The 477,862-nt window shown below is 49.4% G+C and overlaps 11 protein-coding genes and 1 long non-coding RNA gene across 26 annotated transcripts; 3 read left to right on the forward strand and 9 right to left on the reverse strand.

Moving 5' to 3' along the window:
* Nucleotides 1-41,481: 41,481 nt before the first annotated feature.
* Nucleotides 41,482-70,251, forward strand: RNF24 (ring finger protein 24). Of its 6 annotated transcripts, none has more exons than XM_065633142.1 (7): nucleotides 41,517-41,563; nucleotides 48,337-48,418; nucleotides 57,600-57,749; nucleotides 65,268-65,310; nucleotides 66,286-66,327; nucleotides 69,034-69,113; nucleotides 70,022-70,251. In XM_065633142.1, the coding sequence occupies exons 3-7, from the start codon at nucleotides 57,607-57,609 to the stop codon at nucleotides 70,158-70,160; spliced, it is 447 nt and encodes a 148-aa protein (XP_065489214.1). In that variant the 5' UTR covers nucleotides 41,517-41,563; nucleotides 48,337-48,418; nucleotides 57,600-57,606; the 3' UTR covers nucleotides 70,161-70,251. The 6 variants fall into 6 exon arrangements, with proteins under 6 accessions (XP_065489210.1, XP_065489214.1, XP_065489209.1 ...); XM_065633137.1 differs by lacking the exon at nucleotides 41,517-41,563 and adding an exon at nucleotides 45,195-45,269; XM_065633141.1 differs by lacking the exon at nucleotides 41,517-41,563 and adding an exon at nucleotides 46,111-46,221.
* A 3,452-nt stretch (nucleotides 70,252-73,703) lies between these two features.
* Nucleotides 73,704-89,188, reverse strand: PANK2 (pantothenate kinase 2). Of its 2 annotated transcripts, XM_065633134.1 has the most exons (7): nucleotides 88,894-89,188; nucleotides 78,588-78,940; nucleotides 77,141-77,394; nucleotides 75,972-76,148; nucleotides 75,600-75,723; nucleotides 74,640-74,765; nucleotides 73,704-74,263 (listed from the first exon to the last, which is right to left on the reverse strand). In XM_065633134.1, exons 1-7 carry the CDS (start codon nucleotides 89,117-89,119, stop codon nucleotides 74,213-74,215), a joined length of 1,311 nt encoding a protein of 436 aa, XP_065489206.1. In that variant the 5' UTR covers nucleotides 89,120-89,188; the 3' UTR covers nucleotides 73,704-74,212. The 2 variants fall into 2 exon arrangements, with proteins under 2 accessions (XP_065489206.1, XP_065489207.1); XM_065633135.1 differs by lacking the exon at nucleotides 88,894-89,188 and having other exon boundaries at nucleotides 78,731-78,816.
* Nucleotides 89,189-92,650: 3,462 nt separating this feature from the next.
* MAVS (mitochondrial antiviral signaling protein) lies at nucleotides 92,651-101,294 on the reverse strand. The gene is made up of 6 exons (XM_065633761.1): nucleotides 100,984-101,294; nucleotides 100,687-100,861; nucleotides 99,429-99,655; nucleotides 97,894-98,479; nucleotides 97,005-97,159; nucleotides 92,651-96,523 (listed from the first exon to the last, which is right to left on the reverse strand). The coding sequence occupies exons 1-6, from the start codon at nucleotides 101,098-101,100 to the stop codon at nucleotides 95,870-95,872; spliced, it is 1,914 nt and encodes a 637-aa protein (XP_065489833.1). The 5' UTR covers nucleotides 101,101-101,294; the 3' UTR covers nucleotides 92,651-95,869.
* A 364-nt stretch (nucleotides 101,295-101,658) lies between these two features.
* Nucleotides 101,659-223,954, forward strand: PTPRA (protein tyrosine phosphatase receptor type A). 5 transcript variants are annotated; one of them, XM_065633088.1, is made up of 24 exons: nucleotides 101,659-101,945; nucleotides 126,985-127,122; nucleotides 158,157-158,228; nucleotides 196,973-197,051; nucleotides 197,447-197,812; nucleotides 200,565-200,582; nucleotides 205,414-205,498; nucleotides 206,795-206,868; nucleotides 209,446-209,582; nucleotides 211,328-211,418; nucleotides 211,867-211,943; nucleotides 213,021-213,057; nucleotides 213,528-213,625; nucleotides 213,751-213,870; nucleotides 215,040-215,206; nucleotides 216,767-216,902; nucleotides 217,630-217,779; nucleotides 217,898-217,991; nucleotides 219,167-219,243; nucleotides 220,740-220,874; nucleotides 221,326-221,451; nucleotides 221,886-222,037; nucleotides 222,332-222,467; nucleotides 223,483-223,954. In XM_065633088.1, exons 3-24 carry the CDS (start codon nucleotides 158,196-158,198, stop codon nucleotides 223,555-223,557), a joined length of 2,463 nt encoding a protein of 820 aa, XP_065489160.1. In that variant the 5' UTR covers nucleotides 101,659-101,945; nucleotides 126,985-127,122; nucleotides 158,157-158,195; the 3' UTR covers nucleotides 223,558-223,954. The 5 variants fall into 5 exon arrangements, with proteins under 5 accessions (XP_065489160.1, XP_065489161.1, XP_065489162.1 ...); XM_065633089.1 differs by lacking the exons at nucleotides 101,659-101,945; nucleotides 126,985-127,122 and adding an exon at nucleotides 188,862-189,054; XM_065633090.1 differs by lacking the exons at nucleotides 101,659-101,945; nucleotides 126,985-127,122 and adding an exon at nucleotides 188,862-188,945.
* Nucleotides 223,955-224,742: 788 nt separating this feature from the next.
* On the reverse strand, nucleotides 224,743-226,374 carry LOC135988488 (uncharacterized). Its single transcript, XR_010606158.1, has 3 exons — nucleotides 225,790-226,374; nucleotides 224,924-225,424; nucleotides 224,743-224,814 (listed from the first exon to the last, which is right to left on the reverse strand). It is a non-coding gene; the product is annotated as an uncharacterized LOC135988488 (long non-coding RNA).
* Nucleotides 226,375-227,119: 745 nt separating this feature from the next.
* MRPS26 (mitochondrial ribosomal protein S26) lies at nucleotides 227,120-230,541 on the forward strand. The gene is made up of 4 exons (XM_065634288.1): nucleotides 227,120-227,398; nucleotides 228,941-229,078; nucleotides 229,883-230,006; nucleotides 230,326-230,541. Exons 1-4 carry the CDS (start codon nucleotides 227,124-227,126, stop codon nucleotides 230,455-230,457), a joined length of 669 nt encoding a protein of 222 aa, XP_065490360.1. The 5' UTR covers nucleotides 227,120-227,123; the 3' UTR covers nucleotides 230,458-230,541.
* A 1,002-nt stretch (nucleotides 230,542-231,543) lies between these two features.
* Nucleotides 231,544-233,498, reverse strand: LOC135988528 (oxytocin-neurophysin 1-like). Its single transcript, XM_065634558.1, has 3 exons — nucleotides 233,379-233,498; nucleotides 232,745-232,946; nucleotides 231,544-231,593 (listed from the first exon to the last, which is right to left on the reverse strand). The coding sequence occupies exons 1-3, from the start codon at nucleotides 233,496-233,498 to the stop codon at nucleotides 231,544-231,546; spliced, it is 372 nt and encodes a 123-aa protein (XP_065490630.1).
* A 2,508-nt stretch (nucleotides 233,499-236,006) lies between these two features.
* LOC135988538 (vasotocin-neurophysin VT) lies at nucleotides 236,007-237,860 on the reverse strand. Its single transcript, XM_065634570.1, has 3 exons — nucleotides 237,684-237,860; nucleotides 236,790-236,991; nucleotides 236,007-236,176 (listed from the first exon to the last, which is right to left on the reverse strand). The coding sequence occupies exons 1-3, from the start codon at nucleotides 237,858-237,860 to the stop codon at nucleotides 236,007-236,009; spliced, it is 549 nt and encodes a 182-aa protein (XP_065490642.1).
* A 6,074-nt stretch (nucleotides 237,861-243,934) lies between these two features.
* UBOX5 (U-box domain containing 5) lies at nucleotides 243,935-264,090 on the reverse strand. 3 transcript variants are annotated; one of them, XM_065634716.1, is made up of 6 exons: nucleotides 264,026-264,087; nucleotides 255,039-255,209; nucleotides 252,934-253,030; nucleotides 250,753-251,935; nucleotides 246,763-246,924; nucleotides 243,935-244,770 (listed from the first exon to the last, which is right to left on the reverse strand). In XM_065634716.1, exons 3-6 carry the CDS (start codon nucleotides 252,985-252,987, stop codon nucleotides 244,559-244,561), a joined length of 1,611 nt encoding a protein of 536 aa, XP_065490788.1. In that variant the 5' UTR covers nucleotides 252,988-253,030; nucleotides 255,039-255,209; nucleotides 264,026-264,087; the 3' UTR covers nucleotides 243,935-244,558. The 3 variants fall into 3 exon arrangements, with proteins under 3 accessions (XP_065490788.1, XP_065490789.1, XP_065490787.1); XM_065634717.1 differs by lacking the exon at nucleotides 264,026-264,087 and adding an exon at nucleotides 255,462-255,517; XM_065634715.1 differs by lacking the exon at nucleotides 255,039-255,209 and having other exon boundaries at nucleotides 264,026-264,090.
* On the reverse strand, nucleotides 255,560-264,113 carry FASTKD5 (FAST kinase domains 5). Of its 2 annotated transcripts, none has more exons than XM_065634713.1 (2): nucleotides 264,026-264,113; nucleotides 255,560-258,248 (listed from the first exon to the last, which is right to left on the reverse strand). In XM_065634713.1, the coding sequence occupies exon 2, from the start codon at nucleotides 258,208-258,210 to the stop codon at nucleotides 255,760-255,762; it is 2,451 nt and encodes an 816-aa protein (XP_065490785.1). In that variant the 5' UTR covers nucleotides 258,211-258,248; nucleotides 264,026-264,113; the 3' UTR covers nucleotides 255,560-255,759. The 2 variants fall into 2 exon arrangements, with proteins under 2 accessions (XP_065490785.1, XP_065490786.1); XM_065634714.1 differs by lacking the exon at nucleotides 264,026-264,113 and adding an exon at nucleotides 263,799-263,912.
* A 3,033-nt stretch (nucleotides 264,114-267,146) lies between these two features.
* On the reverse strand, nucleotides 267,147-285,637 carry LZTS3 (leucine zipper tumor suppressor family member 3). Of its 2 annotated transcripts, none has more exons than XM_065634457.1 (3): nucleotides 285,175-285,637; nucleotides 282,031-282,792; nucleotides 267,147-276,649 (listed from the first exon to the last, which is right to left on the reverse strand). In XM_065634457.1, exons 1-3 carry the CDS (start codon nucleotides 285,622-285,624, stop codon nucleotides 275,939-275,941), a joined length of 1,923 nt encoding a protein of 640 aa, XP_065490529.1. In that variant the 5' UTR covers nucleotides 285,625-285,637; the 3' UTR covers nucleotides 267,147-275,938. The 2 variants fall into 2 exon arrangements, with proteins under 2 accessions (XP_065490529.1, XP_065490528.1); XM_065634456.1 differs by having other exon boundaries at nucleotides 282,031-282,861.
* Nucleotides 285,638-361,516: 75,879 nt separating this feature from the next.
* Nucleotides 361,517-400,474, reverse strand: DDRGK1 (DDRGK domain containing 1). Its single transcript, XM_065634666.1, has 9 exons — nucleotides 400,326-400,474; nucleotides 394,026-394,178; nucleotides 384,193-384,299; nucleotides 382,218-382,319; nucleotides 372,061-372,183; nucleotides 369,930-369,968; nucleotides 366,162-366,218; nucleotides 364,779-364,827; nucleotides 361,517-363,066 (listed from the first exon to the last, which is right to left on the reverse strand). The coding sequence occupies exons 1-9, from the start codon at nucleotides 400,411-400,413 to the stop codon at nucleotides 362,894-362,896; spliced, it is 891 nt and encodes a 296-aa protein (XP_065490738.1). The 5' UTR covers nucleotides 400,414-400,474; the 3' UTR covers nucleotides 361,517-362,893.
* Between the last annotated feature and the right edge of the window lie 77,388 nt (nucleotides 400,475-477,862).

Below are 477,862 nucleotides of genomic sequence, written 5' to 3' on the forward strand. Positions count from 1 at the left end.
TGCAATGACAAAAGATCATTTTCCTGGTCAGCTCGCAGGATCCAGCCCAGCGACAGCAGCAGGGTGCAATATTTCCAGGCCAACTCCTGCTCAGTAAAACAAGAACACCTTTTAAGCAATAATTTTCAACCATCTACTGGCCAACCAGCTCCCTCTGCTGCTTTTTCTTCCAACTTGACCCAAACTATATTTTCAGAGATGAGAAGCCACCAGAAGTGGCTGATGAACTTAGCCAGCCTGGGGGCACAGGCTACATCTTGGGCTGAATTTGAAGACACTTTTGTTTGAGAGAAGAGTGGGAGGAGTTGGGTAAGGAGACAAGGCAGCAGAAGTTGTGTAGCTGTCCTGAACCAGGAGTGAGGGAGAAGAAAGGAGGATGCAAACCCTTTGCAGAGCAATGTCTTCCTGCTCGCTTTCCCTCTTGGCAAGCCCGGCAAACAGGCTGCGATAACAGGAGGGCCACACTACTCTGCTGGCACCCCAGGCAGATGAACACTTGCTCTGCAGCTCACAAAGCAATTAAAGCCTCAAACCCTGCCTGCCCAGGTCTGCAAGACCTGGTCTCCCTCCATTTAAGGGTCAAAATAAGGATTAAAATGGCAAATGCAGGTGAGTGCCAGCTGCCTGGTGAAGGCACTGCAGACATTGTGCCTTGTATGGATGAGCTTCCAGCTCAACCATGACCTGTTCCCACCTGGACACTGAAGGGAGGGAATCAGCAGAAAGGAGAGGAGAAGGAGAGCCAAAAGAGTGGGGAACGAGATGCAATGACCAGATAGATATTTCCAAGGGCTTGTCCAACCCAGATCCTGCCAGGGATTTTCTGCAGCCCCCATCTCCTCCTCTCTTCCCCCAACCTGGACAACCACTCAGATCAGTGACAGTGGCACAGAGACTTGCTTCAGAGGGTATTCAAGCTCTGGGGGAAGTGTAAGTGTTTTTGCAGAGGAGATGAAAGAGGAAAGGAAGAATGCTTGGAGCAAGGGCAAAAACACCAGAGACCTCCCTACGAGACAGCTTCATGGTCCTGAATGGGGCAGAAGACACAGAGGAGCAGCAAGATTCAGGAGGATGACAGAAAAGCAGAAAGAAAAGCAATGCCAGTTCCTCACGCATCCACAGCTGCGGCTGGGAAAATTCATGTCAGGACTCAGATCACAGTGTTTCCTTGTAAGGGGTGCGGTGCCTAATGTGAATTAAGATGAATGGTGAAAAAATTTAGCCTAGCACAGGTCTATCAGCCATCTCATCAAGTTATAGAATCGTAGAACAGAATCACAGAATCGTTTGGGTTGGAAAGGACCTTCCCAGCTCCCCCAGTGCCCCCCCTGCCATGAGCAGGGACATCTGCACCAGCTCAGGTTGCTCAGAGCCCCGTCCAGCCTGGCCTGGGATGTCTCCAGGGATGGTTCAGCCACCACCTCTCTGGCCAACCTGGGCCAGGCTCTCACCACCCTCAGGGCCAACGATTCCTTCCTCATGTCCAGCCTGAATCTCCCTCCTTTAGTTTAAAAACATCACCCTTGTCCTATCGCAACGGGCCCTGCTGAAAAGTATATCTCCATCTTTCTTGTAGGCCCCTTTAAGTTTATTTTAGGGGACATCAAAATAGCATTGCCACAAGCACACCGAGAGCTGCTAATGAATCCATCTCTGCCTCAGGTAACAAGATCTGCTCTGAACAGCAACTACAGAGGCCCCTTATCAGGGATGAGGAGGAGCCAACTTTAGGATGTTCCACTTTTTGCTCATAGCCAGAGGGCTGCCAGCTGCTGGATGCATCTAATCTTATTGGCAATTTAGTTCCTGGCTTCTTGTCTTCATCTTTGCTTCCACTGGAAACCTCTGATGGAGCTTCATGATTGTGATGCACAAGTTCACACTCCAATGCCAGAGCTTGGACCGTCACCGCAGCAGGAGGAAGATATGGGTGAGAAAACTCATTATCTGCATTTCACACCATTGATATTTCAGAAAATCCTGCCTGAAACGGTAGCAACTAGTCAGGATTGCTTATCTGCTGGCTCTGCCTGCTTTTAAGTGGAGCAATTTGATGATGTAATTCCAATAACTCTGGCAATAGCTTAAGAGGAGTCATAAATCATTGACAGTAAGTTAATCACTTGAGCCAATAGCTAAGACAAGGAATACATTGTTCTAAAATGAAGCAAAATTTGTCGGTGACAAAGAAACCCAACATTTCTCCTGATTGCTTTCTGCTGTTGCTGTTGACAGGAGAGCAATCACGAGAGATTTGCTATGAAATCTCTGTTTCCCTCCTGATCAGGCATGGGGAACACTAAAGCAGCTTTTAAGGTAATACCACATTTAAGATCTTATGTCACTAGGTCATTGAGGAGGAAGATTTTGCAAAAGAAAAAAAAATAGTCCTCCTTTATCACATCACTTGACAGCCTTGAGTCAAATTTCACCCGCGGATGTGACAATGTTGTAAATGCAGCAGGATGCTGAACCTCCCGCTGCCCCTTCTCTCCTGGAGGAGCATGGAGTTACTCCTCTCCTCAAAGAATACAATAGGATGATTCTTTTCCAAGTACGTACTTGTACAAAAAAATTCAATGAATTAGCTGTGCCTTCTTCCGTCTGCTTTGAAACCTGACTGGGTTGACAAAGAATTTACTTCCTGGAAAAGAATTTGAGGGTGTTTTCAGAAATGAGCAGATGGGAAGCTGAGCCAGGGGATTGCTCTGCTCCTGCACCAGCACATTTAGTCCTCTTCAGCAACACAAAGTGAACAGCCACAGCTCTGGTGCAGGTGTCCAAGAATCCCCCCAAATTTTGGCCAGAAATTCCTCCGAGAACTCGCTTTTCAATGAGTCATTTGCTCCCACCTCTCCACATCATGCTCACTTTGATGGATTTACTGCATTTCCCCCATTCTTTCCCAAGCTGAAAAGTCCTGGCCCGCCTGACGCTCCTCTTCCAGAAGTCCTGCCAGACCTTTGCCATGTTCACAGGGCCATGAGGATCCAGGATATCTGACTGTGAAGCTGCAGGAGACCTGTGTCCTTCTGGACCAGCAACCAGAGGACGGATGGGATATTTTGCCCCTGAGGATGGTGAGAGCCTGGCCCAGGTTGGCCAGAGAGGTGGTGGCTGAACCATCCCTGGAGACATCCCAGGCCAGGCTGGACGGGGCTCTGAGCAACCTGAGCTGGTGCAGATGTCCCTGCTCGTGGCAGGGGGGCACTGGGGGAGCTGGGAAGGGCCCTTCAACCCAAACTGTTCTATGATTCTATCCTCAGTCACATCAAACAGCACTCAGCACATACACTTCAGCAGCTGAAATGATCTGGGTGGGATGGGGACCACCAAGAGAAAACAGAGGGCAAGGAAAGGCTGGGAAGGTGGTGGGAGAGTTGATGGGGCACCTGGTTGTCTTGCAGGTGCTGTGATTTTCCTTCCTAGGAGCACAGAGTAGTGGGTTATTTGCTGATGGGTTTGTTCAGAAATCTAGGGGAATTCCTCATCATAGTTCACATCCTCTCCTGCAAATAGTCATTCTTTCAAAGCAAAAGAAAATCAAGAACCACCTGACTTGGTGTATCAGGGCAACCATACCTCCCTGAAGCCAGCAACCTTGTAAATAGGATATCAGAAGTAAGGCAGATGGAGAGGACCTTGTCACTCCCACCTGCCTCCATAGCTGTTTGGGCCATGACCAAACACCAGGTTGCAGAAAGCCAAAGAAAACCCATCACTGGGAGGGGTGGAAGGATGCCTCTCCTCACCCTGAGCTGTTTGCGAGTTTCTTCTACATTTTTTCACTGCAGAGCCCTAATTAACAACAGATGAATAGACCTCCCGGGCTAAACGTGCCTGAAGTCAGTACAGGAGAGGGACCAGCATTCCCTTTTCCCAGCCCTCAGCCAGAACGAGGGGGGCCAGTCTAAAATAAAAGGTTTCATCATGTGAACTTCCCAGAGGAAGCAAGTTTTCTTCTGGAAAGAACAGAAATTGTGTGTGGCAGGAGCAAGTGGCTCCTTGGGGGCTGCCTGGGCAGGAAGGAAGACATTTTGATTTATTCTAGGTGTGAAACTTGGCCAGGGAAACTTGCCAGGTGTTTATATTGGCTCCGCTTCATCACCAGGCTGTGCTTCCAGCAGGAACTTTGCTTCTCAAAGCTGTATCTCTTCGTATCCATAACCAGGAGAAGAGGGGACAGCCAGCAACAAGGTCTGGCTTACCCAGGGGTAAGGTTGGTGGAGGGGCTCAGGTTAGGCTTAACTCAGCCTCCACCAGCATCTGGCAAGGATTTCAGATGTCTTCCCCCATGGTCAGCCTCACCACCACCCATCTCTGCCAGCTCCATAGTGCTGCAGAGAATACCAAGAACTCAACTTACCATCAGCACTTTGGTGCAATGAATTTTCCCAGCAAGGCAGATCACAGCAAAGACCTACAAACCAGGGTGTGAGAACCATAGAATCGCAGGATAGTTTGGGTTGGAAGGGCCCTTCCCAGCTCCCCCAGTGCCCCCCCTGCCATGAGCAGGGACATCTGCACCAGCTCAGGTTGCTCAGAGCCCCGTCCAGCCTGGCCTGGGATGTCTCCAGGGATGGTTCAGCCACCACCTCTCTGGCCAACCTGGGACAGGCTCTCACCACCCTCAGGGCCAACAATTCCTTCTTCATGTCCAGCCTGAATCTCCCTCCTTTAGTTTAAAACCATCACCCCTTGTCCTATCACAACAGGCCCGGCTCAAAAATCTGTCCCCATCTTTCTTATCGGCCCCTTTTAAGTACGGAAAGGCCGCACTAAGGTCTCCCCGGAGCTTCTCTTCTCCAGCTGAACCCCGCAACTCTCTCAGCCTGTCCTCCCAGCAGAGCTGTTCCAGCCTCGCATCATTTCTGGGGCTCCTCTGGCCCCTCTCCAGCAGCTCCACGTGTGTCCTGTGCTGAGGACCCAGCGCTGGCCCAGCGCTGCAGGGGGGTCTCACCAGAGCGGAGCAGAAGCCAGATCCGTGGCAGCTCGAGGCATCGGGGTGACCGGCCTTTGGTCAGCCACAGTTCAACAACTTCCCACAGACAGGGCCAATTCCAATCAAGCTTTTGTGCTTCTGGATGGCATGAAATTGGGTCAGAGGACAGCCAACAGCCTTCCCACTCTGCAGGAACGGGAAGGTCCCAAGATAACCTGGCACAAGCTGAAAGCAAATAAAAGGAAGCGCTTTTTCACACCACTCACAAAGACGGTGCAACTCGATGCCAACAAATCTCTCCACTTTAGATCCACTGTAGGTGATGGGAAATCAAGCAGATTGTGTTCTGGCCCCCATCTGGCTCAATGCTCACACTTCTCTGAATGTAAAGGGTTTCCTTCCCCTCCCAGGCTGCAAAGGCACCACTCGCGCTGTTTTAACTCTTCCCTTTCCCCATCTCTTTTTGCATGCTCTCACAGAGGTGGGACACCCAGTAGCATCACCTCCTCCCTCAACTTGTGTTGCTGTCTCGCCATGTCTTCTCATATGTGTGTTGCAAAGGGGCATGTGCAGGAATCTAGGGCTGCAACCTGGGATTTGGAACGCTAGAGGACTGCAGAGGGTGCACACATCTAGATCTAGAGCGATTTCACCCATGCAGGCTGAAGTGGATGAGAGGAGGGGGTTTCTGGTGCAAACAATACCAAGAATCATGCTCTGGATCCTCTCAGAGGGGACACTGATTTACACCAAAAGCAATACAGGATTCTGCATGTCTCCCACTGCTTGTCGTCCTGTCACTCCAATATCTCCTTCACCAAGAATTCCCTTCACCATTAAGAGTGAGGATCAAGGACAACCCCACCTTAGACCCACCCCTACACACTGAAGTTGTCCAAGCTCTCCTTCCTGCCTCCCTTGTCACTTCAGGCATGGTCACCCTCTGCACATCACTTCAGCCTCCACATCCCTTCACCACTAGAAGAGGTGACAAGTCAACAGAGCAAATGACTCTTGACTTTGCTCCAGAACAAGCACAACCCTTTCCTTGGGATGAGACCAAGTGTGCTGAGTGTACAAAAAACATCCTGTATTTCCCTGACACCTGTGTCTAGTGAGGCCTTCAAGAGGCAATTTAAGTACAGTCTTCAGCTATGAATGTTCTTGGTTTCATGGCTCAAAGTCAGACCTTTATTGTCATGAAAAGGATACTGTGAGCACTGTCACTTCCACACACTGTTGGGAAACAGACCTTGCCATGAACTAGCTCTCACTTTCCCTGGAGCATTAACCCATGTATTGCTTTTAAGGCACTTAGAATTATAGAACCATTTTGGTTGGAAGAGACACTCAAGATCATCAAGTCCAACCGTTCCACCACCCCTGGCACTACTCCACGTCCCTGAGAACCTCATCTCCGTCTGTCCAACCCCTCCAGGGATGGTGACTCCAGCACTGCCCTGGGCAGCCTGTTCCAATGCCCCACAGCCCTTTGGGGAAGAAATTGTTCCCCAGATCCAACCTCAACCTCCCCTGGCGCAACTTGAGGCCGTTTCCTCTGGTCCTGGCGCTTGTTCCTGGGGAGCAGAGCCCGACCCCCCCTGGCTCCAAGCTCCTTTCAGGCAGGTCAGAGATCAGAAGGTCTCCCCTCAGCTCCTGTTCTCCAGCTGAACCCCCAGCTCCCTCAGCCGCTCCCATCACACTTGTGCTCCAGCCCCTCACCAGCTCCGTTCCCTTCTCTGAGCAGTCCTGCCTCTAAGCCACTACCTAGCAGAGCACTAGGAAGACACATGCCTTGACAGAGACCCAGGCCACCAAATCCACCTGCTTGGGTCTTGATGCCTCCTTCCAAGGCATATGCAAGAAACTGCATGAGCAAAATGGACTCCATGGCCGAGATTCACGTGCAGCTGAGCCAACGTAGCTGCAGAGGGGAACAGCCTCAGCTAATTCATCCCTCCCTGCTTCTCCCCAGCCGTGTGATCCTACCCCTACCCAGCACCCACTCACAGCCTGACACAGCATGAAGCACAAAGACAAGCTAGATCTCGACTGTGTCGTTACAGATCCCATCTCTTGGAGACATGGGAGGATGTTTTGTAAGGGCATGTGATACTATGGCTTATCACAGAATGTCTTTCCCTTCTCAGGGAGCTCATGTGCTGAAACATTCAGCCACATTGCAACAGAGCCCAGCACAACTCCCTCATATAATGCCTGTCAAACACCAGGATTGTCACTTCTTCTAGGACGATAAGACCACAGGTTTCATGCTGTTGAACATACAACCTGCACAACCAGGCTGCTTTGCATTTATGGAGAGCTTTTCTTGCTTTTCTAATTCAAGAAAAAAACCCAAAACTAATTTCTAACCTAATTCTTGGACCCTCATGAGCATATGGTGGCTTCAGCATCCTTGAATGGGACCTACAGCCTGGGTCCGGGAATTGTTCACTATCTTATGTCAGGGGGCTACCAGCAGCGCAGGGCAAACTGCACAGGAGAAGAGCTGCTGAAGAACCCGTCCTGAAGGATTCGTCATCAGGACAGGCATCAACGAAGCCTCAGCTCCCCAGGAAAGCACCTGGCAGCCCTCTCCCTGGAGAGCAGGGAGATGAAAGCACCCAGGTGCACAAGCAAGCAGCTGCAAGGAGCCCCAGAGCTCATCCTCACACAACATGCTTTGTTGCCAGAGCAGGGTCAGGGTGGTGTAATCCACTCTGAAAGCACCCAGGTAATTGCGTACGTCCTTGGCTCATTGGTTGGGTCATATCTTGGATGTCTGCCAGGCTGCTGTGAATCCTCACCGCTCTGACTTGTACAAGCAGGTATCTGATCCAGTTGAAGATGTCCCTGCTCATTGCACGGAGAGTGGAATAAATGACCTTTGAAAGTCCCTTCCAACTCAAACCATTCTATGATTCTACACCAAGAAATACAGAGAGGCAGGATGAGCTGGTTTTGGAAATCCCTCAGGTGGCACCTCCCTTCGAATTGAGAGGCTGCATTTTCTTGATGAGCTCTCATTATGATTTTGCAATAAGACATTCCCAGGCAGACCTCCTCATGGGGATCCCATTAGCAAAGGCTGTATCTGAGGGTGGTAAAATACTGAAACAGGTTGGCCAGAGAGGTGGTGGATGCCCCATCTTCTGGAGACATCCCAGGCCAGGCTGGACGGGGCTCTGAGCAACCTGAGCTGGTGCAGATGTCCCTGCTCATGGCAGGGGGGGCACTGGGGGAGCTCTGAAGGTCCCTTCAACACAAACTGTTCTGTGATCTGCCCCATCAGCCCCCACATCACCTGCTGGAGCCAGAGCTTCTCCCTGGTCACCAGGTAAGTCTCCAGGTGAGGAGCTTCCTGTCCACCCAGCTCTGCATCCAACCTCATCACCAAACCCAAGCTCCTGACCAGGTGCTAGAGCTCTCTTTCCGACAGGACCTGTCTGAGCATGCTTTGCATGTGGCTCAGGGTGACGTCTGGTGTTTTGTAGGAATTAACCTCAAATGCAGGCACAAAGTTTGAAAGAAAAGAAAAATGCAAGATTAAATATCAAAGCTAAACCTGGTAAAAACAGAACCCTGAAGGGACAAAATCCCCAGCCTCAAAGCTGTTTACGCATCTCAAGTTCTTGGTGGTTTTTTGACAAACCTTAGCTCAATCCTGCCTGGCTTTCCTCCCAGACACGGTATTTCTGAACACGTTGCTTCCTCACTGTGAAAGCCTTGCTCCCACCGTGCTAATCCTTTGCTCTTCTGCTGCATCTCTCCGTTCTACCAAACATGCTTTTCCCCCGGACCACCCTCCCCAACAGCCAATCTAACTACATTCCCATGGTACATCTTCACCATCTTCCTTGATGTTGGTCCCAAATGGTCTGAACCCCCCAGGGTCTCTCCTGTCTGAAAGACTCCAAATCCAGTGGGCTTCTCCTTCAGTTACCCAAAGCCCTGGGACAACCACCAGCTCACCCAAGCAAAAAAATCATCATTCTTTATCCTGCACACACAAAAATCTACACAAAAATAAGACACCTTTGTGCATTTCACAGACTGGTTGGTGTTGGAAGTGACCTCTGGAGATCATCCAGTCCAACCCACCTGCTAACACAGGGTCACCAGAGCAGATCACACAGGGTCGTGTCCAGGTGGGTTTGAATGTCTCAGAGAAGGAGACTCCACAACCTCTCTGGACAGCCTGGTCCAGGCTCTGGCACCTCACAGGAAAGAAGTTTCTCCTCATATTCAGATGGAACCTCCTGTGTTTCAGTCTGTGCCCGTTGCCCCTCATCCTGTCGTTGGGCACCACTGAAAAGAGTCTGGTCCATCCTCTTGACACCCACCCTTATGATATTTATAAGCATGAATAAGATTTCTCCAGCACACCATGCATTGAGTATCTTGTGGTTTTAGGGCAGAGCTTCCATAAGGTCTCCAGGACCCCTTCCCTTCACACAGTTCCTCTGCCCTGACATGGGCTGGGTGACCCTTGCTCTCCCACCAGCCCCTGGCCTCTGCAATCTCCTTGCCAGAGGTGGGATTCAGCTGCCAGATTAAGACACCTCAACATGTGCTTCTTGATATTGGAGATTGAGAGGCAATGGAGGAGTCTCAAATACCACCAGGTGCCTGTTTTCAGGCCACCAAAGCAAGCCTGGGTGCCAGCTTTTGGAGGAGCATCTTCTCCAGTTGCACCCAGCAGGCTCTTCACTTGATCTGCTACTCCAACATGGATCTTGCACTAGCGTTGGGTATGAACTACATTTTCTGTTTACCCAAACTGTCTGGATAATGGCTTATCCAAGATTAACACTCCCCAGAAACAGGCCCTGCACCAGCTGCAGGAACATCTCCCATCACATCCAGGTGACTTCCCCTGTCGGCTTTGTAGAGGAAGCAAGTGCCCCATGTTTAACATGGAGTCTGCAGACTGGTGGGAGTAGATAATGAATCCCCAGTATGGGACAGATCTCAGATGCCACACACCAATCACACCAGGGCTCAGACAGTCGATGGAGAGACTTCCATGCCGGATCCATTCCCGTCTCTACTCCCTTTAGAATTTATTATGGCATGATCCACATTTCCTCTGCAAAGAGAAGTTCCCATCCCAAACACACGTGTCAAGGCAGATAAAAGCTGTTTATCCTACAAGATTTTTTTTTTTTCCCCACTTACGTGCATCACCTTACACAAACAACTCATCTCAGTCCCCCACACTACAATGCTGTCACGGGTACCAGAGAAAATGGCTGCATCACTTTGAAAATTTCAACTAGGAATTATTCAGTTAGGAATTATTTCAATATAAAAAGTAGGGGACAGAGGATGTTCACAGAAGACAGGCGATCCCCCAGGGGTGGCGTGGTCAGGATGCTGGGCTCTGTCCTTGCCACAACATAAGAGCTTTTAGGACATAGCAATGCTCATGGTTTATAACCCACTTACACAAGGCACAGCATCAGGATTCCAAGACCTCAAGGACCACAACTGGAGTCAGGTTTTCCAAGGATTTCCCTCCCCATGGGAGATTCCTAGTCCACCTTTTCAGTGCCAAAAATGAGATGGAGCTTTTTTACCTGAGATCTCTCACTCGGGACACAACGGGGCAGATCCAAGCCCTACACTCAACACCAAAATCTACTGTGGCCTTTGTAATTATTTTATACTACGTCCAGCTCTGGGTCCTCAGCACAGGACACACACGGAGCTGCTGGAGAGGGGCCAGAGGAGCCCCAGAAATGACCCGAGGCTGGAACAGCTCTGCTGGGAGGTCAGGCTGAGAGAGTTGGGGGGTTCAGCTGGAGAAGAGAAGCTCTGGGGAGAACTTATTGCGGCCTTTCTGTACTTAAAAGGGGCTGATAAGAAAGATGGGGACAGACTTTTCAGCAGGGTCTGTTGTGACAAGACAAGGGATGATGGTTTTAAAGTAAAGGAGGGGAGATTCAGGCCGGACATGAGGAAGGAATTGTTGGCCCTGAGGGTGGTGAGAGCCTGGCCCAGGTTGGCCAGAGAGGTGGTGGATGAACCATCCCTGGAGACATCCCAGGCCAGGCTGGACGGGGCTCTGAGCAACCTGAGCTGGGTGATTTTCAGGAAAAAATTCTTCATAGAAAGGGCTGTCAGGCATTGGAACAGGCTGCCCAGGGCAGCGGTGGAGTCACCATCCCTGCAGGTGTCTAAAAGGCATTTAGACGAGGTTCTTAGCAACATGGTTTAGTGCTAGAGTTAGGTTATGGTTGGACTCAATGAACCTGACAGTCTCTTCTAACTGAAATGGTTCTATGATTCCAAGATGCCCCTGCTCATGGCAGGGGGCTGGACTGCATGAGCTTTGAAAGACCTTTACAACCCAAACTATTGCATGATCGTGTCCATCATGGCTAAGAAAAACCCTACTGTCAGCAGAGAAAAAATTGAAACTACCAAATGCCTCCACTTACCTAAAAAAGGAGTTCGGTAAAGATAGAAGAGATGCTGGTGTAGCATCCCCTGGCTTTTCACCCCACTTCCAGTACAAGCAAGGACCCTGTTGAATAGGACAGCAGTTAAATCCAAGCCTGTATTCCTGAGAAAGGTGGTTTTTTGCAGTGTTTGCTCAGGCCAGGATGTTCTGCAATTAAAGCCCCACATGCAGGTACCATTCAGCACAGTCTTGCTTCATGCCCAATACAAAACGTCTGTGCAAGTGCTGCCAGCACACCTCATCCAGAGGAAATCATTTGGGGATTAAGCTGGCACATGTGTAGCAGAGACATGATGAAACAAGCACCAGAAAAGCCATGGCCAGCAAGGAGAGCCCTGAAGAATCCTCCAGCCTGGCAAGGAAACACAAGGTCAGACAAAGACAATCAATAAGGAAAAAAACTCTATTATATTTCAGGAGCCCTGAAATAAAAACCCCAGCAGAAAAAATTTGTGCGTCACATTCCAAACCCCAACACTGCTTTTTGTGGGAGCAGAGAGACAGTTTCTCTCCCAAGGGGAATGAGCGTGGCTCTGCGAGGCAGCAGAGCTACCGTGAGAAATACGGTGGCCCCTGACTTCCACCTGGTGACTTTCTTTTCACATCACACCACATTTCTAGAGATTAAAAGATCTCTATGCTTTGTTTGATAATTATCCTCTGCTAGCAACTTCCCTTCAGCTCCGCGTTTATTCTGACACGTTTATTGTGCTCTTTTGATCTCCACCTTTGCAATGACACTGTGGATAATAGTTTCCAACAAAGGATTAAATATTTTGATGTCTCCACAAGTAGCATCTGCTGTCAATGCGGCTCAGAGGCAGCTGCAGCACCTCATAGCCCTTATGCTTTGGGGCAGAAAAGCCCCTCCAGGGATGGTGACTCCAGCACTGCCCTGGGCAGCCTGTTCCAATGCCCCACAGCCCTTTGGGGAAGAAATTCTTCCCCAGATCCAACATCAGCCTCCCCTGGCACAATTTGAGGCCATTTCCTCTGGTCCTGGTGCTTGTTCCTGGGGAGCAGAGCCCGACCCCCCCTGGCTCCAAGCTCCTTTCAGGCAGGTCAGAGATCAGAAGGTCTCCCCTCAGCTCCTGTTCTCCAGCTGAACCCCCAGCTCCCTCAGCCGCTCCCATCACACTTGTGCTCCAGACCACTCATCAGATGATGCAGGCTCTTGTGCGTCAGTCTAAGCTTGCACACATGCATTCAAGAGACACAAAAACCAAGTCCCAGCACAGCTAACAAGGAGCTAATGGGCAAGCTAGAGACCACCACTCTTCTAAGGCAACTCAACAGAAAGACTAAATGGCCCCAGGTTGAGCTTAAATAGAGCTCCAGGGCCCATGGGTGGGGTGGAGGCCACAGGTGAGGCTGGTCATGGCCGTTAAGGCTGATTAGTGCCCTCAGAGCCCTGATACCAAGGATGTCTCTGATGGCACAAGACATCTGTGTGTGGCCAGCCGAACGGAGCCTTGTTCCTGGGGTATTACAACTATTCATGCAGCTGCACTTCACCTCAGAAATGCTCAAACATCTTGTTTTCCCATATTTTAAACGCCATCCTTCATTTCTGCTGTTCATCTCACTTATTTCAGCAGTGGTTTGCTTCAACATCACCCCCCTTCCAACTCCAGGGCTCGCATAGTGTCTGCTCAGTGAAGCGTTGGAGACCCTGGAGCAAGTGGTGCCATGTTAGTCCAGAAGACGTCTGTGGACCACAAGCCTGCGTCATCTTTCCATCACCCTTTGAAGTGTGGAAATAATCCACTTAGTGGGTAATGCAACTGGAAGTTAAGGAGCTTAGAAATCCTGACATTTTATGCTCAAAAGTGCCTGTTTTTACTGCAGCCCAGCAGGGAAACTATTCTGCTCTGACGCCAGCTGGTGGCTTTGGGAATATTATCTCTTCTGAACATTAATACCCATGAGCAAACAAAGGCATGTGGCTGAAGGGGAAAGAGTCCCACCCAAGGAAGGAAGGCAGTCTTCTTTTTATGCGTTTACACTAAAAACTGATTCTAAATTGAGCTTTAGGAAAGGTCGGTTCCCATGCAAGCATCAACATGATGCATCCCTGTCTGCAGGAAGGTTCTTGGGTTGTGACATTGCTGCCAAGGGACCAGTCAGTCCTTCAGAAGACCTTGGCCATACAAGACAGCAATGGAGATCTTACAGTGAGCAGAAAGCAAAAGGTCACAAAGCAAATGCCATGGCAGTATAAGCTGTCTCAGAAGTCTTCATGGCATCGAGATAAGTTGTGACTTCACACCCCAAGGACAATGGGAAGGAACAGAACCAAGCCACAGCTCTCCATCACCTAACCTAAGTCCCCTTTTGACCCATAAGGTGACAAACAAATATCTTAGGGACCTTGTGAGGCTTTGAAACCCAGTGAAGTGACTCTGCAAGGTAAAAAACAGCGTGTGACCCGTGGTCCCAGTTCACCTCTGGCCAGGAAGAAATTGTCTACACTGAAGGTGAAACACTGGCCCAGGTTGGCCAGAGAGGTGGTGGATGAACCATCCCTGGAGACATCCCAGGCCAGGCTGGACGGGGCTCTGAGCAACCTGAGCTGGTGCAGATGTCCCTGCTCATGGCAGGGGGGGCACTGGGGGAGCTGGGAAGGTCCCTTCAACCCAAACTATTCTATGATTCTAGGCTGATATCTGCCACCCTCCCTTGCCCTTCACTGATAAGGTGAGGTAATAAAGAACCAGCATGACACCAGCAGTAGGCTACTCCCTTCTGTGGAGCAACACTTTACTCCTCACTCTTGCAGACCCACATGGAGTCATCCCCAGATGTGCAGACCTGGCCTGAAGCCCACTGGAGCACACAGTGCCTCTCGTTTCCACAGACAATTGATGGGATACAGAGGGAAGGAGGAACCAGATCCCTTTCGGAGATGTTGGTGGAGGAGATGGTACTCCAGGTGGTGTCTGCCGGCACATGCAAAGGATGGGAGTGGTGCCAAACCCCTCATGGACACAAACATCCTATCTGAGCCAGCCTATAGGCATCTCCCAACATTCTGCAGACTGCACCCGTCTGACTGGCAGAGACACAAACGAACCCTCCCCTTCCCCACGGCTGCATCTAACAGCGATCAGGACGGGGAATCCCTCTCCCTTCAGATCCCCTGCCTGCCGTTACAAGCCCTGGGTGAAGCTGGCTCATTGCGGGTTGTGGAGCATCTGCCAGCGGCCAAAACAAAGAGAAACACCAGCACCAAGGACCCCAGCAGTTGGGGTTACCCTTGGCTCTGCAGATCAGGCTGGGACCTGCTGAAGAATAGGGGGCAGGAAGACCTGCAGGGTTCCTACTGGAAAGACTTTATTGGTGGTGTGGGTTTGGAACAAACGTGGCTGTCCATCACCCTCCAGAAACCCAAATCTCTGCTTTGTCCCAGTCAGAGATCAGCAATACCCAAAAGGTAGTGAGAAACCATCTACCCTAGGATCCTCCTCTTTTTCCCTGAGGATCTCCAGACCTTCTCCTAGGGACTGCCTCCTGCTCCCCCAAACTAGTGAAGCCTAGACAGGATCACAGAATCTCAGATTGGCTGATGTTGGAAGGGACCTCTGGACATCATCTGGTCCATCCTACCTGCTCCATCAGGGCCACCCAGAGCTGTTTGCCCAGGACTTTGTCCATATGGCTTTTGAAGGTGTCCAAGGCTGGAGACTCCACAATGTCCCTGGTCAACTTGTGCCAGGTGTAACTACCCAATGTGGACTACACTCAGTAACACCTCTCTTGTTTTCAGAAGGACACATCGATGATGGTGAGACACCAGATTTTACCTGAAGAAGCTCAAGACATGGTTGTTGCTAGTGTTTCTCCAGGAGATTTTCAACTCTAGGAGGGATAAAAGACCTACCAGGACACAAACTTCTGCTGGCAATGCAGGAGTGGGAAGATCAGGTTTGCCCACAGCTACGTGTAGCCATATCACCCTCTGCAGTGCTTCAACACCTCTTTGCACACCCTCCTTTAGATACCTCCTGGTCAGCCCAGCCTGAAACTCCAAAAATTTGGCTGCAGCTTCTCTCTCCCAGCTTCTGAGGCCAGCTCAAGTTTCTTGGCTGGATGGAAGCCAATGGGTGGCTGCTGGGTCCTGGATGTTTTTTCGGTGCCAGTGGCTCCAGCTGGTCTGTCTGTGCTGGGGTGAGCTGGTAGGGGTGGGAGTAGGAAAACAGCATTGGAAAAAGATGTGACTGCAGCTCCATTTTGTAATCCACAGGGGTTCTGGTTTTAATCTGGCTTGGGAAAACCCTGAGGGATGTCTCTGCAAGGAAAATAAAGAGAGAGAGCACTGAGTTGTCAAGGTCAACTGGCTCCTTGTGTTTCGAGAAAGGGCAGGACTTGGGGCAGGGTTGAGCCACAGACAAGGCTCTGCTGGAGCTGCAAGGCAAAAGCAAGCCCGAGGTAGACTCCTGCAGACAAAAAGCACAACCCACGCTATTTCCATCATGCTGTGGGTGAACCGACGCCCGGACAGCCCCTATGGACAGGCTGCATCAGCTTCAACCTCTGCCCTCCAGCCGGGAGGAGCAAGACCTTGGACACCATTAATGTACCGAGGTCTGGAGGACGCAGAGCTTGGCCGAAGTTTGGCCCAATGGCACATTTACCTGCCAGCAAGGGGGAAGATGGCAGAGCATGGGCTTGAGCAAGATCCTCTTAACTACCAGCACAGGCAGGTTGAGAGGTGCATCAATTTAGCGTTATGGTTCCCTTTGTGAAGAAGTCACTGCCCGGGATGACATGTGCTTACACCAGTGCAGCACATCCCTACCCAGGCGAGACACATGGAATCATAGAATCATTTTGGTTGGAAAAGACCCTCGATATCATCAATTCCAACTGTTAACCCAATACTGGCAAGTCCACCACTAAGCCATATCCCCAAGAACCTCATCTACATATCTTTTAAACCCCTCCAGGGATGGTGACTTCACCACTGCCCTGGACAGCCTGTTCCAATACCCGACAGCCCTTTCCGGGAAGAAATTTTTCCACATATCCAATCTAAATCTCCCCTGGTGCAACTTGAGGCCATTTCTTCTCATTCTCATCATCACGCTTATAGCAACACGATGCTCCCACAAGGATAGGTCATGTAAGGAGCACGTCTGAGGGCAGTAAAACCTTTGAAATCAATCTCTGTACAGAAATTAAGGGAACTCAGAGCCCACCCAAGTCCCAGCCATCTCAGTCCATGTCCAAGTAAGATTCAGGGTTACATCACCCCTTTCCCCACCATGCCATGCTTGCCGTGCAAGTAAAGCCCTCCAGCGCTTAAAACCAACCAGCCTCCACTCAATCTCGTGTCAAGGGTTGTGACGCTTCTTCCTGACCCAAAGGGAGTTTTCAGGCCACCCAGGAGCTTTCATCCCGCTTGGTTTTGTCCCTTCCCCACCTCAGTCTAGCCACAAGCCAAGGACACAACTGGGAAGCCGTGCATGTGTACTCACGCCTCCGCAACCCTTCCCAGCACAGGGCTCTGCCCATCGCCTCCAGGCTTCAGCCAGCAGGAATATTTGGACAGACCTGCCTTCCTTACCAAAAAAAAGAAAAATATACAGAATGTATAGCTATGTATCTCGGTGGGATGCATTGCCTTTCCCAGCTCAGGGGATTTGGGGAAGGTCTGATGTTCTGCAAATGTCCCATTTTGCATCCTCCTAAAATGCGACATGATGGGGGGAGGATGTATTTTGGTTCGATTTTGCTGGTTTATTTCAGATTTCAATGATTCTTGTCGCATTTGCAGTAGTCATCATACCAACAGTCTAGGGTGTTTTACCTCTCTGGGAGAAGGATTCAAAGCTCAACCTTTCCTTTAGGACACGCAGACCATTTCCTTCCCAGATCAGGGGTATTTGCAGGACCTCTTGCTCCCAACACCTCCATATCCCCGTATAAATCTTTGGCAATGGGTGGCCAGGTCTCCTCTGTCCCACAAGCATCCACCTTCTCTCCAGCAACAGCAGAGGCTGGAGGCAGCTCATCACATGCCAGAGATGCTCTCCATAGAGAGCGCACCCTCTCAGAAATCATGTCCCGAGCCATTTTTTTTAAGCTCCAAGTGTCTTTTCCTCCACCTCATGGCTTCAAACAGAGACGGAGAGGAAGGCAAAGTGTTAAAGAAGTGAAGCCCAAGACCTCTGGGACCTCCCACCTGCAGCTTAGAAGGAGAAAGAATGAGGGGGCTGAAATCAGACACTGGATCTTTCCAGAATGAAATCATCTGATGCTGCCAAGAGGGTTTTTTCCACTCTACAGCTACTGTAGGGCTGATGACAGGAAGGCTAATTATATCAACATCCTGCTTACCCGGCAGCGTGGAACAAGAGCCCAGATATATTTTGGGATGTGAGGGTAATACTCTGATCTGGTTGCATGAAAGAAAAAAATCTCAGCCGTGCGTCTGGGTCATTTTCTTCTGCAGGTGAAGTTCTACCACCTCCCACTGCCCCAAACTCATGTTGGTTTGCCCAAGGACATCCTGGAAAGCAACTCATGGTACTTCTACCTTGTGCAGTTCCTGCTGAGGACAGCTCGCAGAGCTGGGAAACTGCTTACGCTGCTCTTCCTGGAGTACATGGGGTTTATTTAAATCCCTGTGGGTTCCTACTCACCCTGCAGCAAGCCCCAGCCCAAAGCCGGGAAGGATTTTCCCTGGGAACACCCTGACAGAGCGATACTTTGCAGAAGAAGCAAAACACCCACTAAAAACCACCCAGCAAGTCAGGACACCCTGCCTCAGTTTCCCTCTCTGTCAGAGCTATATCCAACAGACTGGTGCCTTTTCCCCAACCTCTCCTTGCCCCACACCTTATATTTCTGGCCAGCAGGCAGCTGGGTGTGCTGGCAGGGTCCTCTCCAGACGTGGTTTTGGTTTTTCTACCTTTCCACCAGGTTGTTTCACATCAACCATGGCTCCTCTGCTCATCTGCTGCTGTCCTCTTTTTCCACATTTCCCATCATTTTATTTCTCCTGCTAAGCCTGAAAAGCCATGGGACAGCCCAAGGACAGCAGGACTGGAGGAAGCACAGAATAGTTTAGGTTGAAGGGACCTTCAAATCTCATCCAGTGCCACCCCTGCCATGAGCAGGGACATCTTCACCAGCTCAGGTTGCTCAGAGCCCCATCCAGCCTGGCCGGGGTTGTCTTCAGGAATGAGGAGGCCACCAGCAATGAGCCTTCCCCATCTCCCTCCACTCCCTGGCACGTTGCCACCGCATCCTCCACCTAAAGACCTTGAGCTTATTATGGTTTATGGTGGCCACCCACTGGCAGCAGAGCCAGTGCCATTCTGTTGGGTTTTCCCCTTCAATACCAGCATTTCAGAGCACCCGTTAAATGCAAACCCAGAGAACTCAAATAACTTGTACAGGCCTGGAGAGGACATCCAGGACCAGAAAGTGTTCGTTTATTCTGTCCCAGCTGCTGGCTCGGAAAATGGCCAGAGAAAGTGTCTTCTCCTACCATCTCCCAGCCAACCGAGCCAGTGGTGTGACGTGGTGTAGAGAAAGAGCTGAAAGACACAAATTCCTGCGGTAGAGCTGCCAGCGGGCAGGGGATTTAGCACCTGGATGTGGCCCAAGGAAAGTGCTCAGACCTGCCTCCAGATGTCAGAAGCTGCCAGCACGTTCCTACCTGAGTATCGGAAATGAATACAATAGAATATTTCATTTGGAAGGGACCTACAATGAGAATCTGGGCCAACTGCCATATTGTACTGAAGCCAAGAGAGAAAGAGATGGAGATCCACATCTGGGTCTGACTTTACTCAGAGCTCCAGAGGGCTCAGCAGAGGTTGGGCCCATCCTAGTAAGAGCCCATAGGATGGGTCATGGTAGCTACCCTCTAACACCTTCTATGACCATCACAATCATTATTTTCAAAAAATCAGAGGCAATACCCAAGATCCTCCTCTCAGCCAAGTTCGAGTCAAGTCAAGTATGTTCTAAGGATTTTGTTCCTCTCGTCAAGGGAAGACCCATTCCTAATTAATGTTAGGCCATGGCCAAGACTTCAGGAGACCACTCTTGTTGCCAAATTATCTTCCTTCCTTTATGTCAACTGCAGAAAACTGAAATGACCATGTTTTTTTCCAGACTTTATTATAAATTAGCAAGGCTACTCAAGTGTATTTATTATCCTCCAACACAGAGATATCCTTGTAAAACGCCATGGCCCACCATTTCAACCTTCTCCCAAGTCCTCTTTCATCAAGGCCATCTGAAAAGAAGGGGGAGGTTGCTCCTCAGGCCCTGTGACATGTGTCACCTCAGAAGGTACCAAAATAAGTTGAATCAAGAACATGAATTGCAAAGCCTGTCGGTCCCAGCAGGCTCTGGGGTGGGATACAGCTGCCCACCAGGGACAGCTGGGCCATGGAGAAGCTCAGGTCACCATCTGCAAGGGGATGGCTGATATGACGGAGGACCAAAGGGACATGCACACCCTTCCAGAGCATCATCTGGAGACCAAGAGATAAGACAGTGCCACAAGTCTGTGCCTGCACGAGTGTCCTGCATGAGCCACTGTACCGTAATGTATCAGGGCTTGGCTCAGACTGCCTTTTCCACTGAAAAATGTGGATTTAGGTGGCTAGAAGAACTCATGAATTTGGCAAATTGCTCTGGCCACGTGAAAAAAAAAAGAAGAAAAAATAAACAAAAGTCCAGGGGGTGTTCAGAAAAGTCAACAGCTGCCACAGCTTATTCACACCAGCAGCACTAAATCACTAAATCAAAACACAGTTAAAGCTAGAAACAAAAGCAAAACAACTCTGTTTATTTGGGTCAGATTTCCATTTTTTTTCCTCCAGTCTCTGTTTTCAGTGGAGGGGGTTCTTCTGTTTATTTACTTTGTTTGACTCAGCCCCAAAATTCCCTTTGATATTTCAGTGCAAGCTGAAGGCAAAGCTCCATTGTTTGCACAGCTGCCTGCACACCCCGCCGCAGAGCATGAGCCCTAGGGATGGAGGACACAGGGACAGCCACTTAGGGTCAACCCAGAAGTGCCACACGAGATGTCGTGTGGCAGAGGAGCAGGAGGGATGGCCACAGCACATCTCAGCCTTTCCCTTGTCCTCCAGCATCCCTGTGCAACACACAGCACCATGCAAAGACAGGAACAGGGTGAATTCATAGAATCATGGCATGGTTTGGATTGGAAGGGACCTCCCAAGCTCATCTAGTCCAGCCCCTGCCATGAGCAGGGACATCTGCACCAGCTCAGGTTGCTCAGAGCCCCGTCCAGCCTGGCCTGGGATGTCTCCATCCATCCACCACCTCTCTGGCCAACCTGGGCCAATGTTCTCTGCACCTTCTCCTACATTCCACAAAAGCCAACAGGTACAGCTCTACAGCTAAAAGAAAAGGCAAGGTTCACATTTGCAGAAATAAGAAATGAAACTAATTTAATTAAGAGTTTTGTGAGCAATGTAGCAGCAGGATCCTGGTTCCTTCTGGCTAAGGCCTGGGAAGGCACAAGCCCCACCTAAGCACATTGGTAGAGAATGAGCATGGACAGCCCCAAACCTCACATCTGAGCCTGAAGAGACTGGAACAAGTCCAGCTTTTCCTCTTCCAGCTCTCCATACAAATGTGGTCCCATCCTGTGTGAGAGAGCATGGTAAGGAAGAGGCATCGTCCTATGGCGAAGCAATATCAAAGTCAAGATTAACACAGACATCTCTTTAGGAGTCCCACCTTCCTCTCAGCTCAGGGTGAAGGAAGAGAAGGGGACGGAGGGCTTATTGGTGACGTCTTTGGTTTGCAGTTTCTGCCCTATCTCCACAAAAATAGTGGTGGGGGATTTTAAGGGTTTATGTTTTGGGGGCCAGTTCCAGCAAAGGAAGATCATGCCTTGTTAATCTTTTAAAATGTGCCAGCTGAGTTGATGCCATCTCTTGGGAAAAGCAAACTGGGCAATCACATGGAGACGTTCCGTAAGTACCAGAGGTGCAACCACATAGCTGAGCAGTCCCAGCATGAGAAGCAAAATGTTTTTATAGAGTAAAAGAGGAGATAAAATGAAGACCCAGATGCTCTAGTGTGGGTTACAGGCTCTTTGCTCGACCTGGCACAGCATGACGGCCCCAATCTTACCCCTACAGAGATGGATTAGGACACCAGGGCTTAGCTGAATTGGGTAGGGGTCCAGTTGAGTAGGATTGGAACCTGAATATCCCACCTGCCTCCAGATGCTGTTCCAGAAAAGCCCCAGTCTCTTGGAGGTCCTCTGCTAAACCTACCAGCCCCACAGGGATGTCCCAGGTGCCTCAGGGCATTGCCCCAAAGAGCAATTTGGATTGACCCTTAGAGAGGGAGGGAGCACTGTGTCCATAGAATGCAGATATTACAAACTTATCTGGGACTGAAATGGAACTTCAGAAAGATGTAAAGAGCTTCAGGACAGATGCGTACGGCCCTTTCTCCCTTTTCCCTGACGGAGCATTGCAGGAAGGAGCAGCTTTGCCATGCCGGGAGGAGGTTGCAACAGGCACGTGGCCAACGGAGGCGAGTTTGCTGCCAGCAAAGGACAAGATCTGCTCAAGGACAGAACCTCATCCTTGGTAAGTACTGCTGGTACAGTGAACACAGGGACCTTCCCCTCCTCTGTTTTTCAAGGCTCCCTCTGATGCACAAGGAACTAAACAGCTGCGGAAAACAGCTGGAAGCTTCCCTCCCCGCCCAACAAAGGCAAAACATTTGTTTTCTTTTTTATTTTTTTTCCTCCTAATCTCAGTTTTGCAAAATGCTGAATTATTTTAGCTGAAACTTTCCAGAAACATTCCAGCCTGGAGGCAGTCAGCCAGCCTGGAGAAAAAGTAGAGTCTGGCAAAGTTATCAGTAGTTAAAGACAAAGTTTTAGAATAATAGGAAACAAGGAGCTAATGCCAGATCTCCCTTTAGACAGGCGGCACCTCACCAGGCACTGGAATCGAGCTGCCCTGGGGCACCAGAAAGGAGAGAGGAATGGATGGATGGATGGATGGAGGGATGGATGGATGGATGGAGGGATGGATGGATGGATGGATGGATGGAGAAAAGTGGTAGAAAACCAGAGAAGCCCATTCCCTGCCCATCCCCTGGCAGAGTGCTCTTCACATCCTCCAGATAAAGCCCTACAAGCAGAAGCACAGTCAGAGGAGATGTCAGCTCCTTCTCCATGGGCATCAGGCACACTTCAGGCTGTCCTTCACAGCTGCTCTGTGGCCCATGGTGCCATCAGCTGTCATCTCACTGGGAGAAGGGCTGGGGATGCAAACTAATTCATTTCAGAGTTTCCACTGATATCTGCAGGAATCCTTGACCTTCTGCAGACCATGAGCAGCTCCTGGAGCAACAGGCTGCCCAGAGGTGATGGTTTCTCTGAGCTGCACCTGGAATCCCAGGGAAACACGCATGGCCTTTCAATGCTTAGACCATGGAAGTTGGCATCTTCAGCAGAAGACAAGTCCCTGCTAAAAGTAAGAGTGATGCTTTGGGATCTAGCAAGGTGATAGTACTACTAAATTAATTCAGTATGCACAAGAAAAGCTCTGCCTGGGTAGTTGCTATAAAAGCACAAAGTAGTCCTCTTTGCCCTTGGGTAAAGCAGGCTCATGACCCACAAGCACCCAACATTTGTTTAGACAACCAAAAGCCTTCACCAAGATGCAGTCCCAAATTGCAGAGACTGACCTGAGGGTTCCAGCCAGCTCAGAATCAGAGAATCCCAGCCTGGTTGGGGTTGAAGGGACCTCTGGAGATCATCCAGTCCAACCCACCTGCTAACGCAGGGTCACCAGAGCAGATCACACAGGGTCGTGTCCAGGCGGGTTTGAATGTCTCCAGAGAAGGAGACTCCACAACCTCTCTGGGCAGCCTGGTCCAGGCTCTGGCACCTCCCAGCAAAGAAGTTTCTCCTCATATTCAAATGGACCCTCCTGTGTTTCAGTCTGTGCCCGTTGCCCCTCATCCTGTCCTTGGGCACCACTGAACAGAGTCTGGTCCATCCTCTTGACACCCACCCTGGAGATATTTATAAACACTGATAAGATCCCTCTCAGTTTCTCTTCTCCAGGCTGAACAGCCCCAGCTCTCTCCTCATAAGATGCTCCAGACCCCTCATCATCCTTGTAGCCCCCCGCTGGACTCCTCCAGTAATTCCTCGTCCCTCTTAAACTAGGGAGCCCAGAACTGGACCCAGAACTCCAGATGCGGCCTCACCAGGGGAGAGCAGAAGGGAATGACAACCTGCAGGCTAAATGCAGCCAGAGACTGTAATCCAGCGACAGACAGCTGGAGGGTAGCAGACTTCCATCATAACCACAAAGCGTCAGAATTGCAGATACAGTAAAAGCTGTGAACAATTTCAAAATCTGCTTTGGCCAAGAACATCTCATTTGGGATCAGCAGGACGGACAGACCAGCACATTCAGACCTCAGGAATACTGACTCAGGAATTCTTGGATCACTAAAGTATCGCATTTGGGCTTTTTTTGGTCTGTCTTCTTGATTTTGAACAATTAGGTTCTATCTTTTCAGCCTCCTCTGTGCAGCTGAATGGACCAGACATTTTTCTTGCATGAATATCTCTTCACGCAGTGTTCCTGTGAACACTCACACAAGTCAGGGCCCTAAGAAAAAGCACCAGAAATGCCAGTCAGCAGCCAACATCGTCTGTATCGCTGGTGTACTTTTCTTAATTAGTTTCTAAAAAAATTTTTTTTATTAATTGATTTTATTGCTTTGGTTCCTAAGCTATCATGCACCAGGATCACTTTGTGCAAGATGCACTGCAATAACAACACCAAAAAAAGTTTCTGGTGCAAAGAGATAGGATTTCCACTACATTTTCAAGCTGTACTTCAAGTTTGCACCAAAATTCAGGAGTTGGGTGACCTCCCTGGTCCCATATGCCTGACTAAGCAACTCCTTGTCCCTGGAGCAGCTCCCAACACACTTTCTCCTGCTGGGAAAGAGGAACAAAAGTCTTTTCTGCCCTCCCCAACACTACACAACCTCCCCGCAGCTGTAGGTCCAAGTAGTAGGTTCAAGTCAACAGCACTTTGAAGATGGGACTGAAGTAAGGGGAGGAGATGCCATGATCACAACCTACAAATGGCAAATATTTCCTAAAGATAGGGATCTCGCATTCATATCTAACAGGGCTTCTCATTCCAGATAGGTCACAAGAATTAATCTGGATGAATTGAGTGAGTAGCTGGCCCCCAAACCCACAACTCCTTGAAGAGCCAGATCCAGGACATGGAACCCATGGAGGAGCTTGGTGTTGGCTGCAGACATCAGTCTGGACACAAGGACTCATACATGGACCAGCCTGTAGCAAAGCCTAGGTTTGAGTCCCTCTCTAGAGTCTGTGCAGTTGATGATGGGGTAAATATACTGCAAAACTCAGCAGGGCAGCGCTGTTGACTCCACACTTAGCAGGTAACCCAACAACCCCATTTGTCCTGTTGACAAGGACCAGGGCAAAGCATCAGTCTCTGAGTGAAGCATCGCCAAAAGAGCAGAGATTTAAATACAGGTTTCCAAAGCCTACTTGTAGTGGACAAGGAAAGCTGCCCCCGACCTTCACTGCCGATGAAGGAAGAGGAAAAGGGAGCATCCATGGTGGTCCTCCCAACCCCACATGCCCACCTTCCTGAAGGAGAGCCACACGCATTGCAAGGCACTTGCAGCTCCAGAGACATCTCCATCCCACCGCTGTGCTTCTGGATACAGCCACTAGAGGATGGCAATGTCCTAGGCCACCGCCGCACGCTGGGAGTCACTGACATCCAGCTCTGGAAACCGGCTGCATAGGGGATCCCATCAGCTCCCAGGCCACCAAAAACATGCATCCTGTGTCACTCGAGTCCAAATCACCACCTGAAAATCCCCAGCCCTCAGCTCCACCTCACATCCCAAGCAAGGCCAGCCCCTTTGGAGATGGGTGATTGAGATTTTACTAGGGATCAGCCCACACGTGTTCCCTGGTCCCCTCAGGACATGAGGAGGTGGGTGTTTTGCTGAGGTACATGGTGCCTTTCCAGGTGTTAACCATCCCCACCTCCACCGTCTGTGACCACAGAGATGGTCAAAGCCCTGTCATCAGGTGGGTTATGGCCCTGACTGGACACCAGGTACCCACCAAAGCCACCCGATCACTCACCTCCTCAGCTGGACAAGGGGCAAAAAAATATAACAAAAGCCTCAGGGTTGGGATTAGGACAGGGGGATCACTCAGCAGTTACCATCATGGGCAAAACAGACTTGTCTTGGGGAAATTAGTTTAATTTATTGGCAATCAAATCAGAGTAGAGTAAGGAAAAATAAAACGAAACCTTAAAATACATTCCCCCAACCCCTCCCTTCTTCCTGGGCTCAACTGCACTCCAAATTTCTCCACCTCCTCCCCTCAAGCAGCACAGAGAGATGGGGAACGGGGGTTGTGGTAAGTTCATCAGACCTACTGCTCCATCCTCCTCAGGGGCAGAACTCATCACATTCCTCTCCTGCTGCAGCGTAGGGTCCTCCATGGGCTGCAGGTGGAGATCTGCTCCACCATGAACCTCCGTGGGCTGCAGGTGGAGATCTGCTCCACCATGGACCTCCGTGGGCTGCAGGTGGAGATCTGCTCCACCATGAACCTCCGTGGGCTGCAGGTGGAGATCTGCTCCACCATGGACCTCCGTGGGCTGCAGGTGGAGATCTGCTCCACCATGAACCTCCGTGGGCTGCAGGTGGAGGTCTGCTCCACCATGAACCTCCGTGGGCTGCAGGTGGAGATCTGCTCCACTGTGGACCTCCAAGGGCTGCAGGAGCACAGTTGGCCTCACCATGGTCTTTACCACAGGTTGCAGGAGAATTTCTGCTCCAGCACCTGGAGAACCTCCTCCTCCTTCACCGACTTTGGTGTCTGCAGAGTTGTTCTTCTCTACATTTTCTCACTCCTCTCTCTGGCTGCTGTTCCACAGTCAGTTATTTTTTTCCCCTTCTTAAATATGTTGTCACAGAGGTGCTACCACCATCACTGATGTCTCAGCCTTGGCCAGTGGCAGGTCCATCTTGGAGCTGGCTGGCATTGTCTCTATCAGACACAGGGGAAGCTTCTAGCAGCTTCTCACAGAAGCCACCCCTGTAGCCCTTAGCTACCAAAACTTTGCCACACAAACCCAACACACAGGTTTTCTTGCATCCACCACCACGTTTGGACCAGAGCAACATCCCTCTGGGCCATGATCTCCAGCTGAAAGTGGGGAGCCTGGTGAGCTGAGGAGATGGAGACAGCACAGAACCTCGATCCCAGCACCCCCCTGACACACTCTGCAGGAGACTTTAATGACAAATATCTAGAAGGAATAAATACCAAAGTAAAAGCTGTTTATGCCAAAAATGTCCTTTCTGAGCCACAGCTCTAAGAAATATTCCTCCTGACGAGGAAGCGTAAGAGCTGAGCTGCAGAATGAGATGAGCTGTATCACCTTTGAATAAGGACTCGTGGGGAGTAGAACACCATCAGTTGTTTCGAAATAAGATCACGGTTATGAGTGTGGTCAATCTTGAGGCGGCGTGTGCCTCATCCATGGGTGCGCACGGCCCCGCTGTGGCCACGGAGCGGGGGGTCCTGAATGATTCACTGCGACCAACCTCTACTCTCCCCTGGGGGTGAACTCTGCCCAGCGCTGCAAGTGTTTTGCTTCAATCAGAGAAGAAAATGTTCAGTTCCTGGTGGATTTGAGCAAAGCAACCAGGATAACCCTCCTAAGATTTTCTGACACCCTACGCTGCCCTGGTGAGACCCCCCTGCAGCGCTGGGCCAGCTCTGGGTCCTCAGCACAGGACACACATGGAGCTGCTGGAGAGGGGCCAGAGGAGCCCCAGCAATGATGCGAGGCTGGAACAGCTCTGCTGGGAGGACAGGCTGAGAGAGCTGGGGTGTTCAGCTGGAGAAGAGAAGCTCCGGGGAGACCTTATTGTGGCCTTTCTGTACTTAAAAGGGGCCGATAAGAAAGATGGGGACAGACTTTTGAGCCGGGCCTGTTGTGATAGGACAAGGGGTGATGGTTTTAAACTAAAGGAGGGAGATTCAGGCTGGACATGAGGAAGGAATTGTTGGCCCTGAGGGTGGTGAGAGCCTGTCCCAGGTTGGCCAGAGAGGTGGTGGCTGAACCATCCCTGGAGACATCCCAGGCCAGGCTGGACGGGGCTCTGAGCAACCTGAGCTGGTGCAGATGTCCCTGCTCATGGCAGGGGGGGCACTGGGGGAGCTGGGAACGTCCCTTCAACCCAAACTATTCTACGATTCTATGATTGGGAAGAATTAATTATCTCAATATGCAAATAGATTTCAGTATGCAGATAGATAGAATTTGCTCAGGTCTACCTTAGAATGAATATTGGCAGTGATGATGACTTCTTCTCCCAGCTGAGGTTGGCTCTGGCTTTTCCCTTCCCTCCTACCGAGAAGAAAGACCCAGCTATGCAGAGGGTTGGACTAGATGTCCTTTGAAGGTCACTTCAAACCCATACTATGATTCTATGCTGCGCACATCCCAGCATGGTGGATCTGCTGCGCTGGTCCCAGTACACCGAGTCCCTCTTGGGCTGGGGAGCCCAAAATGGGACGTGGTCTCCAAATATGGTCTTGTGGTGGTCCCAGGTTGTGCTCTGCAGGCGTCCAGCCTGGCCCCGGGATGTGACATTTGCCTGTATTGAACTCCATGGGGACCCGGTGGCACAGGATCCACCCGCAGCATCCCTGAAACACTTTGCCGTTGCTAATTAAAGCCTCTGATGTCGGTGGTTTCATGCCAAGCAGTTACATAACACCAGGGGGTGTCCAGGGCTCCATCCTGTGTCAAGGGCAGAGATGGAAATAGATCCCCCAAATTCCAGCCCCCCGCTCCCCTCCTCCCTTCCTCGTGGCTGTGCCAGTGGCCTCCAGCCTGGCACAGGCACAGGAGGGACAGAGGGAGCTGCTGGCCCCAGGGAAGAGGTTGTTCCCCTCCTAAAAAGGGGCAGATGGTAGCAGAACCACTGCTGGTCTCCCACCTGGTGGTGCCTTCAAAGGGGGACCTCAGTTCAGTGTCCCCTGTCACTCCAATCCAGACCATCTAACCAAGCACCCTTCTCTCTCCAGTGGGGATTTTCACGCCGTGTCTCAGCTTTCTCCACCCAAACATAGTTATAAAAAGATACAGCAAGACCTGAGGTTCATCCAGCAAATTCCTTCCAGCAAGAAGAGTAGGTTTTCAAAAGGGACCAGGCTGAAGTTTCAGAGCCGGCGCCAAGTCCAGCTGACTCAAAGCTCCCAACCGGCTTGCCAGCTGGACGTGATGCACCCCAGTTTTACGGGAAAGGCGTCCAGCCAAGAGGCGTATGAAGCATTGCCCAGGTCAAGGGCTCCTTGCCCGTGCACAAAAACAAGGCACTGACTACGTGAATGGAGGCAGGTGCCTCCTCCATGGCACCAGCCTTCTCCATCGATCATAAAGAATCCCAAAGATGCTCATCTTGAAAACTCCGGCTACCCCATGTGAAAGCCCTTGTCTGGAAGAGGACTATGAGCTCTCCCGGCTCTCCCTGGGGTTGGTGGGACAGCTGGTGAAGCCCCCCAAGGTGGCTCTGCTGCAGCACTCAGGTTCAGGATGGACTTTGGCCAAATGCTGTTACTCAATGTGACTGCCCAACACCAGCCTCAAAAGTCTGAGGACACATCCCAAATGTTCAGGGTCAACCCAGCAAAACTAGCCTCTCCCAAGGCCTCGGGACAACTTTGAGTTGAGCTGCAGGTCTCCCAGCCCTGCTCTGCAGAGGTAATATTCTTCAAGCCAAACCTCTGACTTTCAGTTCTTCAATTCTGGGGGAGCTGCACTATGTTTTCTGGGGTCTCCTACTCTCTCCTCTCCATGCGACGGTGTCTCACACATTTCCCATGGGAGATGCTGATCTTTTCCCCCTCTGTTCCCAAGGAAAACATGAAAGACCATCACTCAGTGCCCTGAGAAGGACAACATCACAAAGCTGCATGTCTCTGGGGAGAACACGTCAACCCAGCGGGCCGTGCCTCAGTTTCCCCAGTTATCAAAAGAGAATTAGTTCATTTCCAGGATGTCGTGAGGCTCAAAAATAAACACCACCAGGGCAGGACCGAGCATCACGCAGGCGACAGTTTATCTGGGCTGCTCCTAGTGCCACCCAGGAAGAGAAGATCCGGTGAATCTTTGCCTCCCCAATTAGCCCGGTGACGGGCAGGGACATCACGGGGGTGGACGCGTGGCACGCTGGGTTTCTCTCCACCCAGAAATTACTCCAGTTGCTGAGCCCCGGTTCTTCCAGTCTGCCCATTTATCCGGAGGGTAAATACAGAGGGTTGATGGGGAGATTCCCGGGGCCACACCTGCCCTATGAGACCTGCCACCTGCAAGTCGAGGTGGGAGGAGATGTGAAGCCTTTTCCTGGCATGACTTCCACTTTGAAAAGGTGCTTCTGGGCTGGGATTTCTCCTGCTGGAGAGGTGTTTGCAGGAGGATTTCATAGCAGAGTGGAGAAAAACACCTGAAGTATCCTCCCCATCGCTCTACCTATGAAGCCTCAAGGCCACCCAAGAGCCAGGAAATCCCCCTCAAGGGCTTCCACCCACATTTTACACCTGGGGAAACTGAGGCACGGGTATGCAGCTTGGCCAGAGAGCTGGCATTTGTCTGCAAGTGTTGGAGGATTTCATGGTGCACCTTGTCTCATTTTCTTGGCCCAGCTGCTGCAGAGCAAGAGATGCCGACCTCCCCATCTACTCCTCATGCAACCACCTTAATTACGGCTTCACTGGAGGATCCTCCCTCTCACTCCTCACCCTGGGTCATTGCACACTGATTTACCACCATTCGAGAAGCTTTAATCTGAGCCAACCTTCTCCTGTTACAGGGCTGGGATGGCTCAAGGGAGGTGGTTTGGGATCGTTTCCTACGGCGGGGATGGGGTAACGAGACGTCTGGGTTTCTCTGCCTGGGTTTGTGTTGCAAACCCAGCTCTGCCACTTCCCACTGACAGAATCACGGAATCATTTTGGCTGGAAAAGACCCTCAACACCATTGAGTCCAACCGTTCCCCCACCCCTGGCACTGCCCCATGTCCCTGAGAACCTCATGTCCGTCTGTCCAACCCCTCCAGGGACGGTGACTCCAGCACTGCCCTGGGCAGCCTGTTCCAATGCCCCACAGCCCTTTGGGGAAGAAATTGGTCCCCAGATCCAACCTCAACCTCCCCTGGCACAACTTGAGGCCGTTTCCTCTGGTCCTGGCGCTTGTTCCTGGGGAGCAGAGCCCGACCCCCCCTGGCTCCAAGCTCCTTTCAGGCAGGTCAGAGATCAGAAGGTCTCCCCTCAGCTCCTGTTCTCCAGCTGAACCCCCAGCTCCCTCAGCCGCTCCCATCACCCTTGTGCTCCAGCCCCTCACCAGCTCCGTTCCCTTCTCTCAACTCGCTCCAGCCCCTCAAGGCCTTTCTTGGCGTGAGGGGCCCAAAACTGCCCCCAGGATTGGAGGTTGGGCCTCCCCAGTGCCCAGCACAGGACGGTCACTGCCCTGGGCCTGCTGGCCACACTAGTGGTGATACAAACCAGGATGCTGGTGGTTTTTTTGGTCACCTGGGCCAAAAATCCTGTGCTCAGTCCCAAAAATTTCCCTGTGTGACTGTGATGCCAACCTCCCCCCAAAAATACATTCCCCTCCACAGCCGGCCAGCGCCAGGGAGGCTTTGCAGGAGTTTCACAGCTGTTTTCTGCAGGTGGCATGGGATGTCCCTTGTCACCCTGGTTTGGTTCAAGGGGATGATGATGGTGCTGGGAGAGGCAAACTCCCCTTGGGATGTAAAGACAGACCCAGAAGCTCAGCTCAGAAGGTCAGGGTGACCATCTCACCACACCGTTGCCAGCGTAACACCGTGTTTTCTGGCTGCTTTAGCATCTAGGTCCAAGGAGGAGGTTCGGCAGGAATAAAACTAGTTAGAAATGTCCCGTTGGCAGGATTCGCTGACCCAGCAAGTCCCCAGCTCCCTCCTTGCACAGCAGGTAGGGGAGCAGCCGGAGCTGGAAGGTGCTCAGGGTAGGGACTGCATGTGCCTATAAACAGAGGCAAAATTTCCCGTAACCACAAGGCAGACAAGTCTGAGAAAAGCCAAGACCCACAAGCCCCCCAAAAAACCCCTTGGAAGGGTGAGGGTTGGAGGAAAGGTTGGAGAAGAGCCATTTCAGGTGTCCTCTGCTGCTGATGCATTCAGCATTTCCTTCTCCCCGCTCTCCAGACCAGGCTTGGCCGGCTCCCAGTGTTTACTGGTGTGTGATGGTATCAGGAGTCACGGCTCTGCCCATACTTGCAGGGGGTAAATCTGCATTTTGTACAAAGGGTGGGGACTTTCCTCCCTCCCAGCTTAAAGGCAACTTCAGAGGAGCAGCATCTGCCTCTCATCAGCGCACAACAAGAGCAGGCGTTTGATGACCACTCCTCCAGATCTTTTCAGACATGGAAGAGGCAAGTTAATTGCTCCCCTTTGCTTCTTGCAGAGGCTCCAGAGGATTTATTTTGCCCTCTTTTTTTTTTTTTTTTTTAAATTTCATAGAATCACAGAACAGTTTGCGTTGGAAGGGACCTTCAAAGTTCCCCCAGTGCCACTCTGCCATGAGCAGGAACATCTGCACCCATCCAGCCTGGCCTGGGATGTCTCCAGGGATGGGGCACCCACCACCTCTCTGGGCAGCCTGTTCCAGGGCCTCACCACTCTCATGGGGAAGAATTTCTTCCTTATATCCAATCTAAATCTACCGTCTTTCAGTTTAAAGCCATTAAATCATCCCCCGCTTTACCCAGGAGAACCTCTCCCTGGGGACACTGCTGCAAGGAATTTCCCAGCCTAACTTTAAACCAATCCTAGCTAATCAAATGTGGTCCAAAACTGAAGCATTGCCACGAAGATCTAAGGAAGGGACACTATTTAATAAAGATGCTCAGGGCTCTCTGCTCCTCTCCTCCTGCTTTGATTGCAAGATCCCTATTTCTGCCCCCATAAAAAATCCCAAAAGGCAAATTGCCCTCAAAATCCCCGGGGTGGTGAATGAATTTTTGCCCATTGCTCCCCCTTACATGGTGCAGTTAACTTAACATGTTAGAAGAAAGCGGCCACTCCTGGGAAGGTGGGAATCTCCTTCTCTTTCCAACAAAGCTGCTCAGGGGGGTGTAACATCCCCCAAACTGCTGCATCTTGGCGAGACAGAGCAGACAGCAGATCACAGGAGCTGCAAATTCCAGCTCCTGCACAGTCTCGCAACTGAGCGAACCCCTAAAATGTCCCTGGGATGGATCCCATCTGCAAAGCCCAAATGCTCTGGATGGGATGCACCTATTGCCAAATCCCGACCGAAGCCTGGGACCGTCTGGGTCTGCAAAGGGCAGTTTGGACCCGTTCCTAGTTTGGAGCATTCCTGTCTCTTTGTGGCTGATGTTCTCCAGATGTTTTCTATTGCAGCCTCATGTGCAAACCCAGGGCTGAATAATCCTACCCAGCCTTTCACGTTACACCCGGCAGAGAGGAGGAGGAGGGTGATTACATCGCTGTATGCATGGCATTTATTATATTTAAAGCATATTTAAAGCAACCCCAGGGCTGAGCTGCACGAAACCACCTACTCCATTGCTCACTCTTTCTTCTGAACTTTTTCCCAAGAAAACACGGCGGGTATGATCATCCCCCTCTCCGTGGAGTGCTGTTACACAGCAAGATACGGATACAACCTCTGGCTCAGGAAGTCCCGAAGCAGCAAATTGTCGGAAACTGAGAAAATACAATGTGGAAAGCATTACCCTGGCTTGGCTCTCGCCTCACATTCCTCCAGAGCAGCTCCCCTTGGTCCCAGCCAGCAGATGGATTTGAGCAGGGACCCTGGCTCTGAGCCAGGAGGAGCTCTTGTCCCACCTTGCATGAGTGTCCCGTGTCCATATTGTCCCTTTTCCATGGATTTTGTTGAATGAGCAGAGGCTGTAACCAAAGATTTGGATGATTTTGTTCTTGGCCTGTGTCTTCTAAGGGTGGGATGATGCACTTGGTGCGCTCCTAAGGGATAAGACATGCGCCTGTTGGAGAGGGGCCAGAGGAGCCCCAGAAATGATCCGAGGCTGGAACAGCTCTGCTGGGAGGACAGGCTGAGAGAGTTGGGGGGTTCAGCTGGAGAAGAGAAGCTCCGGGGAGACCTTAGTGCAGCCTTTCTGTACTTAAAAGGGGACAAAAAGTAAGATGGGGACAGACTTTTCAGCAGGGCCTGCTGCAACAGGAAAAGGGGTGATGGTTTTAAACTGAAGGAGGAGAGATAAAGGCTGCACATGTTGGCCCTGAGGGTGGTGAGAGCCTGTCCCAGGTTGGCCAGAGAGGTGGTGGCTGAACCATCCCTGGAGACATCCCAGGCCAGGCTGGACGGGGCTCTGAGCAACCTGAGCTGGTGCAGATGTCCCTGCTCATGGCAGGGGGGGCACTGGGGGAGCTGGGAAGGTCCCTTCAACCCAAACTGTTCTATTATTCCATGGTTCGACGATAAGTGAAAATTTGGTTCCCCTCCTTCAGCTCTCAGCTCTGCTTTGGTCTCTGCAAGCAATGAGTGTGGTAGTTCTCAGCTTTGTCCCTTTTGGCAAATGCTCCTTCCCAAACAGGGACATGGTGGGTCCCTGGCCATGGGACAAGGCCGTGGTGGCCCCCGCAGCGTTGATGCACTGGGGCATCACATTTTCCGTCCATTAGTCACCATGCACATGGTGTCTCAGAAAAACTGGTTTGACCTGCATTTAAGGAACTTTCTCATTTACAATTTATAGATCTTTTTTTTTTTCTTTCCAAAGACATCCCCCTCTCCATCCTTCCCAAGCCTCATCCCTCCTCTGTGATCCATACATCTCTGAGGTTGAGGAGCTGCACTGGACGCCTGGTTCTGGAGAGATGTGATTGCAGAGGCTTGGTGGGCTTCACTTTGTCCATCTGTCCTTGCACTGGTGCTGGATCCTGCACAGGACAAGGACACTCGGACTCGATGAGGGTCTTTTTCCCAGGGCAGGAGGGTGGGCACACCCTGTGGTATTAACAGGGTGAGGGAAGGGCTGACGGGAAATCCCAGGTGCTTCCTTGCATCTCAGGAAACCACCTGCATCCACCAGCAAATGGTCCCTGCTACAGAAAAAAGGCACTTGAAAAGTTTTCCTGAGTTCAGTAGCAGGCAAACACGCATGGCAATGGGCTCTTCATCCTGACTGGGCTGAGCCAGACACCCCAAACTGCCAGCGCTGGGCACTCCCAGCAGGATCGCAGAATCACAGAACAGTTCGGGTTGGAAGGGACCTCCCAAGCTCATCCAGTGCCCCCCGTGCCATGAGCAGGGACATCTGCACCAGCTCAGGTTGCTCAGAGCCCCGTCCAGCCTGGCCTGGGATGTCTCCAGGGATGGTTCAGCCACCACCTCTCTGGCCAACCTGGGCCAGGCTCTCACCACCCTCAGGGGCAACAATTCCTTCCTCATGTCCAGCCTGAATCTCCCTCCTTTACTTTAAAACCATCACCCCTTGTCCTATCGCAACAGGCCCTGCTGAAAAGTCTGTCCCCATCTTTCTTATCGACCCTTTTAAGTCCGGAAAGGCCGCAATAAGGTCTCCCCGGAGCTTCTGTTCTCCAGCTGAACACCCCAACTCTCTCAGCCTGTCCTCAAGGGAACAATCCCTGCCTGCAGCTCTGAGCCCCACAGCCAAAGCTTTCAGCATTGCTCAGCAATGTCCAAGTTGTTTATTTTTCCCAGGCATGTTTCTGGAGCAGAGCAGGAGGATGAGGATGGACCCATGAGGTTGCAGGCTGAGCCCCACAGCACATTGACAGAGAGGAAGAGCCTCGGGGTTTGTGTTACCACCCAGGAGCGATACCTGCTCTGCTTGTTAAACTGGACGTGATGCTCAGCACGAGATCCCCCTGGGTGGGTGCAAGGACCGAGGAGGTGAGTCACGAGGAGGTGGGTCACCCTCGGGCAAGCCCTGCTCAAGCAGCATTATTCCTTGAGTCACAAAGTCCTTCAGGAGCCAAAGCTCCTGGTTAATCCCTGCTACAAGGAAGAGGAAGAGTTTGCCCCGCTCCACCCTGCTCCACATCAGTCTGGCAAGGGGAAATCAAAGTCCTGGTGACGCCGTGAAAGAGGTGGAGGAGAGGTCTGAGAAGGCAATCCTGCAGCCCAAGCGTGGAGCAACACCTGTGCTATTGGCCAAACAATGTCACTGCAGCAGGGATGGAGGGAGGGAGGTTCCTCACATCCCGCTTCAGAGGTGGAGGTGGGATGGGCACACTCTGCACGTGTCTGATGTTCACCAACAAGTGTCCTTTGCTGGCCATGCTCACTCTTGGATCGGCCAGCGAGGCCAGCACATAGACCTCGAGTGAGCGCAGGGAGGCGAGGAATGGGGAGACCAAACAGTCATGGTAGATGAAGACAGAGAAAAAGCAGCAAAGTGAGGGAGATTTGTTTCCAGTAAAGAAGTTAGAGAAGGACACTTGAACCAAGAAGGTGTCCAGGACCTGATAGCTATGTCATGGGTGCTGGGACCAGGGAAGGGGATGGTCTGCAGGAGCCCATCTGTTCCTCTGCCCACCAGGTCTCCCATCCACGACCCCTGTGTGATTATCTTGGCCACATTGGTGAGGATGAAAGTCCCTGTGACCAGCAGAGACAAGATATGGGAATAGATGGTCCCAGTAGGCTGTTTTAATGTCCTCTCTACCACTGACGCATGCCAAGGTGACCCAAGCCCATTTCTACTTGAGCCCACACCACATCTTCTGCCGCTGGCAGGTTGGCCAAGGGCTGAGATTTTGGGAGCGTGACCTCTGCAAAAGCCTGAGGGAAACAGCCAGAGGGTCAGTCTCGGTGGTGAGAAGGGAACATCAAACAGGAGTCCTGCTGTGAGACCCACTAACACCCTCTTCTGCCTCAACTCATCGGGCCCTCAGCCAAGGACCAGCCCTTGATGAGCCCTGTGAAACCCCTGCTGTGGCTGGGAAGGGCTTTAGGGGGGCCACATGTCACCAGGCAGTGACAACGCTGTAGATCTACACCTCCCACCATCTCCTCCGTGCTGGCAATCAGAGGGTGTCTCTCCCCACAGACACATCATCGCTTTTCATCCAAACAAGAAAAATCACACCCAAGCCCTGTTGAGGTCGGTGTTGTCCTGCCTGCAGGACAAATTTTGGGTTTTCTGGTCAAATGAGGGCCGTTGGGCAGTGACAAGTTGGGTATCAGCATTTGCTTTCAGAGGGTTTGAAAGCACCAAAAGTGCAGGTACCTCACTGGGTACATCCAGCTCACTTCTCTGCTGGGACCACACTGAGTCCACCAGGCCCACGGAGCAGACCATGGCTTTCTTTCCTTGGGCCACATGGGTGGATGTAGGTCTAACTCACCATGGGGAACCCAAACCCTGCCACCACTCACAAGCAAGGCTGAAATGCCACCAGAAAAGAGCTTGTCATTGTCCCCCAGCCCAAGTCATGATCCACCTAAGGCAACCCCAGAGGAGCAGGAGACCTCCACAGGCTGCAGGAGGTGGTGAGTCAGGGATGTTCCCCAGCTGCTACCACCCCACCAGCCTCCACAGGGACACACGGGTCCCAACCCTGTGCTTGCCACCCCATTTGTCTTGGGACCACAACAGGTCTGAGATGGCATTTGAGGTCCAGCACCACCTGAACTCAGGACTGGGCTGGGAGGAGAACTTTGCAGTTGGCTTGGTTCTCATGCCACAAGAGGAGCCTCCCAAAGATGAGCTGCTCCTAGAACAAGTCCTTAACCCCCTCTGCTTTCTCCCCAAAATCAGGATAAAGACTTTGGGGTATCTCTACAGGCTGGATCAGTGCAGAAGAGCATCATGTGTGTCGTAAGAGGAGCAGGAGATCCCTGCCCAGGAGAAGAGAGCCTCTGTTCCATCTGCTTCGTGCATTTTGTCAGCAGGGTCTATGGCTGAGCAGCACGGAAGCTTTGCAATGGGATGGAAGCAGGCGATGGAGGTCCACCAGCCAGCCTGTGAGCCCTCCTACAACCAGGGATAGGTGATTATCACAAAGCAAAAACATCTCGGAGAGGAATGAGAGGAGAAAGGAGACGTTTTCCACCATCCCAACAACACAGACCCACCCTCCCTTATCACACATCTATCTGCCGTGAGGCCCAGGCATGCAGCCGTGCCGGATCTCAGGTGCCTTCGCTCATCAAGGAGGAAAAACTGGATCTTCTCATACACAGAGCGGGGTATTATTAGCAGGAGCGCAGGGAGAAAGTGGATGGTGTGGTTTCCTCTGCAGTCAGGGCAGTGAATCAGAGCTTGCAGACACAGCCCTGCTCCCCGAGCAGAGCCGGTTTTGGGTTCTCCCATCCCACAAGCCTCACACCACCAGCCCGCAGGCAGGACACTGCTGATCCCACCCTTCTCCTTCCACCAAGGGGACTTGCTCAGCCACGTCCCCACAGAGGCAGCAGCATTTCCCAAAGGGGAAACTGAGGAAGGGAGGAAGGTGCCTCACAGGGAGCCGTTTGCTATAACCGCAGCAGGTCTTCTCCGAAGACACAGTGCCCTGTGCATCCTTGGACTGTGATGACAGAGAGCGGGACCGTGCGGTGAGGCTGGTCCAAATCCGGGGAAAGCCCGTGCCCATGCACCATCCAGCTGCAGCATCCTCTGCCCAAACCCCGCTAGTGAATTTGGGCAGGGCCATTTTTCCCTCTCCAGCTCCTCATGCGAAGCCCAGTGAGGCACTGGAGCCAGCAAACCTCCCCGCAGCTCTGAGCTGGCTCCAGCAACCAGCTCAAGAATAATCATTTATTAATGAGGGACAAACTCTTCCTTGAATATGGATCACAGAGGGGGTGGTGGGCATTCTCACAGCCTGCCATGTCCTAACACCACCCCAGCCATCACTAGGGCTAGGAAAGGGAGATGTTTCCACCCATTTATGTGCCCCACAAGAAAGATCGTCATAGAATAGAATCATAGAATAGAAACATAGAATAGAATCACAGAGCAGTTTGGGTTGGAAGGGCCCTCCCCAGGTCCCCCAGTGCCCCCCCTGCCATGAGCAGGGACATCTGCACCAGCTCAGGTTGCTCAGAGCCCCGTCCAGCCTGGCCTGGGATGTCTCCAGGGATGGTTCAGCCACCACCTCTCTGGCCAACCTGGGCCAGGCTCTCACCACCGTCAGGGCCAACAATTTCTTCCTCGTGTCCAGCCTGAATCTCCCCTCCTTTACTTTAAAACCATCACCCCTTTCCCTATCACAACAGGCTCTGCTGAAAAGTCTGTCCCCATCTTCCTTATCGGTCCCTTTTAAGTCCAGAAAGGCCGCACTAAGGTCTCCCCGGAGCTTCTCTTCTCCAGCTGAACCCCCCAACTCTCTCAGCCTGTCCTCCCAGCAGAGCTGTTCCAGCCTCGCATCATTTCTGGGGCTCCTCTGGCCCCTCTCCAGCAGCTCCATGTGTGTCCTGTGCTGAGGACCTCACATCTGGACTCAGCACTCCACGATGACTTTCCTTCCAGGAGGTGCCAAGGACAACGGCTGCAGCTCTGGGCTTTGCCCCAGGATGCCGAGGGATGGTCAGTGTGGGAGGAACAGCAGAACCTGATCTCCGGGTGCATTTGCTTCCCAAACTCATCCCGTCAGCTGCTGGTGGCCCCCGTGGGGCCCTGGCTCTGCAGTCTCTTCACCGACACCAGGACTCCCAGCTAAAGGCATCTCCAGCGTGTTCGGGCAAATCCCTGCTGCGCAGAGTGGGGATTCCCACCGCGGGAAGAAGGCTTCGCTCCGTGAAAACATCCAGCAAACTGGCTCCTGTCTCATCGCTCAGGCATCCTGAGGTCAGGGCCACAGCGTCGTCTTCAAAGATGCTGCAAGTCTTCCCACGATGCCTTGTTAGGGCATCCTCCTCCTTCCTCCGCTGGCGAGGGAGAGGAGGTCGCAGCAGAAAGGAGAACAGCATCAGTCCCCGCTGATGAAAGAGTTTCCCACCAGCTGGCCAAGACCATCCGATTTCACCGGGATGCAGCTGCTGCCATGGCACAGCCTGACGTGTGAGACCAAGGGGTGGAAACACCGCAGACGAACTGTATTAATGGGTTTCTCATTACAGGCTCGCAGCTAATTACAGCTCTGTCTCCTCTCCCTGGCTTGCCCACCGCTGACTCTGGCCCTTGCCAGGCGTTGCCTGCCTGGTGGGGAAGGAGAAGGAAAATAAAACTTTTGTTGCACATTAATAATGTCCTCCAGACGAGCCCGAGGGCCTCAAACCTTGTGAGGAGCTTGGAGAAGGTGGAGATAGAGCACAAGTGTGATGGGAGCGGCTGAGGGAGCTGGGGGTTCAGCTGGAGAACAGGAGCTGAGGGGAGACCTTCTGATCTCTGAACTGCCTGAAAGGAGCTTGGAGCCGGGGGGGGTCAGGCTCTGCTCCCCAGGAACAAGCGCCAGGACCAGAGGAAACGGCCTCAAGTTGCGCCAGGGGAGGTTGAGGTTGGATGTGGGGAACAATTTCTTCCCCAAAGGGCTGTGGGGCATTGGAACAGGCTGCCCAGGGCAGTGCTGGAGTCACCATCCCTGGAGGGGTTTAAAATACACAGAGATGAGGTTCTCAGGGCCATGGGGCAGTGCCAGGGCTGGGGGAATGGTTGGACTTGATGAGCTTGAGGGGCTTTTCCAACCTAAATGAGCCTATGGGTCTATGATTCTATGAATCACCGATGTACCCAAGATCCTGAGCTCGATCGGTCGCTGTGGCTGGTGACACACGTGCAGATGGGCAGTGTCACGTCGCCATCGCACTGGACACCACTCTGTCCCTGCTGCGCTGTGTGCGGAGCTCCCGCTGTGTCGGTGCAAGGGGGTGTCTCTCCTCCTGCCTGCCCACTTTGTCTTCATAGGGTTGGAAAAGAAAACCTGTTGTCCTAAGGACAAGGAGAGCTTGTCCCAACAAAGTGACGCCAGCTGGCTGACATCCCAGAGCTGGTGGGTGATGTAATTTCTCTCAGAAATTATGTCAGGTCCCTGGAGATGGAGACAGGGATGGGGACAGGTCCTTCTCCTTCATCTTCCTTGTCACCACCACAACCCCATCCCCTCTGCTGTGCCCTCTCCCCATTTGCACCCATTGCCACCCCTGTCCCTGTCCCCACTGCTACCTCCCATCCCCACTGCCACCTCGTGTCTCCAATGTCACCCCTTGTCCCCACAGTCATGTCATGTCCCCACACCATTCCCCTCTCCCCAGTGCCACCCTGTCCCCAGTGCCACTCTGTCCTCAGTGTCACTTCATGCCCCCACTACATAATGCCCTTGTCCTCTGTGCCACCGTGTCCCCAGCATCACCTCATGTCCCCACACTATCTCCCTGTCCCCAGTCGCCTCCTGTCCCCGTTATAGAATCACAGAACCACAGAATGTCAGGGATTGGAAGGGACCTCGAAAGCTCATCCAGTCCAACCCCCCAACTGGAGCAGGAACACCCAGCTGAGGTTACACAGGAAGGTGTCCAGGGGGGTTGGAATGTCTGCAGAGAAGGAGACTCCACAACCTCCCTGGGCAGCCTGGGCCAGGCTCTGCCACCCTCACCGTGAAGAAGTTTCTTCCCGTATTTAAGTGGAACCTCCTGTGTTCCAGTTTGCACCCACTGCCCCTTGTCCTGTGACTGGTTGTCACCCAGAAGAGCCTGGCTCCATCCTCGTGACACCCACCCTTTATATATTGATCCCCATGAGTGAGGTCGCCCCTCAGTCTCCTCCAAGCTCCAGAGCCCCAGCTCCCCAGCCTCTCCTCACGCGGCACACACCCCCCCACACGTCCCGCCGCCCCCTCCCCGCGCCGCCGCGTCCCCGTGTCACCCCCTGTCCCGAGACCCCCCTCGGCCCCTCCCACCGCGCCGTGACGTCACCCCGCCCCGGCCGAAGCCCCGCGCATGCGCAGCACGGCCGGCGAAGCCGCGGGGCGGTGCCCGGCGCCGGGCGGTGGGCGGGGCGGTGGGCGGGGCCGCCTCCATCCGGGTCCCTCCCCGCCGCCGGGCAGTGCGGGCGGCGCGAGCCTCGGCGGGACAGTGGCGGGTGAGTGCGGGGCGGCCGCGGGGCGGCGGGAGCCCCCTGGGGGGCCGGAGGACCGGACGCCCCCTCCTCATGCACCGTTCTGTGGGGCTGGGACCCCCTGTGGGGCTGGGACCCCCTCCCTCCGCCTTGTTCTGAGGGGAAGGGCCCTTCCCTCAGCACCCCTGTGGAGCAGGGCCCCCTCTCTGTGCCTCGTTCTGTGCGGCAGGGACGCCCCCACCTCAGCAGCCCCCGGCGGGGGGACAGGCCGCCCTCTCTCTCAGCTCCACGTTCCCCTGTGGAGCAGGGACCGCCCTGGGGAGATGGGGCTGCCAAGGCCCATCCCTGCTGCCCCCCACCCAGAGCCCTGTGGGGCCGGCCCTCCCCAGGGCTGCGCCTTTCTGGGGTGGCTGGTGACCCTGTGGGGGGACCCATAAGGTCCCCACTTGGGGGACAGTGGAGGCCTGGGACCCCATGGCCCAGCGGTGACAGAGGAAGGGACAGGGGACGTGTCCCCACCCCATGAGGTGTCACAGGGAGCTCCTGGGTCACCCCGTACCCGGTGGCCGCTGGTTTGGGATCAGGTACGTCCCATCGCTTTCCTGGGGCCGAGACAGGACGCTGTGGGTTTCTTTGGCTTAAAAAAAACCACGCAGAAATGGGAAAAGCTGTTTTTTGGAGTTCTACAGCGCTGCTGTTCCTGCCGTGCAGGCACGTATGGAGCCCTCCCAGCATCTGCCGCTTCGCCTCCCATCAGCAAGGGATTCGTGTGGGTCCCACTGGACTGAGAACCGACGGGTAAAAATGCACCTCGTGAGGATTTGGGGGTTTTTTTGTTTAGTTTAGCCTGTCTTTGTTGTAGCCTGGACACGCGGAGGAGAGCAGCTCCATAGGTTCCACCGCCCCGTGCACCTACAAGCGGTGCCGGATCCTTCAGATGTGCCAGCGTGTGTGTCTGGGGGTTATTTCCCCCCCTCCCTCGCGCACCTTTGGCAGAAGGTTTGGATGACATCTTGCTCTGGCACGCTCCTCTCCTTTGATCTCGAGTTTCCTGCCATGTCTAACGTGTTCGGCAACACGCGAACCCGGCTCCGTGGCTTCTGGGGAGGGTGATGCAGGTGCCTCCTCGCCCCGGTTTTCCCCGACCGGCTCCTGTCAACAGCTCCTGCTTTTCCTTTGTCTCGGCTGCTGCCAGGACTGGCTCTGAAAGCCTGAGGATGCTCTGAACGGAGCAAAGACGAGCACAAAAACCTCCCCCGTCCCTTTGTTCCCAGCCATTCGCAGGCTCAGCTGATTTTATGCAGCGTTTTGTCTGCCCGGGCAGATGAACCGACTACTCACTTTTTTTTTTTTTTTTAATTTTTCTGGGTTATTTTAGGTGATTTAGTTTGCAGAGAACATATCCCAGGTGCAGGCTGTGCCAGAGGGATGCGGCAGCTTCCTAGAAATGGGGTGAATTAGCCAGAAACGTAACTGGAACATCTCGTGGTTGTCCTCTCGTGTCCTCATCAAGTCTCTTACGGTGAGCAGGGCCATGAGCCCTCAGCACCACACGCTAAAATCTGGGTTCCCTAGCTCTTCTCCTTGCTTGTAGGAGAAGTTGGGCACTGTTTTGCATAACCCGTGACTGACAGCGGTTTTGGGGCCAGCGAGGATGGAGGAAAAGGAACAAAACCCAGGTCTGGGGTGCCCTGATGGCTGAAACAAGTGGTTTTTTTCTGCTTGACTCGCAAGAAAGCAAAATACAAGTTGTAATATTATTATCATTTTTTAGATTCCTATTGTTGTTTCAGGTTTGATAGCGAGAATTCATATTAATGCTTCTCTTTTATGCCAGGTGTAAACAGAGCCACCTTGAATGTGTCAAACAGCCCCTGATAAATCAGGTTATTTGCTCTATTACTTTATTCAGACAGGTTAGATCCTCCAGCTGATGGATCTAGAGTGCTGTGCCATCTGGAGCGAAAATTAAATACCAATTTGGCCCTCGGCCCGGAAAAATAACGAGCCTCCAGTAACTGGTGGTGGAAGAATACAGCCCCTGACAGTAGAAATGCTTGGGGGCAATATGGAAGGAACCCAAAATGCATTAATTGAGGTATTTTAAAAAGAAAAAAAGAAAAGAGGGAAATTAAATCCTTCCAGCCCTGTGTGCTGTAAGCAGCCAGTAGGGATGGGGCGATCCAGTTACAAGTTGCGGGGCTGATGACCACAGGTGAAGGTCCTGGTCCTGAGCAGGTGGTGGAGCTGCTGGAGGTGAGGGTGGTGGTGACCTCCTGGGTCTCCTGGTCTTGCTGTTGAAGGGAATCCCCTCCACAAGCTCCCAAAGCTCCATCTGACCACCTGTTCAGCTCGAGTTCTCTTATTTTGTCCCTGCTCAGCCTGGTAAAAGTTTATGCCAAGGTTTACCCGCTAGCCAGGACCTTCCTTCTCATCTCCAGCTTGGTTTGGACACTCCAGGTCTGCTCATTGGGTCACTGGTGGTGGTGTTTAGTCTCAGAGCTGAGGGGACAAGCCGTGGAGGTGGGTGAGCTGTGGCGACACCTCTTGTTTGTGCAGCCTGGGCTCTGGTCTGCTTGTCTCCAAGCTCAACTGGAGATACCTGTTGTGATGGACCAGCTGTGAAGGACACCTTGGTCAACGTGTTCTGGATGTTGTGGGATCTATTTGACCTTCTAATAAGCAAGAGCGTATGTGCAAATGGGAGGTGAGATGATGATTACTGGTTGTTACCACCTTCTTGGACGGAGGGTGGTCCTGGCCGTGCCCTGGGGGAGAGGTGGGTGATGGAGAGGAGGAGGTTGAGGGTTACGTGGTGAGGAAGCAGCAGAGCTGCTCGAGGGGTGTCTCCAGACTGCGAGACTGAACCAAACCTGGAGGTTTTACCCAACAAGGACTAATTTCCAGCTGATCTCCCAGGGGCCTAAATGACATGTGGGACGATACGAGGACACCCAGCTTTTGTTGGGAGAGCTTGCGTGTTCATGGACCTTATCTCCACATATTCCCTCTTGAGTCATCCCTCCCAACGACCCAGCCATCACCTCCACCTTGGTGGCAGAAGATGTGTTGCGAGCGATCAGCTCAGAGCCATAAACCACCACCTGGATGTTGAAAACAGGGAGAGAGGCACGGGCTGGACACGCTCATCTCCTCCTGCTCCCACCGCCGCGACCTGAAACGCTTCTGCGATGGGATGGCAGGACTTGGCACAGCTGAGACAAGGTCCTGTCCTGCCAGGTCAAAATCCTGCTCTCTCACTCTAGTGCACAGTAAACCCGGGCAACCCCATCCCGAGTAGGAGGTGCAGATGCTTCTGTTGGCCTTCAACCACCTTGGAACCATTGTTATCAAAGCCTGGAGGGTGATTTGGGAGTTTAAGGCTTCTCCTGGTCTTCAGGCACCTGAGTCCCGGCTGTGGCTGGTGTCGCTGAGCTGGTTTTGTTTTTTCCTGCGATCAGTCATCATAAAGCCGCGTGTTGTTGACGTGAGATAACATCCACCTTGGATAAACCTCCCTCCTCCCGTCCCTTCCTGGCGACGTTGCCCTGACTCACCGACAGCGCTTTAAAATGACATCACTGATGATGTGATACGGGGTTTATCTGCAGGAGAGCTCGGCTGTCGCCTGACCCCGGTGATGCCTCTCACTTGGTTGAGAAATGCAGATGACCCCATGGAAAATGTGGATATAACCCCCGCTGCGGTTTCACGATAGTGCTGGGCAGAGGTAAGCTGCATCGTTTCGGGATGCTTTTCCCCCGCAATGTGTCGTTTTGCTGCCCGTAGGGCACTTTTACTTTTCATCAAATTAAAAAAAAAAGAAACCTAAACAGTTCCAACCATGTGTCGAGGGCTCTTGCGTCCTGTTAATGAGCTGATTACAGTGCCAGAGGGATGTAGAAAGAGCAGCCGTCCAAGGCATCTCGAAAGGTTGCCAGAAATAGCATCGGCGGTGAGGACGGAGCAGCTGTGAAGTCCCCAAGGTTGGGATGAGTGGTGGCAGGAGAGGAGAAGACACTCTCAAGGAGGACGGACAACCTCGCTGCTCTGAGAGAAGCAAGAAAACCTCAACGCTGACACGGGGACGAGCAGCAGGAGCCGAGTGCTGGAGCCCGACGGACCAAATTAGCTGCGAGCAGCTGCCTCGGCGGAGCCGAAAGCTGTGAGGTCTCGGGTTGCTCCGACGCGGGAGCTAAAACTGGATCGGTCTTCGGAAAAAACGGGCGAGATGCCGAGGAGGAGGAGCGAGGGCAGGGAAGTCCTTCAGCCGCTCGCCTTTTCTGCTCCAGCTCCAGGGCTGTGGATGTGAGAAGCATGCAGGAGTAACTCCTGGTTTATTTATTTTTTTTTATCCCCGTGGAGGATTAATCTTGCTGCTGCTACAGCTTTTAACTCGCAAAGTGCCTTAGAGGAAACCACGCCGGGAGTGTGTTTGCAAGAGAGAAACTGAAAGTGCTGAGCTCCTTATTGCGGCCATTGGCCTGTTTGGGGCTGTTCTCGCTGTCCCTGCCTGGAAATAACGGGATTTCCTGGCTTCTTGACTTGGAGAAGTATTTAGGGGAAAATACAAGAGCTTTGGTGCCGTGCGGTTTCTCATCCTGGGAGTCCACGAGCGTGGAGGGCAGGGGGTTTTGGCCCTTCGCACAGTCTGATTGAAGGCAGGAGGAGTAGCCCAGCAGGTAAGAAGATGGGTGAAGCCAAATTACCTGTCAAAATTGGGTGGGAGGGAGCGCAGTCTCCCAGTTAACGGCTTCCAACTAAAATAAATCCATCCGAGTGTCGTGCCTCCCCCCAACCAGGCTCTTCGTGCTTCCAGCCTGCGTGAAATTAAATTGCCGGCGTACCGTAAGGATCGAATTAAACTTCTGTCCACGCAGAGCTTTGTCACAAGCCGGCAAATATTTCGCAGTGCTTTAGAGACTCTCATTTTTCTATTGTTCTGTATAAAAAACCCGTCGCCAGGCTGGGCTTCCCCTGGGGTGATTTCCTGGCTCGCTGGTTATTAACACAGCTGCGGGGTTGGTTTTTTTCGTTTGGTTTTGAGCTGAGAAGCGCTGGATTAAGACCCAGCATCTCGCTCTCTTGGCAGCTGAAATAAAAGACGAGGCTTGTGGAGACTCTGTGACGGCGGTGGCTGCCCAAAGTGGGATGGGATCACGCAGCTCTGGGTGGTTTTGTGGCTGAATAAATAGCGATAATCTCGCCCGAGAGCTGCTGGAGCCTGTCCGCTGGCGGTCACATCGCTCGGCTGTCTGTCAACTGAACCATCCACCCCGGTCTCACTTTGCGTTTGCACCAAAAAAGTCACAATTGTGCTGAGCATCGTTTGGAGGCGGCGCTTTGGGAGTAAAAGCAGGAAAAATGGATCGTTTCCTCAGCTGTGGCTTTGCTTGGGAGATGCCGAGTTGTCGTGTGCTCCAGATTTGGGGCTTCCCTCTTGTATTTTTCCCCCCTCGCATCTCCTGCAGCATCTTCCACTGATGCAGCAGGATGAGCACGTCAGGGTGGTGATGGCGAAGGGCTGGGATGTGTTTTCCTGGCACTGAGAGAGTGGTTTTCTGTGCCTAAGGGTGAAAAAAATATATGGTACCCTGTTAAAATGGGCTGGAGAAGAGGGATTCTGCTGCCGTCCCATCAAGCATCTTCGAAAGGGTGATTTTAAGACAAGCTCTGATGAGATTGGGTCCTGGTTTAAACTGAGATTGAAACTTGGGTATCTTTTGGTTTCTTTGTAGGATGGAATTTAAAAGAGGAAAGAAATAAGCACTAAAAAGAGTTCACTTTCTTTGTTAGAAAACTTCTGTTTTCTAACAAAAGTGACTTTTTCTCACCAAAGAATCTCCTGAATCCTTTTTGCCTGAAGCCTCTTTTAGGTTTTGATTTATTTCAGCTATTAACACATCCCTTAAGAGCCAGAACATCAAACTTAGGAGCAAACTGTGGTTGGTATGAAAAACCAGGTTGCACGCTGCCTGCATCTTCTAAAGCAAATAATGTATTCTTTAATTTTATAAATGATTAATCACGAGCATGGCAGCAGGTGTGGGGCTGTTTACATGAGGATACCCTGTTGTATTTTTCCACCTTAATGTGAGTCTTTGCTGCAAAGTTGCACGGACAACGGTTGCTGCGGTGCTGAACAAAACTCGGGTTTTGTGTAAATTATCCAATTTGCCGCTTGGAAGTTTGCCCTCTTTTTTGTTACTATTAAAATAATGTTTTCCTTGGTCAGTGCAGAACAAGTTGGGGATTTGGGGGTGGGGTTTTTTTCATCGTTCCTGTAGAAGCGGGACCCCAAAAATGGGTTGCAATGCTCGTCTGGGATGGGATCCTGCAGCCAGGATCTCCTCAGACAACCCTGGCATAGAAATTCCCCCTTTTCACCCCAAAAACAGCCCCGGTGAGGATTTTTCAGGATTTCTCACTGTGTGGCAGCCGCCTCCGTGGGCTGCTCTCCGCTTTTGTTTACGTCTGGTTGAAAACTTCTTAAATTTACTGACACTGGAGTAATTCTAATCCTTTTCAATGAGATCAACGGATTAGTGTCTCAGATGCTTATAAAATTGCGAGGATTAGCTGAGACTTTTTTTCCCCCCCTCGCTGCTTTTCTGTCTGTGCCGTGTAACATCATTGCTGCATTTTAAATGGGGATCTCTGTGCTGTTACCAAGAGCTGAACCAATTCATAGGAGCCTTTGCGAATCAAAGCGTCAGAAAACAATATCTTCATCCTCTCCCCAACAAGCTCCGGCTTTTTGTGCAATATTAGGGTTGTTTTCTTTTTCTTTTTTCCAGTGTCCCTGGCAGCAAACCGCAGTAGCCGTTCAGCAGATACGTTGGGTTTGCGTGGCCTGGCTGCCTTGCGGCACCCGTGCGGGTAAGTAGGGAGCTGACCCGAAAGCTTTCGTCCCTGGACACTTGCAAAATCACACGTTGAGATGAGCAGATCCTGAAAATGATGTTATTTCACGAGGTTGCCCCTTACTGCAAATATTTTGGGCTTTTGTGGCCCATCCCCAGAGGGGAACAGTGCTTTTGGGTCGACGGGATGCGATGGGAGCGGGATGAGAATCCACGCGCTCCGCATTCCTGCGCCCTCTTAATTATAACCTGTGCTTTCATTAGGACGTGATCTGCCTCCTATCACAACGTTGCCCTGTGGGGTCTTTTTAAAATACCTTTTCTCCCGGGTCGATGGCTGCGCGGCCGCTTGACCTGCGCAAGCGATGCAATCCCGAACTGTCAAGTGGTAGCAGCTCCAAGCCAGGAATTTCTGGCCCCGACCCAATATACTTTCAGAGGCAAGATCTTAAATACGTACAAAGACAAGCTCATAATTTCCACTATACTAATGAGGCCACGGCGTTTTCATTGAAATGTGCCAATAGTCGCTGCGGTGGTATTTTCACAGCTTTGTACCGTGAATCCAAATGTGATTTGACATGGCAGCCCCCGCAGAGCGGAGGAAAACCAGCTTCTCCCGCTGAATTTCAATGATGCTTCTTGACGGCGCCACCTAAAAATCCTCACAGTACGGGACCTTTCCTTACGTTTCGTCTCAACGCGGGTTTTCCCCTCAAATGTTGCCGTTTCGGTTAAGGTGGCGAAGGGTAGGAATGAGTTGAAAAAGGGATAATGTTATTTCAGGGCAAGGAAAGTCTTGGGTTTAAAAAACCGGTTTTAAAAGATGTGCAAAGGCGGCGATTTAATAACCGGACTTGCTGGAAGTATCTTTAACTCGTAGTAAAAACCCAATGCGAGGGCTCCCAGGCATCATGTGCTCTCTTGACCTCTCAAAAGCCGCTCCAGGCATCCTGCCCGCTCGTTACTACGCCGACTCCTTAGTGCCACTCATCTATTTTCCCTTCTCGTAGGCGGTTCAGCGCCTGGGAATCCGTAAAGATCCGACAACAAACCGTTACGTCCTTGAAAGTCGCGTTGGTGTTTTTGAGCTTTGCTGCCCGAGGAGGCCCCAGTAGCCTTGGAGTGGTCAGAAAATATTTAGCGGGTTTTGGTTGGTTGGCTAAAAGAAAAATGCAGACTTTAAGTAACCCTCTCAAAAGTTGTGTGTTTTGGTTTTTTTTTTTTTTAAATGAGTCCCGCATCAGCAGCACAGCTGTAACTTGGAGTTTTACTTATATAGGGCTCAATTTATGAGAAACCCTTGTAAGAGGTAACGTCCTTGGGCAAAGGAGGGGTGCGGGTAGGTAATGCTGAAAGTTCATGCGTGATTATCTGTCATCTCCTGGTTACAGACCCCCAGGGTCCGAGTAACCCTGAATTTCAAGGTCCCTTGATTTTCTCCATCCCAATAAAGTCAGGCGATGATTTCAGGGAGAACGGGAGAAGAACGGTGTGCCGTGGCATCGTCTTCAGCGCTGAGACTGTGCCACAGAGGAAGAAAACATGTATATTTGGTTTATTCATATTTATCTCCATCAGCCACCTCACTTGGCCATGCAGTCTGGGAGTGGAAAAGTTCAATTTGTCGTTTCCAGCTGAATTTTGAAGGTTTTGCCATCCTTACATCCCCCTTTGCTTGTGCCGATCCCATGGGAGCGAAGACGTTTGTGTCCTGTATTTGGATGGCTCCAGGAAGGGGTTTTTTTGCTGGAATCTAAAGCGTTGCAAAAATCTTCCTGGTCTCTGTTAGCAGAGCAGAAAAAATGATATATATAAAAAAAATACTCCTCCAAAATCTAGTAATTTTGTTAAAACCAGAGGGAGGGCAGGCTGACTGCACAGCTCATTTTTTTTTGTAAGTATTAGGAAAAATAGCAAATGGCAGTGACGTGGCGTTAGTGTAAATTCCCAGCAGGCTGAGGTTTGGGTTTGTTTGGGTTTTTCTGCAGCCTTTTTTTAATGCTGTCAGCATCTCAAAATCCAAACCTTGCAGAATCCGTGTGGGCTTGGAGGGGCAGCTCCTCTGTACGATTTGTTTTAGTGACTTTTTTCCGGTATCCAATAGCAGCTTTTTTGCTCTTCTGAGTACAACTACCTCTTCTCATTAATTTTGACCGCAAATATAAATGGTGCAATTAAAAGACTCTGCGGAGAACATTCCTCAGGACTGAAATCCAAGATCCGGGAGCAGACGGCAGCGGCCTAAAGAGGAATTCTTCCCTCTCTGGCCTCACTCTGCTTTTCCACCGCGAGACTTTCCAGCCATCTGGAACCCCTTTCAGATTATGTGTCGTGTATCCCCCCCCGCCAAAAAAAAAAAAAAAATCCATAACCTAGCAACCTTATTTAGTGTAAACGAGAGCTTAATGCCTTCCTGCATCCCAAATTGTGCTCGGCTCCTCTTACTGCTTTTGTAGGATGGCTGCTGGCAGCTGCGGTTCCCATCGCCAGCACAGGGTGCCCACCTCTAGGAGGATTTTCTAGGGATTATTGATCCCTGATTTTTTTTTTTTTCCCCCATTAAAGGAGCTTAGGAAACAGAAGGAAAAGGGTTCCAGGAGGTCATTTAGTCCATCTGCTTCTCAATATAAAAGAGTGGAGAAGGCCGGTCGCTCTTCTGCTTTGCAGAGAGAGATTTGCTTTTGTTCAGCCTGAAGATGACTTGATCAAAGTGAGATAATTTTGTTTTTCCATACGTGATATTTCGGGAGCTCCCGTTGCTTCCCCCGGCTCTCGGTGTCATCACCCAGGAATTTGCAAATTCCCCAGAGTGTTTAACACCAACATCTCCGGTCTGGCGCTTCGGCAGCGTAGGCTGAGCTTTTCTCATGGAGTTTCTGATCCACTTTCCCCAAGGAACTTCTTAATTGGGGAAAACTCTGCAAACGAGGAGAAACTACCGCAAACGAAGGGTGGAAGGTTATTTCCACCTAATTAAGCAATAGGGTCGAGGGCGAAGCTGCTCACCCTGACTTCAGCCCTGGCTTTCGGTGCTGTGCTTGGTCTAAAATACTCGCTTTTTTAATAACGTGTGTGTTATTAAACTTTTCAGCACCTGAGCTTTTTAGCACCTTCCCCACCACGATTTTGGGAGGAGGAGAGAGCTGAACGGGTCATGATGTTGGAGCTGGGATGGTGCCACATGCCAGGAAAAGGGGAAAATAGAAAAAATATCCCTAAACCCCAAGGGAAAAAAAATTCCATGAGCGTTATCTCATTGCCGAGAAGCAAAGAGAACTGGACTGGGGCAGCGTGTGTGCGCCTGTCAAAGCGAGAAGCTGCCAACTTCACTTCAGACCCTCCTGATAAGTGATTTCCATTTCTCATTTCTGCGACCTGATGGGCTCTGCTCCAAACTGCGCTTCCCCCCTCCTACACACCGGATTTAAAAGCGCTATTGAGTTTTGGTTTGGTTTTGGTGGTTGGTTTTTTTTTTTCCTGTTTATTTTTGCCTTTTTTTCCTGGAACTTGCAACTGAGCAAACCTCTGGTTTGCGTTCCCTGTGACGCTGGGTGAAAGCCCTTGACTTGAAACTCGGCGATGGGAGCTGCAGCTGACCTGTTTTCTGCGCGTTTCTCTGCCGACGGTCACAAAAAACAATTTCGCATTTAAAGGAACTCTTCGGTATTAAGGTCGTGGGATCGTTTATCTGTTAAACTGTCCAAAATCAAAAGTGCTTGCTGAAAATTGCCATGGTGCCACTTGCGCTACTGGGCGTTTATTTCATTATAAAGTCTTTTCTATATTTTTCCAGCGAACGATTGCTTCGTCACATTGTCACATCGCTCTGTCCACGTTCCCCGGCCCAAAGATAGTGGAGAGGGTTAAAATTTTGTGCTCAGTGTCAGCCGGCCAGGGAATGAAGCCAAGAAGTTTCCTGATTCCAGGTCAAAAAAAGCATCAGATTCACTCCTGGGGAGAAGGGATCAAAGGTTCAAAGTGCTGCTTGGTTGGAGGTCCGTTTGATTTCACGACTGTCTGGGCACACAATAAAAATCCGCTGCCGTTCCCCAAAGCTGCACGTAGCTGAAATGGGTAAAATAAACAGTTTTTTGTTCTGTTTGACACCCAAAAGTTGCCTTTTTTCCCCAGCTACAGTGCAGCATCGCTTTGCTGGATCTCGGTACGGCTCTGCCCCGTAGCGTAACTCATCGTCAGGGACATTTTGGGATGTTGGCCATGAAAACACCCCGGGCTCTCCGTTCCCAGCACGCTTTGCCGCGCGGTCGTTAATCCCGCTAATCAATAACGCTGCCGAGCCGCACGCTCGCCTCTTTTTCATTTTAGAGTCAATCAATCATTTGATTGGAAAAAGACCTTTAAGATCATTGAGTCCAACCAAATTCTGCGGTGAAGGAGGAGGGTCCGGTTGGATGCTTGGAGCCAGCACTGGATGCGGCTCCGCAACAGCATCGAGATTTATTTATTTTTTCTTTTCCCTCAATCTCCATCCTGTTGTCCCCTTGGCAAAGGACGTCGCTCCCCCAGCTCCATCCTGGGGGTGACAGCGGTGCCGAGTTTGGCTCCGCAGCTGCTCAGGATTTTCCCACCGCGGATCCTCCAGAGGTGGAGCCAGAGGAAATTCCTTCCAGCTGCTTGAGGTCAGGGCTTTGCTTTCCTTCTGGGGTTCACAAAGGGGTGTTTTTTTTTTTTGCCTGCAAGTTGAACGCAAGCATCTCTCGCTGCTATTTTTTAAACACTCGAAAAAATCTTTTATTTTAAATTATTTGTAATTTTTTTATTTTATGTTATCCCATCGTGTTGTGGATTTATTGCATGGAAGAACACCCCGTTTCACAGTACAACCTGGGGGATTTCAGAAAAGTCTGGACGGCTGCTGACAGTTTAACTTTCAACTGAGTTAACAACCGTTTTGGTTCAACCTGTATCAAACCCTTGGCGGACTTGCATAACGCCTTTGAAACTCGAAACGCCACTCGCGCCAGCTTGAAACCTTTCCCGTCGATAAAATATCCTGACTTGGAGTTTTGCCGCAGTTTAGAGTTTTCTTTTCCCTGGTTTCCACCGGGTGACGGGAACCTGTGCGCGTCTGGATTTGTTGAGTTTTTAACGCGGGGTCTCAGACCCGCAGCTCCATCCGCCTCCTCCAGTTGATGGTTCAGGAGGTTCAGACCAGCCTGGGTTTGATTTGAATCCCCGTGGAGGAAGTTATTTGTCTCAAAAACATAAGATAAATGCCTCTGAAAATGGGGTTTTATTTAAGAATAGCAGAGGTAGAATCCACCCCTCTGCCCAACACGTGGGCTGAATTTGGGGATGATGCACGGTGTTCACGTGGCCCCTTTATCTGCTGGTCTTATAAATAATTAATTAAAAAAAATAAAAGAAGCTCCCTTTAATAAGTAAAACCCAGAGACACAGTTCAAATTCACGTGGCAAAGGAGCGGGGAAGGAAAAATTTGTAGCTTTCAGCTTGTGAATGATGCTTGTGCTGTCACCAACAGTGTCCCGGGTGTCACCCCCCGGCCTTGGGGACCGCGACCCTCCTGCCTCAGTTTCTCTGCCTGTAAGGAGATAATTGTCTCTTTTTTTAATCCCTTTGAGATGTCCTGATGAAAGCCCTGGGTAAGAGGTTGGCCCCACTTATTAAGCGCATTAAGCGTTCACTGTGATTATAATAGGGATTAATTGCGCTTGGTGGCTTCTTTAGGTTTGTCTTTAACAACTCGACTTGTAATCAAAGTGCTGTGAAGCCGGCGAGTTAATGCCGACCTGACTTCTCAATATGCCATTCACTGTAACTTGGCTTTTAATTAAAGCTTGGTTTTGTAGTCGTCGAAGAAACGGGGATGGGCTTGGCCTGATTCGTTGGAGGGTTTCGGGAAGGAGGAGGCGCAGAGCTGGGCTCATTCTGCTTCTCGGCATTACCATCCCCGGTTCTCTCTGTGTCCCCACGTTTGGCCTCGTGGCGAGGACGCTGCCGATCCTTTTTTATTTTTGCAAGCTGTCGTATCATTAAATAAATACCCTCCAGTTCCCTCCGTGCTGCAGTCTTTCTTCAGCAAGCTTATTTCTTCTGGCCCAGCCGACTCGCTTTCCTCCAGACAGGTTGTGCCCCCCATCCTGGGGACGGTGGGTGTCCTAGGAACAGCATCTTCCTCCACCGGAACATCTCGGCCAGGCAGAGAGCAACAGGGAGGCTTTTGTTCCACACCAGAAACTTTTCATCCTTCTTTATGGCTCCTTTTTTATTTCTTTTGGCTGCGCTCTCCCGAATCTGAAGCAGATTAAAATACAGTTCCTCCCCACACACTCCCCTGAAAAAAAAAAGAAAACCCAACCCCAAAGCTTGGCTGCTGAAAATCATCAGATTTCAGTGAAGTCTTTTAAAGTTAACGGTTTCCTGGATCCTGTGCAGACTCACTTATTTTTTCCCTGTAACCTCCGTGGTTTTTGCCGTAATGTTTCTCAGCTGTTGCCACAGGCAGGAGGGAGGACCAGGGCGGCTCCGGCATGGAGAAGGTTATTTCACACAGGGGTTGGATGGATCTGGTGTGGGACTCTCGGACCGCAGGGTTGGCCCGGGGAGGCCGAGCCCTCGCGGTATGGCCAGCAGGTAGGTCACGGCTGCATCGGTGACGCCTTTTTTGGGGTAAAATCTTCGGGAAACGGTACTGTTGGGAGAAGAGAGTAGGATGTTGTAGGTGGGGTAGAGCTCTGTTCATACTGATGGTTGGTTTGGTGGTGGTTTGTAGCTGCGGCTGTGGTCATGGGGATGAGTGGAAGAGCTGCGCGGTTCTGGCTGGATGTGACCGTAAGGAGTTTTTCTGGCTTGATGGGGTTGACCACTCTGAATCCACCCTGAGCTCTTCCCTATTTGTCATCTCTGCTTTCGTGCTGTGTCCTCTGCGGCATCTCCAGGTGGGAGAGCTGAACCAAAGCCCCCAGAGCATCACAAGTTCAAGGAGCTGTAAAGGAAAGAAAAATAACCGTCTGGTGCTGGTTGGTTTTGTTGCCTCTTCTCCGAGAGTGATCTCTCCTTCTTTGCAAAAAAACAACCCGAAGCCATCCCAGATGGGAAATGTTTGATTTTTCTCTTGGGTGGTTGAGGAGTGGGACCCGGCCAACCTTGGCCAAGGCCAGTGACTCAACACAAACCCGAGGGTCAGTGGGGACAGTTGGAGCTTCGTCCTTCAGCCAAAACATCCTCTGTCACGTGAGCGTGAGCGAGGGGAGAGCCCCTGAACTGTCTAAAATCCCTTTGACCCAGCAGAGATATAAACCAAACCCAACCCTACGCCGCCGAGCCGGGAACAAAGGTTTAGGGGATGGTTTGGGCTTTTTTTTTTTTGGAATTTATTTGCAAAGCAAAACAGCTCGACTGAGCGGAGGGAGCATTGGTGGAGGGGTGTGAGCTGCTGTGTTATAAAATCCCATCCTCGCAGCAGCGGGGGGAGCATCGGCTCCCGGAGCTCTTGTAGCATTTCCACGTTGGCCGGGAGAGTTTCTGAACATGCGTGTTGGTCTCTGGAGGCTTTAATCAAATCCAGGCTTTCCCAGAAATTGCCTCGAAACTTCCAGCGAGTCGAGGGAACCGAAAGCGGCTGGAGCGAGATGCTGCTGGTGCCGGTGAGGCAGCCGGGGTGAGAGGTGAGTCCGCACAACAGCTGGGGAGCAATGTATATACGAGCAATGTATTATTAATAATAATATATATGATGGGAGGGTGGAGGAAAGCCCAGCAGGTTCAGCAAAAAGGGGGAAAAGAGGTAAAGGAGCGAGGATGCGGCTTGGAGAAGGAGCAGGACGTTCAGAGACACTTTTGGATTGTAGCAGCATCACTCCCCGGCATGTTTGGGTTCAAATCCCGCCGTACAAAAATTGGAGCCATGCAATTAATGCGCCGTTGAAAACTCCCTGCTCCGGGGGAGGGTTTTGTTATTCCTCGGTAATTTTATTTGGGAAACAAAGAGTTCAGGCTTCAGGTACTTTCCCTGCTTGTTGTGAAATTTAATTGCACGTCCAGCCCTCTCCCGTGGGCAGAAAGGAAAATAAGGCATATTTTTTAACTTCCTTTTCTAAGCTGGAGGTAGGTGAACTTTGTGCCTGGCCAGAGACGGTTGTGATCGTTCAAGGGTGAATTTCTCGGAGAATGATTGCAATAGAAAGGAATAATAATAAGAAATAATAAATATGTGCTTTCCAGCTAAGGGTTTTGAGTATTAATACGGCATTATGGCAGCGAGGGGGGTTTTATGGTGATACAGAGACACGGGGCTGGTTTTCCACCTGACTTTTGAAAAACATTCCGTGAGGATTGCTGTAAAATATTAGTGTCCCGTGCGATAAAACTAAATTCATACGCTGAAGTCGTTATCCCAGGCAGCTGCTCAGGGTTTAATTGGGTCTCTCTGAGGGGAGGGAGGGTTTGGTCGCGCGTCCAAGACGTGGTCCATCAACAGCCAAAATCATTGCGTCTTCCTCTTGGCCGCTGCTCGCGGGTGCTCTGGGGTTTTGCTGGGGGGAAGCAGCGTGGGGTGATACCAAGGAACGAACCTGAACCCTGCAAAAATGCCCTTAAACCGCCTGGCGCGGATCTCACGTGATAAAAACAAACCAAGTCTCTTTTATGACCCCTATAATTTCTCATCGGCACGGCCGTGTGACATGGGAACGTCCTCGTCCTTCCCGTCCCGCCCGCGTGTTGAACCTGCGCCGGTTCATGTGCATGGTGGTTTTGGAGGGGCGATTTCTACAGAATGAGGAATCAGTCTCGGAAACCGCAAGAGGGGACGGAAAACCTGCCTCACTGTAAGACTTTCTGGCTGCTCGCAGTATTTTGGGCTAATTAATGAGGGGTTTGGGGGGCTTCGGGTACAGCCAGATGCAAATCCCCGCCGTCCATCTGATGCAGCGTTTAACTTAAAAAGATGATGTGTGTAAGGAAGAAGGGAAAAGAGCTGGAGGAGAAGCTCGCAGCAGGAGAAGAAAAATCCCAGCCGATCCAGCCCTGCTTTGTTTTCAGGGTTACTGAGCTGGGGGCTCAGTTTCGGGCAAGGATGCGAGACAGCAGTGGTGCCAGCTGCGTTCTCCTTCCCCCGTCTGCCGTCGGAGGGGCCCGTGGTCTCCTCCGAACACGCCGCGGTGCTGCCGAAGGAGCCTGACGTCCCTGTGTTTCCTCCCTGTCTCTGCAGCCTACCCATGAGCTCGGACTTCCAGCATTACAGTTTCAGGATGCCGAACATCGGGTTCCAGAACCTGCCTCTCAACATATACATCGTGGTTTTCGGCACAGCCATCTTTGTCTTCATCCTCAGTTTGCTCTTCTGCTGCTACTTGATCAGGTAAGGAATTTTTCCCTGGCTGCTTTCAGACCAAGGCCATTATCGATCCCTCCATCCCAAACCACAGGCAGCATTACCTCGTCTTTCCACGATGCGTCTCATGCCAACCTGACGTGACCCTTGAAGTGGTTTAATTTTCCCTCTTTGCCAAAGAATTTGTTCAGCCCAACATTTATCCCTAATAGAACCAACAAACCCAGCGCGTACACCGTGTCCTTCTCTGGAGACATTCAAACCCACCTGGACACAACCCTGTGTGATCTGCTCTGGTGACCCTGCGTTAGCGGGTGGGTTGGACGGGATGATCTCCAGAGATCCCTTCCAACCCCAACCAGTCTGGGATTTTGCGAATACCCAACACATCATGGAGCTACCAGTCCTGCGAGGCAATTCCATTAAAAACAGGAGATATATTTTTATGTATGCTCAAACAGGCGTGAAAACATGGTTAGTTTCCCTAAAGGACTGCAAAGGGATGTTTTATGGTTACTGCTTTCTGCTTAATGTTTCAACGTTTCCCCCTTTAATGAGTAACTCGTGTACTATGTGCTTAAGAAATGTTTAATACCTGCTCTGTTCGTTATTGGACACAAATTGCTCATTCAGCAGCTCAGTTTAGAGATTAATGACACGGAGTTGATTTGTTAATCTGAACGATGGGGAGTGGGATGGGGGGGGTTAAAGGTTGTTCCAATTTGGGGCTTCTTTTAATTATTTTATGGGCCACTAATTAAGAGAAACTCTTCCCGCTGGAGGGAAAGCAAGAGGCAGATGGGGAAAAATTGCCTGACAGTCGAGGTGGCGATGGGGGCAAGTTGTGCTGATAACCCAGGATGCTGGTTGTAGAACAGGGAAACAAGATTTCAGTGCTGCCTTCTAAATATTTGATAATTTCCACCTGTTTTCAACTCCATATGAAGCAAAGCCTTGTTAAACTTGCAGGTGAGCCCAAACCCAGGCTTACCCAGGGGTGGTTTGAGCTGCCTGGGCACCAGATCTTCATTTTTGTGACAATTATGCACAAGAAGAAGTTGTTTGAAGGTACAAACACATCTTTCCACCCCGGCAGATCACGGGGTCATCCCCGACCAGGCAGTTTGTATCTCAATGTTAACAAGGTCTGTGCTGGGATATTGTGTCTGTATCAGGCGTTCGCATTTTAACTGGGACACCAGTGGGAGGGGAAGCAAAAAAAAAGTAGACAACTGGTGTCCAGAAAGCTCAAGGACATGTTTTTCGCAGATTGAGCTTGAATCTATATGGCTCGCTTGCAAAATGAAGAGGTGTTTGGACTTTCAGAGTATTTTCCTGGGCACCGGGTCTTGCTGGGTGTGTTCTCCCCCAAAGAAGAAATAACAACTAGTAATGTCTGGAAGATCAAGCCAGAAAATCTTTAAATTTAGAAATTGGAGGCATGTTGTAAGAGAGAGGGTGAGTAACCGTTGCAATGAGCCAGCAAGGGAAGTGGCAAGTCCTCCGTGTCCTCGTGTCTTTAAATCAAGACAGACCGTCTTTCTGGATGAGACGTTTTGGCTCCCATTCCCCAGAGTAACGAAGTGCTATTTAACGACCTGTGATAGGTGGGAGGTTGGATTAGATCATCTAATGATCCCTAAACTCTATAGAGATTCTGTGACTCATTCTTCAAACCACCACCCCCTGCTCTATTCTTGGCAAAATGAAGCCAAACAAGAATCCTCCAGCCCCTGCTGTGGAGGGTTCCACTGTGCCCCAGGAGCATCCACCTCCTTTGAGTTTGCTCTGTAATCTCTTTTTGTGTGGGTTATAAAAGCTTGAGCTTCCACATGGTTTGGAAACCCTTGGAGATGGACAGTGGGATGAGGACCACGCGCCTGCAAGTGCAAAACATCCCAAACCATTGCTCTGGGAAGAGTTTGCCATGTCACTCCGCTTTGGTGCTGGTTAACACCGAAGCATTGCTGTGTAGCAAGCACATACCTGTAGCCCTGTGCCAGAAGGATTTGGTATCCAAATTAAGATATTGAATTTAAATTGAATTTTTCCCTCTCCCGCACCAGTTGCTAAAGCCTCCTGGATTACCCCGCACATTTCTGGCCCCTTCAGCAATGAGGGTGTTGGTCTCTTCTCCCCAGGAACAAGCACCAGGACCAGAGGAAACGGCCTCAAGTTGCGCCAGGGGAGGTTGAGGTTGGATCTGGGGAACAATTTCTTCCCCAAAGGGCTGTGGGGCATTGGAACAGGCACCCAGGGCAGTGCTGGAGTCACCATCCCTGGAGGGGTTGAGCAGACACAGAGATGAGGTTCTCAGGGACATAGGGCAGTGCCAGGGGTGGTGGAACGGTTGGACTCAATGATCTTGAGGGTCTTTTCCAACCAAAATGATTCTATGAGATGCATGGCTTTAATACAGAATTATATCTGGAGGCTGTATAAAAGAGAGGTGTTAATTTAACAAGCAGATGCAGCATGGATCAAACTCCGTCATCGTAGAGAAACTCTTTCTCTGGAGACATTCAAACCTGGACACGACCCTGCGTGATCTGCTCTGGTGACCCTGCATTAGCAGGTGGGTTGGACTGGATGATCTCCAGAGGTCCTTTCAACACCAACCAGTTTGGGACTCGGGGCTCCGCTGGCACCTGTGGGGATTATTTACACGTAACAGCATCTCGTGGCATCCCCCAGGCCCCGTTTAGGTGCAGAGGTGACACAGCTCGTCCTCTCCCTCTTCTCCTGGCTCACACACCTGCAGATATTTGGCAAATAAGGAGCGGAGCTCGTGGCACCAACCTCCAGGCCCTGCTTCTCATCACCGGCTCCAGCTCAGAGCATCCCATGCAGCCCCACTCCACATCCCTGGCTGCGTAGGCATCCGGAGCACGGAAAAGCCAATATCTGCTGTATTTACCCCAAATCGCAGAGCTGATGGCATTAAATGAAGGATGTGCACGTGGGCTGTACTTCGCAACTGTGTCAATACGGAGTGTGCTACCTGCTCCGACGGCAGGAAGAAGTGATGTTTTCAATCGAATTGGCTCAAAACAGAGTCCGGTAGGAATTTCAGCCAAAAGCAAAGCAAAGATCGTCGATGTCTGGGTGCAGTCCAGCGAATCTCGAGCTCTTTTGCCGCTGCAAACCGCTCCGGTACAAAGCGCGGGTCCCACCCTCACAGCTGGTGCGTCTGCTTGGAAAAATTTTTAAAAAAAAGGGAGAAAAAGATTTTTCAGGCAGCCGTTAATGAAGGTAATAACATCACATTGGCTTTGGTCCCCTAAAACCCAGATCAGAAGGATGCTGAGCCGCGCGATGCCGTGATTTCCATGCTTGCCTTGGGCAAATGCTGCCGCGTCCTCTCTCCTGGTGCTTTGCATGGGGCTCGTTCCTGCCTCAAAGTCTGTAGCAGGTGCAGGGCACGTAGCCCTTAAAAAAACCCTTTTTATAGGGCTCACTCCTTCTGTGTTCAAACCTGCCGGGATCAACCACAACAGTTGGGTTTGCAAAACCCGAGGAGCCCAGGAGAGCGATGTGATGATGGAGCAAAGAGGCAGCGCCAGCACCTTTCTGCTCTAAGGCATCGGATATGCAGATCTTGGTGATAAACCTGAAAAAAAAGTCACTTATTTTGAATTCTATTCCCCAGGTCATTCACTTGCTATAGATGATTCAGTCACCCAGGGAGGGAAGGTGCTCCCTTTCCTTCGGGAGGTGTGGAAAGCTCGGGAAAAGATGACAAGATCTGTTGGAGGTGGTTATTAAAATTCAGAGATGGGTGATACGCGTGGTCTACAGCCACGTGCTGCCTTTCAAGATGTTGTGTGGTCCGGTATCTAAATCACCCATCTGCCAGAAATTCTTCTGGAGTCATAGAATCACAGAACAGTTTGGGTTGGAAAGGACCTTCCCAGCTCCCCCAGTGCCCCCCCTGCCATGAGCAGGGACATCTGCACCAGCTCAGGTTGCTCAGAGCCCCGTCCAGCCTGGCCTGGGATGTCTCCAGGGATGGTTCAGCCACCACCTCTCTGGCCAACCTGGGCCAGGCTCTCACCACCCTCAGGGCCAACAATTCCTTCCTCATGTCCAGCTGAGACATGGGAGTCATAGTTCTTGACAGGAGATGGATGAAGCCTGGAGTCCAACGGGGAACAACACTTCGTGGGATCTGAGATCTCATTATGACACTTACACTGTGTCCAACTGCGATCCATCTGGCCCAGGAATCTGCATTTGGAAGGAAAGTGTGGAGGAGCAGACAGAGCTTGCACACTTTGGGACCAGATGTGTTCATGCCCTCCTCTATAACCCTTGGATGTTAAGAAAAATCTGAATTAAGAAAGGTCTCATGGGAGCAGCTGAGGGACCTGGGTGTTCAGCCTGGAGAACAGGAGCTGAGGGGAGACCTTCTGATCTCTGGCCTGCCTGAAAGGAGCTTGGAGCCAGGGGGGGTCGGGCTCTGCTCCCCAGGAACAAGCGCCAGGACCAGAGGAAACGGCCTCAAGTTGCGCCAGGGGAGGTTGAGGTTGGATCTGGGGAACAATTTCTTCCCCAAAGGGCTGTGGGGCATTGAAACAGGCTGCCCAGGGCAGTGGTGGAGCCACCATCCCTGGAGGGGTTTAAAATAAACAGAAGTGAGGTTCTCAGGGACATGGGGCAGTGCCAGGAGTGGGGGAACAGTTGGACTCGATGATCTTGAGGGTCTTTTCCAACCTAAATGATTCTATGATTCTAACCTTTAGGGATGGTGCTTTTTTTAGCAAAAGCTCAGCACCAGTCTGTGGCATCGTAGCATCCACGCTCCGATAACACGGAGCTGCTGGGATCCGTGGCCAGGTGGCCGCTTCTTCCCCATCACTGGTCCAGTTGCCACCACAGATGCTTGGACTTGTTCTACAGGACGCTTTCCCTCTGGTGGGTTTATCTTTGGTTTGTCGCAGCAGCCGTTAGACAGATGCTGGGAGGGTTTTTCCCCTCGTACGCCGTCTCCAGCCACGCATCTTGCATTTCCCCATCTGTATTTCATAACCGTTTCCCAGCCGCCGGGGATCCCTGCGGATCGGGCTGGTTTCATCCTGTTTTCTCTATTGTTCCTCCATCTTCTGCTGGTGTTTCTGCTCAGGTCGGTGGTGCAGGGATGCGACCCCAACCTTCACCCTCCTGCCTGCTGCAATTTTATCTGCAGCTCTGCAGGCGGGATCCCTGCTGGGCAGCATCGTTAGAGGGAGGAAGATGAGTCCCCTCTAAATTCGAGGCTCAGGAGCTGATTTACTGCATCTCTCAGCTCTTTTTGCAACATTAAAATGCATTTTTACCTGTTCCTTGACTTTTAACGTCCACGATATTTTGGGGGACGATTGGTTTTGTGCAAAAAAGAACAGGTATATATATTTTTACATCCTGTTTATATAACTCGCGCACTGCAGCCTTGCAGGACCAGAAAGCCTTCGAGAGCTGAGGATGGAACAGCCGGGGTTTCAGACAACCCCCAGAATATTTTTGGAGAAGCGAAATTACAGGCAAGGGGGTTTTCCCATCTGAAATCACGCCCGAGCCCAGCTGGGGAAAATGTTTTTACGGCCGCTCAGCAGACACACACTGACATCATGTTAAAGTCCTTGGCCAACTCGTTAGCCTTGATGACTTCCCTCTTGAGTTTTCAGGGCACTTCACTAAATGTTATGTCTTGTAATGAGAAGCAATATTATTTTCTTTTAAAAAAAAAAACGTATTTATTTTAGAAGCATAATTGGCTTCTCCGGCCAGCTGATGCCTTCAGAGCGCTCTGCCGGGCTGTGGAAAATGCGCTGCTGCTTGTTGTGCCGTGGAAAGATGTTTTGTTAATAATGGTTTGGACTGAAAATTCAGGAGGGATGTGATGTGGTTTTGATTTTGCTGTTTCGCTGGGTCCCCAGGAGAGGGGAGGCTGCAGAGGGACAGGACAGGACAGGCTCTTTGCTCCTGGTCTCAAATTCCTGCTGCCACCGGCTGATGCTTTTGGAATAGATTCATCCCCTCTGTCTGCATCCCTTGATTTGCTTCAAGATGGGATGCTTGTGGGGACAAAAAAAAACACCCCAAAGCCCCCAAATTATGCTGAGCACAGTGGTTTGAAAGGTAGGTGGGGGGAAACAGCTTTATAATCTCCTTCCCTGGGGTGGGGAGAGCCCTGAGTCAGGGACTGTGGGGCATTGGAACAGGCTGCCCAGGGCAGTGCTGGAGTCACCATCCCTGGAGGAGTTGGACAGACGGAGATGAGGTTCTCAGGGACATGGGGCAGTGCCAGGGTGGGTTATGGTTGGACTTGATGAGCTTGAGGGACTTTTCCAGCTGAAATGATTCTATGATTCTGTCGCGTGGGCTCATCACCCCGTGCTGGTACACAGCACAGCCCACCTGCTCTCCTGATAAAACCTCCCAAAATCCCAAGATAAAGGTTGATTCTCCTGTGATTGTTGGCAGCTCATTATAGAATCGTGGAATCACAGAATCATTTTGGTTGGAAAAGACCTTCAAAAGATCATTGTGTCCAACCGTTCCCCCAGCCCTGGCACTGCCCCATGTCCTGAGAACCTCATCTCTGTGTATTTTAAACCCCTCCAGGGATGGTGACTCCAGCACTGCCCTGGGCAGCCTGTTCCAATGCCCCACAGCCCTTTGGGGAAGAAATTGTTCCCCAGATCCAACCTCAGCCTCCCCTGGCGCAACTTGAGGCCGTTTCCTCTGGTCCTGGCGCTTGTTCCTGGGGAGCAGAGCCCGACCCCCCCTGGCTCCAAGCTCCTTTCAGGCAGTTCAGAGATCAGAAGGTCTCCCCTCAGCTCCTGTTCTCCACACTAATTATCTCTGGTTATTAAATTGCCCCCTGTGACAGGGGCGAGAGGTGGAACACATCCCACTGCTTCTCATCCAAAGCTTTCTGCTCCGGTGTTGTCTTGGGATAAATCGCCATCCTCTGCTTGCTCAGCCCAGCAGATGACCTCTCGTTAAATGTTTCTTACTGAGAGTTTGGGAGGCAAAAGCAGCACGACTGATATTATAACTGAAAATAAAGCCGTGTTTGAGGAACCCAACATTGCCCAAGTGATGGGGACTTTGCTGGGAAACCTGAGGAGGGAGATCTCTGTCCCTGTCCCCGCTCGAGCAGGAGCGGAGCTTTGCCCAGGGCTGAATACCCATCACATGGAGAAAAGGTGGTGTGTCCAGGCTGAAAACTGTTGGAAACTGGAGGTATTTGTGGCAGCACCTGATTTACTCAACAGCTTTTGTTGGTGTAATGGCGCAGGGGCTGTCTGTGTGGTAAATGAGGGAGGTCAAAAGAGGAAAATGGCAGGAGGTTGTGTGTTTCTGGATGGAGATGTTCCCTCCCCAGCCACAGGGGATGCTGGCTGCTGCCTAAATGCATCATTTTGTGTGGCAATTCTTATTTCTGAAATGAAAAATTTTTTTAAAAATTGTATTTATTCTGGAAAGGAGGCAAATGAAGCGTTTGAATATTGCCCTGATTTTTTTGCCTGTCTTCACGCTTCTCCCTTGTTTCGATTGCAGGCTCAGACATCAAGCGCACAAAGAGCTTTACGCCTACAAACAGGTGAGATACGATACCCAGTAAGTTGTCATGTTCTCCCGTTCATCTTATCTCTAAATCTACCTTGGAGCGGTCACTCCTGCACGTTTCCTTGCACTGTTCTTCTCTTTGGGAGGCTTTTGGTCTTCAAAGAGAAGTCTCAATGCCCGGGCAAACCTCTGTCCTTGCTGGTTTATTCTTTTTCTGCCAGCTGGGCCCCCCAAGAGCATCTCTCGCCCATTAATCTGCAGTATTCTGCATTTTCTGACGAAGTCCTTGAGCAGTGGGGACATCTCCACCCCTGGAGCACCTCAACTGGGCATCCTTTCCAAACCCTCCCCTGATTCCCCGCTGGGGAGCAGGAATGTGGTCACATCCCCAGCAATCAAACGACATTTCGTGGGGTCGAAATCTGCTCCCCAGCTTGGACCCAACTGCTCTGGACCACCTGCAGCCACCGGGCTCTCGTAGGGACCTCTCAACCTCCACGTCCTCTTGGCCAACCCAGCGCCCACATTAAAATAAACATGGCCCAGAGGTCGGTGTCAGGTTGCTGCTTCAACGTCCTCTTTTCTCCGGGGCTTGTGTAATTTTTTTCTGCCTCTGATCCATCATTTGAGCAGGAATCTGGGTGGAGTTGGGCTGATAGGATCTGGTAGCACGTGGTCGTCCTGGATTTATAGCTCTCTGCGAGTGTTTAGCCAGCATGGAGTGAAAATCAAGTGGCAGACGTCCATGCAGCAGCAGAGTGTGGGAGCCCAGGAGGTTTAAATTTGGGAAGAAACCTCTTGGATTTGGTCCATGCGTTAGTGATTATAGCTGTGCTGGCCCTGCCTTCCTACGGTTCCTGCACAGGGGTGAAGGCCTGATGCTGTGCTGAGTTTACTGGGAGTTTCCAGTTCTACTGGAACGCTAAATGGGGTCTTTTCTTCCCAGAGATTTTTGCGGTGAACGCTCACAGCACAAGCTGTGTCCTGACCCCAGTGCTTTGTTTTACAGGTTATACTCAAGGAGAAGGTGAAGGAGCTGAACCTACACGAGGTGAGTATGTAGTGTGGTCCAAAAACCCCCTCACCCTCCTCTTCCTCCAGCTGGGGAGGGGACAGGCGGAGGCTGGCACAGGTAGGAGGGTGCAAAAACTCAAATTTAACTCCTTCAGGAGCAAAATACACCATGAGCAGCGGGTTTTGCTCTGCAGCCTCCTACCCTCTTACAGAGAACATGGCAGGTGCACGTTAATGGCTGCACCGGCACCTCCATTGCTCCCTGACGCTGCTTTTCTCTTTCAGAAAGTCTTAATTGCTCGTTAAGGCAGCTGGTAAAAGCACATCTGCAAAACGGGTCTGGATTAAACCATCTCCCTCCTCCCCCTGGGTCTCCCTTTGTTTTTACTGCATTATTGTTATATATTGCATTCTTTTTATTTATTGCATTCTTTATATTTACTGCATCATCATCATTATTAATTTCCGCATTATTATTTTTATAGTTTACTACATTATTATTATCACTACGGTAAAAAGCAGTGGTGACAAGAAGAGGCAGACGCTGTGTATAAACTGTCCCTTGACTGTGACATCCCCTCCAGCCCGTCCAGCCTCGTCACCGTCACATTGTGACAATATCCAGCACGTCTCTGCCGGCCGCGGTGCTCGGGCAAACTAAACCCTGCTGGGTTTTGATAGAAATCAAAACTAAACTCTCCCCCCAGCCTCTTGCCCCTCGCGTTCCCCGTTTGCAGTTTTGCAAAGAGCTGGCGGGAAGAGGTGGGCAAAGGGGAGTCTGCTTGGACATATTATGAATTAAAACCCCTTTTTCCAACCCCAAAACCGTGGGGGTTTCTTCTCAGATTCAGGAGAGCGCATGGCAGAGGTAACTCAAAGCGCCGATGACTTTAAATTTAAATTTTCAGGGGGAATTACACCAGTGCCCGCTCCATCCCCGCAATGTGGGCGCAGAAGCGGCTCCTCGCTGGGTCCCTCTGCGTTAACGAGTTAAGAGGAGGCAGAAAGGTGGCCAGACTAACGACGTTACCCTAATCCACTCTGCCTACCTGCCCCTTGACCTTTCAAACCCATTAGCTGTTCCCTGCAGGTTTCCAGGCTGTTTTGGGGCTGTATCCCTATTTCCAGCCCCATTTTTTTCCGCTGAAGTTGATTTCTGATGGATTTACTTCCCCTAATGACAACAAAAATGCCCACCCACATCCCAAGTCCACTCGTTTATTAAATACCAGCTCCATTTGTTTATAAGCTGCTAATTTTTTTAATTCCCTAAGCAGAACAAGAGCCCATCCCACGTTTCACCCCCTCACCCTGGGCAGCCGACGGGCTAAATCCCAAGGGCAGGAGGGTGACGGAGAGAGGTCCCTATTTCTGATCTGTTCACATTCAATTAACTTACAGTGGGATTTTTTGCGGAAATTTGGATTTAAAAGCACTTCCTGGGGTGAGAAGCTCGTTGCAGGAGGGATTTAGGAGTTTGCCAGAGCCGGGAACGGCAGCGATAACCCTCATAACCCTCCGTCCTCCATCACCGCTGTTCCCGGCTCTCCCAGCCCAAACAGGGAGGGGATAGAGCAGCTCAAGCTCTTCCCTGAAATCTGGGAAAAGCTGGAAGGGTTTTGCTTCGGCTCCCTCCAAAATATCCCTTTTTGGGCGTTTAGATTTTGGTATTTACAGTAAGCGCAGTGGGGGGATTTTGCAACATCCCGGGGCGGCTGCCAGGGCTGGCGGGGAAAGTCCCCGCTGAGCTCTTCAGCCTCGTGCTTTTGGGTCGGATTTTCCTCTTTTTTTCCATCACGCCGCCTCTCCCTGGCTCTCGTGGGGCTCCAGATGTGTGTGTTCCTCAGGGGCTGACACCAGCAGCTCCGCCAGCGGTTCCTCGCTCAATAAAAAAGTCTCTGATAAGCTTTGGGTGGCCGGAAAGAATCGACGGACTGTCGGAGACTCCCAGGCCGGGGGGGTCAGGGAAAAAACAGCCAGGAATATCCCAGATCCCCTGGGAATATCCAAAATGCATCAGGAAAAATGTGAGGGAAGGAGATTTTGGCTGGATCTCTTGCCTGCAGGGAAAAGGGCCCGTTTGGCAACATCTGGGAAGGATTTAGTGGGGATTTCACCCCTCTGGGATGCAGAAACCTCCCGAACGTTTCTTCTGCAGCACAGGGCAGGTGAAAAAAAAGCAGCTTCTTGGTCAAAACTTCTAAAACTACCTGAAAGCAGCTTGGAGCCATGGGGGGTCGGGCTCTGCTCCCCAGGAACAAGCACCAGGACCAGAGGAAACGGCCTCAAGTTGCGCCAGGGGAGGTTGAGGTTGGATCTGGGGAACAATTTCTTCCCCAAAGGGCTGTGGGGCATTGGAACAGGCTGCCCAGGGCAGTGCTGGAGTCACCATCCCTGGAGGGGTTGGACAGACGGACATGAGGTTCTCAGGGACATGGGGCAGTGCCAGGGGTGGGGGAGTGGTTGGACTCGGTGATCTTGAGGGGCTTTTCCAACCAAAATGATTCTGTGATTGTGAAAACAGGGTTTATAGCAAAAGAGGAGTTTGCTCTCCCCACCCCCAGCGTATCCTCACCTGCATAAGAAGCCAAATTGCCCTTGTTTTCCCCAACCAAAGGCAGGGACGAGGCGAGTGCCGGGGAGAATCTGGCAGCTGGCTCAAATCATCACTTTGGGGAAGGTTGTTTTGTTTTGGTTTTATCTTTGCTTCCCAGCAGCTGACCGCCGTCTCTCCCTCTTTCAGATCTGCGCCGTGTGCTTGGAGGAGTTCAAGCCCAAGGACGAGCTGGGGATCTGTCCTTGCAAACATGCCTTCCACAGAAAGTGAGTTTTGGGGACAGGGGACACCATCCTGCGCTGGGTGAGGGGGGGTCTGCGGGTTCCCCTGTGCCTCGCTGGGGTTCCCTCCCACCCCAATTCCAGGGAATTGCAGCAAAATCCCCATTAGCAAGTGAATTTGAGCATTTGGAGCAGCAAAGGTCCTGGCGTGATCTTGGCAAAACCACCTCCGTTTTGAGATATATAGATTTACATAGTCCAAAATCCATCTGTACATTTGCGTGTGTGTATACGGTATATCTACATATATATTATCGATGTATCTTATAAAAGACATACCCAGAACTGCTGGAACAAGTTCCCCAGGGGAGCACTCACAGCCCCAGTGCTGTTGATGTTCAATGTCGATATTTGAGCAACGCACTGGGAGACGCGGTTCGACTCGCAGGTTGCCCTGTGGCGAGGCAGGAGTTGCCCTTGAAAAATGTATTTATATGTATTTTATAGAAACGTAGAACACTTTTGTATGCATGATATATACACATATATATTATGCATATATATATTTGTAGGTTATATATTTATAAAATGCATATATTCACCTACACCTTTTTGTGTGTATATGTATTTTATGTATTTTTGTGTATAAATATACATTTTTGTCCATTTTATAAATATATATGAATTATATATATATAATATATGTAGACAAAAATCCGTCTATATATACACACCCACCAAAAAAAGTCTTAAAATGTAAAGGCACCTAAATGGGGAAATAAAAATTCTGTACCATCAGCGCTCCGGGAAGGGTGACAAGGGCTCAGAGCTGGCACACGGTCCCCATGGCGGGGGTTAACCCCCCGGGGGTGTCCAGGAAACCAAATCAGGGTTTTTTTTTCCTTGCGGCATCACTGCAATGACCCCCCCATGTCTGTTTTCCCCCCCACCAGGTGCCTCATCAAGTGGCTGGAGGTGCGGAAAGTCTGTCCCCTCTGCAACATGCCGGTGCTGCAGCTGGCGCAGCTGCACAGCAAGCAGGACCCCGGCCCCCCCCAGGGCCCCCTGCCCGGTGCCGAAAACATCGTATAGCTCAGCAGCCCCCCCGGACTGCCCCGCCACCCGCCCCGGGGATTCGGGGACAACCAAAGCACTACGGCACCAGCACGGGGGGACGGGCAAGGACACAGCACTTTAAGGGGGACACACGTCCCCGCTGGTTGAAGCAAAAGAGCCCCGCGCCCCAAAAACCTGTTCCTGCGGAGCCGCGCTGGGGTGCGGGGGCTCGGAGGGGACTCGGTGACAACACGACGTCCTTCTGGCAGCGCATCCTCGGCCGGGACGCAGCGTGGGGCATGAAGGAGCCACCCGGCAGCACCTGACACCTCCTGTGACACCGCGACGTCCCCCCGAACGCCCGGTACGCTCCCCAGCCCCACTGCCCCCCTCCGCCACCGTCACAAATCGCTGCCCAAAATGCAGGGAGGGGGGACCTGGAACATCACAGCTCCTTCTCTTTGCCATTATTTTAATGGCTTTACCTTTTCGCAACCCCCACCTGGAGAACAGGGTGCCCCGTTGGCACCCGCTGCTCCTCCGAAAGGGCTCACCGGGCCGGGGGAAGCCACTGTCACCCCCCAGGAGATGTCACGGTGACCGTGGTGTGGGGTCCCCGGGGCTTTGGTTACCCCAAACCCTCCCCGGGGGTGGCTGCCCCCATGGGCTACCTCAGCGGGGCCATCGGTGCCCCCGACGGGCACGATCCGGGTGTCACCCAGGGCTGGGGACGCTCCGGGTGTCGTCTCCCCCGACTCCTGTAAACACCCTGCGACTCCCGAGACTGTTTATGGAGCGTGGAGCCTCATAGACGTGTTTAGACACTACAAATTCTGCAGCAGAATATTTTTTAAAACGTTTGCTGGGTTTTTTTCCTTTTTTTTTTTTTTCCGTTTGGTTGGTTTATTTTTTTTGTAAGCTATATTTTTGTATATTTAATTGCTATTTTAAAATCCTAATAATGCGTCTTTTTTGCTAATCACACTATTCTTAAGGAAAAACGAGGAAAGAAAAAAAAAAAAAAAACAACAAAACACCACAACAACACCACCACGGTTTGCATGTGATTTGACTTGAAATGTAAATAAAAGCAGGTTTTGGAAGTTGGGGGTGTGTTTGCGGGGGGGTTACGCCATGGGCAAGAGGATTGTCCCTCGTTGCTCAGCCCCGTGTACCCCAGGGGTGTCCCCAGCGGGGCTGGGACCCCGGTGCCGCTCTGACCCCTTTCTAGAGGGGGGGAGCTGGGAAAATGGGCTGATTTGGGGCTGCAGGAACCTGGGGTGGAGGAAGCGGAGCTGCCACCTTGCCCTGTCCCCCTGTCCCGCTGTTCCCTGTGTGCTCAGCGTTGGGGGCTGCTGCCCTCTAGTGCCGGGTGTCCCCAGGTCCCACCTGGAGATGTTCTTCAAAAGACAACTCAAGGAACCACCTTCTTGCTGCCCTGCCCGTCATCGATCATGGTCACGGTCGTGTCCCGCCGCAGCAGAAGGTCCGGCCCAGCCGCAGTCTGGATTTAGCACCAAAGTGTACAAAACACGATTATTTTTGTTACTTCCACCCCACGGGTCCTGCTCCGGAGAGATGCGTCGCTTCCACCTCCAACCCAACCCACGGCATCCATACGTTAAAGGCCGAGAGGTCTCCGAAGCACCGGCGCCTGCCAACAACATCGTCTTTTGTCAAACCCAAAAAAGCTGGAATTTGCCCCGGAATGACACAGAAACGCCCTGGCTGGACGTCCCAGTGCCAGATCCTGCTCCTGCCGAAGGCTCCTGATACAGCCTGATCCTGTTGTGCACAAACTCACCTTCCCAGCAGCGCAGCCCTGCACTTGGGTTTTAGTTAAGCCTGGTTTAAGGGACCTGCTTAACGTTACAGCTTTGGGGAGTCGAGCATTGAGGAGGGATCCTCACTACCAGAAACAGGCAAATACTGATATTTTAACTTTTTTTTTTGTCTCCATTAACATGTTTTGCAATGTGATTTCCAAAGACCACAACATGCAGGGAGTGAAAAGTAATTGAGGATTGCGGAGTTACTTGTAATAAGCTTCTAAAAAGCAATTGCAAGGACTCATTCACCCCCATTTCACTGGTGTGTTCTTGGTGTCTCTTCAGATCATTCATCCCTTTGCTCTGTCATAGAAAGAACAACACACGAAGCAAATGCAAGTTTCAAGTATATAAAAATAACTGTAATATTTTATTACAAGAATTAAAAAAAAAAAAAGCCAAAAAATACTCACGATACAGCGGGGACTTTGGTGTTGGCCATCAGACCACGCAGGATCTCCTCAAAATCCACAGGACAAAGGGTTCCCCACCCCAGCATCTGCATAAAACCCCCAGGACTAATTAAACCTGATCAGCCCACACTCGCTTAAGTATGGCGGTGAGGAGCTAAGCCAAGCCTGGGCACAAGGACATCATTAAAAGCCAATGTATTTTTCTGTTTCTGTTGCAGGAGTCAAACCAGGGCGAGTTTTGATGGAGGGAGGGAGACCCGGCTGGTACGGCAGCCAGTTACGTGCCGTGCGTTACATTTTATATGGTGGAGAAGGAGTTAAAAGTCTAGATATCTACAATCAGCCATTCAAAAGTGGAGTTGTTTTTAGTACACTTACTTGGAGTATCTTTTGTGTGATTTCACGAGGAATGAAGAATATCTGAGGTCTCAGATGCGGCAGATCCCGAAAAGGCTGCCCAGAGAGGTGGTGGATGCCCCATCCCTGGAGACATCCCAGGCCAGGCTGGACGGGGCTCTGAGCAACCTGAGCTGGTGCAGATGTCCCTGCTCATGGCAGGGGGGGCACTGGATGAGACTGGAAGGTCCCTTCAACCCAAACCACCCCACGACTCTGCTATCCTGCTCAAACCCCTTTAAGTACCACGATATACAACACTCACCCAGCAGCACTGGAAGAGAAATATCCCACAGGATCTCATCCAGCCAGAGTACGCCTTCTGAATTCGTGGCTTCTTCCCTTTTTGGGCCCAAAAGAGAGGCAGGTGCCACACAAGGAACCCAGGGAGCTGCGAGGAACCTTGCAAGTAGGTGGGTAGAGACTGAAGTGATTTGCTGGCATGCAAGCGCACCTCTAACAGCAAAAAACCAAACCAGGACAACCCAGCGCTGCCCTCAGGTGTAAAACCTGCACCGGGATCAGTGAGCTCAACAATCTGATTTAAACCGGGCCTAAAAAGCTGTTTGAGTGAGGGTGGCGGTCACTCCGATGGCCACATTCACGAGACCCAAGTCTGGGAGGGATTTCTGCAAGGAGCTGCTCAAAACAGAGACACGGGGAAGGAGAATTCAGATTCCAAATCCACCGCACGCTGCTTTGCTTTGACAAACTGCTGCCCGCCCTCAGCACCCCTGTTGTTTTGAGAGAGCATTTACTGGGTGCGCAAGAAACCATTTCTACATCCACAGCCTGAGATCTTCCAAGGTTCCAAACCACAGCAGGTTGGAGATGGCACGCAGAGATAACACAGGACAGGACGTGTACGGGAAGGTTTCCCCCAAAAACTACTAGTTTAACAGTTACTACACATAAAAATAAAACACTACAGAGATCCCAAGTGAAAAAAAAATCTCTTTGGTATAGTTATATGCAGCCAAGTTTTACAACAGAGAAAAAACCCCACAACAAACAGGAAAAAAATACTATTTCGTCTTCAAACTTGCTTGTAGATCTCAAGGGCAGAGGTTGACGGACACTCGGGCACCACGGGAACCCACGTGTGGTCCGTACGGAGCGTTAGAGGCTGAAATCGGAGCCAGCGCAGGATTTGGGCTTTACCTTTCATCCCTAATAATGTGAACACGTAGTGAAGAAATAGCGCCGAGGGGAATAAAGCATCGCTGTCGGCACTGGCAGCGGATTTGCGGAAATTCTCCTTTTTGGACAAAGCCGCGTTGGAATCGAAGATCAGTTTGAACTGTTTACGGACAAATGCGACAGTCCTTGCCCGTTCCGCTTGGGTCGCCCGCAATTAAACAGCGAACGGATGGTTTGAAGCGAAACGTGGGTTTGGTGACCGGGAAAGTGCCTCAACTCTATAGGTCCAACGTATACAATCTGTAAGGACTCAGGCTGAATCCAGGAGTTCCAGCAGAGCACCGACGGCACCGAAATAACCCTGAGGAGCAGAGAGGAATATATTAAATATTCAAATAAAGGCCCGCAACTGAGAGAAAAACAAGAATATTACACGTACATTGTAATTTTAACAACTTGGTGGGAAGAAATAACTATAAGTAGGTACATCACAAAATAGATTTTAACAATTGTTAGGTGGGGAAGTAGAGCTGCACAGAATCATCTACACTCTCAAGAGTCTTGAAGTTTGGTAGGAAACAATTCTATGATTAATTACTGGAAAAATATACATGTTTTTGTGACCCTATGCTGGCCACTGTAGTAACCTGCTGCGTGTCAACAGCTACAGGCTCCACACGGCTGTTTCACAAAGGGTTTGAATCTCGACACGGGGCAAAATAAATTCAAAATTTCACCTCGTGTTCCAAGAAAAGTGCTTTTAACTGCCCCTTCGACCAGTAGTCCAAAGCGTACGCCAGAAGCCTCATGGAGATCGTGTTGATCCGAAGGAAATTGCCAACGAACACCACGCAATTAATGTTCTGCGAGTATTAAGGGAAAAAAAAAACCTCAATGGAACGTTAAGGCTGAATTCAATTTTCTGTTTGCAGTGATGATCCTTACACTGGCTAGAAACACTGACCACCAAGCGCCAACTCCTCTCCCCACAACTCTGGCCTTTAACTCATCACTAAATAAGCTGAATAGTTCTCTACTGTTAATCTAAAAAGAACAAAAATATTTAGAAACACATAACCAACACAATCCCGAAAGGAAAAGACCAACCAAGTAGTGATATTTTCGATTTATATCAGACTTCCAGCCACACTTTTCAATCCCCAAATCGTTCTCCTGAGCCAAGCGATAAGCTCTGAAGCTTTCTTGATCTCCAACAAGAAAATCATTTTCAGATCCTCCTCATTCCACAGAATCAGGATTAAGTCCTTTCTGCTCCTTCACTCACGTCCTTCTATGGATTTTCCTTCCATCCCCACGTTTGTTAGCACTTTCCCCTAATTATTGAGCATCCTTTTTGCATTCAGCTGCCTAGAGCGAGGACTCAGCAGATGGATTGTGGGCAAGCCCGTTCCAAAGGCCTTGCCTAATTTCAGCAGTAAATTAAGGTAATTAGCGTGTGTTGGCTTCACCCCGTGCGCCGAGCCCAGGGGAAGAGGCTGGGGAGGGAGCGGAGCGCTCGTCTCTGCTCTTTCATAGCCCTGTACAATGCTGCTTGACATGAACGCAACAAGGCAGCACTGTAAAGAAGCTGAAAGCACAAAGATAACCGGGAACGGCCGCGGAAACGGTGGCACCTGAGCGAGAAACTCGTCAACCCAGCGCAGGAACCGTACGCGAAAGAGATTTCCCCATAATACCTCGTTGAGCGCGCACATCCGCGCTATGGAGCCGATGTTGTTGGTGATGGTGATTAAAGTGGCCTTGGCCAGGTCCTCTTTGCTGACAGAGTCCCGCTTCTCCTTGCTCATCATGTTCCCAAAGCTGTAAAGACAATTTTAGGGTTCAAAGTCCATCGGAATCCCGGGAGAAAAGAGGAATTGCTAATTTAACCAAAGCGAAGTGCTTATTTCTAACTGCAAAAAGCGTTGCTCTCAGTAATTCCGATCTATTCAAACAGAACAACGGAAGGAGCGGTTGCTCTCCCAAGATGTGTTAATCTAGTTTTTCGCCCTTGCACAATCTCAAATTAAAATAAAAATTTAAAAAAAAAAAAAAAAATCAGTCCTTACCTGGAGGCCACAGCCCAGCCGGGCAACCCGAACCGCTCGTAGTCTCCCCCATAAATGTCCCGCACCAGTTTGTCCACTTTGGTGCTGTCCCCGTGCGACGCCATCTCCAGCGCCTCCTCAAACGTGGAGCAGCCGGTCAGGAGGCAGCAGAGCCCAAAAAACGTTCCCCCTCCCAGGCTGCAACGTAAAGAAAAACGAAAGTCACCCACTTTGCTTCTCAAGAGACAGAAACCGGCTCGTTTCAGTGAAATCTCGGTGAGCTCGGGTTGCCCCGTTCCTTCAGGTTCTTCTCTTTTCGGTGAGAACGATCTCGGATGAGCAGCAGTTTTCTTGAAATCTGTTGCTTTTCAACTAAAGGAATCCCAGGCCCTCACAGCCTTCTGCAGAGGGCATCGCCCTAAATAAGAAATTAATTTTCTTTTTTTACAATATCCACCTTCTTCCCAGCACTCGGAGAAGTCAATCTTAAAATAAATATTAGTCCTGAGGGATACCTGATGTATTAAGGGGAAAAAATGATGTCCTGTTCACTTTACTGAGCACACACACCAATAATGGTGTGTATGATAAGAGTAAGATCTGTACTGTGGGGTTATTATTATCATTATTATTATTATTATTATTGTTATTGCTAACTTTCAGGAAATTGAGGGAAACTGAAAGCCACAGAGCTGTTTGGGTTTGCAAGGCAAAAAGAGTCATAGAATCATTGAATTTTGGTTGGAATCATAGAATTTTGGTTGGAAGAGACCCTCAGGATCATCGAGTCCAACCATAAGACAGTTGGAAAATTACTGGAGAATCGCTGCCGTGCCAGCGTCCCTGCCACCAAAATAAGGGAAATTTCCAAAGTACAGACACAAATCTCTCCTGCAAAGCCAACGCTTGTGAATGAAACCATTCTATTTGGGTTAATCTGAAATGACGGGAGCTCTCTGATGGCAAATAAACCACTAATTCCTACAGCAGGGCAACTGAAAAATAAGTTTTTAAAGAGACTGGTCGCAGTAAAGAGACTAAAGCGTGAAATTCAGATTCTCCCTCTTGGCAGCGAAAAGGGAGGAGCAGGAGCTCGGTCATTCAACTCACCACCTTTATTGCAGCTTGTTCCCCGAAAATGTCATTTTTTACTCTAAAATAAACTCAGTTTACGCCCTTGCAGCGCTCACCTGGTGCCCGTGACCCGTTTGTAGTTTTCTTTGGAATACACGGCCAGAATGCTGACCCCCGAGCCGATGTTCACCAAGAGGAGAGGATACGGGTTCTCCAGGTTGAACGGGAGCTTCTGACACCGTTCGGCATCTGTCGGGTTCTCGAAATAGTAGCACTCTGAATGCCCATTGAATCCGACTGAATCGATGTACAAAACTCCTTTAATAAGGCAATCGAGTTCATCGAGCTTACAAAGCTCAAGGTCACTCATCTGGCAGGAAAAAAAGAAAGGAAAAAAAAGAGGAATATTCAAGAAGTAGCAAAGGATCTGAAGCATTTATGCTCAGGGCTAGAAAAATGCATTCACTGCTGGATAAATTCAGCCATGGCTCCCTGTGATCGCAGGAGGGCTCCGGCTTTCTCCACGTGGACATTTAGTGACCCCGGTCCAGTTGTAAAATGGGGGGAAACGAAAAACTGGATCCACGGATGGACACCAAGAGAGTCCCATCAGCTTCCAAGGGGCTGGTCTGGGTCCTGGCTCTGAGGCATCAGCGGGAAAAGCAAAGAAAAATGAGAAGGGACTGAAGTGTTTGGAAAAAAAAACCCAAACAAAAAACTAAAAACACACAGAACAAAACTGACCCCAAAAGAACAGGGGAAGTGACGATGATGAGGTTGAGGTTGGATCTGGGGACCAATTTCTTCCCCAAAGGGCTGTGGGGCATTGGAACAGGCTGCCCAGGGCAGTGCTGCAGTCACCATCCCTGGAGGGGTTGGACAGACGGACATGAGGTTCTCAGGACATGGGGCAGTGCCAGGGGTGGGTTATGGTTGGACTCGATGTCCTTAAAGATCTCCAACCAAAATAACCCCATAAAATTGTTTTCCCCTCATGTCACTGCCGTGACTGCACAAAACGCTTCTTCATTTCGTGTGTTTTTTCAAGCCCTGCTTAAACAAAGTCTTTATCACACACGGTTTTCACCTACGAACAAGAACCAAACTTACAATGAAGCCACAGGATGATGTCAAATCCCAAACACCAACCTCCTTTCAGTTAATTGACCACCAAATCAGCTCACTCACATGCCTTTTAGAAACAAAACCACACGAGCAAAGGAACAACAAACCACAGACGAAGCGTGTGAAAGACAGCAAAGAGAAAAAAACCGCAAGACTGACTGAGATCAGCATAATCGGAGATTAATAATACAGAGAAGGTCGTGTAAGAGCACAGGCCATGGGAGTTAGCGAATAATTTTACAGTTACAGGGCTGTCACATGCATTTTCAGGGAAGAATTTGGAGATGTCAACTTGGCTCCCCATGCTTCCCGAACCCGGTTTAACTTGAGTTAGGTACACCCTTCCAAAGCTGAGATTTAGAGAAGCTTTAAGAGCTTGCAGAGAAAGTTTTCTAGTTCTCAAGATCCCCCAACGGTATAGAAGCCAAAAATGCATACTGTGCGAAAGTCCTGCTCAAATTTGTACGCTCCACCTCCCGTGGCACATAAGGTAGTATGGAGGCTTGAAAAGTGTTTTTCGCTTCCCATTTGAATAAAAGCGGGCATGTCATGAGTAGGAAAGCGTATAAAGTGCAGATTGCCTTTACGTCCACACAGGGTAAGGTCCTTTAGCTCGAGGTGCACGTCCCGAATGCCCGTGGAGCCGTAGGCCACGTTGGACGTCAGGTACTTGCGGATGCTTTTGAGGTTTTCCACTTCTTCTTCCTCCTCTTCGGCGGTGATGTCCTTCGGTTCGAAATAAACGAGCTTGACCAAGGTCCCTCCGATATCCAAACCGAACCAAGGAAAGACTAAAGAAAAGAAATAGGGTATGTTACTGTCGTACCGCCAGCAAAATACTTATCAACTGAATTAATTCGTGCAGTTGTCTAGGGACTCTGAAATGAAGGCCTGTTTGATTCCTAAAGTGGAAAACGTAAGAAAAAAAAATGTCACAAGCGTGGTCTGTTTTTCACAAGCGTGGCTGAGACTCCTCTGTGCGTGGACTTGACTCCCGTTTTGCTGCTAAACTGAGGAAGTGTGGTCTGGACGATCAGGCAGTGAGGTGGACTGAGAACTGGCTGAAGGGAAGAAGCCAGAGAGTCGTGGTCAATGGGGCAGAGTCTGGTTGGAGGCCTGTATCTAGTGGAGTCCCTCAAGGGTCAGTTCTGGGCCTAGTATTGATCAATATATTCATCAACGACTTGGATGAGGGAACTGAGTGTACTATCAGCAAGTTTGCTGATGACACCAAGCTGGGAGGAGTGGCTGACACGCCAGAAGGCTGTGCTGCCATCCAGCGAGATCTGGACAGGCTGGAGAGTTGGGCGGGGAAAAATTTAAGGAAATATAACAAGGGAAAATGTAGAGTCTTGCATCTGGGCAGGAACAACCCCAGGTTCCAGTATAGGTTGGGGAACGACCTATTAGAGAGCAGTGTAGGGGAAAGGGACCTGGGGGTCCTGGGGACAGCAGGGTGACCATGAGCCAGCACTGGGCCCTTGTGGCCAGGAAGGGCAATGGGACCTGGGGGGGATTAGAAGGGGGGTGGTCAGTAGGTCAGAGAGGTTCTCCTGTCCTTCTACTCTGCCCTGGTGAGACAGCATCTGGAATATTGTGTCCAGTTCTGGGCCCCTCAGTTCCAGCAGGACAGGGAACTGCTGGAGAGAGTCCAGCGCGGCCACGAAGATGCTGAAGGGAGTGGAGCATCTCCCGTGTGAGGAAAGGCTGAGGAGCTGGGGCTCTGGAGCTTGGAGGAGACTGAGGGGTGACCTCGTTCATGGTGATCAATATGTAAAGGGTGGGTGTCAGGAGGATGGAGCCAGGCTCTTCTGGGTGACAACCAGTGATAGGACAAGGGGCAATGGGTACAAACTGGAACACAGGAGGTTCCACTTAAATTTGAGAAGAAACTTCTTCCCAGTGAGGGTGCCAGAGCCTGGACCAGGCTGCCCAGGGAGGTTGTGGAGTCTCCTTCTCTGCAGACATTCCAACCCGCCTGGACACCTTCCTGTGTAACCTCATCTGGGTGTTCCTGCTCCGGTGGGGGATTGGACTGGATGATCTTTCGAGGTCCCTCCCAATCCCTGACATTCTGTGGTTCTGTTTCTGTGATTCTGTGATACATCGTGTTCTGGAGCTCCCAACCTTTGATTTTCAGTCCTCAAAATCCTCACAGCCCCACGCGGCACCGGAGATAACCCAGCGTGGGTTTGACCACACCGTGACACCCGCTCCATCCCCTGCGGTTTATTTCTTTTATAAAGTTCTGATCCAAAGGCAGAGGCGAGGATAAGGCTGGTGCTTCTACATCAAAGGGATGTATACAAACGTTAACTAATTACAACACATAACTGAGGTAGACGAGTAATCTGAGATGCCCCAGGGAGACGAAAACAAATGTCTAATTGGATTATTTTATTAGTCAAATTCCCCCGTGGTACAAAATATGCATTAGTGTAAGGCCCAGCAACATTTACAGCTGTATTAGATAATGAGCTGCTGGGAAAAGATCAAGAGAAAACCCCAATCAGATGGAACCTGCGATTAGAGCCGCGAACTGGAACAGATTAATATTACTATTAATGAGCTACAGGATAGGCTTGAGCTAACAAGATCCACGGGCTCCAGAGCAAAGGGAAAAACGCAGCCACGTGTTACGGCTTACGGCAGCGGGATTAAACCCGTATGGTTCTTCCAAAAGGAAAAAAAGGCACGTTCAGAAAACCTGAACGCAACGTTGATGTTTCTAACGTTCCTCTGGAAAGAGGGATCTCGGATACTGTTATTTTTCGCTCGCCCCTCGTCCCGGCAGCGCAGGAGATGCTGCAGGAGAACGCAGAAAAAGCCAATCCCAAAGAAAACCAGCTCCAAAAGCCACAAATGGGCAAGCGGGTGTTTGAAGACGACAAAGTACAGAGTGGAGGTAAAACGGGCCCTTCCAGAGCATCGCAGTCCCCAGGACCCGCCAGAGCTCAGTTATTTTGATATATTGACATCAAGGCCACTCCCAACCATCACCAAAAGAAATTCTGAAAGATGTCGCAAACTTGATTTCAGGAGGTGCATCCAAATCCCAATAACCCCCTATTTCTAACACATTTACAGACACAAAAATAACCGTTCACGAACGAGAGAAATAAATTTGAATCACAGTCCAAAGGAGAAAGAAAGCGGGAGCGATTCAAGGAGTTTTTTCATGCCAATAAAGACATTTTTCATGAAAATTCCTCATTCTGTACCCCAGAATTCAGAATTCCAAGCTCTATCTTTGAAGGTCCCTCCCGACCCAAACTGTTCTATGACTCTATGACCCACCTGCTCATCCCAACACCTTAAACCTAAAAATCCCGTACACAGGCTCACCTGGTGCGATATTAAAACCATGTCCAACAACGTATCTACATCTGTAAGTCAGCGGTCCCCGTGTTAATGGCAGAATACGACCCCCCCTCGGAGTATTTTGTCTTTCTTTGAATCAAAGCCCTTGAGTTCTCAATTAATTACTGCGGAAAATCGTTTTGGACGCGGATCATGCGCCGCTATTGAGAGAAGTGATAAAAATACCACCAAGCACAGGTAAACATCAGCCAAACCAGCAGCTCCTGCTGCTGCTCCAGTCCCTCCAGCGACTGGAACTGGGAAACACCCTCTGTTTAAACACCCACTTCACCAGCACTAAAACCAGTTTCCCCACATGCACTGGGCTTTTCGATACTCAATAAACTGCTGGAAAAGGAGCGAGCTCTGTGCAAGGAAAGGAAGAACGAGCAGCCTCCCCACGTTCCTCAGCCAAGTCCCCTCCGGTGTCGCGGTCACTGACACCCGGACAACCCTCTTCACCCATTTCTCCCTCTCAAAAGCTTCATCATCTCTGCTCAGACCGAGGAACTGGTTCAAGAAACCCTCCGCAACATCACTTTGTGAGGCTACATAAGGGCAGAAACAGGGAGAAAGCAGAGAGGGGGATCTCGGAGGTGTCCTCATTGGGGCGCAGCAGAAAAACAGCCAAAAATTAAGCCACGGAGCTGGAAATGTCACACGAGCTGCTTCATCACAAGCTAAAGGGCTCCTGCTCCAGAGTAGACACACAAGCATTTGCTCAGTAGGTAACACTGGTTCATATTAAAGCTGGTTGCGAAGGTCGCAGAGCAAACTCCTACATTCAGGGACACAAACCTTCCAGATTTTAGGGCATGAGAATCACCAACTTGGTCCCTGTCACCAAAAAAGAGCGCAGCTCCTCAGAAACTTCATCCCAGCTCATTCCGTGTGCTGGGCCCTGGGGAGGCCAAACCTCGAATCCTCGGTCAGTTTTGGGCCCCTGAGGTGCTGGAGCGAGTTGAGAGAAGGGAACGGAGCTGGTGAGGGGCTGGAGCACAAGTGTGATGGGAGCGGCTGAGGGAGCTGGGGGTTCAGCTGGAGAACAGGAGCTGAGGGGAGACCTTCTGATCTCTGACCTGCCTGAAAGGAGCTTGGAGCCAGGGGGGTCGGGCTCTGCTCCCCAGGAACAAGCGCCAGGACCAGAGGAAACGGCCTCAAGTTGCGTCAGGGGAGGTTGAGGTTGGATGTGGGGAAGAATTTCTTCCCCAAAGGGCTGTGGGGCATTGGAACAGGCTGCCCAGGGCAGTGCTGGAGTCACCATCCCTGGAGGGGTTTAAAATACACGGAGATGAGGTTCTCAGGGACATGGGGCAGTGCCAGGGCTGGGGGAACAGTTGGACTCGATGAGCTTGAGAGGCTTTTCCAACCAAAATGATTCTCTGGTTCTCAGTCCCCTCAAGACCTTCAATTTTTTAATATCTATAAATTTACTTTTTATTCGGGTGTTGTTACAGCTGCCACTGAACTAGCAGAACACGGGGTTAAACACACCAGGTACCCACCGGCTAATGAGGAAACGGCAACAACACCTGCAGAGCCTGGTGTGAACCGTACTCAGATTAGGCTCAGGCTTTACTAGTCCTCACTCTTTTTTTTTTTTTTTTACTAGCCCCACTAAACCCCAGCTGGCCCCAAAAAGAGCATCCAGCCCCCAACAAGCCTCAGCCATCCCCGCAGACCCAGAAAGGCTCCGCACGGAGCAGCATCGTTCTCCATCTGCCAACAGCTCGGCTGTACCTTCTGTCAGTCACCGGGGACAAATTCTAAAAGATCGCCCAATTAGGTAATTAACTTAAACAAAATGATTCTTAATTATGGATCTCTCAGTATATACATCCCAGCCACAGGTTAGCAATCCGAGGAAGAAGCGTGCTAGCTCAATATTAAGTATTTCTTTACCATACCCTAAGGGATTTTCTATGCAGGAAAACCTGCACAGAGCACTCCAATAATCTGGGGCATGGACAAAACATTCCCTATAAACGCATTTTTGCAGGAAAGGCCTGTGGCACACAAACAAGAGGACAAAATTATGTCCACAACACGGAGAACCGTTGGGTTTTTTTTTCCTTACGGTTAGAGAAAAATGCAGAAAAATGCACAACTTCGAAGGGAGGAAGGAGGGAGCTGTCTTGGGTGAATGCCATCACCATCTACACCCGAGATTTCTCTTAAAACATGGATTTTTTTTCCCAGAATTTACCATGCGGTGGAAAGCTCTCCAAAGATCTCTCCCTTTCAAGGCTCCGAAGCATCTTTTCTAAGATCGTTGCTGCAGAAGACGGCAGATCTGGAGCAGCACGAGAACTGGTGGCATCCAGGAGCCTTTGGGCTCCTCAATCGGGAGGTTCTGCAGAAATAACCAGGAGGTCTCTCCTTGGCCAGAGAACAATGGGGAGAACAAGAACACAGGAGGAACACTGTGGGATGAACCTCTGGGGTCTCCTCCTGCCCCGCATCCTCCAAGAAGAGTTTTGTGTCTCTCTGGTTGTTTGGACATTTACCAAAAAGGCAAGAAATCCTCTTCTCAAAGCCACGACTGCTCTCCATCCAAAACCTTCTACAGTCTTCCTTAAAGAAACTCTATTACTTTCTTAGCATAATGACAGCAGCTCACCTGACAAACATTGTGTAAAAAAGCCAAAAAGAAAGAAATGCAATGGTATTCAGAGTGAAAAGTAGCAGTGGTACAAAGAGGGTGAGGTGAGGAACTGGGAAGACTGTGGCACCGCTCAGCAGATCAGGGACACAACCATGAGCCTTATTTTCATAGAGTGACGGAATCGTTTTGGTTGGAAACACCCTCAAGATCATCGAGTCCAACCGTTCCCCAGCCCTGGCACTGCCCCATGTCCTGAGAACCTCATCTCCGTCTGTCCAACCCCTGCAGGGATGGTGACTCCAGCACTGCCCTGGGCAGCCTGTTCCAATGCCCCACAGCCCTTTGGGGAAGAAATTGTTCCCCAGATCCAACCTCAACCTCCCCTAGTGCAACTTGAGGCCATTTTCATTTTCTCCCCTAACGCAACACACTGCCAGAGCAGTTATAAAGCATCTGGAAAGCGAATTTTTCTCCAAGAAGAAAACTCTTCATCTTTTGGCCTGACCGAGGATTGTCTTCCCTTAACACGGACACTTTCCGAAAGTAGCTCTACACATACATTTTCTTACACACAATTTACATACAGCCTTAAAAATAAACTTTCTTCTATGGATAAGCAACAACAAACACAAACCTTCCTGCAAACAAAGTTTAGGGCTTGGGGCTATCACTAAATCACCATATTCAAATCCCTTTCAGAGTCAGACTGCAAGCTCTCTGGGGCAAGAAAAATACAATGCTTGTATTTGTTATGTAAATTGCTTTATAAAACTGGACGCTATATAAATAAAAAAACCCTCAACAGATTGATTTTGAAAGCTCCACAAGTGTTGAGATGAAAGAGGAGGTATATAATTCAAAATCCCCGTGGTGGATTTTTCTTCATACGACAAGCGGCTCGTTTTTCAGATTGATCCTTAAATTATGAGCCAATTATACCAGAAGCTAAAACAATTAGATCAAGAGTGATGATTTAGTTGAGCATATGACAGCATCTCTACGCTTACTCTAAAATATTAAACATTATGTTTTCATAGCATTACACCACTATGGAAATTTTACAACTTGGGAAGAAAACATATTAACCAGCGTTTAACATAAAGTGACACTAAGTCTGTATATCCTCCCATCTCTAAAAACAGGCTTTGCTCGAAATTCACATTTCACACACTATTCCAAAACATAAAAAGGTATTTAAAAATCAAACTCAAAGCTTGAATTTTGTACTGCAAAGGAGCTGCCCAAGCAGTATTTTATTTGTACCTCTAATTGCATACGGTCTATATTGCGAATTTAAAGCGATCTGCACTTACGTCCGCGCATGATTCTGACAGGAGATACTAAAAGTTTAAAAAAAAAAAAAAAGGTATCAGTTGAAAGGACTACAGAATAGATGGGGACACGCTGGGTTTTTTTAAACCACACAAGCGTATATATTTAGAAACTATTTGCAGGATGCTCTTCTTGATATTTTAGCTACAGGCTCTCTTTTGGAATTCATGAACACCCTACAATACAAATACACTTTATGCAACCTCTCCCCTTTTTAAAGCAGTAAAACACTCCAGACAACGTCTCGCAAAAGCATCAAAACCAGCTTTTTTTTCAAGGAAATAACCTGAACTCATCTCTGCCGAGGAAATAATCGGGAAGGGGCAGAGAGAGCAGAAGGGGATGAACTGGATCCCTGACCTATTTCTCTTATCAGGAGGAAGATTAATTATAACAAAATATCCCCCTGGTCGTCATGAGTTTTATGCCTGGCACTCAACCGAACCCACAGCGAGCCGCTTGGTATCCCGCAGTTATGTTAAAATAACCATAATGTGAATATTCTCTTTACTATTCTGGGGTATTTCCAGTCCAGTTTTTAAGTACAGATTTCAATAACGGTTCTGAAAATTCATTAGCAGGAAGGAATTCTTCTGTATTGCCTCTGATAAAGCTTTTTTTCTATTAGCGTTTCTGCCTGTACTAATAATCCTGTCAAGCTCCCGTTCACACCCCACCAACATAATCCTCCAAAGCAGCTCGGAACTCCAACACATCTCCGCTTCACGACATTTTCAGGGACAATTCTCACATCCTTGCCTTCTCCTCCTTTCACCCGTGGCACACCGAAAACCTGCGATAAAGCTCTTTAATTCCTACGAAGCGGAATATTTAAGAGCCCGAGCTGCGCCAAGGCGCAGAGCTCGCATCAGGTTATTTCAGATAAATCCCATTTAATTCCCCTCGGTCTGGGATCTTCCCCGCGTTACCGGACGGCTCCGGAGGAAGGGAGATCACAAGCTTGAAGGGCAGCCCGCTGAAATCCTTTCGTTCCTAAGAAAACAAGGCTCATCTGCCAGGGCTTGTGCCGGTGGGACGAGCCTCAAGGTCACGGCGCTCGATTGAACCTCCCGGCGGCAGCTGAGCGGGAGCTCCATTAGGACATTTTTGATCAGACGTTCATTAAGCGGGTTTGCTCTTCTTCAGGCTTGCCTGAATCTTAAGGTGGGATCGAGCATTTTAACTTCAAGACGTTAATCTGCGCCGACATCAGACCTTGTCCCTGTTAAGGGATGGACTCGCTCGAGCACGTTTCCCTTCCAATTATCAGGAGGATCGTTTAGGAAAGCCGGGCTGGGATCCCGAACCGCGCCAACCTGGCCGGCTGGATCCAAACCCGGCTCCGAAACCTCCAGAACACCCATTTTCCCACCAGGATCCCACGCCAGTCTCTGCACTGGACTTCACTGCAGCAAACCGCGACCTCGACGCCCAATTTCAATCTCAGTTTTCCACACAAGACGCTGAAACTGCCCCCGAGCAAAGCAGAAAAGTATAGTCACCCAATATACCCAATTCCACCCTTATTTTCATACCAGAGATCTCCTCTGGCTGGCTGCAACCTATTAACATGCACGCCTCTAATTAACAACCCCACAGGTCCCGCTGGTGGGTTTTGCTGTGATTTCCTTACGACCACGGCCACAAAAGTGGATTTTCACATATAAAGCTGGTTTTGCTGCATCTAAATTGCAAGGATGCTCAGCGCTGCCAGTGCCGTTACACCCCTCTAATAAATTCCCCTTTCACCCTATTAAATCTCGGGTAAGCAGAAAACCCCACAATCACCTCAGTTATTTAAAATTAACTTTACAATCATCTCCTGGTGCAGGATCAATCCTGTAATCCAGCACAAGCTGGAAATGAGAAGGAACCCAGGTCAGAACAGCCACGCTGACGCTGTATTAGCACTTGCCTGAAACCAGTAACACAAGCAGCATCCAGCTCAAGTCTTTGAACGTCTTTTGATATATCATTCCAATTTTTCACACCCAAGGCAAAAAGAAGCTTCCCTTTTCCCAGCAATCAATAAAAAGGGAAAGAACGGTATTTAGAACTTCACATTAATAGTGTGACAATAACATCTCGGCATCGCCAACCAACAGATGGAGTCTCGCTACGACATGCAGGACGATTTTGATTCCTGGATTCATTTGCTGACGTCCCTTTAAAAGCCGTGCAGGTAACGGGGAACTACGTGGCCGCTATTTTGTTTTCAGGATACAGCAAATTCCTCCCAAGAGGAAGGACCACGGCACAAGGAACAACCGCACAGCTCCACGTCGAACGTGGCTGAAGTGACGTCCCCAGCACCTGCATGGCAGCTCCCAAAATGAAGGCTGCCATCCATTTTGCACTTAATTCCACACACAGTTTCTGACACAGCGTTTAAAAACGAGGCTGGGGGGATGTTTTTTGCCTTCCAAAGCTCGGTTCGGTCTGTGCCCTGTCCCTGCCAAACCCGCGGGCTTCTCTCCTCCCCAAATTTACACTTTTCTCTTCGCTCTCTGTTGCTTTTCTTCCAGCCCAGCCACACAGCCTTTGCCCCCCAGCCTCTCCATCTGTCCTTCTGTCACTTTTTCCCCACCCTTTGTCCCCACCAGTGACCTTCCCAGTCCCCCTCCAGTCCCAGGGTCCCTGATTTGGGCATGTCAGCCCCAACCCTGCCAGGTGCCACCTCCATGTCCCAGAGCAGCTCAGCCTGTCCCACCCTCCATCCCACCAAGCCCTTGGCCCCATGTCACCATGCCCCTGTGTCCCTGTCCTACCATGTCCCCTTCCCACCGTGTCTCTGTGTCCCCATGCCACCGTGTCCCTGTGTCCCCATGCCACCGTGTCCCTGAGTCCCCAGCCCACCGTGTCCCTGTGTCCCCAGCCCACCGTGTCCCTGTGTCCCCAGCCCACCATCTGTGTCCCTGAGTCCCCATCCCACCATCTGTGTCCCTGAGTCCCCATCCCACTGTGTCTGTGTCCCCATCCCACTGTGTCCCTGCGTCCCCATCCCACCGTGTCTCTATGTCCCCATCCCACCGTGTCTCTACATCCCCAGCCCACCACGTCCCTGTGTCCCCATCCCACCGCGTCCCTGTGTCCCCATCTCACCGCGTCCCTGTGTCCCCATCCCACCGCGTTCCTGTGTCCCCATCCCACCGTGTCTCTGTGTCCCCATCCCACCGTGTCCCTGAGTCCCCATCTCACCATCTCTGTGACCCTGTGTCCCCATCCCACCGCGTCCCTGTGTCCCCATCCCACCATGTCTCTACATCCCCATCCCACCATGTCCCCACAGCCCCCGCCCCATTCTCCATTGAGAAGCCCCTCTCCTCAAGCCCCGCCCACTCCCCTGGCCCCGCCCCCCCACCGCACCCCGCCCTCTCATTACCATAAGCCCCGCCCCCTCTAAGCCCCGCCCCCGCCGCAGCCCCCGCGCCCCCCCGCCGCACTCACGCGGGCGGTTCTTGCGGACCGAGTCCCGGCGCTGCCGGCTCACGGACCCGCCCCGTTCGCGGGGCTGCGGCCCGGCCGCGCTGTCAACGCCCGCCGAGGAGGAGCAGCCACCGCCGCCGCCGCTGCTGCTGCTGCTCCGCCGCCGCGGGGGCCCGGCGTCCGCCCCCGCCACGCCGCGCCGCCGCGGCTTCTCCTCCGCGCCGCCGCCGTTGCGCAGCGGCTCCATCCGCAGCGCGGCCCGGCCCCATGGGCCGCCCGTCCCGCCGCGCTCCTCACAGCCGCCGCCGCAGCCGCCGCCCCCAGCGCGCCTGCGCCGCACGGCCCCCCGCGCGCGCTCTCGGACCCGGGCGGGGGGAAGGCGGGATTAGGCGCCTCCAATCAGCGCCTTCCGCCGCGCGGAGCGACAGGCGAGTTGGCCAATGGGAGGCGGGGTTTGGACGGCAGCGGGGCGCTAGGCCCTCCCGCACCGCTCCGCCGCGAGTAGTGACGAGGGCGGCTGCCCAATCAACGCGCCAGCTCGGGACGGGGCGGGGATTAAGGCGGCCGCGGGGGCGGGCCGATATGCGGCAGCGTCGGCCTATGGCTTTCCTTTAGCAAGAGAATGACACGGCAGCTGTCCAATGGTGTGAGGCAGCTGCCTGGTCGGGGCGGGAGAAGGCCGGGTGATTGACAGTGCGGGTAACTATGGCAACGCAGACAGGGGCTGCAGGAAGACCGCAGTAGGACTGGGTGGGCCGGGGCTGCTTTCCATGCGATTTGCATATGCAGATAGCGAGGCCTCCATCATCCCCTCGCTGTGGGGCGGTTCTGTGACCCCTGGGCCCCCACCGTGTCAGGCCTGTGCCGTTGGGCCTCCCCCACCGCCCCCCGTGGGAGCACAGGCTGGGCTGGGGCCATTGAGGCCTCGGGCCTAAACCTCCTCGGGCCTAAACCTCCATCCCCAGCTGCAGCTCACCCTGTCACCAGCTCCAGTCACCAGCCTGGGGAGCTCAGCATCGCTGCTGGTGCTGCCGGTGAGGCCACCTGTTTGATAATTTCTCTGGGCCACGTTAATGGCTCTGAGAAAAAGTAAAACGTGTTTCTGAGCTCGGCGTGTCCTGAAGGATAATTAGCGGGGTTCTGGCCTTGTTGGGGAGAGCTGAGGTTTCCCTTTCAGAGAGGAAGAGCCAGAAACAAGTCCTGTTTCCCTTCACAAGGCCTTGGAGGTCACGCTGGATCCGAACTCTCAGTGAGGGCAGATGAAAACACTGCGGTTCTTCAGACATCTGGCAAGTTCAGAGGAAAGGACGAGAGAGAATAAAATGGGAACCAAGACAAGAGATTTAGCAGGAGAGACAAAGAAACAAGGGTCAAGGATTCAGGATACGTTCTGCATCAATCCTTGGCTCCCTTATGTATCACGACATAATTTAAATCCAGATACGTCCTATTCTTTAAACTCAGACCCTACATTTATCAATGCTGAGCTCCCAACTACAGCAGCAGCCACGCAGGCAACAGAAGAACTGAGGTGTCCATAAAGCGTGGCACAAGCAACCATCAACAGGGTGACATTCAAGAGGAAAACAGACTCTCAGACTATTTTACACCATAATAGATCCAGTTGTAACACACTGGAGGTTCCCAGGTGGAACGCTGAGTGATGTCTCACACACCCAGAGCATGGCCAAGCGTGGAACTGCAATCCAGTGACCCCTGGTGCTCTTTACCTGCACTGCGTTAATCCCAGCTCACCGCAATCCTCAGGCATTAACTCGATACCAAAGGGATAAGCAGCTGGTGTTCAAAGCAGGTGTAATAATTTCGGTAAGAATTTGCTGAATTCTGGCTGCTCTGGTGAAAACGAGGCAAAGGGATTGGTCAAATTTAGTTTGTATAATTTTAATATCACATATAAATGGTGTTAGTGCCCATGTGAGATGAAGTACAACCTCTCTGAAGAAAAATGACACTTCTTAACAAAAGCACTGTCTTCATTTTGTTAAGGAACGAACTCGCTGAGCTTCGTTGCCTGAAATTCAGAGTATTGTCAGTACCGGGCCCTAAACGTGTTTCATTTACCTGGGCTGTAAATCCAGAGCTCCAGCTGGGAAAGCAGAAAGCGAGTGAACACGTAGCAGAGCCCTTGGGAGCCTCTTGTGTAAAAGGCAGCGTGGAGAGGGCACGGAATGCTACTGAAAAGGTCTGGTTTTGTCATGCTGCTCAAAAACTTCCTGCTCGTCCCCAAAATGCAAACGCCGCAGGGTGACTCACCCCAGGGCGGCCTCGCCAGTGAGGGGTGAGCGGAGCTGGGTTTGGGGACGTCGGTCTCTGTTCTGCAGGTCAGAGCGGAGCCTGGCGTGGGAAAGGTAGCCCAGCTGCCTTTGCTGTGCAGGATCCCGGGATCCAATTCAAACAGAATATGGGAGAATCTGGATCATGAAGAAGTGTGAGCAGCACCCTGGGCTGTACTGTGCACTGCAGCACACTCATGGACTTGTAGAATAGAATCAGAGAATTATTTTGGTTGGAAAAGACCCTCAAGATCAAGTGCAACCGTTACCCCACCCCTGGCACTACCCCATGTCCCCGAGAACCTCATCTCCGTCTGTTCAACCCCTCCAGGGATGGTGACTCCACCACTGCCCTGGGCAGCCTGTTCCAATGCCCAACAGCCCTTTCCGGGAAGAAATTGTTCGCAAGATCCAATCTGAACCTCCCTGGTGACAGCTAGTCCCTTCCCAGCCTGTCACCACCCACCAACAGCTGCCTACGACCCTATTTCTCTTCTACCTTGCAACAGTTTGCAGCTCAGATTTCTGCTTAAAAACCTTTAGTGCATTTTTCTTCACAGAACCTGCCTGGTTCCTCTTTAGTGACCGCAACATCCTGATGATACGACTCGTGCAGCTCAGCTGTTTGCTGCGCCGAGAAACACCCTCCCCGTCTTCACCCTCAGCCTACTCTGAGGTCCTAGGAAGCCCATCCTCTAGACCAGGACCTGTGCTTGCTCCAAAATAAGGACAGAAAATTGTCCCCAAATTCTGTCCCGCCTCTTCTTCCTGATGTAGACTGGTGGCCTCGATCTCGCCGTGGCAACATGTGAAGCCGTTAGTGCCCTTCAGAGCATTTCCTCTGGTTTCATAAACCTCCTGCTCCTCAAGACGCTGACACAGCTCCAGCCACCGCTGGGAGCAGCTGAGAGGGGTTTTACCTGCCCCTTGCACCAGATTTGGTGGCTCTCGGCACTATCTGAACCGCCCCCCAAACCCTGCGAGGTCACCACTCGTCTCTGGGATGCTGGAACGGGAGGTGTCACCCCACTGTGCGCAACAAACAACCCAGAATATCAAAGTGAGGGTTTTACCAGAGCTGGCGGGCTGAGGAGAAGGAAGAGGTGAGGAAGCTGAATTCCCAGCAGACGCTCAGGCAAAGGTTCTCTGAAAAATCCAAACACAGCTCCATGGCGAGGAGAATGTTCCAAATCCCACAGAGTCGCTTGAAATCGCGTATGGCAGAAGTTGTACCAACACCTTTCTCTGAAAACATCTATCTTCTTAAATGGGAAAACCAAATTGCAGCCACCCTCCCAAAAAAAAGCAGAGGATGGATGTTCAGATCCTTCTTTGTGGCCTCCACTCCCTGAGCAGGTAAGTCTGGGATTTAATTCTCCAGCCAACTTGTAGGTGAAAACTTCCCTCACTCCATAGAAGCTTCAAAAGCTGAAATCCTCCCCCCTCATCTTACACACACGCACGGCAACCTCACGAGTTGAGTGTCAAGTGGCAAATGATTTTATTATACAGTTAGTAAAAAGCTTTTTTAAAATTTTTTTTTTAAAAGATGTGCAGGGACACAGTTCCCTGCAGGCTTACCTGGCGATTACACTTTTAAAGTGCTACGTTACACCCCAAAAATGCCGGCACTTCACAGCAGAAAAATGAATGTCTGTTTTTATCGAGTCTGAAGTGGCGATAAACCAGCTGTTTCACAAGAGCGACTCAACGCGAAAAGGCAAAACACACAAACCATTGCTAAAATGTAGTGGGAAAATACATGAAGAATTTTGCAGGCAAGTGAAGCATCAGAGAAAAGGGCCTTGGTACGGATGCTGCTGGTTTGAGATCTCATGGATCACACAGAAAACGTGTGGAGAAGGCACACACCCCCGCTCTTTAACCAAGTTTTGGATGCATTCTGGAGAGGGTTATGCAGGCTCACGTACTCTGCTTTACAATGTGTATTCTGCTTTATTTTGGTGCAATATTCAGTAGTAAACATCAGCCTTTTAAAAAGGTGAAAGGATTTGGGGAGGTTTCCTTACTGCAAATAATAAAGTGCAATTCTTAATGCTGAAAACTGCAGCTTTCACGGGGAGGTGACAGGTCCCTACGAAGCCTGACAAAATTATGAAAGGTGAGGAAAAAAAATAAACAGTTTACTGGGAACAGGGAATCCTGAGTCCTTCACCCCACTTGTGGGCAGGTTTTGGACAAGTCACCTCATTGTCTTCAAATGGGGAGAACAGCCCCCACGTCCCCTCTGCTGGCGGAGGAGGTCAAGTGTGGGCCCCTCAGGACAAGAAAGGCCTTGAGGTGCTGGAGCGAGTTGAGAGAAGGGAACGGAGCTGGTGAGGGGCTGGAGCACAAGTGTGATGGGAGCGGCTGAGGGAGCTGGGGGTTCAGCTGGAGAACAGGAGCTGAGGGGAGACCTTCTGATCTCTGACCTGCCTGAAAGGAGCTTGGAGCCGGGGGGGTCGGGCTCTGCTCCCCAGGAACAAGCGCCAGGACCAGAGGAAACAGCCTCAAGTTGCACCAGGGGAGGTTGAGGTTGAATCTTGGGAACAATTTCTTCCCCAAAGGGCTGTGGGGCATTGGAACAGGCACCCAGGGCAGTGGTGGAGTCACCATCCCTGGAGGGGTTGAACAGATGTGGAGATGAGGTTCTCAGGGACATGGGGCAGTGCCAGGGGCAGTGGAACGGTTGGACTCGATGGTGTTGAGGGTCTTTTCCAACCAAAAAGATTCTACGATTCTTTAAAAGCTCCATCCCTACCTCTGACAGATAAAACACTCATCACAGAGCAAGCACTGAACATCTCTGGTTTGCCTGGAGAGCAGCCCTGTCAGATCAAAATCAACCCTTCGCTGTCACAGATATTTATTGTCCTCATCATTTACATGACGGCTGCACTTTGCAGCCAGGTCCTGGGGAGCTCATCTCCAGCAAGCAGGTCGTATTTTGGGAAGCTGTGACCGAACGGCAGGAATCCAGGAGGAATAAGTTACTGGCCACAGTAAAGCAGGGAAGAAGCAACAGCCTGGACATCAGCGCCAGGCCACTGCCACGGTTTAAAGCCCACGGCATCCTTGGGGCTTGCTGGATCCAAACCGTGCCAGCCCATGGCACGAGTTCTGTGCAAATTCAGCTCCCATGTTGCCCCCCCAGCATATCACAGGAGGGTGGGAACACCCTAAAGCCTGCACGAGCATCTTTAGAGCTTAAAAAAGAAAATCCTCTAGCTACAACAACCCTCTAACTACATAAAAATAGTTTTGCTACTTCTGTACCCCTGTGATTTTGGGAGGGATTAGATCAGGAACAACCTGCAGCTGCAGAAGTGGGCAGCAGGGCTGGTGATCACTAAACTCCACCTAGAGCTAGAACTGGTGCCAGCAGGAACTAAGCGGGGCTGCTGCTGCCCCCAAACGCTGCCCTGGGCAGGGGGAAGCTGGGGATATTTATCTGGGTTTGAGGAATTTATCTTCGAAATCTTGCAGCCCAATCCCCTCGCATTCCAAGCTGATCCCTGGGGGGCAGCAGGGAAATGACAGACTGCAATTTTAAATGCAATTTTAAACCTTCAGGATAGCCCAGAGCATCTTGACCACTGGCTGTGGCCTCCCTGCATTGAACAGAATCAATCCCATTTGTGTCGCAGCCTGGACACAAGTTTCCCATATTCCTATCCCTTAGCACCAGGTATCGGGAAAAGCAAGAACTACATCCACCCTCCCAGCCAGGTGCTAAAAATACAGCCTAAAGATCGAAGACGCCCAATAATCCTGTGTGGGACCAAGTCCACTTAACACTGGCTTTGTGTGAAACGTTCCTCTTAAAGCCATAATCCCCCTTTCCCTGGCCGGAGGGGGGTGAAATAAGGTTGATCCTCGAGAAAGCTGGAGAGATGTGGATCTTTCCTGCTCCTCAGCTTCATCCCCAGGGTGTCAGTGCCCATCCCTGACCCTCAGGAGTGGGGAGGATGCTCCGAAGCAAAGCACTGAAGCAGGATGACAGTTCTTGGGAGAGGGGACAGCTCACATGTGCTCTCCCTTGGCACTTTTTCATCACAGGGGTGTCTCTTTGTCACAAACGAGCGTCACTTGCTGCACGGGGTCCTGCCCGCACACCCAGCACCATGAAAAAGCAGCAGTAAAAACAGACAAAGGTCCCCGCAGCAAAGCCGGAGACACTGAGTAATACAAATTCAACATGAGGTGAAGGCTCCTGCACAGACCCTCGGGCAGGTTTTCAAGCTGAGATGAGCAGAGCCAACACAATCAGCTCCACTTTTACAGATCTGCAAAACCTCTCCTGGCTGTGCTGCCTGCAGGGACCCGGAGGGTCACCCTTTGGACAATCAGAACATGTTTCCCTGGGGCCTCCTGGGACCAAACAAGGAAAACGTGGAGAATCACCATGAGGACTTTCTTTTTTGACTCAAGGGATTGCTCCCAGAGTGAGATCCTCTCTGTGGGTGTAAAAGGAGAAGGCTACAGACAAGAAGACAGTTGGGAAATGGTGGGGGAACAGACCCAAACCCAACAGCATCACACAACCAAGGCCCCTTCCAGCAAAACCTTCCAGAAACAGATTTAACAACACCCCTACCATCCCTGCCGCTGCTCCTCAAGCTTCAAACGTTGGCCAAATCCCTGCTCCGAAGAGGAATCGCCGAGGCTGAGCGACGGTCGTGGCATCCCCCTCCGCTCCAGCGCTATTTCCGCATCCGAGCGTACACCAGGAACGCCAGAGCTGAAATCACAGCGATGCCCACGGCTGGAACGAGGTGTGACAGGGACAGTCTGCTGCTGTCCCCACAGGGGACTGTGACCTCAGACGAGTCAAAAACCAGAGGGTCTCCGAGGGGATCTTCTCCATCTCGGAGGTCGCTGCCCGCCCTGAGCTGGGTGCTGGGGTAATGGTCCACACGGACCTCATGGGTGCCCAGGGAGGTGCTGGCCCAGCTCAATGGGGAAGAGTCTCCACTTGCTCCAGGTTTCTCCTTTTCCCTGGCGTTTTCATGGGCTGCTGGAGCAGAACATCCCAAGGAGACTCTGGAGAGCGTTTCTCCCGAGCTGGAGCTATCCGTGCTCACCAAGAGCAGGTCGCTGCTGAAGGTGAGGCTACTAGATGACCTGGAATGGTGGCCACTGGGTCCCTGAGAGCTTGGGCACCTGCCAGCCACATCTGGGCCCTCCCCAGCCGTGGACAGGAGGACACCCGGCTTGCTGGGCTCCACATCCCTCTCCACGCTGCTGCAAGACACCCAGATGGTTCTGGCAGAGCTCACCCGGGATGCCGTCCTCCCAGACGTGACTTCAAAGCTTCCTGCGACTGTCGGAATAGGGACCGCCGAGGCTGGGAGCACCTTTGGGAGACAACGAGAGGAGGTGGGTGCCGCGGGGAGCACCCGCATCACACCACAAACCCACTTCAGCACTCAAGAACCACGTCCACAGCCACTAATAGTGAGTTCAGGTCACGGGTAACTGCCAGGGCTGGGAGGGTGAGCTGGGCAGGGAGGTGTTTGGGCTCTGAGGAGATACAGGAAGGAGAAAAGGGGAGACAAACTGCAAGGAGAGGGGTGGAAAGAGGCACCTGGAAGCCAAGAGACTGACTGGCAAGTCAAAGAGGGGAAATATGTAGTCAAAGCCTGACAAACCTTGGCTCCCTTCTCCCGTGCTCCAAAATACAGTATCCCCATGGGGACATGAACACAGTGGGGAAAAAAAGCCTTGAATAAACCACCACCAGCTCAAAATCTTAACAGTGCAGCACAAAATCTTCTAGATGGGGGAGTCTGCAAGGACCTGAATGCAATGCAAGTGGCACCAGGAAAGGTCACTTACTTTCTCCTCCGTGGGCACCGAACAGGGGCCGCTGGCTGTCTCCCCCGCGGGCCGTTTTTCTTCTTGCACGGGAGGCTTCAGGGAGGTGTCGCAGGACAGGGAAGCATCTCTGGGCACAAGCGTAGCAACCAGGGTAGTTGTTTCTGTTGAACTGTCTGTCAGGGAGAAAACAAAAAGGTATTGTGTTAATCACAAGACCTAAAAGGTGAGTTTTGCTTTTCCTCAAGGGTGCTGCAACAGGATCCTCCTGGAACTGAGGAGGGTTCGTGGGGAGCAGGACCCAGCATGACCGGGTGCTGCCTGTGTCGCCCTGGTTCTGCCACGGCACTCGAGCTCTCCCGGTAGGTGCAGCTAAACCAGATGGCACCAGCAAAACCAGTACACCCAGTCTGTTCCTCCCTTTAAGAGCAGGGTGTCCCCAGGTTGCTGAAATAGGCGGTGCAGACATTTAACTGGCAGAAATGAGGCAAGTGCCTCTGCCAAGCCTTGGGCATGATGTTAGGCAGCGAGCAACAACAACTGGAGGAAAAACCCTGGGAAAACAAGCAACTGAGCTGGATTTCTGCACAACCCAACCTCGCTCCCCTCCTGGGGGAGGTCACTGCGCCCAGGGATGGGTGACATGAGCAGAGAGCCGCTCTCTGCAGCACCAGGAGTGTTCATGGGCCACCAAGGCAGACACAACCTCAGGTTGTCCTGTACCAACAGCTGCAGCTGCCACCGTTCTTTGAGAGAGTCCCCATGGCCTCCAGTGGGGCTCTACCCCACACCTGCACCTTCTCTGCCACTCTCCATCCTCATTGTCAAGCAGGATGGGCACCAAGCAGCACCTACAGCCCCAGTCCCCATCAGCACAGCAGATACATGGCTCTGCGGGAAGCAAACCCACCTCTGTCTCCTTCGTGCTCTTGCAGCATCTCAACCCGCTTCTGCTCCGCATCAAACTGCTGCTGTATGAGCAGGGGGGCACGCACATCCACGAAGCTGCTTGGGGGCCTGTCGTGCTCGGAATCAGGCACAGCCTGTTTTTTTGGCGGTGAGTCTGGGGGCTGCAGCCCCCCGCTGCGAGCAGATTCCTCCGGCCTTGGGGGCAACTCAGTGGAGATGTAGAAATTCTCTTCAGGCTCGTTCCTGGGCTGCTGGGGGCCACCAGCAGCACCCGCAGCCCTCGGCAGCAGAGAGCTGCCCAGACCCAAGCCTGGCGCGCCGCGATGCAGGTGGTTGGCGTTCCCAAAACACCCATTATCCACACACACTGGGTGCTGCTGGCGGCTCAGCCAGTCCCGGCCCTGATCGGGGGTGGTGGCCGATGGCACAGCCACGGTGCCTGCCCTGGGGGGTCCTGCTGCCACCTGCACAGCCTCGGTGGGGTGTGGGAGATGCCCCTCTCCATCGTGCCCACCACTCGATCCATCATGGACTGTGCTCCCAGGCGGAGGTGGCTGGGGACTCTCTTGCTCCAGCTTTTTTGGGAGCTGGAAAGAAATGAGCTGTGTTAAATTGTTTTAAATACTCTGCTCTGGTGAGACCCCTCTGCAGTGCTGGTCCAGCTCTGGGTCCTCAGCACAGGACACACATGGAGCTGCTGGAGAGGGGCCAGAGGAGCCCCAGAAATGATCCGAGGCTGGAACAGCTCTGCTGGGAGGTCAGGGTGAGAGAGTTGGGGTGTTCAGCTAGAGAAGAGAAGCTCTGGGGAGACCTTATCGTGGCCTTTCTGTACTTGAAAGGGGCCCATAAGAAAGATGGGGACAGACTTTTGAGCAGGGCCTGTTGCAATAGGACAAGGGGTGATGGTTTTAAACAAAAGGAGGGGAGATTCAGGCTGGATATGAAGAAGAAATTGTTGGCCCTGAAGGGTGGTGAGAGCCTGGCCCAGGCTGGCCAGAGAGGTGGTGGCTGAACCATCCCTGGAGACATCCCAGGCCAGGCTGGACGGGGCTCTGAGCAACCTGAGCTGGTGCAGATGTCCCTGCTCATGGCAGGGTGGCACTGGGGGAGTGTGAAAGGTCTCTGCAACTGAAACCATCTGTGATTCTTTGATTTTATGAAATCGCTGTGCCAGGATAAGGGGCTCTGGGATCTCTGGGGTGTCTGAAACCCCAGCCCAGTGCCCCACATGAGTCTGGCGATGAGGGGTGTCTCCTTGGCCCAGCTCACAGGAGCTCCACATGGGATCAGGGAGCCCAGACTCACAGAGCAGACCCTGCACTCCCACCTGCGGAAGGGAAGCAGGAGAGGGGAGCAGCTATAGGGCCATATGTAGGCTATAAGTGACCAGATGCAGCAAATATGCAGTAGAGATCTGCAGCGAAAGGCTGCTTGGGGTGTCCCTCAACATCCCAGCCCTACCACAGGCTCCCCACCCACCAATGCGCCAGCCCAAACGGGACCTTTGTGTCCCCATCTGACACATGCCACGCTCACCGATTCCTGCACCGGGGCCCTGGCGTCCAGGTCTGTACTCGTGGTGGTGGCACCGGGCAGGAGAGGCGGGCGGCCACCGACGGGCAGGTCTCGGCACGGCTGCTCCACTAACGGGGCGCCCAGAATGGGGTTTGGCCCTGGGGACGGCGTTTGGGCAGCAATGGAGACGGCGGGATGGGCAGCGCTGGCTGCGGGAGGGGAGGAGGCAGCGGCGGGAGGCGCGGGACCTGGGGAGCCAAGGAAATTTGTGAGTGGGGACATGGGGGGAAAAAAACGAGGAGGCAGAGGATGAGTGTGGGGCTGAGGCAGCCCCTCGTGTGCCCCCGCTCTGTCCCCACAGCACCTTTCATTCATCCGGCTGCCCAGGGCAGTGGTGGAGTCGCCATCCCTGGAGGGGTTGAACAGATGTGGAGATGAGGTTCTCAGGGACATGAGGTAGTGCCAGGGGTGGGGGAATGGTTGTGTTTCTAAATTTTTTTTTTTCTTTTCAGATTAACAATAGAGAGCTATTCAGCTTATTGAGTGATGAGTTAAAGGCTGGATTTGTGGGGAGAGAGAGGAGATGGCACTTGGTGATCAGTGTTTCTAGCCGAAAATCAACAGTTCTATTCAAATTCCTAAGCTAGAAAGGCTGTATTTACACCTGGGTAGTGTGGAAGAGTCTGAAAAAGAGCCTGGCGTAACATGATCTCACTGGTGCTGCTTTCTGACAGAACGGTGGGTGCTCCTAACGTTCTGCAGATCCTGTTCCACACCTGCACCTGTCACTTAATTCATAGAATCCCAGAATCATTTTGGTTGGAAAAGACCCTCAAGATCATGGAGTCCAACTATAACCTAACTCTGGCACTAACCCATCTCCCCAAGAACCTCATCTCCGCGTCTGTCCAACCCCTCCAGGGATGGTGACTCCAGCACTGCCCTGGGCAGCCTGTTCCAATGCCCCACAGCCCTTTGGGGAAGAAATTGTTCCCCAGATCCAACCTCAACCTCGCCTGGCGCAACTTAAGGCCGTTTCCCTCTCATCCCGAGGGTCTCTTCCACCCAAAATGATTCTACGATTCCATCATCTTTCCATCTCCCCTCCAGGTGACAAACCCAGCCCAACGCAAACCAAACCGCCTTCCAACAACGACTCCACCATCCCCAGGCCGGGCACGCAGCCACAGACACCCCCAGGCCACCACGGACACCACGTTTGTGTCCCCATCTCCGCCAGACCCCCGGGACAGCACCTGGTGACACCAAAACTACCTACGGGCTCGCCAGGAGTCGTACACGTGCTGCAGCTCGTCGGCCAGATCCCCGGCGTTGTCGTGGCGCAGCGCGGCGATCAGGTCCTGCACCCAGCCCTGCCGGCACCGCAGGTGCTGGTAGAACCTATAGACGGTGGCGTGGCTCCCTCGTGTCTCCTCCCGCGTGTGAAGTTCGTCCTAAAGAAAACACAGAGCGGATCTAAGAGGTCTGGCTTAGAGGTAAGGCTTAACGTATAGAGGTTGCTTAACATATGGATGATGGAAGGAGCGCGGCAGGGCTCGGGGAAGCGGAGGATTACTCTGTCGGCGTCGGTCAGGCAGCTGAGGGAATCGGCCAGCGAGGCCACGCGGATGTTCTTGAAGTTCTTGAGGTTTTTCATAATGTGCTCGTAGACTTTGTCCTCGGCAAAACCCATCTCGCTTCAGCACCTGCCGAGGCTTGACGTGCGCGGCAACGCTGGGATTTTCTCGAGGAGCTTGGCCTTTTCTCTAGGAGTTTGGGCTTTCCTCTAGGAGCTTGGCCTTTTCTAGAGGGGGAATTCCTGGGCGGAAACCGCGCAAATTAAAACCACTCGGGTTAAAGTTCAACTCGCGACTCTCCGCTTTCAGAGATCCAAATTTCCTTCCGCGATTGCGCCGGACGACGCGCTGAGCCCGCCCCGCGCTGCGCGTCGCCGCCGCTGATTGGTTGCCGCCTACGCCCGTCGCGGTGATAGACAGGCGCTGTGCGGGGGAGCGCCGCCCGCCTTCTCCTCCCCGTTACCTCATGGCGGCGGGCCGGGAGCCGGGGCCTCCCCTCCAAAAAGGCTCCGCCGCACGGCGCAGGCACGGAGGGGGCGCCCCACCCCGGTACCGGCAGTGGGACAGGGGACAGACCCCCCTCCGCTACCGGCAGGTGGCAGCACCGTAACGGCGACGTCCCCGTCCCGGGCACCTGGCGGAGGGATCCCGCCGTGGCCCCGCCCCTGCCCCGCCCGGCGCTGTCAGCGCAGCGCGCCCTGCGTGCAGCCGCACCATGGCGGCGGCGGCGGCACCCGCGGGCGGGCGGCGGCGGCGCCGCTGAGGGCCGGCAGCCCCGCGGCGGGGTGCTGAGGGGCGGCGGTGCCTCCCGAGCCCCCTTCCCTCCCCTCCCCACCACCACCACCTCCCCCCCACTCCCGACCCTTTCCATGGTCGCGGCCGCCGCGCCGTCGTACCGGAGCCTTCAGGGCGGCGGCGGGAGCAGCGAGGGAGGAGGCGCGGGCCCGGCCCGGCCCCGCAGGTGAGCGAGCGGCCCCGCGAGGGGGAGGCGGCGGGGCCGGGCCCGGGGTTGTTATGGCGACGCGGGGGCGCGGGAAGGGGGGTGGGAAGCGCCGGGCGGGGCCTCTCCGGGCGGCGCCCACGCGTGTCCGCGGCCTCGCGTCCCCGAAGCGGCTCCTCGGCGGCTCTTGGCCTAGACCGGGGATTTAAGGCTGATTTTCGGGAGGGTGCGCCAGCCTCGGGGGCTCATGGCCTGCGCTGGCCCTTGGGAGGTGCCCCCACGCCAGGGCCGTGTCCCATCCATATACCCAGGGCTGTGTCCCCGCCGTGGTCCCCAGGGCTGTGTCCCCTCCCTATACCCAGGGCTGTGTCCCCTCCTCAGCGGTGTCACCGACACCCCAACTGGGAACCCACGAGCTCCCGCGCTCTCCCACGCCGGGGAAGCCGTGTCCTCCTCGCTTATTCCTGATCTTGGATGTCATCGAGGCTTGGAAAATGTGACAGGAAGGAAGGGAGGCTTTTTTTACCCCCCCCCCCCCGCCCCGTTTTGCTAAATATGGCCTGACGTTCAAATCCAAATACTGCCGTGAAAAAGGAATCCCAGCCCCTGTTTGTCAGAGGAGGGAAAAATGATGTTTTCTGGCTTTTGGGCTGCGAGGTTCCAGCTGGGAAGTTTCGCAAGGAGCAGCGGGGTCCTTGCCGGGAGCCTCAGGAATTCACTTTGCTTGTTCACAGGACGCTCTCCGCAGCATTTTATGCTAAAAAAAAAATTAGTCATCCCTTCTCTGCTTGTCCGTAGCTGGAGCTTGTTGCGAACATGCGGGACGCTTTGAAAATGTTTAGGGATTTTTCCTCTCCCGTGCAAGGATCTCTAGAAACAAACGGGACGTGGGCAAATAGATCTGCATCCCCAGCAGGAGTTTTTCACCTTTATTTTAATTCCTGTTGCTGCAGCGGCCGGTGGCAGGGAAGGAGGTGCCCGGGGTGGCTGCAGCCAGTCCAAGGAGCTGCCGGGTGTGCAAGGAGGATTTATGGCTCTCCCTGTCAAGAATCGGATGCAAACTCATGCCGTTATTCCCGCTGTGAGGTTGGGAAAGCGGCTTAATGATGAGAAAAGGGACCCTGGGGACGATCACGGCACTGCCAGCTCCCGCAATGACTTCTGCCGTGGCTGAGGTGGAAAGGCAGGAATTTTGGGGGGGGGCGCAGACCACAGGTTTGGGAGCTGGGGGGTCTGCGTTGGAGAGACTTGGTGTCTGTGCTGGGCAGAAAATTGGCACTGGTACCTTCCCCGTCTGTGTGTTGAAGAGGTTTTTGGGGGGTTTTCTCTAGGAAGCTTCGGGGCTTTTGCCTGATCTTTATAAAAACAGTTTGTTAAAGCCAGGGGTGGGGAGGGGGGGGATGCTGGGAGGTGCTGAAAATAGATGTTTCCCGTTTCCAGGAGCATTGCTGCCCTGGCGTTGGTGCGGCTGTATTGTTTGTGAGCTAATAGGACACATAGCTCTGCTTTGCTGAAATGTCACTCTCGAATAACTGATGCTTTGTGTGGAGCTGTGATACTGGTCCAAGTCCAACATCAACATCCTTGTGGAAGAGCAGTTTGAATTCCCTCTCTCCCCGTCTCCTCCAGACGACGACTGACATCTATTTTCCTCAAATCCTCTGTGTTTGCGGCAGGACAGCGGATCCCAATCCAGCACAGGTTGCGTGACCTGTGCCATAACCGCTTTGGGTAAGGCTGTGCTGAGCCACATTTGCGTGGTCGTAGTCTGCGTGATGCCTCAAAACCCTGTGGAGCGTGGGACGGGCGATTTTGGGTCGAACAGAGCGCCCGTACGCTCCCATAGTGTCAGGAGTAGTTCAGCAGACAAGCAAACCGCTGGCTGGTGCGTTACTCTTGGTGTTATACGGGAAGGAGCTCAGCCCTCACAGCCGCTTTCTGGTTTCACTCACAAATTGCATTTTCCTCTTGAAATAAACCAAATCCCCCAGCTTTCCTGTTGTGGTGGAAATCACTTGAACGCAACAAGGTCCGCAAGCATCTCCTGCGGACAGGAAGAAACCCTAGAGCGGAGAGGTGGGAAATGTCAGTGTTTTATCACAGTGGGCTGATTCATCTCCCTGCTCTTAACTCTTTCCCTCCTGTTTTTGGGGAGATCCAGCTGTTTTGCTTTCAGGCTCGGAGGCAAATATCGCCAGCTCGTTCTCTAACTGGATTGCAAAATGCTGCTGCTCTGTGCTGGGTTTTGTACGTTGTGTTGATGTGGTTTGGGGTGGAAAAGGGCTGGGCTGTTGGGGGCGTATGGTTATCTCAGTTGGATAACCGGAACATCGGCACTCACATTAGGAAGGATTAATATTTAATACATGGGGTATGAACCATTGTGCGTAATCACTATCTGAAGGGCTTAGGCAAAGATTTACCGATAAGCAGGCGATTCCCAAACTGTCCAGAATGATTTCTTGCGTCTTCCTTGGGAGCAGCTGGTCCTGGATATTGCTAGAAACTGGTCTGAGCCTGTTCTTCCTGGTGTCTCTCATATTTACAAGTGGGTAGAGTGGCTTTCATCACGAGTGCTTTCTTCTCATTAAACTCACAAAAAATGCTGGAAACACTTTTCTCAGATACAACTCACATGGTTTTCCCGTAAGCTGTAGTATGTGGCAGTGCTTGAAACTTCTGTGTGTAGCCAAAACTCATGGGGAAACGTGTCTTGGGCTCGGTGGACGCTGTCACTGTCACATCTGCCCAGCCGTGAGTGCGGAGCTGGCTCATTCCCACCGTTCTCTGGCTACTGTCTTCAGGAGGCCTTGAATTCCACCCGTGCCCCCAACCTGACTCTGGAAACCCTTGTGACGGCGACGCTGCTCCCCACGTTGACCCGTGTGGAGTTTTTTGCGGTGTAAGGTGCGTGTTTATGTCCCCCTTCCCGCTCTGCCGCGAGTCAAAACTCACCCAACTGAAAGCATCAGCCGTGGCCGTCAAACCCACTTTCGCTGTGGTTATGTTAATATGCGCGGTACTGTGGTGGTCGTGGTGGCTGCAGTTTTGATGGTGGAAATCAAAACAACTGAGTGTGGGTTGGGTTTTGGCATGTTGGTCACGGGGGGAATCCTGGTGGCTACTGTGACAGGTGCGGAAATTAGAAGTCTTTTAAAAAATGGACTGAGAACTGCTTTTTTTTCCCAAAATGCATGTGGGAGAACACCCTTTTTATTCCATGTGATCAAGATCACTTGCTTAGGCAGCGAGTGCTCTTTATTCCAGAATAATTTGTTGTCCTAATTCCTTCCTGTTGAAGCAACTCTATTTTGCATGGAATAATTAGTACTAATTTGGGCCTGGGATGGAAAACAAGAGCTCTCTGCCTTCAGAAGAAGAGGCGAGAGCATAACCTCTGCCTCTCCTGTGTGAGTCAGGTTGTGCTTTGCCATCCCTCCTCTAAAGCGAAATTAAAACCTGTCCGTGAGACCAAACATCCCAGGTTGGTAGGAGGGAGCAGGAGAAGTAGGTGTCACTGGTTTGAAGGTAACCGAGGACTTCTGCGGTGAGGGGGAACGGACCATCTTCTGAGGAACAAACCAACACAGATGTTCCCACCGCGCTGATGCGAAAAGCCCTTTCGGAGCCAGTCTGGTGTGTCGGTGGATTCCTGGCGCCCCAGCCAAGTACTTGAGACCTTTTTATTGCTGTAACGAGGACTTCCACATCCTGCCCCGCAGCCTGACTCGAGCCGTGGCTATTTTCTGGTCCTTCCGGGAAGACATCCCTGTTCTCCCTTCCTTTGCGTAGCGAAGGGAAGCCGGCCAAATTCCTTCCCTGCCGCAAATCCCCGCGTGCTTGAAGCAGGGGAGGTGCAGGGATCCTTCCTGCCTTTACCTGGGAAGCATGAGCTGAATTACAGCGTGAAGGTACCCGTCTCACAGACGGTAGGTTCATCGTTTCTGCTGGCCGGGGCGGTGAGCACCGAGGCCTCGTTTTGCAGAGCGCTGCTTGAACGTCTTTCCAGGCCGAGCCCTGGAGGCAGTGGAAACGGGGGATGTCTCGCCTGGAAATCCCAGGAGCCGTTCTGTGAGCGAGACGGGCTTCCCTCTGTCTGGATACTGCGGCTGACAGATGCTATGGGATTAGACGGGGAGTTTTAAGACCTGTGTTCATAACTTAGTGGTCCAAAATGCTGTTTGACACTCCAAGTTAGATGGATAAAAGCGTGTTAGAGGTGCTGCGGCAGCATACCAGTCTTAAAAACAGAGTTCGGCGTGTTCGAGCTTGTAGGTTTTGTGTATCCAAGTTAAGTAATAGGCGACAGGAAACCTTGATTCAAGTATGAATCAATCAATGCTGGATCGCTCTGCGGTGGAACCGGCCTCCCTTGGGCCGACTGCCTGCCCCTGTCATGCCTGATGTTTCGAAATAACCCCTCCAAGTTCCGATTGTTTGGATGATCTAAAATCCAGGATTTAGCTCGCTTTGGTCTCCACCCTGTTGATGGTGACCTTTCTCGGGGGCTGCAGGGAGCTGCAAACATTTCTGGTTTAACTTCTGAAGTTGGGATGGCTCCCGGGTCGGTGCTCAGGTGCTCTCTATCCTCCATGAGGTTGGGGATCTTCCGACCAACAGACAGCTTGTGGAGGGTTCCCCCAAAACTGATACCAAACCATCCTCGCTTGTCTTCTGTGCATCCAGCGTGTCTTTTTCTGCATCTGTTGTTTTTAGTGCACGGTCTGGTGGGCTCACGGAGGGTCGTCTTTAGCTTTGGTTGACCAGGTGGTAGGAAGAGCAGTGAGCAGAGGTGATGGGAATGGGATGGACTAAGTAGCTCTGGGTTTTTTCTGGAGTGTCGCTGCCCCTGGGAACACTGATAATAGCTGTAAATGAGTGGTTTGGCTGTAGTGGTGAAATTCATGGTACTTGCAAACCAAGAGGCAGATCCTCCTTTAATCCCAGGCACTGTGTGGGGTCCATCCCTTGCTCACGACCCCGCACTTTCAGAGTTGGTGTCTCAATTCATACCCTGGGGATTTCAAATGCTTCATTCACAAACTGCGGCTGGCTAAGGCCTGATATTACTAATTTGTGTTAGCAAATTACGTCTTGGTACATGTCAGAGAGTGTTCCGCAGCCAGGGAATAAATCTGTTCTTGGCCTCAATGTGTGTTGCAACCAGCTTGAAGTTCTGCTTGCACCCAGCTGGGCATCTCCTACCTCACCTAGGACAGGAAGAGATGGGAGATGGAGGAAGAACAAACTGCACAGACAATGAAATATGTTAGTGAAAGAAAAGCCAGGAAGGCAACCGGAGTCTGGCTGCTGGTGGCCCGAGAGACTCAGCTAAACCTGGGGACAGAAGGGACAGGTTTTATGCTCATGATGCTGTTAAAAGCTTCTGAAAGGCAGAAGCCGTCAAATAATAAATCTTGCTGAGTAAGAGAAGAAATATGAAGAACAGGATTTGCCTTTTTGTTTTGTTTTTAGAGGCATTTTAGTGGTTTATGAAGCTGCCAGCAGCGCTCTGGGGAAGGGCAGCCTCTCGTTCCATACAGCACAGGAGTATCCTGGCTCTCAACATGAAGGTTTTGAGGTACCATAACTTTTTATTGCAATAGTATATGACAAGATAGCACGCAAAACTTCCCTGCTGCTTAAAAATTTGAATAATGTATTTAACATGCCAGCAGATAATCACCTCACTTTTGTTCCAAAAGTGAAGCTTTTGTGAATATCTTTGAGAAGCCTGAAAATAAATATGTTCACAAGTGTTTCCTGGTGTTAACACGTAGTAGATGTCAGAGCCTCTAGATTTCACTTTCTTGCAAAGTGGTCACTCTGGAGAATGAAGACTCAGAAGTATAACTTTAGGCCCCCTCTCAGCTGTACATATTTAGTTAGTCTCTAAGTGGAAATATAGACTTAGTCTGCCCTTGTCCCTCTGCATTGCTGGATCAGAAGGTCAGTCTGTCTGTCTGTGGCAGCCCAAATGTTGCAGCTTCACGTCCATCTCCTAGAAGACACTAATGTCATCCGTACTAGGCCTGAATGATGAATTAGAGGTGAACGGAGATGAGTTAGAAATGAATAATAAATTGGAAAGCATGGATAATCCTCCAGGTTTTCTCCTGAGGAGACTTTAAACCTATTTGGCTACAGACAGAGAGATGTTTTTAATCCCAGTTGCTGTGTAGCATTTGCATTCTTATTCCAGTGGCAGGGTGAGAATGCCGGGGGGATCTTTTGTTGATTCAGTGGCAGCAGCTTGTTTTTGAACACTCAGCTATAGCTGGAAGACTGTGACTGGGATTAGAGAGGTTAAATTATTTTCTAAGGTTATGTAGGAGTATAAGGAAAAGAAATGAGAAGACCATTTTCATGGCTAGTGTGGTTCTCCTTTGCAGTTTCGCAAATAAAGTTTACTGCTTTTCAGTTCTTCTGTACTCGGTCCTTCAAAATCTTTCAACTGGGCTGTGGCCTCCAACAGCTTAATTTGTGGATCCCTATTTTTTTTTTTTTTCCATCATTTTAACCCTTGGAGTAATTCAGTGTACGCAGATTGCTGTGAGTTTGTGTTTCAGTCTTCTGCTGGACTCTGAAATTCTGCACAGGTTGGTGAGCTCATCTGGAGCAGGGTACAGGTATTTCCCGTGGGGCTATAGGAGAATCTGTTACGTAGCACTGCCTTTTAGAAAAAATATTTAGCCAACTCATCTATCATATTTTTTTTTATACCTGGCTTGTTCTGCAGTGGTTGTGTATGAGTTATTTTTTTACTCCAGTAGATACCTGGGGGTAAAATGTGTGACCTGGCCATTGCAGCGGTGCCTGGGCTGGGGCTGCACTTCAGCTTTTGCTGGGCTGAGCAGGCAGGTCTGGCCTCCCGGAATCCAACATCCAAACCAAGAAAATGCACAACAGAGGTATTTTTACAAAGGGAAACTGAGGCACGGGCTAGCTGATGTACAAAAGCAGCTTTGGAAGGGTTGTCGATCTATGCAGCCCAGTCTCTGAGCATCTCTTGCTTCTCTCCTCTAGCATGTAGAGGAAGAGCAGATCTCCTGTCCCCTCTTCGGCTCCAGAGAGGCTCCCAACCCCAGTGGCTGCTTGGACTGTATCCACCCTGGGTCCATCAGCCTGTTAAGATGACTCGGAGGGTCACCACAGTGTCTCCACCCCTCTGGGTTGCTGGCAAGAGGGTCCCTGTGGGAGGTCGCGTCCCCCGGTCAGGAGCTCAGGGAACAATTAGTGATACAGGTGTAAAACAGGAGCGTGTTCACAAAGGTGAGAAGTTTTGCAGACATCTGAGTATCTGATATTGCTTCTTGTGTACATGTCTTATCCCCTGCATGCCAGAGGATTTATTCTTTGCCTCCCTTCAAATTTGTTAAACTCAGTGCAGTGCCTATGCAGAGGTAGTTGGTTTTTTTCCCAGGATTCAGTGTATTCTGTGGGGGGTGTTTGAGTTTACGTAACTTCCCATATGTTGCTCTCTTGGTGTAGAAACTTGAAGATAAATTGTGAAACGCAAGGAGTTGCTTTAAAATGATACACCCTCAGCTGGATCTTGTCTTATTTGTGGCAAGAAAAGAGGAACCCAGGGAGCTCGCTGTCATTTTCTCTCCCGTCCAGCTGAGTGAGCAGCGTGGGATGGAGCACCTGATGCTGCCTTGTTACCCAACGCTGTGATGCTCCTTCTGGCAGAAGCTGTGGGGAGCTGTCGGCAGGCTCGAGGGCAGGCACGTGCTGTTAGGAGGGTGGTGGGTTCTCCATGGAGGTGCTGCAGCTCCAGCATCGTTCCCTGCAAACCCTCTCCCCATTCCGAAGCCACTGCATTCCTGACTGCAGCTCTGCCCGGCACAGGTTGGTGTGTTCCACAGAGCCTTAAGTCAGCATTAGTTGAACTAGTTGGCTGGACCTGGTCTTGCCAGGTGCTGCTTGGTTTCTGTTCCCATGTAGATCAAGTGAGGACACTTGGCATCTGGCAGGAGAGGGTCCTTTGACTCCTGTGGGGCACAAGCCCGGCAGCTGGTAGGAGATTCGTGGTTCTTGTTTGCTGCGAACTTGAAAGAAGCAGGTCACCCATCCGCCTGGCTTGTTTCTGACAGAATGACAAAATGGCTGGGATTGGAAGGGACCTCTGGAGATCATCCAGTCCAACCCACCTGCTAAGGCAGGGTCACCAGAGCAGATCACACAGGGTCGTGTCCAGGCGGGTTTGAATGTCTCCAGAGAAGGAGACTCCACAACCTCTGTGGGCAGCCTGGTCCAGGCTCTGGCACCTCACAGGAAAGAAGTTTCTCCTCATATTCAGATGGACCCTCCTGTGTTTCAGTCTGTGCCCGTTGCCCCTCATCCTGTCGTTGGGCACCACTGAACAGAGTCTGGTCCATCCTTTTGACACCCACCCTGAGATATTTATGAGTATTGATAAGATCCCCTCTAAGCTTCTCCAGGCTGAACAGCCTCAGCTTTCTCAGTCTCTCCTCATCACAAAGATGCTCCAAACCCCCCAACATCCTCATAGTCCACTGTGGGATTCCCTCCAGTAATTCCTTGTCCTTCTTAAACTGGGGAGCCCAGAACAGGACACCAAACTCTAGATGCAGCCTCACCAGGGCAGAGCAGAAGGGGAGGAACAACCTCCCTTGACCTGCTGGTCACACTTTTCCTAATGCACCCCAGGTACCAGTGGCCTTCTTGGCCACAGGACACATTTTTGGTTCATGGTCAACTTGTCAACCAGATCTCCCAGGCCCTTCTCAACAATGCTGCTTTCCAGCAGGTCAACCTCTGACCTGCTCGTTATTTTTGAGAATGGCTCAGTCACAAGTGTAAGAGCACTTGTAGGTGTGATGCTGCCAGGGTTTGCAGCCTGCCTCTACTAAATAATTACTTCATCTATAATGAGGGCATCTTAAAACATCCATTTCTATTCCCTCTCCAACCCCCTGGAGCAAAGCCAAGAAGCTCAACCCGCAAGTGACCTCCCCTTTTGAACTTTAAACTGAATTTTCACTCTGAAAACTCTGCTTCTTTGACTGGTGGACAGAGGATGAGGAAGCCTGTGCACAAGCGTATAGGAGAGGTGGAAAATCCTGGGGGGAAAAAGTGCTTCAGAGCTGAGCCATGCAGGTCTGATGATCGTTGGATGGAAACTCCGGCCGGGGCTCCTGGGCAGTGAAGCAGCCTCAGCGGTGACGGGAAAGCTGAGCTCCCCAGCATCCAAGCCCAGGAATTGACCTATTTAATGTTTTTTTTCTTTTAAAGTTACTGCAAGATCATGACTGTTTTTAGGAAGCCAAGGACTTTGCAGTTGCTCAATACTTGCTCAGCTGCTTTCGTGTGGATTATTTGGAATGACTTGATTTTTGCGGGGTTAGATTTAGAGCTGTCAATGTGGGATCTTTGGAGATTGGTGTGTTTAGGTGCTGTGGCATGGGGAGCAGCAGTGCCAGCCTGTCCTGGAGGTCCCAGCAAGGTGGTGCCAAACTTGGCGATCGTGGTTTCATTCAAGGTGACTGATCCCTGGATGTGGACTGAAAAACCAAACCTGTATTTTAATCTGTTTAAGCCGGTGTTACTGCCCAAAACGAGTTCCTGCCTGTTGCTGCCAGTGGTCTGAGATGCCCAGGTGTGGAGGAGGGAGATCTCACCCCCTGACAGATTGGGAAAGAATCTTTAAAATTGTGGTTTGCAGCATTTAAGGGTTCATTCCCTAATGGGACTCACGGTGTGACTCCTAGTGCAGCTGTTAGCACAGGGCGGGCAATGCGGTGTGCGTAAGGGGATTTCATTCTGCGCCCTTCGTTTGGGCCGAGAAATGCAATGCAGATTTAAGGGAATCTAGGTTCCCAGAGCCCTGTCTGCTGAAATACCATCCGCTTGCGTCGGAGAAGGTATTGCTGGCCACCTGAGATTGCTGCTTTATTTTCAGTGTCGGATTTTTCTTCTCCTGCTGCTTCATTAAGGTTGATGTAGTTACAGAAATGTGAGTAATTAACTACCAAAGGCCGGTTGCTGTGGTAGTTACAGATCTTTTCAAGCACTGCTTGATCTTTCTCTTTGCTAACAGGACTGGTGTTTGCAGGAGGATTGTTTTGCTGTTTAGGTGCCAAATTGCAGCTCAGCTCCTTTGAGATGCTTTGACTTGGCCCTTGAAGAAGTTTGCTTCCTGAGTGAGCGCCCAGCATCCAGAGCCCAGTTCTTCATATCTCTCCTGCAGTTTGAGACCAGGGTAGGGTAGCTTAAAAGATTTTTAAAAATCTTCTATTCAGTTCTGATGCAGCCCGGGACATTCCTGCCTCTTTATCTCTCTGTGCCAGCATTTTCAATGGGGAGAATCTGCGATGTGGTAAATCCTCTGGCACAGGGGAGATGAGCTTTAGGCTGTGGCAGTGTTAGAGGGTTTTTCTCCTGTCCTTTCGTCCAAAGGACTGGCAGCAGTCCCTGACATCTAGGTGCCAGTTTCCAGCATGAGAAGCTGCCTGCAGGGCTCGGGCTACCAACTTCCATTTTTCACCAGCTCTCAGATAGCAGTGAATTTTGTAAAAGACATGGAGGTGTTTTATGTCCCTCTTGAATTAAGCCCTTCCAGTGACCCCGTTGTAGCTCTTCAGTTTTCTTCAGCCAGTTCTCGAGCATCTCAGACTGACCCAGTTTATCTGTTGTCACTCGATGTGCAGTTACACAGTCAAACTGTAGCATCAGATGTTACATTAGAATCAATTTTTCTCATTGCTGGTGGGTTTACTTCATATATTTTTGGAAGCTGGGACTGAATTTTACTTAGAAGCAGTCAAACCATTGAATAAATCTCTCCAAAGTTTTCCCTTCAGACATTCTCAGAGTCACTTCCATCCAGCTCTGAGCTGTGCCTGGTTGCAGAGACACTTGGATCTACCCCTGGGGAGAAGCGAGCGGCCTGAGGAGCGTCAGGAAATGATGTTATGGGGGAGAGGAACTGAATATTTATGTGGTGCTTAAATCTGTTCTTCCTAGTAAGAGCCACTTGAATTTATTTCTGAGCTCGAGTTTGGTCCATCCTGTTCTGGACCTAAATTCATGGCTTGGTTTTTTTGGATTGTCTCCTCCTTCCCTCCTGGCCCCCAGCTGCCAAACCTCCCTTCTCCACCGTGCCCTGGCACGCAGCATTGTGGCGTCTCCAACTGCAGCACCGCAGATGTGCCGGCTGGAGACACTGAGCTTCTCTACAGGTAGAAATTTTGAAAGCAACACAAAAATTATGACTTCAGAACAGCCCAAAGCACGTGTGGAAGCACAGGTGGTGGCGGGAGGTCCACCCTGTCCTCTGCTTTGCCTGCAGCGACCGGGCAAGAGCTGCTGAGACCAGCGGTGCTGGATCATGCCAAAATCTCGCTGCAAACCCATCCTATGCTACAGGAGGGAGACGCTTGAGAAGCCATTTTCATCTGTTTTCATCTCCCTGCTGTGAACTGTTCCTGGATCCTGCGCCTCCATCTCCACAGCCAAGAGCCAAAAGACGATCTTGGAATAAGGTGCCCACAGGCAGAAAACCTGGCAGTACCCGCGCTGCCCTTTTTTTTCCCCATCCTCCTTTGCTTTTATGAACCTGTTCCATAAATTGTCTCTGTTGACAGAATCACACTTATGTCAAGCACTTGCCCACTTAATTCTTCCACTTGTAGTTTTTCTTTCCTCTGGCCAGGGTTATTTCTTAGCAGCTTCGAGTGCAAAGATGCCTATTTGTTAAATCTTTCCTGGCTTCCGAGTTGAAACTCTTTAATATTCTTGTCTTCTGTGAGCAACATGAGCTTTCCTTTGCTCGCCATCTTACTCCCATTTATTGTCACCTGCCTTGCTTGTGGGTTTTTGGGACGGGAGTGGGATATTCCTGTTGTGTCACACCAGGCTGCCTGCTGTCCCCAGGGAAAAGGGGAGAGATGTGACATGAAAGGAGGAGCTGGTGCTTCAATGTCCTTGAGAAACATCAGCTTTTGAAATAGTCTGAGCCTTAAGTCTCTTGCTTGGGGAATAGATACGTGTCTAACTCTGACCTCCTCCCACTCGAGTCGGTCACTGCCTGAGCCAAAAGGGGCTTGTTCCCCCTGAAGTGGGGCTCGTTCAGCTCACTTCAGGTAATGGGCAACTGAAAAAGCAACACTTCTGCTTTTTCCCAGCAGAAAACATCCTGCAGAGGATTCATTAATAATAATAAGCTGCTAAACCTTGTCATCTTTGATAGCCAGGCAGGTGCTATTAGCTGAACTCGGTGGTTTGGTCCCGTCCTATAACCGTCCTTTAACCTCAGTGCCAGCTGTGCCTATTTCACCTTTAAGATTTGCACTTAATATTCCCACTTGCTGCTTAATAAGTGGGGGTTCAAGCCCTGTCTCGTCAAAATTAGGTGTTCACCGGGGCTTGGGCACAGTAGCGTTGCCTCATTAGTACTTGGTTGAGCAGGGAGCAGCTATCACCCCGGTGGCAAAAGGAAATTAAGGCGTGAAGAGCTGATTAGCTGTTATGTGGCTGAGGTGAGCTGATGTAAGACGTAGGAGAGTTTATTTTTCTGTTCCTGTCTTTCTGCACGTGTTGGCCCACGTCTGAGCATGGGGTGAGGCAGCTCAGCTTGCTTACCTTGGCGTGAAAGCGTCCCTGTCCCGGCTGACGTTTTGGCAGGGGAGCCAGGGAGGTTGGCTCGGTGTGGCTGCCGCAGAGCCTGGGAATGCCCAGGGTGGGGAGGAGGAGGACAAGGGACCTCTCACCTGGTGGCAGTGACCCGTGTGATCATCCAGCTTGGAAAGACCCACGATAACCCACCGCAGAACTTCTCCAGACGGTGCCTGACGCTCATCTTCGGATAGGCTGAAATGAAAATGTGGAAAACAGATGTGACCTGAAGATACTATCTTGTTTAACTATCTCTATCCGGATGTTTCCAGCTTGTAGTGCTAATTTCCACTTACAGTTGTCCAAGAGCTGAATCCAAGATGCTCCCTGCCCTTGCGTCTGGGACGGGGAGTCGAACTAACCTTAACGTTAGTCCTGCGATCGCGACTTTGCTCACTCCTGCATCTCTTGCATCCAGGTGGGGCAAGACTGTCCATATCCAAACTGCCACATGCATCTAAAAATCATCTTCTTTGTTGTCAAGATTTTTCTTCATTAGCTGGACAAGAGGATCGAAAAGCAAGAGGAATAAGAGTATTTTGAAAATAGTACGTGTTTCAGGGTAAGTACTTTGCAAGGGCTTTTCATCACATCCTGTTTTGAAGATAGTGTGAGTAGCTTTCTCTAAGGGATGCTCTTCCCTCAGGACTGCCCATGCTTTTCTTAAATTTTGTTGGCACGTGACCATGGAGCACTGAAGGATTCGTATGAATTTTTGTAACTGCATCTGAAAGGCAAGCTGTTCTTTCAAGACTCTCACAGAATCTGTGACAGGAGATGCTGTAACCAGGCTGCAGCGATAATTGCGTTCGTAATGTGAAAGACAGAACAGAGTCGAAAATTCTCATCCTCGACTGGCTCTGTGGGGACTCAAGGTAGTTTAAAAAAAAAAAAAAAACCACCACACACAAATCCAACAAACCCAACCATTGCTTTTGACATTTAAAATCGGTCTGGGCAAAACATTAGGAAACAACATACTCTAGGGGACAAGATGATCTAATACATCTGACTTTAAAGAAACATGCTCCCATGGAAACTTGTTTCTGTGCGTATTCCAAAGCGCTGGCTGCTGCTCCGGTTTCCCCTGCCCCCCTGAGCCATCTCAGCATAGTCAGCACATTCCATTTAAACTTCTCTTCTGCCTTTTATTTTCTGCGTGTACCTGAGTTATCTCCGTTCCCAAGTAACCAGTTCCTTGTCAGAAGAAAGGCTTTTGGGATGCTCTTGGACACATACTGTCTGTTTCTGGAGGAAAACTTCTTGATTTTAAGTATTTTGCTGGAGATCTTGACTCCTTTAGCGCTGCTGAGGCGGCCTGCATTGGTTGACCTCCTTGGGACGAAGTTCCAGCCGCCCACGTGCACGGTCTGCATTGAGCTTTAGAGAGGGAAATCTGGAGAACCCATCTGTGCCGTAGGATTTCGCCATCGCTGTTCATTGTTCCTTTGACATTGCAATTGCGATGTACGATGATCCTTGGTTTAGCAACTCCGTTCTGCAAGCAGAAGCTCTCTGCTGTTTCACGCTGTTGAATTTTGAGGGGTGTGGGGACGGGATGTCCCCAGCACTGGAGCTCAGTGCTTGGCTTAGGGACACTTCTGTGGTGGCAGAACCTCCCCTGTCCTTCCTCCAGCCAACCCTGACTGCCTATCAGACCTTGATGAAAACAGCTCTTAGTACAAAGATATCAAAAGGGGTTTGACATCCCAGGTGGATATGAGCATATTTACTCGAGGTTTTCCTTTAATAAAGGTTTGGCATTCCCTGGCTTGAACGCTAGGCTGATTTCTTTGTTGTATGTAATCGTAGGTGTGGTGGGGACTTTCTCAATAGGACGTTGCTTATTCAGTCTTATTCCTTTTCCCTCATGCTACATAAAGAATATAATAGATTATCTTTTCAGGATCTGATTCTTGCAGGTTTGGTCAGGAGCAGGTGCCAACACCTGCTGGGCGTATGTGAAGTGGAACAGCAGCAGCTTGTCTGGGATTGACTGTCACCTCCTCTCTGCCTCAGAACGATTTCACCTCCCTGCAAGGCTTCCGTTTTCAGGAAAACCACCTGTAGCAATGAAACCTGAAAAAAAAAATCAACCGTCACGTCCAGCAGATTGGCCTGTGTTGGTGTTTGGTTTTTTAACCAGGGTCAATGAGTCAGCCTGTCCTCAATGGAGCAGTGGTGCAGGGAAAGCACCAGGACTGTCGGTACCGCTTGACGCCTCCCTCTTGCTATATTGCCAACGTGCCTAAATTACGGAGAAAGAGGAAAAAACACTCTGTGCAGTTGCCTCGGTTTGAGGAGGGCAAGTTTTTTGCTCCTTATGCTCTCTGCTGGCTGTCACCGGCTGCGAAGTCTCAAAACTTCTCACAGATTTAAAACCTTGGGAGAAATCCTCTTAAAAAGCAGCTATGGGATAGAACCATCTTCCCATCTCCCATGTCCCATCCTTGGCTTTGCAGAATGATGGAGATGCACCTGTTGATTTGTTTTTTACTCACATTTTCCTTTCGTTGAAGATTTTAGGGCCAGGGTGCACGTTTGTGAGTGTGTCTGGATGTTTCCCATTACTGGGACTCCATGGTACGTGTCTTCTCTGCTTATTGTTTCCAAGAGGAGCACCAGAAACATGGAGAGACCAAGACCTTGTGTGAACCTGAACTTCTAGTATCACGACTCTAAGCAATGACCTTGGGGAGCTATATCTAGTCACTCCACAAATAAATCTTTGTAAATCAGCATTTACACTATAGAACTTCAGGCAAGTTGGTTGCAAAGTCACTTAAGGTGCAACAGAATAAAAAATGTTAGCTGTTATGAGGTTGAGGCTGTAAAGGTAGAAAAGTACAGATCTAGAGGCCATGGAGGGCTGGTGACTACAAAGTTACGGCAAACTCGTACCAAATTCTTGTGTTTAGTCCTTGGGATATGGCCTTGGTGTCTTGGGACTGTCCTTTGCATGCTGGGCACTCGTATTTTTCGCTGTTCATCCTTTCTTCCTAAGAGCAGGACACAAGGACGTGTGATAATGCCAGAGGAGAGTGTATGTGCCCGGGTGCTGGGGTCACGTCTTTGACTCATCAGCACACAGGAATATCCATAAGAAAACTGGTGCTGGTGGAGATGAGAACCATCCCGACCGAAGTCGGGGCAGATGGGATGTGCAGACTGAACCAGCCCATCTAGTTTAGGCTTTATTAATTAGACGTGTTATCAGAGTCATCTGTATTTTCTTTCCTTTTCTCTTTCCAAACCAGTTCTTCTGCTTCGTTACCCACAGAAGAGCACAGTTTGAATCTTCAAGCCTCGCATGGCAATGTTTGTTTCTCGTGATCTGTAGTAATACTGGAACAACTTTGAGAACTCAGTGGGGATTTGTGAGCTGTGGGTATCATAATTTTTGGAGTTGATGGTTCTGTCTCAGTGTCATTGTAATTTTGGGAGTTGATGGTACAGCATGTCCACCCCGGCACGCTGTCAGTGTTTCTAAACACTTCCAAAAAGCGTAAAGCTTTTCTGGTACTTGCTGTAGGATGCTTAAAAACTTACATGGATTGGAAAGGAGACTGGATAAACTCATGGGAGTGCAGTGCAAAGATCCCTGAACAGTCTGTGCTGGAGAGTGGGAAGTGTTCCAGGATAAAAATGATACAGGTGATGCAGGTCTGCCCTTGCATCCCAGACCTGCTGCTGGTTGCTGTTGGAGGTGTTGAATTATACGTATATGAGATGTGGTTTGTCATGTCAAAGCCCGTGAGGTGCTGGAGCGAGTTGAGAGAAGGGAACGGAGCTGGTGAGGGGCTGGAGCACAAGTGTGATGGGAGCGGCTGAGGGAGCTGGGGGTTCAGCTGGAGAACAGGAGCTGAGGGGAGACCTTCTGATCTCTGAACTGCCTGAAAGGAGCTTGGAGCCAGGGGGGGTCGGGCTCTGCTCCCCAGGAACAAGCGCCAGGACCAGAGGAAACGGCCTCAAGTGGTGCCAGGGGAGGTTGAGGTTGGGTCTGGGGAACAATTTCTTCCCCAAAGGGCTGTGGGGCATTGGAACAGGCTGCCCAGGGCAGTGCTGGAGTCACCATCCCTGGAGGGGTTTAAAATACACAGAGATGAGGTTCTCAGGGACATGGGGCAGTGCCAGGGGTGGGGGAATGGTTGGACTCGATGAGCTTGAGGGGCTTTTCCAACCAAAACTATTCTATGTGCATTCAGACAGTCTCGTGCTAAGACTATACACACTAATTTTTAAGAGTTTACTGAAGGAAGGAAGAACATTTTGGAGGTTAAAGCGCTCAGGTGGGAGCCAGGAACAGAGATTTCCCAGCTCTCTCCTCGGCCCTCTCTCTCCCAGCAGGTTGACGTCTCTACGCTCAGTGGCTGTGCCCGTATCTGTGTGCAGAGGGCAAGATTGTAAAACCCTCAAAGTGTGATGTGCCCACATCAGATGTGAGACATAGGGACACCTTGTCAGGTCACCCTGCGCCTGCATATCCACATTTCAGCCCCGTGGGTCTGTTTTCCAGCTGCTGTTTGACGGGGTGAAGGGCAGCTCTGCGCGTTTGCTTCACATCTAATGCTCTTCCAGGGAAAATCCTCATTCACAGAATGAGCCGCCGGATCGTCCCTGCATAAATGAGGGGAAATGGCTGTTAACGATGGGTTTGTCAGTCAGCTTGGATATTGCCCAGATCCCTTCCAGGACGAGATGATGACCATGCACACACGCAGCGTATGTTATCCATGAAGTCCTTTTCCCAGGCGTGGAGCATCTTTGGGTAGGCACAGCATCTCCTGCGTTAATAGGCTGCTGGTGTCTTAAATCAGCAAATTAATTGGGATATTTCCTGCCCCTGCATCCTGTCTCTGAAGCTATGAATCCACTTCACTGCTATGAAGATCCACGATGCTGAGATATGTGGAGGTTAAATTGCAGATAAACCTTTGTGTCAGGGCAGGGGATACACACTCTGTGCTTCCTCCTCAACTTGTGTCCAACTTTAATGATTTTGTAACACGATTTTATATTGTGATTCCTCCTCCCAAACGCAAGTGGCCCCGTTGCTAGGGGAGGGGGGAAAAACCTCAGGAACACTAATCTTCAGTGATCCAACACTGGCGATAACATTGAGTCACTGCTGAAAGCCTCAAAGCGAAACAGATGTTCAGTTAATAGTGACTAAGTATTAAAAGTACCAGATGAGCAAAGTTTTACTAAACTATTTAATGTGTGGTTGCTAACTCAGACCGAGCGTAAGCAAACAAGGTGCAATGCAAACATGAGCTTCTTTTCTGTCCTGCATGTTTTCATTAAAACTTTTTTCCATTTTTTTTTTTCCCTTTTTTAAAATAAGTCTTTCCGGCTTGACTCATTCTGACTGTAATTGTAACCTTTAGTCCTGGGTGGGAAGGTAATTATTTTGTAAGGCACGAGAGCAGTAGGGTGATGGGCTTTTGTTGCTGCCTCTGTCACCTCATTGCTTGACAAGTCACTTCTCTAGGAGTGTCCTGTGTCTGTGAGGTTGGACTCAACGATCCTTGTGGGTCCCTTCCAGCTCAGGACATTCTGTGATTCTATGAAGTTGGGGATAATGACACTCTCAAAATTGAGAAAACTGGACTTAATGGTGCATGTGCTTAGCCATGCTTTTGCATTCATGAATAAGTAGAAAGCTTTGAATCTGAATGTGACTGTCATAGAGCTGTTAGGTTTAGAGTAGGAGACCATTTTTGAAGATATTATGTTCTTAAAAATAAATAAGTAAAATTAAGATCAGAACTGTGATTCCAGGAAGTCTTCGGGCAACCAACACTGGAAGCTCCTTGAGATGCTTCTGGTGTAGGTGTTAGATTCCTGTTCCTTTGATCATTGCTGAGAAACCTGCAGTATGTTCTGACTGTTGGAAGCACAAATGCCACTCGAATTGGAGCACAGGATTTAATGCTCAAAAAAAAAATAAAAAAAGGGAAGGAATTATGTCCTAGTCCCTCTTCTCAGCAGCACGTGCCGTGTGAGCACTTGTGGGCCTCTCAAGTCCAGTGAATATCTGATATATCTGAAAAAGGACTGTGGCCAGGACTTCCCTTGGGGGTAAGTCCCCTAATCGCTCCGCTGTGTATTTTCGGGTGCAGTGACTCGCGTATTTGGCTGCTGAGCGTCGCAGCATTGTCAGCGAAGGACAGAAAAGCCCGTGAGCTGCCCGGGCTGCTCTCCCTGGTGTGCGGGGAGCGTGTTGGAACTGCTGAGCCCAAGCGGGAGCTGAAGCCAGGGCTCCATCTTTTTTTCTTCTTGACAAGTTCTAGATGGTTTCTATTAAGAAAAAAAAAAGCTTTTTGGATCTTGTCTGAGGGTACCTCCCTTTTGTAGGCTTTTTTCAAGAGCCTGGATGCTGAGCACTTAGCCCTCCGTCTCGCTTAAGGGAAGAGGGACAAACAGCAAACCTCGTTGGCACCTTATTTCACTCAATTCCTGCATTTAATCGTTCTTGCTTTTGCTTTTAAGAGAGTCTCTGCCAAAATCAAGAAGCTAAGAATTAAAATCCTTATTGTGGCAATGGAAGCAATCAGAGAGGCCGTCGTGTTCCCGGTCTGTGTGCAGCGGAGGAAAGGAGCAGCCTGGGTTTGATCAGGTCTCCTGGGACACATTGGCCTCCAGGAGTTAATTTTGCCCCCGCCTTCTCTGTCCGTGAGCATCCATTTGTGCTGGAAGTAAATGGCAATTTCTTGCAGCAAGAATCAGCTTCACTGCTGGAGAAAGGGATGTATATTTATCATCCATATAGCTGCTGCTCTCTGTGCCTTTTTTATTTGTTGTTCATCTAAACTAAACTCTTTGCTGATGAGCTTGCCTGTGTGATATCAGATTTCATGGGGACCTACAAGGATTTTTCTTGCTTGCATGTGCTGTTTCCCTGCAATTTCTATCACTGCAGTAATCAAGCAGTAGCCATCGAGAAGACTGAGTAAATAAATGTGAGATTCTCCAGGCAAAAGTGTAAGTAGATGTAGGAAATGGAGCAGCTCATCCTGGAAACCAAGTCCAGGCAGCTCATTGATGAGAAAATCATCAGGAGTGGCCAATGAGGGCAAGTCCTGCCTGACCAACTGGAGAAACTTCTACGATGAAGTCGCCGGGCTGGTAGAGGAGGGGAGAGCAGTGGACATTGTCCACCTGGGCTTCAGTAAGGCTTTAGACCTTGTCTCCCGTGAGATCCTCATGGAGAAGCTGTTGATGTATGGATTGGGTGAACAGACAGTGATTTGGGTTGAAAACTGGTTGGATGGCTGGACCTGGAAGGTGGAGACCAGTGGCACAAAATCTACTGGGAGGCCAGTGACTTGCTGTGTACCCCCGGGGTCAATGCTGGGGCCAGTCCTGTTTAACATCTTCATTAAGGATCTGGATGATGGGGCTAAGAGCACCCTCAGCCAGTTTACTGGTGACACCAAGCTGGTTTCAGACCGAGAAGAGCGGCTGATACTCCAGAGGGTTGTGCTGCCATCCAGAGGGACCTCAGCAGGCTGGAGAAATGGGCCAACAGGGACCTCATGATGTTCAACAAGGAGAAGGGCAAAGTCCTGGCCCTGCGCAGGAACAACCCAGGCACCAGTATGTGCTGGGGACACCCAGCTGGAAAACAGCTTGGCAGGAAAGGACCTGGGGGTCCTGGTGGACACCAAGGTGACCAGGAGCCAGCAAGGTGGCCTTGTCACAAAGAGGGGCAGTGGTGTCCTGGGCTGCATTAGACAGAGCGTCACCAGCAGGTCAAGGGAGGTTGATCCTTCCCTTTGCTCAGCACTGATGAGGCCACATCTGGAGCACTAGGTCCAGTTCTGGGCTCCCCAGTACAAGAGACACATGGACAGACTGGAGAGAGTCCAGTGAAGGGCCACAAAGATGATTCAGGGCCTGGAGCTTTTCTGCTGTGAGGAGAGGCTGAGAGAGCTGGGACTGGTCAGCCTGGAGAAGGCTCAGGGGATCTCACCAGCATCCATAAACACCTGATGGGAGGGTGCAGAGAGGACGGGGCCTCTTTCCAGTGGTGCCCAGTAACAGGACAAGGGGCAACGGGCACAGACTGAGACACAGGAGGGTCCTCATGAGCATCAGGAAACACTTTTTGACACTGAGGGTGACCAAGCACTGGCAGAGGGTGACCCAAGAGGTTGTGGAGTCTCCATCCTTGGAGATTTTCAAAAGCCGTCTGGACGTGGTCATGGGCAACAAGCTCTGGGTCGCTCTGGTTGATCAGGGAGTTGGACCAGATGATCTCCAGAGGTCCCATCCCACCTCAACCACTCTGGGATTCTGAGCCAGGGAGGTTGAGGTTCTCAGGAGATCCAGGATGGGCTGAGCCCTCTGTAGGGGTCTGACTATATATAAACACAGCTGGATTTTGGATCATATGGCACTATAGGATCACATCTGGTTTGCCGTATAAATATGAAATGGCTTAATAATTCTTCTCTTGCTGCCTTGGATTAATTGCTATCTTTATGCCGTGTGTTTTCTTTCGCTTGCTTCCTCCTTTCACCTTCCCAGATGTCTCCTCAGAGCAAACTTCCGTGACTCTTATTGTTCTACTTGTTTTCATTCTCCTTCTTGGGTAAATGTGTCGTATTTTTTCTAAGTGTGGTTTCCTAGAGCTCTACAAAATGCTCTTTCCTCACTGCATTTTGAAGTATTAGTTGCAAAAGAAAGGGGAGGCAGGTTCAGGTGCATTTCTCTTCCTTTATCTCTTTTCTTTTAAAAGCGACTAAAGCCACAAATAAATAATGCTAATTTTTGCAACCATCTGTGATTGCAGGACCAAGCTGTTTCAGAGTAGTTTTTAATGCTTTATCTGTTAAGGGGGGAAGAAAAAAAGCTCTTTGCATTAGCAGCAACACCCTATCTCCTACAAATCGCAGTCTGTGCTCCCATCCACCACGAAAACCCAAAGCAAACAAAGATCCGAGCAAAGGCAGGAAACGTTTTGGGTGTAATTGCCGGTAGATCTTTGCTTTCGCGATTACTGGTTTCACCCAAAAAGGCAGCCCAGCAGCGCTGCGGTTTACTTGGGTGGATTTATTTATTATGAGCTCTCGCTGTGCTCTTAATTTGACCTTTTTGGCAGCTCCGTGAGTTTTAAAATGTCCCGGGCGAGCGTCTTCTGGATAAAAACAGCCCATGGAGAGAGGGAAGGGGCTGGTGCTGGTATCAGAACCTGGTTTTGGGGCTACTTTGGGGGCTGAAAAAAAAAAAATCAAAATCAAACCTGGAATAACGGTCCAGAAAACTGGACTGTGATTTACCATCAGCAGCTCGTCACAGCCACATGTGGCAGCGTAATGAAACCGTAACTGCTTATCTTTAATGTGTCCAAATTACCCACTTAAAATACCATATTGGAGATACGAGAGTCTAGAAGATAAATAGCACTTGTATGGGGAGGGAATATTGAGTAATGGACCCACATCTGTACTTGTTGGGGGGGAAGATCTTCAATTTCTGATGTGAGGAACTGGTTTATCTGCCTGAAAAATTGTTTTTCTGTCCCTTGTGTTGAATTTGTTGGTCTGACAGAAATCAGGGCTTGCCTGGGTAGATGATGTGAAACACTCGGCTACTCAGCAATCCTATACATTCTGCAAGTTGTATGATATATAAATTGCTGAAATATTGATCCTGTTTCCGTAATTCTTTTAAAATTAAGCTTCTTCTTAAAAAGCTTCAGCATTTCTGGTCTCATAGACTCCTATAGCGTGAAGTGCGTAGGTATTTTTCCTCTGTACCCCAGTCTGTAAGCAAATGATACTTCTCTGAGCTTCCTCCACATGTTCTCCAATTCTTACGTGTAATATTCCTGTTATAAATAACTCCTTTATTGAATCCTCGAGGCAGATGCCGCCTACATTTGTATATTATATCCAAGTTGAGGTCTGACAGCTTGGCACATAGTCCTGCCCTTCTGGGAGCAAGAAATTGAGATGGCAGCAGGGAAAATATCTGTGCCCCTATAGGTAACCCCCATTTCCATATAGCTAATCCCCCTATAGCTAACCCGTTTTCCCTATATCTAATCTCCTTTTCTGAATATAGAGCGACCGTGTGCATCTCCTTGCGACCCGCAGGAGGCTAGAGAAGTGGCAGACAGACGCGCAAAGGATTATTATATTTGATCAGGCTTTGAAATGAGCTGGAGATAAAGCCCTTGGTGTTTACTGGGCCATTAAACATTTATTAGCCTCTCTTGGTAACACTGTAAATAACAGCTCTGATTAGAGGCGGGGGTTTAGCTGTTGCCTTTTGCACTGATTTTTGGAGATGGAGAAGCAGGTCGCGGAATTTTTAAGAGGTTGGTTGGGGGAAGCATCTGCCCAGCTGCTTTGGAGAAAGGGGGCAGAGGAGCTGGCAGAACCCAGCTCGTCTTTATCGGGAGGAAATGCTGAAATCTTGGGAAGTGGGAGAATTTAAACAACAATGGAAAAAAAAAAAAAGATTAGGGCATGAGTCGGGAGTTAATCTATCCCTGCCCTTCCTAACAAAAATCCTTCATGCCCTCAGGTCAGAATGGCTTTTGGGTCTGCATTTAATTAGATTTTAAAGAGGTTTCTTGCCTATTCCCCCCAAAACCCCCTCACAAACGCCAGACTCGCCGAGACTGTGGTTTTTCCTTCTTATTTCCATCGTCAGACATTTATTTCCTTTTCGCCCCCTCTCCAAACTTTAACGGGGAGATGAACGGCGTCGCCGCGGGACTGAGACTTTTCCTGTGGGGTCTTCGCTGCAGCACCTGGTTGGCGATGGAGGTTTTTGAAAGGAGGAATGTGACGGGATTAGTGTATCGCTGGGAGGCCACAGCCCGGCGATCCACACCGCAGGCAGTCCCTCTGAAGTCAGTGAGGTTGCAAAGTGTGTAAATCAGGCTGGAATTTGGCATTTTCCTCGAAAAGCGGGGGATATTTGTTTTATTTGCATATAAATGGCTTCTAATAAGACTCTCTAGACGTGACCGATCCTTCTCATCACACCATCGCTCCTTGCAGTCCCGAAGTTACTCTTGCCATCCTCTCATTTTAAATATTTTTTCTCAAAAAAACCCACTTGCCTGGGGAATATCGGCTGCGGAGCGTTGCTGGGAATGACTCAGGAGGGAGCGCGTCCTCGGGACCCGCGGTGTGAACGGAGAAAGACGACGGGCTTGTTTTCACACTCTCCTCGTTTTTGAGCCTCTGCCGTATTCCTGTTCCACGGTTTTGATCTCGTCAGGCTGTGGGATAATTAGAAGGAGCCTGTTTGGCTACAAAGCCGGGTTGCCGTGAGCAAGCCCGGATTATTTCTTGGGGAATGCAAAGCGGTGGAGTGGGCGACCAAGGAGCGTCGCCGCACCACGGGGGAGAAGATGCTCTGCTGCTCCTTCCCCGTGTCTGCAGAATATATCTCCTTTCTACAACAATGTAAAATAAATAGGATCCATTCTGCTGCCTGGGTGGTTTGGGTGCTGTGCACAGCAGTTTACTCCCCATGTGTGAGGACTTGAATGCTCTAATAAAGGATTATAATAAAGAAATCGGCTTTTCACGTGCTACAGTTGAGGGGATTGTTAATTTTGGCTATGTTCTAGCAACATAGGTGGTTTTAGCTATCCCAGACTTGCTTTATAAAAACGCATCTTGCCTGTTTATGTGCCGTGCGGCATGCGGGGAGCGCGGCGAGCGTTGGTTGAAAATGAAATCTAAAAACTGGAAGGAGTCCTACAGAAAGTAACCGAGAAACTGAATATATTTAATTGAATAATTGAGAAAATAACCGGGTCCCATTGAGCTGGTTGCCAAGGCAGTAATTCACTCATGTCTCCCCCAGCCTGATGAAATAGTTATTGTTTTCCTCTCCTCTTTACCAACGTACCCGCAGCTCCGGAAGAGCCGCTCTGCACTCCCGCCGATGCTCCAACTGATCCGGCCCTAATTCCAGCTTGGAGCCGTTTTTGGGAGGGGTGCGGAGCTTTGGAGGCACCTTCCCCTGGGTCAGGATGTAAAACCTGGCACAACCGGAGAACTCTCCAGCTTTAGGCCAAGTAATATATGTTCTTGGTTGTCCTCTCTGCAAAACGCAGCAGTTTAAGACTGTTTTTCTTGTTTATTTTGTATTAGCAGACTGTATAGCTTTGGATTACTCCTATGCTATGGTCTTCAGTCTTCTTCTTGACCACCTCCGTGCCTTCTGCAGGCTGCGGGACCTCCAGCTCTGCCTGGAATACCTTGATAAACTCATTTGGTATACACTAGTGGCTGGGATAATCTCACTTATGTGGGACAGTCCCTTTCATCCACAACAAAATTCAAGCAGTTGGGGCAATAAAATGTTTTACTTCACAGGGGGGATCTGTGTGAAACGACTCGCTCATCTTGGCACAAGCCGTTAACTGGGTGTTTTTTATCTCTTACAGGGAGCATTGAGAATAATTGTCAGCCTTAATAAGGATTGATTGTGTACTGCCCATCATCGTCCCGGTTTGATATTAATCGGAAAAAGCTTTGACCATCACGTTGGGGAGGGGAACAGTTGCACGAGCATCCCTTTTAAGGTATAGTAGAAACATAAATTAGATGTTAATGAGCGTGGTCATCCTGGACTGGAGGATTGCCTTTGTTTCGGTGCAAACTTTCATGAATCTACTATTTTCTTTTTATTTACTTGAAAGAATCTTTCATTTTTGAAACTTGTGTTGCGAGACGTGTAGAGTTTGGGTATCAATATTTGCACTATTTTGAAAAGGGGTTTTCTTAAGGCTGTTTTTTTCTTGGTTTTACAAACCAATGTCAGGCTGAAATACGCTGACCTTGGCTATTACCTTGGCACAGATGGGCTCATAACTCTGGCGTGAGTGATTTATTAAGGAGGAGGAAAGAAAAAAAACAGAGTCTTTTTGAGGAAAGGAAGGTCATAGAGTAAGAATGAAGGTTATGGAGTACGAAAGAACGTTACTGAGGACGTTAGTGAATTAAAAACCAACATCCAGCAGGGAGTTTGTGGGAAGTTGTTCTGGTCAAAGTTCTTCCCCTGGTCTGACTTGAGGAAAAGATTGAGGAATGCTTGGAAAAAAAAAAATCTTACTGTAAGATTTCTTGTTCCGTATTTCAAAGGAGTCATTCCAACCAAAATGCATTTGTTGCTAGGGTGGTGTTGCTAGAACAGCAAACTGAGATGTGTGCGTGAAACCTGGTGACTTTTATAAACGAGCTCTTCTTTTAAAGCATTTCTTGTTGCTGTGACTTTCACAGGTTCCCTCTGCCTGGAGACGAAATTTCTGTGTGTGGTTTGATATTTTCCCCCGAGCTCGCACGCAGGGTCCTGCTGACACTGCAGACACTTCAGGCTGCACCAGTTTATGGTTTCCTGTAAAAATTCTTTGAACTCTTTGCAAACCCGGTGTGACACCTCTGCGCCAAACCGAAGCCGGTCGTAACTTTTACGGGTGACTAAATGGTTCCCTTTGAATTTGTGAGATACTTAGCAGTGAGTTTCAGATCCGTGTATGGACTTAACTCAGTTTCATGTTGTGTTTTGCTAGATGGGTTTTTTAGTCTGCTTGGCTCGCTTTTGGTTTTGACCTCTTTTCGAGGACAGGAGCTGAATGAATCCCACTAATTCCCTGAGAAGCAGCCAACTGTCCTAGAAAGACTTTTTGGTCCATGCTGATCCCAGAAAAGGTTTACATTCAATCAAGCAATAGTCAGAGATACAGAAGTTTCCCTATGATACACACCGTAAACATGAATAACGTAAACCCTGTTTAATATTCAGTTTTTGCTGGTATAAGAAAAGCCATTTTAGAGAAGCAGGAGACTGAATATGTTCAAATATCTACCAAAATAAGCCAAGTCCTATCGTAATCCAGTGAGTATGTAGGACAAAGATGCTACTGCACACAGGGAGTAGCTTTCTCAAAAAAAACCCCGGTAGTCTGGATGTGCCTATCAAGGCTTCTTGGCAATGTGGGTTGGAAGCCGGCAATTCAGCAGCCGGTTGGGATCCTAAATCCGCTTGGATCGGTGGGATGTGCCTGAACTCATGTGAAGAGAAGCGGCCGCTGCCCAGCGTGAATGATCTCAACAAAATTTCTTCAGCGCGAGTGGTTCGTTTTGCATGACGAAGCCAGACGTGGCTGTGACGCTGACAGCTGGAGCGAAATAGCCCGACGGCGCTTTCCTTCTGCAGCAAAATCCCTTTGGAACGAGACAGCCAGGTCTGCAGCTGAGGTCATGGGACTTGTTTTGTCATAGGATAGTTTGGGTTGAAGGGACCTTCCAAGCTCATCCAGTCCAACCCCTGCAATGAGCAGGGGCATCTTCACCAGCTCAGGTTGCTTTTGTGGGCTACTGGAAAGGCATTTTGGGCTGAGTGTGTTTTTCTCTCTAAAACCGTGGTTATAAAATAGCCAATGCAAGCTTGAGCACCCTTTGATGCTTTTATGGGTTTCTTGTTAAAGTGTTTCATTCTACATCACTGATGATTCATGTTAGAGCTCAAAAGCATTCAGATTTGGATTATGTGGGAGAAAATGAATGCGTGAGGTCTGTACAGAGCTACCCACTCAGCTGGATCGCCAGATTGCTGGGCTTTGTTTTCGCTGGTCACATTCACTTGTCACAAGTTACCATCCCCTTTTTGTCAGCCGTTTCAGCAATGTCACACATTTATTCTGGCTCAGACTTAGCAGGGGGTACGATGCCGGCAGACCAGGGAGATGGTGTCTGCAGAACACAGGTAAGAAGATGTTAAAGTTTAGATGTAAAACCCCAATTACAGCTGAAAAGGCTCTGTTTGTGTAACTGGAACCCTTGGGATCGCAGTGCTCCCAGGTCTGGTGGCTCCTCTGAGAAGAGGTCGCAGTGGTCAGAAATCAAACTGGCTGAACTGGAAACACAGCACAGGAGGAGATGGGTAGGAGGCAGAAAAATCATAGAATGGTTTGGGTTGGAAGAGACCTCCCAAGCTCATCCAGTGCCCCCCCTGCCATGAGCAGGGACGTCTGCACCAGCTCAGGTTGCTCAGAGCCCCGTCCAGCCTGGCCTGGGATGTCTCCAGGGATGGTTCAGCCACCACCTCTCTGGCCAACCTGGGCCAGGCTCTCACCACCCTCAGGGCCAACAATTCCTTCCTCATGTCCAGCCTGAATCTCCCTCCTTTAGTTTAAAACCATCACCCCTTGTCCTATCACAACAGGCCCTGCTGAAAAGTCTGTCCCCATCTTATGGGCCCCTTTTAAGTCCAGAAGGGCCACACTAAGGTCTCCCCGGAGCTTCTCTTCTCCAGCTGAACACCCCAACTCTCTCAGCCTGTCCTCCCAGCAGAGGGGTTCCACAAAAGCTCCACTAACACCTACTCGCCGCCTCTCCCAAAGAGCAGGAGTGGGAATCCAGCCTTTCCTCACCAGGAATGGTTGCGCTGGCTCATTCCTGCCTGATCTTCCAGGGCTTTAGTGTCTGGCCCAGCTCCCCGTACTGGACAGGACAGTTTCACTGAGCCACGATTGGGTCAGCCCAGGTTTTTCCACCCTAATTATTTTCACGATCCCAACCGGTTTACAGGAGGTATAGTGAGGAAGTGTCCTCGTTGAGTTGCAAAACTTGCAATGAGAACAAGGACCAGCTCTTCTCCCCGAGTCTTAGGCCACCAGGCCTGCCTTAGGCCAGGCTTAGGCTTGCGTGGGCATTGTTTAAGAACACTCTACTGTTTCAGCGCTATGCTAGAGCGGTGAAGGATGTGCCATGGGAGCGACTTCATAGGAAATTCAGCTTTTTCAAATCTGCTGAGAAGCCACTGCGCACAGCAGTTCGGAAGCTGCATCATTGGGATTCCTGCCAGGAGACGTTTCTTGGAAACTCTTCCATGTGCGGCTCGAGCAGCAGGACGGGAGGTCTCGGTTTGAACTCTAGATGATAAATCCACGGAGGTTTTGGCAGGGCTGAGTGTTAGGATGCCTTTGCTTGGCCTTTCTCGTTGGGGTGTAGAGGTGAACCCCTGCCTGGGCTGGCTCAGAAACTTCCATCTGACTCCGTAGGAAGCTGAAGTTTCCACTGAATAGGAAACTTTTGGGGGGGTGAAACAACTGTATGTTATTGGATGGAATTCTCCAACCCTTTGGCTACACCCAGCCTATTTTTCTGAAACAAACTAGTGCTGAAACAACCCTGTAAGGTCATTAATTTTTTTTTTTAAAGCTGACTCTTCTTCCATGTTTGCCTTCCCTGACGTCTGGTCTTGCTGCTCACGTTACCTCTTAGTCCATAAGAGGAAAGGGTAGTGGAGGTCACCTGTGACTCACCGAGACCCTTGATTGACTGAAAACTCCCTTTTTTTTTTCTGATAAATCTCATTTTGGGCAGAAGAGAAAAGGAGGGAATAGATATATAATCTCTGATTAAATCCAGCATCAGTTTCTTCAGTAGGAATCCATATGCACTGCTGCAGTGGAAGTAACACTGATCATTATTATTTGCTGTAAAATTCACCCAAAATACTCTCAGTTCTCTGTCATGTAGGGATTTAGGGGCTCACAGCGTAGGGCAAGACATGGAGAGAGGAGGGAGAACTCGCTTGCTGCGGTTCCTGGAAGGCAAGTTACGTGCTTACATTTTGGGGTGTACGATCACACAGATGGCAGCAATGTTGGGGGTTTGGTTTCTGCTGCCCCAAGGGCTGGGGAGGAATTTCAGAATCATAGAATCCTTTCAGTTGGAAGAGACCCTCAGGATCATCGAGTCCAACCATAACCCAACTCTAGCACTAAACCATGTCCCTGAGAACCTTGTTTAAACACCTTTTAAAGCCCTCCAGGGATGGTGACTCCACCACTGCCCTGGGCAGCCTGTTCCAATGCCCGACAGCCCTTTCCAGGAAATAATTCCTTTCCTAATATCCAATCTAAACCTCCCCTGGCACAACTTGAGGCCATTTCCTCTTGTCCTATCACTTGCTACTTGGGAGAAGAGACCAACACCCCCCATGCTCCAACCTCCTTTCAGGCAGTTGTAGACAGCGAGAAGGTCTCCCCTCAGCCTCCTGTTCTCAAGGCTGAACAGTCCCAATAAATGGAAAATGAAGAATAAACGGAAAACGTCAGAGCTGTGGCTGGAGCCTGGAGTGGCAATTAGTCTTTAACCTGGGTCAGACTTTTCTCAGTCTTTTTTTCTGTCTAATTTCCCCATCGCTTTCTCTGAATCCTGTCATTTTATTTTTCAGGAAACTTTAAAATTTATGTGGAGAAGGGAGGGAAAATCTCACTGCAAGGGCTGTGTCAGCATCTTGTTTTCGAAATCCCTGGGAGAGCGGTTTGTCAGAAAACCGTGGGAGCGGAGAGCTGAGCCTAGCAAAGCCAAGCTGAGCTTGAATGCTCCCTTGGTTTAAGCTCATCCATATCAGCAAGGTACGCTAGGAGCAGAAATCTTTTTATTGGTGATAAGGATAAGAAGGAGAATTTCCCAAAGCTCAGGCTTCCTCGCTACGTTTTTTTTCTCCGAGGAGGCCCTGAGAAAAGCAGATACGCTGGGAAGCTGGAAACTCCAGACAAGTCCGTGCATGCAAGGGTGTGCGTACCCACATGTAGGTACACAGAGCGCTCTCCCAAGTAGCCGAGAACCTGAGAAAACAGAGATAAAATCAAGAGACAATTGAAGTTAATTATACTTCCAAGGCAATTGGAGATTGGTTGAAATCTTGTGGGATTTCTGAACCCCCTCACTGCAATTTGGGGCTGAGCGTGGGGAGGAAGGTTTCGCTGCTGTGGTCATTGGTGGCTCAGTTGGGACTGTCACCTACTGCTAGTGTCAAACCGTGGTGGCTTTTGGGCTGTGGATGGCACAGATGTCACCACCACAACCCAATTATCTTCTCATTGCAAATTCTGCTTTATGCCACTTGGCTCCTTTCATGGTGGAGGAAGCCGACCCTTGTTCTTCAAACTGCACAGCACGAGTTTGGATTCAATAGAAGTTTTGGCTGTAGATTAAAAAACAACAACAAGAAAAAAGCATTTTGACATGTGACTGAGCTTTGTTGTTCTTTTTCCACCCACATAGTTTCCCTTTCTTTTCATCCTCACCAAAATCTGGCCTGAATTTAGTGTTTTGAGCAATGGTGAGGTCGCTAGCCTGACTTTGAACTTCATGAACTTCTCCAAAGAGCCTTCGAAAAAAGCCACATTCCAAGAAGTCTTGGATATCTCTGGTTTACAAAGGAATTGGGATATGACCGAACTCTTAGAAATGCCAGATATTGGACATTTGGGCGTTTATAGGTGAGCTGGTGTGGAGTGGCTGAATTACAAATCCATTGTGAGGGTTAAATGTTTTGCTTCCTATGATGCGAACCGGAGAAACAAAAGGAAGAGCTTTGCTTTAACTCTAGAAGAACCAAAGTCTTTAGGGATCAAGCAATAGGAGCTCACAAAATACACAAACCCGTGTGGAACAGTGTTTCTTCCCATCCCGTTTTCCCCGTCCTGTGAATTTAGGCCAAGAATTTAGGCCACTAACTTCAGAATTTTGCCTGACGTAACCTTTGGGACTACAAGCATGTCGTAGCAAAGCACCATCAAACGTGTCGTTACGTGAAATTGCGCTTCGTGGTTTTTGGTATGTTCACGCATTTGTCCAGAATTGTTCTCCACCAGCAGAAGGATGTGATATGATTAAAAAAATAACACATCCTGATTTTTATTCCCTTAAGATGGAAGATCTTTCTTCAGAGAATCTTGAATAAAACAAGACAGTGCCTCATAGCGACTATTAAGGAAATAATAATAATAATAATAATAATAACAATAATTAGTCTTTGGAATGGTCTTTCCCTCTGGCATCTTCACTCAGGTTCTGCAGTCAGTAATTCGAAGGAGGTTTTGTGGGAAGGGGAGGTGAGATACAAGAGTCGTTATGACTCCCCCAAGGGTGAGAACTTCTAGAGCCAGGACCCGACCACTAATCTTTTTAATTCCGGCTCAGCACTTCACTGTGAGATCGTTATTCTGTTTAATTAATCTGCGCAATGCCTCTGAAGCCTCCAAAGCCATAGTGCTACATACGCCTTGAAAAATCCTGCTGCAAGTCCTCGTTTGAGTCTCTAGGAACAATTTGCTGTCCCCGACACCTTTTTGCTTGAACTTTGCGTAGAAGGAATTATCCCCAAACCTTGGGTGGTCGTACTCTGATCTGATCACTAGGGCTGGTGTAGCGCTCGTGTTCATCGGGGAACGTTGTTTTCAGTAGAGTTCTTGGTGCAAAAATTGGCTAAAATGCTAACGTTTGATAGGTATGGGTACAGCAGTACTGTTGACAATCTCATTCACAGTTTTCATTTAATGGTGAGTGAAGTGTTGTGTTCTTAAGTTTAATTTTCTAAAGACAGGAGAGCGGTGCCACTCTGCATTTATCAGCCCCTCCACCCCAAGGAATCTTTTGAACCGACTGAGCAATTTCAGCCACGTTTGAGAAACTTCACAGTCTCCAAATCTTGCAAGTCCCATGAAAATCGCGTAGCAAGGAGGTTGACTGGAGAGCTGATAAGACTTTCCAGGCTTGATGAAAAGTCTCACGGCGTAAATTTTCTTCTTAGCTAATCCAGATTTGATTTGTAGGGTGGTGCCAGCTCCCCGGTTGACGTCACGGTGTTACCAAAGCCTCGTGTGTGACAGTCGCTTCACCCCTCTGCCGCATTGATCTCTGTTTCACATACGGGTGACTTCATCTTTCACGCTGCCTCTTTCACAGGCATTAGCAGATTTACTGGCAGCACCTCGCGCGTCTAAACGCCGTCAGCACCCGGAGACCGCGACATCTAACGTGTCACGTCGCAAACTGTGAAACTGGAGATTCGGCCCCACTTTAAAGCGCCGTAAGCGGCAGAACTAATGCAACTCAGCATACTAATGAGGGAGGTATTTATCGTTAAGTGTCGTCATTAGAGAATAGCCAGTGTTCAGCTTCACCCTTGAAACTGTTCTGGGAAGTTCGTCTCCTCGGGCTGAGCTTTGCAGGGTCCTCGGCAAACAACCGGCTGAAGGACGACTGGGAGCAGCAGGAGGAAAAAGCCCAACTTGCTGATTTTCAGGGAAATGGCCCAGAAAATGAAATCCTCTGTATAATTTATAGAAGACCTTAAGGAAGGAAGGAGAAGGGATTGATGTAGAAATGATTGTTCTTTCTGGGGAGAATGGGAAGAAGAAACTTAAGAAGAGACGTAAGCTGGCAGGTTGCCATGAGGATAAAAGTGAGATGCCAACAGCTTATGGTATCACTTGGGGGCATCCAAAACCTTGGTATTTTCATTTTTGGAGAACCCCTCCTCACTGTCTGTTTGGGTCACTGTCATCTCTTAACTCAGGCTGGACATGAGGCAGAAATTGTTGGCCCTGAGGGTGGTGAGAGCCTGGCCCAGGTTGGCCAGAGAGGTGGTGGCTGAACCATCCCTGGAGACATCCCAGGCCAGGCTGGACGGGGCTCTGAGCGACCTGAGCTGGTGCAGATGTCCCTGCTCATGGCAGGGGGGGCACTGGGGGAGCTGGGAAGGGCCCTTCAACCCAAACTGTGCCACGATTCTATGAATTTTAACTGGAAAATAACAATACGAGTGACAGTGTCGCTTTTAACCTTCTCTGTGCTCCGTCAAAAAGCATTTAGAGCTAAAGCTGGTTTTGGTGTTATCTGGAGACATGGAACGGAGGTTGATGTGAAAAGCTGTTTTGTAACAAAAGGACTTCAAAAAGCAGCGGGTTTGTGAGGTACCACATCATCAGGGGCTCATTGGAAGGGACGTATCACTAACTCCTCAAATTTGTAACCCGGCAAGTTCAAATTCTCTGCCTCGAAAGGGGTGGAGGAATACTTGGGAGGATTTCCTTGCAAGGATGGATTCGACCAGGAGGGGAAAACGCCGCCCGTCCAAGCGGGTGTGGTGGTTTCTGTGAATTTGAGTAATTTCACCCCAGCCCCTGGAGACTGGCTGGGTTTGAATGGCAAACCTCCGAAGTATGTGTGATGTAATAGCCGAATTACTCAAAACCAAAACGGTCTCCTGAATATCTGTCTTCTTGACTTGGATGGAAGACCTCCAAGAGCAAAGACGGTTTTAGTTTAGATGCCCTTAGCTGCGAAATTCGCATCAAAAATCCCAAACAGAATCACAGAATCACAGAATCACAGAATGTTAGGGATTGGAAGGGACCTCAAAAGATCATCTAGTCCAATCCCCCTGCCAGAGCAGGAAAACTTAGGTGAGGTTACACAGGAAGGCGTCCAGGCGGGTTTTGAATGTCTCCAGAGAAGGAGAATCCACAACCTCCCTGGGCAGCCTGTTCCAGTGCTCTGTCACCCTCACTGAAACGCGCAAATTCGGCTCTAATTACTTGACATCTCCACATCTAACTTGCAACATCCCCGGGACGATCTCGATTTGTTTCCACTGCGAACATGAAATTCCTGCTGAACCGCACGGTGCAGAACTGGGGTCAATTGGGAACCCTGAGAATTTTTAAAGGGAAATTATCGCAAACAAGGGAAACCAACTTCCAAATCTAAGTCCTCCGTGAGCACAATACAATTATAGCAGCTTTCCCGGGTCAGGAAACAAACGCTGCGACTTCTGTATTCCTGTGTGTGATATTTCTGACACACAATGTTATCTCTGTAATTGTTGCGTGTGCTTTTATGTAGCGCAATTAGGGTGGGGCTGGGGTTAATGGGGATGTTAATCGTTTTCACGTTCCTAATTTAGGCTCTGAATGCTGCCGTTTCGGTACAGAGTGAGTAACAAAAATTATTCATGCTATTGTGCTGCTGTCACATCTGTGGTGTAGGGAGACGGCTTCAGCTCGGCCTAAATCAGCCGAGATCGCCCCGGCCTTGGATTTACCCGCTGAAAAGCTCATTTGTTTAAGCTTTTGTGTTTTCTCCTGCTTGTACCACATTGGAAAGTCCTGAAGATCTTCATGGATGGAAAAACCAAACCCTGCGCTTCAAGGGCATCTGTTTGTATCGACATCCACCCAGCCGAGCTTCTGCTGAGGCACAGGAGCTATTTACCATGTATTTGTTCAGAGAAACTCGTCTCTGACATAATGACTTCAATTCACCCTGAATTTCTCATTTCTCAGATGGATTCTGGAAATGCAGTACATGGGTATGTGGTTATAGGGCTTTTTTTCTTCCCCACTAAATTCCACGAGTTGGGACATGTCTGCCTACAGGTTTTATACAAAATACCGAACTCAAGATATCAAAAAAATGTATTAAAAAAACCCCGCTACGACACCCAAAACCCCTCGACTTGTTTTGTTTAGTGGCCACTCCTAAAATAGTTTTGCTCACCAAATTTGTGGAATAGGCTCCCTGTACATTCTGAATATTGGTTGAGGGTTACAGCTGAATGAAAAATGCAAAAAATAGAGATCGGCTTTAAAAAAATAAAATCTGCAGTGTCTAGTGAGAGGTGAGGAGAATTCCTGCTGTCTCCGGGGTCGGGTCCTGCTGCTGTGCTGGATCCCATGGGACCTGTAGCATTTATCAGAGGGCATGTTAAAATACTGGGGTGCTCAGCTTCCTAACGGGTTGAAATGCACCAATTTTAAGTTAAAAAGTGCCGGTTTCTTTTTCTAGAAACTGAAACGTCGCGGCCAGCCTCGGGTAGTTACAGAAGAAACACATGCAACCGTTTTGCCAAGGACCAAACTTCTATTTTATTATGATGTGCTCCGTTCACAAATTAAAAGTTTCTTTGCTAAAGACCATTTGCTTTTCCTGCAACCAGCCCGAAGGAAGCACAGGGCTGGCTTAATTTTATATGAAAAAGAACCTTCCGCGAGCGCTCGTTGTGTTTTATTTCCTTAGTTCAGGACTCCGAGTCTTTCACAAAACTCAGAAACATCCCATGGGGCCACAGCCGTCCTGGGCTGGTGGATTGAACGACTTAAGTGTCTTTTTTTGGTCTGATTTGTGACTGTAGCTTTAATTTATTGCCTCCTCTGTAAACCACAGATATGTTTGTTATTCTCAATTACATGGTAGGGAAAAAAAAAAAAAGAAGGAGCTTTATTTGGATTTTTAAGTCATTCTTTCTCTTTGCCTTGGCGTTTATTGCAAGGAAATCCTTTTACGAGGATGTGCGATGGGCAGCGGTGCTGTAAGGCCAAGGAAATAAAAGAATTAAGATTTTATGGCTTCACTGAGGCTGGTGAATCCAACCTTCACCCAACTCCATTTTGTACATAGAATATTTTAAAATTGTGGCTTTTAAAAAAATTTTTTTAGCTTAGAAACTCTCCTATCACAAATTTAAACTACTTACACAAGTTGAACTTTGTTTTTTCTTTCAAATAAAACCTCCCCATGAAGGGGACAGCGTGGTCTGATGATGATGGTCACTGTCTGCACATCATTCAGCACCAACCCAGCTTGTTTCTCATTTAACGCAACTTTGAAAGGTTTACACTGCAGTTTTCCTGCCTGTCGAATAGTTTCTCTGTTTTACTGAACCCACATCTGGTAGATTAAATTTTTGTTTTCAGAGTAGGGAGAAGCTTGTGGTCTAAAGCCAGTGATTAGTAATAAAATACTTTCAAGAAATTTAGCAAGTGGTTCCTTGTGTTGGTTTCTCATCTGTCAACCTCTTACAGAAGCAAAAAGCTCCGTGTTACCTGGGTGGTTTCCATAAGTGCATGAAGCTTCGATAAAAGGTTGTTTGCTGTCCAAAAGAGTCTCAGAGTTGTGGGTTTTTAACCCAAAAAGCTTTGTTCTTGTGGCATTCCGTTCTGAAGATCTCAGCGAATGACTGCAGCGTCATGAATATTTTCATTAGTATTTTATTACATTTAAAAATGTAGCTCCATGGTTGTTTTCCTATAATTCCTGCATGAAAATAACATGTGCTGACATGAACCCCGGTGGCAATGGGGAAGGCTTGAGTGGGAGAACGTGAACTTATCTCTTCATCAGTGTTATATCAGCTCAATCACAATATTTTGATTAGGAAAATGGTTGCACTGTGCTCCCAAAGAGCTTCATTGTGCTTTCTGTGTTTCTGTCATCTGGAGTTGTTTGGGGAAGGGTGAACACTGCATGGCTTAGAAATACAAAACCTTCAAGACTTCATGAGGAATGGATCATCTTTTAAAAACTCCGTCATGTGCTTTAAATCCTTTTTATTTCTCCAACCTGAGTGCCAGGGAGGAAGCCGGGAGCTCTTTGCTTTGCAGTGGTACCGGTGCCTGGGGCTTGTTCTGGCCACTTTTCATGTAGGAGAGGACGAGTTGTGAGCAGGGTCAGAGGGATCAGAAGGTCCAGGCTGGGATCATAGAACCGTAGAACAGTTTGGGTTGAAGGGCCCTTCCCAGCTCCCCCAGTGCCCCCCCTGCCATGAGCAGGGACATCTGCACCAGCTCAGGTTGCTCAGAGCCCCGTCCAGCCTGGCCTGGGATGTCTCCAGGGATGGTTCAGCCACCACCTCTCTGGCCAACCTGGGCCAGGCTCTCACCACCCTCAGGGCCAACAATTCCTTCCTCATGTCCAGCCTGGATCTCCTTCCTTTAGTTTAAAACCATCACCCCTTGTCCTATCACAACAGGCTCTGCTCAAAAGTCTGTCCCCATCTTTCTTATCGGCCACTTTTAAGTCCAGAAAGGCCACACTAAGGTCTCCCCGGAGCTTCTCTTCTCCAGCTGAACCCCCCGACTCTCTCGGCCTGTCCTCCCAGCAGAGCTGTTCCAGCCTCGCATCATTGCTGGGGCTCCTCTGGCCCCTCTCCAGCAGCTCCATGTGTGTCCTGTGCTGAGGACCCAGCGCTGGCCCAGCGCTGCAGGGGGGTCTCACCAGAGCGGAGCAGAGGGGCAGGATCCCCTTGGTCACACTTCTCATGAGGCTTCCCAGCCATCCCTGTGCATCCTCACCGCATCTTCTTCCTCACGGGAGCACCTGTCCAGCTCTGCTCAGAGCAGCACATGGTTGCAAGTAGAGAAAAACAGCCTCTCCAACCCCTGGAGATGGAGACGGTGACACCTGATGTGCACGGCGGATTGTGGCACCTTCCCCCCGGCCTCGCCGGTGACCGCAGGCAAGTCCCTCTCCCTGCTGCTGCTGTTTAAAATCAAGAATAAAAGGCAGTATCTTAAAAAAAATAAGTTCTGAAGGCCGCACTTCGTGTAGCTCTCTCTGTTCTAGGTGGTGATATTACATCTCTCCGAGCTGTCTGTACTCCCGATGCCCTTAGATGTTCTCGTCCTCTGAAGTCTGAAGGCTTTTGTGCAGCGTTTAGCGAGGGACTGATCAGCTGAAGGAAAAGAGAAACCCTTTGCTCATCAAACGGGTGGGAAAGGAAGCGGGTTTGGCATAAACTGAGAGATTTACATGGTGGCGTCGCTGGGAAAATTCACGGGGACCTCAAAGATAACGGGAACAGGAGCACTGAGAAGCAGCAGAAGGGTTGTATTTTAAAAAAACGTTGCCTTTTTTTGGGGATATTAGAGAAAATTGTGTGGGCAGAAGTAGTGGTAGAGTCTATGTGCCTGTATTGGGAAAGCTTCTAATAGGTTTTGCCAAATATTCTCACAGTGAATCGAGATCGCGGGGCAGATAAAACGATAGAGCTCACAAAATGCCCGGAGGTTCCCTTGCAAAGGGCGATAAACTGGATTTCTGAGCAGCCGCGGGGGAGTTATCAGGGAGCCAAAGCGATAAATCCGGGATTAGTGCTGGGATGTCTGCTGATGGTAAACAGAGATGCGCAACGACAGCTGGAAAAGCTGCGAGCGTTGTCGCTGGATACGGCGCAAATATCCATAAATTGGTGAAAAAAAAAGACAAGCAACAAACCTTCGGTGCTTGAACTAGTTCTGCAGGCAGAAGAGGTGGAGATGCCAAAATTGGGAGGAGCTTTGACACTCAGCGATGAAACGCTGTTTCCTGCGTCGGAGGCTGGAAAGATGGATCATGTAGGTCGGAGTAACCCGGGGACGCTGGTGTTCCCGCTGCCAACCGCATTTTCCCTTTTCGCCGGGTGATATTTATTATTTCGCTGGGGTTATAACTTCCTCGTTGGCACACGGGTGTGGGAGGGGGAAGCAAATGACACCTGATTTCTTCACAGGACATTCTGAAGACGTGCAGATGAAAGGCTCGGCTGTAAGAGCCAGGTGTTACCGGAGACGGTAGAAATAGAGAAAAAAAAAAATCCTTGCAGGTACGTGAGGCGCAGTAACCTGAAACCCGGCGTTCGGGGTGCGGCACGGCAAGATTGCAACCCGGCCAGTTTTGCTTTGGAACGTAACACACCGCAGAAAAGGGCCTGTTGGGTTTTCTTTTAACCTTTTTGTTAATCTGTTCCGAGCGCTCCCAAGCTGTGCGTGGTGTCGAAGGTAACTCTGCTTTGTTTGCACCGTTCCCTCCAGAGCCTTATTTCCCTTCGCACAGTCGTAATGAGGCAGGAAACGGGGTTTGTTTTTTGTCTGCTGAACCAGCCTGGGTTTCTCGACAGCGAAACCTCCCTCCTTGTTTTCTTCCCGGACCCTGCTGGGAAGGTCTCTAGCTCTGCTCCCCCCACGCTTGGCCGTAAAATTCCTCCGGAGCTCTATCAAGACGAAGCTTTTGATCACCAAGCATCACCTGGCTCACATGATGCTCCTTGGAGTTTTTCTGCCTTACACCCTCCAAAAAACCAAGCACCCTCGCCTGCTTTTTTTTCATATCATTGTACAAAATGTGGCTCGTCACACCCACCAGCTTCCTTTTGGGTTTTACCCAGCGCTGGACTCCGGGTGCTTTGAATAAAGCGTTTTCTGCCGGGCCGTGGCAGCGACAGCCTTTCCTCCTGGCATGACCAGACTCTCAATGTGACATTCAGAGCTGTAAAACCCTCCCTGACAATAGCTGGTGTTGTCCACACAGCAGCATAAATAATCGAGATTTCTTTTTTTATTTGTTTTTTTTTTTACAAGAAGAATAACATCTCCCCGGGCTGGTCGGGGAGGCGACAGGCTGTTTGTGATGCGGGGGCAATCTCAGAAAAGGGGTGACATCAGAAGTAGGGTCTTTGGGTTGTTATCCAGAAGGTTTTTAACATCGTGGCGCTGGGATGTCTCTTAAACGTGGTATTGGGATGTCTGTTCTCTTGTATACTCATTTTTCTGTAGAATAAAATAATTCCATCATGCATTTTTTTGTGTGTTTGTAGCATGACAGGTTGACTTTGTGGCAGATGCTTTAATTGCTGATGGGATACCTGGGATACCTTGGAGAAGAGGAGACTGAGGGGTGACCTCATTAACGGTTATCAATATGTAAAGGGCGAGTGTCAGGAGGATGGAGCCAGGCTCTTCTCGGTGACAACCAGTGATGGGACAAGGGGCAATGGGTACAAACTGGAACACGGGAGGTTCCACTTAAATATGCGAAGAAACTTCTTCATGGTGAACCTGGTTCTCTCTTCTGCTCGACCTTGGAGATGCTGGGAAGCTGCTGTGTCCCCTTTCTTGCCCGGTGCTGGTAGCTGGATGTGCCCAGAGAGAAAAAGGGACGAATATATCGGGATTTGTGCAGGTACCGCACATCTCAAGTTTTTCCTCATCTTTTTGTGGGTCCGTTCCACCTCCGTTGTATTCACAGATCAGAAGCAGGGAGGAGATAACTTTTCTGTCTTCATTTAATCTTTGGCTTTCGCTGCTTAGAATCAGCTAAATTAGAATTAAAAATAAAAATCCAGCAAGTCTATATTTCTTGAAGAAGCTTCCAAAAATCTGCATTAGCAATTCAATGAAATTGAGTCCCACATGTCTGGTGACTTGCCTCTTCTGAAACTTTAGTAGAAAATATGTATTTCTAAGACTTTATTTCTTTCCTTCCAGTCTTTACATCCGTTGCTGCCAATACACCTAATAGATGATGCGATGCTGGCATCATTTTGGCGATTAGGTGGCTTTTTGGTGCTGTCACCTCAATGTGGGGCAAAGTAACTGCTGATTTCATCCTTTTCAACAGATTTTTTTCTATTCATTCTTGTGATTCTTTCAAAAAATCAAGGGTGTCAGCAGCAGAGCAGCTTCTTTTGTGGTAATTTCTCCAATGCTATGGAAATAAAGCACTGAAATAAATGTATTTCGTACAGTGAAAAAGCTTTTGTGCATCCTTTAGGCTGAAGCTGACCCCGACCTCATCTATTAAAATTGCGTTTTTGTGAAAAAATTATTTACATATGCTTATTTTAAAGAAGAAAAATGTTCGAAGAGTGGGCTTAAAATGAAAAAAGAATCAAACGCAGTGCTGTTGGCCGTGTACAGACTGTGCTGGGCGCGTGAGGTGGGTACGAATGAGGCCGCAGTGTTGTCCCCGGGCTGGATTAGCCGCAGTTGCCACTGGTTACTGCTCGTCGGGACTGGGGAACCCGGGGGGCGGGACGAGTACGTGCCCTGAGACGGGATTTTGGGGTTCAGCCGAGATCTTCCCAGCCCGCGCCCGTCCCTTAATGTCCCTTAATGTCACCCACTGAGTTTTGAGACACTCACTAGTGCTTTGACCTCCAGCAGCATCCACAGGAGGCTGTTGCTTCTGAGATTTGCTTTGAGTCAATACGTTCTTACCTTTATTTTTTTCGTTGTTGTTTTTAAGCCTCTTTATGGATTAAAATCCCCCCCGAGTCTGGTTTTTAGCAACGATACAATTTGGTTTTCAGCCCCGCCGCTTGCACGGGCGGTTCTCAGCCCCGGAGCCGAGCGACGGTGGATTATTTTCTTTTTTTTTTGAGGTGTTAAAACAAAAGCAGCTCCCGGTTGGTGTGTGCTGCTTTCAGCCTTGTTCTCAGCCCTCCATTCAACCGGCTCCTGTCAATCAATGATGCTTTTAAAACCAACACATGGGATAAAGCTGCAGAATGGTTCCTGTGTCGGCTCCAGAGCGGTGACCGATGTGCAGATGTACCCACGCGCGATCATTTTTACACAATCGTTTGTGGTGTGGCGGTAGATGCAGCAAAACAAAACCCACCAGTGCCCGAGGGATAGAATCATTTCAGTTAGGAGAGACCCTCAGGATCATCAAGTCCAACCATAACCCAACTCCAGCACTAAACCATGTCCCTGAGAACCTCGTCTAAATGTCTTCTAAACTCCTCCAGGGATGATGACTCCTGGGCAGCCTGTTCCAATGCCATTCAATGATTCAAGCAGCGATAACGAGAGGCAGAATGGCTCCAGCTGTCTCATGTCTCAGAGCTGGGATCTGCGGCAGCGCTCGGGTTTATTTTCCTGATGAAAGTAATCCCAATCCGGGAGCTCCTGGATCCCATGCACTCTTTCTAGACTAAGTCGGATAAAACCAGCTTTAAAGCACAGCCTTGCTTAGTGGAGATGGGACACAGTGCGGTGTCATCCCTAAGTAATAACTGTGGATGGTGTGTTTAGATGTTAATCTAAGAAAATAAAAGGTGTCGAAGCAGCAGTGATGATGGGAAGTGTTAGAGCAGCATGGGGGAAATGCAAGGATATGGAAATAATGAGAGGCGGCTTTTGGGCAGCGATGTGTTTCACAAAAATCTCAGTGAACTGGGAGCATGTTAATGAAAACGAAGCATTTGGAAGGAGCCCTCAAAGGTGAGTTGACCTTGTCATGGGCTGCGTGGACATAAAATGCGGGGACAGCTTCTCGTCTTCGAGTCCACTCCTTGGATAAGGCTCAAAAGTAATGCCTGGGAAAGGAGAATAAGGGTTTGGTCATACAGACCGCAGAGCTGCTTGCTTTGTGCTTTTCTCAAATATTTGCTGATATTTCTTTATCATCCAGTGCTGTGCTTGAGCAAAACCTCCCATGACCTTGCACCAGGAGATGCTACCGCTGTGGGTACCGCTCAAGGTAGCTTTGCCACCAAAGTCCAGGCTCATCTTCCTTCTCTGTTGCCGATGAAATCTGTGATTTTATGTGATTCTGTGATTCAGTGATTCAATGAAATCCTAGCCCTTCCAGAGCGATGACCTCTGGTTTATACCCGTAGACCCAGAATTATACCTCAAGCCGTGTTGTGCAACAGGGAGCACGATCCCACATGTGTTCTCTAAAAGCAGAAGAGGATTTCGGGTGTCGCGCTGGAAAATCAAAGCCCTACTTGGGGGAACTTGTGATCTGACTATCCAGTTGGACGAGCTCAGCTTTCCCTGCTATTTAAATATACTCTCCCAGAATTTTAATAGCGCTGGTCTCCATAAATACATTTTAACTCTTTAGGAGCGTGCGGGGTTTCCGAGCCACCGTCGCTCTCCTGTTTAAACAGTTCAGCTTTAGAGGAAGAAACCAGGTTTGAATATGTGCGTGCATCACCTTCTTACTCCTATAGAAAGCTTTTACAGCTGCTGTTTGTCATTTGGGATAATCCAGAATATTTCTGCACAACTCCAGGGGGACTTTCCCTCCCCACCTGCCTTCTCAGAGCTTCCCCGTCCTGCATGGGAGTGAGAATGTCCCTCTGAGCACCGTTATTACCCTTATTCAGCCCAGAAATTCGCTGCATCTTTAAGGTTGGCTGTGTGGTATCCGTAACATCTTGGCACTTGAATTCTGTTTTCTTGTTCTCAGTTTTTGCTGGCACTTACGTGCGTGAAAGTACAGTGGTTTCCTAACTAAATTCAACCAGAATAAACAGTGTATATAGAGGGAGCTTCCAGTTTATTGCGTGTATCAACAGCGTTGGAGAAACAGTCGTTCAGATCAAGGAAAAAGTCCCTGAAAATCTTTCTCTCATTTGTTAGAAACAAAATAAAATAAATAATCTGCTAATGCTTCAAGTATTGAAGATAGAGGAGGGGTTAGCTCGATTTTGTTGTGTTTCGATATTGTAGAGAAGTGCTGGAACTGCCGCAAAACCTGTACCCTGGAAATGCTGGAAGCTTTGCTGTTGGTTTACAGGGATACGGAGTCAAACCCCCTGTGTGCACTTGCATTTGAATAGCCAAGGTTTAGGATGGTAAGGGAAACAGAGATTAGGGTAAAACAATTTGGTTTTGTTAATGCTGCAGGGCAGTAGTGGAAATTGAAAAAGAAAATTAATCTTTTTCCCAGGACATTGTCTCACCTGCAGCACATACCTTCCCTAAGAGGCGGTGGATGGATTTCTTTGTTCTTCCTTAGGCTGATGAAAGGTCTGGGATTTGGGAAAGAGCAGCCACGTGTCCTGAGAGTTTGATTGACATGTTTCATTGTAGCCTGTCATTAATTCCCGTCACAGCTGATGTTCCTGCTGGGTTGGACCCATCAACACGCAGGGGCTTCTGACACTGTCCTGGACCCTGCGCAGCCGGGAGAAGTTTCACGGCTCCAGGGTCTCCATCGCACGTGGTGCTGAGACTGCGCCGTGGCTGCGCTGGGGCTTGGAGGCAAAGTCAAGTTCCTGCTCTTGCTTCTGCTGCCGAGCCTGGAAGGTCATCTCAGGCACCAAGATGATCTGCAGAAACAGGTTTCACTTCCTTAGTGCTTAATGCAGAAAAGAGCATGATCTGCACTGCCCACCCGCCCTCCCGCCATGGATTTGTCTGGTGGATGGGGCAGGAGCTGCTGAGTTGGCTTCCTACAGGTAGGAATTCCTGCTGGTGGGAACCACAGAGGAGACCACCAAGGTGATCCGAGGCTGGAACAGCTCTGCTGGGAGGACAGGCCGAGAGAGTTGGGGTGTTCAGCTGGAGAAGAGAAGCTCCGGGGAGACCTTAGTGCAGCCTTTCCGGACTTAAACGGGATCTGTAAGAAAGATGGGGACAGACTTTTGAGCAGAGGCTGTTGTGATAGGACAAGGGGTGATGGTTTTAAACTAAAGGAGGGAGATTCAGGCTGGACATGAGGAAGAAATTGTTGGCCGTGAGGGTGGTGAGAGCCTGGCCCAGGTTGGCCAGAGAGGTGGTGGCTGAACCATCCCTGGAGACATCCCAGGCCAGGCTGGACGGGGCTCTGAGCAACCTGAGCTGGTGCAGATGTCCCTGCGCATGGCAGGGGGGGCACTGGATCAGCTTTGACGGTCTCTTCAACCCAAACTATTCTGTGATTCTATGATCCCAGCCTGGCGCGTGCGATGCCAGGAGCTGCACCGGCTGCCTGACGCCGTATCTGCTCCAGCAATTGATGGAGCTGCTGCCAATCATCCAACTTATAACTTAGACGCTTCCAAATTTGTCTGCACCCAGGTTCCCGAGTCTGCAATACTAATGCTGAGGTGGTTGGTGCGGGGCTGAGGACTTGGCACCTTCACTGCTAATCAATTTTTCTGAAGCTTTTAGGTAATGAATCGTATCAGACAAATCACGGTAGCTAGGATGGGAAGGCGGTATCTGTGTGAGGAGGCAGTCCTGGTTGGAGGCTTTTTTTTGTTTGGGTGAAGGACTTGAGCAAATTCAAACTGAAAATGTGTAGTTTTAAATACAAAAAACCTCAATCATTTAAAGCAGCGTTTTGTATTTTTAAACAAAAAATAATGGTGGCACAGAGAGGACTTCCAGAGGACCAAACGCCTTATTTGACTGCTGGAGCAGGGTCTCTGCTAAGGAAATAAAACAGAAAGGCCTGAAGAAAGTCAAGTCCTCTCGCATTTGGTCGTCTGAAGACTCAGGAGATCACCGCGATGGATTGAAGTGAAGCCACGCAGCTGCACGCAACATCTGGCGCCACAGCTCGCTCCAAGATTTTCCATCCATGAGGAGGTCTCGTCCATGACTTTTGGCTCCAGTTTCCGTCTCCGATATGTCCAAAGGTTACAAAATTCCCATAGCAGGACTCCTCACAGGGATCTTGCCACCAGCATGATGACTCCTGCAGGTTTTGTCCTGCTGTCCACTGTGTCTGTCTGACAGAAACATTCAAAAACTCCTGCAGAAAATAAACAGGTCCTGAGTCTTTGACTATTTGGGGGAATTTGGGTGGTGTGAACCAGGAGGTGGTTCCTCCAGGGCTGCATCTCCAGAAATTTGCCCTATAGCCCCTTTGTAATGTGATAACCCCCTTAACAAGATGCTCAATGCTTTCAAACCTGATGCCCATGAAGATTTGTGCCCTAATTCTCCCGTTCCTTAGGTCCATTGAGTCCCCATGGACTTCAGTGAGGTTTGGGCGTGTTTCTGTCAAAACTCTGAACTTCATCCAGCCTAAAGCTACAATATTTTTTGGTGCAAAGTGCTTAGCAATCCGCAAGAAACAAAAGCTTGATTTCGCATCGTGCAAAGGGTCGGTACTTTGCCTTTTTGGAGTTACTGCTGGGGCAACCCCTGTCCTACGTGGGTGTGTGTTGTTTCAGGCCATTTATAAATAGAATCATAGAATCATTTTGGTTGGAAGAGACCTTCAGGATCATCAAGTCCAACCATAACTTAATCTAACTCTAACACTAAACCATGTCCCTGAGAACCTCGTCTAAATGCCTTTTAAACCCCTCCAGAGATGGTGACTCCACCACTGCCCTGAGCAGCCTGTTCCAATGCCCGACAGCCCTTTCCAGGAAGACTTTTTTCCTAATATCCAAATAAATACAAGAAAAGAAAAAAAACCTTGACGGTTCCTTGTTCTATGTAAAATTGAGTGGATTTATTCGCAAACTTTGTTTTGACAGTGAATCTGAGATCAGAGCCTGATGGCCAAGCCTGGAGGCGAAACTCTTCCAGGAACACGCTGAAGTGATGCGGTGCCAGTGCCAGAAGTGAAAACCCTTTTTCCTTCGGTCTCTGCTGTTGTGGCTTATTTTTTTCCCCCCATGTTCAGCCTTCACTTTTATTAAAAGCCCTATTCTGCTCTATCGTCATCCGTCGAGGGTTTGGTTGACGTTCAACTGGGACGGGTTGAGGTTCCTCAGAGGTGTGTGACAAGATGTCTTGATCGGCACTGATAAAAGATCTTGCGATGCTGACGACCGGCCCTCGGAAACGAGCCAGGGCTGTTTTATTATATTAACCATAAGCCCCAAAAAAAGGTGCTGGGGAATCCAAGTGTTAATGACGGACATAAAGATGTTGCTTTCTGAGCACCATGACTTGCTGTGGCTCTGAACTTGTGACCCAGAGGAGAAAAGCACAATATCCTGGCTACAACAGTGTCGTATTTCTATCTGAAACTCAGAAACCGATATATGTGGAGGAATGAAGAACATCCTATTGCTGTCCCATGCTAGAACTGTTTTTAGAAATCCGGCTGGAGCTTCTTTCTTGGGTTGTTTCCTGACGGGTCTCTCAATGTCCCTACCCCAGCTCCACCACCTGTGTGCGCAGAAATCACACCGAAACTCCTGCCTGACTCCACGCAAGCTGCATCCTGTGGATCTGCCTTAAAAACAGCTCTTGGTTGCCTCGGTCAGACAGAGGAATTCCCAAATTTGAGGTCTGACAAGCCAACAGCATCATGGGGTTGTGGGATTTTTTCTCCGAAACCTTTGGGGAAGCACAAATACCACCTCGCTGCCTTCGTTCACTCCCAAAACACACAGGATGTCCCGGGCTGCGCAGGGGACGACTGAGTTGTGCAAATGGGGCTTTTTCCCCCCTTCATAAGTGTGTTTATTCACTGGGGAAGTCAGAAGAGGAATAAAAAGGGTGCAAATGTTTTGCTGGGTTAGAAATGAGACCTCAGCGACTGGGCTGTGTGTTGTCCTGCGGACGACGCGTTCGGCAGCTCTGATATCCAGGTAGGGTCACAGCTTGTTTATGCGTCTCCTTATATCCGTATCGACCCACATACCAGTATTTGACTGTCAAATCGTTGCTGATGAACACCTCTCGTGTACAATTTTGCAACCACTGGCTTCCCGGGACGTGACTCTTGGAGTCAGTGGCCACCTCTACACACCTGGTTTTCCCCAACAACATCACTTCAGTTTGTAGAGGCCTCTTTTCAAACAGCTTCGCCCCGTTTCTTTGCATCTTCCAGTATTTTTAAGAACATTTTGCAAGCACAGGAGAAGATCAACGGGCGCTGCTGGACGGAAAACGCCAGGGAACGATTTCTGCGTGCGCACGCAGCTACGGCAAGGAAAGGAAAGCAGAAAAATTTGCCAAGGGAAATGGTCTCGTTGTGCACGACGTGTTTTCTTTACGTATTTGTTTTCCCCCCTCCACGTTTAGGATGCGAAATGGGGTTTTGAAGATCTAGAGCCAGCTGGTTTATCTCTGGGTGCGACGTTGCCGCGGGCTCTTATCAGGTGTGTGGCGGCGAGTGAAACCCTTCAAACAAAACCCTTTCATGTAAGTTTGTGCATGTTAGGCTGGGCTCATGCGGTTAGGCAGGGTTTGGTGTCTGCGCTGTTTTAATTCAGGGTGGAATAGCTCTGTAATTAATGCGACTACAGGAAAACTGATTGGTTTTTTTGGTCTTTAATAAATTCTTTTGGGGGATGGAAATCCTAGGGTGGTTTAGTACAGATGAGTGGAGGTTAGATATGTTAATGAGAATGTACGGAACCACTAACACCGAAATTAAATTAACTTCATATTAGAATCATTTAGGTCGGAAAACACCTTTAAGATCATCAAGTCCCACCATAAAATTAGTTAGAAGCGTAGGAAAGCTTTACCTGCTGAAAAGTGCCGGCTTGTTCGGTTGTCAGGGCATCAGCCAGATGCTTTTATTGCTCTTAATTGCTCGTTAAGCTTTGACCGTGCTTTTTGCTGGGATGAAAAGAGAAACATTGACGGGCAGAACTGCAAGAACTGTCGGCGTTCGTTGCCTACACGGTGGTAACTGCCAGCAGGGTAAACAGGCAGGTAGAGTACATAGGCTGGGGTTTTTTTATAAGAAAGGAGATAACAATTGGATGCTGTCCCGTTTTCAGACTGGGAATTGTTCACCAGGCTTGGATTACAGGAATTACTGTTCAAAGCGACAGTGCAGCCAGCTCGTATTTTGTGTTTTCCGTTTTTTTAACTAATTCGTTGCGGAGAGTCTTTAGACAAAACCATTTTTCTATAGCTTAGTTGCGATCCAAACCGATCTGCTGGTGACAGTCTTCAAGTAATTATCACTGAAAGGTGGAGAGAAGGGTTTTTAAAGCACCAGCTGTGCCAAGGGATTGAGTGTTCAGAAGAAACTGGAGATTACTGGGTGCTCAGGCGCTGATGCTGCCCCTGCCAGTGTCCGTATGACTTCTTAGGGAGCGAGAGATGAGTTTCCTTTCACTGCTGAACTATTTATGGAGGGTTCTGCTTAAAGAAGGGGGAAAAAAACCCACAACGCAGCCACCTGCGGGTTTTTTTGCTTTGTGCTTTGCTAATTCCTTTGGCCCTGCAGCTGGGGCAGCTCAGTTTTGCTGCCCATTCTTGCTCATTATGGAGCATCCCCCAATTCCCACATGTCCGTGCCCTTTTAATATTTTCACCCTTTCACCCTCGTTTTCCCTTTTCCTGCAGTAACTCATTTGGATCCATTTCCTTTGCCGTGGGTTTAGTTTGGGGTGCTCACTGTGTCTATATGGAAACAGGGTTTGTGGCTTTGATCCTCCAGGTACCTCTGCAGGATTCTGGAATATTTTCGGGTCTGTGGGATGTGACGTGTCCCCGCGCTGCAGCCGAGCAGCTTCTGGGTGCTGCTGTAAAACCCACCTCTTCATATTTATAAGGTCAAAGCAGCAGAGAAATGCAAAAATTCAGGAACGCTGAGGTCAAACGCGTTAAAAACCTTTCACCGGGGCACCTGCGCCTGGGCTGGTTTGGTATTTAAGCACCGTTATTCTATGAAAGTTGATTATTTTGACTTTGTGCTGTACAGAGCGTCTTGTATTTGCTCTCACCTGTGGCGCAGTGAGTGTTACCAGATGGTTTGCCCAAAGCTGATTTTTTCTTTTAACGCTTTTAGTGGTAGGTTAGCGCTTGGTGCTCTTCTGCTGTGTGTTTTGTAGCCAGGCAAAGTGCCAGCGCGTCTGTCAGAGGAAAAACTCCCGGCTGGTTCCTGGAGAACAAATTGAGCTCAAATTCCCTCTGACGGGCGAGAGCTCCAGTCCCGCAGGTAGGATTTTTCATCATAATGATCCCATTTGGCAGGTAAATTAGGGACCAATTTTGGAAGGAAATCAGGGATGGTCTATGGGCAACAGAGCCGGGGAAGGGGCTGGAGCACAAGTGTGATGGGAGCGGCTGAGGGAGCTGGGGGTTCAGCTGGAGAACAGGAGCTGAGGGGAGACCTTCTGATCTCTGACCTGCCTGAAAGGAGCTTGGAGCCAGGGGGGGTCGGGCTCTGCTCCCCAGGAACAAGCGCCAGGACCAGAGGAAACGGCCTCAAGTGGCACCAGGGGAGGTTGAGGTTGGATGTGGGGAACAATTTCTTCCCCAAAGGGCTGTGGGGCATTGGAACAGGCTGCCCAGGGCAGTGCTGGAGTCACCATCCCTGGAGGGGTTGGACAGACGGACATGAGGTTCTCAGGGACATGGAGCAGGGGTGGGGAATGGTTGGACTCCATGATCTTGAGGGGCTTTTCCAGCGAAAATGATTCTTTGGTTCTGTTTACTGTGTCCAGTTCTGGGCTCCCCAGTTTAAGAAGAACAAGGAATTACTGGAGGGAGTCCAGTGGTGGCTACGAAGATGTTTAGGGGCCTAGAGCATCTTTCTTATGAGGGAAGACTGAGAGAGCTGGGGCTGCTCAGCCTGGAGAAGAGAAGCTGAGAGGGGATCTCATCAATGGTTATAAATATCTCCGGGTGGGTGTCAAGAGGATGGACCAGACTCTGTTCAGTGGTGCCCAACGACAGGATGAGGGGCAGTGGGCACAGACTGAAACACAGGAGGTTCCATCTGAATATGAGGAGAAACTTCTTTGCTGGGAGGTGCCAGAGCCTGGACCAGGCTGCCCAGAGAGGTTGTGGAGTCTCCTTCTCTGAGACATTCAAACCCGCCTGGACACGACCCTGTGTGATCTGCTCTGGTGACCCCACGTTAGCAGGTGGGTTGGACTGGATGATCTAGAGAGGTCCCTTCAGCCCCAACCAGTCTGGGATTCTGGGGTTGTATCCCAGCGAGCATCCTGAACTCTGTTGCAATTCAAGTGGAGATTGGAAGGGATAAAGTGCAATGATGTTTAGGAAGGAGAGTTATTTTGGGGGATAGCTTAGAAAATAGACCAGCATTTCAGGTGAAGCAAATCTCAGCCCTTCTCCTCCATTATTTAGGTTTGCTCTGCCTCGCCATTCAGCCGTACCTGTTGCAGCGGATGCCAGCGGAGCACCAGCCTTTTCGGATGCAGCAGCTCAGTCCCAGTGCTGTCCCAGAGGATTGTGGCAGATTGCAAACATGCTCAGCGCAATCATACCACCCCAATTAGCATAATGATGCTGCCTAATTTGTGTGCAAATTGCCCTAATTTATATATGTCGATACAGAATCCCAGACTGGTTGGGGTTGAAGGGACCTCTGGAGATCCAGTCCAACCCACCTGCTAACGTGGGGTCACCAGAGCAGATCACACAGGGTCGTGTCCAGGCGGGTTTGAATGTCTCCAGAGAAGGAGACTCCACAACCTCTCTGGGCAGCCTGGTCCAGGCTCTGGCACCTCACAGGAAAGAAGTTTCTCCTCATATTCAGATGGAACCTCCTGTGTTTCAGTCTGTGCCCACTGCCCCTCATCCTGTCGTTGGGCACCACTGAACAGAGTCTGGTCCATCCTCTTGACACCCACCCTGGAGATATTTATCAGCATAAATAAGATCCCCTCTCAGCTTCTCTTCTCCAGGCTGAACAGCCCCAGCTCTCTCAGTCTCTCTTCATAAGAAGGATGCTCCATATGATTAAACCAAGCACAGATGGAACAGGCTTCAGTCTCAACACAACCACAGAAGCATAAACCTGCATCCACTCTCAAAATGTGCGGAAAGTCCATAATTTGTTCTCCATGTTGCTAGAATATGGAGGTTTTGTGTTGTTTTGCCCCTGTGGCTCTGGCAGCACGACAGGGTGCGGGGCAGGACTGAACTCGCGGCAGGAGGTAAGAGAATAAAAGATTCCTGTGCCGAGATTTGCGTGGATTAAGGCGGCTTTAATTCGCCTTGATACACTTGGCTTTCAGGTGGATTATGCAGGCGGAGGGATTTGGGGCTGTCTAGCCAACTAATACCTGCCTTACTTTTATTTTAATTATTTTAATGAGAGATGAAGGAGGCCTGTAACTGCAGGCCACATTTTCCAGCCCCAGATCTTGGATATTTTTGCATGTAATGTTTTATACCATTAACATTCTCGACTAACAAACCCGCTGATGTTGTCTGAAGCCCCACCTAACGTGGTCGTTCCCCAAGCGCTTTCTCAGCGGGGTTCTTCCAAAAACAACCTCTTAGTTTGTGACTTGTATTCCTCATTTTTATAAAATAAATGGTGTCGCACCATAAAATTGCTCCGTAGGGAGCGGAATGGTCCCGCGCAGAGGTGTTCGGCTTGAATGAAGTTCTTGGTCCGGATGTCTGCAGGTCCAGCATGTCCACCATGATGTTCATTCCCATGACTTTGGTATGAATTTTGCTGTGGAGAGAGGCACAGTCTGGCTGCCAAGGTTTGGTGGGTAAAACATGGTACCAGGTTGTGACATTAGGTTTGGGTTTTGCTACCTGTGTGGTCACCGACCTTCTGCTTGAGCTGTTCTGGGAGAGAAACACCGAGGAATTGGACATTTCTCCTGATCCCATCCATCTTTTTGTCGCTGTGGTTTGCAGATGTAATTATATTTTCAGGGAGGGAACATCCTACAGTTCTTTATAGCTCATTATAAGGCTCTGACTGTGGCCAGGGTGTCAGGATACCACTGAATTTATAGGAGCTCTTCAGTCCCACCTCACTGCCCGCAGCATTTTCCATTTTGATGATGGGGAGCCAGCAGTTGGGCTGCGGTTTTGGGCTCCCAAGCTCTGTGAGATAAGCCGCTTCTGTTGTTTGTTGAGGCACGAGCGTGGTTGAACTCTCTCCTGGGATTAACTTGCGCTCTGCCACTTGATGGATCATCCCTCGGACTGGTTCGTCTCCAGGGGACGGAGCTTGTGGGTGAACTTGCGAGTATGCAGCTCTTAAAAACCCCACAAAAACAAACGATTCACCTGACTTCTTACTGATAAAACTGCTTTGTCTTGTGAATCTTCAATACGAGAGCACATGGTAGACCTTTCCCTTCACCAATTCTTGTGGTTTGTAAAGGAGTCTCGAATCTTTTAGCACGACATCGGACTGGAAGATGCTTGGCCGTTGAGTCCCAAGGGCTCTTTCATAACTGGAGTTAAGAACCAAAGTGCTTTTGTGTTACAATATTGTCCATAAGCTCCTGGATCAGGTCAGTGTTGGGTTTGGGCTCCTCACGCCAAGAAAAGCCTTGAGGTGCTGGAGTGAGTTGAGAGAAGGGAACGGAGCTGGGGAAGGGGCTGGAGCACAAGGGTGATGGGAGCGGCTGAGGGAGCTGGGGGTTCAGCTGGAGAACAGGAGCTGAGGGGAGACCTTCTGATCTCTGACCTGCCTGAAAGGAGCTTGGAGCCAGGGGGGGTCGGGCTCTGCTCCCCAGGAACAAGCGCCAGGACCAGAGGAAACGGCCTCAAGTTGCGCCAGGGGAGGTTGAGGTTGGATGTGGGGAACAATTTCTTCCCCAAAGGGCTGTGGGGCATTGGAACAGGCTGCCCAGGGCAGTCACCATCCCTGCAGGGGTTGGACAGACCGAGATGAGGTTCTCAGGACATGGGGCAGTGCCAGGGGTGGGGAATGGTTGGACTCGATGATCTTGAGGGGCTTTTCCAACCAAAGTGATTCTATGATTCTATTCCCAATGCTGCTGGTCTTAAAAAACTGAATTTTGGTTCTAGAGGATGGAAGCTCCATCCTATAGCCAACGTGCTTTCCTCACCGTTGATGTTCTGTAACTGTGTATAACATTTACCTGGTTAAATCGCTTTAAACGAGACATATACAGCTAACGCATACAAATACTAATTAGAAATAGTAACAATACTATTCTCGCGGCTGGTGGGCTGCAGCCACAGCTTACCGCAGTCAGCTGCTGCACCGGACCCTCGGGATCCCACACTTTTGGAGGATTATCTGGCAAGCGGATCACAGTGCTGGCACGTTGGGGCCCAGCGGGGTCGGGACACGGCAGACGAGTGACTCAATGTGGCACACGCCACCTCTTTTCAGTTCTGTCACACGTTTGCCCTTTGGTGATCGGTTTTCCTCTCCACGTGGGCTGTGTGACTGATTTCTAAGAACAGCTGTGGATGTGAGATATTCCTGTAGGTATGTAGAACATAAAATGTTTCTGCTCTTACGTACGTGAGCGACTCCAGTGCCTGCCTGCCCGCGCTCCGTACCTGTCAGGAGGAATGAGCTTTGTGAGTCACCACAAGTCATGCATCATGAATTACTCTCCTTTTCTGATCTGTTTTTACAGCCATCTGATCACACAGCCTGCCCTAAACCCCATTCAAACGTGTTGCATTGACTTTTATAAGCTTTTACATGCTCTTTTGTCTTCATTCTGCCTTGGCATTTGCTTTTTTGCGTTATCTCCCAGCGTACTTTTTTTCCTTCAGCAAGACGTTGTCGTCGTCCTTGCACACAGAGCATTTGTCTTGCTCCAAGCTCTGTGAAAACTCAGCTTCATCGCTAATTCCCTTTTAACTCTCAGATGATGCTAATAAGGGCAGAAAAGGGGAGTTCTTCGTTCCATCAATGCTCTATAAAACTGGAGGCGAATGCAAAGTCTTCCAGCTTCTCTTGAGCTTCTCAGCACTGTCCGAGGCTGCAGCTTGGGGAATGGAGGAATAAATTGACCGTGAAAATATTGACGTGTTGGACTCGATGATCCTGAGGGTCTCTTCCAACCAAAACAGTTCTATGATTCCATGATTCTCTGCTTATGCCGATTTGGTCCCGTAAAATTTCCCTGTTTATTTTAAACACGTGTAGCTAACTGAAGGGTGAAGGGACCTCATCCCCATCGCACGGGGAGGAGGCTGAACTGCATTTCCGCAGCCCCCAGCCCGCTCTGCCCCGGGCCAGCGGCGTTGCTGGGAGGTATTGGGAAATACTGGGTCGTAAGGAAGAAAATGCAGGTGGTACTGGGGGGACCAGGGGATTCGGCACATCTATGGTTTGCTCCCTTTGAGCTAGAGACAAGAAAGAGAAAGCAGACACCTCAGCCCAGTTATCTTTAAAAAGAAATATTGGAAAAGTAGCCCAGCTCTCCTCCTCCCGCCAGATCCGATGTCTTTTTAATCTGCTCTCTCTCAACTTCTCGTCAAATGGAAGTCGAGGTGGGCTGCTCGGGTTAAGCAGCGATTTCTGGCGGACTTCAGAGCCGGCGTGATCTCCAGGTCTCGGTGCTTTGAAGCTCCTGCTTCTCTCACACTTGACTAAATCCGACTTTTTCTTCTCCGTGGAGGTAAAATTCAGCCTCACGCGCCCATCCGATTGAAGTGCCGAGACTTGTCTAATTGAACAAGCGCTCGAGTCAACACTTGAGTAGGATGAAAAGCGGCGAGTGGATCACCTGGGGATCACGTCTGAGGTCCGCGGCCCCTTGGCAGATGGCTGGGTCACATCCTGCCTGAGGCTGGGGAGAAGAGATGGCGAGAAGAAAAAAATATTAATTTGGTTAAATATATTCCATTCTACATCTAGAAGTGCCTCGGGTCTCTAATTTCATCCTTTGGAGGAGATGGGATTAGTGGAGGGAGGGGTTGGTTCTGCAAACTCCTGCGAGGAGCCGCTGCTGCCTCAGAGCTGATGGGGGCAAAAAATCCAGAGGTGGAAAGAGTGGGAGCGATTTGGCTTGTCGTGTAAAAATGGGGATCAGCCAGGAACAGTCTCAACTTTATGAGTAAACTGCAAGCCCCTGTGATGTGATTTTGCTGATGGAATGAGGAACCCACATCCGAGAGCTGGTGGGGAGGAAAGTTTTTTGTGCAGAGGTGTGAGGACATCACAGATGTCACCGTGGGTCACCCAAACCCCAGGGACAAGCTTCAGCCCCTCAGTCCCTTTAGGACTGAGCTTGATCCTACAGCCAAAATCTGTATCCAGAGAGGTTTGGGCTTGGGGAAATCTGCTGGTGGCCATCTCAGTGCTACGGGGACATCAGAAGTCCTGGTGACCACCATGTGGCTTTCTGTCCCCTTCCCTTGGGGTGGGAAAAATAAAAATATGCTTTTTCCAATGCCCTAATCACTTGTGTCTGGGTAAATACATATTCGTAGGAGCCCTAGGTGAACACGATGCCTTCACGGTAATAAAAATTACCTACTTCTTCTAATTGTGGACCCTCCTAAACTTTGCTTTACTTTAATTTTACTTTACCCCAGCCAGCAGTGCGCATACCAAGTGAACAACAAGATTCTTCTTCTCATCTGGACCTGCTGCTGCTGACCCGCAACCACCTGCTGCTGCCTCTGCCCCAAAAAGCAATTTTAACCCTGGAAACTCCGTGATTTTGCCTTCTGCACTTAAAAATTATTTTCATTTTTTCAAGCTTGTCTCTAGCTTGAGCAATAAGGAAAAGCTGCATTTTGCATATGGGTAAAACGAAGCAGAAAATAAGTAAAAATACTGTTTTCCGAAGATGTTGCTGAATTTTCACTCTTCGGTTTTAAAAGCTTTTTGTTTGTTTGTTTGTTTGCAGGGGGCACTGCTGGAAGAACCTTTATGGGCTCCTAATGACATGCAGGTGGACGATTCACTTATGATAATTAAGGTAGGAAGAAGCGTTTGTTAGTTTTAGCATCTTGGCATTTGTCCTCTCCTTGAAATAAAACTGCACTCACTGGTGGCATTTGAGGGTTCAGTACACAGCGATGGCAGCACGGCCAAGGCATCAACTTGTTATGTTCAAGTGTCCCTTTAAACACAGGGGGAAGGGAAATCTTATTTAAGAACTACCTGGGAACGTAACTAAGTGGAAAAATTCCGACTTCCTCCCCCAAAGGATAAAAAGGTCTCTGTTGGTGCGGAGGTGGAAGGGCCATGACTCTTATTTGAGAGCACTCAAGCACAGGGATTTTTTTGTTCTGCTGAAACGTAGCGGTTGAATTGGAATTCAGGTTTTAACTTGCCATCTCAAAAAAAAAAAAACCCACACTAAAAATATATTTTATTCATTTATTTTAATCATCTGGAGTTTCTGTGGAAAGCTGGTCTGTCTCCAAATGTGGCAAGACAGTGCTCAACTGTTGATTAATGAAATGGAGGAAAATCCCTGATATTAAAAGCACTAAACTATTGGCCAAGCTTGGAAAAGAAAGTGCAAATGTGTGTGGAGTTAAATGTATTTATAAGTAGTTTTTATGATACGTTAATATCTGGATTCTCATCTTGCTGGGTCATTTCTGCTACGGTTGTTGTGCTCGGAAGCATCATCAGGGTCACTGCTGCTCTCTGCCTCCTCTTGCTGGAGGAAAGATCTTCACCGTAGGCACCATATCGTCTCCTAAATGTGAATTGATCTTTCCCCTTGCAGTCAAAAAACCTTAAAAAGCCAGCTTGACTTTACTCAGGCAAGAGCACCCTACACATTCCCATTCTACACACTAATAACATTTTGATTTATGAGCTGGAAAAGGTGGTAGAACTGTCTCTGAGTTCCCACCAATATGTCAAACCTCTGCAGTGTGCAAATACCCAAAATATTGTCAAGCTGGATGCTTTGGAGCCTGGTGAGATGTTTGGTGAGAGCAACATTGCCGGCAGGATTTTCTTCTTGCATTTATTCGGATTATAAACGTGTGTGAAATATCAGTGGTGAACGTGAGGTGTGTTGTGTCTATCGTACTTTGCTTTATATCACAATTATTTACACTTCTTATTAGCACGTGTGGAATTAGGGGTTTGGTTGGCGTTCGGTGTCGGTGGATGGTTTATTGTCTGAGTTGTCGGAGGGAGAGGAGGAAATTCAAGCTGTAACAAGAGCAAATTCCTTCAATACAGGCTTACAGCTCTCAAATGTATTAGTACTTTTTGTCTGGCTTGCGATAAGATGCACTACTGTGGAATTTGCTCGGAGCGGGGATTTGCATGAATTATTGTTTCTTACAAAATGAGCAGCTGTGCAAACTCCCCCCGTGCTCCACGGAACCGCAGTGCCCGCTAGGATGAGGATTTGTCTGCCTGGATGCGGTGGTCAGCAAAAGCCAAGTGCTTGGGGGAAGGAGAGGGAATAATGGGAACGAAACCGCTGGAATCAAGGGGAAAACTCCTTCTGGGCTGCACGATGGTGTCAGGATGTGCGTGTGTTGATTTTATGTGCTGACTTCTTCCCTTCCCATCCCAGCGCGATTTTTTAAAAAGCAGCGTCTTCCCGTTACGGAAAACTTGGGACAATTACACTTGCGGAGTTGGGTTTTGTATTTAGGATCAATCGCAGGAGCTGCTGATTGAAATAGTGTGGCCCAAAAAATACATCGAAGATGTGAGTAAACAATCATCACGGATGGTCTCTTGATTCTGCACTTAAGTGTTTCATTTGAAGGGTTTGCCATTCTCGTAGAGAGATCTTTCTGTAAATCACTAATTAAGCAAATTAAGCTACAGTGTCATCAGTCTGTCTGCAAAAAGCAAGAAGCTGATGTTTCGAAGAAACCTTCCAGCTGCAGACTCAAAATTATCCGATATTTACAATTATGGTTTCATAGGAATAGGAAGAGCGCTGAAAGAATCGCTTGAAGTTTGGGTAAGTTGAAGTCAGGTTTCAGGTAGAAGGGCAGGCTTTTGATTTTACTCAAAAATTCTACACGGACCTTAAACCTGTCACCTTCACTTAAAATTTCACTAAACTTCATAGCATTAAATAATTTGCTTGCAATCCTTTATTTTCTTTTCGTAGACAGGCCAAGGAAAATATACTGAGACGTTCATCTAAAATACTTTGTGTAATGTACTTATTTTCTCAAAAGTTGGTTTTGATAGAGGAAAATGAGGAGAAGAATTTATTCATTTAATGAAATAAATCCCTGTGGCACAGAGAGGTGTAGGTGTGCGCAGTGAGACTGGGGGGTCATTACTGGTCCCACCATTCATGTGAATGGTGCTGGGTTGGGAGAGCACTGGTTTGTGTTGAAAGGCAACAGGAGCAAGATGTGTGATGTGGTGGAGACATGACCCTGTGTCGAGATGACTGTGTTCATGGATGCAAAACATCACCAGATATGCTCATTAATAATTAACTGCCAGCTGATGCAGATACTGGTTGGGCCGTGTGTGTGTCCTGGCACCAGTGGGTGTTGTGGGTGTGTTACGGTGTGTGCGTGGTTGGGGGTAAGTACCGGCTCACAGGGACGTACTGCGAGGGGCAGAAAGACCATCCAGGCCTGGAGGTGACGGTCACATCGATACCGGGGCAGTGCTGAGTGGAGGGACGTGTTTTGTTGAGAGGCTGAGTACTAAAACCTCATCTCTTAGAATCACAGAATCATAGGATAGTTTGGGTTGGAAGGAACCTCCCCAGCTCCCCCAGTGCCCCCCCTGCCACGAGCAGGGACATCTGCACCAGCTCAGGTTGCTCAGAGCCCCGTCCAGCCTGGCCTGGGATGTCTCCAGGGATGGTTCAGCCACCACCTCTCTGGCCAACCTGGGCCAGGCTCTCACCACCCTCAGGGCCAACAATTCCTTCCTCATGTCCAGCCTGAATCTCCCTCCTTTAGTTTAAAACCATCACCCCTTGTCTTGTCACAACAGGCCCTGCTCAAAAGTCTGTCCCCGTCTTTCTTATCAGCCCCTTTTAAGTCCGGAAAAGCCACACTAAGGTCTCCCCGGAGCTTCTCTTCTCCAGCTGAACCCCCCAACTCTCTCAGCCTGTCCTCCCAGCAGAGCTGTTCCAGCCTCGGATCATTGCTGGGGCTCCTCTGGCCCCTCTCCAGCAGCTCCATGTGTGTCCTGTGCTGAGGACCCAGCGCTGGCCCAGCGCTGCAGGGGGGTCTCACCAGAGCGGAGCAGAGGGGCAGAATCCCCTCCCTGCACCTGCTGCCCACGCTGCTGGGGATGCAGCCCACCCGAATCCATTTGCTGCCTTCAAAACATCCATATCATTCCCTGTGCCTTTTCCAGTTGCATTGCCAACATCCTTTGGGAGGTGAGACCCAAGCCAACGTGGATTTGCAGAAGAGCTTGACACGTGTGGTTTTCTTCTCACCGGTTCCAGCAGTGCCGATCGCCGAGCTGATGTTTTCAGCACTACCCACAATAACTGAAAGATCTTTCCTGCGAGATAAGAGTCTGTAATTGTGGTTGGCTCGTTCCTCTGGTATGCATTCCCGTATTAACTTGCAGTTTAATTTGTCCTTGGAGTGTTGCTGCTGCTGCTGCTGCTGCTGCTGTGGGGTTCCGTCTCCGCCGGAGCGGGCAGGGGAGGCTGCACGGAGGCACCAGGTGCCGCAGCGGTTGGATCCTACACCCTCTCTCTTAAGGGTCGCTCTTCAAAAAATTACGTTGATGCCATAGTCTGGTCTTCTCACTGAGCACATGTAGCTGTGAGCAAACCGCAGGAGAAGCGAAGAGGAGGTGACAGGTCAGGACCCATCCCAGTCATGCAGTGCTTCACCTTGGTGGCTTTTGCATCAGATGGTGACCAAGCCAAGAGGCGCTTTTGCCCCCACTTGGAAGATAAGGAGGAAAATTGTTGGCCCTGAGGGTGGTGAGAGCCTGGCCCAGGTTGGCCAGAGAGGTGGTGGATGAACCATCCCTGGAGACATCCCAGACCAGGCTGGACGGGGCTCTGAGCAACCTGAGCTGGTGCAGATGTCCCTGCTCATGGCAGGGGGGGCACTGGATCAGCTTGGAAGGTCCCTTCCAACCCAAAGCATTCTCTGATTCTGTGATTTCCTCCTGTTGTTTCAGTCAAAGTCACCAACAGCTTTAGTCCTTCTCAGACCTTTTGCTGTCGGATTCTGTCATTTGTTGGTGTGCAGGCTGACCCTTGGAGGGCTTTTTGGAAATGCAGAAGTTTGGACCAGAAATCACAAATTACTGGTACTCCTAAATCCCAGAGGCGCTTCTCCCCACCTCCTCCCTATGAAGCTTCAAACTCCTACATGGAATTTGACGTCACAGATGTGAGCTGACCCGGCCAGCCGCATGGTCGAAACACCCTGGGACTGGTACGAGCCGTTTCACCAGCCGTCGGTACCAAACTCACACTCCAGCGCTCGCTGTGGGTTGGGGGTGTGAAGGAGACATTTGCTTCCAGAAACCACCCCGGACCGCGTGTTGGGACCTGCAACCCCTACCTGGAGCTGCTGTGTATAAATACACACATCCACCCTCCGTCTTATTTCTGACAGCTACCTCCCTGAATAGTAATTATTATTTATTTTCAGTTCTGCAAGCAGCTTTCCTCTTGCAGGTGTGTAGCAAGACCTCGGTTTTGTGTTGATTCAGCAGAACTATCAGTGCACAGACACCGACTGCTCTTGTGTCTGACACGTGTGATTTGGAGTGAAATTCAGTCCTGAAAAACTGACACCAGCAACTGGTGTATCTGTTACCTGAGTCAGACGGGAAACTGCACCAAATTGGTGGTTGCTTCAAAAACATGTTACCAGCCCTGGTTCTTCAGCGTGTGGGACGGTGGCAGCTCTGCTCTGCGCCCGGGATTCAGGATTTAATGCTGTTTGCTTGCTAAGGTGAAGGGCTTCCTCAGCATCAGGTCTCCACTGAGATCAAGCAGAGCTAATTACAGCTAAACACAGTTACTGCTGATCCTGGTGGACCTGAATCGATGGGCGCAATTCTTTTTCGTGTTGATGGCTTCAGACACTTCTCCACATTGATTATATTTGGTCCCGTGAAAAGGTTGAATTGATCCACGTCTCTTTCAATGAAAGAAAATCCTTCAAATCAGGGGGATCATAGAATTATTTTGGTTGGAAGAGACCCTCAAGATCATGGAGTCCAACTGTTCCCCCAGCCCTGGCACTGTCCCATGTCCCTGAGAACCTCATCTCCGTCTGTCCAACCCCTCCAGGGATGGTGACTCCAGCACTGCCCTGGGCAGCCTGTTCCAATGCCCCACAGCCCTTTGGGGAAGAAATGGTTCCCCAGATCCAACCTCAACCTCCCCTGGTGCAACTTGAGGCTGTTTTCTCTGGTCCTAACATATTAAGTGATTTAAATGACTTATTTTTACAGCTCAGAATGGATCGTTTTCTGGGCAAGTCGTGCTTCCTAGCTCCAGCCAAACCTGCCTTGCTTTGATTGACCAATATTCTGTAACAAGATGTGAAGGCAAGTTCCTCGTTGCTGGAGAGTTTATCTGCTCCTGGTCAGAACAACCACAGATGACAAGTTGAAGTGAAGACATGGAAGGGACGGTGTTCAGGCTCCTTCGCCAGGAGGTCCCTCTGAAGGATGGAGTGGCTCTGGGTTGCCTTTATTTTCAATCAGCGGTGCCCGTTCCTGATTTTTCAGGGTGTCCTTCATGCTGACGTTAGCTTCTCATCCCCCCCATCCTCACTGTTTTGGGAGAATGTGTTACCGGAGAAGATCCCTGCTAACTGATGGTGGAACATAATGAAGAAGAGCAGATGAAGAGTCTTCTGCAACCCCAGCCTTGGGTGGCAGTGGCCTCTCAGTAGCACAGGAGGTTCCATCAGCAATGGCTGCAGAGGTTGATCAGAACCTTGGGTGGACCTGATGGCAGAAATGCCCGTTAGAAAAACGAGGAGAGGAAATTCAATCCGCTGGGCTTTGAGTTTGTCGATAATGACACGAGTGTGATGGTTTTAGTGGCAGATTTGGGGTGCGTTTCGGACAATTTTTTTGTGGTATCGAATATAGAGGACACTTAGGCTGCAGGGCTGGGGGAGAACATCCTGTCCCAGTAACTATAAACCAAAACCCATGAAATTATGGAATTGCACCCAATAGATTTCCCGTGTGCTGTAGACCACATCCAGGTTTCAGGAATACGTTTGGTCAGCTGGATGCAGGTCAGCGATGGGATGAGACAGGTCAGCAATTAATAACACCATTAACTTATTGTTTCTCCTTTCCCAGAAATCAGTTCTCACGGTGTTATTGAAGTGTTTTGTAGTCCAAATACCTCAAGTTCCCTGCTGAAAGTAAAAACAAATATATCAATCCTATCAGGTCTTCCCAAGAGCAAAGTGTGGAAATCCCCTGTCCTCGGGCTGGCACCGTCACCGGTATTTTCCTCTATGCTTTGACCAGTAACTTTTCCTTTAATATTGCTGTCTAAATCTTCTGTGGCTTATACAGTGATTAAAAAGAAAGAAAAAATGTATACATATGCTACGGGAATTTGGCAAGCGTTATGTGGACCTCTCACAGTTCCAGTCGACGGTTAGACAGATTTGTCACACTTATATTATAGACATTTATGATTTATTTGCGGTGAGGAACTGCCGGTGCTTGGTCAGGGACCTGTTCCCTTTTCACACGGAGCCGTTCTGAGGACAAGCAGATATTTGGGTTGTTATTTTTTGTCTGTGGATGTGCACGGTGGGGATAAGGCAGGCTGGAATAATGAATTATTCTCTGGGAGAGCGAAATGTTTGCGAGTGATGTTTTACCCGTGGTGGTCTAAGGTAGGTGCAATTTAGGAGAAATAATATCTGGTAGCAGGTAAACTGCCGCAGCTGGGGAGAGGCAGAGAAGCTTTTGATGCGTAAATCCTCCAGTTCTGAGACAAAAAATCATTATCGGGCTTACAAGTTCAGCCAGTTGCTCTGAGCTTCATCTAAATATAATAACACTTGGAGCAAGAGAGAGGAGAGTTGGTACCCACGGAGCTGAGGGATGCGCTCGTGGGGGAAGGAGGTAAATTATTTCTTGGGGAACACGGGAGGATTATCCGGCGACAAAGGAGGGGGACAGTAAATGAGGGAAACTAGCTGGCAGTGAATTTAATTCCAAAACTTGCTTTTTGAAGGTGTTTTGTTGATGCCAATCAAGTTCAATGTGTTTTGCAAGAGTAATGCCCGTCCTCGCTGTTACCCCGGTGCCTCTGCCCAGGGTAGGAGTTGGCTCCGGTGTAGGGCTGGCTGGTGTATTGGGAGAAGCGGACGAAATTTGGGGAAACAAGTGCTGTATTACCTGGGGTTTCGCTGCCGCAAAGAGCCTTTGTGGGGATGGGGCCTGTGGGCGAACGCTGCAGCTCAGCCGGTTCTGCTCCCATTTGATGGGCCTTGGTGAGCGATTTGCCGAGGTCAAGGAGCTCTTTGAAGAGCTGGAGGGAGGGGAGAAGCTCTTTAGAGTAAAATACTTCAGTTTTTGATGGGGTTTATACTACAACGAAGCTGTGTTTTGCTTCTCTGTGGCTCTTTCCCCACCACGATGCGGCCCCGTGGGCTGGCGTGACTGCGTCTTGCTCCACAGATGCTCTTGGCAACCTCGTGTCTTTCCTTGGGTTGAGCTTTGAGGAAGCAGAAGGTCAAGCTGCGGTAGTTGTTGAGGAAGTTTGTAGGTTATAAATTCAGCTGGACCTGGTCCTTAAAAAAAAAAAAAAAATTAAAAGAAAAAAAAGAATTTAATGTGGACTGTCTTGTACAGGGGGTTGGAGAAGTCAGCGAGGTTGTGTGAACAAGACCATGCTGCTGAGGAAACCAGATACCCAAGTGCCTTAGCTTTTGGAAAAAATAAAGCTTTGTATTTGAGACAAGCTAGTTTTGAGGATTGATTGCTGCTGTCGCTGCGGAATGAGTGGATATTACAGCATCTAAAGGGACATCTGAGCTTCTGAGATACAGGTGTGCCTGAGCAGGAAGGTCCCTGCAGCTGCAATCCATTTGGGTTTAATTATTGCATTTCACTGCGTGAGGTATTCCTCCTCATAGAGAAAAGTCGAGGGCAAACTGCTCTGAAGATGAAGCAGCAGAAAGGTCAGAGAATCACAGAATCACGGAATAGTTTGGGTTGGAGGGACCTTCCCAGCTCCTCCAGTGCCCCCCCTGCCATGAGCAGGGACATCTGCACCAGCTCAGGTTGCTCAGAGCCCCGTCCAGCCTGGCCTGGGATGTCTCCAGGGATGGGGCACCCACCACCTCTTGAGTAACTGCTGAAGTTGGGTTGAGGTGTTCGGGAGAGAAGTTAGTCAGGATGCACTTTGTGTTGGTGCATTTTAACCTGTGCAAGAAGACTGGGGGAGGTGTTTTCGAGGTGCACGAGAGGAAGAATTGAAGGGTGTTGAGTGGGTGCTTGCCGGAATGTCCAGCTTCTCGGTTCCTTCGCCCCAAAGATGAACACTGAGTTATAGATTGGGTAGGACACATGGTGGTGCAGCATAATCAAGACCAGTGTGAGCTTGCAGGATGCCCAGGGCAGTGGTGGAGTCACCATCCCTGGAGGGGTTGAACAGACACATAGATGAGGTTCTCAGGGACATGGGGTAGTGCCAGAATTAGGTTATGGTTGTTCTCGGTGATCCTGAGGGTCTATTCCAACCCAGATAATTCTACGATTCTATGATCTGGAGGGAAAGAGTTAAATCTGAGCAAAACCCAAATTATCTGGCAGGGCTGGAGTTCTTCCATGCTTCCCAAAGCAAGAGGTGCAGGTCAGGAACCCCAGGAATGGCTCCTGTACGTGGGGGTCCCCATGGAGGGCTGTGTCGGGGCTGGTGGCATTGCCTGCATGTTTTCTTCTGAGTCTGCATCTCGCAATGAACGTGCAGCCTGAGCCACCCGGACAGGACAGGGATTCTGCTTGTGCACTCTCCTCCCACTGCTGGACCAGGTGTCACCTCAAAGACACCAGTTACAGTCAAAAAACCAGTCTGAAACTACAGTTGTGATGGTTCACTGCCTTCAGCTGCAGGGGCACTCATTGTGCGCCACAGGACACTTGCTGCCTCGTCGCCGTTTTTAAAATGCTGTTTAGAAAAGGCAGAGCCCGGCTCCTGCAGCACCCTGGGGTGCAAGGAGACCTCGACACCCACCCTGCCGGTGCTCCTGCCAGCGCTGCTGTAGAATAGAGTAATAGAATCATTTTGGTTGGAAAAGCCCCTCAAGATCATCGAGTCCAACCATTCCCCACCCCTGCTCCATGTCCCTGAGAACCTCATCTCCGTCTGTCCAACCCCTCCAGGGATGGTGACTCCAGCACTGCCCTGGGCAGCCTGTTCCAATGCCCCACAGCCCTTTGGGGAAGAAATTGTTCCCCAGATCCAACCTCAGCCTCCCCTGGCGCAACTTGAGGCCGTTTCCTCTGGTCCTGGCGCTTGTTCCTGGGGAGCAGAGCCCGACCCCCCCTGGCTCCAAGCTCCTTTCAGGCAGGTCAGAGATCAGAAGGTCTCCCCTCAGCTCCTGTTCTCCAGCTGAACCCCCGGGTCCCTCAGCCGCTCCCATCACACTTGTGCTCCAGCTCCGTTCCCTGCTGTCGGAGGCTCCACTCTGCTGTCTCACAGCTCTGACACACGTTGTGCATCATCAAGATTTGTTTCTTCAAGCAACCGATCGCAGGAAGTGAATTTTCTGTTCCTCCGCTGCCACCCCCAGCTCCCACTGCCGGGCTCAGGTTCCATCAGCAGCGCTGAAACCACCCTCAGCTCTTACGGTGGGGACGCCAACAGGTATCCACAGGCACAAATGTGAACTGGGAAGCCCAGTTTTTACCACTGGTTTTGAGCCAGCTTCACTGGGGGATGCTGCCACCTTCTCTTGGTGGCATCTTCCCCCGTTACACTGTTTTGCTTCAGAGGCAAATCTGTTCAGTCCTTGTCCTGAGCACCAGCCAGAGGCTCAGTTGAAACCTATTTAACAGCAATTCCTTTACTTTTACATGCTCTGAGTAGGGCCTGGGATGCATCATTTGGGAAGATGTTTTATTGAGATGTTGGATGGCAACTCGCTTTCTCCTCTGCATTAACTGTTTTAAGACATCAACTCCCTGCTTCGATTTTATTTGCCCTTTAATAAAAAAAGATAATATCTGCTAGAGACGAGCTTTTTCACCCCTCGGGCAGGTGTTTAAGAGTTTTCATTGTTTTTAAAGCAGCTGTTTCTGTGCTTTTTGAATGGCTGTCAGCTTGCTGAAGACAATGATTAATTATCAAGCGCTCAATTGAAAACGCCGTTCGAGTGATGTGATGCAGATCGTCGCTGGGATGCTCAGGATCACTTTTCATCCACATACGGTGCTTGAAGCAACGCTGCTTTAAAATCTAACAAAAGCATCCCTGTATTTTGAGCATTAGCAGAGGGAGATGCTCTTCCTCAGCGCTTCACGTCTTGCTTGCAATGAAATGACTCTATTTTCTTGTGCAGCAATCAGCATAATTTTAATAAACTTTTCTCAGCCACAGAAGGGAAAAAATGTCATGAACTTGCTGCTTCTCTTCACCATGAGCCAGATTTTTCCTTTTAAAAGGAAAAGTGCTTTTTAAAACCTGTCCTCTGCCTTTCAGCAGATTGAATTATTTCCTCCGTACACCTCTTTTTATTAAGAGATTGAGAAAGAAAACCAAGACTTTTCTGTAGGCATCGGTGCTTTCTTTACTCTGAGCTCATCTCAAGTGCAAAATACCTTCTGCGCAAACTGAACAGAAAGCAAAAGTAACGAAGGCAAAAGCCTTTCTATGGGATAGAAAACAAACTGACTTCTGGAAAATGGAAATGTGGCGTTGGTTGGAGCGAGAGCGGTGGGGACGGCTCCATCTGGCCTCAACAGACATCTGCAAAACCCGACGTCAACGTGAATTCCCCTTTGCTGTGATTCTGCTTTTAATGAAAAAGTCAGAACTGTAGAGGACTCACTGAAGAGTCTGGGTACATTTTATGCTGAAATGTTGGTAGTTCTACTTTCTTCCTTGTATCTGATTCTTTCATTCAGATTCCGAATGTGATTTTCTCAAAACCAGGGGCACTCATGGGACAGGGTGATGACTGGAAATGCAAAGCTCACAGCAGGACAAATTTCAGACCCTTCCCACTGCTGATCTGCCACTGTCTTTATTCTTGGGAGCAAAAATATGGAAGAATTTTCTGTTATATAATTTTAAACATATATTTGGAGGGTCTCATACCACAAGTATTTTGGTTTTTTTTTTTCTAATCAGGCTTTCATATCTGTATTTGGTAAAATGTGCTACTTCTTAAGCATTTATACTTGTGACTTTTATTTTGTGCCTGAGCCAGTTCCGATGTGAATTTTCCAACTTCTGTTTTTGGGGAGGAGCAAAGTTATTTTTTTCTCACCAGCCTACACGGCATTTATTCCAACTGGAACACGTGTCTGCTTTTATACAGAAAACAACATTCCGTCTTTGACAAACTCTGCCCTGCGTGACTTGAGTAGTTAAAGCCGGTTGAAGAGGTTGGATTGGATCTCCTGCCCAAGGACTCCGGTGCTGTGAGCTAAAAGCTGTTTGTGCTTAAAGATGCTGCTTCTATTTCGGTAGGAAAGTGCCCATCATCCACAAGCGTTTCTTCCCACGAGCTGCATGCTCATCGCGGAGTGTGTCTTGATCATAGGATCGTGGAATCACGGCATAGTTTGGGTTGAAGGGACCTTCCCAGCTCCCCCAGTGCCCCCCCTGCCATGAGCAGGGACATCTGCACCAGCTCAGGTTGCTCAGAGCCCCGTCCAGCCTGGCCTGGGATGTCTCCAGGGATGGTTCAGCCACCACCTCTCTGGCCAACCTGGGCCAGGCTCTCACCACCCTCAGGGATAAAAAAAATTTCTTCCTCATGTCCAGCCTGAATCCCCCTCCTTTAGTTTTAAACCATCACTCCTCGTCCTGTTGTAACACACCCTTCTAAAAAGTCTGTCCCCATCTTCCTTATCAGCTCCTTTTAAGTCCAGAAAGGCCGCACTAAGGTCTCCCCGGAGCTTCTCTTCTCCAGCTGAACCCCCCAGCTCTCTCAGCCTGTCCTCCCAGCAGAGCTGTTCCAGCCTCGCATCATTGCTGGGGCTCCTCTGGCCCCTCTCCAGCAGCTCCATGTGTGTCCTGTGCTGAGGACCCCGCACTGCAGGTATCTCATCAGTCAAAAAACGCCAGGGATATATTTGTTTGATTTAAATAGGCTGGGATGCAGTGAGGCCCCGCGTTAGCAGGGGCAGGATGCTGGTGGTTAATTAACCCGCCGGACACGTGAGGATGTGCGAGGGATTTCTGGACGCAGCCGGTGTCACTGGCAAAGCACCGAACACGCAGCCGTTCCCCCTGCAGCCAGGGATGTGCTCATGAACCAAAGTGCAGGAGTTAGCGATGCTGTGAGGAATGAAGTGATTTCTCCCCTGAAAAACAATATAAAAGGAGAGGGGATGTAGGCAGGGGCTGAAGAAACACCCATACCGTTACATTTCCACCACTGTCATCATCTTCCATCACTGTCATTATCTTCCATCACTGTCATTATCTTCCTCACGCGGATCGAGATGAGTCGAGGAGGAAGGACAGAAACCTGGCTGGGTGGTTGGGTGACCCATCTCCACCAGCTGAGAACCTTGATCATCCTGTTTCTCTTATCTCAGCATCATACAAATTGTCCTTACCACTATTTCTAGGGGGATTTACGAAGCCACTTTAAGCGCTCAGCAGTATTTGAATATTCCAGTGAGTATTTATCTGCAATTAAGATCTTTTGAAAACATGCTGAAACGTGAGCCGTCATCTGAGTCCTGCTTCCCTTTCTGTCAGACTGGCAAAAAACCATGTTTTGCAAGTCTTTTGTCCCTGCGGATTAGAGCCATGTCCATTTTTGTTGCACAGAGGATGCACCGAAGCATCTGGGACGGTGCAGGGGCCGTTGCAGCCCCGGACAAGCAGCAGCAAGTCCCATCTCTGCAAATTTCCAGGCTTGCCAATGCCTTTTGTGAGATGGCACCAGCTTTAATACTTCAAAGAAAGGTGTCAGAAGTGCAAAAATGAGCAATTAAGGATTAGTCTGCTTGTGGGGATGGGTGTCTGCCTCCCCCTCCTGATTGCGCTGTAAATTAGTGCTTGACTGGAGCCCTGTCATGTAGCTATTTATACCTCGAAGGTTTGAATTATAGCTCTGTAGATTGTATCGTCCCTTTGTTTAATCCTTTTTCCTTTCTTCTGTCATGCTTTTGACCTCGGTGATTTTCAAAGCCGTCAGATTTGCTTCCTACGGTTTTCTTGTGATGGTATTTGTATCCAGGAAAGGGGAGGAGAATTAAATGGCTTTTTCTGTACCATTTTCTTTTCCCTAATGCTCTCCTTTACTCATTTCCTCATTTGACCGCCCAGTCCTTTTTTTTTTTTAACCTTTTCAGAGGTTTACATATCTCAACCTTTCTAGGGCTTTTTATTTTCCAGGGCTAGGGGAGACCTTGGATGAATGTTGCCCATTATGAGCTTGAATTTTCCACGAAAACCTTCCGAAGGGAGAGTTGCTGCCGCGCACCTGCCCGCGTGTTGGACCTGCGCCTCTCCTTCGTTATCCCCCACCAAGGAACCAGCGATGCGAGGGAGGGTATTGTTGCTGTTGGATTTATTGGCTGCGATTTTGCAAATAAGCGCTTTATAATCACTTCCTTGCTGCGCCTCGCAGCCAAGAAAGGGGGACGCGCGGCGGAGGAAAGGCCGGTGCTCCGGCTTTCCCTTCGGGTTTGCGTTTCCTATTTCCCAGGCTCCTTTCTTTTAGACTTGTCGGAGGATGTAGAATACATATTTAGTCTTACAGATCTCTATAAGTCGCATTTTAAACAAATAAAAAAGCCAAAATTGGCCCCAGACCAGTGACTGCGGCAGTTCCTGGCTCTTGGCTCGATCGCTGCGATGTGGATGTTCCCGGACTTCCCGTCCAGGAGAAGCCGTCAGAAAAATAAAGGGCACAGGAGATGCAGACACGCTGAAGTCAGCTAAATATTTTAAACCATTAGACGATGCTGTACAAGGATGGGAAATGAACTTTGCTGCGAATGCGAGCGGATAGTCCCTCAGCAGCTCAAGCTTCCCTCCCACCCCTCTCGATGGGGATTCCTACCTTGAGCAGCCCTCCCACCAAAAACGCTCCCTTTGGCTTTCAAGCCCTTATAGAGCAAGGTTTTTTTAATTTGGCAAAGCACTGGAAGGGGTTTTGCACATGGTTAAATGTTTTAAACAAGAAGGAATGACGATAGCCCTTGAACTCAAGCGTTGACCTTTGAAACTTGAAGTTGAGCTGAGCTGGACATGAGCTGCAATGAGGATGGGAGCAACGGGAACACTTGCATGATGGGAAAGGCCTTTAATTGTTTATAATTAATCAAGGCTCAATGCATAACCTCCAGAAGAGAGGCCATTGCTCGTTAACATCCAAACATTGGCACATCAAACCACGTTAAGTCATGGAGGTGAACCCAAGAGAGCGATTCCAACCATTTGCCATCATCTTTCCCTGTAATTTCTTTTTTTCCTATCTTTTCCAGACTTACCTGGCAATGGAACACTTGCGTTTAAGTTTAAGTTGATAATGAAGAGAAACCTTAAAAGTGTAGGCTGAGAAAGTATCGAGTCTTAATTGTGATTTACTTTCCTTTTGTGTTGGTTGGACAACTCATAGGTAGGACCCTGAAGTAGCAACATGGCTCTTAAATCCAATGGGTAATTCTTTTATTAAAGTCTAAGGATTTCCACTATGATTAAGCCCCAAAATAACCATCTTTTCGAATAACTTAGGATAGTTAGTGCCAGCAGCAGGCCATCAGACAGGTGTATCTGAGTGTAAAATCCTATATTGAAAATTATGGGGGAAAGGCGCTGGTAGATTGGAGTTGATTTTTCCAATCAAGGCTTTATTTAGGATATTTTCAGTGGAAGCTGTTGCGTTTATTAGGCCCTTTACTGGTATATGCCATAACCACCAGCCTGGTGGATATTTGGGAGCTTGTTTGTCTCTTGCAGCTGTTCCAATTTTGGGGGAAAAAATCCTATTGTTTTTGGAGCAGCATTTCAGACCCTGGTCGTTCTTTTTCCAACCTGCTGCCTGCAATTTTCGTAGAATTCAGCCTTTCTCTTCCTCGGTTTATACTCGGTGTATTTGTGGGAGTTGTATTAGTGCCCACTGCAGAAAAGCCAATTATTGGATGAACCCAGATCCAGAGTTAAGAATATTCGTCAGGCAAAGCCGGTGTCGTAACCTGCATTTTCATCCGCCAGCAATTAGGCTGCTCTGATGGGATGGGTCCCCTTATCCCACCCTTCCTCCTTTTTTTCTCTGCTTTCCTCCCCAAAAAAGGTGGAGAGGAAGGAAAGCAAAGTAACTTGTACAGATAAAAAGGGAGGTGTAATTATGAGCAGTGGGACCAATTTAAAAATGGAAGATTTCAGAGGGACTCGGACTTTCTTTGCCTCGTTGGGCTTTTTTTTTTTCGTAGAGGATAAAAGAAAAATAATTTATTCCTAAATTGTAATTCCTTTTTGGTATGAATCTGTTTAATTAGCGTAGTTCATAAATGCACAGACGCAGGGGAGAGAGGGGCACTGCAAATTAAAATGAAGAAGCTTTCAAAAGGAAAATCTTGCTGGCAGTGAAATGTTTTAGGCTGCGGGGAGAAATAATATCCCAGGAGAAGAGGTGGAAACTCCGACGCTTTGGACTTTGATAAGTGAAAGTGGATGGAGGAATTTGGGAAGTTTCTTGTAGGGAAGAGTCTTTTGCTGTGTGGTGGGTAGGACGCAATGATCTAATCGATCTCTCGCCTCTCCAGTTCATATGGTTTTAATTTCCTTCTGCCGAGAGGTGGGGAAGGGAGGTGGTATTAGGGATTGGTCATTTGTTGCAGAGTTAATGTTTTTTCTGGGCTTTGGTTGTGCTACTCCAAAATATTTTAAATTAAAAAGGACTTTTTAGCCATCGCTCTGAGGATTTCGAGATGTAGAAGGGTGTAACCATCTGAGCGATTATTGCTCTTCAGCTTCCCTGAAACCACAATTGAGACAAGTCCCAAAACTGTCTTGTATCAATAGGGTGGCAGCTCAGGAGCTTAATTACCAAATACTCTTTCGCTGAGATTTTAGTAGCTTTTTCTTTGCTTTCACACACAAGAAATCCTGTTTCCTATGTGGTCCGTACTACAGAGCTCTGAGAATGGGTCAGAAATCATAGAGTCACAGAGCGGCTGTGGTTGAAGGGACCTCTGGAGATCATCCAGTCCAACCCACCTGCTAACGCAGGGTCACCAGAGCAGATCACACAGGGTCGGTCCAGGCGGGTTTGAATGTCTCCAGAGAAGGAGACTCCACAACCTCTCTGGGCAGCCTGGGCCAGGCTCTGGCACCTCCCAGCAAAGAAGTTTCTCCTCATATTCACATGGAACCTCCTGTGTTCTGTCTGTGCCCGTTGCCCCTCATCCTGTCGTTGGGCACCACTGAACAGAGTCTGGTCCATCCTCTTGACACCCACCCTGGAGATATTTGTAAACATTGATAAGATCAAATTGAGTCAGAACGTAGCTGGCCAAGAACACTTCATTTGCCTTCTCTTCAAACCTTGGTTGTCCGTGCAGGTTGGTGTTGAGAAAACCTTTTGAAGCTTGTTGGGATTTAACGTGCTCGTAACGGTAAATTATGTGGTTAATGCCTCTTGATGTGTTGCGGCTGAATCGTGGCTTGAAGGTCACAACTAGTCTACCACCAGCCTTATTTATCTACCTAGGTGGTTGCTCTTTCTGTTGATGGGAAGGAAAACAAGAATATATGATTGTGTGTGGATTTCCAAGGAAGAACGGAGAGATCTGAGGATAAGTCCTTTCTGGGGAAGGGCGGCTTTGCCACCAGGATTGACATGTCATGGTGGAGGAGATGGTTGTAGGACCTGGGAGGAGGGAAAAGGTGGGAGAGGAGTCTGTGTGCAGCTTTTGGGAAGAAGATGGGTTAAAGTTTGGGTTGGTGATAAACGTGAAAGTTGTTCTTGGGGCAAAGATAGTTGGAGCAGGGAAGACAAGGACTATAGAGCCTCAGGTGAAGGAGAAACTGAAGTATCTTGGATCTGCAGTATGGTCCAGCAGTAGGATGTTGGGTTTGGGTGTTCAACCTAAGCCCAGCAGGGCTCGCGTGGAAAACTCGTCCAAGGAAACCTTCTATTTTATCCCCAACAGAAGAAAAATTATTCATTACATCCCTGAAGAGGAGCAATATCTCTCTGCGGTTCGTGGTTACATTTGTCCTTGAAACATGGGTGCATGTAAACACAGTTCACACGTGTCTGGTTTTGAGGCCGTGTAACTATCGTATCCATCTTTATTTGATTCTGTGCTACAGGGCTCGTATTCCCTCATTTCAAATGTGAAAAATTGAACCACGGAGTGTGGACGCGACCATCTCTGGAGCATGACGCGCTCAGAGCATCTTCATCCCCTTCCACAAGTACAAGCTCAGGTTTCTCCTGGATCATTTTTTTTCCCTTGGAAGAGGAGCTGGTTTTTCAGGAGGGAAGGGCCATTCTCCTCGACAGCGATTTTATCCCCCTGACCACTTTAATTCCTTCTGAATTCTCCTGGTTGTGAGGGACGGCAGAAGTTGGATGCTACGTGATCTCTGATCCTCTGCCAGTTTTGCATCTCTCCCCTCAGCAGTAATTTATAAATATTATTTTGCCCTGGTATTTTAAAGGACAGTTTCATTTTCCCCTGGAAGAAGGAGTATTATTTTTCCGGGACTACTGTTGTATCAAATTTTGCTCCCTGTTTAAGATTTATATTAAAAATAACAACACCACCAGTGGAAATGCTGCTTCGGTGTTTTCCTCTTAAATTGCCTATTCACGTACAGACCAGGAGCTGCAGCTTTGCCACCACTTGAGACCCAAAATGCAAACAGAACTGAGATCTCGTGGAAATCAGCCCATCTGGTTTCTGATCTGTGTGCGGAGAAGGTGTACAAAGGGAAAACCATCATCAAACATCCTGAAATTTAAAACTTAGCAAAAAATAATGAAGCAGTTGTGGGCTGCTCTCACGTTGATGGTTTGAGTGAGTCAGTGTGATTTTTTTGGTGTGTTGCTTCAATTTGGTTAATGCTTCGCAGCATAATGGTAATTTCTTCAAAGTTATTTCAGTTAGTATCAAAACTGCAACACAATAAAGACAGATTTTTTCCCCTGATAACACTTTTGACCAAGGTTTCCTTTTATCCTGCAACTTTTAAATAACTGGCCTGCTGGCTCTTTGCTTTTATTGTACTTGGGATATTATAAACTTAGATTGTTTTCTAAACCGCTAATTTTAGACACATCTCGATGCTTATTGTTCCCTTTATTGCATTTTTTTTTAATACCGTGGCAAAACCACTGCAAGAGAAGCGGAAATCATCTGTGTCCTGAGGCTTTTACGTCTCGACTGGATGAAGGGCAAGAAAACGCAGCCAGAGGAATCGCCCACCAGGTTTTTTCAGAATCACTTTGCTTTCCTAATCCGAAAATTCACAACTCATTCCCTTCGCCATAATGTGAAGTGGCGGAAATTGGACAAAAATCGCAAAATGTACCTATATTAAATGAGAAGCAGCTTTCCAAACCAGTAGGTATATATAATAGCCGACACGGGCATTACGGATACAATTGAGTTGCTAAGGCAGGGCTTTCCAATAGCGCCTTGTATAGCCCCGTATCGTCTAATTATTCCGCTTCGGTGTAAGTTAACAATGAAGAGAAGAGAAAAGCTTGGCAACCCGTTTGCTTAGAGGGGTCAATTTATCCCAGCTTTTTGTGGGACAGTGTAATTTTAGGCTTTTACGAGGTGGGTAACACCATCCCGCCTGCAGGAACACGTCTGAAAATAGGTCAGGAGGGGATGGAGTGTGGAAAACGGTGCCACATTCCTACCTTGCTCAATGGGAATTAATTTTTTCTTGAAGAAAATAAGATGGTTTTGTCCCTATTCACCCAGTTTGTAATAAAAATAACTGGGTCAGTCGGACAAGGGCTCATGAGAGCAGCATGTTTCGGTGTGACGCGTTGGGGATGGGAAGGTTCACAGAGCCTGGGATTAATGTCACTTCAGCAACAGCAAGGACTAATGTCTTTTTTCCCCCAACAGGAGCTTCTGACATAATTTATAGCAGGTTTTTCACCTTTCTGAAGATTATTCTGATATGCTGGGCTTATTTGGCGTGGATTATAAACCGCCTGTGGGGCTGTTTGTTGGCTCCAGCATTTCTGGGTGACCTTGGATCTCGTCTTTGGAAGCAGTTTAATCCCCGTAAGATCTAAAAAGAAGGATCTCAGTTTTCTTTGACTGCTTCCGTATTTTCCAATGCTGTGACAAACTTCAGCTGCTGGGCATGGTCAAGGGTTTGGCACCCGATAATGGGGTGAAATTCCTCGTTCCTCCTCTCCCCACCAACATGCTACTAATTACTGATGAGGAAATAGGAGGACTCTGGAAGATGAAGCGTTGGCAATCAGATGCTGAGGTAAATATAACCTGGGCCCTGCCTTTGTCTACCTCAAGGCCACCATCATTACACGAGGAGTCCTGCTTGAATAAGATTATATGGCCGGAGGCTGACAGGTGCCTTTGAACGCCCGCGAGCGAGCGATGCAAAACCTTGGTATAGGAGCACGCAGAACCTGGGACCTGTCCTCCCAGAGCTGATAAAGACTATTTAGGATCCAAAGGATCCCTAAAAAAGGAATAAAAGTCCACTTCTCTCTGCCTTAACCCAGATTTTGCTCCCAAAACCACATGGGAGATAGATGAACGTGTGGGGAGGGCAAGAAGTTACATTGGAAACCTTTAGTTCTCCTTCCACCCAAACCACAGACGTTGTTGATGGGCATGGGGACAGCCAAATGCCGGAGACGCTTTTCATTTTGCAGACTTACTGCGGAAAGGGAAGGGAAAAAACAGCCGATTCTGTCAACCATTGTGCAGGAATGCTGGCGCTCGGGTCAGCGGGGACTTTGCTCCTCATGGTTGCTTCGCTTCCCCAGTAGAATTTCTTTTCATCGAATGCAACCAAAGGGCTTCCAGGGTATGGCTTGAAATCAAATTTTCCTTTTCCAGTAAAACATGAGGGTCATTTGAGGGCGACTGGTGCAACGACACTTAAGTAGAAGCAGGAGGAGCTCACACTTGCATTTTGTCACCCAGTTCTTTCATTAATCCAAACTTAGGTCTTTTTTTCCTCTCTTTCCTCTGCTTCTCAGCATCTTCTGCCCTGGTGCTTGGTTTCCATGGCCAGAGGCTCCAGCACAAAGGAGCGACCCCTCAATTTGCTCAGCCCCCGTAGCTGTTAATGCGCCTCTTTGCAGCCACCTCTCCGCTCACTGCCCTTTCACATCAGACACTCCAGCCCAGGAGCCTCCTTTGATCCTTGCGCTGGTTTCCTCAATAAAACGGGGTGGAAAGAGACTGAACAACAGCTCCTTGGGGTCAGGAGAGGGAAGGTGGGTACACAGCAAGACACACACCAAAAAAAGTGGAAACAATAGCTGAAGCCAAAGCTTCTGTGCGGCGAGGAAGGATGGAGATGCTGGTTAAGACCGAAGGCTGGGACTCGGGACACCTCGCTGTCCTTGGCTGCCCAGCTTGTCACCTGCTTCCCAGCCAGCTCCCTGGTTCCCATCACGCTGCCGAGAAGCTCCTCCTGCTGCAGGGCTGGTTTGGGGAATAGTTTGCCCTGGGGACTCGCACGGTGTGAACAAGAGGCGCCGGATTTCCCTTCGCCTGCCCCACCGAGTCCTCTGGTTGCCACGGGGCTCGTGCAATTACATGGTTCTGTGTGTTCCTGGACTTGTGTGACTCACCTCGTTACCTGCCGAGCTGTGAAACCCCCAATTTTGGTGTGCTGCGTCGCAGCTCTTGTAATATCTCAAGTCTTTTGAAATGGAAAAAAGGCAAAAAATGCCCTGCGTGAAGATGCTGTTGGGCCATGAGGACCTTGTGTGACCCAGGGACGGTGCTGGGCAGTGGGGACAGAGCCTGCTCCAGGTAGGGCTGTGGGGATTCTCCGAGGGGTTGGGGATCACACCATGGTGGATGCCAGGAACCAGCAGTGGGATGTCTTGACAAGCTGGTTAATGTTTCTGTAGCTGAGTGTGGCATTTGTATGGAATCATAGAATGGTTTGGGTTGGAAGGGACCTTCACAGCTCATCCAGTCCAACCCAAACCATGAGCAGGGACATCTTCACCAGCTCAGGTTGCTCAGAGCCCCGTCCAGCCTGGCCTGGGATGTCTCCAGGGATGGAAGATAGTGATGATTTGGCGTACCTTCTCTACGTGGATTGTGAGTGCTGATCATTACCGCACCTTCATCAGTGAGATCCAAAATAGCTGGAAATGGTGCCTGAGCCCACCAATGACCTTTGTTAGAGCTACCTTCTGCTGCTTGACATTGGAGCTAGTGACGGTTATCTTGGAGGGGCTATATGCCAGAAAAGCAGCATGAAGGTTTTGTGGTGCTAATTCACAGAATCACAGAGTGAAGGGACATCTGGAGGTCATCTGGTCCAACCCCTCTTCTCAAGCAGGGCCACCAAGAGCCGGTGGCCCAGGACCATGTCCAGATGTGTTTTGAAGATCTCCAAGGATGAAGACTCATTCCACAGCTTCTATCCATGTTAGAAGTTCCCCAGCACCACAGTGAAACCTAAGTAGGGAAACTGAATGAGAAAAGAGAGAACAAAGATGCTGAGGGACATGAAATGACCCTGATGGTGGGACGTTGGGTGCCCCTTTGGTTGGGGATCACACCAGAGGCTCAGACCATGTTTGGTGCAGTTGCACTGATCATCTGGGAAGCTCCTCCTTGGTGGCTGAGCTGGTTCCACCATCATGCCTGGACCTACCGAAGGAGCAGCGTGTGCAACCCTCTGATGTGATGGAGTAAAAAACTTACCCAGGTCACACTGAGTCCACCTGGGAGATCTTCTTTTCACACAATGCCAACAGAGCAGTAACCTCATGAGGACACTTGTGGCTTGGGAGTTTTCTCTGCTACTTTCTCAGAGAGTTTTCCACTGGTGAGATAAACTAATCAGCCGTAGCTCGAAAAATGGAATTATCTCAGACCCCTAAGCCATATCTTGTTGAATGGATCTATCCGTTTGCTCCACACCTTACCAACACAACTAAAGGCTTTGGGCTCTTGATCCCTGGAGGGGTTTAAGGGACATACAGATGAGGTTTAGTGCTAGAGTCAGGTTATGGTTGGACTCGATGATCTTGAGGGTCTCTTCCAACCAAAATGATTCTATGATTCTTTGCTGGAGATGACCTCTCTGCCTTCAGCCTTCCTTCCAACCTTCCCATGAGGAATCCAGCTCTCCAAGGCTGAGCACATCCTTGGTTGGCAGGGACGGTCCAGCTGGGCTTGAGTGCTTTGGGCATCGTGTCCGATGTGGTTGAAGGATGATGGTTGATCCCAGGGGGCTGCTTGGGGGTGGGACCATCCGCCTGGTCCTCAAACCCGAGATCCCAAATCAGGTACTTCCCTGCGAAGATGAGGCAGGAGGGGAAGATGCCAACTTCACGCTGTGGTTCTGGTAGCTTCTCTCTGACTTAATAGGAAAACACTGACTGCAGGAAACGCACATTATTTTTTTTCTCCACATTTTCCTGAAATCTCTTGAGCCACTTTGCCTGTAGAGGGAGGAGAGGAGAAGTGAAATGGAGGAGGGGGAGGAAGAAATAATGGTGTCTCTGTTCAATGAAACTCCCTTAACAGTTCGTGTTGGTTTTTCTTTCCCCCTCCAAACACGTAGATCTGAGCTGAAAATCCAGGGCTTAACAGCCCAGATGTTTAATCCAACACACAAACGTGGCATCTTTCCAGCAAGTGAAGCAGCTTTGCCGCTGGTGAGTTCCAAGGAGCTAATCCGGGATGAGAGGAGTTAAAGCTGCATCCTTGAACCAGGTCACCCCAAACTTCCCTTCCCTTCAGGTGAGGGGTCTTTCCCTCTGTACCAAAGCAGCTTTCAGAGGTGTTCATGCTTCTTCTGTCCCTCAAAGTGTCCTCCGGGGCATGGGGATAAGCAATCAATGGTGGTGGCACTGTGTCAGATCGCTGTGAGATAGTCTTTGTGGGTCTTATCTCCATCCCCAAGTAGGTCAGGGGGAAAATGGGGTTGGATTAATTCAGTCTATACATAAATCTCATAGTCAGAGACGCATTGGGGTGCTGGTCGGCATGGCAAGCCATTTCTTTCTAACTCATTAATTTTAATTCCGGTCCCCGCCAGCAAGGATTACAAGTCACCCCACAGCTGATTTTCCTCGCTTGACTCTTAATAAGTATCTCAGCATCTACCATTTATAACTGGTTCCTCTGGCTGGTTTAAGAGCGTCCCACGCCTGAAATGCCCTTCTGCTGCTGGGAAAGGCCACCTGGAGAGACCAAAGGCGGCTTCGCTTCTCTCTGCACTCACCCTTTCCAGAGCATTTCTTTGCAAATGGTGCAAAATCTGCTTTTAGGGGTCGAGCTGTGGCCATTGTCTTCACCAGCAGCGCTGGAGCTGGGAGGTCGTCTCATTTGTACTCATGAGCACGCTGGTGGCTTCTGCAAGGTGATGGTGGTTGAAATGTGGGGGTTTTTCTTCAACTCAGCAAGCCGTGGGCACTTCAGAGCTAAACTCTTTCACCAAAGGACTGGATGTGATGGGATTGGATTTGGTTTGGACTAAGAGGAACCAAGGGGGATTTGAGGCAGGTTGGCCCCTGGTCTTCAGCAGGCTACGTTCCGTGGAGTCAGAACTGCTGCCACCAAGCTGAGCGGTGCAGGTGACACATCTGAGAGAGAGGATTCGTCTAGAGGGACCTGGACAAGCTCGAGAAGTGGGGCCATGTGCGCCTCATGAGGTTCAATGAGGCCAAGTGCAAGGTCCTGCACCTGGGTCGGGACAACACAGGTATCAACACAGGCTGGGGATGGAGGGATGGAGAGCAGCCCCCAGGAGAAGGACTTGGGGGTGCTGGGGGGTGAAAGATGGGACATGAGCCACAATGTGCACTTGCAGCCCAGAAGCCAAATCGTACCTTGGGCTGCATCCCCAGCAGCGTGGGCAGCAGGTGCAGGGAGGGGATTCTGCCCCTCTGCTCCGCTCTGGTGAGACCCCCCTGCAGCGCTGGGCCAGCGCTGGGTCCTCAGCACAGGACACACATGGAGCTGCTGGAGAGGGGCCAGAGGAGCCCCAGAAATGATGCGAGGCTGGAACAGCTCTGCTGGGAGGACAGGCTGAGAGAGCTGGGGGGTTCAGCTGGAGAAGAGAAGCTCCGGGGAGACCTTAGTGGGGCTTTTCCAGACTTAAAAGGGGCTGATAAGAAAGATGGGGACAGACTTTTGAGCAGGGCCTGTTGTGATAGGACAAGGGGTGATGGTTTTAAACTAAAGGAGGGAGATTCAGGCTGGACACAAGGAAGAAATTGTTGGCCCTGAGGGTGGTGAGAGCCTGGCCCAGGTTGGCCAGAGAGGTGGTGGCTGAACCATCCCTGGAGACATCCCAGGCCAGGCTGGACGGGGCTCTGAGCAACCTGAGCTGGTGCAGATGTCCCTGCTCATGGCAGGGGGGCACTGGGTGGGCTTTAGAGATCCCTTCCAACCCAAACCATGCCATGACTCTATGAAAACGGGATGAATTTTTGAGGTTCGGCCACCGCGCCACCAAATACACTCTTGGTCTTCAGCAACAGACTTTGTCTTGTATCTGTGCAGCCCCGAGCTGCCACAGAAAGCCGTCTGTGTTGTGGCGTGCGAGCTCCTGTACCATTGAATGCCTGGTTAGGGGGGTCTTATTTAACAGCGATACTGAAGAGCCTTCTGTGTATTATGCTCCCCGCCTGGGCAGGATGGAAATGGCTGTTTTTGTGGGAATGCTGCTTTTCAAAGCCTTTTGAAAAGGCTGGGACAGCAACGACTTTGAAAGACGGGGACGTCGCTGTTGCTACCCAGCGCTTTGCTATTGAAATGAAAATATTTAACCTGAGTGCTCCGTCATCCCGGATCGGTTTGAAATGAATTTTATTTAGAATAATTTGGATAGCTGTTCGGCCTAGTTGCCTAACGCAGGGGGATTTGAGCTCTGTTGTAACCTCTTAATGTTTATTTGAATATCACTAAAATCTAAGTGACACAAGGTGTTATTAATGCCTACTCGGGGAGACCTTGTTTATTAGCAAAAACAAACAGAATGGGCCATAAAACCTGAATTGCAGTGTTACCGTGACTCTGTTCTCTCTTTCATACGCATCCAGGCTGCTGTCATCAAGGAAATTTGAAATCCCCTCTTTATGGGTTTTTATTTTTGCACGCAAAATAGTCAAGATATGACGTTTCACCGCTGCTTATGCGTGTGCAAAAATATTTGTGGTCCCGGTGCAAATAAAATCTCTGATTGTTTCAGAGAAGTCATTTCTTGTGGCCACCACCGCTGCTGCCAGCTCCTGTTGGGCCTGATGGCAGCAGCTCTTCCAGGCTTCTGAGTGGTTTTGGGCTGAGAACTGACCCGCCAAAGGAGGAGAAAATTATTTTGGGGGGCTCTGTTCCTTGAGAATGATTTGGTGGGATGGGCATCCAGGGCGCTTTACTGCTGTGTTGCAGGAGGGGATAATTAATCAGATTATCTGTTGCTTTTTACAAAATTGCTGTGGCAAACTTGTCGTCTTTTCTAGCACCGAGCTGCGGGTCAGGAGATGCATGGAGATCATGGAGATCACAGAATAGTTTGGGTTGAAGGGACTTTCCCAGCTCCCCCAGTGCCCCGCCTGCCATGAGCAGGGACATCTGCACCAGCTCAGGTTGCTCATAGCCCCGTCCAGCCTGGCCTGGGATGTCTCCAGGGATGGTTCATCCATCGCCTCTCTGGCCAACCTGGGCCAGGCTCTCACCACCCTCAGGGCCAACAATTCCTTCCTCATGTCTCGTCTGAGATGATGGGGTGCACCCGCCTTTGCTTTCGGGAGAGACCTCAGGCTTCTCCTGGAGCTCCATCTAGAGGGTAGGACAATGGGCTGGTTGTGGAGACTGGTGGCTTCTTTGGGCCACCATGGCTCTGGTGTCCCCTTACCTGACCTTCTGCACTGTGGCACCTTGCTGGAGCTGTCACTATGGCTTTCCTGGTCCTGTGGTCACTCTTGACCCTGGAGCCTCTTTTCTGCTGGAAACCCTTGCTGCAAAGCCAGCAGCTGTGTTTAGTGGGGGGGACACCATGACCAAACCCAGTTCTTTCCATATGACCACTGAGGAAGGGGATTTCTCCACCAAACCCCAAAAGCAAGTGCCGATCCCTTGGCTAAGGATTTAGAAATCATACGGAGCCCCACAGTTGCTTTTGGGTTGATTTCACAAGAGAAGTCTTTGTGGTTTGGGCTAGGGCTTTCCTTGAGAGGACACCCCAATTGGACATTCCCAACATCTGCACCACAGCTGCATGGGTGAGGTGGCTAGCATCTCCATGGACCTCTTTCCTCTGGCAGAGCTTGCCCCTCCATCTTCTCCAGCTTTCCTCTTGCTGTGCTGAGAGCAGCACCATCCAGCCCTGTGCAGGGATCATTCCCAGCAGCCAAGCTTGTGAAGGTCTTCACCGTCAGCGCTGCGATAACCTCGAGGTTTCACCGTGGAGGCCTTTGGTCACGGTTCACCTCCCGCCCTTGCTGGAGCAAGACGTCAAAATTCACTACAGTTCAGTATCTCTAATTTTCAGGAGAGAACACATTAATAGAACGGGTGACATCTAGAATAACTGGTCCTAAAGAGTGCTTGTCTTGATCTCCTTTGCCATTTTAGAGCTCTCTGTTTAGGAAGCCGTGCATATGATCCGCTACGCTCTTCTACACCTAGAAAGAAAAGACAGGGTTGGTCTGTCCATCCATATGAGACTTTTCAGCAGGGCCTCTTGCGATAGGACAAGGAGTGATGGTTTTAAACTAAAGGAGGGGAGATCCAGGCTGGATGTAAGGAAATTGTTGCCCCTGAGGGTGGTGAGAGCCTGGCCCAGGTTGGCCAGAGAGGCGATGGATGAACCATCCCTGGAGACATCCCAGGCCAGGCTGGACGGGACTCTGAGCAACCTGAGCTGGTGCAGATGTCCCTGCTCATGGCAGGCGGGGCACTGAGGGAGCTTTGACGGTCTCTTCAACCCAAACTGTTCTGAGATTCTGTGATCCCAGGACTGCAGAGGTTGGAGCATCACCTGCTGCAAACACGAGCGTGCTCCAGCTGTTGGCTTTGGTTTGAAGTCCCCTACATGATATTCAAATTTTAAATGCCACCCTCAAGGGAAAACCACACCGGGGCTGAGTGTCACGTTATTTTCCTCTATCCGAGTCCTAATTCTTCCCTGTTTTTTCACATAGGGTGGCACCGGGATACCCAGCTGTGCCCCCAAAAAAGGCTGATTTCAACCTTAGCAACAGGGTAGTTTTGTTTAGACTGTATTTATTCTCCTGTGAGAGTCATTGTTCTCTCCCATGCCTTGACCATTTTGAAGGCTGGTGATAAAAGCCCTCGCTGACGATAATACGGTTGAGTTCAGCCTTTTGTTGGGGAGATTAAAATAGAGAATGAATTGTGAATGACATGGGAGGGCTAAAAGTTAATCGTCTCAGGCTGTTCAGTCACTTTAAGGATAAGAAACTGCATTTTTTTTTTTTTTTTTCCAGAACTACTGAGCATTATTCTATATATTCTATTAGGTTTTGTGTTGGTATCTGGGGGGGCTGCAGGGGCTCGTGCCCACCCCGTTGTTCAAGACTGGGGTCGTTTCAGTTTGTGTAAAGTTGTGTCAGCAGGAAACAGGTTTATTTTGGTGACATTAGATTTATGATAGTAGCAATATTAGATATAAATAGCAATATAATATATAATAGCAATACTATATATAAAATATAATTGTTTCATGATATTAGGTTTATAATAAGTTCATGGCTATATATATATAAATATTTAAATATATTTCACAGGTTTATAGCAGTAGCAATGGTAGGAGATGCCCTTCTTGTTGGTCTGACTCTAAGACTTGTGTCTACAGCATCACTTTGTCTTGAGTGGGGACGCCTTTGTTGGAAAATAGATGGGAAAAAAAAGATGGGTGGAAAATTATAGATGGAAACCAAAGATGGAAAGTGGAAATCGAGCCACCAGAGGCAGAGTTGGGTCCTTTTTCAGGAGCGTGGGAGGATGAGAAGAAATATTTGGGAGCCTGATGGGCTGGAAATGCCAAGAGCGTGAGTGATAACGGGGATCACCCCAAAACCGCCGGGATATTTATGGTCCTGGTGAAGTTCCCGCTCACATCGGTACCTTGAAAAGCTTCACATCCCTCCTCTCAGACAGTCTCTGCAGCCGCTCTTACCTGCTCCCCCCATAACTGGCAATAATTTTCCTTAATTGCTCACAAAAGCAGATGTTCTCTCTGTGGCCGCACCAAACCAGCTTATGCTGTACTACGGCACACGGCATTAAAGGACTAATTCCTGTAAAGAAGCCTATTAAGAGGTTGGAATTAATGCCTCCAACTAAACCATCGATGGCAGCTGGATCCCGCTGGTTTTATTAATTTGTTATTTGTGACACGACAATCCCCGTCTGCGTGGGACTGCGATGCCCTTGCGCTTGGCCAGTTGATCTTACGTTGTGGTCAGTGGATGTCTTAGCGTACGAGATCAGCCCTTTGTGTTGTTTCCATTTAATAAATCACATTTATAGGTAATAAACACTACACCTAACATATCAGGCTGTGCTTTGCTGGTGGGTGCTGGGGACATCAAGTCCCCATAGCTTGTGCAACAGGGAGAGCATGGCCCTGCAGCACGCGGAGGCTTCTTATATATGTATAGTATTTCTTTTTTCTCCAGTTATTTTTACTAATTTAGGAAGTAGGGGCTGGGATACTTTCTATAAATTGGGATGGCGTAGGAGTGATTGTTCCTTTATTTTCTGGTAGGTCACATATGATCGTAGAATCATTTTGGTTGGAAAGGACCCTCAAGATCATCGAGTCCAACCATAACCCACCCCTGGCACTGCCCCATGTCCTGAGAACCTCATGTCCGTCTGTCCAACCCCTCCAGGGATGGTGACTCCAGCACTGCCCTGGGCAGCCTGTTCCAATGCCCCACAGCCCTTTGGGGAAGAAATTGTTCCCCACATCCAACCTCAACCTCCCCTGGCGCAACTTGAGGCCGTTTCCTCTGGTCCTGGCGCTTGTTCCTGGGGAGCAGAGCCCGACCCCCCCTGGCTCCAAGCTCCTTTCAGGCAGGTCAGAGATCAGAAGGTCTCCCCTCAGCTCTTGTTCTCCAGGCTGAACATTTTACGTGCTGCTTTCAGAGGAGAGCTCTTCTCTCCCTCTTTTTTTGGACCAAAAGCTTTAGCTCTTCGTTCTGCAATCCCACGCGCTGACACAAAGGGTCTAAAGTCGCAGCCCAGAAGTTCAGCTGTGGGTCTGGGTCGGGGCATCACAACCCAACTCCTGCCCTTCCCCAGGACAACCCTGAGGCCATTCCTGAGCTCAGGGTTTTCACCAGCGATTTGGTTTGCACTGGGAATTTCAGCCTTTGCGTCCCCTCGGGAGGCGGCAGCTCCTCATCCTCGCCTGAAGTCGAGCAGCTGGGCTGTGCCTCATGCAGCGGCCCTGGGTGATGGACAAACGTATATAATGAGTATTATCAGCTATTAACTCAGTTTTGGTCCTTGACACCGCTAATTTCTCACCATTTCATCCTCTCGGTATATTCATCACCCAATGAGAACGGAATAATTAAGGCGTTTGGATAAGCTGACTTTTTAAAGCAGCATCACTCTGGGTTTGCGGCTCCAGAAGTACCTGTCAGGCCATTTTCCTTTCGCCTGGAAATATGCTCCGGTATCTTGTTTGTAGGTTATGCTGAAAAACATTTGTGTCTGGCAGCACAACTGCTTCCAGTCAGACTTTTCAGCGTGAAGCCTCCAGCAGAAGACGTGCCTCAAAATGCTTTTGGCACTCGAATAACAGAATCAGAGAGGAAAACGCTTGCGACTCCAATTCCCCTCATTTGCAAACCTCATTTATAGACCCTCGCGGCCACTGGTTAAACTGGGCTTTTGGTTTCTTTCTGGCAAACTGCAACAAAAATGCAGTTAATGCGAGATGCAAGGGATGTGTCTCTGGCCCCGCTTGGGGTAGTACCATTTGTACATCATCCTCGACCCTTTTTTTCCATTCTAATACATGCAAATATATGTAAAGAGTAAAGCCTGTTCCACTGAGTCTTGCACATTTGTTTAAAGAGGAGGAAAATAAGCTGAATTTACAGGGGAATTTGCAAGCTGAATTTTAAAACCCGTATATAAAAAGACCCAAAGAGCGGCTGGCAGTTGCCAATGCTGACCGAGGTGATGGTTTTTGGCATCTTTGTTTTTCCCTGCACTCGCAATCATCACGTCGTTAATATGAAGCTTTTGGAGAACTGGAGTATATCCTAATTAGCAGCCTCTGATTTTTTTTTTTTTTTTTTCCTAGTTTCATAATCAGTGATCTCGGCTACACCACAAGTGTTACTGTGGCAACAGGGCTGAACTGAGCAGCGGTGCAGAATTACCGCAGGTAAACTGGGGATTTGACAGATCCGCGGCACTTTGTGAGCCCCGGGGCTGCTCCGTGGGACGGGCTGGCTGCTCCCCGCACCCCACGAGTGTCACGGGTGGATTTCAGGGTAAGCACAACCAGCCATTAAAGCTGCATGACCGAACGCATGCCTTTTAATTGGAGCTTAGCCCCCGTAATGAGATTTTAAGGCTGTCATGCGAATGATCCCCGCCGACACCTTTGTGTTAAGTAGGATGCTCTGAGCGCTCGCTGCCCCGATGCTTCAGCTCCTCGGCTCTATCTCGGCTTGGAGCTGGGAGTTCAGCTTGGTCCTGCAGAAAAGCTGAGCTTTATTTTTTGTGGGTTTGGTTTTTTTTAAACCTCGTTTCTCCTCCCTGGGTACCGTTCGCTCGTTCTCCAAAAAGCATCTCGTTAGGCAGGGATGTTGTTACGCTAAATAACAGCCATGCTTCATCCTGACTCCTCAATCACATGCAACTGGCCCTTTCAGTAGGTGGTGTACGAACTGCACTCATGTTTTCTTTGTACACATTATAAACGATGCTTGGGACAAAGAAGGGGACACCCTAAAATCGTAGAATCGTTTTGGTTGGAAGAGACCCTTAAGATCATAGAGTCCAACCATAAAATGGAATATTTAAAGAGATATATTCCTGCATGACTTCACTTTAAAAAGAAATTATATTTATTACTTCATTATTTTGAATAATGAGATGAACCGGCTTCACTCAAGCCTTTTGGGTGATCGTTCTCTGCTTCCCAGCACCACGTGGCAGCCGCGATGCCCGTCCCGCGGGGGAACGCGCCCCGGGACAGATCAGAGAATCAGCCATAGAATCACAGAATACCCGGTTGGAAGGGACCACAAGGATCATTTTAGTTTTAATTTCCTCAGAAAGAGGTTTCACCTCCCTCTCCCCTTTGCAACGCAGCTCTGGCCACCCCACCGACCCTCACCAGCCCCACTGCAGTGAAACGCTCCATTCCCAGCACCTTCCTCATGGTCACGGCTCAAAGTCCATCCTTCACCTTCATCCTCCCTGAGCCGACGTCTCCCTTGGGCTTAGCTCACTGCTCTCCTTTTCCTTGGGACTTTACCTTCTCTCAGCTTTTGCCTGTCCCACCTTGATGCTCCTTTACGAAACCTTCTCCAGCTGGTTGTTCTCCATCACTACAGGTCCAAGAACCTCTTCATCCCCTTCTGTCTCATAGAATCATAGAATAATTTGGGTTGGAAGGGACCTTCCCAGCTGATCCAGTGCCCCCCCTGCCATGAGCAGGGACATCTGCACCAGCTCAGGTTGCTCAGAGCCCCGTCCAGCCTGGCCTGGGATGTCTCCAGGGATGGTTCAGCCACCACCTCTCTGGCCAACCTGGGCCAGGCTCTCACCATCCTCAGGGGCAACAATTAAACCGGTCCTAATTGTGAGGGTTATTAGCAAAATTATTATTAGGAAAATCATTGGATGTATTTGTAGCTCTTCCCCTCCAGGGCGCTTGAGTGGCTTCCAGATGGTGACTCTGCTTGCGGTGTGGCCAGGAGAGCCCGTCCCTGCGGCTCGGTGGGCGAGGACTGGAGATCATCGCGTGTCCCATTCTTAGACGTGCCACCGATCTGCCCTTGGCATAGCCAGGGATGCAACCCGCGTCTCCTGGTATTTATTATAGACCCAGTAAGTTATTCTTAACTGTGGTCTTAAAGGTTCTTTTATATATTTCTGAATGAATTAAACCAGTCATTCACTTAGAGAGTAAAAAAACATTTTGGGAGCCTTTTTATGGTTGGTCAGGCTGAAGCACGGGGATTTCCAGTTTTTGGCAGCAAAGGCAGGAAAGGAACATGGGGAACCTTCTTCCAAAGTCTGGCTGGGGAACACCTGATCCTCTCTACATCCCCCCACGATGGTTTCACACACGTCACTGCTCCCAGTGTGTGATTGAGAGCCTGTGTGATTGGCATGGGATAGATTTACATCTCACTAAAGATGACCTCCAGGAGAGAGACTGATCCTGGTTCAGGACAGCAGATTTTCTCATCATCCTAACAGTGGTGGCTATTTCTGGACACCCAGAATAGCAGGTGGAGGTAGGGTCGGGTTCCTTCCATGCACGTATGATGATCTTGCTCTTTGAAAGGGGACCGTGCATTCCTCTGTTGGACTGAGGGCCATGAAAATAATCCGAGGCTGGAACAGCTCTGCTGGGAGGACAGGCTGAGAGAGTTGGGGGGTTCAGCTGGAGAAGAGAAGCTCCGGGGAGACCTTATTGTGGCCTTTCTGTACTTAAAAGTGGCTGATAAGAAAGATGGGGACAGACGTTTTAGAAGTGTGTGTTACAACAGGACAAGGGGTGGGTTTTAAACTAAAGGAGGGGAGATTCAGGCTGGACATGAAGAAGGAATTGTTGGCCCTGAGGGTGGTGAGAGCCTGGCCCAGGTTGGCCAGAGAGGTGGTGGCTGAACCATCCCTGGAGACATCCCAGGCCAGGCTGGACGGGGCTCTGAGCAACCTGAGCTGGTGCAGATGTCCCTGCTCATGGCAGGGGGGGCACTGGGGGAGCTGGGAAGGGCCCTTCAACCCAAACCATGCCATGAGTAAATATTGAGCTGCAGGCAAACGGTAATTTGTTGAAGGTTGGGCAGATGGAGGAAGCAAAACCGCGAGCCCTCAAGCTCGTCCTCCTCCTTGTTCTCCATTCGTTACAGCAGCTGTCACTTGTGTGGAAGCCGCCTGTTTATTTGAAAGAGAAAGAAAAAAAAAAAGAAAATGAAGTGGATTTTCAGAAAGATTGAATGGTTGTTGTGATTCATCATCTCTGTTGAAGGGTGGAAAAGCAGGGGGTGGGGGGGATAATGTTCAGTGACACATCAAGGCCTTGTTTCAGCTTCGGAGACACATGCAAGGAATTAGTCACTGCAACAAAACCCTTTTCCTTCCCTAAACTCAATGGTTCCTCTCCCTGCGATGACCTGAGACAACACCCCATTAGCCACCCCAATGCGATTCGGAGCCGAAGCAGCTCCTTGCAGGGTGTTAACGAAGCGAAGAAATCAATAAACGGCTCAGGAACCCCCTGCACGACGCTTGGTCCCCAGCGGATTTCCCGTAGGGGACCAGGCTTTGCTTTTCATCCTCATCATTATTTTTACATCCTTTGCATCTTATCCAACACGAGCAAGGGGAACCCGGTGCCGGCGAAATGGTTGTGCCATCGGACGAGCTCCCCTCCGCAGCGGATCACAGCTCCAGCGAGAGGCTTGGAAAACCACAAACGGGATTTAAAAGGAGCCGGGAGGGGGGAGAGGGGACGGCAGGTTTGTTTTCCAGGGCGGCTGAGCCGTGCTGGTGGCTTGCTGCCACCAAAAAGAAAGAAAAAAAGACCTTTTTCCCCTTTCTTTATGCTCATGCACGCTCTCTTCCTACTGTGAGCTGCTTCAAAGCGCTAACCGGTGCAAACACTAACCTTACTCCTATTTATGCCAAAAAACAAGAAGAAAACTGAGCAATTTTCTATTTTTCACTGCAGTTGGGGCCAGCACAAGGTAGTCGAATAGTCTCGGTTGAGCTACTACGTTTTAGCATCCCCCCGACAGCAGCAGCGGTTTCTGGGGTCCCAGAAAACCGGGTGGAATTAAGGTCGTGTCTGCTCCTTGCGCACAGAAAAAAGATTGCCTCATTTTCCAGGAGTTAGGAGAATCTCAGAGGTGGGGGTAAGTCCTGCCTTTGATTGTGGACACTTGTATCCGGGTGAGATCTGGGACGTTTCTGTGGCAATAATAATAAGAAGAAGAAGAAGAAGAATTTGTTGCTTTCTGGAAACACGGGTAGATGGTCCCACAGCCAAACCCCCCTACAGCAGCACACACAAGGACCATTTTTAAGCCACTTATTATTTTATAAAGAGATTATTTCCTTCCCCCCCACACCCCCAACAGCATCAATCATCTTGACAAAATCCGCTTATTTTAAAACATGCATCCCAGAGCCTAAAATCCAGCCTTTCCTATAGGAAGCTCCCGAGCAGCGTATGGGAGAGTTCAGTGCATATATACCATATGTGTATAAAAATATATATAAATTATTCAGGTTTCTAACCCTGATTTTCAAAAAGGAAGGTTTAGAACGAAGACACGATGCCGAGTGTCCCAACCCGCCAGGGCAGCGGTGCCGAATCCGGCTCCTTTTCTCCTCGGCAGAGCCGGCGCCGTGACGTCAGGGTGTTTTTCTGCAGAGCTCGCAGGATGTTGCAGCCGGCCAAGAGCTGTGTTTATGTTGATAACATTACAAGTATTTCCTCTCCATTTCCGAAACCAGCGGGGCGAGAGCCGAGGGGGAAGGGAGACTCGGGTTTCTCCGGCTTCGGGGTAGGACTCTGGAGGCCTTTTTATGTTCAGAAGCGGGTAACGCCGGAGCGCTGGCATTTATTTATCCTGCATTTGGGAATCGGGCGTGTTTAATAGCCGGGAGCTGGGGCTTTTGCGTTTGCTCTCTCTGCTCCGGATCCGGATTTTAAAAGGTGATAAAGCGGCGCTGGCAGCTGGTCACAGGAGCAGCTCCCGTGATGCTCTCAGGGCTGCCCAGCGTCCTGTTTCTTTTGATATTCGCAGTAATAAAGCCATAAAAACTGAGGATCCGCACGGACCGCCTTCTTCAGGAAAATGGGGCAAGGCTTGGGAAAATTTGGTGTTCTCTCCCCTTGCCAACCCTTAATGCGATCCGCTCAAGGATCAATGAACTTATTAAACATAGTATCAAGGAGGTTTTAAGGGCAGGCAGCCTTTGGTGTAATCTCTGCCGGCTCAGCGAAGGAGGGACCTGCACCCATAGTCAGACCCACTGGTCTTAAGAGTCTTTTCCAACCTAAATGATTCTGTGATCATCCCACCATCCCAAAGGGGTTTTCCAGCTGATACCCATGGCCAGTCCAGGAATCGCCTTCAGCTCTCATCCGTATGGCGGTCACGGTCATGGAAATAAAACCAAGCTCGTTTATTGTACGTGGGTTATTTCCCTGTAACAGAGGGCAGAAAGAAGAGAGAATTCACAGTTTTTACTTGTTTCCACCCACTGTTTTTGGTACCAAGGAAAAATGTGTTGAGGATGAGGGACAAGACCTTCGGAGGCCAACAGGACATCCAGCTGTTGGACTTAGAGAGGGGGTGCGGGGTCAGTCTGTGTTAACTCAACCGTCTTTCCTTCCTTAATGTCTCAAAAGGGCTCCAGGGACCACAGATGGGAGAGGAACCGGGTCCGCTGGTTCTGCCACCCCTTTGCTGAGTGACCGTGAGCAAATTGTCACTCCTCTGGGATCTGAGATGTGCTGCCAGAGCGGGAGCAGCCAGCTCGGAAAGATCCTTCAAGACATTAAGAAAAGCTCGGAAGAGATTAAGAGCTACATGGTTCTAGGTTCTTAGGGACATCATTTAGAGGTGGACTTGGCAGTGGTAGCTTAATGGTTGGACTCGATCTTGAAGGTCTTTTCCAACCAAAACAATTCTGTGATTTTCTATGGTTTTCCAATGATCCATTAATTATGAGCCAGGCGGTGAGGAGGAAGATCTCCATGTGAGGAGCTGGTGGGATGTCAGTGCAGTGGGAGCATCGCAGTTAGTGACTGGCTTGTCTGCTCTGGGGGCAAACTGCTGCCAATTGAATGGGATTCCGAACGAATGGGAATCCCAAATGAATGGGATCCCAAATGAACATGATCCCAAATGAATGGGATCCTAAGTGAATGGGAAACCCAAATGAATGGGAGGCCAAATCAATGGGAATCCCAAGCGAACGGGATCCCAAATGGACAGGAGTGCAAATAAATGAGGATCCCAAATGAACAGGTTCCCCAATGAATAGGAACTCTTGTTTTGAGAAACGAGTTAGAGAAGAGGAAAGGAGCCATATCCACCTATGACAGTGGTGTTTCTGTGCAAATATTCATCAAAACACAGCAAACAGTCACTTTTTCTCCTAATAATGTTTGCAGAAGAGCCAGGTCTTGACCTCATTATTATTCCCAGCGAGGGAAGCTGTTGCGATGTCGAGACCTTGGCACCTTCATCAGCCCTGTGAGGTTTCAGGAGCGTCTCGGTGCCGCCGTTACCTTCCTTGGACATCCAGCGTGGGCTTGGGGACCTTCTGCCTTTGCACATGGGTCCCATCGTGATGAGCACCCAGCTCCTGTGGGTTTCTGCAGCGGGATGCTCGGACGATCTGTGCCTTGCAGCGAGTTGCTTTTGTTCTCACCGGTGGTTCAGCTCCATGTGCTTCCCAGTTGCAATTAAACATGGGGAGGACACGAGCTCCCTTTCCCGTGCTGGGCGGGGTAGAAAAGCTCTTTGGCTTAGGACCTTCTCAGGTCCTCAGCTCGGTGAGAGGCCTCAACAAGCCCCAGGAGTGGAGTGAGCCATCGAAACCCTACCAGATTCAGCCAGACAGATGTTTTATTAATAATCCACTGGAAAGTTGGCTGCTCACACCAGTGGGACCCCTTGGAGAAAGCCCTGCCCCACTCGCGGAGAGAACCAAGGGAAAGCTCTTATCTCTGGAGCTTGGTTTCCTTCTGGTTCAGGGTTTGTCTGACCTTTTGGACACTGAGTAAGTTCAATTTTTGCCAGGTTTTCTTTTGGAGAGGAGGAAAAACATGGAAGCGGGTGGCGCTGGTGGGAGGATACTCCCGGGTGGGGTGGGGAGGATCTTGTATTTCTGATACCGTTTCCAGCGCATTGATGACTTCAGTGCTGTCCTTCTGCCCGGAGTTTGGGATGGGTCTAGACTGAGGCAGATTTAAATAAAGTAGAACGAGAACAAACAACACAAGATGTATTTAAGAGGGGGAGGCTTAGACCGCGTAGCGGGGAATGAAACCCTTTCTTGGCAGCGCGACGAGTTGACTTGGTGGTGAGATCTCGCAGCCTCCTCCCGGAAGGTGCTGAAGATGCAGCTGGACGCGTGACAGAGGCCTGAAGAACGGGAGAGAGTCGGACGGCCGCTGCCGGCCCCTGGCACAGAGCAAAGCCGCCCCCGAGCCCTCGCTGGGCTCGTAGCAGATGTGAGATGCTGGCCCGACCTCAGGAGGCCCCGTGCGCTGGGACTTGGCAGCTTTGGGCTTTCTCTTGGCCAGGACGGTGATGTCTGACATCTCGCTGCCGTTTGCCTCAGCCTCTGGACCAGTATCTGTTTGGGAGGAGATAACTCTGCTCATTTCTCAGGAGGTTTTTTGAGGTCTACACAGGAAAGAAATCACCATAAAAACTTGGTATTTAAAAGGGCTGGGGCAGAACGCCTGGGGGAGACAACTTCACTGAGACCATCGTGCTGTAATTTTGCAGGACGTTTCCTGGGAAGAAGCGTACGGTACAACGCACGTGCAGCCTGCGCTTGCAGATGATCTTGGGTTATTATTTGTGGGGATTTATGGGCATTTTGGATCAAGGCTCCTTGCCGTGGTCTTCACATCTTTTGCATTTCAGTTTGCTCAAAGTAGACTCATTTGCAGAGTGTTGTATGAACACATTATTCATTTCCTTTGAGAAATTACCCTAATTAGTTGTCTTTGGTGCTCAGCTTCGTAGCTTGTTCCTCTCGTGCTCTCTCATAGTTTACTCATTCCCCGTTTCATTTCTGGTCACTTTGCTGCTCCACCAGCCTGGGATCTCTCCGTGCACCCTCCACAGAATCACAGAATAGTTTGGGTTGAAGGGACCTTCCCAGCTCCCCCAGTGCCCCCCCTGCCATGAGCAGGGACATCTGCACCAGCTCAGGTTGCTCAGAGCCCCGTCCAGCCTGGCCTGGGATGTCTCCGGGGATGGTTCATCCACCACCTCTCTGGCCAACCTGGGCCAGGCTCTCACCACCTTCCAGTTGGGAACATCTGGACATTTGTCCCCTGCAGGGACTCCAGCCCCACGTTCACTCCTCCCTTCCAGCTCCACACACCCCAGATGTGCAGCGGCGTCCCCGGTTTGTATTATTTTGGGATGATGTTGCGCGAGGGTTTCAATAAGTGTTCTCTGCTCTCTTCCCCAGGTCAACATGGATTTGTGGTTCTTTCTCCTTTTGCTCGGAAGTGGCCTGATAAGCATAGGTGCTAACAACGTGACGACAGGTAAACTATGCTCATTGTCTTTTTGGTCCCTAAACCAGTGTTAGGATCAAAGGAATAAGTGCTCACATGCTCGCTGGGTTATTGCTTCTGCCCTGCACTTCACTGTAATATAAAGTGTCAAAAAGAGAACAATGGGCTGGAGGTGCTTATAAATCAATATAAACATTGATCCTCTCTTACAGGGTCTTTATTCTTTGTAGCTCCTCGATATCATAATATATATTCAATTACCTGCTTTTATAGGGTGTGCATCACCGTGCTGTGAAAAGCATTCCCAAAATTTGGCATTTTTTGGCTGGTTTTAGTTACAGTCTCATGAATCTCCAGCGTCTAAACCCTCCAGTGCTGAAGGAAAGTATCTCATGGAGGTTCCCTTGTGCTTTCTCCTCTTGCAGAGCCACCCACGACAGCACCCACCTCCCCCAGGAGCCCCACCAAAGCTCCCACAGCACGTCCTGAGGATGGGATGACAACCACGAGCGCCAACACCCTCAACGTTAGCACCCCAGTGACTGTCGCTACCCTGGCGCCAAAGCCACCCGCAACCACAGCCACCGGGATGTCCCCCAATGCCACCACCCTCAGCCTCAACACCTCCACCCTGGGGACAACTGTCTCCGTGCCACCAGCCACCTCCCCGCTCCCCAGCCTGACGTCCCCTGCTCCCCACACTGCTCTCCCCAGCACAGAAGCGGAGACGACGGAGAGGAATTTCAGCGCGACGGTGACCACGCAGGAGACCTCGTCCGCTGCCCACAATGGTAGGCATCTCCTCCACCTTCTTCTTCTCCTCCAGGCCACCCCTGCCCCTGGGTTTGTTTCTTTGCTCTTCTTCTGTTTTGCTGAACAAAAGGGAATGAGAAGACACTCGAGGGCAAATTCCACAGTGATAACGAAATAATGTAACTCCCCGAAGAGACCAGATCAGAAGAGATTTATCCTGCTGAAGGTTTGGGCTTCTTGCCAAGACGCTGGGGCACCAGAAACCCTCGGATCTCCTTCCACTTTTGTCACAGATGAATTTCATCGCTTTATGTGGTTTCCGGAGCATGAAACGGGGCTGGTGCTGCGCAGCTCCCAGGTGCTGGCTGAAAAGTTGATCTGTAACGGGTTTGTGCAGACAACAGCAATAAATCACTCGGGATTGCCGCTCAGCTGCAGAGCTTGGCTTAGCCAGAGTGTTTCTGCATTTATTTGTATTTTGGTAGCCACCGTCGTGCTTTTTGGCACTGTACAAGCACATGCACACCAAGGTAGGCCCGGTCCCAAAGGATTTAAGGCTTAGACTAGAGCTGGCCAAGCAAGGGGTGAGATCTAGCTCCTGGGAAAAGCTGCTAAATTGGTTCATTATCCAAAATTAGCCAAGCTGGGGATGAAGGACGGTGTGGTAGGACGGTGCTGGACCATCTGGTGGGGTGATCTGTACCCTCCAGCCGATGGTTGCCAAACCGCCTGCAGACACAAGCTGCACATGGTTTAATAAACCATCTGAAGGTGCTTTCGCTCCACTGTGGTGGGCACCAGGAGCAACGTGGTGAGACCTTATTGAGCAGAGTATCCCATGTGCTGGATGTCTCAGTCTTGCATATACCGATGCATCTGATGTTGGGGTGGATGCCCCATCCCTGGAGAGATCCCAGGCCAGGCTGGATGGGGCTCTGAGCAACCTGAGCTGGTGCAGATGTCCCTGCTCATGGCAGGGGTTGCACTGGATGAACTTTGAAGGTCCCTTCCAATCCAAACCCTTTTGCAACTCTATGCTTACATTACCAGTTTTTTCCCCATTATTTGGGCTACTTCCATCTTTGAAAGATCTGGGTGAGCAAGAGTTATCTCTATTGCCATCCTGCTCTCATTCCCTTCTTGGCACATCATGAAAGTGCCTCTAAGGTTGTAGTTTGGTTGCTCAGTGTAGGTTAAGAGCAAAAATCAGACGAAAAGAGGCTGAGGTCGCCAAAAATCTGAGCTGATCCGTGATTCTTCAGCCATGGTTCGCCCATTGCTGGTTGAGACCCAGATTTGATGCTCTGTGCCTCTGAGTTGCAACAGTTACATAGCAGTGCCTGCTAGAGGTCACAGAATCATGGAATAGTTTGGGTTGAAGGGACTTTCAAAGCTCATCCAGTGCACCCCCTGCCATGAGCAGGGACATCTGCACCAGCTCAGGTTGCTCAGAGCCCCGTCCAGCCTGACAGTGCAGGATTTAGTGGAAAAAACAGGATGGGAAACTTGGTGATGGCATAGAAAAGACTGAAAGAAGATAATACTGGAGTTAATGCAGGGAGATGTCAAGTGTACATTCCTTGAGAGCAAATTTCTAAAAGAGGCATTGGGTGTTTGGGATCTCTTCGCTGGGCATTTTTGGAAACCGCACCCCTGAAGCTGCAGCGAAGTTGTTTTTGCCACCAACATAGGAAGGGATGTGGCCAAAGGAAGTTTGCAACCCGACTTCCTTAGCGTCCTGCCATCCCCGAGCTCATCCAGCTTCCTTTCGAACACAAACCCTCAAGGCTTTTCTGCGGAGTGAAAGAGTCCGGAGTAACCTCTGATATGTATGTGGTGCAAGTAAACATCACCTTCAGTGGGAGCGATGGAGGCAAAAGCCTTAATTACTGTGAAGATCTGGATTTTGTAATATGGTGTCTGCTGGTAGGGGACTGAATTAATCGTTTTTGTGTCTCTCCTACTTTTATGACTTGAGTCACTGTTTTGGGTGAACCCCTCGGTGTGCGCTGTGACACGTTGGCCATTGCACCATCGGGGCCAGATGTGGCTTCTCACTCGATATCAGTCCCGGGAACAAATGACCAAACCTGATTCTTTCTTTATTTCAAATCATTTGTCAAGGAGCAAAATTAGTTTTAGGGCTGCCCTTGCTGTTAATCTTAATGGGAAATTTGTATATCGGTCACAGAAGAATTAAGTGGTGCTCAGGAGAGGGACAGAGGCAGAAGGCACCGTATGAATTACATGTTGTACAAGCAGTTCCTGCTTCTCCAAACCTCCTAAGGTTGTCCTCAACCCTGTTCTACAGCTCTTCACATGTAGAACAGCATATGGAGGCTCTCCTGGGATGCTCATGGTCCCCATCTGTGAGCCCCACTGCTCTTAATTGAACTCTTGGCTCAGCCGCTCTTTTAAAATTGTGCACAAGTGTCACCTCTTAATATTTAAGTGCTAATGAATTACACCAGTGACTTGCTGGTTATAGGCTTAAACAGAGTGCGTTAGCAATTAAGAGCAGCAGGTTTTGTTTATCGAAGTTATAACTTGGCTTCAGCTCCCTGCTCTGCTGATAAAAAGTTGCTTTTTATTGTTTTTTCCTTCTCACTAAGGGAAAGTCAAAATTCTTTTTTAACATCCTGGCTTTGTAGCTGGTGTTTTAAAGGGAAGATTTACACAAAGATGATGAGAGTTACTAAATTTGTTACTGTCTTGTTCTTTGATCCTTCCTGACTTATTAAAATGTATATTTCTTTGTTGCTAAGAGACTTTTGTTTTCTTTTTCTGCAGGTAACTCTGACAGAAGAGGTAAGAATTTTGCATTTCATTGCTCTTTAGTCAAGCCCTCAGTAAAGACATTTCCAGAAGTATTCTGCTATTAGATACCTCTCCTTATGACAATTCTAAACTTGCTTTTACAAAGCCTATCAGGCTCTTTAGAAGAGCTGGTGACACACTGTTATCTTAATTTGTGTTGGGCTCTATTTTTTAGAAATAAACAATCCCTTACTAATTCATACATGTCCTATAAGATACAACAGGTTCCTGCTGAACGCTCTGAAAATATCAGTGTTACCATCCCTAGTCTTGGACGACCAAAGTCTAAGAAGCCATTCAGGAAATTTCTTTCTTTTTTTGCTTATGACTTGTGTTTATTGACTGTGACCTATGCTGTTTGATCCGGACCCATTCTGCAAATGATGTGAATAATTATTATTCTTCTGAATTCTGTTGGCAAGCAGTAGCACAAGTCCATTTCTTGTCATATAAAACCACTTAGGTGCATTTTTCCACGTCTTAGTTCTGAGAACTGACATTGCTACCAGAATATCTAAAATTACTCATTGCTTCAGCAGTGTGGGAGCACGTGGAGCAGAGCTGCAGCTGGTCTGGTTGCTGCCTATAGAAATGAGCTTCCATTGTGTGTTCCCATCATTGCTCTGATGAATGTTTCACCTTTGTAAACTCCACAGCAATTGGCTTCACGCTGCTCCATGTACCAAACATGCACTGGAGAATCATAGAATAGAACTGTGTCGTGGTTTGGGTTGGAAGGGCCCTTCCCAGCTCCCCCAGTGCCCCCCCTGCCATGAGCAGGGACATCTGCACCAGCTCAGGTTGCTCAGAGCCCCGTCCAGCCTGGCCTGGGATGTCTCCAGGGATGGTTCAGCCACCACCTCTCTGGCCAACCTGGGCCAGGCTCTCACTACCCTCAGGGGCAACGATTCCTTCCTCATGTCCAGCCTGAATCTCCCTCCTTTAGTTTAAAACCACCACCACTTGTCCTGTCACAACAGGCCCTGCTCAAAAGTCTGTCCCCATCTTTCTTATCAGCCCCTTTTAAGTCCAGAAAGGCCGCACTAAGGTCTCCCCGGAGCTTCTCTTCTCCAGCTGAACCCCCCAACTCTCTCAGCCTGTCCTCCCAGCAGAGCTGTTCCAGCCTCGCATCATTTCTGGGGCTCCTCTGGCCCCTCTCCAGCAGCTCCATGTGTGTCCTGTGCTGAGGACCCAGCGCTGCAGGGGGGTCTCACCAGAGCGGAGCAGAGGGGCAGAATCCCCTCCCTGCACCTGCTGCCCACGCTGCTGGGGATGCAGCCCAAGGTACGATTTGGCTTCTGGGCTGCAAGTGCACATTGTGGCTCATGTCCCATCTTTCACCCCCAGCACCCCCAAGTCCTTCTCCTGGGGGCTGCTCTCCATCCCTCCATCCCCAGCCTGTGTTGATACCTGTGTTGTCCTGACCCAGGTGCAGGACCTTGCACTTGGCCTTGTTGAACCTCATGAGGGTTGCGTGGGCACAGAAAGCGCCATCCCTACCTTCCAGAAACGCATTCAGCCATGGTTTGAAGGAAACAGGCGATGAACACTCTCCCATTTCCTGAAGCCAGGTTGAAATACTGTGTCCATATCCCACCAGGATGGACAGAAAGCAGCAGAGAGACCTGGAGCTCAAGAGGATCGTCTGGCTTTGCAGCATCGCTCTGCTCGTTATGAACCTCTCCCAGCACTCCTCGCTGCCCTGGTAGCACCTTGGAAGAGATGAGGCTGGAGGAGTCCTGTGCTCAGCAGAGTACAGCGGAGCTCTGGCCTTTTTCCAAGCAAAATATGTGCATGTGGGCGACACAGTCCTGAGGGAGCAATTAAAGGTGTTTTGTGAACACGCTGGTTTATCCTGAGCTGCGGTGTCTGGAGTGGCTGCTTCTTCCACCTCCCGAACATGACCGGGAAGGAAATATTCCGGGAAAAAAACAGGGGTTGAATCAGGGATCTGCTCCTGCAGGATCTTTGTGATGTTTGCAGGGAACGTAGCTGGCATGTGGTTTAAACCTTGCTTGGGGTCTCAGAGATTTAAGCTCTTGCTGCTGCTCTGCTCTCCCTTTGCAACCATTTTGCAGGATTTGCTTTGCCAGGAGCTCCATATCTCATGTCCTGGGGATTTTATTTAAGAAACACTGACCCTGTGTCTTTGCTTCAAATTCTTTTACCCCCTTTTTTTTTCCTTGTGGTCCCACAGTTTCTTGTCTGCTCGATTTGTGTCCTGTTTTGTGGGCAGGAGCTGACAGCGATGAGCAAGGAGGGCTCCTCAGCCCTGTCCCTCTGCCAGGTGGCTGCACCCAGGTCTGCGTGATGTATAGGGGACAGCCTATACACCGCTATATAGCACCTCTACCTACAGTTGGAGTTGTATCTCGAGCACCAGAAGGTTTGCTGGCTCCTCAGAGCTGCCAAGACAAGATTTCAGCATCCTGATGCCTCCTGGGCTCTGGGCCATGGTGGATGCTCCCAGGGAAGCCGAGGGCCAAGTTCTTCTCCCTTCTCCAAGTGAATTACACATGTAAAACCGCCAGGGCCGATCTGGAATGGGATGGGAGCTGTGGGGGGCATTGGCACCACTCACGGAGGGTGGAGGGACCGGCCAAGGACCCTCCAGGTTGTTTCCTGCCTGGGTTTAGCTGGGTGGGCCGGCAGCACGGCAGCGGTTACTGCCCGCGGTGGAAAAGCTCTAACTCATCCCGCCAGATGTGTCAAAAGAACGGCTGCAATAAAAAAATAACAGCCCCCCAGGCTCCCTGCATCCTGCTGCCAGAGGCACCCCTGCCGAAACCCTGCCCGTAAATCACGTCTCCTGCCAACCGATGCTGCCGCAGCGGCCCCAGCCCGGCTCAGCACCGGTTAGGCTGAGCTTAACTCCAGCCAAGGCAGGAAAAATGGTTCAGCAGCACACAGTGGGGATATAGCGCCGTGGGCTTTGGCAGAGCAGCTCTGTGTCCTTTCCTACAGGCAGGATGGTGATGATGGTTACGGTTGGAGGTCTCAACGAGAAGCACCTCAGAGGAGACACAAGGTCTCTCTGTGGTTGGGCTAAGACGCTGTGTGGTCGCTTTGCCTTCCCGGTCTTGCTTTTGGGACGTCTTGTGGTGGGCGATACCAAAGCTCACGTGGTTACCAAGCGTAAAAAGGCCTCCCAGTAAATTCCTTGGCTTTTTGCTGCTGGGCTGGGGGAGATGCCGACACATGAGGACACTAGATGGAAAGAACAAAGACATGAAAGACCGGGAGGGTTTCGTGTTTTTATTTGCCACACCAGGTCATTGCATTCAAATCATTTTTGCACCTTTTAGTACTTAAAAGTGGCTGATAAGAAAGATGGGGAGGGACTTTTCACCGGGGCCTGTTGTGATAGGACAAGAGGTGATGGTTTTAAACTAAAGGAGGGGAGATTCAGGCTGGATATAAGGAAATTGTTGCCCCTGAGGGTGGTGAGAGCCTGGCCCAGGTTGGCCAGAGAGGTGGTGGATGAACCATCCCTGGAGACATCCCAGGCCAGGCTGGACGGGGCTCTGAGCAACCTGAGCTGGTGCAGATGTCCCTGCTCATGGCAGGGGGGGCACTGGGGGAGCTGGGAAGGTCCTTTCCAACCCAAACTGTTCTATTCTATTACACAAAAATCTTATATTTGGGTCAGAATAACATTTCTAGACCTCACAACCACAGAGGAACAAATGCAGGAACTCAACCAGAGTGTCTCTTGGTAGCTCCATCATCAGAGATGGACAAAATAAATCCCACCTAAGAAAATCTGCTGGCTGAGATTGCTGAGAGCCGGGGAGCGGGGATCTGCCCCAGCAGGGAAATGGATGCGCAGAAGGTGAAAAGGGGGGTTGTGCCCTTTAGTCTGGGGGGGCTGAGGCTTGTAGACACAGCACCATGGCCCAGACAGACTGAGCGAGCTGATGGAAAATGGAAATACCCCCAGCTGGCGTCAGCGCATCCTCACTTATCTGGAAAAAATGTCCTTCAGGGTCATTTTCCTATCTGGTTAGCATTGCTTGGCTTCCAACCCCATCTGGATAATTTGCTTGAGCCAAACACTGTTTCACTGACCTCCAGGGCAAGTTACAAATAGCTTATTTAAGAAAAAAAATAATAGTCTGTTGTGGGTCTCAGAGGATGGAAACATCGCAGATGTGCCTAATCTAAGGGTGTTTGCAAGGGAATTGTGTGGCACCTGCCCTTGAGAAGTGTCACAATGGGTCATCTGATGTCACCTCCTCCCCAAACTCAATATTTCCAAGTGGAAAGAGCAGCAAAATCAGGACTATTTTTGAATATGTAGCATCTGTGGGATCTTCCAAGTGCCACAGTTTTCACCTGTTTTTACAAAAGGATCCTTATCATGTTTGGCCAAGCTCATGGACCTGTTAGAAACTTCTCACATGGATCCTTATGTCTCGGGCAGAGACTTTGTAGATCCCCAGGTGACAGAGCAAACTTCTACCGGTGGCTGGTGAACCACCACGAGCACGTTCAGTCGTGCAGAAGAAACCCCTGAGGTAACTCACTCACAACTTTTTCGGTCTCTATTTTCATCTACGAGGTCACAATTTCACAGTGAACAACCCTTCGAGAATTTTGAGGTGCTTCGAATAGTTTTTATCAAACCTCGGAGTATCTGAGATAGGTGGTACCTGCTCGGGTCCTGTATCTGGCTTCACTTTCAGACTGGAGAAATGGAACCTTAATACTATTAATAATAATAATATTATGCAAGCAGCAGTTGTAGAGCTCTGCCCTGTTAAATGTTGGTACTTGATGATTTTCGCTGTTGATAACTCCACTTTTCTTTTCCTGTTGGCAGATGAGACTCCGATTATAGCTGTGATGGTGGCCCTGTCTTCCCTTCTAGTCATAGTATTTATTATTATTGTGCTGTACATGTTAAGGTAAGAAATGCTTTAATGCTGACTTCCCTTAATTGGCAGAAATTAATTACTGAGTGAACAGGAATAAACCTTTTGTGCTGTTTCCTAAGCTAGAGGCTGACACAGCCGGTGCTTGAAAAAGAAACCTGTAAGGATAATGGAAAGTATGTTTGTGGTTATTTAGTAAACGATGCTTCTTCCTTTGTCTATAAAGCTGATCCTTGTGTGGAGTGATACGTGTTCTGCTACTGAAAATGTCATGTTTAGTAGGATAGATTAAACCAAAGTCCCACAAGTGCTATTAAAAAGCAGGTGAGGTTTCCTTGCAAGGTTGAAGGTGTCGAATTGAGGAATCCAGGGACCTGAACACGGCGCTCAAGCCGGAAAGTCCTTTGTATTTAAAACCGGGTGTGATATTCCTAGATTCCCACCTGGATATCGAACGTGATCCAGCATCCAGAGCCGAGCTCTGCCTCAGGTACCAGACCTGCGTATGACCAGAACTTGTTAGGAGCATTAGGTGATGCTGTAGCTGGAATTAGAACTAAAAAAAAAGGCCTTTTTAGGTCCATTTTAAAAAAAATCCAAGCGTCTTGGCTGCTCAAAACGTAGTGTTCCCTGATCCTGAGTGTATATCTGCTCAGCTAAGAAAGCTCACCTGTACTAAACATTTTAATTTACTCAACAATTTGGTGATTAAATAAGTAAGAACAAAATTTTAAAAAGAGAAAACTCTCTGCTTAGTGGTAGAAAAATTCCTTTCGTCTCCTGGCCTGCCCTCGCAGCAGGGAACCTGCTGAGAGTTTTGCCTCAGGAGTTCGGCAGCAGCAGAATTTGAGTCCTCTCCACCTGGCTTCCAGCCCTTAATTAAAAAAAAAAAGACTTGCTGTTCGCAGCCGCCTACCCGGTGATTCAGCAAAACCCTGCATTTCAGGCAAACGGAGCGTAAGCATCTGCTTCCCGTTAAAAGCACGTGGAGACGGGTTTTGCTGCAGGAGGACGGATCAGCCCGGGGTTTATTTGCTTTACTGAATCAGCCTGTAGAGCAGGAACTCCGTGGGGTGTCTCCTGTAAAATGCAGCCTTAAAGCTTCTCCTCTTGGTTTTCACCTCGCTCTTGTCTCCCGCAGCCTTTCCAGATGCGGTCACTTAAAATTTACACCCGTAGGCAGGATTTTAGAGGTCCCAGAACCTCTTGGAGCCACCAGCTGGTTCCTCAAGTGAGGAAAACCCTTCGTGGCTGCATCTCTCATCCAGAAGGTGACCTGGGCTTCTTGGTGCTATCTACTGATGTTCTCCATTCCCTTGTTGTTGGTAGGTTCAAGAAATACAAGCAAGCAGGGAGTCACTCCAACTCCTTTCGCTTGACCAACGGCCGGACGGATGATGCAGGTGAGACCCACGTGGGTGCGACACGGGGAGTGAAAAAACGCATCTTGCAGAAGGAATAGGCTTTGTTTGGGTCAAAACGGGTCAATGCAAACGTTCTTCAGAATAACAATGGGATATCTTCATCTTTTGTTTTTACCCTGCTTGGAATCGGCCAAAATTACCTAGTGAAATAATGAGAAATTCTCCTAAAAATCGTTAAAAATTACAAAAATGACATAAAACCCTTGAAGTGGCAGAAGCGAGGTTGGTTTATGCCCCTTCCGAGCTGCCCACGCAGGGTCTTTCCCCTTCTGACACAGCAATAAGACACTTGTTGGGCGTGTGGCCAACGTCGTAGCCAGTGGCATCTTTTACTGGGCAGCTTGAATAGAACTGGGAACACACCGAGTACTGGTTTGCAGGAAATGTGTAAAAAGGAAAATAAAGATTGTGTTCCCTAAGTCTCATCTTGGAAGGGCGTGTGAAGGTGGTCCTGAAGAAATTAAATATAAATAAATAAAAATAAATATAAATAGTCCAGAATAATATAAATATTATACACCAGAAGACGTTAAAAGCCCAGGAAAGCCCGTGGATGCAATGACAGCGCCTGAGGACTCAGTGGGCTGGATGCCGCAGCTTTGTCCTCCCACCTTATATTTTTGTAGGAAAGTGGGGGTTTTTTCATCTACATTTTTATTTGTTTCTTGTTCTGAACTTGCCCTGTTTTCCATGATTTTGGGAAAACTTTTATAGAATGAAAATCCACTTCCCAGCTCATTCCAGAGACAAAATGTTTGCCCTCACGTGGTGAACATTAAGAGGAGTGATCGCTTACAATGCTGAACTATTCACAGTTCCTCTTGAGTTTTCACAATATCTCTTTGGCTCCAGAAACTTTTTATTGAAAAATCACATATTTGAGGAATAATTAAATATCCTTGTACCCTTTCAAATTAGGATTAAAACCCCCATGCAGATCTTTGTGCTAACTGTAGGCACCAAAGTAACATTTCTGAGAGGAAGCAGGGAACACATTGTTCTTTTTCTTTATAAAAAACTTTTTGGACCCTCTTAAGATGCATAAATGCAATATTAAAGTCTTGTGCAAGCCTGCTGCAATGTAGGCACCAAAGTAAGAGCTGAAGAGGAACCACCACCCCTTAGAACCAGTTCAGATCCTTCTTTTGAGCTCCCTCCACATAAACCAAACACCTTTGGAGTGAGCGCTAACTGAAAATCAGCACCTTTTTTTTAACGTTGGCAGCTAAGACCTTCCCTACCCGTTTTACGTTGCTGTGAGTGAAGGTGTGAACTTCATAAACTGTGGGGTGTGTTGGTGGAACCTGCTGTGGTCTTTCTTGGCTTTGCTGAGGAACCACAAGCAGCAGCTGCCTTCGCTGTGTCCACCTGGGAGTCACGTCAGGGTGATGGGGCCAAACCTTCCGGGTGGGTGAGGGTGAAGTCCAAATTCAGAGCAAGGGGATGTGTTGATGACTTAGAATCATAGTTTTGGTTGGAAAAGACCCTCAAGATCATCAAGTCCAACCGTTTCCCCACCCCTGGCACTGCCCCATGTCCCTGAGAACCTCATCTCTGTGTATTTTAAACCCCTCCAGGGATGGTGACTCCAGCACTGCCCTGGGCAGCCTGTTCCAATGCCCCACAGCCCTTTGGGGAAGAAATTCTTCCCCAGATCCAACCTCAACCTCCCCTGGCGCAACTTGAGGCCGTTTCTTCTGGTCCTGGCGCTTGTTCCTGGGAGCAGAGCCCGACCCCCCCTGGCTCCAAGCTCCTTTCAGGCAGGTCAGAGATCAGAAGGTCTCCCCTCAGCTCCTGTTCTCCAGCTGAACCCCCAGCTCCCTCAGCCGCTCCCATCACCCTTGTGCTCCAGCCCCTCACCAGCTCCGTTCCCTTCTCTCAACTCGCTCCAGCACCTCAAGGCCTTTCTTGGCGTGAGGGGCCCAAAACTGCCCCCAGGACTGGAGGTTTGGCCTCCCCAGTGCCCAGCACAGGACGGTCACTGCCCTGGGCCTGCTGGCCGCACCAGTGCTGGTACCAGCCAGGATGCTGGTGGCCTTTTTGGCCACCTGGGCACACGCTGGCTCATGTTCGGCTGCTGTCACCAACACTCCCAGGGACTTTTCTGCCAGGCAGCTTTCAAGCCGCTCTTCTGTGAGCCTGTAGCATTAAGTGGGGTTGTTAGACTTGGTCCTCATTGTCCTGTCCTGCCTAATGCATAAAGCTCAGCCACAGGGTACCGAAAGCTTTTCATGTTATTCCAGCATCCCCAAATTTTTGTGCACTGTCCGTAGGAAGAGCAAAAGACCTGGTGGTGTTCAACGCCAGGCTGGACGGGGCTCTGAGCAACCTGAGCTGGTGCAGATGTCCCTGCTCATGGCAGGGGGGGGCACTGGATGAGCTTGGAAGGTCCCTTCAACCCAAACCATTCTATGATTTTATGAAAATACAGGACAGTGAGGACACGAGGTGGCCCTAAAAGTGAACATCCTGGGGTGTGCGAGGTCCCCCTGCCCAGCTGGGTTTGGTGAGCTCTGGGCTGGGTGGGCAGCTCTGATGTTTGGGGTGTCGTTGCAGAGCCGCAGAGCATGCCGCTGCTCGCCCGCTCCCCCAGCACCAACCGCAAGTACCCGCCTCTGCCCGTCGACAAGCTGGAGGAGGAGATCAACCGCCGCATGGCCGACGACAACAAGCTCTTTCGGGAGGAGTTCAACGTGAGTGCCTTCACTTCTCAGTCTTAAATCCTGCAAGCTGCTCTCAGCATCAGGCTTAAGACGGAGAACGGAGAAAATTCTGGCCTCAGTTCGTAGAGCAGAGGCAGAATTTTGGGTACAGTGTGCCTTGGTACCTGGCCTGGGGACGGCGCATCACCCCGGGGGTAACCAAGTCGACCAAATAACAGTGCTGGTGCTGGATGCCATGCTTCAGAAGAGCTTCTCTGAGAGCTTCACGGAGGGACTGATGGTCTGCTCGGTCCTCAGGGGTTTCTCAAAGGGCTGCGAGGTGGGAGGGTTCTGTCCCTGAATCTGCTGGGGGGTGGAAAAGCCACTACTCCTCACATACACTACAGAGAGCAGAGGTTTGTTAGCAAGCGGCACTATGAGGTTACATTTTCTGGGTTTGGGAGGTGTCCCGAACATCTTGGGATCTTCCAGAGCTTCCCTGCTGGCTGCTTTCCTCCCAGGAGCTGCCTCCCTCCTCCTGGTCCTCATAGCTACGAGGGAAACATTGCCGACGTGAATGGCCTGTCAGTCATCGTCTTAAATCCACAAAGAGCCAAAACAAGAGCTCTGACAGAGAAACAGAAATGACCCCATCTGTTTCAATGAGCTGTTAACCCTGAAGCAGAATGATGGCAATTTATCAGACAACAGAGTGAGGAATAATTCAGGTATTGTGGTTATCCCACCATGCTGGAGCATCTCTTCTTGTGACGATAAACCTGTTTCACCTTGGCGTGACAAAAATAGGCAAGGGACAAAGTTAAATAACTGGTGTATCCCAGCACATAATGTAGGAGACGCTGAACTCCCTGAACTCTCCATCAGCCTAATTAAAGAAAATCCACTGTTGATCCGGTTGTCTGCACTGCAAAGGTGTCATCTGCAAATACCTAAAACCTGAGGTCCAAGGCGTGATGTGACAATATGAGGATGATGAGAAGATAAAAAAAAAAAGCCGCTTGAGGTTCTCCAGCTGTTACACAACTTGATACCGTTCCTGGCCATGCTCCGATGAAACTAGATAGGTGGAATGAACCCCCGGGGAGATGATATTTTCAGGTTATAAATAATACAAATAAAGCCTTGAAGACTTCCGCTGCCAAAACGTGTCTGTCCCGTCAGCTGGAAAGGATGGTGAATCCCTCCGATAGCTTCTCATCCCCTTCGCTGTTCGAAGAGATTGTGGAATAACCGTTCTGGGGAAGCACATTCTCTGCTCGAGCCTGAAATCGTGACCCCGGCACCCCCAACCCACCAGTCCCTGGCACTGCTGGATGGAAAATAACTCCCTGCATGGATGCTCCTTCCCATCACGGGGTGTGCTCGGGCCATGGGGGTTCATCGCAGGGGGTTTAATTAGTTTTAGCATTGTTGTTAATGGAGGAAATCTCAGCAGGAGCCTCTGTGGGCAGAATCGAGCTCCTGGATCCCGGTGCTGGTGGGTTTGGTGTTGGAGGCTTTGCTGCCACCTTGCGTTGGTGGGTCCTGAGGTTCCAGATGTCACATTTTGGAAGATATTTGCTCTCTCTGGTCCATCCTGGGTTATTTGAATGGTCACCTTGAGCACGGTGGGAACAAGGAGCTGTTGTTGGGGTGGAGGTGAGGGCTGTGGGTGGTGGGAACACGACCGAAGGGGATGCTCAGATGCAGCATGCGCTGACGTGCCAGTTGTGTTGTGGATGCTGCCATGCCATAAGTACAAACATCACGGAAAAACCCCTTTTCTGCCGTGTCAGGCTCTCCCAGCGTGTCCTATCCAGGCCACGTGCGAAGCTGCTTCCAAGGAGGAGAACAAGGAGAAGAACAGATACGTCAACATTTTGCCCTGTAGGTATCAGAGCTGGTTGGGCTGGGTTGAGGGGAACACATCTTGGGATCCCCATTCCTTTTTCTGGGATGGGTGAGACATAGTTGAGGTCATTTCCCATCCCAGATCCGTGGTTGCATCTCCCTTAGCTTTAGATACCTACGAGGAGGAGCTCCCTGGAGCCATCAGCAGCAGGAGGTTGTGGAAAACAAAACGGGTTGCAAATGCTGAAATGAGTGGTGTGGGATGGCAGGCTGGCTTGGGGCTTCCTCAAATGTGGGTGCTCTGCAGGTGAAAAACTTCCTTGGGTGAGATTTAGCACCTTTCCAGGCTTAAGGGAGAAGAATTTGGGGACATAAAGGTGTTTGTATCGGCCCAGGCTCCACTCCAACACCCGGCTTTCTTGTTATATCAGATATCGGGTGCATGGAGGGAGTTGTTTTTAATGCAGTTTTAATTTTCTTCCAGATGATCATTCCAGGGTTCACCTGACTCCTGTCGAAGGGGTTCCTGACTCCGACTACATCAACGCCTCCTTCATTAACGTGAGTTTTGTCATTTGAAGGGGAAATCTCCACCAGCTGAGCCCTGGCCAGCGGTGCCTGGTACCACCAGGACCACGGGGCTTTTATGGGTTGTGACTTGTGCTACCTCCTACATTAGCATGTCCCCAGCTCCTCCAGAGCAATAAATTACACTGATTTTTGATCTTGTGACCTTTGTGTGGCCGTGACAGAGCTCACTGTGCCCCACTCCATGTTGTAAACCCAGACAGAAGTTGGAATAAGTGGCCAGGAGCTGGGACTCATAAATTCTGGCTGTATCTCTGCCCTCGCTCAGTGGTTTTGCCACAGTCACGTCTCTTCCCACCTCTCTTTTCTGCACTTACACTCCTCAGGGTGCTGCAAAACCGAGCTGGCTGGTTTGGAAGGGGTTTGGAAACTGTTCCTGCAGGAATTGGGGATTTCTCATTAACGGCTGATGAGTGGTGTGGCTGGTTAATCATCGGTACTTCCCAGCTTGTAGGCCTGAACCTGGGAAGGGGATGAAAAAGAAATCAAGTGATGCAGCTGAAATCAAAGCAACATTGCCCTGCTCTGTTCCCAGGAGGAGATGAGTCCTATATGATTATCAACATATAGCTCAAATAAATCATAATTTGAGAGAGATGGAGGCATGCGAAGAAAAGCAAGACCCAAAAGAGCTTTATCCTTTCCTCAGCAGTAAATAAATATCCATTAGGAAATACACAAAATCAGTTCCCGGTAGTTCAACAGCCCGATCTCCTTAAGATTAGTCCTGATTTTCGTGGGATGCTCTGGATGCAGGATCTGGTCCCAGTGGAAGGGCTGTTGGGCACCACTGCGTTAGTGCTCTCTGCCAAAAAATGGGCTCGTTCACCCATTACCCGAGCATGGGGAGCATTTCTTTGGGACAAGGACCCTTTGCACAGGGATTTTCCATGATTTCCGCCCCCACCATCCATCCTGTTTCTCCCCTTGGAGGCTGCAGGGAGTGAGCAACAGAGCAGGCGATGGCTCAGTTTATTAATGATGTAGATGCATTTCGTGACTCTTGTGTTAGAAAAATCCTTGTATTTTCATTTGTCTCTTTCTCTACAGGGGTACCAAGAGAAAAACAAGTTCATTGCTGCACAAGGTACACGCTCGGTTATTCCCACAGCTCTGGCTGGTGGAGGTTGGGCTGGGGTCCTTCTGCTCTGCAAAATTGTGCTGGTCTAACCACAGCACAGCACCTTGCGGGGCTCCTCTGGTCCAAAGGAGCGTGGCTGGTTAAAGCACAGAGCTCGGGGACAGCACTTCTGCGATGACGGACACAATTTCCCTGGGTGACCTTGGGCAGGTGGTTTCCATGCTCCATTTGTCTGATTTCCCCTTCTTGGGCTAAAAATTTAATCATAAAACATATCCAAAAAGCCCAGCTTTTGTGTGATAGGATTATTCCTTGGCTTAGTTGCCATTCCCAGACACCAAAACACCTCCTGTGCTGACATCTATTGGCAAAATTGTGTTGCATCATCCACGTGTGACTTCGCATGCTTGGGTTTCAGTCCCGACGCTTGAAGGGTTGATCCCAAAGACAACGTTTCTTTTTTACCTTCCTCTTAGGACCAAAGGAAGAAACCGTGAATGATTTTTGGAGGATGATTTGGGAGCAAAACACGGCAACAATTGTCATGGTGACCAACCTGAAAGAGAGGAAAGAGGTAGGTGCCAGGAGGCTTCGCAGGCTGGTATCTAACCCAGCTTCATCCCAACCTGGCACATCTCATGTCTTGGAGCCGATCCCAAGGGAGCAGAGCTCACCTGCTCCTGTTTTCTCTCTCCGCAGTGTAAATGTGCTCAGTACTGGCCGGATCAGGGCTGCTGGACCTACGGGAACATCCGAGTGTCCGTGGAGGACGTGACAGTCCTGGTGGATTACACCGTGCGCAAGTTCTGCATCCAGCAGGTGCCAGGGCTCATGTCTCTCATCCCGTCCCATCCCACCCCACCCCATCCTACCCCGTCCCATCCCTCCCCATCCCTCCCCTCTCCACACGGGGCATCCAACAGCTTCTCCTCCACTCCTCTGAGGTGCCGTGAGAGCAGAGCTGGGATGAAATGACCCAAACATCCATTTTTAACCAGAACTATTAAGAATTTACTAACCTGGGAGCCCATTCCCAGCAGTTACCAGCGTGGCTGTACTGAGAGCAGGGATGCTGGCAGATGCCAGGGCTGAAATTCCGTTGACTTGCTGTTCATAGAATCACAGAATCACCTTCCCAGCTCCCCCAGTGCCACCCCTGCCATGAGCAGGGACATCTGCACCAGCTCAGGTTGCTCAGAGCCCCGTCCAGCCTGGCCTGGGATGTCTCCAGGGATGGTTCATCCACCACCTCTCTGGCCAACCTGGGCCAGGCTCTCACCACCCTCAGGGGCAAAACAATTTCTTCCTCATTACCATTTTCTACCTCATTATCATTACCAGTATCAGTTCCTGCTCTCCCCCACAGATACTTAATGCCTGCAAATAATCAGATTTATCCCATGAGCGGAGACAAAATCTAGCGCCGCATGCGTTGGTTTTGATTGTTTTCCCATCTGTCGCTACATTTTCTCGTCCTCCGAGGAGGCTCTGGGTGCTTTAGTCACTCTGTTTGTTTTCCTGCTGATCTCAGAGGCCAGCAAGGGAGAGTTGGTGGTTGAAAACCCATTTGGACTCTGAGCAGGGTGCTTCCGAGCCTCACCTCTCTCTCCGATGGCCCAGACATGGGATGGTTTCCTCCCCTGCCTTTAACTGAGGACCTTGTGGGCAGAGGAATGTGAAGGATGGAGCAGCAGCTTCTGTTTGAGCTCGCTGAGAATGAAACAGCAGCTTCTGGCAGGTCGGAGGCACAGCCGAGGCCAGGCTGGCGCCTCTCACCCCCAGGAGGTGGAATGTGATGCTGGGTGATTAAAATGTCATGATTTTAGAGATTAATATGGGCCTGGAGCCTGGGTCTGTGCCCTTTCAGCTGGTCCTTAAGCCATCCAGCTCAGTCTTGGGGCTGCAGCTCCCTCTCTGCCCTTGCTTTTGGGCGAAGAAAGAAAAATCTGAGTATTTCTTATTAATCTGAAGACACGTTTTTCCTTCAGGTTGGCGACGTCACGAACAAGAAGCCTCAGCGCCTGGTGACTCAGTTCCACTTCACCAGCTGGCCCGATTTTGGGGTCCCCTTCACCCCCATCGGGATGCTGAAGTTCTTGAAGAAGGTGAAGACGTGTAACCCCCAATATGCAGGAGCGATCGTCGTGCACTGCAGGTACGTCCTGCTCATTTTTATATAACTTTCCTGTGCTAAATTGGAATGTTCCACACAGGAACGTTAAAAAAAATGCATCTGAATTGAAGGAAGTTCTTGGAATCAGCGATGTGATGGTGTCAACAGCTCGTGTTGAGTGGTGGTTTGGGTCAGCTGGATGCTGAGTGAGCCAGGCTTGACACCACAGCTGGGCATTGGTGGCATCTCCCTTGGATTTCCACTGCCCTGGGCACCTGAGGGCAATATCCCTTGTTGTGAGAAGGCAGAACGCAGCTGACAGCGGGATCAGGAGCAGGGACTATGGTGTTTGACCTGTGGGGTGGGTTCAGGCACAGCAGCGAGTCTGGGGGAGCCACAGAGCCTTCTGTCTGTGTTTTGGTGAGGGAAAGCCCCACGGTTAAAGGCATAGATGGTCATAGAATCACAGAATCCCAGGCTGGCTGGGGTTGGAAGGGACCTCTGGAGATCATCCAGTCCAACCCACCTGCTAACGCAGGGTCACCAGAGCAGATCACACAGGGTCGTGTCCAGGCGGGTTTGAATGTCTCCAGAGAAGGAGACTCCACAACCTCTCTGGGCAGCCTGGTCCAGGCTCTGGCACCTCACAGGAAAGAAGTTTCTCCTCATATTCAGATGGAACCTTCTGTGTTTCAGTCTGTGCCTGTTGCCCCTCACCCTGTCGTTGGGCACCACTGAACAGAGTCTGGTCCATCCTCTTGACACCCACCCTGAGATATTTATCAGCATTGATAAGATCACTCTCAATTTCTCAAGAAGACCCAGCTCTCTCAGTCTTTCCTCATAAGAAAGATGCTCCAGATCCAAAGATGCTCCATCTTTGTAGCCGCTGGTGGACTCCCTCCAGTAATTCCTTGTCCTTCTTAAACTGGGGAGCCCAGAACTGATCCCAGATGCAGCCTCACCAGGCAGAGTAGAGGGGCAGGATAACCTACCTTGACCTGCTGGTCACACTCTTCCTAATCATAGAATCACAGAATCACAGAATGGTTTGGGTTGAAGGGACCTTCCCAGCTCCCCCAGTGCCCCCCCTGCCATGAGCAGGGACATCTGCACCAGCTCAGGTTGCTCAGAGCCCCGTCCAGCCTGGCCTGGGATGTCTTCAGGGATGGTTCATCCACCACCTCTCTGGCCAACCCGGGACAGGCTCTCACCACCCTCAGGGCCAACAATTTCTTCCTCATGTCCAGCCTGAATCTCCCTCCTTTAGTTTAAAACCATCACCCCTTGTCCTATCGCAACAGGCCCTGCTGAAAATTCTGTCCTCATCTTTCTTATCGGCCCCTTTGAAGCACTGAAAGGGGCTCACTCTGCTTGGTGCCCTCATGCACTCTGGCCCTACTGGTTGCTGGAGATGGTCTGTGCCTCCCTCTGCAAAACCCAGGCAACGCTGAACACCAGGCTGAGAACCTCTCCCATCTCCAAAACAGATGTTGCTATTTACTCACTGCTGGGAAGTGTCTGGCTCGCTCCCAGACACTCCACAGGGGACCCCAACACCAACACTGCTGCACTGACCGCTTGTCCCCTCTGCTCTTTCAGCGCCGGGGTGGGACGCACAGGCACTTTTATCGTCATCGATGCCATGCTGGACATGATGCACGCGGAGAGGAAGGTGGACGTTTACGGCTTCGTGAGCCGGATCCGGGCTCAGCGCTGCCAGATGGTACAGACAGATGTAAGTGAGCTGCTGCCGCGCTTTCCTTTGGAGGTAAATAGATCCCGTTCGCACTGTCAGTGCCGGCCTGCAGCGAAGCCCATGTGAGGGTCGAGCGTCATCCCTCAGTTTGGAAGGATGCAGCGTGATGTGAGCCTTTTGCTGGATCCTGCTCTTCTTAATCCACTTCGTAGAATCACAGAATCATTTTCATTGGAAAAGACCTTTAAGATCGAGTCGAACCGTTCCCCCACCCCTGGCACTGCCCCCTGTCCCTGAGAACCTCATCTCCATCTGTCCAGCCCCTCCAGGGATGGTGACTCCACCACTGCCCTGGGCAGCATGTTCTGATGCCCGACAGCCCTTTGGGGAAGAAATTGTTCCCCAGATCCAACCTCAGCCTCCCCTGGCGCAACTTGAGGCCATTTCCTCTGGTCCTGGCGCTTGTTCCTGGGGAGCAGAGCCCGACCCCCCCTGGCTCCAAGCTCCTTTCAGGCAGTTCAGAGATCAGAAGGTCTCCCCTCAGCTCCTGTTCTCCAGACTTGGAGAAAGTTTTGTGTCACGTCAGCTTTGTGTGATGTAGCAAATACAGTCCCACTCCCCGTGCAGCAGCAGAAAGGTTGTCACCCACTTTTCTGGGATCTCGGGAGGAGCCACATCCCCAGCATGCACGGGTGGGCAGTGGGGAGGTGGGTTTGCAGCCAGCGTGTGTGCAGAGACTGACAGCTTCTCCCTGCAACCCCTGCAGATGCAGTATGTGTTCATATACCAAGCACTTCTGGAGCACTATCTCTACGGTGACACGGAGCTGGAGGTGACCTCGTTAGAGATCCACCTCCAGAAGATCTACAACAAAGTGCCAGGGACCAGCAGTAACGGGCTGGAAGAGGAGTTTAAGGTGAGCATCGCTGTTGTCCTGGTGGATCTGCTCAGATGGCGCTACCAGGACCACCATGTCCTCACCTGGTGCTGGGTGGCTCTGAAAGGTCCTTCTGCTTTTGCTCTCTCCTCTGCAGAAGCTCACTTCAATCAAAATTCAGAATGACAAGATGAGAACAGGCAACTTGCCGGCAAATATGAAGAAGAACAGAGTGCTTCAGATAATTCCATGTAAGACGTGTTTGTCTGCCTGGGGAAAGTGTTCCCGGTGGGTGTGGGGACCGTTTGGGTGGGTGTGGGGACAGGAGTCAGGCTGGAGAAATGGACCAACAGGGACCTCATGATGTTCAACAAGGAGAAGGGCAAAGTCCTGGCCCTGGGGAGGAACAACCCAGGCACCAGTATGTGCTGAGGACACCCAGCTGGAAAACAGCTTGGCAGGAAAGGACCTGGGGGTCCTGGTGGACACCAAGGTGACCAGGAGCCAGCAAGGTGGCCTTGTCACTAAGAAGGGCAGTGGTGTCCTGGGCTGCATTAGACAGAGCGTCACCAGCAGGTCAAGGGAGGTTGATTCTTCGCTCTGCCCAGCACTGGTGAGGCCACACCTGGAGCACTGCGTCCAGTGCTGGGCTCCCCAGTAGAGGAGAGACACGGACAGACTGGAGAGAGTCCAGCAGAGGGCCATGAAGATGATTCAGGGCCTGGAGCTTTTCTGCTGTGAGGAGAGGCTGAGAGAGCTGGGACTGGTCAGCCTGGAGAAGGCTCAGGGGATCTCACCAGCATCCATAAACACCTGACGGGAGGGTGCAGAGAGGACGGGGCCGCTTTCCAGTGGTGCCCAGTGACAGGACAAGGGGCAGCGGGCACAGACTGAGACACAGGAGGGTCCTCATGAACATCAGGAAACACTTTTTGACTGTGAGGGTGACCAAGCTCTGGCACAGGTTGACCCAAGAGGTTGTGGAGTCTCCATCCTTGGAGATCTTTAAAAGCCGTCTGGACGTGGTCATGGGCAACAAGCTCTGGGTGGCTCTGGTTGATCAGGGGGTTGGACCAGATGATCTCCAGAGGTCACATCCCACCTCAACCATGCCCTGCTGTGACTTTCTTCTCAGTAGGTTGATGCTGCTGAGGGTTTGTGCCTCAAAGGAGAAGGGAGTCCCTGTGGTGAGCAGGTCCTGGAGTCCTCAGCATCCCCTTCTCCATTCCCAAACCAGGGCATGGCAGAAGCAGAACTGAGTCTCCTCATCCCAAACAGGTGCTGTCAGCACAGGACTCTCCTTCCCACATCTCTGTCCTCTCACCCAGGGCTTGGTGACTTCCCAGTCAAAGGCCACGCATGGTTATCAAGGAATCCTGTTTTGAAGGTGTTTCCCAAAAGTTACATCATTCTCCTTCTGTTTCAGATGAGTTTAACCGGGTAATCATTCCAGTGAAGAGAGGGGAAGAGAACACAGACTACGTAAACGCGTCCTTCATTGACGTGAGTCTTCTTTAATCTTCTTTCCATCTTCTCCCAGTACAAACTTGTCACCTCACTCTGCTTCCTACAGAAAGGATTTGCCCCAGAGATCTCAGAATTTCATAAGGCTCTTTCCACTTGGCTTTGCTTTGTGTCACCAGGTGGTGCTGGTTTCTTCTCCAAGAAACCCCTGTGTACACACAGTTTCCTTGTGACCCACGGATGGTGGGAGAGAAGAGCTGGAGCTTGAGCAAAACCTTCAAGTTCTGGTCTTACTTTTGCAACTCCGGGCTCTGATGCTGGCTTTGGAGAAGCGGCTGCACGTAGCCATGGAAATACTTGTTCTACGGCACCGTTCGTTTGGTCAGAAAATACCCGCTAGATTGGGTCACGGAGCGATACACAGATCCCAAACCCCTTGAGAAAAAACAGGTCAATCCCATTTCACCTGTCTGGGTGACAGTGGGTGGCGAGGCAGCGAGGTTAAGTGCTTTCCTCCCTCCGAGGAGGAGCTAAGGGATTGCACATTCTTTTCTCATCAGGAACCATATTGACTTCAGGGACACATCTCGTACGAGTATTTATCTTCGTGCAGTGATGCCAGCACTGGCGAAATGACAGAGCCCTGCTCTTTTCCAGCCCAATTTCTCTTTTCATCTCCTAATGGCACTTTTTTTTTCCCCCACAAAGGGTGATTACTGCCATGGGTTGAACCAGTTAAACCAACTTGTTCCCAGTTATAACCTCCCAAATTAATTGCTCCCTGAAATCTCCTTTGCTGGGTCCCTGCGGGTTGCTCTGCCTTGTTCTGCATCAAGGTCAGAAAGCTTAAATGTGACGTAAGCAATTTTTGGTGAGGATTCAATTTCCTGCCTCTACTGAACTTTGCTTAAATGACAAACTCCAAATGATGAAGCGTCTTTAGTCACGGTCTGCAGCGAGGGCACAGGGCAACATCAGAGGTTTTTTTGGAAACAGAAGCACTTTGTGGTTGTGGAAGAACCAGATTCACCCAGACTTATTAATGGTTTTCACAGAATGGTTTGGGTTAGAAGGGACCCGAAAGTTTGTCTAGGTACATCTAGTTTTGCTTACTTCTTTCCAAAAATCCCTAGTAAAAATCATACCCGAAGTATTTGGAGCTTAAGCAAGGCTCTGCTACAATGCTCGGACTTCGTGACGTCACTTAGGAGCGCTGGAAACCCAAATCTTTCTTCACTAAATGGATGAGGCCACGAATATAGGGGATATGACCCTCCTCCAGCTGCTTTTCTTTAAAAACAAAGGTCTTAACCCCAGTAAAGCTCTGCCCGATGGTACCTCGGCTTCCGAGCAGTTGTGTGGAGAGATGTAGCCCACTGTGAGAGCAGGTTTCTCTGCCCGGGCTGTGGTTGTTCACATGGACAGCCATGATGTTCCCAAAAATTCCCTGAGCTTGGTAACCAAAACATGTCCAGGAGCGTTTCTGCCACTGCTCTCAGCGCCAGTTCACCACTAACACTGGTTTCAAATCGCAGGGTTATCGCCAGAAGGATTCCTACATCGCCAGCCAAGGGCCGCTGCAGCACACGATAGAGGATTTCTGGAGGATGATCTGGGAGTGGAAATCCTGCTCCATAGTGATGCTGACGGAGCTGGAGGAGAGAGGCCAGGTGAGAACCTGGGGACCTTGCGGTACTTCAAAGGGGTCGATAAGGAAGATGGGGACAGACTTTTCAGCAGGGTCTGTTGTGATAGGACTAGGGGTGATGGTTTTAAACTAAAGGAGGGAGATTCAGGCTGGACATGAGGAAGAAATTGTTGGCCCTGAGGGTGGTGAGAGCCTGGCCCAGGTTGGCCAGAGAGGCGGTGGCTGAACCATCCCTGGAGACATCCCAGGCCAGGCTGGACGGGGCTCTGAGCGACCTGAGCTGGTGCAGATGTCCCTGCTCATGGCAGGGGTTGGAACTAGATGATCTTTAAGGTCCCATCCAACCCAACCCATTCTATGAGATCCCACGTGGCTTTGGGCAGCAGCCAGCCCCAGGAGAAGACTCATTCCATTCAGGCCTGTGGGAAAAGTACAGGATCTTCACCCTGTCTCCTCCTGTCATGCTTTCTCAGGAGAAGTGTGCCCAGTACTGGCCGTCTGATGGCTCCGTGTCCTACGGAGACATCACTGTGGAGCTGAAAAAAGAGGAGGAGTGTGAGAGCTACACGGTGCGGGACCTGCTGGTAACCAACACCAGGGTAAGAGTCTGGAACTCCAGGTGCTTTTGGGTTTGGGTGTCCTCAAGCCCCGCTGGTGTTTATGGTGCTTTGTGGTTCCTCTTGCAGGTGCTCTGGCATCTTCAGCTCACATCTTCTCTGCCATCCCAGAGTAGTGTCCATCCCTTTCTTCTCTACTCTTTACCTCCCACCTCAGGGGGTTCCTGTCCTCCTGATGGCTCTTCATCCATCTACCCAGCAGCTCTCATCCTCCTCCTGCCTTGTCCCTGTGCCCACCACCAGCATCCCTCCTGCTCCCCATTCCCCACGTCCTGCCCTGCTTCATGCCACAGGAATGTCCCCCCTCCACAAGCAGCTTTCCTCAGTGGATAGTTTCCCCAAAGCCTCGAGCTGGTGGGTTTCTTGGTAAAGATCTCACACCAACTTACTGACCTCAAACTCTCCTCTTACACCAGGAAAACAAGAGCCGACAGATTCGGCAGTTTCATTTCCACGGTTGGCCAGAAGTTGGGATCCCCGGGGATGGGAAGGGAATGATCAACATCATCGCGGCTGTGCAAAAGCAGCAGCAACAGTCTGGCAACCACCCCATCACTGTGCACTGCAGGTAAAGCCCGGGTTGGTCACCCCTCCAAGGGGATCTGCTCTGCAAGGAGCTTTTGGTCCTTCAGAAGACGTGGGCTGAGCAGGAGCAGCCTGGGCAGGCGCGTTATGAGGTTTTCCTGCTCAGCTAAGCAAGGCTTCAGTCTTGTAGAGCGTGTCCTAGCTAAAGTAGGAGAGACTCGGGCAGGAACGTTGGTTCCTCCATTTCTCTGGTGGTTCCCCTATGGATTGTCCCCAGGGCAAGGCCAACACGGTCAGGATGGATGGTTTCCTTTACCTTCTGGTTTCTCTTTGGCAGTGCCGGAGCAGGAAGAACAGGCACCTTCTGTGCGCTGAGCACTGTCCTGGAAAGGGTGAAGGCAGAAGGGATTCTCGATGTCTTTCAGACGGTGAAGAGTTTAAGACTACAGAGGCCACATATGGTGCAGACACTGGTAAGTGTAGCCGAGCTCCTCCTGCCACCCCAGACCTCAGCAGGAATGGGCTGGGGACTCAATGTTGAGCAAAAACTTCCTCAGTTGAAGGTTTTATCTTCCGTGAAAGATTAAGGGTTGGAGGTGGGTCAGGAGGTATCTCCTCTTATTGCTGTTAGGACAACTGGAAGAGTGGAGCTTGGCTGGCTGAAGGTATCAAGCCCCTTTGGAGCATTGACACAAGCTGTAGGAACCTTCTTGGAGACATCTCAGCCACAATCCATGTATCTATGGGCTCCAGGAGCCTTGAAACCTCTCCTGGGGTGGCTTTGGCATGGGCTTGGGTGGGCAGGGAGGGGAGGAGCAGGTGAGACTGGAGCACAAGTGTGATGGGAGCAGCTGAGGGACCTGGGGGGTTCCGCCTGGAGAACAGGAGCTGAGGGGAGACCTTCTGATCTCTGACCTGCCTGAAAGGAGCTTGGAGCCAGGGGGGGTTGGGCTCTGCTCCCCAGGAACAAGCGCCAGGACCAGAGGAAACGGCCTCAAGTTGCACCAGGGGAGGTTGAGGTTGGATCTGGGGAAGAATTTCTTCCCCAAAGGGCTGTGGGGCATTGGAACAGGCTGCCCAGGGCAGTGCTGGAGTCACCATCCCTGGAGGGGTTGGACAGACGGAGATGAGGTTCTCAGGACACGGGGCAGTGCCAGGGCTGGGGGAACGGTTGGACTCCATGATCTTGAGGAGCTTTTCCAACCAAAATGACTCTGCGAGTCTCTAACTAGGTGAAGTCTTGTGAGAGGGATTTGCAAGGATGCTCAGGGATTTTTTAAAAAGTCTTCTTGGGGTCAATCTAGGCCCTCAGCGGGGAAGGGAAAAGCAGTTCTTCTGTTGGTGGCACCATCTGGTTCCTGCCCTCGCTCTGGGCTGAGGACACCAAACCACGCTGGGTCCCAGCAGGTGCAGACCACGAAGCATCAGATTATATCTCAGGTGTGAATTTTCTCCATCTAACACCGTGTTCTCCCCCGAATCCCGCAGGAACAGTACGAATTCTGCTACAAGGTGGTGCAGGAATATATCGACGCCTTCTCAGACTACGCCAACTTCAAGTGAAGAAAAACCAACACAAAACAAAAATCCACTCCCAGAAACAAATGACAGAAGAGTTGCCTTCTTTAATATTTTGTAATATTCTGTTTGTTAATATACCCCCCCCCCAAAAAAAATATGTGTATATATCTTAACTGTTTTAGAGGTTGGTACCATAAGCTTCGTATTAGCTGGAGATTTTATATGTAGCAAAGTGTTAGTGCAGATACTGTTGGCTCCTTTTTTTTTTCCAATGTTTTATTGGGGAATTAAATAGCGTGATGTTTGGATGAATATTGTCCTACCATCTCTCTTCTGGAGAGTTGATACAGGCTGTTATTTTCTTTGTAAATCTTTTTTTTTTTTTTTCCTGAGGGAGTAAAGCCTTTTAAAAAAAGAAAATAAGAAGAAAAAGATATCCTGGATCTTATCTGAAAAAAAAAAAAAGTACAACCCACAACCCCACAAGCACAAGCTTTTCCGAACCTGCAGGAAAATGGTTTCACATTTTTCTGCTGGTCAGCTCTTTAAAAAAAAAAAAAAAAAAAGGAGAAAAAAAAAAAAAGGCTTATTCTGTGTGTGTGTGTATATATGTAAATATCCTAATTTTGGTATAAAAAGCAAAAAAAGTTTCTTCCTTCAGGGTCAGGCCACCATGTGCTGCTGGTTTGAAAATTGTAGTGACCAGAGCAGCGACTGCAGGAATTTCACCCAAAAAAAAAAGAGAAAAAAAACCCCAAACAAACCAGAATAACAAAAGGGGTTTTGCTCCCTGAAGGAAACGTCCGTGTTTGGTGCCAGATTTCGGACCCACCGCGGGGATCGCGGTTGTCACCAGGGATGGTCAAGGTGGCCCCATCATCTCCCTGGTCCCTTGCAGGAGGGACCTGCAGCTTCTGCGGGGGGTTTGGAGGAGAACATGGCTCCCCATGGTCTGAGCTCCATCTTCTCACCGCTTGTGTCTCCTCCCAAGTGCCACCTGGTCTCTTCCCTCCTGGTCTGTACCAGCAGAGAATGAGAAGTTTTGGAGCCACCTCAGACTGTGTCTGTTTTCCACCCTGTGACCTTGTGCCCACGTCCTCCTTCCCCAGCTCTAAAATGAAGCTGGGAGAGCAACCTCCGCCCAACCCACCAGCAGAAAAGCTTTGGAGAAACCCAGATCTTCTAACAGCCGAGGTCCAGAAAAAAACCAGCTGGAGAAATTCTATTTCAGAGGCTGAGTTCAGTTTATTTTATTTTATTTTTTCTTCTCTGTACCTTCAGTTCTCCTGGGAAGTGTGGCTGAAAGAGAGGGAGAAGAGCCCGGTGTCCCAGAGAAGACAACCAGGCTTTCTCCAGCCATAGCAGTGGGGAGAAAGGACCTCTGGGCTCCACCACACACCCCCCCAACCTGCTGCAGGTCTTTGCCTCCATCCTTGGACCAGGAGATCTCCAGCCCTAGATCCTGGAGGAGATTTTAGATCCGAGCAACCTGAGCTGGTGCAGATGTCCCTGCTCATGGCAGGGGTGGCACTGGGGGAACTGGGAAGGTCCCTTCCAACCCAAACCATTCTGTGATTCTATGATCATGTCTTCTGCCATCTCCAGAGCTGCTAAAATCTGTATGTGGGCAGATTCAAAACTCAGCTGGTTGCTCCAAGCACGTTGATCCATCATGGGTTGGACTAGATGACCTTCAAAGGTCCCTTCCCACCCAAAGCATTCGATGATTCTATGATCTAATTTGGGTGCTGGTCCTGCCAACAATGTCTCCGTGTTTCTGCTTCTCAGGAAGGATGGGCATGGTCCTACACCTTGGAAGTGGAGGAGCAGAACTTGAACAACAGGCCAGAAATCAAACGTCATCAAGGCAACTTCAAATCCTTGGGTGGGTGACGTTCCACAAAACCAGCTGCAAATGCAAATTATAGAATCATGGAAAAGTTTGGGTTGGAAGGGCCCTTCCCAGCTCCCCCAGTGCCCCCCCTGCCATGAGCAGGGACATCTGCACCAGCTCAGGTTGCTCAGAGCCCCGTCCAGCCTGGCCTGGGATGTCTCCAGGGATGGTTCAGCCACCACCTCTCTGGCCAACCTGGGCCAGGCTCTCACCACCCTCAGGGGCAACAAAATCTAAGACTGTACAATCTTGCCACCTTCCAGACAAGTTTAGGGGTTTTTTTTCTTTTTTTCTTCCCAATGGAGGCTCCATCACGGAGAAGAATTTGAATTATCTGAGAAAGGGGCAAAAAATAACTGCTGATTTTTATGGTTACCCACCCAGAAGAAGAAAAACAGAAGGAAACCCTGATGCTGGTGATGGGCCAGGACACACGGAGGGTCCTCATGGCCAAGGGAAGACCTGAGGGTGAAGAAAAGTCCTGAGGACCCAGGGGTGCAGCACCCTGTGTTTTAAAAAAATAGTTTAATGTGGTTTATTTTAGTATATTTTTTTTTGTTACAAAGGGGTGTCTGATGAAACACCCTCCTCGTTCCCCCTGTGGTCGGGGTGGCCGGGCCCTGGTTACTGGGGGAGCTCCGCGGGCACTGGGAGAACTGGGACTGGAGGTTTCACCCCCACGATTCGTCTGGGTCCCCCCCCGGGATCGCTGGGGGGTGATAGGGCTTGGGGACAGTGACATCCCCACCCAGCCAGGGGGACACTGGGGGGACACGGGGCTGGAATCTCAGGAAAAGCCACCCCGTGGGTCGAGGCGGCGAGTTTTCCAGCACGAATTTCACAGCTGGGGCGGCAGTTTTCTGGTGGGGGGTGACATGGTGGGGACAAGGGGACTTCCCCCCGCCCCCCAGCAAGTCCAAAACACCCCCAAAAAATGACCTCGCTGCTGCCACCACCCCCTGGCACCCCCCCCACGGCAGCCCCTGTCCCCCAGGTCTCGGTCCCGCTCTGGTGCTGCCGCCCCCACGCGTGTCCCCGGCGGGGGAGGAGCCGCTGCGTGGGGACGGGAGGGGACACCGTGGGGGGGGGGACACGGGGGGGGCCGATCCCGGCCCCCACGACCCCGCTCCCCGCAGGGCGCGGCGCTGAGCGACCCCACGCGGGACCGACCCCACGCGGGACCGACCCGGGAGCGGCCGCGGGAAATAAAGGGGCTCGGGGGGAGCCTGTGCTGCGTGGTGCGGGGGTGTCCCGCGTGGGTGTGTGCGGGGGCGGCGTGTCCCGTGGGGGCCGTGTCACGGGGGGGGTTGTGCCACAGGGGGGTGTTTTTCACGGGGGGCTGTGTCCCGTGGGGTTGTGTCCTCTGCTGGGCAGTGCCCGTGTCCCGCTGATTCCGTGTTCCGTGGGGCCGTGTCCTACGGGACGGTCCCGTGCCCCGTGGGGGTTCCCGTGTGTCCGTGTCCCGTGGGTTCCCGTGTCCCCTGGGGGTTCCCGCGTCCCGTGGGTCCGTGTCCCGGCGCTCCCGTGTCCCGTGTCGGTTCCCGCGTCCCGTGGGTCCGTGTCCTGTGTCCCGTGAGTCCCGTGTCCGTGGTTGTTCCCGTACCCCCCAGGGTCCCGTGGGTCCCCGTGGGTCCCGTGTCCTTCACTCAATTTCCGCCAGAACCCTTTCCCGCTCCCCGCGGGCGCGTCGGTGACACGTCACTTCCGGCGCGCCATGCTGCCGGTGCTGAGGCGGCTCCGCCCGGGCCTGTTGGCCGCGCTGGGCCCCGCCGGCCCCCCGGGACCCGGACCGGGATCCGGGCCCTTCCCCGGCCCCTGCCCCGCCTGGGGCCCGCGGCTGCTGCCGGCGCGGGGCCGCAAGACGCGGCACGACCCCCCCGCCAAGTCCAAGGCGTCGCGGTTGAAGGTGCCGCCGCCCGTGGACCCCGAGGAGCTGCTGGTGGTGCTGGAGCGGTACCGGCTGCACCGGCTGGTGCTCAGCGCCCTGCGGTACCGCGCCGGCTGTGGGGCAGGGCAGGGTGGGGGCTGGTTGTGGCTCTAGTTATGGGGCTGGGTATAGCGCTGTGGGGTTGTTGTGGGGCAGGAGGGGCTGGCTGTGGCTCTAGTTATGGGGCTGGGTGCTGGTTATAGAGCTGTGGGGCTGCTGTGGGTCAGGGAAGGGTTGGGGGGGCTGTTTTGGTTCTAGTTATGGGGCAGGGGGCTGGGTGTAGGGCTGTGGGGCTGCTGTGGGGCAGAGGAGGGTTGGGCTTGTGCAGAAGTGGGTTGTGGGTCTGTGGGGCTGCTGTGAAAGAGGAGGCTGGGTGTGGGGCTGCCATGGGGCAGGGGGCTGGGTATAGGGCTGTGGAGCTGCTGTGGGATAGGGGTGAGCTTGGGTGGTTGGCTGTGGTACTAGTTATGGGGCTGGGTGCTGGGTATAGAGCTGTGGGGTTGCTGTGGGGCAGGGGAGGGTTGGGGGGCTGGTTGTGGTTCTAGTTATTGGGCGGGGTATAGGGCTGTGGGGTTGCTGTGGGGCAGAGGAGGGTTGGGCTTGTGCAGAAGTGGTTTGGAGGCTGGTTGTGGAGCTGCAGGGCTGCTGTGAGGGACGTGGTTAGATAGAGGGCTGGTTATGGGGCTGTGGGATTGCCGTGGGGCAGGGAAGAGTTGGGCTTGTGCAAAGTGGGTTGTAGGGCTGGTTGTGGGGCTGCTGTGAAGGAGGAGGCTGGGCATGGGGCTGCTGTGGGGCAGGGGGCTGGGTATAGGTCTATGTAGCTGCTGTGGGGTAGGGGAGGGTTTGGGGGGCTGGTTGTGGTTCTAGTTGTGGGGCTGGGTGCTGGGTATAGAGCTGTGGGGTTGCTGTGGGGCAGGGGAGGATCGGCCTTGTGGTGCAGAACTGGGTTGGGGAGCTGATTTTGGGGCTCCTAGGGGGGCTGCGTGTGGGTCCGGTTATGGGGCACAGGGCTGATTATGGGGCTGTAGGGGTGCTGTGGAGCAGGGGAGGGTTGTGCTTGTGCAGAAGTGGGTTGAGGGGCTGCTGTGAAGGAGGAGGCTGGGTATAGAGCTGGGGAGCTGGATGTGGGACTGCTGTGGGGCAGGGGGCTGCTTATGGGGCAGGGGAGTGGCTGTGGGGCAGGGAAGGGTTTGGCTTGTGCAGATGTGGGTTGGGGGGCTGTTTGTGGGGCTTCTCTGAGAGACAGGGCTGGGTGTGGGACTGGATATGGGGCTGCTGAGGACAGGGGGCTGGTTATGGGGCAGGGGGCTGCGTATAGGGTTATGGAGCTGCTATGGGGCAGGGCAGGGTTGGTTGTGGCTCTAGTTGTGGGGCAGGGGGCTGAGTATAGGTCTGTGGGGCAGCAAAGGCGCAGGCGGGGCTGGTTGTGGTTCTGGCTGGGGGCTGTCATAGGGCTATGGGGTTGCTGTGGGGCAGGAGGGGGTTGTCCTTGTGGTCAGAGCTGGGCTGGGGCTGCTGTGAGGGACAAAGCAGGTTTGGGGGAAGCCCCCGGGCTCCCAGCCCCAGACAGGAGCTCACTGGCCCCTGTCCCCTCCCCTGGGCAGAGCTGAGTTCAAGGCTGAGGTTGTGCAGCGCAAGCGGGAGGCGACGCAGTGCGGGGAGGACTCGGCGGAGCAGGCGGAGGAGCACCGGAGGTTGATGGCCTGGAACGAGGCGGAGAACGCCCGGCAGCGGCTGCGCAGGTCAGCCCGGCCCCACACCGAGCGGGGGTCACTGCATAGAGTGATTTGGGTGCGAAGGGATGTTCCTGGCTCCCCCAGTGCCCCCCCTGCCATGAGCAGGGACATCTGCACCAGCTCAGGTTGCTCAGAGCCCCGTCCAGCCTGGCCTGGGATGTCTCCAGGGATGGTTCAGCCACCACCTCTCTGGCCAACCTGGGCCAGGCTCTCACCACCCTCAGTGTAAAAAGTTCCTCATGGCTGGCCTGAATCTCCCTGCTTTTAGTTTAAAACCAGCTTTGACTTTTGCTTGTGCACAGCTAAATTCAACACCCTGCTTGGTTAGACCTGGCACTGCCTCATGTCCTGAGAACCTCATCTCCGTCTGTCCAACCCCTGCAGGGATGGTGACTCCAGCACTGCCCTGGGCAGCCTGTTCCAATGCCCCACAGCCCTTTGGGGAAGAAATTCTTCCCCAGATCCAACCTCAACCTCCCCTGGCGCAACTTGAGGCCGTTTCCTCTGGTCCTGGCGCTTGTTCCTGGGGAGCAGAGCCCGACCCCCCCTGGCTCCAAGCTCCTTTCAGGCAGGTCAGAGATCAGAAGGTCTCCCCTCAGCTCCTGTTCTCCAGCTGAACCCCCAGCTCCCTCAGCCGCTCCCATCACACTTGTGCTCCAGCCCCTCACCAGCTCCGTTCCCTTCTCTCAACTCGCTCCAGCACCTCAATTTAGCACCTTTGCATCGCAAGGGATTAGTGCGTCACACTGAAGCACGGCCCTGAAGAGCATAAACGTTAAGCAAAGCCTTTTTTTTTTTCCTATGTGGCAGAGAGGAAAGAATTAGGAAAGAAGAGGAGGAACGGAAGAAGCAGAAGCTCCAGGCTGCGGAGAACCAGGCCAGGAGACTGGAGGCTTTCCTGAAAGAGAAGGAGCAGGAGGTTCTGCAGCTGCAGGTGAGAGCAGCTGGTGCCCCTGAGGGGTTTGATATCCCGTGGGATCCGTGCGGAAGCCGTGGGCTTGTTTTCCAAGAGAGTTTTTTATTGGTGGCTGGGAAGTTTTAGCACCTTCCAGGAGCGTTGACAGCACGTGGGTGGGATGGAGGTGAAGCGAGAGCTCTGAAAACAGAGGGAGGAATAATCCTGAAGGGAGAGAATCAAGGTTTCCTTGTTCTGGAATGATGCTGGTGGCATCTTGGGGTCTCCCAGAGACCCGTGAGCTCTGAGGGCACCAGCAGCTTGTGCGTGACGAGCCGGTTTCTTGTCCTTCCTTCAGGAGGAAGCCAAAACCTTCATCACCCCCGAGAACCTGGACGCGCGGATCGAGGAGTGCCTGGACAACCCGCGCAACTACAACTTCGCCATCGACAAGGACGGGCGGATCGTCAAACGGACGGTGTTGTCTTAGGCCCGGCTTCTGCCTAGAGCTCCGCTTACAGAGCTCGTTTATTCCTTTTAATGTATAAATCGCCCACAGAATTGTTGGAAAAAGCCCGCGGGGTCTGGCTGTGGTTCTTCTGAAGGGTGAACGCCTGTGGGAGGGAGGGTGAGGGAGAAATTCGGGGTCGGAGAGTTACGGGGAGCGGTGGGGGCTCCAGCGGTTCGTCGGAGCTGCTGGTGTTGGTGTTCCCGTCGCTCTGACGCTGCGATTCCGCCCCCACGTCCCTGGATCCCGCTTTGGATCCCTCCCGTGTCCACACCGAGCATGTGGGGTGAAGAGCAGGAGCGGCCCCGAGGCAGATCCTGCTTCTGAGCTCCCCCCTGTTTGCCTGGCGACCCCTCCGGATGCTTTTGAGAGGAAACGAGGTCGGAATGGCTTTGTAGGAAACACCCACCCTCCGCTTTTTGTTGTTGGGGAGGGAAGAATTAATTTTTTCTCCTGTTTCTGCTGTGGTGGGAAGACTTGTCCTTCCTGCTCATCCTTTAAACCCTCCTTTCCGCATCTGTTGGTGTGGCTACGTGTGAAAATTGCGCAGAGCATGTCTCACTGGTACCAGTTTTTACATGTTTCTCCCTCTTGAGTGTTATTTTACTCATCACCTGGGGGTTAAGTTGTAAAGGATATTGTAATTACTCTGGGTCCTCTTCGGCAGTTTATTATGGTCTCGCAGGCCAAACCACGCTCACTTTGGTGCTCACCAGAGGTCCGATTTGCCCCCAAAACCCCTTTTTTGGGCTGTCTGACACCAGCCCGCAGTTTTCTGCGCTTCAGGCAGAGCCCATGTGGACTGACCGCGGGTCCCTCTGCTCTCCCTCGCTTGCTTTTTGTCTACACTTTCCTAAAAATGGAATTTTTCTCTCCAGCTTGAGTCCGCACCTAAACGAGGCAAACGCACAAAAAACACAGACTTTTTTTTTTTCCCCCGTACAAGTTTTATTTCTAATTAAGATCACTTTAATCCGAGTCGCGGACCTTGGCGCGTCTGTTTTCAGCCTGATGCGGGGCTGGTACGACTACGGATCCGAGATCTTGCAGGTTCTTCCCTCCCGTTCTCTATGCAAAGGGCATTTCTTGGTCGCAGGAGGAGTCGAGCGCGCAGCCATCTGCACGGGGAGAGAGGGGGCGGCACGGTGAGGAACCGAGCGGCACAAACCAGCCTGCGCGCACACCCCCAGCGCGGATTTTCAGTAATACCGAGCAAGATTGGGTCCTGTACCCTCCCGAATTCCCCTCCGGAATTTGTGTAATAGCAGCATCTCTGGTAGTGACTGACTTGGAGAAGAGGCTGGGAGTTTTGGGAGGTGGAAGGAGGATTTTTGGGAGATGGAAGCAGGACTTTTTGGGAGGTGGAAGTAGGACTTTTTGGAAACGGAGGATTTTTTGGGAGCAGAAGGAGGATTTTTGGGAGATGGAAGCAGGATTTTTTGGAAGATGGAAGCAGGATTTTTTGGGAGATGGAGGATTTTTTGGAAATGGAAGGAGGATATTTTTTGGGAGACGGAGAATTTTTTGGGAGCGGAAGGAGGATCTTTTTGGGAGGTGGAAGCAGGATTTTTTGGGAGGTGGAGGATATTTTGGGAGCGGAAGGAGGGTTTTTTTGGGAGGTGGAAGCAGGATTTTTTGGGAGATGGAGGATTTTTTTGGGAGACGGAGGATTTTTGGGAATGGAAGCAGGATTTTTTTGGGAGATGGAGGATTTTTGGGAATGGAAGCAGGATTTTTTTGGGAGACGGAGGATTTTTGGGAATGGAAGCAGGATTTTTTTGGGAGATGGAGGATTTTTGGGAATGGAAGCAGGATTTTTTTGGGAGATGGAGGATTTTTTTGGGAGACGGAGGATTTTTGGGAATGGAAGCAGGATTTTTTTGGGAGATGGAGGATTTTTTTGGGAGATGGAGGATTTTTGGGAATGGAAGCAGGATTTTTTGGAAACGGAAGGAGGGTATTTTTTGGGAGATGGAGGATTTTTTGGGAATGGAAGCAGGATTTTGGGGAATGGAAGCAGGAGGAAGCTCGGGCTGCCTTGCTTGTCTCCTGCCGCTTGCTCAGCCCCCTAAATTTTCTTCTTTTCCACTTTTCCCCCAAACCTCCCGGGCTGTTATCACCTTCCGCGGGGTCGGGATCGATCTGCCTTGCGCGGGGTGCTGGGGAGACAGGTGGATGTGACAAGGAACATCCCTCGGGCAACGTCCCCTCTCCCGCTCTCACACCGTAACCCTGAATCCCCCCGCGTCCCGGCCCCGCGTCCCCTCACCGCTGCCGCAGCAGAGCCCGGGGGCGGCGCAGCTGCCCCCGCTGCCGCAGGGTTTGCGCCCCGACTCGCAGGGGGTGGGCAAGAAGTTCTCCTCCTGGCACCGCAGCGTTTCGGCCGTTCCCATGTAACAGCCCAGCTCTTCTCCGCAGCAGATGTTGGGACCGAAGCAGCGACCCTTGTTCCTGGGACCGCAGGGCAGGCACTGAACGGGGAAAGCGGGGAAGAGAAAAGGCGGGGGGGTTATTTAGGAAAGCGCCGAGGGTCGGGGAATGGGGTTGGGCTTTTCAGCAGGGCCTGTTGCTATAGGACAAGGGGTGACGGTTTTAAATTAGAAGAGGGGAGATTCGGGCTGGGATTTTGCACGCTGAGGGTGGTGAGACCCCATCCCAGGTTGCCCACAGATGCCCCATCCCTGGAGACGTCCCAGGCCAGGCTGGACGGGGCTCTGAGCAACCTGAGCTGGTGCAGATGTCCCTGCTCATGGCAGGGGGGGCACTGGGGGAGCTGGGAACGTCCCTTCAACCCAAACTATCCTATGATTCCTTACCTTCATCTTTTCCTCCCACCAGCACCCTGGGGCAGTTTGGGGAAGGGAAGGAGGGTTCTGAGATCTCCCAGCCCCCCCAGGACGTACCTTCCTGATGTCCATGTCCGGGACGGCGCGTTTGCCCCCAATGGGGCAGTTCTGGATGTAGCAAGCGGAGGACAGAGCCAGGAGCCCCAGCAGGCAGAGGGCCAGCGCTTTGCCAACCATGGCCACGGGCTTCGGGGAGCTTTTCGGCTTCTCGTCCCGACCGGCGGGTCGTGTTTATATAGTGCCAGCTCCTACTTACACATTCCGGCACCGGCGTCACCCGTTTTTTCCTTAAAAACCACAAGGCATTGATCTCCACACCGAAGGGCTCGGCTAATAATGGAGGTCGAGGACGTGAGGTCAGGGCCAGGGTGTTGGTTTTCCTCTTTGGCGATGAGTCCGACGGCAGCGGGGGGGACGTGTGGGGGCTGCTTTTGGGCTTGGGTCCCTTCTCTGCTCACCCGCTGCGTGTCCTGTCCCGTGGGGATGAAACTGGGCATCTCCAGAGCCTGGTGGGACGTGTCACCCCCAGGAGAGGGGTGAGCAGGGGCTTTGTGCACCCCTTGACTTCAAATCCCTTCTGGTGGTGGTGGGGAGAGAAATCTGAATCCTCCTCTGGGGGCACCAGTGGCATCTGGGGTGGGAGATGTGGTTTGGGTCCTTTCCGCCCCTCTCTCTGTGTTTTTTGGGGGATGTCCCGCTCTGGGATGATGGTGACACCGAGCGCATCCCTTCCCACGTTCACCAAGGCAGCTTGAAAACACCAAACCTCACCGGCAAAAGCCTGAAAACCCCAATTTCCCTGGGTTTTTTTTCTGCTTTGGGGCTTGGACACGCTGCCCCAGACCATAACGTCAGCAGGTGAAGGACCTGGAGAAACGTCCCCGAGGACGGGGCCGAAGGCTGATGCAATCACTCCAACCCCTCGCCTTCGTTACCGCAATTAAGAGCTTCCCGGCTTGAATAAATTCCTCCGCTGCGGACAAACCTTGTGTCTATCAAGACCGTGACCCCGGTCCCTCCCTGCGCCTGTTTAATTGGGAATCAGGCAGCCCGGAGCGCGAGAACCGTGACCTCTTGTCGTCCCCTCCGCCTCGATTCGAAATGCGTCACTTAGGGCGGCTGGTGACGAGGTGAGTCCTGGTCCCTGGGGACGCACCAGGCGCCAGGGTCCGTGTTAGTGGTTTGGAAACGGGGCTCAGGACCTGCCCCGTGACATCCCAGTGGCTCAGCCCGGCGTGCTGGGGGAAAAAAACACCATCCCGGAGCCCCTGCGGCCAGTTTGGGGGTGTCCCCGCCCCCGTGGGATGTGTTTTGGGGGGACATGTGGAAAAAACCCACCCAGTTATCAGCTCTGGTGCTTTTTTTTTTGGGGTGTTGACACCCCGATGCTGAGGCTCCTGTCGGCCTGGAGCATCATCCCTGCGCAGGGATGTGTCCCCGCTGCTGCGCGAGATGTTGGGGTTCACATCCTGCGCCCCAGGGTGGGCTGAGCACCCGTGCTGGGCTCAACACCCCCAGTTCTTCATCCAGCGCAGGGTCACCCACCCACACCAACGCTGCCCCTTTCCCAGTGATTATTTTGGGGTGATTTGGGGGTCCTTCCCCAGGGCTGGGATGAGATGCTGGTGGTGCGGAGCAGGCGCTGGGTGGCTCGTCCCCCCCCAGGTGGTGCTGGGGGGCAGGATGGGTCCCAGCAGCGTGGCCGAGCTCCACCTCCACCGCGGTGCCACCTCCCACGGGGACAGTATAAAGGACGAGTGTCCCTTGTGCCGCTGTCACATCCAAGCCCGGAGCGAGGACCCGCCAGGGTAAGAGAGCTGGGGAGGCTTGGGGCGGCGGTTCCCCAAATTTGGGGGGTGATGGCGGGATAACTGGGGGGCCCGTCCTACCCACCAGTGTCTGGTGGGGACCGGTTCGGGTAGCGATGGTGGGAAAGTCAAGACCAGCCCTTGTGGGGGGTGTATGAAGCTGGGAACCTTAATCTTTCCACTTTCGGGGTTTCTTTAGGTGTTTTTCCTTATTTTTTATCATTTTTAGTAGATGTGACTTGAAGCTGCCTGATGTGCGGGTTCCTGAAGGCAACGAGGCCACGAATCTGCCCCCAAAAGGGGTCTTGAATGGAAGGTAACGAGACGGTTGCGCATCTCAGCTATTCCCAGTCTCAGGGGACACCCAGCACCCATGGGTGCTGCCAGGGCCCCTGGGGGGGGATTGGGCGGCTGGATCCTCAATCCCGAGCTTATATCCCTTACTCAATCCCGAGCTTATATCTCTTTCTCAATCCTGAGCTTATATCCCTTTCTCAATCCCGAGCTTATATCTCTTTCTCAATCCCGAGCTTATATCCCTTTCTCAATCCCGAGCTTATATCCCTTTCTCAATCCTGAGCTTATTTCCCTTTGTGCTGTAAGGATGGGACCCAATCCTGCACCCAAGCCCAGCAAAACCACCATGGGTGGGAGCCGAACTGCACGGGGCTGCATGGGGATTTGGGGAGGGGGGAGGATGTATGAAGACCCACCAACCTCCACCCCACCACCCCCGAGCCCCGGACGCGTCCCCCACACCCCCCCGTGACCCGTCCCCAGCGCCCTGCACGAAGCCACCACAGTGCACGAGGACTTTTATTGGGTCTCAAATGTACAAGTGCGGTTCGGGGGGCTCGGTGCCGGAGCGGGGGGATGCTCAGAGGAGGGGGTGCTTGCCCTGCTGCTGCTGCTGCCGGTTGGCCAAGTGCACCAGCCTGAGGAGCAAATCTCCAGCAGAACCGTCCAGCACCGTCAGGTTCTTCTCCGCCGTGTCCTGAGCCCCGTCGCTGCCCTCGTCCAGGCAGCCGGCGTCCATCGCGCAGGTTTCTTCGACAGAAAGCAAAACGTCAGGAGTGGAACGGGGTTATTTGGGAGCCACGAGTGGTTTATTTTTGGGTGGGGAAGGGGGTGGTGGCAGCCTGGGAGGCGCACGCAGCTCGTGCTCAGGCTTTGTCCCTCGTGTTAACGAGGGAACGGGGTTGGATGGGGGATTTTGGCACAACGGGAGGACACTGTTTGCCTGGCTGGGAAATATCCCGTGGTGGTGGCTCGGGAAGGAGCTCCCAGCCAGTCATAGAATCATAGTTTGGGTTGAAGGGCCCTCCCCAGCTCCCCCAGTGCCCCCCTGCCATGAGCAGGGACATCTGCACCAGCTCAGGTTGCTCAGAGCCCCGTCCAGCCTGGCCTGGGATGTCTCCAGGGATGGTTCAGCCACCACCTCTCTGGCCAACCTGGGCCAGGCTCTCACCACCCTCAGGGCCAACAATTCCTTCCTCATGTCCAGCCTGAATCTGACTATCCCCAAATCATCCCCATGCTCCGTGCCTCAGTTTCCCCACCGCAAGCAAAAGCCTCACTGGAGGAGTCCCCCACGCCATCCCCACTCCCCCATGGTCCCAAGACCTCCCCAAACTCCCCTCTCCAGCCCGCCCCGTGTTACCGGCGCTGCAGCAGATGCCGGGAGCGGCGCAGCGGCCCCCGGAGCCGCAGGGCTGCCCGCCGGCCTGGCAGGGCGAAGGCAGGTAGTCTTCCTCGGCGCAGCGGCGCGTCTCGGCCGTGCCCAGGTAACAGCCCAGCTCGGGGCCGCAGCAGATGCCGGGGCCGAAGCAGTTGCCTCTGTTCCCGGGGCCGCAGGGCATGCACTGCGGGGAGGAGCTGCTTGAGTCCCCCGTGTCCCACCCCCAGAAAAAAAGAGGGGAGGGCACCCTGCTTGTACCCCTTTGTATTTGAAAGTAGCTCCCTCTGTTTCTCCAGCCTGCGGGGTGTCACGCTGGTATGGGGTGGTTTGTCCCCACCATTAGCAGTGTGGCCCTGCTTTGGGGGGTCACTGCTTTGGGGGCTCCCCCTGCCCACCATGTCATAGGATAGAAATCATAGAATAATTTTGGTTGGAAGAGACCCTCAGGATCACAAGTCCAACCATAACCCAACTCTGGCACTGAACCGTGTCCCTGAGAACCTCGTCTAAACGCCTTTCAAACCCCTCCAGGGATGGTGGCTCCACCGCTGCCCCGGGCAGCCTGTTCCAATGCCCCACAGCCCTAATCCCCAGTGTCCTCCCCATCCCCACTCCCTGGGGGTGCCCTGTCCCCCCAATAGGGCTGCTCAGCTGTGGTCCCCTCCTTGAAGGTGACACCCGCATCTCAGACGCCTCCTTCCTCCGCCACTGCCCCACCGCATGCCCTTGGGCATGTTCCCCAACCTCCCCCAAGAAGCGATGCACCGCACTGCTCGCAGGACAGCGGCACAGCCAAAGGTGCCCACAGGTGACAGGGACCCTCTGCACCCCACAGCGCCCCCAAAAACCCCATCCCGTCCCCCTATACCCCCGTACCTGTCGGAGGGCTGTGTCGGCCAGCGCCCGCTTCCCGCCGCGGGGGCAGTTCTGGATGTAGCAGGCGGAGGACAGGGCGAGGAGGCAGAGGAAGGAGAGGGGCAGCGAAGGCTCTGCCATGGCGCAGGGTGCCCGCAGCCGTGCCACGCGTGCCGGGGGAAGCCGCTGCCTCTGCATCTGGCCCTGGGCTGCACCGGCCGCTATTTATGCCGCTGTCACCCCTTCCCAGGGGAGGAGGAGGAGGAAGAAGAGGGCTGGGTTGCGTTTTTTTTTGTTGTTGTGTGTTTTTTCTTTTTTTTTTTTTTTTTTTTTTTTATTCCCCAAATCGCATCCAAGAGACTCTGTAATTGAGGTGACTCAGTGCAAGCAGCAGTGCTCAGGGCTGGTGATTCCCCCCCCTCCCGAAGCTGTGGGTGCTCTCAGGGACACCCCAGGGATGGGGGGGTGCGGGTTTGGGGAGGGGTGCTCAGGTAGAAGGTGCTGGTTCAGGGAGGGTTGTTGGTCTGGAGGATGCTGCTTTGGGAAGGGATGCAGGTTTGGGAGGGATGCTGGCTTAGAAGATGCTGCTTTGGGGAGGGATGCTCAGAAGATGCTGGTTTGGGGAAGTTTCTTGGTTTGGAGGATGCTGGTTTGGGCAGGGGTGATGGTTTAGAAGATGCTAGTTTGGAGAAGGGAGCTGGTTTGAGAGGGATGGGAGTTTAGAAGATGCTAGTCCAGGGGTGATGCTGGTTTGGGGGGGATGCTCAGTCACATGATGCCGGTTCAGAGAAGGTTGTTGGTTTAGATGATGCTGGTTTGGGTGGGATGCTGGCTTAGAAGATACCGGCTTGGGAGGGATGCTGGTTTAGAATATACTAGTTCGGGGAGGTGAACTGGTTTGTGGAGGGGAGCTGGTTTGAGAGGGATGCTGGTTGAGAAGTTGCTGGTCCAGGGGTGATACTGGTTTGGGGAAGGATGCTCATTCAGAGGATGTTCTTGGGAGGATTGTTGGTTTGGAGGGTGCTGGTTTGGGGAGGGACGTGGGTTTGGGAGGGATGCTAGTTTAGAACGTGCTGGTTTGGGGTGGGATGCTGGTTTAGGGAGAGGAGCTGGTTTGAGTGGGATGCAGATTTAGAAGATACTGGTTTGGGGAGGGATGCTAATTCAGAAGATGCTCATGTGGGAGGGATGCTCATTGGGAGGATGTTGGCTGGGGAGGGTGTGGGTGTGAGGAGGGATGCTCAGTCAGAAAATATTGGTTCAGAGAAGGTTGTTGATTTGGAAGATGCTGCTTTGGGGAAGCTTCTTAGTGTGGAAGATGCTGTTTTGGGGAGGGGTGATGGTTTGGGGAGAAATGCTGGGTTTGGGGGGATGCTCGGTCAAAAGAGGCTGGTTTGGGGAGGATTGTTGGTTTGGAGGATGCTGTTTTGGGGAGAGATGCAGGTTTGGGAGGGATGCTGGTTTAGAATATGCTGGTTTGGGGAAGCTTCTTGGTTTGGAGGACATGGGTTTAGAAGATGCTGATTTGGGGGTGACGCTGTTTTGGGGAGGGATGCTCAGTCAGAAGATGCTGTTTTGGAGTGGGGTGATGGTTTAGAAGATGCTGATCTGGAGGTGATGCTGGTTTGGGGTGGGATGCTCAGTCGAAGATGCTGGTTTGGCGGGGAGTTGCTGGTTTGGAGGTGCTGTTTTGGGGACCGATGCCCACTTGGGAGGGATGCTGGTTTGAACGCTGCTGCTCTGGGGGACATGCTGGGCTGCTGAGGGGCAGTGATGGGGTCAGGGTTGGGGGACAACTCAGGGGTGCAGAGCAGGACCCTGCCCAAAGGGACCTGCCATCGCCACCCACCTCGGCCGCCTCTTTTTTCTCCTAGAAATCAGGCGGCAGAGAAACCAGGACCAGAGGGAGAGCGGCGGAAAAGGAAAATGCACTTTGGGGCTGGCACCGACCCTCCTGTTGGCCACAGTAAGTCCCAGCCACGATGAGACCTGGCACGCTCGTGTCACTCATGGGCTGTTGGAAACATCGATACGGGGCAAACGGCAGCAAAAATCCCTCCGTGAATATTTCTGCTGGTCCCAGATCCCCTTTCCAGCAAAACCGAGGCTGACCTTGGCGATGTTAATTTAATGTGCAGAGTGGAATCAGGTGCCTGATGAGCATCCACTGCCCCCCAAGCACCGGGGCTGGCTCAGGGCGATTAAGACGGGCTCGTTTGGGGGTGCCGGCTGGGCAGTGGGGTGGGGGGGGGTGTCACCAGATGTGATCCAACCTCTGAGGTGCTTTCCTACCCCTCATCTTCATCAAAGATGGGGAATCGGGGCAGAGAACTATAAAAAACATCAACCTGGCTTTTCCCCACCCTCGTTAGCATCCCTCGTTTTCTCACTCTCATTTTCATCCCTTTTCTGCCTTTCTGGGCTTCAGAGGCACCAGTGAAGGACGTTGGCAGGGGATGAAGCCCAGAGCATCACTTTGCCACTCGGGGGAAACTGAGGCACGCAGGGGTAAGGCCAAGCATCTATTTCTGGGTGATATTTGCGGTGCTGGGGGTCCCATCCTCCTCTGGTCTCCTTCCCTGTTTTTTGGGGGACTCCTGGGTTTTTTAATGGGTGAAATAAGGGTGGGGTCTCCCCGAAGAGGGGGTGAAGGTAACCGCAGCCCCTGACTCAGGTCTCCCCGGGACCAGGGGAGCAGCGAGTTCCCAAATTTGCCCCGCGCCCACCTCCAGAGACGCTGAATCACCCACACGGGGCAGCCGTGGGCAGCTTTAATGACCAATATTATTAGCGCTGGCCACGTCTCCCCGTCCAAATTCATCCCTTCACAGCAGGAGCCAGAACCCACTTGCGTTGCAGGGCCGGGGAGGATGCAAAACCCTCGGCTGGGAAAACTTTTCTTTAAAAGAAACCCAAATGTCAGCGCTAAATTGGGTGTTACGCGCTCGTGCTCTGTCTCTTCATTACTGTATCGTAAAATTACATTAGCCGGGAACGATCTGCATTCAAATGACTCTGTGTCTGGAATGATAACACAGGAATATGAGATTAAAATGTAATTACGCTCTTTAAAGTCAAGGAAGGTTAATAAAATGTTGTTTTTTTTTTTTTTTCCAAGTTGCAGAGGCTCCGCAGCCGCGACGCGGAATCACTTAGAGAAATCAAGGGGAGGATGAGGTGGGAAGGGTGGAGGCAAAAAAAATGTGTGGAAAATGAAAAAAGGGGGAGGTTTGGGGGATGAAAATATCGGGATCACCAGGGGGAGTGATATGGGGGTGATGGGGTTCTGTGGCGCTGGGCAGCGATGCTCCCCGGTCCCCGGGGTGATGCTGGGACCCCAAACCCGCATCCCGCTGCCACTCGATGCTTTGGGGCCGCTCGAATCCCCCAACATCAGCCACGGGGGGTCCCTCCTCTGTGTCCCCAGCACCGGATTTGCTGTGCCATGTCCCTGCTCTTCCCCAGGCCCCAGAGGATCCTCCCTTCGTTAGCGCTGATCTCCTAACGACATGCGCGGCGGGCGAGGCGGCGGCGGCGGCATTAATTGGCGGCGTTAGTGGTTTGCTCTCCATAACCCAGCTCGGCTGGCGCAGGAAAACCCCAAAGACCTGCCATGGGGTGGGGAGGGAGGAGCAGCATCAAATCCAGCCCCCCTAGCCCCCCTGCTCGGCCAAAATCCGGCCCCAGAGCTGCCTGAACACCTGCGGAGGGGCTGGTGGGGAGGGTCGGGTGTGGAGATCAGTGCTTGTGCCCTTCCCAAAAACTCGTCACGTTGGGGAATAAGGTGGGTGATGGAAACGTGGTAGAGACCCACGGAGGAGGAAACGGCCCCAGGGGAGGTTGAGGTTGGATCTGGGGAACAATTTCTTCCCCAAAGGGCTGTGGGGCATTGGAACAGGCTGCCCAGGGCAGTGCTGGAGTCGCCATCCCTGGAGGGGTTGGACAGACGGAGATGAGGTTCTCAGGACATAGGGCAGTGCCAGGGGTGGGATATGGTTGGACTTGATGATCTTGAGGGTCTTTTCCAACCAAAATTATTCTGTACTTCTATGCTCCTGCACGTAAAACACCCTCTGGCTACACCTGCAGCTTCTAAGAATCATCGATGCACAGAAACCACAACAATTTTCCAGTCCTGGAGTGATCACGCCCTTGCACGCGGTCAAGGCAAAACACGTGTATTAACCACCCATCCTTCATTAACAGCGGGAGCTCCGTTAGCCGTGAGGTTTTGCAAAGCCCCTCCAGAGGCAGGGCTGAGGGTGGAGGTGGCGGTACCTGCTGCCGAGCTCAAAGAAACAAAGTTTAATCAGAATAAATTAGAGGATGTTGGGTAATACGTGGAAAACTGGATTTTTTTTTTTTTTTCCCCACCAATTTCTGCATTTTTTTCCGCAGCGAGAGAAGGAAAAACTTTAATTTAACTTGTGTTTTAACTTAGCAGGTCAGGCTGGCCAAGGAAAGCTCCCAGCTCCCGGCTGGGTGAACTAATGCTCCTCAAATGGACTTGTCTGCGCGGAATTTGGCAGCAGCCGCTTCTCCCCCAGCCGGTCACCGTGACCCCAGGGCTTGATGGGGACTAATGGCCGGGGGCCGATGGATCCTGCACCTCCCGGCTGAGCACAGCACCTTGTTTTTTCGTCCCATGGCTGAAGATGCTCCTCTGCTTCCATGACGTGACGGAAAAAAATAGCTTTGATGCTGCTTTAAAGAAGCGCGGCCAACGTCAGGCTTTGCTGGGCGCCGCTTTTATGGCTCGACCGTCCAAATCCATCCCGCGGGGACGCAGATGTCACATCGGGAGGTCACCGGCCGACGAGGGATGGATTTGGCCTCCTAAAATGCACTTGAAGGAAAAAGCGTTAGAGGAAATTGCTCAGGCTTTCAATCAAAGGTTGTTCCGCATCGCCCAAAGAGAACGACGGGCTCAGTGGAAGAAATAAATTTACTGGTGGCATCTGAGACAAGAGCTTAAGGGGAATTGCTGTGGGTCCGCACAGAATATTCCATGGAAAGTCCTGGCAATGCCAGTCAGCGCCCACAAACCCAAATTTTTGGGGAGCAGAGGGTCTCTGCTGCCCATGGGGGTTTCAGTGCCGGGGATCAGGACTCAAACCCAGCTGGGGGTTGGACTGGATGAACTTTGAAGGTCCCAGCCTAAACTATTCTATGATTCTGTGGTCCCTCCCCACGTGACGAGAGGTGGGTGCAGAGCGAAGTTCATCCCTTCGCCCAACCTGTAGCAGCAAGAGGGAACACACACCTTGAAACGTGCTGCCAAAAGGTCTTACAGGGCTAAGGAGGAGGAGCAGGGCGGATGAAGGCTCTGAGAAACCTGATGTAACATGGAGATGAGCAGATCACGGGAAACTTCTGGGCAGGAGATGCTCGGCTGAGCTGGCAGCTTCAGGTTTGGTCGGAGACGCCCGGACTTAGCGGCAGAGAACAACGAGGAGGCTGCACATTCGGGGAGCTCCTCGGGCAGCGATCGCGCCCGAGACGCAGGACGGAGGAGGCGCGAGAGCTGACCACGTCAGGATGGGTCACTGCAAACACAACCACAGTGATACCAGGAGTTTGCTGCCTCTGAATTGTGGGATTTTTAGGATTTTTCTTGCCTGTTTTCTAACTGTTTATTATTTAAAGACGGGGGACTTCCTATTTTTGCTATAAATGGGTGAGAAACTCCCACTGACGCAGACAAAGATCAGTTGGTGCTGATAAAAGATGAGACCATTTCCTGTGACCAGAAAGCCATGAACATTACGGGTTGCTCAGAAAGTAGGCGACTTTTTAAGAGAATAAAAGTATTTATTACACACAAAGGTGAGTTGAGTCAGCTGGAAGCTCATTACCCCAGAGAAACTGGCACAGAATGTCTGCTCCATGGAGAGAAATTACCAATTAAGTGGCAGCAGCAGGGGGTTACAGAGGTGACAAAACCCTCCGCTGTCACCTCACCCTCAGCACATCCAGGACATGCTGGAGACGGAGTGATTTTTCCTTCTTTTTTTTTTTTTTTTTTCCTGAATAGCTCTTTGAAGATCAGAGCTCCTCGGGTTTAGAGAGCTGAGTCTCAACCCAGTGACGGTCCCCACAGCTGCTGTGACATCCCCTGGAACACCCACGGGTCTGCTGATCCTTTGTGTTGACTTTTCCCAGCTCATTCAGCCCTCTGCGAAGAGACTCACCCCACAGAAATCATTAAGACGCACGCCAATTACAAGTCAGAAAGAGAACCTGACTTTAAACATCATTTTATTAAGGCTTAAATGTTTTTATCAGCCAGACGGGAGCTGGTCCAGTCACACGACATAAAACCGAGAGGGTGACGCTCGGTGCAACACGATGGCTTTTCGAGCAGAGTTCGCACGAGCAGGACGAGGTCGCTGCCGGTCACTCACGTTCACCACAGGCTCTCTCAGGGACTCGCTGGGCGGCGGGATGAACGGGACGTCCTGCGGCACGGCAAGGAGGACAGCGAGGAAGGGGAGAAGTCAGGGAGCTTGTACGTTTGCCAATCACAAGGACTTTCGCCTGGTTCCACGACCGAATGGCTGCTCGTCAAATATGTAAATGGTTTTTTAAACTCAGGGCTGGGGGGGGGAAGCTAAACTCACAGTCCGAAAGGCACCTATGCTAAACCACGGGGCCACGGGGACGGCGGGGAGAGGGCGGGCGCGAGAGGTGGAAATCAGTTCTGTATAAATACATATTCCTCGTTAAAGAAGCTATGGCTTTTATTATCCTCCGGTCGCTTGGCTCTAACCCCCCACTACTAGGCAAGCAGAAGAGCAAAGTCCTCTCCATGATCACTGACAAGCTCTCCAAGGCCTTTGTCCTCCTACCCATCAAAGCAGACGCCGGGAACAGCGGCGGCTCTGTATTCTCAGGGGTCAGAAGTGAACCCTCCGGACGTCGTGCGTGGCAGCCGACCTTTTACAGCTCCCGCACAGGACAGACGAGAGGGATTTCTGCTTCTCGGCCAAGCAGGGGCGACACATGAGGTGACCGCAGGGGAGCTGGTAAACGGGCTCCGTTTTGAAATAAGAGGAGAAGGTTTTGCCGCAGGAAGCGCATCCTTGGGTCTGGCCGCTCCTGCCGTGCTCTGCAAAGGAGAGAGGAGAAGCGGTTCAGTCAAGGGGGGTGACAAGTCCACCCTGTGTCACCCCTTGTGTGCCCAAACCCGCCCAGGAGCCGAGGGACCCACGTTTTGGCGACATACAGCTCAGGACTGCGTCCTGTTTTCTTTGTCACCACCATAAGGAAAGGGAACAGTCGGGCTTCTGGGGCAGTTTGTGCTCAGACGGGGCTGGATCACGTCAGCATTTGCACCATCAGGCTTCTAATTGAGGACAGATGACTGTAAAGGGCTTTTCATTTATCTCTGAGACTAAATCTGCCTCCCTTCCGTTTTTCCAACCGATTAAAATCACCAATTCTCCAGCGAAACGCTTTAGGTATCGCTTTGCATTCCTGTCACACACTCCCCATCGACGGCTACTCAGTCAACTCTTAAACGGCAGCAATTTTAAAGGGGGCAGGAAAAAGCTTAATAGCTTAATGTGGCTGCGGAACAGCACAAGCTATTCAGAGAGAGACACGGCCACTGGGAGCTGTGAACCCCCAGCCCTTTCTCGGGGTCGCTCGGGTCCCGCTGAACCCTCCTCTGCCACGAGCAGGCAGATCCGCGCTTGGGTGGAGAAGAGGAGCGAGGCAGCAGGTAGGACATGGGCTTGTAGAGGGAGACAGGAAGGTTTAATGCTTCCCTGCACCATGAAGAATCAGAAAATCATTTTGGCTGGAAAAGACCCTCAAGATCATGGAGTCCAACCGTTCCCCCAGCCCTGGCACTGTCCCATGTCCCTGAGAACCTCATGTCCGTCTGTCCAACCCCTCCAGGGATGGTGACTCCAGCACTGCCCTGGGCAGCCTGTTCCAATGCCCCACAGCCCTTTGGGGAAGAAATTGTTCCCCACATCCAACCTCAGCCTCCCCTGACGCAACTTGAGGCCGTTTCCTCTGGTCCTGGCGCTTGTTCCTGGGGAGCAGAGCCCGACCCCCCCTGGCTCCAAGCTCCTTTCAGGCAGGTCAGAGATCAGAAGGTCTCCCCTCAGCTCCTGTTCTCCAGCTGAACCCCCAGCTCCCTCAGCTGCTCCCATCACACTTGTGCTCCAGCCCCTTCCCCAGCTCCGTTCCCTTCTCTCAACTCGCTCCAGCACCTCAAGGCCTCTCTTGGCGTGAGGGGCCCAAAACTGCCCCCAGGATTGGAGGTTGGGCCTCCCCAGTGCCCAGCACAGGACGGTCACTGCCCTGGGCCTGCTGGCCACACCAGTGCTGGTACCAGCCAGGATGCTGGTGGCCTCTTGGCCACATGGACACACGCTGGCTCATGTTCAGCCGCTGTTGACCAACACCCCCAGATCAATTTCTGCCGGGTAGCTTTCCAGCCACTCTTCCCCCTATAAATCATGCTGGGAATGCATACACAGCCGGATCGGTATGTCTAGCTAGCAGGTGGGGTGAAAACTGCAAGGACTCAACAGACTGGGCTACAAATATTCAAACCCGATGGGATTCTGGGCACACACTTGGGCAGTGATGTCGCTGCCGTTACTTGTCCCTGGTGTTTGGTAGATGTACCCCTCACCGCTGCATCGCTGTGGGCGGCGAGGAGCAGGCTCAAGTCTGCTCTCCATCCCTGGAAGGGTTGAATAGACCCAGAGATGAGGTTCTCAGGGACATGGGGCAGTGCCAGGGGTGGGGGAATGGTTGGACTCGGTGATCTTGAGGGTCTTTTCCAACCAAAATGACTCTTGGGACAACATATCTCACTTCCTGGGGGTCAACAAGGTCTAACCTGCCTTATTGGGAGAATAAAGCATTAAAACTGCTGAGATACAGAGGCAGTAGTCAGGCATTGTTAAGTAAAGCTTGCTGGGAGACAACAAAGTATTTTTATATTGAATATATAATATTTTAGGGTCTGTAGAGGCACAGAAAGATGCTGAGCAGCAGCACAATCCTCCCTGTTAACCCAGTCCCAGTTTTCCTCTCTTCCTTTGCTCCCAAAAGTGAACCAGAGGCACTTGTCACTTACCGAGGGTGGTGCCTGCACCCCAGGAACTGCTGCAGCCTCCCTCGCTCTGCGCCTGCTGCTGGCTTTTCATCAGCTTGGCCGTAAACGAGGGCATGGAGCTGAGCGCCGAGGTCAAGGCTGTGTCCAAACTCTCCGACAGCTTTTGTTCGTGAGAGACCAGATCTGCAAAGAGAAGCACAAGCTCGAGAAGCGGATGTTGGGGAAAAAAAAAACCAAACAAGGTGTTGATGAGCAACAGAAACACTGCCGCACCTTGGAACCTTTCCAGGGGACAACATGGGGGATTTTAGGAGCTCTGACACTTGTTTTCTTGAGAGGTCACTTTCCCCCACTGAGATGAGGATGCAGTGCCTCTCTAGAACAAGAGGAAATGGCCTCAAGTTGCGCCAGGGGAGGTTGAGGTTGGATCTGGGGACCAATTTCTTCCCCAAAGGGCTGTGGGGCATTGGAACAGGCTGCCCAGGGCAGTGCTGGAGTCACCATCCCTGGAGGGGTTGGACAGACGGAGATGAGGTTCTCAGGGACATGGGGCAATGCCAGGGGTGGGTTAAAGGTTGGATTCAATCTTGAGGGTCTTTTCCAACCAAAATGATTCTATGATCCCACCTCCTTTGGCTCCTATAGACAGAAAGCCCTATGGATTTCTGTCAGACATTCACATTATGCCCCAGCACCAACAAACATTCAGCTGCTGCCTTCTATCTGCAGGTCTGAACGAGGCCAAAATGCCAAATAATCCAGAAACTTGTATCTCTCTGAAAGGCCGGGCAGCTCCCTCTGAGCTCCACCGAGGCCCCCAGCAGTTCGCTAGGAACACGATTTAAGCCAAAAACAAAATCTGGGGGACTTTTCCTCTCTGTCCCAGTTCTGAGACAAGGGATAAAGCCGAGGGCACAAGGCTGGCCCCCTCCCTGCAGCGTTTTGTCCTGTGCTACGCCAAAGGCGTTAATTAAGACATTGCGTTTATGAGGATGGTGTCTGCATCACTAATTCTGTTAAATCCATCTCCCAGGGGAAGACCTTTGAATTAGGGCTGCACATTTGCTACGGCAAGCAAGGCTGATGAAATACTGAAGTACGGGCTCACTGGGCTTTTTGTGCTTTTGTTTCATAGAATCATTTTGGTTGGAAGAAACCCTTAAGATCATCGAGTCCAACCATAACCCAAGTCTAGCACTAACCCATGTCCCTAAACCATGCCCTGTAGGGACAGGGCTCCCCCGCTGAGACCAGGGCGCATCCCCAGTGGGAGCTGTTACACACTTCTGAGGGAAAAATAATGAATGGTTTCTCCTAAACCACGGAATAAGCTCTAAACTGAGAGATCAGAGCAGAAATGCACAGCCTGACTTCTTCCTACTCTTTCTGGTACCATCAAACATCGATTATTTTCTACCAAGTCTTTAAAAAATTTCTTTAAAATCAAAGAGTCACCAAAGCTTTTTCCTTGAAACATTTTTTGGCAATTTTGGGAGAAAGACAATGTGAGTGATGGGTACCAGCGGGCATCAGCAGCAATGAGAAGCCATGGGCCAGCTTTTGAGGTGTTACAGACCTCTAGTTTGGGGAACACAAGGGAACGGGACTTACCTGCCCAGAAACAGCTCTTCTGTGAGCAGAGGACACGTGTGCACCGTGTATTTATACCGCCCTGCTCAGACCCGAGTGCTTGCAACACACGGCCTCACAGACATGGCTGCTCTCATAGAACAGAATCATTTTGGTTGGAAAAGACCCTCAAGTTCAACGTGTTCAACCATAACCCAGCTCTGGCACTGCCCCATGTCCCTGAGAACCTCATCTCTGTCTGTCCAGCCCCTCCAGGGATGGTGACTCCAGCACTGCCCTGGGCAGCCTGTTCCAATGCCCCACAGCCCTTTGGGGAAGAAATTGTTCCCCAGATCCAACCTCAACCTCCCCTGGCACAACTTGAGGCCATTTCCTCTGGTCCTGGCGCTTGTTCCTTGGGAGAAGAGACCAACACCCCCTCACCACAACCTTCTCCAACCTCTCTTCAAGCTCTCTTAAACCTGACATCACTAAAGATGTCTCTCTCCCTCCTCTCAGCTTAAGTTCACCTTCCTCCTCCAGCAGGATCATTACCCAAAGCCATAACTCAAGATATATAAGCGGTATAAGTGTTGCTCTATGAAGCACAGTTATATCCACATACCGTTTACACTGACAGCAACTCCAATATGTTTCAGGAATTCCTGTGCCAACAAGGGAGGAAGCAAACACGGCAAAATTTATGTGGATCCAGGTGAAAGATCTTGTGTGGAGTCTAGAGGAGCAACTCCTTTTGTCACCACGGACTGGAGGCTGAAGCTACTAAGTCATTAGAGAATAAATCACAAGAGGGAACAGATTTTGGGGAGAGAGGTGTGAATCTCCGTGGTGTATAAACCACAGATTTGCTTTCTAAGGACTGTTGCCTCCTCACCAGTCCGGTACCTGCTGGGTGGGAGCTGCAGGACCTACACAGAGCATCTTCCACGCCAGCACTCGGGGGATTCCAACTCAGTCTGCGCTGCCCTGGCTGCCTGGTGAGACGCTGTGCATGGCTGGGGACCCAGGGGGTGAAAGCGCTTGGCTTCACAGGGAATTTGTCTCAGGGTTGCAGATCTGGACTGGTTTTCTGCCTCTCGGAGCTTATGCCCAGTGGTGCTGCTGGCAGATTGCTGAGAAAAGCAAGGCTGAAAGGCCCTTTTCCTTCCCCTGTGGACACAAATCGCACCTCTTGGCTAACATCTCTACCTGTTTTTTTGCTTTAATGAGCTAAAAACCCTGGGCAAGCCTCTCTCAGCCTGTGCTGTCCTCTCCTCCCTGGTCTGAATCACAGAATCGCAGAATGGTTTGGGTTGAAGGGACGTTCCCAGCTCCCCCAGTGCCCCCCCTGCCATGAGCAAGGACATCTGCACCAGCTCAGGTTGCTCAGAGCCCCGTCCAGCCTGGCCTGGGATGTCTCCAGGGATGGTTCAGCCACCGCCTCTCTTGGCCAACCTGGGACAGGCTCTCACCACCCTCAGGGCCAACAATTTCTTCCTCGTGTCCAGTCTGAATCTCCCTCCTTTAGTTTAAAACCATCACCCCTTGTCCTGTTGCAGCAGACTCTGCTGAAAAGACTGTCTCCACAAAAGGGAAGGAGCCAGCGTGTCCCAGGGACACAATCTGTGCGATGACGCTGAGTGTGCAGGGAACAAGCTGCACCAAGAGCCTCGGCTGGCAGAGCCTGGGCAGGGAAATGCAGGAGCAGGATTAGTGCCCCGTTCCTGCCTCTTCCTCTGCTCACTCCTCCTGAGAAGATCCACACCAAGGCAAGAAATGGCCTCAAGTTGCGCCAGGGGAGGTTGAGGTTGGATCTTAGGAACAATTTCTTCCCCAAAGGGCTGTGGGGCATTGGAACAGGCTGCCCAGGGCAGTGCTGGAGTCACCATCCCTGGAGGGGTTGGACAGACGGAGATGAGGTTCTCAGGGACATGGGGCAGTGCCAGGGGTGGGTTAATGGCTGGACTCGGTGATCTTGAGGGTCTTTTCCAACCAAAATGATTCTATGATTCTGTAACATATTGGATGTCTGAGATAAGAAATCACCCATGATAAAGAAACTTCAAACTATCAGACTGTGAGAAAAACGTCATCTCCATGTGGCCAGCAACTTGAAAGCAAGGAGGAGAACAGAAATACAAAATAAAATGAAGCACAGTGACGCGAGTGAACAAGAGGAACGGTAGCACAAGGAGAACGGTGACCCTAGAGATGAGACAAAGTGACACAGAACGGGGATAAAACCACCCAGGGATGGCAGGTTGTGCTGAGGAGGTGAATGAGATGATGACCTGACTTCCACAGCATCTATCAACAGCAAAATGCAACGGCCCTTAAGCTTTCTAGAGTGTGATGGGAGTCTCTACTTGAGCCTCCTGACCTGAAAACCTGGCCCCGGGCTGTCAAGACAAGAAACACAAGTGATGTAGGGAGCCACGATACCTGTTGAACAGTCCATGTGGATCAAATGCGAGTCAGTGTCCGTTTTCATTTTTTTAGCACTGTTCTCTGAGGTAGACGTGACAAGCAAGTTTGTAGAAGAAAAATAAGGTGGCTGCATGGAGCTCTGATCCATACAGTCCATTTTCCTTTTCAGAGAAGACATTGTTACGGAAGAAGGTACAAGCATTTCAGAGGCGTGAGCCCTCCCGAGGAGGTTGGTGCCGGGGATGCTGTGCTGCAAGAGGAAATGGTCTATCCTGGCCTTGAGCGTGGGGTGAGGCAGGGGCTGCGAGTGCTGGTTGAAGGCCACCCCCGTGAAAGGATCGCTGGGCACCCTGCCCCAAGACGCTTCACTCCTGTTGCATTTTTCCAAGGTGGTTTGGTCAATCACCTTCCCGGAGGGCAGGAGCATGGGGAAAGTCATGATTTCCAGAGTGATGGGGTCCAAAAATTCTTCAGGGATGTCTTGGACGACGTCCACCAGCTTGCGGAGGGTCTGCTGCTCGCTGTCGTTGGTGCTGAAGGGCACGCAGTCGCTCTCCATCGGCGTCCAGAGCTCTGGCTTGACGTTGCCCACGTCCTGGGTGAAGAATTGGGAGGCCACCTGAAAAACACCCTCGATTACCTCCTGCGGGCACGACTTGGCGGGTTGTCCCCACACCTCCAGCCTCTTAATGCAGGGCAGGCCGCCGCCAGCCACGTGGGTGATGCAGATTTTTAAGTGCGACACGTTGCTCAGCGAAGCGGGTCCTTTGTTCCAGAGGTCTTGAGATACAGAGCCAGGGTAGGAGAAGACATTTTCCATCTGATGGAAGGGAGGTCTCGGCTTGAAGCCCCTGTGGCCAAATGTCACTTTGCTTTGATTTTTTAAGACAGCTTTGCCCACCAGCGTGAAAGTGTCTTTGTCTGACACAGGCTGACCGGCCAGACCTGAGAACTGACCCTCAGGGCTCTGCCAAGAGCTTTTATTGCATGAGGTAGAGGTGTAGACTTCGAGCCCGGAGAAGGTTTGGTATCCCCCGGATGAGACGTCGATATTAATCCTGCAGATCTCAATGTTGAAGGGAAAAGAGATGGTGACGTGGACTGGAGGCTTGATGAAGTATTCGCTGCGGAAACCACGATTTCTCCTGGCAAGGTCTTCAGAAATCAGGTTCTCCACTTCGTAACCATCAGCAGAAATCTGTGTTTCAAGAGAAAACTGGATTTATTTTGAAGCAAGAAAATAAAAGGAAACTAATTTCCAAGCACCCTCTGCTCTACTTCTGGACAAACTGACTCGACCGATTCCCCTTCCTGGAAGCCCAGAGGCTTAAAAAGTCTCCAGCACTTGCTAAATCAATAGAAGAGAGCAAGGAATATTCTGTTTATTCCACCTATGGTCACCCCACACCCTCCTGATCACATAATACCAAGCCCAAGTAGCAAGGCCAGGTCTCTCAGCTCACCACCTGTGCTGCTGTTTTTACAGCTCAATACTGAAAAATCCAAGGTTGTCTTGGATTTTGGCGTGTGAGCTGGTGGGGAGACTTATAATTAAAAAATGGCTTTGAATTGAAACTCTTCTTAGAGATTCTGATGATGCTGAGCAAAAATGTAACTACTTGTAGTGTTACTTCAGCAAACCTGGTCAAGAGCCACATATTCTACCATACAAAGGGAAAGCTGTAATATTGCAGGGAAAAGGGTATCTCGGGTCAAAGCAGGCGCATCTGCAAGTATATAATGTTGTCTTGCTATGAGATCCTACAAAATTAGGGCTGCTTCTCCTCAAAACTTAGCATGTGCCACATCAGAGCAGTCACATGAGGTTACAATGTTCTAACACCACCTGAGACTGACCCAGCACAGACAGGACAAGCCAAATTTTGAAGAGTAACTTGTGGAAAATCTCTCAGCATTGATTTTTCAAAGTACTGAGCCTTCAGCTCCACTTGATCTTCAGGTGAGCTGCAGATCCTGAGCACCCGGACACGGGTTCTCTTAGTGTTTGCACATCAGGGACTCTCTCAAGACCGAAGCACAAACCGGGAAGGGGATCCAGGAGCCCAAATTCCCAACATCAGTTCAGAAAACCTTGCTGGGAATGACAGGAGACTGGGGAACTTGGAAAAAAAAGCCACTTCCATCTAACCCATCTATCCCTCCAGCTCCCCAAAACACCCCACATCGTTATTTTACCTTGTTGCAGTGAATTCTTGGCTTGAACTGCGGCAGACAGATGTTTATGACCATCTTGGCAGATGGAGAGAACTCACTTTCTGAGCATCGGATTCAGCTTGTAAAAAAAAAAAAAGAAGACTGAAGTGAACATCAGTGAACAGCGAAAGGGTCTCGTGTTTCGGAGCCTGTAGGAATTACAAGCTCAGTAGTTCCTAAAATGCAGCTCAGAACTGAGTCCAGGAGGTGAAGTCAATATAAACCCAAATGACTGTAGTGGAGAGAAAAAATTGTGTTAATTAGCAAATCCCTGGAGAAACAAACAGAAAATGGCTATTTTAACTAAAAATGTCTTATCTATGGATAGACTAGCAATTAGATCTGAAAGTTTATCAAAGATGCCGGTTTTGTAGGTACAGTAAAGCATCAGGTCATCATGGGAGGTTGTCAAGGGGATCGGTGTGAACTCTCAGCAGCACCGCAGCCCCCAGCACAGCGAGGCAGAAAGAGCCGGTGTCCATTCCCACCACCTGGCCTTGAACTGGGTGATCTGCCCCGATTCCCAGTTCCCGCAGCGCTGTCATGTCGATCCGCCGCCTTCAGCAGATGGAGGCAGGACCTGCCTGCGCTCTGGGACAACACGAGGAGGGAAACACCAGCTGGGGCTGCCACAGAGAAAAATGTTTCTCAAGGGCTTGGGGAGCCTCAGATGTAAGCTGAGATTAAAGACAAAATATTAATAATCGGTATTTAATAGCTCCAAGGGAGCAGAGAGCATTTAATAGCTCGGAGGGAGATGATCTGTGCTCTGAACACTGACCCAGCTGATTCGTTTGACAATGTCCATTAAATAAACTCAAGTGAACGCACCTTCTTTTCCATTGAAAAAAATGTGACTCGAATTGGTTATATCACATCCCTTTTCAGAATGAAATTATCTGCGAGGTAGGAGCTTTAACCTTATGTTAACCTTAGTTTTAATATGTCACTGCCTGGGGCAACCTCGCAAATCAGAAACTCGCTGCTCCCTTCAAGAACAAGCGGCCCTTTAATGATTTTCAACTGAAGCCGGTAGTTCAGCCAAAAATGAAACTGGCCTTCTGGGGGCAGGCAGGTCCAGCCGCTGGGACGCAGAGCGTTAATGAGCTGGTTTTGCTCGCAGAACGCGGGGGAGCAGTCTGGTGGCTGTGCTAGGAAGGAGGTTCTGAATTTACGAACACTTTAAAAATACCAAACTGCATTACTGAAGTCATTACTCGTCAAAACAAATGGCTCAAAGATCACAGAGGACTCAAAGACTATGAAGTGCTGCCAGGAGATCATGCAACTGTCCCAAATCTCTTGGCGATTCACCTTCCAAAAGGTGAACAAAGATCTTTTGACTGAGGTGATGAAACGCAGACCTGGAGGGTGGTACTCTGCCCTTTTCTACATCAGCAGATACTCTGTGGTGTTGGGCAAGAGATTTAAAAGCAGGATTTTTGGAGCTAGTCACCAAGTGCCTTCCTGGTGTCCTGCATATGACTGGAAAGCTGCTGCAATAAGGAATATAGAATCACAGAACAGTTTGGGTGGGAAAGGACCTTCCCAGCTCCCCCAGTGCCCCCCCTGCCATGAGCAGGGACATCTGCACCAGCTCAGGTTGCTCAGAGCCCCGTCCAGCCTGGCCTGGGATGTCTCCAGGGATGGTTCAGCCACCACCTCTCTGGCCAACCTGGGCCAGGCTCTCACCACCCTCAGGGCCAACAATTTCTTCCTCATGTCCAGCCTGAATCTCTCTCCTTTAGTTTAAAACCATCGCCCCTTGTCCTATCGCAACAGGCCCTGCTGAAAAGCCTGTCCCCATCTTTATCGGCCCCTTTTAAGTATGGAAAGGCCGCACTAAGGTCTCCCAGAATGTGCACGGTGGTCACTGAAGGTGCTCTGTAACACTGAGAATTTGAGGGAGATAAACAAACCGGCCAAGGTATTTTAAACCAGCAGCTAAAATGAGCTGGATCAGGCTTGGGACAGCAACCTGCTCACAACGTCTCTCCCCATCCTCCAGCTCAGAACGCCTTGAAATGCCACACGGCAAAACAGCCAGAATAGCTTGGATGACTTTGCATTGGAAATAGAAGCGTCACCTGCTGTTCCATGTGAAATAATCCCTGCAGCTCTGGTCTGAGGCAGAGCCTGCCCTGTGCACCTCAGAAAACGTCCCTCCTCTTGGAGAAAAACACCAGCTGAAAGCTCAGGAAGATGCCGGCAGCTCTGTCCTCAGAATGGCATGAAGGAACCAGACACTGGGCCACATCCTGAGCAAGAAAATAACACGATGAGCCACGTGAGCACGAAATTATGGTCTCAGGGTCAGAGCAGCCCAACTCACAGCCCCAGGTTCCACCTCGCCGCCCAGCTTTCACATCCTGTCCTGCCCTTACGCAGCTCCCAAAGGAGAAACTCGGACTGCGTGCCCTCCAGCCACAGCTCAACGGTGGTGGAAACAGTAAGGAAATATAAATGTGTGTTTCCTGGCACGCCAGGTCAGCTTCATGACTAAAAATTACCCCAATATCACTGTTCTGCTCTCACAGAGTCACCAAATCCATCCACTTTCATTTAGGGCACAGGAAAAAAGTAATCGTGGAGAAAAATGAATGGGACAGTAGTTTTTATTTATCATGGGAGCGTCTGAGGATCTATGTACAAAAGGCGAGCGTGGGACATACGACTATCAGCAGAGCAGAATTGCATAACGTAGCAAGACAGCCTGAGCACACAAAGCACCTGCCAAGAACTTAACGAACCCTCAGAGACTGTTTTAATCAGTAATTAGAGAGATGCATCGGGGAGGCTGTGTCAGGCCTAACCAGCCCTGCTCAGCAGCGCCGGGTCGAACACTTTGTACTGGAGGTAGCTGAGCTTCTCCAGCCGCGTGCGTTTGAGGAGGGGGAACCATTCCCAGAAGGGAAGCTCCACCACCACGTAGCCCAGCTGCCGCAGCTGCCGCCGTTTCAGGTGGTGCAGCCCCAGGAGTCGCTTGGAGCCGTAGCAGTAGTGGTTGCGGTTGGACACCTGGATGGCCAGCTTCACTCCCCGAGGGTGACGACTCAATGCAAGAGAAGGTGGGGGTTCAAGAGAGCGCCCTGATTTAGGCTCGACTCGCAACCTGGCATCCGTGAGAAGAGCTTGACCTGAAAGCGCAGCACTTGGTGCTCGTGATTCTTCCCCCCTCACCCCGGCTTTGTTTTCCTCTTCTGCAGGAAGCTGGATATTAGATCTCCCTTTTATAAGCTGAGTCATTAACTCATCCGTTAGACTCACTCCGACCTCTTCTAATTTCTTATCTGCAACAGGGCGTTTTGAGTTGAAAGGGATGGGATGTCCATCCATGGCCAAGTGAACCTCCAGATCACTGGATCTCGTGTGAGGCAGGATCATGTGGTTCCTCATGTACTCAGGGCCACCCAACATGCTCTCAAGAAGAGAGGCAGCTTCCACGATTTCAGGCCTGACATAGATTTCTTGCTCGGCAAAATTCAAAACCATCTCGGTGATCTCCTGATCAAGCTGAGGTGGAAGGCGGCTGCCTCGGTAGCTCGGGCACTCGATTTCAACGCTCTTACTAAGGGTGAACAGGTCCTTTCTGAGCTCATATTTACTACCTCTCGTTTTCTGGACAAACTCATCCCCCAAAGCGTAGTCTATGAGCTCCTCTGGGAAGCGTTTGACAAACGCCAGGCCAAGTAAACCAGTAAGGAGATGTTCTGGAAACTTCCTAAATTCATGGAGTTTTCTATGCATCTGCTCTATCAGGCTGGAGTAAAACTCCTCCTCATTTGGAGGTTCATAGTCCAGGCACCCAAACGACCACAAGAACTTGGCAGCGTCTTTGCTACGGCAATAAGTCACCTTAGAAGGCAAAGATGCGGCTACAGCGGCCATAATGCCTTCGTCAAAGTAGTGTAGGGATGAACAGGTAAGAGTGATGTGCATGATGCCCTGGATGTTTATTGTAGGAATCCTAACGGGAATAACCTTCCCAAGTTCCTTCAAGAGGGGCAAGTGGTCTATGCGAGAGTAGCGGAGCATTTTGAGGACGTTCACCAAAGCGTAGGTGCTCATGTCTTCCATCTGCAGGGAGGCTCTGTCTGCAATTTTTCTCATGACGTGGTCAGAGATGCCACTGAGGGACTTGAAGAGCCCTAAGCAGATCGCGCCCACCTCCTCCAAGGTGAAGATGTCCAAGTACTTCAAAATCGTGCTCTCCACCTTCTGCGCCAAGTCGGCGGGTGACCTCCGGCCTTCACCTATGATGTAAATGAGCTGAACAAACTGGGGCAAAGTGAGGTCTTTCCAGTGCATGTTGGTGTAGCTGAACAAAATGCTCAGGTAGGAAGGGACGCTGCGGTCCAGGCAGCGCCAGCAATCAGCCACCAGCAGCAGCTGGTCCAGCTTCATGTCCCACACCCGCCGGCAAAATTCGTCCTCGCACGCGTTGAGCAGAGGGTGGGTGGGCGGAACGACCAAACGAACGCAAGACTTTAAAATATCGATGAGGTCTGAGGTACTGAACAACCTGATGTTTTTGGCAGCGCAGGAACACAGTGTATTAAACCTGGGTTCGGACACCAACGCAGCGTGTTGTTCCACCGGCAAACGACTCAATTTGCGAACATAATCCGCAAGAGTTGCTGGGCTCTGGCCGCCCTCGCATACGGCCACGCTGTGCAAAATTGAGTCACCTTCTTCTAAAGGAAGGGTCTCCAGTGGCTCAGACTTGTCATAGCTGACAGATCTGTACTCAGGCCGCCCCTTCTGAAACATGCGGGGGTCCTCCTTGGAGTCGTGTGTCTCCATTTTTACCTTTTCTGCTTCTTCCTCGGTTTGTGCCGTGGAGAGACACGCCGAGATGGTCTCCTCGAGGAGAGGTTTGGACTTGAGCTTCGGCAGAACATTTCGGAGCGGTGGCAAAGCTTGAGATGAGGAGGTATCGAACGTATGGTGAACCTGTGAGGTGCGAGGGCTGGTGAAAGCGTCACCGAGAGTCGGGCCACCGCTCCTAGCAGCGTGCTGCTGGGACACAGCTCTGCTTTTGGCGTAGGCAGCCGGATTGTACAATACTCTGTAGTCCAGGGGATTCACCAAGTGGATCGTGGCTGCAGATTCAGTGCCGGCGTTGGCTGTTTCTGGGTTGTCTTCCTTATCCTGCTCACTTTTGCTGCTTCCGCTCTCGGCCTTGCGCTTGGCTGTGGTCGAAAATGTTGTCACCCTGCTCAGCCTTGGAAATCTTCGGCACAATAGCACTGTAGCCATGGATCACAATTTACTGGGATCAGAATTGCTTCCAGGTACTGAAAAAAGGGCAGACGAAGAATGAGTGGCTTCCACCCAAAACGAAGCACTTTTTAATCTAGCTGTTAAGCTACCGAAAGTCAGGCGATGCCGGTGTTTTCCCCTAGCCAGGGTGGCAATTTCCCTGCAAAGCTGTGAGGCAGCTGCTACCGAACATCACGTCATGCAAAGGCAGCTCAGGACGGGCACCAAGACCTGACATACCTGAAATCAGGGTACAGGGCAGTTGGGGATCACGTGCTACTCAGCAGCTACAGGTAACCTGGCAGACACTGCGAGAGTTAAGAAAAAACCTCAAGACTTTTTAATTTTTAAGAGACCCAACCTGCTTTTCTTTCATTCTAAACAATAAAAACATATTTTTGCAGGAGAGCTGCAGCTTCAAGAGACTTTATGAATTCAAACATTCTGCTACTTTGGTCACCACAATATGAAACACCAACCACTACCCAAGAACTTGTTGAAATATCCAGGGTGCCGCACAGCTCTTTGCACCTGGAGACAGTACGTGGAGGTTGGGAGTAAAGTCTCTGCAAAAATCAGTCCGCAGAGTGAAATCCGACCCGTAACCTGCAGATAAAGATGACCTGAAAGGAGAAATGTGGCCCCAGAACAAAGCTGGGGAAGGCTATGGAAGAAGTAACACAAATCATGATGAGACGATACATTCTGAGTTGAGAACCAGAGGAAACAAGAGCTTTATGCTTCAGACTTGGGAGCGTTTCCCATAGTTTTAGGGGACAGAAGGCTTAAAAATGCCAAGTGCCTCCCTAAGTCCTGCCTAAAGCAGCTACAGCACAGAAGGTGAGGATGAGAAATTCGGCAGGAGTTAAGCTGTGCGCTGCCAGCCTGCACAAGCTGCCAAATGAGCCTGTTTATGACCATTTGGATGCTGACTAAAAAAAAAAAACCCACCGTGTCAGCGCTCTGTGTAACACACCCTCATCCCGCCACGGGTGGCCAACCCCAAAGATGCATTAAATGGGGCATTTTCAACTTTAAAATCACTTGGGCTCTCTCTGAGCAATCAGGAAAGCCACAGCCTGGCAGAGATGCTGCAACAGCAAGATGCATCTGCTCCAACAGAGAAACAAATCCTTTACGGGCATCACTCTGAGCTCTGCTTATACACATGGCTTCCCAATCAAGGCTGGATCAAGATGTTGAATCAGTGGAAACCTTGGGGGAAAAAGAGGGAAGAAAAAGTAGGGTGAACGTTGTGGCTTTGGGGTGTCTGAGTAGGAAAGGGACAAGGGACCATGTGCAGCTCTGTCATCTCCCAAAGAATCACAGAATCATTTTAGTTGGAAAAGCCCCTCAAGATCATCAGGTCCAACCGTTCCCCCACCCCTGGCACTGCCCCATGTCCCTGAGAACCTCATCTCCGTCTGTCCAACCCCTCCAGGGATGGTGACTCCAGCACTGTCCTGGGCAGCCTGTTCCAATGCCCCACAGCCCTTTGGGGAAGAAGTTGTTCCCCAGATCCAACCTCAGCCTCCCCTGGCACAACTTGAGGCTGTTTCCTCTTGTCCTAAATGACCCATTAGATGACTTATTCCTGCATTGCAATGGCAAAGCATCAGCTTCTCCCAAGGAAGGGTGAGATGGGCAGGGAGGGTAAGGGGAGAGGCAGGGAGGACAGGGGAGACTCGAAGTGACCGTCTTTGCTCCTTCCTGGTGCTGTTTTTTCACCAGGCAGCTTCACCTCTGCCTTGACGGGGCTCGGGTTCTGTCCGAGAACAGGATCTCAGCACAGAACTGGCACAGGAGCACTCCCAGTCCGCTCCAGTGCAACATCAAGTGGCTCAGTTCAGTCCTTGGGGATCAACTGGCGCTGAGGTAGCCGAGGAGACCTCCCGTCCTCTGCTGCATGGGCAGAAACCGCTGCTGAGGAGAAGCTGTTGAAGCTGTGACCATCTCAGCCACCCCAGCAGGAGACGTGAAAAAAAACAACCTGAGTGGAGAACAGGGAGCTCTGGGGGGAAAAAAAAGAGGGAGAGCAAGATAAAATGAGGATTTCTGGAGAGAGCCAAGCAGGGAGGAGGGTACAAGAGGCCAAAGCATCTTAAAAATGACTAATAAATGGCTGATAAATATTGCGAGACACTCATAAGCTTGCCAGGCACTTTGTATCTCACAGAGCAGCCCCTGGTGCAGATCTTTGCTCCAGACTCCAGGCAGCGCTGAGCCTTATGGCTGTGCTACCCCTCAGCCAGGCAGCTGCAAGGCCAGAACCATTCCCTTCCAGTGTGAGAAATTGTGACAGGTAGGAGAGACTCTAACCCTTCCCTACCACTGACCATCTGGTGAGCAAGGGAAAGGAAAAGTTCTCTTGGAACCTGGACAGCAAAACCTGCGCTGGGAGCTGTGACGCTGCGGCACAGCCCAGACTTGGCAAAGCTGTCAGCAGCAGCAGGCAGGAGCTGGATCTTAAAGCTCTCCCGTTTCGCACAAAGAAATGTGTGATAAAAATACAGTTTCTGGCTTTACTGGCTGTGATCTCCAGCCTGAACTGGCCACAAGTGGCAGCCGTGAGGTGGGCAAAGCTCAGAGCTTGGGGAAGAAGACCCCATCCCTGTCAGCATCGCAGAATCACAAAACAGTTTGGGTTGGAAGGGCCCTTCCCAGCTCCCCCAGTGCCCCCCCTGCCATGAGCAGGGACATCTGCACCAGCTCAGGTTGCTCAGAGCCCCATCCAGCCTGGCCTGGGATGTCTCCAGGGATGGTTCAGCCACCACCTCTCTGGCCAACCTGGGACAGGCTCTCACCACCCTCAGGGCCAACAATTCCTTCCTCATGTCCAGCCTGAATCTCCCCTCTTTTAGTTTAAAACCATCACCCCTTGTCCTATCTCAACAGGCCCTGCTCAAAAGTCTGTCCCCATGTTTCTTACAGGCCCCTTTTAAGTCCAGAAAGGCAGCAATAAGGTCTCCCTGGAGTTGCTCTTCTGTCGCTGTTGAACGCTGACACTACCTATGAAATCCAGCGCTCGCTGTCATCAGAAACACCCCTCTCTGCAACGACAGCCACACTTCACAGAGAATCAAAGTCACAGCGTTCACACACCGCAGGCTCCAAAAGCAAATGCCACGTGCTGCTAAGGATACCATAGTTTAGTGTTAAGCTGTGACACATTTGGGAAGCCATTCAGTAAAGAGAATATTTCTTTCTTCCTTTGTTCCAAATCCAGCAAAAATAGAGAAGACCGCACACAGGGGGACGAGGTCAAGTTGAGTCGATACTTCAAGCACCTTTGAAAGAAACGGGCTGGATCACAGTGGCCTTTTGCCCAGGACTTTCGCCCACTCCCATCCTAAACTTTGTGATCTTTTCAGTTTCTACAGCATTTCTCTTCCAACTCAACCTACACCTCTCCTCAATTTTCCTCTCTTCCTCTCACCCTGAGAAATCAGCCTTCTTTCCACCTCCCACTGCACTTCTCCATACGCAGCCAAACTCCTTCCCACCTCTGGGTAAGTCTATCCAGGAATTTCACTTCCACTGAGTCCAAAAAGCCAGTCGAAAAAAGCGAGTTTTGGGAGTGGGGCCCGGCAGGCCGCAAATAAACTTTGTGTAGGTTCTTTGGGATGGAAACATCTTTGTGTGCGTGTGTGTGTGTGTGTCTGTGTATCACACTTACAGCTGAGATCTTGGCCAAAAGTGCAACTGTGCAGCTGAGTGTTACCTGAGCACTGGAGAAAACAACATTCCTGCAGGGCTCACAGAATCATAGAATAGTTTGGGTGGGAAAGGACCTTCAAAGCTCCCCCAGTGCCCCCCCTGCCATGAGCAGGGACATCTTCACCAGCTCAGGTTGCTCAGAGCCCCATCCAGCCTGGCCTGGGATGTCTCCAGGGATGGTTCATCCACCACCTCTCTGGGCAACCTGGGCCAGGCTCTCACCACCTGCAGGGGCAACAATTTCTTCCTCATGTCCAGCCTGAATCTCCTTTAGTTTAAAACCATCACCTCTTGTCCTATTGCAACAGGCCCTGCTGAAAAGTCTGTCCCCATCTTTCTTATCGGCCCCTTTTAGGTCCGGAAAGGCCGCAATAAGGTCTCCCCGGAGCTTCTCTTCTCCAGCTGAACACCCCAACTCCCTCAGCCTGTCCTCCCAGCAAAGCTGTTCCAGCCCTCAACACCACCCACCTCAGATTATCAGCTCTGTGCAAGGGGATACAGCTGCACCCTGAATTGCTGCTGGTGTTTTTCATCCATCTGAAACCCTCAAAGGGACTTGCTGTAGTGCAGGGCCCCGCTATGAGCCCAATGTCACATTCCCTCCTTCCCCCTGCCCAGCCCCACAGGGCAGGCGGCACCTCCTCGGTTACATGGGAGGAACTTCAGCTCTGAGCAGTGAAATGCTGGGGTGAAACACCTCGTTTTGGCCAAGAGCCCACAGTCAACGCCTGGGCTGAAGAAAAAAATCACAGGAATTTTTTCCCCCCCCACTAGATTATGACATCAGAGCACAAAACCGTCATGTTCTTTTTGTTTGTGCTTTTTTCCTCTTTCAATTTTAAGTCCCTAACAGCACTACCGGGCAGAAAGACAAAGGGTCCGGGCCTTGGCAGGGAGTTCACACCACAGAATCCCAGACTGGTTGGGGAGATCATCCAGTTGAAATATAAGCCCTACTCCAAAAATAAGCTGTAGTTACAGTTCATTTAAAAAGTCAATTTGAATAGTGTCCAGGCAGCTATACATATAAAAAAGTAAGCATCTTTCAGAGCAAAAATTAATATAAGACCCTGTCTTACTTTCGGGGAAACAGGGTATATATCCAGATCATCCAGTCCAACCCACCTGCTAATGCAGGGTCACCAGAGCAGATCACACAGGGTCGTGTCCAGGCAGGTTTGAATGTCTGCAGAGAATGAGACTCCACAACCTCCCTGGGCAGCCTGGGCCAGGCTCTGGCACCCTCACTGGGAAGAAGTTTCTTCTCAAATTTAAGTGGAACCTCCTGTGTTCCAGTTTGTACCCATTGCCCCTTGTCCTATCACTGGTTGTCACCGAGAAGAGCCTGGCTCCATCCTCCTGACACTCACCCTTTACATATTGATCACCATGAATGAGGTCACCCCTCAGTCTCCTCTTCTCCAAGCTCAAGAGCCCCAGCTCCTCAGCCTTTCCTCACACGGGAGATGCTCCACTCCCTTCAGCATCTTCGTTGCCCTGCGCTGGACTCTCTCCAGCAGTTCCCTGTCCTTCTGGAACTGAGGGGCCCAGAATTGGACACAATATTCCAGGTGCGGCCTCACCAGGGCAGAGTAGAGGGGCAGGAGAACCTCTCTGACCTACTGACCACCCTCCTTCTAATTCCCCCCAGGTACTACTGGCCTTCCTGGCCACAACCTCTCTGGGCAGCCTGGTCCAGGCTCTGGCACCTCCCAGGAAAGAAGTTTCTCCTCATATTCAGATGGAGCCTCCTGTGTTTCAGTCTGTGCCCGTTGCCCCTCATCCTGTCATTGGGCACCACTGAACAGAGTCTGGCCCATCCTCTTGACACCCACCCTGAACCGCTGGAACCCGAGCCCGCTACTTACCCATGTGCCTGTACCTACACATACATTCTCTCTCTCTCTTTCTCTCTCTCTCTCTCTCTCTCTATATATACGCATAGAGGGGGCAGCGCAGGCCCCGGGCGGGGCCGCTCGGCGCATTCGCGTGTGCCGCTCCCCGGACCCGCTGCGGGGGCGGCGCTGCCGAGGGGCCGGGCGGGGGCAGGGGGAGGAGGGGAGGGGTGGTTGGCCGCGCTCCCGCCCGCACTCACCGGGCCCGGCGCCTCCGCCGGCTCCGCCGCCACCGCCCGGCCCCTCCGCCCGTCGCCGCTTCCGGCCACCTGATAATGACGCACTTCCGGCCGAACGGGCGCTGAGCGGAGCCCCTCCCACGGCGGCGGGAGGAGCGGGGGAGCGCGGCCGGTAGGTGGCGCCAGCGCCGCGCCGCCCGGCACCACGTGATGCGGGAGAAGGGTCATGTGATACGGGGGTTGCCGTGGCAACGGGGCCTGTCGTGGCGGCGGGGCCCGGAGGGTTCGGGGCCTCATTCGGTGCCTCGGTGCCTCTCGCCTGCGAGACACGGCGGCTGCAGGCCCGGAGGGTGCCCCGGGAGTGCCCCATGGCTGCCCCGGGGAGCTGGGCCGCAGCTGCAGGAACCGCCCCCCAGTGTCACCGCATAGGCCAGAAGACCTGACAGTGAGGCCTACTGCATATTTAATATTAGACGAATAATAAATGACACGTTTAGCGGCATTTGACTTTTGATTGTAGAACAAAACCTACCCTGGAATTTAGAAGGCAACCATAGACAGTTGATTATCTAGTGATTATTGCCAAATTTTGTGGATATGCTTGACCTAAAGTAAACTTTCCTTATTATAATATCATTTTAATACAGAAACGCAGCTTGCAAAGTCCTTGCAAAATGTATGCCTTAAGGATGGGTACATGTTGAAGTGATTGGACGCCTTTGTTTTATTTCAATACATATTCCTTGAAACTTACGAAGAAGCTTCCAGGAGAAGGCCTCTTCTCACTCAGCATGTGTAGTAAGAATAGTGTTATTATATATAACTTGTATGCAAATATTGTAACCAGCCAGCCCTCCAGGTCTGCCCTGGGGGGTTGTGTGCAGTGATCAGAGAATTCCAGACTGGTTGGGGTTGGAAGAGACCTCTGGAGATCATCCAGTCCAGCCCACCTGCTAACGCAGGGTCACCAGAGCAGATCACACAGGGTCGCGTCCAGGCGGGTTTGAATGTCTCCAGAGAAGGAGACTCCACAACCTCTCTGGGCAGCCTGGTCCAGGCTCTGGTACCCTCAGAGTAAAGATCTTGTATAAATGATCAAGACTTGTATTGCTGGGATGCCAGTTTGATCAAGCATCTGGATTTGTACAACTCTGTAATAAAATCTGTATCTCGTCTCTGTGTGCAGAATTTGGCTCATTTGCATGTGCGCTGGGTAAAGAACATGTTTAGGGACAACACCAGGAGCTGGTCCCTGTGTCCCACCATAGAATTGTAGAACAGTTTGGGTTGAAGGGACCTTCCAAAGTCATCTAGTCCAACTCCCTGCCATGAGCAGATCAAAACCCTGGCCCAGGTTGCCCAGAGAGGTGGTGGATGCCCCACCCCTGGAGACATCCCAGGCCAGGCTGGACAGGGCTCTGAGCAACCTGAGCTGGTGCAGATGTCCCTGCTCATGGCAGGGGGGGCACTGGGGGAGCTGGGGAGGGCCCTTCAACCCAAACTGTTCTGTGGTTCTAGTGGTCTGAGCGTAGCTTCTCTGAGACTTCTCCATACCGGTGTGGATTTGGGTCATGAACAGCGTGTGGTGGAGGCACATGTCTCAGCTGACGCCCCTCATCGCAGCCTTACCCACAGAACTGGGGTGTTTGAGGTGGGAAAGGACCTCCAGAGGTCATCTGGTCCAGCCCCCTCCTCAAGCAGGGCCACCAAGAGCCCATTGACCAGTGCCGTATCCAGGCAGCTTTGGAATATTTCAAATATTCGCAGCTCCTCTGTGCCCAGACACCTTTCTTCTTTCCGCTGCAGGTTTTAAGCATTGGCAAACCGTAATTAAATAAAACTGTGTGCATGGAAACGCATTAAGCAGGGCTTAGAATATAGACTGACTTAATATTTCTATCCTTTCCTAATCGTTCGACCAGGTGAATTTCCCTTTCTCCTCTTCCTTCACATCAGCCTTCTATCCACTGGCAGGTGAGGAATTCACACGTTTAGGAGACCAAATGGAGTTGGAGGAGAGCCATGCTTGTTGCGGTGAACTGAAATAAAAATCTTGTGTCACTGATGTCACCTCAGACCTCAAACCTGGTCTGAGGGGAAGCATTGAATCCCTGACATGCTTGGCTTTGCTCCGAGAGGCATCAGCGTTGCCATGGGAGGACAGGAGACCTCTCTAGCAAAGCTGGTGTTGGGAAAAGTGTTGGATTTGATGCTTTTTTTAGAAAAATAATGTTGGTATGATTGTTGTTTTAATGTGACACTGGCGAAGCAGGTGGGGTGGGATTCGTTTGAGTAAAAGCCTGCAGTTTGGCAGGAGATTTTGGACGTCATGAACTCCCTGCTTGGGAGGGAAGGCAAAGTGGACCTTACCCTGGGGTCAGCCTCCAAAACTGCCTCCATGGCAACACCCTCCTCTCCACCCCAACCATCCAGGGATCCAACATGAATTTGATGCTTTTTGACTGTGTTTTCTGCTCCTTCAGCCACATGAAGGGCTCGTGCAGGGGAAGCAGCTCTGTTATCCCATGCAGCACCAGGATGGACATCTCCAACCTCCCTGCCCTGTTCCTTTCAGCCCGAACAGCCGCTCCCCCAAACCATCTCCCTCCCTGGCCTCGCAGCCTCAGCACAGCGCAGGTTTCTCTGGAGGTGGCAGCCTCCAAGCCCCAGAGATGGGAGAACCCCACAGAGATGCTGCAGCGGGAGATGCGGCTGCTCTGAGCGAGGTCTTGGCATGGGAGGGATGGGGAATTAGCTCATAGAATCATAGAATAGTTTGGGATGGACTTTCCAAGCTCCCCCAGTGCCCCCCCTGCCATGAGCAGGGACATCTGCACCAGCTCAGGTTGCTCAGAGCCCCGTCCAGCCTGGCCTGGGATGTCTCCAGGGATGGTTCATCCACCACCTCTCTGGCCAACCTGGGCCAGGCTCTCACCACCCTCAGGGCCAACTATTTCTTCTTCATGTCTAACTTGAAGCTCTCGACTGGAGGATGCTGGTATGTCCAAGGTGAGATCTTCCCTGCAGCTCCCTCCCAAAGTCCCGTGTGGGTCTTGCTGCTGCTTCTACCCACAACATGACCACACAAACCACACAGTCGGGTTTTTAAAACGGGGCCTTTCTCCATTTTATTTTGCCCAATAAAAATCCTTCACAGTTCGGCAGAGATAGGAGAATGAGAGATACGTATACATATAGATCTTAATATATATTTATATATATACATACCTCTGTACAGATATATATATATTCACCGTAGAAAATCGCAAAGGCAGTAGCTCTTCACATCTTGGAAACATACAACAGACGAGCAGTAGATTGGGAAGTGCGGTATAGTTTTAACAAGAACTTCCAAAACTGATACACCTTTGCTGTACAAAAAATCCCAGAATGCTGCGTTTTATCTCTTATCTGTAAATACACTGACCAGAGGCAAAGTCAAGACAACGGTGTTTGGAAGTGACCGGTGGACAGGAGAGACACTCAACTTTATGGAGTTCTTTTTTAAATATTTTATTTTTTAAGTATATATATATATATATAATTCTTAAAATTTTTAATTTTTTTTTTTTTTGCAAACTCTCATTAAACGCAGTTCAGAGAACCAGCAACAGTCAACGCAGAAACAAAACAGTAACGGAGTCGAGTTCAGAACACTTCTGGTTTGAATTCACAGTAAGAGCAGAGAGAGACCGAGGCGTCAAGAACCGAACAAGAGGAGAGAAACCACAAGGCTGGGGCTGAATTTGCAGTTGTGTACATCCAAAATATTGGATGGAGGATCTAATGCAAAGGTCCTACACAGAGACACAGCTCACCCGGCAGTGGAGCAGCACCGAGGAGCTCCAGCTGCTTCTCCACGGGGCTTTTATTGCTGGTGAAATCAGACAGCAGGTTTGCTGCACCAACCTGATGTTCTCCCATCCGGGAGCTGGGTTTTTTTTTGGGCATGGGGGACAGGACACACCTCTTGATCTGCTGGAGGACGAGACGCAGAAGACGGGGCGACTAAGCAACATGCATCGATTTTAGGACAAGGAAACCCTCACAAGCGTACTGCCCGGTGCAAGGCAAAGACTGAGAGGGAATTCCTCTCGGCTCACAGCGTTTATCAGGTCCGAGTGAGTGCAAATGAAGACACCTTGGAGGAGCTTCAGCCCTGGGCTGGGCTCTGTGGGGACGCTGCTGTGTGGAAAGGGACTGCATAGACACATTGGCTGGTTGTGCAGCATTTGGTTTTTTTTGCACCGGTGATGCAGCAGTTTTGCACCGGTGATGATGGAGCTCTGCCCATGCACGATTTGCTCCCTTCGGCCACTGGAAGGGAACCCATGTGCCAGCCATGAGGGAAGCAGGACCTTCCCCTCCGAGAGGGCTCCTAGGACAGCCTGACTCTCAAGGATGGCAAAGCCAGTGTCGTGGTCACCCACTGCTGTCCGATTGTCAACAAACGTGACTCTGTGAGCTCAGATACCCCAGGAAACAGAGTGACTTCCATGTGGGTGAGCTGATGGAGAAGACCTGCTGCAGGGACCCAGTAACAGCCATGGGATGGGCACCAGAGGGGGATGGACCACACCTCCTGGGGACCCAGACTGGTGGTCTGCTGGATATGGGCAGCTTTGGGCTCTCCAGACAAATGAGAACCTCCAAGCTCAAACCATTGGTGATTATTTGGACCCAGACTGGACCTCACATCCCTTTCCCAAGGAGGAGAGCCCAGGGCTGAAGCTGTGAAGGTATTTAAGGGAACATTGGCTTCCCTGCAGGTGTCAGAGTTGGGAATAGTCAATAGTCCCTTTTAAATCTCTCTAGAAAAACCTATTGCTTTGTGACAGAAAGCTGAGACTTTCTGCCTGAGAAAACAGATCTGTAAAAGAGCCATGAAAACACAATCCTGCGTGTCAGGGGTTGTCCCAGGCTCCAGATCTAATTGGTCCCCTTCATTGGGAGAACCAGGCTTATCATGGAAATGCAGAAGCTCGTTTCTGGTGTTGCCAGCAGTTGCACTGCTGGCATGGAATATCCTATTGGGAAGCCAACATCTGCAAACAGCTGGATGTGATCCCAGCCCCTCGATACACTAGGGATCGGGTAGCATGGGAAGCCCCAGAGCTGGCTGGTTGAGGTGTTGCAATGGTGTGAAGCCCCATGCAGCCATCTCAGGTGACATGGGGATGTCCTTCAGCAAGAAGCAAGATTGCTCTTGGAGGTAAAGCAAGGCTGATCCAGCTGAGATGGAAATGATGGAGAGAAGGGGATTAGTAGTCTAGAAAGCTCCTCTGAGGGTAGGGTTGGACATGCCACTCTCAGTGGGGGCTTTGGGCTTCAGCTCCGGCTTGTTTAGACATATCTGGGAGAGTACTGGGAGAGGCACTGGCTGCTCCTGGGACAGTGGGGATGATGATGATCTAAAAGGAGGCAGGGGAGTCTGGAGAGCTGGGGCAGGGGAGTAGCAGGGCACAGGCAACATGATGAGCAGATCTTTAGCAAGTGGTCTTGGTGAAAAGTGACTCCATAAAGTGGCCTTCAAGGTTTAGGCTGAAGGGTTGGGTTAGAATAGTGGCCAGTTGGACCTGCTCCCATCCAGGACAGAAGTGAGAGCTGTCACTGCACGTCAGCAGGATTTCGTGGTCTTGGTAGGAACAGAGCAGAGAAGGCTTAGCATGGGCATGGAGCAGAGGTATGGGGAAGAGACATGTGCCCGAGGCCCAGGGCCACCCAAGCACCTATCCGCAGAAGCACAGGTCTCCCACTGGCCTATGCTCCATGTGCCAAGGCTGGGAGCAGTGCCAGGGACCTTCATGGGGTGATGGTGGCCACAGATGCCATCAGCACCCCAAGCAGGAAAAGCAACAACCATGGTGCCTTCACCTTGGAGGATGGTTCCCTGGTAAGGAGGGTGCTGAGGATGTCCTGGGGTGAGCTGGAGAGAGGACACCAAGGGGGCAACCAGCAGGACCACCACCTCCCAGGATACACATTTTCCTGGCCAGTTCAACTGGACCCTGTAGCAATGTCTGCTGGTCAAGTAGAGGAGACCTGTGGCCATGGAGACAAGTATAACGGCTTGGTGTGCAGCCTCTCTTCTCTCCAAGGAAAAAGGCGAGTTGCATCCATCCATTCTGCCTCCTGGAACAGCCCTTGGTCCACACTCTCCCTGGGCATTGCATGGAAGTGGTTGGCACAACCATGGAGGATATTGGTGTAATTGACTGGGGACAATCAGCTCACCCAGGAACTCCTTTCTACCCAGTCCTGTCTAGCACAGGAAAGGCCTCTCATGGCCATGCAGATGTTCCCAGGTGGGACATGGGGAAACCCAAGCCCTCTCCTGTCCCCTGCCAGCTCTCATTCCCCCTTCCCAGCCCGCACTGGCCTCATCCCTCCCCAGGAAAGTCAGGAGGCAGCTCCAAGTGTGCAGTCCAATGCCCTCCAGAGATCTTTGGTCATGTTGCTTGTGAGCTCGCTGTCTTGAGCAAGCTATAAAGTGCCACTACGAGGGGCAGGAGTGGGGTGGGTTGGTCCTTTCCATGGGCAGAGCTCAGGGCTCAAGGAGGTCACTGCAGGGAGCCACCATCTGCAAGGAGGTTTGGGGGGACAGGAGGTTGCCCTGATGAGGCTGCATCTGGAGTACTGGGTCCAGTTCTGGGCTTCCCAGTTTAAGAAGGACAAGGAATTACTGGAGGGAGTCCAGCGGTGGGCTACAAAGATGATGAGGGGCCTAGAGCAGCTTTCTTTTGAGGAAAGACTGAGAGAGCTGGGGCTGTTCAGCCTGGAGAGGGGACCTTATTTATGCTGATAAATATCTCAGGGTGGGTGTCAAGAGAATGGACCAGACTCTGTTCAGTGGTGCCCAATGACAAGATGAGGGGCAACGGGCAGAGACTGGAACACAGGAGGTTCCATCTGAATATGCGGAGAAACTTCTTTGCTGGGAGGTGCCAGGGCCTGGACCAGGCTGCCCACAGAGGTTGTGGAGTCTCCTTCTCTGAGACATTCAAACCCGCCTGGACACGACCCTGTGTGATCTGCTCTGGTGACCCTGCGTTAGCAGGTGGGCTGGACTGGATGATCTCCAGAGGTCCCTTCAACCCCAACCAGTCTGTGATGGGCAGAGGGGACTTCAGCCTTAACCAGGGGACGATTGCAAATCCTGTCTCAGGATGACAGCAAGCATTGGAGCAGGACTGTGTCACCAGGGAGTCCATCTCAAGTGGATTGCCTTCCTAAGAGGTGCTGAGCCCCTCCATTTCCACTGCAACCAGCAGAAGCTCAGGGGGTGCTGAGCACCCTCCACGTAGCACTCAGCACTAGAATGCAGCCTCGGCTGCTGCTGTCGATCCCATTCACCGATATAGAAGCCACAGATCTTTCTTGTCTCTTCATTTAATCATTGTATATACAGAGCTGGGCTGTTATTTACATCCAAGTACACTTCTCTCCATATAACGTAGCAGCGTAAGAGCAACAATTCGATTTCTGTCTTGAGTGCGAAAACCCGGAGGTGATCTCCCTCCGGCACGATGCCAGCGACAGCAGGAACGGTGCAGCCGGCTGCCACGAGACAGTGGCAGAAGCTCAGTGGGACTGTGTAAAGCACAACAACGCGCTATGGTTGCGGCATTCACACCCAGGGTGAGACGGGAGTGTTGGCTGCGTGAGGGGAACCAGTACAGCTGGGTCGGCATCTTACAGCGACCTTGAAATGATGGTGGAGCAAAGCAACCCCACTTGGCAGGTGGGAAGAGGGGCCGCTTAGACCTTCGGTGGCACCAGGAGGGCCTGCTCAGCCCAAATCCTCATGGATGGAAGTTGCTGGAGCTGATCAGTGTCCCCTGTTTGTTCATGTAACAGCCATGTGAGTATGCTTGGAGCATGACTCAGTTGCCCACACGTGGGTGATGTGCCACTAGAGGTGCTCCAGGTCCTTCCACCACTGGCTTGGCTCTTGGATCATCTTGGCCAGGCCCATCTATCAGGTGTTTAAGAGCATCTCTAATGTGTCTGGACCCCATGTGTGGGCAACTGACCTGAGACCTTCATGACCACAGATTTTGCTGATGGCCAAAGACAAGTTAAATGTGACCTGTTGTTTCAGTAGAGACACTAACCGTGTACAAGATATTGAGGGCAGTACTTGGAGAATTACACGTGAGCAACTGCATCACACTGAATCCCATCAGCTCCAGAACTGGGTGCGCAAAGGCAGAGGTGACAGATGTATTACGATCAAGACCAAACTCTGAGTTGAACTTCACGGGACAGAAACATTTTATCAGCCCTGCCTGAGCCTCCAAGAGACAATATGTCAGCCTCCTTGGCTGTTCCCAGGATATGTCATCAAAACACAAGTCTGGCACCCCTTGCTATCTTGCTCCAAGGTTAAGACCCCAGGGCCTCAATGGAGACCAAGCTTATGATGGGAGACTTCATCCCGTCAGTGGATAAAAGTGTTAAGGTCTGGAAAGAGCTAGGTGAGCTCCCATCTGGGGCCAGATGGGCACAAACAGCAGGAACCCAGGTGTCCCACCATCATTTTGCTCCATCTCTGCTGAGCAAACGGCAGTCACCTGCAAGAGAGACTGGTTACCAGCTTGTGGCCGCAGTGGTAGCACATGGGAGAGGACGTGATGGGGAGCAGCATGTCCAGCAGTAGGGAGGATTCCTGAAGAGCAAGAATCTTTCATGGCAGTTTGACTGAGGGCACTTGCCAAAAATGTGTATTTCATGTCACAGTAGCATAGGGGGGTGGTTTCTGCAGGACAGCTGAGTGTCTGGGGATGCTGTGTGAATCCCAAGAGAGGAAAAACCACCAGCAGCAGCATAGTGTCTTTAATGGGTGTCTGCAATGCTCTCATGTCATCCAGGGAATGTCCACAACCGAGGCTGCTCAGATCTGGATGGAAACTCTAGATCAAAGTGATGCAGTGAAGAAGAAGGTGAAAGGAGTGTACTTTTCCTCCTCCAAGGTGGAAAATCTCTCCTTGCCGCTCCTTCTCCATCCCAAGGAGCTCTGCAGTCCCTGATGGATGCACTGTGAGGCTGTTGAGTCCCTGGGCAGTCCAGAACCTGTGTGCCTTGAGGTTTCACTGGGTCCATGAAGACACACTCATTCCTGGCACCACTGCAAAAAAATATGTAGGAAAAAGATGACGGAGCAAACCTGGCATGCTGGAGGACTTGGCTGACTGCTGCTGACTGGAACCAGGAATTTGAGGAGGTCAGACAAGCTCCTCCTGCCTGTGGATTAGCAAGGAGCTCTGGTAGAAGCTGTCCCACATGGTGATGCCGATGTCCATTCCTCTTGAGCATTAACGCAGTGGGAAATTATGGTGTACAACCTCCTCAACAGCAGCTCCTTGAAACTCAGTCACTCTGGGTGTCCTTGAGCTACCAACTGAAATGCTGTTTTCTGCGATGGTTAGTGGGAAACCAACCTCGACATCAGCAGAGCCAGGAGGAGCAAAGTTGGAGGTGACCCTCCAGGTTATTGGACCCATCTTCTGGTTAGGGCACTTGCCGTTATGTTTGCTTTTCATATGGTGGCTTCAAAAACACCATATGACCATCTGAGACTGAGCCTCTTGCAATTTCTTGGTGCTTTTCCCTTTTGCCCAAGGACTGCAAAGCCCTTCACAGACACAGGTGCCTCACAAGTCCTTTGGGAAGGAAGACAGTGTGGGTTTATCTGATGTGGAAAGGGAGGCAGAGAAAGCCGAGATGACACAAGGCACCAGGTCTCCAACCCCAATGCTGTGGGATGTTTGACTCCATGGCGAAGGCCCAGTGTATGAAATGGAGGAAGCTTCAGGGTTTGCTTGGCCAAGTGTGAGGTTGCAGAGCGCATGTGAATGTCTCCCTTGGCTTGGCAAAGTCAGGTTTTCCAGACTGTTGGGTTGTGTCTTCCTCCAGTTCCAAAGACGTAGTCAGGAGCAGTGAGAAAAGCCAGCTGCTCTCAACCAGGGTCTTGGAATGCCCCAGTCTCATCACACATCTCCATTTTCTATGGCTCCAGGGATCGCTGCCAGCCACCAACAGTTTCTGCTCAGTAATATTGTCTGTTGACCTTGGCTGGAAATTGGTGGGACTAACTGGAGTCTCCTCTCTCCTGCTCAACCTCTTTGCTCAGTCTGGAGCTCACTGCAACCATGTTTGATGCCAGCTTGAAGGTCAGACCTGATGATGGGGAGGGAGGAGCTTTCAGGGAAGGGAACATGGAAAATGAGTAGCTTCAGGGCTTTTGTTTGGAAGGTCTTCAGCCCATCAACACCCTGAGGTTCTTCCTTGGTATGCAGGTGAAATGTGATCTGGCCAAACTCCATGGGCACACAGACATCCCATGATGTCCCAGTGCTAATTCTAGTTTTGTTCTTCTAGCTGCTCCCCAGGACAAAGAGCCGAAATTCCCAGTTGCATTGGTCCTTTGGCCACTGCCCACTCAGTGCCAACTCCACTTTGTAATATTTTTTACACTTTGCTGTGGGTCATACTAAAAAAGTGTCCACGAAAGGGAGAACCAGACCCACCTTGCCCACCTTTTAAAGCTGAATGCTGGTTTTTGGTGCCTGCACCCTTCTCAGTGGCTGTGCCTATAGGATTTGATTATTATTCTGCCAGGGCATAAGCACTTGCATCACCTTAAGTGTTTTCCCTTCTTATGACTGCTTTCCTGCTCAGAGTTAGTAGCTGAATATTTTCTTAAGCTAGGCCTGAGTTATCTCTGTCCCTGGAATGCGTGATGCCAGATGGGATGGCTATGGATGCTGTACTGAAGGTGATGTAGCGATAATGCTGATATGTGCTCACTGCAACTGCTGAGTGAGGCTCGGATGGCATTTTTTAAGTAGACCCTGGACCAGGAGAGTGCACCAAAGCATCACTCATATCAGAATGGGGTAGCACAGTTGCCCATTGTTGAGGCAAATTGCTAGAGCTTCAGTTTGCATAAACATCCCGCAGGTTTAGAGGCTTTCCCAAACCTTGATTCCATTGACTTTGTGAAGAAAAAGGACTCTTGGGAGGGGACACTATCTTGGATTTCCAAGTTTTTTTCTTGCCATAGCCAAGTTGAGTATACGGTAAGAATAGGGGGACAAAGGCAGAGGTGGACAGGTGTTTCTGCCAGAGTTGGTCACAACCCAGGAGAGAAGTGGAACTGCAGAAGGAAATCACAACGGAATGAAAACGCAGCAGATGTCCAGTTCTGCTGAACCTCCGAAGAGGCTCCTGCTGGGCGATCATTCCTTGTTGGCTTATGTTACAGGCTCATCCAAGGATGTCCTAACCTCTTGCAACCATGGTAGCCATGGGCTGGCAAGGGGGAGTCGTCTGGTAGAGATATGTCTGGTTTCACTGAAATCAGTGGCCAACCTCCCACTGACTTCACTAAGACCACCGTCTAGACATGATACTTGATGCAGAGCAGTGAGTTTGCTCATGATCCCGAGAGCTTTGCTCCATTAGCCAATGTGGCTAAAAATACCCTAAAAAAAAAAAACAAAAACAAAAACCAAACCAACCTGCCACTTTGAACTGTTTTGCTGCACGTATAAATGCTTGGAAAACCAAAGAAACCAAATACAACCCTCCAAAACAACCAACCGAAGAGGGGTGAATTGTAGGAGAGGGGATGGCAGCCTCTAGCAAAGTAACAGTCACGGCAGACTACACAAGAGCCAACTGACCCTCACCAGCTGTACTAGGAAGAAGAAACCAAAAGAGATGTTGCATTATCGATAGAAAAACAACGCACATCCACAGTTATTTTACCTACAAAGCACAGAAGTTTAGAGTAAAGGTGGTGGAGATCAGTGTGAGCAGACTCGCACTGCTCCTACAGTAGCGTATTATCCTTCGGAAGATCACTGGCTTGAGTAGGCAGTACATGCACAGCAATAAAAAAAAATTAAGTTGTATTGTCTTGGTCCCACCTCAGATCTCGGTGGACTCTATCCGCTCGAGTCTGGAGGGAGTCCATGGTTTCTTCTCCTCAGTGTGCGGGGGGCTGGTGGCCTTTGTGTTCATCTCGTTCACCTTGTGCTCCAGGAGCTGGTTCTTCTGGTACATCTCCACGTAGTTCAGCTGTAGTTGCTTCTGGTACTTGATGACTTTCTCCTTCTCTTCCTGCCATGTGCGCCGTTCCTCCTCAAAGTCCATCACCTGCTGCTCCCGCTGCTGCCGCTCCAGCTTCAGCTCCGTCTGGAGCCTCTCCACCTCCTTCCTCAGCGTGTTGACGCTGTCCTCGCTCTGCCGCTGCATCTTGGCTTCGTCGCTCTCGCAAGCCAGCGGGTCCCGCAGCTTCTCACCAAGGTCCCCACCAAAAGGCCCCGGAGGTCCCATGCTGGCAAGTGTCCGTTTCAGGCCGGAGACCTCCAGCTCACAGTGGTTCAGTTTTTCCCTCAGCACCTGGACCTCGCTCATCTTCCGCTGCAGCTCGCTCTCGCAGATCTCCAGGTTGACGCTCTTGGAGCTGTAGGAGTCCTTCAGGGTGAGGATCTGCTCTTCCTTCTCCCGTAGGAAGTTCTTACCTTCCTTAAGCTGTGTCCGCAGTCCCACGATCTCGTTCAGCTTCTGGGAGACATCCGCTTGGGAGTCCTTCAGCTGCTGCTTGAGCAGGGAGATCTCACCTGCCTTCTGGCACACCTGCAAGGAGATCATCCATGAGGCAGGAGGAAGGCAGTGATGACCCGCCACCGCTGCTTGTCCCCCATGCTGCCCATGAAACGTCTCCGTGGCCTCACGTTGGCAGGAGGCTCAGGTAGGAGCCTCAAGGCCTGAGCTCCAGCCTTCACCAGGACACAGACCTAGAGGTTGTCCCCGCATTTGTGGGGGACATTTGGTGTTTCTTCGTGGCTCTCGGGGACCTGATGCTGTTCCCATCTGGTGTTGATCAAACAGCTAAGTGCTGTGGTCCTCACCACTGGTGCTTTCCTCCCTCCATTCATGTTACTCACGTAACCACAACCCCAAACCTCTGCTCTCAGGAGGAGTTCTCCCACTGACCTCAGTGGGATCTGGACCCTGAACAAGCCTGAAACAGAAACATCTCAGACCCAGAGACCACCCGGGCTCTCCTCAAGCACAGGGAGTGTACGACAGGATGCAGAGACAGTAGATATTACTTACTTGTCTTATGACACTTTCCTTCCCAAAGGCTTCTGAAGAACCCAGTTGACTAAATTTTAGGGTTCACTTCACTGGGGACAGTCCAGAGACTGGTAACTATTTAATTCTTTTTGGGAAAGGGCATGAAGACTGACAGCCCCTCTGCCAAAGATCAAGGAGACACCTGCAACCCTTGTTGAAATGGGACTACCATATGCTGTCTTTGGGCACTGGAATTTCAGGTTTTGTCATGCCTGGCTCAAGTCTCATCCATGTAGGAGGGTACAGAAACCCAGTGGAACTTCCCTTGCTGCGGTGGGTATTTGCTTTACATAGGTGTCACAATTCAATGTGACATTCCTCTGCACCTGCGTAGTCCACCAAAGGTGATAGTTGCAACTGTGGGTGTAGGAAATGAAGGGTAAAAATGACCAAAACCTTGTTTTCCCATGAACTCTGTGTTTTTCAGAGCCTGCACTGGTAGATCTGATCTGTCTGCTGTGGACGATTGCAGAGACAAACAGTCCCTACCTGCTCCAAGGAGCCATCAGCGTTCAGAGAGGATAGGCATAATTAAAAATAGACTTGGTAGCCACCTCCAGACCAGGGTGTCCTGTCCTCCTGAAGCTCCTGTCTCTTGTCACATGTGAAATTCTTGGTCTTTCCTCCCTCCTGTGGTGCCTGCAAGGTCCCTTGCTGCTCTGCTCCTGTTGGGTCAATGCTCCTCAAACTGTCCTCTCCACTGCTTTCATTGCAACCTCCACCTTTCCCCTAGAGGACTCACCTGCTGCATAATGTTGAGCAAGACCTCAAAGCTCATGTATCAGGATAATCCAGTGGTCACTACGAATGGCTGAAGAGCTGGGAGATGTACCCAGTCACTTCCTACTGGTAGCAGCTTTCAATGAAGCTGACAGCTGTGGTGGTTCCCAATGCAGACCTAAATCTGTGAGTAACCACATCCACACCAGCACTTGTCCATAGCAGATGCAGAACCGTGTCACGCTGGTTTAGTTTTAGTTAGAGTGGAGTAATTACTGCCTTAGCTAAAAATTTGCACAATTTGCTGAAAGTGCTCTCCCTGGGCTGGCTTTTCCCAAAAGGCAGAGAAATACATGACGAAGAACTGCTTGGGTAGGAAAAGATCTAGGAAACACAGTCCATGGTGTCTGGAGAGCAAGTCAACAAGTCAACATTTGTAAGTGTCTACAAATTCTAGGCGTCTTGATCCATAAGCTGAATCCTTGTATTTACGTCGACATCCCTGGGTTAGCTGTTGCAGACAGAACTATAGAAATGAAATGAATAATCAAAAGCCCATCTGCAGTTTTACTGGTGCAAAATCAGGGAACTTTCCAGACCTAACTTGTTGGAAGAAACAAAAGACCTGGGCAAGAACAGCTGGCATCATGTGGGACAATGCAGCCAGCTTGGTCTGGGCTGTAACTTGCAGAGTTTTTTTACAGCAAGCCTCTAATGAGCTCTGCTGAACATCTGCAAATAGCACATTTCAGAGCCTAATTAATCCCAGCTTCATTGACTTTCCGTCAGGATTAGCAGAATAAAATTTGGGTGAGAATTAAGGGGCAGGCTGGCAGGGGTGACACTGTTGTGGGAGTCTATTACAGGCCACCAGATCAGGGTGAGGAAGTTGATGAGGCCTTCTACGGGCAGCTGAGCGTGGCCTCACAGTCACAGGCTCTGGTTGTTATGGGGGATTTTAACTACCCTGATGTTTGCTGGAAGGACTACTCAGCCAGCCAGCCTCAGTCTAGGAGGTTCCTCCAGTGCATTGACGATAACTTCCTGATGCAAATGGTGGAGGAGCCGACTAGGAGAGGTGTGCTGCTGGATCTCGTCCTCGCTAACAAGGAGGGTCTGGTCGAAGCAGTAAAGGTGGGGGGCTGCCTTGGTTGCAGTGACCATGAGATGGTGGAGTTCAGAATCTCCTGTGGTGGGAGCAGAATACCGAGCAGAATTGCAACCCTGGACTTCAGCAGAGCCGACTTTGGCCTGTTCAAACAGTTGCTGGAGGAAATCCCGTGGGCAAGGCTGCTTGAAGGTAAAGGGGCCCAAGATAGTTGGTTAACTTTCAGGGACTGCTTCTACCAAGCTCAAGATCAGTGCATCCCGACGCGCAGGAAGTCAAGGAAGGGAGCCAGGAGACCTGTGTGGTTAAACAGGGAACTGCTGGGCAAACTCAAGTGGAAGAGGAGGGTTTACAAATCATGGAAGGAGGGGCTGGCCACTTGGGAAGAATATAAGGCTGTTGTCAGAGGATGTAGGGAGGCAACTAGGAAAGCTAAGGCCTCCTTAGAGTTAAACCTGGCGAGAGGGGTCAAGGACAACAGGAAGAGGTTCTTCAAATACATGGCAGATAAAACTAACACCAGAGGCAATGTAGGCCCACTGATGAACGGGGTGGGTGCCCTGGTGACAGAAGATACAGAGAAGGCAGAATTACTGAATGCCTTCTTTGTCTCTGTCTACTCTGCCGGAGGCTGTCCTGAGGAGCCCCGTACCCCTGAGGCCCCAGAGGAAGGCAGGGCAATGGAGGAGTCTGCCTCAGTTGATGAGGACTGGGTTAGGGAGCAATTAAGCAATCTGGACATCCATAAATCCATGGGTCCAGATGGGATGCACCCGCGGGTGCTGAGGGAGCTGGCTGAAGTCATTGCTGGACCGCTCTCCATCATCTTTGCCAAGTCTTGGGAAACGGGAGAGGTGCCTGAGGACTGGAGGAAAGCAAATGTCACTCCGGTCTTCAAAAAGGGCAAGAAGGAGGACCCGGGCAACTATAGACCGGTCAGCCTCACCTCCATCCCTGGGAAAGTGATGGAACACCTTATCCTTGGTGCCATCTTAAGACATATCAAGGATAAGAGGGTCATCAGGGACAGTCAACATGGCTTCACCAAGGGGAAGTCGTGTTTGACCAACCTCATAGCCTTTTATGAAGACATAACAAGGTGGATTGACGATGGCAGAGCAGTGGATGTGGTCTACCTTGACTTCAGCAAAGCATTTGACACCGTCTCCCACAGCATCCTCACGGCAAAACTGAGGAAGTGTGGACTGGATGATCGGGTAGTGAGGTGGACTGCAAACTGGCTGAAGGAGAGAAGCCAGAGAGTTGTGATCAATGGGGCGGAGTCTGGTTGGAGGCCTGTATCTAGTGGAGTGCCTCAAGGGTCAGTTCTGGGACCAATACTGTTCAATATATTCATCAATGACTTGGATGAGGGAATTGAGTGTACTATCAGCAAGTTTGCTGATGACACCAAGCTGGGAGGAGTGGCTGACACGCCAGAAGGCTGTGCTGCCATCCAGCGAGATCTGGACAGGCTAGAGAGTTGGGCGGGGAAAAATTTAATGAAATATAACAAGGGGAAATGTAGAGTCTTGCATCTGGGCAGGAACAACCCCAGGTTCCAGTACAGGTTGGGGAATGACCTATTAGAGAGCAGTGTAGGGGAAAGAGACCTGGGGGTCCTGGTGGACAGCAGGATGACCATGAGCCAGCACTGTGCCCTTGTGGCCAAGAAGGCCAATGGCATCCTGGGGTGTATTAGAAGGGGGGTGGTTAGTAGGTCCAGAGAGGTTCTCCTTCCCCTCTACTCTGCCCTGGTGAGACCTCATCTGGAATATTGTGTCCAGTTCTGGGCCCCTCAGTTCAAGAAGGACAGGGAGCTGCTGGAGAGAGTACAGCGCAGGGCCACAAAGATGATTAAGGGAGTGGAGCATCTCCCTTATGAGGAAAGGCTGAGGGAGCTGGGTCTCTTTAGCTTGCAGAAGAGGAGACTGAGGGGTGACCTCATCAATGTTTATAAATATATAAAGGGTGGGTGTCACGAGGATGGAGCTAGGCTCTTCTCAGTGACAACCAACAGTAAGACAAGGGGTAATGGGTTCAAGCTGGAACACAAGAGGTTCCACTTAAATGTGAGAAGAAACTTCTTCTCAGTGAGGGTGACAGAGCACTGGAACAGGCTGCCCAGGGGGGTTGTGGATTCTCCTTCTCTGGAGACATTCAAAACCCGCCTGGACGCCTTCCTGTGTAACCTCACCTAAGTTTTCCTGCTCTGGCAGGGGGATTGGACTAGATGATCTTTTGAGGTCCCTTCCAATCCCTAACATTCTGTGATTCTGTGATTCTGTAATAGGGTCTTCTGGATTCTAGAGCTACGTGTCGCCTCTGCACTCTTAATAAATTTAAAGTTTCTAGCCAGTCCATGGAAGGATTAAAATTCTTCACATGATCAAGCTGGAAAAAAAATGTTAGTACTGGCCATACAAACAGACTTTGATAAAATGTTCTAAAAATAGAAACAGTAGAAAAAAATTGTAAGACTCAAAAGCAGAACTAGAATGAGGAATTTGCCTTTCAGCCTTTTAAGAGAGATAAACTTATTAGCAACTGAAAACAGTGGGTTACAATGGAAAGCATGAGGTAGACTTGGCTATCGGTATCATTCTTAGCTCACTTGCTTTATATCTTAAATAAAAAAGAAAACCAAATATTTGAGAAGCAGTTTCAAGGTCTGCCCAAATGCAGATGTTAGAAGAATTTAATTAAAACAGACTTAAACCCGTTTTTGGTAGGCACAAATACCTGTATGGAAAGACCTGTATTCACTGAAACTGGTTTCAAATGTCACATGTTGGCGTGACCTGACTGGGAAGCCTAATTATTAACCAGCACAGGAGGTGTACGCAAAAAATTGTGCTCGTTTTAGTTTAATTCAAAACTACAGGCTTGGGACTCAAAGAAATGAAAAGGTGACTGAAGTGTCATCTGTTACCTGGGGGCCACCAACCCATAGCCTTTGGTGTCCGCTTAGGGCAAATAGGAGGTGTTTTGGTCTATCAGGGCCCTCAGTGAATACCTGACTCAAGGTCTGTTACAACACGGCTCTTACCTCCCACTTGGTCTCTTCAATCTTTGGGAGAAACTCAGCCTGTTCCTTCTTGAAAGCCACAAATTTCTTCTCCAGCTCCTCTCGTTGCTGCAGGAGTTGTCCCATATCATCTTGGAGTTTTTTTTTCTCTTGCTGGAGCTTGAAGATCTGGAGCTGCAATGCCTGCTGAGCCCGCTGTGCCTTTTTGGAGACCTGTTGCAATTTGTTGGCATAGTTTTGCCTCAGGTCCTCCATTTCCCTCTCCCAGATCTTCTGCTTCTCCTCAAACACTTGGAAGATGGCTGCCTCGCTTTTGTCCAAGTTCCTTCGCATCTGGAGGACCTCCTGCTCCTTCTCCCACAACCGATCTTCCAGGTCTTGGATGATGTCGTCGGTTGAAGGCGAGTGGAAAGGCATCGTTTCGTTGAGATGGTTCAGTCTGTTGAATGAAGAGGTGCTCTTGCTCGAAGACCGCCCGCTGTCTGAGGTAGATATCCCGTTGTATCCCACCATGTTCTTGTCCACGTAGGTTGTACCGATGCGGTTGATGTGGCTGGTGGAGGCGCTCATTGGACCCACGTGCTGGCTGTAACCTGTCCCGTACGTGGGCAAGCTTGTTAACGAGTTACGGCCTGAATCCGAAAGGCCCCCGACCTGGTTTGTAGTCCTGTTAAGGCTGCTCTTGTCGAGTCCACTTTTGGGTGCCGACGGGCTATTGCTGTTGGCATGGTTCAAGCTCTTTCTGTTCTCTGTCACCCCGTTGCTCTGTGGCGGGCAGAGGTTCTGCATGGAATGGAAGTTTTTAGGAACTACTGGTTTAAAGGCTGAGGGTCTAACTAAGGGCTCATTGCTCTGCAAAAAGGAAAAAGGACCACGCATCAAACATAGCAGGAAGCTTGGTAACAACACACAAAAGAGACACATCAGCAGAGGCTGGGGCTGGTGGAGCTAAGATGTCTTGGGTGAGCTCCATGTTTCTCAGCTTTATTACACCCAGGACCATTTGGGATTTAACATGAGGGATCTGTGGTCACTCATAGGGCAACACTTTGTCTTTCCTCTGCCTCCCTGAAAAAAAAAGAAATCTCGAGTCACCCCAAATCTGTGTGATTATTCCCTAGAACACTCCTTGGTTCCTGTTAGTGCTCTTTGCAAGGAGGGCCACCACCTGCCTGCCAGACCTGATTGAAACAATTCAGATTATAGAATCATAGAATCATTTTGGTTGGAAAAGCCCCTCAAGATCATCGAGTCCAACCATTAACCCACCCCTGGCACTGCCCCATGTCCCTGAGAACCTCATCTCTGCATCTGTTCAATCCCTCCAGGGATGGCGACTCCACCACTGCCCTGGGCAGCCTGTTCCAATGCCTCACAACCCTTTTTGTGAAAAAAAAATTCCCAATATCCAATCTAGACCTCCCATGGTGCAACCTGAGGCCATTGCCTCTTGTCCTGTTGCTTCCTACTTAGGAGATATTTTGAAGGACCTCTAGCACTGAGGGTGCATTTCCTTTTTGCAAAAACTGAATTGAACCCTTGGATTAGCAGCAATTCTGCCCCAGGGGTGTCACATTTCCCTCCTGCTGGCACTGATTCTTCGTCCTGTGTAGGCATCATGTCCTGCTTATGCTGGGGCAGGAATAGGTAGGAGCTGTGACCCAGCAGCAACGCTGGGTAAGTAACATGCTGAACCTGCTCTTCATGTGAATGTTTGTGTTTTCTGCATCCATAAGCAATGCTGAAGGGAGAATGGACTGCAGCTGTAAAGGATTTAGAAAGAATTTTAAAACCTTGCACATTCCTCGACCCATGAATGCACCTAGAGAAACAAAATTTTCCTCAAAATGGGATTGAGCCGCCCTTATTGCAGGTTGGGCTTCAGGTGAAAATTAACCCAGAGGAAGCCACTTTGCATTAGCAAAGATGTTTTGAAAATGCCTTCCAGGAATAACAGAATGAGCCCTGGTGAGCAGGCAAGATTGGAGACTAAAAACCTGCTGCCTGGCATGTGGGACTGAGATGGACTACAGGGGCTGCTGGATTAATGACCCAGGAGACAAGGCCACCAAACGCTGCAGAAATTAATCTGCATAAGGCAGCATCCCCAGGACACAAATTATGGGAATCGCTGAAGCAGAGCAGCAGGATGGATAAAAAACCTTTGGCTCTGGGACTTTGCTTCTCCAGGCCTGGGAGATTTTTGCTCCCCAAAGCCAACAGGAGCCATAAGGACTGGGCTTGGATGGGCTTACAGAGGTAGTTTTCAAGCCTTGTCAACTTGTCCTTCACATGGGGCACTGGGATTTTGAACAGATGCTCATAGCTGCTTTCAAGTGACAGCTTTTGGGGGCAGTGGGTTGTTGGAGATTGCCTGTAAATGGCACAAAATATAAGAGCGGGGCTCAGATGCTGGACCTACCAAAATGAGAGATGACTTGAGCTCCCTCCCCATCAACTGGGGAGGCAGGCACAGTCTTGGGTAGGCTGGAATAGCCAGTGACTTAAATACAGGCTTAAATGAGCTGGAAACTTTGTAGAATCATCAAATGGTTTGGGTTGGAAGGACCTTCAGAGCTCCCCCAGTGCCCCCCCTGCCATGAGCAGGGACATCTGCACCAGCTCAGGTTGCTCAGAGCCCCGTCCAGCCTGGCCTGGGATGTCTCCAGAGATGGTTCATCCACCACCTCTCTGGCCAACCTGGGCTAGTGTTTTGCCATCCTCAGTGTCAAAAATTCCTTCCTCATGTCCAGCCTGAATCTCCTCTCCTTTAGTTTAAAACCGTCACCCCTTGTCCTATCACAACAGGCCCTGCTGAAAAGTCTGTCCCCGTCTTTCTTATTGGCCCCTTTTAAGTACGGAAAGGCTGCAATAAGGTCTCCCTGGAGCCTTCTCTTCTCCAGGCTGAACACCCCAACTCTCTCAACCCTTACGCTTAGCTGTGGAATACTTGTTATCATGCTCTTGGGTTCCTTAAGAACTAACATTTTCCCTTGCTCAACCCCCTGAAAGCAATACGAATTATATTATCTGCATGTCAAAATGATGCCATCTACATAGTAAGAATTAGACTATCTGTCATGATTGCACCACTGCCCAAGGCTTCCTGATTTTTTAGAGGTGTGCTATGGTCATCGCACTGCTCCGGGAGGTGGGGGTTCTCACCTGGTCGAGTTTGCCGGAGATTGGCAATATCTTTGGTGGGTTACTGGGCTCTCGGTATTGGGGAGGAGGCGGCATATTCTTCTCGTTGTTGGTGGTCACGTTCCCACAGATGTCCATCTTCACCTTCTCGCTCTTACGCAGGTCGCCGTTGATGTAAAGGGAATTGGAGACCTTCTCCGACTTGTATGTCTTCTCCTCGCCGGAGTAGCGGTTGGAGATCTCCCGTGTGGAGTACCCATTGCGAGACCCCTCCATCTGCCGGCCGGTGCTCTGCGTCCGCGTCCCTACGCTCTTCATGGCGAACTCTTGGTCGTTGGCAACTCCGCTGCCCACGCTCCCCATGGTGCTCTGGGAGGTGGGTTGGGATCGCCGGGGAGCAAAACCGTGGAAGTTCTCCGGGCTGGGGTAGGTCGCGTCACTAAGAACAGGCAGCGTCTCTAGCGTGGCCATGACAGCGCAGAGCTGAGATGGAGGCACAGGTCAGTGGCACTGGGAGAAGGAGGAAAAGGAAAAGACTGTTAAAGAGGTGGGTTTTAGAATAATAGAATCATTTTGGTTGGAAGAGACCCTCAAGATCATAGAATCCAAATGTTAACCTAACACTGTCAAAAACCCACATCCCTAAGAACCTCATCTCTGTGTCTGTTCAATACTTCCAGGGATGGTGACTCCACCACTGCCCTGGGCAGCCTGTTCCAATGCCCGACAGCCCTTTCTGGGAAGAAGTTTTTCCTGTTATCCAATCATGCAATGGGGAAGCTGCTCCATGTTCTACTGAGCTGGAGCAATGGAGATCTCCTTACAGAAGGTGACTGCATTCCCCACGATTCCTGTTCCCTTTGCTTAGGAATTAACTTGATCCTCTGTAATGCAATCAGCCCCACAAAGGTGTAAAATCTTATTTTAGGAAATAAAAAGACTCACAACAATTTTTTTGGGTTGCCTCATTGAAAAATGAAGAATTTGAACCCGTACCAGCTAAGGATCTTGTTACCTGAGGGAAGGGAGAAGATGCATTGCAAAGTTTGAGTGACTGCAATGAATCCTGCTGTCTTTGTATTTGGGGGATATGTATTTGTATTTCCCAGGATAAACCATCCTGGCAGCATGTGGACTAAAACAGGATTTAGGGGCAGTGGGAGGTGAAGGTTTCCCCCTGGATAAAAAAGGGAGAATAAAAGTGATGCCTTTTGGAGAGAGGTGATGGTGGCTCAGGCAGGGCCAGCAGGTGGGGGAGACAAAAAAAATCCTCATTTCAGTGAGTTTTTCCCTCTCTTGGGATAGGGTTGTTAAACCATCCCTCCCCAAGTAAAACAAGAAAGCTGGATTTATTTCCCTGGAGAGCCAGCTTAGGTCTAGAGCTCGGCTCCGATGTGGTGTCTCACAGGGTCTTGCTATTTGCACTAATAATGGAATGGAGAAGAAAAATTAAAAAGGTTAAAGCAGGGTCTGTGCCGCTCGACTTCACTTTTATTAAATTGTGTTTCTGGAGGCTTCTGCCAGGCATGCTGCCTGTAGCATCCTCCCTTTTTCCAGGGTCCTGATCTTCTCATAGAAAACTGCCCTGTTCAAAATATGGCCTGAGTGTCATGGGGACAACAGACAGATGTGGCAAAATGCTGTTCCAGAGGACGAGGACACAGAGCTGATACCTACAGCGAGCTGAGAGAGCTCCTCTGGGGCAGAGCAGGGTATGGAGGTGGTCATAGAGGGCAAAAGTGGTTTAAGGAGGTGCTCTGGTAAGAGCCACCATCCCGGCTGAACTCCCGTGGGGGTGTGAAGGAGCCTTTGTGGTCTGAGACACACCAGATGTGCCCCATCATGGATGGGGGACAAGGAAGCTGTGGGGCAAAGGGGGACATGCCTGGTGGTGTAACCTTCTCCATCCTCTTGCACATCACCCCACCCAAGGTGAGTGCCCAGGGGACTTGCCCCGCTGAACCACCAGCAATTGAAGTGATAAGCGTTGGGTGAATGTTCTATAGTCACAGAATCAGAATCCCAGCCTGGTTGGGGTTGAAGGGACCTCTGGAGATCATCCAGTCCAACCCACCTGCTAACGCAGGGTCACCAGAGCAGATCACACAGGGTCGTGTCCAGGCGGGTTTGAATGTCTCCAGAGAAGGAGACTCCACAACCTCTCTGGGCAGCCTGGTCCAGGCTCTGGCACCTCCCAGGAAAGAAGTTTCTCCTCATATTCAGATGGAACCTCCTGTGTTTCAGTCTGTGCCCGTTGCCCCTCATTCTGTCCTTGGGCACCACTGAAAAGAGTCCGGTCCCATCCTCTTGACATTCATACTTGAGATATTTATAAACATTGATGAGATCCCCTCTCAGCTTCTCTTCTCCAGGCTGAACAGCCCCAGCTCTCTTGGTCTCTCTTCATAAGAAAGATGCTCCAGACCCCTCATCATCTTTGTAGCCCACCACTGGACTCCCTCCAGTAATTCCTTGTTCTTCTTAAACTGGGGAGCCCAGAACTGGACACAGTACTGCTAATGATCTTCCCTGCTAATGACCTTCCTGCAACTTGCACCTTTGACCCCTAACAGAAATGTCTCTGTGTCCATCACTCATTGAGATCTAAAGGCCGAGCAGCAAATGAATATCACAAAAGCATCACACGGTGCAGCATGGGAACCCACCGTAATGAAAACATGTAAATGTTTATCAGTCATAAGTAACAAAACCTCCACCAGCAGAGAGAAGTGTCCAGGTCTGGTCATACATCCCGTGTATGACATTTGGACATGTCTCTTTCCAATGCACTGAGCAGGACTCAAAGGCTCATGACCCCATTGCACCCTAAAGGCACCTTCCAATGAACCCCACCATAGGTAGTTCATGGGTGCATGGTGCCCAGGGATTAGTCTGTGTGTCTGTTGGGCACCTGCAGACTTGGTTGGGCTGTGGAACAACGAGGAGGGATGGAGAACATCCATCTGAAGCCACACTCAACCCATGGTGCCTTTGGATCTCATTAGTCGAGGAAAGACTTCTTGTTCTCCTAATTTAGGAGTAACCTTCCGTCCAGTGACTTTGAGATCTCTATAGGCGTTGTATTTTTTATGGGACACTGACCACCATGGGAGGGATGTGCTGGAAGATCTCAGCTCCACACACGGGAAAGGCAGTGGTGCTGTTGCCTCCACACAGTCCTCTCTGGTCCTATTAAGCTGGCGGAGGAGAAATTCAAGTTACCTTCTCCTTTTCCTAACTGGGTAAATTCCACAGTGACATTTGTACATTTATGCTGACTTGGAAAGTTTGATCCTTCCCAAAACCACAAAAAAGTCAACACGACAACAAGCAGTATGGGCTAGAGAAGACAAATGACCTTAGCCCAGGGGTGTCCACTCCAGGACACCTTCTTGTAAGAAGGTGTCTGCCCAGCCCCATAGCATCCCCATCAGCGGTTGTCACCAGCAGAGTGTCACAGCCTTTCTCTGCCTTTGGGGACTCCATGGGGTCATGTCTCAAGCCCATTGGGACGTTGAGCCAATGTTCCCATTCAATGACAGTGACCCAGAATCAGGGGGAACTTCAAGCTACTTTCTTGAGATGTGGGATCAAAGCTGCACCACAGGAGCACAACCTGAAAATGGACCTTTTTCAATTTTTTGTTTTTTCTTTTCTGTTTTAACTAGGAAACATCGAAAAATATCCTGAAAAAAATCACAGAATCACAGAATCACAGAATGTTAGGGATTGGAAGGGACCTCAAAAGATCATCCAGTCCAATCCCCCTGCCGGAGCAGGAACACCCAGATGAGGTTACACAGGAAGGTGTCCAGGCGGGTTGGAATGTCTGCAGAGAAGAAGACTCCACATCCTCCCTGGGCAGCCTGTTCCAGTGTTCCGTCACCCTGACTGAGAAGAAGTTTCTTCTCAAATTTAAGTGGAACCTCTTGTGTTCCAGCTTGAACCCATTACCCCTTGTCCTATCATTGGTTGTCACCGAGAAGAGCCTGGCTCCATCCTCGTGACACCCACCCTTTATATATTTATAAACATTAATGAGGTCACCCCTCAGTCTCCTCTTCTCCAAGCTAAAGAGCCCCAGCTCCCTCAGCCTTTCAAAATGGTTAACTTATGTTTACTGTAAACCTGGGATCTGATAAACAGAACATACAGAAAAACATTACCAATACGTTATTAAGGGGATTCCAGAAGTGCCAACAGATCCCTGACAGTACAGCTTTATTTGCCAAAAAAAGGGCCATTTTTCTGAGAACAATGGCTCTCGCTTTTGTATTTTCTGGCCAGCTCCAGTTCCCAGTCAGGTTTTACCTGGGTCGTTCCTTAGGTGAACTTTCAAACAGACTTTTAAGCACACTGAGGTAAGGAACAACACTGCCAGGCTCCAGCATGGAGCCGAGATTTGTTTTTTCTCCTTCCAGGTTTAGAGGAATGCATGATTAAAATCTTCCCCAGGACATTTCTCCTCCTTAAATCTCATAACTGCCTCTCTCTCGTGGGAACATGGACTACAGCTGGGTTTACAGGTGATTCCCATGAAAGAAGCAAGGATGCTGAGCCTGAGTCTGGCAGTCCGTGAACACAAGGGAGCTGAGGGAAATGAAACTGAGTTGCCTTTACCAGCATGTCACTCCCCAGTCCATCCTTCAGAAGGAATGAGGAGTCACCTCTGAGCATGGCTGGGCTTGGAAGAGACCCCTGAGCCACAGCAGAGGGGTGAAAGTGGCTTCCCCTGCCCATGGTGGTGTGGAGAGGCTCCAGACAGCTGGAAAACCAAAGCAGGAGTTTTAAGCAATCTGCCAGTCACTGCCCTTTCCAGATGTTTTATATTTCCAGATGTTACATACCATCTGCAGTCGGGAGGAGGCACCAGGACCACCTCGCGCTTCATGAACACCAGGTTCTCAAGAAGACACTGGGTCCATCCCGCCTCCTGAGGAAGACCACCTCTATCCAAATCGCTCCCAAGTGATGTCCATCTGTCCATCCATCACAGCAGCCACCACCTCTGAGAGCTGACAGCCAACCCTTGCTGAGCTCTGCCCTTGCCCCAGAGCCCCATGGTTCCTGCAGGAACCTGAGTGAAGGGACTTTCTGCAGACACAAAGGAGGAGATGGGAACCCTTCCAGAACAAACGCTGAGCTCATTTCCCATTTCCCAGCATTACTGTGTTAATAAAAACCGAAAAGGGTTTCTCTGTCTGCCTGGATCGATTCAGAGCACTCTTCCTGGTAGGGATCTCCACACCACAACCTTACCTAGAAGGGTTGTCGTGTCTCATTGGTACAGCCAGCCTCCTCTCTGGCTGAGGACACTGGGACTTCATAGAATCATAGAATCATTTTGGTTGGAAAAGACCCTCAAGATCATCGAGTCCAACCATAACCCACCCCTGGCACTGCCCCATGTCCCTGAGAACCTCATCTCTATGTCTGTTCAACCCCTCCAGGGATGGCGACTCCACCACTGCCCTGGGCAGCCTGTTCCAATGCCCGACAGCCCTTTCTGGGAAGAAGTTTTTCCTAATGTCCAATCATGCAATGATCCAGCTCCCCAGCGTCAACATGGTGCATGACTTCCCTGTCCCATCCAACTGTGGTGGCCCCTGGACCTTTCCCCCAGCAGCCCTGCCTTGGAGACAGCAGTATTTTTATGCCTGATGCAGAAAATCTGGGGCCGAAATTTTGTTTTCCCCAGCTATGGTGGGTCAACTCTTCATGGCCACTTCCTACCAAGGTTTCCTGCAGGTCTGGGGGACCTCTAGATGCTGTTGTAAATACAATAATCTGTAAAATAACTCCTGCATCTTCACACTTGCCTTACCCAAATCAGTTAGGGAATGCCTTCCAGTTAGACGGAAGAAAAATTGCTTTCAGATAAGCAGCTGAATGGTTAACTAAGCCGAGATTATGAAGGCCTGGCTCTGTTTCTGCCTGAGTAGGTTAATTGTTAACACTCTAGTAACAAAGGCCTTTGGGAGACATACCTGGGCACCGTGCCATGCGAGAGGGAAATCAATCACTGGTCTTGGGCAGAGAAAGCTCCAGCAAACAGCCCGAAAACCAGGCAGTGGCTTGGCACACGCTCCATCCCGGGCATGTGGTCCCGCCAGGACGGGCAGCAAAGGCATCCGAAGGTCAAAAATTCCACCCCCCGCTGCCGATTGCGGCAACAGGTGTGTCCATGACCTTCAATAATCAGGTTTGTTTGCATCTGTTTTAATGAGCGTGCGATTACTGACACAATGAGAACACGCAGGGTTTGTTTTTTGGGGGGTAGGACCTACACCTGCACCGTATTTAGGGCTCTGGTGGCTCTCCAGTTTGTTGACAGCGGTGCCAGAGAGTTGGTATGGCTGGAGGAAAAAAAGTCATCACCTCCTGGGGTGGCGGAGCTGGTTAGAAATGGTGTAAAAGGGGCAAAAGCAAGTTTTCTGTGATAATTTCAGCTTCTTACAGAAAGATAAATGGAAAGCGAAGGGAAAGCCTGTAATGGGGAGACCTTATTGCAGCCTTTCCGTACTTAAAAGGGGTCGATAAGAAAAATGGGGACAGACTTTTCAGCAGGGCCTGTTGTGATAGGACAAGGGGTGATGGTTTTAAACTAAAGGAGGGAGATTCAGGCTGGACATGAGGAAGGAATTGTTGGCCCTGAGGGTGGTGAGAGCCTGTCCCAGGTTGGCCAGAGAGGTGGTGGCTGAACCATCCCTGGAGACATCCCAGGCCAGGCTGGACGGGGCTCTGAGCAACCTGAGCTGGTGCAGATGTCCCTGCTCATGGCAGGGGGGGCACTGGGGGAGCTTGGGAGGTCCCTTCCAACCCAAACTATTCTATGGTTCTGTGATTCTATGAATGGGTTAGCAACGACGAGACAGCAGACTCTGTAGGGAGCAAAACCATCTGGGTCTGGAGAAGCATTAATAAGCCCTGGAGAAAAACCACCATTGAAACCTGCAGTCAGGCTGGGGCAGTATATCTGTGGGAGGTTGAGTTTGAGTCTCAGCAAAGCTACTGGCACCTCAGAGGTTGTTGCTTGGGTTGGTGTGGACACCCTGTGTTCCCATGCGATGGCTCCAGCAGCAATGGTGAGATGGGAACCCACCTCCTGCTCCCTGCCCGGGCTGGGATGGCAATCATGGGCACAGGGGAGGCCCACTGAAGTTCTGGAGAGGGTGGAATGGACCTAGCTCGCTTCTTAACACTCCCATCTTGTCCCACAAAATGCACTGCTTGCCTTAGTTGTACCAGCAGGCACCTCCAAGAAGATTTTTCTCTTCCCACCAGGTGGTTGCAGACACATGTTGCAGCCACATCCCTCTTCTTCTCTGGGCTGAGCAAACAGCCCTCAGCCTCTCCTTGCACATCAAGTCCTCCAGAAAGACCATTCAGCTACTGCTCAGCCTCCTGTGTGTCCTGGGCCATCATGAGTTACCTCCTTATGATCCAAACCTGGCTGAGATCGCCTCCACTTGGGCTGATTCAACAGACTCTCCTCCCACCCGGCTCCAGTGTGTCGGCACCTCCTTTTGTCCTGCACCCTTCTCAAGTTGCCGTTGTCTGAAGAGAGGAACGGAATGAGCTTTTCCTGTCTCTCACAGGCATTTTTTCCAGCCCTCAAGTAATTCTTGTGGCTCTTTTCTGCACCTCCTCCAACTTCTTTCCCCCCCAGCTCTGACATCCTGGCTTGGTGACTGCCAGGTTTTCCTCCACCACTGGAATATGGCACGAAAACACTTGAACCTGTCTGCGAAAACATGCAAATCTCAGCTCTTCAACCACAAGATTTTTCCACAACTGAAAGCCAGACAATGTCAGATGAATGGCTCCTTCTGCTTCCCCAGGACTGGGACCTCTCTTTTCCCATTTATCCATGCCAAAGGAAATGGGACCTTTGCAATGGGGAGCTCTTCCCCCTCATTGAGGGCCAAAAAGCACATTTGGGAAGGCAGATTGGAGGGTCAAGGAGTGACAAATTCTTGTAGCTATCTTCAGATATCTCTTTGGCCATGGGGTTGCTGGTTATCTGCACAACTTGCATCCACCTGTGCGGACCTTCATCCAGTGCCCCCCCTGCCATGAGCAGGGACATCTGCACCAGCTCAGGTTGCTCAGAGCCCCGTCCAGCCTGGCCTGGGATGTCTCCAGGGATGGTTCAGCCACCACCTCTCTGGCCAACCTGGGCCAGGCTCTCACCACCCTCAGGGCCAACAATTTCTGCCTCATGTCCAGCCTGGATCTCTCCTTCTTTAGTTTAAAACCATCACCCCTTGTCTTGTCACAACAGGCCCTGCTCAAAAGTCTGTCCCCATCTTTCTTATCAGCCCCTTTTAAGTATGGAAAGACCGCAAAGTGTCCCTTATCTATCCTGAAGCTCTGTGCTACAATCCTGTCTTAGAAGTTTGCCGGGGAACATTCAATTTAAGAAGATGGGGACCATCCTGTCCCTCTGTGACCTCCTGCTTTCCAATGACACCTCTCGTCCCAGCAGCTGAGAGCACTGGGGGATCTGCACAGGGACCTGCAGCGTCCTCAGCATAACAGGGCCCAGATAAAAGCTGTCAGCCCGCCCAGTATGAAGCTGTTTCTGAGATGTGAGGACCAGGCTTTGCTTTTCTCTCCTGCAAATACAGCATCATCAGGCCAGGGTGGCAGGATTCAGGGCAGGGACGTCCTCGTTTTGGGAGGCTGCACTTTCTTGGGCTGCTGTGTGAAATAAAAGCAAGCAGCTTTGAAATGTTTCCTTTTCCTTTCTGCCTGCTAATGAGATAATTACAGCCTTTTGTATTCAGGGAAACTACTTTCTCATTACGGGGGCGCATCAGCTATTTACATAATAAGCCTGAAACAAAAGAGATGAGATGAAAAGACCCAGGCGGCTCTTTGGGAGAGCCCGTGTTGCCGAGGAAGAGCCCGCGGGATGATGGCTTTCTCCATCCCTGAGATCCCTTTGATGGGGTCTGGAGTGCGTGGCAGCACTTTATCTGGGATATCCCCAGCATGGGATGCTCCTTCTCTCAGCTGCAAGGGTCCCCGGTGTACCCAGAACCAGCCTGACACACTCTCATAAACCATCTGCCATGATTCCCGTTGCCGAAGGATTTGGGAGGGGTGGCTGTGGAATGGGACCCATATGTGGGTGTTGGGGAGAGCTGTGGCAGCTCTGTCCTGATGTGGTCAGCAATGTATGTCGAGTCGCAGTGACACCATGGAACGAGTCCCACCACCTGAGGATGTGTCGGGTACCAAACTGGCCCATCCCCTGTCCCATGTCCTGTGTCCCAGTATCCCCATCCCCGCAGCTGGCCACGAGTCATGCTGGGTGCAAAACTGTCCCACATCCCAGTTCCCTGTCCCTCCAGCTGACCGAGGGACACTTTGGGTACCAGACTGTTCCATTCCATGTCCCACATCCCAGTTTCCTTTTCCCTCAGCTGGGCAAGGGACACACTGGGTACCAACCTGTCCCATCCCATGTTTCCTGTCCCATTTCCATGTCCCATTTCCACGTCCTCCCAGCTGACCAAGTTACACATTAAGTACCAGTCTGTCCCATCCCACATCCCATGTCCCATTTTTATGTCCCCCCAGCTGACCAAGGGACACACTGGGTACCAATCTGTCCCATCCCATGTCCCAGTTCCCTACCCCTATATCTGGTTAACGGACACCGGGTACCAAACTGTCCCATCCCACATCCCGGTGCCCTGTCCCCCCAGCTGGCCAAGAGACACTCTATGTACCAAATTGTCCCCACCAGCCTGCCAGCCCGCCACCTCCCTTCCTCGATAAAGGCCCCATTGTTCAGCCCCAACAAAGCCTGAATAGTGCAGCCTGCTCCACCTACTCCGGGCTAATCCTCCTGCTTTGCTATCAGTTTTACTCCTTGTTTGGTCGCTGTGTTTAAGGGACATGCTCCACTGCCACCCCTCCCCTAGGAAGTGGCAGGAGGGGGAATCACAGCAAAGCATGGCTGAAAACGGCACCGCTGAGCTCATGGCCTTGGCCCCGTGCCCTCCTGCGTGTTCCCCTTCCCTCTCTGCTCCCCAGGGGTGATGATGGGGAGGATGATGAAGAGAAACAGAGGTTAGTGCTGGGTCCACGCTTGTGGACCACGCCGCTGCCCCAGAGCATCTCTCTGCAAGCACAAGGCTCAGAACACCCAGCAGCTACTTGGAAACCCCTTATTGACAGAAAAAAAAATCAATAAATTAATCTGGGCATTACTATTGCTCCTCCAGAATGAGCTGCTCCACCTGTCCCAAGCCCAGTCCCACCACAGCTCATTTTGGGGTGTTCCCAGTTTTACTCCACAGGATTTTCTGGGTGCAAAAGAACAGACAAAGGTGTGGAATAAAATCATAGAATCATATGATCGTAGAATCATTCCAGTTGGAAGACACCCTCAAGATCATTGAGTCCAGCCATAACATAACTCTAGCACTAAACCATGTCCCTAAGAACCTGGTCTAAACACCTTTTAAACCCCTCCAGGGATGGTGACTCCACCACTGCCCTGGGCATCCTGTTCCAATGCCCAATAGCCCTTTCCATGAAGAATTCTTTCCTAAAAGGAAGAATTCCTAAAGGAAGAATTCCCAAAAGGAAGAATTTTTTCCTAAAAGGTCAGGCACCTAGCAGGTTGCAGTGGTCTTGAGCTCCTCCAATAAGGAAAGAAATCAAAATTGCTTTAGAGGCTGTGGCAAGATGGACAAAATCTCAGAGAAACCTCAAGGGGTGATGTGAAGATGTGACACGGTGCTCTGCGATTTGTACGGGGTCTCAGGGAGGTTTCGCAATCTCCATCCTTGGGGGTTTTCAAGCCATGAATGGACCAAGCCGGGTCTGGCCTTGTAGCTGAGCCTGACTCGAGCACCAAGGTGGCCTGGAGACCCCTGAGGTTCCTTCCACCATGAATTGTCCTGCCATGGAGGACTGGGGCTTTGGAAAGGTGTCAGCATTGCCCTGGACCACATTGCTGGCACAGTCCTCATCCTCAGGGGCATTTTCCCCCTTTTCCTGGGCTGCTGTCAGACTTCAGACCCAGCATGGCATCCTCCAGGATTCACCCAAGGACAGACAGGAGGGATTTTCCATTACATGGCATGTCTGTCCCCATTGTCCCCAGGGACAGAGAGTGCCAGTGGGACAGGATGGTTTCAAGCACAGCCCAAACTGCCAACCCAAATCCCATGTGTCCCTCAGGAAGGGTTTGGACGTGGTCTCATCCATGCCCACCTACGCTTGTGGCTGACCCCAGAAGGTGCTCAGCACCAGCTGTGGGCTGGTCATTGTCCCCAGTTCAGTCACGGTGACAACTGCTGCCAGGAAGATGCCAGGTTTGGTGGCACAAGGAAAACTCCCTGAATTCACTCGGTACAGGGAAAGAGGGTGGTTTGATGGAGCAGCCTTGGCACTGGTTTGGGGTCTGGGATGCTCCACGCTGCAGGCTGGGCCACTTGAAGTCATCCCAGCCCTCCGTGCCTCAGTTTCCCCTTATTAAGGAGCTGCCTCCTCAGCAAGGCGGCTGAAGATGAGCTGCTGCTGGTTGAGTCCATGGTGCTCCCTGATGCAGATTATTGCAGCAGGGGGTACGAGGGACCTCCTGGCCCATCTCAGCATGCCCGTATGGTGCTGCTGTCCCCTGAAAGTCACCCAGCGGGGAGCTACATCCCTTGCCTGGCATCCCTGAGCATCCTTGTCTGGCCCCACATCCCAAATCTTGGGGGGAACCCAATGTGATCCCGTGCTACAAACCTGCTCCTTGGTCCCAGATGCCTCGTGGTGGGAGCTGGAGGACCCCCCTCAGCACCAGACTTTCATCATGGATGGTTTAGACCCCTGCCCTGGCCTGTGTGTTGCCGGGGTGGGGGGCTGATCCTGCCTTTGGGGATGAGCCATCACCACCGGAGAGGTACCAAACAGCCGTCCCCACGGTCCCTGCCTGGCTCTGCCGCCCCCAGACCTTGCCCAAACCTCCATGTCGGCAGGAAGGACAACAAGGGGACATGCCACCAGCTCCCACCTGCCGCCCACGCCACCAGCCTGGACGCTATTTATCATTAACTCTCCCTGAGGAATTTCAAGGGCGCGGAGCCAGCCTGGGACATGCTCGCTCCTCCCCGGACACCATGCTCCGAGCAAGTTCCTACGGTGGCTTTGCCCCATGGTGGCTTTTCCCCATGGTGGCTTGTCCCCCACTACCAGGGTGATGCCCCAAAACCCATCGGGGTGCAAGGTCCTGCTGCTGGTGATGCCAACTGGATCCAGGGTGAGTTTGGGGGGGGTGGAAATAGCTCTCTCCGCCCTGAGCAACCCACCTCCATGCACCCCATCTCTGCTATGACCAACGCAGCCCAGCGGGTACGTCCCACCCCAAAAATACACCTGCAGCAGGTCCCACAAAACCCACCAAAAAGCCCTCATGTTCCCCTTCCTGGCCCCTTTACGGGCTCAAACAAAGACACTCAGCGAGCAGGGGGGAAGGAGAGGAAAGGAAAGACCCCTCCAAACAAGTCCAGCGCCCATCGGGATTTACCTGGGGTGCATCCTCCAGCTCCCCGTCCTCCACGGGTCTCGACGTTCATTGTCTCCCTGCTTGATATCCCGGGAAAAACCCGAAAATAATACCTGCGAGAGCAACCTGCCGCTGGGCTGGGGCCAAGGGCCGCGCTGGGCTCGGCCGGATTGGCCACCCGCAGCCAACGTCTCAACTCATCTTAACTCTTTGTGCCCATCGGGGCGGGATGAGCCTAAAACGAGGACGCCGGGGTCCCAGCGCTCAGTTTTGCTGAAATAAGGGACTTTGAAGGAGTCTGATGACTTGGTTTTTGCTCAAATAGGGATTTTGAGTTCTGATAGATTTTTTTTTTTTTTTTCCAGAAGAGAGGTTTTTGGGTCCAACAGCTTTGTTTTGCTCAAATAAGGATTTTGAGGTCCAACAACTATTTTATTTAATTTTTTTTTTCAGAGAGGTATTTTGGGGTCTGACCGCTTGTTTTTTGCTCAAATAGAGATTTTGGGGTCCGTTGGCTTGCTTTTGCTCAAATGGGGATTTTGGGGCTCAATGTCTTCTTTTCTTTTTTTTTTCCTTCCTTCCTCAGTGAGGGTTTTGGAGTCTGACAGCTTGTTTTTGTTCAAACAGGGATTTTGAAGTCTGATGATTTGTTTTTGCTCAAGTAAGGTTTTCAGGTCTAATGGATTGATTTTGCTTTTTTTTCTCCAAAGGGATTTTTTGGGTCCAGTTTTGTTTTGCTCAAACAAGGATTTTGGGGTCCAACAGTTGTTGTTTTGGTTTTTGTTTTGTTTTTGTTTGGTTTGGTTTTGTTTGGTTTTGTTTGGTTTTGTTTGGTTTTCCCAAATAGGAGTTTTTGGATCTCACAACTTGTTTTTTCTCAAACAGGGATTTTGGGGTCTGAAGACTTGTTTTTTTTCAAAAGGGAATTTTGGGGTCTGACAGCTTGTTTTTGCTCAAACAGGGATTTTGACGTTGGATGATTTGTTTTTTCTCAAATAGGGATTTTGAGGTCTGATAAATTGGGTTCTTTTCAAAGGGGAATTTTTGGGTCTAACAGCTTTGTTTAGCTCAAATAAGGATTTTAGGGTCCAAGAGCTTTTTGGTTTTGTTTGTTTGTTTGTTTTAAATAGGAAGTTTTGGATCTGACTTGTTTGTGCTCAAACAGAGATTTTGAGGTCTGATGACTTGTTTTCTTTCAAAAGGGAATTTTGGGGTCCGACAGCTTATTTTTTTCTCAAATAGAGGTGTTGGGATCTGTTGGCTTGTTTTTGCTCAGATGGGAATTTTGGGATCCAATTACTTTTTTTTTTTTCCCCGTCAAATAAGGATTTTGGGGTCCAACAGCTGTGGTGGTGGGTTTTTTGTTTTGTTTTGTTTTGTTTTTTGTGGGGTTTTTTTTGTTTGGTTGGTTTTGGTTTTGGTTTTTTGGTTGGTTGGTTGGTTGTTTTTTTCCCAAATAGGAGTTTTTGGGTCTGACAGCTTGGTTTTGCTCAAATAGAGATTTTGAGGTCTGATGACTTCTTGTTTGTTTTTTTTTTTTTTTTTTCAAAAGGGCATTTTGGGATCTGACTGCTTGATTTTGGTCAAATAGAGATTTTGGAGTGGAATTAATTGGTTCTTCTCAAATAGGGATTTTCATGTCTAAGGGATTGGTTTTGCTAAATTGAGGATTTTGGGGTTCAATAATTTACTTTTTTTTTTTTTTTCCCCAATGAGGATTTTGGGGTCTGACAGTTTATTTTTGCTCAAATAGGGATTTGGGGGTCCAACAGCTGGGTTTATTTCAAATAGGGATTTTGGAGTCTGATGACTTGGTTTTCCCAAAGAGGGATTTAGGGGTCCAACAGTTGGGTTTTGCTCAAACGGGGATTTTGGGTTTGACTGCCTGTTTGCTTTCAAATGGAGATTTTGGGGTCTAACTGCTTGAATTTGCTCAAATGCAGATTTTGGGGTCCAATGGCTTGTTGTTTTTCCAATGAGACTTTTGGGGTCTGTCAATTTATTTTTGCTCAAACAAGGATTTTGAGGTCCAAAGGCTTGTTTTTGCTCAAATGGAGATTTTGGGGTCTGACTGCCTGTTTGTTTTCAAATGAGGATTTTTGGGGTCCAATGGCTTGTTTTTGTGCGAACAGGGATTTAGGAGTCTATCTATTGTTTTCAAATGGGGATTTTGGGAGATGACTGCTTGGTTTTGCTCACATGGTTATTTTGGGTTCTTCCCAGCACAGGACCCAGCTCCTCAAGTTGAAACAGCCTCAGCTTTAGTTTTTTAAGTAATTTGGGTTAATTGATACCCTAAATCTCACCAGAGCGCACGAGAGACACAGACTGACACCTGGAAAGGCCACATTTATGCATCAACACTGAACCATCTCAACCCCAAATTCCCTGATAAAGACGTGCACGTATTAAACAACAACAGAAAAATAAAGCTATGGAGGGATTTGATCTTGCTGTAACCCATTGGCAGGTTTCAGCACAGAGAAAATGGAAATTTTCTCCCCTGGTTACTGCAGATGAGGAAGCGAGTGTTAAATGATCCATCTGCCCCCCACCTTAACTTTGGCATTTTCTGGCTGGTTTCAGCCCATTTGGACCTGTGGGATGATGCCCACCACCCCACAGAAGCTGGACCTGGCTCCTGCCCTCTGTCCTTTGCCATCATTATCTACCATCTGAACCCCGCTCCATCTTTCAGAGCAGGTACTGGTGATACAGGGTGGTCCAGAGCTCCTTCTCCTCCATCCCTGGCTGCCAGCACTGCGGTGGGAGAGCAATTCAGCTTCCCATGGGGGCTGGCCAGCCTCAGCACTTACATTGGATTATTTGCAGTCATAAAGGGAGTGCAATGGGGGAAATAAAGCTACATAAAGCTGCCGCTAATTTAGACTTATTTGCTCAAGTGAATTTTCTATTGGCAGGATGTCTGTGTATCAAAAGAGTCGCTGGTCGCAGCCTCGCAAACACGGCATCATCAACGGTGGGCTAAGAATAGCAAGAACAGTAAAATAGCAATAACGCGAACAATAATCAAGTATGGGTTACGCCTGCATTTAAACCACGGCAAAATGCACCACTGGGGTGCATGAGGAAGGTGCAAATTATACTAAAATGGATTCCTGTGGAGACTCAAGCTCTCAATTTTGCCCTTTGACTTCAGAAGCAAAGACTTCCAAGAAACGGAGACTGGTTTATACATTGCAAGAAGAGATTCCCAGGAGCAAGATGCACGGCGTGCACCTTGGAAATAGCCAAGTATATAGAAAACCCTTTCCACCCCAGGGAAAGCTCTTGCAATAGCCAGAGCTGACCCAGGAGCTTCATGGACCGTTTCCACCAGTAGGATTTGGTGAAGCTGCTCGAGCGGAGGAGCCCGTGGCCGCACAGTGTGGAGCTGCAGAATCCCCCTGGCTTGGAGATCTTGCAGGGGGAAGGTGGTTTCCTGACGTTACAGCTGGTTAAGGCTGTGCTCGTTCTTTCTTTGGGAGTTGTGTTATGCCTAAGTTCTTCCCACAGATGAATAAATCATGATGGAAGAGGCTTTGGAGAATGCTAGAAACTCCGGGATAATCTGTGCTCCGGGCGCTCTCAGGCAAACCATAAACTTTTGAACCGTGAACTCCCACTTCTTACCCAGGTCTCCAGTCTCTGAGACATAAACCTTTCTACCCACTGAGCTCACCTCCACCAAAGCCCCTACACCACCTTTGAGAGCCAACAGAGTTCGCCCCGTCATGGAATCGTTTTTGTTGGAAGAGACCCTCAAGATCATTGAGTCCAACTGTAATCATGCGTAATTGTGCAGGGGCTCCTATCACAGAATCATAGAATCACAGAATGTTAGGGATTGGAAGGGACCTCAAAAGATCGTCTAGTCCAATCCCCCTGCTGGAGCAGGAGCACCTAGATGTGGTCCTATGCAGTCAATTGCATCCGGGTCCTCATGTTTCCCTGTCCCCATGGGACAGAACCACCAAGACTTGTTCTCATCTCTTTGGAGGGTTTTATCCATCTCTGTGCTGCTCTTTTTGGGCAGCTGTGCACCCAGGCCCGATCACCTGTGGTGCCTCCAGGTGATGGTCCTCGTTCCCCACCATGGCAGACTCTGGCTGGAGAACCACAGGTCTGATGACAGGTTCTTAATTGTAATTTAAATTAGACAAGATCATTGCGATCAACACAATTTGCAAGGGATTTTCTTTCCAAGACACATTCAGCTTCATGGCTGGTGTTGCGGCAACCCTGGGGCGCTGATGGGGAGTGGTGCATCCATCAGACCATCTCTGACAGCTGGACTTTCAGACTCATGAAAAGGCTGTCTAGACGGAGGGGAGGGGACCTGGAAAATTTGGCTGAGAGCGTGAGGTCCAGCTCACCCGTTTTGGGGAAGTCTGGAGCCTGGAGCTCTGTGTGTGGAGCCACGGGTGGGAAGCAGAAACCAGTTGGGAGCTGGAGACTGAACTCAGCCTCAAATACAGCGAGTGCTCTATGGAGACACTCAAACACTACGACCTCCAGCCTTGTATTATAGGGTTTGGAGTTACCCACCTAAAAACTCATCCCTACCCAGCCACAACAGACTGGCCTCCTTCTGTGTGGGGAAAGAGGCTTTGAACATCCACAAAGGAGAACACAGAAATGATGCGAGGCTGGAACAGCTCTGCTGGGAGGACAGGCTGGGAGAGTTGGGGGGTTCAGCTGGAGAAGAGAAGCTCCGGGGAGACCTTAGTGTGGCCTTTCTGGACTTAAAAGTGGCCGATAAGAAAGATGGGGACAGACTTTTGAGCAGGGCCTGTTGTGATAGGACAAGAGGTGATGGTTTTAAACTAAAGGAGGGAGATTCAGGCTGGACATGAGGAAGGTATTGTTGGCCCTGAGGGTGGTGAGAGCCTGGCCCAGGTTGGCCAGAGAGGTGGTGGCTGAACCATCCCTGGAGACATCCCAGGCCAGGCTGGACGGGGCTCTGAGCAACCTGAGCTGGTGCAGATGTCCCTGCTCATGGCAGGGGGGGCACTGGGGGAGCTGGGAAGGTCCTTTCCAACCCAAACTATTCTGTGATCCAGCCAGACCCCAAACTACATCCATCGAAGGACCTTTGAAGCTGGTGACATTCTTGCTCCTTTCTCCCTCAGTTCAGCAGCCGGGAAGGCTGCCTATGCACATCGCTCATGTTGAGGGCGTGCATAGCACCCATCACTCCCAGCACCCAGTTTAGTCCTTTTGGGTGAGAAATTTTGGCCATGGTCTTCCCCATTCAGCCCTGGCAGGTGGCTGGGGATCAGACCTCTATCCAGTAGAATGTACTGTGTCCCAATCTGGTTTCACCCATTAGGCCACAGCAACAATTCCAGGTTTTGCCCTGAAACTGCCAAGAGACTCACAGCAGCCCCCAAGCAGCATCCCCAGATGTTGGAGGCTCCCCCATGTCAAGGAGGATGGCACCAGCTCTCCCATTTCATCCACATTTCCTCCCTTGGTGGGAGGAAGGTCTACCCTGACTTTCCCAGCTCCAGCAGCTCCCACCGGGGCAGCAGCTCCTCTCCAAACCTCCCTTTCTCCACTAGGCCAAAACTGTTCATAACCACAGTGCCCGCGACTAGCAGGTGATGGATGGATCTTCCAGCACATGTCCTGAGGCTGAAAAGTGTTTAGCAATGCAGAAGAGATTAAGGTTACAGGGGTTTGCAGCTTCAGGTGGGAGCCACAACAAAATAAGACCTGGAGCTTAAAAAAATCTCCAGCAAACAAACAAACAACAAACCAAACAGAACCAAGCAAAAAGGAAAGAAGTGGATCCTTTTTCTCTACCTGGGCTGCTGTCAAATGGGACCCCAGGGATGCCTGTTCAGTTTTTCTCTTCTGCAGAAAAATTCTCTTGGGAAATATATCTGTAGAAATGCTCTTTTTTTTTCCCCTTCCCTTTTTTCTTTTGATTTTTTTTGTTTGTTTGTTCTTCAGTGATTTTTTTTTCTTCAATGCCCTCTCCTTCCCCTGAATAAAATAAAATTCATTTTTCAGAAAGAAAAATACTGCCTTTTTTTTCCCATTCCTCCCCCCCCCCCCCGCAAGCTTTCTTCTTCTTGAAGAAAGGAAAAATAAACTTTACAAAAAAACCCCCCTTTGTTCCTGAGATCCTTTGTTTTCTTTTTCCTTTTTCTTGCAGAAGTGGCATGCTCTGAGCAGCTCCCCTGGCGGGGTGGTTTCACTCCTGTTGACTCTGTTTTATTTCAAGATCCCAAAGCTCTTTGAGGTCCCTGGACGGCAGTTGTGGAAGTGGTTAAGTGTTTTCTGCACCAATCAGAGAAGGAGTGAAATGTCAGCTGCAGGGAGGGCTGGAGGAACGTCACTGGCCCAAGATTTTCCCTGGGGAATGGTGGGCAGAAACATCAAGACTCCTGGCTCCCTGCATTGGGATTTCTTCCTTGAAAGCTCTGAGGAGCAAATCCTGGGTGCAAAATACCCTGATGTGAGCAAGAACCTTCCTCCTGCCTCCCCCTAGACTCCTTTATTTATGGAGAAGATCATTTGCAAAGCCTTGAGGAGCAGAGAAACCTTCCTCTGGCTATAGCACATACTTTCAGGTCATGAATGAGGTGGAGGTGCCTCCATCCTGGGATGCCTTTGTGCCTTGGCTGGGCGCTGCCAAGGCCAACTTGGTCTGGTGATGATGATAGTCTTGCTTGGACTGTGGAGTTGGGCTGGACACCTCCAGAGATTTCCAACCAGCATCACAACAACTTCAGACTTCAGCTGTGAGCTGGTTGCACTTGTAATAAGTGCTTGGCATCTAGCAGGTTGCATGCTGAAAGCAGATCTCGTGTGGTACCTCCAAATCAGCCTCTCTTTGAAGCTCTTTCCAGTATCTGTTATTGGAGCAGATGTTTCCAGCCCCGTCTTTGGAGGAATGACCTGAGCTGGCTTTCTGTGACTGTCAATGGATGTTGAACGTCCAAAGGTTTCTTTATGTTTCTGGAGAGATCCTGCTTTGTTTCATTGTTGTGGGTGTCTTGCAGGGATCATAGGGACCACAGCCAAATGGGCAGCGTGCTGCTGGTAGAGTGGTGTGGCCAGAAAAATTCATCCTTACTGGTAGGAAAGCTGATATAATCACTATTGCAGTTGACACAACCTGGGCAAGCTCTGCGGCTGAGCTCCCAGGAAAAAAATGTCACACGAACACACAAAATTTATTTACACAAGAAGAAACAGTTGACTGCTTACATGGTGTAAAAGCCTTCTCTATACCTGGAGGCTCACCTCCGCCAGAACTTGCTCAGTGAGATCCCACCGTTGCCCTGGTCTGGAAGTTAAAATGCTGAGGGGAGCTGTTCCTGCTCATTAAGTGTAATAATTTGAGCACATATGAGGACAATTCATAGCCAAACAGAGCAGTGAATGGGAGAGAATCTTCCCTAAGCTGCCGCAGGGGACTGGCGGGGGCTCCCAAGTCTGGGCTGGCACTGTGAAGCTGGGTTGATGCCATCTGGTATGGTGGGGGACACCTCCTATCTCCAATCCCTGACAACATCTGCCTGCTCAGCTTGAGGCAACATGAACAAGCCAGAAGACTCTGGTTTATGTCATCCAGAGAGATGGTTTCCTATTCTGGCAAAACCATCCCTGCTGGTATAAGCTGTCTTCTCCTGTATTGACACAGGGCAGACAAAGCCTCTGCAGCGCTGGCAAGTCCCACCCTGATGCATCACTAAGGTCTTCCCGTAAATCAGGGGAAGCTCTTGCATCTCCAACTGTGGGTGCTGAAAGCTCAGTGTGTGTGCTGGGATGCTCTGCAGTGGTGGCTTGGCCATGCTACATAGAATGACAGAATCATAGAACAGTTTGGGTTGGAAGGGACCTTCCCAGCTCCCCCAGTGCCCCCCCTGCCATGAGCAGGGACATCTGCACCAGCTCAGGTTGCTCAGAGCCCCGTCCAGCCTGGCCTGGGATGTCTCCAGGGATGGTTCAGCCACCACCCCTCTGGCCAACCTGGGCCAGGCTCTCACCACCCTCAGGGCCAACAATTCCTTCCTCATGTCCAGCCTGAATCTCTCCTCCTTTAGTTTAAAACCATCACCTCTTGTCCTATCGCAACAAGCCCTGCTGAAAGATCTGTCCCCATCTTTCTTGTTGCCCTCTTTTAAGTCCAGAAAGACCACACTAAGGTCTCCCCGGAGCTTCTCTTCTCCAGCTGAACCCCCCAACTCTCTCAGCCTGTCCTCCCAGCAGAGCTGTTCCAGCCTCGGATCATTTCTGGGGCTCCTCTGGCCCCTCTCCAGCAGCTCCATGTGTGTCCTGTGCTGAGGACCCCAGAGCTGGATGCAGTAAGTAGGTCAGGTCTGAGCTGCATGGGGAAACGTGATGCTCTGTGAAAGCTGGTCCTAACCATGTGGCCCTCCTGTCCTCTGCCTGCTCATCAGAACTGAAGAAATGCATATTAAATGACCACCTTCCCTCATGCAGGTAACAACAGGAATGCGTGGAGTGGGCTTTTGTTCACCAACCCCTGAAACCGCACATCCTCCACAGTGGAGGAGGGAGCCTGTTCCTCTCACAGGAGCTTGAAATGCATTAGTGCTGGCTGAGACCTTCATCTAAAACTTATGAGCTGAAAAAAAAAGAGGAGGATGAGCAATGTTGTCCTTTTCCCCTCCCATCATACAGTCTTGGCATCCCCAGCCCCTTCTCTGTGTGCAGGTGCTCCTCCATAGCATGCTGGATGGAGCAGATGGTTGCCTGGTGTCCACTGACGTCCAAGCCACAGTAGCTGCCAGGTCTTGGGGGAGACCTGGCTCCAACATGACCCCCTTACAGTCCATCAGGTGCAAAGGTAGACAGAGGCCTTTTCCTGGCCCTAGTGAAGCCAACACAGCAGATGCAAAGCCAAAGCCATTAACTCCTTTTGCTCCTTTATTGATGATGTGGATTGGGAAACCCAGGAATGGGCTTTCTCTGAAACTGTTCTTCTGGTTACTGTTCAGTTGACCTACTGACCTCACTCCATTGCCTCCTGAATAAATCATAGACACTTTAGGGTGCAAAACAAAAATAACGATTTGAGGGAGAAGCAGGGGATTGGCTAGAGAGGGAAAATTTCCGTAAATGCACAGTAAAAGCTGATTACATAAGGGCATCTTGCGTCATCTGTGGCTGGCATCTCCGGAGAAGTAATTACATCTGCACCACACTTCTAAGGAAAATATTATCATGTTAGCTTCCAAATCCTATAATTAGCTCTTGTAAGATATGTGCCAGGGGCTTTATAATTTCACATACATTGGCTATAGAGCTACACACAGATACATGTGGTTTTTTTATTTGCCAGCTAGGAAAATATTTGGAGTTTAGTTGACTAAACGGCAGCTGACCCAAGTCCCCATGATTCAGCCCCCATTGCATGGGGAGAATCACAGAATCACAGAACCACAGAATGTCAGGGGTTGGAAGGGACCTCAAAAGCTCATCCAGTGCAACCCCCCTGCCGGAGCAGGAACACCCAGATGAGGTTACACAGGAAGGTGTCCAGGCGGGTTGGAATGTCTGCAGAGAAGGAGACTCCACAGCCTCCCTGGGCAGCCTGGGCCAGGCTCTGGCACCCTCACTGGGAAGATGTTTCTTCTCATATTTAAGTGGAACCTTCTGTGTTTCAGTTTGTACCCATTGCCCCTTGTCCTATCATTGGTGGTCACCCAGAAGAGCCTGGCTCCATCCTCCTGACACTCACCCTTTACATATTGATCACCATGAATGAGGTCACCCATCAGTCTCCTCTTCTCCAAGCTCCAGAGCCCCAGCTCCTCAGCCTTTCCTCACACGGGAGATGCTCCACTCCCTTCAGCATCTTCGTGGCTGCGCTGGACTCTCTCCAGCAGTTCCCTGTCCTGCTGGAGCTGAGGGGCCCAGAACTGGACACGATATTCCAGATGAGGTCTCACCAGGGCAGAGTAGAGGGGCAGGAGAACCTCTCTGACCTACTGACCACCCCCTTCTAATCCCCCTCAGGTACTATTGGCCTTCCTGGCCACAAGGGCCCAGTGCTGGCTCATGGTCACCCTGCTGTCCCCAGGACCCCCAGGTCCCTTTCCCCTACACTGCTCTCTAACTGGTCATTCCCCAACCTGTACTGGAACCTGGGGTTGTTCCTACCCAGATGCAAGACTTTACACTTGCCCTTGTTATATTTCATTAAATTTTTCCCCGCCCAACTCTCCAGCCTGTCCAGGTCTCACAGAATCACAGTCTGGTGTGTCAGCCACTCCTTTCGGTTTTGTATCATCAGCAAGACCATGGTGCCCAAACCTCACGCCTCCACCCCATCTCCCACCACCATGGTTTGTGCTGTCCATCCAACCCAATTCAATGCAGCATCTCTGGCCCAAAGCCAGGCAAAGGCTCCAGGTGCTTTATGCTGGTACAAGGCAAAGATGTGCAAAGGGAGAAGGCAGCTGCCTGGCGTTGAACCACCACCTGGTCTCACCACTCCTGTTTTGTTTTGTGTTTCAGCTCTACCTTGAGCTCAGGGCAGCAGGATGCCTCAGAAGTGTGTGCAAAATGAGAAGCGCTTGTGAAACGAGCTCCGGATGAGTCTGGCACATGTTACCAGCTTGCACTTTGTATATTTGGGGCAGAATTCATCCCGGCACAACATCCTTATTAATTTGTCTAGGCTGTGAGCAATCCCATGCCGTTCGTCTCACCTGTGCTGCTGACAGGGACTGCCAAGGGATCTGCCTGTGCAAATACCAGGAGTATTTTCAGCATATTTCAACTGTAGTTTTTTAAAAATGAATCCGTGCAGATGAATTGCTCAGACATCCCCAGGAGGCTCTACAAGAGCACTGGTGGCTTTGGGGCAACGCTTCAGATAGCTTGTAGTTCAGAACAGGACCACAGACATGGCCAAGTGACACACAGATGTCAATCTCTGTCTTCTTTTCCGCGTGGAAAGGAGCAACACTTAACCAAAAACTATCAGGAAACACGTAAAGGAAGAAATCAGGAAGAAAAAGAAGAAAAGGAAGAAACTCCCTGCTCATGCATGGGTAGCAGGTCTGGGGAGCTCCCTGCGGCTGGGTGCAGTTGATGTTCAGTGGGTACCTGGGTTCAAGGGGAAACTCAACAAATTCATGGACCAGAAATCCATCACAAGCCAGTGCAACATGCACAAAAGTCAAATTTGGGAGTGTATTGGGGGAACATAAAGCAGGCTGTCAACCTGACTCCTTCCTTCCTTCCTTCCTTTCTTCCTTCCTCCCTCCTTTCCTTTCCTTTCCTTTCTTTCCTTTCCCACTGTTTTTATTTATTTTCCCTGCTGTTTGTCCCTAAAACACTAAGTGCCCCCACCACATCCCAGGAAGGCAACAGGTTGGAGAAAGATCTGGGAAAACCCAAATGATCATAATCCAGAGGGTCTTGTCTGCATGATACTAAGAAAAACAAACAAACAAACAAACAAACAAACAACAACAAAAACCAAAACCCCAAACCATAAAACACCTTAATGTTTTACTAAAGAAAAATAAACCAGGAAATTTTCTAAACTGAGGATAGATTATCTGGCATGAAGGCAGCTAAATTTGTGTCACTTGCCTGGCTTAATTGCTTACATGCTGAAAATGCAGAGTGCATTTTTCAGCAGGACCATCCTGCATGCAGTCTCCACAAAAAACACATTTTCATTGTAGGGGAGACCTTCACTTTCTTGTTTCAGTCCCAGGCAGCCAGGGCTCGTTATGAGCAGGATGGGAAGAAGGGGATGTAGATTTGGAGAGGATCTGGGCAGACATGAGGGCAAGATAGGATGAGAAACTCATCTCCAGCAGGAAGGTGGGATGGTGGGGAAGGGGAGATGGTGGCTGATGTTTTGGGCAGGCTGGGGGAAGGAAGGGCTTCCCTGGGAAAAGGCAGTTTGGCCCCTGAGGAGGAGGTAAGGACCCAAATCCCCTGGTGAGGACAGGTGCAACACTGTGGTGGATCACGGGCCAGCCAAACCGTGGTTGCCCTGGGGCAAGCACAAGGAGTGGTTTGGCTCAGAGGCAGCGCTGTCCTGGAGCCCAGCTGGAAGCTGGACAAGTCCCGTGATGCCACGTTAGCAGGTAGATAAGCTGGAGGAGTCAGCAGGCTGTGTTGTGTTGACTCCCAGGGAGGGGATGCCAAGAAATGCAGGACCTGGTGTCTCACCAGCACACAGACTGGGGAGTGACACCAGGTGGGACAGCGCAGGTGACACAAGGACACTGAGCTCCAGAGGAAGACACAGCCATGTGAACATGGCTATGCTATGCCTTGATGGCATATGGGTCCTAGTCACAGAAGAAAACCCTGGAGGGGCTCTCCATGACTTGGTGAGGAGCTTTTTAACTTGGTACAAGTGGATTCTTAGTAGGGGAATACCCTGGTGCAGACAGACCTCTGAGCACTCAAAGAAGGTCTATGCATGGCTTCCTGTCTCATCTCCATGGCTCCATGGCCTCTTGCTGGTCATCTTGATCCTGCCTCCTCCATCTTCCCTTCCTGGCCACCCTGACCCTGCATCCTTCATCCTCTCTTCTCGGTCACCCTGACCTTGCATCCTTCATCTTCTCTTCCTAGGAGGCACCACTCTGTGAGACCAGCACCTGTTTGCCTTGGGAAGGGTCTTTTTTGCCTTCTAGTCTGGTGCTATCTCTGAAGAACCATTTTTGCTCATGTCAGCATTGATGGTGGATGTTGAGCTACACCTTTGACTTCACTCACTGTGTGAGGTGGCTGCACCACAAGTAAGGCACTGTTGAGATGCTGGCAGTGGGAGGAGGGAGAGGGGTTAAACGCTTCAAAATGTCAGTGGTCTTAAAAATAGCGGGATTTTTCCCCGCTCTTGTTGACTCACCCGTCACAGACCACAAATTCCTAAGACATGTCATGGGTTGTGGGGAAATCGCCTTTCTGCTCCAAACAGACCATGGGTTTGTCTCCAGTGACCCTTGGTCATCCTCCAAGCATGCAGGGGTGGTGGAGTGGAAGACGATGCTACCAGGGAAGATGTGTCAGCATCCCAGCAGAGGTCAGCTGGAAAGGAGGGTGGGCTGAGAACCCTCGCTCTCTTCTCCTTCTCCGGGCATTTGCTGGGGTCCTTTTTGGGGTTTACCCCTACCAGTGGGGTTTCCTATGCCTGCAGGTACCCTCCTAAACCACAAGAAGACACCCAGCAGAAAATAGGACTTTGTACGTGTCCATTCCTGTCAAACAAGGTTTCATTTGTCTCTGGTTTCAATCCGCTCTCTCTTCTAGCTCGAAGTCCTCCCCATCTCTTCCCAGGTTCCAGGGCTTTAACAACATGTGGGAATGGCTCTAAGGTCCCTTATCAAAAAGCCACACTTAGTGGTTCCAGCTAAAGAGCAGAAAGGCAGGAGAGACATAACCCAGATCATTTTGGAGATGCAGGGCCCAGGCGTCTGTCCATCTGCCTCCAGCCATCTCAGCTGGGATCACAGCCAGCGGCAACACAGCCTCCAAAAGCCACCAGGAGACCCCAGCTCCTCACACAGCTGTGGGGTCCTTTTGGTCGGAGAGGTGGTAGCCACAGGAGATGAGGTAGAGGAGAGGGTCCATATGTTTAACGATATTTAGGCCAGGTGCAAACAGCTTTGTGAGCTTTGTTGCCAACCAACTCCATTGTCCCTGCAGGAGCCCATCCTCTCCTACTCAGCCCATCCCACCAAGAGATGTAGATCACACAGATGAGGTTCTTAAGGACATGGGTTAGTGCAAGTGTTAGTTTAATTGTTGGACTTCATGATCTTGAGGGTCTCTTCCAACAAAAATGATTATATGATTCTATGTCCCCTCTCCAGCACCCAGATCCTCATGGTCCTAACCCAACCTGCCCAAAGCTCTGCAGCTGGATCACTGGAGCCTTCTCGCACCAAGAGAAAGGTGCAGAATGATGTGCTCATATCTTCTGCCCCGCTAGGTCCCACTGGTGTAGAGACACTCGACCCACAGCTGCAGCTGTGCTTAAAGGAAAGGTTGTCATTGATATTTTGAGAGCCACTTCCTTCCCCTCCCCTCCTTCAGAATAGCTTTTTGTCTTTGGGCTTGTTTTCTTGCATTAAAAAGGTTTGACCCTGACGTGTTTTGAATGGATTCAAACGTGGCATTGAATGCCTCTTGGGAGGTGGCTTTTTCTGGGTAAGAGAGGGAGGAGGGAATTTCATTGTGTCCAACCTTGCAAACCTTCAGCAAAGAAAAGCAGTGGCTTCTCCTACTGCTGTTGCTCTCTGCCTGGCTCTATTTCTCTCTGATGAGTCCCACGTCCTCACCCAACTCCTCCCTTAGACCAAACGTGCCACCAACCCCCATGCATGCTGCTCATCCTTCGCAGGGCTGTTCAGTGACAGCTCCACCAGCAAAACCCCTCCGCAGTGGTAAAAACAGATTGTCTACCTCTTGGCCAGCTCCTGCCTGGCTGGGTCTGATGCAGTCTGTTTATGAGCTGCCAGGGGTCTTCAATCCTCTGCCGCAGCAAACACAAATCTTCACAAAGCCCCAACGTGCTCCTTGTGCTGCTGAGACCTCATGGGTGGGTCCAATTGCTTCTTAAGTGTTTGGAGACTCAATCACCAGGTAAATTGGAGCACAAGTGTGATGGGAGCGGCTGAGGGAGCTGGGGGTTCAGCTGGAGAACAGGAGCTGAGGGGAGACCTTCTGATCTCTGACCTGCCTGAAAGGAGCTTGGAGCCAGGGGGGGTCGGGCTCTGCTCCCCAGGAACAAGCGCCAGGACCAAAGGAAACGGCCTCAAGTTGCGCCAGGGGAGGTTGAGGTTGGATCTGGGGAACAATTTCTTCCCCAAAGGGCTGTTGGGCATTGGAACAAATAGTACGAAACCAGGATCTCCCTTGGCATCCACTGCCCACTTCCTACCTTCGCCAGGTCCTCAGAAAGCATCAGAGATGGTGACGGAGCCTCAGATAATGCTGACCTGCAACCCTGGCTGCAGACATGGGCTGCATCTGCTGTGACCATGACATTTGTCCCTGGGACCCCCTGTGGACCCGCTATGTGACTTCAGAGGAGGACAAGTGACCCAAACAGATGGCGAGGTGACAACACTCTGCAGCTGGGGTCACTGGCAGTGACTGATGGCGTTACATGTGGTTGAGACCTGTTTATGGTGTTTATTCAGCCTGTGGATGCCCATCTAATAATGTCATCCTCTCAAAATAAAGAATAAAAGGTCTGGCTAACGATCTGCCCCTTTGGCAGCACTGTCAGAGAGTCAAAGGGTCTTGGGGGCCCTTCATCCATTTGAGCTGGTTTTTCTCCACCCAAAATACAGAAGAACCAACACTGGCTACCAGAATAAGAGCCTGCAGATATTCTAGCTCAAGAAAGTTATGGCGTTTACTCTTCAATTAAGTTTGCACTGAGTGAATCCCATTCCCAAGCATTGCTCATGTCAGATCTCTCCTGGAGGTTCACAGACAACCAGGAGGAAGCAGCTTTTGTTTTGGTTTTACAAAACGAAGAACAGTGAACTAACTGAGCTGCAGCAATGTTCCCCGTCCCCAGGCTGGAGATCAGAAAATTACTGACAACAATGGAGAAAAGGCAGAAACACTCAATAATTTTGCTTCTGGTTTTGGCAAAAGCAGGCTGATGTTCTCATATTGCACAGGGGTAACAAAGTGCTTTCTAGTCCATTAGTAACCTAGGAAGACACTAAATGGCATGGACTAGGGATAAACATTTTTCAACAGCGATCTCAGATTAATTTGCTCCCAAGAGTCCCCTAGAAGTAGGGTGAGGAGTGGTGTGTCCTGCTGCTCATCCTCTCTAAGAAGTCCAGGGATTTCTCTCTGATCTCAGAAGATAGGAAAAATGATAATTGCAGGGCAATATGCCAGAAAAGGGGAGAGAAGAAGAGCTGAGGTGGTGCAGCTTAGCCTGGCAGAACGTGATGCAGAACTGGAGGGATGGAGTGTGGGAAGCTGTCAATATAAATAGATGGTTCATGCGAAATAAGATTTTGAAGATTCATTCAGCTTCGTTTGGGGCAGGATGCATTAGATGGAAATAAGCTAATATGAGGTGCTTTGGTTTGGAGTAACATGGTTATTCTGGTTAAAAAATGAGTGTGATTTATCATTCAAAGTGTATGATGGAGAGTGGTGAAGTGATGGATCTTGACTGGATGCCAAGGGGTTGGGACGGAGTGTTTCTCATCGCATTCCATGGAGGTCCTCCCAGCCTCCATCCTCCCTGTGCAGCTGGTGCTTAGAGGAAAAAGGACTAGGAAGAGGAAAAACTCACTGATCCTTCCTCATATCTCCCCTGCCACAAAGCTTTTCAGGGATGTCTCACAACCCAGGGTGCCTTTGGACCCCTCAAATGATTTGATGCCATCAGAGGGTATCAGGACACTACCTGGTCCCTCCTCAGTCAACCTAATGGCGTTTTGTCCTCCGTGAATTTTTGGCAGTGAATTTTTGCGCGGGAATGGTGCCCTCTGAGGAAAACTACCTCATTTGGTTTATTTTTAGCCCGATATTTGAATCATCTCCAGTTGCATTTTGAGCAAGAGTGAAGAGTCGCATCCACTCATCACTTCATGCCATAAACAGGTACTTCAATCCATTTTAGGCTTGACAGCAGTTATTTTGAATATGCTTGAAGTTCTGCTGCCTCTTGGGCACTCTGGGAATTAAAAATCACTATACCAGGCTATGGTTCCCATCTCGTAATTTCTCTGCATCTCTGCAAGTCCCAGGGGTACCTGTAAGAGGTGGCCCTGGAGCAGAAGCCATCTCACTGCTGCCATTCCCACCTCTTACATGTGACACAACGGCCACTGCCGACCGCCAAGGAGGCAGAATCCCCAGGGTAATTCCTGCCAATTACTACAATCAGCTAATTAGCAAACAAGATCGATTCAAATGACGGTGACGGTGTCAACAACTATTATGCAGGCTTGCCTGTGCTGGAGTAAAGCCATCCCGGGAGGGTCTGCAGTGGTCGAAAAGCCCTTGGGGATGGGAAATTGAAAGAGTTAGAGGGGATGAGGTGGGTGGAAGTGAAGCTAAGGGGGGAAAAAATCGTTGAGACAAATTAAGGAGGAAAAGTGTCAAAAGCTAAAGCAATCCAGGTACTTGCTTGCAAATAGGAAGGGGATGACAGAGAGGGATGATGCCCACTGGCCAGGTTGGGATGAGAGGGGGAAGTCAGCTCTTAATCTGGGAATCATAGAATGGTTTGGGTTGGAAGGGACCTTCAAAGCTCATCCAGTGCCCCCCCTGCCATGAGCAGGGACATCTGCACCAGCTCAGGTTGCTCAGAGTCCCGTCCAGCCTGGCCTGGGATGTCTCCAGGGATGGTTCATCCACCACCTCTCTGGCCAACCTGGGCCAGGCTCTCACCACCCTCAGTGTAAAAAGGAGGGGAACAGGGGATTTCCCCCCTCCCTGGGGTCAAACAGCCTAGGAAGAGCTCTCTCCTCCCCAGCCACAAGCACGGTGCAGGCAGAGGGCAGGAGATAATGCTCAGCCACATCCTCAACCTGCACCGGAACCAGCTCTGCAAATAAAAATAATTGCCACTTTTGGATGCAAATTGACAGCCTGGTCTTGCTTGGGATGCAACAGTCTCCTGACAGGAGTTAGAGCCAAACTTGCTCTGGTTTTGTCTGAAAATTATCTTATTTGGGAAATGCAACCCTGAAGCTGGATAGGGCGACCAGGGTGGGATGCTGGACTCTGGGGCTACCCAGGTGGGATGCTGGACTCCAGGACCAGCTCCAAGCCAGAGTCAGAGGTTGATGTAAAGCCTGTAGAGGCTTTAAATCCTCCCCTAAGTCCTGCTGTGATAGATTTAAAGGGTGTTTGTATCACTCACCCCCGAGATCAAGATCCTTAGAGGATAAGTGTCTGAAGGAAATGAAGGGATTCTCCTTCTCATGGCATGAAACGGAGATGCGGCCCCCACTGGGACATACTGGGGGCCTGGTGTTATCTCCTGCATGCTCTCCCTAGGAGGAGAGAGATGCCTGCTGTCATCTTGCTCCGGACTTTTGGGCAGGGAGTTTTGCTGCCCAGCTCTGGAGCTGGCAGATGCCCTGTTTTTTTCACAGCAAATGACCCAGAATCATAGAACCGCAGAATCATTTTGGTTGGAAAAGACCCTCAAGATCATCAAGTCCAATGGTTCCCTCACCCCTGGCACTGCCCCATGTCCTGAGAACCTCATGTCTGTCTGTCCAACCCCTCCAGGGATGGTGACTCCAGCACTGCCCTGGGCAGCCTGTTCCAATGCCCCACAGCCCTTTGGGGAAGAAATTGTTCCCCAGATCCAACCTCAACCTCCCCTGGTGCAACTTGAGGCCATTAAGAGAGAGAAAGACTATCCAGTAGCCCAAATCTCTGCTTGCCTTTAAAACCCTGGAAGGGTGCAAAATTGCTTCTCCCTCCTCAGCCAAGGGTGGGCAACCAAAGCAAAAGGGTTTTTCCTGGTTCCTGTCTTGGCTGAAGCCTGGGCTGGAGCTATAACCACTGTTGTCCTACTTGTCTTTGACTTCTCTGCTAAGGAGGAAGGGAAAACGCATCAACAGATTGATGGGAAAGTTCATTAAAGAAGGAACAATTAATTTTTCCAGCTTTGAGGAATAACCTCCTGGTGGTGGATGCATCTGCACGACCTGATGCTGAGAAAGCTGCGCAGGCTATGTGGGCATCCACGGTAGAGAGGCGACTTGGGTGACTTGTAGGACTTGTTTTTAAAATAAACATCTGAAACCCCGCACCCCCAACAGGAGAAAATATATTTAAACAAGAAACACCACCATTAATCACCTTTGTAGCGTGAAGCTTTGCTCACACCTTGGCTGAGGGACCTTTTCCCGAAGCCACGTACCCACCTCCCATGATGCTGGGCACAACCCAGCCCTGCTTGGAGCCAGGGTGGCTGGTACCCAGCGCATTGCCAGGAGGAGGAAATAATCCCTCCTTTCTTTTCCAGCTATCAGGAATGCACCACACCTGGTGCCTCTCCAGGAGTGTTTGCACTCCTGGGCTGGATTGTTTACCCAGGGATTTTTTGTGTGTGTGTGTATTATTACTATTAAAAGCTAATTTGGTCCCCTGAGAGCATGGAGGGGGAAAGACAAAGCCCTTGCCTGGCACTGAGGAATGTCAACAGGCCGTGGGTTGGTTTGGCTGGTGTCACGCCGCCCTCCTGAGCCATAGGTCACAGGTGAGGTGAGTTTGTTTGGGCTTTGCTGGGAAACAGGCTGGTTGTTTCTTGTGGGGGATTACCTGACCCAAACATGTGCAGGTCACACGTTCACCAATTTAGCCACAAGATCGGGTTTTAAAATATCTCACCGTAGTCTTCATTTTAGTTCCACTCAGTCCATTGCTGCCCTGGGCTTGGGAGACTGCAATACAGCCTATCAGAGGGAAACTGAGGTCCGCAGGTTAAGGAACATGACAAGGGTCACACAAAATGCCGGTAGCACAGCACAAAACAGAGAACAAATATTCCACTTGGGATTCAACACCGCTAAAACCAGTCCTGACTATTGCATATGTCCTGATCCCCAAAGAGATCAACCCCTGGGGTCTGCAAATGCAGACGTGACTGCGTCCCGGATCAGAAAAACAGTGGGAGCGAGGAAGAGCACGGCAGCCAGGAGGAAGAGCGCAGCAGCCCGCAGATTGGAGGAAGGAGGAGAACGAACTCCGGCGGCTCAATGGCTGGCCAGGGACCAGCTCGGCAGCAGTGATTTATTATTTGCATTACGGGAGGAGCTGGAAGCCGTGGAGGGTGTCAGGTCTCCCTGAAACCTGCAGGAGAGCTGTGCTTTATGGGCTGCATTCAGCTTGCTCCTAGAGACAGGTATTTATGCCCCTGCTGAGCTGAAATTAGGTGGAGCTGTGGCTTCTCCTAGAGGGCTTTTGAGAAATGTATTTATTTGAGGAGGGAGAAATTTGAGCCAGGAACAGGCCCTGGTCCTTCCCAGAGCATCCCTGACGTGTGCTAGGAGAGCAGGACCCCGGTGTGTGGTGCAGGGAACATGGGGGTGCAGCTCTGCCCACCTCAGCCCAGCATCCCAGATGGATTTTTACACCGAAGGCGCTAAAACACTGGCCCAGGTTGGCCAGAGAGGTGGTGGATGCCCCATCTCTGGAGACATCCCAGGCCAGGCTGGACGGGGCTCTGAGCAACCTGAACTGGTGCAGATGTCCCTGCTCATGGGATGGGGTTGGACTAGATGAGCTCTGAAGTTCCCTTCCGACACGAATTATTCTATGATTCTATGGGTTTTGGGCTGTTTTCATCCTCTCCTTTCTCTCCTGGCCTCTCTGAGCCACCCTGAGAAGCCATTACAGGGAGAGCCCTCCTTGGCTTTCGCCCCACTGCTGGGAGGAATCACCCTGGGTGGACCATACCAGGGCAAGATGCATGGTCTGGCCAAAACCAACAACATGCTCCCGTCCCCTTGCAATTCCCTGTATTGCTGGAGGCAGAAGACCCTGTTGCAGGGAAATGTCTGAGGTGGGATGGCTGATCCCACCATCCCCAACATCTCAGGTGGGATGACTCGGCTGTTACTCCAAGTGCTTGCCAAGGGCAGAGCTGGGGATGTGAAGAAGGAATGGTCCATGGGGAGTGAAACGAGCTTGTACTAGATAAACTGATATAATTAGAAAGCAAGGACAAGGAGATGAGCTCCTGTGCCCAAAAGCTGGTCTGTTTTTTTCCAGCTGGGCTAATAAAAACTCTGACCTCCCCTTGTGCATAATCTCCAGTGTATGTCTGCAGGGTGCTGCGATGGCTGTGAGCTGGGGGAGGAGCTCCCATCCTTGAATATTTCTAGGGATGGAGCATCTGCAACCTTTCTGGGCAACATCCACCACCATTGCTTTGGCCACTCTGTCTCCTCTTGCCCCCCTTGCCCTGGGCAGGCCGAGAGTGGGCAGTGTCCATCCTGCCCAAAACCACACAGCTGGGGATGTTCACCCAGTTGACCTTGCCTACCAGTTTCATGCCCAGGGAACCTCTCTTCATAGAATCATAGAATCATTTTGGTTGGAAAAGACCCTCAACACCATCAAGTCCAACCGTTCCCCCACCCCTGGCACTGCCCCATGTCCTGAGAACCTCATCTCCATCTGTCCAACCCCTCCAGGGATGGTGACTCCAGCATTGCCCTGGGCAGCCTGTTCCAATGCCCCACAGCCCTTTGGGGAAGAAATTGTTCCCCAGATCCAACCTCAGCCTCCCCTGGCACAGTTTGAGGCTATTTCCTCTCGTCCTATCCCTTGTTAATTGGTAGCATACTTCAGTTCAGGCAAGAACCCCAAAGTGGCCCCAAAATGACTTACTTACTCTTACTAAACCCTCACCCATACCCTCCAGTGATGGTGGGGAGGAAATGGTGGACTCCTAATGGGAACATCCCCACCAAATCCCACTCCCACAAGCCAGGGCTTCCCCGTGGAAGGATGAACTGGGTGAGACATCTCCATTCATCTGCAAACCCACCTCATCTCCAGCACTTACTCCCCACATAACCTTCCAAAACTTGCAAACTGTCCTCACAGCAAGAATGTAGTGACAGGGAAACAGGAAAATCCTGATCATCTGGAGAACACAGACCATGCTTGGGCAGGCTGCGGCAAGCAATATTCCCACTGGATTTATGGGACATAACGACCTGGTTTGGAGAGGAAGAGGTCCAATGTGTCCTCCTGCTTGGTCCTGGGGCTGGATGGAAGTGATGGGCTGTTTTACGATATAGGATGGGCATAGGTGAAGGACGTGTGCAAAACCACTGAGCAATGTAGGGTCTGCAACACGGTACCTTGGACACCTGAGCCTATAGAGGGAACAAGTTTCCCCTGGGATTCACAAGGTGCCGGACACAAGGTCAGAAATTGCTTATCAGAGTTTTTTTTTTTCCTGGCTATGATCATTATTATCATTTCTGGTGCTCTGCTTCCTGAGAAAAACATATCTTTGGGCCACATACCAAGGGACTGGGTTAATTCGTCACCAGCAGACACACACATATTTATTTGAAAGTGCCTCTTGTTATGTTACTTGGCAACTTCCGAGCCCGTGTATTTCTCCAGCTGATAAATATTTGTGAGGTTGTTTGTGTGAAGAGCGGCATGTGCTAACAATATGATCTGCTTTCTTCTGAGCTTCCTACAAAAAGAACGGGCTCTGTGACATCTGTCTAAGCCTGGAGCATCTTGCTGGCCCATGATCAGGAACTGGTCCCAGAGGAAGGAGAGGGTTGTGTGTCTTCATACTGGTGTGAGGATGAGGTGTGTGAGTTCATTTTGCATCCATTGATGCTGCAGTTCAGACTCCAGCAGGACCCACCGGGACCAGTTGAGGACCGAAAGGCTGGAGGTGGCTGTTGGGTGGGTGGTGGTAGCGGTGAGGATGCCAGAGGATGCTAAAGGGTATGCAGGGGCTCAGAAAGCAACTAGAAAAAAATGATAGAGCAAAAGAGAAAGCTCAACTCATTGAATAAATCCCATAACTACCAACTGCTGGAGGCCAGAAGAGTTTCTCTGATGTCTGAGCTAGGCCAGGCTGCTGTGGGTGTAGCCAACCTGGATCCTTCTGTTGAAGGATCTACACAGAGTTGAAGCAGGAGCTTCTGCAGTTCCTCCACCAGGTCAAGGGGACTTTCAGCTCCCTCTGCCAGGAGAGCTCTTGGCTCCAGCCAACCCTGGATTATAATTCATAAACCATCTTCCTCTTTCCTGATATCTGCTTTAACATGTATTTTATTTTCTTGCTGTTTAAGGAGCTACATGAACCTTCTTGTCCCCCTGGGAAGAAGAACCTCCTTCTGGCTGTGCTCTCCCTGTCTGGTCCCCTCTTGTTCTGGGACCATGTGAGAGTCTCAGAAGAGATGACCTTCTCACCCACCACCCCACCAAGATGTGTTCCCACAGGAACAGCTGGAAAAGGCAAAAGTCCATCCTCTGGCTTCCAAAAAATGGGGGTGTCAGAGTGGTCGTTTCCCTCCACAATGGTGCTTGGGGCCACAGGGCAATGGGAGAGCTGAGCTTTGGGTGCACGTTGCTCCCTGCTGGCAACCACCCAGCTTATTATCATAGAATCATAGAATCATTTTGGTTGGAAAAGACCCTCAAGATCATCGAGTCCAACCATTAACCCAACCCCTGGCACTGCCCCATGTCCTGAGAACCTCATCTCCGTCTGTCCAACCCCTCCAGGGATGGTGACTCCAGCACTGCCCTGGGCAGCCTGTTCCAATGCCCCACAGCCCAAGAAATTGTTCCTAATATCCAATCTAAACTTCCTCTGGTACATCTTCAGGCCATTTCTTCTCATCCTGTCACTTGTTACTTGCAGGGTCTCAAAGCTCTTGGACTACCACCACCAGGATGGACCATCACAGCCTCCCTGTGGCTCCTGGTGCCACTGTGCCCTGCATGAAAAGGCTGTGGAAAACACAACCAGAGGAGGAATCCAGTGACACAATGTAGGGTATAAAGTCTTTACCCATGGAGGAGACATGTGGGTGAGTGGAGGGTTTGGGGGAGTCCCTGGCTGCTCCCCCCGGCAAGACGGGTAGGGACGTCTGGGCTCCTGGACATCTGCCTCCATTTCACTTTCAGATCCCTCAAATAATAACCGTGTTTGCCAGCTCCTGTGACAAGAATGACTAATGGGGAAAGATCCTCAGCGAAGGGAAACAAGAAATCTGCTCATTTCACCCTTTGTTTGCTGGATTGACGGCCCCAGGCACGGCCGGGCTTTCCTTGGTGTGCGCAGATCCTCTTCACGAGAAAGCAGATTTTAAGCCCTGTGGCAGCTCTAGCAACACCCTCTTAACTCTTAAGCATCCCTGTTGAGACATGGCTCCCTTCAGAAACTTTTTGCAGCCCCGTTTATCCAGATTTCTGCTCCACACTGAGTTATCATGCAGCAAGCGCCTGTGACTGCTGATGCAACGTGATTTTCACTGTGCATTTGGAAACCAACCTCCCCACCTGCCTTAGTTTTTTGGTTTTTGGGTTTTTTTTTTGCAAGGCAGGGGACTGTCTTTCCTCCTCTAGGGAGGGATGGACGATCAAGAGATGCCCTCATCATGCACCATGATGTGATGATACCCCTACAATGGATGCAGCAGTGGGTGCCTAGGGCTGATGCTGCAGCTCGCATGGAGGCTGGGGCTCTCTCAGTCCCATCTCTGGTAGGACAAGCTGTCTCCCAAATATTTAGGATCCTGCTACCAGATGTTGGACTTACAGATGTTTCTACCTCCTCATTTAAAGTCTGGGGACTGGGGGTTGGTCCCTTAAAATGTCAGCCCGGTGACCCAGCAAAGAAGAGTTCGAAGAGGAGGGAGTCTCGTCCCTGTATCGATCCCACACACACCCTTGCACCGCTTTTTAAATGCCCACCCCTGCAGCAGAGAGTGAACGGGTAGCAGGGGAAATTTCAGCCCCTCCACACATTCCTCCTCTGCCCCATCGTTATCATGAAGACAACGCTCAGGACAACGCGCCCGGGTCCCTTGCGGGAGGCTGGACACCGCAGATGGGGAATCACGCCACTCTGACATTTCCACGCCTGTTTTTCAGACCATTCGCCTCCCAACCTTTGCAGAAAATAAATTCCCCAGCCAGGCTGAACTCGGATGACAGCATCGTGTGCTATATATAGCCACGGCAGATCACCGCTCGAACCAGGGCCACACATAAACAAACCGTGCGGTTCCCTGCGTGGAGAGGGGACGGGCGAACGAAACACACGTGATGGAGGAGACTCCCACCCCTGGCTGCTCGAGACTGGGGGTGCTTTGAGATCCTGCACCCTCTTTTAATGCCAGCACCTCCCTCGAGGGCTCAGCTGCTGGCATGATCCGCTGCCAAAGGGGATTTGAAGATGAAGGGTGTGCTGGAGGTTGTTGAAAGCAGAGCATGGAAGAGCTAAGGGAGTTGCCAAAGGTTATCCCGTGGGGCAAGCTGGCATCCCCTGGCATGAATTGCACCCCCTGATTCCCAGCGTGAATTAAAGAAGCTGTTGGTATCACTCAAGCCACATACTGCAATGTGGGGCAGAAAATGCCAGCACAGCCCCACCACAGCATCTGCCCACCCCTGCTGCCTTCAGCCCACATCTCCCTGCAGTCCCGCTTGCATCTGTCTGCTCCTCTCCCTGACTGACCCTCTGACATGGTGCATGGGGCTGCACGGTGTGACAGGAGGCTGCGTGGGGCTGGACAGGGTTGCATGGAGCTGCACAGAGCTGTGTGGGGCTGCATGGGGCTGCATGTGTCTGCACAGGGCTGCATGGGGTTGTGTGGGGCTGCACAGGCTGCATGGTGCTGCATGTGTCTGCACAGGGCTGCATGGGGTTGCATGGGGCTGCACAGGCTGCATGGGGTTGCGTGTGGCTGCATGGGGGTACACAGAACCGCATGGGGTTGCATGGGGCTGCACAACTGCTTGCATGGGGCTACATGACTGCTTGCACGGGGCTACACGGAGCTGCATGGGGTTGCATGGGGCTGCACAGAGCTGCACGGTGTGCGGAGCAGGGGGAGGCGATGTGCAGCGGGGACCACGCCTGGCTCAGCTGGCAGGCCTTGCCCTCCTTCCCCAGCTCCCCACACATGAGGAAGAGACAGAGGATGCTCAGAAGGGTGCTCAGGAGGCTGTGGAGCATCCATCCGACTGATGCTCTCCTCCGGAGCACAGAGACCAGCCAGCCTGGGGTGCCACTCACAGCCACAGGTCCCCAGGCTCTCGCCTTGGCTCTGAGGAGTGGCTGGGGGTGGCAAAGGGGGTCCCTGCCCTCCGCTCCGGGCAAAACCGCATCCCTGGATCTCTCTGCTGCAGTGCCGCAGATCCAGCCCTGCTCTCTCCCGGGCAGCTGGCAGAGGGGATGCCTTCATCCTTCCATCATCGCCCTCTCCGGCTGCTCCAAACCCAGCTGCCGGGCCAGCGAACAGGATGAGCCATCGGGAACAGCCTCAACTCTCTCCTCTCCTTGCGTGGGGATGGAGCCCGTGGGCCTGGGCACCCAGGGGAGCTGAGGGCAGCGGGGTGGGTTTGCACCCACACCTCCACCAGTGTGCACCCAAGGCTTGGGAGTCGCGATGGGTGTGGGGGGGAACACGCGATGCCCGTGTCCTCACAGAGCCAGGTGCCTCCTTGGGTGAAGTCCCAAGCGGGGAGCCCCGTGTTGTGACGTGCCCCCCTCAGCGTCCTCCCGCCCTCCCCGCCGCTGTTGGGCGAGGGCCACCCAGCACCGAGGCAGATGACATAATTCCCAGCAACTGCACGTTAATCACTCGGCTGCCAGCAACCTCCTTCCCTCGAATCCAACCCCCATCCCCAGCCACCGCTCCCCTCCCTGACATCGCGGCGAAAGAAATAAAGAAATAAATAAAAGAAGCTGAGGGAGGGGTGGGGGGAGGAATAACCTGATCCTGCTGGGCACTGGCAAACAGGTCTGCCCCCCCACCCCGCCCCTCCCTGCTTCTCACTCTATTTTTGGGTGCTGTCATATCCGAACGGCCCCGCGGGGCCAAATCCAGGCAGCTGCGACTTTCTGCACAAACAAGCCACCCTCCCCTCCATCACACCCCAAATCGGCGCTGGCAGCCCATCCTCCACCCCCACCCCCCCCTCCCCAAAATCTTCCCCTCCTCCTTACCCCCGCCCCAAATCATATTTGGGTGGGTGGTTTCAGCTCCAGCATCAGCTCCCCTACCCCTTCCTCTTCTTCTCTGTGCACCCCACATCGCTCCTTGTCACCCCCCCACACACCCTGTCCCATGGCCCTCCCCCCCGCCACCTCCCAGCACCGCTTCCCAGTTCCTCCCAGTTTCTCCTCTTACTCTTGGCGAGGATGCTGGGGGCTCTGGCTGGTCCCCGGTGGGCAGCGCAGCGGGCAGGGAATCAAGCGGCGTTGGCTGCGCAGCCGGGCGGCCGCTCCCGTCCGAGGGGTCTCATCTCATTTTGTCATATGTCACCAACACACACACACACACACACACACTCGCAGCCACGTTTCCCCCCCCTTCTTGCGGCAAACGGCGGCCGGCCCCGACCCCACCCCCTGTCAAAGCAGCAGCCTAACAGCGAGGGAGGGAAGGATGGAGGGAGGATCTGCTGCCTTCCCTTTAACTCTTCCCTCGCCACCCCCCCGCCCAGGACAGGGCTCCCCCGGGCTGGGGACGGTGGGAGGCTGAGTGGACCCCCCCACCCCCCCGGCATCTTCCCCCACAGGGCTCTGGGACAGGGGATGTTGGGGGTTTGGGCAACCCCTGTGGGGCATTGGCTCTGTCCCCCGCAGCCTCGCCGTGTCTCATCACCCCAAAAGCAAGAGCCCCCCAAATACAGCTCAGCCCCGACACAGAATCATAGAATAGTTTGGGTTGAAGAGACCTTCCCAGCTCCCCCAGTGCCCCCCCTGCCATGAGCAGGGACATCTGCACCAGCTCAGGTTGCTCAGAGCCCCGTCCAGCCTGGCCTGGGATGTCTCCAGGGATGGTTCAGCCACCACCTCTCTGGCCAACCTGGGCCAGGCTCTCACCACCCTCACTGTAAAAAAAATTTTCCTCACGTCCAGTCTGACATTACCCCATGCAGTGGGTCAGGGGAGATGTGGGGTGTTTTGAGGCCATGGTTGGTGTTTGAGGGGGACGGGCAGCCTCATGGCATGTGGCTGGGGGTGGGAAATGTGTCTGTCTGCCTGTGTCCACCTTGAGACCATGAAAAATCCATTTTGGCCCTTGGCTCTCCCCCATCTCCAGGAGCAGAGCCCTTTGGAGTGACACAGCCTGAATAACAGAATCATAGAATAACATAATGGTTTGGGTGGGAAGGGCCCTTCCCAGCTCCCCCAGTGCCCCCCCTGCCATGGGCAGGGACATCTGCACCAGCTCAGGTTGCTCAGAGCCCCGTCCAGCCTGGCCTGGGATGTCTCCAGGGAGGGGTATCTGCGCTGGGATTGCTGCAGGCGGGTCAGGTCCTGCCACACACGCTGTCAGGCTCCAGTTCTCCTCTTGGTCTCTTCCATGGATGTGCAGCATGGATGTTACACCAGTCCTGCTCACCTGTTGGAGGCTTCAAGCTGGGGAGAAAAGGCAGGAGTTGCTGCCACTTATTTCTGCTGCTTTCCAGTGAAATGGCAGGTTGGGTAATTAATTATTCCTGCTAATAATGCTGGTCAGGCACTCGACTGCCCCCACAGAAATGCAATGTTTAGATTGGATATTAGGAAAAATTTCTTCCCCAAAGGGCTGTGGGGCATTGGAACAGGCTGCCCAGGGCAGTGCTGGAGTCACCATCCCTGGAGGGGTTGGACAGACAGAGATGAGGTTCTCGGGGACATGGGGCAGTGCCAGGGGTGGGTTAATGGTTGGACTCAATGATCTTGATGGTGTCCTCCAACCAAAATGATTCTCTGATTCTACGATTCTATCTCTCCACATAGATTGTTGCTGGCAGAACTCCAGGGGCTGCATGTGATCCTCCTTGGATGGAAAGCACAACTGAGGCCCTCTGACTTACTTACAGTCATCTTTGTGGACCAGGACTGGAGCCTGGGACAAAGCCATCTCTTTGGTGGGTGGAACTCCACTGCTTCCCACCAGCACTGCCAAGCAATGGAGCAGTTCAGGTCCTGCATGGACAACTAGGGGCTCCTTCTAGCAGTTAAATCTGACAGGGCAAAGGGAGAGAGCAGGACTGCCGATGAGGGATGGAGAAGGTCCGATCAGACGTGTCTGCTGGGACTGTTCCAGCAGAAACGAAGACGTGCCCAGTAGCCAGCAGGATTACATCTGTCCATGCAATGCAGCCCCTTGCTTGTGGGCAGCCTGGTCTCCTCTGAGCATGGTGGTGCAGCCTCTTTTAGGGGATATGCAAGGACATGGGGTGTCTCAGGCATGAACTTCTCATGCTGCCAGCCTCAGATGAACCCGTCTCGGATTGTCACCCAGCCATATGCCTCCAGAATTGAGCACCACCACTGAGACAGAAACACCTGAAAGGAGATGGGCTGCAGCTCACCTCTCCAACACTTTGAAGATCATTTGGATGCTCCTGGACACCCTGAGGGGATGAAAGGGGAACCCACATGTGTCCTCTAGTCCCAGCCATGGCACACACTCAGGCTGGGGCAGGGCCAGTTGTGTAGCTCAGAAGATGTTCTGATGGTGCTGCAGCTCCACCAGCTCAACCTATCATCCCGTGGCCAGCAGCAGCTGTGTGTAGACTCCAAAGGAACACTCTCCACCCCAAACACTCTCCAACCATTTCAGTTCAGCAGGTTTCCAGATGGTGAGGTCTCTGCCAAGACACCCAAGAAGACAAGAGCCCTGATGGATGTACCCTCCATGGCCAGAGCAGCAGCATTTCCCAACTCTTCTTCCTCACTGCTGGAAACAAGAGGTATTTGCAGGGTCCAGACCTCCATGAGGGCCGAGACCCCTTCATGTGCTGTGTGCGTCCACTTTGTCCATCTTCACTGCAAGGTGTTGCCTCCTTCAGCCTGGGTTGAAGGCCAGAGCCTGTAGGACACTTCCCATGGTTTGGGTTCATGCAGCACTATCTTCCTCTCTGCTTTCAATTGCCAAGTCTTTTTATAAGGATTATCCAGGGACTAGCACTGGGGCAGCAGGTTTTCTGCTCTCCTCTCCTCTTCTGCACTGTTCTTGATCCCTTTCCAAGAAGTTCTTGCAGATGTCGTTGTTTTCAGTGCCAGGCTAGGCGCTCTCTCCAGAGGACATTTCTCTGCTCCTTGTCCTCATCGCGGCCCCACTAACATCTCAAGTGGACTTTGTTTTCCCTTATTTGCTGAGTGTTTTGTGCGTCTTGATGTGGTTATCATGCTCCAGCCGTCAGATTGTAGCGAGTCCCAGGGAGAAGGTGCCAACTTTAACATATGCCTGAACAGTTCTTTTCAGACATATACAAACTGGAACAATGCCTCGCTGAGAATATGCTTGTTGATGCAATTTGCCAACTGTGGTTTCAGATCTGCTCTTTTCAGCAAGTACCAACTATTTGTAGACAGTGCAAAATCTTGCATAGCTGGGGATTGATGGGGTCTCTGGAAGTCTCTCTCTCCAGGCATGGAGGAAACAGTGGGGAAGACAACCTTGGGCTGAGGGAAGACCTCCAGGAACCACAAATAATGTTCAGATCAAACACTTTGCCTCCCAGAACCCCAGTCCTTTCCCTCTTCACTTTAGGAAGTGGCCAGCAGTGAGCAGTCACTGGTTTCTCTACCACACAAACCATGAACGTGTTCTCACCTTGTGTAAGCAGGACTTGGCTCCACTCCTCACATCCTCTGGGTTGAAAAGTCTTCCAGTGCTTCCTCCATCAATGGCGCTCATCAATCAGGTAGGACATCATCACGATGTGGCTTTAGTGGACATGGACCGAAGGCTGCCCAGCACAGAGCCAGTGGGGGTGTCTTTACTCCAGCACGTCCTTGGAAACAAGACTGACAAACCTTGGATGGTAGGTGGCCTGTCCCTGCATTCTTCCTATGGATTTGCAGACACCATGGCAACACTTTAAGGAAGGGTTGGAAGATGATGACAAAGTGGGTTTTGCGGTTGTGTCTAAGGAATCATAGAATGTCCTGAGTTGGAAGGGATCCACAAGGATCATCAAGTCCAACTCACGCCCCTGAATAGGACAACCCCAAAATTCAAGGAGATGGGCATGAGGTGTTTTCTCACCACCATTCATTAGGACATGGCTCTGCCCTTCCCCACGTGTTTGCCTTCAGCTTGCAAACTCCCAGGGCAGGGCTCAGGTCCTGTTCTTCGCTGATGGAACACCCTGTCAGCTGGTGGCATTGGATGCAGAAATGTTGACAAGTTGGTCCAAGAGCAGGAGGGTCAGCGCTTGAGCTGCCTGTTCTCCGTGGAGGGCTGCCAAAGGCATATGTGTTTAACACAGCGAATAATCAAGAGACCATTGTTCATAGCAACCTCGGTGGAAATATTTTCGTGTGTGTGTGTGTATGTGCTGGCATCCAATTTGGCAATGGTTACTCAGCACAAGTGGGCGGCCTGTCCCTTTCTCTCAGCTGGAGTCTCCTCCTCCTCACAGGACCCAGAAGAGGGATGAAACTAGAGCAGATGGTTTGTGGGGTGCTCAGAAATATCAGTGCCAAGGGCTGTCTCATCACCCGCTAGAGCTTCATGGCATGATGAACATGCTCAAGACCAAAGGGGTCTCTTCAAGGAAAGGGAGACTTGGGGGCTACGAGAAACTCTTGGAGATATTGATGGTTTCTGCTTTTGGTTGGATTTTGAGGAGATAGAGCAGAAGCAGAGATCTTGGGATGTCATTCAAACTACGGGGTTCTGTGTCAAATATTCCCTCCCCAAGTCCAAGGGAATTTGAAATACCGATGCTGAAGGGACACTGAGAGAGGCCATGCTGATTTTACCAGAAAAAGGTCTCGGAGCTTTCTCCAAGTGAGAACGCAAGGGTGCAACCCTGGAGACCTAGCCAAGGCAGGTGTGCTCCAGATTATCTCCTCTTCGGATGACACATAAAATCTGCCACATTCCTCCAGCAAAGAAACTCCGAGGCTCCCATCGAAAGCTTTGCTGCTGCTCTCATCCCCTCAGAAGTGACTGGAGAGATTTGTCCTCACCTCCATCCCCCTGCACAGCTCCCAGCACTTTATTCTCTCTGAAGCAACACGCTGCTGCTCGAATCAGCTGAGATGAAACTGAGCTGGCTCCTACACACCTTGGAAGCTCAGGCAGGGTTGCTGCCCACACAGTGTCTTTCACCCAAATTAAACAGCTCCTAGCTGAGCTCTGCCATCCGTCATGCCAGCCTTGCAGGCAGAGCTCAGTTTTGGCAGCTTTCGACACCCTTGGGTTCATGTTTAGCGGTGAAAGAGTGGGGACCTTTTTCTGTGTGTGTGAATATATTGCAAGGGGTGCACAGTCCAGGAGGCTACAGGGCCATCCTTGAGATCATGCTGGAATCGGCAGGAGACTGATAGTTGTTAAAAATAGTAAAGACCTGGGCATTGAGGGCTTTTTTCAGACTGCCTGATGCAGTGTTAAGTATCCAAAGGGGCAAGGATGGATGTGGACTAACTGCTTCCCAGGGCTGTGTCACTCCACGAGGAGGTATCACTGGGTTTCTGCAGTAAAAATAGCCTGTAGACCTTGATGGAGCATCAAAGGAAAAAACAGCTGATGTTACAAGGACTTTGCTGGCCAGGGACTGAGCTGCATGAGGACACCCAGCTTCAGATGACTCGCTCTTTGTCAGTGGTTTCTGGGTGTCATTCAGCTGGTCGTACCTTGGTGTCGACATCAACATCAGGTTATTGGCTCCTCAAGCTGCATTGACTGTATTGATTTGAGCTCAGTTCAGCTGCCCATGTCTCATAGCACTATAGATGTCCCGGAGTATTTGAAGCACCGACACAGAGCAGGTAGAGATGGAATAGGGTCTCTGTTAGCATCACCAATGGAGGACATCCTTGGTGGAGACCAAATACTGTTTGTTTTCTTCTGCAACTAAGGTATCAGCCCATGCGAGCTGGCATGTGTGTTGGCAAGTGTCAGATCCACAGGTTCACATCCAGCTATTTGAGGTGGGAAACACAGGAGCTTTGGCTATCTCAGCTCCCTGTGCTGGAGGCATCTGTACTGTTCAAGCCCATGTGTTGGTCTCTCTCCCAAGTAACAAGCAATAAGACAAGAGGAAACAGCCTCAAATTGTGATGTGGGAGGTTTGTATTGGATCTGGGGAACAATTTCTTCCCCAAAGGGCTGTGGGGCATTGGAACAGGCTGCCCAGGGCAGTGGTGGAGTCACCATCCCTGGAGGGGTTGGACAGACGGAGATGAGGTTCTCAGGGACATGGGGCAGTGCCAGGGGTGGGTTAACAGTTGGAGTCGATGATCTTGAGGGTCTTTTCCACTTGAAATTATTCTATGATTCTATGCTTCTATGTCCACAAATTTCAGATATCCGCAGTCAGCTTTTGTTATCAAACCTGGTCCACAGAAGACTGATTTCTGGGGTGGTTTTGGCACTCTCCCTCCTCCCACTCCACCAGGTCTCTGGGTGGCAAACAAACATCTTCCAGCTCTGTGTTGTGTAGCCTTCGTCCTGAGCTCTCCAGGTCAGCCACTTCAGCTCTTTACAACTAAAAGGCTTTTGGAACAAATCATCATTAACTCACTTTCTAACTCGCTTTTCAGATCCCCTTTCGGGAAGGGTAGCTTTGGCTAGCAGATCCTCCAGCCTCACTGTTTACTTGCCTGAGAGCAGCCTGGGGCAATGACCTTAGACTCAAATTGCATTAAGACAGGTCCTCGTTAAACAAAGCTGTTCTCAGAGCCAGAGTTTACAGCCATCCTAGGCAACTGCCTTGGGCTTTTTCCAGTCCTCCAGGGAGAAACACAGTCCCCAGAAATCAATAACTGAGTTCTTTTGAAAGTCGGCAGGACTTTGGCTTGATCTAAGCCACTCACTTCAGTGATTTCACTCTGCTGAAAGCAAACGAGGGTTTCTAAGTGAGAGCCAGGGGTTCGAGCAGCCTGAAGAGGATCAGCCCTGACCCCTCTGTCCCATTGCAGGGGGGTGGTTTGCTTCATGCGCCCATCCTTCTGGCCAGCTTCCCCCTACACAGAGACAGGCAAGGTTTTGACTGAAAATGCCTGTTGTTTCTCAGTGGAAATAGCACCCTGAGGCACCACTGAAGCAGGGAGAGTCAATCCCTCCTTCTCGCATAGGGCTCAGCCGCCAATACTAATTTCATCTTCAGGTATTCTCTCTTGTTCTCTTTAAACCCAGGATTTCTTTCCTGATTTCATCACCCCAAAGGCTTCTCATTTCACATGCACCCCAATAAACACCCTACCCCCTCCCCCATCTATCTTTTCCCCTCCTCAAAACACCCAAAATAGCAAACACAGATTGCTTTTATACTAATTCCTCTCCCAGCAGACCTTGGTCTCTCTATGTATCTGGACTACAAGTGCCAGACTCCCCTCAGGTTTAGATTAACAGACCTAGAAGGTCTTGTTTGCCCATCTCATCCCCCTCCTGCATCTCTCCCAAAGCAAGGTGCCATAAAACAGCAACTTTCCCAGCTCGCAGGGGAGACATCCTGCTATAATCCCTCCTCCCAGCTCAGCTCACTGCTGGGTCATGTAAAACCCACCAAGGCTCACTTCTGAAGCTGGAGCACCACAGACTCAAAGCTGAGTCCGCTATGTGCTCCTCCCCATGGACAGGAGCTGGATTTTGAGCCCACTTTAACAGACAAGGTGTCTAATGCCCATTCATGTGATGAATTCATACGTAATTCTCTACAACTACTTGAAAGGAGGTTGTAGCATGAAGGGTGTTGGTCTCTTCTCCCAGTAGTGACGGGATGAGATGAAACAGCTTCAAGTTGCACCAGGGGAGGTTTAGATTGGGTATCAGGAAAAAATTCTTCCCAGAAAGGGCTGTGGGGCATTGGAACAGGCTGCCCAGGGCAGTGCTGGAGTCACCATCCCTGGAGGGGTTGGACAGACGGAGATGAGGTTCTCAGGACATGGGGCAGTGCCAGGGGTGGGTTATGGTTGGACTCAATGAGCTTGAGGGACTTTCCCAACCAAAATGATTCTATGACTCTATAATTGTATGAGCAAAGGTAACTGAGAGGCTGGGGGAAGCATCAGCCAAAGAGCTTCACGTCCCACCAAGGGTCAATCTTGCATCCTGCTCGTGTGCCTGCGGTTCAAAGGGAACAAAGAAAAATTGAAGGAAGTTCAGGAAAGCACCACATTTATAATGGCCTGAGAAACCTGTTTCATGGCCAGAGATGTAAAGAGGTCAGCTGGGTTTGTGCAAGATGAGGCTAAGAGGTGAGTGGGTTACAGACTGACACCATTTGGACTGTGAAGACCTTTCTGGGGGTTCACGGCTCACCAGTGTAGCTGGGAAAAGGCTCAGTGAAAAGCAATGATGGGAAGATGTAGCTGCCTGAATTCCCAAGTTCACCCATTTTTCAACAGTGAGGGTGTTTTACCAGCTGGACAACTTACAATTGGATCCTCTCCCAGTCTTTAAACTGAGCCCATCTGTGTTTTTAAGTACTAAGTTTAACCCCAGAAATTATGATCCGGATAGAAAAAAATTAAGTCGTTAGCCACATTCTGGAAAGGTTCAGAGCAGATGCATGTAACAACCCCTTGGAAAGCATAACGAACCTATGCACCTTTCAGAAACAAACTCCAGGATGTTTTAAAATATGTTTGTGCTACGTCTAGCGTGATGTAGCAACAGCTGAAGGTCATAGGCACTGTATAAATAGAAAGGAGATTTTTATTGTGACATGTCCATCCGGAGCCGTTGCTCTTGGCTATGCCATCTGGGATGGGAACAGGAGCCTGCGCATTCCTACTATAATAACGAAAAAGAGATCCTTGTCCTTGCAAGGAGCATAAGGCAATACCATGTGGGGGGTTGGCGATGAGGTTGTAACTTTGCTCCTAATTTTACCAATTCTCAAGAAAAATCGGATGTGTGATGGTGACCTTTGGAATGCAAATCCTCCTGTGGGGATTAAATCAGATACCCAAGCAGAGAGAAGGAAGATTTTCATCCATAAAGAGCATTTTCTACCTGCTGGAGCATGGCTTATGATGATTGTGCTTTTAATTCGGGTACCTCAGTGTCCCCACCAGTAGAAGCTCTTTGATGCCCTTTAGCTTGTGCTGATAGCACTTTATACTGGTGTCTGACAACGTGCTATCAATGTCCTTTTCTGGAGATGCCCAAAACTCTGCTTCATGCAATTTCTCTGTGCCACCCATCAGCTCCCTGCACCCAGCCCTTTGTCTTCCTCATGTATTTGGGTGATAAAGTCTTCAGGGTCTGGAGCAGTGAATGTTGCATTCTTGGTCCATGCCAGAACAACAGCTTCAGGAGGCTGCCTGCAACAACCAGAGATGATCACTCCAGCAACAACCTGTGGATGTCCTGAAAGAAGCAGAGCACAGGGAGATATGAGGGAGGAAACACTAAAATCATTTAGCAAAATCAAAGAGGATGAAACACTGAGATGTTAGAGCTTGACCCAAGGAACCTGGCTGAAGAGCAGGTGGAGGGCTTTGCTGGTGCAGTGTGCTGTGGTTGCTGCTGCTCCTGAAGTGACGAGTCGAGGTAGCCACGGAGAGAAGACAAGACCTTCACGTTCATCACTTGGTGTCAAAGATAACTCATGCTGTTTACTTAAGGAAAGCAATTTGAGAGGGACACAGGCTGTAAATCTTCAGATGTCATTGCTGGACGAGAGCCAAAGAGTCTCTCGGCTCTGCCTGTGCGAGGTCCCAATTTATCTAATGGGCCATCTGCTTCACAGGTGAAGGGAACAATGTCATGTCCTGTCCCATGATGGGGTGAACCCCAGAGGGACCCAGGACTGAGTTAGGGACCAGACCACTCTGAGTGCTTGGTGAGGACCCTTTCTTTGGAGACCTGACCCTCACTAGGGAGCAGGTCCTCTGACAGCTGCTCAACACTGCCTCCTCCTCCATGATCCCAGGCTCAGGAGATGCATTTGCACCATGAATACAGATCAGAACAGAGTCCTGTCCGCCCACCTCCCTTTTGCAAGACACAGGTTGTCTGCACCTGTTCGGGCAGGAAAATGTGGATAGCTCCCCAAACGACAACTGCCTGCTACTGTGGTCTGGAAGGAACTTGCTGATCCAGGTGACATGCTAAGGAAGGCCTGGAGGTGAGGGATGCTGTAGCCACAGCAGAGTAATCATAGAATCACAGAATAGTTTGGGTTGGAAAGGACCTTCCAAGCTCCCCCAGTGCCTCCCCTGCCATGAGCAGGGACATCTGCACCAGCTCAGGTTGCTCAGAGCCCCGTCCAGCCTGGCCTGGGATGTCTCCAGGGATGGTTCAGCCACCACCTCTCTGGCCAACCTGTAATCAGGAACTTCAGTAGTACAGGTAGTGGTAGATATGCTCCAGCTGGGTCTTGCTTCTTTTGTTTCATTACAGGCTTGCTGGATTTATTTGTTATTTGTCCCTGGGGTTATTTTTTGCAAGTGACCAGGATGAGGTCTGTAAGTCTCAGGCTGGACATGAGGAAGGAATTGTTGGCCCTGAGGGTGGTGAGAGCCTGGCCCAGGTTGGCCAGAGAGGTGGTGGCTGAACCATCCCTGGAGACATCCCAGGCCAGGCTGGACGGGGCTCTGAGCAACCTGAGCTGGTGCAGATGTCCCTGCTCATGGCAGGGGGGCACTGGGGGAGCTGGGAAGGTCCTTTCCAACCCAAACTATTCTGTGATTCTATGAAACACTGAAGCACGTAGCAGTGGCCTGTGGGAAACCCACAGGAACAAAAGGAGGAAGGTGCCAGCACTTTTCTGCAGCGTGGGGGGTGCGACTCTTTCTTCCCCTCCTCAGACAACTGTTGGGTATGTGGCATTATAACTGCAGAGAGGAAAATCTTTGCTCTCCTGCTATCATTGCTGATATGGTATTGGATTGTGCGATGGGTCTCACCTATTGATCACAGCAGGCTAAAAAAGAAACAACCCATAAATAACTCCTGACATCCCCAGCTGTGCCAGAAACCCTGAACAAAGGACTCTTGGGAAAGCTGTTGTTGGTATTTCTCTGTCCTCCTCTGGAAAATGCTTGGGACAGGTTTGGTTTAAGCCAGATAACTGGGGCTCACGAAATGTTTTCACGGGTGTTTTCTTAGGAGGGCTGAGTTATCTGGAGGTGTTTAAAAGGCGCATAGATGAGGTTCTTAGTGACATGGTTTAGTGCCAGTGTTGGGTTAGTGTTTGGACTTAATGATTCTGAGGGTCACTTCCAACCAAAATGATTCTGTGCTTCTATGACTCTATGATCTCATTCCTTAATCCAGCCCTTCCTGGAAGAGCATCACAGTGGGATGGGGCATTGCTACTGGTGTTCAGCCCTATGCTGTTCCCATGTCTGAACTCGCTAACACTGAAACTTGTACATGAGCAGATGGTGAAGACAAGAAGGCAAAGATGACTCTCCTGTTCCTTCACTGAAGCTAGTCATTTCTTGTGTTGAATCTGGCCTTTGAATTTATGAAGCTGCATGATTTTGGCAAAAAATAACTGTAATAAATGCATGCCAGGAAGGCTAAGGGAGGATAATTTCTTAGATTGTGCTTTCTTAAGGAAACCCAGCCCCAGATGGTGCCAGGGTGGAGAAGCAAAACAGCTCTGCAGAGCACCAGGGACCCATCCAGAGCTTCTGCCAGGAGGCAGCGATGGGAAGGGTCAAGAGTCTGTAAGAGATGCTGTGGGGAGCAGTGATGCGTGCGATGCTGTGGGGTGCAAACTGTGGGAAAGGGACAGACAGACAGACAGTCTCCTCTATAAAGCAGGCACTTACTGATGCTCCACCAGATCCCATGTGCTCTCTATGGACATGAGAGGAGACAGCCAGGCACCATGCCTCTCCTCCCCCCTGCCTCTTTCTTCCTCTCTCCCTCCTTCTCTTTCTAGTTTTTACACTGTGGGGAAAAAAAAAAAGTGTTCCCCACATAATGATGATTTGGCCAACAGGTCAAGTCAAGCATGATAGATTTCATTTTTGAGCTGGGGTCAGGCAGTAAATTGCCTTAATGCTGCTGGCACGGAGATCATTGTGCTGAGAGGCTCTTGCAAACGAGGTCCCCTGGCATTGCTCAGACCTTCCCTTTCTGCAAAAGCAATGCCTTGGGTTGTTGTGGGGCTGGAGGGAGCTGCCACAAGCAAAAGAGGCTTTGAGATCAGTTTGTAACACATGGCCTGGGGTAATTTCTCACTTTTTAAGGGGCCACAGCAACATGCTTGATTGATATATGAGTTATCTCTGCTGCCAAAAGCTCTGCACCATAATACAGGGCACACTGGGTCCTGCATTTCCATGGCAGGAGGGAGAAGGCAGCAAACGACTTTGCTAGAGCAAGAGAGGTCCAAAGGGAGCCAGGAGCTGCGGGTCCCATTCAGGGAGTAGAGCTGGGGCTGAAAAAGCTCCAGGAGACATCCAGGCCCTGATACGAACCCAAGAAATAAATCCATCCCGTTGCAGAGAGATGGAGAGTCAGCCAGGGAGGGGAAGGTTTATTTAGAGAAAAAAGCGTGGGCTGTCTGCCCACATCAGGCTTTTAGCTGATGATCTGCACGTGCCGGATTTGGGGGTGGCTGGGGGAAGGAGACCACTATTCTCAGCCTCACAGCATCTCTACCGAAGCCCGGACCTGATCCAGCAGGATCCCACCTCTCGTGTCACCTCATCTGACCTTGGCCAAATCAGAGACAATCCTGCGGCAGGTCGGTGGTCGCAAACACCAGCAATTCCTGAGAAACTGGCTCCTTTAAGGATTACTCAGTATTTCAAATGTGCCCAGAGATCCACATGTGCCGTGAGCATCCACTGCCAGGGCAGGCAAGGAAAAGGTGGGAAAAGGGAAGGATGATCTGGAGAGGGTGGAAATGTGCAGATTGTCCCACTCCTGAGCAGGGTGCAGTCTGAAACGTCAATGATCCTTGGGATTATGGGTGATGCAGGCACTGAATCCATTCCCTTTATGCTTCTCACCCCTCCAGGCATGGCCAGCACCCGACAGCCATGTGAATCAGCACGGGATAATCCATCTCTTTCCTTCTCCATTTCTGCCTCGGTTAAACATCCCCTGCTCTGGGGAAGGCTCTGTCTGCAGTAATTAAGGTGGATAGATCTCTTGTAGCAAAGGGCACTTGCCGGCTCGTTAACACAGAGGAAGACTCAGCAAGGGCTCTTCCTTGCCTTGAGGGAGGAGGACATGGAGAAAATGGTACTGGGTGTCCCAGCAGGTCCTGCTGCTGTGGGGTGCCAGACGCTCAAATTCATGGGTGGAGACATCTGGCCAACGTGCCCTTGGGGTCTCAGGCTCAGCTGTGCTCTGGAGGTCAACCACATAGGAGCAGTGGGGAAACCTCTGCTTGCATGGGGAATGGACCTCTTTGTCCTCCTCATTAAGGGGACTGAGATCTTCTTCTGGGAGTTATTTGGTCTGTCTTGTTGGAGCTCAAGTGTAGTTTACCACCCCAGCTAGCTGCAGCTCCTCTCAGCATCCCATGGGTCCTTGCTAGCTGGGCTGGTAATTGTAGCATCTTAGAATCACCGGGGTGAGATCATAGAATTATAGAATGGTTTGGGTTGGAATGGATCTTGAATCTCATCTACTTCCAACCCCCCTGCCACGAGCAGGGGCATCTTCGACCAGATCAGGTTGCTCAAAGCCCTGTCCAACCTAGCCTTGAACACCTCCAGGGATGGGGCAGATGTGAGGGCTGAGCAGTCATCAGGAGTAATAATAACACATGCCCAGCAGGGCCAGAAGATGTGCTGCAGCAGGATTGTGGAATGTGGGGACCAGGAGCTCACCTGAGCACACGGACATCCCCTGGAAGACACCATTTTTCACACAGCTTGTTCTTGCCCATGTTCATCTCTCATATACCTGGCTTGTGCAGAAACAGGGACTCCTGCTGCCAGAGGGATGGGGCAGGTCCAGTGCCATGGTTCAATGGCTCTGGGAGGTGCTTCTCCTTTCTCCTGTCAGCCTTGCAGCTCTAGGAGCTGGAGGAAGGATGCCGAAGGACCTGCCAGCCTCACTCCACGAGGCTCTCTTGAACCCAGCAAGAAAGCCTTAAAAATAGAATCATAGAATCATTTTGCTTGGAAGAGCCCCTCAAGATCATCGAGTGCAACCATAACCCACCCCTGGCACTGCCCCATGTCCCTGAGAACCTCATCTCCGTCTGTCCAACCCCTCCAGGGATGGTGGCTCCAGCACTGCCCTGGGCAGCCTGTTCCAATGCCCCACAGCCCTTTGGGGAAGAAATTGTTCCCCAGATCCAACCTCAACCTCCCCTGGCGCAACTCGAGGCCGTTTCCCCTGGTCCTGGCGCTTGTTCCTGGGGAGCAGAGCCTGACCCCCCCTGGCTCCAAGCTTCTTTCAGGCAGTTCAGAGAGAAATAAGGAGCGATACATTCACTTCAAGGGCTCATATGAGAGTAAAGATGCTTTTCCTCCCCGGAGCTTACTTGCAGGAGGTGACAAAAAAAGAAAGAAACCCTAGTTTTCAATGTTTTCCCTGAAAACATGTGCCCTGGTGCAAAATCAGCTGCGGAGACATGCCTTGGGTAAACCTCCCAGGAACCAGCTGGGATGGAGGGAGGGAGACCAGGGTCATTAGTGCAAAGAGCAATGAGGCCAAGAGGGTTTTCATGCCTCAGCATCCTAATTGAAATGGGTTTCCCATCCTCCCCGTGGCCACCAACTCATTCAGGCTCCTTCAAGGACAACTGGCTAATGTGTCTCCTGGCCCAGTGCTGTACGCTCTGCATCCCCGATGAGTTGCACACATCTCTTTAATTAAATGTCAAGATATGCAGGTGTTTGTTTGTTTTTTTTTTTTTTTTTTCCAAGAGCCTTGTACTGGGAAAGATTAATGGAGAGCTAAATTACCGTGTGTTGAGGAGATGGGGAGGAGGGAAAGATTCGGGTAGAAAAACTGCAGAGAAAATGGGGATTCCAGACACATGGCATCAGGGCACTGCCTTAAATTTGCCTTGGCTGTGTCCAGACCTGAGCTATGCTTCCCACCTCATTAGACTGTGGTAATGGATTAATACCATGATGTTTCTTGACTGCAGAAGAAAACCCATCTCTCTTATTTTTCATGTGATTAAATTATTAAGCCCCATAGATGAGACTGGAAATCAGCACGATTGAAACTCATAAGTGTTTACTGCCAGCCTGCGTCTGCTGGAAATACTTTGGGTTGTTTATTTGCAAAGATCTACTAAAATTGGCCACCTCTGTGCTTGAGGTGTAGCTCCTTTGTCTCCAAAGTGATGACCAGCCCTGGGACACCACTCCCAGGGGAATCCAGACCCATCCTGCACCAGTGTGGGATGTCCTAAAGGACCAAAACCATTTTCATGCAGCAAAGGGCTGCCTGACATGGCCCTTCAGAGGTTTGGGTAGATGCTACCAGCATTTTTTGCTTCTCGATACTGTCCTCTGAAGACACCTCCTTCTCTGCGTGCTTCCCCATTAAAGCTGTCCTGTAAAAGGCGCTGTGACCGATGTGGAGAGATGCCAGATGAGCTTTCTTGCAGCTGATGGAAGGCTGGATACTGAGCACTGGCACTCCCGAGGGAGGCGTTTGGATGTTTCTGTACAATTTGTGCTCCCAAGGAGGCTTGGAGGTGAAGCAGGAGAGGACACAGCACAGCAGGAAGCAGCAGGCACGATGGAGGCATGGAGCAGGACACATTCATCACCTCCATCTTCCCATGGCCCAGTGCCAACCATGAATGCACACAGCTCCTGCTCCAGGCCACCACCTTGGGTCAGCTTCACCTGCTCTCTGGCTTGCTGTTCCAACCTCAGACCTGGCCAGAGTCAGTGTTGCGCCTGAGAAAAGCCTTTTTCAATCTTGTTAAACTTTCTTATCTCAACATAAATCTTGCAGTGATGGCAGTGGGAGCTTGGAGTTGCCCTGGCAGGATGGAATGCATTTTTGACAGTTTCTGGGGACCCCACAGCATGAGACAACTTGGAAGACAAAGAAATCTAGTGTTCTGAAATACCCATAATTTGTTCTGGAAAGCACTTAGCAGGATTTCTCAGGTGGCAATATGAGCTGGCAACTGATTCCGGCCTTGGACTCCCCTCCATCTCCCTGGGCTACAGCAGGTGCTGACACACTCCAAGTGCACATAGACCAATATTCAGGTGAGGTGATCTCCACCAGATCCCACTCTGACCATCCCAGCACTCCAAGCACGGCCCAATGACCCCAGTATGAACCTGAGGATGGGAGATCCAGTCCAACCCGCCTGCTAACGCAGGGTCACCAGAGCAGATCACACAGGGTCGTGTTCAGGCGGGTTTGAATGTCTCCAGAGAAGGAGACTCCACAGCCTCTCTGGGCAGCCTGGTCCAGGCTCTGGCACCTCACAGGAAAGAAGTTTCTCCTCATATTCAGATGGAACCTCCTGTGTTTCAGTCTGTGCCCGTTGCCCCTCATCCTGTCGTTGGGCACCACTGAACAGAGTCTGGTCCATCCTCTTGACACCCATCCTGGAGATATTTATCAGCATAAATAAGATCCCCTCTCAGCTTCTCTTCTCCAGGCTGAACAGCCCCAGCTCTCTGAGTCTTTCCTTATAATAAAGATGCTCCAGCCCCCTCAGCATCTTTGTAGCCCACCGCTGGACTCTCATGTTGGATCACAGCTCCAGGGTTGTGATGCTGGTGCTTCCCACCCTCCATCCCATTGCTCTGCAATGCACAGTTGTTTCTGTTTCGATGCCTGAAATGAAGTGAGGCGGGAGGCAGGAGAACAGCAGAGTGGTCAGTCCCTCCACTGAATGGACCTGAGGGAATGGCAGGAAGATGTGCCTGGGGAGGTTTAGGTTGGACATTAGGAAAAGGTTCTTCACCCAGAAGGTGGCGAAGCACTGAAACAGACTCCCCAGGGATGTGGTCACGGCCTAAAAATTGATAATATTCAAGAAGCATTTGGACAACGGCCTCAGACACATGGTGTGAACTGTGGGGTGTCCCAGGCAGGGACAGGAGTTGGACTCAATGATCCTTGTGTGTCCCTCCCAGTTCAGGAGATTCTATGTTTCTATGATTCTATGAATAAGGAGAACGGTGCCTCTATCTCGACAGAAGGCCCATGGCACAGGGAGAAGGAGACTGGAAAGAAGCACATTCAAGCTTTGCTGCAACCCTTCAAAATTTCTCTGCTTTAAGATAAAACTTCCAGATTTTAGAAAATGCCTGGGTGGGATGCCAGAAGGACTTGGGAAGCTGACCAGACTCCCAACACGAGTGTGTTGATCTCACCTTGGTGGAAAGGCATGATCTCCCCCATCTCAGCGGTTCTCGTCTTCACCCTCTCAGGATGCTCAGCCTTGCGTGGCTTTAATGAAGCTGCTTCTTCTCCTCAGTACATTTTGGGGGCCTTGACTGTCTGGGAGGCATCATGATACGGTTCCTCTGGTGGGATCTCATTATGTGATGAACTGAACATCTGGATTAAAATGGATCAAATAGTCACTAAATCCTAAATAAGCCTGAGAGCTCAGCAGCAGCCATATGCTTCCTGCTGACAAGCTCAAAAAAATATCTGTCCTTGCCATTAACTCACGCTGCATGCAGTGTTTTATCCTCCTCCAGCCCAGCTCTGAGAACAAACTCTCCTGCTCTTCATGCTTGGCTCAGACAGGAGTTCAGCTAGCAAAAATCATGTAGCAACATGACAAATAGTACTGTTTTCTTGCCTGTAGCATTTTGGGGCGAAGAGGAAGGTGGAGGCCTAGTGGACTCCAAGACCAGCTCCTTCTTGGTTGGAGAAGATGGAGGGTGGGATGGACCAGTCTCAGCCGTACAGCTGGGTTTAGCTGGTTCTGACGATACCACGTGTGGGCACAAGCATCATAGAATCATAGAATAGTTTGTGTTGAAGGGCCCTCCCCAGGTCCCCCAGTGCCCCCCCTGCCACGAGCAGGGACATCTGCACCAGCTCAGGTTGCTCAGAGCCCCGTCCAGCCTGGCCTGGGATGTCTCCAGGGATGGTTCAGCCACCACCTCTCTGGCCAACCTGGGCCAGGCTCTCACCACCCTCAGGGACAACAATTTCTTCCTCATGTCCAGCCTGAATCTCCCTCCTTTAGTTTAAAACCATCACCCCTTGTCCTATCACAACAGGCCCTGCTCAACAGTCTGTCCCCGTCTTTCTTATCAGCGCCTTTTAAGTACAGAAAGGCCACAATAAGGTCTCCCCGGAGCTTCTCTTCTCCAGCTGAACCCCCAACTCTCTCAGCCTGTCCTCCCAGCAGAGCTGTTCCAGCCTCGGGTCATTCCTGGGGCTCCTCTGGCCCCTCTCCAGCAGCTCCATGTGTGTCCTGTGCTGAGGACCCAGCGCTGGCCCAGCGCTGCAGGGGGGTCTCACGAAAGGGATTCGACTTTTCAACACTGCTTTCATGGCCTGGTAGTGCAGAAAATAAGCTGTGGCCATTGTCTTTAGGTCACGAGCCTTATTTAGCTTAGCAGGACAAGGGCTAAGGTCTTGTGAGGCCTTGACGGGCTTGTCTTGGTCGAAGCTGTTTTTAGCCGGTTTTAGCCGTAACAGCATATTGCCCAATGGTCAGATGAGCGTTGCTGGCTGTGACAGCCAATCTGCCCCGCGGTCAGGCGACAAGCATCAAGCTTTAGCTAAGCTTTTTTTGCAATTGCGTGGTTCCACCCTAAAAACATTCTACCAGTCAGTAAAGGTCTGAAAAACAAAAATAAGGGATCCTTATATAACCCGATCTGCTGACTGATAAGACAGAAATGCCAGCAGCAGGCTGCTCGGCAAGGTATGAAAATAGCACAGTGTCCCCCAGGACCAAACAGGGCACCCTCAGCACCTCCAGCAAAAAATTTGGGGTGCTGGTGACTTACCATGATGACTCTGAGGAGGAGTGAGCAGGACACTAGAGATGGTGGGAAGTCTGTGTTTAAAAATCGTATTATAATTTCATTATTAATGGGAATTAACAGTAACTGGATAATCTGGACGCTATGTGTTGGTCTCATCGCAAGGAGGCTCACAAAAATGACTGGCTTTATTGTGATTCCGTCATTAATCAGACTAACGATAAATTCCATGCTCTACGCACAAGGTCTTCTCCCTTTTTGCCTGCTGCTAAATTTTGAGTGTTAACACTTCAAAGATAATAATCTGGAAATGGCATCGGCTGCTGTGCACAGAAAAATCAGGACAGCCCATGACCTAGGTTGTCTGGAGAAATTCTCCCTCCTTCTCTGCCTCCTTCCTCCTGCTGGGACCCGGTTTGAGGGAGACGAGGATGGTGGTGGCTAAGCCATGTTGAATCAACCCTTTCTTATTTATTAATAACGTGACAAATGGGAGCACAGAGTGTCCCCTCCCCTCCAGCACCCGTGGGCACAGTGGCCCCAGGACATGACTGAAGGCGAAGGATGCACATGGCTGCCCATGTGCAATAATTCGTGGGGGTCAAATCCTGCTGGGGGAAGTCTGAGGACCCAATTCGAGTTCTTTGATGCCTCTCGGCAGAGAAAAGGATCAGATATTCATAGAATCATAGAAAGTCCTGAGCTGGAAGGGACCCACAAGGATCATTGAGTCCAACTCCTGTCCCTGCATAGGACGACCCCACAGTTCACACCATGTGTCTGAGGCCGTTGTCCAAATGCTTCTTGAATATTATCAGTTTTTAGGCCGTGACCACGTCCCTGGGGAGTCTATTCCAGTACTTCACCACCTTCTGGGTGAAGAACCTTTTCCTAATGTCCAACCTAAACCTCCCCAGGCACATCTTCCTGCCATTCCCTCGGGTCTTGTTCACCTTAGGGATGCACAACCTGAAGGAACCAGCTCTCTGTTTGCCGAGACATCTCCCTAGCTTCCCATTTTTTTTGCAGAAAACCTTTTTTTTGCTGCGGAAGTGGTTGGTTGTGCTGTGATAGCATGGGATTCACACACTCCTTTTTCCTTCTGGGTGAGATCTCATGATTTTGCAGTCTGATCTCCCAGTTCTTTTGGAGGGGAAACAAAAGGGCAGGAGAGGAAATTACATACCCCAGGAGGGGAATTGCAAACCGAGGAGTGCCCCCAGGCTTTGTTTCAGCTGACAAACGCCTTCCTCCCCCCTGCCCTGTTAGCCTTTCTTTTTGCATCCTGGGAAAAGGTCTGAATTTCGGGCCAGGGAAAGCGCTGGGGGAAGGATGGGGGTGGTGGGGGAAGGGATGCTCTCCCTGCATCGCTTCTCCTGCCTCCGGTCCTGTCTGCTTGTGGCCGATCCCTTCGCTGCGCAGGGTGATGGTGATGTGGAGCGACACTTGACTGTGCGGAGCGGGGACACGGCAGCCCCCCCGCCAGCCGCTCCCCCTCCCGCAGCACCGGGGACGAGGCGACATCGCCCGGGGAGCTGCTCTTAGGGTGATGATGAACACCCCCAAGCCCCATCTCCAGCCCTCCTGCTTGAGGTGAGGTGGTTTGAGGGGTCCCAGAAATCTGGGGTGTGATGGAAAAGGTGGTAAATGGGACCTGGTGTGGCGGGGCTAGAAAAAAGCCTCCAGCTACTTGCTGGTGAAGAATCATCCCTTGGATAGCTCAGGAGTATTTCTGGGACAGGGACTCACGTGGCTTGCAGATTTGGGTGATGGGCTGGGGGTGATATACCCAAGAACTGAGGGCGAAAGTTGTCTGTTCAGCCTGGCTTCACCTCTGCAGGGCTCAAATGCAAGCAAGGCTGTCCCGTCTCCTTCCCTAGCTTCCCCTTCTCCAACCCCAGCCTCTTCTTCTCCATCCCCAGCATCCCTTTATCCATCCCCAGTCTCCTCTTCTCCATCCCCAACCTCCCATTCTCCACCCCCAACCTCCCATTCTCCATTCCCAACCTCCCATTCTCCATCCCCCTCATCCCCTTCTCCATCCCCAGTCTCTTCTTCTCCACCCCTATCTTCTTCTCCATCCCCAGCCTCCTTTTCTCCATCCCCAGCTTCTCCTCCTCCATCCGCAGCCTCCCAGCTCCTTCTGCTCATCTTCTGCATAGGAAAGTCTTGCTGTTGGCTATGGGGCCATGGATTTGACTAGGCTCCATAAAACCCAGCCCTAGATGATACCCAGCTCTGTGCTCTGGTGTTTCATTCAGGAGCAAACCCCTGCTTCAAAGCCTGAAGCCAGGAGGACAAAGAGGGAAGCCTCCTTGTCAGCCCTTCATCTTCAAGTTCAGGGCAGGAGGAACCTGAAAACAACATCTGTAGAAAACAGACCTGATTCCTCACCCTTGGATCAAGAAGGCACAGTGGAAGGGACAAGGCTTCAGGGAGACCTTATTGTGGCCTTTCTGTACTAAAAAGGGGCTGATAAGGAAGATGGGGACAGACTTTTTAGCAAGGCCTGTTGTGATAGGACAAGGGGTGATGGTTTTAAACTAAAGGAGGGAGATTCAGGCTGGACATGAGGAAGGAATTGTTGGCCCTGAGGGTGGTGAGAGCCTGGCCCAGGGTGGCCAGAGAGGTGGTGGCTGAACCATCCCTGGAGACATCCCAGGCCAGGCTGGACGGGGCTCTGAGCAACCTGAGCTGGTGCAGATGTCCCTGCTCATGGCAGGGGGGCCACTGGGGGAGCTGGGAAGGTTCCTTCAACACAAACTATTCTATGATTCTATGACCTAGTTTTGATGGCAGCATTTAATATTTCCCCTGCAAGGCAAGCCAGCCCAGCTTCCTCTCCCTCCCTCTCGGCCAAGCAGCCAGACTGGGCTGGAGCCTTGCCTTCCTGGAGCTTAAGAGCTCATCGGCATGGGACGGAGGGGAAAATGTGACTCTGCAGCCTCATCAGGCACCCAGATGTGCTGCTGATTCATCCGCTAATTGCGTAAGCCCCATCAGCGGGATGTGCTCACAGCCGGAGCTGCACGGGGAAGCAGCTGTTTCCTACTTGTGCACCAGCATGGAGGCTGCATGGAGGGACCAACCTCCATACTGGGGGTAGAAGGACCACCCGTTGCTCACGATACAACATGGACCGGGGCAGAGGGATCAGGATCATAGAATCATAGAACAGTTTGGGTTGAAGGGCCCTCCCCAGCTCCCCCAGTGCCCCCCTGCCACGAGCAGGGACATCTGCACCAGCTCAGGTTGCTCAGAGCCCCGTCCAGCCTGGGTGGGATGTCTCCAGGGATGGTTCAGCCACCACCTCTCTGGCCAACCTGGGACAGGCTCTCACCACCCTCAGGGCCAACAATTTCTTCCTCATGTCCAGCCAGGATGGGGTGCAGCACCTAAAAACGGCCAGAGCAAGAGGTGAAGGATCTGGAAAAGACAGCACTGTCATGCTATGGCTGGTGGGAACCAGGTGAGCAGATCCAGAAGCACTCAAGAAAGGAAGCCAAAGGTGACCAAACCAGTCCTCTCATCTCCATGTTCAAAACCCAGAAGGGCATTTTGCCAGCTTGAGTGATCCAGTGGCCCTTGCAAAGGGACAAGGGACAAATCTCCATGGGATGCTTCCTGCACTCGCTCATGTAATCGTGTGGATATAATTTGATTATTCCTTCCTAGATGTTTAGCGTCACAAAGGGAAAATCCACCTCCAAGCTGAGCCACTGCTCTGAGAATGGTCTGCGGCAAGAAGGATCAGAAACTGGGCTGGAGAGGCTGCAGCACAATTTATGGCATTAAAAATATCCTGTCTCAGTGCATACCTGGCTCCCCAGCTCCTGGCTGTGCCTGTGTCAGGAGTAAATCAGATTCCCAAGTGCACATGAGAGGTCCTGCGTTTCCTTGCCACAGACAGGCATCACAAAAATCACAAAAACTTTTAAAAATTTCCTTTGAAGGACTCATTCGCCTTGGGCTGAGATCCTGGAGCTTCCCTTGGTTCACCTCGTGCCTTGGAGTTGCTGTACATGGAAAAACTCAGGCAGCTCCTGGCACAGTGTTTCCAGATGTGAGGATCAACCTGAACCACCGCGAAGATGTCCAAGAGCTCACCAACCCACCCATTCCCACAAGAATGCCCCATCCCTGGAGACATCCCAGGCCAGGCTGGACGGGGCTCTGAGCAACCTGAGCTGGTGCAGATGTCCCTGCTCATGGCAGGGGGGGCACTGGGGGAGCTGGGAAGGTCCCTTCCCATCCAAACTGTTCTATGATTCCATGATTCTATGATTCTATGACTGTGAGGAGGAGTGTGGGGCACTCTTAGTTTAATTGGAATTGCCTGGATGTGAAATATTCTCCCAGCAGCAAACAGGCTGGGCCCTTCTGGAGCAGATGCAAAGCCCAGATACTGCTTTTGCCCCAGGGCACATGGAAATTCATTTGCTTTCCAGTAAAGACACAGGCATCAACAAAGAAGACTAAGATAGTCTTCTGCCAGGGCTAAAAATTCATCTTGTGGAGTTAAGAGGTTTCAGTGAGATCCCAAAACTCCTGATCTGGTTTAGCAAGAGCAAATAATGAGCAATAGCTGTGATTTTAGCAGGTCAGGCCAAATTTCAGCAGAAAATTTGGTAGTAGACATGCATGTGCGTCTGTTGAGCGTGGATGCACAAACGTAACACAACAGAGGTTTTAGGAGACAACATTGTACAAAGCAATACATTAGCAAGTAACACCAGCAAGAAGAGTATATTTGGGTGCTATACATTTGTCACGGTCCATTCGGTGATGGACTCGTGATGGTTCGTTTACCTTGATCTCGAGGCGCAAAATTAAGGCAACCAAAATGCCAAGGGGTTATAATTCAATCAAGCAGTGTTGCTTTATTAATTTGCCCGTAAAGCGGCACACGATAGAGAGAGTAGAGGAAAAGGAAAGGTAAAAAGAAAAGGCAGAAATGAGGTTTGGTTTACCACCAAACGAGCTCCAAGGACGTGCCTCTGGTCTTGGGTCCCATGAGAAGAGTCCTGCCGGTCCTCCGTCGTGGTCCAGGATCCTTCGGTGGGGAGATCTCAACGATGTCCCGTCAGGAATTGTCTTTTATGCTTCTTCACCCCCACTTCACTCCCGTAGATCGAGGCCAATCTCCGCCTTTATTGTGCAATCCAGGCTTAACTGCGCAGGCCCAAAAAAGTCCCCGCTTCGCTTGCCAGAACCCGTCTGCGCCGCCCCGGTTCAGGGGTCCCTTGCTGGTCCATTGGGTGACCTCAAGACCCTTGGTGGGCCCCTGTGCATGCTCTCCTTCATTGGCCTTTGTTACAGGGAGGAGGTGGGGGGCAAGTCTGGCTCAAGCAACAGGTGAAAATCCATCTTCTGGACAGCAGTTCTTGTCCTCGGGTCGGAGAGGCCTTCGTAACGCAATTCCTTTCAGGTGGTGGGGGTAAGTTTGGCTCAAGCGGCAGGTAGAGTCCATACAGCAGCCATTGTTACCCGTAGCTACGGGTCGGAGGGACCTGCACAACACAATTCCTTGCTTCAGGCCTCTCTCCAAATCATTGTCCAACTCTTTCTATCAGTCCATCTGTTCTCCAAGTCCCTGATGGCGATGCTCAGGCAGAAACTGTTCTTCAGACCGACTCTCACAACATTAGAAAACAGCTGTTAGTTTATAAAGGATTTTCTCCTGCACACCTATTTTCATGTTCAGTCTGAGCTGCCACATGCCTCTGTCTGCAAGTTGGGGCTTTTGGATTTTGCAGGCTGGTGTTCATGAGGATGAACGTGACCTTGGCCTAGGCTTTGAGGAGGCCACTTGGCCATCTCATGGGCAGCAGGTCTCAAATTAGAGTTACCAGTCAGGGGAGAAGCTGTGCAAATGCTGAATCTAGACTTGGCGAGAGGGGAAAAATAAACCTTCTGGGTTGGAGCTGGTGGGTGCACATGTGGAGAAGGCGGTGATGGAGCCAGTCATGTCCTTCTGGGCTGCTAGAGGGAGGGAAGAAGCTTTTTCTTGCAAAGGGAGTGAAGGAAACAGCTCAGTGGGTCATCCAGGATCCAGAGTGATGCTGGGCTAAGCTGAGGGTTTAGCACGGTTATAAGCGGCTTTAGGAGCAGCGAACACGGGAGTCATACACACAGAAAAAAAAAAAGCCAGGAAGAAAAAACAAATGGTGTCAGTGGTTGTGTAAGGGATCAGGGAGTCGCCGGAGTGTCGCTGGCTGCCGTGTGCTCCCTGGGGTCTTCCACCGCGCTGGTTGCGCATAGATGGTCTTTTGATCCAGCCTTATCACATCTCATTAAGGATTTGGGGGGAAGATTCGGAGAGGAGTGAAAGAAGGTTCAAAGATACGTGATATCTCCCATTGGAGAGACGACAGAGGAAGACTTGAATGGAACTGAAACACTAAGAGTGGCTGGAGAGGGGACAAGGGACAACTCTTCAGTGTCCCTTCTATCAGGACACCAGAGCTAGGGATACAATGAACCACCACGAGACACCAGTGTAAGGCAGGTTCAGACAGAAAAAGAAGTTAAACCACAGAATAATTGCTTCAGGACGTTGAAAATACAAAAAGATTACATGGATCCCAAAATTTCAGCACCTGATATCCAAAAAGGTTGTTCCACCCACGGATCCCACTGCTGCCTTAGGAAGTGTTTGAATTTGTTGGAGGCTGGGAGGGAATTGCTTGATGATGGCTTGATTTTCCACCTTGCTCTTCCCTGCTCTCAGAGGTGGGATAGTGTACTAGATCAGCTGGATGGTCCATGGGATGGATGGTCCATGGGATGGATGGTCTATAGAATGAATCGGCCATCAGTCAGCCCCAGTTTGACCACTCTTGTGTTGTAGGACACAGAGGGCACGTGGTTACATATCTAGCTGTAGTATTGAGATTGTAGACCTTTTTGGGGGGTAAAGTTCCCCCAGGATCTTTCCCATTCCAGTGTCAAGAAGAGCTGCCCACCCGGATGATCCTCTCCTGCTCCCCCCAGTAAAGAGTGGTACCCATGGATCTGCTGGATCTGGAGAAGGAAAGGGGAGAGGACTGGTTCGAGGTCATCCCAGAGACTGATCACAGGGCTTGGGGCAGCACTGTCGCTCCTTATCAATGCACCCATGAGGAACCAGGTCCTCAAGGCTGGAGCCTGCAGAGAAGGAACCAATCAACATTTCAGGAGGGCCTGCTGCGATAGGACGGAGTGATGGTTTTAAACTAAAGGAGGGGAGATTCAGGCTGGACACGAGGAAGAAATTGTTGGCCCTGAGGGTGGTGAGAGCCTGGCCCAGGTTGGCCAGAGAGGTGGTGGCTGAACCATCCCTGGAGACATCCCAGGCCAGGCTGGACGGGGCTCTGAGCAACCTGAGCTGGTGCAGATGTCCCTGCTCATGGCAGGGGGACACTGGGGGAGCTTTGAAGGTCTCTTCCAACCCAAACCGTTCTATGATTCTAACCCAAGCGCATCCACAGCAAATACCAATGAGATGTCAGCAAAGTTCACTGAAAGGAGCCAGAACAACATGTGCTGCAGCCTGTCTCGCAGAGACCCGCTCCAAGAAAGACGCCCTGAGCCTGCCCTCTGTGCTTACTGATTTTTTTTTTTCCATACTTCTATTTAAAAGATTAATTCCTCTGGCTGGAAAGTTTGTGCAACCCTCAGCCGCGGCTGTTGCATCACACCGCTGTTTAATTTGGCCGGCACAGCAGAACAGCAACCAGCACCCTGACTTAATCTGGATCGCTTGCCTCCCGGTGACACCCATAAATAGGAGCAGGTTGGGGAGGGCTGGGGACCTCTGCGTGGAAACCCAGCACAGCTGGGCCAGAAAACACCTCTGGCTTCCTTGCAGCCCTGGGCTGCAAGTGCTGACACTTGTTCAGAGAGTGGTTAATTATAAACAGAGGTGATAAATAAGAGCTGAGGTATGTTGTTTTTTCTTTTGCCCTCCAGCCCAGAAATCTTTCCTAAAAGGGAAACGCAGCTCCAGGAGGTTTGGCATCAAGAAATCAAGCAGCCAGCACCTTTTATAGGAGGTGGAGAGCAGAGACTTGACCATGCATGGTCAGCAGAGAGCCTGCAGAGCCACGAGGATAGCAAATCCATTGTAATGTTGTACAGGTACCTTAATTTCCCCTTTGGGGCTGTCTCAGCACAGGGTGGGCTGTCCTGGGAAGGTCTCACCATTGCGCTAGTGTAAGTATTTGTCGGATCTTTACAGGTTGTGCTCCGTGCCTCAGTTTCCCCTGCTCCGGAGTAGGGCAGAGACACATTGAGTGCGTGCTGAAAAATCTGCAAAACCAGCTTGGATGGAAAGTGATGGAGTTTGCTCCACGAGAAGAAAAATAAATCCTTGGGAGGAGACGTTTGCATGGAGTTTCAGCTTTTCATCAAAGCAGAGTCAAAAAAAGCGTCTTTCAGACAAGGCCATGAAGAGAGATTTCCACTTCTCCAGCTAAACAGGAAGGTTTGTGTCCTAAAGCTTCCAAAGTTCTCCCATAGCTGCTGCTGGTCTCTGTGGAGGAAAGGGCACCTCTGACCATCCCACCACCCACCCTACCATCCACTCCCAGGGGCTCATCCAGGAGGTCAGCGACAACCTCGTCTGAACAGGAACCAGCAGAACAAATTGTCCCTTAACAATGGGACAGATATAATAACGCGACAATAATCCCTTAACGATGCTAAAAGGCCTGCTGGGCTAATTATGTTCTCCAGGTGGCCGCTTTGCCCTCACCAGCTGCTCCTGTCTTGTCACATAATGCTGCCCAACTTCTACCCTTTGCTCACGTTAATGTCCTCAAACTGATGTTTTCTTCCCTTGGAGAAGATGAGTTGTATCCATGCCACTGTCACGTCTGCTCTCTGCTTTGGAACGTCTTTCTGGAAGCAGGATGATAAATGGTCATCTGCCTGTTGGGTGGAGCGAATGGACTCAGGGCTTGCTTCAGCATCAGTTTTTCCCTCAAAAGCTGGAAATACAATCCTCACCAAACGCTATGCAACCCGTGGCTGAGCTACCCCCCTCCCAGGGTGCGTTGTCCCCTGGAAAAAATGGGATGATACTGTCAAAAAAACCTAGTTGATCCAGTTTTGGTTAAATATCAGCTCCAGCTCATTTGAAAAGGGTGGATCTCTGCCTCCTCTGCAGTGTCCCAGGCCTCTTCAAGACATCCAGATTTATTTCATTTCCAAGCCACCAGCTGCTTTGGAGTGTCTCGTGAAATCTGGTCCCATTCCTCATCCCCTTTTGGTGCTTTATTACCAGATCCCATTTTCACGTGGAGGTTTCTCACGACCTTCTGGATGCTCCCATGCATGTTCTTGGCCTTGGTGCCTGGTGAGGATGAGTCAAATGGTTCCTGCCTTTTGTTTCCTGGATGGAGGAAGGATCAGGGGTGAGAATCAGGTCCAGCTTGGTGGAACACAAACTTATCCTCCCAAAAAAAGGACCTCAGGGGAGCCAGTCAGGTGGCAGCAACCAGCTCTTGGGTGGTGAGTGGAGATGCGGGAGAGGGTCCAGGCTGGCAGGTCGAGCAGCGGACGCTCCTGTAGCTGGTTTCATCCTTCCCAGAGCCTGTTGAAGAGGCATTTTATTAATTCTAAGAGCAGCTTGGCTGTGTGCGTGTGGAGCTGGCACCCATCTGCTAACACCTGGCCTGGGATGAAATCATCGTCCTGCCGCGGGGGGCGGGGGGAGGCTGATTCACTTTGTCACGAGTCCTAATTAGACACAACATGCTGTCTGATTAGCGCTCGTGTTTGGGAGCAAACACTCAGCTGGTTAGTGGCCCACAGAGGGATGATGGATGGAGGCAGAAGAAAGGCCCCATCCCTCCTTGCCCGCGGGGGCCAAATCCACTCCAGGCAGCGGGATTGAACCTGGACACCATCAGGCATGGACCATCGCATCTGCTGGGATGTCCGACATTTCACCTGGCATCGTTTAGTAGAATCACAGCATCATAGAATCATTTTGTTTGGAAAAGACTCTCAAGTTCATCGAGTCCAACCGTTCCCCCACCCCTGGCACTGCCCCATGTCCTGAGAACCTCATGTCCATCTGTCCAACCCCTCCAGGGATGGTGACTCCAGCACTGCCCTGGGCAGCCTGTTCCAATGCCCCACAGCCCTTTGGGGAAGAAATGTTTCCTAATATCCAATCTGAACCTTTCCATGACTTTCACATTCAATCTCACTCCTTTTCTTTCCAGCCCACCCCACCCCATCCCATCCCATCCCACCCCATCCCATCCCACCCAACCCCATCCCATCCCACCCCACCCCATCCCATCCCATCCCACCCCACCCCATCCCATCCCACCCAGGGGGGTTTGGCTGCAGCCAGGAAGGGTTAAAGCTCATTTTTTCATGCCCTGGCTATTGCTGGACCCTGGTTCCTTGCCACAAACCATAAAGTGAAGTTTTCAGGGCTTTTTCAGCTGGCTGAAGACAGACAGTGTTTTGCTTTTGGCTATTTTTAACCTGGTTCCCTGAGGAAACCAAGTTTTGCTCTTTGTGGCATCGCTGCCCGGTCACAGCTGGGGTTGGGTGCCCTGAGCTCAGCCTTTCCCTGGGGTCGTGGTCGGGAATGAGGGAGAAAAGCTGAGGTGCTGAGTGATAGGTGATCACTGGCTTCCAACGGGCGCCTTGGCCTCATCTTCAGTTATGATCATCGCAGAACAAGGTTTCCCAGAAAAAAAAAAATTAGGTTGAAAACCCACAATTGTTGTCATATGGGGGTTTGTCCAACAGCATCAAACCCTCCTAAAATCGATTGTTATCAATACTCTCTGCAGCTTTATTAAAAAAACCCCTCAAACAACGAAATATTTTGACATTAGGGGGAAAGGTAGTGGGTTTTTTTTTCTCTCTTTTTCTTTTTCTTTTTCTTTTTCTTCTTTTTCTTTTTCTTTTCATTTTCCTTTTTCCTCTTTTTCTTTTTCTTTTCCTTTTCCTTTTTCCTTTTCCTTTTTCCTTTTTCCTTTTTCCTTTTCCTTCTCCATTTCCCTTTTCCCTTTTCCTTTTCCTTATTTATTTGTTTGTTTGTTTGTTTATTTATTTTACTTTTTTGAATGAAAGGCTCCCCTACAATACTCAGCAGGCATTGCAGCTGACTCCGTTCATTCATATCCCCCGTATTCCAAAACGTGCAGATGCGAAGAAGTGCATCTCAGTTCGGTAGAGAGGGGAACCGCTGCAGCCCATTCAGACGACAGCATCCTGCCACCCGCAAAATACTTGGTGGGGGTTTCACCGTGACCCAGATTTGCCCTCAGTCCCCATTAATTACAGCAGCATCACCAGCTGGGACCACACTCCCCGCCACGTGGGCTGCTCCTTTCCCAGATTCACAGGGAAACCGAGTCCCTCAAATGGCAAATATTCACTGCTGGAGGGATCAGAGCATCATACCCTGGCAGGTGGGACATGGAGGGGACACACAGACCACCGGTTTCTATGAGAACCAGTTCAGGTGTCACCGATGGAGGGGATGCAGGTGAGGATGCCCCCCCGGGGCAGCGGACCAGAGGATGGGGATGCGGCATCGCCACGGATTTGCATTTTCGCAGTGCAGGGGGGAAGACGGCAGCTCTGGCGCTTGAAATCTCTTCTGGCAAACGTCAAAGCGAAGCTGGGAATGGCCTTACGCAGCTTGTTTTGTTTGGCCGGTCTCAGCAAGTGAGCTCACGTCTCCTGCAAACCTAAGGAGATGTTGTGACAGCAGCCGGCAGAGCCGGGGGGACAGAGCCAGACGCGCACAGGGGGATGCGCTGACATTGTCCTGCTTGCTGGGAAGACCCTGTTTCTTCCTGGGGCCTGGTGGGACCACACGGCCTTTCCCCAGTGCCAGCTCCAGCTCGCCGATCCGCGCAGCCTCCAGGAGCCTCCAGCTCCTGCTGGGACTGCGGCTCTTCAGAGGTTGCCTGAATCTGGGCCAAAATGTTTTCCTTACTGTGAATGAACCCAGGCGCTCTCCAGGGAAGGTGGAGAGGGAGGAGGAGTGAAGTAGAGACAATTTCAGACCCCGGCGGAGTCTGGTTTCTTCTGAGGTCCTCCTCCTTCTCAGAGAGGTTGGCCAGAGAGGTGGTGGCTGAACCATCCCTGGAGACATCCCAGGCCAGGCTGGACGGGGCTCTGAGCAACCTGAGCTGGTGCAGATGTCCCTGCTCGTGGCAGGGGGGGCACTGGATGGGCTTGGAAGGTCTCTTCAACCCAAACCATTCTATGAATCTATGATTCCTCCATGGCCTCCCTCAGATTTGCCCTGCTGGTGGCCCATCTTGACTCTGCTACTGGAGACGTTGAAGGATCCCTCCTCTACCTGAGGGACTTCTTAGACTTTGTGGTGGCACAGGTCATTCCCATCCTAATGGACCATAATTTTTTCAGCACCCCTGTCCCCTGAATCTTAAATAATACAGTTTTTATTTAAAGTTATGAGCTGTTGGCAGAAGGAAGAGCCATGGGATCTTGGCTGCAATGATACCACTCACTGTAGTTTTTTCCTCATGTAAGGTATATATGCTTAAGAACGTGCCATCTTCAACACACAGGGTTGGAGAGGAGGGATGAGGTTCCCAGCAGCCAGTGTTAAGTCCTTCAGAGGAAGAAAACCTCCTTGTGCTCCCTTCTTCTGGACTGGGCTCAGTACAGATGCCATCGAGCTCAAGATCAGACATTCCCAGTTGAGCTGCAGGTAACTCTGCCTCTGGTTGGGAGAGCGAAAGGACTCCTTGCATGAGTAAAGTCCTCTGGAGAAGGTCTATCTGCCTTGGTTGCATGTTCTGCTGTGTCCAGGATCAGTGTCTGGACTAGACTAGACCAGGGTCTGGGCTCGGAAGGAAGGTTTGCGAAGTGCAGGTTGGTGGTGAACCCTAGTTCCTATGGTCTGTAAGGTTCTTGCTGTAGGTGATCCCTTGGTACATGAAATGCGGAATGTCCCACCACATTCTCATTACAGAACTTTATGAGATTTCCAGGTGCTCACCTTGTCTGGGTCCTGTGGAGCTGGGCACCAGCTAGTGACATCCCTGCCCTGTGACCATGCCATCCCACTCATCTCCTGGCTCTCCATCCCTTGGACACGCAGCCCAGCACACTGTGCATTCAGTTGTTGAGCTGATAAAAGCCGTAACTCACGAGAGCTGTTAAAATTATGAAATTAAATGAGGTGGGATCTGCCTGGTGCTTGAAGAGGAGAAAGAGTGGATGTAATCCTTACAGTGAAAGAAACTGAAACTATAAAAGAGTAGGAGACATCTGGCAGATACCTAAGGAACCCGATGGCCCAACAATGTGTTTTGTTTTGTTTTGTATTGTTTCATTTTGTTTTGTTTTATTTTGTTTTGTTTTTCTTCTACAGAGCCGTATCTGCTGTGTCAGTCCATAGCTGGAACTTGAAACCACAGCAGTTCATCAGCCAGAGTCAGGGCTTGGAACAACACAGGAGAAATGTCTGGTTGTGCTGCGTCAGGTCCGAGGTGACACCAGCACGGTCAGCACCTCTTGTTGGAGCTACGGCCCCAAATGAAAACACCCAGCAATGAGAGCGCAGCCTGGGACAGGACCAGCTTCACTCCTGCTCTCTGGTGGAAGGAGAAGGATGAACCAGCTCCAGGGCTCAGCTTAAAACTCTACAAACAAGGTGAAGAATTATCCTCACCAGCACTGAGGGGGCTAAATCAAACTTGAAAAGGAGCTTTGAGAGCATCAGATCAAGTGGCCAAATGTAAAGGATTAAGACAGAAAAGCAACCTTTAAACCTTACTACAAATCACTCTCCAAACCTCTCCCTTGCCCACCTGAGACAACTTTTTGAGCTCTGCCCTGACTCCGAGGAGCAATGCCACGTCCATGCCAAAAAACCCCACCCTTGTAGCTTTTCAGACCAGGTCAGAGCTGGGTCCCAAGAGCTTTGCTGCGCAACCTGCCCGTAATTCACCCATCCTGTTGTGGCATCAGCCACAGATGGAGGGACAGGTCCCCAGTGGCGACTCAACGTTAAGTGGTGCCTAATTGTAAAAATTCAGCGTGCAAATAAACAGCAACAACCGTAATGATTTTCCCTCTGCAGGAGCTAGATTTTTGTTAACGTGCATATTAGTGCATGCTAATTAGCTCCCACTGCTGCTCGTGCCACCAGCCTGAGTATGGATTATACCACACGTGCTAAGCAGCTGAGTTTGGGTGGCAGCACACGGGCAAGCAGGGAGCTGAGAGGGAGCAGCCAGAATTCTGAACATGGAAGATCAACCGTTTCTGAGCAGCAGGGAGGGGTGTGAGCTCAAAAATGTTCCCCTGCTCAGGCTGCTCCCTGTCGAGGGCCATTATACTCAGTAGATGCTGCTATAAACATTTCGCCATCAGTTCTGCTGTTTTCCCCCCTCGGTACATCTAGGTGATGTGCAAGTTTTGCAGTAGCTTTTCCCTCCTGCTGAAAGAATCATAGAATCATTTTGATTGGAAAAGACCTTTAAGGTGATGGACTTGAACCGTTCCCCCATCTCTGGCACTGCCCCATGTCCCTGAGAACCTCATCTCCGTCTGTCCAACCCCTCCAGGGATGGTGACTCCAGCACTGCCCTGGGCAGCCTGTTCCAATGCCCCACAGCCCTTTGGGGAAGAAATTGTTCCCCAGATCCAACCTCAACCTCCCCTGGCGCAACTCGAGGCCGTTTCCTCTGGTCCTGGCGCTTGTTCCTGGGGAGCAGAGCCCGACCCCCCCTGGCTCCAAGCTCCTTTCAGGCAGGTCAGAGATCAGAAGGTCTCCCCTCAGCTCCTGTTCTCCAGGCTAAAGTTACTAAGAAGTAAAAGAAAACTCAGTAGCCTTGGCTGATTCAGCTGCAACACTCTGGTTGCCACCTCGATGTGATGCTGGGTGAGGAGCAAAGCACCAGGCGGCCTCTTTCCACCCGTCCCCAGCCCAGGGCAGCTGGGAGCGATGGGCTGTTTGCTGGGCAGCAATGGTTTCCCAACCTTGTGCTCGCCCTCCAGGCTCCGGGGGATGCTTGGCTCCCGTTGCCATAGAAACGCTGCACAGGGGGGATGAGAGATCTGCTGCTGCCATCTCCTGGAGGAGCCCTGGATGGCGGGGGTGGTTTGGGGAAAGCACAGGCAGGAGGGGAGAGGTTTCAAGCAGGGCTCAGCCCAAATCTGTAGAATCATAGAATCGTTTCGGTTGGAAGAGACCCTCAAGATCATCCAGTCCAACCACAACCCAACTCTAGCACTAAACCATGTCCCTAAGAACCTCGTCTAAACGCCTTTTAAACCCCACCAGGGATGGTGGCTCCACCACACCAGACCCAGGTACATCAGTACTGCGGCACTTGGAGCCAAGCAGCACTCACCTGTTGCCACCTCCTATGGGCAGAAGCTTGCAGAGCATCACCAAAAATCAGTGGACTCTCTGCCAAACAAATTCAAACGGCCATGACCCTGAATCCTGCCCAAATTGGCTCACATATTACTTTGGTCAAAGCTTTTTCCGTGGTTAGCTTCACCCTAGGGAGTTTTGGGCATGTCTTCTGCTGGACTGGGCTCTCTGGAAGGACCCTGAAGGGATGGTGAGGTCAGCTCAAGGATGGAGAAGGATATGAGGAAGAAATTGTTGGCCCTGAGGGCGGTGAGAGCCTGTCCCAGGTTGTCCAGAGAGGTGGTGGCTGAACCATCCCTGGAGACATCCCAGGCCAGGCTGGACGGGGCTCTGAGCAACCTGAGCTGGTGCAGATGTCCCTGCTCATGGCAGGGGGGGCACTGGGGGAGCTGGGAAGGTTCCTTCAACCCAAACTAACCTATCATTCTGTGATTCTGTGGTGTGTGAGACTGTTCAGAGGTACCAGCACAACCAGGACAGCTGTGTCCTGCACCATGTAGTGCCAACGTGACTACGGTACCTGCACTCCTGGTTACAGATTCCCTTGCCAGGCTGAAATGAGGCCATTGTTCTGCTCTGTCCCCTGACCTTGATTTGCTGCTGGCAGAAATTTTCCATGGAGATAGACCAGAAATCTCTGTCATCTGTGGTGACCGTGGATCCACTTGACGAGGAGGTGGAGTAGGAGGAGATGCCAGATCCTCCTACAGTTCATATCCAATTTGCCTCTGAGCATACAGCATGATCCTCTCTGTAACCTGCTTTTAGGTCATCTTAACTAAATACTAGGCCACTAAAATGGTCTGACAGAAATACCAAAGGTATTGTGTGTCTCTGCTGCGTCGGGCTGCATCCCAAAGCGTGGGTCTGCATAGGGAGGGGGCTTTAGAGATAAACCGTATCAGCTGGGTCAATTGCTATGCAGAAGATGCCAAACGAATCAGGATGTAGCTGTAAAAGTCCTGCTGTGTCCATTCTCCTCCAGAGCGGGCAGTCACACACCTTGGCTGCCACCTCTGCATCCACCCTTTGCCTGAAGATGCCCCCAAATTCACTCCATCCCCCATTTACACTGGGACAAGGGTCAAGGAGACTTTGTCCACCAGCTGGCTGGGGACAGCATGTGTAGCTGAGCTGGGCATCCATGGCCCAGGAAGGAGGGTTTGGACCCCATCTTCTGTGCCCTTCAATTGCCCGTCTCCATGGGATACACCAGAAGACCAGGGAATGGGACCAAGAGTGTCCACCCTTTGGAGGGTTGGGAGCATCTCTTGTCCACAGGGAGCCATGCAGGAGAAAGAGGCTCTGAGCCCTGGATCTGCATCAGATCATCTACCAGCTGCCAAGCTCAGATGCCACCTGGGAAATGGGAGGGTTCCCACCACCAGTTTGTCTACTGGTTCACAGAATCCCAGACTGGTTGGGGTTGAAGGGACCTCTGGAGATCATTCAGTCCAACCCGCCTGCTAACGCAGGGTCACCAGAGCAGGCCACACAGGGTCGTGTCCAGGCAGGTTTGAATGTCTCCAGAGAAGGAGACTCCACAACCTCTCTGGGCAGCCTGGTCCAGGCTCTGGCACCTCACAGGAAAGAACTTTCTCCTCATATTCAGATGGAACCTCCTGTGTTTCAGTCTGTGCCCACTGCCCCTCATCCTGTCGTTGGGCACCACTGAACAGAGTCCGGTCCATCCTCTTGACACCACCCTGAAGATACTTATCAGCATAAATAAGATCCCCTCTCAGCTTCTCCAGGCTGAACAGCCCCAGCTCACAGTCTCTCCTCACCTGGCCAAGATGCTCTGCAGCCCGCTGCATCATGAGTTACACTGTTTAATTAATTTTCCTCCTGGACTGATGAGTTTTGAGGTTGTCTCCACTGCTGAGAAACCCTGTGGTGGTTTGGGAACAGGTGAGGATTCACACCCGGCTGCACAGCATGAACCCATCCACACCTTTGGCTTTTGAGCCGTGCTCACTTCCACCCTGCGGTTCACCAGCTGTAGCTGTGCAAAGAAAACCAGCACTGGGGTTTCATTGGGGCAGGTGGGAGTTAAAACACACAATAAGGGCAAAATGCCCTTTTTGTGTAGGTGATAAAAAGAGGAAAAAGCTTTACCATATCCAGAGCTATCTGCCAAAAGTAGGTGGGAGGACCAGAGGAAACAGCCTCAAGTTGCGCCAGGGGAGGTTGAGGTTGGATCTTGGGAACAATTTCTTCCCCAAAGGGCTGTGGGGCATTGCAACAGGCTGCCCAGGGCAGTGGTCCCTTCAACCCAAACTATTCTGTGATTCTACGAAACCCCAGTATTAGGTATCAGCTCGCCAAGGGGAGGGACCCACAGGTTTCATCTGGTCTCCCACAAGGACAGATGACACACAGACAGATGTACAAAACCTGTTTCGGGGGGGGCGTTGTTTCACCAAAGGGCTTGCTCCAGCTCCCTTGCCCACCTCACTGAATAAGGAAATGCTCCTTCTAAGCTCAGAACAGGAGCTCAGGCAAGTGGTGCTTCTGAACCACCCGTTACTGTGAAAATTTAGCTCATAAATACTTTGCTATCACGTTCTTCTGCCCTGGCACCTCCTTTAAACTGCAGCTTATCATCAGCCTTTCTGGGACCTGTCAACTTGGCTTTGGCACAGCCCTGCGAAACTCCAAAACGTAATGCAAAAATAATTCAGGGCATTTCAAGACGCGAATCTTGTCTAAGATACAGAGATCCTCCGTTCTGGGCAGACGGTCGGTGGTTTCGCTGGTGCAGCTGGACGAGCTACAGAAACAAACTAGCTGGCACTGCACAGCAAACGCGGCGTCATCGTTTACGTTCACAGAAATCGACAGCGCTTTGGGGTGATTTCAGTGGATTTAGGGGACCTCTGGTCTTTCGCACACTGGAAATTTTGGTATTGCTGACTGGCTCCTTTATCTCATAAAATCCTTTAAAAAAAAAAAAAGACATCTCGAATACAAGTATCTGCAATTCTTTCGGTACTGTTTCTTTTATTAAAATAATAGTTCAGGACAGAACAAAAAAATCATGGCAAAATCAAATTTGGAATAATTAAAAGACTTTACAAGACTCAAATCTCAAGTAATCTCTCTGCTGGTGACAGTTGTGCAGCACAGTAAGGATATACCGATCTTTCACATTGCCGTAACTCCGCACCCCTGCAGGGCATCACATTCAGCAGCGGTGCCGAGATTTAAAAGGAAATATTCCGCCTTCCATTATTTTATTGCTAACTCACCTCACTGACAGCGCGGCTTTTAGTCCACTCGAGTTCTCTCTAAGTTTGGCAGAGACAAAACCAGCCCCTCTTGCCCTCTCCAATTATTGTATAACCACATGGATTCTGTTGATTTCAGAAAGAAGAATTAACAAAGCATCAATTAGGCTGTAAAAAAATATAAATATTCCTATGCAGGAAATATACTGACCCCTACAATTAATATATTAATAACCATTTACTTGGAACATTAATTGCATGATTCATAGTGCTTGAATTTTATTTTTTAAAACAAAAACATCCAAAGCACAAAGGCCACGGGGCGTGGGTGTCTGAGGCCTTCAGACACACTGAGCTGGCTCTGACTTCAAAGGATGAATCATCAGAATCTGGTTGTTATCAGCAGAACTGGCCTGCACAATAACCGAGGTGACTTAGCCTTTCCCTGGAGGTGTTTCTGTCTCTTTGCTACAGAAAAATAACGCAGCTTCACAGCGAGCAAACTTTTTACATTCTATAAACCAAGCAAAACTATTTATATAGCAAAGGTTTTCTAAAATAACCCCTGGAAGTTCTCCCATTTCTAGAGTTTCAGTAGATATTTCAGTAACAACAGAGACACACAAAGTATTTTCTTTTTACTCCATCCTTCCAATGTTGATACAGCAGAAAAACTCTGCAAACCTCAGCCCTACACAACTATTATTCTGGGCTGTATTTGTCATTGTCACAAAATTATGCAGCTCCATAAGTGCAGAGCAAGCCTGGAGAGTTCTGAGTGCAATCAAACCCAAATATATTTCACACAGACGTCAGAATCTGGAAACAATGAAAAGTTTGGGTATAGTCACAGGAGACTGACTGCCAAGATAAATTAACCATGTAAAAATTACTGATATTGCTGGGGTACATGTGCAGAGTGCCCCAACTTCCTGGCCAGCCTCTGTTGTACAAATGACTATTCCATTTTATATCATCTTTAACAGAATAAAAAGCAAAACTTTTGATCAAGTCTTGCAGCTGATGCAGCTTCAAGCACCGTGAATGGCCGAGAGGGGTTCCTGTTTGGTTTAAATTAGGTGGCTTATTCACTAAAAGGTTCAACTCCTGCTGTGTTTTTCTCACACCACGGTTGGAGCAAGAGCTCGGCTGTCAGGCTGGAGGTTGATGAGGGAATTGCTCGCTTGGGCCAGCTCCGTGATGGAGACTCGTCCTCTCTGTTTGATGTACTGAGCCACGGCAGCCATCTCCTCCGGAGTGATGTAGATGAACTTCCCTCTGTCATCAATCACACCTACAGGGAGGAAAGGACGGACCTTGAAGTCAGCACTTTGGCTCCTCTCACTCCCCGACACACATCAGTCACTTCTTTTGGAAGGACCGTTCAAACTGCTGAGGCTGCATTTCGTATCTAGGGCAGGCGGAACAATGTGCGAGCAGCCGGGCTTTGATCTCCTCACTGCTGCTGGGGCTTTGAGCACGGCTACAACAACAACCAAGTGCCGTGGTAAGACTAATTTTGTTCAAAGTAACACGTCCTTTTTCCTGTGCGTCGCTAGCTGGGACTACTACTACTTCAGGTGTGTAGTTTTGGTGCTGAGGTTCTGCTGGAGCAGCAGGAGAGCCCAGGAGGCCAGAGCCCCATGGGGCCCAGCTCAGCCATTCCAACTTACCCTCTGAAAGGGAATGAAGCTCAGTTTCTATATTTCATTTGCTCCATCAAGATCGAGAACAGACCTCTCTGTTCTTAACACAGAATCCCAGACTGGTTGGGGTTGGAGGGACCTCTGGAGATCATCCAGTCCAACCCACCTGCTAACGCAGGGTCACCAGAGCAGATCACACAGGGTCGTGTCCAGGCGGGTTTGAATGTCTCCAGAGAAGGAGACTCCACAACCTCTCTGGGCAGCCTGGTCCAGGCTCTGGCACCTCAAAGTGAAGCAGTTTCTCCTCATATTCAGATGGAACCTCCTGTGTTTCAGTCTGTGCCTGTTGCCCATCATGCTGTCATTGGGCACCACTGAACAGAGTCTGGTCCATCCTCTTGACACCCACCCTGGAGATATTTACCAGCATAAATAAGATCCCCTCTCAGCTTCTCTTCTCCAGGCTGAACAGCCCCAGCTCTCTCAGTCTTTCCTCATAAGAAAGATGCTCCGGACCCCTCAGCATCTTTATAGCTCTCTGCTGGACTCCCTCCAGTAATTCCTTGTCCAAACAAGGAATTTCAAGGTCAAATGCAAGGCAGGGCCTCACTGACATGCCCTTCACAGACTGAGCCGGGCTGTACACACCCTGATGCTTTGACCTCTTTTAGGTCATTTGAATGAGTAGCCACATGTACCCACCACGGGAGCTGCTTCCCAGCCATGACCATGACACCAGGTCAGTAAATGTTTGCACTGGCACCTTCCTCTACTTCATCCTTGGAAAGAAACAGACTGCCCAGCAATAAAAACAGACTTGTTCAGACATGCTCAGGCTCTGCTTACGTTCCAACTCTGATTGCGTGGGTACGTGGCCAGGAACAAGCACCTCACTCACTACAGCATCCTGGAGCACTCTGGGATGTTTGCCTCTCCCCCAGTGTGCTGTACCCCCGTCTTGGTTTTAAGACAGGCTTGCAAACTATCCCCAAATATCCAAACGATTCTTTCAAATTCAAATTTCGGAGGCCATCGTTTGCAGCTGGCTGCTCGGCAACCCTTAAAAGCCTTCGCCGGGGTTCCAGCAACATGCAGAAGCCTTGTGCTGGTCCTGAGCTGCTGGGGACGCTCCCCCTTAACCTCTATATGATGTATCATAGTAACAACCACATCTCACAAACGTAGTTTCATCGCCGCTGAAGTAGGGATAATAAAAATATCTATTTATCAAGTCCTACTAGGACCTTCTACAGTTTAAAACAGAAATGACGCAGAAATCTCTCTCTACCATAGCGAAGGCATTTTCTGCACCACCTATTCACCAGCTGAAATAAAGTCCCGTTTGTGTTTTGGCTGTCACCTGTCAGCGTGCCATCTGCCATCAGGTCCTGGATTCTGTTAATTGCATCCTGTTCAGAAGGCAAAATGGAAAAAAAACTGATCAAAAGTGAGGCAAAAAACATTTCACACGTTCAGATACACCACAGACGGAGGTTTATGTTTAATTCCTCAGTGAAGGACACACATCAGCATTTCCACACAGACGGATGCAGTAAGCCCGTTGGTTTTAGAAGGATGAAGTGAGCTTCTGCATTTCGGGGTGTTCAAATAATTTCCCTATCCCCAAAAGAGACTTTAATTGCTAAGTGGGCCGTCAGTTTTACAAAAGGGGGGTGGTTATACACATCTTCCCAGGGAAATGCTGTGTAATGCCAATGCAACACCCAAGTTCCATGAAGTACACTTAGGTGCTTCTCCAATAACCTGGTTACGCTTAATCCATTGCAGAGCTTTTTATATTTTTTTTTCCTGTTCCATTTAAGAGGAAACCTCTTTTACCAAGCCAAAGAACAACTTGTTGACTTTATTGCCAGGTTAACTCTGGAGTTACTCCAAACATGCTGTTCCACACATTAAGGTAGTATCTAAGCTCTGTTTTCCAGAGTTTGGCCTCCTTCCTTTTCTTGCCTTTATGTGACAGCAGAAGCAAGTTTATGTATTAGATTTCAACCAGATAAATTCCCTTAACTGGCTCACTGCATGCTTAAATCAAGTCCCAGCTTAAAAGAGAGGCAGGGGCACTGAAACCTGGATTTACAGCAGCATAAGATGCTGCGAAGGGGCACCTCGAGATCGGATTAGGTACTTAAAATAAAAAATAAAGCCATAACTATTCTTCGGAGTCAAAACATGAAATGTTTAGAGAACAGAAGGAAAAAAAAAGGACAGATATCACACCACTTTGAGAGGTTTATATGGGGCTGAGGTACGATACTCTTCAGTAATGCACCAGAAGATACGAGTTCTTTAATTTTGTAAGAATACATAAGCAATTGGAGCAAAATGGCTCATCTATCAATTGGCTACAAACATAACATTGTCCAATTATGCAGGCAGTCTCTGAATTTGCTTCTAGCTCTGCTTTTGATTCCCAAGCACCCCGAATGCTGTTACTGGATTTGCGAACACTATATGATCCGGTAGCCAACAGGCTGCTGGGCGAGCGGCAGACTGAGCACTTTTCCCCAAAAACAACCCTGTAAAGCAACAACACTTCACTGGCTGGATTATACTTCGATAAATGGCCACATTTTTAGGGCTGACTTCGCTGATCTTCACCAAAACCCAAGTAGTTTCAGTAGTGCTGAAACACTTGCATAGATGTTACCCTTATTTACCCACTTTCTCTCCCGTTCTTTTTAAACTCATGGCTTGTACTTGTACCCCAAAAGGGAGCACTTACCTGTGTTCTTAAACCCAAATGCGAAGCCAAGTCCTCCAGCTGGATTACCTTTGTTTTCTATGGAAATAAAAGGAGAGTTACATGCAGCTGATGAATTAGAGGGCTAGCACATTTCATTTCCACATTTCACATTTCTACACAAAGTGGAACCTGTCATTCTAACTAATTTTCCTAGTTAGTGCTTTTCTTTGATGAAAAACTCTAACTTAAGTTACTTAAGCCAGCGTGCTCTGTGGAAAGACTTGATGGTCTGAGCCACCTGGGTGAAGACTCAAATGAATTTGTTAGAGTTTATCCTGCACTTTGCCTCACATTACGGGACAGGATGAGCACAAGCACGACAAACAGGCCCAGATCCCCCTGTCACCCCAGTTCCTCAGCTGCTACCTCTAATTTCCAGTACGCTATAGCAAGATCCTTTTTTGTTTGAGAGATGTTGCAAAGTGCGTTTTAAAACTATCACTGGGGTATATCAGTGCATCCATAAAAATCCAGACAAGACTGGCAGCTTTAAGAGCTTCAGTCTGTTTCACTAATGTCATGTGTATTAATGCCATAATAATCTTCCTAAGCAAGCAAACACCTTATTAAAGTTGTCAGTGCTGGAACTGCTCCGCTATCAGGCAGCGCAGGGATATCTGAGAACAAAGGCAGGAGCAGGAACTACAAATTTTCATTTTGCTTTTGAAAGAGATTCTTTCTGCGGCCTTTCTCAGTCAGGACAGAGTCACCAGCGCTAACATCTGGTTTTATGTTTCTCTGGAGCTCCAGAGAATTACAGAGAAAACACCTGGTGTGCTCGGCTGGAGCTGCTTGGTTCCTGTTTTCTTCTCTGCAAAAGTTTTAGAAACTCTTTTGTTTAGATGCAGTAAATGATGCACTGTTTATAAGGAATTGGGAATTTTTTATAAGCTTTTGAAAATGTTCAGTTAATATTCTGGGCTACATTCCTACGAGCCATATGTGTACGGCCGCATTCACATTACAGATGCAATACTTCGAACAATAAATAAATGCATTTGTTGCTGTACACTGGAAGGACACTGAAGAAACAAAGCGAGGCTGAAATAGATGAATCTTTTTCATTAATAAAATCAGACCAAAAAAAAAAAAAAAAGCCACACACGGACTCGGCAGTTGAGAAGTTCGATGCAGCCAAGCTAGAGAACTGAATACCATGGACTGAATGCACGGAATTGGAACCAGTCCATGGAATTCAGTTCTCAGAGCTGGGAACTGCCAAGATTCGTCACATCTTCTTTTAAAAGAATGGGGGGGGGGGGGGGGGCGGGTTGCAAAGCCACATAAACAAGAAAAACAGGATTTAAACCTTCACTTCAAGATATTCACCCTCCATGACCAAGTTTACTGGAAGTTTCCCAAGATAGATCCTGCTGTGAAGAGCCCAGAGGGTGGGGTGGAATTAGGCTGCGCTCCCCATACGCTGAAACAAATGACATCGCGAGGTCCCGAGCCAGCAAAACACTTCCCACATGCTTCAGGTTTTAGACACAGGCTTAACTTTCATCGAGCCACATATACATGTCTATGCTTTACTGAATTCATTTAATTTTAGGTATGATTCTGCTGCTGAAATGGGATGAAACAAAGCAAGAGCTCCCAGGATTAAGACAAGTCAGATTTTTTTTTTTTTTTCCTTCTCTCGCGTCATTTTTCTTAAAGAAAATAAACCAGGAAGGGCTAAACCTCTGAATCCTTCGCTATCCCTTCCAACCTTAATGAAAACAGAGTTTGCTGTTTCAATTCACGGGCTGTAATTCAGAAGCACCCAACTATAAACTGTCAGGCCGGGTGAAAGCAGTTTGATGGAAAAATTCCAGGCTCATATTTCCCTGGGCCAATGGAGCTTGTGCCCCACAGCGAGGGAACAGCTCAGTGACTCTTCAACCTCTGCCCACTCCATTATTCATTTTTTTTTAAGTGCTCATCGAGCCCACAGAGCTGGTTTGTGAGGTGTGGAGCTACAGCCCTGCTGAGTGAAACCGTAAGGCTCCCATTAAAAACTGGTTATTCTGCAGCAGACAAGTCTGTAGCTTGAGGACTGGTCTCTGCAGCGGAGAAAATGTCACAGCTGGAGGTGTGAGGTGGTGACATTGCAGCAGCCAGATTGAGGTTGAGGGGCTACTGGGAAAGGCCCAAAGGATGGGAGATGCTCATCTTCCAGAAAAACAGAACCGGGGGGAGCACCAATCGTTTTGATGCTTTGGAGGAAAATCCCATTTCAAACAATCCCACGAGGCAGAGCTGGAGAAAAGAGGCTGCATTTTATTTCAAACACCCTCAGGAATGAGCTACCCCCAGCCAGTTATACCAGTAAAATCAGTTATTCACCAGAAGAGCTAAATTCAATTTTATTTTTTTTAAATGCCATTTGCTCCTTTAATATATAAGTTTTATCAGACAGCTACTAGAAGCTTAGCACTGCTTCTTGATATAAGTCAACGGATTTCCGTGAATAGAACAGAAGATGAGGGCTATATGTAATCTGTACATTAAGCATACTTTCGAGATTAAAATAAAAACACAAAAACTTGTAAAAGAAAGCAATGCCCCAGTTCTGCAACTCATCTTTACATAGGAAATCAGGTGTCGAAGAGCTTCTGAATTAGGTTTTCAGCCCGTGCTTAATTTCTCTGACATCAAGTTGAAGTGACTAATATAAAACTATACATATGTGCTTAAACACTGAACAGAGAGTTTGTGACTAATCTGTTGGGTCCCTCACAGCCACCGGGGTAACGTGCAGAACCAGCCCCTATTGCATTATCCCTTGGAAACCCTCCCCATTTTAGCGGAGGATCCCAAGGGACATTGAAATATCCTATTGTTCTACCTACTGCTGGTCTTAACTGATGTGAACACTTCAAAGTTCCCCTCCCTTCCAAAGAAATCTCTCTGGCTTCTGCGGAAAACACAATATTGAAATTGCCACACGGTTGCAAAATGAATTTTGCTTACTAATGAAGCCTTTCACTCCCATGCTATACATTGTCAGATAAAAATCCCATTTCCAGTAAAGGAGGAAAGGGGATTAATTAGGACAAAAGATTTTCATAATGTTGTCAGAGTAGAAAAATGCATTTGACTTTTGATATACTGTTAGTGGAGAAAGAAACATTTGTCCTTACAGATCAAAAGTGGAAATCCTCACAAACACACCACAGGTTTTAAATAACCAACCACACAATAGCATGAAAGGGCGACTAACACACCCCGTTAAAAACAAGTGATCTTCTTAAACATCCCTCCCAAACGTTACAACATTGTGAATTGCATGGATGAAAATAGGAAAAGAAACTGTAGGAAAAGTCTGCAGGAAAATACCTGCTGAACTGAGATGTAGAGATTGTTTTTCTAAGTCAGTAACCGATGTTCACAAACAAAAAAGCCTGAAAGTCCCAAATCCCCATCACCAGCAAACGTCGCTGTTCATAAACAGAGGGTGATGCCCCAGGTGCAGAGTTTGTAGCATCTACCCTTAGGAAAGAGGGGAAGAGCTACAATCCTGCCCCAAAAAGCCAAGACACAGCCATAATTACAAACCATTTTAACAACGACATGCTCACGCATGGTTAAGTAAATAATGCAGACTTTTTCTATGGTATCACTTTTGTTACTTGTTGAATATTTAACTAAATCAAAGAGGGAGTGAAGATTTCCCTTCTTTCTGCAACTCAGCTTTTTGACAAAGATATTTTACACAATCTGACAAGTATGGGAGGAGGAGAGAGACCCGCGGTCGCTTACCTTGACGTATTCCAGAAATTCCAGCAGAAAGCTGCGAGACTGGATACAACAAGTAAAACAATTGTTATTTTAAACTCATAAACATTAAATGCATCACAATCTTGCTGAGTACAAGTATTATAAGAGTGTTTAGCTTGCATACTTCTGAAGTTTTAAACACACACACACGGAGGGAGATTTTGAAGTGGAAAAAAATAAAACTAGCTTTAATCTTAAGAGGAATTTATGATAGATATTTTTTAAGACAGAATATAGCTCAAGCACAATTTGTGTTCAGGTGTTTTCTGAAAGGACGTCTTTGAATGTTTTATTCTTCACATCAAACATACCCTGAAATAACCACACCTGGGCGAGTTTGTGCGTTGTGTATTAAGTTACATGTGCACACGGGGGGCATTTTGTCCAGAGGTGAAGTACGATTCAGGAGACAGCTCCTGCAGATGGCCAAGGGCAGCACACAGCTGCGCGACACGTGTGGGAGCTCAGGCCGTTTTCAAAGCTGTGCGCCCGAAATCCGGCATTTTAATATCAGCAGCTCGATTTTCAAAGGAAATACAAACTATGTACATTAAAGTTAACAGGAGATCAAGTTCCTCTGCAACCCTGGCAATTAATCAGCCTTAATTAAATGCTTAATTCTGGACTCAGGATCTTAATTTTCAGCAGGAGTCTGGGCACGCCAGCCTCAACGACACAAGGCACCAGGATACCAAAATGCTTCTGTCTCCAAATAACAATGTACCTGGGATTGCTTCTGAAGATGACTTTCGAATAGTCTGTTATTAAAGTATTATCTCTCTACTCCTACCACAGATACGTTTTGTTGAGATCCAGGCATTGTCAACTGCCTGCCAGGCTTTTTTTTTGCGTGAGGAACACCCTTTTCTGTTCCTACATATAGAAAGATTATTTTTTCCTTGACAGACAGCTGCAGGAGCACGGACAATAAACACATTCTAACTTTAAAGGGATTCTAAAGCAGAACAATTTAATATTTAGGTATGATCTGATCTTCTAACAGGCCAGGCACACATTTAGAAGGAACTTGCAATAGTAAGTATGCATTTCGCTGTTCTCTGCATCTTAGGAAATTCCCCATCACCAGATAGAACTTGTCTTGGTGTTAATCCTGGCACAATGGAGGGATTTCTCTCAGTGGGAAGGGTCCATAGTGAGAACTTGTGATTAATGTCAAGCGGTGTTGACTCATTACAAGCTCCTCAGCCCAAAACCACTCTCAGTCACGCTAAGGACAAATCCATTCTATTCAACAGGGTCATTTTAGCTGAGGAGTAAATGCAGACATGGCCCTGAAAAAATACTTATTGTGAAATGCACTGGACACAGCTCAAATTTGGCAGCTACGACCCAAGAGTAATTTCTGCATTTGACAGCAATTAAAATGAGTCTCATAGGTTTTCAGCAGCCCGAATAAGAATGCTGCCTCCCACAACGGTGGAACTTTCTCACATTTGCGGTGATATTATGTCAAGTAGGACACTTCAAGCAGCATCCCCAGCAGCGTGTCTGCAGGCAGCCACAGGAGCGGCGCGCTAGAAGGTTATGCAGAGTTTTAAATACTATCGACCATAGAAATAATTTGCAACACTGAATGCACAGTTTTCCAGCCTACAGACCACAAGAACCTGTTGTTGTGTCCTGTAAGTTCTCTTAACAAAAGCCTTTTAAGACAAGAGCTTGGTTTTTCATTTGATTTCACAGCAGCTCTGTTTGTCTAGAAAAGAAAACCAAAACCAAGCAATTTTTGCACTAGCAAACTCCAAATTCAGCCTTGCTTTCCTCTGGCCCATTGTACATGGGTAGTGCAGGGCTGATAACAGTAAAAGATTATCTGAATTCCAGAATGAGTCTTATTTCAGTCCTTAGATGAAGGGATAACTAATTTCCAGCAATATGGAGATGCCTTTGCACTCTTGTAGGAGTCTGGGATGATGAACTGTAGGAAATACTCCAGGTTAACCTGTGCCACGGACACAATTTAGGCTTCGCAAGCAAAAACATTTGGCTGACTCCTACTTTCAAGTTTATTTTACATGGGACAGAATGTAAAAAGGGCAACTCGAATCTAACAAAGGGAAAGGAAGCTGCAGTACCAGCCCAGCACACATACCTCTTCCTCTGTCATTGATTCTTCAACTCCTTCCTCTTCAACTACAAAACTCTCCTTCAGCTTCAGGTACTCTTCATACTCTCTCTTCTCCTCTTCTTCCTTTGCCTTCCTTTTTTCCTCTTCCTGGACAGAAAAAGATGACAAGCGGTCAGTTTGCTCCTCTCCAAAATCAGGTTTAGTTTTCAGTAAAGTAGCATCTTATCTGCTGTCAGGTTTTAGTAGGACAGACAGCAGATAAAAACGTTTCTAAAGATGAGTCTAAGTTCTCCCTTGATGACATCATTAATTTCACAAGGCAGTAATCACCTCACAAGGCAGCGTGAGCCTGCATGCAATTCACCAAGCTGGCTCTTAGCAGATCTGACACAGGGGAGAAAACCTCTCTTATATAGCAACCTGCTCTCTGAATTTGCATGAATATATTTCTCCTGCAGGTCCCGTGACAGGAAGTCCCTGCCTCGAACTGCACTTTGATGCAACATCCACATTTTGAGTAACTGGCCCCAGTTCTGGTCTGCCACACACTGGTGTGCACTGGGAGTGATCACGAAGAATACTGGAGTAAAACTGGTGTACATCTGTGCGTGGGAAGGAGCTGGCCTGTAAAAGAGTTCAGTAAAATCTCTTATGACATACAGGCAAACTATGTCTACATGGAATGTAAAGAACTGTATGAAGTATTTTAGGCACAGAAGACAAGGTATGATTGTATTAAAAAACGGTTTTTTACATGTTTGATTGTTAACTAAAACCTCCACCAGGCTCTGCTTTAGTTATCTGCAATAAAAATATTTTTAGTTACCTACCAGAATGTTAGTCTTAAAAAAAATAATAATGCCAACCCAGAAGACTCCAAGCCCAACATCAGTGAAATCACAGAATCATTTTGGTTGGAAGAGACCCTCAGGATCATCGAGTCCAACCATAACCCAACTCTGGCACTGAACCATATCCCTGAGAACCTCGTCTAAACGCCTTTTAAACCCCTCCAGGGATGGTGACTCCACCACTGCCCTGGGCAGCCTGTTCCAATGCCCGACAACCCTCTCCAGGAAGAATTTTTTCCTAATAAATGGTGATGCATACAAAGTGATGTAGAATCGTCACACATCCACAAAGCAAAACTGTGATTAAAAGTTTTGGAATGTGACTGATTACTTAAAAAAATGTTTCAAACGAGATCAGGTTTTTACTGGGAGCTCATCGATTTGCAGCTTTCCAGGATTTTCTTTTAAAAATCTGTTTAGCTCTTCTCCAAACCACTTTACATGTGTAACTTCACGCAGAAGAAAATGTTTCCTTACACAACGGTTTCTTCCGCAGATAAATTTGTGTTTGTACAGTGGTTGGTACAATGAGATTCCCATTTGACTGGCCTCTGGTTGCTGTCACATTGCAAGGGCTTGATTAAAACTTAGAAAGATGAGTTCTTCAAATTTCAGTGACAATCTCTGGGCATTCCTTTACTATTAGCACAGGAACTGATCTCTTAAAGAACAATTATATTGATTTCTAAATGCTTGCCATGCTACATCTTTGACACTAATATGGTAATTGCTTCCTTAAATGGCTGGAAAGCAAACACTTGTTCCATTAAAACAGGAAGAGACAGCAACGGGTCATTAAGTATATTGAAAAACGTCCATATTAAAAAAGATGCCATGTATGGTCAAAACCAGCAAGATACCAGAAATGGTTGTGGGAGGGTTGCTCTTCAATAAAAACTGAATAGAAAGTGTGTTTGGTTCTAATTGTATTTAATCGAACTCCCAGAAAGTCACCAGAAGGAATGCTACCAACACAGAAGTATGAGGAAAACAGGATTGAAAGGATCTTACTGTATGTGCCAAGTCAAAACCGTTTTTTAAAACACTATCTCCTGAAAACACTAGAGATCCAAGGAAGTTCTTGAGACAAAACAAGACCATTTTCTAGGTCATTCATCACTGTAACGATTATTAGCAAAAGCCCGACAGTAGATTTTTTTCCTTATAAGAGCTACAGGTGCCAAGAACAACATAAACCTATTTCATTTGGAAGTGGCAGCAATTGTTCCTTTCTTGTAAAGGCATTAAATTTAATCATGTTGGAAATAAGGTTGGAAATAAGGTTCTTCGCCTGGTCTATTACAGAGGTTGAAACGCAAAAGGATTTGAAATGAGAAAAAATAATAACCATGAAACCTAAAAATTGCAGATGATTCTAGACAAAAAAATAATCACAAGACAGTGCCCCATTTATAACTGAGAGCAACAACAACTAAGAAATATTTTCCTGTTTCTGGAACATCTAACAACAAATAACAAGCCTCGTTCCTGTCTTCCTTACTGACCCAAAGAACAGTACCTTCAATTTTATTAAAGCCCAGCAGCGCGTTACTATCAGTGCTTCTATTTCCAACACATGCAGAAAAGCATCTCTGCTATGAGACTGGCAAAGCACTTGCTACCAGTCCCTCTTTTGTGGTGTCCTTAAATCATGAGTTCATTTTCCAGATCCTAAACTTTGACGCTATGATCACAGAGCACTTCCAAGTGGTCTGAGCCATTGCTTTGGTAGTTAAAGTGCATCAGCCCTCAAAGCCTCATGTTTTATGGTGGTTGTAGCCTCTTCCATAACACTAAGTATTTCCAGAAGCTTTTTCATCCCATAACTAAAAATCCCAGCCCCCTCCTGCACAGTCTCACAGGCTTTACTACCTAAATTCACCTACAATTCAATCTGTAGAAAAAAGAAGGATTTAGCCAAACTGTAAACTGGTTCAAAGCCAAGAGGAGAGATGAATGAAACTGAGCCCAGCGCTTGCTTTGTGCAAGTCATACCAGGGGCACTCAGCTCAAATGTAAATTTGAAAAACCTCACATTTTTGTTAGTCAGGCTTCTTCGCCCTCCCCCCGTTCTGATCTCATTAACTGCTGTGGAGTTCAGTGGTAAAACATGTGGCTCAGAGGAGCGATACCAGCTGGGTCACCTCCCTTCACGGGTGGGGTGGTGGGGAAATCCCAGCATCGTGGAAATTTGGTAACTGCAGATGCTCACCTTCAGCTGCTTGCCTTTTTTTTTTTTTTCATCTTTTTTGAAGCAGGTTTGCTTCTCTCCTCACCCATCTAAATGTTACCCAAACTGAGGGCTTGCTATAGTGTAAAGGGTTGGGTTTTTTTTAAAATCAGTTTACTATACTGCATGTGAGAAGAACAAACTCTCCTACTTTGATCATGTCTTTACTGGAAAAAAAAAAAGTATTCACTCAGACCTTTCTTCCTTCTCTCCTTTTTCTGACAAAATGTCCACATTATCACTGCTGGATGAGTCTCATGCCACCTTGTGTAGCAGACGAGATTCCAGAGCTCTGTGCAGCTGGGGGGGGGGCTCCAGAACTCTGGGAGACACTTTCCAACACCCTTACTTACCCCTTCCTATTAATTATAGAATCACTTTGGTTCAAAGAGACCCTCAGGATCATCGAGTCCAACCGTAACCTAACTCTGGCACTAACCCATGTCCCTGAGATCCTCATCTATGTGTCTTTTAAACCCCTCCAGGGATGGTGACTCCACCACTGCCCTGGGCAGCCTGTTCCAATGCCCAACAACCCTTTCCATTAAGAACTTTTTCCTAACATCCAATCTAAACCTCCCCTGGTGAAACTTGAGGCCATTTCCCCTCATCCTATCACTTCCTACTTGGGAAAAGAGACCAACACCTTCCATGCTGCAACCTCCTTTCACCTAGTTGTAGACAGCGAGAAGGTCTCTCCTCAGCCTCCTGTTCTCCAGGTTAAACAGTCCCAGTTCCCTCAACCGCTCCTCATAGGACTTGTGATAATATTCCCGATCTGGTCAGAACCCCCTTCCCACTGCACCCAGTCCCAGTCCTGCCACTGCTCTCCAGGCTCCCCCTGTCCTACCTGCCCACCGAGGACCTGGATTTGCTCTGAGGCTCCTTTCAGCTCATTACCTTCTGTTTTGGCCTCTTATCTTGATCCCAACAATTATTTCCACAACATTAACAACATTCATTGTGCCAACCGCGCAAAAGCTCAATCTTTACCCAGTGAAACCCACAGCGTCTTGAAAACTCTTTCAGGCTTCCAGCTGGAAGCAAAGCTTGACTCTTGGGATCACAACTCCTTCTGGAGTTTGGGATGCTGCTTGAGGAACTGCACCGTTCTGGTTGACAGATTACAGCCTTTGAAGGTTTATTTTAGCAAACGGTGAGGACTGTATTGTCCAGCAAGAGGATATCGAGCCACCGTTTCTAGCTTTTGTTGCAGTAACCCATTTAAGGTGACACTGAGTCTAAGTGATATTGGCCTGCAGAGTAAGTAGCTTTTCTGAGAGCTTTGCCTAAGCAGCTTTCCCCGAGAGGAAAGTGCTCGTTGTGCGCTGGGCCAACTCTCCTCCAAATCGGATAAAAGACCAACTTGCTGACAAACTAATCATTTCCAGGCAGCTGATTCGACTGCTAAGTGGAAGAGATCTCATTGCTAGCGAGGAAGGCAGAGCAAACACTGGACTCTCTTCAGCCACCACCTCCTACCAGTCGTTCCTGGTTTGTGGCTGTTTCCTCAACAGGCAGAATGAGGAAGAACAAACTGGTTCCTATGCCAAATGCTTTGAGGTTCGTGGACCAAATAAACCTTGGATAACATCCATTTTTCATGCTGGTAGTGCAGGTTCTGCAGGCAGCGAAAAGGAACTTTTAAGTAAATCATTTGGCAGATGGATCTGTAGGATTCCTCCCCCCTACCCCAGGGTTTAGACACAAAATTTAAGAAAAAAAACCTTTAGAAAGAGAGAAAACATATTTCTTACCAGTTCTTATCCCCTCAAAACCAGAGTAGAAGGAGTTTTCTGCAAGCTTTACAGCTTGTACTTCCTTAGGAGAAATTAATTCTCAGGAAAGTACACTTGAAGGCTGATGCTTAAACTGAAACTATAATACGTAGCAGCTTCCATCAGCCTCCAGAAATGCACTGTTTATGTATAACTAGCGGATATAAATGTCAAACAGATCATGAAAAGCTCTGCTGAGGGGCACACAAACCTCAACGTTCACATCATGCTACACGTAATGCAATAACTCAATGATCAAACACTTGGTGCCTATTCTTACATGATCGAATATTAAATCAAAGCGCCAAAACTTCAGGGTCTTCGTTCTCAAAAGCTTCAACAGGACCCCTGGGATCACAAACAGATCCTCCATTTCTATAGCTCTGAACATCCAGACCATTTTTATTTAGACACTTAAATGCAAACCCAAAAGCCTAAAGGAAATTGCCCTGGTTTGGAAAATTTGGGCACAGCTGTAGTTGAGCAATATAGATCTTGTTTTAATGTGAAAGTGAATAAACACCAGTCCACACTCCTGCTGTGACCTTTTATTTCTGGAAGACTGGTAGTTTCTCTACTGTATCAAGCTATATTTCGAGAGCAGCCCACTCTGCAATGGATTTACAGGCGACACGTTCGGTTCAAAGCTGCGTTTTAGTATCGAAAAGTGACATTAATACCTGTGAGTCCTGCATCTGCACAAGCAGTTTCCTTAGCACAGCAAACAAGGAAAATCTACAAAAATCCCTGTGCATGGGGAAAAAAAAAAAGAAAAAAAAAGCTCTTGTGCGAGCAAACTGCAAGGCTTTGTATGAAGACACTGTTTTGCAACATCAGAGGAAGTTCGCTCTCATTGATAAGGTGGCGGTTGGTAAACCATCTCACCACTAAAAAACTCCAAGAGTGAAAGGGAAATCCCCAGGGTAAAGCAGAGCTGAAGCAAATGCCAATTATAAAGGAGCTTCCTCACACGCAGAGCCAATCAGGTCAGCAGAACACTGGAAAGGAAACTTGAATTTAAAAATATATGAGCTGGTTTGCAACACTGGAGCAAAGGGGCAACCACGTTTTATTTGTATGTGCATACAAATCTATTTAAATAGAACCAGAAGGTTATTTTTCACAAGAATATGCAAGATTTTAGCCCCCATAACTGCCCTGAAGGTACAGTTCCCACTTGTACTAACAGCGCTGTGTATACTCGCCCCAAAATAATTGGAAGGAAATATCCATTTGCCTATAAAACAAGGTGGGTTTTCATCTGACTCAAGAATTCAATATTTCCACTAGACTCCATATCTCCAACTACTTGATCAGGGAGCATGTGAGAGGTTTAACAGTCCTTATCAAAGATCAACACCGGGGAATTTCTAGAAGATCTGCACACTGCAACATGTTTTTTCTCTCCTCCTGAATTTATTTGGCTTCCCTCATCCGAGAAAACTTTTAGATGGTTTTAATGGTGCAGGAATCGCCCGTTGCTGTCGACTGGGATTGAGAAATTAGCTTAAGGCTGTATCTGAAACTCTAAAAGGAAACTCTACGCAAAGCCAATCTCAACGTTCACAATTTTGGTAGCACTTCTTGGGAGAAAGACTGAAAAAAAGGTTCAACTGAAATTTAGCCAACAAACTGGTTGTGCTCGTTTGAAGACACCGCTGTCACTGTACCTGCAGAAATACTCTGACGTACTGGAAAAGGAAGGGAAAAAATGAAGCTGACAACCATAGCATTTGTCAGACAAACTTTAGCGATAAACTCTAAAATTCTTGTGCCTTGTGGGATACTATAAAGTACAGAAATGTCAGTTATCAAATTGTTTCCAAAAATCATACAACCAGCTACCCTCTGGTTTTTATCTCATGACTATCAGTCACTACTTGAGCTACCATTTGTAATTTTGCATTTTGATCTCCTAACTTATATGGGGGGACAGTATCATCACGTGCAGTCCACAAGGGCTTACTCGTGACAAAGCGTTACTTGTGGAAATAAAGAGTCCTTTCTCTAGAGGAACATATAAATGACATTTTATCCTATGTGAGCTATAAAAACACAATATATTTAATGATCCCTTTATTGCTTACAGGGGCCCAGATGAGAGAGGCAGCATCTTTTACATCAGACAATCAGTCTGTAACAAGATTTGAAAGATAAGATGTTGTGATCGTGAGGACAGGGTACACTTACACGCACAGTAATCAAGTCTCTATTAATTCTATTTATTTCCCTTCCTATCATCCAGTCAAGACTAAACCAGCAAAGTCTGGTTATTACCAAGTTCCCTGTAATAGTGTTTTCTTTGCTGACTGAAGCAGGAACTCAGGCAATGCTGCCTTAACATGTACAATTTGTTGAATTGTTCTGCTTCCACTTAAAGAATTGGATGAAGACAGAGACTTAAAATTACCAGAAAACAGCCGAGGATGGACATTAAATATTGTCAGAGACATTTACTTCGACCCATGCTCAAAATGTTCAGTGGCTACTGGGTTATCAACTTGTCTTAGACACAAGGAAAAAATAAAATAATGAAAATACTTTCCCCTGAGTAGCAAAATAATGTTCGTGATGTAGCTGGGTTTGCTGCCCTGATAAAGACTGCTGGAAAGAACGAACAAATGAACCAAAAAAAGGTTAAAATTACAGAATTTCAGTAGCCAAGGAAGTTATTGCCGAAAGTTAATAGCAAGCTAGATTCAGGCATCTGAGCAATTTTCAAAATTCTAGTAAGCACTCCTTGGGACGAGCGCAAAATTTAAAACATAAAATAAAGACACCAAAGCCTTCGTTTATATTCCTCTTTTATCACCGAACTTTATGAAACGGAGTGTTTCGGTGCAATCTTTACTAGGAATATTGAAAATTAAAAACAAATCAGATTTTCCTCATTCAACCCAAACACTTGGGATTAAAAGAAGTTAAACATGTGAATAAGCACTTTCTGCGTGAAGAGACCCCTAGTTAGAATTTTCCCCTTATTTTCTCCTCAACTTTTCAACCGTGCCTGGCTGATCCTGATTATTCAGCCACAATGAAACCCCAGGTCAGACCTGTAGGCATTTAACAGGATAACATCTCTGTCCTCTTTTGAGCAGGTTGACTGAGCTCAACTGCAATTTATTTAGCAATTCAGCTACCACGCTGGACGGAACTGAAATTTTTTTAATTAGCCTCCTCTAAAGGAAGTGACACTTAAAACAGTCATCAAGCCAGTGTGCCCTCCTAATTCCCCATGGGATATTGGAGTAATTTGGTTCATTTTGACCAGGTTTCAAAGATATGAAATTCCCAGAAATCTAGGAAAAAACATATTTAAAAGAAAAAAAAAAAAAAATCAAGGAACTGGGTGGAGAAAAAACACTGAAAAGAATCCACCACTGGAAGGAAACCTGCTGTCTGAGTTACCTATTATGCCAAGCCCCACGGCGAGCACGATGGGCAACAGATGTGTGATTTAGAGGCGTTCAGAGCTCATCTTGCCTCTTTCCAAACTGGGAGAAATGGGAAATACTCAGAAGAAAGGCAGAGCGGTCACAGGCACCAGAAGCTGGTGCTACTGAGGCGCGTGGGCAGGGGAAGAACAGCAGACGCGGATGCAGAGGACGCTGGGGCTGATAGTTGTGCTGGTAGGAAACGTCTTGGCTAAGCACGGGAGGGATTCGGATTAACCGAGATCGCTTATCCAACCTCAGAGTTTACTCTTTGCCTACTAACAGGTGTACTTCTCACTTTGTACACTTCTCTCAGAAGGGCAGCTGTAGAATAATTGGTCCCCTAGAAGTTCGTTCAAGTTGCTTTACAAGTTAAAGTCTCGGACCATGCTACATATCCTGATGTTGTAGTATTGACATTCTCCTCATCCATTTTGATTTCTGAAATTCAAGGGCCTTCTATTGATGAAAAGGAAACGAGTGTTCAGAATATAAAGGATTTTGGGACGGATAACCCCAGAAGTAAATGTACATTCTACAATAAGATCTCATGGATACAATCTACGTGTGTAACGTATAGAAAAAATTAAATTTGCTTTATCCCGCCTTTGTGTGGGAAAGGAAAGGAAAGGAGGAAAGGAAAAATTGTCTTTTCCTCTTTCAAAATGTTATTGGCAACACACTCCACTTATACAACCCACGCTTAGAATGAATTAAAATAAATCTGCTCATTACAAACCAGACACACACATTTCCATGCATGTTTAAGTATCCCAGAAAATCCAGTCTGAAAGCTGGGGCCTCTGCTCCCCTGGGATGGCAATTATTCAGCACAGGATTGTGCAGAACACCTCAGTCCTCGCCTCCAGAAGCACATTGCAAAGTTACCACACAACTTGCTCGAGCACCAGAGAGCGTGAAGCTTCTTCTCGGTTCTTCACCAGCAGCACTGATGCCCAAAATACCCAAAAGCAGCTCCGAAATAAGTTTGCCTCCCTCACTGTATTCAACAAAAGCATTTCAGTTGCACAGAAACTGTTCTTCTCGGTCACTCCTGCTAACACACATCTTTGTATGCATAGTTTAGAAATCTTAAATTGTGAAGCACATCTACGTTTGTATAATTAGAATAACATAGTATAATTTTACCCAACAGTTGCAAAATTGGTTGCTGATGTCTCTCACTTTCTGCCCTGCTGGTTACAGCTGTCAGCAGCAGCTCAAATGAGCATGATGGAATAGGGGCCTGGTTAAGTTGCAAAATCTTCTTCCTTAAGCGACACTCAAAGTCACGGTCCTGAGCAAGCTGCTCTACCTGGACATGGTTTGAGTAGGACAGACCAGAGAGTCGTCTTTCAACCTACATTATTCTACAATTCTGTGATAACCAAACTCCTCCTACCAGCCACCAAGCAAGCAACCCCCAAAATTTCTCTTGCGACAACTCCTTCCTTCACGTACGTGCACTTAAACACCTCCCAGACAAATTTATAGCCAACTTTATCAGCTACGTTTGTCAACATAAAAAATTAAGCAATCTGACACCCTGGCTCACAGCAGTAGCAGATTTACTATCAGGAGATTAGGTTTCATTTTGCCCTGGACTCGACCGTGGGTGGGTGTTCGCTGTTATGTGTGCGCACTGATGTTTGGAGCAGTTTCCACTTCTGCCAAGCACTGGAAGGAACAAAGCTGGGATCTACAGTTGAAATAACTGATCGTTACTGTCATTCAAACAAAACGGAGCAACAAAAAAAAAAAAAAATTAAAAAATGTAGAAATAGAAATGAAAGGGAAAGGGAGTTCTGCTGATCAGAGAACTTATATAGATCAATCTCAAAGGCGAACCTGGTACAAAATTTCCATCTACAAATACAACCAATCCCACCTGTCGTTCTTCCTCAAGACGTATTCTCTCCTCTTCTTTCCGCCTTTCCTCCTCTCTTTTTGACTCAAGCTTTTTCCGTTCTTCTCGCTCTGCTTCTTCAGCCTAAAAAAAAACCAAAACCAAACCCGTTACTCTTCCTGAACAGATATTTTTAAATTTCATATTGTGATACCATGGGGGGTTTCTTACTGTTTTCCTAGATGCATGTTCAGAAAGAAACAGTAAAGAAAATAATAAAAAAAATCATTATCATTATCATTATCAATATCATTATCACCCTGATGTGCAGCATACTTAACATTGTGGTTAAGTTTAGAAATTACCCTCCTCAGTTGCATTATCTGCATCTCAATTAGGGTTTAAGCCTTGAATGTGCATATGAGCTTATTATTATAGTGATATTATGTAATAAAGTGTTGTGACATTCCGTTTCTCCGCACTTAAAATTTAGTTAGAATGGACTCTAAGGAGAGGGGTACATTCAAATCTATCATTAACCTGGGCAGAATCTATTACAGGAAAAGCTCTGTTCAAATCATTTTATCATTCTTTTTTAAACCAAGAGATTGTTGCAAGATAGGAAAAAAATATGAAAGAGTGTTTAGTGTATTGTTTAGAGATTTTTTAGAATTTGTTCTTCAGTCTCTTCAGGATACTTTAATTTGAAAATATAGTAAGACAACAAGCAGAAGACATTCAAATGGAGGATTTGTGGCTTTGAATGTGTCAGAGCAAGGGCCCTAATCGAGGAATTTATCTGTCTACATGGGAAAATAAACATCAGCATGTTTTAATAGGAAACAAAAGATTCCTCGCTCCACCAACCGATACTTATCTAACTTCATTCAACTTTGCTCAAATTTTCCACAAAAAGAGAGTCTAATTAAACAGAATCAATATGGAAAGTAATGACAAAATGGTTAAAGCGTAGAATGAGTGAGAAAAGGACCGTAATGGAAGTTTATATATAACATAACAATCAAGTTTACTATCAACTTCCCTATCTGTTCTGTAAAGCAGAAACTGGATTTAAACCTCCGGTGACACTAAAATTCTCAAAACTGGATTTCACAAGCTTTGTTTGGACCCTCTACACATTAGAAATGTTTGTAGTTTCCTAAAACCTCTCTTTATGTAAGATGTGTCAAGTCCACCCTGCACTCCAGCCTCTGTTAAGAAAAGTTTTATCTACTTCTAGCAACCCCACGTTCCAAGTTACAGAACAATATAGGACTTGCAAAAAAAATATATATAGAACAACTAAAAGGAGTTAATGTATAACCTGCTGCCATCCATGAGCACGGTTCAGAAAGTAAGTTTCAAAAAGCCTGCTGCTTCCCTGGAATTAACAGCAAAATGCTGGGCAAAATGGAAAAAGTGCAACACTATTTAAGTACTTTTACACACAGATTTAAGCAAGAACAACTGAAAAGTTACAGTGTGTTTGCCCTGCATACTTGGTCTCTGTTTAAGGGCCAAACTTCAACCAAAATCTGTCTGCACCACAGATTTCAGTGGATTACAGGGTCTACTTTTCATCTCCTCCAATCCATAAACACAATAAACACTGCTGAACACAGAAAAAGCCATACAAAGTTTTTGCACTCCGAGAGCACATGAAAAACACTGCTCAGAACTGCCCACAGTTTTGGTCACAGCCCCAGCGATATGACAACACAATGTGGGCTGGAGTGTATCTTTAAGGGGAGACAGCACCGCAAACCAGTGGAAACATCCAATAAAAAGCCCACGAGAATGCCAGAGAACCTCAGGGAAAGAAAACGAGACACCACTTTCCGCAGTCCTCTTGGGATACGACATAAAAAGCTCAATTTAAATTTTTAAAACAAAACCACAACCCTTGTAGCGATGACACTGTCTTTACCTCTCTGGGGTGTCTGTCATCACCAGTTCTTCGCTGAGAGCTGTTATTCAGGCTCTGCTCTGGGCTCTAGACGTGGCAGGAAATTCTTACCTCTCTCTGTGCTTTTCTGGCTTGTTTCTCTTCTAATTTCCTCTGCTTCTTTGCGCCGATCTTCCCAGACACCTGAAATTCTGGCACCTCCTCAGCATCATCTTCCTCTGCAACGTGACATAAACAACAGATTTTAAATCGCTTGTAAAAAGTCCCTTTGAGAAACTTCGCTGCTTCCTAGGAAAGCAGCAGCAGATGAAAAGGAGACACACATTTCAGACAAGACCTATTAGATGGAAAAAAGCAAAAAAAAAAAAAAAGAAAAAATCACATGAGACTGCCAAAGCCACAAAGTAACAAGGCAAACAAAAGCTCAAGTAAAGCCAGAGGTAAAAATTTACATGATCAGTTGGAGTAAGGCTTTTCATAAACTTTTCCTGCTTTCCACAATTCAAAGATAGACTTTCTTTTATACACAAAATGTGCTAATGGTTGTCATTAACACCCACCTGCAGAGAATTTCTTCCCAGTTACGTCTAAGCTCAGCACAACAGGCATCTGTTCAAAAGGGATTCAGATGCACGCCACTCATCCACTAGTTCTAGCTTGATATAATAGAACCAATCTTTAGGGAGGAGGAAAAAAGATCCCTACGATGCAAATCTTGGGCTTGACTGCAACAAAACTACATGTAAATAGTTCCCTCTTGTATGACAGTTGGTTGTTTCTAAAGATGATTTCTGCAACTGTGGAATGGGAAAGTGTCATGTCCAAATGATGTGCAAATACATTATATTTCTGCTCACCCAGGGACTAAGACTAAAGAGTTTTTAAATATTGCCATTTCCTCCCCTTCGCCATAGACCATGAACATTTCACCACTTTATTTGCTGATCTAAATTAGTCCTTGATCCTACAACATAAGTGCTGTGGATTGACCTGAACACTCAAAGAGAAACCACCAGCTCACTTCATGAAATGCCACACAATATGTAGAGATTCATGCATCTGAATCGGATAACGGAATCAAAATGAAACATCTTTAATGCACGGATCCCTTTTTGGCTGAAATAATTTATACTTTCAGCACCCACAGTGCTGTTACACTCGAGGCTGAATTCAGATCCACGCACTTGGAGTCTGCTGGGTAACCTGAAGAACGGCACTGCCAGCTCCTGCTGTATTCCTGAAATGCAGCATTTGTTTTAGGGAGGGAGAAGGGGAAAACTGTGCAGGGGAAGTTCTTCCACAATTAAGTTTTAGCCATCATCACTGGGGGAGAAAAAACAAACAAACAAACCAATTCCCCACTCACACAACCCATGAGTCCTTGGATTCTACGACCGGGCTAACAAGAGGAAATTAGAAGAGAAACAAGTCCGTCATGTTTGATAACCAGAGAGCCTGGTCCCCTTTTTTTGGGAACCCAAAAAGCTGCTATTAAAGGAGCATATGGATGAATGAGACTCACCCTTCTTTTCTATGTAGAATTAGGTTTGAAACACTCTTGTTTTACTAATTCCAGTACACAGTACGGTACTATGGTTAAGCCACTGAGACACATCATCAGAAATAAATGTAATTGAGAGCTGTGTAGGTGGCTCTCAAATAACGTAGCTGTTTTCAGAATATGGAAGTTAATTTGAGGCAGGCTTGGTGAATTGGGCTTCAGAGAATTTCTGGTATCTGACTACTGGGATGATCAAAAGGGTTCCCTCTTCCTACACCGCAAACAAACAGACCAAAAGGGGACACTCAGACTTGACAGAATTGCTTCTACAATTTTGCTGAAGCATAAAATAACTTTGTTTACGTTTTAAATACTGGGCCGAGGGGAGTTCCAAACACAATGGGTGAGGAACCCAGCTTTAGCAGTTATTATTCCAAAATTAACAGTTCAATGCTGGTATTATTCTCTAGAAAATTATTTCAGGAAAACATTGCAAGTATAAAACACCATCTATGACGTAATTCAAGCTGAGGCTCTGAGCGCTTCTCAGATTTCATCTATATTAAGAGTACCTGAGGCAGAGGTCAGGCAGAAGCCTAGCAAAGCTTTTAAAGTCTTTTTCCAGTCCTGGATCAAACATTCCTTTGTTCAGTAGCATTTGCCTTCCTTCCCTTTGAAGCATCTGATGTGATCTCTTAAGTCCTACTTCCTCCAAGCTTTTTCTAGCACACGGAGTTAACATCCAACAAAAGACAGAGCCAGTGATGCAGCCGCAGCCCGTGATTCAGCAGAGCTTTAAAGGTCAACAACACACTAAACCTGGGTGCAATTAATATGAGCTAAATAAACCTGAACATGCTGACGAGAATATAAGCACGTGGTAAAAGGATTTGCGGAATCAATTGGTTGTTAGAGCAGAATAGCTGCACCTAAAGCAGAGTGGATGCTGCACACAGCCAGCAAGACTTAATTTATTTTTTTTACATAAAGAAGCTATAGTTTCAGCAGTTTTTAACAATCACTTTTCACATATTTATAGTTGCCAATACAAGCCAACCTAACAAGGGGTCAGTCCCTGGGAGCACGTGCCCCATCAGCCTCTGTGCTTCAAATGTGATGCAAGATGTTCAGTTAATTGTGCTCACTTGTGAACGCAGTTTGTCATCACCCAAAGCACTGGGGTTGGCCAGTCTGTATAAATACTCGCTTGGGAAACAACAACATCAGACATCATCGTAGAGCTGAAGCTCAAAATGTATTTTTGTTTGAAGGGGAGACCTTATTGCAGCCTTTCTGAACTTAAAAGGGACCGATAAGAAAGATGGGGACAGACTTTTCAGCAGGGCCTGTTGCGATAGGACAAGGGGCGATGGTTTTAAACTCCAGGAGGGAGATTCAGGCTGGACATGAGGAAGAAATTGTTGGCCCTGAGGGTGGTGAGAGCCTGGCCCAGGTTGGCCAGAGAGGTGGTGGCTGAACCATCCCTGGAGACATCCCAGGCCAGGCTGGATGGGGCTCTGAGCAACCCGAGCTGGTGCAGATGTCCCTGCTCATGGCAGGGGGGGCACTGGGGGAGCTGGGAAGGTCCCTTCCAACCCAAACTGTTCTACAATTCTATGCTGCTCTGCACAATTTGTCTGATGTCTTACAGCGTGGCAGTTCTGGAATGTATGTAGGGTGACAGGAAAAGAAGTTTAGTGCTCCAAACTTGACACAAGCAGTTTTTAAGCAGCGATTTTCCCCTGCAAGACAAGAAGGTACCGTTCCCGCTTCACGATATGGTGCTGATGAAGAACATCAAACCTCAAGGTGCACAGGACCCTCTTCATCTAAACTGCTTGGATGTGACATGATGGGGCTACTTTCAACCACAGTCACAACTCTGCTAACATGTCTGGGTCCATCTTTACAGAGTCCAACATAATGATAACAACATTTCCAGAGCTTGCAAAGCATTCCCACCAGCTCTAAGAGACAGAAAGCAGAAATAATCTGACTTACAGTGATACTTTCACACCACTTTACATATTCTGCTTTACACAAACATGGGTTTTGCTCTGCTAGACAGCTGAGTAGTTTCAGGCAACCTTAGCTTTTCCTTAATGTTTTGAACATATTGAGAGGCAGGACAAGAAGAAACAGTTAATAGTCACACAGATGTTTCAATCTCTTGAAATTTACAAAGCGCTTTTTAAAAATACTTCCAAATACAATTGGAAAGTGTGCTGGAGTGCTGATGTTCTCTATCAAGACTGGAATTTACCAGCTACTGTGTACAGAATATGCAAAACCTCCAAATGAAAAGACCCACATCGTATATTTTACTTGCTGTTGTCATCTACATCAAAGGGTCCCTCTTGCCTCCTGTTAAGTTTTGGAAATGATGCAAATGGATTCCCATCCATGAAAAAGGATGCAAGCTGCACATGTGGCTACTCACAAAAAGTCCTTTAGGCATGGCTAGCTGCTTTATTCACTATTTATGTGGTACCTAACAAAAAGAATAAGAGAAAGGGGGGAAAGATGGCAGGCAAAACAAACAGTTCATCCTGAAGGCAGAAGACACATGAGTGTTATTAACATTGAATACATGTGTGACACCAGCCACTGGAAAGGAATCAGTCTGTCATATCTCAAAGTGTGGACATTCACGATTAACCCAGCCCTGTGCTGGTACAGCCATAACAAATTTTAATCTATTTTTTTTTTTAATTTGGTAGCTATCTGGTTTAGGAACCTAACAAGATATCAGCTTATTAATCTGAAGGCACAAAACCAGCCTACGTTTAGGACAGAAAAAGGACAAACAAAGGCCATTAGTCCTTTTGAGTAGAACTCAAACGACATGAAGTTTTTTTCTCTACTAAAGCCATATGGCATAACGGAGAAACCACACACCCACCTCTGCCACAGACCATCTGTGCTCGAAATGTCTCAAGGGCAGATCCACATTGTGGATACTTTGATAACACTAAAGGCACTTTCTATATGAGTAGCAACAAGTCAAAATTAACTTTTGATTCACTAGTTAGGGTATTAGTAGTCAAAGTTTAACTGTACTAGAAAGGTTTTCCTACTGATTAAGAGTTAAAATTATTTCGACTACTACATCAATTAATATAGCTCTATTACCAGCTGTTTCACAAGAACAGGATGGGACCACATCAGCATTTCTAAGTTCACACATTTTCCAGATCTTTTGGCACAGCAGAGTATGGGGAGGTGCAACATTACATGAGAGGTAGGTGGTCTGCTCAGAAAAAGCGCTTCTTGTTTTGGGACATTTCAGCGCAAACACTGTCTTCTCTAAGTCATGCTCAGTATCCATCACTGAATGGGGATTAAAAAAGAAAGTTTTAAATATTATTTCTTTTTAAAACTATCAGAAACACCCATGCAAAAGTTTTTTAGATGCAGGATTTGAATGCTGGACTTAGATGCTACGCAAAGCAATGACAGGAATTTTTAAATGCCCAAATATTATATCTTTTTTAACTTCTAAATACCTTTTTTATTTGTTTTGTGCTTTCTGCGTCAGTAGTGATTAACGCTTAGAAAGGAAAACATGAGATTCTGATCTCTAAGTATTGCCAAGCAAAAGAAGAGAGGAACTATGACTTAATTTATATTGGAACTGGTAAGTTCTTGTTATCATCTTTTATTTTAGAAGCTAGAGCACTGAAACTGTCAAAAGCTGTTGGCTTTATCAATTCTGCAGAAGTAAATTTAACCCAGTGTTCACCATACTGGATGATCCTACACCTGTGTGCAGATGCACATGACTAAAAGCCTGCAGATGTTGGAATATTTAACCTTTTGGAGTTATATACTGCTACTAAAAGTAGAGAGGCTGTAGTTTGTTCCAGTCATGAATATAGGCCGTTGAGGGAACTTACTTTCTGTTTGTTACAGAACAAAACAAACAAAGAAACAAAAGCAAATATAACAATCCTCACAAAGTACCATTTTTGGCAACCCTTTTGCAACAAGTCAGAGAGGTCAGTTGTTTGCAGGACGTGAAACTGAGCACCTTTCAAAATTAAACCCTTGAAAATATTCCCTGGAAACGTATTTGGGCTACTTTGGAGATTCCTAACATTCCTTAGAGAAACCCATTTCTTTGTAACTACCCAAATCGTGGTGTGGTGACACCCACTAGTTTCAGCCAACAAAAACACAATGTCCCCCCAAATCAACAGCAGCAAGTTTTGCTCCAAGACACCACTCCAAGTGACAGAAAACCTGGACTGCAAAACTTGCGTCCTGCTCACCAACTGAACCACCCTGGAGACGCCTTCATCTTTCCACAAACTCTTTGTATGGCATGCTGAGGCAAACAGGTTCTCTCACTACATGTTCGTACAAAGCCACTGTCGGAAATAAGGTATAACAGTCCTCCAAGCAAGCAGACGTTTGCCTCGGATCATCATCCTCGTTATTTTTACCAGTGGGATCAAGACAACATCCCCACAAGCTTCTTGTCGCTTCACTGGAAATTACAGAACTAAAACTTTTATGCAAACATCAAATTGGCCGGGTCGTTTTCTGCTCCAAGAAGCAAAATATGTAGTGTCAAGAGAAGTACCAACTTCCCTGCAGTGTGCAAGGCACAATAAGCAGGTGTGGAAGCTCAAGCTCAACTCAAGAATTGGATGCCTGCTTTTTCTGTACATGATCAGCAACCAAATAAAAACTCTCAACAGAACATCTTTGCATGTATCCAAAGGTGATCAAAGTCCAAGTGGATGCAGTCAGAGCATCAGGCAAAAACAAGAGCCACAGACATCCTCTTTGGTCAATAAAAATGGGATCTGAGATTGGAAAATGGTTAATGCTATTTACTCACACTATTTCATGCCCCAAACAACCCTCACTCAGACAGACTCCAGTTTACCCCCTTTCCCTCGCTTAGCTTGCCTGCCCTAAATGATTGATGTCAGAAATCCACACAGAGAGTTTATTTGCATCTTGGCTGCAGCCAGCCCCACAAAGCCATTTCTGTCTGGGTTCAATCGAAATTAAAATGCAACTGAGCTAATTCAGTCTGCTAGCTGGGTTATCAGAAGCAACGTAACCACATGAATACAGAACTCTCCTTCCAGACTCGTTTTCCACAGGGAAAGGCATGGGCACGCTGCTACAACGTGCACAGCAGATGTCCTGAGACACACAGAATTTAACAAGTCGCCTAGATCGTGCTGCATAAAAGACGGTAGCGTTATGACTAGAATTAAGTTGGGCACTAGAAATCACCCAAACCCATTTTTCTAAAGCCAGCCTGGAAATCACGCTGGTAGAACACAGCTCGGGGGTCTCAAGTCATTTTGAGAATTACTTGGTCACCAATAAAAAAAAAATATCTCCCCAGCAAATCTTTGGTCATCAGAGGATATTAATAGATGTTGATACTCTCATAAGAGATGACCTCCTTTGAGTACTCAACTAACCACCGAAAAACATTAGTCAGGCAAACCGAGCCAGCGTAGGCACCCGGCTGGCGGGGCTGCCCCCACAGCACAGCCCACATGGAACCCGTGAATAAGGAACCTACCTACGCCGTGTGGGTTACAATTCTGGTAGGAAAGTTGAGGCATTTAGTGCTTCACCGTTTATTTTCTGTCTGTGAAAATCTGCAAGTAATTTAGATGCCTTACCCCACTGAGCTAAAGGAAGAATTATAACCTGGTTTAGCTCTGCTGGCAATGGGTGTAGATTTGAGCGTTCAAAACAATCATTTACCATCCTTGTCTGTATTAAATGACTCCTTGCAAGTAAATAAGATTAAGATTTCAACCACAGAAGGGACAACTAAAAGTTTTCAAGGTTCTGATCCTTGTGCCACAATTTGTTTTTGTTCCTTCCCCATTACTTTGCAAGAGATTTGAGTATTGGCATAACACAAAAACCAAGCTTAGGCAGCAGAAACCGTGGGCTACTATTTTACCCTTGAAGCTTGCTTTGTCATTCTGGAATTGAAATCTGATTGTTAGATGGAAAACGGAAAACCCTCATGCAAACCACAACTCCAAAGCCTGCAAGTGTTGCTTTGAGACCTTTCCTAGAGTCAGCAGAACTGGCTCCTGATGGGCAGAATACTTTGGTGATAACAGCAATTCCTACCTGACTGTGCTTCTGTGTTTGTAACGGTAACTCAGATACAGCCAGGGAATCCTTCCCAACTTCAGGGCTAGAAATCTTGCAGCAACAGATTGGTGTCACATGCCTCCACCGACCTGTGGCACAAGTCAGAGTGACACAGAGCAGGATCGAGTAGCTTTCCCAAAGCTAAACACAGGCCCAGAGTGGAAATTCCACACACAGAACAGAAACTTTCAAGTAAAACATTTCAGCAAATTTAACAATATTTTAACGATGAAAAAAAAAAATAATCCACTTCAGTTGCAGATGTTCAGAAGCCTTCTGAAGCAACAAGAACATTTACAAGTCAAGACTGAAGAAACCAGACTGGCTTGTTTTCAGTGTTGCTGTCTACGTTGCCAAATCACTTTGTTCTTCAGCCCCAGATGCCCCAACTGGTCCTGCATTGCCTGGGACTGTGCATCACACTCCAGGCATTTTGGGCTCTCCTTCCATGCGAGCCACCTAATTTTTATAACACAAAACTCCACTGTGGGGATAACTTGCTATTTCAACAGGTTCAAATGGAGGCAGTAATTAGACAAAACTGGTCTACATTGTAACGACAAAGAGAAAATGCACGTGTCCTCCACGTAAAGGAGACAAATTCAAGGGTGATTGCAGACCTATGCTATATGTCCAGGGAGTGGGCTTCAAAATATGTAACACATCCTTTTTTAAGGGGGAAAAAAACCCTCTTAGAAAAGCTCAGGGCCCGGCTAAAGGCTTTGCAACACAGACACAGCCAGTCCATGGCAAAGGTGGGGGTCTAATTCCAAGTATTATTAATAATAATATGGCCACTGGTCATTCCACACCTCAACACTGCTCAAGTCTACGCTCAGTCTCCAAAGGCTCCGGCGTTACTGCTGTGCAGTGGTGCTCAGGCACTTGGAAAGACCATCCCAGAATAAGAATAAAAAGCCACAGAGAAGCACAAAACAGAAGCAAAGAGCAAAAAGTTGGTTTAATTTGAAAAAGAAATTTAAAAAGGTAAATAAAACAGGGATGTCATTTCAAAGAAAACTTAATGCAAGAGCCTCAGCTCTTGCGTCTGATGTACTGTAAGCTGCAAAAGAATTATTTATAAAGCTCAACACCACAGATTCTTTTATTGCTAAAGTGATAAAGAGACAGAAGTTGTTTGTTTTGACAGCTTCACTGTTGTCCTTCAGCATTCAAACTTTTCCTGTCTGGAGTTTAAGGCAAAAGATTTTCAGATTCCATTTTCTTTACAGGATGTTATCACATGAAAAAGAAATAACCAAGTTGAAAAGTTCAGGCCTGTCAGTTTTTCATTTGTGAAACCGTTGAATGCAATTAGCTCAAACAGCACGTTTACCGGCCAACGTGAGTGCAAGATGGTTTCTACAAACTCCAAGAGGAGAAAAGCTGAAGAAAATGAAACTAGGTCCTCATTAAGGCATCACACAGACATGTTCCCACTGTTTCTCACCTTCTGCAGACCAAAAGGACACCCTGATCTCCACTGCAAACTCAAGTAAAGCAAAGCCCACTTTTATCAATACTTAAGCAGAAACCTTAACACTTAACCCACAATTTGAAAGTAGAAGGAATCCAGTTAGGTGAATCATGGTGATGTGGCCTCTTTGGTTAAAGAGAATAATGTGTGAAGTTTCACCAGAAAAGGGAGTGAGGCTTACAGGGTGTAGAAAGATGTTATTTATCACCATATTCTTGTCTACAAGCACAGCACAGAAATGTAGCTACTAACGGTAGATCCAACACAGAACTTGTCAACAACCTGTGTGCAGTAAGACAAAATGCTGCAGTTTGTGGTGATCCCCAGCAAATCAGCTTGATTCTGATCACCACCTGGATGGCTTCTCAGAAAGAAAACTCCAGATTTTCCAGAGATTACATCAGGGAATTAACGCTTCCCAACAATTTGCAAGAAACCAATACTTTACTACAGCTTGTTATTGTACTGCGAGATGCAGATTCCGGTTACCCATATTCAACCTGCATGGTGAAGCAGGAAATGCTAAAGGCAGTTTCTAAGAAGCAAGTCAAGAATATGTTGTGATGCACTGTTGGCAAAACAAACTACCACAATTCACCACAGAAGCAGGTACACACTTCAGTTAAAGCTAAACAGTGTCTAGAGATAAGTGATGAAGTATGGAAAGAAGGTGGGCAGCAAGAAAGATGACAGTCAAGTTGTAAACCGGTCAGCAACACTGAAAACTTTTCTTCAGGAGCCAACTGCACCCCTTCGCCAATCTTTACGTCTGGTTTTAAGGTCCGTTTCAATGTTTGCAAGATGAACTGAACCAAAAGTTACCTTCCACCCAGTCTTCTGCCTGCTGCGCTCTCCTCTGGGCCATCATCCGGGTTCCCATGTTCCTCCGGCGCCTCGGCATCCCATCTCCCCGCTCCTCATGGGGCCGAGGCCTGGCCGCTGCCACTGCCACATTTTGCTGGTGTTCCTCATCAGCTGGAAAAAAGAAATAGAAGTGATGAGAGATTTGCCATCTCTGCTTGCTGCAGTTATCTTTTTGCTAGTCAACTTTTTTGTGCATGGTAGGAGATATGTGCCAAGTTGCTTTGCCATGATTAAGTGGAATCATGCACTGGAACCTTCTTATTTCTGCACAGTGCTCTGTGCAATGGAAATTTTATCCTGACAGCAGTCTCTTTTGCAATAGTGTAGAGATAATTGTAAATAAAAAGATACAGCTGGGTGCTGGTAATGTTATTTGATCTCACAGAGCCCACACAAAAATGCCCAAAAAATCACCATACCACAAAACAAACAAAGACACCACTCTCCAAGTGCCAAAAAATATTCTTATTTAATCTAAACTGATAATCTGTTTTTCCCTTCTGCCAGGAAACCATTCCCTTCATCTGGTGGGACTAGCAGTCTAATAATTTCTGAGTTACCAAAAGGCAAGAACCCAGAGGTGCTTGGTTTTTTTTCCTTCTGAAGGATTCTCATTTTTATTTTGTGCTTGTGTAACTCAAAAGTAGGTTCATCTGAATCCAGACCTCAGAGCATACATGTTTCAGAATGGAATGTGTAAATCATCATACTCAAAACAAACCCTGAACAGCAAATAAGGATTACAAATTACAGCTATAACTTCATTCTACCACGCTGATTTAAACTGCAGGTTTCCCAACAAACACATGGAGGGGAAGACAGAACACCAAAGGTCACTGCAGCTCTCACTACCATCCTCTCTGTATCTGCTGCATTTACTTATTAAGATCTGACAAATGAGGAATATCATAACAGAGGAGCAGCTGGGAGACAGCATGCGGGGAAGTGACCGGTGGGCTCATTTCAGAAGTTCTCCGCAGAAAACCCTCCCCCAGGTTTTTCTTTGAGACCTCCATGATCCTGTTGCCATCAATTACCATAGTCATGCCAAAACAATCAGATAATGGTAAAATATCACCATCCTTGATAACCGCTTTGCATATTCTGTTGATAAATGTAACCGATATTTCTATATGTTGTTACTTGCTCATTCCTGCAAAGTATTACCTACTATGTTTTAATTCAGGTAAATATTCAAATGGTCTCACAGAAAGCTGCAAAACTACTCAAACCCAGGACACATTTTTTGTGCCTTGCTGGACTATATGGTGTCCCAGCAGGAGCACAAAATGCTCTCTGCACTCTGCCAAGTCTCCAGAATGCTCTGACCCAAACAACGTCTTCCTAAAAAAACCTCCTATTAGCATATCTGTGATCAGAAAATAAGATTCATTACGAATACATCTACAGGACGATCAAAGGTGTGCTCACAGCTCATCTCAGCATATCTCAACTAGCTTCAAAGCAGCTAATGTTGGCACTGATAACAATACAGCTCCAGCAGCACTGAGCTCACCAGAAGCTGCAAGACAGAGTAATCTGGGGAAGTGTTTGGCCAACAAAGCCACCATGAGTTCAGAATTGCTGCAACAACCCTGTCAGCAGTCCTCCCGCAAACCCCAGCGCTAACACGCACCATGACATTTTGAGCTGAGTCACTGCACTATCACACTGCTGTGACCCACTTCTTCTCATCCACCCCTTTTAACTGTAGACCAAACCAGAGCTATAATAAATTACATGGTGTAGACTCCAGGGATCCAAACACTGTGCTTCAAGGCTTGCCCAGTCTTATTTATATCCCCATGTGCTGGGTAGTGGGGAAGCCAAACCTCAAATCACGGGGTCAGTTTTGGGCCCCTCACGCCAAGAAACACCTTGAGGTGCTGGAGCAAGTTGAGAGAAGGGAACGGAGCTGGGGAAGGGGCTGGAGCACAGGTGTGATGGGAGCGGCCGAGGAACCTGGGCGGTTCAGCCTGGAGAACAGGAGCTGAGGGGAGACCTTTTATCTCTGAACTGCCTGAAAGGAGCTTGGAGCCAGGGGATTTCGGCTCTGCTCCCAAAGAACAAGCGCCAGGACCAGAGGAAACGGCCTCAAGTTGCGCCAGGGGAGGTTGAGGTTGGATCTTGGGAACAATTTCTTCACAGAAAGGGCTATTGGGCATTGGAACAGGCTGCACAGGGCAGTGGTGGAGTCACCATCCCTGGAGGGGTTGAAGAGATGTGGAGATGAGGTTCTCAGGGACATGGGTTAGTGGTGGACTTGGCAGCGCCAGGTTTGCAGTTAGACACAATGACCTAAAGGTCTTTTGCAGCCTAAGCGATTATATGATAATGCTTATTTTGAATGCTGTAAAACATGCACTACACTGCAAAGGCAGAGCAGCAGATCACTTATTGGGACACTACTAAATGCCAGAAATAGTCTGCAAAAACACTTTCTATACTAATGCAATATTCCTCCTTGACACTGCAGTTCAAACCTCAGCACCCTTCCATGCGAAAACTTCAGCGTGTCTATCTCAGCAGCTTCCAAAGGTGGCCGGGCAGGCGGATCAGCTGTGCAGCTCTAGCGCTCATTCATTCTGGGACTTGTTTTTGGTTCTCGTTGTCCTGTGTAGCAGAGACTGTTTTGCATTTTGTGAAAGAGGAATCTATTTATAAGCCACGTATTCATTTCAAACCGAGGTGCTTAACCCCACAGAGACAAACATGTGAACTAAGCTGTCCTGTTCTCTCTAATTCTCTACAGGAGATAATGTAATTCCTCAAAGCTGACTAGTGTTGACAGGGCTCAGAAAGTAGTAAAAATCTCACCAAACCTGACCCATATCATGGTCAAACAAACAAGGCAGTTGTTGGACAAAACTTGTCAGATCTCCAAAACATCAGACAAACAACAGAAGACACCTATAGACTATGGATTATCATTTAGTAGGAAAAGAGATGCTTTAGTACAGCTTTTTTCTTCCTTCCTCCCCTACAGCTTCTGTTCGCAAGGTATTCAGCTGGATAGCCATCTGAAAATCATCCATGTTAGTCCTCGCATTTCTTTCATCCTTCGTGAGGAGGAGGAGGAGGAGAAAAGGTTCATTTACTCTGCCCATAACACTTACACCTGGTCAATGATTAGTCTACCTGGCTCAAGATGCATCATTTATTCCAGCATCTAGAAATTTAGCCACGCTTTCTCCCCTCTGATCTGGAAGCATCATAGCTTGATCAGAACTGCACATGGAGGGGTGTGACTGGTGGTTTCACAGAATATAGAGGATATACTTAAAAACCCTCTTGCTCTTCTTCTTGGAATTGGATTGACTGTCAGATTTGAGGTCAAGAACGATTTTCTGTGGGGTCTAGCTCTGTGTTTTTTTCACCTCCTGCTGCAGTACAGGGTGTGGTTTGGCCACTGCACTTATCTGAATACATCTCTTCATTTTCCTGTAGAGATCTAAGACAAAAGTGGCACCTAAGGCTAGCCAGTTCAAGCAGAGATTAGTCACACAATGTCTTCTGGCAGGCCAGAAGAAATTAATTAGATAAAGCCCTCAAATTAACAGGAAATACAAACAAAAAATTAAACAGATGTCTGGATAACGGACAGGGGTTTAGGTCGTATTCTAAGTTGTGCGTTCTTCAGTTTCCAACTCAGCCTTTCAAAAACCAGTCAATCCGTCTCTCCTGGGGCCAGCAGCTCTGCCTCTGCTTTTTCAGAAACATCAGCACAGCGCAGAAGCAGCAACGGGGATTATTTCATCTGACTTGTCAGCCAGTGCACAGCAGCAACTGTGAGATTCTGGTTGTACCATCTCCTTCCCAAAGAGAAACAGAGCAGAGCTCTGAGAGAAGAGCTCTTTCCTAAACTGGATGTGGAGCACAGCTGTTATACAAAATCTTCCAGGGCCCAGACTTCTTAGGATCTAATTTTACATCCCCCAGGTTGAAATCTGCTCCTTTGCAACTTTTCACTTGCTCAGAGCAAAGACATTTTTTCCTCAAGAAGCCTATCACAGCACATTAGCTTCAGTTATATCAGATAACCAAGTCCATCAGGGTAACACCCGAGCTGGCAAGTTTTGAGGCAGTCCAACCAGACACAGCTACTGGTTTGTGAGCACAGATGCGGAGAGAGCTCCACCTACCATGCTCTCACATGGTGGTGGTGCTTCCCACCACATTGGCAGCATCCAGCAGCTTCTACCTTCACGCTGACCTAACCTGTGAAATTCAAGGAGAAAGGGATTCAAAACGCAACAGGCAGAAAGGCGCTGGGCTTCCCTGAGGAGCTGCTTTTGCCTAGTACAGCTTATCACATCAGGGCTTGTTCACAAATAGATATGCCAACCATCTATAAAAGTCAATAACGTTATGTTTTTCTCAGCAGAACAAGTCCAGGCATGATCTTGCTGGAAACACTGCGCTGCTCTAAATGACCTTTCAAAGGAAATCCAAAGTTACAGGATTTACCTCTTGTGATCCTTCGTCAGCTAAAGCGGGCAAGTCTTGAACATTTTTAAATTCCCCAGAAGAGAGCATAAAGAGAAGCTGCTGCCCAAATCCCCAGACATTAAAAAAAAAGGTGAGAGCGACCAACCAGTTCTATAGGTCAGAGACCCTGGTTTCAAATCCTTTCCATGACACAACAAGATTTCCTTGCAGAATTGTAGCAGCTTCCATTTTCCACAAAAGAAAAAGAAAGCAAATTCCCATCTAACACTGAATTTCAACAATAATACACCACAGCCCAAATGGTTTCGAATAATAATTTCTGCTGTATAAGGACAACAAAGTCATTCCCAAAATCTGAAATGCTGTAAAGGAGTTTATAATGACAGAAATCGGTATATTAAGATAGGAATTATCTTAAAATCATGATAAGAAAAAGCAGGACTAATGTGGAAGTGTCAAAAAGATTCCACTGAAAAGGATGTTTCAAAGTAATTTAATTATCCTGAATGTAAACTAAATTAAATCAAGCTGCTCAAAAACAGTATTAAAGCCTTTTGAGAACTCAGACCATTTAAAACATATGTTCAGGCTTCAAGTTAGTTAGAATTCTGTACACTTAAAAATAAAAGAAAAAGAAATCCTCCCAAGCCCCATAGCCCCTTTTTTACCTATGTCATGATACAAGTCAAGCTCAGGAAATTATGTATTTCCAGCAGTCTCCTTTCTCTAGGACATGCATCACTCACTTTTACCAAAAGCTTGGCTGTAACTAACTAGAAATCTGACAAAATGTCATCAGTTTCCAAGCTGTTAAGAAAGGAAGATTTAGACCGAGTCTATGCGTGACAAAAACATGCTGGAAAACTTGATTATTATCAGCAAAAATTGCTTTTAACACAAAGCCTTTACCAGTACACACTTGTGAACTGGCAGGACTGTGTTTAGACTACAGAGTTTTGTTCTGTCTTAAAAAAAAAGTCAAAGCTACCTTCCCCCTCATATACAAACAAACAAAACAATAGAAACCAAGCCCCGAAACCTGAAACTGCTGTTGTTTTACTGACAAAGGCTTCAGTGACTGTCCTGGATCACATCTGAATGTGAGACGACCTCCCCTGGAAAACACAAGCAGGCTGAGAAGTTCACAGCCACATCCGACTTTTTCCCCTAACATTCAACTTGCACCCACACAAGGTCAATTCCGTAATGGTTTGACGCTTCCACAGCCACTGGTCAGCAATAAAACGGAGAGAGGCTCAAAGACTCAAGTGCTGGATCATCCACTCGCTCCCAGAAGGGAGCTGTGCAACACCCCACCTCAACCTGGCCCTGTTAACAATCTCTTCCAGCACCAGGCGAGGTGGAAATGGAGCAAAAGTCGGAGATTTCTGGGAAACGAGGATAAAACAGGCCTCATGTGTGACAGGAGCATTAACCAGGGAGGCCCAGGGGTCCCGTCAGCCCGGCTGGGCTCCGCGGGGGGTTTCACTCCCCGTTGGCAGGAGAAGCCTCAGGGACACGTTCCCTCCGCTCGCCCAGACACCAACCCCCCGGGCTGCCCCCCGCCCTGGGGCCGCCTCAGGCCGGGAACCGGGCCCAGGCCCCGGCCGGCTGCTGGAGGCCTCCCCGCCGCCCGGCGGGAAGGGCAGCACGCCAGGGATCCCCGGGGAACCAGCGGGACCCCCCGCCACGGCGGGTCCCCCTCAGGGGAAGGCCTGAGGCGGTGCCCCCCCACACCCCGTTTCCATGGAGACGCCTCCTCAGGCCCCCGCGTGAACGGGGAGCAGCCCCGGCCGGGCCGCGACCCACCTGCCCTCGCCTGGCCGCGGAGGCGGGTGGCGAAGAAGAGGAGAACGGCGAGAATGGCGGCGGCAACGGCGAGCAGCACGGCGTCCATCGCCCGCCGGCCCCGGCCCCGGTCCGCCCGCACCGGCCGGCACCCTCCTCCCCGCCGCAAGGCCCCCGAGCGCGGGCTGCCCTCCTCCTGCCTGCAGCGCGGCGGCGCGGCCGGGCCGGCGCGGCACTGGGCAGCCCGCGCGGGGAGGGGGCCTGGCGGCGGGGCGAGGCTGTGAGGGAGCGCGGGAGCGGGTCCGGCCGGTGCTGCTGCCCGAGGGGAGAAATTAAAAACTCCGAGGGAAAACCGGCCCCTCACAGGGCCTGGCCGTCGGGCGCGGCGGCTGGGGGTGGCCGGTGAGGTGTTTTCCTCAGCGGCACCGCGGGGTGGCCTACGCGTGGCCTGCAGGCCCACGAAGCACGGGACACACATGGAGCTCCTGGAGAGGGGCCAGAGGAGCCCCAGCAATGATCCGAGGCTGGAACAGCTCTGCTGGGAGGACAGGCTGAGAGAGTTGGGGGGTTCAGCTGGAGAAGAGAAGCTCCGGGGAGACCTTAGTGTGGCCTTTCTGGACTTAAAAGGGGCTGATAAGAAAGATGGGGACAGACTTTTCAGCAGGGCCTGTTGTGATAGGACAAGGGGTGATGGTTTCAAACTAAAGGAGGGAGATTCAGGCTGGACATGAGGAAGAAATAGTTGGCCCTGAGGGTGGTGAGAGCCTGGCCCAGGTTGGCCAGAGAGGTGGTGGCTGAACCATCCCTGGAGACATCCCAGGCCAGGCTGGACGGGGCTCTGAGCAACCTGAGCTGGTGCAGATGTCCCTGCTCATGGCAGGGGGGGCACTGGGGGAGTTGGGAAGGTCCCTTCCAACCCAAACTGTTCTATGATATCCAAACCCATGAACCTGCACTTTGGTTCCTGCACTGGGTCCAGCTGCCCTAAGCACACCAGCTGGCAGGGTGTCCCTTTTAACGATGCTTTAGTTACACCTGTGAGTAATTTATACTCCACCATTAACTTAGGAGTGTGTAAGTGTGGAATCAAGCTGAAGCATGGTCAAGTTGGAGCTACTTCGTTCAGTAGCACATGATAGAATCATGTTGATTGGAAGAGACCCTCAGGATCATCGAGTCCAACCATAACCTAACTGAACTCTAGCACTAACCCATGTCCCTAAGAACCTCATCTAAATGCCTTTTAAACCGCTCCAGGGATGGTGGCTCCACCACTGCCCTGGGCAGCCTGTTCCAATGCCCAATAGCCCTTTAGAGAAGAAATTCTTCCCCAGATCCAACCTCAACCTCCCCTGGCGCAACTTGAGGCCGTTTCCTCTGGTCCTGGCGCTTGTTCCTGGGGAGCAGAGCCCGACCTCCCCTGGCTCCAAGCTCCTTTCAGGCAGGTCAGAGATCAGAAGGTCTCCCCTCAGCTCCTGTTCTCCAGGCTGAACCCCCAGCTCCCTCAGCCGCTCTCATCACACTTGTGCTCCAGACCCCTCCCCAGCTCTGTCACCTCCTCTGCACTCTCTACACCACCTCAATGTCCTTATCGTGAGGGGCCCAAAACTGAGCACAGGATTCAAGGTGGGGTCTCCCCAGTGCTGGGTACAGTGGCGCAATCACTTGTCTAGTCCTGCTGACCACACTGTTCCTGACACAAGCCAGGTTGCTGGTGGCCTTTTTGGCCACCTGGGCACACGCTGGCTCATGTTAGCCGCTGTCACCAACACCCCCGGGTCCTTTTCCCACAGGCACTTTGCAACCGCTCTTCCCTGAGCCTGTAGTGTTCATGGGGTTTTTGTGACCCAAGAGCAGGACCCGGCACTTGGCCTTGTTGAACCTCATAGAATTGTCCCCATCCTAACAATCCAGCCAGTCCAGATCTCTCTGGACCTCCGCCCTCTAGCTAGCTGGAGAAATGATGTCCTGACATGGCCTGAGCGTGAGAAAATTTGTCCCTTAAAATCAGAGACACTGCCCCTGAACTTGCTATCCCTTGTAATAAGCTGGCTTAGTTTGGTATAAATGTAGGAAATTAAGCTTCCCAGAGGAAGCTGATTTGTTTAAAAATCAGGTTTGCATTGGTCTATTGGCCCGTGAGAGGTTGCTGGGCTTCAGCTGTAGATTGGTAATTGATTTAAGCTGATCTTGTGCTGGTATCCAGCCAAATGGAGTATCTGCTGCCTGTTGCTTCCCTTTAGCTGGCAGCAATGCTCCATTACCACACAATGGGAGCTAAATTTTGTTTCTTTTTTTTTTGCTAGATTTGATTTTTAGCCAGACCAGAGCATGTACCAGCACAAAAAAGGTGCTGCAGGAACTTGCAGCTGAGGGTAGAGAACAAACTTCTCCCCACCCTTTTGATGGTCACACACTATTAGATCTGAAACCATTTGTCAGGTTTAGTCCTGGTCCTTGTGTGAGTGAAGTAAAGGTATTTTAGTTTTTACTTGTTTTGACTTGCTTTGCGGTTGTAGCGTTCTGACTGATCTAGCCCTTTCTTGCTTTGGGGATCCCTTTTAAAGCATTGTTTGCTGTTAGGGATATTTTTTCAGAAATGTTTTGATAAATTGAAAATGGAAATGAGAGACCCTTGGACATACAGTTGCAATCAAAAGAAAGGTTTTTAGCTAATTAGTCATTACTGTGGACTGCACAGCTGCCTGTGCTCATACCACCGTGAGCTTGAGATAAATTTGGATCTGTCTGCTACAGAAAAAACAGCTTCTGCCAAGAAATTTGTGAAGTCTAAACAGTGTGGAAACAGTGACACAGTGAGAAGTTCTCAGAAAGGATGCAAACTACAGGCTGGATGTTTTATTACGAAGTTTTAATAATAATCTTTCGAATCTCTTTGTGGAAATTGATGATAATGCCCCTTTGTCCATATTCTGCTCAAACTGTATTGTCTATAGTCTGGTTCTGTCCTACCAGGTTAGTCTAATACTTGTCGTGTGGTCAGAAATGATGTGTCCTCTGGTGACTTTTGAGGCACAAGGGAAATTGCACCTGTACACAATTAGATAAATGACAAACCGAAGCTTTCCAGGTGGTTATCGTTAGGGTACGCTTCAGACAATGGTTATTTTGTCTCATGTAATGGTCAGGATTGCTTGTAAAAATAAAAACTGAATGAAAAATGTCTGGGTTTTTCTTCCGTGGCTTTGCCTGCGAATTTGAAAAATTGTCACTCATAGCAGAAAAAAAAAAGTCTGTAGAATATTTCAGGTTTTTTCTTAAAATTCATTCTGATTAGAGAACATATGAAACTTTCCAATAAATATTATGGACTCCTAAGTTAGACATTAAAATATTCTTCTACGGTCCTGTGTCAAGTCCTTTAACGCTGGTGGGGAAATGGGCACAGACCTGTGTGGTAGCAATAGTCTCAGTTTTGCTCAGTAGCCGGTTCCTGGTGCCACACATGAGCAAATACTAAGCAAAGCTTGAAAGATGCATCCAGAAATAAGTATTATTCCAGAAATTTTACCTTTTTTTTTTTTTTACTTTGCTTAATTTGTGCTACAGCTGATGCGGAAGGAGTTGGTGGCTCCCAGATCCTGTTTTGTCATCGTCCAGCTGATGACCTTGTCCTGCAGCCAGCACTTAGTTGTGCGATACATATTTTATTTGCTTGCACGGTCCATACGGCCTTAATTAAAGAGTTAATGATGCAATGTGATCTGCTCCCCTCTGGGCTGCAGAGGCAACAGATGAGGGTTTTCCTGTAGGTGTCACCATTATGCTGTGGAGAAATGGGGTGTAAAGTACAGATGAACCATCAAATGCTTGGTTCAGTTCAGTTACAACACTGGGGGCTTCTTCAGCAACATTTTACATCCCTTGGTCTATATTTCTGTTATATTTTTTCCTAGTTTACCCCTGGAAAAATCCCTCCATTTTCTTTCATAACCACGCAGATTTCAGAGGATTTTGAGGCTGACTTTCTACCAAGACACTAGGAAAACGTGTGTGATGAGCAGTGGGTGTTAATTAAGTGACCGCTGTTGGAGGGTGACTCATCCCGCTCAGTCTTGCAAATATTGCACTATGGTGGGATTATAGTAATCCAGAATTTGCAAATGTATGCATTTTTTCTCAGCAAGCCTGAGGGCAGCGCCTGATCCTGACACAGGCGGTTTGGGGAGAAAATATGTGGCTTTTCAAATGATTCTTTATTGTGACAAAAGGTCAAATAATAGCACATTCTCCCCTCGAATGCCTCGTTGTCTGCAGGAATTATATACGTTTGCGTGAGTGATCGTCACTTCTTTATAACAACAACGAGAATTAATCCAGCTGGCAGTGCCATCTCAGAGTTTTGCATTCGGTAAGCGATGGTGGCATCATGGATTGATGTCCGGTAACGAGACTCTAAGTAGAGGCAAATTCAGCTTCGTCTCTGCTAATAAACTTAAGTGCGTCCAGGAACTAAATGTATCCTGGGACCTGTGGCCAATTGGCACAAATTTCCCTCTTCCGCGCTCGTAAACTGTCTCACCTTCCAGAAGAAGGTGGTTGGATGCAAAGTGGGAGTTGTTCCTGGACTGTTCTGTGCATCCAACCGCGCCTGGGAATTATCTAGGAAAATGCAAATCAGCACTTAAATTTATCCTGGGGAACTTTCTTAACGATTCTCTCACTTGGATGATTATTGGGTGTGCCTGAATTTATGGTGTGGATGTAACCTTTGTGCAATAGAATATATTTACAGGGAGGAATAATGCAAGCACTGCCTGTCTGCTCCCTCCCACTTGGGTATGGACCGCTGGGATTCTTCCAAATTCTCGTTTATAAATGTGTTAATGAACGGAAACGTTTCTGGATCCACTCGTTTGTGCCAGTGGGTACAAAAGGTCTTCAGCACCTTCCAGGAAGCGCTTGGTGAATTACAGGATCTGACTCGAAGGTGTCTGAATCAGTGTGCCAGAATTAATATATTTATATATTATTATATTTTTATATGTTATGTATATTTATTTTATTTGCAAGGCAATAAACTGAAATGCGGGGCAAACTATACCCAGGACTTGGGTGCATTGTGGTAGCTCAGCACCTCCCCAAATCCTCTAAAGAAGCTTGTGAGACCGGTCATGGTCTCACCCTGATGCTTTGTTCTCACTGCTCTACTTGGTTTGCTCATTTTAAGAAAAATAACGTGGCTTATTGTTGCTTGAGACGATGACCTTTAAATTCACCTTAAACAGAGAAATTCAAATGAAGCCGATCAAAACAGAGTCTTAGTTCTTGAAAACAAAACTGCAAAATTAAGACGTGTATGAAAACAAACTGAAAACAAAGCAGAGGTAAATTAGGTTCTGCTCACGTGGGTTTTTTGGTCCAGAGCTGCTGAAATTTTTGAGCAAAGGAGTCAATTTGTCAGGACTCTGTGTGCAGAGCAGAACTGCAGCCCTGGATTTCTGTCTCCTGGGTGCTCCCAGGTTGCTGCTGAATGTCCCTGCTCATGGCGGGGCTTGGACTAGATGAGCTTTGGAGGTCCCTTCCAACCCAAACTATTATATGATTTTATGATTCTATGAATCTGAGCAAAGCTTTATGGTCCTGCTTTATTTAAGCTGTGAGAACACTGACAGAGCTTTGTTTGAGGTTATATGAGAAAGACCCTGCTAGGTGGGATTCCATGGTTTTCTCACCCTTATTTTCCTCTTCTCTCTGCAGCTCAGTCATCCCTTGGTTCTCACCAATTATCTTCCTCCTTTAGAGCCCAGGACACACCAGAAGGTTCTCTAGATTTGAAGATTTGAACCCATTTTGAAGTTTGTCCCATTCTGTTGTGTTCTGTGGCAGCTCATTTCTGGTCTCGTTCAGCCCCAGCTTCTCCTGGGGCAGGTGATACAGGGAGTGAGGCTTGGTGATCAGATAAAATCCTCTTTCACCTAAAAAGCTGGAGGAAGATTTGAAACAAATATTGCCACTAAAAATAGAAATCTAAAAGAAATCTGAGGATTTCACCAAGCAGGTCTTCAAAAATATTTGGAGATGGAGACTGCTGTGCTAATGGGGGATTATAGAAAAAAATAGTGGTGAAATGAAATCTCTAAGACTGAAATTCAGATATTTGCCTCTTGCATGGCCGCAGAGGTGGGGATTTACATTTTTGGAATGACTCAGCCCTGAGCGGTGGAGCCCAGCGACGGGACAGGGGTTTAAGCTGCAAGAGCAGCGTGAGTGAGAAGTGATGCTCAAAAATTTCCTGGTGTGCACTGAACCAAAACCTTTCAAAGGCTCTTCGGTGAACAGAGAAGCCATGCAGGGTGTCTGGATTTGGATGTCCCCGATTTCAAGCAGGGACTGTCCCTGGATAATGCCCTGACCAGGACCGTGTGACTGTGACTGCATCCGTGTGTAGGGATGTCTTTCCAATAGCTCATCTATATTGTTATCTTCTTTTTTTTTTTTTTTTGGCTATAAATTATACCAAATGGCTCTTACCCAACATTTCTTGGGAATGGACATGTTCCCAGAAATGACCTGTTCTTCTAGACCTGCTTTTTCTGCTGGAAATCATCCTTAACTAATTCCACATAGCTCATCTGAGCTTAGTCCCAGCACCGGACAAGTTACTTTTCTGTGCCTGGCATTTCATAGCTGAAAACCAGAGATAAAAATATTTGCCTTCTGCACAAAGTCAGTCCTGGGGAGGGCATAAATTACATAAATGTTGTTAATGGTCAGTAGTTGCTATCGTTCTGGTTATCTTTTTCATACAGTGCTGCTCCGACTGCAGAGCTCTCTCCCTGCTCTGCCTTGTTATTTGTCTCAAGCCTTAATGAGCTTCATGTATCTTTTCAAAATGTAAATTGTAACCAATTTAAAAGTCATTAGTTAAGAACTCTGTCACAGCAGCTCCTGTTTAATTTCACCTGTCTCTTCTCTTGTTTCCATTAAAACCCATTTAATTAAAAAGGCTATCTTGTTCTCGGGGCAGCATCTCCATTTGAAATAAATGTCCTGCAGAGTCCATGACTCGGCTGACAACACGCAAGCAGTGACCAAGACCCGATGATAAGGTTCTCCAGCACAAATTAATGAAGAACTCTGTCCACAGATCCACCAGTGTGAAGGGAAAAGAAAACCAGAGATGTTAAGATGCAACTTCTTTGCTGTACATAGGCAGCTAGAGAAAATAGACGCAGTGCTGTAACCCAGCAATATGTCTCTTGGGTTGTCCCCAGGGACTGGTGGGGATTGCAAATGTAACATGATTGCTGCTTGAGGTCAGGCTTTAGCTGCAGAAATCCATGTTTCCAGCCAAGTTACTTAAGTGCTCTTAGCTGGATGGCAAACTCCACTTAACGGGAATGTTGCTTACCCTTGAACATCTCGGTCGAGTCATAGCCTGCGTTTATTTTCCTGCATGCAACACAGAAGAAAGCATTTTTGCTTTGTCTTGGCTCAAGGCTAAATTTTGGTTGGTGACCAACCGCAGAACTCAAGGGAATGGCAGGAAGATGTGCCAGGGGAGGTTTAGGTTGGACATGAGGAAAAGGTTCTTCACCCGGAGGGTGCTGGACACTGGAACAGGCTCCCCAGGAAGGTGTCACGGCCCCAAGCCTGACAGTGTTCAAGAAGAGACTGGACAACGTCCTCAGACACATGGTGTGACCTGTGGGGTTGTCCTGTGCAGGGACAGGAGTTGGACTCCATGATCCTTGTGGGCCCTTCCAGCTCAGGACATTCTATGGCTCTAAATAGTGGTTCTCCCCGATGCTGTGTCTGATGCTCTCTTCCTCTGAAGGCTTCTTCCTGCCGTTCTCAGCATCCCTCTGTCTGTGCCTTCCTTCCGTGCTCGTGAGCATGTGGTGGAATGGGCCAGGGAACCGACCCTGGCTTCTGACAACCCTTATATCACCAAAAGACATGTCTGCGGAACAACAGCATTAGAAAATACTGGTGTAACCAGAGAACGGACTGTTTATCTGCCTGAGTTAATCTCTGCTTGCTCCCCGCCCTTGAGATGCCAGACTTCTCACTTCTTCATGTGTCTGTCTGTCCTGTCTTGAATATGAGCGGCTTGGCCAGATGAGGTCTTGCCCTGCCTGTAGTACCATATAAATGTCCCAGTGAACATGGTCAGGAGTCTGGAGCACATAAGAGTTGAGGCTGACGGAGCTGGCTTGGTGTAGCCTGGAGAGGGAAGGCTGGGTGAGATATAATTGCTCTTTTCAGCTACGTAATTAAGAATATAGAGAAGAGAGAGCCTGACTCCTCACAGAGGTGTGCGATGAAAGGATAGAAGGCAACAGGCATAAGCTGTAGCAAGAGAAATTCCAATGAGATATAAGGAGAAATGTTTTCACTGTGTGGATGGTGAAATGCTGGAGCACAAGCCCAGAGAGGTGGGGGCATCACCTTCCTTGGAGATATTCAACACTAAGCTGGACAAAGTACCTTCCAGCTGAAATTTGTATGTAATTCTGCAAATGACCATGGAATAAACCAGAAGGAATTGCATGTACTCTCAAGAAGAGCCTGGTTTGAATTCAGCATGCGCCGTCTCCTTATCAGGCTTTGAAATAACACTCCTCCATTCCAGCAGCTCCTTGCTGACGGCTGGCCAAGAGCTCAGCACGCTGCACCAGCAACGTGGAGTATTTGCTTTTCTTCTCGAACTGCATGGAGTTCACAGATAACTCTGAAAGCAGCAAGGCTACTTTCATCTCCCTGGAGCTAATCTGAACAAATCACTTTGCTGGAGGATGTTGGGGGAGAGCAGGAGAAGGCAGAGTATCTATTTAAAAATAAATTTTAAAAAATCCTTAAAATCAAAGCACTGGGTAGGGGTCTAGAGGATGAGGAGTTACCAATCCTCGCTGGTACTGCATTTATCACCTGTGCTACGTGTCTCAACTGAATTGCCTTCTCTCTCCAACAAGTGGTGCTCACAGCTAGTGTGAATTGGGCAGTGTGGGAAAAGGAACAGAACTGTTGTCTCTGTTGTACCTCATCTGTGCATAAATGGCGGAACACAGGATTGTGAGGATTGTCAGGCTGGGTTAGACTCAAGGCACATGTAATCTAGTACCTTGCTTTCTTCCAGGGCCAGCATAGCAGGTTTCCAGGGGTTGTTTTAAAAGCCGTGCAGAAAGCTCAAGAGGAAGAATCAATTCTTTCCCCAAAATATTGACCTGTCTGCTTTCCTTGTGGGGTGAACTTTCAAAAATCAGAAAGGTTTCTGAGAGTCTCTAGAAGGCTGTGAGTCACTGGTGGTGCTGTAGAATCACAGAATAGTTTGGGTTGGAAGGGACCTCCAGATCTCCCCCAGTGCCCCCCCTGCCATGAGCAGGGACATCTGCACCAGCTCAGGTTGCTCAGAGCCCCGTCCAGCCTGGCCTGGGATGTCTCCAGGGATGGTTCAGCCACCACCTCTCTGGCCAACCTGGGCCAGGCTCTCACCACCCTCAGGGCCAACAATTCCTTCCTCATGTCCAGCCTGAATCTCCCTCCTTGAGTTTAAAACCATCACCCCTTGTCCTATCACAACAGGCCCTGCTGAAAAGTCTGGCCCCATCTTTCTTATCAGCCCCTTTTAAGTCCAGAAAGGCCGCACTAAGGTCTCCCCAGAGCTTCTCTTCTCCAGCTGAACCCCCCAACTCTCTCAGCCTGTCCTCCCAGCAGAGCTGTTCCAGCCTCGCATCATTGCTGGGGCTCCTCTGGCCCCTCTCCAGCAGCTCCATGTGTGTCCTGTGCTGAGGACCCAGCGCTGGCCCAGCGCTGCAGGGGGGTCTCACCAGAGCGGAGCAGAGGGGCAGAATCCCCTCCCTGCACCTGCTGCCCACGCTGCTGGGGATGCAGCCCAAGGTACGATTTGGCTTCTGGGCTGCAAGTGCACATTGTGGCTCATGTCCCATCTTTCACCCCCCAGCACCCCCAAGTCCTTCTCCTGGGGGCTGCTCTCCATCCCTCCATCCCCAGCCTGTGTTGATACCTGTGTTGTCCTGACCCAGGTGCAGGACCTTGCACTTGGCCTTGTTGAACCTCATGAGGTTCATATGGACCCACTTCTTGAGCTTGTCCAGGTCCCTCTGGATGGATCCCATCCCTCAGGTGTGTCACCTGCACCTCTCAGCTTGGTGTCATCCGCAAACTGGCTGAGGGTGCACTCAATCCCACTGTCCATGTCATTGATGAAGATATTAAGCAGTACTGGTCCCGGTACGGACCCCTGATTGGGGCGTAGTAGGTGCGAGTGGTTGGGGTTGACATGGCACCCTGGGCTGCAGTGGTGGCCAGGAGAAGGCAACTTGCATCCCTTTGGTAGGTGGGAAGGGGTCAGGACTGATACACGGCCTTTGCCAGGGGCTACCAGGAGTCTTTTGCTGCCTCTGTGTATTTTACATCTGTGGTGTGTGTTGAATCATGAAAGCTTGGAGCCTGTAAAAAAAAACAAAGGACAGGGAAACTGAGGCAACATTTGTACCTCAAAAGCCATCAAAAAGGTACTTTTGCAAGGATCTCTTTCTGCAGGGATTTATCTGCAACAGAGGCCAAGGTGCACAGAAATGATCTTTGCTCTCATCTTTTTCTAATGGAAAAGAAGCTGAACTGGATCACCCTGAGAGAGATGCAAACCCAGTAACCCCACAGAGAGATTCACTGGGTTTCACCTGCCGGTTGCAACCAAATTGTAAGGGAAAAAGTGGTGTACAAGGCCAGGTAGCTCCTGGGCTAGATTTCAGCATAACCCAGCCCTTGTCGAGCATCTGTTCATGTGCCCCAGGCATGTAACGTACTCCCTGGATTGCAGGCAGGTTGTGACCACAGAGGTACATACCCCAAAATCACAAGTGATGCCTATATACAAATATTTGGCAGGCTTGTGTGGACAAGAAGAGACCCCCAAAGCTCCCGTGGCTGTGTTGCAGGTTTTGTCGTCTCAGAGGGGGAGCACAAAACTAAAAGGAGGTTTTTAGGCAGCAATAGAAAGGAAGGGATGTGTCAGCTAACATTTAATTATGCACAACCCCATCAGACGAATGAAAATAATAATGGAAACGGATATTTTAAGGGATGGAATGGCACACAGGAAGTTCTCCTTCTTTTATTCCCAGAGCTCTGCTCTCAGGGCTAGGATGGAAAGGTACATAAGGGTTTGGAGTTACATTTTTCCTTTATTGCCTCAGCTGTATTATATACAGAATGATCTGACGTACCCTGACATTCTGACTTCATTATTTTGGTTTTGTTGAAAAATAAAATTTGGTGCTGGAAGCCATAAACTTCTAAAGCACAGCACCATTTGCCTGGTCATATTTTCGTCTTCATAAAATTCTGAATTCTGAAAACATAATCTTGCAGTATTTTTTCCTAGAATCTAACAGTTCTGCTGGCTGCCTGCATTCGTGCAATGGGTTTTCAGAGGGCTTTTTGTTACCTGCTTTCTCTCTCAATGAGCTATTGTGGAAATGGAAACGCCTGCCTGTGACAATACTGAAGAATGCTTGCTTTCCCTCTTGTAGTTTTCAAAAGTAACAAGTCCTTAGGGACTATATATACTTCATATCTTGTTTATTATGGGCTGCCGCTGACTGGCGATGATGAGAGTATTCCCATTTGCTTTCATCTGGCTGAAGGTAAATTTTTACCTGCTGCTGCACCTTTTGAAATAATCTTTCTCTGGGATGTTTTCTGTGACACATCTCCAGGGTGAATCTATAATTTGATGTCTACTGGATCAGTTCACTCATCTGGTTGATGATGCCCCACAATGTTGTCTCAAGGTGCAAGAAGAAGATGGATGGGAACCTCCTGAATTTTAAGCATGATCTGAGAGATGTTTCCAGAAACACGGCAGGGATTTATTTTAAAGACCTGAAGAGTCCCTCATAGCAGACATGCTTTTCTGTCTGGAAAGCTGGAGAACCCACAAAGCATGGACATGGTGGTGATGGTTAAAATAAACTCTCTGAGAAGAAGGAACAGAATTCAGGGCTCATTTTGCTTTCATACTCCTGTACTACTCATTCATTGTAAGGCAATACTTCAGAGGCAGTATTTCTTTTTTCGAAGAAGAATATTAGTCCTGGGAATTTGTTTCCATTTTACAGACTTTTCAAAATCAAGCAACCATTTATTTTACTGATTGGAAGTAGAACCACATTGTAGTGGAAGCATGAGAAAAATCACATTGTTCCCAAATGAGGTCAGCTCATGGTGGTTGGATCAGACAGGGAGAGAGGGAGGCCCCCGCAATGGGGATCAGCACCATATCGTGTTTTTGAGACTCAGTTGTGGACCCCACTGGGGCCAGCTGCTTTGGCTGAGCGTGGGCAGCTTTTGACCATGCAGATATCAGCATGGGGACAGACAAAGAACCCGGCTGCTCAAACAAGGGCTCCTATTGCAACTCCTCTTGAGGTCAGACCCATGCAAAAACTCATATCTTTTTAGACTTTTTAGAGACATTTTAGCAGTGTGTGTTGCGATAGGACAATGGGTGATGGTTTTAAACTAAAGGAGGGGAGATTCAGGCTGGACATGAGGAAGAAATTTTCTACATTGAGGGTGGTGAGAGCCTGGCCCAGGTTGGCCAGAGAGGTGGTGGCTGAACCATCCCTGGAGACATCCCAGGCCAGGCTGGATGGGGCTCTGAGCAACCTGAGCTGGTGCAGATGTCCCTGCTCATGGCAGGGGGGGCACTGGGGGAGCTTTGGAGGTCCCTTCCAACCCAAACTATTCTGTAATTCTATGACATTTGGCCTTTGTTGTCTCCCTTGCTAACAGCTCCACGCTCTAATGGTGGCCAAAACCAGTTTCCTTGAGAAAAAAAACCAGCAGATTTTTCCTCTGCATTTAGGAATCAGCAGCTTAGGACTCTCCTGACTGAGGTTCCCTTTGCTTTAGTGTCTTCCATGTGCCTTTTCTCCCTGGGTTTGCATATTTGCTTTTGAATGCATTTAAAGGAATGTCTGCTGTGTGTCAGGAGGAGGGTGCAAATACCTATGGGAGGCAGGAAAGTGGCCACCAAAGCCCCAGGGGCCCCTACAGCTTTCTCCATGGCTGAGAGCCCAGCCTGCTCCTCAGGCACTTCCCAACCCATTGCTGGGCATTATTCCAGCTCTGACCTGGGTGCAAAGTGAGGAGCTGAGCTCGGCGTAGGTGCTGGAGGATTAAATGAAGAGTAATGATGACATCAGGGTGATAGTAGTGGGGGTAGACAGTGTCTTTTGTGCTGTTAACGCAGGGCTGGAAGAACGAATCGATGGCCAGTGATGACTGCCCAAGTTACGCTGTCTTCTCTTTGATTTAATTGCTGTATGATTAGTCCAGAGCTTGAAAATAATGCTATTAAACATTGTGCTGTTCCTTTTATTGGATGGCTACCTGTAGAAGCTACTGGAAATTTTCAAGTACTCCTACTTCCATAGCAAGTGTGTAAAAGTGCAAGGAACCCACCAATCTGCCCCAAATCAGCATCAGCTCTACCTGCTGCACCCTGATATTTTGTTGTCTGCTTGAAAGCCACCAGTGATGGGGCCCTGTCCTACTCCCCAAACCCTTCCAGTTTATCACTGTCCCTGTCACAATAAGGATTTCCTTTATGTCTTACCTAAATCTTCCTGGTGACAATGTAAGCCCAGTATCATCAATGTTCTGTAATGAATATTCATTATAATTCTGTAATGGATAGCGAAGGTCAGTGTTCTTTAATAAGACAGAAGAAAGGCAGACAGGAGGTCCATTTAATAACAGAGGTGACTGGTATATAAAGCAGAGAGATATTATAATTAATATCACAAGAGCGGCGACGTGCTAAGGAACTCCTGGCGACCACATGAAGGGATGCCATAAAGTTGTAGCTTTGAGAAGTTAAAAAAAGCATCAACTGAAGCTAATGAAAATTCTGCCTGCATAAGAAACACAGGTGGAAAGGAAGATCGGCTTATTTTAATCAAAGCGAGAGGAAAAAACCTAATTTAAATCAGCCCAAGTGATTGCAGGCTTAATTCTTTCCCCTTATTAGACTCTTCAATCCTAACCCTACAGTCCTAAGAACTCTCTTTAAATTGGAGACACAGGAATTTGATTTGTATGCGCGCTGACCCCTCCAAGTGATACAACAAAGCCATCCCCTCTCAGGAGGTGGCTTTCAAGCTGAATCTTCTAGTAAAGATGATTAAATCAGAAGCATCACATTTTGGAAATTGTGATGGGTGGGGAGGAAGTGACCCCTCTGTGAGCGCTCTCGAATATATGGATATTAAAGATCCTAAATCATTTCTGTGGGTGGAAGGAGGAGGAGGGAGGTTTCCTCCTGCTCTGAGCTGGAGGCAAAGGGTGGAGGAAATCTGGAAAAACAGAACCATTGATCTTTGGGCTCAGAACAGTATTTAAATTCCCACTGCTGGTTACCAAACTACTAACCTCTCCCGCAGCCTGTAACGATAGCTTCCCTGTTGCAGTGTGGTGATGACATAGGGAAAAAAATGCCATAAGGCACTACCCCGTGTCCCTGAGAACCTCATGTCCGTCTGTCCAACCCCTGCAGGGATGGTGACTCCAGCACTGCCCTGGGCAGCCTGTTCCAATGCCCCATAGCCCTTTGGGGAAGAAATTGTTCCCCAGATCCAACCTCAGCCTCCCCTGGCGCAACTTGAGGCCGTTTCCTCTCATCCTAATGTGTTAATCCAAGGGAAATTTCAAACAGCTTTCTCCTTCCCTTGCTTCCTCTCAACAGCATAACACAGGTTTACTGCTGTTTCATTTCAGTTCTCATCAGATTGGTTTAAAACTTGTTCCTGGCTGTGCAGCACCTTGGAGCAGGTGGAAAAGGACCTGCGGGTGTTGGTGACAGCGGCTGAACATGAGCCAGCGTGTGTCCATGTGGCCAAGAGGCCACCAGCATCCTGGCTGGTACCAGCACTGGTGCGGCCAGCAGGCCCAGGGCAGTGACCGTCCTGTGCTGGGCACTGGGGAGGCCCAACCTCCAATCCTGGGGGCAGTTCTGGGCCCCTCACGCCAAGAAAGGCCTTGAGGTGCTGGAGCGGGTTGAGAGAAGGGAACGGAGCTGGTGAGGGGCTGGAGCACAAGTGTGATGGGAGCGGCTGAGGGAGCTGGGGGTTCAGCTGGAGAACAGGAGCTGAGGGGAGACCTTCTGATCTCTGACCTGCCTGAAAGGAGCTTGGAGCCAGGGGGGGTCGGGCTCTGCTCCCCAGGAACAAGCGCCAGGACCAGAGGAAACGGCCTCAAGTTGCGCCAGGGGAGGTTGAGGTTGGATCTGGGGAACAATTTCTTCCCCAAAGGGCTGTGGGGCATTGGAACAGGCTGCCCAGGGCAGTGCTGGAGTCACCATCCCTGGAGGGGTTGGACAGACGGACATGAGGTTCTCAGGACAGGGGGCAGTGCCAGGGGTTGGGGAACAGTTGGACTCAATGATCTTGAGGGGCTTTTCCAACCAAAATGATTCCTTGATTCTGCATCAGTATTGCCTGAGGAAAACCCCTGGGGGTGTCTTTAAATGCATCAGGATTGATGCATCAGAGTCTGGAAAACCATACGGTCTGTGAAAAGCATCACGTGTTAGCTCAGGAAGGATGTTTAAACCCGAACTGATGCTGAGCAGAAGGACTGGGCACAGATCATCTTCTGGAGCAGCTGTGTGGCTGTTGAGTGGAGAACATGCACTTTGCGTCTTGCAACTCATTCTGCTCCAAGTCGCTTGGCTGGATGGATTTTGCTGAAAGGCCCATGCAAAGGCTTCTTGTCCCTCTGTAGGATTTATTTATTGCAGGTCGTGAGCGTGCATCTGCCTCCTTTTCATGCATGTTGCCTTTCTGGACACCCATGTCTCCATTGTCTTTGAGAGCAGATCAGTAGAGCCACGTTTCTGGGAGATGCCCTAAATCAAATTAACCACTCAGCAATTACATCTGTGTGCACCAGTAGGTTTATGGGGGGTTAAAAGAGGGGAAAAAAAAAAAAAAGGTCAGTCAGGAAATATTTCTTTATTTAAAAGAAAAATATTTAATTCCCAAAATGTCCAACTTCAAACAAACAAACAAACAAAACGAAACCAAGCCTCACACCTTTAGTCTTTATTTCCTCCCTCCTACAATTTTTATTTGCTCTAGAAATGAGAGGAGGAAGGGAAAGGATACAAGGTAGATTTTGGTTTAGAAAAGCCTGATAAAAAGCCCTGGTTTACCTTGGTTTTAATGGGGTTCAGCCAAAACTCCTACTGAGAGATAAATGGAAGTGCATTCCTCTTCTTCCCGTTTCGCTTTTTTTTTTTTTTTCATCACAGAAATGGCACAGATGGAGAGGTTTTAACCAGCCAATTCCAATGAATAAGTGGAAGAGAGACCCCATTTCATCCTGGCAGTCCTTCTGGAAACCAGGCCAACTCATTAGCCAAAGATCTCCACGTTTTCTCCGCAGAACAGCCTGTTCTCCTGCCCTGTGCGTGGTGTGGTCATCTTCTATCCGCGGAGGTTGGTGCTTGGAGGGAGACACCCTTGGAAAGCCACAGCCTCAACGCAGCTACATCTTACAGCTTCATCTCACGTCCTGCCATATTTAAATATATCTGTGTTTGCAAAAAAAAAAAAAATTGCTGGCTTTTGCAAACATTTTTCTTTTTAAGCCCTCTCATCCATCTTCTTCCCCTGTCCCCAGGAAACATCAAACCCTAGGGGGGTCAGCCAAAAAGAAATTAAATGGAAATATCCTGGTGTGTTTTTGCAGTTATATTGGGGTTTGGTGTTGGGTTTTTGTTTGTTTGTTTGTGCATTTTTTTGGTTGGTTTATTGGTTGGTTGTGGGGTTTTTCATTTTTGTTTTTCAGGAGTTGCATTTCGACAGAAGAGCAAAAATAACCTGGAGAAATGGAGCTGAGAACAGATTCATATTTCCAGCTGGGCAAATATCAAAAGGCCATTTTGCCTCCACGCAGGGAAGAAAGGGAGAGGGAAGCTGGTTACTTCTTCTCGCTCCTTCTGAAGCACAAGGACAGGATGTGTAGGGGCAGATACTGAAAAGGTGCTTAATCGCCGTTGAACATGAGAATGCCCATGGGGCCTTATTTTCATCCATAGATGCCTATAAACTTTTCTCATTCTATCCACAGATTTTAAAGGACACAAGAGGAAGGCTGGGTGGCAGCAAAGAAGGGGTTCATCTCACTCTCAACGCTTCATGCCTTAGTTTCCCCATGTGCAAAATGGAGATGACAAAGGATAGAAGGGTGTTGCGAGATCTCTTGTGCTCCCAGCTGGTTAACACCCACCCAGTCCCTGGTTAGGCTAGGTCCGTCTGGCCAAACTGGCCATTTTCCTGCCAAAGTCCTTCATGGAGCCTGCCTGTGGCCAGCCAAAGCCCTAGATTCTGTGCTTATAAAATCATAGAATGGTTTGGGTTGGAAGGCTCCTTCAAAGCTCATCCAGTCCAACTCCTCCCATGAGCAGGGACATCTTCACCCAACTCAGGTTGGTCATGGTCTCCACCTTCCTCATGCTCCCTTGGGGCTGCTGGTGGCCCTACACTGGTCACCATCACCACGGTTTTCTGCCTCCTTAGAGGGGTTTCAACCCCACCCTCAGCCTGGTGTCAAAGCCAGTCCCGTCTTATGCAGCATCCCTGCAACAGCGTGTCCTTCTCCTGGACCCTGGGTAAGCCCAAGGTTTCCCTTGCTCCTCAGGTTCACTTGCAGGTCTCTGGCTCTCCCTGCTCCCTGGATCTTCTTCCCCCCATGTATCCCTTGGGGATTCCCACGTGGGATCAGAGGACCACTGTATGGTGTTTGGATCGTACCTTAGAATCATAGAATAGTTTGGGTTGGAAGGGACCTTCCAAGCTCATCCAGTCCCATCCCTGCCATGAGCAGGGACATCTTCACCAGCTCAGGTTACTCAGAGCCCCATCCAGCCTGGCCTGGGATGTCTCCAGGGATGGGGCATCCACCACCTCTCTGGGTAACCTCAGCCAGTGCACCTTGCATGTTCCAGGCATCACCTTCAACCGCCAAGCCTCAGGGCAGAGCATGGAGGAGTGGTGGGGCATGTTAAAAGACATCACAGTTATTTCTGCACCTTTGCTGATCGACAGAGCCAGCCCTTCTCAGGGTCCTGTCATTGACGCGGTTGGGAGACCTGTGTTCATGCCTGTCTCTGCTATTGCTTGTCTGTGTGGCCCTAGGCAAGTCATTTAACCTCTCCCAACTTTGCCTGTAGAGAGAGGACAAACATCCATCCTTCTGCCCTGGTGTGACCCATTGCTTTAATGCCACGGGTCTTTGGTGTGAACCAAGCTGGATTGTCATCTAACCAACACATCCTGGATAAGAGGGAAAGAAAAAAAATTCAACAAGACTTGGACAAGAGCAACCGCTGTCACCTCCTGGCTCATGGGGTGACTTAAACAACTCCTTGATTTTGATCCAGGTCCCTTGGCTAGACCTGGGCTAGAAGCTCCCATACCAAACGACCTTGTGCAAACCACGTCAAGGTGTTTCTGTTTTCTGGGTCTGTTTGTGCACTGTGGTTGAATCTATCAGCAATAACCAGGACTTGTTCTTTCTCTTCAAGTCCAACTGGTCTCCTTCATGCATTTCAATCCTCTCAACCTCTAGACCAAGCTCAAACATTGCTGGGATTGGTTCACCAGCTCCAGCATCATCATTTTAATTGTCTGTGAAATCGCTTTCCAGTCAGTCCTTGAGTGACTGGTGTGGATATGGTGTGTCAGATCAGAAACTCCACAAAAAGCAACACCTTCTGGACGCAGCACCACATTTCAGCACGGAAGATAATTCTGTATTCCCATCTGCTTTATTTTAAGCAGCTCCAAGGATGGAAGGATCCACCTTGAGAGAATTGCAGCCAGCACCATCCTGCTCCATCCACCCACGGGCTGACAGATTAAATCTCGTTTGCTTGTGCCAGAAATCTTGCTCACTTGTTTGTCATTATCTAGTGTTCTATTAGTCCATGTTAAAAAAAAATCAGCAAAACAAAACTTTTTTTTTTTTTTTAAATAGAAGCAAAGTCAGGGAAGGAGAAAGTGCAGACGTGGTCTTGGAGAGCAGCAGAACATCAGTGGTCTGGTCTTGCTGAGGATGTGTGGAGGGACAGCTCTGGAAGAGCCACAGGAGGAACTTCTGCCCATGTCACACACCTCGTTTTGGTTACTGCCCTGTCCCCATAGTCTGTCCCCAGGGCTTGCAGGGCCATCTCCATTCTTAATTGTTATTTTCAGATTATTTCCAAAATTTACTGTTAGCTTCTGAATTCTCTAATCTTGCATATCTTCTCCCACCCACACTGCACACCAAAGGTGGGATATCACAAGGAATTATATCCTTCTCCATTCCAATTCAAAACAATGAAGAAGTCCAGATAAGAGCTGAGCAGGCACGTTTTGCTGCAACACATCATAGCTTTCCATGCTGGTATTCACACCTTGCTATACCTTCTTTACTTTTTTTTTTTTTTTTTGGACTTGCTTCACATCCTCATCCAGATAATAAATTGGGTGGACTGTACTTCATTACTTGGAAGACCACCAATTTCCAGACACGTGCCAAACACCAGATTTTCATAACCTCACCATGGGCTGCAGAGCAAGTTTTGACAGTTGCTAAAAGAACTTCAGCCCAGAGGAGCCAAAAGGAGATGTCTTCAGGTTCCTGTAGCTCATGGAGACCAGCCTGACACCCCATCTTCTGGGACCTGCGAGGTCATCGAAGTGGTGGAGTGCACATGTGAAATACGGCTGTGTCTCCAAGCTCAGCCAGCATCCCCTGGCTGGCTGCAAGCACAGTCAAAAGGAGAAATCACAAATCAGTAGAGAAAAGGTCTAAGGTGGATCTAAGTTGTGTCGACAACCACTGAAGAAGGGTTATCGAGAAAGTGGAGCCGGACTCTTCTGAGAGGTGCACACGAAGGAACGGACGTGACAAACAACTTCAGTGAGATGCAAGGAAAATTGTTTTCACTGTGAGAGTGGTCAAACATAGGAAGAAGCTGTGGGTTCTCCATTCTTGGAGATATTCAAAACTGTGCTGGACAAGAGCAAGGACAACCTACTAAATTAGAAGGTGGCCCATCTTTGGTAAGAAAGTTGAACTAGAAACCTCCAAAGCCCCCTTCCCACCTCAATTTTTATGCAAATCACATCCATCCAGCAGATGGAGGCACATTTCCCTGGGGTCCATCCAGATCCTTCCCACCACATGATGTGATCTCATGCTCTTTAGTGTCTTTCTCCTCCCAAAACTCTCCAAGGATGGGAGATCTCAGCTTGCAGGTGTAGCTGAGTGGTGCCAGGAGCCTCATCCATGTACACCCACCACCCCATCTCTCTGCAGCCCACTGAGCACATTGATAACATTTCTCTCAATTAAATCATTAGGAAAATTAATTCCTCAAGTCAATTATCATGACTCACAGCAGCGCTGCTGTGCAGGTAAGCATGACGGTGGCTCTTCAAGCAGATCAGTCCCCTCTTCCCAGATTATTCATGTCAAATTGCTCACAAATCTAAGCCTGGGTGAATTTCTCAGGGGCACGGGGTGAATCGCTGTCAGGGCTGGAAACAGGATCCAGATATCCTGATTTCCAAAGGGCTGAAATGCTGCTCCGATGTTAAGTGGGGTGGGCAATTTATCTAGATCAAGAGTAAAGCCAGTTTTAAGTCTGTATAGCAGCCTCTGGTACATGAGCCTCACCAGCACAATCTCTAAATCATCTTTTTTCACTCAAGGGAAGGAAAAATCCACAAATAAAACCAACTTTTCCCTTTTTCACGCCTCCCAAAAAGCCTCACCGAAATAATAAAGAGCAACCCACACAAAATTTAAGAGATGGAGCTGCACTTATCTCTAGTGTGATGGGTAATATATTAGAGCAAATAGCTTGAAGGACCTGGGAGAGTTACACTTTTATCACCAGGGATAAAAAAAACAAGGGACAAAAGCAACCTCTGGCTAGACTTAAGCATGGAGCATCTTGTTTTGTCTTCACGGCCCATTTAAATGTTATTACATCAAGTTAAATAAATTGCCCAACAATCAGGCCGCTCCTTCTATTGACCTCTAGGGACCAAAGACAATAAAGGCTTTAGCACTTAAATCAGGCCATAATGAGAAGAGTAATGTCTTTGGGAAGACTTGCTGACTGCAGCTTGGACCACTCGCCGCCACCAGTTCTGGTTTAAGGGCTTTGCCTTTGCAGGGGCTGCTCCTCTGCTCTGCCTACCCGTGATGGGACTTGCTGGCAACAAACATGCTCCAGCCAACCTTCTGCTCTTGCTTGGAGCAATCCCAACCACTTACACTTGGAACGACCTCCTTGGCCATGCTGGTGGGTGATGGGTTTGTTTTCATGCATGAGAATGCTGGAAGAAACTCCCTGAGAGTAGTTTTGGTATTTTTAAAATTATTTTTTGGTCATTTTTGAGAACAAAGATGGAGAGATGACAGCAAAGCTAAGCAACTTGCTTACTGGGAGGCTGGTGGCTTCAAGGTGAGACAGATCCTTAGAGAGCAAAGATGGGGAGATGACAGCAAAACTAAGCAACTTGCTTACTGGGAGGTTGGTGGCTTCAAGGTGAGACAGGTCCTTTGAGAGCAAAGATGGGAAGATGACAGCAAAACTAAGCAACTTGCTTACTGGGAGGCTGGTGGCTTCAAGGTGAAACCATTCCTGCACACTGCCTGCATGGTGGTAAAGCCAGATCCACCTGGTCGCTCCCTGGCATTGCCCTGGGTCTGGCATATAATGTCCAAGCACATCACAAAGGTGGCTGGAAAAGGACAAGGTGCTTGAGTGAGGGACTGGGAACCATGGGGTTTACCATACTGGGGTGCTCAGGGCTGGACTTGACCCACAGGAATGTGGTGGGTACAAGTGCATTTGTACATTGCTGAATTTTCAAAGGAACATCTTGGAGGAAATTCATTAAATCTCTAAGTCTCAATCTCTATACGTGTTCCTATATCAGCTCCACAAAGGTCTTCTTGCTTCAGTGAAAACATAAAACATACTCTTTAGGACACAATCAACATGTTATGGTTCAAACTGTCATGTTGTGATGGTTGGGGGTGAATAAAACCTTTAAAGGAAGGAATTTCTCTCCAGCCAAGCCATTGGTTTAGAAGTCAAAGACAGAAGCATGAACTCTCAGTTGTTGATAGCAGCCTGAGGAGTCAGAGGGGAAAATTATGCAAAAACGTATAAAGTACTAGGGAGCAACCAGCTCTGACTTTCAAGTTGACCTTACTTTCAGCAGCTAGTTGGATTAAAGGCATCAGAGGTCCCTCCCAACCTCAGTTCTTCGATGGTTTGTTAAGGTAACCTTGTGGGGCTTGGAAATGGTGAGGAGAACCAAGGATGCAAAACAAAGCAAACACACAGACTCATATTTAAATCCCTTTGAATTTCTCCAAGATTAGCCAGAAGTTCTGATGTGATTTAATTTGATTATTTTTTTGCTCACTTTACAGCCTTGACTTGCAGAACTGAACTAAAACCCGTGGAACTGTTAATTGAAAACTAAGTGTCAACAGCAGCTCAGCACAGAAAGAGTTTCAATTAAAAGCAATCTCTTCCTGCCATCCGAAGTAATATTTTCCCTCCTGGCTAAATTTTAAGTGAAGCACAAAGTGGTTGCTTGTCAATGCTTTAATGGGATCTGAGCTATTGTGTGGGAAAACTTCCTTTCACTCAGAGGCCAAGGAGCTTTTAATTCATCAGCGCTGAAAGTCAATTTGCTTTTATCTTCTGGGCTGCGTGGGTGAGGAATGAGGTGTGCTGAAGGCCACACCGGGAAGACTATCTAAAAATCAGAGCTGGATGGGGCAGGAATCAATGCTTCTGACTCCATGTCCCTCCTAGACCTCCATCCGCCCCTCTCCAGGTTGGTGCTCAGCATGGCTGTAGTATTTATCCAGGGACAACACATGGCCAGGAGGTCCCCAGGTGCCCACAAGCCTTTGCAAGCTTCATTTGGGATGAGGGATGCTGACCACATGGGTGGACCACCCAAGAGCGTGAATGGAGGGTTCCCCAAAGAGGAGAGCAGAGGAGGAAGAGGTGCTAAGAGAGTGGTGGGTCTGGGGACATGGGAAAGGATAGTATTAAGCCTGGTGACATGTCTTGGGGAAGGAGGTCTTCTTGCAGGTCTTGGAGCAGTTTCTCTGTTGCGGTCCAGGGTGGAGACCACGTGGCAGTCGGTTGCATGTGATAGAGGAGCGGGAGAGAGAATTGGGATGACGCTTGGTTGGAGATGGGTAGTGATGCTGAGAGGAAGCCATGTAGGATGAAAGGGCATGTGCCAATGAGAGTCAGAGGTCAAAATATTTGCAGTCTCACTTTGGTAGCAGAGGAGGACATCTGTATGGCTGAGCTTGCATACTAAGCTTCTGTGGCTGGCACAGAAATGGGAGTTGTTGGGAGGAACCGGGGAGCAGGGGTATGTCCTGGGAGCCAGGGAGAAGAGCAGAATCTATAATTAAACCATCCTTGCAGCCTCCAAAGACTTGGCCTTGCATTCTGCTCCGTCCACAGCCATCCTGGATGACCTCACATCAATCACTTCTCCTCTTGGTCCCCAGACGCAGAGTGAGGATGTCGCGGGGTGTCACCTTCCCAGCTCAGCATAATAACCACTAATCAAGCATGCGGGTTATTAAGGGCATTCCCAGATTTATTTTCCTGAAAAGGTGTCTAAACCCCCCTAAAAGGAAGTGATAAAAAGTGACAGCTGAAGAATAAACTGATCTTCATCATTGTGATATGGAGAAAATTATCTGCCTGCCGTTTTAGGGCTTTTACGTAAAAAGTGTTCAGAGAAGGTTATGGGGGCTGTGTCTTTGCGAGTCATTAAAAAACAGCAGATCATTTTAGGAACAAAAGTACTAAATGGTTCTTTGTCTGCCAGCTCCGCTCCCCACTTTGCTTTCTGATCAGCACCTTAATGTGCCTTAGCATGAAATAAAGGATGCGAGGTTCGTATTGGTGCTGCTGCCAGGAGACTGGCCCAGAGCAAAAGGGATTTGCAGATGCTCTCAATTGTGTTGGGACCCACCTCCTCATGGTTTGACTAACTCTACTTTGGCCATTAGTAGGGATGTGGGGCTGCCAGTGCCTCCTGTGGGGCCTGGGGCTGAGCACAGTGCTCCTGGGCACAAGGCTGAGGAGGAACACAGGAGAGACTAGACCAGGAGCATCCAGCCCCACAGCCTGTCCTCTCTCCAGCTTCACCTGGGTTTTGTTCTGTGTACACAGTGTGCTCTGGGATGGAAGCTTTGCTCCATCTTTTCTGGGCAGATGGAGTCAGCATGCTCAGATCTGGTGTGGGTCTGGGCATCCAAACTTGTATTTAGAGCCATAGCATCACACAATTATAGAATCATAGGACAGTTTGGGTTGAAGGGCCCTTCCCAGCTCCCCCAGTGCCCCCCCTGCCATGAGCAGGGACATCTGCACCAGCTCAGGTTGCTCAGAGCCCCGTCCAGCCTGGCCTGGGATGTCTCCAGGGATGGTTCATCCACCACCTCTCTGGCCAACCTGGGCCAGGCTCTCACCACCCTCAGGGCCAACAATTTCTTCCTCATGTCCAGCCTGAATCTCCCTCCTTGAGTTTAAAACTATCACCCCTTGTCCTATCACAACAGGCCCTGCTCAAAAGTCTGTCCCCATCTTTCTTATTGGCCCCTTTTAAGTCCAGAAAGGCCACAATAAGGTCTCCCCAGAGCTTCTCTTCTCCAGCTGAACCCCCCAGCTCTCTCAGCCTGTCCTCCCAGCAGAGCTGTTCCAGCCTCGGGTCATTGCTGGGGCTCCTCTGGCCCCTCTCCAGCAGCTCCATGTGTGTCCTGTGCTGAGGACCCAGAGCTGGATGCAGGTGTTTACCATGGTGTCCACACAGCAAATATCCGGGGTACATGCAGTTAGACCAGCGATAAAAGTCCTGAAAACACCAACTGGAGCTGTATTAGCCAAAAGATCTATTTCTTGTAGTGGGAGGCTTTCTGGTGTGCATAGAGTAGCTGATGCTGGATAAATTGAGAATTGCTTTGCTGTAGAAGTGTGATCTGGTATTTTTTTCCTTTTTGTGAGAAAGGAAGTCACCTAGGTTGGCTTGGGAAGATGTGGGAGGTAGAATGGAAACTTGTAACCAGTGTACAATCCTATTGCTTTTTGTTTTACACAACGGAGAAATGTCCAAAACTGAGAAAATGTGGGGCCAAGCCTTAGACTGGAAAAGAAGGTAATTTTATTCCCTTTTTTTTTACTCCATTAACCACTTCATAAGCAAGTGGGAACATCACTTCCCCTCTCCCTCCTCTGCTTTCCCATCTGTAAAATGAGGAAACGGCAGCTACACGTTTCTCATGCCAATCTTGAGATCCTGCAGAGGATAAGCTACCCAAAGAACCCCCATTTAATTGATGCTGATGTCTATTCCAGTTTTGTGTTGGGGTTTTTTTTTTCTCTTTCTTTACTTAAAAGGTGTTCAGGAGATGAGCCCCACGTAACTGAGATTTATCTGTGAAGGATGCATGCATTCAACAACACCCATAAATCACTCTTGAAGTAGGTAAAGTATTAAGAACAGGCGCATTTTTGCTTTCTTTTGCTACAAAAGCCTCCTGGAAGAGTCATGGCAGGTTGCCTTTGTGTTAAGAGACACAATAAAGTTGATAAAGAACTGCCATGCAGGGCTGATGTTGAGAGAAAATCTACAAGACAGACGGGGCTCGGAGTATTGAATGTAGATAAATGGTACCAGCAAAGTTCAAAAGCAATCTGAACAGTCGCTGCTTGTCCTTGTAACTCTTAAAAAAGGTGAAAAAGGTGATGATTGCTCTGGACAGTACCCTCCACTCACATTTTTCACAGCAGAGATAACACTGGTGTTTGGCGCTTTGGTCTGGGCAGAAAATGATGGGGAATTTGGGCAACTCTTCCCAGTGTGAGATGGAATCCCCTGGTCCTTGATGCTGATCTAACCTGAGCCCCTCTGTGGGTGTCATTTACAGGTAAAGACCTGTAAATCACGGGAGATGTTTCTGCCTGTTGCTTTGGGCAAGATCCAGCAGTGGTTTATATCCATCTGTCCAGTATTATCCTTCCAGCATCATCCATCCAGTGTGTTCAGATATCAATCTAGAAGCAGCGTGGCTGCTGGAAACAAACCCTGTGCAGCAAACTTGGGCAGGAGTGATGGGCTTTTCAAGCCTTTGAACTTGCACAAAGCAAAAGGGTCTCTCTGCCAAACTGGGCAGAAAATTTTCTCCATTCCCAGTAACTTCCCATCTGACTTGCAGCACCCTCTGTGTTTTGGTTTGCAAACAGGTACTTGTGTTTGTGAGCCAATGCCCAAAGGAGTTGGGAAGCATTGTCCTATGAAGCTCTCCTTAAAAGAGTCTGCATATCAAAGCAAAGTTAAATAGTAAGATACTTGTTCAGGAAAAAAAAAAAACAAACAAAACCAAAAACCAAGCATCGTGAAAAACCAAACAAAACCAAACCAAGACAAAACAAACAAACAAACAAAACCAACACAAACCCATCCAAAGAACCCGAAACCTCTTATTTTTATGTTCTTCAGGATACTCCTTTCCTTACAACATTCAGAGGACAGTAAGATGTGACCCAGCCATAAGCTGAAGATTCACTTCTCTCTGGTGCTCTCGGGATGGCAGTTCTGTCTGACGGACCAGGGTCACAGAGATGTAACAAAATTTGGGACTCCTCTGACTGAGCTACTAATGGTCTGGGAGCACTGAGAGGTGCAGGTGACACATCTGAGGAACGGGATCCATCCAGAGGGACCTGGACAAGCTCGAGAAGTGGGTCCATATGAACCTCATGAGGTTCAACAAGGCCAAGTGCAAGGTCCTGCACCTGGGTCGGGACAACACAGGTATCAACACAGGCTGGGGATGGAGGGATGGAGAGCAGCCCCCAGGAGAAGGACTTGGGGGTGCTGGGGGGTGAAAGATGGGACATGAGCCACAATGTGCACTTGCAGCCCAGAAGCCAAATCGTACCTTGGGCTGCATCCCCAGCAGCGTGGGCAGCAGGTGCAGGGAGGGGATTCTGCCCCTCTGCTCCGCTCTGGTGAGACCCCCCTGCAGCGCTGGGCCAGCGCTGGGTCCTCAGCACAGGACACACATGGAGCTGCTGGAGAGGGGCCAGAGGAGCCCCAGCAATGATGCGAGGCTGGAACAGCTCTGCTGGGAGGACAGGCTGAGAGAGTTGGGGGGTTCAGCTGGAGAAGAGAAGCTCCGGGGAGACCTTAGTGTGGCCTTTCTGGACTTAAAAGGGGCCAATAAGAAAGATGGGGAGAGGCTTTTCAGCAGGGCCTGTTGAGATAGGACAAGGGGTGATGGTTTCAAACTAAAGGAGGAGGGGAGATTCAGGGTGGACATGAGGAAGAAATTGTTGGCCCTGAGGGTGGTGAGAGCCTGGCCCAGGTTGGCCAGAGAGGTGGTGGCTGAACCATCCCTGGAGACATCCCAGGCCAGGCTGGACGGGGCTCTGAGCAACCTGAGCTGGTGCAGATGTCCCTGCTCATGGCAGGGGGGGCACTGGGGGAGCTGGGGAGGACCCTTCAATCCAGTCTATTCTGCAAGTCTGTGAAATACTTTGCACTGATCAGAGGGGAAAAGAATGTTGATCATGAGCAACCTTGTCTTGACTTGTTTATCATAGATCAGCTCTTGCCAGTGGTTTGCAGAGCTCACAACATCCCTGCACATCTCCTGGCTGCGAGCACGCATACCAGGGCGACCAAAAGCTGTCAGGCTCTCCCATGAAACTCCCAGCTGATAACCTGGGAACTTTTAGTCTTGCTTTATTTTGAGCATTCATGAGCCTTTCAGTCACAGTGATATTCCATCAAATTTTGATGTCTAACGAAGGAACAATTGTCTCTTCACTTCCCTTTTATTGCAGCTGAGGCTTTCAGTAACATTATCCTGCCATGTTTTGACATCTGGCTTGTCAGCGAGAACATTATCTACCACAATATGTTTTTTCCATGAGCAAAACTTTGACATAAATTCACTGGCAGGCTGGCTGGATGCTGCTGTGTGCAACACCTACCACTTCCAAATAGTAAACATGCTCCCAGATGCAGAATTTGGAGCCTCTGTTGTATTCTCAGACAACCTGAGATGTGAAATGTTGCACCAAGTGACCACCCTTGGACTGTGCTGTAACAACCCAAGAATCTTATTTGTCCCTCTTTTGTGTAGTATCTGGGGACAGAGTGATTTATTTTAGTGTCACCACTACCATCACCAGTGTGGGGTCTTGCCAACATTGAGACACCCACACCACAATGTCCACAGTGTATGGGCATGATTTGGTTGCCTGACCATTGTGCCAGGAGCCACCTGAGCTGCCTTCAGGTATCTGGGAAGCTGGAAGGTGGGACACAGGTTAGCAAGGGGAGTTTTCCAGCAAGAATTGCACATCCAGGTCCAGTTGCTATCTAGGAACCTTCTGTGGCCATTGTTTTTCATCAGTGATTTTCAACCTCTGGCCTGTGGACGCAGGGATGTCCATGGGATATTCCCCAGTCTGCGATGGACCACCAGAAGAAGACCTGTTTGCTGACTGCTTGTGTTTCCACTGGCCAGCCTTGTTTTACAAATTTGTTCAAGAATGACATGTACCACCTAGACATCTTCCTGCCACCATGACGTTTCTGGGACTCGCAGACATCCACCTCCCTCACTTGCAGCCCCACTGCTGCCAGGAAGGATTGAAGATCTCTGGTGACTTCCCTGGACTCCCAGAGCATCCTGGCCTCCTTCCACCCCTCTCCACACCCTGGGCCAAGTGCAGCTGAGTCGGTATGTTTGGTTCGTTGCCACTTTATCCTGGAAGGCCTCAGTGGTGCTGGGATTTGCCAAGAACATGGATCTCAGGAGCGTCTCTGCCAAGCCCAGATGGTGCTTTTGCTTCCCTTCTCCTTCAAGCTCCTATCCATGCCCTGGCCAGCAGAGAAGGTGGGTGTCTCCAGATCCCTTCTCAAAGACTACTGTAAATTCAGGCTGATCCCCCTGGTACTCCCAGAGTAAATATAAAACTTTCCCTCAGAAAAGAAACACTTGGTGTGCTCCAGATCCCAGAGTCTTTCACTGCTTTGGCTGGAGAATGCTGATCTGGCTTAGTCACAAGGGGAAGGCTTGCCTCACCTGACTTCAAATATCTAAACTAAATATCTGAATATCAATATCTTAGCTGGTCACCCAGGTCTGCTGCTTTAGTCAGTGCTGAGAGACAGACAGTTCTGGGAGGTGACCCACCTCCTTTTGACATTGACTTTAGGAGGAGATGACTTAGACCTCAGAAACATTTGCTCCTCTTTATTGACTATAAAGAATCTAACCTATAGATCACTATTGTGACCAAGGACATCCCATAGAGTTGTACAGAGTACAGCTTTCGTAACTTCCCCATCCTCATACTTTTCTTCCCAAAGGCCAGCATGATGTTAGAACTGCACTCAGTTCTCTACCATGGCAACGTTTCTCATCAAGCTGGACAACCTCTTGTTATCCCAACAGCTTGAGAAGGAACCTGGTAGAGGATCTCCCACAGGTCTGATCACTGGGAATGGTTCCTTTTCCAACCCTCACCCACTTGGGAGTGTAAATGCTTAGGGGAGAATTTCAGAGCTACCCTGAGCCTTGTTTTCATAGAATCAGAGAATGCCCTGAGTTGGAAGGGACGCACAAGGATCATTGAGTCCAACTCCTGTCCCTGCACAGGACAACCCCACAGTTCACACCATGTGTCTGAGGATGTTGTCCAGTCTCTTCTTGAACTCTGTCAGGTTGGGGCTGTGACACCTCTCTGGGGAGCCTGTTCAGTGTCCCGCACCCTCTGGGTGAAGAACCTTTTCCTAATGTCCAACCTGAACCTCCTCCTTGGTATTTCTACACATCGTGACAGAAGAGCACCCTGGTTCCATCTCAAGGAAGGTCACCAGCTCCTGCTCATCTGACATTTCACATCACATGCAGCCACATGTGCACAGGGCGATAGTGGGCTGATGCCAACCATAAATAACCTCACACTATCTCTGTCCTCTCAGAGAGTGCTGTAACCAGTTTAAATTTTAATGGTGAGATCACAAAATTGTTCAAGCCCAGATCTGCTTGGGGCACTTCGGTTAAACCAGCTGCTGGCCCCATCTTTAATACTTATTAATGTAGTTCAGGGATGGATTTGTGTTTCATTTAAAAAACATGAGCACGAACTGACTGTCACCGGGCTCTGCAGAGAAATACTGGGGCACAGATAGTATGGAGAAAATGGGAAAAAAAAAGGGTTATCAACTCTTAAATGCCAGCCTCTCACAGCACAGCTATCTTTCTATAATATATGCTTCCTATTCAAATAATGAAACAATTTAACTCCTCAATGCTCAAGACACCTTAGGCATATGGTGCAGGAAATAAATGCTGTTTGTGCTGCGGTTTCCTTTATTGGATGGTCAGCAAGTGTCTGGTGTGGGTGGCTGGGTGAAGACAACATGCAAAGACACCTCTTCTGAGCTGCTCTCTCCTTCCCTGGTTCTTGATTTTCCTATAAAAGTCTCTAGATATCATGGATGCAATGAAAGACTAGGACTTAGGGGTCTTAGGAGAATCTTAGGAGATTTTTATTGCCAGTGGTGGGGCTAGCACTCAGCCTTCAGCAGCATCACCATGGCCTTTGTGTTCCCTTGCAAGACCCCAAAATTTCAGCTCAAAGCAGAGGGAAACCTCTTTCATCTTCCTCCCCTTCCTCTTCAATCTGTTGATCTGTTTGGAGCTGGGAAGGGAGTGGTTTTCCCCCTGCTGCCAGGGGGTCTGGCAGCAGGAAACCATCCCCTCCTGGATGGGTTGCGGACGAAAAGATCAGGGAGCAGGATGAGAAAAAACACTATTAAAGGTTCTACAAGGGGAGTGTGTGGTGGTCCAGAGGCATCATATGGGAGCTGGGTTCATCCGCCCTGGCTGTGAGGGAGGTGGGTGCCAGGCTTGGGGCTGGGGTCTCCTTCCAGCACCTACCTGCAGGGACCAGAGCAGTCACCTTTTATTTTTGGAGACAAATCCCTTATGCTGATCGTAGAGGGATGCCAACCTATGCTATCCTAGAGGGATGACAGGAAGATGTGCCAGGGGATGTTTAGGTTGGACATGAGAAAAAGGTTCTTCCCCCAGAGGGTGCTGGACACTGGAACAGGCTCCCCAGGGAGGTGTCACGGCCCCAAGCCTGACAGTGTTCAAGAAGAGACTGGACAATGTCCTCAGACACATGGTGTGAATTTTGGGCTTGTCCTATGTAGGGACAGGAGTTGGACTCAATGATCCTTGTGGGTCCGTTCCAACTCAGGACATTCTCTGATTCTAGAGCTCCTGGGACCGTGCACATAGCGAACAGCACTGTTACAAGACACCCTTTTGGATGCAGATACCCTCTGGCTATCTGTGCATCCAGAGATGTCCCTCCCGTGTCCACAGAGGGGGACCAGACCCTCAGGCTGAGGATTTTAATGAGTGGGAACACCTGGGGCTAGCTGCATGTTTCGCCCGTGTATCGCATTGCCCTCCAGCGTTTGCAGACAAGAATATTTTGTTCTGTCTGAAGCTTCTCCCACTCACCAGCCCTGAGTGTTTTCTCTCCCTAACGAGATGTGAAGGCAGGCAAGGCCCTTCGCTGGTGCACGGAGCTATTTTTGGCTGCAGAAGGACTGACTCTAGCTCCTTCTAATTGCATAAGCATTTGTATAATTCATTGGCACTGGATTTAATCACTGGTAACCAGGGCATATGGAATAGGAAAGGACTTGTGTGTTTCTTCCCTGTCTTTCCTTTCCAGCCACTCTTCTGCGGGCGATGGGATTAGCACCAGGTCAAATCCCCTCCATTGGTAGGAAAGACTGTTTTATCCATTTCCCGGTTTCTTGAGGAGTTCAGGGCAAACCCGGGAGGATCTGAGAAAGCATTTCCTCCCACAGATTGCAAAGCACATGCCTGGGAGCATTGGATCTGTAGTTAAAAGCCAAACAACCGGAAAGACTCCCAAGGAAGGACTTATAAAAGGACACAGGCGGGTTAAGCACTGGAATGACTTATACATCCGAAGCTTTGGGATCTCCAAACCTTTTACAAACTAGAATGAAAAACAAAGTTGTAGACACCCCTTCCCTCCTCGGTGACACATGGGCTGGTACCCACTGGTGCTGAGGAAAGGGGGCGCTCCAGGGAAACCTCATTGTGGCCTTTCTGGACTTAAAATGGGCCAATAGGAAAGATGGGGACAGACTTTTCAGTAGAGCCTGGTGCGATAGGTCAAGGGGTGATGGTTTCATACTAAAAGAAGGTAGATTCAGACTAGACACAAGGAAGACATTTCTTACAATGAGGGTGGTGAGAGCCTGGCCCAGGTTGGCCAGAGAGGTGGTGGCTGAACCATCCCTGGAGACATCCCAGGCCAGGCTGGACGGGGCTCTGAGCAACCTGAGCTGGTGCAGATGTCCCTGCTCATGGCAGGGGGGGCACTGGGGGAGCTGGGAAGGGCTCTTCCAACCCAAACTATTCTGTAATTCTATGACTTTGGAGGAGTTAACTCTGGGCTTTTGTTAACCTCAGCTTTGCCGTACCTGCGTGTGTGACGGAGGGAAGGAAAGGCAGCAGAGACCAATCTCTAATTAAGCACAACACCTCACCAAGCTCAAGCTATGCAGAGATGGTCTCAGCCTGTCGCATGTCTGAAAATATCCCAGCACCAGCAGCTGCGGTGCTGGTTTTATCTCCAGGTGTCCCTCCAGCCCACGTAGGTCTGCGGCTTCTCTGTGATGCCAGCAGAGGCTGTGTCTTGCAAGCAGAGCAATGGGGAGGCAGGCTGGGTGCTAAAAGCAGGGCTGGGAGCACCATGTGTTTACAGATCCCTTTTTAAAAAAGTTATTTTTATTTATTTTTGCCAGGTTCCTAAGGAAACAAGGGCTGTATCTGTGCCTACCGCTCCCCTCCTGCTCACCCCTCTCCTCTGCTTTTATCTTTGCAAGCTGTTGACCAGTTTCAATGGAGATGATTGAAAACAGTGTGGTTAGGAGCAAAGGGATGCTCTTTTGGAGAAGGAAGCTCTTCCAGGCACCACCACTCATAGGAGAGGATCATCATGAGGGCCAGACTCCAGCTTGTGAAGATCAACCGTATTTCTCATATTGTCCAGGGGCAAATTTACCTTTTCCTCCTTGAAAACCTCCCTAGGATTCATAGAATCACAGATGGTTTGAGTTGAAGGGCCCTTCCCAGCTCCCCCAGTGCCCCCCCTGCCATGAGCAGGGACATCTGCACCAGCTCAGGTTGCTCAGAGCCCCGTCCAGCCTGGCCTGGGATGTCTCCAGGGATGGTTCAGCCACCACCTCTCTGGCCAACCTGGGACAGGCTCTCACCACCCTCAGTGTAAGAAATTCTTCCTTATACCTAATTTGAATCTCCCCTCCTTTAGTTTAAAAGTGATGAGAAGCTTAAAACGACCCTCAACACACTACAATTAAACTGCAATAGGGAATTTGGGTAGGCTTTGGGACTGAACCGTGACAAAATCCATGCAAGCTTTGACTTGCTTCATGCTGAAAGAGCTGTTTTAGTTCAAAGTGTTTACCTTGTTTTAAAAAAATAAAAGTTTTCCAAATACTAGAGCATTATATTTTTAGGCATCTGAGGCAAATAATTCCTATGAAAGAGGAGACTTGTTAGCTTTGTGAACAGGAAGAAACTACCTGGTTGTATTCCCAGCTGCCTCCTTCCAGCAATGCACTGCTTTCTGCTGGGGAGACCCCGCTGTCTTTAAACCCCCTTCGCCAAACATACTAATCAGTGGCCTAATTAAAGCTGGGCCCTGGTGACTTGTGTCCCTGGTTTCTCCCATTTGAAACTTTAATGATTATTTTATTTTATTTTATTTTATTTGCACACACTGTTGCTGGAAACAGCCTCCAAAGCGTGTAATTTGCTTCCTGGAGGATGGGTCTACATTCATGGACTGCAAGGAGGTTCATTAATTACCTGCTCCACACTTGGACGTGAACAGGTCCCCTCCGAGCTGTGCCAGGCACCAGAAAACACCAGCTTTGTAAATACCTAGGAAGTGCTGGAACACTTGGCAGGGGGCTTGCAGGGAATTGCATCTTTAACCCTCTTTTTACCATCCCTGGACTGATTTCATTCAGATCTTCACTCATTTAGGAGCTTCAGTTCTTTGAGCCCTGGCCTTTTGTCCTCTCTGTTGCGATGCTGATGGTTTCCCCTTGGTGTTTGTCGAGGTCAGATGGAGCCCAGAGGTGCTGGCTGTGTATTTGTGTGATGTCCTATGCAACAATTTGTCTTCTCAGCCAAAAATGTTGCTCTCTCCCAACTGTTTCTGCCCGCCGCTGAAGATGGAGATGGAAAGGTGTTTCTGTGTGTGGTGTTTCTCCCTTCCCTGCTCCTTGGATTCATAGATCTTGCCACACAGCAGGTGCTTCATGCTGGAAACAGCTGCAGGTGCAAGAAAACAAGCTCTGATCACACACTCACATTATCTCCAATGTTTGTCATGGTTCCCATCCTGTCTAGAAGTCAACCTGGAGGTCATCTGGCTAAAAAATACCACCAGAGGCTCATCTACCACTGCATTTCCCATTCAATTTGAAGGTAAACTCTCCCTGAAATACATCTAGAGCTGTATCAACCTAGTGGGGTCCTCCAGAAGACGTTTGCTCGGTGATGCCATGCAGCCAGGACGTGGCAGGATGGCTGTACCTTCACTCTCCAGCATCTTGTAGCATGAACATCATCCCAGCCTGGACACCAGAGCCTTTTGGTTCTTGAAAGGAGCCTCTTCAAGGGCAGTTCCCCACCATACCATCACTATCACGTGTCTCCACCCAAAGGAGAGGCACTGAGACCTCCCTTGTCCCACCAAACTTCTGGCTTTTGGTAGTGAGGACTTACCCCAGTCTCTGTCCTGAGCAGAGAGTGATAATGGATGAGGAGGCTGGAGTCTGGATGAGGAGGCATTCAGTCCCTCTGCAGTGGAGCAGGGGAAAAAGGACATTTCTTGCCATTCACTGGTGGGTTAGGCTGGACATGGCTTTCCGGACGTCTCCAGAAGAAGCCATTATCTCCTCTGGGTTATAGCTCTGAGTATGGCTGGAAGAGGAAAGGTGGCTCAGAGGTGGCACACAGAGATGGCACACAGAGATGCTCGCAGGCCGTTCTACACCTGGTGGTGTTTACATGGCGCTGCCTCTCTCCGACACATGAACAGGTTCACATGTTGCCCCCTAATTTCTCTCCCCACTCAGAGTGTTATGACTTGCTATCAAGTGCCAGATTTACTATTCTGGGGGCTTTTTCACATCTTGGCTGGTTTGGGTCATGCACAAGCTCATCCCACCCTCCCCATCCCTCCTCCACCCATTCATGGAAGCCCATAAATCTTGTTTCCCATCCACTTGAAGGGCTGTTTTCAACCCCGCATGTGCTGGGGTGGTCTGTCAGTGTAACGATCTCACACCACCCCTGCAGTCCATTTTCATAGAATCACAGAATAGTTTGGATTGGAAGGGACCTTCCCAGCTCCCCCAGTGCCCTCCCTGCCATGAGCAGGGACATCTGCACCAGCTCAGGTTGCTCAGAGCCCCGTCCAGCCTGGCCTGGGATGTTAGCTATGGGGATAAAACCAGAGATGAATTTTTGGACGCCCCGATGGGAAGTGGATATAAACAGGCTGTCCTGGAGTCTGAAGGAGGCATAGACAAACCTATAGGTTTGTCCAGGAAATTCCTGTAAACAGGAAAATACAGGAAATCCTGGAGCAAAGACAATAAAACTCATGGGAGGAACAAGCAGGGAAGATAAATGATCAGCCACTTTATCCCCAGGCAGCAGGTTTATGCTGATTTTTTTTTCATTTACAATCTTGTGAGACCAACATAATATTTCAAGGTCACTCAGGGGAATTTGTGAGGAAGATAAGAAAATCCTGGAAAGTGCAGGAATCGTTCTGCCTTGTTTTTTCTCCAGCAGGTCCCACGTATTTTGGAGACACCCATGTTGGTAGGTATGGTGGGAGCCTCAAATCGAGCAGAAGGCAATGCAAATTGAACTGACCCACTTTGTGCCCATGGAGAACTTCTGAAACCAGTGAAACCTCCGTGGGGAAAAGGAAGGCAAAGATGCAGCTGCTGATGCAGATGAGCTCAATCAAGATGTCACTTCAATATGTAGCAGCATTCTGCAAAGTTACAAACATATTTGGTGGCATGATAGAGCAAAGACAGAGCATAAGATTGGGAACACAGTGTCCTCTACCCACCGAGGGGCACCTTCACCTGGAATAGTGCCTCTGTCCATGGAAATGGGCTTTACAGGGCCTGTATAGAACTGGAAAGTGCTTGTTCTTGGGTGTGGGAGTTGTAATAGGAGAGGCTGGAGGTGGGATTTACTGTGGACTATGAGAATGAAAAGATCTGGATGATTGGGTCCAGATGTTCGGGTAAGACTGAGAATCCTAGAATCATAAAATTGTTTGGGCTGGAAGGGACCTTCCAAGCCTACTTAGTCCAAACCACTGCAATGATCTTCACCCAGCTCAGGCTGCTCAGAGCCCCATCCAGCCTGGCCTGGGATGTCTCCAGGGATGGGGCATCCACCACCTCTCTGGGTCACCTGAGGATAGTCCTGGTCTTCTGGAAGGGACATTTTACAGTAACAGCTCTGTGTGCTCATACCAATCTTTGGCTTTCTTAAGGATGAAGAGATGTCCTGTTGACTTTGGAGGTCTGTTGACTACACACAAGGCAAAGGGCTTTATTGGTCCTTATCCATGGACAATTCTGCAAAAAGTGGTGGCCTCTGCTAGCTGTGGCTCATCTAATCCCACTGTAGGTCCTGCTAGGGCTTTGAACACTTCCATGTCCTGTCCACAAGTGTGGAGACACGCAGACCGCTTCAGCAGCTGGGCACTATGAGCTCTGCAAACACAGTCAGGATGTCAACAGAAGGTCATCGTTCAGTCATCTGATCTCCTCGTAGGAGAACGAGCAAATATGTGGAAATCCTCCGTGATGGATGGCAGAGTCAAGAAGCGAAAATAAAAAGAGTTGTCCAAAGATACTCAGGCTTTCTAGGTCTGAGCTGGGGGACAGTCAGCGATAATCCATCCAGGAGGGTTCTATCTGCTTGTTCTATTAATAATACCTTTGCTAATTAACTGTGGTTCATTTTCCTGCCTCGTCTGTGGACAGATCTACAGTGAATTAGCAAACTCTCTGTCTTAATTAATCTCCTCTCTGTTTCAAGAGAGCAGAGCGAGCAAGGCTGGGCTGTCTCAGCAGTCTCAGGGGAAATGTGGTCAGAGCATCACCTAAGAGGATGGGAGGGAAATCCTTTTGTGAAAAATCCCTTTTTCCACGAGATGCAAGAGTAACTGATGGAGGTGTGGCTGGATCCAAAAAAACACAGCATGATTCATGTCCAAACAGAAGCTTTATACTTATTTAACACAGCAAGGATGTACCTTGCCAAGAGGACAAGGTTGTATCAGGTGCTGGAGCTTTTTTTGGGGTGGGAAACCGAATGGTCCCAGTTGTCAGAGGAAAAGCGGCGATCCCAGCTTTGGGTTCCCTGTCCCTCCTCCTGTCCCTGCTCTTGTTTCTGATGTGCTGCGAATTACCATCTGCAGCCCAGGACAGCCTGGCCTCAGATGAACGCCAGGGAAAGACTCTTACATAAACCACTTCATCCATAATGGATGAACATCATCAAAATTCAACGACAGCCTCCGGAGCCTTTCCGGTGCCTCGCCTACAAATTTCTGCAAGAAGCTAGAAAACCCTGATTTAGCACTGCACATTGATTAGAGAGAAACCTGGGAGTTTGAGCTTCCTCCTGCCTTGGGATTCTCCATCCTCAAAGGGTCTTTTAATGTAATCAAGTCCCTTTTAAACAGGAAAAGGATGCTCTGGCCTGGGCATGCATAAGTCCATCTCTGGGCTCGTTCAGGCCTGGAGAGATGGTGGGAGATCGAAGCTGGGAAAGATGGTGCAGATAAAACCACTAATGACAGGACCTACCGGCACTTTTCCCAGTATGCCCAAATGCTGTCTGATTGCACGGAGGTGGTTTCGGGTCTGAAATATCCCTTTATGCTTTAGGCTGAGATTTGGGGGTGGAGGAGGATGGAGATTCACTTCATCTTGAATTGATCAGCTTTGAGACCACAGTGGAGAGTCCCTGATTTCTCTCATCTTCAAATCTCTCTCTGATGGTCCAGGTTTGTAGGTAGAGGTAAAATCTTTTGTTAAACCAACTGTGGAAGAAATCAGACAGGCTTCTGAGTCCGTGTTGGGGTTTGAAATAGAAACAGCAGATCTCCAAACTAAGATTGTTTGCCTGGAGTTTGGCAAGACATTTGTACCTCTGTAGGACCAGGTAGTTGGTAGCAATGGAAGAGGGCATGGGGGTAAAAGGGAAAAGAAAAAGGGTAATAGATAAAAGAAAAAGGATAATAGATATAAGAAAAAGGATAATAGATGGGAAAGAGATTATAGTGAAGGATAAACAGTTTGTGGCTTTTGGTGCCCAGAAGTTACGAGTTTTAGCTCTTGAGTGCCTGAATTGAGTTGGCTCATTGGTCCAAGCAGTGGGAGGGCCAAATCACAGAATCACAGAATCATTTTGGTTGGAAGAGACCCTCAAGATCATCGAGTCCAACCGTTAACCCACCCCTGGCACTACTCCATGTCCCTGAGAACCTCATCTCCATGCTTGTTCAACCCCTCCAGGGATGGTGACTCCAGCACTGCCCTGGGCAGCCTGTTCCAATGCCCAACAGCCCTTTCCAGGAAGAAATTGTTCCTAATATCTGATTTAAACCTCCCCTGGCAAAATATTTCCCTTTAAAACCTATGAAGGGAAGACATGTCCCTGCTGGCTCTGCAAGAGGTGGAGCAGAGGTCCAAGTCTCTGTTGTCCTGTCGGTGCTGAGGGCTGAGTCCATATGACGTCTGTCTATGGGATGGGACACCACGGGACATCCATGCAGCAGGAGATGTTGCCTGGCCACATGCAGAGTGGCCTGTTTCTCCATCACTCTGAAGGCTGGGAGTGTGGCTGGGGTCTGGCAGGTGAGGAGAGCAAACAGAGTGAAAAACCCACCAAAGATGGTATAGTGAGCATGCTGGTCTTCTCCTGCAGCTGGATGGCTACAACCTGCCCAGCTGTGAGTGGTGAACTTGGATTGAAGTGACAGGGACAAAAAGGTCTTCCTGGGCTGCATCAGCTGCTGTTCCTCAAGATTTTTTTATCTAAGGATTCCCTCTGCCTTCTCACATCAAAATCTACTGGCCACGTCACTTCATGCTGTATCAATCATTTCTATTTCCCACTACATGCAAATAAGGCTGCACTTCTGCAGGTCCTTAATCTTTGTCCATTTTATTTGTTGATTTATTGGCCTGCATAGTACTTATATTTCCCATGATCTCAGGGGCCATGGGTGGACAGCACTGTACACAACAGCATTTTTATTCAAGTTGATTTTTACAGACTTGCAAACAATCCCAAGACAATACATAGCAGTTCAGTGCCTGCTTAGAAATGCATGATTATGATAATTTTTGTGGATTATCCCAATTTAACACCTGCCGTGACACTGTTGACATTATGTGCCAATGGGGAGGAGGGCATAATCTTTAATATCTGTCAGTATGAAAGCTTATGAGTACCCAGCCTCCAAGGAAAAATGTGGTTTTGCCTCCTGGGATGCTGAAATTAGCGGATTAGATGAAATTAGATGGTCCCACTCTCTCCTATACAGGATTAAAGTTGTCCATTTGTTGGTGTGGTGGACCTGCTGCAGGTAGGTCTCTCGTTAACTCACGTGCCTAATGGCAGTGCTCAGGTCAGCACTGGGAGCTGGTAAACCCTTGCAATGGGACCCAACTCACTTAATTTAGCCATCCCAATGTTAGGTGGGGGTTGGACTAGATGACCTTTGAAGGTCCCTTCCAACCCAACCTATTCTATGATTCTATGATCTTGACTTGGCAGCGTTACGTTAATGGCCAGACTCAATCTTACAGGTCTTTTCCAACCTAAATGATTCTCTGATTTTATCTCAGCCACCTTTCCGTGCTCCTTCTGTAGACGGTGGAGAGACCTAGGTACCTGCAGGTGATCCAGCCCTTGCATTTTACTTGCCCAATGGGTCCCTTCCAACTCAGGACATTCTATGATTGTATGATTCTATGAATTGCCCCATCAAACCCACCTCTCCCTATAGACCGTAGAGGGAATCCAGGCAACACATTAGAACTCAGACCTTGTCCTAAATGCTGGAGTTAAGCACGATGTCCCCATCAGCATGAACAGCCAGAGCTCTGGCTGCTGTCAGCGTCCACTGTGCCATTTTTGACATTTTTCAGCCTTTTCATCTGTGATACACAAAACAACAGCTCCTTCAGGACGCGATGTTGTTTGCACAGAGGTTTTTTTGGTTGCAGACTCACCCGGTTGACAAATAAATGCACAAGTCGGCAAAAGACCCAGCTAGGAATGACGTGAGTCAAGTCTTGTCTCATCTCACTCAAAATGCGGCTGCAATTTCCAGAGTAGCAGATCAGATTTGTGGTGGTGGTGCAGAATTTGACCCGTCCTCTCTAGAGTCAGAGGCAACGGGAGATGCTACCAAAAGAGCTGATCTGGTTGTCAGAAACATTTCATGAATTCCTGTTAATTCAGCCCTGAAAAAGCTGAAACATTTTGACAGTTGAAGCATTTTAACACCCTTGCATGAAAATGCTTCAATTTTCTCATTTTAAAGTTACATTTAATTTTTTAAGCTTACTTCAATTTTATTTTAAAAGATCCCCAAAATACACTTTTCAAAAGATACAAAATAAAACTAAATGTTTCTTTAGATCCAAGGTGCTTTTTAAGAACCTGTTTCTCAGTATCACAAATAAACAAAAAAAAATTTTTTTTTTGAGGTGTGGTTATGGACACAGCATTGATAAAAACATTTATACCAGAAGACAGCGTCAGGTCCTGTAGCAGAATGTTACACACCTCGTGGTGGTGGTGAGCTCACCAGTGTCTGTAAGACATCAGGAGACAGTCCATGAAATAATTATAATTAACCCTTTCTCCCCATGTATTCTCTCCCAGGCAGCTGCTTTGTATGTGTTACCACCCCTGCCAGGCAAGAACAGGTTGGTGTCTAGTTAAAAGCCAAATTATAGCAATAAAATCACAGTTTTGTGAACCAATTAAACTTTTACCTGAAAGTCCCTTTATTTACCACTCATCCAGCCTCTCAACAAGTGAAGTCCATGCAATCTTTACACTTTTTTCCCAAAGAATAAAGAAAAACTATGAAACCCTGAGCTAAGATACCAACACATGCTGAAGTCACTTATTGATAAGGGCAGAGTTGGACTTTAGGAGGTGTCAGCTATGGATGTAGCTATCCCAGTTTATGCCTGGTGTTCTTGAGCTGCACATGGTTTTAAACTAAAAGAGGGGAGATTCAGGCTGGACATGAGGAAGAAATTGTTGCCCCTGAGGGTGTTGAGAGCCTGGCCCAGGTTGGCCAGAGAGGTGGTGGCTGAACCATCCCTGGAGACATCCCAGGCCAGGCTGGACGGGGCTCTGAGCAACCTGAGCTGGTGCAGATGTCCCTGCTCATGGCAGGGGGGCACTGGGGGAGCTGGGAAGGGCCCTTCCAACCCAAACTATTCTGTGATTACAACAAAACAGACACAATACAATGAATTCACAGCCTCCCTTATTTCTTTCCATCCCTAAACTTCATCGAAGCCCTTCTAGGTACTTAGCTGCGCTCAGCAAAATCTTAGTTTCTAATAGAGAGAAGAGATGGACACCAGAAGAGTTTGCTCACCACCTTGGCTTGGGTGCACGTGAAGAAAATTTGGCTGGAAAGACATTTGCTGTTGCTCTGCAAGATCCCTGTGTTCAATATCGGCATGGGCAGCCCAGAGACTAGTGCACACTGGATATTAAAAATTTATCATGCTGCACAGAGCTCGGGGCTTTAAAAACCACTCAGATCTTCCTGTGACCCTTTGTCTTGATGTTCTGGTAGTGTTCTGGCCCTCTGGGACCGACGGCAGCTCAGCATGTGGTGGTGAAGCTAAACACTAAGGAGTTTGATGATTGCAGAGATGGACTCTGACTATCTTTCTTGCGAGGATGGGTTCCTCATGGGACCTCTGCTAAGTTCTGCCTCCTGTGGCTGCAGAAATCCTCTCCAAGGGCAAATCCTTTCTGCAGCTTTTATTATTTTCTAATAGCTACTCCCGAGACCAGTTCAGGATGGAACAAAGCTTGAGAGTTGGGCTGAAGGTTGGGGTTCAAGAAAAAGAGCTTAAACGTAGATGAGGTTCTTAGGGACACGATTTATTGACAGTGCTGAGTTAACAGTTGGACTTGATGATCTTGAGGGTCTTTTCCAACCAAAGTTGCCACCAAAAAGCATACATGTCACCAAGTCCAGGGGACAGAAAGACTAGGCTTGGATAGTCAAAAAGCCTCAGTAGATCTGGGCTAGAATTTCTCTGTCTCTAGGTCTTTATCTGTAAAGGATGAAAAGCTTATGCCATTGACACTTCTTCAGAAGAGCCCGGGAGATGAATCTCAGCTGCACCACAGGCTGAACCGAAAGAAAAGGTTTGAGCTGCCAGAAAAAAAGAAAAGCAAACACTATTATGCCCAAAACACAGCTGAAGTTGACAGTTTGTTAGCTGAAATCCACTGAGGTGCTGGAAAATAAAAATAAAGCATAAAAACCAGTGCTCCAGGGCCTTTAAGATACATTTTTGCACCATAGCTGCCTTTTGAAATGTAAAAAGAAATAACCAGATTCTAACCGGGACCATGTGTTATATTCACGCGATGAGCTGTAGGATTGTCCCTTACCAGCTGTACTGAGATGAAAGCAAAAGCCCTCGCAATCTTTTATTCAGGAAGGCAGTAGTAGTTAAGATGATTAAGTGTTTCTGATGAAATACTGTCCAAAAGACTCTGCTGGTTTTATGTCCAACCTAGAAATGAGCTGGTAAGTTGCTTTTACAGATCTGGTGTGATAAGGATGTCCAAGCCAAGGAGGGGAACCTGAAAAATGTGCTCTGATATTAAGTCAAGGATTTTCATGAATAAAAAAGACCCAAAGGGAACAGGGTTTACATTTAAAATTATGCATCGCTTGTAGCAAAGATGTGTATAGTCCAATGGATCATTGATCTGTACAAATATAGCATCCATCATATCCAAACAAGGGCTGCTGAGTGCTTTGCATTGCTGTGTTTGGTCTTGGCTCACCTTCTTGCTGGCTTTCTGGCTGCATTCACCATTAAAATTTGCACAAAATAGGCCAATCTCAAATCTACTAGCCCCATAGGTCTTTGTTTTTTAAGTCTGTTTGGTGGGAGTCATTGAGGTAAAGTCCTTTAGTAGAGAATATCTGGAAATGCTAGGAGGGCAATCCACATCCTTGGAGGAAAGAGTGATAGTTGAGAATTTGCTCTGAACTGTGTCCTGAGTCTGTTGTAAGGTGTGAAAAAGTCCAGGAGTAAAACTGTGGTAATTAAACTCTAAAACAGCACTCAGGAACATCTGTAGGAATTAGTCTCATCTCTGAAAGAGGTTCCTATGAGCATGTTCTCTGTGTGTCTGCGTGTTTGTAGGACTCACCTCACTTAACACAAAATGCCTGGCGGGAAGATGCACCCGCTCGAGCTTCTGACCCTGAGCTCCCTTTGCAGTTGGTGGAGTGAAAAAGTCACTGAAAGGACAGTTTGTTGGACTTAGTCTAGATGTGTGTCTTAACTGTGCCCAGGAAATGCGGATTTGTCTTTGTTGGCTCTGGAGTGGAGCAGTGGTGGCCAGATCAAACAGGTCTTGAGCCCCACATTTGAAGGGAGGGAAGTTATCATCTCAAAGACATTTGTTTTGCAACTGCTTCATGAAAAATATGACCAAAGAGAAACCTTAGTCACGCTTCCACTGAAAAGGGGATGTAGACTGAGCTCAGCCATCCCAGATGCCCAGTAATTCCCACTGGAAGCACAGAAACATTTCACCCAGATTGCTCATCTATTTCAACAAACAAAACCAACCATCCATGAACAGATATCTAGAGGAAAAACAGTTTTCATTTTTCATTATGCACACAGAATGATCTATTTTCAACCTAAGAACCTACAAAATATTTGCTATCATAGTTGCATTATGGCTGAAGAGCCCAGCTGGTGTGAACTCGTCCAAGAGCAAAAAAGGTTGAAGAAGTGGGAACCCTGGCTCAAGACTGAGGAGGGTCTGTGGTTTGGTCCCATCTCTGTGAAAACAAAACAGTAGATGGGTGAAAATACAGGCACAGTGGTATCCAGTTCTCTGAATATAGGTGTTTAATTCCATCTGAGGTGACCTGGGGTACCTGAGCCACTGTAGGGGGCTGGCAGCAACAACAGAGGATTTGCGGGAAGTTCTCACCCTTATTGAGCTGGGGTAACCCAGAGGGTGTCCTGTGGGTCTGTTTGGGGAAGTGAACCCACACTCAGTGACTAGTTCTTATTGGAGTTAACTTTCATGTTTATTTTTATAATTAGGGGCTGAAAGGCTTTGTAGGAACTTGAGACAGCAAGATGTGATTGGCAGGGCGTGGGAGACATGAATCCATAAATCTGTGCCAAGACATAATTGATTGAGTGAGGTTTGTTTTTTTTTTTTTTATTAGCTCCATCCCAATGAACATATATCACAGCATTTCTGGATGGGGCCCTTGAGGACTTGAGAAAAATCACTTGCTGCGTGCTGTGGGAAAATAGCACACAGAGGCCAAGTATAATGCTGGAAATACAGATTCTTAGAGGGGGACAGACACAAGGTCCTGTGGCACAAAGAGCTGTACCGGGGCATACTAGGTCCAGGCTCAGTCTCTCTTTGAGGAACACTTCAGAGCCTGCAAACTTAGGAAACCTCTTGATCTCATGCAACAGATGCAAATTGAGTTCTTGAAGATGTGCAAAATTGTAAAGTAAAGCCATGCTAATGCCAAATTGGGCCATGCTGACAGTCAGAATTGCCCACGATCTGGCACTGACCAACAGCAGATGATTCATAGACTCATAGGATGTCCCGAGTTGGAAGGGACCCACAAGGATCATCGAGTCCAACTCCTGTCCCTGCACAGGACACCCCACAGGTCACCCCGTGTGTCTGAGGACGTTGTCCAGTCTCTTCTTGAACACTGTCAGGTTGGGGCCGTGACACCTCCCTGGGGAGCCTGTTCCAGTGTCCAGCACTCTCTGGGTGAAGAACTTTTTCTTCACCCAAACTGAGGAAGAACATCAGCATGTGGTATGAACAGTGGAGTCCTTCCTCAAAAACCCTTCAAGTTTTGGCAAATTAAGTTGTGTGTGTCCTAAGGAAGAATAAGGCAAACTGGAGAAAAGTTGAGGAAGCAAAAGTGCATTTGTCCTGTATTAACCCCACCTGCCCCCTCCCATCCTCATCCTATCCTCAGCTCGTGGTGATGCAAGACCCAACGAATATTATTGCTAAAATGCAGCAACAGGGGACTCTCAAGAGACTTCTTCCTTAAGTGGGAAGCTGTCATGAAGATGTCCCTCCTCTTTGGATTGTAGGCTGCTTTTCAGTGTCCAAGGATGTGTTTGAACTTTGGGGTGAAGACAAGAACTGTGGAACAAGCCACTCTTCTTGAGCTCTCGCTGTTGGGTGGAAACTTTGCATATTTAGCGAAGCTGATGTGGTTAGTCCCAAAAAATAAAGAAGCATCTTCCCACCTGTTTTCAGCTTTGTTAGCTATACAGGAGGTGTAGCCCTGTCCTTGCACAGCCATGGCAGACCTATAAATAAATCTTTCTAGACAAGCAAAAAAAGGTTCCCTCCCCTATTTTTGTCTTTCTCCCTGTAGCATTAGTTGAGACGTGGGTTGCTGTGTTGTTTTTGTTGCATTTTTGTTCGCAGACCCAAAACCTCAGAGGCCAACTTTGCACAGTAACAAGCGAAATCCATCTGACAGGTAAAGACAGGGCTGGAGAGGCGAGCTGGGTCATATGGGCTTGTATGACTCATAATTTAAGAGGTAAAAAACTCCTCTCCCCCCACTCCTTTCCTTGCAACAAAACATACTTCATGACATCAAAGTAGTCCCAGGAAGTCTCTTGTCAGAGCCACTCATGGTAATAACAGATGCATTTCCCATCAGGGGGCCCAGCCTGTCTCAGCAGAGATGCTCCGAAAGGGCAGAGCTCTATGGGCAGCGCCACAAAGTGCCAGGAGATGTCTGAAGTGGCAGGAAGCATCTGCCGCTGGAGATCTGTCTGGGTGCCTGGTGATGAACGAGGAGATGGGAGCACAGACGAGGTCTCTGGGGAAAAAACATCGTACGACTTCGTAAATACAGAGGGGGACAAGGCTGCAGCACGGCAAAACTGTGTGTGTGGTTGGCAGGGTAGTCCTTGGTGTCCACGTTTTGGATGCCTACGTGTCTGGGTCTGAGAGCTGAGTGACGCTGATAGATTTTTCCAGCTAAGGATTGAACTGGATGCCCAACTTCATCCCCCTCCTCTTCTCTCCCTGCAAACAATTTCAAACATTTCAGCTGCTGGGTACCAGCTGCGGCTGAAATATGAATGTCCAGTCCAAACAGTAGTCTCTTGTGGTCTCTCATGAAGATTGCTGTCCACCAAAGAGACGTACTCATACTAGCAACAGAGGAGCATCTCATATACCATCACAAAGATCTTTTCTAGCCTAAATTTCATCTGTCTTCCCACAAACTCCAAGTTTACAGCATTTCACACAGTATCTTTAATGTGTGCTGTTATTTTAATGCAAACCATGCATTTCATGGGTTCGTGAACTCAACATTAGCTGAGATTTCAACCCAGCTTGTCTTTTTGCAGTACAGTAAAGAGAAGAGTTCATTTTTGGCCATAACTTGCCACCACTCTCTGTAAAGCAGCAGAAACTTAAAGTAAGAATTTGGTCTTAAATATTTCATAAATAGTTTCTCTCAGACACAGATAAGCAGCTGAAATCTTGCTCAAGTAGCTCCAAAAATGCATGACTTCTTGCTCCTTCAGCTCAAGAGAAAATCAACAACTTGTGTGGGTGAGTAAATTAATTTTTACCACTTGCAAAGCCCGTGTGATGGACGATTACACATACGAAAGCAGAACCATTAGCAAGATAAAGGAGGGATCTCCCCAGGCTTTTGGCCAGGCTTCCCATGCTGCTGAAGTTTTCCTTGGTGTTTCTGCTGGAGTTTAACTGCTCCAGGGAAAGACTTTGCTGGCAGCTTCCCCAAACCAATCCTGCTGGGACAGTTTCATTCTGTTGCCCGTCACTGCCACGTGCAACACTCTTCTCTCCAGTTGAGGGAGGCAATGGCTGGGTGATCCTCAGGTCACCTTTTTCCAGGTACTGGTCCATCACTGAGCCTTGGAGTCACCATGACTTCTCACCTCAGCAACAGAAAGGATCAAAGCAGTCTGCAGCCGTGGGTGAAAGTCTTCACAGACCCTTACACGTGGCTCTGTTTGTTGCTTTTCAAAAGCCTGTGAAGCCTAAGGCATGATTATCCCCAGCAGATCTTACTGATCTCCCTCTAAACCTCCTTTCTTCACCCTTGGTAACACTCTCCTCTTTCGAAAAGGGAAAGAAATAAAGAAATACAGAAATTTAACAGCTTTGGAAGCACGGAGCCACCTGGATGTAGGTTGCCAGGGCTCTGCACCATGCTCAGAGCAGCAAGAACCCTCTTCTGCATCCTCACATGGTCTGTGCTACCCAGGTCACCCCTGACCTGGACCGTGACGCAGTGCTCCTGCATACACTGCTTTTCATCTGCCAAAGCACGGGCACCTGTTCTACACTGGAATTGCTCCAAGCTGGCAGGGCTGTGGGATATGTCTTGTGGCTGATGGATCATAGAATTTTAGAACTGTTTGGGTTGGAAGGGACCTTCCCAGCTCCCCCAGTGCCCCCCCTGCCATGAGCAGGGACATCTGCACCAGCTCAGGTTGCTCAGAGCCCCGTCCAGCCTGGCCTGGGATGTCTCCAGGGATGGGGCATCCACCACCTCTCTGGCCAACCTGGGACAGTGTTTCACCACCCTCGGTGTCAAAAATTTCTTGGTTATGTCCAGCCTGAATGTCCCCTCCTTTAGTTTAAAACCATCACCCCTTGTCCTATCACAACAGGCCCTGCTCAAAAGTCTGTCCCCATCTTTCTTATCGGCCCCTTTTAAGTCCAGAAAGGCCGCAATAAGGTCTCCCCGGAGCTTCTCTTCTCCAGCTGAACCCCCCAACTCTCTCAGCCTGTCCTCCCAGCAGAGCTGTTCCAGCCTCGCATCATTTCTGGGGCTCCTCTGGCCCCTCTCCAGCAGCTCCATGTGTGTCCTGTGCTGAGGACCCAGCGCTGGCCCAGCGCTGCAGGGGGGTCTCACCAGAGCGGAGCAGAGGGGCAGAATCCCCTCCCTGCACCTGCTGCCCACGCTGCTGGGGATGCAGCCCAAGGTACGATTTGGCTTCTGGGCTGCAAGTGCACATTGTGGCTCATGTCCCATCTTTCACCCCCAGCACCCCCAAGTCCTTCTCCTGGGGGCTGCTCTCCATCCCTCCATCCCCAGCCTGTGTTGATACCTGTGTTGTCCCGACCCAGGTGCAGGACCTTGCACTTGGCCTTTTTGAACATCACAGCAGAGGTGCCCATGAGGCCACAGCGGCCTCGTCCCACCATGGCAAAAGGGACTGTCCCTGCCTGGATGTGCTGCACCCTTTAGCAAAGCAATCCCCTGCTGGATTATACAGCATCTGCTCCACTGAGGCTCAGAAGCTGAGCTCAGAAGGATGCAATAATTTTCCCTTTCTGCCCATCATCACACCTCAAGGCCCGGCTTTCCAAAGTTCCGAGCATCTGCTGAGCCTACTAGCGTCAGTGGGAGCTGCTGGCACTGAGCCCTATCAAAAATTAGTCCTGTTTAACATGACTCAGCTGAAATACAAAATTAGCCAGGAAGGTAGGGCTGAGTTGGAAGATTCGAGCTGTTCTGCCTTGATATTAATTCTGGCCATGCATATCCTTGCAACGTTGCAAATGCTATTTTACAGATTGCGGTAGGCAGAGACACATACACATCATGTTTTCACGGTAGTACAACAGGAAAAGGAAAAAGCTGGGTCATATTGTCTGCCAAAAGAAAAGGTTGGCTTCCAGATGACTCAGGAATGTCCTAGAGATCAGCTTTATCTATTTATATATTTACTCCGACTGGCATCCATGAATCACTGCTAATAGCAAAGGATTGCATAATTGTAAGGAAGATGCTTTTGTGATGCTTCTGACCAGAGAAAATACATCTATTTTGGCTTGTTTCTATGAATAGGTACTGTGTTCTGACTCTCTGCATTTGCAAACCACAGATACTGCTGAAAATAAGACATGATTGGCAGGTACAACCTGATTAGCATATACAAATTGCTGTGGCCTCTCTCCAAGCAATCATTTGTACAAATGATTTCCTCTGTCTCCTATCTGAAAAGAGACAGAGCTATTAGGTAAGTTGAGACTTTAAAAGAGTCAGCACAAGGCTAATGCTCACGCCATCTCATTTCACACCCTCTTGAACATTCAGCTTTTTTCTGAACCGTGTCTTTTTTCCCTTCCTTAAGAAAAATGCCAAAAACCCTGGGCTTTGGGTGAAGAGGCGTTTCCCCCCCACAAGAAAATCTTTGCTTTTTTCTTTATTTCGCAGCTTTTTTTTTTTTCGTACAGCAACTGTTCCTAAAATGTTTGCTCATTGTTGTTTTCAAACAGATGAAAATTTTCTATAACAGTTTAGATTATACATTTTTTTTTAAAAAAATCACATCAAAATGGAAAAAAGAGGCTTGCAAGGCAAAGTGAACTTTGCCTGATGAAAAATGCTTCAGAGTGGGCTGGGATTATATCACTCCCTCCATATTCAAGCCAGGAATAGGTCTCATGGCATTTTTGGACTAGCTATATTACTCCCCTCTCCTCTTTAAGGTGTTCGGGAGCACCAAGCATGGAGGTTCAAGCCATGAGTCTTGCACAGCAAATGGCTCCAAAGACATGCAACCCCTTCTACACACAAGAATAAATTGACTTTTTTACTTTGCTTTGAGCACCTTGGACCTGGAGATGGTGTTGTACCCTTCCCTAAAATCCAGAGCACCCAGCTGTTGTTATTTTCATGGTAGCAATTGTTCCCTTGACTCCAGGAACCAGAGGCTGGAGACCTTCAAGATGTTCCTGGTCTCTGTAGGGTCAGCTGGAGAGTCAATAGGTCACTGAGTCCTTTTGAGTGAGCACATCACTCCAGAAATGTTATCCTAGCCAATTTAATTACAATAACAGCAGCAGTTTGCAGAACAGCCCATATAAATTTAATAGGCTTTTGAATCGATAATTAGGCATCTTAACACTGGTTATGAATACCAGGCTGAGTTCTGGCTACAACCTTAATTTAAAACATCTCACAGCAGGATAAATAAATAATTCCCTTTTAAGTAGAAGGCCATTTGGTGCTTCAGACTCTGCTGGGCTGCAGGAGGGCTGTTGTGTGGGAGGGACGTGATGGCTCTGCCTCGATGAGATAAGCCATGGAGAGGCAGCGTGCATCATCCAACGTGGTCCTAACCATGGGCCTTTCTGGGCTCTGCACAATTTCTGTCCAGAATTGCTTTGCTTTTGCTATGCTCTCTCGGAGAAAATTTTTTTCTCTCCTGATCTGTTCTCTGGGGGCTTAAATAAATAGAGTGTGAGTGGGTGGGTGAGAGGAGGAGACAATGTTGGGAAGCCAAGCTGAGCATGTCACTTTGTGCAGCAACGTTGCGTTGATGCCACCTGTCCAAAAATCACAGGTCGTTCTCCAACCCCAACACTACATGGGAAGGGATGGGTCACAGATTTGCTCCTTGGCTTCCTGGCCAAAACCAGTGCAGAGCTGATGCCAAAATAGCACGTGGACATTGTGGGTGCTCCTCAAGGGCTCTTTCTGGCCATGACATTTTTGCCAATAACCCAGACAACAATACAAAATCCTCGACAGTGATCTTTTCAGCTGAGAAAAAGATTACTGGTGTAACATGTAGCAAGGCAGGGCACGTAATATCACAGCAAGTCACAAACGTGAAGGTATTTCAGACTTTATTTTGGAAAGGAGAGGTTTTGGAGACTGCTATAAAACACAAGCTTGGAACCAGTGTGCATATGTCAGTTCAGATCAAGCTGGGTGACAGAGGCAAAGCAGGACCCCAAACTGAGGTTCCTTAAGGAGCAGTGCTGAGAAATTCAAGTCAGTGAGACCATAAACAGGTTTTCAAAATGCTTTAATGCATGTTGGAGACTCTCTGAAAATGGGTGCCTGGGTGACAGGTCCAGACTTCACTGGACAAATCAGAGCTCTGGAAAGGTAACTGGGAATATAAGGAAGATGGGAGTTGGAAAAATAAGAGCCCAAGTGGGTGTGAAGAACAGACGTATGGCCCAAATACACACTCAGTGTTGTCTCTCTTTCTGAAACCTGGGGAAGATGTGGGTAGTGAAATGGGAATTATACTAATCTGAGAGTGAAAATTCAGCTCTGTTTGGGGTAGATAACCCTGTTCTTGAGTCCTGAAACACCTGAAATCCCGGGCAGCACCTGAAATAGAACTGAAATGAAACACAGGGATGGAGTATGACTTGACAACAGCAAGTGGCATCTCTGTCTAAGGGATGGGAAAAAATGATCCATGCGGCTGCAAGCCTGATAGTCTGACCTTAGTCACTCATGAAGAAGCAGTGTCCAGCCTGGAAGAGGTGTTGGGAAGAAGGATGGAGACGAGACCTCAGGAGAAGAAGCCACTCAGCCTCAGCTTTGGCCCAGCACAAGAGGGGTTGAACAAGGAGGAAGATTTCCATCATGTGTTGCTGAGAGTGCTGTCACCAGAGAGATTTGAAGCAACCAAGTATTGGGTGCATAGTCCAGAGAATCAGCTGTCTCTGGTTCCAGAAACCTGGTGCTGCAATGGAAATTGTACTTGGATAAAACTTCATTCTTCTGCATGGAGCATGAAAAGCCGCAATGACCTACCATATGCCACGGGAAAAGAGAAGGAATCAGTGCTGTTGCCACAGTCCAAGGGACACCTTTTAGAGACAATATCCAGCTGTCCTAGGAAGTGCATCCCTCCCTGTGCCGCATCACGAACCATGAGGGTCCACCGGATCCCTATGGAAAGCTCATTCCCAATCACAAAATGGTGACTGATCACTGCTGGAGTTTTTGAGCACGATACACAAAGCAGGAATGTAAACGAGGTTTTTGCACAACTGCTAGGTCCACTCTTCCCAAAACCCCCTCTTTACTGAAGCCAAAGTCAGTGGGAAAATGCACTTTTTCCTGCAGCCAAGTGCTGCGGTGAAGAATTAGTAGAGGTCCAACACAACAAACACAATCTACAAGTTGTGCTCAGGTTCCCTTTCAGCCTCTGCTGGTGGGATGCACCAGATCAAACACTCAAAACACCTGAACCACAGAGGTTTTAGCTCCCAACTCCATCACTATTAGACTCCAGGACAAGGATGGTTGAGAAATGCTGCAGATAGGAGCTTCATGGTGCCTTGGGAACATGAGCAAAGCGTGGTGCCTTGTTTACCCGACCCATCCCGCTGACACCTTGCTATCTAGCTATAAAGCTTGCAAATCTCTGAAGGAAGGCATTTCCAGTTCTTCCAGTCCTTCCATGCTGCTTGATTAATCATGGAGCACAATATCTGTGTGTTTTGCTGGCCACGGGGTCAGTGGGAGCAGGACTTCTCCTCCCCAGCAACTAGAGCGACCAGCAAAAGTTGGGACTATGCACATCAATGCTTCTTGCCAGGACCTAAAGGGACCTGTATCATGTTAAGCCTTTCTTGTGGATTGAAAATACATACTTATTCCCCTGCAATATTTAATACCTTGCTATGGATCCTGAGAAATATCTGCCCGCTTGATCATTATAATTAATAATAACACCATGCTGCAGGGGAAAAAGACTTGTCTAAATGCTTTCAATTGTTAATGACTCAGACCTCAAGGTTTAATTCATCCTGTTCCCTCCCTGTTAATTAAAGGCATTCGGTCTCTCGTTGTGTCAGCCACATTAAGAAGAAGAGATGCAGAATGGCAGGGAAATTGCATAAAAGTTATCTCAGCCCCGAACACCTTGGGAACAGGGATCGTTGCAGACAGTAGTTTGCTTCCTCTGACAGCAAAGATGGAAAATGTGCAACATGGTGATAAACTCCCTTTCCTGAGCTTCTTAAGTCCTTTTCTTTACAACCCAGAGATTATGGCTATAGCTTGATTTCTGCTCCGATTCCTTGATAGCCAGGAATTATTTATTTTGCAGCTGTCAGACTGTATTTCCCACATGCAGCACTTTTCTATTTTGTCTGTCTCAGATATCCTGAGGTTTTATACCTGAATTTATGTTGTTTGTGGCTCTCTTAGAAATACAATGAAGGCAAAAATAATTGTGTTTGTTACGACTCATATCGAAGTTTTTCTGCCAGGAGTTAGCACGGTTCAGGACCTGGTGGGATGCTTTCCAGGCAGAAAAAGGGTCAAGTGACAAAAATCAATACATTTTGAAACACAGGTCATTTATTTGCGGCAGTGCTGGATCAGATCATAACTTCCCAGATCTAGGAAGAATCCTTCCTGGGATCCACTCAAAATAGCAAAATTAATATTCATTAATTTATTAGGGAAGATCAGGGTGGAAAACAAAGTCACCTTCAGTTGACAGCACCTTCTCTGCCCTCATTCAGTGTAAACTTACATATTTTTAGTCCTTATATATTTTGTGCAGGAGCCAAGATGCTGTTGAGTAATGGAAGGCTTAGTCAATCCTCTCCAGGGAATACATGTAAATAAGGAAGTTTTGGCATGGGAACAAAATGACAGCACGTTCCTTGGGCAGTGCCCAGAAAATTAAAAAAATCCCAATTAAATAGTTTTCTCTGCTTGAAAAAATTGTTCTTTCATGTTAGGCTGAAAATATCCTCCTGGTACTCTCATATCTCCAAAGTACCTTGGAAATGAAAGCAGCTTTGCAGAAAGGGCTTCCGAGGAGAATTTATAGTGGTCTGAATTATCTCCCTTGGTCCTGCCTGGATTCAGGCAAAATTTGGATTTTTTTTGCTGAAGAAGTTAAATTCTGCTCAGGGATTTGAACCAGTCCCCGTCTCCCCGGGCTGCTGTTGCCATGGGGGAACCACATGCCCTTTCCCCTTTAAAAGCAATGCCCCCGCCCCCCGCCCCAAATCAATTAATCCTTTGCCACTTGGAAAATAAAGAGAAATTTAAAATCCCTGCACGTTTCATAAGATGCCACTTCTACAGTATTAGTTACCTCCCTGCAGCAACTGCTGCTTATAACTAACTCAAAACAGCAAGAACCAAATTTTATCAGTGGTTAATCCTGTTAGAGCAGACACGAGCTGAGCGATAAAGCTGGTTTGTCTTCTGCACCAGCTGCTGTGCCTGCCAAGTCCCAGGACATCTGAGGCCCTTTTCCTTGTCTGCAACATTTTCTTGAAAACTTGGTGGTCCACCAGGTTCAGAACTTCCAGGACAGAGAGATGGACAGAGATTTCACCTAAATGTCATGTCTTCCTTTTTTTTTGAAGGAGGAAACAATTAAAAAATGGTTGATGTTTTCACTGGTTTGAGCTACTCTGAGCGCACACATCTGGAACAGAATCACAGAATCATAGAACAGTTTGGGTTAGAAGGCCCTTCCCAGCTCCCCCAGTGCCCCCCTGCCATGAGCAGGGACATCTGCACCAGCTCAGGTTGCTCAGAGCCCCGTCCAGCCTGGCCTGGGATGTCTCCAGGGATGGTTCAGCCACCACCTCTCTGGCCAACCTGGGACAGGCTCTCACCACCCTCACTGTAAAAAATTCCTTCCTCATGTCTGGTCTGAATTGCTAGGTATTGCTTATACCTACAACCAGCCAGTGACTATGAGTCCACAGTTTTCTTTGCTTTGGGTTCCTTATTCCACATAAATAGCCTTGGCTTGGAGAAGACCAAGAGCTCAACCATGACTTGCTGCTATATACTACATATCGAGTTCTTGCTAGTCTTCAAAAATGTGGTTTTTGAGTGAAATCTCATGAGTACAATAATCATATTCACAGTGTCTTTCAGTCCAGCCTTTTACAAATCATGTGGAAGGCAAATGTGGAGAACCTTGAGTCAAACAAGTGGTGAACACATCACAGGAGGAGACCTGGAGAGAGCAAGGAGTTCAATGGAGCTGCTATGGGAGAACAGCAGGTAGCTGGTGATGTCAAGGTCCTGTTCAGGAGCTTTTAAATTGATCACACATCAAAAAGAATTCCTTTCTCTGTAGGCACATACATCCAGGAAGAAAAAGAGACTTGATTTTGTTTTAAGCCGCCTTCCAGGATGACCATCTCCATGACCTCAGCGTGCCAAAAAAGTAGCAAAAGGCAGAGAAAGCCTCCCCAGGCTAAACCTCCTCCAGAGTTAAGAGTTGGTGGATTTTTGAGATGAAGACAGGAGTGGGTTATCCCGTACCCAGGTGTTCAGGACACTCATGTGCAAGGGAAGGCTTTTCTGCCTCCTCATGTATGAGCTGTCTGCAGGTAAATGGGGCCTCCAGCCCTTTGAACTCCAAGTCCCACTGTCCCACCGTGTCCTCAGATCCACCGTATCCCAACAGATGATGCTTCTCAGGGGTCTAAAACAATTTTCCCACACATGACATGGGAAGACAGATGGAAACCTACCTGCAATCCCAGACCCAACGTTGAGGTAAAGCATCTTCTATCTTCAAACTCATCCGTGCCTGTGCCCGTAACGTGCTGCTTGGTAATTCCTGCCCCATCCAACATCATGCTGTGCACACAATTCATTGCCAGCACTCTTGTGTTTTATTGTGCCATGAAAGGCAGATGTTGTAATCAAACAGCCACACTAAAGCCCCCAAGATTTGCGTATCTGCCATCATTATAGCACCAGGAATGCATTTTCACAGCTGTTTTATTTTGTTATAGAGTGGAAGAGAGATTGAGGAGAAAGGAGGACTTTTTAAAGGGTTTTTAGGTTCAAGGGAAAGACGTGGAATTTAAGAAATTAGCAAAATGAATGCACGTGTGTGTGAGAGGGCTTCAGGATGGAGCTGCAGTCATCCCTTTGGCATTGGAATGTGATGGGGGAGTTAATCCCATCAGCTCCTGTGATGGAAGGAAGCCACCATGCCTGCCCTCTTTCTCCATTGCTCTGGGAAGGTCCATGACAGGACATGGGCGACCTTGCAAAACAGCCAGTGCTGTCCAGCACGGACATCTGGGAGGGGGAAGAAGGTTGTGAAGCCTCTGCGGGAGTTTCATGAACTTAGACTGGTGAGAAGAGGAACTGGGACGAGACAATTTGGTGCTGAGATGGTCCACCTGCCTTGGACCAAGGATGGGGATGATAAAGAGAAGAATGGTTCAGATCCTGTGTGAAGTTTCCAGAGGAGGCAATGCTACTGAGAAAAGGGAAAAGTTTCTCAAATGAGTTCAGAAAGAACTGGCTTGCTTTGCCATTATAGTCCCAGGCTCCCAGCGATGTGGGAATCCCTAGAGTACGAGATGCGGATGAAGGAAAGAAAGGAGAAGTCTCACCGCCATTATGCAATTCTCTCCAGGCCTCTTCTGCATCTGACTTATTCTCTCTGCTGTAAATATTCCCAGGGAAAGGAAGAATGTCCTTCTTTAGGACAAATTCTCCCCTTGTGAGACAGCAAAGCTCCTGCAGAGTGCTCACAGTGTCTTGGGCATGCAAAGGAGAGACAGGTCTGCTCAGCAATGATTTTGGGAACTGCTGAGCATCCCTTCCCCTTGGCTGCTCTTCTGGGGGTCAGCAGCAGCTCAAGGTGGAGATGGTAATTATTTTTCTGGAAGTTCAGAGCCAGGTTTTGCTTTGAAAGAATGAAAAGTCAACATTTCCCTGTGGAATTAATGTCCTAGGGAGAGGCCAGCTTGGAAATGCTTTTAAACCATTTCATACTGATATTTTCTAGCTACAACTATCAGATATAAACTAATATAATAATACTGGCATCAAATGAGTCTGATAAAACCCAGAAGCAAGTAACTTCCAAGCAGGGTTTGCCTCTCATTTCATTTTATAGAGCTGACCATTTCCAGGGAAAAGCCATCCTTTTAAATTACCCTCCCCACAACAAACACTGGCAGCATCTCCCCTGAAACACTACAATGAACTCTAACCGTTCCCAAAGGGAAACCACTTCAGGAAAATTGTTTTCAAGCAGCCTTACCTAGGATGCCCGACGAGCCAACTCAGCTCCATCACATGCAGCCCCCGGCATTCAAACACAACACGAGGTCCCAGAACTTGGTAATTAGGAGAACATACGCTGGAATCAAGCCCGGTGAAAGCAAACATGAGCTTCTTAATTGTATTAACATCTATTATGGTAAAACTCCCTTTTCTTGTCTCTTGGTCCGTTTTTTCCACATTTCTGCTCCCTGGCATTATGGCCTGGAGGCAGGAGGGGGTTGCTGAGGCAGTTGTAGTTTTTTTTAGCAAGTGGAAAGAAGCTGTTATTTTATACATGAAGATGCACATACTTGCTCTGCGGCCCAGAAGGAGAAGAGAGGTGGATGAAGATAAAATCGGAAATAAACTCTGCCAGCAACTCAGCCACCATAACAGGAGAAGATTGTCTCAAGTGTTTAACAGAAGCAATCAAAGTCAAGACCTAGAGAAAATGCGTTCATTGGGAATTTCAGCCTCTAGATCAGGTAGCTGGTAGGGTCAGTCCCTTTAGAGAGTGGTCGTCTGGTCCGCTGGACCTTTCCTGTGAGGACAGGCAGACAGAGTTGGGGTGTTCAACCCGGAGAAGAGAAGCTCTGGGGAGACCTTATTGTGGCCTTTCTGGACTTAAAAGGGGCCGATAAGAAAGATGGGGACAGACTTTTGAGCAGGGCCTGTTGTGATAGGACAAGGGGTGATGGTTTAAAACTAAAGGAGGGGGATTCAGGCCGGACATGAGGAAGGAATTGTTGGCCCTGAGGGTGGTGAGAGCCTGGCCCAGGTTGGCCAGAGAGGTGGTGGATGAACCATCCCTGGAGACATCCCAGGCCAGGCTGGACGGGGCTCTGAGCAACCTGAGCTGGTGCAGATGTCCCTGCTCGTGGCAGGGGGGGCACTGGGGGAGCTGGGAAGGTCCTTCCAACCCAAACTATTCCATGCTCCTATGATTCCTAAGCTCCCAGCAGTGCTGTTGAACTGTTTAAATTGTCTGGACAGCTTCTGATAGAACAATCCAGGAGGACTGTGGTAAAATCCTCCTTCCCGATCCCCAGGCCAAATGATGGAGACATTTGGTCTGATGTCTGTTGGCTGCTTCTCCTGCAGGGTGGAGGTGAGTGACCAAGTCTCTTCTATGAGATGTGGAGGACCACCGTAGGCTTCACACTGGCCTCGGGTGCAGTTTGGTGTCCAGACTTGGGTCCCTTCCATCAAAAGGCACCTTGAGAATCTGGACAATGTGTCCGAGTGGGAAGAAGACAAATACACCTAGACAGCACAAACCATGAGGAACGGTAAAATGAACTGGGCTAACTTATTTTAGAAGGAGCAGGACTAGGAAGTAAGGAAAAGATCAGCTTCGAGTTGCTAAAGTGTTATGACATGCAGGACTGACTGGATGCTCTTGACATCCACTAAGGAAGGGCAGGACAGGACAAAAAGAAAATAGAAGAAAAAAAAAAGAGAAGGATTTAGTTTGACAGTTAGGAAACACTAAAGGCTGGGAAAATGCTTAAAACTTGCTGTGAATATTTAAGCTGGGAGCTGGGACCAGAAATAGGTTTGGAAAACATCTACAAAGGAGGGTCTAAGACTGGATCTTGCTTCTGAGCAGATGCTACAGACCTTTCTTGCAGCTCTACAAATGTCTCGTGGTGAGCACTACTATCTTATAATACAAACTTCTCATATAGTCACCTCTCTTCACTAAAGTAGGTGCCTTTCCCTCTTCTGCCCCATTTCAATTCCAGCCATACGCAGTTCATATAAGCCCGAGGGATCATCTTTTTGGGACATCCTTTAGACACATGACAGCAGTCCTGCTCTCAGGATGGTGTTGCTCTCCCTAGTCCTTCTCCACTTGCTGGCAAAGCATTTACAAATATCTCTGCCGTTGCCCATATTTTTAACTTCGGGAGGAGACTTCAAACTTTTCCAGGGCGCTTTCAACAGACGCATCCAATTATTGACCAAACCTTTCACCATGATGCTACTTTTCAGTGATCAAGCTGTGGAGTCAAAATTACAGGGCAAACTCCACTGGCTCTCAGCTCACAGAGGAGCATCTCCATCCCAGCAAGAAAACAGAGCGAACAGATGCCTCTTTTGGGGCTGTCCAGATGGCCAAATAGCTGCAAGAGGCATGAGAAGGATCATAGCGTACGGCAGCTTTCAAGTGACCAAACCGATCTGGAGTGAACAGTGACCTTCATAAAGCCACTTAATGAAAAATACATCCTTGCAGCAGGGTGAAGAGGTGGAAGAATCTCTTTCTCTGGATCTCTTATGCCACAGATATTCCAGCCGCGCAGACATTTTAAAGTAAAGACCAGTGTGCAGTTAGCTCTTACCACTGAAAATCCACTTTTCCACCCCAATTTTTTGCTCTCTAGGCAGCATGCCAATGAGTACCTGGCAGCCAGCTTGCAGGGTGCTGCTCCTAATCACATTAGAGAAAAAGCGCTTCTTTGGGACGAAGGCAGACGCTGCAAATAAAGGAGAATGTGGGCTGATCTTGCTAAGGGAGATTCTTTCTGAATCCAAGACACAGCACTGTACCAGCTACTGGGAAGAAAATTAACTCTATCCCAGCTGAAACCAAGACATACTGAAATGAATGAAGAGGTGCAAGAAATGGAAAAGAGAATATTGTACTTTTTCATAGAGGAGGGAAGAACCTCTGAAGGTCTGGGCTTGCACATCTGGCCCACTGGAAGCGAAGCCACTGGCTTAGTCTTATCTGATGTGAGCATATTCGTCCTACTGCTGCACTTGAAAGGCAGATGGAAAAAGTCTGGTCACTCCTGATTTAAATTATGCATATTCCATCTGCTGACTTGAGCACAGACGTGCTTACAGTTACTGCTGCGCTTCTTAAAATAACCTCCCTGCTGCAATGGATACTTATGGAGAGGTTTTACACATCCCTGACTTGCCTAATCCAAGCTCTCTCAACTTCTACCTCTTGCTGATGTCCCTGCAGATGAAGGTTTGATGTCACCTGGAGGAAAGTGAGTAGTTCATGTTTGGCCAGGCAGACCAAGATCCCATCATGCCAAGGAAAACTGCTCCCTCTTTCCACCCATTGTTAGGAATTTTACACCCTTTGCTTTGGCTGCTCCGAGAGACCTCATCTGCATAGAGAGTGTCTACACATGACCAGAACTCAAGCTTGAGCCATGGATTGACGTTACTTTTGGAAACCCCTGGACCACAGCACTCCTTACGATGGGTCTTGGCACCTTCAGGAGACCACTGCAGCCAAGCCCAGTTCCCCACCAGTTCTGAGCAGCCCCAGGTGCAGGTGCATGCGTGTTGGCCCAGCATCAACCCGGAGCAGAGCCACGGGTTGCTTAGATGTGGCCTCATGCTGCCGTGATCAGGTCAGTTCCAGACAGCGCTCTCATCCCTGCCAGACGTGCTCCACCACACTGAACGTGTTGGATTCTTTGCCTCTTTCCTCAGACTCTAAATCAATTCCATCAGCTCCTTAATTATTTTAATTTTTCTTCACTCTCCAAATCCCTCGAATATATTTTATATATAGGGTACAGGCTTAAAAAAGAAAGCTACCACTGTGCCCTTGCCTCTGAAGAATTACCAGAGAAATGTATGTATTTCACCTCTGCCTTTCATTTTTCCAGGCACTTTTTTGCTTTGAAGAAGCTTGAAACAGTAATAGGCTGATGGCTACACTCCAGCTCTATTGATTAACAGTGAGTGGTCAAGCTCTTCAGTGCCTGAGAATATATCCAGAAATGGGGGCAGGTGAAATATTGCATTTTCCTGCAGACAGAAGGAAGCAGCGGGTAGGATAAGACCTACAATGTTCAAAAGAGCAGCCTACCCCATGTCCAAATCCTCACTGGCATGAAGTCCCAATCTGGGGGAGAACCAATGATTATTTTAGTGGCTCAGCACAGCACAGGGCTAAATCATTTACAAATATTGCGGCTCTAAATTGTCTCTACTTTAACAGGAGGAGAGCAGAGAAGGAAAGCAAGTGGGAACACTTTTAGCAGAGTTTTATGCAAGAGGTCAGTGCTGAGAACAGAAATCTCTTCCCAGCCATTACAGTCCTCACCAGTGGTCCCATTATCAGTGCATTTTAGGAGAAAAAGCAAATAGTCCTCAAGATACAGGCAGCATTGCAGGCTGCAAGATGTGAAGAAGCCCAAGGGCTGCAAAGAGGTTGTCCTGTTGGACAACGGGACAGAGGCCCTGTGTCTTGTAGCTTTGATTTTCTTACAGGAGGGTTCATCCTTACAACCCTGGAAGCTCCTGGAACCACCGGGCTACTCCTTAATAAGACCACAGGGTCATAGGATCATGGGATTGTAGAGTAACTCAGATTGGAAGGGACCTCAGGAGGTCACTAGTCTGATGGCCTGCTCAAGGTGAGGTCAGCCACGTTTGTTGCTCAGGGCTTTATCTATTCTGGTTTTGAAAATGTTCCACTTCTTGATTGTCCTCATGTGGGAAATGTCTCTCCTTCAATATCTAGCCTTAACCTTTCTTTTTTTTTGACACAAAGGAATCTCTGGTGAGTATGAATGCAGAGGGAATGCCGTAAAATCCGGACTTCTCCGAGTAGGACAAACTTGGTAATGCTGTACTCCAAAAAAGAGACGGGTTTAGGGTGGCATCACAGTCTATGAATTCCCCCGAACTTGAGGCAAGGAAGAGGAGCAAAACTTGGATGCAAACAGAGTAGACACCTCACTCTCAGGTTCCACCATCCCTCCATCTCATCCATTGTCTGGGAGAGCTGTGAGTTTGCATCAAACGTCAGAGAATCCATTTTGCCTTTGAAAAGAAGGGAAATATTTTTGAAAGTAGGGCTTATCCTGGGATGGGAAAGCATTTTCTTCTAACTTGAATTCAAGACTTGTCCCAAGACTGAAGAACAGGTGAAGACAAAGGCCATGGATGACGACAAACAATAGATCACTCCAGCTTGCAAGACGAGTCTGAGAAGACAAATGTTCACAACTTCTCTGCTGTAACTGATGCAGTGGTTGGTGCTGGGGAGTGTTTCTGAACTGTCTTTTAACTAGACGTCCAAGTGAAGTTTTCATTTGTATGTTAGGTGCTGAAATATCAGCCGCCAAAGCCACCCGGAGCCTCACAAAACTGCCATTTCCAATCCTCGTGTGGTTAACAGTGAGTGATGCTTGCTTTTCTGATATATATCATGAAACTCGGATCCTGACAGGATTTATGCACTGTAAAAAGACTCAAGGCCTTCAGTGAGGCAGGGTGCTCTTTGAACACATCAACTTTTTAACACATCCACACCCTGGATGTGTTTAAAAGACGTAGAGATGAGGTTCTTAGGAACATGGTTTAGTGCCAGTGTTGGGTTAACAGTTGGACTCGATCTTAAAGGTCTTTTCCAACCAAAATGATTCCATGACTTTGTGAGCCCATGTGTGGCCAGTTTTGGAAGAGTCAGGAATCCTTCAATTAAAAGTTTTTTAGCAAAGAAAAATAGTACCAACAACAAAATGAATAAGCAACTGTAGAAAGTAAGCTATGAAGAAAATTCTTTTTATCTGCAAATATGCTCAAGTCAATAGCTGGGTGAGAGGTGCTCATATTAACACACATTTGAAAGCCGTGAAGTCAAAGGAAAATGAATATTTGTGCACAATAAACTAAAGCAGGGTACTATGATATTATATGTATATCCAGACTACTAAAACACCTCAAGAAAACAAAAGTAAATGCATATTCTTCTTCTTTCTACTTATCTGTTTATAGAAAGAGATTTAACTTATATTATCCCCATTAAATTCAAGAGAATATGCCAAGGGGGTTTCATCTGCTCTGCAGAGTTCTAAACTACCATTTCAAGGTGTGATGTTTCCCAAAGCCTTTTTGCAGTAGGAACAACGTACCTTCTTGCAGAGTGGGGATCTGAGCATCATTGTGACAGTCTTGCAAACTGTTCTGACCCCATCTTGCCTTGTTCCTCCTCAATTCTGTATTTGCGCATTTCTTTTTTTTTTTTCTGCACATTTGAATTCAGTAACTATTATTTTAAGAATTGTGAAAGGACTATCTATTGAATAGCTGTAGTTTAAGTAGCTTTCCTAGTAGCAAACCAGTTAAATTTTGTTAATATCAATAGCTATAGAAATCTGCCGTGGCTCTACATCTTCTAACTCTACACTCCTCAGGAGGACCTGTGCTTTTTTTTCCGTATGTACTGATATCACAGTGAGATCAGGAACTTGAATATTCACCCAGGCGTGGGGAAACTCTTCCCACTTCACTTCTATCCATCGATTTCAAATGAGTTGCTCAAGCCCCCATGAAGCCCTTGGGAATTCTTCGTGATAGACTTAGGACTCAGATCACATTAAAGCAGATTAAGGGTAAGCAATAAGAAGCAATAAACTATAGCTGTACAGCTTTAACATCAGCACTTGAGAAGCATCCCAAAGTACAATTTCATTGATTTTAGTGGAATTATGTAATGCATTTATTTAAGCCAGAAACACGATATATATTTCAGTGCTCCTGAAAACCCTTTCGGAATTTGTTCTCCAGTGGAGGTTCCATTAAAATAAAAAAGATGCCAATTTTAACCATTAATCAGAATATATTGTAACTTATCTGAGCGGAGAGATTACAGAAGAGCTCACAGAAGACTGACCTTTTGAAATGTGGCAGAAAGATTGCTGGAAACAAGGGAACAATTCCAGAGTTATTTGCTGAGAGCACCCAGGGGCATTAAAATCACTGCATTATGGCAGGCTTGGGCTCTTGCTGTGCCCTTTATATACAGCTGAGAGAGACTTGCAAAAGAAGCTCCTCTCAAGAAATAGATAAGATTTTTTTGCAGCCGGTGACAAGAAAGCTTTGACAAATTTTACATCAGCTCACTTGGAGGGAACAAAGGCTGCTGAAGCGAGTCAAGTTCACTCCTCAGTAGTCATGACAACACTTTCAAGAATTCACAGTTTAGGGGAGAAATAAGGGAAATAAATACTGATTGGCGACACAAAGAGATCCATTATTGCTCATACGTTATCTCCAACCATCAGGTCAGGTCTGAAGTTAAGGAAACCAATGCTTGGTGGCATCCTGGAGGCTAGGCAGGATGAGGGATGTCACAACTGATGTCAAAGCTCAGGCAAAGGTTCCATCACTGTGCCACAGGCAGTGCAGAGGGTCCCGTGGTCAGAGCTCAGGATGCTACAGACTCATCGTAGAATCACCTTGGTTGGAAAAGACCCTCGAGATTATCAAGTCCAACCATTAACCCAACCCTGGCACTGACCCATGTCCCTGAGAACCTCATCCATATGTCCATCCTGCTAATCTCTTGTCTGGCTATGACATGACCACAAACAACTGGAAGACAGGAATATCATCAATGGCTGAAACTATTTCCTAAATGGAAGTGTATCTTTGCAAGTGCTTGCCTTGCAAGTCACATCTGCTTTTTGAAAGTCTATTTCCCTTCTTTCCATTCCCCCAGGAAGTTTGCTAGCACTTTATTAGGTTTTATCCTTTTTTTTTTTTTTTTTTTCTTCGTCTTTTTGGATGTAATAGCTGCCCTCCAGCTACATCTCTTCTTTGCTTCTCATGCAGACAGCTTCTGCCACTGCTAATACCTATCTGGACTGTGGGAAACCAGAACCCTCACTGGATGGTAATGGGCCAGTGGAAGCTTCAGAGTCTATACAGCAAGGAAAAAAAAAAGGATTAGGATCGATAGCTGCTGTGCCCAGGCTTCCTTTGCAACCCCCAAAATGGGCTCAACAGGGCAGGACACAAGCTCATGTCCCCTGTGATGTCCTGGAAATGTGCTCTATCCCAGCCAGAGGGGCAGGCGCTGTAAAGATATTATTATCTTCTGGCCAGTTTCATTAAAAAAAAAAAAAGAGTGACAAATGTGTGATTTCTGGGGGTCACAGTGCAGCAATGACCTGCTCCTTAGCCATGGAGCTGAAGGTATCTGTATCTGTTCCCAGAGCATCCTGAGAGCCTCCTCAAGGTTCAAAGAGACCCAGAGGCTGAGCCCTGTTCCACAGAAGTAAGAGATTTCATCCGTCATGAACAAGATTCATCTGGTAGACGAATGGCAACAAACCATTTCCCACACTAGACCTTTTCACACCTCTCTTTGACTTCCCACATGCTCAGACCACTGACAAAACATTCTGAGGTGAGCATTCACCTGTACGCTGGTTTGGAAGAGGAAACATCTCTGAAGCTTTGATCTTTCTGATGCTTTTACTTAGGGAACTGGGAAAAACATTTAGAAGTGGAGCTAACAGCCTAAAACTTGCCAAAATTCTCTGAAAATCTAGATAGAATAAGGAAAGAACTGCTTTTCTCTAGCTCAGGGGCACAGCAATAATAAAGACTAGACTCAAGCAGGCGTTAGCCCTGGTTATTCTTTTTCCCCATATATCTAGTGATACCGCTGAAAATGTCAAATATTGCAGCAGCTCCTTCTCCCTTTCCTGTTCTATAATCCAATGTAAAATACAGTTAAAAGAGGGACTAGGAGATGGTTTTAATCCAGGGATACATATCCTTGTATTTTTAGATCTACATTCTCTGTCCTTTGAGTCCTCCTGTGCCTTTGCTGCAGGATGAAGAGGTGGAAGTTTGATTTGCACCACATCAAAACTGTGCAGAACAGAGATGCACAAAGCTGAACCCCATGCGTGTAATTCCCACTTGTTGGTCTCACTTGGCATCTTCAACAATACATAAAACATTCCACCAAGTGAACAGGAAAACTCAGTCATTTTAGCCACAACTTCTCACTATTTCATCTGTCTTCATCAAATCTTCTTGCCCAGCAGTTGTGTCTTCCAGCCTCAGATTTTTCCAGTGCTTTTGCGTACCTTTTTTTTTTTTTTTCTTAGAAAAATAACGTAACACTCTGGGAACTTGTGGGGCATCTCCCCTGTTTCAGAAACCGTGACCCATACATAGACTGCAGATCGGAAACCAACTCTTTAAAGAAAATACTGCCAGTCCTTGAAATCCCTCCCTGTGCCTGGGGCTTTGCAAACCTCCACTTACTTTTGGCATCCGTCTCCAGATTGTGTCACTCGCCAGCTTAGTTAAGAAGCTGATTTGAATACTTTTTTATCACACTGTGCTTCGTAGACAGCATTGAGTCAGCTTTAAAACCAGTGCAGCGTGTACTGGCTCCCAGTTAATTATAGTCATAAAACATAATTTACTCCAGTGAAAGGAAATACTTGGAATCCGGAGGGCTCTTTGCTGTAGACGCCAGTTCCTGCAAAGGGTTTAGTTTTCCCCTGATATCACATGGGGCACGATGCTGGAGAGTGAGTTTTCTGACTGTGGGATTACAAATCAGTGAAGACCATGTCCAGATCATCCCCCGTGCATGGGCAATCACAGCGAGGATGTTTTGCAGACAGTTTGTTGTTTTTTTTTTTCCAAAAAGCATTAATACAGCCCTTGGGAAAGAAGGAAAGAAAGAAACTGCAGCCTTAGTAAATAACAGCCTGTGTCTTGCTTGGGATTTCTTTGGGGAGCACCAAGTTCCCCAGGTACTCATCCTCCCTCCAACAGGGTTTGGCTTGATCCCTAGAGGAGATTATTTACTGGGTTGGTGTTTTCTCCTAATTTAGCTCTCCAGGGAGCAGACTAGTCACAGTTCTAATTCCCTAATCGAGAATTTGTCTTCTCAAAGGTCAGATGCTTGCAGTACGACCCCCTCTCAAACAGCTCCCAGTGCAAGGAGCTGCATCCTGGTCATTGTCCCTGCCTCAACCTGGCAGGAAAAATCATCTCCATTGTAGGGACTGGATTGCCTCTTAAACTCACCTACTAAATTCATCTCGTTAAATAAATCCATCCGATTAAGACACTTGATTAACTGAGAGGTGAAGGCAGAGACAAGGGCAGATCATGCCCCTCCTCACTGTAGATGTAGCTCTTGGGCATGTCCCAAGTGCAGGACCCAGAGTTATTCTGGGCGCATTTGCGTGTATGAGAGTTTCTGTCCCATCGTCCAGGAGAGGTTTTCTTGCCAGAAACAAGGTCTGAGGTTTACGCAAGAGGTTCAGCATTGCATGGCTCAGCGTTTTCTTACCAAGAGGTTGCCTTGGATGAGTGCCCAGGTACAGAGAGGTGGCCAAGGTACGAGCGTGGCTGAGGACACATGGTAGACCCGAAGCAACAACTACTCACCCTCTTCTTCAGGCTCTCATGAGTGTTTAAAATAGGTGGGAGAAGAGCGAGTATAAGCTGGAATATCTAGGCAAGGTCCAATGGGAACAGCTATTGCTGATGAGCACTGGCAGTACTAACCTTGGAAGGGGGAAATTTGTTCCCAGCAGTGTTCGAGATGTCTGGAAAAGGGAAGAGCAGGATGGAAAGGCTTTGCTGATAGAATAGCGCATAAGCAAATCCCCCGCCCTCACCTCTTCCCTTGCTCCTCACTGCTAAATGAAAAAGCATCTCGTTCACCTGGGTTTTTTTAAAGTAAACCTGGCATGAAATTTAGGTGCTCCCTGGTTTCTTCCAACCACAGTACCCCCAAAGCAGTGGAGAGGGAGGCAAGTGGAGGATATGTTGATGCTCTCCTTGACATTGTGATGGTGAACTTGATCCTATCTAAACATTTCTCTGGGTTTCCTTCCTAGTTTTTCCCAGTACTGATGCAGGGGAAATGAGTGGAAAAGAACCTCTCCTGGGTCTATCTGATAGGTGGACACTCGGGAGAAATGAAAGGCTGGTCTGAACTCCCGGCCTCCAGGTTGTCTCCCTTTGAAGCACTGTCTGTGCTAAAGAGTGGAGGTGACACGTCTTGGCCAGACCTGAAGGAGAACATGGAAGGTGCTTGTTGAGTCTGTGATGTCCTGATGCAGCTGTGGATGCCTTGATCCTACTTCCCAATCCCTTCCTCCCTTCCACTCCTCATGATTAAATCATTAATGATACGGAAAGGGAATACTCAGGTGTATAGACCACCAGAGGGTGTGCATTATAACTGCCCAAATCTGACATGCCTCAAGAGTCAGACTCCCAGGGAAAACTGAGGCACTGGGTGCATTAGGGGATGTGACCCCAAATCCCAGCAAACTCTAAAGAGGTCCCAAAGAGAAACCAGCCCTTGTGGATCCAGCAAGTCCTGCCAGCCAGACACTCTCCTTTAGGTTTTAGTCAAGTGCTAACCTACCAGAAATATGGTCCTCTGCATCCTCACAGACATATCCCCAAATCCCACAGCATCTCTCAGATACACCCTGTATCAGCACGGCCAGCATGTCCTCAGGGTGTCATCAGTCATGGGGAGATGAGCAGCAGGACCAGCAGGGAAATAAAAGCACTTAGAAGGACAATACCCATCCTATTTAGTATTTTATCAGGCTTCCACTTCTCTTTTTTTAGGATACTATTAGGAGATGGGAAGCATTGCTCCAGGTTTTGGCAGAAAGGACCTCAAAGGGAAAGAAAAGTCACGCACAAACCTTGGAGGCACAGGCAGATACAGAGATAAATGAGGGAGGGGGGAAAAAGGCCTTAAAGTGTTGTTTTATTTCTCTTGCAGTTGCTTATTTTACTGCAGAGGAGTTTGAAGTTTTCCATTTCCTGGGTGTGTTACAGGAGCAGCAGAGTTGAGATACAAGCTTTTAATGAAGTTTATGTAAATTTGAGTATGTTTTTATTTAGAAAACCAGATTTAGGAGTACTAATAAAGCAGCAGATGAGGCGTAGAAAAGAATTGGTGCAGTTTTCCACTACATATTTTTTAGCTTCCTCCCACCATTCCCAACTAAAAAAGTCTGTTTCTCTTGCCAGTTTCCCTTCAAAATAAGTGCTTTTGAAAACCCTTTTATCCCTAAATGCTGCTGAAGCATCTCACCAAGTTGCAGCTCAGTTGGGCCACATTGCCTTTCTCCTGTGAGCGACCAGGGGCAATTCAGCCCATATTTGCTTTCCCTTAAAGCAAACTAAATTTTTCCAACTCCACTGACTGATCTTTGTTCACTAACGCAGGAGCACTGAGACAGACAAAACCGAAGCCAGGCTTTTCATCATTTATAGTCAGACTGAAGCCGAAGCAGGCTTTTTCTTTGGAAGAAGGGTAAGAGTTAGTGCAGGCACCCAGATGTGCTGGGCTCAGATGCAGAGTTCTGCACTGTGGATGCTGAGGATGCAGGATGAGCCTCAGCCCTGGGGATGTGGGTGGAAGAAGAGGCAGAGCTGGCATTGTTTGGTGATGGATGGTGACTGATCCTATGCTTGTGACTAAAAGAGGAGCAGGGGCCACCGACAGACCTGTGACCATTATCCATTCTGATGCACTGCATGTCCCCTGAGAAAAGAGCAAGTCCATCTTCACAGACCATCGTGGAAGGATATGTAGAGAAGCAGGAAAATTCATGGGTGCCAAATGAGGACAAGGAGTGTGATGAGTCTCCAGGTCCTCATCTATTGAGTGGGAAGGCTGGCTAATTAACCATTACTCAGGCTAGACATGAGGAAGAAATTGTTGCCCCTGAGGGTGGTGAGAGCCTGGCCCAGGTTGGCCAGAGAGGCGGTGGCTGAACCATCCCTGGAGACATCCCAGGCCAGGCTGGACGGGGCTCTGAGCAACCTGAGCTGGTGCAGACGTCCCTGCTCATGGCAGGGGGGGCACTGGGGGAGCTTGGGAGGTCCCTTCCAACCCAAGCTATTCTATGATTCGATGATTCTACTAACCTAAGAGCAAACGTGTGGTGCATTGTCCCCCGTCCATTCTCTCACCGCTGTGACCTGGCTGTACGGTGCTGACAAGTGCTCTTATTTTGCAAAGCGAGTGTCATTGGAAGGGGAGGGATGAAGGATGAATGGAGACCCCACAACCAGAAATGGCCTGAGGGCTGAGCCAGAGCTATCTCCATCCCAGAAACACGACTGAATGGGTCAGGGGAATGTTGTGGGGATGATGGACTTCATCCTTCGTCTTATCTCAGCAAGCTGAGGTCTCCACATCCCACTTGGTGTCTACCTGCACATCCCCTTACAGGTGGGGAAAGCCAAGGAGAAGAGACAAGCGAGTCAGCAAGTCCTTGGAAGAAAATGCTTGGGAACCCCTGACACCCTGCCGCAACCTCTTTATAATATTTTCTGCTCACTCCAGGATTGTTTACACTAAGAAATGAGCCAGATTTGGGGCTTGTCAACACTATGCATTGCTGTGGCAGTAACCTCCAATGCAAACCAGCAATGATCACTCAGGATATTCCCTACCGAGCCCCACACTTGGCTGATCAACCAACCCCCTGGATGGGGTTTCCAAGGAGGAAAGGGTGGTCCCAGGCCCCATTTTGAGAAAACTTGACCTTATCAGAAAAGAGCAGAAGTCCTTTGCTCACGCAGGGGAGTTCATATTGAACAGAGCTGCCAGTCACACACATGAATCCAATTTGATTTACAATCTTATGCCTGTATCAGCTGGATGACTGATGCTCTTGGGACTGCATCCAGCCTTCCTGAGCCATTTATCATAGAATCATAGATCCAGCCCCTTTGGTTCCCTTCCTTCCCCTGGGGTCTGTCATTATGATCATGAAACTGCTCAATTTGGTGAAGAAGAGCAGTCTTTGATAGCAGAGATTTCTGTATTTGTCAGAGGTCAACAAGAAATGGAAGGTAATGCAAATAATTACAAGCTACGAGGCAAAAGGTACTACAGAAATACTAAGAAATTTTCCTATTTATGCCACCTTCATGCTTCGCATTTTGTTAACAAAAGGGATAGGGTCTAAATTTAGGACTGGCATGGTCAAGGCTTAGGTTTGAGACAGGGCTACCCCACAGCCCCCCCAAAATGAAACGCATGAAGAAACCACAGCCACTTTCCTTCAACTCAGTCTGGGTCTCAGGTTTTTCTTAGGGAGCCCATTCCTACAACACAAAGAGAGTCCTGAAAAACAGGAAGCATCTCATATATTGGCAAGTACTCATGATATTTATTCTTTTTTACAGGAACCAACCATCTATTTTACCAACATCTACCAGTGCTTTAATGCACACCAGGGAGAAACTCACAGAGCTGTATGTTAGTAAATCAAATCTGCTGAGCTGAGCATTGTATCTAGATCTTGGCTGCGAAGCTGACATGAAGAGCAAGGAAATATGATCCACCAAGATCCGTTAATTAGGCAGGCATGCTTATTGAGGAGTTTTGTTTCTGAAAAGGCACCATGCTGTAGCTGGTGGGGACATCTGAGACCATCTCCTCGCAGGGAGGACTTCATAGACCCACTTCATTGCTGCAGAAGTGGCCCATTAATGGTTTTTATCACAGAATCGTAGAATCACAGAAAAGTTGGGGTTGGAAGGGCCCTTCAAAGCTCCCCCAGTGCCCCCCCTGCCATGAGCAGGGACATCTGCACCAGCTCAGGTTGCTCAGAGCCCCGTCCAGCCTGGCCTGGGATGTCTCCAGGGATGGTTCAGCCACCACCTCTCTGGCCAACCTGGGCCAGGCTCTCACCACCCTCAGGGCCAACAATTTCTTCCTCATGTCCAGCCTGAATCTCCCTCCTTTAGTTTAAAACCATCACCCCTTGTCCTATCGCAACAGGCCCTGCTGAAAAGTCTGTCCCCATCTTTCTTATCGGCCCCTTTTAAGTCCAGAAAGGCCACAATAAGGTCTCCCTGGAGCTTCTCTTCTCCAGCTGAACGCCCCAACTCTCTCAGCCTGGTCACCTCCTTTTTGCCTCTGTTTTTCTCCAGCTCATCTGGGAGCAACCAACAGTCCAGCTACATCACTCACTCTGATGGGGCTGTCAGACATCCAGAAATTCCCTTGAGCATCTTCAGGGCATTTTCCTTGCCACAGACATAGACTCATAAAATCATAGAATCATTTTGGTTGGAGGACACTGTTAAAACCATCGAGTCCAACCGTTCCCCCAGCCCTGGCACTGCCCCATGTCCTGAGAACCTCATGTCCGTCTGTCCAACCCCTCCAGGGATGGCGACTCCAGCACTGCCCTGGGCAGCCTGTTCCAATGCCCCACAGCCCTTTGGGGAAGAAATTGTTCCCCAGATCCAACCTCAACCTCCCCTGGCGCAACCTGGGGCCATTTTCTCTCATCATGGTATTTGCAAACATCCCAGTTTCTGACCAGTGTTTCCCTGAGGAGGAAGGGACAGCCCAAAGGAGCCAGCTGGAGCGGGTGGGCATCTGGAGGGGAGATTTTGGAAATGTGGGGTGCTTCTCACTTGATGAAAGATATCTTTGGATGAAATGGGCTTTTCCAGACCACTGTCACTCAAATACGATTGCAGGTGCCTGATTGATATCATTGTGTGTGGGCACACAGAGGTGGGAAAACAAAAGCCTCTCAGGACTGATGGATACACAACATTTTGACTAAATGCTGAACCTCACTTGAATTTTCAGCTGTAGCTTCTTTCCTTGTCAACCTGAAATTAAACTAAATATCCCCAAGTAAGTTGCTGGAGGAGGAGGAGATCTCTGGAAAAAAAAAAAAAAGTCTTCAGTCCAGGGACCAGCTGTGATTGATTGCTAAATTAGGAGATTTAGACACATTGGAAAAAAAAGGCAAAAAGATTAACTGAAAAGCTAAAAATAAGCCTGAAACATGGAGACTGTCTAGGAGCTTCATTTTCACCCTTCTTTACTATGGGCTCTTCTAAACCAAGGAACAAGGGCACTGCAATTACAGACCAGACCCACAGTGAAAATACCTATATAAAAGATGTAAGACAGCAGGACATAAGCCAGCCCAAAGGTCTGTGCTTAGACATCATGCCCAATATTTACAAAATTACAGATGTGAGCAAGCCGTATCTGGGAAAATGCGTGATTAGAGAATGCAAGAGAGGCTGAGCACAGCTCCTGATGTCTCAAGGGTGCCCAGGACCAGCCCTTGCACCTGCCAAATTAAAAGGAGCTGCTTGAAGCACCCCAAGAAAATGTTAACCTTGCCCCAGGGCAAGTACCAGAGACACAGAAGATGCTGCTCAGAAAATGAGATGTTTTCCTGCTCTTGGGTTGGTCATCAGCCTCAGCACAACTGGATTATCCCACTAATTGCTGATCAGATACCAGTGTGATGCTCAGCCACCAAAATACACGAGGGCTTCTCGAGTGGAGGGCTGGAGACATCCCACCTGGTGCCCTTTGCCAGCTGGTTGTGATCATAGAATAATTTGTGTTGGAAGGGACCTTCAGGAGTCCAGAAGGGAAGGAGTTGGGGGCACTGGTGAATGTATTGACCAGCGGATGCTGTAGATTACTGCAACCAGTTCCTCACAGGTCGGTGAGTCTTGTTAATTCAAGTTTACATTTTGAACAGAGACTAAGAACTTCCAGACAAGAGGATTTATACGCAAGGGCTTAACAGTTAAATTTATTCATGGCTAAACTGAGGAGCCTGGAGTTATTAAAGCATGAAATTGTGCCAGTCAATTAAAGCGTCAATCATAGCCAACCTCATTTAGGAGAGCTGCTTTAATCCTAAGAAAGGAATATTTTTTTGGCCTAGTGAGAGAGCACAGTGACTTGAAGTTGGTTTTAGTGAAATAGCTCTTCCTCAGTTACTGTTCAAAGATTTACCAATGTGTTGGGTTTTTTTAATTATTTATTATTTTCTGCTGTGCTTTCCTTCCAAGGTGACCTGTGTTATGCTCAAGTAGAGACACAGATGCAGTTTGAGCTAGAGACAGTATAACTCTGGTGAGCTACACAGAGGGGAAAAAAAAGACACAAAAACAAACAAGAAAATTGATCAAAGAGACATTTAAATTGGTAAATATCAGAGTTCTCGGATGTCTTTTGCTTTTGTGTATCTAACAGATTATTCTTCTGTTTATAAGACTTAGCAATTAGATTATTCTGCTTATCGCTTCAAGCAACATGTGTTTGTTTTATTTGCTTTTAAAACCCTTTTTTCCCGTTGGGCTGAAATCCCAGAATGCTGCCTGCATTAGTGATGTGTTTTTAACAAGTGATATCTGTCCTTTGGCCCTAGCTATAAGACAGTTACACAGAGCAAGTCACATACCATAATGAATGTATAATCAGGAGAAACAACTCCAGAGGTGGTTTACCTGCAGATAAATGTCAGCCTGGGTCATGAATATGATATTTTATTCCTCCTCCACCAAAACTTGTGAAACAGAAACAAAATGATCTTGGGGTTGAAGGGGATGTGGGAACTCAGGGAGTCCAATGACCTGGCCAAGCTTGCACTAGATGAGCTCCAGATGTTCCTTCCAACCCCAACCATTCTGTGATTCTGGTCACCTGTGTCCTGTAAATGAGTCCAAATTGGAACAGGTGAAGGGGAGAGGAGCAAACACTTTGTCTTCCACGACAAAACAAAAGGATTTTTGGCTCATTCCACCTAGGCAGTGAAAGCTAAGACATCATATGATTGCTCTCTATAAATATCCTGAGCAGGGAGTGCAAGAAATAAGTGTTGGAAACAAAGAGCCATTTCACAGAAAGGTCTTGCTGCCAAACTGGAGGCAGCTCAGACCTCGTGGTGAAGGGATCCAGGCTGGGAAGGAGAGGGGAGATTTGGGGCATTGCAGTTGTGAGGGTCTGAAAATCTCCTGAAAGGGGAAAACATGGGTGGGATGGGGATGAATCTTGGGGGACTTTATTCTTCAGATTGTCCTTGATGTGTCCGAGAAAGGAGTTGTATAACATGGTATCTGTGAGAACCCAGGAGGTCCTTCCTGTCCTCCATCCCTGCCTCTCTAATGAAGATAATAGCACTTCACGCCTTGCAGGGGGATGAGAGACTAAGTACGTTGTGGAGGGGAGAGCACTGAGGTGCGACAGTCATTGGAGCATTATATATACCTAAGACAGTTGCATCTCGCTGTAATTTACAGTATTAAAAACAAGACTATTTAATTACTAGGCTGCAGACTATTTTTTCCCGTTCCCACCTGCCGTGAGATGTTGCGAGGAAAAAATAGCACATGTGCAAAGAGGACTTTAATAAAAACTTTAGAGACATTTAAGTGGGTCTCATCTCCGTAGGTATCAAGGTATCTTTTCTTGGTACTAAGAAGAAATTTTCCAGGGCTGGCTGTTTGATTTATTGTCCAGATCCTAAACTGGAACATTTCTGTCTCAGTTTTGGCAGTAAGAACAAAAGTACTAAGTGTAAGATGTCCACATTGTTTTTCATTTTGATGATGGATGTTTTGACAGCCAAGAAGCTTGTCACTATGATCCCTTTTTTTCTATCACTTATTTTTACGTGATGTTGGGGGGTGGGAAGACAACTGAACTCCCCATCAGCTGGTGGCATTGTGTCAGTCTGAGATTTTTTTTTTTTTTGGTATATTAAATCCCAAATAATATCTTCTCAGTTCTCTAAAAGCTGTGATATTTTTGAAGTGTCACTGACTTATTCCTTGTGGTGTGCAAAATGTTGTGGGTGTATATTTTTAAATGTTGACTTAAAATAAAGTTCACACCCCAATTTGGGATGACCTTGTTTGAATCTGGTTAGACCCTCCCAGGTCAGCTTTGACCCTAATCTTTCAGGTTAGTGAGTCTAGGTAAGCTAAATTTGCCGTCAATCAGACTTTAAAAGCAAGGAGCCATGTCTTCTGGGTGAGTGCATCGTCAATGGGAAAGCTGACATTCCCCAGTCCCTCTGGGTACTTCTACATGGCCAGCTTAGCATTTGTGCATCAGTCACATTTGAATTAAATCATGAGACTGCTCTAAATGGCCACTTCAGCCCAAGAGCTGGAGCTAGACAGAAAGGAGAGCCCATGTGCTGAGACAAGACTCTGCTTGCGTATAGAGCCATAGAATAGTTTGGCTTGCAAGGGACCTTCAAAGGTCATCTAATCCAACCCTCAGTATGTCCCAGTGCAGGTGGAGCTGCACCCGTAGGAGACCCAGATGTTGCAAGATAGACACTATAGTGCATCAGCTTCGCCCCAGGTCCAACTCTTCAAGGGTTTCCAGCAAGCATTGAAGTACTCACAATTTCCCTGTTGAGTTAAAAACCCATCTTATTTCTCTGTACTTTTCTGTGCTAGAAATGGCAATGTTTCTAACCCATTTTGTGGCCAGGTTTTAATGGCATCACTGACACAGACCATGGGATAGTGTATGTGGGATTTCTGAGTCACCTCCAGCCAATTATGCCAAGTGCTTTGACCCACATTTCCAAGAAATAGCTAGAGCTCTAGCTGTGGCAGAGCTCTACACAGGCGTGGTGGGATTTATCCATTCAAATACAGACATCTGCTCTGAGCAAGTCCCTGTGAGCTCCCTTTATGGCGTCTGGAGAAAAAAACCAGTTGGTTCAGGGTGGAATTCATCTCATCCACAGCAGACATCTGCATTTGGTCAAGACAATCAGTTCCTAGACACAAGGAAGAAATTTTTGACACTGAGGGTGGTGAGAGCCTGGCCCAGGTTGGCCAGAGAGGTGGTGGGTGAACCATCCCTGGAGACATCCCAGGCCAGGCTGGACGGGGCTCTGAGCAACCTGAGCTGGTGCAGATGTCCCTACTCATGGCAGGGGGCGCACTGGGGGAGCTGGGAACGTCCCTTCCAAACCAGACTATTCTGTGATTCTAAGAGTGTCTATTTCTCCCCAGCATCGGCAATGGGAGCGTTGTGTGACTACCTCAGACATAAGGAGGGATCCAAAATTAGCTGATACGAGTCCAACTATTTCCATGGTCCATGAAGAATTTTAATTTGAACCTCAATGAAGTGCTTTGGTGACTTTGGGTACCAAAGTAGCCAGTGGAGATAAGCTGTGTATCTTGATACTACAAGGATTTGGTAATCTATCATGGGTAGAGCCTGTGAAAGGCAAAATAAACTGGTTTTCTAGCCAGTCAGGGTCATATTATTTTGAAATATTTCCTGAAAGAAGTTCAAGGAAACATCTAGCCTTTTATTTCTAGACACCATCCTCTATAAAGTTTAGGTCCTAAAATGCTCTACTGGAAATAGGCTGTAGGAAGAAAAGGTTCTGTCATGCTGTGTTGTGACCCAGGAGAAGAAAGGGAGTACAGCCTCTTCAAAGAACTGCAGCTCATGCCCTTTAGCTCCTTTTTTGCTCTGCTGAATTAATGACTGCCATGCTAACAAAGCCCA

The sequence above is a fragment of the Caloenas nicobarica genome, chromosome 4, assembly GCF_036013445.1.
Source record: "Caloenas nicobarica isolate bCalNic1 chromosome 4, bCalNic1.hap1, whole genome shotgun sequence".
Classification (NCBI taxonomy): domain Eukaryota; kingdom Metazoa; phylum Chordata; class Aves; order Columbiformes; family Columbidae; genus Caloenas; species Caloenas nicobarica.

What these genes read in the sequence shown, in the direction of transcription:
- RNF24 (XM_065633138.1), top strand. Translation starts at nt 57,607, where the DNA reads ATGAGCTCGGACTTCCAGCATTACAGTTTCAGGATGCCGAACATCGGG. An exon ending in TTCTGCTGCTACTTGATCAG is followed by an intron (nt 57,750 to 65,267) that starts GTAAGGAATTTT and finishes TTTCGATTGCAG; the next exon opens with GCTCAGACATCAAGCGCACA. An exon ending in AGGAGCTGAACCTACACGAG is followed by an intron (nt 66,328 to 69,033) that starts GTGAGTATGTAG and finishes TCCCTCTTTCAG; the next exon opens with ATCTGCGCCGTGTGCTTGGA.
- UBOX5 (XM_065634715.1), bottom strand. Translation starts at nt 252,987, where the DNA reads ATGGTCATAAACATCTGTCTGCCGCAGTTCAAGCCAAGAATTCACTGC. An exon ending in CAAGAATTCACTGCAACAAG is followed by an intron (nt 251,936 to 252,933) that starts GTAAAATAACGA and finishes CTTGAAACACAG; the next exon opens with ATTTCTGCTGATGGTTACGA. An exon ending in GGGTGCAGGCACCACCCTCG is followed by an intron (nt 244,771 to 246,762) that starts GTAAGTGACAAG and finishes TCTCCTTTGCAG; the next exon opens with AGCACGGCAGGAGCGGCCAG.
- MAVS (XM_065633761.1), bottom strand. Translation starts at nt 101,100, where the DNA reads ATGGGTTTTGCCGAGGACAAAGTCTACGAGCACATTATGAAAAACCTC. An exon ending in GCCTGACCGACGCCGACAGA is followed by an intron (nt 100,862 to 100,983) that starts GTAATCCTCCGC and finishes TGTTTTCTTTAG; the next exon opens with GACGAACTTCACACGCGGGA. An exon ending in AGAGCACGAAGGAGACAGAG is followed by an intron (nt 97,160 to 97,893) that starts GTGGGTTTGCTT and finishes TCTCCCTGACAG; the next exon opens with ACAGTTCAACAGAAACAACT.
- DDRGK1 (XM_065634666.1), bottom strand. Translation starts at nt 400,413, where the DNA reads ATGGACGCCGTGCTGCTCGCCGTTGCCGCCGCCATTCTCGCCGTTCTC. An exon ending in CCAGAAAAGCACAGAGAGAG is followed by an intron (nt 382,320 to 384,192) that starts GTAAGAATTTCC and finishes GTTTTTTTTTAG; the next exon opens with GCTGAAGAAGCAGAGCGAGA. An exon ending in ATTTGGGTTTAAGAACACAG is followed by an intron (nt 364,828 to 366,161) that starts GTAAGTGCTCCC and finishes CCTTCTGAACAG; the next exon opens with GATGCAATTAACAGAATCCA.
- PTPRA (XM_065633088.1), top strand. Translation starts at nt 158,196, where the DNA reads ATGCAGGTGGACGATTCACTTATGATAATTAAG. An exon ending in TGCTAACAACGTGACGACAG is followed by an intron (nt 197,052 to 197,446) that starts GTAAACTATGCT and finishes CTCCTCTTGCAG; the next exon opens with AGCCACCCACGACAGCACCC. An exon ending in CACATATGGTGCAGACACTG is followed by an intron (nt 222,468 to 223,482) that starts GTAAGTGTAGCC and finishes CGAATCCCGCAG; the next exon opens with GAACAGTACGAATTCTGCTA.
- MRPS26 (XM_065634288.1), top strand. Translation starts at nt 227,124, where the DNA reads ATGCTGCCGGTGCTGAGGCGGCTCCGCCCGGGCCTGTTGGCCGCGCTG. An exon ending in CTGGTGCTCAGCGCCCTGCG is followed by an intron (nt 227,399 to 228,940) that starts GTACCGCGCCGG and finishes TCCCCTGGGCAG; the next exon opens with AGCTGAGTTCAAGGCTGAGG. An exon ending in GCCCGGCAGCGGCTGCGCAG is followed by an intron (nt 229,079 to 229,882) that starts GTCAGCCCGGCC and finishes CCTATGTGGCAG; the next exon opens with AGAGGAAAGAATTAGGAAAG.
- LZTS3 (XM_065634456.1), bottom strand. Translation starts at nt 285,624, where the DNA reads ATGGCCACGCTAGAGACGCTGCCTGTTCTTAGTGACGCGACCTACCCC. An exon ending in TCTCCGGCAAACTCGACCAG is followed by an intron (nt 282,862 to 285,174) that starts GTGAGAACCCCC and finishes TCCTTTTTGCAG; the next exon opens with AGCAATGAGCCCTTAGTTAG. An exon ending in TTGAAGAGACCAAGTGGGAG is followed by an intron (nt 276,650 to 282,030) that starts GTAAGAGCCGTG and finishes ATCTCCTTGCAG; the next exon opens with GTGTGCCAGAAGGCAGGTGA.
- LOC135988538 (XM_065634570.1), bottom strand. Translation starts at nt 237,860, where the DNA reads ATGCAGAGGCAGCGGCTTCCCCCGGCACGCGTGGCACGGCTGCGGGCA. An exon ending in CCGACACAGCCCTCCGACAG is followed by an intron (nt 236,992 to 237,683) that starts GTACGGGGGTAT and finishes TCCTCCCCGCAG; the next exon opens with TGCATGCCCTGCGGCCCCGG. An exon ending in CGGCATCTGCTGCAGCGCCG is followed by an intron (nt 236,177 to 236,789) that starts GTAACACGGGGC and finishes TTTCTGTCGAAG; the next exon opens with AAACCTGCGCGATGGACGCC.
- LOC135988528 (XM_065634558.1), bottom strand. Translation starts at nt 233,498, where the DNA reads ATGGTTGGCAAAGCGCTGGCCCTCTGCCTGCTGGGGCTCCTGGCTCTG. An exon ending in CGGACATGGACATCAGGAAG is followed by an intron (nt 232,947 to 233,378) that starts GTACGTCCTGGG and finishes TTCCCCGTTCAG; the next exon opens with TGCCTGCCCTGCGGTCCCAG. An exon ending in CGGGCTCTGCTGCGGCAGCG is followed by an intron (nt 231,594 to 232,744) that starts GTGAGGGGACGC and finishes CTCCCCGTGCAG; the next exon opens with ATGGCTGCGCGCTCGACTCC.
- PANK2 (XM_065633134.1), bottom strand. Translation starts at nt 89,119, where the DNA reads ATGGAGCCGCTGCGCAACGGCGGCGGCGCGGAGGAGAAGCCGCGGCGG. An exon ending in GGCTGGGCTGTGGCCTCCAG is followed by an intron (nt 75,724 to 75,971) that starts GTAAGGACTGAT and finishes TTGTCTTTACAG; the next exon opens with CTTTGGGAACATGATGAGCA. An exon ending in GGATGTGCGCGCTCAACGAG is followed by an intron (nt 74,766 to 75,599) that starts GTATTATGGGGA and finishes TAATACTCGCAG; the next exon opens with AACATTAATTGCGTGGTGTT.
- FASTKD5 (XM_065634713.1), bottom strand. Translation starts at nt 258,210, where the DNA reads ATGGCTACAGTGCTATTGTGCCGAAGATTTCCAAGGCTGAGCAGGGTG.